This window comes from Cydia fagiglandana, chromosome 2 (assembly GCF_963556715.1).
Source record: "Cydia fagiglandana chromosome 2, ilCydFagi1.1, whole genome shotgun sequence".
Taxonomy (NCBI): Eukaryota; Metazoa; Arthropoda; class Insecta; order Lepidoptera; family Tortricidae; genus Cydia; species Cydia fagiglandana.
Window position 1 is genome coordinate 18,346,017 of NC_085933.1, and position 487,587 is coordinate 18,833,603.

Consider the following 487,587-nt stretch of genomic DNA (forward strand, 5'->3'; position numbering starts at 1 on the left):
GCGGAAAGAGAAGAGTCGTGGAATGTAAGGGAGCCCATACATTTCACGACACTTCTCTTTCCGCACAGAACACTATTATTGTATTGCAGTTTCATTAAGTATACAAATTCACTAATTAACGCCTGTTATTAGGGTTCCGTACTTCCGTAATCAACTAGGAACCCAGTTTCGCGTTGCGTTGTTTGCCGCAACTTAAAACATGTAAATTATTTAAATAGTTATATATAAGGACATTGTGATAAAAATCATGAATCATGTTATTTATTTTATATTTAATTATGAATCATTGCTCTATTAGTAGTTATTATAAGCACACTTGCACAAATCAAGATGTACATATTTATGTTGATTCTCCATACGGAAGTACACGTCGCGTCATCATCTCGTTTTGAGTTTATAACCATTTGCCTAGTCAGATTGCCAAACTTTACTTTTGCTTCTATTATGTATGTAGGTACTGCAATAATATGTTACACAGCGAAGGCTGCAAAAATATCTGACACGATCTTATTTGTAGAGCCATAAGAGTGTGTCACATATTTTTGCGGCCTTCGAAGAGTAACATATTATTGCAGATGACTGTACTATCCATATTTGAGATAAACAGACATTACAAAAGCGATGATAATGAAATCTGTTTGCATAAACAGTAATCATCCAGAAATAAACCTAATTTTCCTCTACTCTCAGATATTGTAAAGCGGCATTTGAATATTGTTACGCGTTTACCACTAGTTTGTGATTGACATTGTTTTTATGCTTCAATCCTTTTCCAGGCATAGAATCATTTATCGACCACATACGCGCAAATAGAATTTCAACTTTAGCATTCCGATTTAAGGTTCAAATTAGAATGAAATTTCGGGAAATGTTACTGGTCTTCAAATGAATTATCAAAGCTGGATTAATTGGAATATATATTTAAATTTACTGGGAAAACCTTGTAGATTGGTGCGGCCTGGAAAAGGGTTAACGTAAACAGAAAAACAACAATATTAGCGGAAGCAGTTATAAAGTTGACCCAAAAATTTTTTATTAAGCTATGAGCTTCATCACATATGTTCCTTGAGTAATTCTAAGCATTTCAAGCCTGGGAGCCAATAAGAAATGTGTGTCTACTCGGATTTGTAATGGATTCAAACTTTCAACCCCTTTTTAACCCTGTTAGGGGATGAATTTTACAAAACGCTGAAATTACTTTTCCTGTCTTTTAATAATATCCCCAAATACAAAGATTCAAGTCCCGCGTTCGAAAATTTTTTTGATATCCATACAAACTTACAACTCCTTTTTCACCACCTTAGGGGATGAATTTTCAAAAACGCTGAAATTAGTTTTCTTGTATTTTAATAATATATCGTTTTACGAAGTTTCAAATTCCTAGCTTAAAATAAAACTTGAACCCCATACAAACTTTCATCCCCTTTTTAACCCCCTTAGGGGTTGAATTTCTCAAAATCGCTTCTTATCTCTTGTACACTTTATAAATGTAATCTAGTGTGCAAATTTCAACTTTCTATCTTTTGTAGTTTCGGCTCCGCGTAGCAAAAATCTCCAACCAAATTTTTCACCTTTTTACGTTTTTCTTGTAAAATTACTATGAAATTGAAAAAACAAATATCAGCAATGAATTCTACGTCTTTGGTTTATACGAAAATGATACCAAACTTGCCCTAGTACCCACCAGGATCAGAGTAGATTTTTTTTAAAGATGACGGATGGCGGCCGTCTTTGTACCCCACCCTCCCCCCCACTTCAGGCTAGAAATGCTTAGAATTACTCAAATATCAGATGTGATGAAGCTCATAGCTTAATAAAAAATTTTTGGGTCATGTATGGCAGCGTTACATAACTGACTCCAGTATATTTAAATCACTTCGCCTAATTATATTATGCGTGTAACATAGACTTTATGATTATGAGAATAAGGTGGAATATGAAATTTATAAAAACAATTTGCTATCAGAAACTAGGGGTAACCAAGGTGTACTTATTTATGACATGTCATGAACATTCCATTTATCTATAAGTTAATTACCTACAAGGTGTTCTAATGTTGTATAATCTAACTTTATGTACGTATACAAATTTGTTGTTTCCAGGAATTTAATTACGGTGCTTTGAGATATTTCCGAATAAAGGGTAAGTTCCGAAACTGTATGAAAGGAAAAGTAATGTACAACGAGCTGCAAAAGTGCATACCCACTTTATTATTGATTCCATTCATAATGTGTCCATGTAAATTTGCAGCACGCCGTAAGTACAGTCAACAACAGAGCTATGAATACAGGCAAAGTGCCAAAAATATGTATACACGACCTTAATGTACATGCAATTAAGTACTGTGTATACATATTTTTGACACTTTGCCTGTATTCATAGCTCTGTTGTTGACTGTACGATGAATCATCATCAGTTATTTTTCAGGATTTTTACTATTTCGGAATGACCCAAAGCACAGTTTAAAGTAGAGGAGTGCCGTATTGTAAATATGAATAGTCTGTGCGGAAAGAGAAGAATCGTGGTATGTATATACCACGTCCTATATATACATACCACGACTCTTCTCTTTCCGCGCATACTCTACTATGTTGGATGATTACGTTCGAAGGCAACACACACTACACGCGGTGGAAGGTACTTGACAGGCTACGACAATAAAATTCAATGACAATTCTAGATCCATTATCCTATCCGTACTCTGATCCGTCCGCGTGTCCTCGTGATATCTAGGCGACAGTCGGGTGAATCGGGGCCGGAAAATTGTATTTAAACCCCATCTAGTATTGAATGCCAGATAAAAACAAAAATACAACATTGCGGTTTAGTAACGAAGTGTGGCACTGTCACGAACGCAGTCCTCAGCAGTAGAGTTTGGATTGTTATGTTACTCGAAACGGACTCTGTGTTACTAAGGAATTAATGCACATGGTGCTCGAAAACTCCTTTTGAGAGGATCCGTAATAACGAAGCAACGAGTGACTTAAACTGTACCTCTGTATTGTGAATTAATGAACCCCTGTAGATAAAATATATGAATTAAAAGATTACCAAATTGAAATTTCAACTGTGTTTCATTGTAATAAAACAAGTAGTAAGTTTAATCACATTTTAATCGTTTACTGTAGGTATATGATTCACATAACATAATAATTATAGCTTACAATTACTTTTCGCCTACAAACGTGAAAAATTAAATAATTTAGATCGTTAATAGTAATTATTCAAAGTATCACAAATATCGGATAGAGTAACACTGCTTTAGAAGCGCAAGCATCTATCAGAGCGGGCGCGCCCGCAGCTCTTCCCTTCCCGTCTCCGTCTGACTCGCCTGTGCCGGCTGCCCCGGGTGTTTACACTCAACGCATTAAATATCAACACTGACAAAGTGCTAAAAACATGTATACACGCCATTAAGGTAGCGTGTAGATATTTATGGCACTTTGTCCGTATCGATATTTCGTACCTTGACTTTACCACCGCAATCCCACACAATCGACACTGAACTCTATGCCATTGGTATAAATAAGGTTCACAGTCGGCTGGCGTTGGGAGCTTTCGGGAATAGCTCACTTAACCTACGCCGCCGGGACTCCGGGACCGGCGCCCGGGGCCCTGCCTATACATTGTTTATTTTATTAATGTAATGATGTTCCCACGGCAGCAGTCACTGCGATTTTACATTTGCAACGTCTCCGTTTTAAATTATTAATACCTAATATACAGCCTTAACTCGTTGAAATGCGTTTGCTCTTCAAATAGCGACTGCTCTCAGCTTTAACTCATTACATTCATAAAATAAACACAACATAACATGTAACGGGGGTAGGCAATTAAATAATTCCTAATCATCACTGCCAGTTGACACGAGAGAGAACAATCAACAAATACCAGATGCAATACAAATTAGTAAAAAAATATAAGTTGTCTTCGAAACACACACAAGCTCATAACTGGCACACATGAAACATTCTACTGACCATACCCATTAATCGCATGCGAGGGACGGGAATTAACGCTTTTTGTCCAACAAAAACCACAAATACAAGTCATCTTATTGTCTGGTGGAGGTAGATTACCCAGATTATCAAAAAAGAAGAGTACATTTTACGTGAGCTGTGCTACATTGTGATTACAGACGTTGTTTTCGAAGACAACACGCACTTATTTTACAAAGAAATTCAACTGACTCGCGTCTATGCATTTGATATTTTCAAACAATGCAACTACTGCAAACCGGAAGCTAAAAGTAGAATAGACAGACAATACAGCCGATAGAATTATTGCTGGATAGGCTCAGTCGAGTACAATATCTGACGAGGTACATCGATAAATCGGTTGTGCCACGTACCTCAAAAGTATCTTTCGCTGAACCATTGATGACCCGCGAAATGACAATTTTTACCAACGCGATATCTAGGACGGGACGTGAAACAAAACTCCAATAGGGATTCCACATCAAAATGGGATGCTTTCCGGCGGATCTAAGTATTGTGTAGTCATTCCGGTTGTATTTAACAGAGTGGCGTGTAAAGCACCATAACATATATTCCTCTGCTATTCGTTGTCAGGACAAAACGTATTTAATACGCGTCGATAAAAACGGCAATTATAGCGAATCACAACAATCCCGGACTCGGCAACTCCACGCACTTCGCTCCACTCACACTACGAGTCTGTCTCGTTACAACTTACACTACATTTCACTTAACGTCTATTTTACGTACGAGTCTCAATATCCGAGCGCCAATTCCTCTAGACAATAACGCGATCGGGCATGCCGTATTAAATCAAATGAGATATTCGGTCGCTCGGAGCACGGATGCGCCGCAGGGGTCGGTCACGCGAGGATCAGGGCGGGGCGCGCGTTCGTTACGAGTGGTGCTGGGGCGCCGCGCGCACCAGCCGGGTCTCGCAGGCGGCGCCCAGCTCGGCCGGCGCGGCGGCGCCCGGCGGCGGCGGCGGCGGCGCCTCGGGGTCCGGCGGCGCCGCCGACCCGTACAGGAACAGGCTCTTGAGGCGCGCCGAGCGCGACGACGTGGAGGGCAGGTCGTCGGGCCAGCTGGCGCTGGCGACGTCGGCCGTCACGTCGGCCGTCACCTCGAGCCTCTGCGGCTCGGGCTCCGGCTCCGGCTCGTGCGGCTCGTGCGCCAGCGAGCCCGCGAGCGCGGCCAGCGACGGCGCGCGCAGCTCGACCGCCGCCGACCCGGCCGACAGCGACGCGTCGCCTGTAACGAACCGAATGTCAAATTCTAGCAAAAAAGCAAGTCAAAACAAATGACTCGAATGTGTAATAAAGGCAGTAACGTAGTGTAGGTGTACTGACCGATGCTGGGGTCGATGTGTCTTGAGACGGCGTCGGGCTCGGGGCGGCGCGCGCAGCCGCCGGCGCGGCACAGCGACACGGGCACCACGCCGTACACGTAGAACAGCAGGATGGGCACGCCGATGCCCACCGCCAGCCCCGCCACGATTGGCGACACGAGCAGCTGAAATATTATACACACGTTTTAATACCGCATCCTTCAATACATTTAATTACTGTTAGAAGAGAAATAGGTACAGCAACTAAACGTTCACGCCCCACCTGGAAAACACGCCTGTGTGACGGAACCTTCACGTTAACATTTCGAGCCCCTTTTAAAAGCTTCCTTTATTTACATGGAAGCCGCATTCGAAACAATCGGAAATTCTGTCATAGTCGTCTGTCGTAGTGTGTGTATCGTTACCAACAATTATGGACCAATGGGTATTTTAAATTGAAATTGATGGTCAATTAGAATGCGGCATAATAATAACGGATACACGGAATAATTCGTTGCTCCACAAATTACCTTCAGGGGTCATCCATTAATTACGTCACACCAATTTCTAGGTTTTTTGACCCCTCCCCCCCCCCCCTTGTCACACTTGGTCACATTTGGCAAACCCCTCCCCCCCTAGTGTGACGTCACATTTTTTCTACGAAATCGCCAAATCGAATTAAGTAAGTACCTAAGTATTATTAATATTTTATCAAAATATTTTTGACGATATAAATATTAGTAATTTTATAACCCAAAACTGCTTAGGAAAGAAAATTAAACGATTAAAAAATATTTTCGTTTTAAAAACTTGTTATTTACATGTACAGCGTGTACTAAATAATTTAAATAAATTTTCGGTTACTGATGAAGTTAAAGTGACGTCACAAAGTTTGTGTCTCCCCCCTCCCCCATGTCACAATATGTCACATTTTCTTGACCCCCTCCCTCCCCCTAAACGTGTGACGTAATTAATGGATGACCCCTCACCTAGCGACGGGTCGAATAGAATAAACTTCCGTTAATTAACCAACGGTATCGAAGTTGGGAGTAATTAAGAACTTTACAATCCCCAAAAACATTAAGGACTTCAGAAAGTTTTGCTCTGAACACAATTTACTAAAATTGTACGCGCACAGGTAAAAATTAAGATTTAGCCGACGATTTAATACACAAACTAGCTGGAAGTACATGTTTATAAAAATACTGACAGATTACCACGTGATCCGGCCCGCTATAATACCTAGGTGTCAGTGTTAAGTTATTAATTCCCATTTTACCGCAAGGTTGCAGGCTAGGGAACACAGTCCAGTCCCTATAATGAACTCGGTATACAGGTATAAATGGATGAGGTACCGCAGCGGCGACGGCGGCGGCGACGGCGGCGGTGCGGCGCGCGACGGTGGCGCGGCGCAGGCGGCGGTGCGCGCGGCGGCCGGCCCACAGCGGCAGCCCCACCAGCAGCGCGGGCAGCGCCACGCCCGCCACCACCGCGATGCCCAGCGGCGCGCCCGCCAGCGTGCCCAGCTGCCACAGCAGCTTCTTCTTGCGCGACCAGGGCTTCTTGCCCCAGAACGTGCACCCGCTCGGACTGCACCATACAATATCTAATTATACATCGACTAAAATGTTCACCGACAACTATTTGAGCAAATTCGGTATTTTTTCTACCAGCTCTAGAGGAAATCGGTGATGAATCACAACTGTGCCCCACACGATACGCATAACAGTCGTTACAGATATTGGAAAGCTAGTTTGAATTTGGGAATCGTTTCAGTCGACTGTTGCGGCTATTCCTGTGGTGGGACAGATTCAGATCAGTTTAAAAGCTAAGGTTATTTTGCATAAATGAAAGGGCGGTGTTGTCTGTCAATAAGTAGGTACCATATTATCGTCGTCATAATCAACATAAATCTAGCGGTAAGTAAAACAGTAAAGCAAACCTGAGGTAATGCAGGTCGGAGACTTCCTTCATGCACAGCCAACAGAACTCGGCGCCGCACACGCAGCACACCATGTGGTTGCAGGAGCCATCTTCCACCTTCACGATCAGCACGGCGCAGCGCGGGCACGGCTTCACTTCACCTGCAAACATCGATGGCATCCTTATCTTACTACATGTCCCTGTCAGACGATAACTGTACCTATAAGTAAATATTTCTTTCTCTTTCTCATTATTACAAAACGAGGGAAAGAGGTAGCGGTAAGAAAACAACTCTGTCAAGAATAACGACGAATAATAAGAGGTAAACGAGTCGTGCAAGTCATGGATCTCAGGTATTCTGAAGAAAGTCGTGTTGCAGTTACCCGTGTCGGAGTCTTGGTGCTGCGGCTGCGGCGTCCTGGGCGGGGGCGCGCGCGAGCGGCGCGCGGCGTCGCAGGTCTGCGTGGGGTGCCACGCCGCCTTGCAGTGGTAGCAGAAGGACGCGCCGCAGCCCGGCGCCAGGCACGTCAGCTTCGGACACGACGCGCACCCCGTCGCCACCACCGCGAAACTAAACGATAACAACATTAACAGTCTGTAGCGATTCAACAAGCCTCGGTTATTGTAGGACTTCGATTCGTGTAAGATTGTTCCTTTTCATTTTCATTTTGTTATGAACGGGGTTGAAAATGATAGTATATAGATAATAGATAGTACGCTTCGGCGAATTATACTTTCCATTTTTTATAATGATTAGAAATTAAAATTTGGTTCATAATGGATTTGAAGTATAATTTCCATTCTGCAATTGAACTCCTGATTCCATAAATAAGTAAATATTATCCTTTTAGGTACCTCAATTGTAATTAAAAGTTACCTCAACAAATCCTAGAAGTTTATAAGTTATGTATACACATATGTATTTTACTCTCCTCGTAATCGAAATGAAAAGTAAAATGCTAGAATGTTTAATTCGGGTGAAAGGCAGTAGGGACCCATTCTCACTCAAACTATTGTCGCTAAATATCTCGGCCGAAATGGGTGCCTTTCATCTCTTGGTTAACAATTTACTATTCCTGGTTTCTAATACCAGTTGAGCCACCCACCTGCAGTCGGGCGCGGGGCACCACCGCGTGTCGGGGTCGGCCGCCAGCGCGCGTCGCACCGAGAACTCCTCGTACTTGTCGTACAATACCGGGTTGTCCACGATGCGCCGGACGTCTGTAATTACAGTACATCTTCTTTACTAAGGTGTAAACGAGATCAGATTGCACGCAGCGCAGTGCGAGTTGCTCCAAGAACCCGCACACAGTCACAAAACCAGCGTGCGTGCGACGCAGGAGAAGCCACTTAGCATTTCTGTAAATATTATGCTATTTCTTCTCAGAATCACGAGCTCTTTGGATCCTGATAGGAACAAATGTCCCGTGTCTTCTTTTTTAAAACCCGAATGGCCACTTGCACCATTCATTAACCCGGGGTTAACCGGTTGTACCTGGAGTTACCACTGTTACCAGTACAATTTAACACTGGGTTAACGGTTTAACCGGTAAACCTCGTGTTAGTGGGATGGTGCAAGTGGCACTAAGACATTGAAAAGTTTAGACAGGTGTGCTGTGTACACCAATGTTGATTCGGACACATGCCGGGAAATACTCGATTGTAACAAACTGTATCCAATATCTAATCACACATAAGTAGAATGGCATGTTTGTGATTTACATTATTCGCGCATTTAGAATAGGTTCGTACCTTCTTACTAAGAATTGTATATTGAAGAACCCTCGTACAGGCTATAAGTGCAGCCATAAAGTTGTATTGAAATTCTAAGACGGCCGCTCATCACTTCCTGGCGCCGAGGCAATGATATTATCAAGCTATTCGTATTATAAATTACCTTTGGACAAATTCCAAAGTGGGCATGAGCAAATTTGCGCAACCACTTGTTGCTTATTTAAAACGAAAAATCACTTTTCATGTCATGTAACACCCATTTCTTTTGAGTAACTAAGCATTATGTTTTTTCATGAGTTATTTGACTCTTGGCAAATGCATATCATTGCGCGATTTCTTGGATTTGTAATGTAAATTAATTCTTATATTGGGTAGGGTAGTCAAGATACGGATGCAAACGCTCAACCACAAATGTGTTATATGATGAGACAAAAGAAGAAATTGAAACGGCACGGTAGCTATATGGTAGCTATGATTGCAATCATGATGCATCTCTAGAGGCTCACTAACACTACCTATAGGCAACAATAAATGAAGACTCTTACCACATCGCCTCCCTTATTTTGATGATTTTAACAGACTTCAAAATTTCGAAGGAGCAGTTTCTCAATTCGTTCGGGATATATGTATTCCTTTTTCCAAGAGCTTGAAAATTTTATATTTGTTCGTTTTATACACCGTGAGCGGATGAGTGCAGGTACGCTGGCTGCAAGCGCGTCATCAACTTGTCACTTTATTTTATCAAACCAATGTCGGAAAATGATAGGTACTTAACTGTGTTTCTAATGGTGCACTTAATGTATATAACATATGGAAATAAATGCATAACAAATATGCAACGGACTTTTCATTGATACCTATATCTCACAATAAAATAGGTACCTATATATCGATGTTGCACCTGGTATATTATGGACGAAGTTATCCGCGTGATAAAGTAACCGTCACTTTTTAACACGGCGCATTAGAAAGGGACAGACATTATCTTTATCATGGTGTCACGTTAACAAGTCCGACCATCATATCCGTACAGAGTGCGCGCGCAACTCGCCCTACTCACAATGGCAAGCAAAGGTTAATTTCTAAAATCAACAGGTTTTTTTTTTAAGATGAGCATACATAAATAATTATTTATTAACTACTTACCTAATATTGGTACATCTCGCGTCGAATGATGGTTCCTAATTCCTATATAAACTTCCTTCATGTACCTTTTGGTTGAGACTAACACGAGCTTAATAATTAAAAATATAATAGAAGAAATATGTTTATTAGTTTATTGTTACTTTACTAAATAAATTAATGTGCTTAACTTACAAAAAATGCCTGTAAACATTTTACGTGACAGCTACTAGGTACAACTTAAAATAAATTGTCATAATAGGGATCATCAGTAGACTCGAGAGGTATATACAGGGTTACTTTTTTACCGGTACAATAAATTTTACCACATCATTGGTATCGATAATAGATCACATTGCACAAATAAAAAAAATATTTTTTTTATTTTGCATCAATTAATTTATCCTTCACCAATTTAGTAACTTCTGGTTGCACTAATTACAAAGTGTCAACGGTATGAAATCGCGCGCGATGACGTAAACAAACAGTTGCCAGTTCGTGCGTTTGCTAATTGATGCGTAAGGCATCCACATTTTCTAGTACTTTAGCGGATAAGTTCGGGCATTGGTATTTTTGTTTTTTTGTTCCCAAATAGTAGTAACAAAGAATGCTGATATTTTTTATTTTTGGCAACAATTACGTATGTTGATTTATTGTACTGGTAAAAAAGTAACCCTGTATGTATATTAAGTAAGAATGAGCTAAAGGTTTAATAAAATAGGACAGCAGCAAGAGTAGTTATTCATGTTATGCCAATACCGTCCTTTTCTCTAATTAATATTTAGGATGCAACCGTTAGCCGAAGGTTCCTAGCACCCGAAGGACCCTTCAAGAACTCATGGCATCCAGGAGCCGGCAAGAGTCGCAAGCGAGGTACTCGTAGGAAATCTCGATGACGAAGCACGAGCAGAGTGTGAACATTAGCGATTGTGTACACACTGTCGACGAGCACCTAGCGGATGGGTTTTCTCCTGCCTCGCCTTTCGAAGATCTCAAAAGTGAGGTACTACCGCATGCATCAAGGTTCGCGTCAGTATGCGTGGACCCTATTAGCTAGTATGAGCTCACCTAGCAGGTGGATGTTCTCCTGGCAGGCGGGGCAGCTAACGGGCACGCGCGCCTCGAAGATCTCGATGGCGAGGTACTGCCGCATGCATCTAGGTTTGCGACAGTAATGCGGTGATACACTGGCTAGTGTAATTTCAGCTCACCTAGCGGGTGTATGTTCTCCTGGCAGGCGGGGCAGCTGACGGGCACGCGCGCCTCGAAGATCTCGATGGCGAGGTACTGCCGCATGCGTCTAGGTTTGCGACAGTAATGCGGTGATACACTGGCTAGTGTAATGTCAGCTCACCTAGCGGGTGTATGTTCTCCTGGCAGGCGGGGCAGCTGACGGGCACGCGCGCCTCGAAGATCTCGATGGCGAGGTACTGCCGCATGCATCTAGGTTTGCGACAGTAATGCGGTGATACACTGGCTAGTGTAATGTCAGCTCACCTAGCGGGTGTATGTTCTCCTGGCAGGCGGGGCAGCTGACGGGCACGCGCGCCTCGAAGATCTCGATGGCGAGGTACTGCCGCATGCGTCTAGGTTTGCGACAGTAATGCGGTGATACACTGGCTAGTGTAATGTCAGCTCACCTAGCGGGTGTATGTTCTCCTGGCAGGCGGGGCAGCTGACGGGCACGCGCGCCTCGAAGATGTCGATGGCGAGGTACTGCCGCATGCATCTAGGTTTGCGACAGTAATGCGGTGATACACTGGCTAGTGTAATGTCAGCTTACCCAGCGGGTGTATGTTCTCCTGGCAGGCGGGGCAGCTGACGGGCACGCGCGCCTCGAAGATCTCGATGGCGAGGTACTGCCGCATGCAGGGCTCGCAGCAGCGGTGCGCGCACCACGCCAACCGCACCATGTTGCTGGCGCTGAACACCAGCAGGCATAGCGGACATTCCAATACATCGCCCTGAAACAATATACAGGTTAAAGGCATATTTTTCAACATAGTCCTATTTATCATTGTCATTGTGGAGTGATTATTGTCTCCCAACGAGCAAATTTTTACTTAAATAACTCATCTTCATCTGGTAAAAGTGAATCATCCGGTAATTAGTGGTTACGAATTAGGATTTTTTTTCTTATAACCGGTTACAAGTGGGACTAAAGAATGGCAATAATATACTTTAAAAAGTGGGTGGAATTAACACGCTAATCTACCGAGTTACTATAGAGTAGTATAGAGTGATATGTTTAAGATGAAGAATGAAGATGACCTCATGTATAATTTAACATGTAACAATAAGTCCATCTACTTATCTAATGACAAAAAATCGCGCGTTGCCCAACGATTCGAGCCGTACGAATTGGATCGAATCAATTATTGCGGTTCGTAACTCAAAACAATTGCTGCAATAAAAGCAAGTGGCAAGACTTGTTCTAAGCAAGTTCGTTACCCGCGCCCTGAACGGCGTTGTCCTCGATCTACTTATACAAAACAAAATTAAGGACTCCACTTCTAAGAATTGACTTAATAAGTCAAGACTTTGATTGAAAAGGAGCCGACTTAAGAAATTTCAGACGTAATTAAAATGCCGCTAGCGATAATATCCTGGTCTTCCTTTATTTCTGTTGTTGTATATTAACATTGAAATAAATTGAAGTAAAATATCAACAGTAGTCGACATTACTTTAATAACTCCCGATATGACCTTGCTTGGTGCTTTATTATACGAACAAGTTATTTATGTCACCCTGATGTCACCCCCCCCCCAATCAACTCTCAAGCTTTCATTACAGAATTCATTAACTTATATGTACCTACATATGTATAAAGTGAATATACTTAGTACGGCTTATGTCGTGATATTATTATGGGGGCGTTTTCGGAAAAAAATATTTGGGTAAAATATCACTGTCCTACGACTTTGGTATACTTTTTTACCGTCAAATACTGTTTTAAAGTGTACTACATGTATACAAAAATTGTAAAGTGATTTATTATCTCAGTATTTATGGTTAAAAAAACTGATTAAATGGTACTTTAAAGTAAAGAAAATGTACAAAAACTGAAGAAAGGGAGATGATTTTTGAGTGTCCCATGCACACTTTGCATACTTTGGATCCAAATATTATATATCTGCCTCCTTCTAGGCCCGAACCTGGTTGTTGTGTGATAAGATCGTACCAGCCAAAATCTATTAAAAACCTTATTTTTTAGCACCTAAAGTAAAAATATGCATTAAAGTTTAATTTATTGTTGTCCTTCAATATCGACGTAGTGGAAATTTCCACCAACGTCACGGAGTTTTTAGCAACTTAGTAGCAAAAATCTACTAATATCATACGGATTTTTACATGTTCGTAACATTATGTTCCTATAATTACCCGGTGTTTAGGTTTTACAAGGCAATTGGGCTCGAAAAAAGCTAGTGTAGGTTGTGCGTCACGCTGTGCAGAAATTTGTTTTCCACAACGAACTGAATTAAACTGAAGATAAGGAGTCAATTATTGACTAAATATTTATGAATTACGTTAGATTATTATGTGTTGTATGATATCAAATAATTATAATTAAGAAAATTCAAACGATCAGACCGCTATTTCGCTTTATTAACCAACCGGCATGCCTACGTCACATCCAAAACGTTACGTGATGTATTAGTGGAACAAAAAAACGTGACGTATGGAATGAAAATGCACGGTTTACATGCCGTCAGTTTAAGTTGCCAAAATATAGTAGGTAGAGTGATATTAAAAACACACAAATAATTTTATTCTAGCTATATTCTTCTAACTACTCGACCTACTAGTAATTACTTAGCACCAGTGGCGGCTCGACCTAAGAAACGCTGGCAGGCGCAGGTTATGCTTGCGACTGCAGCAGTATTGCAGTACGACAATACTGCTAACTGCAAATGTCAAAAAACTGGGCAGCAACATCTATTTTGATTTTGTAGCAGTAATGCAGTCGGCAGTATTATCGTGCTGCAATACTGCTGCAGTCGAAAGCATAATTACTGCAGGAAATTTCAAAATCTGTTAAGTTAAACTATAATAATAGGTATTAATTACTAAATTATTTAATTTAGTACAACATTAAGTAGGTATTAAATTAAGTAGCTATTTTCCGCACATGTAAACCCTTCATGTAGTTCCTAAACGCGATATTATGGTCCATAACGTCACTTTGTCCTACTGTGGCTGTGATTGATTTTATTAGAATTTATATTAATTTTTAGGATAATTGATACTGATTTCGATCTCATTTGCAAGAATAATATATGATAATTATTAAAAACAACTTTTTATAATACCTTTACCTTACGTTTTTTATAACAAAATGATTGCAAAGCAACAATTGAAACGAAAAATGTGACGTATTGGAAAGACTTCTTTAAATAACTTTATTGTAATACTTAGTATTGCAGTTGTTATTAGTTTTTAGAAAATTAATATTGTTTTGTATTTCAATAAATAAAAACTGGTTCACTTAAAACACTCCGATCTTCACTTAAAACCTGCCTAAAACTTGTAACGTAATGGATCGTCACATTTGCTGTCATTCAGTTTAAAGTGATTTATTAGGAATATAAATAATTTATATAGAAAGAAAGTAACATTTTCATAAAATATATAAATAGTAGATTTAATTCAACCCATTTTTAGTAAAAAAAAATTTTTTTTTGGTGTGTGGAATTCCATTACGTGACGGACTCTAATTCTAAAAACGCCCATGGCTGATATAATTAAGTATCACATGATTTTCTATTTCAATTAGTACGATGTTGGTGAAACGAATTATGTTTGAAAACAGAAAGTCAAATGTCTATATTCAGTACGTAGTACGTATATAAATTGCATGAGTTCAGGTCCTGAGCGACCCCTTTGATCCATAATTTCGTAGTCGCGCCCTGTCGCTCTGTCCTCCGCCCTCGTAATTAAATGACTAAATGAAGAGTAATGGACTCCGTCAAATCCAGCGACATTAAGACGAAAGTGGACGACCGCGCTAAATCGCCTTTCCATACAAAAGTAGTGCCCATTTCCCTCTCTGGACATTATTATAGAAAAAAATTACACAACTTGATGTATATTAACCACAACTATGCCCCTTCGTTTTGTTTTCTTTTTTTTTTTTATTAAGATATAAATATAACTAGGACCTTTTAAAATGTTGTATGGAATTTGTTTATCACTCCTAACTTTTATTATAATGTCTGGCAAGTTTCTTGTCGGTTCTATATTGTGGGATACACCCCTACAATTTAGGAGGGACTAAAACTTACTCGGACCAGAGGTGTAGGGTTAGAGCCCGCGCAGCTTTATTTAACGTTAATAAGCGCATTGCAATGTAATAGTCCTATTTGAAAATAAACTACCTTTATCATTAATTATAAAAAAATATCTACAAAGTCAAACAAGCAATTTGCATAAAAAATATTTTCCATAATGTTAATATCCACAGAGGAAAATGGGGACACCGTTTGTATGGAGAAGCGGTCGTCTTAACTTGTTAAGAGGATGGTGCACGTTTGTGCGGTTGGCGACCTTTCGCTCCGGAATTATGGGCGGCTGCCGCTGTCAACACCTGTCCACTCCTTGAGTTTAATTTAATACAAATCGTTGGTGCCAAAACAATTCCCTCCCTAATTAGCAAGTTACTAATTAAATATGGCGGTCTACCGCATTGTTGTATTTGTTGTTAAGTAATAAAGTTTAATATTAAATGTCAAAATATTTCCAAAGTTGATTCCTATTCCTAGATCAGATAAAAGGCTGGAGATGATGATGACATTGTCTATTTTCAGATAATAGCTAAGATTTTTACTTAAACTTACTCTCAAAAAGTTAATTTTTGGTAGAACTTAAGTACTTTTCTTCCTTCAGGCAACTTATACTCATCGAGCCAATTCTAAAATTAGGTTGCGTTGTAGTATCACACAGTTGCTATGGCCACTGCAATTAAGCTTTATAATTATTTAAAGAAATATCAATGCTAAATTTAACGTCAGTCTATTTCTATTATCAGCAGTTCTTTTACCGAAAAGAAGTCGGGACACCATATCCACCATACCATATCATACCATACCATATGTTGAGGTATTTATTAAGGCTCGAATCTGGTAGGCAAAAGCTGATAAAAACCGGGCAAGTGCGAGTCGGACTCGCGCACGAAGGGTTCCGTACCATAATGCAAAAAACAAAACAAAAAAAAGCAAAAAAAATAAAATGGTCACCCATCCAAGTACTGACCACTCCCGACGTCGCTTAACTTTGGTCAAAAATCACGTTTGTTGTATGGGAGCCCCATTTAAATCTTTATTTTATTCTGTTTTTAGTATTTGTTGTTATAGCGGCAACAGAAATACATCATCTGTGAAAATTTCAACTGTCTAGCTATCACGGTTCGTGAGATACAGCCTGGTGACAGACGGACGGACGGACGGACGGACGGACAGCGAAGTCTTAGTAATAGGGTCCCGTTTTAGCCTTTGGGTACGGATTTACGGAACCCTAAAAAGGTCAGTCACCTAACGGAATAAACATAGAGGTGGCTAGACTAGTGGCGAGACAGTGTCTCAATCACTCCGCTACTAAAAGTCTACACGACTTTTCGGTCTAGCCAAAATTTCAAAAACGATATGGAACAGCTGGTTTTTTGCCGACTGACGAGTAGGTACATATGTAGGTACGTTATTTATTACTTATTAGCACGCCGGTAGTACAAAACAAACGGCTTGTCTTTAGCATTTACTTGTAAGGCGGTGTCTCAGTTACGGAAGTGACACATTATTAGGTGATATCGTCGGTGTCTATTGATTTTACAGAAACATAGCTTAAAATTATTATTTGCTCGTCAGTGTAACGTAACCCGTATTGTTGATGCTATGAGCAAATTTAAAATGTGCAAATTGCCAATCTTTTTGAAATTCGTCTCGATAGTCGAAACGTTTCATTTCGCTAAACATCTTGTCAATCTTTTCTTTTACTTTGTTCGACGTTAACTTTCAAACCTGTGAAAACGGGCCTGGTCAGAATAGCTTTGTACGGTTGTGAAAACATGTAATATACTATACCTAACAATTCATGCACGAGATCGCTTTATGCCGAGGATCGCGTGATTCTATCTTCGCCCATTCACTTAGTACAGATTATGAAAGATACATAATTGCATTGTTTGCTCGCATTCGCAGCCGGGTCTGGATTAAGAGCGCAAATTGCATTAGCACCTGCAGTGTCATTCTCACCGCTTACCGAGCAAATAGCCTGTGACATTGTAAGTATGATATGTATATTCGTAACAAGTACGGTTTCTCGGTGGTTGGTTTGATAGACGATGCGCTGGGCGCGCAGTGGGAGCGAGTGCCCTGACCGCGGCCAGCTGACACGCCGCTGACACGTTTCCGACTGAGTTCAACAACCGTTAAGAAAACATCAATATGCAAACCCAGTTTTCCTTGGAGACAGTGTTGGAGATTGAAAATATGCATCCGTAACTTTTTCTTCTATGAAATCCAGCGATACCAATAATGCATGGTAGATAGAAAATGCAAATCCGATAATCGAAAAATATCTATTGTAAATATTGTAGGGACGTGTGTACCTATGATTTAACGGATACGAGATCACTACATATCTATCAAATGAGATCCGGATATCGGGCCCGGCTGTTTACTTAGTTGAAACTTCAAAAGAACATGCCACTTTCGTGTCAGCAGACTTTGTTTTTATTACTAACGTTGTTTTGACTTACAAGTCTTAAAATAACTCTCAAACCTAATAATAAAAAAATAATGTTATAGTGGAGTGAAGCTCTATAGAGAAATTCAACTTTTGAAGAATATATGTTTCAAGTGTCAAGGATATACTATTATCGGCTCGTGCTGTGCGTTGTTTGTTACTATTTAAGTAACGGAATAAAGAGTATACCTTAATAACGTAAAAAATATGTTGTGTTCAAAACAAGTTTCATAAGTTATTAATAGTGTGGTAACAATTTTATAAACAAATGGGTCAGCTAGTTAAAATATGGAAAAGTGGCAAAATTCAAAAGTGACACATGATAGATACCTAGAGTTTTTGCCAAGTGCTGAGAACAATAAAGTTCAAAGGGCAACGAGCACGCGCGGGGGTAACGGTGTCGCGAGACTCGAGAGACTGAAAACGGAGAGGTATAAAGAAAACCCGGTCACGACGCCATTGCCGGCCCGGATACGAGTTTCCTGTCTTAAAAATCTATCTACCCTACCTGAGATTTTGAATTACATCTACTTATCGCTGACTAAAAACCACATGATTAAGAAATCCAATCGGTACTTCCATCGACCAAACTCGAAGAAAATTCGAAACTTGTCCACTAACGGCACTAACGCTCGAGGCTACTATTAACTTCCGAAAAACTCATTAGTACGAGCCGGGGTTTGAACCAGCGACTTCCGGATTTGAAGTCGCACGAGGCCTTACCGGTACAAACCTAACGCTTTTTTAACATTTTAATGCAATAGAAAATAAGGAGAGGAAAAATTATCGTAGCGGATTCTCGCAAACAAAAGTGAAAACGATATGCTATGATTAATATAAACATTAATTTACACATTTTACACCACCTTCCAATGCCGAATACGGGGAAAGGCAACTGGTTGCCAGTAACGACAGTTACAACACGCTGGCAACCCAGTCGGGTTGTGAAACTAACCAGACACATGGGACGACGTCGTTTAAAATAACCTTTATCGTATGAATACTTTACATAGGTACATTTATAGAAACTGAATTAAAGTTCGAAATGTACGCAAACAACGACCTTTTCTCTCCTTTCTGGTTGAACTCTGTCATGCCACACGGATAGACGTAATGCTGCCCTTAATATTTTAGTAACGTCCCACTAGTGTTTGACCTTTAGCCTATCTAAAGGTGCTCTTACAAAAATACAGGTCAAACAGTTACCAAACGAAACAAAACCTCTTTACAGGTCACCATAAATAAATAAATCCCTAAATTACTTTTACAATTTTTTTCTATAATACCAATTTAAACGTTCCTTTATATAACATAGGTAATTTTAATATGTTTATCACCGGAATTACATTAACTAAACGATTAATGTTGTCCCGTCCTTTTGTTAATTTAAAAAAAAGCATTACTTAACATACGAGTATAGCAAGACCTTTTGTGAAAAAAAATGCATGTTACGTCAATTCTACTTTTATCAAATCGAGTCTAAATCTTACAATGTTGAATAGCCATGACATGATAATCAAAAAGCTAAGACGTTACGCTTACGCCCTTGGTTTAGTTCACCGAGCATTACGAGTGCAATAAGCGACGCGAGCGTCGCGGAACACAGGCTGCCATTAGCCCCCAAGTAGCACAGATAGCTCTATAACTACTCACTTTTAGTTCTATCTAACGCTCTGTGCGTATTAAGACACTTATAACAGCACACTCGTGGTCCTACAGCTGTATAATAGATTTCAGTGATATTTATATAGCTTAGGGCTGATTAAAAGCTGCATTACGGCTCTGAAAACTACCATTAATACGCAAAGAGTGATATAAAGGTATATTTGCTACGAACCTATACAGCTTTAAGGGTTATCAAATGCTTTAACCGTTATAAGGTCTGTTTAGTGGATAAAATTACGCCATGTGCTGTATAAGGAGGTAATTGTGGACTTTTATTACGTTGACTTATTAAGGGAGCACAAGTGAACTATTATGAAGCTAATAGATGTATAATGGAAAACATGTGGCACATTATACAGCTTTTCGCTTAACATGTTTACCGCTAAGCAGCTTTTATTACGCTGACTTTTAAGGGACCACGAGTGAACTAATATGAAGCCAATAGACGCATAATGGAACACCTGTGGCGCATAATACAGCTTATCGCTGAACGTGTTTACCGCTAAGCAGCTTTTATTACGCTGACTTTTTAAGGAAGCACGAATGAACTATTATGAAGCCAATAGACGTATAATGGAACATACGTGGCGCATAATACAGCTTATCGCTGAACATGTTTACCGCTAAGCAGCTTTTATTACGCTGACTTTTAAGGGAGCACGAGTGAACTAATATGAAGCCAATAGACCTATAAATGAAACACATGTGGCGCATAATACTGCTTATCACTGAAGATGTTTACCGCTAAAGCAGCTTTTATTTTGCTGACTTATTATAAGGGAGAACGAGTGAACTGTTATGAAACCAATAGACGTATAATCGAACACATGTGGCGCATAATACGGCTTAGCGCTGAACATGTTTACCGCTAAGCAGCCTATTATACTACCATTGAGACTGTGTGTATAGCGGCTATTTAAACGTTCACAAGATGCCTTATAACTGTTTAGAGGTTCACTAGTGTATCGAAAGAACGACTTGGACTTTATAGTGGTTCACTTAAGTATCTTAATCAGATATATAACAGTCGTATGCTGCATATTAGAATTTTAACGGTTCACGTTGCTTTTTAACATTGACCGCCATTTTATTGTATATAACCTACAAAATTTAAATTACTTTTCCAACTTTTAAGGGCAACAATAACGTTTTGTGCATGAGTTCTTAACCTAAATCACTAGTTTAGCACTTCCTATAACGTATTATTAACTTTTTATCTCATAATTCCGTCCAAACCACTAAAGTAGTTTTTACACAATAGCTTATTTATATCATTAATTTAAATAAATCCTGATTATTCTCGTGGCGCATTGAAATTTTCTTAGATAATGTATATATATAATGTCAATAAACTTGCATTCCCAAACATCTTTCTCACATTAATATATAAAAGATCATGTACTAACATTTAACTAAACACTTTAACAAAATGACTTATGGTGTTGTTGCGCTAAAGGTTTTTGCTTCAATATAAATATGTTTTTTAAGGCAGAAGTGTAAAAGTATGTTAATAATTATCTTTTATTCAGCCCAACGTCAATCTTTCCCGGTATTAGGGCGCACATGTGACATATTAACTGAATAAAGGGTAACTGGTGGTCTCTTACCCAGTCAATATACACCTCTTATAACTCCTGTTACCCCTTATAATTCCATTAAATTGCTGCTACACTGCTCTTAAACAGCTATGTGAACTTAAGGCTGCATAATTTGTGCCCATTTAAGAGTTATAAAAGCTGAAAAGAGGCTTATACAGCTCTTATGCAGCTTTTTTATTCCAGCTTCAAGCGTATTCGTACTTCATTATGCGGCTGCTATACAGCTAATCTGTGCTACTTGGGCCTCTGGGTTGTGGGTTGTTACTCCAATTGTCCACCTGCACTTAGCAAACGAGTTGACCAGTATAAGAGCTCTTTCTTATTATGCATAATAGTTGCAGATCTGGAGGTCATGTTACATCAGTACAAAGAATGCGATTCTTCCACGCTCGCGTGAGTGAACGGTCTGATTAACGGGGCTTTTCTTGGCTTATCATTGTCAACAGGAAAAATTCTCTTCTTAAAATATAATTTACTTCTTAGCACCAGATTTGTGTAGGCTTACATGTGTAATAAATAGAACGGGAATTAAAAGAACACAAATTGCTTTATACGTCGTTATTTACGATACAAGTACGAAATTCGCAGCTAGTATTAACCCTTTGTGTCACAATTTTTTATTACTTATACAATATTTAGTAATAAAAGCGTGCAGTAGTGTATGGCTTATGATGACTAAAATAAGGGAAAATACTTTTTTGTCAATTTTGAAGGGGATGTATGTAAATAGGTGGTTGGTATATAGATGACCACCTGGACGAAAGGAGTTAAAAATCGACAGATCGACACGAGTTGCGAATTACCTATTCGCACGTGTATCGTACAACGTTTTACAGTACACATGACCCTTTACATTTTCGACGTAGTTACATAATGTGCTAACTTATCATTGCTTGAACGTATCTCGTAACTGCAATACGAGTATCAATAAGCTTTACGAATTGTCATATACTGTGTCCACCAACACCACCAGCATTATGTCCATTTCTAATATTTCTATGCCTTACTCTGCAGCTCAAAAGGCTTTATGTGATGCCAGCGTTACAAAACTATAACAATTCCATGGATTGTGGCAGTGACTGTAATGTAATTTTTCCCATTGCTAATTATTTACGCTGCGCTGTCGACTATATTTCACTTTTTGGCAGAACAGCAAATTAGCATGGAACAAAAGCAAGGACTTAGCAATGACGAATTGACGATTCGTATTCGATCTTTGCAGACCTTGTCTTGAAGTGTTTTTTGTGTGCCGAATTCTTAATGTGGGTGTACCCATGGTCGTGAGTGTCATCAGACCCAAGTTTACGATGCGGTAACATACGTGACGTCATACATCTCCGTTTTGTTAGTGTTGGCAATTTAATACAGCCTTAATTTTCTAGAATCCTCAGCCTTTGATATTACTCGGATTTCTAAATCCCACTCATTTAGTTTAAGGTCAAGTATACTTTGCGTAAATTGTCTTACGTAATTCGAGACCTTAACTATCAAACTAATAAAGACTTATCAAAAATAAAAATGAAGTGTTGATTTCAGGTACATGTCATGACATATTAGGTACAAGAATTACTACAATAGCAAAGATTTTCATTTTTATTAATTTTTGGCCAAGATTTCAATATAGGAGTAGGCAAAAAAGGTAACGTATTTCGGTAAAAAGGTGTGTGGTGTTTTTTTCTGTACCTATTAAATTTCTTTTGAGGTGGGTGTGCAATTGAGAGTATTTGTATTTTCTAAGCGCAGAATCTTATAACTAAGCCGAGATCTTCCGTTTTAGACAAATAAAATTGAGTCCTTGGCAACTCTAGTTCGTTCTGGTTGATTTACAGCTGCTAGTTGGCTAATGAAATCACTAGCAAGCCTTGCAGTCGTTTCGACGCGCTTGTCTGGTCGTTCAATAACGATCGTGGCTTAAAAATATTATAAAAAAGTTTCATTAAATATTGAATACGCAACCTAACTAGGTTCCATCAATTTGAATTACATTTTTGGTTTCAGGGATCTCAGACAGGTTTATTTTTTACCTTCATTATAAGTACATACTAACCCCCTTATATTCATAAACGTTTAATAAAGTTGACAAGCCGATAATAATCGTTTGTCCCTTTCCATCATACCAATACATCGGAAAGGGACAAACGATTATTATCGGATGTCAACTTTAGTAAACGTTTATGAATAAGGGGGTTAGTTTATTTACTTTAACCGTTTCCATGAACCGTACCGTTCGGTCGTATTATATACTTAAAGCTTTAGTAATGTTCTTGTGAAACAGCAACATAAGAAATATTTCATGGTATTTAAAGATGTATTCGAACAAGAAAAAGAATTTGTCTGTGTTGTGACAATTTTTTGGCTTCTTCTCATTTGCATGTAAATTTGCAAGTACTTCTCAAGACCTTTCTAATCAGCCTAAACTGTGTGTTGTTATTATTTTACTAAGCATACTATATGATTAATCACAGATTCCGCGGAGCAAAAGAATGAGTAAATAGTATTCATACGGTTTAGGTTGCAACGCAAAGCAAATAGTATGAACATAGGAATATTTACTAAACTTTAGATCTAGGTAAATAGATCTAAACAAAGGCAATTGTTTTTCTCAACAGATTATTAGTAGTAAAACTAGTAACTATTATTTAATGTAGTGCCATTTTACTCTACGTGACGGTGCGCGGCGAAAGCACTGTCTCTAATCACTAAATTGATTTTGTCCATGCGAGTCCACACATATCGAGAGGGAATGGGTAATTCGAAAACGAAATCGATTCGATAATCGGCACTGCTGTGTCGTAACTTAAGCAATTTCATTTCGCTCAGCATGCGCCGACACTGGTAGAAAGTGACGTCTTTTTAAACTATGCGACGCTGGCATGCTGATGCAGGGGTGTTATTTCAAACACTTTAGCAACCGGCAAATCGAACGCTCAGGAAAACCAGAGGGGCTACCGCGAAAACCGAAACTCGCAAATTGCGGGGATCTTTCTCTTTTACTCCAATGAAGGCGTAATTAGAGTGACACAGACTATCCGATTACCAGTTTACTCAACAGCTCTGGTTCGCCTGAGCGATAGACTCGCGTGCAAACCGAAATACATAGGAATATTAGCGGTCAGGAGTCCTCTCCCAATTTCTCAAGACCGCAAATGTTTGCTCTATCCTTCTTTGTTTTGAGATAAGGCGATATGTAGTGAAGGGGACAGCACAAGTGATTCGACTTCAATAGTTGGTGCAAACCCAGGGCCGACGTGCTCGCAGGTTTGCACAATTCTATTAGTTCGGCGCGAGCGCGACGCAACATCAAGGTCGCCGCGGAGGATTAGATGCGCGCTTTTACCTAATCAAAATGCGGTAAGTGATTGAGAAAAAAAGTGGTATTTGTGGTTTCGACGCACACTTTGTTTTAGACACGTGATGTTTTGATTGGTGGGGTAGGGGGTAGGGTTACCTCTTCGTCCTCAGCGATGAACTCGATGATGGTCTGCTGCCTGTTCTGCGACTGCTCTACGGCGCTCAGCTTCACCGGCCGAGTGTCTGCTTGATCCAATACTGTAACAAGAGATCGTAATGTTTAATATTCGCATCATAACTTACGAATATAAAATAGTTATTTGTTTTACAAGGGGGCAAAGTTGTTGTTTAACTGCTCGTGCTAATATTGATACCCGAGCAAGCGAAAGATACCAAAATTGAACCACGAGCGTAGCGAGTGGTTCGAAAAATGGAATCTTGAGCGTTGCGAGGGTTTCAAAGCACGAGGGTTAAACAAAATTTGCCCCCGAGTGAAACACAAAATTTTTCACCACACCAACCTGAAGCAAATATTAAATGTAAAATATCAAACCAAATCAAATCCAAATGAATGTTATTAAATATTTATCATCCAAAATATCATTTAAAAGTCATTTCTACCAGCAAACATAAGAAACCAACTCAAAATTTGCATTTGATTACTTTGTCTCACATGTGAATAAAATGCAACTTTGCTATTAGTTTTTGAAGTGCAAAGTAAGCCTTTCCGAGCTGGTGTGGTGAAAAAATACATACTAAAATAAGGGATAAATATATTTATGTAGCAGAGATCACTCACAACTGTTAGATATAGGTTTTTATACATGTAAAGACTTTGATCATAACGTCTGAAACTCAAAAATTTTTTTTCATCAAACCCATACTGTGGGGTATATATGGATAGGTCTTCAAAAAATGATATTAAGGTTTCTAATATCATTTTTATCTAAACTGAATAGTTTGCGCGAGAGACACTTCCAAAGTGGTAAAATGTGTGTGCGAGTAGACGATTGTTTAGATGTAGACAGTCGGGACTGTTGCAGCCTTCGCGCGTTTAGTAAAAGGGAACCGACACACCCGGGGCTCATAATGCCCGATCTACAAACGTGTTTGGAAATGCAAACATTACTCAACCTTGACTATTTACACACTAATATTGACAGTATCGCCCAAGAGTTCCATGAAGTTCGTAGTTTAGGAAGTTAAAATAGAAACAGTCAAATGCGACACGTTTTGGACAATATTTGGGTTAATTTACCACAGCTGGCACGTTGTTTGTATTCAATACTTTCATAAGACATCCAAAGCGAGTTATTCTCTATCTGCCATTTCATTCCCATTCGTGATGAATTTTATAATATTTATGTTTTCTGAGAAACCTTGTTGCACTGGATGGGATGTGTGTTGAAATTTGGAATGTCCATTAGCCCCAATGGTCCAGATAATATTGTGGTCTGCGGAAATAGGTGTGAACTGTGAACATTGATTAGTCGTGCCGCGGACACTCGGACAGGTGTAGCGAATCCTCCCGTATCCGGCGCCCGCGGAAACGGCCCGTTGCTGGCACCGCATTGGCACGGTGATGATCACAAATCACAATACCTACCGTATACAGCAACAAACTGAGGCATCATTTCAATCGAGTCGGCGAGTCGCAGGCACTGAACCCCACCGGCGAACCAGTTTAAGATCAATCTACGAATGTCGAGTACTTTATGGGTAATTATGTATGGACAGTGTGGACGGGACGTTACACTGACTAGATTGTTCCGGGAAGGCGGGAGGTCGAATTTCGCAACAATTCGTGTTCACAGATTGCTACCGATAGGAACCCAGTAATTCACTAAAAGTGTTGTTTCGAATACCCGAATTAGTTGGTACCAAAAGTAGTAAAAATGGCAGGGATAGGCATGCTATCATTGCTCATCTTGTTTAGGTTCAGCATGCACATGGCACATCGGCAAGAATTCCAGCAACATTGCCGCTGTCGACATGCTACTGTCCCTGCCGGCATATTACCGCAGAATGATCTGAGAACAAACATGCTGCTACGGAATGTTAAACGCTCGTGCCGCTGGTTCTGACGCTCTCTGACCTTTGCCGATTCGGCCTTGAAACCGTTTCTGGCGGGGACCTCAGCCAGGGGCATGCACGACGTCCCTGCTCCCTGGACGGTCCCCAGCCAGTAATCGACAATCACAATTATACTGGTTAAACAATGGCGGTGAGCCCGCAAATCGGTGTGAATAATACGCCCATGTCCGGTGGAGTGAAAAATATCAACCGGCGAACACCACTCGATAACACTTCATCATTAATTTGGACGGTTGCTAAGTGCTAACCTCGTTATATGCACAAACAGTGACAAGGGAAATAGGCTTATTACACAACTTCTAAACACCACAGATGACGAGGTCCTGTGTTAACACTATAATGTAACAAAACACTTAGTGAAACTGATATCACCAATCTTGTAAGACTTCAGTAGAACAGTAATAATAGATCTGATTAGGTCAGCTCGTGTGGTGTTTTATTTATCTTATTAGTAAGGTACATCGGGATAACTTCGAAAGCGGGGTAATTTTGAAAATGGCAAATATTTAATATAAAACCATCAGAAGCACTTTGCACTTTTGTGCAATGCTTCGTATTTTAAATGTTTTTTGTTCATGTTTTGATTTAGATACGTACTGCATGTTATTATATTTTAGACAGTTTTTGTAGACATCTTATTCGATTTTTTTTTGTTTATTAAGGTTTGTAGCTTTGTATTGTTGTTCCAAATAAAAGTAATAAATAAGCGAATCCTGCGCATATGCTCCAGAGCTACAACTACATAGAGCATGAATGTGAGCGGGCAATGGGGGTCCAAGTAACCTTGGCAGAAGCGAGACTTTTACAAATTTATTTTTAAACTTTAATATTTTTTAATTGCAGTGCCCAAGGCGAATGCAGTAACCGTAAGTGCATTCAACGTTTCCTAGTTTCGTTGAGAGGAAGGAAAGTCAAAGCGTTAACTTTATGAATTAAATTAAAGTAGGTACGAGTTATTCAAGAACATCAACTGCAGAGTAGGAAAAACGTAAGTACATATTAAGTACATTAAATTTGAGAAACTTATTTCTCTTAGCTCTCAAATTATCAGTAATATATTGAGACAAGAACTAAATGGCTCTAGGGTTAAATTAAAACAAAAAGTTTCGCAAATGCGAGATGTTTTGGGGTGAGACCGTTTCATTATCTTCGCCAAAAACCTATCAGTAAATTACCAAGCGATCGTACACAATTAAAAGAAGGTAATGATTACAATTAAGCCACGAACGCTGTAATTCATGTTAATCTGTCCGTTAAATTGTGTTGATGCAACCGTATTGAATAGGCTACTGGTTAATACTAGCCAATATGTAAGTACATCGGCTCAAATCGTGACACGAGTATGCACATAGTAGAACACTTGACAGACAAGTCATTGATCCGTGTACGGTTGGCAAAAACTACTAACAGTTACCAATTGTAACGGTTAAGTGATCTGTGAACGATGTTCAAACATTCGACCCGTTTCGTTAATCATCGTTTGTTTTTAGCAACAAATAGACGGTTCATCGCACAGCAAAGGCATTATTTGTCAGTCATTTTTGTAGTTTTATTGTATTTAGAAACAAATTTCGATTTGAATTTGTCCTTTTATAAGGACATCGGGACGGGTTATAAAAACAGGTATATGACTAAGTACATTCGTCGACTACATCGACTTAGAACATCTTCACTTTTAAATAAACAATGCGCATTAGAAAACAACATTTCTAGGAAATAACAACGTGACCCGAAGCATATTAGCTATCCTTTGAGGAAAACCGTAGTTTATCCGACGGTGAGTTATGCCCATAGCGACATTAAATTACACTAAGCATGATCATGATCACTCATCGTTTAAGTATTTCTATTTTTTTTTATAATTTTTAATAATTGGTCGTGGCGAACATTCTACATGAGGTACTACCTATATTGTTTTCACCTCGGCCGCTCGAACGAAGGTAATTCGCTGCTTAAAAATAGTAAGAAAACTTCGATGTTACACTGCATGACATGCACTATTAATTTGAATATTAAAAAAAAATCCATTGTATGCCTAAAATTCCTTACATCATTTTGGAAAACAACCGATTTACCGATAGCTAAGAACCACTCGCTTTCACAAGAAAACTCGCTTTCTCGTAAAAAAAAAACGCATCGAAATCAGATTCGTTGGAGAGCTACGGTGCCACAGACCAGACATTGTTGGCGTCAAACATATAACACTCCTCTTTTTGAGTCGGCGCCAGTCGGGGGTTAAAAATACGTAGGTAATATTAAAGTAACATACATTCAAATCCCTCACTATCATATTTATATTTTTAATCTTCGGCAATATACAGTGGTAGTATCCTATTATTTGTCCTATTAGCAATTCGAACTCTCATTAAAAGTTTAGAACTGTAATATAATTGGAGATTGAAGTTCGCTAAAATTTCCATAACATTTCGTAAGAATGTAGAAGATATGTCAAATGATCTAGTTTCCGTTTATCCCTATTCACCCCGCCATCCCTATTCAGCCCGGTTGAAGGTATAAATCGTAACCGTAACCAAATAATATTAAGAGTATAATGGCAAAGAAAAGATTTAAAAACACTGCCAAATTTTCTCGCTATGCAGATGATAGTTTTGTATTGTAGATGCTTAGGTATTCTGTTTGGGTTGGGTTTCCCCCGTGGAGATTTTTTGCGCATTACGCAGCACTTCTAACAACATGGGAATCCCGTTTGGCAGCCTCCTGTTACAATCTGCACCGTCACGACAGGATTCCGGGAAGTGAAGGATACAAAACCATCAAATACAATGATATGCAATCCGCATAGGTAAAAAAATAAAGCGCAGAATAATGCTTGCTTATGATGAGATGAATTAGTCAGAATAGCAAAATGTAATTCAATCATGTTTACGTAAATGATGTCCTCCTAGACGTATATCCGTCGACGGCGACATCCTGACAAATTGAAAAGCGTCTTAAGAGTAATAAGGAGTACTACTACGCCTCTCATTGACTATGCCGCAATGAGAGGTGTAGTATTCAAAACTGATATCAATTAGCCAAAAAAGCAAAACGGTCCGACACAGATAATTTCATAATCATTTAGATTTCCAAATTTGGTTACTATTGGTTAAGTTTTGGAGGAGGAAACAGTCGAGTACAAAACCTCGATTATTGAGATTTTTACGCAGGATTTTTCGCCGTCCTTATTGCACTAGTTTTAGGAGCCGCTTCCGTTAGCGAGACGGGTATATTTACATAAAATATTTAAAACTCAGCTCCTGTTTCGTCTTAACTATTACGTGCTCATGCTCGAGCGTGGCTCGCAAATCCAAATTTGGTTTTGAAAGTGCGACAACACAAAACGCAGTAGAGCTGTCCATCAGATGCGTTCTGTGTATAAATAATCGTAGGAGGGCTCGGGCCGAGTTTTTCGGAGTCTTAATTTTCTATTAAAATGAAATTTGATTGTTTAGTTTGTTTACAAAAATAAATTTACTGTAAAAAAAAAAAAAAGAAAAAACTCTTATGTTGTGTGTTGCTGTGTCCGAGCGTCGACACTTTTCATTCAAGTAAATTTGAATGTACAATCTGTAGCTACATGTGTGATCCTGTAATTGGCTTTCCATCTCTTATTAATGTGGCATACTCTGTTTAGATAGCTGTTGGATCTCCATAACATAAATAAATAAATAAATAAATAAATAATAATTAATCTGATTATTACTCTGATTCACCTTTACCTATTGCAAGTGTACATTTTATAAGTAACCTAATTTCTTAATGTATAAAGAATTATCATGCGATACTGCCATTAAATGCAATCTAACATATTATGTGGCTTTCCATCAGAGAAGGGTCCTCTTTACTCCTTATGTACATGATCATAAGGACACTTCTCTGATAGAAAGCCACATATATTATATATTTACATACATGTTCCTAAACGTTTTTACCCGATTATTACATTAATTTAATATAATATATAAACGCGAGCGGCTCTGACGGAAAAACCAAAAGAAATTATGCTCAATCGAAAGAGCTTGAAAAAATATCACTTTTGAATCGAGAACATGTATCCGCAAAATTCGTATTGTCGAGTATTTTGCATTTAAAAGTGAAAAAATTTCGACAAAGAATGCAAATGTTCAATTTGTTGTTTGACATTTGACAGCTCTATGGTTTCGTTCAGAAATTGTAAATATTTTTACGTCCGTCATGCATGTTGGACAGATTGCTGGTGAGAGTGTGGGTAAGCCTATTTAAAAAAAACGACTACTGTCAGTGTAAGATGACACTGGTGACAGATGACACACAAACATGTTACATGTATTGTGCATTGATTGACGGGTAAAACCATGGTAAAACCAAAACTTTGTGCTTTACCAGTCTGAAATTAAGTTTAATTTTCAGTAAAGGGTCTAAATGTTTGTGACTAACCTAAGCCCTCCTACGTGTACACGCTCGACGCAGCTAGCCAACTTTATTGTCACGCGTGCAATAGAGTACCTATTAAAGGCCAAGTTCGGCCTGGCCAGCCAGGGTTCACGCTAGACAACGTCAACGATTTATTTGGGGTCGCCGTCATCGAAAACGATGAGGAGGAGGAGGACTATACTTACTAACGATGACACGGCACCGCCGCGTAAAACAAACCTATGCCGAAAATCGTGAGTATCTTTAACCGACATAATTGTTTCAATCTTTTATTATTGTTGTCATGTTGTTGACAAATAATTTTGTTACCTGAACAAACCTTGCCACAAACGCTGAAAAACAATGCAACGAAGGGCGGTTCGTAAAGATTTATTTACTGTATGTAACTATTGTCACGGTAAAATATTTGCCAGGTACCATCAGCAAAAATTAGCTTAGCATTCTGCATACAAATGTATATACAGGGGTACCATACCAAGCTAATAGCTTTGCCGACTGTACACAAAGTACTTGCAAATATAATATGCAGCAGATGCATACATATAATGTGATATAAATATAAGTCATACAAATCTTGGTAAGTGCTTTTCCTAAGATTAAAACTAAATTGAACTTTAATGTGCTGTGTCCACACACATGTATCCATGAATAATTATTATTATTTTATGTAGCTACTTAATATGTATAAACTATTTCTATCACCCAAAAAAAATGTGAAATTATTCCTTGCACCATTTCACTATCCCGGGTTAGGCCGGGTTGAGCAGTTAAACCTGGAGTTAAGTTACCATGGTTACCAGTACAGTTTGACACTGTTAGGCTCAGTTGCACCATTCCACTAACCTGGGGTTAACCGGTTAAATCTGGAGTTACCATGATTACCAGTACAATTTGACATTGGGTTAACGGTTTGACCGCTTAGCCCCGGGATATTGAGATGGTGCAAGTGGGCCTTCACAACAGAATAAATAATAGTACTAGATGCAGAAGACTCACTCTCTAACAAAACGTGTCTGTTACGATCAGCACAGATATGGCCGCTAGGTGGCGACAGCGCCACGCACGGCTTATGGCTTTCCCCAAAATTAGGGCGGAACGGATGTACTTTTAGCTACCTGTAGCAAAGCGACGAAATCACGGAGTGAGCCACGCCTGCCTTCACGGTTTAAATGCTTAACCCTGGGTTAGTGGGATGGTGCAAGTGGCTCTAATCTTCCCTTCCAGTTCCAGTTATACTTTTAAAATCTGTATTTATATACCCATACAATATTCATTTTTTGCAGATAGTTTCAAGTATTTTGAAGTAGCAAAGCGACGAAATCACGGAGTGAGCCACGCCTGCCTTCACGGTTTAAATGCTTAACCCTGGGTTAGTGGGATGGTGCAAGTGGCTCTAATCCTCACTTCCAGTTCCAGTTATACTTTTAAAATCTGTATTTATATACCCATACAATATTCATTTTTTGCAGATAGTTTCAAGTATTTTGAATGCTGTAGCCAGAAGACTGCCAGACAAATGTGGATTAATAAGGTTGTGGAGATAAAAAAAAATACATCCACACTACAGCATCCGAAATCTCAAAATCATTTGCTTCTATATCGAAGAGCTCTCTGGATTTTTTTGATGACTTTCCGGTATGTATAATGATAATTATATGCACAAAGTTTTGTTTCTTATGGACATGTATTTATTACATTAGGTATTTTATTTTTATTTAAGGTCACTTATCTTGACATAAATGCTGAAGGAATTTATTATGTCACTTTAAAAGGAGACAAAGAGCAGGACGGTATTATAAAACAAAGTTAAACATCACGGCCCGAAGACCACCCAAATGATGAAAATGTATTAACTAGGTTCAGTTCTTTTCAAATTTGTATTAAGGGGAGAAAATCCAAAATTAAAATTCAGATAAAAACTTTAATGTTTTAAGAAATTGTAAGTCATTTCAAGTTTTAGACATTTTGAAACAAAAAAATGTTTTGAGAAGAATGTGTTTGACAGATGGTAAAGCTGCGGTTTCTGCTGGGATGTGGGGATGCATAGCGAGGAATGTGTTTGTAAGAACCAATACAAATTGTCCTCCAGGACTGCGCTGAGTGAGGAATGAGGATAGGTAATTGAAGTAATTCTAATATTCACTCTAAAGAAACAAATCTACCTCTCTACGCATCCTTGCACATCTCTGATGGAATCATGGTCCTTGCTAATCTTTGGTGGAATACCTCATAGCCTTATTATACTTGGTTTTGTGAAAGGCTAACTTTATATGATATACTTAGTTTAATTCGTTTATTTATATGTATTTAATTGCAAAAGACTGATTGTTGTAGTAAATTGTACTATTTTTATATAAGATATATTTTTTGTAAATTCAAGTAAAAATAAATAAAAATAACGTCAGCATGTCTTTTTATAAATCGTCAGGTGAATTGAGATGAAATTGTACTCACAACTTCCATACTGACATTTTAGTGCCATGATGGGTGCATGAAATTTGGGTTCCCTCCTTTGAGATGGAAAAGTGGGTTAGTCCGTTAGGGGCTATTCATAAATTTCGTCATTTCAAATAAGGGGGAGGGGGTCTGGACATCGGATGATGCTAGCATGACGTAGGAGGAAACGGGGTCATTCGAAGCATGATTTTTGGATGATGTTAGGGGGAGGGGGGGTCAAAAATTCAAAAATGGTCAAATACGATGACGTAATTTATGGACAGCCCCTTAGGTGAGAGGTACAGAACCGAAATGCAACAAGTAAGCAGGTTAGGTTAGAACTGCTGCCTTTACAGAACAGAACTACGTACGACCAGAAAAGTGGGTTAGGTTAGGTTTGAACTGCAATCCTTGAAGAACTGAACTGCTACCATAAAAATGGTTTAGGTTAGGTTAGAACTACGATCCTTACAGAACCGAACTGCTACCAGAAAAGGGGGTTAGGTTAGGTTGGAACTGCGATCCTTATAGAACCAAACTACTAACAGAAAAATTGAAAAGTGGGTTAGGCCGTTAGGGGCTATTCATAAATTACGTCATTTCAAATTAGGGGGGGGGGGGTCGGGACATCGGATGATGGTAGCATGACGTAGGAGGAAACGGGGTCATTCGAAGAACTTTCGAATTTTTGGATGATTTTAGGGGGGGGGGGTCAAAAATTGACAAAAAACGATTACGTTAAGTCCGGTTAGGTTAGGTCCGGTTATTTCAATATCAGTTACTATAATCACTATAGAGGTTACTATAGCCACTATAGAAATGCAAAAAAAAACATTTTAAATCATTTTCGAACTAAACCTGCAATAAACCGGGCTCTTGAAAATGTTGGCAATGATTGTTCGGGCAAACATTATTAAGGTCAACTAATTACCCTCCTTTGCGTCGCGCAGTCGGGTAAAAAGGGGAAAGATCGAGGTTTTAATAAACGCATAAGTATAAAGTTTTCGGAGATGGGATAGCTAACCGCCGCCTTGATAAACGTATAGTCTAAAATGAAATAATTATTTAATCCAAAATGAGTATTATCTTTTATTATACCCGAGCGAAGCCGGGTTCTTATCTAGTTACATTATAAACTTATCAAAACTACGTGTAATTAACAATCGTCCACTCAATAAATACCTACATTATATATATAATCACTTAACAAAAAAAGCCGCCAATTCTTTATTGACTTCTCTTAATGTCGATAAACAAAGCCAAAACTAGTGATAACTAAAGGCTCTTTATTCCGTTTTGTGGACCGCTCGCTCGTGAAGATAAAGGGTGCCGCTTTATACAGTGTAAGTATATACAGTATTATACACAAAAGCTTTAAGATGACCAATTATCACATAAACTATTGTTATTATTAACTAAGTACTAAACTTGATAACAACAAATATGCAGTACATTAATAATAACATTTCGGCTTGAGGATGGTGGACGACCGCTTCTTTATACAAATGTAGTCTCCATTTCCCTCTCTACTTATTGACAATATGGAAATACATAATTACATGTATATTAACCATGGCTATGCCATTTCGATCGGTTTTTTCCAATTTTTAATGTGTTTAGCTCAGTGGTTCTTAACCTAGGGGTAATTACCCCCGTGGGGGTAAAACTGGTATTTTACGGGGGTAATAAGCTAACCTAATATAACAATACAACAAACGTACACGTTTTATTTTTTATTACCATTGGGAGGAGGGGTAAAATCAGGTTCCCTAGTTAGTCATAGGGGTGACCGGACTGAAAAGGTTAAGAACCACTGGTTTAGCTGTTTGCGCGCTCTCCTCCACTTTCCTCTGTGTAGAGCCAGTTTTTAGGGTTCCGTACCCAAAGGGTAAAACGGGACCCTATTACTAAGACTTCGCTGTCCGTCCGTCCGTCCGCCCGTCTGTCTGTCACCAGGATGTATCTCACGAACCGTGATAGCTAGACAGTTGAAATTTTCACAGATGATGTATTTCTGTTGCCGCTATAACAACAAATACTAAAAACAGAATAAAATAAAGATTTAAGTGGGGCTCCCATACAGCAAACGTGATTTTTGACCAAAATTAAGCAACGTCGGGCGTGGTCAGTACTTGGATGGGTGACCGTTTTCTTTTTGCATTTTTTTCCGTTTTTTTTTTCTTTATGGTATCGTGCGCGTCCCTTCGTGCGCGAGTCCGACTCGCACTTGTCCGGCTTTTTATAAACCATTGCTCATTAAATTATATAATTGCTCGATAATATTAAGGAGCCAAGTGTGAGTGTGCCATTTAATCAATCTGACTGAAACACGATGAGCATACATAGCCATAATACATCAGCTCCATTCTTCGCAATTCTGCTTCTTGTTCACTTCATATAGTTTGAATTCATAACCGTCTAGACTTGTAATAAAACTCATTTGCAAGTGACTCCTACCAGTTCTGCCTTGAGTCGCGGCTCGTAAAACCGTCGTTTTCTGAATCATAACGCACGCAAGTCGACGTCAAACGAGGAAATAATGCAGCGAGAATTAACATTTTAGAATTAGAAGTATTTGAATGGGAGCTGGCACATCGTCTTTCCTCATCGTCACTCGGTAGATTAAGCACCGGTAATGGTAATGCCGGTAATGGTATCATAAAGGCTACAACTCTCTAACACGCCTTTTAATTGAAATTGAAATTATTTATTTCAGGCATAGAACCCATAGTGTTAGTACAAAATATATAATTTAACTACCTATATCTATGTTAGTGTACAATATGTAAAATAATAAATACCTAAAACTACTTAATACTATTTATTTTGATGATGCGTTGGGTTCGTGAATTAATACAGTACGAAAATTTTTTGGCATTTTCACAGGTATAGGTAATCTTTATATATAAACGCGAGCCGGTTTAACGGTAGACCTAAATGAAATTATGCTCAATCGAAAGAGCTTGAAAAAATATCACTTTTGAATCGAGAACATGTATCCGCAAAATTCGTATTGTCGAGTATTTTGCATTTAAAAGTGAAAAAATTTCGACAATCAATGCCATATCAATGTCAAACAAAAGGTCGGCCATGTTGGTTGACATTGACAAGTGCGTTCGGAAACTCTGAATTACCTTTGGATCCGGCATGCGTGTGACATACGACAAGGTGTTTGGTTCGAGCGTGTAGAAAGCCTATTTAAAAAAAAAACGACTACTGTCACTAACTGTAAGATGACAGATGCATTATTGATGGGAATGACGGGTAAAAACGAAAACTTATTTTTCAGTTTAAATGTTTGTGACTACAATACTAACGATGACACGGCACCAACGCGTAAAACAAATATATAAACCTATGCCGAAAATCGTGAGTATCTTCAAACCATATAATTGTTTCAACTTTCATTATTGTTTTGTTGTTGATACATAATTTCTCACATAATTTTGTTACTTGGACAAACCTTGCCACAATTGTTGGTTTATGACAATAGTTCCCATTGTATTCCATATGTGAGACCCATTACATGTTACAAAGTTCATAGCTGATAGCGCTGAACGTCTCTTTGGAAGTACTTAAATACATAGAAAACATCCATGACTCGGTAACAAATATCTTGGCTCATCACACAAATAAATGCCCTTACCAGGATTCAAACCCAAGACCTTTGGCTTTATAGGTAAGGTCACCACCCACTAGACCAGACGGGACACAAATTTTATATACAGTATACTCAGTTGTATTTATACATTTCAGAATGGAAGGAAGAACCTTGAAGGAATGTGCTTGACAAACTAAAGCGAGATGAAAGTGAAGTTAAGTCACAAAAGTAATTCAAAGAAACTCTTGAGTTAAAGAATCAGTTGACTCCACCCTGATTATATGATCCAGTGTGATGTGAACCAGTGCGAACAACTACAGTGTATGGTGGACATATTTGTGCTTTAGACTAACTTCAAAGAATCTGAGTGATGTGAGTGGATGCCGAAGACCGGGCAGTGGAGAAGACTGAGCAGGAAAGCAGACCCCGGCGCTAGGCCGGGAAAACGCAAGGTTTAAGAAGAAGTAATCTCCGGAATCAATGTAAGTTGAATATAAGATTAAAATATATATATATATATATATATATAATATAGTATGTATAAAAAGATATATTTTATGCTGATTCAAATAAAAGTGTGAATAATAACTTCAGAGTTTGACTTAAATAAATCGTCAGGTGACAACTAAAACAAAATTAATTACTGCTACAATTTCAGAGTCATAGTGAAGCTTAGTACATAGTACCAAAACAAGGTTGATTTTTAGATTCTGCACCCAAAGGGTAAAAACGGGACCCCTATTACTAAGGGTTTAGTCTCATTTCTACAGATACCTATCACAGATTACCAATTCTACAGATTTTCAATTTTACAGATTCCCAATTCTACATAATTTCAATTTTACAGAAGCTTAATTCTACATATTCCCAATTCTAAATAATTTCAATTTTACCTTAGGGGTGGCCAGGTGGAACGCTGGGCCTTCAGTAAGAAGTGCATATACTTGGAAAAATTCGACCTATGCCGCTGGGGTCCGGTGGCCAAATGGCACAGGCACCAGCCGCTAGAGGACGCTGTTTCGATTCCAGCCTGGGGCACTGGAGGCCTTGGTCACTTTTTAGGGTTCCATACCCAAAGGGTAAAAACGGGACCCTATTACTAAGACTCCCCTGTCCGTCTGTCTGTATTTCATGATCTTATGAACCGTGATAACTAGACAGTTGAATTTTTCACAAATGATGTTTTTCTGTTGCCGCTATAACAACAAATATTAAAATTTTTTATAAAAAAGATATAAGACCCAATATATATTAAAGCCAATACTAGGCTGGATATGAGCGATGAAATGAGTAAGTTTTTATTAAAATGCCATGTTGGTGGCAAACAAGCATACAAGGCTATTAGTGACTAGAAAGCATCTCTCTCTGCATCTCTGACCGGTTACAAATCTATACACTTTATTAGGGTTCCGTACCCGAAGGGTAAAAACAAGACCCTACTATTACTAAGACACCTCTATCCGTCTGTCTGTCTGTAGGTTGTATCTCATAAACCGTGATAGCTAGACAGTTGAAATTTTCACCGATATTTCATTTCTGTTGCCGCTATAACAACAAATAAGTACTAAAAACGGAATAAAATAAATAAAGTGGGGCTCCCATGCAACAAACGTATGTTTTTGCCGTTTTGTGCGTAATGGCACGAAACCTTTCGTGCGCGAGTCCGACTCGCACTTGGGCGGTCCTTCTTAGAAGGTATATGACATTTATTTCAGTTTACTTCACTGTTCGTCTGTCACCAGGCTGTATCTCATGAACCGTGATATGTAAGTAGCTAGGCAGCTGAAATTTTCACAGATTATGTATTTTTGTTGCCGCTATAACTAAAAAGTATGGAACTCTTCGTGAGCGAGTCCGACTCGCACTTGGTCGGTTTTTCTTAGTATATCCCATCACACAGGCGCGTTTTGTAAGCGGCGCGTGAGCGGGGCGCGCCGCTTTTTCATTTAAACGCTCGCGCCCCGCCCGGAAAACGCGCCTCTGGGGCTATTCATAAATTACGTCATTTCAAATGGGGGGGGGGGGGGTCCGGACATCAGACGATGGTAGCATGACGTAGGAGGAAACGGGGTCATTCGAAGCATGATTTTTGGATGATTTGGGGGGGGGGGGGGGTTATAAATAAGGGCTTTACAGAACCGATCTGCGACCAGAAAAGTGGGTCAGATCAGGGCCCGTAGCCAAATTACATTCGCTCCGTATCGATTCGATCTCTACGTTCGCGAGCGACTGGTCGATAATGTTTATAATAACCTAGCCAAGAGGCAATCTTTTTAGTTAACGCTCATTCGACGCGCCAAGTCGGTAAAAATTAATTTTTGTCTGTGGTTCTCGTTCAAAACCGTCAAGAAACGTCATCTGTCATCTGTCAAGAGTGTCAAGTGAACAGCGAATCTAATTTTGGAGAAAATAATTGTTTTATCGGTAAGCAAATTAAATATTTTGGTATTTGTCTAACTTAGTTAATCACAATTTCGTCATAAAATAACTCTATATAGTGTAATATTTGAAGAGTGTGTTGTTAATTGCATATAATTTTGACCTAAAGTTAACAATTTCAGACAGCCGTCGTCCCCGCAGCCCCAACCAAGGCGGCGGCGCAGCCAGAGCGGGCAAGAGCGGGCTCCGCGGGCTCTTCTTCCACGCTGAGAAGTCCTCGCCAAGTTGGCACGTACAGTCAAAGCTGCCGCTGCAATCTTCATGGCACTTACCAGTGCTAAGGACATACACTGCTGGCTTACTTGACCAGAAGAGACAATACTTTAAGCGTTAGTAATGATTCAAACCGTGAAGCGAAATTGTGGACAGGTTTGCCCGAATCAGTGTAACCTCAGTGAAATCATTTACTTCATAGACTTCAAACATTTTCGAAATTAACAAAAGTCAAGCGGACATTGAATACATAGATGTTATGCATTAGATATGATAAAAGCTGCCTGTGAAACCAAAACTAATAAATCATATTGTTACTTAATATTATTTTTTTATTACCTACTGTCTTTGCTTTTTGTTCATATTTAACCTTTTGTATGCTCCTGTCAAAAATTAGTAATTTATATATCAATCATAATTAAATAAAATAAAATAAATAAATAAATATTGGGGACGATACACATACTTATATAGACAAATACATACTTATATACATAGAAAACACCCATGAATCAGGAACAAATATTAGTGTTCATCACACAAATAAATGCCCTTACTGGGATTCGAACCCAGGACCATCGGCTTAGCAGGCAGGGTCAATACCCACTAGGCCAGACCGGTCGTTTTTTAAAGACAACTTTTAAAAATTAATGCATTTTTTTAAAGTTGAATATAGGTAAGTACATGGGAGCAGATCTGCTCCTAAGCATACCAAAAGTTAAGGTGGTAACCACCATAAATAAATGAAACTATGATTGGGTTAAAAAGTTAATTTATTTTATTGAAAATCTGTTAATGAAAGATGCAGCAGGTATTTTTTGCCGGCAGCATGAAAACAGTAGCCAAGCATTCTTTTGTTTGTACATATATTATGTACAGTGTTTAAAAACAGTAAACCAACACTCAATATATTTTTGTGGTTGTACATGTGACATAGTTTCTTCCCTTGATCCTGGCTTTGGAGCACCATAAAGTATTGGTTCATATGCCAAGGCTGCAATGAATATCCAAGTCACCTGAAACAAAACGAATGCTTAGTTTTTCAACAAACTTTGTAACATTTGGTTATAACACTTATTCTCGACCAGTCATATGACAAAAAAAACTAAATGTTTTGTGTAAGTATATGTTAAGATTATTTTTATATAGTGTGTAGGTACAGTTAGCTGCAGAGAAAAGGTACCACCGCTACATAGAAGTTTGTATGCAGGGGTGGTACCTTTTCTCTTCAGCTGACTGTACCTGTGCCTGCCAAAAGAAGTCATATACGATATGTTTCATAATATGAAAAAGTTTCAATAATATGGTTGATAATTGATATGTATGACAACAGCCCGTCTGGCCTAGTTGGTAACTAGTGACTAGTGACCCTGCCGGTTAAGCTAATAATCCTGAGTTTGAATCCCCGGTAAGGAAATTTGTGTAATGAGCACAGATATTTTGTACCTGAGTCATGGGTGTTGTCTATGTATTTAAGTATAGTTTGTCAAAGGACTGTCTCATTTCAAACAAAGACAGAGAGAATCATACTAGCTTTGTCATATACTAGTACTAGCACCCAAAAGATAACTATGAGTATAGTTTTCCTGGTTCTTACTGACTGACAAATTGGTTTAACCATCTATATATAGTTATCTAAGTACCCTAAGTACCCACAACACAAGTCTTCTTGAGCTTATTGTACAGTCCGACAAGAAATTTTAGAAATTAAAAAGTAGCAACACTGTAGTCTCGTCCCTTTCAAATCAATTTAAGAAAATGGGATGACACTACAATATTGCTAGTTGTTAGTGACCTTGCCTACGAAGATGATGGTTTTGCTTCCCGGGAAGGGCATTTATTTGTGTGAAGAACATTTGTTCCCGAGTCTTTATCTATATTTGTAAAGCCTTTACCTATATACCTTTGCCTTTACACATTCAATTCACTTTCCTATTGAAAAACAAGTGCTTGCCATTGTGCATATGGGTACCAAATTTAATCTACACCGTTCACCGGTTTATATTTGATGACGTAACAGGAACACATTTGTTATTTTAGCATTAATAACATATTTTATATACTTATTAGTAGGTATAGTAGGGATAAGTTATTGACTCACTCTTACCTTTGTAGGGACGTTATTACGTGTTGCATTTGTGGGTGCATAATCCATTTTTCCATGACACTGTCACTATAGATAGGTAGATATTCAGCGCCTCGGTCACATTGGATCCTTTGGGTGAAATGCTGCGTACGGCCCACAATCCTTTGATCGTAGCAGTCCTTTCCTAAGCAGTTTCAATAGAGGCGATTTTTCAGACGGCGCCTGCGTCTAAGCGACACTTCCGCGTTGTTCGCCGCCCACAATGATGTTGACGTATGCTTTTTACTACAAATTTTAATTTACAAACACTATTATTCGGTATTTTCTTGTGCTTCGATAAGTTATCTGCAAGGGGATAGCTCGCGCTACGTAGCTACACCTAGGAGGCGATAATGATTTGATTTCGCTTGTCAAAAGTGTCACTTGGCTAGGCAATGTATGACAGATGGCGAATCCCGGTAACGAAAGTTTTGCGTTTCGTTACAACATTGCAACTTGGCTAACATTTTTGTATTCGTTAATATTTTTCGACAGACTCATCTACGGTACCTGTCATTCCCATACATTTTTTATCGATTCGTTAGCGATATCTTTTTTCGAAATGTGTTTTGGCTAGGCCCCCAGAGCTGCGATCCTTATAGAACCAAACTGGAACCAGAAGTGGGTTAGGTTAGGTTAGAACTGCGACCCTTACAGAACCGAACTGCTACCAGAAAAGTGTAATTAAAAAACCTAACCTGGGTTAGATTACGTTTTTTTATTACATATTTGTTTTTAGATATATCGGAATAGTACGTTTAGAGTTATACTGTATGTTATGGATTTAAAGTTATCGGAGATGAGATAGGTATGTAACCGCCTTGATGAAGGTTTGAAGTCTTAAAGTAAATAATAATTACTCAATTCAAAATTAGTACCTATTATTATAATTTATTTTACCCGAGCGAAGCCGGGTTTTCATCTAGTACATATATGTTTGCTTTCTGAATATAAAAGGTAAAGTTAATCATATACTTATTATGTATATTTATTTTTCAATAAATTATCAATAAAAGCAAAAAGTGTAAGGGAAAACATTAGTATTTGTAATTGTATGACTACGAGCGGATTACACGCAACGCCAGCTCAACGGTTCTATTAGCCAGAGTGTCTCATTGCTGGGCAAAGGCCTCTCCCCTTGATTTCCACGACTCCCGATTTGGTGTTTCCTCCGGCCAGTTGTTCAGTAAACTGTCCAGGTCATCCCGCAGTCTCTGTTTGGGCCTACCCCGTCAACGTCCCTCTACCGGCATCCACATGTATTTTACTTAAAATTAAACTTATGCGACTTGAAGAAACGAAAATATTTTTATGGAGTCGGTATTAGAGGTAGTCAAGGCTTGATTACCTAGGAAGCATTACGCGATGAATAATAAACGTATAAAAGCGAGTTCGTTTGACTGGATTCTCACGGTTTTCCGGAGGCACCTACCTACGAGACAACGCATTATGAAACTGAAATTTAGTTGAGTTCCGTTAAAGCTTACGTATGCTTACATTATTATTTTATTCTTGAATAGAACTTTGTAATGCTATTCAGAAGTTACATTTGAATATGAAAATAAACGAGTTTATTTGACTTCTTGCCTTCCTTCCTGAGCTTACTGTCGGGCTTATTAGTCATTTTGAGAATGTATTTATTGTAGCAGGGACCAAATAATATTATAACATAGCTACAAAATTAAATGTATCTATGAAGTTGCAATGTAGCATTTATTTTGTACCTACAAGAACATAGTTAAATAGATCGATATATTTACGTGCCAAGGCCAAGTGGACCTTGCAGTGCAACCATGCACATTGCACATTTCACCGAGCATGCTCTTGCATGCGGGCATCCTTCCACGAATATAGAATAAGTCCTCAGAACAATATTCGAGAGAGGCGTAGGTACCTTATCAATACACATACTTACCTACAACATCAGTTCATTTAAGAGTGTCAGGTTTATTCGGTAATGCATTTTACCATTCGACTATGTATGTGAAATTTCTTGGATTTTCTTGGTAGGTTGACAAGTAATGAAGAGCTGGAGTATTTCCGTCACCACATTAATAGGTACGTACAAAATTATACAACTTTAACATACATCGCGTAGGCCAACGACAGGAACGTTCGATAAGAATAATTCACGTAACTAATTACGAGAAAAAAGCCGTGGGAGTCAATTGATTACGAGAACGAGACAGGTAACCGGAGAATATACAAGGCCTACCTACGTAACATTTTAAAATCTCTATTGAACAGCAAATATTAATCAAGAACGAAGTACACGGTAAACATACTTCCGCCGCTGCATACAGAACGGCGAGGTCGTTCCTTGGAGGGCCCTTCATATAATAGGCCGTGAGTGCGCCTTCAAATTTAAACGCTCATGCACATGTTTGAGCTTTATCATAAATACTGGCTTAACTATGCCCAGAATACAGATGTTTAACGTGCTCGTCTGACTTTATACACTTATGTATAGTGTATAGGACTTATCCTATACATAAGTGTCATAAGAAGTGTAAAATAACCCTCCTTTTGCGTTGCCGTAATCGGGTACAAAATGCTTACATGGGGATTATCCAAATCAACAGAACTAAGGAAACAAATGACGCGATGAATTTTATTCAAACATAAAATATCGTTTGTCAACAGGAAAATAATGCCAAATGGGTTACACATAATATAATTGTAAAATTACCGTTCGTCAAAAATATTAGTTTAGTTTCCTGTTTTGTGGGATGCTCTATATCACTCTTCTATATTAGTGCGACAGTTGCGTTTCGTTCGCTACGGAGCGTAAACGATTGGCATGTTGGCTACGCACCCTGTACAGATAGGCAAGAATTGTTTTCACGCCGCCTAAAACGTCCTTGTCCACATTTTATTGTGTGCCACTTCAGCGGCACATTATTGGCGCGGTCACATTGCCCTAATGGAGTTTTATTACCGATACAGTTCACACCGGTATCAATGGTTTCATTCCGATTAAAATCAGTTCGCTCGCAAATTGGTCCCGGTGACGGCATATCGCCGACGAAGGTGACACTAACAATCGAAATCTCCATAGGCAGACTATCTTTTTATATTAGATTTATTATAAGGTCTCTAGTAGCTATAGCAGCTCAGGATCAAGTGCTTGTGTAGGAGGTACATATCTAGTTGTCTAATTGTCTCAATGTTATTCAATGTATGGATGGAAGCTTCTACACAGGGATCGCAGAGGTTCTGAAGCCGTCACAAATAACGAAGAGAACGGACGCGAGTTTTTTTTTCCTACTAAGGTGCTTTCATAATGTCTTGAAAAAGGTTGATTACCACCTATCTTTAAATTACAGTTGAACAAAGGAACATACAATTTAATTAAATACAAGAATTAATGTCGCATGTACGCACACAATCCATCACAATTGCACATGCAACCTTCGACACACCTAAAACACAATAGCGTTAACAAGATGCTAACTTACGTTCATCAATGGCATAGGATGACATCGAGCTAAACGGATTATTATTGTACACACCTTTTTTTTTTAATTAGCCTGTAGGGGTGTCCCACTGCTGGGCAAAGGCCTTGTACACACCTATTATAACATAAATATATCTGCATGCCTTCTTCCTCCTCCTCTTAGCGTTTTCCGCGTTGCATTCCAAACGATCCCGAAGTTCGCTTATAGCTACTTTTAATTTCTGAAATGTCTGATGATGCATGTTGTCTTCATTTTGCATCATAAAGGAGCACTGTATACACGCGGCAAGCTTTATCTTTTTACCAGGATTTGGTGTGCAGTCTAATAATAATCCACTTTTCTATACAGCTTTTATGTATAGTCGACGTTAAAGGTATGTTTATATTTTTCGCCTTATTACAAAGAAACAAGGTGCAAAAGTGTAAATATATCTTTGACCTCGACTGTACTTAAGTTCAAGCACTTACTATACCCAACTATAAGTTTTTACGAAAGGGACTAATTCAGATATTACAACTCGGAGACCAAACTATATGTTTTCCTCAATAATAAACTAGTCGTAAATATCCAATGATAGTCCGTAATTTCCGAGTACCTTGACGGGTAGGCATGTTGGATATAACCACATAAGTACCTAATTATGTGATTGTGAACATATTCACATAATAACTGTAACAATACATACAAATTAAACTGTAACCGCAACGCAGGTGACCAAGCCCAAGGGAATGCGGAGCTGAATATCCTTTTTGTTTTCGCATTAAACAATACATACTTTTAATACCGAAACAGTCGAAACACGACCGGTAAGCGAAATCCAGTTTAATCGCAAACATTCGAGTAGGTATTTAAAAACAACGAGTCGCCAAAAGTCGGCCAACCTGAATAACCGCGCCGTCGACAAACACGTAGGAGGAACTGTGCGAAATGTTAGCTTGCTCGACTACTTTACCCGTTGCCATTTTTAAACTTGTTATTCGATTGTATGCTTCCAGTTCTGTTTCTATTATTATAACAAATACTTAGTTTATTCACCGCCATCACCTTTAGCGTTTTTTTAAGGTTTTTTTAATAGCCACTGTCTGTTGAGACATCTCAATTGTCTGATTTGTGAGACAGCTTTACCCCGGCGACAGATGTGACAGAAATCACAGAAAAGAGTTCAGAATCGAAATCGTTTAAAGAGCTTTACTCTAAGAATTAGAACCAGCATGTAAGTAAAAAGGAACCCATAAAAAAAAACAATGTACCTATGTATACGAATCGACAACTTCCTGCTCCTAATGAAGCGGGTTAAGTACGTAAAATAGTACATAGAGATATCAAGTACAACCAGTATTATACATTGTAAGCTAAACCATAATCAATGGCAACTCAATTGCATAATGGATCATTTGGATAATCTCTCCTTTTGTAACAACTACCGTCACACACAATAAGACCAGACACAATTAACGAGCCCCAGGCTGCTGTTCCCATCGTTCGCCCACTATAGGCGAGTCGGAAGTTCAACTAACCTCTAACCAGTAACCAGTGTAAAACATGGGACGATTATTTGTTTACTTACACTAATGCAAAACAGTTTGCAAGTGATACGACACTCTTAGCGAATGTTACCATTCTCGCATTTAAATTTGTTTACACAGGTTTACTTGGAGTTCGGAGACTGTCTCCGGAAATATATCGCCATGTGAGCGTTAAGTGTCACACTTAACCTCTAGCCACCCAGACGTCAAAATTTGCCAATAAAAATGCAATTTTGATATGTCAAAAATAAGGTTCAAATTAGAATGTAACAGGAGACCTTTTTATAGTTCTCTGGGCGGCTAGAGGTTAACGCTCACATGGCGATATATTTCTTCTCGGATTACGATAATAATGTCTAGGACATAATGTCAGGCGATAAACTAGTGCCACGGAAAATAAAGCTCTAAATCGTACAGCCAGATTGTTAAATCAATATTACATTAGTTTTTTTATATTTCGAAGGATTCGACTGAGCGTTTGAATCGCCTGCACTCTGCAACCGATCGAAATAACACCCCCGCTGACGCGCCTTCGTCTAAGTGCCTCTTGATAATATCGTCTTCAAGATGACTAAGGCCGTGGCACTGATGCAGTTATTTATGACAAGTCACGACACGGAACTCTACTTAGTCACAAACGAAATTAAGGTTACCTACCCAGTCGAGATGCAAACCGATGATCCTACACTTTCACCAGCATCCTAAATTTCGTGACAAACGTGTACGAATAACAGTTTACTGTAAAAGCCATGACGTGATGCTAATTTTCAAATAAACATTCGAGTTTATTCAAGTCAAGACTCACTAAGCGAGGCGTTGAGTGGAATAGAAACGGACTTTCATTATCAGATTTCGTAGAGGGTTAACGGAGTTTTCAGGCAAGGCTGCAGCTATTTTAAGGTCGCTGCTTATGCAACGTGATTCTTTACTTGCGGGGCCAGGGCGACTTTGTTAGGGGTCCTCCCGATTCGACCACTTTTTACTGTTGCTCAAGCTGCGTATGCATACAGGAACATTCAGTCAATTTCTGTAACGGAAACCCCGGAAACCTAATGTCGCCAACGAGACCGGATACGGAATGATGTCGTAACGACTGCTGTAGCCGATAAAGACCACCGGAAATTTACATGCACAGCATTATCACAACATAGCACAGCAAACGTCTATGTAAGTTGTCGAATTATACTTTAGCGAGTAACAACTACTTGTTATACATAACTGTCTTACATCTGTCTCGAGTTTTCGACGTGTGAAAAGATAAAACTACATTTAGGCATTATGAGTAGCTGAATAAGTTTATTCGACTATTCAATATTGATCTTGAGAGGTCGATACCGTATAAAGAAGAGTCTGGAAAGTTCTCAAGACTATAGACTGTAAATATGTATATATATTCACGATCATAAATAGTCATGCACAATCTCAACATTCTCAGCCCATTCCAACGACATAAGAGAGAATGTGTAATATGTGTATACATATTTATGGCTGTGACTGGACTGTGCTGTGCCTACATTAGAGAAAATCTGAATTAGACGCTTCCTGTTAACGGATACACACATTCAAGAGATATCAAGGATCTTGTGTTCTGCCTCCGGTGATTTCAAATTATACGAATCACGGATTAAATTTAAAATAAGCGAAATCCTGAATTAAGTCAGCATAATACACAAATTGAAAACTAACCGGTTTAATAATATTCAAATACAGCTATTACTTAATACATCTTCACTTTGCAAATTAATACAGAACGAAATCAATCGGTTTTTACGCCTTATGTCATCAACATTAATAACATGATACATCTAGTATCAGACACATTAGCAGAATCGGTAATTTGAAGCTGTGACAAGTAGAATGCAAGCGAGCATTTTAACGCTAGCCAGAACACAACGTCAGAACAATTTTATTTCACCTACAGCAAAAATCAGGTCATGCAGATTGCAATTATGGCATATTAATTTTACATCAAAACAAATCGATTTAAATTACAAATTTGTAAAAAACAATTTCTCATTAACATTAAATTAATTGTATACATTAAAAAAACTGGGTCAATATAGCCGCTTCCTACCCTTCATTAAAGCGTGATAGCAATTGCGTTACGATTGTAATCATCACAAATCAGTAATTGTGATGGTAGTAGTCCGCGCAGCCTTAATAATTGGGTTAAGGCATTACATAAACGCACGCTCGTTGCGTTAGCGGCGGCGCGCGCGCGCACTGCGATTAGGCAGTCGCAGTGATATAATCGCATGCAACTGTAAAACTACATGATTGTGATACATGTGATTATATATTTTTAAATAACTTCGACTCTATGAATTCAATGAGGAAGTCGAGACTCGAAAAGAATAGTTGCTGATGTCATAGATATAGAACGTCTTTACCTTGAGGCAGGGACATTCTGAGACTCTGACCGAGGTATACCTGTACCTACTAATGTTTGTTCTGTTCTAATGCATTGCAATAAAATAGTAGAATATACTCGTTATATACAAGAGAGTAAATAGTAGGTAACAGTTGAGGAGAAAGAATGCACATGCAGAGCGGTCTTACGGGTGGGTGTGGAAGAATGAGGTCCTTCGTAATATTTGAAATCAGGTTGTTGTGTTGTGTAACACAACGTAAATTACCAACAAAGAGCTAATCAGTGCTTCACAATTGATAATGTATATGCGGTTATCCTCTTTCTGTTATTAAAACCTAAAAACTATCAGTTAATACAGAGTTTTAACTGTGACGTCCAAAACTTTAAATAAACGGGTGGTCTACAGGCTACCCTGGCATAGATTGCTGCATACCGCAATCCATCAATTCGATATTCGATTGGAATTTGCTCCCCTACTCTACAGTGTAGGCAGCCAGTAAGAGTCCCTATTACAATTACCAGTTTCCCCGAATTTACCGACACGAATGGTATATAATATAGATTAATGCACCTTTATAGGGAACATCATAAATCAAATGGGATGCCATCGAGTGGTAATAAAGTTCGAGCACAATAACCGCGGCTTCGGGAGCGTGTGAGCTTGGGTATCTGTCGCGTGGGCGTGGGGGCAAGCAGGGTTAGCAGGGTGACATTTTAGTGCAGGTTCTATAGATCGTATGCATAATTATTAGACCGCAGTTAGAAATATCAGGTTTCTTGAAGGCTGATATTTCTAATTCTAATAATCAAAAGTCTGTAATAATTCTAATAACTATGCATAAGACACTGTTTTAGAGACACTAGGCACTATTTCACTTCCTCGGACTACAGTTTCTAATGAATAATGATACCAACTCTTGAGTAAAGAAACAACTTAAATGGAACATGCTGCGTATCGTATTATTTGCACTCCTGTGATGTCTGCCAGTCAAATAGAGTCATCAAGTGTTCGAAGTAACTTGGTTCTTTGTATTCATAAGGTAATTTAATTAATAAATAACTTTGGCCTCGGAGCACTCGTCTCTAGTGAAGGCAACGCGCCACCGACCGGGCCCAATGGAGTTTTCTGGAGTCTGTGCTTAGCAGTGTGTCCTACCGATTGCATGGAGTCACTGGACTAACCTTCACTGGCTACACCTGGCTTACAGACAGTCTGCGTGTTACCAGTCAATCGGATAGTTTACGTTTATTAGCCACAATGATCTGTTGACAATGAACTCGGCTATAACAAAGCCGAACGTAAAATATTGTTCTATTATCATCAGTATCTAAGCTACAAGAGGTCAATTCAGTAATGTACAAGGAGAAATAAATCGGACGTACCTAGGTCATTTTGGTATTTCTAAAACCCAGAATGATAAAAACTGTCTGTTGTGTTCAGTGGCTACGCGGTAAATTTACACTGTAGGTACTCACACGCAGCATAGTATTGTAATGTGCGTATTCTCTCAGAATAAAATAGAAGCTGATCTTGAACCAACTCACGCGCTATTTTGCGAAGGCACACGGTCAAAGTATCTGTGTACACCTCACTGGTACGCGAGAACACAAGAACGACGTAATTACTTCACGTAATCGGATTTAACAGACATTTTGACTGTAAGTATAGCAGGGAACCATTGGTTTATTATTTTGCACAATCTTTGAACAGGCAAGACATTACGCATTCATGCGATTATAAGAATGTCACACAATAATATAACGATAGGTAGGTATGTAGGAGCATTAATATTATTACGCATGGAAAAGATTAGATACTGCCCTATGAAAACAGGAAATGTGCATTAAAGATTATCACTTACCACCACCTACACATTTGTGGCTACGTGTAGGTTAAACTTGCTCCTCTATTTATAGCCTTAACATAGACAAATAAATCTTAAAGGTAAGTAGTGAAAGGTCATATTTGCTTGATTTACAGATAGTTGTAACATTGACCCCCTTGATCGCCGGCATTATTGCTTCAATGTCTGACAATTGGTTGTGGTCATAAAAATTTAATGATGCCAATGACTAATTGATTGCTCAAAAGTTTGAAGTTTTATTAGAAACAACCTTGAGTCCCCAATAAACTAACGTGCACATTATGAATAACATTTTCTAGGAATTTACTTATTTATTTAAACTTTTATTTATTTAAACTTTATTGCACAAACACAGGAAAAATGTACAAATGGCGGACTTAATGCCTAAAGGCATTCTCTACCAGTCAACGATTGAGTCAAACAGAGACAAGTGTTGGTGCAGGAGATACATAATTTATGAAGAGAAATGTTAATGTGAATTTAGTTTTTTTTTTGTTGTTTTTATTGCTTACTGTGGGGTGTAATTATTGTAATAATATTAATTACATATAATATTTCATAAAGCTCTTATGAAATATTATAAATAAAGTATAAGTAAATATAAACCAAATATAAGTATATATTAGTTACCAAATATATACTTATATTTGGTAAGTAAAATAAGTATATCTAAAAAAGGCCTAAATTGAAATGTGTTATAAACATGTTCATTCACTCTCACAATAAGGGAGGCACAATAAGCCATACTTGAAGCGGGGACAAATGGGAATGATTTATATTCCATATACACCTATTCCTGTTCCCATCCCATTTGTGCCTGGGCCTGGTGGGGATAGATGATTACGTTAAGTGGCCTGCCAGTCCTAAAGGGAGCTAATGCAAAGAGCACTAATGTAATAAAACAGAATCACTCAAAGGGAACTTTGAGAAGCTCAAAAGGCATTTCAACCAAACCTGTTGTTTAAGCCCATCACAGAACTATTATATGATCTGTGCCGTCACAGACAGAGCGAGAATATATCGGCGGGTACCGTAAGAGACGGCATCTTACAAAATCTTTTACATACTATTTAACAGAGTCCAAAGTTTTATTTAGGCCTTATGCTTGTTTACCAACAAAGAGTCATTTTAATGAGAGCTATGTTGTAAAACGAAGCTTAGGTAATGCCATGAAACTTTTTATTTTGTTTTGATTAAGTGTTTGCCTCATGTTTTATCAACAATATTTCAATTTAAGTGTATACTGGAGATAAGGTAAGATAGGTAAATATAATTATTACAACAATGGAATGCCATTGTAGGATTTTTTTCTTTCCTATACAAAAAAAACTCAACTTTGTTCAACTTTTGAATTATACAATTCTGAGTAACATTATAATACGTTTTCAGCACCTAAAGCCTGTCTCAAATGGCTCACACTGTACCTCATAATCATTTTGCTGACAATAAAATTACATACTAGTTGCTTCGTTTCAATCATGTGAATATACCTGTATGAGCCAGTCGCCTGCCCACAAGTGGGCTGTCCAGCAGCAAGCGGCGCAGCGACCAGCGCCCAAACACGCCGCCACCGCCGCCCCAGCCGCAGCCGCCGCCGCCGCTGCCGCTGCCGCGCCGCATCTCGCCTGGGCCCGCCACCACCGCGTCACAACACACCAACACTCATTACACAAACACGACAATGTTTTGACACTAGTCCTTCGATCCCGTTTACACGACCGCTCTCATAGGCGTCCGCTAGCGAACATCGACGATTAGACAGCGCGACTGCTTGTTGAGTAATCGACTCGCAAAACATCAGCGAGAGAAAGTACCGGCGGTCAAACGGATCGTACGTGCCGCGACCGTGCTCCACGCAGATGCACTCCCGAAGCAACACTAAGGTCCCATTCCCATTTTGCTGATGATTGCTCTCTCACTATACACATATAAAGCGCCACCAACAACTAAGAACCGTATCATCAGATCAGCGTTATCAATATGATAACGGCAAATGAGAAGGTTTACAGTATATTATATCCTTAAAATAAAATACAATAAGTCAACTATGAATGTGAATGCGACCCGATACGATGAGCAACGATCAGAGCTGTCAAATAATAATTTGAGTTACTATGTAAAAAAAAGGAATTTAGCTGTAAATAAGAATTAAAATAATAAATAAATTAAAAATTAATAAAATACCGCTAAAATTTTGCTTAAATATTAATAAGTATTGTAGTAGGAATGAGTGATTAATTGATTTAAAAATTAAACCTCGTTTTGAAAAAGCATAGCAACACCTTCATTTTTAAGGGCCAGAGGGGCTACCACAAAAACCGAAATTCGCAAATTGCGGGGATTTTTCTCTGTCACTCTAATTACGCCGTCATTGGAGTAAAAGAGAAAGATCCCCGGAATTTGCGAACTTCGATTTTCGCGGTTATAGCCCAGTCCAGATAGGATGATCGAATCTACCGATTTGATCGGACAATAAATTGGCGTCCGAAACTGGCCTCAAGCCCCCCTCAAACGCGACAATTTACTCAAAGTCGTAACGGACGGGCGACTTTACAGATAACCATATTTTTTTCATAAAAAATAGGCACTAAAATGAAGCGAAGGGCTATCAACAAGTTATCAATACTTACTACTCTTTGGGGTTATCGTCCCATAGAAAATTAGAATTTCGTGCCTTGTTTTACGGACAAACTTTTTGAACAGTTTGACTATAATTAAGTTGTATCCAGACGAGACAATTTTTCGCCAATCTGATGAAATTCTCCGATCGAACAGGGCCGTGCGGACGCAAATACCAATTAAATTTGATTCCCCGATCACATCAGCAGGTGCGGACACAATTATTTTCCCGAACAAATCGACTGATTTCGTCAGTCCTGTCCACGTCCCGTCTGGATACCCCGGCACTCTGCTATACACACTCGGTCCGGTGCGGTAGTCCAAAGAGTAAAGTAAGTATAATAGGTAAAGAGAGCCCTCTTGAAGCATTTTATGGAAACTCATTTGAAAGCGCCATCTCTGATTCTCCCCGGAAACTAAGTATGTATGTGTGCGTGTACAACTACATATGCATCCATACGTGTACTTTTGTTTTGTCCCACATAATATTAGGTCTACTTGGTCGGTTTAAAAGTCCATTTTTTGATTGGTTTCTTGTAAAAAATAACTGTATTGTTTACAAGAAGTCAAACAAAAAATTTACTTGTAAACCGCCCAAGTAGACCTAATATTATGTAGAAAAGGTTTTAAAGAGTGGAATGAATATAACAGAAACATAATAGTAAGTAATAGTAAAGTATTTTATTGCCTTCAATTTGGTATATACAGATAGTACCTATTAATAACAGGAATCTACCGCTTGCAGCTTCTGACTCTATATCCATTGTCTAAGCAGGTACCTCCATAATATGCGCTCCAGTTCCTCCCACGACGTGTCTTTAGCGGAATCAAGACGCACGATTTTTTGCAGAATGTCATAGTACATGTTTGTCGTCACCAAAATTAAAATTGCACTATTATAGTTTCGAACTTATACACAGGTCCTTTTCATCGCTATTTGCAGTGAGCGCTAACGATGGAATTTTTCATTTTTCTTTCGAGAATATCTAAACGTCCCGGCATTTTCTTGAGCACTATTAAACATTTTAAACCTCCAGGTGTTGTAATATTGGGAGGCTAATTTCCCTATTTTCGTATTTAATGCTTGCTCCATTTTTACTCGGTTACACTTTAAAATTAATAGAGAATAATTATCTTATATAATTTGTTTACGAGTTACGACATTTATTTTGGTCTGACAAGTAAACAACAGTTGCTAAGTAACCAACATTATAAATAAAGAAAGGTCTTGACAAACTAGGTATGTAACCTTATCAATGTTGTATTAATGCCTTAAAATTGTATCAATTTTATAGTGACACATCTAATGACGTAGTTTGCATAATCGGAAGTCTGCTTTACGCAATTTTTCTTTCTTTCTAAATTGACGCCATCATCCGCCATCTTTACTGACGTTAACTATGTTCCGAGTGTCCCCCCCCTGCGGTAGTCTGTAAATATTATAAGAACGAGACTGACAGCCTAATGTCATATAGCTGTCATTCATTCCGATAACGATTTGGACGACCAGGCGGTATTGATGTGTGTTTATCTCATCACAATCTAATTCGTTGAAAAGTAATCAAAATACGCGACAGCTAATTACAAAAATCTGTAAATATTATACTTTTATTGTGAATGATATAATAACTTTTGGCCACCATGAAACTCGTGCTTACAAAATCATTGCAATGTTTTATGCTGTTGCTGTTGCTTAGTTTTGTTTTATGTGAAAACAAATACTCTAAAAATGCTAATGAAAAGCAGAAGAACAAAAAGGTTGATTTTAGAACTTTAGAGAAGCCGTTCAGAATGAACAAGCTTAATATTTTGTGGACGAAAGCCAAGCAGGTAAATAAAGACTATTGTTTGCTATATTCAACGAAACTAATAAGCACAGTTTTCAATATTATTCCTTTGATTACAGCGCTTAAGCGAGCCGAAACTGCAATCACTGTATAGTGATTTGATGATACACGACAAAGAAGAAGTGACGTATAAACGGGTGAAGAGCGAAGGGGGTGACAAGGAGGGGTTGAAGGAGGCGGAGCTGCGGCGGAAGCTCACCAACATCATGACCGTTTATGGGCTTCGGGAACACTTTGACGACCACACAGGAGGCAAGGTCAAGGACCATCCAGTAAGAATCAGATCATGAGTTGTGTTATTTTATGGTTGACGCCCCTCGACGTCAGTGACATCACACGAAGGGTTAAAATAAAGGGGCGTTACTCACTGTTTAATGAATAAACTACTAAAATTTCGTATATAATATTTTTTTCTTCAGTATTGATAAGAGTTCATTGTATGGTGAACTGATACACTATACTATTTATAACAGTGGCAGGGTTATCTCTAGTTATAAAATATTAGATCTATATCTTAGTCACAACCAAACATATTTTAAAATGTATTCATAAATAATTAAATATTATGGGACCATCTTCGAGCAACACCGGCTTCCTTCCGTGTAGCTCGAAGGGGACTATCTTATACAAATTGAGCTGGTTCCACAGTAAGCTAAATATAGCTTGTGTTTATGTGTTATCCTTCTAATCAAAGATAATTGGAAAATAATTTGCAGGCTCACAACTCTGCATTGGATGACCATATCAATAGGAGCATTTTCAAAGACAAGAAGTTGAACATGCTCTGGTCAAAGGCCGAGGCCTCAGGATTCACCAGCGAAGAGCTTGCTGCTCTGAAAGAGGAGTTCACCCACCACCAGGAGAAGATAGACCAATATTATGAGCTGCTCAATAATGTTGATAATATTAAGAGTGATGGTTTTAAAAGTATGTCTAAATACAGATATTTTTGTCTCCTATTTCTGCCTTATATTCATAGTTTTGTAATTTTATTTTTCAATTATTTTATAATCTCTGGTCTTATCTTACCTCCTATATCACAAAAAAAGAAAAAAAACTAAATTGGCGAAGTTGAAAATTCACATACACTTTCAATAGTTTGGTTATCAACAATAATGCATTTATATTAGTGTTTCTAAAATGTTATTTGTAAAATCATAATATGTAACTCTTTTCTTTATTTAATATTTCCATTTTGAATGTTTTAGATGCTGTCAATGAGGAAGAATTGGACAAATTCAATGAAATTAATTACCAGGCAAAAAACAATGAAATTGGCCAGAAGGATTATCTTGACGCAGCTAATTTAGTAAGAGACAAACACAGAGGCTTGAGGGACGGATATGACAGGCTTCAGAGGATGACAGCCAGAGGTAACAACCCTTGGTAGCTGTTTAGCTCTAAAATAGCTGTCCTACTAAAAATATAGATGTTAATATTAATATACAATGGTGATTGTCACTGGTTGACCAGGTTGGACCAAAAAATTAGAAAGCCCTAATTCTCAAGGTCTCCTCAAGGTCCCCCAAGGTCTTAAACCTATTAAAGATATCTCCAGGATTTCTTTATTAGCCATCTTTGCTATCATGGCATGCCTACCTATTTTGTTAGGCCACATATATGGTAACTTGTTAAACTGCCAAGTGACTACACCAACTTTACTGCTTATCCACATAATTAACAAATCTCATTTTTAGACCTGGGCATAAACTATGTCAAACCAAAATAGAGGCAGGGGAGAGTGAAATGTCCTTGACCTTACAGAAGACCACAGCCATAATAGAGCTGCTACTTATTCTGTAGGTTCGTAGGGTTGTGTTCCTGTTGGTAAGGGTTCCTGTGATCCCAAGGATGAATCTTTGTAAGCTTGGCAACGCGTATGTAACTCTTACTAGAGTGCAAGAATTAGAGTTACTAGAGTGCAAGCAGCGGTGGTGGCCTGCACGCATGTTTGACAACATGTACCACTAATTTGTAATAAAACAAATGCTCATGTTGTTTTATTTTTTAGGTCCTAATAACAAAGAATTTATTGAGCCTAAAGTTCAAGGACTATGGAAAATAGCTACAGCTGCCAACTTCACTGTAGATGAACTTGAATCTTTGAAGGTAATTAATCGTAGGTTTACTAAAACAATTTAAATTGCATTAAGCAACTTTCTGAAGTTAATTTAGACCCCTGACCTCATTTCTTGACTTTATAATCCTTTTCCCGGCCCCACCAATCCAAATTTATTCAGATCAATCCAGCATTGATGATAAATTTGAAGACAAATCACATTTTCCGAAAGTCCAATCTAATTTGAACCTTAAATAGGATTGTTAAGGTTCAAATTCTGATGGCGCGAATGTGGTCGATAAATCTTATATACTATGCCTGTAATAGGGATTAAAATGAGTATCTTGTTATTTATAAGTAAATTCCAACGATCTAGAATTTAGTGTTTACTGATGTTGCCTTGCAGGTCGAGCTGCAGCACTACGAGTCCAGGCTGCTGAAACTGCGCCACATCCAAGCAGACCACGTTAACAACTTCGATAAGCATCACAGCAAGGTTATTTTTTGTTTTCTCTGCTTAGGGTGGTATTCCACCTGTCTAATCTCAGTGCGTCGCAATCTCTCATTAAAGCAAAACGTGTAGGTGGTGATAGGTGGAATACCACCTTACTAACAAATGAGCGAAGTTCCGCTGTTCGTAATTTTACTTAATTTCATGCTGTTTTTTTAATTTTGCTTGTTTATTCAAGTTTGTTTTAAGCTTTTCGCCGCCACGTCAATGAAGTAATAAAGTGTCATCAACGCACTGTCAAAAATTGCATGTAAACAAACCTGACCAAAAGTACCAAAACCACGACTTGATATGAAGTCGTGGCGAGTGAGGCTCGAAATGTACTGACTTTATATGAAGTTAATGGCGGCGAAAAGTTTAAGAAATATTTTCTAAATGTTTCTGCTAATTATCATATCAAGATCATTTCTAATCAGCTTTCTGCCAAATGCATGATGCTACTAGGTTAATGCAAGATACCCACACTTAACCTTTTGGACGCCAATGACCGATATATCCACACGCCAACGCCAAAGACAGATTAATCGGTCACAGACCACAGAGCAACATAGACCTACGTGCATATGCATAACGTTCAATTTCAGTTTTGACACTTCGGAAGGTTAATGTAACTTGTTGCAATATTTTTCTTACAACGCCTTCATATCTTCATAAGATGATGTATTTGTACAGATAGCGGCGGCTGGCGATAAGGTGGACCACTTCGAGGAGCAGCAGCAGATGATCAAGAAGCACTCTCGTAAGGTGGAGAAGCTGCACCAAGACCTCGAGAGCAGGATCCTCGCGAGGCACTCAGAGTTATAAGTTATCATTTCTAGTACATAAGTATTGTCTGTTGTATCTACTCGGGGACATTATGAACCCAATAATCCACATGGAAGAGCCTAACGGCCTATTAGATTCGTTAAAATAACAGGTCGTGACTTTGCCAGCATATGCTGTCAAGAGTACATTTACGCTTGAACCTTTACTTGCTCCAGTTACTAGAGATTACAGATAGAGCGGGTTGCTCTCGCTGGAACATGTTTCTCTCTTGTTCTTCTATGATGAAGTGCTCTAATGCCAATATGCGCCGTATGCAGGAGCAGGAGCAAATGTAATGTGAATATGTAGTAACAAAATCTATAGAGTAAGACCAAGATATGCAACGATTTTAATAGCACTCGCAGTCCAAGTGAATTTAACCTTTTGGCCGCCGGACCTAGTCCGCAAAGACGCTCACTCACACGCCAGAGCAAATTTTAAGTAAACAACTAATAAAAAGTTTAGGGATTGCAAATAGTGATATCGATATTTACAATATTATGGTAAAAATCTTTTTAATTTAGCTTTGTTCTTATCCTGTTTTAATTTCATTCCAAATTGCCAAAATTAAACATATGTTTTACACCCGAAAATGTTTAAAATATAGGGATTTAACATAAAAAACAACCACTAAACAATGTCGATTCAAGACGTGATATCGCCGCACTAGGCTGTACGAGAAGTCTTTTATACAAGACAACGGCGCCCATGGACTGCCCGCAATGCAGACCGACAAGGACTGTTTCCGCGCGGATCAAGTAATAATAGTCTCTAGGTCAACGGCGTAAGCGCTTGTCGGTACGTAAACTTTATTGGCGTAACGTTAACCTTTTGGCCGCCGGACCTAGTCCGCAAAGACGCTCACTCACACGCCAGAGCAAATTTTAAGTAAACAACTAATAAAAAGTTTAGGGATTGCAAATAGTGATATCGATATTTACAATTTATGGTAAAAATCTTTTTAATTTAGCTTTGTCCTTATCCTGTTTTAATTTAATTCCAAATTGCCAAAATTAAACATATGTTTTACACCCGAAAATGTTTAAAATATAGGGATTTAACATAAAAAACAACCACTAAACAATGTCGATTCAAGACGTGATATCGCCGCACTAGGCTGTACGAGAAGTCTTTTATACAAGACAACGGCGCGCATGGACTGCCCGCAGTGCAGATCGACAAGGACTGTTTCCGCGCGGATCAAGTAATAATAGTCTCTAGGTCAACGGCGTAAGCGCTTGTCGGTACGTAAACTTTATTGGCGTAACGTTAAAGCTGCGCATCATGTGTCGATAAAGTCAATATACCGGAACTGTTTTAGTGAAAATTACACGTGGGTTGAATTTTTAATGAGTGAAGATATTATTCCGGAATTAGAATCTATAATTAAATTTCAGTTTGGTTTACATTAATATAGGTAAACTCTTATCAAAAAAACGTTCAACGACTTGTTATAAAAAAATTACACATTAACTTCAATGTTATAACAAAAAACTAAAGTCTGATAAACAGGTATGTCCCTGTACCACTCTTGTGCGAAGCGGTCGCTGCGGTGTATCCCTTCCCACTAAGCTATAAAAGAACATCAATTATTTTTTTTATTTATCTCTTCTGCAATTAAATAGTCCACAATCTACAAGGGCAAATTTACTTGTCTGACTCTAGTTTATAGAACTAAAGAAGCTGCCTGAACTTTAAATATAGTTATGCCTATCTGACTCTCGTTCTACGTATTCTAGTACTCGTAAGTAGTTATACCTACTACTCGTTGAAAAAAATTGGCGATTAACAAGTGTTCAAATATTTAGATAAAAACATATTTCTGACTTTATATTTACTTTAAAAATTCCCATATCGAGTTACCATTCCCATCCCTAGCTGTCTTTTATACAAGACAACGGCGACGAGGAACATGAAAAATTTTGAAAATTGGAGCAATTTTTTTAAATGCCTTATTATAAAAGAAGGGATTTATATAGCGGCTTAAAAAGCAAATAAATGAAAAAAACAAAGACCTTAAATATGAACACGAGTGTAAATGAAATTGCAATTGTTATTATTTTCCCATTAACTCAGTGGTTGAATTTGTGTCTTGTATACAAGACGACGGCGCCAGCGTATCGTTCTATCGTTGTCTTCTATACCGGACAACGGCGGTCAAAGGGTTAAAGCTGCGCATCATGTGTCGATAAAGTCAATATACCGGAACTGTTTTAGTGAAAATTACACGTGGGTTGAATTTTTAATGAGTGAAGATATTATTCCGGAATTAGAATCTATCATTATAATTTCAGTTTGGTTTACATTAATCTATAGGTAAACTCTTATCAAAAAAACGTTCAACGACTTGTTACAAAAAAATTACACATTAACTTCAATGTTATAACAATAAAAGTAAAGTCTGATAAACAGGTATGTCCCTGTACCACACTTGTGCGAAGCGGTCGCTGCGGTGTATCCCTTCCCACTAAGCTATAAAATAACATCGATTATTTTTTTTATTTATCTCTTCTGCAATTAAATAGTCCACAATCTACAATGGCAAATTTACTTGTCTGACTCTACTTTATAGAGCTAAAGAAGCTACCTGAACTTTAAATATAGTTATGCCTATCTGACTTTCGTTCTACGTATTCTAGTAAGTAGTTACCTACTATTCGTTGAAAAAAATTGGCGATTAACAAGTGTTCAAATACTTAGATAAAATCATATTTCTGACTTTATATTTACTTTAAAAATTCCCATATCGAGTTAACATTCCCATCCCTAGCTGTCTTTTATACAAGACAACGGCGACGAGGAACATGAAAAATGTTGAAAATTGGAGCAATTTTTTTAAATGCCTTATTATAAAAGAAGGGATTTATATAGCGGCTTAAAAAGCAAATAAATGAAAAAACAAAGACCTTAAATATGAACACGAGTGTAAATGAAATTGCAATTTTTATTATTTTCACATTAACTCAGTGGTTGAATTTGTGTCTTGTATACAAGACGACGGCGCCAGCGTATCGTTCTATCGTTGTCTTCTATACCGGACAACGGCGGTCAAAGGGTTAAACGTCAAACTTCTATTAAATGATGACGTATAAATAACACTTGCACTGCCTGTGCTCTCAAACTAGTTACCGACACAATTTTACAGGCCGAATATTGTAGTGCCAAAAATTATTATGACATGCTGCCATACATAAAAATAATTAAATATCTTAAAGAACCTTAACTATAAGGTTCGTTATGAACAAAAACAGTGCAGGCATATTAATTATTTTGATTTTATGGTAGCACAGTCATTTTGTTACAAGTGCTAGGCAGCTTTTGCTAAATGTTAACTAATAAATGTACGTAAATAAGAATCTCTCTGTATATAATTAAATTATCGAATAAATCTGTATATTTCATAGATCGACTTTTATTGTAACGTTATCTATTCTTTGGCGCAGTCAGGCGTGGCTCGCTCCGTGATTTCGTCGCTTTGCAACAGGTAGCTACGAGTACATCCGTCCCACACCAATTTTGGTGGCTAGCCATAAGCCGCGCGTGGCGCTGTCGCCACCTAGCGGTCATATCTGTTCTAATCTTAACAGACGCGTTTTTCTAGAGAGTGAATCTTCTGTACCTACTACTATTATTTATTCTGTGGCGCAGTCGAGTTGGGGCAGCGCGGCGCGGGCAAGAACACACGCATTAAATTTGACAACGGTTTATTTGCCTAGAACTTCGCAGATCCTGCATCATTATTCGAGACAAGTCTTCAGTAATAATTTACTTACAATTATAAATATACATGTTACCCAAATGAACCTATAAAAAAGAATTATCTGAAACAGGTGGTATTATTAAAAACACCAGTAGATACAGTGCATCAATATATGATATTTAATCTTCATGTACAAGCAAATTTATTAATACACGTTTATAATCCGTCTCGGGTTGCGAGCGCATTCAATCAAATTAATATCGTATTATGCCATAATATAGTGTAAAATATGTAAATAGTCGGCGGCTGGGGCCGCGCAAGGCAACGCAAAACACGGCGCGTACGGAATCACATTCCAAGCTACCACTAGCGCGAGGGCGCGCACTAGAACAACTATAATTCGTCTAACAACGGCGGCCGGCAGCGAGCGGCAGTAACAAATAAAACTACAACCGACCCCTCACGTGTTTCATTATAATGAATCGTTTAATGCTCACTTCAGTCGATCGTACAGTATAAGTATTTCTCTTCTCGATAGGACATTTTCTCTATTATGTATATAGATAATCTGTATAATATAATTCTTTCTCACTAATATCTACACCGTTTCCAAGGGTTACAATTATATATAATCCTCGCGGGACAGTCTCGTGGCGCGGCCGCGGCCGGCGCCGGCGAGGGCTTCTCTAGTGGGTCCACTTGCTCCATGTCTGTCGACAATAATAAACATGTTATATTTTTGCAAGAACGCAAACGCATGCATAATATAAGTGATAGTGTTTCATAGAGAACGCCCTAGGGCGGCAGATTGTCTAAATGAAATCTTATCGAATCAGGATCTTATAACGATTAGCAACGCTACGATGAAAAGTTAAAAATATAGTCAGGATAAGTGTCAGACATATTTTCGAAGTCAAAATAAACTATATTATATCATGTCGCCGGACTAAAGAACCTACACGATCGATAAGTATGCGACATGTTGTGAGCAGTGTGTGAGCGGTATGTGAAAACGAAGACCGGATTCATCCTGAGGGTCGCGAAGTTGGAATCTCGACACAATGCGAATTTTAATTAGTTTGTGGTGAGCGTTCCGACTGATCATCTAGCGACCTTCACCAAGGAGGAGTTTTGGCCGAAGGGTGTCAAGTTTCGGCGGTTCCGCGGCCGGCTCCCTGACACTGTGGGGTTGCGTAATGCATCGCAGCCATAAAGTGATTTGTAGTGTTTAGTTTTAAAATATATTTTTATAATATGTATGCTAGTTTTAAGGTATGGGCCACTAGTTGCCTGAAATAAAAATTTTCATTCATTCATAGACGAGGGGCAGTAGGTACCTGTTTGTCGGCGTGCGCCTGCGGCTGCGTGGGCGGCGCGTGGTCCCAGGGGCGCGGGTCGGGCGCGGCGGGCAGGTAGTGCAGCGGCAGCGCGTGCATGAGCGACAGCGCCGCCGCCGTGGCTCCTGCGCCCGCGCCCGCGCCCGCGCCGTACTCCAGCCCGTGCGCGCCGTGCGCTCCGTGCGCCCCGTGCGTCGCGCCGCTCATGCCCCCGGCGCCCTGCTAAACGAATGTACATCTTTACGACCCGAACTAAACGAAGCGGAAACGGTACACATATTATATTCTGTAAATAGACCCATTTTCAACCGCACGCCGCGTTGAAAAATGAAACTAAGGCCGTCAGAAATTCTAACTAAGAATTTAGGTTCGGGTAAAATCAGAGCCCCTCACGGTGCGTACCTGGTATCGGTCGTGGTCGGGCATGTGGTGCGGGTGGTGCCAGTCGGAGTCGGCGGTGAGCTTCCACGCGCGCTCGGTGCCGATCGGCCGCGGCTTGCGCTCCTCCTCCTCGCCCCAGCCTCCCGCCCCTACTCCCACACCACGCTCCAATAGGGACTGAAAATATATACATTGTTACTTATGAAAAAGATCGGGGTAATCCAGAAGTTTCTCCCCGCCTCACGAGACCGCCGCCGCGGTACATCAAGCGGGAACAAATGGCAACGATTTATATGAAGCGCCTATTCCCATCTGTGCCCGACAAGGCAAATGATACACCAAAAAATCTGGCTAAGGGACTGGACTGAATACAACTGATTATTTTCACTTTTGTCGAAACTGGTATTAGTTTAAACAGAAAGGCCATCAACTTTAATGTGCTAAGCAAAATATTAAATTTGAGCAACTCTGCTGCTCCATTTTTTTTCTTTCCAATAAAATGATTCGTGCACGAAACTGAGTCGATCCGAAAAATAAGTCTTTTTATTTTTAGGCATAAAAGACCTAATCGTTTGCAAGACAGTTTCCTTTATCTTTAATAGTCTTTCTACTTTCCCCATGCTGTCCCCCATAGCACTCTATAGCAAAGTTTTCGTGTACCTGGTACTGCAGGTGAGGTTGCGGCGTATGCATGGGCTTGGGCGCGGCCTGCTGCGGCTGGTACATGAGCAGCGTGCTGAGGTTACCGCCCGCGCCGCTGGCACCCACGAACAGCTGCTGTCAAGTGATCATACTAATTAACATTATGGACCATTTTAAACAATCTTTCCATAAAACATTTTTTCCGCGGTAAGGTCTTGGGTCGTCCCATTCGTTTTTCGTCAAGTTCTTATATTAGTTCTATTCTGCGTTCGTCACCCTTTCTACATTCGTCACAATCGTCGGTGGCTTTCAATGTAGAATGAGTGACGAAAGCAGAATAGGACTAATTTAAGAACTTGACCAAAAACGAATGGGACGACTCAAGACGATACCAGGTCTCGGTTTATAGGTTGTCTATCTTCCCATACAATGTCAATGTGTGACGTGTGATTCTATTAGAGAACGGTTTGAGGTAATTCGGTCTCGGCGTACTATTTCTTAGTTACTGCATATGTACCCGTAGTAATATACTTTAATGTGATTTAAACCATCTGCAATTGGAATATTGCAACTCGCATTACGTATGTTTCGTTCGATATCAAAACAAAAGAAGTGAAACCGTATTTAAATTTGATTCGTAATGGGCCTCAGGATATCGGGCTAGTGACCTGCTGCTGGTGCTTGTTGTGGTGCATGGCGTGCGGGTGGAGCGGCGCGTGCTGGTGCGCGGGCAGGTGCGGCGCGCGCTGCGCGAAGTCGGGCGCGCGCGGGTTGAGGCGCGACACCTCGCCCGCCGCCACGCCCGCCACCCCCGCCACCCCCGCCACCCCCGCCACCCCCGCCACGCCCGCCACGCCCGCCACGCCCGCCAGCCCCAGCCCGCCGCCCATTGACACCTGCGGTGGACGGATTAAGGGTGTTATTTCCAACTTCCTGGAATCCTACTAGAGTAGGTGAGGAGGACATTAAATCCAACCACCAACCAAAAACCAACAGGTTAAGACTCATTTAGACGATGCGAGAACTCGCATGCTAGTTTCATTACATTGCGGTTTTTGATCGGTCGTCGATTGAATTGGACGTAACCAACAGTCCGCAATGTAACTACTTAAAAACGCATACGAGTTCACGCGCCTTCTAAATCAGCTCTTAATTTCCCTAGTTCGTATAATAACTTACCATCATGTTGTGTCCATTCCTGGAGTTGTCTTGATAGATAGGTCCGTTTCGAGATAATCCACTCATGTCCATCGTATTCACACTGTTATCTAAAAAAAATCAAATAATTTAAAAATAATGCTTCTTATTAAGCTCATTCTGAATATTATTGATATGAATGATATTTGAATGTACACTGGTTTCCATATTGATGACACTGCCTGTTTTTTTTCAAAAGTAAACAGTTTAAACTGTTTAAACTATTGAATGTAAAAACTTATTGGGGATGTTACTATAATATAAAAAGTGAGTCTAGGCTGAAACATCGTCGCATAAATATAAATTTCGCTCCGTAGTTAAAGGTCACATACACGTCATCGTCAATTCGTCACTTCATGGATCGACAATATATTTCATCATAGAACAAACATATTTTAGGACAATTTGGAAAAACTGAGCATTATTGCAATTTTTTATGTATTGATACGTCGGTTACGGCTACGGAACGGGTATCGGGCAGTGGACTCACTGAGCGAGATGGGCGGGAGCGGGCCGATGGGCAGCGGCTGGTGGAAGGGCGGCTGCGGCGGCTGGTAGGCGGGCGGCGGCGTGGAGCCGTGCGAGGAGGTGCGCGAGCACGGCGAGCAGCCGCCCGGCGCCGCGCCGCGGTAGCCCGGCGCCTTGCTCGCGTCCACCTGCTCGCGGTACACCTGCTGGATACGACATCTCGGTTAACTTCAAAGATGACGAAACGACGACACACGTAACATATGTATAAAACAATTGTCACAGATGCCACTCGATTGATTTATAACAAATATTGATTAATTGAATGGTTCGTTTGAGACGTTTTATGAGCTATGCTTGAGCACGTCATTATTTTCGTTATCCGTTATGTAAAAGTGTTTAACATAAGGAATGGTTTCTTTAACCAAAAACACTAACTAGTGTACATGTGTGCAGTGTATGTATGCAATTGCATACATACACTGCACACATCGTCTAAACACTCGTCGTCGTTTGTTTAAACTCTACATTTTAGATAAACGCAAGTTAGGTCAGTCGCCGTGTATAGTTCGTTTTTTAGCATTAGAAAGAAGCACAAAGAAGGTAAGCGATCTTGACATTGAGTCTTTTAATTGAAGAACGCTTTTTAAAAATCAGTAATTATTACTTATGAAAGCAGAAGAATATAAATGATCGTATTAGATTCATAATTGTTACATATTTGTCGTGACTTATTATTAAAACGTGTTTTTCAATTAAATTAAAAGACACATCAAGATTGTTTACCTTTTTTCTAATGCTAAAAAAAAACGAAGTATAGTGACAAATGGATGGTCTCTGTATTGGTGTTGCGGCGGGTACCTGGTGCGGGTGCGGCGTGTCGCTGTGCGCGTCGCCGGCGCCCCACATGCCGCCGGCGCCGGCGCCCGCGGACAGGTCCTTGAACAGCGAGTACTCCTGCGCGCCCGGCCCCGTGCCGCTGCCGCTGCCGCTGCCGCAGCGAGACTGCGACCACACATACCGTTACCACTAAGCTATTACATACTATAACCATTGCATTATGTTGTGCAAATTCAAAATTTTACTTTGAATCTTTTTTAAGATAGAAGGATCTAAAAAAAAACTGAAATTATTGCTTCTGGAATTCAAATGGTTAATCAATTATTATTCTTCATAAGTAGTCAAAACATTTTTTTTCTAAGAAATATACATTTTAGTTTGGTCTGGTCCCTATGCTAGACTCAGCTCGTCTCGTAGGTAAGCCAGACTCAACTGAGATTCTATAATTTAAAAATAAAATCTACTATGTCTTTACCTGTGGCGTCGTATTAATGTGCAGTGCAGAATTAGGGTTGGCAGTGTTTTCTTCGCTCCACTGGCTTGGAGCTTCTGGGCTTAGCTGTAACACGGTAAATTTATGTAAGTTCATCATCACTTACTCAAAACTATCTAATCTAAACCCGTTCTGTGCCAAGCCCGATCCAAAAGTCCCTATCGTGCTCGTAGCGTTGCCGCACTGTATGGTGATGGAGACTTGTTGGACAAGCCAAGACGCAGAACGGGGGTCGTTACTTCTCTCCCTCAGCCGTCGACCCAGTTCTCTGAACATCTCGCCCGTTCGCTGCACCAGGGCCCGGCTGTTTCGACAGCAACAGTCACAAAATCGTACGTCCCCTGCAACCCGCAATATTTGGCGTGCTTATTTTTGCGGCATTTTCTGCCGCTTATCCTCCCGCCATGTGTCTTAGAGGGGACGCAGCAAATGTACAAACACATGTCGCTTCCCATAAAAGATACCGCTCCCTCCACCAGGGAACCAAGATGAGTCCGTCAAGACTGAGATAAGCCTTGGTGGTTCCAATATGCATGGGATGTAAGCCTGGTGGTGTCTAGGAAAATGACCAGCGCACCTTTGGCACCTCAGCCCGTGGTGGCCGTTCTCCTCAACTATCACCTCGCAAATACACCGGTGCGGTGGGGGTTGCAAATTTTGCATCCCAACTTACGGGCCACTTCAATTCTCAGAGAGTCGTTAATGTCGTTATCCAGTAACATACATGGAAATTGCTACAGCTTAAAATACCAAACCAAATCAGTTTCAATGAGTCAGCACGTTTCTTCAGCAGGGTCAAGCCCACAATCGACAGGTCGAGATGAGTAATTTAACACGCAAACGGACCTTAATGCTGATAGCGCTACAATTAAGATCTCGCCCGTAGGGATATCGAAAAACGTGCCAGTACTAGACGCTTACAGCGCAGGACTGCATGTAAACGTATGAAAGTAAAGCACTGGATTTGTCAGCGTCGTAAAACATCTCACCCGCTTCCAACTTCATCACGATCGTATGATAGTCCTACACTAGGGGTATAGTTTATCTTCCTAAGACCCCGAGTCATTTTTACTGTTTTGAATTTGGAACCTTCTTTTATTGCATTGTAGTTCAAAAATCGATCTTAATTTGTTCTTTTTAAAGGAACTGTGGACTTAGGGGTATAGTGTCGAGTGTTACCTGCGGCACGTCGGGCACGCGCTTGTCGTCGTCGGGGCGCGCGGGCGGCGAGTCGCGCGCGCGCAGCGGCGACGCGGCGGGCGGCGGCGGCGCGCAGGACGGCGGCGTGCTCGTCTGCCGGACAAATATCACATGTATTCTGACCTACCATTCCCAACGTATAGCCAGAGCTCAGGCAAATTTTGCCACTATCCTGACGCGGTGTTCGATGTACTCGTACGGCGTCACGACTAATTTCATATGTTTAGGATTGAATCAAAACTATTTTTGAAATTGAATTTAGTGTTCGACTGATTTGCGTTATGACTAAAGTTAAGTAAAAGTGCGTATGAGCCCTGAGTGGTGGGTGTAGGCACATACCTGCGGTTTGGGGCGCGCCTTAGGTTCGGGCGTGGGCATCGGCGGAGCGGGCGCGGGCGGCGCGGTGAGCTTGGCCGCGAACGTGTTGCGTGTGCCGACGATGGCCCCCGTGTACGACAGCGACGACTTTACCGGCGTCGCGGTCGCCGTCGCTGCGGCTGTTGCGCGCTTTTCGACCACTGACGCTGCTATTAAATAATAATCATGTTTTACTTCATTATTAACTTTACAATAATACAATCTTGAAGTATTCGGATAACGATATATGTCCGATATAAACTTGGAAAAGTACTCAGGACAGAAAATGATTTAAAATAAAAGCTCATTTTCTAAGTTATAGGTGTGCGAGGTACAATTGAAAGTATAGCTACCGTGCGTAGTGAGACGGAGAGCCTGCGCGCGGGGCGTGGAGGCGGCGTGCTGCTTGGAGGCCGCGCGCGCGGGCGGCGTCGCGCGGGCCAGGGGCACGGCGCTCGGCTGCTGCTACAAATTTAAATTATTCATCATATGCAAATATTGTAGATGAAAATTTGACAGCTGAAATACTGGATCGGTAATCCCTTTGTCTACGGCCACATCTATACATCCCTTCTATTCCAGGTTAGGATGACACCAAGGCGACCTTGTAAGCTACACACAGCGTCAGATTGTACGGAATGAGACGATGGAAAGCAGCAGATGCGCCGCTAATCCAATACATAACGCCTAAAAGGGCTAGCGTACCTTAGGCGGCGCCTGCTTGGGCTGCTTGGGCTGCAGCGGCGGCGGCTGCGGCGCGGGCAGCTTGGCGCGCGGCAGCAGCGCCGCGATGTCGGCCTCGGGGTCGCGGATCATCGCCGCTATCAGGCTCGCCGCCTGCTTCGTCGCTTCCGCTGAACCCCTGTTACGAACACATTTTATTAACACTTGGGAAATCTGTTTTTGAGTCAAGAACTTTCACATACGTTCAATATTAATGTTAATTTATATGTGATAAAGAGAGTTGAGTGTGTGTACATACTTGATGGTGATGATGCGCTCGCCCTGGCCCTTGCCCTGCTTGTCGACCTCGATGTGCGCGCCGGTGGCGGCGCGGATGGCGTTGATGTTGCTGCCGGCGCGGCCGATCACTCGCGAGATGGCATGCGCGCCGACAGATACTTTCTTGCATCTGCAAAAACACCATGTCAATAGAATCCTAGTAAGTCTAGCTCAAACTGCCTGCTTCAAACCACATCCAATAACTGCAGTCTACGTAGAGATAAGTTTCGCTGGGCAACCACTAAGGGTCGGTTGCACCGAACTGTCTGTCACCGTTAAAGAGTTCGCTTGTATAGGCATTTTCATGGTTCTCAGTTGAGTGATGTTGATCAGTCTGTCGAGTCTAGTTGGTGCAACTGGCCCTAAGAGCTGCAAATTTGGCTGTTTAGAACCCGCAGAGTACTGAGTACCAAATGAGTTTGACGAAAACCAGCTGGAAGATTTAAAGTTTATTTAAAAAATTTTTTAAGGATAATTGGATCTACTGGACAAGTTGTAGATTAACTTAGAAGTTTTAAAAGGCTGATAGGAGCTGTCCAAGATTAAAGAAATTACTGTATACTACTTACCCACATCACGATGATCTTACCAACGCTCATCTGTTAAACTCGCCCGTCTCTATGTTTGCACACTTACCCTGGCTCGACGGTAGAAAGGGTCTGCACGCTGGACTTGCGCACGACCTCTTTCCATCCTTCCTCTCGCCGGCCGCCCACGCACCCGCCTTTAGGCGACGTACTCTTGCCTTCCAACTCCCATCTACAACATCAAGTCGATCATTCCATTATTGCATTTCTATTACTTTTATTTTGTAAGAAAATGTGTAATGTAACTTTATGGTGGTATGCTTTGACGATGCGCATTTTTCTTAACTTCGACGAGTGAAGTAGACACAATTATTGTCATTATAAACAATATCAATCTATTAGACATGTTTAGAAAAGTGTAGAGTCGAAAATATGATTTACATAGATGCTGCGCTAAGCATAATATGTATGTACATTGTTGTCTAGTATACAAAATACACTTTTTAATTCGTTTTCAAATGTGCATAAAGTTGTTGAGCTTAGCGCGGCAGTCAAATGGGCTGCATAATTGCAATTACGTCAAATAAAATTAGTAGTGTCTATAAAGATTATGTCTATCAGTTTTGATCTTAACGACGATTATGGAAGGTGAATGATGATCATAAAGCATTACTGAGAGTTACAGGTGCAGTGTAATGCATTGAATAATGTGCAACTACAACATGCAACTTTTTCACTAATGGCTAAATGGTTAATTATTAGGTGATAAAGATTTGGCTTTACGAGCGTAACGATAAATACTACGCCGATCAAAATGTTCGTAAACTTATCTCATTTACTATAGTCTGCATCTTTAGATATTTAAATGAAAGTAAACAAACACTTTTTAAATTTTCGGGTAGGTATACGATTTATTGGTTAACCAACCAAATACAAAACCGCCTGGATGTCACTGAACGACCTGACTTTAACCTACATTATTTAATCATTTGACGTTTTCATTAAGGACCTATTTAAGGGTAGATTTTCTGGGCGAGCTCGCTCCATCGTAGGCCACGTCTACGCCTCGGCTAGTCTGTGGCCATGAGTAAGCCCATTCATAAAAAAAAAAAGATTTTGTTTACTTTTATTTAAATACCTAAAGATACAGAGTATAATACTGTTACCGTTTGGACTACTCGCAACAATTAAAACACATGCATCAAACAAAAACACTATTGTAACATGCAAATACAGTAGTATCCATATATGGTTCGACACTTTTAATCACTTGGAAATATAAGGAGAGATTGTTTGGAATAATGACGGCCAATATGTGCGCTAGATGATTGCGATGAAAAGGGCGCGGGTTTTTGTAGTATTCGTACACACACCAAAGCATTTTGACATGTTTTAACGATCGCGGATCATTTTATTCGTAGAGTCTGCCAAGCCACAGTTCTAATTAAGTTAAGAGGAGATCTTAAATCGGATTAATGTTATACATAATAAACTATTTTGAAAGTGTGCGTAGCGTAATGTTGACGGAGTCTACAAATAACATAAACTGAAATAAGGCAATAGTTGTAAATAATACATGTTTCTACTTTCAATTTCCTGACTAAGCAGTATAAGCATCGTTCGTATAAGTATGCGTGAAACAAAAACGCAATTATACCGAAAAAATTACGAATCGAGACTAGATGATTCATGTAAATGCGATATAGTCCAAAGGAATAATGGATGAGTGTTGCCTTTCTTGAGTTTATATGTCCGCGATTAGCCCTCGTGTAGTGCTAGTGTGTCGCTAGTGCGCGTCGCCCGCGCATGATAACTTACTGGTGCGTGGCGTGCGTCTTTTTGTTTTTGTCAGTCGGGTCACTGTCCTCTTTCTCGGCGGTAAACCGCGAGGATTCGAACACTTGACTCTTTCTAGAGCTACTGCCATATTTGTTTACGTTCTGTACTGTTATGCTCTTAGGGATATCCTCTTCGGGTTTTCTGGAAGAATAATATTTATCGTGAAGCCTACTAAATATGTTAACACTCTTTATCGATTTCTTAATGATGTTATGAATAAGATTCTGCTTTCGTTAATCAATTATATTGTTTCTGATTCATATAAATAGTTACAAAATCAATCAAATCAGATACGATTATTTAAAATATTGAACTGATTATTACTTTAGGCATACAGCGTGATATTGCCTAATATAAACACACATAACTAATGTTAAATATTTATGCAAGTAGGTACTCGCGGAAGTCATTGCGTCGAAATTTGCTCATGAGTGTTCTAAGAACGGACTGCGACATTAGTTTTTGTTGAACTGACAATCTTTCAAGCATTTATAAATTCCACAGAATCGCAACCACTACAAGCATGCAGCATTTTATTACTGGCAACAAACACCTCAACCAGACCACTTCATTATTGCTATAGGGGTTCCTTTGTATCAGCAAATTACAGGCGTTCAATCTACCGAAGCCATATACCAGTTTTGCCTACAGATTAACACTCCGGTTAGCTAAGTTATATCAGAGTATTGTTATAATTTAATTAATAGCTTAGTATTTCGGCAATAACAGACAGAAGCAGGTACTTGAGGAGCGCAAAAAGATCCCACAACAACAAGAGACAACCTTTATCGGCTTTAGTCGCGTATATTTGAGAGTTATTCATACGTGTAAGTGTAACCCACTGGTGTCTGTACTGCCTTGAGGTTACTGTTATTTTTATTACAAATCGGCATGGCATATGCTGTTTATCTTTATCGCCTGTCTGGTGGCTGTCAGTCCAACATAATGACTATAAAACACATGAGAATATCAGAATAAGAATAAACAAATTGACCCAACCCTTTAGTCCGTAGCGGCAACTTACTTGCCATCATACTAAAAACAAAAACGCATCTCTACTATAAGAATTACGGTTCGGAATCGAATGACTATAAAGGAATATAATATGTATGAAGGGTTAATTTGTTGGACTAGCAACCTAAGACAAAATGCCACGTTTGCGCGTCACGGTTCATTCATTCTCGAGGTAGAAATCGAAACGTTTAGTCTGTAGTAATATCTAGTAATGTGGCATGCACTCACTTGTCCTTTTTCTCGGGTGGCCGCCGCTCGGGCAGCAGCGCCGGCTTGACCGGCGTGGCGGGCGGGCTGGGAGCGACGTTTTCCTTCTCCTGTTTCTTGTCTGGTTTAGGAGTGCTCTCTTTTTCTGGTTTACTCTCTATTTGCTTGGGTTTAGTCTGAAACGAAAATATAAAATTTGTATTGCTGTCCTTATAAACCTAAAATAAGGGCATCGTTACATAAAAAATAAATTGAAAAAATCACATTCAGACTGCAGACCAAATCATGACGAGATTTGTTTTTGTAACGTATCTAGTCATCTTGTTGTATTGTTTATTGATTTACTAAGTCTCCGGTACTGATATTTACCACGATGAGTCTGCTTCTCTAGTGTAATTCATCAGCGTTTAAATAGGGGGATTTAAGTACCTATACTTCGTTTTTTTTTTAGCATTAGAAATAAGGTTAACAATCTTGATGTATCTTTTAATTGAAAAACACATTTAAAAAAATAAGTTACGGCAAATATGTAACAATTATGAATCTAATACGATCATTTATATTCTTCTGCTTTCATAAGTAATAGTTATTGATTTTTAAAAAGCGTTTTTCGATTAAAAGACTTGTCAAGATCGCTTACCTTCTATGAAGTTCTTTCTAATGCTAAAAAAAATGAGCTCACGAGTACTCACCAATAACAAAAATAAAGTTATACGTTTTTTTATGTCAATTTAGGTTGGACCCTTTTTATTATTCTCGGCCTGAACAACAGATATTTGAGTGAATTAGCAGAAGACTCACTTTGTCGGGTTGTTTGGCGGGCGGGGCGGGCGGGGGCGCTTTCTCGTCTTTCCTCTTCTTCTTGGTCTTGGCGCTCGGGGCCGGCGGCGCCTTCACGTCCGAGGAGGAGCATGAGCCCTGCACATCACAGTATTCAAATGACCATTCTTTATTGTTACGGATAGATATTTATTTTTTTGTATCTTAATACTCTTGGAAAAGCTTTCTTGCTAGAATATTCTCAATTGATTATTATTTATTATTAAAAAAACAACAAAATTATATGTATTGCAGACAGCAACCCTGCAAAACTGTTACAACAGTTAGGACCAGTTGCAGTACTTGCAGTTGCACCTATCACACTTGACAGTCTGATCAACGTTATAAAATGAAATAAATGTCATATACTAAGAAAAAGTGACCAAGGCCTCCAGTGCCCCAGGCTGGAATTGAACCAGCGTCCTTTGCTATCGCGGCAGGTGCCTGTGCCATCCGGCCACCGGGCCACAGCGGCATAGGTCGAATTTTTCCAAGTGTATACACTTCTTACTGAGCCTCTTGGGCAACGTTACTCGTCACTATGAAACTTTACATACATACAATTAAATGTATGATGTGTACCTGTGAGTTGGCGTCGATGCCGGAGTCGCCCTCTTCCTTGGCCTGCGGCTCGTCGTCGGGCTCGCCGCCCTCGGAGCACTCGCCCAGTGCCTTCTCGGAGTATAACGAGTTCTTGTCGTTTTCCGCTTGCAGCTTGCGCCGTTCCTCCTGTTATATTAAAAAAAAGGAAATTGAAATAATATTACTTAATATTCATAAACAGCATCGACTTTAGTTCTGATGAGGTTCTACAATTCAATACTCGAATTTTTCGAAAGACTCGTACTCTAGTTAAATGAGAAACTGAGATAGTAAAACGTCTTCGGATAAAACATAACTTGAAATCTGTGTTAACAAATAATTTCAACAATTTAAAGCTTAAACTTTTTTGTCATTCATACACGAAAAAGTATACAGCGTTCGATGTGAATCTTGCATGATAAAGCTCTGTTTTGCTAGGATAGCGGTGTCGTCATATAGCGGCCGTTCCATACTTTATATGGAGACGGCACCGCTATCCTAGGAAAACAGAGCTTTAGGATAACCACAGTCGCATTAAAAGCGCTACTAAAGATCTTTATAAGTTTTATTGCAACGCCGAAATCCGGTAGGGGATCCACGTTGCAGTGACAGGGGTGGGTGTAGGACACTGACCATGATGGTGACCTTCTTCTCCATCTTCTTCTTCTTCTTGCGCTCGCGGCGGCGCGCGGCGGCCTGGCGGCGCGACTCCTCGCGGCAGCGCTCGGCGTCGAGCTCCTCCAGCAGGATGGTCGCGTTCTGGTTGGCGCGCGCCGCCTGCGTCTCCTTCGCCGCGCGGATCGCGCGCACGCACTCTTGGCATTTCTCTAACAGCTCCTTGTCCGATATTGTGCAGATGTACCTTCCAAGAGAAAAGTTACCCCGGTTAAGCTCGGCTTTCCTAGGATAGTGGTGCCGTCATATAGCGGCCGTCTCCATACAAAATAATACGGGTAAAATAAATATGGATGTCGGAGTATTATGTATGGAGACAGCCGCTATATGACGGCACCACTATCCTAGGAAACCAGAGCTTTATAATCTTACAATTTACAAGATCTTTAAATCTTGTAGCTCCTACGCTATTCAACATCATTAAAATTTAAAGTGAGCTAAACTTACCTCGTCATTTCCTGGTCAGAGGGGAACTGCGTGACGACGCCGACCATCCACTTGACCACTTTAGTGTGGCCCTTTCGGAAGGCGGCCATCAGGCACGATACCTGCAAGACAACAAGGATAGTTATAGCTAAACAAATGTTTGTTAACGGTTTCGAATTTGGCAACATTTTTGAAATAGAAACACATTCTTTATCGTTCAAACATCTATGGTAGACGGCCGTGTATATAGCAGTGATAGTACATTACCTTTCTATTGTCTTGTGAGTCGATGTCCGCGCCGGCCGCGTATAGCATTTCGACGACGGCGAGGTGACCGCCGTTAGCGGCCAGCCAGAGGGGGGAGTTGCCTTTCTTGTTTTTCACTTCTACCGCTGCTCGTCTACGAATTTAAACCACATTCAGATTCAATGAATGTAAGCATTAATCATGAATGTATATCTATCTCTTGACCGCCACATCCCGTTATAAATAACAATGCGTAACAGATAAAACGCACCTTCATATATACCGATAAGATTGACTGTTGTGAGTTATGGAAAATAGTTGTGGCGATTAAAATGTTTACAGCGGCGCGAAACTTAAACAATGTATAGAAATTATCACAAAACATCAGATTTCGTTATATTTGTCATTCCTTACATTTTTACTTTTAAATTGGCGTTTGTCAATATCCGATATTCCTTTAGTTATTTCCCCTGAACTTTAGTTGATCTTTCGCTATATGTATGTACGCTATATGTATATAAACAGCGCTCACCTCTGCAGAAGCAGCTCGACGAACTTGGTGTGGCCCTTGTCGGCGGCGATGGTGAGCGCGGTGTCGCGCGAGGAAGGCACGGGCGGCGCGTTGACGTCGGCGCCCTTGTCGAGCAGCACGCGGCCCACCTCCACGTAGCCGCCGCTGGCCGCCTCCATCAGCGGCGTCAGGCCCGTCTTCGCGCGGTGCTCCACGTTCGCCTTGCGGTCTAGGAGCAGGCTCACCACCTCGTGCCGCCCTGTCCGAGTACATGGTGCCGGGTTAATACACTGATGCAACATACAATAGATAATCAGGCGGCCTAGCACGGTCGCGTTTTTATCCCTTGTCACCATGCCTGTCACGTTCTAACAAGTATGTAAGTGCGAAAGGGACGCGCATAGTGATAGTCGATAAAAATGGAACCGTGCTGCGCCCGCAGGAATTACAATTTTTAACATAATGATACTGTTTGGGCTCGGACGTGGGGTTTGCGCTAAGATAACGAAACGCTTTGTGTCTCTCTATCACTCTTTCATATTAGTGCGACAGTGACAGCTTCGTTTCGTAAACTATTGGCATGTTGTCTACGCACCCAAGTCAGACGATGAGCCGTAAGCGGCAGTGGTCACGACGCGTTTCAAGGTACGTCCACACTGTCTGAGCCTTAAAGCTCGGTCAGCATCAATCAAACTATTTGAAATGAAGATCGAATGAAAGTCAAGCAGTTACGGTAAGATACCTTGGAAGCAAGCGAGCGTGAGCGCGGTGTTGCGGTTGGTCTCGATCTGCGCGTTGATGTCGGAGCCGCAGTCCAGCAGTAGGCGCACTGCCGCCGTGTGCCCGTTCATCGCCGCCAACATCAGCGGTGAGATGCCGAGCTTTGAGCCGGTGCGGGAGTTTATCTCCGCCTGATGACATACATTTTAAAGTTACTAACTTGTTTGTACTTATCAATGCAACCACGATTTATGTAGATACTCAGATTTTTTGTACTGCTCATGTAAGTTTTCAATCGACACGCGTTAATAATAATGTAATGCTGATGCGTTCAATAAAATAAAAGTGCATTTATTACTAGCAACGTCAAGAAGTGCGACAAGTAACGTGAAAACTTAACGCGTTTTTCCATTTACCAAAAATTTTTAATGCCAAAAAAAAGCCCGCAAAATTCACTTCGTTTAATCATTAGTGTATTCTATGCTTTAAAACACAACAGCAGTATTTTTTTAAAATCTGGTTCATGGAATAAAAATAAATGATTTATTCATAAACGTTAAACTACTACGCACCTGGTGGTGTAAGAGCAGCCTGATGATGTTAACGTATCCGCCGGACGCGGCCAGCGAGAGGGGTGTGTAGTCGGAGACGTTCCTGTGCTCCTTGTTGGCGCCGCGACTGAGGATGAGCTCCACCACCTCGTAGCGGCCGCCCGAGCACGCCAGCGACAGCGGCGTGTCCTTCGTCCGCTCCGACTGCGCCTCGATGTCCGCGCCGTGGTTCAGGAGGATCTCCACGATCTTCTCGTGTCCCGCGGTCGCCGCTAGGATGAGAGGAGTGAAGCCCTGGGGAACGAAACAAGGTTAGATTTCTTAAAGGAAGCAGAATTTAAATACGAACTATTAAGGAGTTAAAACCGCTCTAGATATATTATTTAACTAGCTCTTGCCCGAGACTTTGTCTGTGTGGAATCAGTAACAGTAGCTAAAGTATAGCACCCGGTGCTCATTCAATTTGATAAGTTTAATTGCTTACATTATTAACTCTCTCAATTCCACTCCTCTTTTCACTCTCTTTAGGGTTAATTTCCGACATAAAACTATCCTATGTCCTTCTCCGGGACTCAAGCTACCTCTATGCGAAATTAAAACTAAATAAACCGTTCAGCGGTTTAAGCGTGTAGAGATAACAGACAGACAGACACACTTTTGCATTTATAATATTAATTATTAGTCTCTTCTCTTCGTAATCGCTCCCCCATTGCTGAGGATCGTGACTCCACTTGCGCTTTATAAATTGCCTCCAAGTTTTTCGGTCTGATGCTTGATGGAGGGCGGTGGTAACAGGTAGCTCCAGCTGTTCGGAGATCTGGTCCGATCATCTCTTTGGACTTCGTCCTCTAGGTCTTTTACCCTCGACCTTCCCCGTCACTACTAGTTTTTCTAAATTGTTGGCCCCTCTTCGTGCGATCAATTATTAGTATGGATCTAAAAAATGTAATAGAGTACCTTCTTGTCGCGGTGCTCGATGTCGGCGCCGCGGCTGAGCAGCAGCTCGACGAGGTCCTCGTGGCCGCCGGCGCAGGCGAGCGTGAGCGCCGTGTCGTGGTTGGAGTCGGTCTCGCCGTCCACGTCCATGGCGGAGTAGGCGGCCGGCGCGGGCTGCGGCGGCGTGGCCGTGCCGAACGCGTCGCCGCCGCGCGCGCGCGACCCGCCCGAGAATCGACCCTGAGGAACACACATGTGTGAACCGAAACTACGACAAGACATCTACCCTGAAAATATCACTATGGAAAAAAAATAAAGAAAGGTCATTTATTCAGTAACGCACGTATAGACATGACAAAAGCTGAAAAACAAAACAACAATTCAGCTTTCCATTCGACTTCGGCATCTCAAGAGATGTCCATGGATTACTATATTAGTCAGTGGCGCACGTCTAAGAGGTTTTTGATTGTGTACCTTTTTCTTAACTCCAGCGGTGGGGTGCTCCCGCTTAGAGTGGGGTTGGGCGGGTTGGGGTTGCGTGGGTTGCGTCACCGCGGGCGTGTGCGGCGGCACGAACGTCGCCGACCTGCATAAAACAATTCATGTCAGAATCTAAGGACCCGAGAATAGGATAAGTAACCAATAGTGTCACTCTATTCTTGTTTTGGTTCAAGTGTTATTCGTGTCATGTGGTTGTTCTCACCGGTAGTCGTCGGCGGGTTGGGGCGGGTGCGCGGGCTGGGGGAACTGCGGTTCGCGCTCCGCCGGTTCATGCTCCAGCGTGGGGTCCAGCGGCGAGATGCCTCGCACACGGTACTGACAGCCGTTGCTGACCTGTGTAAGTAGGTAGTTACTTGTATTGTAGTTGGACATTCATTGAATACGGTGACATACACTCCTAGTGTCCCACGGACGCGGTAGCGCGTCGGCAGAAAAGTTACCTTTTACTGGTTTTAGAAATTTTCTAATGCTGGTACTCGAGGAGTTTATATATTTTCAAAACTAAAACGGATCGAAAAATTTGATACATTCCGATCACTTTCTGCGCAGGCAAACTCAATAATTTCTAACGCAGAACTTTTGTCTCGTGTAAATTTAGCATCAAATATCGGGACAATATATTTTACCACTTTCTGTACCTCTAATGCTGACTGTGCGTGGTGTCGATTACTCGTGGCAGGACTCTACATGGCATAATGTTGGCACGCAAGACGCAAATCTATTTACAAGAGCTTTCCACTTGTAACATGATCGAGTTTGGTTTGTAGAGCAATGTGCACACTGACCGCCTGGTCGCCGTGGTGGTGGTGGTGGGGCCGGGCCCAGTCGGCGCCGAGCGCCTGCTCGGCCACGGCGAGCAGCTGCCGCGCCTGCCGCTCCTCGCCCTCCTCCTCCGCCTCCGCGCACTTGCTCGAGAAGATCTCGTGCGACTTCTGCTGCATAACCTGCAACCGTCCACGCATCACGACGAGAATATTACATGTTATCTGAATAGGGATGTGAGCGAGTGCGCTAACGGTCAACCTGTACACTTTTTGCGACGAAAATAATTAATTTACGGGTCAATCGAACTGTGACTCAATAGCGTCCTAGTTGTCTAGTCAAGTCAAATTGCCTGCGCTATTAATTGCTTACGATCTGCCCACAAACTTTCAGCTGATGCAATGAAGACTTGGTAACAAATATCTACAACCTGTTCAAAAACGAACAAGACAAGTCTGTAGTAAACCTAATTTCATAATGTAGGTCAAGCATTGATAAAATCTACTAAATTAGTTATGTACTTTAAAAAAAAATTAAAATTAGTAGACGGTCAATTAAAAGATACAAATCGGGATTGGCAGCTGCACGGGTGTCGTATAATAGTGTAGTATATAACCTGCAGCACCAGCGAGCGCAGCTCGTTGGGCGGCAGCGCCACGAGCGAGGGCACCTCGCGCTGCAGGTAGGCCAGCACCGCGCCCAGCTCGCGCGCCTCCACCGCGCCGCAGCCTTCCGCGCCCGCCTGCAATAACAAACTCATTTAATAGAACAACAGGTCAGTGGCTGAACACAGTACTGTACTGTACCGCTTCGGCAACAAAAGCTCGCGGGTAATATGGCATATACGTTACTTTAACTCTTGCTATTGGTCCTTTTGCCGGTCTCCCGATTACTAGAAAATAATGTCGTTATATAAAAGTGAACGTTTACACCCTGCTCTTGGCGCTAGACTCGGCGCTGCCGATGCCGCTCCCGCTGTACCTTCTTTGATTATAACTGCAGCGCTTTAAGATTTTCCCATTTTCCCAACTAATTAAAATAAACAAAACCATAGTTTTGCGACATGACAAGATACGCACCTGTGGCGCATACGCTTCAGGCCTCTGCAGTTCCTGCGAATACTGCTGAAGGGGTTGGGGCTGTTGGGGTTGCTGCTGTTTCTTCTGCTGCGTCTGTTGTGGCTGCTGCTGCGTTTGCTGCTGTTGCTGCGTTTGTTGTTGCTGCTGTTGTTGTTGGACCTGCTGCGCTGCCAACTGTTGGAGCTGTTGTTGTTGTAACTCCTGTAGTTGCTGTTGCTAGAAACAATTAAAAAGTTGACCCAACTCGAATAATGTATAATTATGTATCTTCTTTACGCATTCAAAGGTCTACATATATGCCCACCCGACATTAGTGTCTCTCGAGCGTCGACGTCTACAATAGTAAACTCTATGGCTGCTGCTCGACGCAACGTTTACGCAACTGCGCAGCAACGCCATTTTCCATAGCGCTGACTATAGTTCGTTTTTTTTAGCATTAGAAAGAACTCCGCAGAAGCAAGCGTGCAGTTTTTATCAGGCTCTTTAATTGTTAATAATTATTGAATTATCTAATGTAGCATGGTCAATACATATAATTTACTTGAAATTATTACCGCTAAAAGTGCCCGATTTGGAACCATAAGCTTACTTCTGCGAAGTTCTTTCTAATGCTAAAAAAAACAGACTATAGATGCCGACGTTCGAAAGACGCTAGTGTGGGGGGCTCTATGTGTTAGATACTCCTAAGTGATGTTAAAATAAACCTATGTTCTAAATATTACCGTCTAGACTATTACTGTGATTAGCTACAGTCTGACAATAATTATATGATGTTCTATCATAATCCAACTATTTTTTACACGAGTATAATATACGTGAACAAGTGACATACTTCAGTAATATGTTGCCCGAGCTTTCTGAGCGCGTCCATGCGAAGAAACTTGCAACCAAACTTGGTACATTTACGCGTAGGCTTCATTCGCGGCCGTTCTTGTATTGGATCGCTCTAGAAGGTAATCGATTTTTCTTCTATCTCAATCATATTACGGACTAACTAACTACGAGTTATTATTATTACACTGCAGGGGATGTAGGGATAGGGATACAGGTCGCTAGGCGACTTCTACGGATGTCCCCACAAACCTTAATCGTGAAAGCCGGTTGTCAAAATGAATAGTACTTTATTTTTGCATTCACAGGTCAATTTATGAGCCGATTCATACCTGCAAATATTTATTTCATCGCTCCTATTCGGAAAGTTTACCTTTCATAAGCTGATAACCGGGTGGAAAATTGCATTTCCCACCCTAGGGTGGAAAGTAATTTTTTTTTTAATTTTTACTTCGAGCAACGGCTAACAGCAATATATGCCATATTATAAGCTCTCATATCAGCTTCCCCATGACTGAAACTGGCGCCGTTTACATTTTCAAGTGATTCGAGTGACTTATAGTTATGTGGTTTACCTATATATCTGTTAATAATTTGTTCTAAAGAATTATACTTACCAATAATAAACCTACATTTCTCGTGTTTAACTTTCCTCATAGTCGAAATGAAAAGTAGAGTGTTTAACTCGGGTAAAAGTAACCATCTCACTCTCGAACTATTGGCGCTCTCTCTTCGTTCGAGCGCCAAAATATCTCGGGTGAAATGGTTCACTTTCCACCCTTGGTTAACAATCTACTAATTTAAAACAGTCCGTGCCAAACACTGTAGATTGTAAAGGAAAGAAAAATTGTGTTCGTAAAATAAGACTAACCTGGGTAAGGTTAGGCGCGAGCTGCTGCGTGGGGAATATCTGCTGCGGCGGCGGGTAGGGTGGCGTGGTGGGCCGGTACACGGTCGTCACACCTGCGAGGAAACAACCATCTTATATACTGGGGGCCTACCGCGAAGACAGAAGTTTGGAAATTGGGGGCATCTTTTACTCTAATTAATTACTCCTTAATGGAGTAACAGATAAAGATGCGCGCAATTTGCGAACTTCCATTTTCGCGGTTATAGCCCTGAACTGCTACTGTGAAAATAACGCTGTTCCTAAGCTTTAAAGGTCTTATTTGAAAAAGCTGGCACAATTAGAAATGGTAACCAAAAAAAAGATGCACCGAAGATATTCAAGGAACGAAACTTTATTTCAAAATTATCAGTATGTAAGTTTTTATACTGATGATTGTATACTTCTCAAATTCATTTCCAAAATTGATCAATTTTGTTAATTGCACTAAAAATAGTTACAAAATGTCTATAATGGATTTTTCAGATTTACAATTTAGCCAATGTTGGTATATGTAGGTAAGACTAAATGTTAAGTTGGGTTATGTTTATTATTATAAGGACTATGTGAAGAATGTTAAGGAAGTTATTTAAGGCAGGTTTCGCAATATTGTAGAATGCTTGAGTGCATATATTAGATGACGTTAGCTAGTCAAACAAAACACAAAAGCGAACGAATGGAAATTAATGCAATATAATTATGGACATACAAAAAAAAAGAAAGAAAATATTAGACAAACATATTCATGTCAAACCAAAGCATGACAACTTTAGATAATGAATGCATTGAATGCGAAGACGACATAAAATGATGCTGGTGTAAATAAATCAGGGTAAAATTTAGAAAATACATGATATTTTTTGCATTATCCTGATTTATCCAAATTACGCTCCAATGTTATTGCTTTAAATAATAAATAAATAAATAAATATTATAGGACATTCTTACACAAATTGACTAAGCCCCACAGTAAGCTCAAGAAGGCTTGTGTTGTGGGTACTCAGACAACGATATATATAATACACAAATACTTAAATACATAGAAAACACCCATGACTCAGGAACAAATATCTGTATCATCATACAAATAAATGCCCTTACTGGGATTCGAACCCAGGACCATCGGCTTCGCAGGCAGGGTCACTACCCACTAGGCCAGACCGGTCGTCAAAACATTACATTACATGGCATAAAGAGAAATAATCATATTGGCAGCTAAATTTAGTTGATTCACGAAAACTGACACGAATCGAATCGAACGAAACTTTCATTGTATGAGTGACACACTGACACCTGCATCGATATACAATCAGAGCCACCATTTTATAGGTTAGTGTGATACAGTACAGAATACGATTGTGTACTGTCTCTTCCGAAATTTTTTTTCCATATTGATATTTTTGCCATTCGCAATTTTTACCATTTTACTTTTTCTCGATCGCATCCTTTTCCGAAATCATATTTAACCATTCGCATATTTTCCCATTATTTTAATTTTCCAATAGCTTAATTTTCTAATAGGTTTTCTAACCATTCGCATATTTTCCCACTTTATTTTATTTGTTTACAATCACGGAATAGATAGGTGCCACGACGAGCGAAGCGAGGAGGAGTGTGGTAGGTGAATTGCGAGCAAAACAGTGCGCGAAGCCGAGCGAGCGAAGCGAGCGTGCCGCGGTAGCGGCCGGCGAGCGCCAGAACCGACTAATTATATTGTACGATATTGATTTACAAAAAGAAGTTATTTTTTGATTAGTCTCTCGTATATTATAATAAGAATACATATCCAAATTATGCGAATGGTTAGAAAACATATTAGGAAAATAAGCTACTGGAAAATAAAATTAATGGGAAAATATGCGAATGGTTAGAAATGCATCCGGAAAAGGATGCTATCGAGAAAAAGTAAAATGGTAAAAATTGCGAATGGCAAAAATATCAATATGGAAAAAACGATTTTCGGAAGAGACAGTACACACTCTATTGAACAACGAAACATACGAAACTTGTTTGTGGTATTATTTCTCTTGTTCTAAAGATGATTTAGACGTTGCTAGTCGCCGAGTATTGTCAAAATAAGCTTAAAGAATAAGATCGGTACATGTGGTCGAACATTAGTGCACAGGCGGGTGTGGATGTTAATGTCGGGTGAGCAACTTGCCTTGCGCGCAGAACTGTAGGTCCAACGCGTGGAGCGCCGACGTCGCAAGCGTCGGGGGACCTTTACAACAACATATCAAGCCTTTATACGCTTGTTCGGTGTGCTTAAATTATTTGTTCCGCGGTGTTTTATTGACTTTCGGTAATAAATAATCTGTCTATGCCCGACAGGCAGTTACATACATAACAGGTTGTTCGCCCATAGTGGTGATAATTGAAACTAATTTTGAAATTTCGCCTAAATCTCTGTAGTTTCTGTAGCAAAGTTGAAATTAACGAAACTTTGTAGACTATTGGAGTTCCTAACTAGTCAGTCACTACGTTAATTAACCCTTTGTACTGACACTAACCGTGGTTATCGGCTAATTCGAGCAGGCTTCTTTCAGTCTCTGGCAGAGATTCGTTGCGGGCCTGACTCGCCAGCGCTTCAGTCGCCCTCTGAAAGACATTAACGGGTTAATATTTATAACTACTTTCATGGATCATTTTAATCAATCAATTTTTGTGTATTATGGCTCCATCAGGGCTTGATGATTCCGCCAGTGTCGAGGTTGGATAACACACGGGCAGTATGATATAGATCGTCGGTGATGTATATACGGTGTTCGGTAGAGTATCCATCCACCCTACAAACAAACACAAGCTATTCAACCTACGGACAACACGACTACTTCCAATAGTTAAAGACGTCACAAATCAGACAACATATACCATTTTTCATTTTAATTTAATTTATATAGGTTCATTTTAATTTATATAGGTTTAAAATTGCTTGACAAGATAGAGATCACTAAAACATGACTAAGTCGAAGCTAAATTACATCTGAGCATAGCAAGGTTATGTTGCTTGACTCTCAAAGAGACCGTTTTTTTTTTAAGTACATAAGCAGGTTCGATATACATAGTGATTTCACCTATGAATGATATTTTTTACTTTTTCAATTAAAAGAATTTAATTGAAAAAGTAAAAAATAATGTAATATCGGTTCGCCTTATAGGTATTGTTACAATTGTTAGGTAGTCGGTCGGTGCGGGAGGTGTAGAGACGGGTCGGACATGTATGTCAGTGAGTGGGTGGGGGTGTAGTGTGTGTGCGCACCGGGTCGTCCTGGATGTCGGGGGGCGGCGGCAGGTGGTGGTCGGGGTGGGGCGGCGCGGCGCGCTGCTTGCGCGCGCACTTGTGCTTGCCGCCCGCGCCCGCCGCCGCCGCCGGCCCCGCCGCGATCGCCGCGCCGGTGCCGTCACACTTCGCCGACATGCGCCAGCCTGCAAATGAGAAACATTACTGTCAATTAGACTACTTCTTTAGAAGGGTTTAAGTAGCGATGAGCGAATTTTTTTGTTTAAGTAGAGGTGATATTTTTAATTGCGGCGTATAAAAATTGGATGTTTACAGAGAGATGTAAACTAAATGTAACCTACACATATCTATTAATCTCAGCTATCTGCCGGATGGAAGTTTTGGCTTTGCAGCATGATTTCAGGTCCGTTTTTCAGCCCGCCGAAACTGGCGGCGACAGAGAAATCGCTAAAAGTATGAATTATCTATATTTACCGTACGTCTGTTGCATATCAATAGCAATATTTAGTTTACCTTCGATGTAGGCGTGGGCCATGACGGGGTCGGCGGCCATCTCGGGCGGCAGCTGCGGCAACTGCGCGGGGTGGGCGGGGTGCGTGGTGTGCGGGGCGTGCGGGGGGTGCGCGGCGTGCGGCAGCAGCGCGCGCGCGGCGGGCGCGCCGGGCGCGGGCGCGTGCTGCAGGCCCAGCGCCGCCGCCTGCGCCGCGCTCAGCCCGCCGCCGTCCTCCGCGGGCCCGCCGGCGGCGCCCGATCCGGCCCCGCTCACACCTGCACGAGACGCTATTTCATTAAGAGAGAGACCGGTTTATAGTCGCGGCGCACTTGTGCAAATGCCGCTAGTGCGAGATATTGTCCCCCATCATTGTTTTTGCTAAACGCTAAATTAAAAAAATTGCGTGAGAACTTGAACTCTGTCTTAGAGAATATAACCAACGGAGTGGTCATTAACAGGCTCGAAAAAAGGCGGCCAATGGTCAACCACATGTCGCCTGACGTTTATCTGACATGGCTATGTTGACGTTGCGTATACATTTGATGTGCCCCTCCCCCGCAAAAAACGGCAGACTATTTTGTACTGAAAATTATTAATATGGCGTCTCCGTTGGTAATATCCTCTAAGAACTCTGTAGATAAGTAGATAAAGACAGTTACCGTAACTTCCAAAGATGCGCTACGTACACGAGTGTCCTACATTCGCCAAATCAAATCTGAATACCTACAAGGAGTCAGCAAAGTGCATATTCATTAGCCGACATGCTGCACGCTTGTTTCTACTACTAAAAACTGGACTGTACGATTGGACACATAACGCTTGATTACGAATGAAAAATGAAGCTTACAATCACCTGTCTCGCTCCTGGAGAGCATGACGGAGTGCGGGTAGTCGAGCAGCAGCTGCACGACGGCTGTGTGGCCGCCCTTGGCCGCCTCGATGAGCGTGGTGGAGTTGTCCTTGAGCTTGCGGAACGGGTCCGCGTCGCACGCCAGCAGGAACTTCACCACGTCCGCGTGCCCGCCCGCGCACGCCAGGGAGAGGGGGGTGTGGTCGCCGTTCGCCGTCACACGGTTCACATCGGCGCCCTGTGCAACAAACATTAGATTAGACCTTACCTACCTTAAGGCCAGATCACACCGGCTGCGTGTTCGTAGACGTGCGCGTGCGCTAAAATGTTAAGGCCGCGCACGCACACGTCACACCGGCTGGGTGTTCGTAGACGTGCGCGTGCGCTAAAATGTTAAGGCCGCGCACGCACACGTCACACCGGCTGCGTGTTCGTAGACGTGCGCGTGCGCTAAAATGTTAATGCCGCGCACGCACACGTCACACCGGCTGCGTGTTCGTAGACGTGCGCGTGCGCTAAAATGTTAAGGCCGCGCACGCACACGTCACACCGGCTGCGTGTACGTAGACGTGCGCGTGCGCTAAAATGTTAAGGCCGCGCACGCACACGTCACACCGGCTGCGTGTACGTAGACGTGCGCGTGCGCTAAAATGTTAAGGCCGCGCACGCACACGTCACACCGGCTGCGTGTTCGTAGACGTGCGCGTGCGCTAAAATGTTAAGGCCGCGCACGCACACGTCACACCGGCTGCGTGTACGTAGACGTGCGCGTGCGCTAAAATGTTAGAGCCGCGCACGCACACATCACGCAAGCGGTGTGTCGTCTCTCGTAAGGATCTGTATATTACTATGTGCCCAGGCTTTTACTGTTATTTATTCAAATAGGGGAGTCCACACAGAGCGAGTCGCCCCGCAAAGCAAACGCCCGTTCTTGCGCGGCAGCGTGCTCGTGTAAATTTCTAGTGACACAGTCTAGTCCTAGCCGTCGTGGCTCTAATGAGGAGTTAACAGTAGTGTGGGGATTTATTAGATCAAAAAGCTTACGTCACATTGCCAATCTGAGTCAGAAAGTGCCGAAATCCGTACCCGCGAGCGAGTGCAGAAATCCGTACCCGCAAAAGACTGGACGTGAATGGGAAAGAGGCGTCATGGTGAGACATACCTTGCCCACTAGGAACTGCACGGTGCAGACGTGTCCGGCGCGGCACGCCTTCATGAGCGGCGTGCGGCCGCCCTCGCTCTCGTGCTCGAGCTCGGCGCCGGCGCGCAGCAGCAGGTCGGCCACGTCCGTGTGCCCGTTCTCGCACGAGTACGTCAGCGCCGTGTCGCCCGTCTGCGTCTGGGCGTGCACGTCCGCGCCCGCGTTCAGCAGATACCTACGGTTAAACAATCTCATTTACTACATGGAACTGAGTGATCTAACACGCGATGACTCAAGATTCATCTAGCTAGCTATTATTTTTATGTTACCCTGCCCGGGTTTCGCATACAACTTAACAGTAGTATGCTAATAGTAAAAATATATATTAGCTATATATAAATGTCGTCGGCGCCATACATATTGACGTGGAAGTACGCGACCCTGTGAAAGATCGATCGAAGCACGAGAACATCAACTCGTTATCCTGCGTTTTTTCGGTCTGCGTCCTGACAGTTTCCTGATTGGGTATCAAGTGAGCGATATCAAGTTAAACACTCACCGCACTAGCTCGAGGTGCCCCTCCTGGCTAGCTTCCATAAGAGGTGTAGAGGCGCCTAGTTCGGCGTCGGCGCCCGCCTTGATGAGGAAGTCGGCGACCTCTAGGAAGCCGCCGCAGCACGCGAGCGTTAGAGCCGTCTCCTGCGTCTCGTCCGTCTGCGCGTTGATGGCGGCGCCCTGCCCGAGCAGTAGTGCTACCATCTCCTCGTGACCTGATACAACAGACATGTATTTTAATACAGAACAGCAACATTACAAAAAAAAATAGTTAATCAAAATCAATACTATGTAGGTACTAATTATAGAAAAATCTCAAAATTCAATGCGCACAGCGCGGTGCTTTGAACTTCTTTTATATCAACATAAGTTACATAAGCTATGTTATTTCCGTGACCGGGAGTGTCGACAGACAAAGAAGTAGAGGGCGTGCGCACCCAATAGATGGTCAGATGTAGTCCAAAATATTACCCAGATTTCGCTCTAGGCAACTATAACGAGAGGCCTGGAGAGCAGTGATAGGAAGAATAACCCATAGGTCACGTCCCTCAGACATGAGGTCCCGACCACGAAGAAACTATCTAATACCTTTAAACGAGCAAATCTTGTTTATTTATTTATATGTTTATATATATATATATATATTGGGGATCTCGGAAACGGCTCTAACGATTTTGATGAAATTTGCTATATGGGGGTTTTCGGGGGCGATAAATCGATCTAGCTAGGTCTTATCTCTGGGAAAACACGCATTTTCCAGTTTTTATGTGTTTTCCGAGCAAAGCTCGGTCTCCCAGATATTATTATTTAATAAGCGAAAACCCACCCTCCCTGGCGGCCTCCATGAGCGGCGTGTAGCCCTCGTCGTTGACCTCCTCGATGTTGGCGCCGCGCTCCAGCAGCAGCATGGCCAGCTCCACGTGCCCGCCGCACGCCGCCAGCGTCAGCGGCGACTCGAAGCTGTCCGTGGGCATGTTCACCTGCCGACCGATAAACAAAGCGTGTCAAATTTACAGTTAGAAAGGGTAGTAAAAGTAGTCCGCCACGGTTTTTAAATAACCGGCGATACCCGGGGTAACGTTGTTTGGGGATTTGTTCGCTCGGCCAAGATAACCAATATAATGTAGCTACACATAAACATTACATAGAATTAAAGTGCGTTTAAATAAAACAACACAACTAACCTGGCACCGGAGTCTAGCAGCAATCTTGCGGCCGTCCATACTTTCTATCAGCGTCCGATTGGTCTCGCGGTTGGCCTCCGCAACTAACAGGAACCGCACCATGTCGAGGTGGCCCTTGTAGCAGGCGAGCGTTAGCGGACTCTAAACTAGTTACTCACTGAACTAACCTGTGCACCCGAGTCGAGCAGCAGCCTCGCGACCTCGACGTGGCCGTCCATACTGGCCTCCATCAGCGCCGTGTGCATCTCGTCGGTCTTGTGCTCGCGGTCGGCGCCCGCGGCCAGCAGGAACCGCACCATGTCGAGGTGGCCCTTGTAGCAGGCGAGCGTTAGCGCGGACTCTTTGAACTCGTTAGAGTGGGTGTTGATGCCGGCACCGTGCTTTAGGAGGATCTTGGCGACGCCCACGTGGCCAGCGGATGCGGCCTGTTGGATGAAACATCGGAATTTGGTTAGTTACCTTAGTAAGATAGAGAAGTAACGCATACAACTTCGCGGTCGCTTGTATGCTTTAAATACGCTGAATCCGTGATATTATAAGTAGACTGCTTGCAAATTTGGCATTGCAGTTGGATAAAAGTATTTTATCTACACACATGTCATTAGTGCTCTATAATGCGTTCAGAAACCGTAGGAAATGACAAGCTTTATTACAACTAATTTTACTATGAGAACTTTCTTATCTGTGGTAGTAGGAAAATTTGTACTTTAATGTACATAACGTTATAGATTTTTGTAGGTTATGAGTTTAAATTTGGAACAGCAGTCAAAACTCAAGTAGGTCTCTATTCTAGTATCCATAGATATTAAAACAGTTATCGATACGAAACGTCAATTTAGTATGTTTTTTAAATATAAACCGCACGATATTTGATCTCGAGTGACATGAGAATAGGGACTTCATTCTTTTGTTTAGGAATTAAAAAAAACTACGGATGTGTGACATGCGTGTAAAAAGTTTTCATTCACCGCCATTTGAAGTACAGTTTATCTTTTAGTTAGTTTTAAGTATGTGTTTAGATAAAGTAGTGTATGTAACTGTACATAATTAGGCATTAAAACACTCGTGTGATCCTATTAAGAAACTCACTAACGTTCGTTTCTTAAACCCACACTCGTATTTTAATGCCTCTCATTATGTAGCAGTCACATAAACTACTAGTTCAGGTGATTAAGTTATGAAAACTTTCCAACTGAGGCGGTCGTCACACTGCTCCGCATCTCGCAGCGGCGTCCGTTGATGCGTTTTTTAACTTTGTATGTAGAATCTTGATTTTGTATAGAAAAAACGCATGGTACGACACACTGGCTCCGCGTCGACGCGCGGAGTAGCGAGACGCACGGCGACTCGCGCGCTCGGACGGAGACGCGGTGCGTGCCGCAGGGTATGTCACACCGAGCTCCGCAGTGCCGTACGGATTTTAGTGCAAGAAGGACGTAGGTGCAATGGATATCGAGTATATCGACGTCGATAAGTTTATTTTTGAAATTGAAAGTCGTCTAGCAATTTGGAATATCAAATGCGACGAATATTTTGCTTAGCAAATAATCAAATGACGAGGTTGAGATACGGGTGCATAAAATTTTTTTTTCTTCGTGTTGCCTTAAATCTTGGTAATCTCTAGCAAAAGACCCATTTATAGGTCTAGTTTGTAAATAAGGATGTACCCATGCAGTTTCTTCTGCGTTTTATGACTCGATTGTACAAAAAACAAACTGAAAGTATCACCGCAGCGTCCTGAATAAGTTCCGTTTCCATTTTATCGACAAATAGGAACTGTTTTCACCTTAACGTTCGAATGTGAAATGAACGCGGGACGTCGCGCATCGCAGCTCCGGACGGAGATGCGGAGAAAACTCGGACGTTGGTGCGTTGTCCCCGCATGCGAGTCCGTTGCTCCGCGTCTCGCAACGAGACGCGGCGGCAGTGTGACAACCGCCTGAAGGAATTTCTCATTCGGTTCATATAGGCATGGTATTTAACAGAGCTTGAAAGATTAGCACCTTTATGTTAAAGAGGACATCTGTTTAGAGTGGTGACCCTGACCACGCTCAACACACACACGGGTAAACGTACTGTAACGAAGGTCACTGACCAGACAAAATATAGTACGGTTTTGTGGGAACTGTTGAATGAGAAAGATCCAAGTACCATAGCAGAGTCTCAAATTCAAATTCTTTGGACACATCACTAGTAACGAGGACTCTATGGAACGCTTGGTGCTGCAAGGGAGAGTCGATGGCAAAAGATCGTGGCCGCTCCCCAACACGATGGACAGACCTCATTAAGTCCATCACAGGAAATTCAGTGCACGACTACGAAGAGAGACCATAGTAGAATGATTTGGTGATGTTACCTCCATGAGCGGCGTGTGTCCGTTCTCGTTGTGGTCCTCGACGTTGGCGCCGTTGTCGAGCAACGCGGAGACGCACTCCTCGTGACCGCCGGCGCAGGCGTACATGAGCGGCGTGTTGCCGGAGCCCGACACGGCGTTCACGTCCGCGCCGTGCGCCACCAGCAGCCGCACGATGTCCACGTGCCCCGCGCTCGCCGCCTCCATCAGGGGCGTGCAGTCGCCCTGGGAACAAACACGCTCAATGTTACGTTTCAAAGTTATTTTTCTCAAAAATGGACGGCAAAGTCGACTTTGCCGTCTAAAAAATCGGTCGCGAAGCGCGTAGTTTATGGTTAGTCAAAATATAAAAAGTTATAAACATTGCAGTCTCGATTTTGGGACTGCAATGTTGCATACAAATTCCATTATTTGTCGAGTTCCAAACTTTTTAAAAGTTGAAATGGCCATATCAAATGAAGGCACAGGCCCAATAAACAGCCAAACAGATGATTAGTACCGCGACTATTTAGGTGTCTCAAATAGGTTGGCGTATTTTTGGCAGAAAAATACACGTCTATTTTTTTATTAAAAAAATAAAAAGGCGGCAACGGCTTTTCTCTGTGAAAATATATACGGAAGAACGTTGCTTTTGTAAAATATTTCTATGATATTTATATTTCTTGCACCATTTTTGAGAAAAGCACTATATATGACTCGGCTGGAAGGCTACTTGCTGGCTTCGGATTCAATTAAACGGACTCCCAAGGTCGTCCGTTTAAAACGAATCCTCAGCCTGCAAGTAGCTACTTCCGAGCCTCGACAATAATGTACTATTATCTACACACATATCATAAACTCTCTATGATGCCTTCAAAATCCGTAAATAATGGCCCACATTACGATAAACTGTTTTGTTACAGCAAATTTCTTATCTGTGAAAATGTAGTAATAGCTTCATTACTATATCAAAATCGATTTGGTAATGCATTCAAATTTCGAACATCTCTGAAAAAAACCGGACAAGTGCGAGTCGGACTCGCGCACGAAGGATTCCGTACCATAATGAAAAAAAAAACGGAAAAAATGCAAAAAAAAAAACGGTCACCCATCCAAGTACTGACCACGCCCAACGTTGCTTAACTTTGGTCATAAATCACGTTTGTTGTATGGGAGCCCCATTTAAATCTTTATTTTATTCCGTTTTTAGTATTTGTTGTTATAGCGGCAACAGAAATACATCATCTGTGAAAATTTCAACTGTCTAGCTATCACGGTTCGTGAGATACAGCCTGGTGACAGACGGACGGACGGACGGACGGACGGACAGCGAAGTCTTAGTAATAGGGTCCCGTTTTACCTTTTGGGTACGGAACCCTAAAAAAAATTTGATTTGACCCCTATTCTAATATCAGTCGAGATGACGTTTTATTCGATATCAAATGACAATTGCATACAATATTCACAAATCTCGCATGTAAGTTGGTATCGGACGATATGGTAATCGACCCCGACTCTAGTTTGTCTCTGAATAAAAAAAAAACTACGGATGCGTGACATGCGTGAAAAAAGTTTTCATTTGCCGCCATTTGACGTACAGTTTATATTTTAATTAGTTTGTAAGTAAAAAATAATTTGTTTTATTGTTTTTAAAGTAACTATAACAAAAATTTCGTGTAAAATGTGCGATAAAGATATTTCGGAGACGCCATCCTCATATCCGAGAGTTCCGCCAGAGAGGATAGTGCCCCAATGTCGGCTGTAATATGAGGTTAGTGAATATATCATAGAAAGTTTATAATATGTGTGTAGATAAAGCAGTGTACATAATTAGGCATTAAAACACTCGTGTGATACTATTATGAAACTCATTTCATTCGTTTCATAAACCCACACTCGTATTTTAATGCCTTTCATTATGCATCAGTCACATAAACTACTATTTTTCATTTCTCATTTTCTGAATGTGGCTCATTGAGTCATTGTTTAAGTGCGAAAATTCGTTTCGTCAAAAATGGGTGGATAACTTAATTCCTCTAGGAGACGCCTTTGCACATTAGTTTTCCTTTCCGCTAAACCAATGTATAAATACATAGTTGACTGTCTCACCTTGATCCCCCGGTCTTCAACACTGGCATGCATGGCTAGCAGCACCTGCGCGAGCTCATAATAGCCCGCGGAGCATGCAAGGGACAGGAGCGACTCGCCCTCCTCCGTGGTCTCGTGCACCGAGCGGCCCTCCGTGAGGAGCTTGCGGACCGTGCCCACATCGCCGTCCGAACAAGCCTCCGCCAGCGACGGCGCGCCTTCCGCGCTCGTCGTCGTGGTTGGCGTCGTTCCCGTTGCCGTTGAACCGCATTGGGTGCTAAAACAAATCAATGAACTATACAATATGAATTTTTTTTTTCTTCAGTTGTTACTTTTGAAAGTATGTCATCAGATAAGATCAAAGCTTCACGAATCACGGCCGCGCCCCGCCTCGATCGGGCCGATCGGGGAGTCGTGAGACTCGACCGCGAACGGTCGAGAAGCGAAGGCACGTATCGGCTCAATCTCGAATTATCATCACATGTGCACGTCACTTACTTGTAAGACAGACGTTCCAATTGTCTGTAGCGTGTTACAGGCAATCAGAGTCCTAGCACTCCTAGTTTAATAAGGAATAACTATATCACGTATAGAGTTTAGTCAATTCTGTAATTTGTATGTTTTGTTTGCTGGTGAATTGTAAACTAAACTGCAGGTGTTCATCCTGGCCCGGTACCGCTACAGCTTGCTAGTTTTGAGGCCCCTCGGCTAAAGTAAAATATTACAACGCAGTTGTCAGTAAAACTCTGGATTAAACTACTTACAATAGTGACAGGAAGGACATGAAAGGTTAATGTGTTGGTGCATATCACCTGCATGCATATATTTTACTAGATCTTATCGCCTGTTCCAATGATTGTGGGTTTAGTTAAGAACTATAAAGATAGATTCATTAAGAACTACAATAACGGTTTTAACAAAGGAATAGTGTAGCACAGCATCATTTAGGTATTGTGTTACTGGATGCTGACGCTGGATGCTTGGTAAGTAGAGACGGTTGTCTATAGTATGATTGAAGGTTTCGCTGCATGGGACTGCGCAGGCGCACAGGCGCGCGAGCGCCGCCACCGCCGCCTCGTCGAGCGCGCACGACGTCAGGTTCTTTCCGTCGCCCGGCAGCTTGCTAGTTTTGAGACCACTCGACTAAGGGCCAGTTGCACCGAACACATTTGACTGACGCCCCGGCGCTTTACTATGAAACTTTCCATACATCAAAATTTAGCGAACTCTTTAACGATGCGAACAGTTTGGTGCAACCGACCCTAAATCAAGTGGTAGAACTGTAGAAACATTGGCAATTTGTATACTAACGGCTTGTCCTGGTGGTGGTGGCGGTGGTGGGGCGGCGGCTGGTCGCTGCGCATGCGCGTGAGCGCCGCCGCCGCCTCGTCGAGCGCGCACGACACCGACGACGTCAGTCTCCGGAGCACCTCTGGGTCCGCCAGGTGTTTGCCCTCGCCGGACAGCTTGCCGATGCCTGCGGAAACAAACTCTGCTTACTCACATATACATTAACACTTGTAACCTCTACAAATGCAACTTTCATCTCTAAAAATAAAGATTTTAAATGTATTACCTTTTTATAGAATTCGGGGCGGTTAATCCGTATGGTATGTACATCATCACATTGTATGGCAAGACATAGCATAGGAGAGTACGCAGTTTCTCAACAAGAGACCATGGCATTAGAAGTCAGTTTTGTTCAGGTTTTACATTCGTTACATGATACGAGATATCATAAAATCACAATACAATAAGACATCGTAAGGGTAAAAAAACCGATTGCGAGTCGGACTCGCGCAGGAAATTACGCAAAAAACAGCAATAAAATCACGTTTGTTGTATGGGAGCCCCACTTAAATATTTATTTTGTTTTATAGTATTTGTTGTTATAGCGGTAACAGAAATACATCATGTGTGAAAATTGCAACTGTCTTGCTATCACGGTTCACGAGTTACGGCCTGGTGACAGACAGACAGAAGGACGGACAGCGGAGTCTTAGTAATAGGATCCGTTTTTACCCTTTGGGTACGGAACCCTAAAAATGTGCCCCGCAATGCTTTGAACTAAACCAACGCTCGTCGCAGTGGAGGTTGAAATTTATTATATACTTACACTTACGTGCGCTCAACCCATACAACTTTTCAGCTGTAAATGATAAATAAATAACTGTTCTAAATACTTAAATATTTATTACTTAAATATGGACCTTGGTTAGTTAATAACCTTTAATTTACTTAAATCCTTAATTCGGTAAGGCGGGTTCGTAAAGATTCAGTGAGCGCAGAAAATAAATATTCTGATTGGTTTTTACCACAGAAAAAAATTAAAGGGTGCATTTTGTGTTTCCGATAAGACTAGTAGCAATAAAGCATGGGAAACTCGTATTTTCATCTAATGAAGCTCTGAGGCCAATGCAATGCGTCCTCCGTGAATGATTTAACAAGCCGTAGCCCTGCTGTGAACCTTGCTCTTTGGGCGGAAGTCTAATCGAGTGCATCGCCGCACCAGTTACTGGGATTGTCTGATTTGCTTTACATACAGTAGGGGTACGGGACATAGAAAATGTCTTTAGCGGGAAAGCGTAAAAATTTAAACTTTCTTTTTCTTAAATGGGAGAAAGGAGGATTAAAACGGAACAGGAGAAAGATGGAAGAAATTATATCGTTTAAAAATAATATGGTTTATCAATTACGCTCTTATTAATGGTGATAAATATGCAGTACGTCCTGGTTTAAGTTAATAAATTTCGAAACCACATTTACGCGACATTCATCAATTAAATCGCGCAACTTTCGTGCTATTTGCGGGGAGCAATAGACCGGGTTGCAATAAATCGAGTTATTCGATGTGTAATTGTGAACCGTAAGGAACTAATAAAGAGGCGACATAAACATATACAACATACATACTTAAGTAGATATATTGACTCCCAGCCTAGATTTTGATATGAATAGCACGTAAATTACAGATGCATATTGTATAGGTAATTATCCACGAGGTATATTAATTTATAGTACCTACTTAATTATAGCATCAGTATAAATGTATAAACTAGCCTTCGGCTGCGACATCGTCTACAACTCTACATGATGGATGTCGTTAAAACCTTTCAACCCCTCAGGGGTTGATTTCAAACAATTCTTTCCTAGTGCAACTTTAACATTTGAAGATGAAATGTTACACATTTCAGGTTTTAAACTGCACGTTGTATGGCAGTTTCTATAAAACGGAACTGTTTAATATATTTATATTCTGAATAGTGAAGCGACATCAAGATGCTAGCGCGCCGCAGTGACGTCACGGAAAGGGGTCACTTGAAACTCGGACGCGCTAAGTAACAGGAAAACAGGTGCTTCAAGATTTTTAGGATTGCAATGCAGTAACTATACATAATAGACAACACAAACACACATACAGCCACACGTACACGTACGCGTACTATTCATAATCGTATCTCGCCGTATTTTAAGTATTAAAAATAATTGTCATTTTATGTTTACAATATATTGAAACTAAAGCGAAATAAAAACATCGCAAAGTGTGAACAAACACAAGGTAGATCTGTTTCTAACATAAATTTAGGTCACATTTCGTTTTGAAACTAGGTTACTGTATGCAACAACTGCGTCCACCCAGACCTTTAAATTATACATGACTGCTTATAGTGCTTATACTAACAGATATAGCGGTGTAGAGAGACGAACTCAATCTAGCTAGTGACTTACTAACAATAGTCTGGACGAGAAGAAATAGGGTTACAAGTTATAAACATACAAACTCCAAATTTTTTTATGTGACGTTTGAACATTAAGGCGCGGTAAAAATGGCACATGCTTTAAAAAATTTCATCTTTATACTGGACGAATAAATAATATGATGACTTGACTGTTTTTTAAACCAGAAAGTCAGTCAATTAGTCACTGAAATTAACATCCTGAAGAAGAAGGTAACCTTGTTTAAGCTAGTCGACCAATGATAACGTCATGAACTAAGCTAAGAGCTTTTATGCGCTCAGTTTTTCATTATATTTTAATTTAACTGTGTTGGGAAATAATTTATTATAAATTCTAGGAAGCGAACAATATTATAATAGATAGAGTTCGCTATAAATCAGGGCGTTCCAACCTTTTTGCGTCTAGTTGGCCTTGGTACGTGTACTGTTTTCTCGATATAGCATTTAGCGCTCCTAGGCTACACGTTAAAAACTTCTGCTATTGGACTTCAATCAAAATATACAGGATGCGAAACTGCATACAAGAATAGTCAAGTCGTAATTCGTGTGAGAGATACATTAATTGGGGTTGATCACGTTCTGTGCGGGCGGGCCGTGGGAACCCGCCGAGCTAGGTGCAACCATGTGCAACTCTGTCGACACTTATGCCGTTTTTCACAAACGTACTTAAATAGTTACTAATTTGTTTGTCCTTAACTGTTAATTTGACATTTGTGTTTGTTAGAAAGAGACATAACATTTTGTAACTAAGGCTAGATAATTTCATGAATTACTATGCCGGTTGTACACACTCGTCGAGAGACTCCCGGCGACCCAATACGACCCAAGACGAGTAAGAGTGAGACAAGAAGGGAGCGGTATGTAATGTACGCACTTGTCTAAAGTGGCCATCATTGAAGCGGAAGTTAGGAAAGGGTTCAATTTTTTCCTTTTGAGGTACGGAAACGAAAACTAAAAACTAACCTAAAAATGTCAATTCTTTGTTGCCGCCCTGATTCGTGCTAATTTCCACTCTGTGTACTCAAATACCATGAAGTAACAGCGGCAACATTCAATTTGCCTGTCCAACGGCAAATGTCAGTAACGGCCCAGCAAATGTTACGCCGCGCAAGGTAGCTGTTCCACTGTCGACGTGAAAGCAAAACTATCGACGCTTTTATGGAAATAATAATAATTAGGTATGGAAGAGTAACTAATGCTAAAAACTGCTCCACAAATATATTGTGGGCATAGCGATTGCGTGCACTGGCAATCGCTGATAAATATCGTGTTATATAGATGTAGTCTACCAGCAGCAGACCAAATTGATTTGATGGGTCACAAACACAAACACTTGAAGGACAGAGTTGTGTTCAAACATTGTTGTTGTATGGCAAAACCTTAAGTTGACGAATAATGTACTCTTGTAAATATAACCATTAAATATAATAATAATCACCCACACTACATGCCAAAAATGCCGAACATCATTTTGGAAAAGAGCTGATACTATTCAAACTCCTGGAAGATTTCTATCAAACATAGCAAGAACCACCGCAAGGAAACTCGCTTTCACTTTAAAAAAAAACTGCATCGAAATCGGCCTCTCCATTGGAGAGCTAGGAAGCCACAGACAGACGCACAGACATTGCCGTTAAACATATAGCAATCCTCTTTTTGCCTCGGGGGTTAAAAAGCCATATAATATTAATCGCTGATCGCTGACTGCTAACATGGCCCGTGAGAACTCTCTAATAATCTCTTCCGTTTCTAGTTTCTCGCTAATCGCCATCGGTGGGGCACATGCCCAAATCGGACGAGCGGACGCTGAACTTGTTTTGACAAATTAAATAAGGGCAATTATATTCACCAAGTTCGTTTTATATTTATAAGCCAATGGACAATGAATAATTATCGATTCACTAGCACAGTCTGCACGTGGATTTCTTATCAATTCGATTATTTACACACAAATTCAACGAAATGGGTTTGTTTATAAAATCTTATAGCGGCTTTTCGACAATTACACGCCATCGAGACATTAAACCACTAAACCAAACTGATTTAGATGAGAATTAATGTGAAGACTCAGTGACAGAAATATTTCAATTAAGTGAATAGTATTTCAATTAAGGAGAGTAGGACTGATGCTGAAGCTGATGTAGGTAGGTACTAATCAATCAGTTACTTAATAAAGTTCATCTACTGCTCCTGCTGGACTTTGCATCTTTCAAGTTGCGGAATAATACTCGATAATGGACTTAATATCTAGGCATTTAGGATAAACACTAAAATCGTCCACAAACAATATAAAATACGTCAGACATTAAAATTGATTTTTAGATCAGCCAGTCACATAACGTCCGCCGCCGCGGGGAAACACGGCGCGGAACTAACAAATCGCATAAGACTTATGAGGCAGTTTCTCTATTTGTGACGTTCTCAGGCTAAACTACCTCTTCGACGGTTTTCAATAAGGCGATGCAATTGGAAATGGTTCTTACTGGCAACTGATATAGCGATGCTTTTTGATTGAAAACTTTTTTGCATCGCGGCAAGCGTTCGATACGAATATTGACGATGACGACAACGTTAATAAATACATTAAAGCGGGCAGAAATGTAAATCCAGGGATTGTGTATCGATCACCGATTGAGCGAAGGACTGCGGGTCACGTGGGCTCATTAGCCATTTTATTCAGCGTTAATTAAGCTAACACACAGGACTGGGGGAGGCAATCATTGTTCATTTACGAGATTTTGAAGCGGGGGTTGATAATAGGGAGTTAAGAGACTTAGATAGCGTAATAAGCAATTTTATAGCCCACTATGAATTATTAAAGGCATTTAATAGGGAATCATCGCCTAGTAATAACTGACATAGATAATTATTAAGTTTCTTAATTGAAAAGTGCATGTCACAGATTTGGTAAGCGCAACGACGAAATAATTAAATAACTTCACCAACTTCGAGATCGTTACAAAACCTGCACCTCATATATATGCTCAACGAAAACATGCGAACAAAAATACTAATTCATAATTGTAAACTTTGTTTTAACAGCTCTGTAACTTTTTTGGTTTCGTTAGTAACAAAAAGGGCAAAATAGTGAATTAAAATTTTATAGGAGTGGAGCGGGCGAAATGTACTGGAAGACTGGAACGTTAAGAACTTACATTCAATTGCGTACAGTACAATGGTGTCATCAGTGATTGGTGGGCATCGATACTTGATCTGGCAATATGACGCCAGCCCATCTTGAAATTATTCCATTGGCAACCGTGTATGTCCACGAGCCTTGTCAAAATAAGGGATAGTTGGGCAAACGCATAACAGATATTAGGCACTCGGCACTCCTAAACACTAGAACCATATCACAGATTAGGCATACATTCAAAACGGATTGCTGTTTTCAATGTTTTTGAGTGCAGTACATAGTGGCTGTTTATATTTTAAGTTTGGTGAGCACTTCTCATATAATTTATCAGAGAAAGTAAAAAGTATACCTATTCAATTTCATTGAAGTAAGAAACACAAATACGTACCTACTAGTGCTGTAGCTAGTTTTACTAAAGGTTTAGAAAGGTTCTATCTAGGCCCCATGTCATATAAAGATATTGATTCGGTGAATGTAAGTAGCATTTAAAGGTCAAGGTGGCGTTAACGTTATATGCACTCGCCGTACAAATTACTTAAAAAATATTGTATGTATCAGATTGTCTAGTCTAGTCTTTTAAAGGCTGGCGTCCACTAGACTCCTATATTTTCTATGCAACTGCGTCCATTGACGATGGACGATCCAATGGACGTAGTTGCATAGAAAATATAGGAGTAAACGAATTATTGCGATTCGATTCGCTTCGGCGAGTCTAGTGGAGGCCAGCCTTAATAAGTCCAAGTTGCTGTGGCTACTTTAAGACGAAACAGGAGCTGAGCGAGTTTTAAATATTTTAGGTAAATATACTAGTGATGTACCGACTATTGATTTGGCCGACTAGCCGACTAGCCAACTAATCGGCGCTCGAATGGCCGATTAGTCGGCCGACTAGTCGGCCAGATCATTAGTTTCGTATAATTTACGGTGAAAAACAATAGTTTTGCTTCTTTGGTTGCGCTATTCATCATATTAGCTTGGCTAAAAGGTGTTCTCTACGGGTTCAAACACCTATCACAAGAATCCTGGTTCGATTTCTGTCTTTCTTTTATTTTGCGATCCTGAGCTGACCGTCAGTACCTACAGCTTGTAGGAGGTATTTCCAAGGCTCTATTTCCCGTACGTAGTCGCTAGTTAAGAACCTATCCCCTGTGGTCAGCGACTTTACGAGCAACGTGCCCTGTTTATAAGTCTCAAAATTTTGCAATAGCATTAAAAGTTCCCCATGGCTCCACCATTAAAAAAAAAACAAAAACTGAATAGTAATAAAATCATTTAACTATAGAACTTGGCCATGAAATTACACGAGAATCAGTTGAGATCGACCTGTAGAGGAAAACACCAGCCGACCAACATACGATAACGATCAAACGGTCAATTATATGAACAAAAGTTTTGTCTGCACCCTGAATAGGTATTTTGGTAAAATAGACATAAAACATATGGCAAATATTGACTGTTGATTTCTTTTTTTTTCTGTTTTCTTTCACTAATAAAGTGCCGACTAATCGGCCATTTTTGCCGACTAGTCGCCGACTAATCGCCGACTATAAATGTGGCCGGATAGTCGGCTTTCCCGACTAGTCGGAACATCCCTAAAATATACCCGTCTCGCTAACGGAAGCGGCTCCTAAAACTAGTGCGATAAGGACAAGGCGAAAAATCCCGCGTAAAAATCTCAAAAATCGAGGTTTCGTACTCGACTGTTTCCTCCTCCAAAACTTAACCAATCCTAACCAAACTTGAAAATCTAAATGATTATGAAATTATCTGTGTCGAACCGTTTTGCTTTTTTTGGCTAATTGATATCAGTTTTGTTTGAATACTACGCCTCTCATTACGGCATAGTCAATTAGGCCATTTTGGCCATTTTTGAAGGGCTCTAGCGCCTAAAAAACAAAAAAAGCCAAACGGTCCGACACAGATATTGACAATTTTAATCTGTGTTTAAAAAAATATTGCTCTAGCATCAAAACCCACGGAGGAAACAGTCGAGTACGTTTGTATGGAGAAATGACCACTCCTGTTGGCTCTTAAGGTCTTGAACATGTGGGTTTTAGTTACAATATTAAACACGCATTGCCTGTGCCTCAGGGGGTAAAGAAGAAAGATCTCTTTATACTAATACTAATAAAGAGATCTTTCTTCTCCTTCTACCGGAGGTTGGCTATCATGAGGGCAAAAGTGGAAGGGGTTAGTTATACCTTATACCGAATATTACGGATCTTAAGAACTAAACTAACTATACTCGGGACGAGCTCCCATTCGAAAGGATTTGTGAATAAGGGATGGCTGGACAGTAGTGGCGTGAGTGGTGTAAGGCACCTGTCCATATCAATTGCTATGGTGGGGCGCGGCGTAAAAGAGTAGATGTGGCGAGAGTAATACCCATTTTAAGGATTAGTACAATCGGATGCAACGGAACCTTATCAGATTTTATTTGTTGCTAATGTAAAAAGGTAAAGTTGACGAAGCATGTAGCGGATGACTTTCTATCTATTTTTGATTTCTCATTTTAATAGTGATGCTCATGCTATTTAAAAGGCAAATGATACTTTAATAATTGTGCAATAAAGATCGAATAAGAGTAATGGGCATTTACATCTTTATAACCAGTTTCCGTCGTTTCCGCGATTACTATACCTTCCATCAAATCAAGTATGTATTATAAACCCTAAAGTGGATAATATTTTATTTGTTTAACACATTATACAGCAGTGGCGGCGCGTCAAACATATCCATAGGCAAGCCGCCTAATTTGGCTTACATATTTCCTTTACATCTCTGCTCAAACGTCCAAAAACAGGCAAGCCGATGGGAATCGGCTTTTATGGACGCGCCGCCACTGTTATACAGGGCAGATTTAAACAGCTTATAAACTACGACACGTTTAGAAACTTTACTATAAAATCAAAGGAAGGTATAAACACCGATAAAAGTTGCTAACTTAACGCCCGCACCCGCATCAAGCCACCGGCGCCGCTTCTGCTGTAAATGTGACGTCGAATCGCGTCATTCCAAGCGCATGCCGAACGGTGACCAATTGTTTGTTCAGCTGAACCAGTATAGTTCTTCTTATTACGCATTTCGTAGTCACACTATGCACTGCTTCACTGGTAGCGAACGCTTGCCGCCGCTTTTAAAGTGATGGGAATACGCCAGATAGATACAACAGTGCAGTGTTAACAACATTCATGACTAGATCTTTATCTGAACTAAACTGTGTCCGCATCAAAGATATATTCACACTTGTGCACCTTATACCACTGTAATAAGGTAAAAATGTATATGTCGCAGTCAAAAGTGTGAACTGGTCAAAAGAACTTTTAACCGACAAAAACAGGCAAAACTGCTTTTGACTGAGCATGTTGGTCAAAAGTAGTTTTACCTGAAAATCATTGGTTAATAGTAATTGTGACTGTTACTATCAGTCAAAAGTACTCGCAGAGATAGGTAGGTTAGGGGTATTTTTTTATTGCTACGCCCAAAAAACGAAACTGTTCCCAGAGATAGGTAGGTTAGGGTTATTTTTTTTTTGCTACGCCCTAAAAACGAAACTGCTGCCAGAAATAGGTATGATTTTCAGGTAAAACTACTTTTGACCAACATGCTCAGTCAAAAGCAGTTTTGCCTGTTTTTGTCGGTTAAAAGTTCTTTTGACCAGTTTACACTTTTGACTGCAACATATACATGTCTTTACAGTAGCGTTCACGCTTTGAACACTTTAATACCGCCGGTTTTGTTAATTATTTTTTTAATGACGAAATATTGACAGAAACATACAGAACACCTACAGATATTAAATCAAGTTTGTGTGGTTCCAATTTTTTGTTTGTGAAAATAAAAGTTTTCACAAAAAATAAAATGTATTTTCAATATTAATTGGTAGGTTAGAAGACATAGAGAACGTTTTTCAAACATACAGCTTAATTTCATAATGGATTGGTAATAGGTATTATGGTTTCTTGAGACATGCGAACTTTCTCAAAATTAGATAAATTCTTAAATAAAAAGCTAAGTTAAAGTAAAATATTCCATTTATGAATAAGGCATCAATTAAATAAGCGTAAGCGAATTTAGGACATTCCCCGCTCGTCTTAATTAAAATTCACCAGCATTAAGTTACTATGCCTATTATTATTTAATGCCTCCTTTTTTGAAGTCGGTTAAAAATACATTGGAATGGAAGGCCTTTTTACTAACCTGCTGCTTCAAGGAGTGCCTCGAGTCTTGCCTGCATCTCAGGGTCGACAGCCCGCTCCGGGTCGTCGTGGGATAGTAGGAACTTAGATGACTCCGTACCTCCGCCTTCTTCCTCCATCTCCGCCTGACAACACATTGAGAGTTAGCAAAATGTTTTAAGTAACTTTACAAATGTGGATATAACATTTTTATAGTAAGTTTTTTAAACAGAAGGACCTAGATGTTCACAATATTAATCAAAGCTATTAGCAAATTAAACTCATACATCAAAAATATACAATACCTATTGTGACTGTCACATTAAATTAATATCAAACTGTGCGTCAACATCAAAAATATGTTTGCACTTTTGTACCTTACTCCTTTGTAATAAGGAAAAAAGTGTAAACATATCTTTGACGTTGACTTTACAAATAACAATTTTGTTATACACACGTAGGCATAGTCAGCTGTACAAGGAATTTACTACTGGCCAGAAGCTTCTGATTCCATCCATGGGGGTCAAAAATCCAGCAGGTAACAGGTTGGGATGGTGCTGTGAAATAGTGCCCCGCTTGTTGCAGTATTATACACTGAGTTCTTAAAAATCAAGTGTATTAAAAAAACTTAGCACTTATGATATAGGCAAAGGCCTCCCCTGTCTTTCGCCATTCGTCACAGCTTTGTGCATGCTATATATTTGTTTATGATATATTTGTAATGAAACATAAATAGTTTAATAAAATAAAATAATTTGGTCTAACTAATATATGTAACATATCAATATCACACATATTTCAATAACCTTTTAGCTATTCATCAGAATAGTGGTAATGAGAGTGAGTGTTGCCCAAATAAAGTGTCAATGACCTTTCCAGCACTGCTATAATAATAGTCATGTCATATGTTGTAGGTACTTTTTAGGGTTCCGTACCCAAAGGGTAAAACGGGACCCTATTACTAAGACTTCGCTGTCCGTCCGTCCGTCCGTCCGTCCGTCTGTCTGTCACCAGGCTGTATCTCACGAACCGTGATAGCTAGACAGTTGAAATTTTCACAGATGATGTATTTCTGTTGCCGCTATAACAACAAATACTAAAAACAGGATAAAATAAAGATTTAAATGGGGCTCCCATACAACAAACGTGATTTTTGACCAAAGTTAAGCAACGTCGGGAGTGGTCAGTACTTGGATGGGTGACCGTTTTTTTTTTTTGCTTTTTTTATTGTTTTTTGTTTTGCATTATGGTACGGAACCCTTCGTGCGCGAGTCCGACTCGCACTTGCCCGGTTTTTAATAACATTACTCCTTAACCCTTTTAGATCTTTTTTGTCATTTTAGGATATATGATCAGGCATCAATCCTCACTTTTATTTAGTTGAAATTACCCTTTAAAGGTATTAGTGAATACTTATTAACGGTGACAAGAAAGTGATGGTACTTGCAAATATTATTAAAAATTATGTTAGGTTTGTGCCAAATCTTTTTTTTAATATTAAGAAACATCTTACACAGATCAACCTAAGCCCCAAACTAAGCAAAGCTTGTGCGATGGGTGCTAGGCGACAATAGACACTTATATGCATAGAAAACACCCATGACTCAGGAACAAATATTTGTGTTCATCACATAAATAAATGCCCTTTTTGGGATTCGAACCCAAGACCATCGACTTCATAGGCAGGGTCACTACCCACTAGGCCAGACCAGTTGTTAAATTGTTTTATTACTCAAAATTTAACAGTCTTAAGAAAAAAGTAACATTAGAACTATCAAACATATGGTCAAATACTTAGGGCATAAATTTTTGCTTCGATTTAAAGCAGGTATTTTAAGCAAAGTATGGCTTACTAATAGTTATAAAGCTATAGGAACTACAGACACATATTTTACCATGGGAATACATATTTCTAGCCTAGCCTATGATAATTGCTGATTTAGATTATGAAAAAAAAAATCTGTACCAGGTCCGAAGTTATGTCTATTCTAAGAAATACTTTGCATTTAGTTACTCTGTCTGGATTTCCAACTACCAGACAACCAAATAGTTTTATTGGCCGCCTCACTGTGCAACGCCATACATACTAAATACTAAATTTTATTAATAAATATCTGAATCTGAATACCATTTAACATTTATTTGAACCTATTTATATTTATACACTATACGCTGGTAGCTGTAATGTTGGAAAAAAAATTATGGTCCAAACATTTGTATTATGTTTCGGGGAAACTACATGAGCCTTAACCACGGTATAGTATCTTAGAATTGAGTAATGTAATGCTGATAATAACGCCATCTTTTGGGTTATGCTCCAAGTCTATCCCTCAGCCGTGGTGCCCTGATTAGCTAAAAAGCGGTATCTGAATTGAAAATATAATGCAAACCAGTACCTTAAATTTAAATCATAAAGTTCCATTTCCAGATCTTTCATTTTTGACATACCGCCTTTTAGCATAAGGAGGGCTGAGTGTGGCTATACATAATTCTTGTATATAGATGGTAGAAAACAAAATATACCAAACAAATATTTAAGCAGGTAACTTAATCGCATTTAATTAAATCTGGAAAAATATATTTTATTACAAAATGTTTTGAGATAGTTACTAACCTTACGTTGCAAATGAACTAGGAAACAAATTAATTTTAAAACGATAGTAGTTATTTTAATCGGAGTGCTAACACTGTAAAATGACAGATTGACGTATTTTGAGGAATAAAAAAAAACCGATTGACGTTTGGTTTGATGGTAAATTTTTTCAGAGTTGGTTTTTAATAGAAGTATATTATTCCCTATATTTCTTTATAATTATGTGATATAACGCCAACCTTGTGATTTGTAATTAAATTGAGCTTTTATCCAGATACATAAACCAACGCGGGCAAGACGAAAGAAAAGCAATGGCTTCGCGCCGATGCTGTGTGCTTTCTTGTCACAGAAATTGGTCTGATGTTTCTTGTACATCGGTACGAGGAGAAGAAGAATAATAATCGGTGCAGATAAATGATATTTTAATGAGAAAAACCACATTTTGGGACCAGGAGGACGAGATGAAAAAGACATCCTATAAATATTATTTAAAAACACAAAGTCAGGAGATAGTTTAATGAATTATATATTATACTCGAACTAATGTCAGTTTTCATTTATTTATTGAAAAATATACTGATTTATGTAGTGTCCTGTGAAAATGCAACGGATGACAAAGATTACTGCATAAATCAGTTGCCAATAATAATATTGTTAGAGTCTGTGCGGAAAGAGAAGAGTTGTGGGCAAATCTTCTCTTTCCGCACAGACTCTACCTGTAGGCAACGAGCCCGCAGGTATGTGCAAGTGTGAGTGTGTGTGTGTACATGTGTGCGTGTTACTGTATATACAGTCTCATTAGTTGAGAGCAGGTCCGCTTGGGGCAGCACTAGTAGAGACGTGAACGTCAAATGTCCGAGAGTTTCTTATCTATTACAGTTAATAACATATACTAATCTATGAGCCTTAACATTACCTGGAAATTGTAGTGGTTTGCCGACCTTTGCCATATGCCATCGAGCAAGTCACATGGTTTGGTTTGTTTATCTTTATTTAAATACATAAACATACTGTATGCCCTGTATCTCTTGAGTCACTGGGCAAGACAACAACTAAGTATAAATTATGCTGCTTGTTAAGGTGGTTCTCCTTGCTCGATTTTCATACATCTTTCTTGGCACCCTAGCTCCTATTATATAGGGTTTCTTCACTTGTATATGTAATGTTTGGGTAGTATATATATTTCTGTCTTCGCTTAACGTAAAAAAATACTAGATTTTGATTAAAATTATTAAGAAAAAAGCCTTTGAATATTGGTAAAATTTTGCCTCATTGCTTGTTTGTGTGAGTGATGCTTATAGTATCGGTGTAATTCTAACATGGCGACTTCATTTGACAAGCAATCATTTTTAATTTGTCAAAGGTGTAACAGATGGCACTTTAAAACCGCAACACAGATTACCTGTGTATTTTGTTTTATTTTCACTCAATAGAGGGAGGTATATTTAATGCACAAAGCATGTTACGAGTATACCTACTCATTTAAGAATCTCCTTTCTGATATAATTTCATTCCCAGATTTAATATAACTTAATAATTATTATGATTATTACACAATAAAATACATTTATATATTTATAGAAAGGTCAGTCCAAGCAATCATTCGCGTTACGGTCGTCCACCGAAAACCCTTGTGAATTCTGCTTTCGTTTCGGTAAATGTTCTCTGGAAAAGCCTATATTTATTGTAACAATGATTTTTAAACTAAAATACCTAGCTATATTTTTCTCAAAAATATATAGGTATGTGGAGAAAAATGTCATCTTCTTGTAAATAAACAAGATTCTATAATATCTTCTGCTTGTGCATAACAATAACATTAGTAGATGATATTTTTAGGGTTCCGTACCCAAAGGGTAAAACGGGACCCTACTACTAAGACTTCGCTGTCCGTCCGTCTGTCCGTCTGTCTGTCACCAGGCTGTATCTCACGAACCGTGATAGCTAGACAGTTGAAATTTTCACAGATGATATATTTCTGTTGCCGCTATAACAACAAATACTAAAAACAGAATAAAATAAAGATTGAAATGGGGCTCCCATACAACAAACGTGATTTTTGACCAAAGTTAAGCAAGGTCGGGAGTGGTCAGTACTTGGATGGGTGGCCGTTTTTTTTTTGCTTTTTTTTGTTTTTTTTTTGCATTATGGTACGGAACCCTTCGTGCGCGAGTCCGACTCGCACTTGCCTGGTTTTTTTTCAAAAATGCTGCCTTTCACCCGAGTTAAAACACTCTACTTTTCATTTCGCATACGAGGAAAGTAAAATGCATGTGTTTTTTTAAATACATTTTTATAGTAGGTATTTTTGAGAGTAGGTATTTTCAATTAACAATTTGGCCAAAAGTAATTTATGGAATGGGGAGTCAAATATCAGAATGGAAATTGTATAACAAATCCATTTATATCCAAATTTCAATTGCTTATTGTAAAAAGAATAATAAAATCGTACTTGGAATTGGAACCTAAACTGCTCTAGTGCAGAAACGTATCATTTCCTGCACACCTTTTACAACAACAATGACCCTCTTTCATATATTCGGTCAAATTGTGCTTTTTGAAAAACTAATTATATCCAGCCTTTTATGAATGTAGTATGATACCTTAGGGTATGGTGCTTTACGCACACTAGCGTCCCTTCCCCTCCCCCTGACACAACCCCCCCTTTTTGCATGAAATATGTCCCGGTTCACAGTTTTTTACATTTTTTGAGGAAAGTTTACATTTTAGGAAAAAAGTGTCAATGAAAGAAATAATCCTTAATAAATTCTTAATAAAAAAAAGTCATATTGATTTTTTTACATGATGCACATTCATGTATTAGCTTGTTAAAATTCGAAATAACATAGTTTTTACTTAGGATTCGAAACTCATTTATTATACACGGTGTAACACGAGGAAACCGAATAATTTTGACAGCGTATTCCTGATCATATTTAGAGACAAAAATGTCCTATAAACTTTTTTGAAATGCGGCTAGTTTCAGAGTTAATACCAATTTAAAAACAAAACAAGTTTTTATTGTTACATAGTTCAAAACGCCTTTTTGATGGCGATGTTGTTACTATGGGATTTAGTCTAAATATCCTTATTGATATGTCAAAAAGTGACAATTAAGTAACACGTTGCAAAAACAATGTTTTACGAAAAAAAAACCATTTTAAGTGACAAATTTACCAATAGCATTTAATTTTTATATACAAATTCATTCATAAAATTAAAAAAAAAACCAAACAAAATTTTTTTTTGGCGAAATTGACCTAAACATATATTACATCTTTTCCTTTTTTTGACCTCATGTATACATTTTAGGATAAAAGTGTCAATGAAAGAAATATGTAGTTCCTTATTAAATTCTTAGTAAAAAGGTTATATTCATTTTATAACACTTATTATACAAGGTGTCCTCAAGAAATGCGAAAGATTTTATTTCTGAGGTCAAATTAAAAGAAGGAAAAAATGTTTGTATGAGTTTAGGTCAATTTCGCCGAAAACAATTTTTTTTATTGTTTTTAGGGTTCCGTACCTCAAAAGGAAAAAACGGAACCCTTATAGGATCACTCGTGCGTCTGTCTGTCTGTCCGTCTGTCACAGCCGATTTTCTCCGGAACTACTGGACCAATCAAGTTGAAATCTGGTACACATATGTAAGTTTGTAAACAAATGAATTTTAAACACGGGGGCCACTTTTGGGGGGTAAATGAAAAAATTAAAAAATAAAAATTTTCAAACTATATCATGTTACATATCAAATGAAAGAGCTTATTGTAAGGATCTCAAATATATATTTTTTATAATTTTCGAATAAACAGTTTAGAAGTTATTCAAGAAAATAGGCAAAAAATGACTATTCCCCCCTCCCCCTTTATCTCCGAAACTACTAGGATTAAAATTTTGAAAAAATACATAAAATAGGTCTATACCTATAGATGACAGGAAAATCTATTAGAAATGTACAGTCAAGCGTGAGTCGGACTTAATTACAGTTTTTGATCCGACTCCTACGGATTTTTTAAAGATTTCACTCTCGTTTCGCATAAATAATGTTTAGTTTTAAGTTTATAAAATACATATGTATGTTAGTCTGTAAGGTATTTGTAATATGGGCCTTGTTCCCTGAATTAAATATCTAAATAAATAAAATAAAAAATACATTGTTAAAAATTGTGTAATATACGGAATCCTTGGAACGCGAGTCCGACTCGCACTTGGCCGTTTTTTTTTAATTTTTTGAATATATATGTATGTACATAAAAAGTAAATGTTATTGGTAAACTTGTCAGTTAACATGGATTTTTACTTTTTTTTCGTAAAACATAGTTTTTGCAACGTGTTACTTAATTGTCACTTTTTGACATATCAATAAGGATATTTAGACTAAATCCCATAGTAACAACATCGCCATCAAAAAGGCGTTTTGAACTATGTAACAATAAAAACTTGTTTTGTTTTTAAATTGGTATTAACTCTGAAACTAGCCGCATTTCAAAAAAGTTTATAGGACATTTTTGTCTCTAAATATGATCAGGAATACGCTGTCAAAATTATTCGGTTTCCTCGTGTTACACCGTGTATAATAAATGAGTTTCGAATCCTAAGTAAAAACTATGTTATTTCGAATTTTAACAAGCTAATACATGAATGTGCATCATGTAAAAAAATCAATATGACCTTTTTTATTAAGAATTTATTAAGGATTATTTCTTTCATTGACACTTTTTTCCTAAAATATATTCTTTCCTCAAAAAATGAAAAAAACTGTGAACCGGGACATATTTCATGCAAAAAGGGGGGGTTGCGTCAGGGGGAGGGGAAGGGACGCTAGTGTGCGTAAAGCACCATACCCTAAGGTATCATACTACATTCATAAAAGGCTGGCTATAATTAGTTTGTCTTCCCCATACATTAGAACACAATTTAACCGAATCAATAGCATGAGAAATGAAACGGATATTTCTTGTTTTCTTTGCATTAGCATTTTTCTCTCGATAATTTAATCAATTTGCAACATAAGTAGAAGAATCCTCATATATCCATAACATAAATATCAAAATATAAAAGGACATAAATTTTCAGAAGAATTCCCCGTGCGACGTTGCCAAATGGTTTAAAGTACAACATGCTCGCAACGTTTGGATGTCAATAAGTCGACAATGAAAAATTATATTTCAAATCAATTTAAACTTGATATTTTTGACAGTAATGGGTTACTTAAATAAGAAGGCATTTTTCGCCCGGGTCTACTATGGTCAAATGGTCTAGTGGCTTTTAGCTACTGAGTATAAGTCTAACAAGTTGAACAGCATGACAGGGTTCAAACCACGAACAAAGACTCATTTCTTTTTGTATTTATTTATTTATTTTATTTCATCTTTTTGGTAATTTTATATGCCTTATTTTAAAAGTTATTTTAAGTAAATGTGTTGTATTTGATTATTTCATGTAGGTATATAATTTCAATAAAATTTTGGAAACTTTTATTTTATACCTGGTCAAGCAAATTTTGTCAGTAAAAAAACCGGGCAAGTGCGAGTCGGACTCGCGCACGAAGGGTTCCGTACCATAATGCAAAAAAAAACGGTCACCCATCCAAGTACTGACCACTCCCGACGTTGCTTAACTTTGGTCAAAAATCACGTTTGTTGTATGGGAGCCCCATTTAAATCTTTATTTTATTCTGTTTTTAGTATTTGTTGTTATACATCATCTGTGAAAATTTCAACTGTCTAGCTATCACGGTTCGTGAGATACAGCCTGGTGACAGACGGACGGACGGACGGACGGACGGACAGCGAAGTCTTAGTAATAGGGTCCCGTTTTACCCTTTGGGTACGGAACCCTAAAAAGGCGCGAAATCCAAATGTTCTATGAACGATATCCCTTCGCGCCTACATTTTTCAAATTTGCCGGCTTTTTCTACTGACAAGATCTGCTTGACCAGCTATACTTCGTCGATAGTTGACTTCTTATGTACCTATTCTGCGATCCTAATTAGCCTCATGCATGACTTTTTTTAAATTATTTTAATCATTATTTATATCCTTTGAAAACCGGAAAATAAAAATACTTTTATAAATCTTCCCATAATATTATTAAAAAATAATTAAAATACTGAAAATATTTTACTCACGTAAGTTTAGTTTCGAAGAATAACATACGCTTTAAATAATTCAAAAGAGAATGCTAAAATTATAAAATAAAAAAAAAACTGGCATTGTGGGGGTTTGAACCATGTATCTTAGCTACAATCTGATTTTTTTCAAAATAGAGGCTACGGGTGCCACGAGCACATGACAGTTGCTGGTCGAAAACATTAGTTGCTTCTGAATGCCTTGTAATTCTTAATCGTTGCTCAAACAAGTATTTATTATTTAATTTCCAATCTTTTTTCAACAATAAACATTTCATCCGCTGCGCCCTCTAGGTTACTTTACTGTAACATTACGAATCTGCTGACATTTGACATTGACTTTAAGGTGACTTTAAGTACGTAAGTGTGCGTGAATCCAAGAAATTGCAATATTTTGCCGTTGGATTCCGATAATAACGAAATGAGACAATGTTGAGTTGAACATGTCTCGATTTGGATGTAGTATTTTTTATAGTTTTCGCACATATCAACACATCTTATGAAACTTTGTATTTTGGGAGAAATAGTGAAAATCCACAATTCGTGCACAGTGACGCCATCTTTTGGCTGATAATCGGCATCCCATCCCTAGACATCCACCTTAATGCCCCGGCAATACAGTCCACCACAAGCACTAAGCAAGTTGATCATCAGGGGTTTTACACATTAGTTTCTCAACCGTAACTACTATGTAAAACTCACTATATGTTTAGTTTTTCTCTTAAAATTGGTTATGAAAATCATAGGTTACTACAGTACTACAGATTAGACCCATGGCTTTGGCATTTGTACAGACTAGTTGACCCAATTATAAATAGCACAGACACAAAAGGACACAGGTGAGCAGTTAGTAATGTTAATAGACTAACTTCGGCATTACATGGATGGATGCAAACCACAAACATTATGTTAGAATCACAAGGACCATTCAACATGAAGAAAACAAAAACATTATCCGACATGTAAGTGTCCATTGCACACACATTATGCAGGTTAACAGTAAGTCACTCTGCACGGAAACAGCTACTGAAGGCACTCACTCAGGTTGTCTTCCACTTACCAACAGGTCTGGCCTGCTAAGGCACAAACAAGCCAGCAAGATCTATAACACCAACGAGAAAAATGTGAGACACACTGACATGTGGTGCTTAGGGACGAGCTTACAGCGTTTATTTACTGTGGATGGTCCTTGCAATTCATCAACAACCATTATTTTGCGCGAATACCAGTAGGCGTTCTATACGAGACGTGTGTGCGTATCGACACAAAACATACCACCATTATCGATGTTTGTATCCAATTCATTCTTAAATTATATAATTCTCCTAAACGTAGGGAAATAACGTCACTAAAACACAAAAATGAATTCGTTCACAATGAATAAATGCATGTGATTTGAGAAACATGGCCACCATACTTCAAACCTCCAAAACACAAATAGACAATGAAAAGAACCTTACGGCGATATAATTCGCTAATATTGTATAATTAAAACAGAATCAATTGAATAGTGTCTAGGAGCGGCTGGCATAAATAATTTCATGCATTACTCAGTAGTACGTATGTACTTAGAACTTTCTGACGTTTTACGGAATATTTGGCAAGCGACGACTCTGTTGGGAATAAGAAATGGATTATCTCATTGTAGCGTGCTACACGTGATTGGAAATAAATGTTATTGTGAGATAATTAGATTTCGAGAGAAAAGAAATTGGATGACCAGACATGTACAAGATGTCCCTTGCTTGCAGTTTAGAGCGGTACAGATAGTTACATTCCCTACTACCACCGCCTCTACCGAAAACAAAACACGTTTTACCTCGGATACAGAGTCATCCTCGCTTTCAGAAGAGTCCGTCATGTATTTGGCAGGCGCACCTGAATACGTTTCGGTTTCAGATTTGGCCGGACTCGAAGCCGAACTCTGAGGAGTGGACGATTTTACCACATCAAGTTGCACATTCACCTTATCGATATTACGGTTTTCAGACTGTCCAACATTCTGCATTTTTGTCCTAATCCAATATAACTTAATTAGTCTTTCAGTATCAACACTTTCCTACGAAATTAACACGTTCTTATATTAGCAAACAAAATTTATTTCGTCATTTAGCCAGGTTGATACCCGCCATGTCTACTACCGAGTTCGTCCCGGATGCTTCAAGTAGGCTAGCAATTATCTCCCTCTGGCGGAAAAATGCTGAATTTTTTCATGCTGCCCCCTACAGCCAAAAATGTGAAATAATTAAAAAAATATTATTAGACTTTGATATCAAGCTATTAAGCCGGCTTCCTTTATTTACTTTTTTAACTGAAAAAAAGTAAATTCCCATACTTACTATAATAACAAAAATGGAGTTTATTCTTGTATTTGAAACTGAAACGCAATTTGCACTATTAAACACTAGAATGTCTGAGCTCTTCTTGATAAATATATTCAGCTGTTTCGTGATGTTTTAATGGCTTCTAACCTAACTTATTTATAGGTATCCAAAAGTATTTTGATTTCTATAAAAGTGTAAAGTAAGTTAAATGCGTAGAAATCCTAGTATGGTATTCAATATGTCCAATATCTTAGTCGAATGGGTATTTACTTCTCACATCTTGCTTAATGAGAGAGTGAGAAGCAACGCACTTTGGACAAAGAAATTGGACAGGTGGAATACCACCCTAAAAGCCGTAACACACTACCACACCGCGACCTGTGCGTCGTACCCAAAGAATATAATACTCACTCTAGTCGTACCCTACGGTCCAGTGTTGCCAGGGCTCTGGAGTCCTAAGTTACGTTTCGTTTCCCTAAAAGTCACGTTTTTGCTGCTTAAGTCACATTTTTATATTATTGTATTGTATGGGTAGGTATAGCTGGTCAAGCAAATCTTGTCAGTACAAAAAGCCGCGAAATTCAAATTTTCTATGAGACGATATCCCTTTGCGCCCAAATTTTTCAAATTTGACGCCTTTTACTACTGACAAGATCTGCTTGACCAACTTTAATTCGATTTTCAGATTCAGAAAATAATATATTTCACAAAAAATCTACTACTTTATATGATTTTTCTTTTTGAAACACACATTTTCATACTTAATGCTATTTGTGATCGATTTCATGAATTTTAAGGCGTATCCAGACTAGTCAATTTTTCGCCAATCTGATTAAATTGCCCGATCGAATCAGGACGTTCGGACGCAAACGCCAATTTGGCACGCCGAATTAAATCTCCGATTATGACCGATATTACCGACAAAACGGAGTACGGGCGCAAGAATACCAATTTGTGACGCCAGTAGTTTCTTTTTGGGGCATTTTTTCAACTTAGGTGTACTAATATCTAATATCACCATAAATCTATTGATATTTTTGTTCCTGAAAATTATCAATTCTACCAGCAAAATTTGCACTTGATTACTTTGCCTCACATGTGGATAAAATGCAACTTTCTTATCAGTTTTTGAACAATCACGAGAGCCTTTAAGCGATATCCAGACGGGATGAACAAATCAACTGATTTGATCAGAAATAAAATTGGCGTCAATCTCCGATTTAAGGCGTATTCAGATTAGTTAAATATTCGCCAATCTGATTAAACTGCCCGATCGAATCAGATGCGTATGGATAACTACTAGGTATACTATCAAACTAAATAACACCGTCATGTCAAGGTAACAAGTCTCATTTTGCCACGACTATTATAATAAACGTGATGGTGGATGTACCGTCAAAGTGCCAGTGCAAGTGTCAACTTGGGTGCGTTCACTGCGTTCCTAAATAATACGAATTGCAGAATTAAACTTGTCCAAAATTCGACTAGCTTAAAAAGTCACAAAAATTGCCTCATGATCGAAAGTCACGCACATGTCACACGAGAAGGCCAAAATTCACGAAAAATTTGACTTTTGTGACCATCTGGCAACACTGCTACGGTCGTACCCATAAGTGAGAGCGAGAAACAGATAACTCTTTCTTTCTCTTTTTTATACGTTTTTTTGCTCTGAAACTATAGGTCTACTCTTTTTGGCCTTAAAATATAGTCTGACAAAAAAAGGGTAGAAATTAAAAAGTGGCAATACTGTTGTGTCGTCCCTTTCAAATCAACTTACAGAAAACGGGACGACACTACAGTATTGCCACTTTTAATTTCTACTCTTTTTTGTCCGACTGTATGTTCCTATTCCTACGTACACCATCTCTTTATGATTAAAAAATAAATAAATGAGTTAAGTTGCCATGTGAGAAAATGATTAGAATGGCGGCTGAAAATGTCTAAAACAATATTTCTCAAAATAAAAGTAAACTGAAGTGATATTTTATAAATTAAATATGAATTTACGTTTAAAGAAGTGAAACTGGTGACTTTTGCGTGACAATAACAATCAATAAAAACACTTTTAACAGTCATGTAACGACAATACCTTCCAGTAATTTAATCATGGCCTTTTACTGCGAATAATATAATTCTATACCAGTTTCATTTATAAGTGTTTAGTGATGGTGTTTGAAATGATTCCGTAGTGTTACTTAGCAACATGGCAAAAGATGGTGACTTGCCTACTATTTTTAATCCTAAGCGAGTTCGTGCTCCTTCTGTGATAATAACAAGTGAGGAAGTTGAGACTGAACGAGGGGGTGAAGGTGATCGTGATCTTCCAAATGGACCCCCAACACCCCTGAGCCCGCGGGCGCCTCTAACGCCGCAAACATCCGTGTCGTCGGCAGTGTCTGCACCACCGCTGACGACGCAGCCGTCCCTTCAGCAAGCCTTCAGTGAGTCTGCGGCTAGCAGTCAAGACGAAGAGCGACAGCTCCGCGAGAAGAAATGCCCAAGATCTTGCTGCTCAAAATTTGCTAAAAAGGTACATTTCTCAAAGTGCTTTATTATGTTAACTAGTAATAATAATTATCCTCCAACTACTGTCAACCCATTGTTACAGATCTACTATGGAATATGTGTCACACTGGTCCTTACTGCCTCCTGGGTGACATCTACCCACTGCATCAAGCACATGTACCTTGAAACTTACCCACCTATAATCTATCCCACTAGCACGGAGACAACTTCTCAGACCTTCAACTATACTGCTAAGCCCCAAAGTCAAGTAAGCAATCATTATACTATAATCTATAAATGCAGGGGAGGTGTTTTAATTTTAATAGTGTTATATTCTGGTTTTGGTTTTTCTAAAGTAAATAAGGCACTCTATAAGGTCAGGCAGGTTTAGATTCCTCAATTATATTGTGTACCTCAGTGTGGAAACTAGATTTTTCATCCTCTTTCATCATACATCCAACCCATATTGACAAAAAATCTGTAGTAATAATATGAACTCACAATAACTTTTTTTTTTCAGAATGAGAACCTATACAATGCCCCATTCTTCACTGCCTGGTTTAGCACCAACTGGCTCATATTGTTCTATCCTATCTATGTGGTAGTAATGCTCATCCACAACAAGTGTAAATCTGCCAATGACATAGTGTATGATGCCTTCAGAGACTTCAGAGAGAAGGGATTCACTTTTGGTAATTATTCATCATTTTCTAATATGCATAATTTTAAACATAACATAACTATAGTTCGTTTTTTTTAGCATTAGAAAGAACTTGCAAGAAGGTAAGCGATCTTGACATGTCTTTTAATTGAAAAACGCTTTTTAAAAATCAAAAACTATTACTTATGAAAGCAGAAGAATATAAATGATCGTATTGGATTCATAATTGTTACATATTTGCTGTAATTTATTTTTAAAATGTATTTTTCAATTAAAAGACACATCAAGATTGTTTACCTTATTTCTAATGCTAAAAAAAACGAAGTATATATCAAAACTTGCTACCTAAGTTTAAAACTAATAAACTTTTCATGTAATTAATGAATTAAATTCAACATGTAGAAAGCTTAACACTTTCGGTAGTTTTGGTGCCAAGTGCCACATTTCTAATACAAAATCAACACACCGTCAATTACAATTTTTGAAAATCAATTCTTTGCATAACGAAAGGGGAAATGACATACCTTTTCCCTAGCAGGCCAGTTATGTTGTGACTATAACTAGTATTCTATAATCTGTTATTTAAAGCTAAACAGTAGGTGGAATATCAGCATATTTACAGAGTCCTTGGTTTGACGACCTTACTCATATTCCTTTTTCAATTGTTTATGGCCTGACCACTATGAATATGCAATATTATACATTCATGAAGAAACTTTTTTTTTAATGTTCCAATATTGTACATAGCAATGTATTATTGTAGGTACCAGCTGTTTGTAGTGGACGGCATTACAAGCTTTATTATTCTTAAACACATTGTGCATAACTAACTTAGAAGGCTAAGTTAGTTTTAAATCCTTTCCCAGCTCGCTTCATCAGCCGCTGCGGGTTGTTCTGCCTGCTGTGGGTGGTCACCATCTACATGTACACTTACTCCTTGAAGATCCTGCTCTGCACAGATGTGGTGGCTCTGTTTGCCACCAATGTCTCCTGCATCTATCTGTTGTCCTGGGTCATATTACATGAACAGTTTGTTGGTGTTAGGGTAAGTGCCTAATATCTACTACCTGCGCACACATCTTATAGTCATAAGTATACATATTCTTTTGTTTAATACATATTAACCCTTTTATTTCTAAATTTAAACATACCTCAGTTAGTTACAATATCTTTTATTTATGTTTATATAAATGCATGTATTATTTATTAGTAATTAGTAACATTGTTTTGTGGATTCAACATACATGATGATGACTGATTTAACAAAAAGGATTTAATGTCATTACAATCTTACAAGGAAGAGAATACTTCATCTAAAAAAACAACTAAGCAGATTAAGTTCTTCTATAATTCTATATTACTCTGACATTAAAAATAATCGTTTTACATAACAGATCGTGGCGGCTATTCTGTGCGACACCGGAATAGCGTTGCTTGCGTACATGGACGGCATAACAGGCAGCTCTACACTTGGTGGGGTTGTACTAGCTGCCTGCGCCGCGGCAGGCTTTGCTATATTTAAGGTAATGCTCTACCACCTCCTGCGGACTCGCGTTTTGTATGCGATCGATCGATCGATGCCGCGCTGCTATAGGACTTTATAGCCATCAACGGCGATGCGGGATCCCATAAATCCACAAGCGCCGCATTACATTGAAGACATTACGTAGACGTATACATTGAAGAGTTTACACAAGTTACATCATAGATGGCATTTATAACAAGTATCTTGCTTCCACTACATTGACAAATTTTTCGCTACAGTTTATCTCTGATTTGTCTTTATTACGCGAGGAAATTGCCGCGAAGCAGTTCAGTTTGTGTAAACGTACCACGCCTGAGTCAAATACACGCCAACCGAAATGCCTCGGGCCAGTCACGTCTAGTCTACACATTAGAGGCTTTGCGCAGTAATTTCCTCGCGAGGCGCTCCATTCTCGTCCTATGCGGACCCGTCTATTGACAAACATGTACTTGTTCAGGTTCTGTTCCGTAAAGTAATGGGTGAGGTGAACACCGGCCAGCGCGCGCTGTTCTTCTCCATCCTGGGCATCGTGAGTGCCTCGCTCCTGTGGCCGGTGTGCCTCGCGCTCTACCTCACCGGCTCGGAGATGCTGCCGTCCCCCTCGCACCAAATGCCCTGGCTTCACCTCTTGGGGGCCAGTCTTGCGCTGTTGGGTGAGTGTTTCTGTATGACCCAATTAAAGAATGTATGCTATAGATACGCTGATAAATGTTTCATTTATTGTAAAATAAACACATTGCCTTCTTTGCGTTGCGCAGTAGGGTAAAATACATAACTTTATATTAAATTGGAGTGTGTTTTACTGAAATATCAGTAATAAGCAGGTATTTAAACTAAACATTAATGGAAATGAAATACAATGTTGTTTATAGGGGGGTTCTTGAAAAGTACGTGATTACGGAGTAATAAATGTTAGTTTTCTCTATTTACAATTTCTATTGAATCATGAAATACCGCTACGTTTACGTTAGACGTGTCGCCCACACATAGCATAGCAAGGTATATTTCAGAGACAAACGATAACGAAACCTAATCTTATGAAGCTACAGTTAGAATTTCAATGACTATGCAATATAGTACAGAATGTCTATGCGATATTTGAATAGTAACTTTATGTCCTAGTTAATACGTTTCATTATTGCTCGTTGAGGAACGGGCCCTTAGAGGATTGTCGAGATTAATTGTCGGATGTTACCTTGCGGACTCGGCGGATGTTTCTGTCTGTCGCAGACTTATAGGTCTTGACTGGGGGTCACGTAACTCTTCACGTAACATATCTATAATTTGCTTAACCCTTACATAAGCTAAACATAGCAAGATGCTTTATACATTACAGTAAAATATGTATCAGACGAGATTTGGCTGGGGCACGATTACCGATTTGGTTGATTTCGAAATCCTCGAACAGAATCTGTTTTGTGCGCGCTCAATTGAATCATTAGCTGATATGGATATGTTATGCTACTTAGTAAGCCAATATAAAATAAATACACCATTGTAATATTTCGCGTTACTTGCTTTATTTGTCAAATGATTATGATTGTCGTTTGTTTACTGTAGGTATTCCTTCTTTGTTGCAGTTTTCCATCTAGTGTTCCAGTTCGGCAATATCGTGACGTACAACATTTTCGTCTCACTCGCTCTCATCACCGCTGTACCAGTCTCAGCCGGCAAGTATTTATTTAAAACACTATACTGCAAAACGTAATTCAAGACCAGAAAAAGTAAGACAATGTTGCCACTGCACTAATTTGTTTGTAAAGTAGTAAATTCCTTTTGATAAATAATCACACTAAGATAATTTATTTATTACTAATTTTACATTTTTTTTGTACATATACATATACAAGACGCGCTGGTAAAAAAGTGGCAACATTTCTTACTTTTTTTGGTCTTGAATTACGTTTTGCAGTTTAATTTCCGTTGATCAAATGACACCAACCAAATCAATGTTGAGATTTTGAAATACGACCTGGTTGTACGTTTTTGACTGTATTACTTAGTATAAGTTTTGTATGCTATAAGTGTGGCAGAACAGGCATTCATGTAACCCGTCTACTGACATGACAAATTGTACCATCTGTGTAATGTTGTAGCAAAATAAATGATTCAGATTCTGAACTAAATAGTTGTAAACCGACGAGGAAGTCGTCTGTGCCGGAGGATAGTAATGTGTTGAATGAGTGTTTTTTTTCTTTTCCGAAGTATTTCAAATAGGACTAGATTCTTTTTTTTTATTTTTTTTTTTCGCTAGGATTGGACGTGGCGTTCTACCAAGTGCAGTTCGAGGGCATGAAGCTGGCCGGCATCGTGCTGATCGGCGTGGGCTTCTCGCTCGTCATGTTCCCCGACAACTGGCCCAACTACATCATGCGCCTGCTCAGGTACGGTCGACTACGGCAGGGCTGGACGGAGCCTCCTCCAGGGGCAGTGCAAGAGCTACATTGTCTTGAAGTGGCCGGCACCTGGCCCAAAATTATTTATTTAGGGACCATACTTTTATATCCGCAACGCAGGCTTCGTCAGGTGAACGCAAATTTCCAATCAGCTACAGACATACAGAGGGTAACTGTCATGGTAAATTATGTAGCTACTGTACATTTACTGCCATCTTTCGACAGAAGATTAAATTGATCATTATTCTTGAGTCACCATCATCATCATCATCATCATATCAGCCCTTTATCGCCCACTGCTGAGCTAATCTCATCCAGAAGTGACCCGCAATTTTCCGGATGTCGTCCACCATTCTGTTAACATGTTAGTCCACCTGCCATCACTTGAGTGATATAGCTGGTCAAGCAAGTCTTGTCACTAAAAAAAGGCGCGAAATTCAAATTTTATATGGGATGATATCCCTTCACGCCTACATTTTTCAAATTTGCCGCCTTTTTCTACTGACAAGATTTGCTTGACCAGCTGTATGTGTTAACTCGTTAAATATTAATATTAACGCCATCTAATCGAGAGTAGGCCAAAGGTATGGTGCAATCTTTTCGAGCGATGGCCCCAAAACATTTGGCCTACAGAATAAGGATCAAAGTCAAATGGCGTTCTAACAGTTTTAATCTTCTGTCGAAAGATGGCAGTAAATTTACAGTGGCGACATAATTTACTTTGACAATCCGCCTCTATACACTCTATTCTCTTCGGTGTTAGTAACATGACTTGGTGGTGCTACTGATTGCTAATATGTTCACTGTTCCCTCAGATGGAGCCGCCGGCAGCGCGGAAACAACGGGTCCGGGCGCAGCCGCGACGCCATGGACTTCCGCACCGGCTACATACGCTCGCACCTCCGCTCGCCCTCCGGCCGCGTGCGGTGACCGCCCGACGACCTGTCCTAAACGACTATATGCTCTACTGCGGCGTAATAACGGTCAAATTACAACGCTCTGATCAAACTTTCCTCTTACTATCGACGATTTGTTGTTTGGTTATGTAGGATTGGTTCAAAGGCGGAAACCCTCAGTGACGTATTCTCTGACGAACATAGGCCAACAAAGGGCCCTATAAAATTCTTTAAAAATACATAGCGGGCCGTGCACCGCTGCGGGGTGCCTTAATTGTGGTCGATAGGGATAATCGGCTAGAACTCCGTAAAAAAGGGTACAAATATATCTCAACGAAATATTGAGAGTTATGTGGCGGGGATAGTGTTGATTGAATAATATGAATGCAAAATTGAATGTTCTTATATTGAAATTAAACCCAACGTCAGCTGATCTTAAAATGATCGAATTTTATCTTATGACTTTATATTTGTAAAGTTGCAACTCTTGATCTGCTCATTATTCTCATGTTAGACCTCCAAATTTAATGGCCAAAATTTACACATTATTCCGATATACTCGTTATATACCGATTCTACTTTTAAATCCGAAAATAATACGTTTTGTAATATGCCTCGAGGTTTAAATATTAAAATATCTTCAATGAACTGAATCTTCTTCAAATCTCACATCGTCGCTATTATATAATAATATCTAGTGCTTGTATAATTTTATAGACTTACTTCGACTACCGTCCGTCCTCTCGATTAGAAAGGGCACTTGAAAAATTAATGTTTTATGAAAGTCATCTGCACTAGTAACAATAAATATTAAAATTCGGGATGCCGGGATGTTAAATATCTATTAACACAAATCTCAATGTGGTCAAAAATTGAAAAGCAACACAGATGTACTTGGGAAAATGTTCTATTAACAGATGAAATGATAAGAGTACAGCTACAGTGTCTGGCCCCCAAGATATACTACCGTCCCTCTTTAAATAATACTGTAAGACAAAGGCGGATAGTCTATCTCATAGGCAAGATGATGTAAGGGTGGTATTCCAGCTGTCCAATTTCTTTGTCCACCAATGTCAGTGCGTCTCACTCTCTGATTAAAGCAAAATGTGAGACGCAATACACATTGGACAAAGGAATTGGTTAGGTGGAATACCACCCTTAGGCCTACTGGGCGCTATGTTTGCATAATGGCAGACTGTGGGACCTAATCTGTCAGAGAAACATTTTTTCCTTTAGCGCCCAGTAGTGAAGAGAGATGTTTGGCAGTTTTTAACCCCATTCTCGAGATACTGATGTAATGTACATCACCTAGTGCACGTTAGAACTTCAATTATATACTTATCTATAATATATATTCTATCTATAATACTTAATCTTGATGTTGTGATCACCAGTAGTGGTTAGCGTAGGGTTTGGATCGTTTCAATGTGCGAGGAAGTAATTCGATCGTACATTCAGACGCTCCGAAGGATGGCTTCCGAATTTGTCTTTAGAAATTATGATAATTATCGAATTTTAAAATAAGATCTAGTCGAATCTAGTCAGGGTATAAATTTGTTATACACGAATTAATTTACTTTAAATGTTACTCTTATCGAGAGTTTATTTACTGTAGGTTTTAATTTAATTATTTATATATTTAGATATTTTTTCAGTCGCTATTGCCATAAGCCAGGCAATTTCGAGTCATGGAATTCCTCGTACTACCTGTATTTAGTGTCAATTTTTACCGACATGTCCAAAGTGCGAATCTGCGTGGCTTTTTGTAACGGTTATCGGTGAACGCATCTTTTAGCTTTTAAGTTTAACTTTTTATGCACTTTAGGCTTAGCACGCACTGCGGTTTTTAAAAAGCGGTTCCGCTACCGCAAAAAATGTAACGTACGGCATTCTTTATAAGCGCACGCACTTGCGATTTATTTCAGAGACTGATTTTAAAAACGCAACTTGCTACATTTTGATTCGCGGTTTGCAACCGCGCGTTTTTATGTATCCCATACTTCATGTACGGCAGCGCCCCCACTGCGGTTCGTAAAAAGCGGTTTTTTCGTCAGTTCGGCTCAGAGAGCGGAGCAGTGAGGTGTGTTGTGCGCTGCATTATGTCGTCGGAGTCCGAAAGTTCGTTGCCGGTCGAAAGTGAAGCGTTGCCGGTAGACAACAAACACAATAAAATATCCCTTCAGATATCTTTGATCTGTTAGAGGATGTACCCAGTACTTATGTTGGCGAAGACGTTTTCTATTTTTTTTATTTCTTAAAACTAAGGCCACAACACATACTGCTCTGAGGAAATCCATTGTCATACTGAACGTGAAAACCGCGGAAACGCAACCGCAGTGCGAGTTCCTGCGCGGTTCGGCGTTTTCGGCCAGACCGCAACCGCAAGAAAAAAACCGCAGTGCGTGCTATGCCTTATGCAAGTCCTACTACCGCCCCAAAACGTAGAAATAAAATATAAGCAACACTTAACACCAAGTCATTGTCATGCATGTTAAATGTATACATTTGCGTTTAAGTTTTCATTATAATATTAAAGGCTACTGAATTTCAATTCACATTGAAATGAGCATCTTCATATATATTAACACATTCATTGCCACTAAGTACTACGGGTTACGCTAGTAGCGCGTAGCCACGGTTTCGCCGTATGGAGCGCGTAATCGCTACGAACAGTGTACCCGACAGTCGGGTTCTTGGCGCTGAATGTGTTAATATGTGGCGTAAAAATTATGTCAATGTTTTTTCGCCTACCAAAGATTGAATATGCAGAAATTTTAACTAATTTGACCTCGACCATACCTAAATGTAAATCATTTGTTCATGCATGCACATAACTTGTAGATACGTATATACATCACTTATGTAATACATTAGTTGGCTACCGCGTTACCTTCTCGAGGTTTCGACTCTTCGCTCCGTATATAGTTGTTACATTATTACGTTAATCCTACAGTAGCCGTAGAAGTTAGTTGACGACTGAATTGTTAAAAATGGCGTACGAATTGAAGCCTTATTGCTGCTGTCTGCATGGGTCGTTCTCGTATGCGTTTTATAAAAATCTGTATAATTTGGATTCCTTCATTGAGATGGTATACTGGTGTCGAATGTTTTTCCGCGTAATATTATCGCTCTAAATATCCGCTTAGAGCGCTTTGGTCGACGGTTTTTTCTGAATCCATACTAACAGTGTGGCTAAAGGCACATCGTTCATCTATTATCAGCGTTATTTGCAATTTGTTATGATGTTATTGATATGTTTATATTAATTATTATTGTTTTTGACATGTTATAATCTTTAAGTAATGTATCATCAATGCGTTGTAGTGTCATAAGTTTTTCTTACGTGCCAGGTTTCACCAGGGTGTATGTTTTCATTCCTTCTCTAATTTAATTTATATAAAGTGGCTCATACTTAGGTCATAATACCTATATTTATTGATATCGACCCACAAATGCACTGATAATGGTAGACTAATACTCATGGCACTGAAACGCACTAATATAACCCTCAATCAGTAGGTACTGAACGACAATGTTAAAAGAAAACTAAACTGTTACAAAACCTAAATTAATTTGTCACTGAAAGTGCATTTTGTTAAGTATTTAAATAAGTATAATTTTACATTCCCACATCAATGTTGATCTCTTTTTAAGAATATTTTAGCTAGAGTATACTTTGCGCATAGCCTCACGACTCAACACCGCTCGTTAAATTCACTAGCTAATTAATGTGGACAATACCGTCTCTAAGGGAAGTCCGTCTACAAGCTCTTCAGTCGCCTTTAACTCTTGCGTTAGTACACATACTCCACTTACAGGTCCTTAGGGCGGGAATGAAGCTCTTCCTTTCTGACTGTGTCTGAGGGTGGTATTCCACCTATCTAATTTCATTGTCCAATGTGTATTGCTTCTCACATCTTGCCTAATAAGAGGGTGAGACGCAATGCCATTGGACAAATAAATACCACCCTGAGCGACGTGTATACAACTACGAGAGCTCTTGTCCTATGATTGCCTTCCCGTAATACATTGTATATGCTGATCTTCCCCACATTGACCTTAGGTTGGTATTTCACCTGTCCAATATCTTGGTCCAATGTGTATTGCGTCCAATCTCTCTCACTATGCAAAATGTGAGATGCAAATACACATAGGACAAAGAAGTTGGACAGGCGGAACACCAACCTTAGCTTATTTGCCTCCATGTTTCAAACATATTTTATCTTCAATAATGGATTGGTGTTGGTGGTGAGGACATGCGCAGAGTACATTTATCACTAGCGATACTAGTCGAGTTGTTATCACGTTTTTTGTATCGTCAAGCTCAATGTATTTGTTGTGACTGTGATGTTTTGTATGGTTGCTTATCTTTGAATGTGTTAGTTGATTAAAATCCAATAATGGCTGCGACGTAATAATAGCAGATGACTGGTACACATGAAATTTTAAATAACAAAATTAATAAACTACAAATGGAATTCGTTGAATTAGTGAAAATAAGTTTCTAATTTTCGTTCGTAAAACTATTGGTTTGCTATAAAACCTCGGAAGGCCCCTTCCGAGTGACAACAGAGAGTTCCTACCACTAGATATAACAACTAATGATATGTTCTTGGTCTATATGAAAATTAAGGCATACAGTTAGTTTAATAGCCTTCGCCACAATGTTGGATAATAATGACAAATGGTCGGAATTAAATTATGTTTTAGAAGTACCATGTGCCGTAAAAGTGCATGGCGAATTTATCAATGATTTCATTCATAATTTCTCCATACAATTTCGCAGCTCACTGTACACGTACAGTCACCGTCGTATAGTAGGTAGCTACCAAAGTATTCAAATATGTAATTCGGTACGCCATACAAATTATATAACGCTGACTGTACATCTAAATAAAAAATATTACAAATAATGTTGACCGTGTTGTCGGTGTTGTGTTTGTTAACAGGTTAAACAATTTAAATATTTGACCAGTTAACTGTTATTGTTATAATGTTCGCAGCCTAATCCAACTCGAATATTTGTATTCAACAAAAAAAGTTATTAGAAACAGAATTTGTAATTTAAGTAGGTACGTTTATATTCAATGAATTTACACAAATGCACATTGGTTATTGTTTCTGACAACAGTCTTTATTGTTAGTTTGATTAAAATAATGATTAAAGACTGAATTAAATTGAAAATGACTAAAATCAATTACACTTCGTGAATTAAAAATTTAAGTATAAACGGGACCGGATTTCGCGGGGGTGAGGAGAAGATAGTGTCTCAAACTAGGACCCTTAACCCTTAGTCTTTGGTTGCCGAAAATAATAAAAAATACAGATTACAGAGAGAACAGTAAGACTATAAGAGTAATATAAGTAAAGAAAGAAAGAGAAACTGGATACATCAGTTTTCTTACCAAAACGCGAGTATGTTCTAGTCTACATCTAACTGGTTTCGGGGTTGGCCTCAGTAAAAGCTGCTCAGTATAATCCCAAAACCTCCCTGGCAACGGGAATGCTCTTTTTTTTGACCACCCTGTATAATTCTTCTGTTTATATTTGACTGAATTAGACTATTGTTCAAATTGGTCTTTCTTCACTCCCCGAAGCGAGCCGAACCGCAACGAGTAAGTTATGTCTTAAGTAGAGAAGAAAATGTTTATTAAATCGGTGTTAGTTTAGATGAAAGTGATTTATGTACTAGGACACGTTATTAGAAGCAACATGTTATTGTACGTAATGAGTAGCGGACACGAGATAACACCTTGGCCCCTGTGATTCATTTAGTTTAAACTAGGATTTGATAGTCGTTAAATAAAATTTGTCATAGAGCTGTGTTGTTTTATTTATACGATGGCACCTGGCTCTTGACATATGTACATCGACACTGAAGAGTTATTTATTGTAAGTGGATGCTGATAAGCAATAATGTGTCAACCGCAATAAGATTTCACTCAAAAAATTGACGCTTAAAGTTGACATTTTATTGCAATATAGATGTGGATGACACATTTTTGCTAAACACCATCCAAGTGTTGTGAATTTTTGATCACCATACATAAAGATGAAACATACCTTTTATGGCCTTATGTGTTATTTTTGTGGACATCATACAGTTTGAACGTTCGAATGTCCATAAGTAACCAGTAGTAAAAAGAAGTCCATAGCTCTAATGAACGTTCAAACCTTCCACTTTTAAAAGCTGTAAGTATGTATCTGCATAAATGTACCTAAATCGTTAACTACTATGTCGTCCACCCGGTTTCGGAACGTTTTAGTATCGAATCGTACGCTAGATGGCGCTGTTCTGTGTTATAAAAACCCTGAATCGCACTATCAAGATTTTTCTTGGATTAAATAGCGATCGCAGCCCGGAAAATCGTAGCTTTTTTTCAGATTATCAATGGCACCCTAGATGACGCTATTCCATGTATTAAAAATGCTGAATCGCGATATTAAGATTTTGAGACGACAGAAGGCGATGTTCCTTGAGATTGGTAAAGTAGGTAGGTAGGTAGGAGTAGGTGCTTGAGTTGTTTTCTCATGACCCTCATATTGGCTGGTGGAATTGACTTTGATGATTATCAATGATAAATATTTAATGCTGGCACTTCACATGGCTATATTTGGCAACCCTCGCAACGATAAAGATTTTTCGAACACGTTACGCTCGTGGTTCAATACTGGAATCTACCGCATGGTCGGGTGTCAATATTAGCATGAAGAGTTAAAAAAATGTAAACCTATAAAAATACAGGACCTAGTGGACGTATCTATGCGGTAAGGTAAGATGAGATGAGATAGATGCTGTCATGAACTCTAAAACAAACTCTTGTTTAAGAGTTCATGACAGCATCTATCATCAGCATACTCATGTATGCACAGCTGGTGAAACGAAAAAGTCAGGAATCAGAATCAGAACTGACTTGATACCATTTTTCTCTCGAAATAAAATACTGTCTCATTGATTACTTTTCCCGCGGTTTAAAATACCTTCAATGTTAACCTGAAATATGTTTAACTTCGCAAATAGGTATAAGTAAATAAATAAAACCAAAAAGTTACTAAGTAAATTTGACTAACGTCCAATTTTAATGTTAAAGTATCACAAAAATGTCATTAAGTCTTTAGCAATAATGTCAACATTATTTCCAGATACCTAGTTGAGATCAGCTCAGCTGATGCAGTCGAGTTCCGCGCCCGTTCGCGGAGAGTTTCAAATCGTTTAATTGGTGTTGTTGTTGACGCGGTCCCATCTCCAAATGGTCCCGTCGTCGCAACACGCTAGCAGCACTTTGCCGTTACGTGATAACGTCACCTGTGAACAAAAATGTAATATACAACATCGTGATAGAGGAAATCTTTAATCCAGTAAGTATACTGTATGGGGTTTTTAAATAAAGGAGTGTATAAGATTTTAAAGGATCGGTAACGCGCATGTATCTCCCCTAAAGGTGCAGGCGCCTATAGGCTATGGTGACCGCTTACCATCAGGCGGACCCTATGCTTGTTTGCCAACGACGCGGTATTAATTAAAACTGCACATTTGTTTGTAGCAATTCGCAAATACTTGCCGCGCAGAGAGGAATTAGGATTGTAAATTTTTTTAGACCCCTATTTTTATTTTAGTGCAAACCTCACTGTGTTTAATCAGCTGTTGGTTCTGCGAAGTGCGTACTACACTTTCGCTCGTCGCAATCATTTGCTGCTTAATTAAGGTATGATTTTGGATAAAGCGCCACCGAAAGCGGATGTCTTCTATCGCGGCGCGCTAGTATGGCAATATTCGCAGAGCAAACATGACTTTATTGGACGAGTCGAACGATGGTGTTTTCTTTGTCTATTTCTAGTATGTGTTTGCTGTACCTGTCGCACGGCGGCCACGCAGCGCGGGTGCTGCAGCTGCGCCACTCGCGAGCCGCCCGCCACGTTGCCGAGCTCCCACACCATCGTCTTGCCGCACTGGTTGCCGAGCGCGATCACCTAAACACAGGCCACATATTACTAATACCTATCACGTTCTCGATTATTCCATGACATTTTCAGCTATTGTGGTGAGGATAGCTTAGATTTCAACTTTTATTTAGCAATATAAAAAGCACTTGAAGATTTATCACAACTAAATGGGACTCAATCGCACATAACGTCTGGCGTCACCGTCGGGGTCGGCAACGCTTATCTGACAGCACCCCTGCAGTCGCATTCGATGCACGCATTTATAGGCTACGGTAACCACGTTCTATCAGGCGGGTCGTGTAGTTGATTGTCATTGTTGATGTAACATATAAAACAACGTTCAGAACAGATGTTGGTAGCTTACGCGTTGGCTAATGGCTATAATAGTCGATAGCGAAGCGTATGAACCCGATCTCGCACTCCTTGTAGTCGAAGCGGTGCACGAGCGTGACGGAGCTGTCGGCCGGCCGCGGCTCCGCGTCCTCCAGCCGACCCGGCTTCCAGCAAATTATCGCATTCTCACACGACTGTACACATTGATATTATGTTGGTAGCTCACCCGTTGGCTATAGTCGACAGCGAAGCGTATGAACCAGATCTCGCACTCCTTGTAGTCGAAGCGGTGCACGAGCGTGACGGAGCTGTCGCCCGGCCGTGGCTCCGCGTCCTCCAGCCGGCCCGGCTTCCAGCAGATTATCGCGTTCTCGCACGACTGCACATAACATGGAAATCATAAGATAAATTTAAGATTTAAATAAATTACCCGCAATAGTACACTTTAATGACATGTATGAAGGTATTTTAACGTCACATACGTAATTACGTATACGTATATGCGTCTGGCAAAACGCATAAGAGCTCGTATATTACTGGTTCGATCGCCGCAATCGGGAGACGACCGCCTGAATGTGTTTAAATGCACCTTTTTTCCAACGCAGTTCTTTTAGTCTATCAATTAAAGTGAAAAAATAATCAAAATAAGAATGTATAATTATTAATATTACCTTTGACAAAATCAGATCACCCATCCATCTGACGCAATCCACATAATTCCTATGTATGTCCCTCGTCGAGAAATCGGGAAAGTGTTCTTTCAGCGAATTGAACGGTCTGAGGGCGCGATGTGGGTTAAACGAGTAGCTCTGCTTGATGGCCTCGTGCATGGAGGGCTTGTCGAGGCGCCAGAGCTTGAGCGAGTGGTCCATGCCGCAGGACATGATGCGCTCGCCCTTGAGGTCGAAGTCGGCGCTGAGGACCTCGTCGCGGTGCCCTTCCACGCCGCCGAAGATCGCGATGCACACGTCCGTCATGATGTTCCATAGTCGGAGGGCGTGGTCCTAACAACGTAAAATATGTATTATTCATCGGTTGGATTTGTTGTTGGGTGGGTTGGCGGTTTTGTCAACAAGGCTCTATTTGCACTATTCTGTCTCTACTGTCTTGAAAACCAACTAGTCTCCTTGTGACACGTGAGACCTATACCATTAAGGGCCACTAGCATCAACCACAATTGACGGACTGATCAATGGCAGAGTCCACACAGAGCGAGCAAACGCACGAGGCAATTTCCACGCGCACATAACGGCCAGTGTAGACGTGCATCGGCCGAGGCGGCATGCGCGAGGAACGTCCACACTGGCTGTTTTGTGCGCGAGGAAATTGCCTCTCGCGTATGCTCGCTCTGTGTGGGTGGACCCGGCTATTAAGAGCCAACGGGAGTGGTTATTTCTCCATACAAACGTACTCGACTGTTTCCTCCGTGGGTTTTGATGCTAGAGCAATGATTTTTTCAACACAGATTAATATTATGTGTCGGACCGTTTTGCTTTTTTTGATATTTTTGTTTTTTAAGGCGCTAGAGCCCTTCAAAAATGGCCAAAATGGCCTCATTGACTATGCCGCAATGAGAGGCGTAGTATTCAAAACTGATATCAATTAGCCAAAAAAGCAAAACGGTCCGACACAGATAATTTCATAATCATTTAGATTTCCAAATTTCGTTATGATTGGTTAAGTATTGGAGGAGGTAACAGCCGAGTACGAAACCTCGATTTTTGAGATTTTTACGCAAGATTTTTCGCCTTGTCCTTATCGCACTAGTTTTAGGAGCCGCTTCCGTTAGCGAGACGTGTATATTTACCTAAAATATTTAAAACTCAGCTCCTGTTTCGTCTTAATGACAATCAGCAGTGTACTATGAAATTTCCTATCCAATAAAATTTTGCGATTTTATGGTAATGTATAGTTTGGTGCAACAAACCCTAAGTGTGGAGTACAAACCTTGCTCGCAGACAGCAGCAGGTTGGGGTCCTTGGGGTGGAACTTGACCTCGTTAATGGCGTGACCATGGCCTATATAGTGCTTGATGCATGTGTGCGTGGAGGGTTTGAACACGCGCACCACCCCGCGCGACCCTGCCACCGCCAGCAGTGGTAGCCCTGTCTCCTCTTCGTAAGACCAGGCACATGTGTAGAAGGTTTCGTCCACCTGAAGTATTTAGCATATTATTAGATTAAATGAAATAATCATTTATTTCAGGCAAGACCCATACAAGTGTTAGTAACAGGACTTAAATACTAATGTTAGAGTACAATTTTCACTAAAACCTACCATGCAAGACAATACAGTGTGTTTTCTGTAATAGGAGCAATAAATTAAACTGCAGGCTGCACTCCTCACATTAGGGCTCAAATATTATTAGGGTATTGGTGGAGACCAATACAATACAGGAGGAGTCCTGTACTGACTACTTGTAATGTCTATAGGCTCAGTAACTAAACCTGTAACTATAGTTCTTTTTGTGAATTACTGCACCATACCAACATTATTGTGCTACTAACATTGTGTAAATTTATCAATTTCTGCTACCGAGAGGTTGTCTGGAAGAGATTGCGTTTTAGTGATAAGACCACCTGCTGTTTACATTTACTTCTGTTGCTGTTTTCTTTCCGTAGTTTTTTATTAATAAAGAGTATTTGTGTATTGTATTGTGCTGTTGATTGTTGAGTGTGAGCCAGTATGTTAAAGTTTGTGTTCAATAACCAGAGAGGAAAATGGGGACTATGTTTGCACAGAGAAGCAGTCATTGACTATCATCTTAAGACAAGACTTCATTTCCATGGTTCCAGTTGGGACATTCACATGCTGGTTCTGATGAGATAATAATAAAGGTTACCTGTGACTTACATCTAACAGTCTAAAAAGCATGACCTAGAAAGGCAGATTATCTTGGGCCAAATAGAGACCAAGAGAACATGAGGAAAAGCACCCACAAGATGGTGTGATGTTGTGAAGAGGATTGTTGCAGCTATCATTGCAATCAGTGGAGACGAAGCATACATGGTCGCGATCCAGCAATGAAGGACCGAGGAAGAAGTAACTTACATCAGGATCTGCATAGCACTGAAGCAATTTAAATCCTCCAGCTTCCGGGCACTCATAAATGGAGACTCGATTGCTGCCCACCACTGCAAACAGCTGCGGCTCATCCTCCCCCAGGTGGTGGTTGAATTGGCAACCAAACAGTGGCTGGCCGTGGTCCTCTTTGGCACTACAACTGTTAGACAGTAAGTTATTATGATAAATGTTTTCAGAACAATTCCATTGAAACCTCGGGTTTCAGTGACGAGGCATGGTGAATAAGACTTTTTTACTGCTATTTAACTCTTGAACTATTCTCTAGCTGCAAATCTTCCATTTTTTCCATATACAATTATAGAATATGGGACACTAATGTCATATGTTATAAACATACAAATATTGGAGTTCTTGGCGCGGGATTGTTTAACATTAGCCACAAAAATAGGTATAAACTGTAAAAGGCAATACTATTTTAACATTTCTAAGCACATTTGGAGCTTAATACCTATTTTTAAATCATAGTTTAGTAATTATTTTACAATAAACAAAGTTATAAATACACAAATTCATTCAAAAACCTCGATAATTGGTCGTAAAGTTGCCACTGTTATTCTTTATTTAATAGACCGACTGCTTCAATGGGCGCCGTACTCCTACTGCCAGCACCTTTAGTTGTCCTACCCCGTCGCCCTCTACCGTGCAGGCGAGGACTCATTTAAGCGATTGGTCTATAGCTTCTGCCAATGAGTAATTAATTAATATTCAAGTGGGTGCTGATTTTTATATACATATATGCTTACTTGAACTTGTATGGTGGTTTCACTGGCTTTGTAACAGTTTTCTTTTTCCCGCGTCTCCGTTTCTTGGCACGAGTGTTAGTTGGAGTCTCACTTCTGGAAGTGTTGTCAGTGTTTGATGTGCTGTCTACGCTTGATGTGTCGTCCTAAGTAAAAAATATTGTCATTAATCTTTAATCCGTGCAATCACATACATACCGTACAGCTGTTATCGCTTTGAAGAAGTTTCTTAAAGCAATAAGTGATTAAATACTTTCTTTTGGAGTAAGAAATGTCGATACCACGGAAAACCTACAGCAATAAAATCGAGAAACCTCTTTGTTTGCTTAATAACACTGGATACTAAACATGATACTTACAGCTTCATTGTCCGATAAATTCATGGTGGTTACTTTTTATGTGGCAATTTCACGAAATAATTTGAAATGTTTATTTCAACAATGGTTTAAATACTTATAATTAATTAAATACATCAGCTGATATTTTAATATCGCCAGAACGGCGGTCGGCGTCCATCCTAATCATATCAATCAAAAGTCAAATGTCAAATTTTGGCGGGAGAAGGGAGAAGGCTTACGGGTACGTTCCGAAATTATGAAAGTAAGGGCTTTGAGTAAGGGCCAGTCCAGACAGGAACAATTTTTCGCCAATCAGATTAAATTGTCTGATCAAATCAGGACGTGCGGACGCAAACGTAATATACTTGGTCAAGCAGATCTTGTCAGTAGAAAAAGGCGGCAAATTTGAAAATTGTAGGCGCGAAGGGATATCATCTCATAGAAAATTTGAATTTCGCGCCTTTTTCTACTGACAAGATTTACTTGACCGTCTATAGTGATAAACTGATAACACACTATCGCACCGCACCCATAAGTGAGAGCGAGAAACAGAATATCTATTTCTCGCTCTCACTTATGGGTGCGACGCATTAAGATCGCGGTGCGTTGCGATAGTATGTTACGGCCTTAAATTCTACCGATAAAATGGAGGTGCAGGAGGATTTGTGATTATATACAATACTGATTCCTGAATCGCGCTATCAACATTTTTCTTGGCAGAATGATCTCAAATTCTCGCAGTTTCCGTTTAGTTACCGAATTTCTCGTTAGATGGCGCAGTTCGGTGTACTAAAAATTCTGAATCGCGCGGACGCACGCACGCGGACGTTGTCGAAGATATCAGAATATGTACCGTTAACCAGGGTGTAAATTAGGCTATTTACCCCGGTTAACGGTAACGTCGGTAACAGAGGGCGCCTAAATAATATATATATAAGTATATTAAGAACAATTCCAAGTTCTGCGATGCCATAGGCGAGTTCAGCTCTGGCTGGAGGAAAGGCGAGGCGGTCTGCCTAACCTACTATATAGCTGTCGTAAAACGTTAGAAGTCTTAAGGCCCCTGTACACAATGGACCAGCGTGGGCCAGTCTGGGGGACGCATTTATGCGTTAGAGGGAGCAAGTGATATTGCTCTCATTCTACCGCATGGCTGCGTCCCTTGGACTGGGCGGCGCTGGCCCATTATGTACAGGGGCCTTTAAATAACATCAGGTAATGTAACAACAACATAATGGTAACATAGTTGCCCGGCACTAACCCGGCCTCAAAACAAATTAAAACCACGAGAACATCTAAAGACATTTTATTATTATTACTTCTCATTATAAGTAAGCTACACATCGTACAAGTACAATTGCAATTTGCAAGGCAAAACTCCATATCATTTTCACTGGTCTTATCGATGTTATGAGCACATTTAAAATTTGGCTATAAAGACTAGGTGCACTTCACTCACTTCACTGGACCAATACAAGTTACATTTATAACTTAGTTTATTATTGAATTCTTATTTAGTCTACTTAAGTAATCTATGCAACTTACAGGAGGTAATCACAGCCATAAACTTAACAATAAACAATATATAATACGCTTAATAAAATATTCAATAAGTACATGATACTTTACTTACTGGAATAAAATTAAAACTGAGTGTGATGTGATTACTGACATAACTCTATAAAGGATGACTCACGCTAGGCCGGGGCCGGGCCGGAGCTTCCGGCGCTTCGTTTTCTATGGAGAGCGCCAGGTGATCAGAGCGGCTACCGCGAACCACGTTCGACGTGTTGCCTCTCTAGCGCACTCATAAATTCGTACGTAAGTGTGATAGGGAGGCAACACGTCGAACGTGCTTCGCGGTAGGTACTTAGTTGATCACCTATCAGCCGCCATAGAAAATGACACGTCAGACGCCTTGGCCCGGGCACGGTCCGTCTAACGTGAGTCATCCTTTATGCGGCATTTACATGTTCGGCACAACGAATCTTACGGTCGATTGTATAGAATAATTAACTATAGCATAGTTTAATATATGTAGATTACAACCATTTCCTACCTAAAGCGTTTAATTGGTAACATTAGGTAAATATCTGATAAATTTAAGGTAACATCTTACTTAATAAACAACAAACTAGCTTTAGATGTAACTTAGTTAAAAAAATAATGCCATTTTACAAATAAAAATGCGATTTGTAAATTTAACAATGGCGCGGTGTTGGGCGTGTCAGTCACAGCTCCGTCTTATGGCACCTCTACACGATGGGCCAACGCAAGCCACTCCAAGGGACGCAGCCATGCGGTAGAATGAGATAGCAATATCACTTGCTCCCTCTAGCGCATAAATGTGTCCCTTGGAGTGGCCGGCGTTGGCCCATCGTGTAGAGGAACCATTAGTGACGTGGTGTCCTTGTATTCTTCGTCCATGGCATTCCCATGTAGGCTCAAACTTAGTGCGCTGGGATGAGACAACAAGACAGAAGTATGTAGCTATGCAACTCGCCACTCTCGCTAGGTTGAGCCTACTTGGAAATGTAGCCTCACATTGCTATCGATGCAGCTATACTGTATGCAATATTATTTGCGTTATTTGACACATTGTGACTGACGTATATAGAGATGTAACTAACCCAAATCGATTGTCACAGCAAGCGATTACGATTGGATGGCACGTAGACTGAGGTATCGAATTGTGACGTATAATGAATTTTTATTTGTGATTTAAATAAAGCTAGAATTATATGGTTTTCCCGCAAGGTAAATGCATTTGATACACCGACCGAGTAGGTCGCACCCATCGTCAAAATCTAAACTAAATGGGGATCTATTTTAAAGTTTATTTATGTTATTTCTGTGTGAAATTTGTTGTCTGTTAGGTGACGATAAATATATCCATACTTACAGTTAATTATCCACCTTTTCCTTACTTTTATTAAAAGAAAAATGAAAAATTCATATCGATTTACTTAGACGACTACCGATTCATAACGATGGTGACCGGCCAACCCTAAAATTAAAAAAAAAGACGTAGAACGTAAACGTTTGCAGTGCAGGCCGCGTAGCCAAAATGCCAATCGCTTACGCTCCGTAGCGATCGAAACGCAACTGTCACTGTCGCACTAATATGGAAGAGTGATAGAGAGACACAAAGCGTTTCGTTGTCGAAGCGATAGCGATTGTAACCTTGGCTAGGCCGGCAGTTGTTTTGCTTTGTGATTTCGATGTGCAAGACATTTTACGTAGTATTGCTGTTGTGAGTGACAGACGTCAAATACCGCAAATAATGTTGTATACACTATAGTTGGCCATCGCATTTAGCCTATCGCTGCAAACGTAGGGATTTAAATTCAGTAATCCCATTGGTCAATGAAATGAGGATTGTACGGCTCAATTTGGGCTGTAGCACAAACTGTGTCATAAACCATAGATACCTACAGCAACGAGATGAGGTCTAGGTAGATACTGATGGTCAGATTAGTGTGTTGTTTAATAATACGCCTAGGTATTCTAGTCGTGAGCATCAGCCGTATCTTTCAGTGAGCCTCAAAATGACACCCTTACATTAACTAAACTATTCAGTGACCAATGCTCAATGGTCACAGGTATATTTTAGCGTCCAGTAGTTGCACAGTTCTAGGGCTGCCGCCCTTGAAATGATGTCTGTTGCGCAAACGCTGATGGGTTCACTGGGTTCAGTAGTGTGGCGGCGAGCAGGAGCAGGCGTGGCGCAGCGCGACCTTCAGCCACGGCAGGAAGCGGGTGACGCGCGTGTACACGCCGGGGTACCCCGGCCGCGCGCAGCCGCGCCCCCACGATACTATGCCTGGACACAAATAATGGTGGTTTAACAAGGAAATATTAATCAATAGTCCGATTTCACAATAGTAGTTTATGTGACTGCTACATAATAAAAGGCATTAAAATACGAGTGTGGGTTTATGAAACGAATGAAATGAGTTTTATAATAGTATCACACGAGTGTTTTAATGCCTAATTATGTACAGTTACATACACTGCTTTATCTACACACATATTATAAACTTTCTATGATGTAATCAAACTGCACAACGGGACTTAATCGCGTATTTAAGTTTTAAGATTTACCTCCGACGTTTCGAGGACGGCGTTGTCCCCGTGGTCTCGGAGAAGACTGGCTCAAGTTTGATAATGTTTAATAATCGTGAAAGTTTAAATCAGTGTTTCTATGATGTATTCACTAACTTCATATTTCAGCCGACTTTCCTCTCTGGCGGAACTCGCGGATAAGAGATGGCTTCTCCGAAATATCTTTATCGCACATTTTACACGAAACTTTTGTTATAGTTCCTTTAAAAACAACAAAACAAGTTATTTTTTACTTATAAACTAATTAAAAGATAAACTGTACGTCAAATGGCGGCAAATGAAAACTTTTTTCACGCACGTCACGCATCCGTAGTTTTTTTTAATTCAGAGACAAACTAGAGTCGGGGTCGATTACCATATCGTCCGATACCAACTTACATGCGAGATTTGTCAATATTGTATGCAATTGTCATTTGATTTCGAATAAAACGTCATCTCAACTGATATTAGAATAGGGGTCAAATCAAATTGCTTTTTTTTCAGAGATGTTCGAAATTTGAAATGCATTACCAAATCGAATTTGATATAGTAATGAGCTATTACCACATTTTCACAGATAAGAAATTTGCTGTGACAAAACAGTTTATCGTAATGTGGGCCATTATTTACGAATTTTGAAGGCATCATAGACAGTTTATGATATGTGTGTAGATAAAACAGTTTAACATGCCACAACATTATAGTCTCCATCAGTAACAGTTTCACCAATCCATTGCACGAAATGGTGCTTTCCGAGAGCAAATGTACCTACTAAGCTTACTATAAAATACCCATGGCACTAATATACGAGTATATGTGTGTAAGTGGGCCTTAAAGGGCATAAAGGAATGCGTCGATTTTAAAATCAAACTGTATTCACATTTGAATTGAAATTGATATCGCCACGGTCCCTCGTCAGCAGATCATGACGTGATTACAATGGGAATAACCGACACAATAAAGCAAAATTTCAAATCGGTCCAGCTGACTTTGAGAAATCGGGGAATTGAGAACCTCCTCCTTTTTGAATGGGTTAATAAATTATTCTAAGGGCTGGACGGAGTCCAACAAATGCATCCGTCCACTTTATGGCGGCCAAGGGTGCTAGGACTGAACCGTACTGACCGACTAGGGTGTGGTGCGGGCGCGGCAGCACGAGCGGCCCGCCCGAGTCGCCGGTGCACGAGTCCCGCTCGGGCGCGTTGGCGCACAGCATGCGCGGAGTCACCTTACGCCGACCGTACCCTGCTGTCGAGCATTCTTCTTGTTCCCAGATCTTTACTTCCACCTGCAACAGTTCATACATCAGTGTGACGTACTTTTACCTACTTAGGTATATTGTGTAAACAAGTTATAGGAGTTTTTAGATCTATCCGGCCGCCGGACACTTTCGCTGAGAGGAAAGACACTGGTATATTACTTGTATGTATAGTTCTTAGCACTCAGCAGCAAACTAGAATGTGTCCGGCGACCGGATACATAAATCTAATAAGTAATAACCCCTAGTTAGCGTAACTTGAAGCGACGTAGGTACTCTCTTTCAGTGCGTTGTTTCACTTACTTTCATGGGTATGTTAGATGTAGGCCCTTTTTCTTCGGTGCTGCCCCATCCAGATACGACGGCATCGGCGCCAATGAGGATATCTCCGTCTTCTGTAATCAAAATAATCACAAGGTTTAAAAATAATGCCAATAAAATATTATTTTTATCAGATGTTTGCCCGCGTTATTACAATATTTTCTTAAATAGGTATTTGACCTAAATTACCTATAAAATGTATGTTATGTTATGTACGTAAATAGGTTCTATGTATAACAAAAAGCTGTTCAATTATTTCCCAAATCAAAAATAGGATCATACACAGGTACATAGTCAACATTGCAAAGTTCTAATTGGTCAATGGTTTGACCAGGCGTTCTATTCTCAAATGAGGGCAAGCAGGCTGGTCGGAAGAGGTGGTCCGGCAGTGGTTCGGATAAGCGTAGCACAATTGTCGTTGTCGTAAGGTTGGCCGTTGTATTTATAGTCTGCTATAGCAACTGTAATGTGGACTTACGGGGAAGCAGGCTGGTCGGAAGTCGGAAGAGGTGGTTCGGAAGTGGGTCGCCAGGCGCAGCACGGCGGCGATGTCGTTATCGTAGGTGTAGCCGTTGTGCTGTAGTCTGCTATAGCAGCTGTAATGTGGAGTCACCGGGCAAGCAGACTGGTCGGAAGAGGTGGTCCGGAAGTGGGTCGGCCAGGCGCAGCACGGCGATGTCGTTATCGTAGGTGTAGCCGTTGTGTTGTAGTCTGCTATAGCAGCTGTAATGTGGAGTTACCGGGCAAGCAGGCTGGTCGGAAGAGGTGGTCCGGAAGTGGCTCGGCCAGGCGCAGCACGGCGATATCGTTATCGTAGGTGTAGCCGTTGTGTTATAGTCTGCTATAGCAGCTGTAATGTGGAGTTACCGGGCAAGCAGACTGGTCGGAAGAGGTGGTCCGGAAGTGGGTCGGCCAGGCGCAGCACGGCGATGTCGTTGTCGTAGGTGTAGCCGTTGAAGTCGGGGTGTTGGAGTACGTGCGCCACGCGGAAACCTTCCGACTGCGACTCGTTTACGTCGTACTCTCCCACAAGCACGTTTAGCCGGGACGCTTCAACCCTGGAAATGACATTAAAGACAGAGCTTTAGACTAATATTTCGTACTTACATAGCAAATCGAAGCTCGCACATAAATGGTAATAGAAACTCAATTAAGGGGCGCTTTTCAACCATTTACCAATCCCCGTAAGAAATCCTTTAATTTCATAATTTCGCACCAATTAATGAATGAAGCCGAGGCCGGCAAAAGGATAGTTGATGAATTGCAGCTTTAGTAGTGTCTCAGATTCTGTGCAGTGGAAGGCAAGTCAAGTTGAACCCTTAAAAGTCTTTTTATCTCCAAATCTCCACTTTAAAAATAACTTTGATCGGTTATGTTATAAAATTTAAGTGAGTTGTAGTACTTGTAGTCAAATAAAATGTTTTCGCTTTTTAAAATGTAAATCATAAATGAAAATAAGGTTTTTAAGTTTTCACTTTCCACCTCTTGACCCTTTCGGGCACGGCAAAGGGCCGAGCCGCGATGTATGCAGTGTCATAAAAATAACTTATGGTGTTACTTACTCAGTAGGTATCTATTATATGTGGTCTTCAAGAGTTTTGTGTAGGTATTATGTAGGATGTAGGTATCTACCTAAGGAATATTTAGCTGTTTTATAAGGCGATGATCAAATTAAATTAGGTTAAGGTACGCAGTATCTCGGTGTTCTCGGTCTCAGCGTACTCAACGAATTCCTTAAATTGTTCTGAATCTGTATGCCCTACAAACTTGTGCGAATTATCTTTCTAAAGTCTGTACATATCTACAATACTATTAGACACATACAATACTATATATGGAGTTCCATTGTGAGATCACTTGCTCCGTTACCCGTTAAGCCGCGACAAACGAGTTAACATTCAGTCGGAGTATGCAGAGAGAATCGATTCGCGTCGCCCATAGATAGGTACACAAGAACTGATCTTGACCGTCTTCGGACTACCTTGAAAATGAGTGCAAGGAATGTATGCATTAACGTGTCTTGTCCACTAAATAGAGAAAACTATGTGCCATCGAGTCTCGAAATGTCTTGTCGCATAATCAGATCAGAAGTAATCGCAGGTACGGTACCTATTCGGAAGTATGTAATCTACAGTTTATATAGGCTTTAAAGTGTGTAAAGTGTGCATTAGGCTACAGTGGTTGCTGAACAGGGGAGCCTGAAACGGGCCTACCTTATGTATGTTTACCACCGAGTCGGACTCGCCCATGAAGGGTTCCGTAGCAGCAAGTAACATAATAAAATTGCGGCATACGATTTACGACGTATTAAAAAAAAAACACTTACTAGATCTCGTTAAAACCAATTTTCAGTGGAAGTTTGCATGGTAATGTAACATCATATATTTTTTTTAGTTTTAGCATTCTCTTATTTTGGAAGTGTCTCTCGCGCAAACTATTCAGGGGGCCTAGCCAAAACACATTTCGAAAAAAGATATCGCTAACGAATCGATAAAAAATGTATGGGAATGACAGGTACCGTAGATGAGTCTGTCGAAAAATATTAACGAATACAAAAATGTTAGCCAAGTTGCAATGTTGTAACGAAACGCAAAACTTTCGTTACCGGGATTCGCCATCTGTCATACATTGCCTAGCCAAGAGACACTTTTGACAAGCGAAATCAAATCGTTATCGCCTCTTAGGTGTAGCTACGTAGCGCGAGCTATCCCCTTGCAGATAACTTATCGAAGCACAAGAAAATACCGAATAATAGTGTTTGTAAATTAGAATTTGTAGTAAAAAGCATACTTCAACATCATTGTGGGCGGCGAACAACGCGGAAGTGTCGCTTAGACGCAGGCGCCGTCTGAAAAATCGCCTCTATTGAAACTGCTTAGGAAAGGACTGCTACGATCAAAGGATTGTGGGCCGTACGCAGCATTTCACCCAAAGGATCCAATGTGACCGAGGCGCTGAATATCTACCTATCTATAGTGACAGTGTCATGGAAAAATGGATTATGCACCCACAAATGCAACACGTAACAACGTCCCTACAAAGATAAGAGTGAGTCAATAACTTATCCCTACTATACCTACTAATAAGTATATAAAATATGTTATTAATGCTAAAATAACAAATGTGTTCCTGTTACGTCATCAAATATAAACCGATGAACGGTGTAGATTAAATTTGGTACCCATATGCACAATGGCAAGCACTTGTTTTTCAATAGGAAAGTGAATTGAATGTGTAAAGGCAAAGGTATATAGGTAAAGGCTTTACAAATATAGATAAAGACTCGGGAACAAATGTTCTTCACACAAATAAATGCCCTTCCCGGGAAGCAAAACCATCACCTTCATAGGCAAGGTCACTAACAACTAGCAATATTGTAGTGTCATCCCATTTTCTTAAATTGATTTGAAAGGGACGAGACTACAGTGTTGCTACTTTTTAATTTCTACAATTTCTTGTCGGACTGTACAGTAAGCTCAAGAAGACTTGTGTTGTGGGTACTTAGGGTACTTAGATAACTATATATAGATGGTCAAACCAATTTGTCAGTCAGTAAGAACCAGGAAAACTATACTCATAGTTATCTTTTGGGTGCTAGTACTAGTATATGACAAAGCTAGTATGATTCTCTCTGTCTTTGTTTGAAATGAGACAGTCCTTTGACAAACTATACTTAAATACATAGACAACACCCATGACTCAGGAACAAAATATCTGTGCTCATTACACAAATTTCCTTACCGGAGATTCAAACTCAGGATTATCAGCTTAACTGGCAGGGTCACTAGTCACTACCAACTAGGCCAGACGGGCTGTTGTCATACATATCAATTATCAACCATATTATTGAAACTTTTTCATATTATGAAACATATTGTATATGACTTCTTTTGGCAGGCACAGGTGCAGTCAGCTGAAGAGAAAAGGTACCACCCCTGCATACAAACTTCTATGTAGCGGTGGTACCTTTTCTCTGCAGCTGACTGTACCTACACACTATAAACATAATCTTAACATATACTTACACAAAACATTTAGTTTTTTTTGTCATATGACATTGTAGAGAATAAGTATTATAACCAAATGTTACAAAGTTTGTTGAAAAACTAAGCATTCATTTTGTTTCAGGTGACTTGGATATTCATTGCAGCCTTGGCATATGAACCAATACTTTATGGTGCTCCAAAGCCAGGGTCAAGGGAAGAAACTATGTCACATGTACAACCACAAAAATATATTGAGTGTTGTTTTACTATTTTAAAACACTGTACATAATATATGTACAAATCAGTAGCCAAGCATTTGTACATATTATGTACAAATGCTTGGCTACTGATTTCATGCTGCCGGCAAAAAATACCTGCTGCATCTTTCATTAACAGATTTTCAATAAAATAAATTAACTTTTTAACCCAATCATAGTTTCATTTATTTATGGTGGTTACCACCTTAACTTTTGGTATGCTTAGGAGCAGATCTGCTCCCATGTATATACCTACCTATATTCAACTTTAAAAAAATGCATTAATTTTTAAAAGTTGTCTTTAACCCTTTGACCGCCGTTGGCATGTATACAAGACAACGATAGAACGATACACTGGCGCCGCTGTCTTGTATACAAGACACAAATTCAACCGCTCGGTAAATGAGAAAAAACATCAATTGTAGTATATTTTTACACTCGTGTTAATGTTTTAGGTCTTTGATTTTTTAAATAATTGCATTTAAAGCAGATAAATAAATCCATTCTTTTATAATAAGGCAATCAAAAAAATTGCTCCAGTTTTCAACGTTTTTCATGTTCCTCGTCGCCGTTGTCTTGTATACAAGACAGCTAGGGATGGGAATGTTAATTCGATATGAGAATATTAGAGATGCAACGGATAGTTGTTTGGCCGGATACTGGATATTCGGCCTGACCATCGGCCGAATATCCGGTATCCGGCCGCCGAATATCGGCCAGCAGAGCTGCACCTACATTTCGGTTTTTCAGGTGCGCATTCTGCAGTTTTGACCTGTTTCTAAGTGAACGTTCGCGCGGACACATTTCTAGGTTCGAATTGAGTGCGCGTGCAAGTTAGTTGAATCTCTAAATTGTTTTAAAATAATAAACAAGTACAATTATGACCGTGACTGTTTCTTAAATCCAATTTGTTTACTCCAAAATCAAACAATGGTACTATCCGGTATTCGGCCGGATAGTAGGGCACTATCCGGTATCCGGCCGGATATTAAAATACTGGCCGGATAGGGCGGATACCGGATAGTAACCGAATATCCGGTGCATCTCTAGAGAATATTCAAAATAAATATCAAGTGGCCAATCTGGTTTTATTTAAGCATTTGAACACCTGTTAAATGCCAATTGGTGATAACTAGTAACTAGAATACGTTAAACGAGAGAGAGACAGGCATAACTATAGCTGGAGTTCAGGGAACTTGTTCAGCTGTCCATAGTAGAGTCAGACAAGTAAATCTGTCCTTGTGGTCTATTTGCAGAACAAATGATTCATTTTGAGACGATAGTGTAGTGGGGAGTGATACCCTGCAGTGACCGCTTCGCACAAGAATGGTACCTACAGGCGGACGCTCGGACTAGTCAGTGTCGCCTAACTATGAGAATGTTATGTATTTGAAATTGACGAAAAATTATTATGGTAGGGAGGGTGTAATACGGGAACTGACAAGCTCTTCTAAGGAACATGTCGAATGTGAAACATGCATTCCCGAACATTTCTGATCCCCACCCTTTTCCAATATTATTGTTCTTCACTCATTGACAATTCAACCCACGTGTCATTTTCCCCAATGCAGTTCCGGTACATTTATATTATCGACACACGATGCGCGGCTCTAACCATACGCTAATAAAGTTTACGTACCGACAAGCGCTTACGCCGTTGACCTAGAGACTATTATTACTTAATCCGCGCGGAAACGGTCCTTGTCGGTCTGCACTGCGGGCAGTCCATGCGCGCCGTTGTCATGTATACAAGACTTCTCGTAGAGCCTAGTGCGGTGATATTACGTCATGAATCGATATTGTTTAGTGGTTGTTTTTAATGATAAAGACCTTTATTTTTAACATTGTCGTGTGTAAAAAATATGTTAATTTTTGGCATTCTCGAAATAAATTAAAGTTGGTTAAGAACAAAGCCAAATTGAGAAGATTTTTACCATAAATTGTAAATATCGATATCACATTTTGCAATCCCTAAACTTTTTATTAGTTGTTTACTTAGAATTTACTCTGGCGTGTGAGTGAGCGTCTTTGCGGACTAGGTCCGGCGGCCAAAAGGTTAAAAAACGACCGGTCTGGCCTAGTGGGTATTGACCCTGCCTGCTAAGCCGATGGTCCTGGGTTCGAATCCCAGTAAGGGCATTTATTTGTGTGATGAACACTAATATTTGTTCCTGATTCATGGGTGTTTTCTATGTATATAAGTATGTATTTGTCTATATAAGTATGTGTATCGTCCCCAATATTTATTTATTTATTTTATTTTATTTTATTATGATTGATATATAAATTACAAATTTTTGACAGGAGCATACAAAAGGTTAAATATGAACAAAAAGCAAAGACAGTAGGTAATAAAAAAATAATATTAAGTAACAATATGATTTATTAGTTTTGGTTTCACAGGCAGCTTTTATCATATCTAATGCATAACATCTATGTATTCAATGTCCGCTTGACTTTTGTTAATTTCGAAAATGTTTGAAGTCTATGAAGTAAATGATTTCACTGAGGTTACACTGATTCGGGCAAACCTGTCCACAATTTCACTTCACGGTTTGAATCATTACTAACGCTTAAAGTATTGTCTCTTCTGGTCAAGTATGTCCTTAGCACTGGTAAGTGCCATGAAGATTGCAGCGGCAGCTTTGACTGTACGTGCCAACTTGGCGAGGACTTCTCAGCGTGGAAGAAGAGCCCGCGGAGCCCGCTCTTGCCCGCTCTGGCTGCGCCGCCGCCTTGGTTGGGGCTGCGGGGACGACGGCTGTCTGAAATTGTTAAACTTTAGGTCAAAATTATATGCAATTAACAACACACTCTTCAAATATTACACTATATAGAGTTATTTTATGACGAAATTGTGATTAACTAAGTTAGACAAATACCAAAATATTTAATTTGCTTACCGATAAAACAATTATTTTCTCCAAAATTAGATTCGCTGTTCACTTGACACTCTTGACAGATGACAGATGACGTTTCTTGACGGTTTTGAACGAGAACCACAGACAAAAATTAATTTTTACCGACTTGGCGCGTCGAATGAGCGTTAACTAAAAAGATTGCCTCTTGGCTAGGTTATTATAAACATTATCGACCAGTCGCTCGCGAACGTAGAGATCGAATCGATACGGAGCGAATGTAATTTGGCTACGGGCCCAGTTTAGAAAAAAATGATATTAGAAACGTCAATATTATTTTTGAAGGCCTATCCATAGATACCCCACACATATGGATTTGATGAAAAAAAAAATTGAGTTGCAGTTCTAAGTATGGGGAACCCCCAAAATTTATTGTTTTTTTTCTATTTTTGTGTGAAAATCTTAATGCGGTTCCCAGAATACATCTACTTACCAAGTTTCAACACAGTACAGTTCTTATAGTTTCGGAAAAAAGTGGCTGTGACATACACGGACAGACGGACAGACATGACGAATCTATAAGAGTTCCGTTTTTTGCCATTTGGCCACGGAACCCTAAAAATGGGGTTAACTGAAAGCTCATCTACAAACAAAGTTTCATACACTATCGCCACTTGCACCATCCATCTAACCTGGGGTTAACCAGTTAAACTGTTAACCCAGTGTCATATTGTACCGGTAGCCATGGTTACTCCAGGTTTAACCGTTTAAGTCAGATGGTGCAAGGTGCATGTGGCGCTAGAGGCTAATATGTAGAGGCAAATGACAGATTATTAGCCTAACAAAATAATGGTAAAGACCTCCTAGTGTTTGAATATTTTTTTATAGGCGTTTAGGTTGTACTGTTCTAAAACTACATAATCAGAACTTTAGAACTATAACGTAAGTAAGAACGTGTAACGTAGTAGAAGTATAAAGTAAGTAAGAACTATAGTTCTTACTTACTTTAGAAGATAGAGTAAATTGCCAGGTTTCTGGGCCTATAAACGATTTCAAGGTGCGCCATCTATTAGTGAATAATCAGCAAATTTGCTGCTTTAATCAACGAACGGCCTTCAATGGGTGACGGTACCGGAGATGGATTCCAATGCACATGCAGATGAGCACAAACATCTTGTGCAACAAGAAAGTGTGCCGGCACAGTGGGTCGCGCCCTGCAGGGCATAACCAATATTAAGTAATTATAGAAACTTATTGTCATGCTAAGTAATATTCATCTCTGGTAGGCAATGGCCAACCTAAAGTACCTATTCAGCCCTTTCGCACTAAACATATTATAGCACGCATGCAAGCTAGTCCACACTAATCCACACTATATAATTTTTTATAAAGATTAACCTTTCCGTTATACATAATTTTACCGACTTAGGTATACACCGTGTTTTTTTTTGATTTTCGTTAATTTCAAGGGTGCATTCATGAGCTGAAATCAAGTAACTTTATCAAAGACACCGATATTCTAATTAACTCCATTTCGGAGATAATCAATAATTTATTTTTTTCCTCTAAGGCCCCTACAAGTGTGTACACTTGCCTTAGGGCCGGTTTACATATTGATTAGTGTTTAGAATGAGTTCATACATTTGCTACTAAACTTAAGTACAATCTCGATCGATCAATGTACGAAATGACATTGATATGTCACAGATTTCAATTGTTTGGTTGGGGTAAATGTAATGCCCTTCGAGCAACACCGGCTTCCGACACGTCAGAAGGGAGGGGCCCAAGCGATATCTCACCGTACAAATCATTCTGCCATTTTTCGCGGGGGGAAGGTGCACACACTCGCACTTCTCACACACTTACATACAAAATCTAATCAAAGGCCCTACCGCGAACCACGTTCGACGTGTTGCCTCTCTATGGCACTTGTAAATTCATACGTAAGTGTGACAGGGAGGCAACACGTCGAACGTGGTTCGCGGTAGGCCCTCTGTAATGACAACACAAATACATAGAAAATGACACACGTCAAAGACAAATCTTGCAAACCTCGATCTCTTTTTATGTACGGACGAGTGACTAGTGTCACAACACGCACACTAACACATTTTCGTTGAAGTATGTCATTGTATTCTGAGAGATGAGAAGTCGGATTTGTCGCTCGACCGATCCGCAATTTGTACTGAGCGAGCAAAATCGATAAATCCAACAATTACTTGAGACTAAAATATAATAATTGTAATTAAAATGTAATTAAACGTATGATATGTAAAAAAAAATATTACATGTGAAATGTAACACTTTCATTTTGTAAATTTGATGTCCCCGACCTCTTTTTATAACAAAAAACCGAGCAAACAGGCATTTTTGTGCAGCAGTGTTCACGCGCGCGTCTGGACTCGGTCTAGTGAAAAATCCAAGTGCAACTAGTTTTATTACCCGCGCTAGATTAGATTGACGTGCTAATCTTGTACCTCGGCAGAGGGGAAATAGTGGGAATGCCGCCTCCCTTCCGTGTTGCTCGAAGGTAATGCCCATGTTACAACAACGCTATATGCTACATTCAATTACTTTTTGAACTTAATTTTATCTTCTAAAAAAAGCAAAAAAAAATTTTTTTTTGAGATATGACTATGCCATTTAGTTCTCTTAAACGTACTTAACCATACCCCGAAATTAACGGAATTCAATAAAAACACGGTGTATAGAAATGCCTTGTACCGTGTCTGCAATCCATTTATGTTCTGTGCTTGCAGATATCCTGCTCGAGCAGAAAGTGAGTGGCCATCATGTGTACATAATAAAAACTATAAAAAGTCACTTTAACGTTAAACGCGCGTGAATATAAGTTAAGGCTCGTAAAAATATTCATCGGATCGTTTAATAAACCGAAAATGTGCGATGTTGTCTTCACTTTAACACAAAATAAGAATTAAATTAAATTTTAATGGTAAGTAACTAAACTTTCGTTGATCCGATTCAACCCGGACAACCGGACATAATGCTTTTCGAAAGCAATTGTAAGTACCTACACTCAGTGTTGGCCGAACGTTAATTGGGCAGTGGGCCAACTGCGAACCACATTGGATGTGTTGCCTTTTTGTCGCACTTGTAAATTCGTACATAAGTGTGACACGTCGGCAACACGTCCAACGTGGTTCGCGGTAGGCCCTCAGTTTACGGTTTAATTTATAATGGTTAATGGCATTAACGTTTCGGCCAACATTGCTTAAACTTATAATAGAGAAATGAAAATGGGTAACTTCATGGAAATAGGTCAGGTCATGGAGATAAGACACAATCAATCAAACTTGCATATCACTACGGTCAAAGAGAACTCCTTTACCCAAAAATGAATGAGTGATTAGATGACGTCACATGGTGAATGACAACTCAGCAATCATCGGCTTTCTCCGTCCATTGTTTGGTGAGCGAGGCGTTAGAGCGGCTCTAACATCACTTTACCTCTAATAAATATGCATAATAAATAACATGTGTTTTGTCATGTTTAGTTTAATTTTAGGTCTTGCGATAGGCACTAATCGTACCCTCAGTAGGTATAAGAATTACGCGTGGCGGATGGTATTGTTTCCTTCCTATCTGCATAATATTGTGAGAACTGAGAAATAATTGGTATGAAAATTCGTTGACGTTGTTCGTCGTTGACGACGCTCACTATGATGATCGGATGGTCGACGACCGGTTGGGCGTCCTAGGTATCGCCGGAGCGATGAGGTCGTGAAAGATCTGAACAAGCTCGGTGCCGTCGATTGCACAGAAACGGCGCTAGACAGAGAAGCATGGCATTCCTTAGAGTTAGAGGCCAAGATCCAATTCGGGTAGCTGCGCCACGGCAGTAAGTAAGTACACTCAGTATGACGTGCTACATGGTCACTTGTGGTATTCAGTACTCACCCCTGCACACAGTGCGAGGCGGTCAACAGGTGGTCCACGGCGACGACGGTGGCTCCGCAGATGAACTTGCCGTCCTTGCGCAGCGCGGCCAGCCACGGGAACTCTCCCGGCGCCGCGGGCCCGCCTCCGATGACGCGCGCACCACGTGCCACCCCGCACGCTGTCAATTAAAAGTTTTTTTTAAGGTCTGACAAGTGTATTTTGATGAGCGCGCTGGAAGCCTGCAGCGAGACATGGAGTACTCGACCTATAATGGAGATCAGTGGGGCAAACCTGAGTGGAAGTCTTATTTCAGACAGTTTTGCGTAATGAGGCACAGGGTCGGTTGCACCAAAATGGATATCACCAGACATAGGAAATAAGTGCCAAACATAAAGTCTTAATTCACAATTTGCCTCGCGGACTCCTATGTCTGGATATCACCGTTAAACGTTTGCTAAATTGTATTGTATGGGAAGTTTCATAGTTCACAGCGAGTGAAGTGACATTGATCAATCCACTAATTGTGGGTGATTCAACTGGCCCTAATAAAGAAAGCATTAGAAGTTACTGATATATTATGTGCTTATTACAGTTCTTAGTACGATCGTAGAATCTGCCGACTAAGCCAAAAATGTAGATCTTCCTAAATACAAGTACCTAGGTAGGTATATCTCTTGGGTATGCTCTTATTAAACATATTGCGTGCTTAGGCTCTTATACTGGGCTCACCCGCTCACCTAAAATTTCCATGCCGTAGTGCGCTAAAGCGGCATGAATTAAAGAGCCACCCATGAATCACACGGGGCAATAAATCTGCTCCGACACACATTCTGCCGATGAGTTATTCTGAAGCATGCAATTTCATAATTTACCGTCGAAAAGTGGGTTAAGTTGTGGCATTGTCTGATAACGCGATTTAAGGCATGCACGACAAAAAATATATCCACTGTCAATATCAATCGTGACCTAAATATCTATATAAGACCTAGATTACTTATTTTTGTTATGTATGTCCGTGTTTGGCATTGTTTACGGCAATCGCCACTCAAACGACCTCTTGGATTTTTAGTTGACGTAAGTACTTCAATTATTATACACCGTGGGCCCCGAAAACCCGTCATGTTTCAACCCTTTATTCCTGACGAGTGAAAGTTATAAAGCCTGACCAAGAATAGGTATATGGCCACGCGCCATGTTACGGAATTTCACTGGAACTATAATTTTTCCATACTATTAATATTGAACTGTCACCCTATAGGTACGGTCAGCCAAGAAAGTGGTTTACCACTTTTCGACTCTATCAATCAGATGATAGAGTGGAAAAGTGGTAAACCACTTTCTTGGTTGACTGTACATGAAAATAACAGCGTCCTCTTGACAATGATCATATCATATTACTAGTCAAGCTTTACATCAACATAAAACCAACGCTGCAGTTGTAATTTAAAATTTTTTTTCAGAGCTACTCGTAAACAGCACAGCCCCTGAAGTAATCAAAACTGATTTACGCCTTACCTTAAATTAACTTTTTTTTATTCCAACCAGACATAAAAGACAGTCCTCCATTTATACGTTAAAGCTGAACAGCACTTTTTTAAGCTTGTGCCAATTAGATTTTGACATGGTGACCGACCAGGTACCTGCAGACGATGTCATCAGCACACTGGTATGCAATTTGACAATGCAATAATAATGCAGGCGGATTACGTTATTTAATACCTATTACAATTTGTTTATAACACAAGGTAAATCAAAGAATTGGTAGTTTGTGTCCTAACGTAACTTACCTAGTGTTACCTAGATAAGTACTATTCAATTATACAAAGACGACTTAATCGTGATCTTGACAAATGCGGATATGTAAACAAAGTGCTAGATTTCTAAAGTTTTTAGCGAACAATATTTCATCAGTTCGCACCAGGATTAACATGTGTAAGTGGCTCTCTAAAGCACTCGGTGGCGGTGACATAACAATGCAACCGGGTATAATGTTTATAGAAATTATCTTGAATGAAATTAGCGGCCGTAATGTTGGCGTTATGAAACCTTGGGAATGTAAACAAACAAGTGTGATAATGTGACTTTTGTTTTTATATGTGGGTGCAGGCAGTTCGGTTTTGGTAAATTATGGTGGCATGATTGAAATCTGCGCTGGTGCTACCAAGAGATTAAGTATATCAATTGGGAAATTTGTTTACTAGATGCAGCAGACTGAAAATTACATCGAAATTAGAGTTTTCAGTGCCATTATAATACCTATTAAATAAAATACTTGCAACTGATGGTCACTTATGTGATATGTTTTTTTGTGAAATAACGAAATGTATTCGAATTATATTTGACACACATTAAAACTGTTCAGGGGAATATTCGTTTTAATAGGTTATGGGCCCAGCGCCATTACACTGCCTGCTTACGTATTGTTCTCTTGTGAGTACCTACCTACTTACCTACTTAAAAATTTTGAAAGTCTACGCAAACAAATATTGTTTTTTTTTTACATAAGTAAAATTTATTAAAATGTACATTTTCTGTATATATCCTAGAAACTCATATACTGAAATAAACGAACGAAGTTTAGTGCAGTTAATCTATCGTTAACCTATTACTTTTATGGTAATCGCTAATCATAGCGATCATTTATCATTTAGTATCAATTAAGAATCAGAAAGGCAAGAGGAATACCTACGTGAAAAATTAAAAACATGAATGTATAGTAATTTCTTTCAGTGGCTAAAATATTCCAATGTAATTTAATAAAATACAATACCTGTAATTGACGACCACTGATTAAGATCACAACACATTGATGCACTTTAAAATTACACTAAGTACATAACACTAGCTCCCACTTTCATGAACTGAAGTAGTGCGTATCGCTGTAAAAAATGAAAATGGTGTGAGAGTGGACACTCACTGCAGGGCTTGCAGGCGGAGGCTGCGGCGATGACGGCGAGGCAACACAAGGCACGGAGCATGGCGGCGGAGGCTCGGGCGGCTCTGGGACCGGGGGGAGTCGCCAGCCCGGCTATTATAGGCCGCCGGCGCCGCCGATAAGCCCAGGGCCAGGAAGCCAAGTTCACGGCTACGCGGCCACGGAGCGAATGAACGGCTCCGTGCCATGGTCGCGCGCACCCCACTGCCGAATGTGACGAGCTGCCAAAATGAGACCTTGACAGGAGGTCAGATATTATAGGTACATACTTATTTTGGCTTTTACTATTACTCTTCCTTTCTTTTATAAGAAAACTCTATTATTTATTCATCCGGTTTTGAGGATATATATAGTAGGTTATTATGTCGGAATGCGTTTGTTATTAACATATTATTAAAGAGGTGTTACGTTGCACTACTACGCAGCAAACAACGCAAATATCGCCATTCAACGTGGTATCGACACCCGCTATTACCATATTTATCACAAATATGAATAGCCATTAAAATGCGGCCGAAAGAAAGCTGTTTCATGAGCGATTTAACAAACCGAGGAAAGGGTATAAGGCTTTTGCTCCAAGGCGAGTCGAAAGCTCTGCAACGCCAATATACGGTGACCTGAGATTCGTAAAATCAGAAGACGTACTTGTAACTGGTTAGCCTGACCGTTCGACTGGCTTAAGCTTGCTGAGCGATTGGAACATATCTTTAACAACTACCACCATATCTGGTGTCAATTAGGGACTTCGTGAAATCGTTGGCTATCTCATTACTGAACAAGTGAACACTCCTTACAAGTCTTGTTACTCTTACAAGTAAGATAAGGTAATATTTCAAATAAGTAAGGTAAGGTATTTAGATATTAAGAGTAATATGTTTATGGGAGTCATTGAATGATTGTTAAAATATATTTTTAAGTAGATAAATTGTAGGTACAGTCAACGGTAAAAATATGGGTGTACAAATCATTTCTAAAATTTGTCCCATAACTCTTATGTCAGTGAATTAAGAACTATGGGACATATTTTTGAGTAAGTTGTCTACACCCATATTTTTAACGTTGACTGTACATGTACATTAAGTAGAAATCATTCGTCAAACTCGTCTAAGACAACGTGCACTGATTCACGATAGTTTACCGAATATGAGTCGGGGGACAAAATGGGTGGTAATGTTAAACAAACTACTTTTACTCCACACTGATTTAAACTTTCACGATTATTAAACATTATCAAACTGCACAACGGGACTTAATCGCGTATTTAAGTTTTAAGATTTACCTCCGACGTTTCGAGGACGGCGTTGTCCCCGTGGTCTCGGAGAAGACTGGCTCAAGTTGACATCAACATCTTCTAGCCGCGCGAGTTTTTCGAACTACCCGCACTTGGTCTTGTTTATCAGTTTAAATACGCGATTAAGTCCCGTTGTGCAGTTTGATAATACTTTTACTCCAGTTGCTAGGAAAATATGTATAAAAATTCCAATGATATATAAAATTTTCAATGACTGAGCTAGGATCTAGGATCTTTCCGGCATCGCAGCGTGCAATCGTCTGTGCGCAGCGTCTGCCTGCAGTTAACTTGCAAATCCAAAAGGTGAGCTTTTTTACGCAACGAATTTTCGCCGAGGTGCCAGATGGACAGAGTTTAATTATATCCGTTTATATTTGGACAATCTTGGTCAACGGCGTACGTAATCCAGGATTAACTTGCATTCATTATTTGGTAATATTATCTTACCCGGATTGTATTAACAATGTGCCGCTTAACTTTTTTACATGACCCTGCTATAGCAGCATGGCGCCATCCTACTTTCTTATTTATTATATACCTGTTAATTGTGATTTGTGGAGGACAAAGTAAGTATTACACTTACTTTTGCACCTCACTTTCGATGCGGTAAGTAGGGCGAGTCATAACTGCAAGGCCGTCGATTAATCAGCATTCGACCGTCTGCGTGTGCACATCTGAATCTGGCTAAAGTGGCTAATATACATATTATTATAAGTTACTTTAACTTACTTTTTTTATAATGATATAGGAGGCAAACAAGCAGGCGAATCGCCTAATGATAAGCGATTACCGTCGCCCATAGACCCCCGCAACACCGAAGAGTTGCAAGTGCGTTGACGGCTTTTAAAATGGGAGTACGCTCTTTTCAGGAAGGTTTCAAAGTCGTGTTGATTCGGAAATATCGCAGGCGACAGTTCATTCCATAGTTTAGCTATGCGAGGCAGGAAGTTTCGGGAGAAATGCATCTTTGGGCATCAAGCTTCTAATTGTAAGCATTTGAAATCGAAGATCGGTAGGTACATTACAAAGTCTTCATAAAATTAAGACTTGTTGATATGTGTATGCAACCCGAAGCAAATATTAAATGTAAAATGTCAAACAAAATCAAATTCAAATTAATGTTATTGAATATTTATCATCCAAAATCATCATTTAAAAATCAATTCTACCAGCAAACATAATATTTGTCGGTTGTTTGTTTTTTTTTGTGTAATTCGACATTTAGGGACTGTATAGGAGGAACATATCGAGCATCTATTTAATATTTCATTGATTCCATTCCATTCCATATTTTGTAAAATATTTCTCGGTTTTAATATGAACTATGGAGTGATTTTTGGCTATTGAGTAAACATTAGGTTATTCAGAACAACAGTAACCTTCAAAAACTTATCTGCGAGGACGCTATTGTTTTTGTCTGATGTAAGTGTTTTGAAATTTTACTCGAGACGTAATAAAATTACCTAAATCACCTGTAAGTACATTTGTTTAACCCTGCGCAAAGACGATAACAAGGAACTATTTCCTGAACAAACAGCATTATCTATTTATCTCTAAAGGGCATGTGGACGGCAACGTGCTCCTCAAGACTCATGAAACACTGCGTAGCTGAATCACTTCCTCTGTTTTGAATAAACAAATCTAACCTTAAGGTAGGTTCCGTTATTCTACGGAAACGTTTGCTAGATAAGGGCTTGTACCGAGGAAACCTTGAAGTAGACGAAAACAAAACCCTGATTTATACGCACCTGCTAAAAAGATCTTTGAATACTTGTAAATAAGCCTGTTAATACTGTGTCTACTTCAAGGTATATGTACAGTGGCGTTCAAAAGTGCATGGATAGAAGTCGGCCGTAGGTAATGCCTTAATATTACGGTTGAAACATCTCCATGCATTTTTGAACGCCATGCAGTGTACATCACTTTAAAGGTACCAGTGGCGGATTTACAGTCTTTGCCGCCCTAGGCCCCAGGCCCTATAGCCGCTCCTTTCAAGGCACCCATAATATTGACTACATTTTGAGTTATTTCTTGTTACCATCAGCGAATTTTTTGTCACAAATTGCCGCCCCTAAATATCTTGCCGCCCTAGGCCCGGGCCTACTGTGCCTTAGGGCAAATCCGCCACTGAAAGGTACCGTTCGGCATCAGACTGCATAAGTATTACCTACCTACTGCTACAGTCGCAAGAAATGTCCACCGCAATAAGTCAAATTTAAAAGTAATATGCATTTCTTGATAAATATAGCTTTTTGACATTTTCTGCAGCAATGCAGGCGACTGCAGCAGTATTGCAGCGCGATATTACAGCGGCTGTCGACTGCATTACTGCCGCAATTTCAAAATCAATGTTGTTGCCCCGGATTCTTGACATTTGCGGCAGTAATGCAGTCTGAATCCGAACGGTACCTTTATATAGACTAAGCATATGGTTCTGAAGTAGGTATAGGTACCCTGACTTAACTCCTACGAGTACCTATAAAGGTCTTCCTCCTGTTCGATAACTCATTTTTTCAAAATATGTACAATTGACCGAAGTAGAATTTCAAATATAACTCCTTAATGGAGAGCTCTTATTCCGCAGCCAGTCGGTCAAAAATGTAGCTAATGTCGCCGGCGAAGATAGATTAATAACACACCTTATTGTAAATCACATTTACAACCGGGTCTATCGCGAATTTATTTTGTTATGTTACCCCTTTACACGAACATATACGACATACTCATAACTATACATACCTACAGAGACTTGCGAAAATTATTACCCGTAGTCAGGTAAGACAGGCCAGAGTAGAATTGGTAGATACTGGGTACCCTTTAATAAATTGCGCTATTAATCTTATACTCTGTCAGTCTTCAGATTCATGGAAAACAGTAAAAACATGTGGGCGTGTTGGAAAGGTCTGCCCTTGCAGCAGGTCTGAGGGCGTGGCGTGGAAAGAGCCGCGAAGACGACCAAGTGTGCCAAGGTGCCCTGCGCCCGTATGCCGATAACGCTGCAGCCTTCGGTGCATCACTATTGGAGCACTGGCTAGCGGGCGAGTTGCTGTCGAGTTTGCATTTTTAAATGATAACCATATAGCTACTTATGATAGTTATGACATGATTTTGGATGTAGGTCGAGAGACTGAGAGGTAGCTAGGCGTGGGAGTTGAAAGAGGGTGCATGGTATTTGAGGGGCCTGAGGTTGGGGCTTGACGGGTCAGGGTTTCAAGAGGACAGACGTCAAACGTTGAACGGTTGCGGGGACTGAGGGGTTAGAAGTTGAGAGGTCGGAATTGGGAGTTAGGAGGGTTTGTGGATTAGGAGTTAAGGGTCTGGGGTTGAGGGGTCGGGCACTGGCAGGTGAGGGATTGGAGGTTCAGGGGCGAGTTCGGGCGAGGGGTTCGGTGATCAGGGGTTGAGGGGTTGGGAGGTTGAGGGATCAGGGTGTTGAGGAATCGGGTCAGCGGTGGGGCGGAGGATGGATTTAGTGACAGGAATTACCCAGAAGCACTCGAGTAAAATCGTGAACTTCAATATTTGGCTTGGCTCCGACTTCAAACATATCAGTAGGTAATAAACGCATAGGTATACAAGCATAGAATATACATATATACATTATCATTTTTGATGTCGGTTTTGTTTTTTATTAAAAAGCTTGGAGTCGAGGCTTTCGCTCTCGACACTGAACCACAGACATTTGATCAGATCAGACCGATGGTAGTAGTCTTTGTTAAGTTATTGATGTTTCATGGGAATATTAAAGCAGAATGCATCAGTGACACAGTTCATTTCCAATTAGGTCAATTATTTGACCTGCATGGCGGCTCGACCATGTACTTTATTAAAATTTCAATAACACATTTTTAAAACGTACTTACATTTCAATATAAAAATAAAAACTTATTAGGTGTAAGTATCTATTTAGTAAGTAGGTATGTCGAATATTCGAGCTTAGTCGAGAATTTCATCCCGGCTTTGGAATGAGCCCCCCGAGGTCCCGAGGGTCTACATCTACAGTAAGTATGGGGCTTTTCAAAAAACCGGACAAGTTCGAGTCGGACTTGCGAGGGTTTCGTACTTTTTTAGTATTTGTTGTTATAGCGGCAACAGAATTACATCATTGTGAAAATTTCAACTGTCTAGCTATCATGTCGCGGTTCATGAGATACAGCCTGGTGATAGACAGGCAGTGGAGTCTTAGTAATAGGGTCCAATTTTTAACCCTTCGGGAACCCTAAAAAGGAGTGTACATGTTTTTAAAGAATCGGCAACGCGCATGTAACACCTCTAGAGTTGCAGGCGTCCATAGGTTACGGTGACTGCTTACCATCAGGCCGGCTGTATGCTTGTTAGCCACCGACGTGGTATTAAAAAAAGGTCCCTATAGCGCCTACAAAAATAATTTAGCAGCGGTCTGAACTCAAATCCGTATTACCTACCTACGAAGCAATCAGGCGCAGGCGTATAGCGTTGTACTCGTATTTATTGTAGGTAAGTAGAATTTATAATTAACATAACCGAAGGATATTTTCTCTCATGGACAAATTCTTAATTGATGGAATCATCTGCACTGAGAATAATATGAACCATGAAAACTTTACATAGCAGACACAAAATATGCTGACATTGACTGCGTTCTATTAGATGTTGGGGAGTCTTATTATTGGTAGATGGTATGGACACAACACAAATTTGAATTTCAGATGCACATTACCTCACGACACCTCTGTAACTAATTAAATTTACAAGCTAAAGACCCTTCTGTTAAAGCATAGCAATCAGGCTGCTAAGATATTCTCTTACTTACTTGGGTATAACCAGGCGTGACTCACTCCGCGATTCCGTCGCTTTGCTACAGGTAGCTAAAAGTGCATCCGTTCGACCCCAATTTTGGGGTTTGCCATAAGCCGCGTGTGGCGTGGTGTCGCCACCTAGCGGCCATATCTGTGCTGATCGTAACAGACGCGTTTTGTTAGAGAGTGAGTCTTCTGTACCTAGTACCAGGTATTATTTATTCTGTGGTATAACTAAATATCTATTACGATTAGTATATTCTGAAGGGGTATTCAAACATTAATTATCAATTTAATAAAAATCAAGTTGATAAGTTGTTTCTTCCGAATGCATTTTTATTGCCGACTGTAGGTACTCTACGCCGTCATGCATGCATACTTAACTGTCTTAACTCCTCAACAGTACTTATAGTCAAGACAAAACATACGAGCCCAATCACAAGGTGATGAACTTGATGATATCAATACGACAATTAGGAACTATTAAGTAACTACCTCTATAGGTATACCTATAGAGGTAGGATAACATCGAACTGCTAGATTTGATTAAATTGTATTTGGTTAGTTACAATTAAAATATATATATTAAGTGTTAATAGTGTCATCAAGTTTATGGCATAGAGAGCACAAAATTTGGTGATTTCTCGTACTGTCCAAATAAAAGTAGAATTGCATCAATGACTCCGAGTCCCGGAAGGCTCTATCTACTCCAAGCAAGGCTACTCGGTCTAAAGAACAATCATTATTAAATGTATTAAACACTTGTTAGATAGGCACCTATCAACATTACTTACGCAACAAACTAAACTGTTGCATGTAGCTGAAACCTATTTGAATCCCTCATGATTGTCATGAATGCTACAATTACACCATTAGAAGTAATAATTGTAGTTAATTTGTGGTATATCTGTGCATGGAATGTATGGTGGTTGTCGGAGTCGCATAAAACTGCGTGCGGGCGGTTTTGCGGCACATTTGGGAGTGTTGCCAGGACCAGTGAAAGTGGACAGCATTTCCTTGGTCCGTTCAGTGTGCCCACGGAATCGCGAGGAGCGTGTTGCGCCATTGAGTGCCTTTTTCAAACGAACCGTTAGATTGAAAGTGTGAGTTCGCTTTTAAGAGTGTTTTAATTGTTCTTGAAGAAAATATTAATATGAGTGTTCAACTGTTCAATGGTATCAATTTCGCGGTATTAAAAGTATCATGTGATCCAATTCTTGTCTGTTGGTAAATCCAATTTGGGGAAAAAAAATCCAAAACGGGAATTTTTCAAACACGAGGATTATTATCGGACTCCGGTTTTTTTAGGTCTCCTAGTGATTCTTTTTTCATATTCGGATAGTGATAGTACAAATAATAATAATAATACACATAGATAGAGGTATATATGGTATTAATATGATGTAGGTACGTTATTACTATTAGGTAATAGGTAGGTATACCTATTACCTAATAATAATAGTTTCAGCCATGCAGTAGTAGTAGTAGCCTTAATCTAATATTAACTATGAACATTAGTGTAACTTGGTGTCTTCGTCTCTGAAGCTTATTTTTAATTTCATACTTATTTGCAAATCAATTAATTGCGTTTATTAATGATTTATTAATGGTGACGCTAGGCCGGGACTGGGCCGGAGCTTCCGGCGCTTCGTTTTCTATGAAAAACATCACGTGATCACCGGTCAGCCGTCATAGAAAATGATATGTCAGACGGGCGTGAGACACCCTTTTACCTACCTATGGATTTTTGTTATACATTAAGTGGATTCGATGCCATTGCCATGTGGAATACGATGATCAATTTCTTTTGCAAAAGGGTATAAAAATTACCCCTATTTTTTGGAGACCCAGCTTTACTCGGAAAACATATAAAACTCAGAGATCAATTTATCGCCCCCGATAATCCCCATAAAGCAAATTTCATCGAAATCCTTAGAGCTGTTACCGAGATCCCCGAAATATATATGTATATAAATAAATATACAAGAATCAATTTTATTATGTTTACTTATTTCCTGTAACCCACCTAGATCTTCACAGACACGTTTACCTAGATCTATTGCCCTAACGTTCATAAATACCAAATCGAGTGCAACTTTCTTTTCCGTTTAATGCAGTATAGGGGAACAGGAAAATACAGAACTCTTATTCCCAAAATGTGACCTATCGTCTCAAACAATCCAGTTAATACGTGATCTCATGATATCCGTAACAAGTATAAGTGGTGGGAGGTCATGAATACTGGCTTGCATTAGGCGATCGTTCGGTAGGTATGCTATAAGAACATATGGCGAAGCTCTCTACGGGAGTCAGGCGTGCGTGTACGCATACCAATCGGGAAGAAGCGCCCGCGCCGGCGCACTGGACAGTGGACACATGGCGTTCTGACTAGGACTAGGTCAATGTCGTTTAAACTTCAATTCTAAAAAAGTAAAAAGGGCTTATTTAAAAAAAATACAAATTTGAATCTAATTTTCTCTACAGTCACAGAAGTCTTGTTAATTCGGTGAATTGTAATTTGATAGTTGAAACCTCTAGAACTATGGCATTTATATCAAATCTGAGGGCTCCTCTACACGATGGGCCAACGCCGGCCACTCCAAGGGACGCATGTACGCGTTAGAGGGAGCAAGTGATATTGCTATCTCATTCTACCGCATGGCTGTGTCCCTTGGAATGGCCGGCGCTAGCCCATCGTGTAGAGGAGCCATGAGGTCTAATGCATGCCATGAGATGTGATCCACAAGAAATCAATGGAACGCTTGTACCTAATTGTCCTCAATGTAAGCAGTAATTGACTTTGACTTCAAAACTGAGTGCAAATCTCGCCGAACAGGTATGTCAGTCAGCGGTATGCAAATGAGGCTGGTAGCGGTATATACAAGTATATCGCCTCAGGGTGCTTGACCTGTGTCCTTCCCCACATCTCGCTAAATCAACAAAAAAACAGAACCAGTTATCATAAACTTCATGAGTTGTTATTGAAAGATTAATTTGACGCTATCGAACCATCTACCTATATATCTATATTATCTAATATCTAACTGTGCCATCGAATAATAGGCAAATAGAGTCCGTTTTATCTCTCTATCCTGGCTTCGACACGACAAAGCGTGGAAGTAACATTATAATTGGCCTGATGACAAATTTTGAAATCCCTTTTAATATTGTCGGTACACTTGTATTGGTTCCGAAAAACACAATATTTCAGCTATACTCATAAGATTTAACATAAATAATTGCATTTTATTATAGCCAGTTTAAACCTCGCGCGAAAACGCCTCGCACGCCATTTGTGACGTCATAAATTATGGTGGTAGACATTGCTTACATACTTACAGTTACGAATTTCCCTTGAATCCGAATGATATTGTTAATTCAGCACCATATATTACGATTAGGGATGATAAATACATAACAAAAATTGTTCACAATAAGTCATTTTATACAAAGACTCTCACACGGTTGCATTTTAAGATGAATTATTTAGATACATGTAAAAGGTCTAGCCGTGTTTGTATGGGGCATCGGCCCCAGAAGCCAAATTGATTGCCGTTTTGTCAATTTATTAGGCCAGATGTAAGATGCTACCAAAATTCACCAAAAAAATAACCCTAAAATGCTGCAGGTTTTTGAGAAAATTAAAAAAAAAGAAAATTAGTTTTCATTTTTTTTATTTATAAGGTAAAAGTACGCTTCACCGAATGCTTAAGACCTAGACTTACGTTTATTTTTTTAATTAGTTCTGGTATTTTCATACGAATATGTTCAATACTAAAATTGAAACTTAGATAAATTTGTCCTCATTTAAACATACCTATATATTACTGAAATGATTGGACGTGTATTAAAAATATTTTTAAAGTCATTTTTTCCAGTTTCCTTAATTGTACCATTTACCGAACTAAGAAACGTGATTTGAACATTATACCGAATAGGGAGGCCGCATTACCGAACTAGGAAATAATTGTATGAAAATATGGTATTGAGTGGTGCTCAAACTTTAGTAGTTCAGTATTAAGTCCCTACTATAATTCGTTTTTTAGCATTAGAAAGATGGTAAGCGATCTTGACGTTTTTTTAAATTGTAAAATACTTTTGAAAAATAAGTCATGCAACAATTATCAAACATGTACGTATATGTATAAAAAAATTTGGCTGTTTCATACATTTAGTCTGGTCCATTTTCTATGGAAGGGTAAAATTTTTTTCGCGATTTCGAGGTTGGTTCCATAGTAAAAGTTGCTAAGTATAATCCAAAAACCTCCCTGGCAATGGGAATGCAGTTATATTTTAGCCACCTTGTATGGGAACCCCGGAATTTCATAACAAAACTAAAAAGTTAAAAAAATCACAATCGCTCAGGACGAGAGGAATCTAAAAAAAATTTTTGGTCGTTTAGGTTTGGACCACCCTGCATAAAATATTATTGCTTTATTATTTTTATTATCTTATTGGTTTTTTTGTCCACATTCAGAGACTATTATCAGGCGTCCAATAAGTATGTCTAAAGTTTGAGAAGCGCTGGCATTGAAATGATGGTCACAAAAAATAAACATATAAATATAGACCTAGCCGTTATCGTAATAAGGATGATATTCTAATGTACATCGAATAGAAACATGGCCAACGCAAACATGAGTTCGGTAGTAGAGACCATGGGTACCATTCACCGAACGGCCGTTCGGTGAACGAAACATGGAAAATATGTGGAACCTATTTCGCGAACAGGTTTTAAAAATAGTATTTTAATCGTAATCAATATGGTATTACTACAAATCTATCATTAAATTTAATACTTGAATCCATTACAAAACCGTACATGTATAAAGTTCTTGCTAATACTGACGTAAAATATCTAAAATTATTGTTTCATAATAGTCTTGCCAAAAACCTTATTTTGATGCCAAAAAGTCGTAAAACATGAACATTTCAAACGCAGTTTTATAATAATCTATATAGGTTTTTGTTGTTCGGCAATTGCTCATAAAATTACAAATACATCAATTTATTTGTGAAATTACTTAGTTAATCTAAATAGTTCGTAATCCACCACTAGAAAAATAATTTCAAAAACATACGCTTTCCCTGATTCCGGACGCTGTTCGATAATACCTTCCAATCACATTGTCGGTGTACTCATCACCGAACTCACATTAAGCTTAATTTTTGGTAATATAACTGCACTATATTAATTAAATTTACTAAAATACATAAACTAATTAGGTAATCACACTGTAAAACCATACTTTGAAACACAGAACTAATTTAAAAGGTTTTATGACCTTAACAAATATACGCAACTTCTTAACGATTTCTTTAAGGTTGCCCATACAAAGTGACAATCGGCAGCGACGATCCGTTTCGATCAGTTGCCACGTCCCAACTGCGGCACAAATTGGCCGACTCTGAGGCATAATGGAAGGGATAGGTATTTAACTCGTGGAAAAAAAATACGCAAGTAAATATCAGCTGTAAGTAATAGAGTTATAGCCTAAAATAGAAGAAATTCGGTGATACGGACGGATATTGAGCGTTCGGTGAAGCGTACTTTTACCTTACTACCGAACCGATTTTTTTGTAACTTATACACATTATGTAAGTAATCTAGATGAATTATTAAAAAAAAAATGGAGTTCCAAATATCCTTATAACTAGTAATATTTTCACTTTTAATTTTTCAAAAATTTTTTTTTTATATTTCCGAAATAGGGACACCCACCAATTTTGGGTATTTTATGTATAAATTAATGTTCTATAACATATATTTTTTTCAAAAATATTCATTTGGCTCAACAGGGTAAAAATACCGTATGTATGTATGTAATGTATGAACAGACACAACCGGGAGAACTCCCGGTCCCATATCGACCACCGCGCCGCTCTGTACGAATTTGAATTTCGAACGTAACAAATTGTTAAAATGGACTATATTATTATTGGCTGTATGCGGCTTGGTTGTCGTCGCGTCACGAAATTAAAAAACCGGCCAAGTGCGATTAGGACTCGCGTTTCTAGGGTTCCGTACATAAGTCCGAATCACGCTTGACTGCACATTTCTAATAGGTTTTCCTGTCATCTATAGGTAAAGAACTATTTTGAGTATTGTTTTCAAAATTTTAGACCCAGTAGTTTCGGAGATAAAGGGGGGGAATGGTCATTTTTTGGCTATTTTCTTAAATAACTTCGAACCTATGTATTTTAAAATTATATAAAAATATGTCCATCTCTGGGTTACGAATTTACATATGTGTACCAAATTTCGACTTAATTGGTCCAGTAGTTTCCGAGAAAATAGGCTGTGACAGACGGACAGACAGACAGACGCACGAGTGATCCTATAAGGGCTTACGTTTTCCTCTAAGGACAGCGGGCTTTTTTCTATATAATCAATCGCATATTCTCGAAGCTGTTTGCAGATATTGGTAAGAACGTATAGTTAGACCGTAAAAAATCTGCAGCGATGTTGATAGCCCACGCAGTGCAAGTGTCATTTTAAACGTCAAACTTCTATGAAATTATGACGTATACTTAACACTTACACTGCGTGGGCTATCAAATCCGCTGCAGACTTTGTTTGGTGCGACTTTAGTAATGTAACGATCTTGGAGATTTTGAAAATATTTTGTGTATAATCTCCTTTTTTTCCATTGCAAGATCAATATCAACGCGATTTCGTGACGCGACGACAACCAAGCTGCATATAGCCAATACTAATAATTATAGTCCATTTTAGCAATTTGTTACGTTCGAAATTCAAATTCGTACGAGCGCGGTGGTCGATATGGGACCGGGAGTTCTCCCGGTTGTGTCTGTTCATACATTACATACATACATACGGTATTTTTACCCTGTTGAGCCAAATGAATATTTTTGAAAAAAATATATGTTATAGAACATTAATTTATACATAAAATACCCAAAATTGGTGGGTGTCCCTATTTCGGAAATATAAAAAAAAATTTTTTGAAAAATTAAAAGTGAAAATATTACTAATTATAAGGATATTTGGAACTCTAGTTTTTTAAATAATTCATCTAGATTACTTACATAATGTGTATAAGTTACAAAAAAATCGGTTCGGTAGTTTAGATAAAAAAAAAGAAACCCAATTTTCTCTTTTTTTAATTTTCTCAAAAACCTGCGGCATTTTAGGGTTTTTTTTTGGTGAAATTGCATCTTACATCTGGCCTAATAAATTGGCAAAACGGCAATCAATTTGGCTTCTGGGGCCGATGCCCCATACAAACACGGCTAGACCCTTTTGAGTGAAAATCACCGAGCGCCGGATTTACTTTTTAATTTTTTCTAGTTACGACAACCAACATGGCAATGATAGTTCCGTTCAGCCAAATAATTAAAAAAGTTTTTTGGGGAAATATCGTATTATTTAGCATTTTGTTTATATTATATAATATCAAATAAATATTTACTTTATATCGTGTAATAATATTTTTTGGACGTAATAAATGTTTAGTGGCGAAACAATATTTTTTTTGAACCTCCTAACCAACTCCTAACTCTTTGGCGAGTACGTAATGGGTTAGTGAATGGATTACAGTCAATGAAGTTGTCTATGTTGCTCTAAGAAATATGTCATGCATTGATGACGTCTACTCTTACGTCGCCTCTGATTGGTGTTTCAGTCAAAATGGCCGAGTGGAGAATTTCGCACTTTTATTTTATTGAATATATTAATAATCCTTCAGTTTATACTGAGATTGGGCCATATTTTAGAATCATATTAACATATACGTTTCTTTGAAACCATTATTTCCATGATTCTTTGTTACTGTCATCAGGCCAATTATAAACTACATATTTTCATAGGAATTTCAAGTTTATGGAGATACCTCCACATTCAGTCACTGCAAAGTTAGTCGTTAGAATGTGTCGCGGAGTTAATTCGAACTTAGCTACGTCGTCATTATTTACCTCTAAATAGCTTCCTACGCATATAAACAATAGACACTTGATGCCAATACTATTATTATGTACTCCCATGAAATATATCAAATAATAATATATATATATTAGGATTAAAGTCCTTAATATTTATGTCACAGTTTACAACATGCGGTGGTTCCTACTAGTATGCTTAGTGGGGGTTGCAAGAGGACATCCCACCGAGGCACCAAAAGAGGGGGAGAAGGGCTTCATTGACTGGATTAACAGCATCCTGGGAACCCCCACCACCACCACGCTGCGTCCTACGCAGGACCCTCCGGATGACTGCCCCTCTTGCCGTAAGGAGAACCTTAAGTGACTGTTTCTGTGTACAATATTTAACTATAGAGAGCGTAGCAAGCAGTCATCATACCAAAACAACACCGTCTTAAAACAACTGGAAAAGGGATGAAAGGGCTTCATCAATCTCTCATCGCCACCACGCTGCAATGCTCGCAGGATTTTCCAGATGTTCATCATATAAATAAATTGGCATTAGCGGCGGCAAACGTCCTTCTTCTAAATTGCTCGTCAGCGGTCTTTATGTAAAAAGATATAGGTAAAAGTTAAGCCACATCATGTTGGAACTACGAGTTGCAAACTGAATTTATTATTCATATCTGAGCCACACACTAGGACCCGGGTATGTCCTTAAACTACGTCCAAGAGGCCACCGGTGGACGGGCAGCAGCGTCCCTCAAATTCGGTGTACACGACTGCGATCGCCAACCCGCCTGCCAAGCGTGGCGATTATGGCATTCACCCCCCACAAGGGGAGGACTATGTTCAGCAGTGGACGTCTTATGGCTGAGATGATGATGATGATGATGATCTGAGCCACTTAGGCTATGCTATGCAATTTTGCAGCTGGGATGTTAGGAACATTGTAGCCGAACTACCGTCAAAGTTATTCTCCCGCAGTCGCCAGCAGCCAAAGGCAACGGCGTTTTCATCAGGCGCTTTATTTGTCATGTTACTCGTACATATATAAATGATGTTAAATTTTGATTTTGAAAGATAAATACTTCATAAAGTTCATTTGGCTTTGATTTGTAGGTAATGTTTTATAGCACAGAATAAATAATAGTACTAATTAGGTACAGAAGACTCACTCTCTAACAAAACGCGTCTGTTACGATCAGCACAGATATGGCCGCTAGGTGGCGACAGCGCCACGCGCGGCTTATGGCTTTCCCCAAAATAGGGGTGGAACGGATGTATTTTTAGCTACCTGTAGCAAAGCGACGAAATCGCGGAATGAGCCACGCCTGTTTATGGTTAAACTTTTCTCGCGTTGGTGTGGTGAAAAATGTTGTGTTTCACTCGGTAGCAAAGTTTGTTTAACCCTCGTGCCTTGAAACCCTAACAACGCTCAAGATTCCACTTTCAGATTCACACGCAAAGCTCATGGTTAAATTTTGAATCTTGTCTTGCTCGGGTATCAATTAGCACGAAGAGTTAAACAACAACTTTACCCTCTTTTAAAACAAATAACTATTGTGCGTTAGAATGCGGGGTACCGACACGCTCGCGCATCGTCGGCGGCTACGAGACCAAGGTCCTGGAGCTGCCTTGGATGGCGGCGCTCATGTACAACGGCCGCTTCTACTGCGGCGGCTCGCTCATCAACGACTTCTACATCTTGACCGCCGCCCACTGCACCAGCGGGTATGTCCAAGCCGGAGACATGTAACTGTGAAAGTTACACCAACACGCTCGCGCATCGTCGGCGGCTACGAGACCAAGATCCTGGAGCTGCCTTGGATGGCGGCGCTCATGTACAACGGCCGCTTCTACTGCGGCGGCTCGCTCATCAACGACTTCTACATCTTGACCGCCGCCCACTGCACGAGCGGGTATGTCCAAGCCGGAGACATGTAACTGTGAAAGTTACACCGACACGCTCGCGCATCGTCGGCGGCTACGAGACCAAGGTCCTGGAGCTGCCTTGGATGGCGGCGCTCATGTACAACGGCCGCTTCTACTGCGGCGGCTCGCTCATCAACGACTTCTACATCTTGACCGCCGCCCACTGCACCAGCGGGTATGTCCAAGGCCGGAGACATGTACAGTCAGCAGCAGAAACGCTAAGCGGGCGATGTGTTCAAAATTACCTTGACACGGTCTTATTTATTCTTTTATTAATCAAGTTGCGTCAAGATCATTTGGAACACCTGGTCCGCTTAGCAACTTCTGCTGCTGACTGTAACTGCGACAGTTCCATTATATCGTTTATGGTATCTTCTACCCACTCGTTTCGCGTTGTTTCCAACGAAATTAAGGCCTCTTATCTCGAATTTAGTCTAACCACTCTTTGGCTAGTTTCTGGAAGTTATGATGATTAATTAATAAACTCAAGTTTGTTGTTTTCAACCGAATGTAAAAGATTCCAAAAAATTTAAAAGTTTTGACTAATCTGGAAAACTTTATTTTAATGAAATTTCCCTGATTTCTGAGATCTATGCGCACGTGCAATAAAACCATCTGCCGAATTAGCAACAAAATAACGTGTTTTAAACTACCTCTACTACTAGATACTAATACTATTTATAATTTTATAGTAACTACATAGATATTCGTGTAGTAGCCAGACGGATGTCCTAGGCTCCATATAAACGTAGCATAACATACCTGTAAAGCGCTTATTTCTTCTAGATTCCGTAAGGAGCGAATAACCGTGCGTTTGCTAGAGCACGACCGCTCCATGCCCAACGAGACGAAGACCATCGACCGCGGCGTGCAGGCCATCATCCGCCACCTGCGCTACAATCCGGGCACCTACGACAACGACATCGCCTTGTTGAAGCTTGATCAGAGGGTACACTGTCAAAATTACCTACTACTGTTAATTTTTCACTCCCCAATGGGGTATAATTTGAAAACTGTAAAGTTGCGCCATTTAGGTTTCTCTTTATCATGGACAATTCATATCGTAATTGAACAACCAATCTCATATTCATACATTCATGATTGCAATTAGCTTGAAAATCTAAAGTTCATGCAACCAATAAAGACCGTTACTATGCACGCTACACTAAGAATACTATCAAGATGAATATGATTTCAAAGAAATTTTCTTACTGACTAAACCGTTTTCACTGCTCATGAGTGTAATGAGCGACATATATTTGTAGGTAGATCTCAGCAAAGCCGTGAAACGTCTGCGCAACGATCCCGAGAGCTCAGGCGAGGAGGGCAACGACGAGGAGGATCAGCCGGGGCTGCGGCCCGTATGTCTCGCGAGTCCCGGCCTGTCCTACTCCAACTACTCAGGTCTGGCCTCCGGCTGGGGCACCACTACGGAGGGCGGATCCGTCTCTAATTCCTTGCAGGAGGTAAGAGCTAGGAGAAGAATCACGCAGCGGGACCAAGTGCCTCGCGAACCTCAATCACCAGTCCTGCAGTAATTACTTCATCCCTGGCTTCCAGCCGGGGCACCACTTCCGTTCCGAATGAGGAGGATACGGTGTTCATGAGAGGGAACTAAGATATGAAGGAAGAAAGTTCAATAAATCAGAACCAAATACAAATCTGGCAAACTTTTGCAGGTGTCCGTGCCCATAATCTCGAACGCAGAGTGCCGAAAGACGGCATACAAGCAGCGAATCACGGACAACATGCTATGCGCAGGCGAACCCGAGGGTGGGCGGGACGCCTGCCAAGGCGACTCAGGCGGCCCGCTGCACATTCTCAACACGGACAACAACGTTCTACAGGAAGTCGGTCAGTACGGCTCGTTAGTCTCGATGTGATCAGCTGACTAACGGACTAGTATCGCGGGTAAAATACGGCCGTGGGCGAGCGTGGCGTCGACGCCGGCTAGGACTTCAACGGGGATACCAATATCCTGCAGGAAGTTGGTGAGACCTGCTAATTGATACGGTACGGCACGTAGTATATCGTACGCACAAAGCTGACATAAAATTAAGCCCTGGAAGGTAAGGGACTCACTTATAAAGGCTCCTCTTCACGTTGGACCAACCCCAACGCCAACGAGGGACGCATTTATGCGTTAGAGGGAGCAAGTGATATTGCTATCTCATTCTACCGCATGGGTGCGTCCCTCGTTGGCGTTGGGGTTGGCCCAACGTGAAGAGGAGCCTTAAAGTAGGGTACTTGGTTGAAGAATTGCCTCCATTTTTCGACCAACATAATTTTAAGTAATACCTAATCACTAGAAGCGATAACATTAATGGCGAAGCATTGAGATATTATCAAAGTAAAAATGGATTAAGTTTTGCATAATCACTGTGCAAGAAACAAGGCGATCAACAAGTGAAACGGCTTTTTATAAGAGCGCAACGGCCAATTAGTTAATTAATACCGGTGAAGTTAGGAAGTCCCCTTCCTGGTTCCGCATTTCGCTATGATTGCAAGTCTAATTAACCTTTTGAACACTATATTCATCAGCCGTGAGGCGCTAACATCTTTTATTATAAGAGAGTGATGACGATCGGTCTTATCATCTTAAGGCCGCCGTAGATATGGGGTCGCTAACGTTTGAACAAAATTAAATTTTTATAGGCATCTTTCATTGCAATAAGTAACAATTAATGATACTGTAGAATATCTATTCCGAATAATTATAAGCGCAGGTTACCTGTCGGTATATATATGTAGATTTATTAGTAGGCCTGTACGGTACGGTTTCAGACCAATTACCTCTGAGTTTTTCTTGAGGAAAGATGAGGGTTTTCAAGAAAGGTGGCAGCGAAAATGTGAGTTATGGTGAGCACTTACATCTGTGAGGTATAGACAGGTAATTTGTGCATGTTTTGCAGGCATTGTGTCATGGGGCGAGGGCTGCGCGCGGCCTAACAAGCCAGGCGTGTACACGCGTGTGAACCGCTACCTCTCGTGGCTGCGCCGGTACACGCGCGACGCCTGCTACTGCAGCTAGGAGCTAATGTGGCGCTGTTGCAGGTATCGTGTCGTGGGGCGAGGGCTGCGCGCGGCCGGACCGGCCCGGCGTGTACACGCGCGTCAACCGCTACCTCACCTGGATACGCAGCAATACGCGCGACGCCTGCTACTGCAAGGACTAGTATGCAGACCTACCAAGTCCATCTGAGAGAATATGATAAAAAATCTTACCTTAGAGGAAATATCCTCCTGTCACATACCTAAACATGAGAGGAGGAAAATATGTAACTCATACAGTAGCTGTACCAGCTATTCATTGATAAATAGGCCAATTGTTTTACAATAATTGTATTCATTAGTAAATTGAATTAGTTTTCCCTTTCCTACATATTTTGTAATTTTTTAAATTTTGGGTCTGTTTTATTTGTACTTTCCTCTTGGAGGTTTGATTTTGTAAGTTTGATAGTTAGGCAATCTTTATGTGGGTTGATCACAGTGTCTATAAGCCGTATACTGTTTTGTAATAAAGCTCTCTATTTAAATGTATTTATTAAGTAATAATTAAATTATGGAATGTTAATGTTGTTTTTTTCAGATTTTTAAGCAAATGAAACAAGTGTGTTTTGTTTGTCCCATAATTTATTGAAACTATAACCCTAGTCACACAAGTCTTAATTAAATTACTAAACTTTAAATTTATTTTAAAACTAAGATGAAGTTTATATTGAGACTATCAATAATATAATTAAATCCCCCACTAAGATAATCAGTCCTAGAAATTAAATATAACAAGCTTCACATAGTAATCATTTGTTTAAATTTTGGAATATTCAATAATTGATTCCATTGGAATACCTAAATAGTTGAATTAGATTGTTTTTCACCTCATTAGTATCAAATCAGACATAAGATTAGACCTCATCATATTAGATTAGGCAAATGAAAATAAATATGCATTACTACCTTTGGTGGTTCTTCCAATCAACTTTTATAATGCTAATACTTACAGAATTTTACTATATATAACATTAGCAAGTACTAGTAAAAGTTTCTAAAGAAAGAGCCAAATTCTGAAAAGACACTGCTGTAGTTGGCAGGAGAAAATGAATCCATCGCTGAAGTAAGTCCCCTCGGGTCAGGCTCTGTAGTCGTAATAGTTTCCTCAACAACTCCATTGCCATCCTTGACAATTCGTTTAGTCTCCCTTGAACCATCTGATTTAGTAATGCTTGTTGTAATTATGGTTCGGCAGAATGACCTTCCCGGCACAAGGTCACTGTTGAAATGAGTTGCGGGGGGCTTACTTTCATCATCTTTCTTTTTTAACAACCCTGCTATGTCTTGTGAAGAGATCTTACCATCCAAATCAATATCTTCCTTATCATGTTGATTTCTATTGTTGTGGTAGCCTGGTTTCAGGTAATAGTCTCTGATATTCTTGCTGTCGAATTGACCTGGCTCTGAAGGAGGTAGGATAGCCGGCGTGTTCGTGAACGATTCAGTATGGCCACTCTCAAAGTCTTGTACAAACGACCTCATGTCTCCGAAGATAGAGCCAAACGCCTGAAACATGTCGTGCATCTGTTGAGCGATGTCGCGGTGCACGTCGCGCGGGTCGGTGAGCACGTTGTAATCTTCGCGGTGTTCGTCTAGGTACGTGCGCGAGTAAAGCTCGTCACCGTCGTCGTCGTCGTCGTCTCCCCAAATCGGGTTTCGAAAATCATTTCTCGGTGGCGCCTGGCCGATGCCTAGAAATGATCGTAGCTTGTCCATGAAGGGCATGTTGGTCATTGTGAATTTAACTTTGCGATTTTAGTCAGTTGAAGTTCTTGTGTTTTTTATTGGTTTTGGCTTGTGTTAAATTGCGCAACAAACAAAAAGCTTACCGATATCAATCCATGTCTCATGACAGCGAGATGTCACTGTGACAGATAGCACGGGCACGTTCAATTTTATTTGTTATCTCGTAAGTTATTTGATAATTTAGCTCTACATTAAGTTATTAGGTACTTAGCATTTTTACAGGGAGCTGTCTAATTTAAATGTACATTTAATACTTACTTTACTTTGATACAAACCCATAAAGACAATACGACATAATCGAGTTGTGCTATTTGCATCTTTTTCTTTAATATGTCAAACGAAAGTGACACAGCGACGAAAGGTAACGGAGGACGAAGTGTCGATAATCATTTATAGCAGGACTGCGTCGATGAACTCAGGCTATGGCGGGTAGAGGTACTTACCTCTACCCAATTCAAAGTAAGTAAAATAAAATAACTAAAAAAACAAAAAGTGAATCTATTTTTTAAAAACCATATCACACTATCGTGACCTTGGTGCGGTGCGGTAGTGTGTTATGGCTTTAAATTAAGTAAAAGTACGTTTACGGTACGTTTTCACTTCCTGTAATTCTTAAAATTGTGGCAAAAAAAAATATATCAAATTTATCTATATATTCAGAGCTGAAAGGCCTTTTTTACAATAAAGCGTTATTTACTAAAAATAGTGCAACTTGCTGCTACTTGATATTTCACATAAATTGATCGGATTGGCTTGATTTCATTCAGAAGTTAACCAATCAAGCTTGATCGTTGCGTTGCACGGCATGAGTATTGTGAACTTGTGAAGGGAAAGTGAATAATTTAACTTGCTTAATAATCTTGAATTAAAATTGTATACAACGCCGAATGGCTATTTGGAAGAAGTATTGTGATATTATGGTTTCGGAGTCACATCCCTGATACTGGCTGATTTTGTTTAAGGTATTGTACCTATTTAAATTACTGTGCTACGTGTAAAACAACATATTTACAAAGTGATTAGGTTTGGTTGATATTGGAATGAACATGTTGTTCAGGTTTTTGCTGTACCATAACCCAGTAATAAATTATTTAGTAAACCCATATAAATTTTCTGTTTGAATGAAATTCCTATTAGAATAATTATGCTTAACCATTATTAAACTTTTCTTTATGTAAGCACTACGAGGGTCGCACTGAAATATTCGGGAATGGGACACTTAGAAATAACATAATAGAAAGAGGCATATAATTTATAAAAATGTAACTCTTTATAAAACTTTTAAGGTATATTTCATTTGGTTGTCATTTGTATTTAAGAATTACTGGCAATTTGAAAATTGTATGTCGAACATTATTTGAATTTTTGGCAAAGTGATTTTTCCGATCAAATTTTTAAACGGTTTTCAATATGCCCTCAGCGAACAAATAAAAGTTACAATGGGCTTCTGTTATTTTTTTATGAACTAGAGTTCATCGTACGCTCGTTTGCGGTTAAAATTAAATATGAAAGTCACTTTCATTTTATCCCATAGATGATCTTAAAGAAGCATGTCATTCCAAAGCGACGTCAAAAATTAAAATCGCATTTGTGCTGTTAATTAAAAAGACTGCCAAAAAAGTTGCATATCGGCAGATTTCGACATTCCTAAATATTCATATGACAACAGTAAAAAAATATTATATATATATATATATGTAAAAAAAACTTCAATTCCGTTGGCTACTCCACGAATTTCATACAAAACCACTAAGGCTCCAAAATCGCCATACAAAAAGGACTTTGGGATTATGAGCCGTGTGCATTACAGAATGATTACTTTCAAAAGAAAATTTATATGCGTGGTCAGTTTGAGATTAAGTATGCATTAAAATAAAGATTGACTGTCTAGATGCGACAGTATTCTCTATTCCCGACATTTTCAGTGCAACCCTCGTACCTGGTCTACCTGTGGCACTGCCTTGAAAGATTACTACTCAACAGTTTTAGAGATTAGAATGATTATGGATCTTAAAATTTATTATATTCAATAATTTTGCTTTACAATTTGAAACACTTTTATTTTATATTTTATCATAAAACGATATTTATGGAGGCACCAGAAACTTTACCTTGTGTACAATTAAACTTAAAAGTTAATATTTTTAAATTCTGTTTCCTTTTAAATTTACCTATACCCACATATTATTTGGAATGTTTAAGGTAATATTAAAATTTAGGAGGGTAAAAAGTGCAATACAATATCAGAGTTCAATAATATGAAACATAAATAACTAATGAAATACTACCCATTTTACTGCTAATAATATGTAACATAATTACTTTGCCTACACAATTAACAAGTACAGTCACCACAATCAATATCAATAGTAACAGAAAAAATTAAGCGCAACAAATATATCTGTACAGAGTTTGCATTCCAAAGTCTAGTGAAACCTGTGAAGTTTAGTCTAATCTACAGAATTCACACCACCATTTCACAATATTGTTGTAGTAATTAACAATGCAATTTAGATAAGAAACTTGTGACATGTTAAGGAATTGTTATACCTACAGGGACAATTTTGGACCGTTAGCCATATAGTGCGAGGTGATTACTTGATTAGGTAGGTCATACTGAACAACTTTTCTGAACCAAGATTTCGAGGTTGGTCCCATAGAAAAAGTTGTTCACTATGGCCTGCCTAATCACCTCGCACAATATGGCTTACGGTCCAAAAATGACCCTGTGTTACTGTGTCTAGTTTCCATTATCAGGCTTTTCAAAAAAACTGTGTACTTTAAATTTTACAAATGGTTGACTACGCGCATGTGACATCCCTTGAATCCAGTACCCATAGCCTATATATTTATACCTAGTGGTTGGCCACTGTCTATAGTGAGCCACATGGCAGCTAATTATAAAAAAAATATGTAGATCTATACCTAATATATTTGGAATACATCCATTTACAAGTACTATGTACCTATACTATATATGCTATTTTAAAAACCGGCCCAGTTCGTGTCGGGCAACGCATAATGGAGGGTTCCGTACCTCATATGGTACAAAAGATCATATTATATTTTTAACGTGTATGTAAACAAGTAGGTATCAGGTAAGTTTCTGCATTTCAAGATTACTAACCGGTAAGTATATCTATAATAAAAGTTCATGTGAATAATATCGATAACAATATTTGGTAAACAACTGAGATATTATTGAAATTTTTGTTTGTGTTTTTTACTCTTCGTACACGATGCTATATGCGATAGTCGACAGTCGAGAAAACGACGCGACCGTGCGACATAGTTTCCTCGCGAATCGGTAGCATAAGACGATAGCGATGTTTCAGCTGAGTTCCATGAGCTGTGCTCACAGAATTTAACGTAAAAATAATGAAATTGTATCGCGGTAGACCCGTTCGTATAATTAAACGTACGAAACCCGACACTGAGCATGGCCCGACATACTCGTGGCCGGTGTTTTACTCGTAAAAATACCTACATAAATAATGTCTCGTGATCAAAGTAGTATGATCGCATTTTCTGACCGGAAAGTAGGTCGTCTATTGAAGCCATTGAAGGAATCTTATTTATTCATTGGAATTCCTTGACTTTCGCTCCGGAAGTGCCTTAGTCTTAGCCGCCAATAGGAATAAGACATTAGCTTTTCTATTAAGTTGACCAATAGGTCCTATGACCTATGTACAGATGACAGATTAATGACCGTGAGCATAATAAAAAAAACCGGGCAAGTGCGAGTCGGACTCGCGCACGAAGGGTTCCGTACCATAAAGCAAAAAAAAAACGGAAAAAAATGCAAAAAGAAAACGGTCACCCATCCAACTACTGACCACGCCCGACGTTGCTTAACTTTGGTCAAAAATCACGTTTGCTGTATGGGAGCCCCACTTAAATCTTTATTTTATTCTGTTTTTAGATTTGTTGTTATAGCGGCAACAGAAATACATCATCTGTGAAAATTTCAACTGTCTAGCTATCACGGTTCGTGAGATACAGCCTGGTGACAGACAGACGGACGGACGGACGGACGGACGGACGGACGGACGGACGGACGGACGGACGGACGGACGGACGGACGGACGGACGGACGGACGGACAGCGAAGTCTTAGTAATAGGGTCCCGTTTTACCCTTTGGGTACGGAACCCTAAAAATATAACGCGTGTAGCAATGTGGAAGCACGGCGCGAGTCTCGACAATATCTTCGATCTTATCTTCATTTTATTCATATGAATACATTTATAGTACAGTCATTATATCCAAAAAACCGACCCTACCCGTGAATAATTAGTTCTTGGATTTTTTTTTCGTAGGTCCCTCGGGGGAATCACTGGGAGTGTAAATTCAAAAAGTAGACAATCAGGGTCCGGTGTATATTCGAAAAACGGTTTTTCTTGAATAACTCGGTCATTTTTGATTTTACAGTAAAACCGTGAGGACAAAATTTTTAGAAAATTTGATTCTCTACAACTTTGTTTCCCTTCATTTATGCCGTAAAGCGTGGAACATAGAAGATAATGATAATATTTTGAATTTGTCGCGTTTTCAGGTTTAATTTCTAATATATCGATTTTGGGGGAAAGAAGGTGGGAACCAAAATTGTTCAGAATTTGATTCTCTACAAGTTTAGTCCTCTTCATTTATGTCGTAAAGTTGAAAATAAGCGAGATGTTGAAAATATTTTGAATTTGTCGCTTTTTTCAAATTTTATTTCCAAACTATCGATCCTAGAAGAAAAATTGTGAGGACCAAACTTGTAGAGAATCAAATTTTCTAAAACTTTTGTCCTCACGGTTTTACTGTAAAATCAAAAATTACCGAGTTATTCAAGAAAAACCGTTTTTCGAATATACACAGGACCCTGATTCAGTCTACTTTTTGAATTTACACTCCCAGTGATTCCCCCGAGGGACGTACGAAAAAAAAATCCAAGAACTGATTATTCACGGGATGGGTCGGTTTTTTTGGATATAATGACTGGACTAACTTGTAGAGAATCAAATTTCCTACAATTTTTGTCCTTACAGTTTTACTGTAAAATCAAAAATGGCCGAGTTATTGAAGAAAAACCGTTTTTTTGGAAAAAAAACATTTTTCGAATATACGCAGGAGCCTGATTCAGCCTACTTTTTGAATTTACACTCCCAGTGACCCCCCCGAGTGACCTACGAAAAAAAAATCCAAGAACTAATTATTCACGGGTCAAAATCTATAATGACTGTACTATTAAAATAAGCTTCATGCGTCGCAGAACCATTGCTAGGTTGCGTTGAGCCTTGAGCGAGGGCCTTGTGGGTTGTGAGCCTAGGCAGAAATCCGGGCCTGCTTAGCGTAGACCGCTGGCGCTGTATTGGGAACGTGCGAAGTCGGTGGCGCTGATCGCCACAAACACAGGTAATCTTATGGAATGTCCGAGATTAGTACTAGCGGCAGCCGCTTGAACTAATTTTACTCCATAAGGTTTAACGTAGAAATTCCGCCAAAATGAGGGCAGCACCAGTCGTGCACATATCGAGTACTTCCCTTCTCTCTTTTTCGGGGTTAACCAGGCGTCAGGCGTGGTAGAGGCGTTACATCAGCTTAGTTTGACCCGAGTAATAATCGTGGCAAGCGGCGATGTCAGACAGCCAAAGACATGAATGCAAGCTGCTCTAATATTGGCGTCACTATTTATCCCACTAAATAATTCGCGCAAATAAAAACAACCAAGTCGGCCTCACATCACATTTAATGTTTACATATACGCATACCTAAGTAGGTAATCGCCTTGATATAGCACCTATTCATGTTAAACAACAAAGTCTTAAAGTTATTTACGTTTATGTACGATAATTATTAATGCTATATAGTCCGCAAAAAATTGTACAGATAATTTCGTCGCAGAAACGACTAAGCTGATGTCACCTCAGCCTTGCCGGCTGGATTTGTCTTTATTGCTCACCAAGCGAATCACATCAGGAAAACCAGGAAAAGCGAGATCTTGATTGCGGATAGTTGTTACGGATCTGGAGGTTCCTCTGTTACTGGATTGATTTAGGCGATGCGCTGGTTAGGCTACAGGAATAACAGTTCTGGAAATAATGCTTATTTAGATTCGTTCCGTTCGCAGTGACCATGGTGACTTTTCCCGCAACAATTTAACAATATTTATGAAGTATTCTCTAATATTCGCAACACATTTAGCTGCTGTACCTATTCGTGCAAATGTGGCGGCCACTCTTTGCGATACCCAGGAAGGATATGCAACATAAAATAGGTTTTGGCAAATGCGGCCATGAAGGTACATATGACAGGTACAACTATATGATGTGAGTATGTAATTCAACGTTATGTTATAAATATTAAATCTAAAATATTTGTAATAAATTACTAACACTTTAATATTTATTCTACTGTATCTTGTCAAATAAATAAATCGATTTCTATTAAGAAGTTTTTGCGCAAAAATATCTATAATTGAAGAGTTCTTATTTTATTTTTATGTTATCAGTGAATATATTGGAACACTGTTCTTTTCAATACCACACCCCACACCAGACGTGGCTCACTCCGCGATTTCATCGCTTTGCTACAGGTAGCTCATGCGTTCGACCCCAATTTTGGGGTTTGCCATAAGCCGCGCGTGGCGCTGTCGCCACCTAGCGGCCATATCTGTGCTGATCGTGACAGACGCGTTTTGTTAGAGAGTGAGTCTTGTGTACCTAGCACTATTATTTATTCTGTGCCCACACCTAAAGCCGCGGGGTGCGAATGGAGACTCGCGTCACGCGCGCAATATCGCGGCGCCGCCACGCCACCCATCGCCTCGGAATGCAGGCGTCGTTCCCATCCCTTTCTTCACACAAACGAGTCGACAGCTCAGGATGACCACTGTATTTTCACCTTCCGTTTTCGAAGTCACGAGCTAAATTGATTCGCCGGAGAACTCGCTTGCGCATTCAATAGGAATGTCGGTCAACAATGAAAGAAGCCGCAATCGCTTTTCGTTGTCTCTGGCGCCCTCGATGACATTCGCGACGCCCACCATTATCATATTGTTTCCCTTAGTTCAAGTTTGTCTATAATAAGTAAAATACTGTTCAGTAAGGTTTCCTATAGCCAGAATTAATTGAGAATTAGACTAAAACACAACATAAATCTACCTAATTAAATAAAAAACTAATCATTACTATTTTTTTACATTAACTATTCTTTACAAATACAAATAATTTATTCTCATAAAAGTTGTATACATGTGCAGAAAAATATCTATCAGACTCCAAACTAGGCTGAGCCTGTATCTTGGAAGTCTGCGAGAGCGATTGTCAACTATATTCAAAGATATTAATACTAAATAATTCTTTAGTTAGTAATATCTTATCAGTTATCACCTCACGTAGTCATTCACGTAGTTTTATTACGGTTTGCGATTATCAGAGCCGTGCTTTTTCATCGGCTTGTGAATTAGTCTCGCTAACTTAAATAACGGCGTATTTTTAATTAAATCGTAAAAATATAAATACTTAAACATGTTGGTAAACCTACTTTTCCAACTTTAAAAAATCGCACAACTTTGACTAATATAATTTATACTTACTAAATATATTTAAAACTACAGCTTATCAAAACGCTACAGGCGCTTAAACTATTTTTCATTTGTAAGACCTGTGGTAAGACCATAGTTGTGGAGTATCTTTTCAAAAGGGCTTTTTTTGTATGGTAGAGAGATAATAATATCATAGAGAGATAATAAGTCCTTTGAAGAGACACTCCTCAGTTGCCCTCTTATTATAAGTATTACATTCGAGCTGTCCAAGAAGAGCCTTAACTAGCTGCTACGAATGCTCTATCTATTATTACCTACATTCAGTATCCTGGTTATTTATTACATGTCTGCCTTCAGTGTAATGTCATATACAAATCAAAGTACTTCCATTTTATGTCACTCTGTATGTTTTTAGATGTAACGAAAACTAATAAAGTTAGATGCTGTAGGTTGTATTTATGTATGTGTTTAATTATAGTATGTAGTACGTACTTGTCAAGTGTCATACTCATAAAGATATCAGAGTATAAAAATCTTCCTTACACAAGCTAATAGTATAGTACAAACAAACTTGTGGCAGTTTCTTCGTTTTTAGGGTTCCGTACCCAAAGGGTAAAACGGGACCCTATTACTAAGACTTCGCTGTCCGTCCGTCCGTCTGTCACCAGGCTGTATCTCACGAACCGTGATAGCTAGACAGTTGAAATTTTCACAGATGATGTATTTCTGTTGCCGCTATAACAACAAATACTAAAAACAGAATAAAATAAAGATTTAAATGGGGCTCCCATACAACAAACGTGATTTTTGACCAAAGTTAAGCAACGTCGGGAGTGGTCAGTACTTGGATGGGTGACCGTTTTTCCTTTTTGCTTTTTTTTTGTTTTTTTTTTGCATTATGGTACGGAACCCTTCGTGCGCGAGTCCGATTCGCACTTGCCCGGTTTTTTTTAAATGATATCGAATAGAATAAAGATTAAATTTAGGTAGGATAAACACCTAATTCAGGTATCCTCACCAACTGTTGGAAAAGATTTGGTCGCTACCACTAACGTACCTATGTAAGTGCAGCTCATTCGTTGCGTGATCGTAACCGCAGGGCAAGCAGCGCGATACAATACAGCTCATACACATAGGCTCAGCGTTGTGGCATCAGACATACAATTACATACATTACAATTGGTGTGTATGTAGTAGATATTAGGTAGTTATAAAACATCTAGATTTGTTTTGTTGACGTTTAGTAGGGACAAACGAAGGGCAAAGCAATTTGACCGCCATTGTATGTTCAGCAAAAAGTACCTTCTAATGGCTATAGAGAAATGTACTAATAGCGACACCGTGTAGGCTGTAGAGCACCATCGCCCACATTGTTAACTGTCCATCGGTAAACCTTATTACAAAAGGCATAAGGTACACCGATGGGCAGTTAAGAGTGTTGTTACTGTTTGTACAAGAAAGCAACTTTGTTAAAAAGTACATAAAATGGCGCGTAAACTCAAGTCGTGTACAATCTATGGGTAAATAAACAGGTGTTGTGTCCTCGGCTATATTATTCAGTTACACATAACAAGTCGCCACAGGCGGGCCAGTATACGTGTGACCCTTGTTTGGACATAAATAATACAGATAGCTGGGTCTAGTTTATACTATACGCTAGATCACAATTGTGACAGAATGTGTTGGGTCTTAAGTTGTTTGGTCGTGCGGGCGCGCGCGGCCAGTGCGTTCCGCTCGGCCGCCGACGCCGCACTTGACATTTTCCCTTATAAGTGATTGCAAATGGTTTTTCCCAAGCCCGTGGCGAACTAACCTGGATTTGTCTTTAAGAATTGGTTTCGGTGAGTGACAGTTGAAGGTTTATCGATATATTGAGCTATCGTTTTCATTTTACTGTGCTGGAGGGAGGCAACATACCTACCTACCTATACTAATTATTAATATTATAATATTTACGATAATTAAAGATTGTTTACACTTGTGATGCATATAAAAATCTATTTTGCAATCACTGTGATGTAGTCAAACAGCAAATTGGCCCCTGGTGTTGAGTCAATGCATAAAGTAATAAGTACCTAATTAATAATTATGATAGTTTATACTGTTTATATAGGTATAACCCTCTCATCAGCGCGGTCCGACGAGCGCAAATTAGGATAAGGTTTTATTTTTTTCAAGCAAATACCTACCCAGAAAATATTTTATACCGAATGATCACCTGAGCGATCATATAAGAAGCAGCAGAGTAATTTTATCAGAACCGACTTATTAGCGTATTACAAGTAGGTAGCTCTCGCACGTAAGCCGCAAACCAGTTAGGTTATGATCAAAACAACCTGCAGACATAAGCGTATGATTGGAGCAAGATTTGTACTTTAAGTTATTTGACACGTACCAAAATAGGATTACCGAAATTAGAGCACGAATCTGTATTAGGGTCATGTTAAATTTGTACACATAGGTATGCACTGAACTGAACTGAACACCTTGCCATACATATGAACTGAACTGTCCTAGGCCAACTGTGTATACTTCAAATCCGCACGTGCAAGGTAGGTAGGTAATAAACAACTAACTGTAACTGAATGCTCATATAATTGCTCTCTTCAAGCAAGATTACTTGTGGCCGGGACAAGGAAGAACAATTATACAGGGCGTCCCACGGCGATGCCACATGGAGGGAAAGTACCTTAAATATCATAGATAGCATATTTTTCTGAAAGAAGACTTCATTTTATTTTTAAAACTTAGTTAAATTGCATTCATACTTTTTTAATTTTTTTGAAAAAAAAATGTATGGAAAAAAATTATCGCGTCATTGGAGGAAAAGTACCTTAATTATTGTAAATGAACATCTTACTGAAAGAAGACATTATTTCGATTTAAAAAAACAAGTTGAATTGCATTTTAAATAATTTCATGGTTAAACCGGGAATCGAACCCGCTACACGAGAAAAAAAAATACCTTGTAGCTTTGTCATACCGATCGAAAGGCTTCAATGTGAGAATTATTTTTTTGGTACAAGGTATTTTTTTTCTCGTGTAGCGGGTTCGATTCCCGGTTTAACCATGAAATTATTTAAAATGCAATTCAACTTGTTTTTTTAAATCGAAATAATGTCTTCTTTCAGTAAGATGTTCATTTACAATAATTAAGGTACTTTTCCTCCAATGACGCGATAATTTTTTTCCATACATTTTTTTTTCAAAAAAAATTAAAAAAGTATGAATGCAACTTTACTAAGTTTTAAAAATAAAATGAAGTCTTCTTTCAGCAAAATATGCTATCTATGATATTTAAGGTACTTTCCCTCCATGTGGCATCGCCGTGGGACGCCCTGTATATACTCGTAGCTGTCCGGTCACGATCTAGGTTCGAATTTAATTCTTGATTAATAGATATTATTTTCAAAAAATAGGAACACCAACGTATCAACTTATATTTACTTGAAAGCAGAGTATTAGTTTGTCATTATTATTTTATGAAGTTAAAACATGTTTAAAAATTAAGCTTGAATATTATAAATTCGTTTTTATTTATGTATGAAATTAATACTCTAAGCTTGCTTATTTATCTATGACGCTAACTAGAGTACCGATTTTACAGTAGTTACCTAATAGTTTTATATTAAATACAGAAAACAGTTTAAAATTAAAACTAATGAATTGCCAGTGACCCGCTAGGCGGGATCTCTATTCGTAGGGGAAAGCGGTAAAAATCGTTACGGCTACAAACGCGTACGTACGTAGCTCACGCTGGCAGTACTCTGAATGCATTAAAATTATACGTTGTGTATTAACAAAAACAAGTAAAATAGCACACTTTCATCAACATTATCCATTATATAAATATGTAGGTATACCTATACTTAATTAATTGCGAATATCGCTTCGTCGTAAATTCTGTCTGACACGCCATAGGTATATTGTAATATCATTACGTCATCATCGACTTTCATTAACTTCATTAACATAATACAGCCTGTGTTAGAGATGTTTTTCAGCTTCATACGTAGGATACTTCATACAAATATTACCAAAGCCACGCAAACAAATTGTGAGACATACTACTTAGAATAACATTAAACAATTTTACGGTTTAGACTCACTTGTTTTTAGTCAACGTCGCGCACAAGCGAGTCTAAACCGAAAAATTATTCATACCAAAATGTGTTTGGTTGGGGTTGCAACAATTGTCTCGATGAGTGTTAGTTGCATGTGGAAAGAAAAGTACAGTTAGCGATAAAAGTTTGTACTAACAGTGAAATTTTTGCAAAAGCTTTTTCATTCATATTTGCAAAAGTGCTACGACATTTGCATAAAAATTTAATTAAGGTAGCGGGAAATTGGAATGGAAGAGTCAGGCTTTGACGGAGCTACTTGCATTTTTTCGGAAGTGTCAAAACAAATTGAGTGCTTCATTTTATATTTTTATATTAAGTGGCAAATAATACATTTCTACAAAATTTAATTTTCTAACATTAGCCAAACACCTAATTTTGGCTCCATTTTTCTATCTTTTTATTGGGCCCTTTGCTGTTATGAATAATATCTGTATATCTAATTGTATAATATTTTATACCTATAGGTAAAGAGTTTTACTTAAATAATATATAATAGTTACCTCTATTTTACAACAAAAAAAATAACCGCTTATATTACCAATCTTACTGGAAATATTACTTTGCTACATTATTAACAATTATTATAATCATAATCAAAGCGCTCAGGAAAAACACGTGAAAAATAAAAGGTAATTTTGTTAAATAATTTTAATTATTTAACAAAATTACCTTTTATTTTTTACCTTAAGGAATTCCTTGCCGGCGTCTATATTTCCGTGTTCTTATAACCCGGCAACCTTCAAATCAAGAGTGAACAGGCACCTTCTGGGCGAGCTCGCTCCATCGTAGGCCACGTCTACGCCTCGGCTAGTCTGTGGCCACGAGTAAGCCCATTCATAATAAAAAAAATAATAGGTTCAATTAGTCACTTAACTAACAAATGACTAACGATTTTTTTTATCCGCACCCATGAACAGTCTGTCAAAAACTTATAAATAATTCGTCATGTAATCATCTGCGAGGATATTACGCCTCTTTAATTGCGCTTCTTGCGATATTTGGATGTTTTGGTTCCGCTCCATACAATAAATAAAAAAACTCCACACTTTTCACGCCAAATTGTTATTGGTGGTTATCACCAAAAGATAGAAATACCTACTGGTTACGAGAATATTACCTACTACCTAGGAATCACTATAATCACAAACAATTGATTGCATAGGAAACACAACTCATATAGTTTTATGCAAATCACGGACCGCTAAAATAAAGAAGTATCTTTATAAACTAGGTTCGCTTTTTCACCTACACTTTAAACCGGCAATAAGTTATTGAATGGTTAGATAAAATAAGTATTTTTTTTTATCTCTTACTTATTAAAGGTACCGGTAATATACCTAGTGGTAATTATGAGATAATTAATTAGATCTGATAGCCGAAGATAAAATCGGTTAAACGACGTAAAATATTTATACGAATTCTGATCAATGGTTGATAAAAACGGAATTTTGTTCGAAAATTAGACAGCGCCAATGCGAATAAAGCTATAAAACATTTCTAGTTTATCTTTGCAACTCTGGTAGTCTCCGTCTAGGTCTAGATTAAAGTAGGGACAAATAATTCGCCGTTTGTATTGATATGAAACCAGTCTTAATTAGTTCTTTTACTTCTTTTCAGAGTGCTAAAAGCTGACAAAGATGTCTGGAGGAACAACAGGCCCACTGTTGTATTCGGTGGGCGCGGCCGTGCTGGGCATGCTTCAGTTCGGCTTCAACACGGGCGTCATCAACGCGCCGCGCGCCTTCATCGAGACCTTCATCAAAGAACAGCATCAGGTTGACGCCGAACGAAGCTCCTTTCTGTTCAGCGTCATTGTCTCCATCTTTGCCGTGGGAGGCATGATCGGTTGTCCGTTAGCTAGCTGGGTTGCGGAGAAGCACGGACGCAAAAATGCTTTACTCATAAATGCGGCATTCGGTGTCGTCGCGGCAGCTCTTATGGCCTTCAGCAAACTTGCGGGTTCAGTGGAAATGATCATAATTGGCAGATTCCTCATAGGAATCAACTGCGGCTTCGCCACTACTGCCTCGCCGACTTACGTGTCTGAAGTGGCTCCGTTGAGACTACGCGGCGCGTTTGGTACAGTTAATCAATTAGCAGTGGCTTTCGGCCTAATTTTCGCACAAATTCTAGGAATAGATGCTATATTAGGCAGTGATGAAGGTTGGCCGTGGCTTCTAGGGTTTGCCATAATTCCTTCCGGTCTGCAATGCATGATGTTGCCTTTCGCTCCCGAAACACCCCGGTTTCTTTTGCTCACGATCCGTGATGAGCAAAAAGCTAGGCTGGCGCTTGTTAAAATTAGAGGTAACCCTGAAATCGACAACGAGATCAACGACATGCACGCGGAAGATAGAGCCGAAAGACAAGAAGAGAAATTTACCATATGGGGCTTGGTCACAGACAAATCTTTGCGTACTCCGCTCATAATCGGTATAGTCATGCATTTATCACAGCAGTGGGGAGGTATCAACGCGGTTTTGTATTACTCTTCTACTATCTTCGAGGGCGCCGGTCTCGAGCCCAAGGACGCCCGCTTGGCTTCTATCGGCGTCGGCAGTATGTTATTCATAATGGCGCTGGTGTCTATTCCGCTGATGGACCGCCTGGGCCGACGCACGCTGCAGCTCGGCGGCCTAGCTGGCATGACCATGTTCTCAGTTCTCATGACGATAGCGTTCTTCACCTACGAGGGTAATAAAACAATGAGCGTATTCGCTGTTATCTTCACGCTGTTATACGTCGCGTTCTTCGGTGTGGGGCCGAGCTCGATCCCGTGGATGATCCTGTCGGAGCTGTTCGGGCAGTCCGCCCGCAGCGCCGCGGTCAGCATCGGTGCGCTCGTCAACTGGTTTGCCAATTTCATTGTGGGCATCACATTTATATCAATGAAAGATGCACTAGGACACTATGTATTTTTGCCTTATACGGTATTTCTAATATTGTTCTTTGTATTCACGTATTTTAAATTGCCTGAAACAAAGAACAGAACTATCGAGGAAGTAACTGCATTTTTCAAGAAGTAAATCTGAGTCGATACTAGTTTTATGACACATTCCTTAATATTGCCCAAAATATATTGTAAAAAGTCTAATTACACTAAAAATTGTGATAGCTCCTGAATAATTGTAAGCGAAACTTCTTTTTGTTATGGGTAGCTCTATGTATAGGCACATATTATGCTGTATTCGTTCTTGTCCTGACGGTCAGCGCGAATCTACTCGTAAAGGAATAACAATTAACCGATGTCAGCGTTTCACCGTTAAGTACGGACTAAGGCGAGCCGTATATTAAGGCAGTGGGTTAAGTACGGTTACAATATTCTGGCTATCGATTTTGCATATTTTAAGAAGACTGAACATCGCACTTATTATAATCATTTATAGATCTACCTACTTGATATTTGAAAATACTAAGTACTTACTCGGGTATATTGTTAGTCATTGTAAGGATCACATATTTATATATATTAGGTAATGTAAACTATTAGCTAGATGCAGTGACCCTATTTGAAATTAAGTAAATATTTACATATGTAAAACAATATTAATCTCATTTTAAACTTAGGTATAAGGTATAAGTGATAATACAAATGAAATTTTATTGTATATAATCTATGTTCATTTATGAAATGGATATGTTTGAATTATTTATTGTTAAATAATGCATCTCTTATAGCGAGGCAATTTTGGTCTGTTTAATAATACGTTAAGAGGACCAATCTTTTGTTGTTTATCTTGCCCGTTTACACATTTATTTTATTTGATATTAATGTTTCTGATGCCAGGGTTGTAGATTTTCTAATATTTTCTATTTTTATGAGTATTAATGTTTACGTAGGTATTTGTCACAAGAATCTTGTGACAAGATTCTACAGTGCCTTAACTTTTTGTTTTGTTGTGAACTTTTGAATACGTTTTACTTGTCTTTCCATCTGTATTTTAAATCGATCACCGTCCTAGAGTACTTTAGTGCCAATAACGAATTTAGAAAATAAGGGCTGACCACTTGATCTTCGATTAACTACTTGTTTATCAACCACTCGAGTCACTGCTCATCGCTATCGACGATAATTTTCTTCTTTCACCCAATATAGGATCGCTTTAACGGGGAGTGGGGAGTCTCTGATGATTTTAACATTTTCCCTATCCAATATGGAATGGTACCTACAGGTACCTATTTATTACAGTACCGTATTTAAGTACATACCTATTAATCCTATTATGTACGCTACGCAAACCTTGAAAGTTGTCTTGGGGAATGCATTTTGCTCTTATATATGAGGAAAGTGCTATTCTTATATTGTCAGTGAATTTTTTGCATTTACCTGGTAGAGAAGATAGGGATCGTGTTAATTATAAAAATAAGTTCCTCTTAGAGATCTTCTCAGAAATTTCTGGAATATTTAGACGCAAATTTTATTTTGTTAGTGGAAAGTTTTAATCTCCATTCAAAAATATAAGGAGTTTCTGAAGCTTTCGTTTGTTTAAATTTCGCAATTGTGTTGAAACTTCAGCGGCACATCAATATTCACACTCGATCAAACAAACAAACAACAAAGATATACTTTGTTAAAACTATTCAACGTCATTGTACACATAGTACCTAAAACATACAAATATGTAAACTGCAAAACGTAATTCAAGACCAAAAAATTAAGAAATGTTGCCACTTTTTTACTAGTGCGTCTTGTATTTATGTAAAAATAAGTAAATAAAAGCACTTTTTTAAATTGTGGGAGTTAAATTACGAATAAATAAATTATCTTAGAGTGATTATTTATCAAAAAGGAATTTACTATTTTACAAACAAATTATTGCAGTGGGAACATTGTCTTACTTTTTTTGGTCTTGAATTACGTTTTGCAGTTTAATCAAATTTGACTTGTTGCACATACGTATTGTAACTTAATTAGGTACCTTTTTATGAAAATGGTAGTTTTTAATATTTACTTACTTAGAATTTACTAAGCATGGGTGACATCAGAGATGCAATCAGAAATATCGATACAATTACATTTAGGTACTCCCATTTTAATGTGCTAAGAATGATTGAGTACACGAAAGAAAACAATCTTACGTATAAAAAATTGTTTTATTAATAATCATCATCATCATCTCAGCCATAAGACGTCCACTGCTGAACATAGGCCTCCCCCTTGGACCTCCATACGTGCCGGTTGGAAGCGACCCGCATCCAGCGTCTTCCGGCGACCTTAACAAGATCGTCTGTCCATCTTGTGGGTGGACGTCCTACGCTGCGCTTGCTAGTCCGTGGTCTCCACTCGAGCACTTTTCGACCCCATCGGCCATCTTCTCTGCGTGCAATGTGGCCTGCCCATTGCCACTTCAGCTTGCTAATCCGGTGGGCTATGTCGGTGACGGTATTAATAATACTTACAATAAAAACAGTACTTAGTTACAACATAGTTGACCTAACTTTTGATGCCTATCGTATGTTTAGATACGTGTCATGGGATAACATGACATATAGGTATTATGTACGTAAACGTACGTCTTGCTTGTATTGTTAATTCTGATCACGCCTCAGATATCAGCTTATATAGGTACCTATACCTATTAATTATGTAGATTCTACTGTTTCTTATTAGTTATTAGTTACAAAACCTATTGACTAATTGCACTAATTTTATGGTTTGTTCTCAATTTGTAATACAAAGTCTGTAAAGCCTCTTCTATTCCGGGCAGTTAACTTCTTTACCGCCACTATTTATTTCGTGTAACTCGTAATGTTATTAATCATTATTGAAATTAATGAAAATTTATTTTATATTGCTCACGTCACCATAAGCAATTAAGCAGTTAAAAAAGAGTTAAGGAACTCTGAGCCGGAAATTTTTAACTTAATTTTTAGAGGTAAATAAATTTCACAACATTTCTAACTTTCCAAAAAGTTGGAAAATTGAGAAAAAAATTACAAGAGATAAAATTCATCATTGGCCACAGCATCTTGACAGATGATTGTTGCAGCGACAGTTTATATTTTACTTCTTTATCCGCTCGGTATTTTACTACTTTGGATACTTTCCGACGGTAGATACATCTGTACATTTATTTATTTTTATTATATAATAGGATCGATTTAGTCCCAATCAAAGTTCAAGTGCAATCTCGGGTCTTTAGAATCAAATACAGATTAGTAATATACGCATTGTGAATCTAATCGAATCGAATGATAATTATTAATTAGAATAAGGAAAATTTCACAGATAGGTATTAAACATACCTTATATTGTAATTTTGTTGATATGAAATAATAATTTATTTACCGAATGACGAGTTTCATTTAATCCCCGTTGGTTGCCTTTTGCTGTTCGTTCTGTTAGGTACCCTCTTATATTATTTAATTTATTCATAAGTTTATGCGTTACGAGCCTTCAATTACTTAATATATATGTTGTATTTTTGTCCAGATGTAGTGCATTGTTGTCCATCGTATTTTCTCGGAAACGTTCGTAAGTATTTGTCATGCTACTACAGTCAACCTCAGTACTTTTCGTAGCGAGACTGCCTGAAATAGACAAGGGTGTATCAGTGCTGAATACTTAAATTGGAGCGGTCTCTAACGAGGAAGTACAAAAAAAATTGAAAATTTTTGTCAGTATTATTTTCTATGACATAATGAAAATGTAATTTATGTCATATCATCTTTAGTAAATGTAGGTACAATAGGTAGGTATGTATATGACGCACGCTAAAAGCGTTTGGCTACAAAAAATATTTTTTTTTAAACTAATACAAGCCCAAACTCCGTGGGGGCAGAATCACTTAGCTCATCCTGGCACGGCCTTTAAAACAATATGTAGTCACGAGGATTATTCCTCGTTCACACTAGGATTTAATCCTGAAAAACATACAACATTTAGGCCGCGCGTATTAGTGAGCTGATTTCTCGATAGATGGCGTTGTACACGCGGATGCTCATTTTCTACTTCGCGCTCTCAAGATTTGATAGGTCTGCCGTCCTCAATCTAAAAGTCCGATTATGGACCTGACTTCGGACAAACACAAAGTCAAAATAAGTATACTTCGTCTTTATTTGAATCCTCGGTGCGCGACTTAAATTAACGGTTTTATTTTTAACTAGCGAGCCGCCCCGGCTTCTCGAGGGTAAACCCTTAGCAAATTATACACCTTAAAACTTCCTCAAGAATCACTCAGTAATTTTTGAGTTTATCGCGAACATACAAACACACAAAATGACATGCAGACGCGGCTTTACGTGGGCCATACTGAAAGTTTCTGAATCAAATAAGTCAAATCTTACAATAAAAAAACAATGCGTGATGTAGTTCTGTATTTTTTGTATATTGTTTATAGTCCTTGGAGGAATGTGAGACTATGTTTTGCAAGCAAAAAAAAGTTGTGCTCCCTGCGTAATTTGCAAAAAACTGCAAAAATTTTGGAGTTTTTTCAGTTTTTGCACTTTTATTATAAAACTATGGGTTTTTAGTCAAAACTTGCTATGTAATGTTAAAAGAACATTAAATTTGGAACAATTTAAGCCCATGTACAGCGCCGCATGTTAAATAGTTCATGAGATATGGAACTTTAAAAAAAGGGTATTTTTTTCCTTAGAATGAAATTTTTAGTTTTTCCTATATTTCAGGACAAATATCGGCACAACCGCTCATACTATAAGATATATTGCGATGAATAAAGTTGTAGCCAATTTAATTACCTTTCATTTAAGTGCAAGAAAGTGTCAGTAAGTTCTACAGTTCTCTAGTTATCGTAAAAAAATGAAATTGCTAAGTATAATGAGCAAGGCAACTAATGTATTGTTTAAGGCATTGTCAAAATCCGTACAAAAGGCAGTACCATCGTCGAGAATGCCATCTACGATTAGCTTTTACCGGCCTTCTCCGATAGCAGCAGAGCGAGGTTAGAGATCAACCATTTTTAAAATGCACTCCCCTCTTAAGCACTTCATTCATTCAGTAATGAAATCAAGATGCAAACTGTAGTTTGGCTTGTTTTTAGGCTCCACTTTTTGGTCGTAGCCATTGATTGTAGTCCAGGATACCGATTCTTATTTAAAGGTTAGTTCTTGTTTTGATACGACCTTGACGATAGTTCACGGTGATTGGCGTGGTGTTGACGAAACGCACCGGAATCACTGAAAGTCGTGTCAATAGATATCTAGCTGTCGCTTTTTGGTGCTCTTGAGTGTACTGTGAGTCGTGTTAATACAAGATCACGGTAATATCCTAACCACAATAAATTGATACATCAGAATCAGCTACCATTACTCACTCTAGGTATACGTTTGAGTTATAATCCACGGGTTTTAACTAGCAATATCCTATTACTACGAGTCTTAACTACATAAACAGGTGTATAGATTGACAAACCAAATCGGGAATAGAAGAAGAACTAAACGAAACACGTAGTATGTACTAGTTTTTATTCAGTAAGGTATAGATAAGTGTATGTTAACATGATGCATGATCTGCCAAGCCGGGCAGATTGCATACATTTGTTACTTTCTAGCAATGAGACATTCTTTTGGCATAATTAGTTAATCATGTTAACATTGAGATAGGTACATTTGGTTACGAATTACAGATTGCTGTACTATGCCAAATAATTTACAAAATTTTAGTTATAGGTAATTAAATATCCAATTCGTAACTCAAAAACTTCAATATGTATTTGCCGTATTTTCTATTGACAAATTAGTGCAATTATTTTTATTTTTAATTGGTCCAGACTATAAATACATTTATAGAGTAAAGACTGAAATAGGTATTTATAGTCACAACCCGTGGATTGACAACTCACTGAGTAGTAGCTCCACATACATTTAGCTTTAACAGCCATTGGAAAAGAATTTGCAATAAATATTACGTGTAAATACGGTAAACCACTGAAGAAGTTATAATATACTGGTAACTTGCCAAGACTGAGTCACATACATGCCTATAGCACAAACATATACTTAGCGTGAGTAATGGCAGGCGTGTCTCACTCCGCGATTTCGTCGCTTTGCTACAGGTAGCTAAAAGTGCATCCGTTCGGCCCCAATTTTGGGGTTTGCCAGCGGCCATATCTGTGCTGATCGTAACAGACGCGTTTTGTTAGAGAGTGAGTCTTCTGTACTTAGTACTATTATTTATTCTGTGGTAATGGTAGCTGATTCTGATGTATCAATTTGTTGTGGTTAGGATATTATCGTGATCTTGTATTAACACGACTCACAGTACACTCAAGAGCACCAAAAAGCGACAGCTAGATATCTATTGATACAACTTTCAGTGATTCCGGTGCGTTTCGTCAACACCACGCCAATCACCGTGAACTATCGTCAAGGTCGTATCAAAACAAGAACTAACTCTTAAATAAGAATCGGTATCCTGGACTACAATCAATGGCTACGATCAAAAAGTGGAGCCTAAAAACAAGCCAAACTACAGTTTGTATCTTGATTTCATTACTGAATGAATGAAGTGCTTAAGAGGGGAGTGCATTTTAAAAATGGTTGATCTCTAACATCGCTCTGCTGCTATCGGAGAAGGCTGGTAAAAGCTAATCGTAGATGGCATTCTCGACGATGGTACTGCCTTTTGTACGGATTTTGACAATGCCTTAAACAATACATTAGTTGCCTTCCTCATTATAGCAATTTCATTTTTTTACGATAACTAGAGAACTGTAGAACTTACTGACACTTTCTTGCACTTAAATGAAAGGTAATTAAAGTGGCTACAACTTTATTCATCGCAATATATCTTATAATATGAGCGGTTGGGCCGATATTTGTACTGAAATATAGGAAAAACTAAAAATTTCATTCTAAGGAAAAAAATACCCTTTTTTTAAAGTTCCATATCTCATGAACTATTTAATATGCGGCGCTGTACATGGGCTTAAATTGTTCCAAATTTAATGTTCTTTTAACGTTACATAGCATGTTTTGACTAAAAACCCATAGTTTTATAATAAAAGTGCAAATACTGAAAAAACTCCGAAATTTTTGCAGTTTTTTGCAAATTACGCAGGGAGCACAACTTTTTTTTGCTTGCAAAACATAGTTTCACATTCCTCCAAGGACTCCAAACAACATACAAAAAAATATAGAACTACATCACGCATTGTTTTTTTATAAAATTTTTTTGTAAGATTTGAGTGGTCTAATATATGAGACGAATTATTTTTTCTAAGTGGCCAGTCCAGGAATTTTCAGTATGTCCTAAGTATAAGATGTCTAGAAGATAAGCCTCCTCCACACTCGTGCGCGAATCGCGGCGCGAAGCCGCGAACGCGAGTGTGGCGTCGATTTTCGCAGACAGCGAAATCGACTCCACACTCGCGTTCGCGGCTTCGCCCGCGATTCACGCGCATAGTCTGGAGGGGGCTATAGATAAAGGGTAATTCGCCAGTAACTGGCCACTTTTAGTAACTGGATGTCCGAAACTAAAAATAGAATTAATTTTAGTATAAGGTGGCGAGTTAGCTGCTGGCCAGTTATTGAAACCTTACTATACTAAAATGAATTCTTTTTATAAGTGAATAGAATCCATTTTTATTATAGTTTAGGGCGGCCAGTTACTAAAACCCGCCAGTTACTGGCGAATTACCCTAGATAGATATTAGATATAGATAGATGTAATTTTTAGCCGAATTAGCCGATATCAATGAAGGTTTTTGATGCGATTTCTTAATCTACATCATGATGTAGATTGCAGATACTCTCACAAATAATCTTTTGATAGAAAGAAGTCCATATGGATAACAGTGATACTGATAAGATAGATTACCTAACGCCGTACTAGCAAATCTTAGATCTTGTTGATATTTTTCTAGACATTAGTAGCCGGCATCTGGCCGAAATAGGCGGTTCATCTGTAAGTTGTCCTCACTTACTGATTAATGTGCTTTTAGTGTGACGATCGCGAAGTTTCAGTGTGGTGATGGTGTTTTAGTCAAAGTCAAAGCAATTAGGGCTTGACACAAGTATGTAAGTGGAGGAATTGTAGAGGTTTCATAACAATTCTCTAACATATGGCAACTTTGCCACTTCGATATTTGCATACTGAAAATCAACGTAGGTAAGGTAACGGGTATAACATCTCGCAGTACCTTGGTATCAAGTTCCTTTCTCCTCTTCCTTCCAGTCTAGACAGTCTAGTGCCTTTGAAGTTTCGGTCTCCATCAGGCAGACCAATACTGCAAATATGTAAATCTAGTTCTCATAAAGCTCCATGCTGGTGTTTTACCTTTACCTTACCTACAAAGCTACGATCTAGTCCCTTACATAGAGGGAGTACTTACGGCGCGATTCGGGAAATGATTTAGAGATTCAGTTGATATGAAATTGTAAAGATATGTGACATTCCACGACAAAAAGGTACCTTATGGCCGCTGGCGCTTACGCTATTATTAACGCCGCTCCAATATTCAGCCGGGGCAATGGTACCTTTTGCTGTGGAACGTCACATATCTTTACTATTTCATATCTAGTGAATCTCTAATTCATTTCCCGAATCGCGCCGTTAGTTATTACCTACCTCAACTCGTTTGATCTAGTTATTAATATTTAATGTTTTCATCACCCCACAGTTTGTAAAGGCTGTCATGATTGTTCCAAAATTGACGAGAAACATTATGTGTGTGTGTGTGTGTGTGTGGGCTAACTTAACCTTTCCAAATGCTAAATTTGAGTTGTTTTCTTATTTTGGCTGGTAGAATTGACTTTTAAATGATTATTTTGAATGATAAATATTTAATAACATTAATTCCGAATCGATTTGCCTTGATTTTTAACAGACTTCCAAATCTCAAAGAAGGAGGTTATCAATTCGGTTGTATGTTGTTTTTTTTTTTTTTTTTTTATGTTTGTTACTCCATATCTCCGTCATTACTGGACCGATTTTGAAAATTATTCTTTTGATTGTATGTATATGCATACAGATTGGTCCTGTTTTGTCAAAACCCAGTTCTGATGATGGGATCCATGAGGAATCGAGGGAACTCCTCAAATTTTAAAGGCATACATATAGTGATTTTTGGGTTTTTATCAACAAATCAAGCATAATATACATCCAAAAAAGTGACATTTGATGAAGTGGAACTGCTGATGATGATCAGAACGGAACTCTTCAACGACGCAGTTCACGTTTGGCGATTTGTCTTCTTCGTTATGTTTGTTAAGCAAGTTAAGCTTTTAAGCCACATTTTTGTCAAGCTCGAGTTCTGATGATGGGATCCATGAGGAATCGACGGAACTCCTCAAATCTCAAAGGCATGCGTATAGATTTTTTTTTATTTACATCAGAAAATCAAGCATGTTCATTAAAAACTGTCGCATTTTTTGAAGTGGAACTGCTGATGATGATCAGAACAGAACTCTTCAACGACGCATAGTTCACGTTTGGCGATTTTCCTCTTCGTTATGTTTGTTAAGCAAGTTAAGTTTTTAAGCCACATTTTTGTCAAGCTCGAGTTCTGATGATGGGATCCATAAGGAATCGAGGGAACTCCTCAAATATTACAGGCATACGTATAGATTTTTTTGTATTTTCATCATAAAATCAACCATTTACATTAAAAACTGTCGCATTCGATGAAGTGGAACTGCTGATGATGACCAGAACAGAACTCTTCAACGACGCATAGTACACGTTTGGTGGATTGGGACCCGGATTCGGACCCAGAACCGGACTCATACCCGGATGCGGTTCAGTCCCGGACCCGGACCCGGACCTGGACTCGGACCTAAATATTATAGATTTTTTTGTGTGTGTTTTTTTATCTGTATTTTGTATGTAATTCGACATTAAGAGACCATATACATCTCTTAGTAATTGTAATACGTTAGATTGAATTGTTAGTTTTATTTTATAAAATTGTTGATGTTATTATTCTTGCTTTTATGTAAATTCAATGTTGACGTGTAAAAGTGCCCTTGTGGCCTATTTGCTGAATAAATGTTGATATTTGATATTTGATATTTGACCCGGATTCGGACCCGGACTCGGACCCGTAGTCGGACCCGGACTCGCACCCGGTCTCGGACTAGGACTCGGACCCGGAACTTGACCCGGAAAACCACTATGATACCTTAACTAAATGAACCACTATGATTACCTACCATAAAATGTAGATATAAAGTATGATGATGCCAATAATATCTTACTAGCCCCTCCCGCCCAAACCCCCGTACACCGCACCGCATGCGCCGTTAAGTGGGTTAGGATAGGTTTGAACTGAGATCCTCACAGAACCGAACAAGAGTTAGGTTAGGTTAGAACTGCGAGCCTTACAGAAACAAAATGCTAGTAGAAAAGTGGGTGGTTTTACCTCCTTTTCTACATAGTGCACAATCAACAATAATCTTTCACTGGCCCCCATAGCAGTTGGTTTTTTTTTCTTAAAAATTATGTTTGATATTTTCCTTGTGTTGGTGTGGTGAAAAATTGTGTTTGGGTGTGTGGGACTCCTATTTTAAGATTCAAAGGAATAATTAACCAAGTAAAATTAAAGCGTATTCAATTTATTCTGACATTACAAGAAGCAATCTTTTACAATCAAAGTGACACCTAATATGAATTGTCGACTTAGCGGCCTGCTTCGCAGGCGGAGGTAAGCAACCGAAAAAGGTTCGCCACAGGTGTGTGGAAAAAATTGTATGAAAATATTGATGAGGAATTACTCTTCCTCAATAAACGTTACTACGTTGATCGCATTAAACAAAAGATTATATTTCAAACACAAAATAAGGAGATACAATTAGAAAACGTTCGAAAAAAGGTAGCTAGCTACCAGGTAGATCCTTAAAATTTTGTGATTTTAATTCTTACATGCTTACCACAAAATACACTTTGAAATATAAATGGTTGTGGTGTTTTTTCCCAGAGTGCCGAGCGTGACGAAGATGGCCAAGGAAATAACAGGTCCACTGTTGTACTCGGTGAGCTCGGCCGTGCTGGGCATGCTCCAGTTCGGCTACAACACGGGCGTCATCAACGCGCCGCGCGAATTCATCGAGACCTTCATCAGAGACCAGTACCAGACAGATGAAACCCGCAGCTCCTTTCTGTTCGGCATCATTGTTTCCATCTTTGCCGTGGGAGGGATGATCGGCTGTCCTCTCGCTAGCTGGATTGCGGAGAAACATGGACGCAAAAATGCTCTCCTCATGAATGCAGCATTTGGTGTCATCGCGGCCGCTTTAATGGCCTTCAGCAAGCTCGCAGGTTCAGTGGAAATGATAATTATCGGTAGATTCCTTATCGGAATCAACTGCGGTTTTGCCACGACTGTGTCGCCTACTTATGTATCTGAAGTGGCCCCATTAAACCTACGAGGGGCTTTTGGTACAGTCAATCAATTGGCAGTCGCTTTCGGCTTAATCTTCTCACAAATTCTAGGAATAGATGCTATATTAGGGAGTGATGAAGGCTGGCCGTGGCTTTTCGGCATCGCATTGATTCCTTCAGGACTTCAATGCGTGATGGTACCCTTCACTGCTGAATCGCCGAGGTTCCTTTTGCTCACAACTCGTGATGAAGAAAAGGCTAGGGCGGCACTTGTTAAAATTAGAGGCCATCCAAACATTGAAAACGAAATTAACGACATGAATGCGGAAGACAAAGCTGAAAAGCAAGAAAAAAAGTTTACCGCTTGGGATTTAATAAGCCACCGAGCCCTGCGCACTCCGCTCATAATCGGTATTGTTATGCATTTATCACAGCAGTGGGGAGGTATCAATGCTGTTTTGTATTATTCTTCCACTATTTTCGAAGGCGCCGGTCTCGAGGCTGATGAGGCCCGCTTGGCTTCTATCGGCGTCGGCAGTATGTTATTCATCATGGCGCTGGTGTCTATTCCGCTGATGGACCGCCTGGGCCGGCGCACGCTGCAGCTCGGCGGCCTAGCCGGTATGACCTTGTTTTCGGTCCTAATGACGGTAGCGTTCTTTACTTATGAAGATAACCAAACCATGAGCATATTCGCTGTTATATTCACGCTGTTGTACGTGGCCTCCTTCGGCGTGGGGCCGAGCTCGATCCCGTGGATGATCCTGTCGGAGCTGTTCGGGCAGTCCGCCCGCAGCGCCGCGGTCAGCATCGGCGCGCTCGTCAACTGGTTCGCCAACTTCATCGTCGGCATAACGTTCATCCCCATGAAGGATGCACTAGGAAATTATTTATTTTTGCCTTATACAGGTTTCCTCATATTCTTCTTCATATTTACGTATTTCAAGTTGCCCGAAACGAAGAATAAAAGTATTGAGGAAGTAACGGCTCTATTCACTTAAATTAGATACCTACTTATACAGGTAGGTTAGTTGTAATGAGGTAACACATAGCTTGTACCTCGATTCATGAATAGAATAACTACACTAACTACTAATAGCTATAGTGCCTCGTGTATACTAGACTCCTGCTACTAAGTAATTTGACCAAATGTTACCTATTGATTGTATCATTTGTATCTAAAGACTGATAAGTGAACATCTAACTTTAAATATTTTGTATTTTAAAACATACAACATACTCGTTGTGATTTTGTTCAAATTAAATTATAATTTATATACGGTATGTGTTTTTATTATTACATACATTTAGGTAAAATTACATGAATTAATACATTGATCGACTATGATCGTGGGAATATACGATAATTAGGTACCTTACCTTTAACTACCTACTTAAAATAATCTCAGTACATATTAAATAATTAAGTAATATTTAAATACCTACCATAATTAGTGACATATTTAGAGAGAAAAACTCGAATGGATACATTACATAGGTACCTACTTACTTTCCACTTAACACTATCTAGACACGCGGCAGCGTGTCAAGCCAAGTTCAAGCAAAGGAACTGGCTAGCCAGCGCCGAGTGTAATATTACACGAACCACTTGGTGCCACTTTTGACCCTTCTATAACTCAAAACATCTTTGACGTAAACACATAAAACTACGTGTGTTTAATTATACCCATAAGGATATCTAGAAGCCCAAATTTCATGAAGCTAGCTCAAACGGTTATAAAGGTATGAAGGTCAAAAAGTCGTAAATTTTAAGACTGACTTATGACTTATAGTACCTAAACCTAACCTACTTCCAGATGACCTAGAAGGATGAAATTTGGAATCCAGCTTGGTTATTGTGTGTAACCGTAGGAAAAAATCTAAAAATAAAATAAAGTTAAAAAATAGGGGGGGTCCCCATACAAAAAAAACACTTTTTATTGGGACTGACATATAAGTACCTAAACCTAACCTACTTCCAGATGACCTAAAAGGATGAAATTTGGAATCCAGCTCGGTTATTGTGTATAACCATAGGAAAAAATCTAAAAATAAAATAAAGTTTAAAAATAGGGGGGGTCCCCATACAAAAAAAACATTTTTTATTGGGACTGACATATAAGTACCTAAACCTAACCTACTTCCAGATGACCTAGAAGGATGAAATTTGGAATCCAGCTCGGTTATTGTGTGTAAGCGTAGGAAAAAATCTAAAAATAAAAAAAAGTTAAAAAATAGGGGGGGTCCCCATACAAAAAAATTTTTTTTTATTGTAGCGTTGGAACCGTTACAAGCAGATATTTGAAACTACCCCAATATATGTATTATTATATTTGCTATATTAAAATAAAGTTTAGTTAGACAAAAAATAAGTGGTGTCCCCATACAAAAAACTTGTAATACGCTCTAAACAACCGGCCAACGGTGTGTTGTCGGCGGCGCGCGGCACCACATAATTATACAAAGAACAGAAGTAAAAACCATACAGCGGAAACACAAGAAAAAACATTAAATCTCAATACCTGCCTAGTTTTCTTTACAAAAAGTATTGATATCCCACCAAAAACATAAATGTAAAAAAGGAGAGCCAAGTTCGATACAAAAATTATGCTTGGCTGTGGGGCTCGCCGCAAAAAGAATGGAGATCTAAATGAGTGCCACTGCCAAGTTCTATGCAAAATCCAAATATGTAGTTATAGGAACAAAATAACATTATAAACAAGTATTAAACTCTATTTCTTTGCTTTATTGGATACCTATAACAATTGCTGTTATTTAAAAAAATGTGTGATCTTAAAGTAGGTTAGATTTGGCTTGGCCAGGTTTTATCAGAATTACAATATATATAAAATGATTGATATAATGAAAACTGGCCAAGTCAAATCTAACCTACTTTAAGATCACACATTTTTTTAAATAACAGCAATTGTTATAGGTATCCAATAAAGCAAAGAAATAGAGTTTAATACTTGTTTATAATGTTATTTTGTTCCTATAACTACATATTTGGATTTTGCATAGAACTTGGCAGTGGCACTCATTTAGATCTCCATTCTTTTTGCGGCGAGCCCCACAGCCAAGCATAATTTTTGTATCGAACTTGGCTCTCCTTTTTTACATTTATGTTTTTGGTGGGATAACTACATTACAGTAATATTTAGTACTAATAGTTATCTCTTGTATACTCTCGAATCTCTACATATTAGGTATATGTCTTATTTTAGATACTATACAATGTGACCAATAACCCGGATACCTCTTAACTACCTCTGATGTTTTATACTTCAGTAAGATTTTTGAAATGTAAACGGTCTAAATGTAAATGTCTCGCTAGGGTAATAAAAATAAATAAATGACAATCTGCCCGATTCGAAGTCTAAGATAATTAATAGATCTAGAAACTATCTAGGTATATGGAATTATGGATTAAGTGTCAGTGTATAAAGTGACGTTTTTGTTTGAACAAACGTCACAATTGACACTGACATATCTAATCTATATCGTTTTTAGATCTATTAATTGACGGATCTTAAAATTTGAATCAGGCCGAGAGCCATCGAGCTGCGTTTGATGCCGAGATTTTTTTGACTTATAGCTATGTAACAAGTAAGCGCTTATAACTTTTTTGTTCCAATTATGAACCAAAATCTTAATAAAAGTTTGGGTTTGGTCCTATCTAGGTACCTACGTGATTTATAGTCACATAAGGAGTTTAGACCTTAATAAGTTTCTGTTAGCGCCGAAGGCCTCAGGCGTCCCCGCAGAGGGCAGAGAAGAGCTGCAGCGCCTCGTGCGCCTCATCCTCCTCAACCTCGCCCTCCAGCCAGAACGTCTCCATCATGCCTTTGCCCTGCAAAAATGTTTTAGTCCTTCATCACGCTTCATACCGAGAAGATACGAGCACCGAAGCAGGGCTCAAGTTTAAGGATATGCGTTACAGATAAGCGAGGAGCGCGCTATCTATAAATAAATGATTGGACGATATACGTAAATGTAGAATAATCTCTTGATGTTGATACTACTACCCATTGGTGAAATGAAAAATGCATTTTTCTGGTAAAAAAAAATCTCAGAAAGGCACAGACAATTTTTAGCCCAGTGTTTTGTACTTATGAGTCAATTACAGAATATAACAAGTTTAGATAAACTCGTACCTTAACTTTGATTAGTCCGCGGCGCCTTAGTCTGAAGCGGCCGGCGGGGAGCTGCGCCGCCGTAGCCGCCGATATTTGGATGCGACCCGGCTACATGGTAACAGCAAACAAACATACAATTTATTATTTAATAATTTACAATGTAATTAGTTATTGATCTGCTTTTGTCACTAGGTTCTTATTTTAAAATTCATGTTTCTGCTATAATAACTTCAGTTCAAATTCAGGCGCCGAGAGTTGTCATGAACGTCACTATCGTTATTATGATCTATGCTTCGTCGTTGCAATCTGCTGGATAGGTAGACCAGTTTCCGTCGTTCGTTAGAAGAGGAGGCCTGTACACAGCTGTAAGAGTTACTTACATAGGAGTTACTTACATAGGCTGTGATGTGGCTCTGATGGCTAGAACCAGGCACGGAATAGGTACATAAGTCAAGCGCTTGAATGTCATAAAGCTATGTACATGTAATTAGAATCACCTCAGACGTAGTCTGCATGCGACTAGCGGTGTTCACGGAGTCGCCCACTAGACAGTACCGCGGTAACTTCAGGCCCAGCACGCCCGCTACGCAAGGGCCCGAGTGAACGCCTGCAAAAGTACAAAGAGCAACTTAATCAGGGTGCACGAGTTGCGATGTTTGTATACCAGATACCAGAGTTCAATATAAATGGCCAATAATGTCAACAATAGTACATTGTAGAGGCCAGAAAGTGAGCAATAGATGAACAAGTTAGTTTGAGGGATGACCCGTCAGGGGATCAGGGGATCGAGTCGATCTATTGAATTCTATTGCACTTAGCCCCCATTCGCACGGGAGCTTTTTCAGCGCGCGTTAAAAAAACGTTTGAATGACACAAATGGATATTAACCATGTATGTATTCACACGACAGCGGTGGCGCTTTTTATCAAGCGTTGTTGGATTTTCGAGTTTAAGTCTTGGTCGTTAAGTCGAATTTAGAGTGTGGACAGATTCAAGAGCTTTTTTAACGCGTGTTGAAAAAGCTATCGTGCGAAAGGGGGCTTACTGCCGATTCCTTACAAAGTCCGCCAATTTTAGATAAAATGTTTTTGGTGAGATTATATTAGCATTTTTTCTTTGATGAAAGCAATTGAGGTGTCTTCTGCTCACCGATGGTGAGGCGCGGCAGCGCGCGCGCTATGGCGAGCGCGGCGCTGGCGGCGGCGGCGGCGTGCGCGCGGCGCCGCTCCGGCGCGCCCGCTACCAGCATGTATACCGTGCCTACCGTCTCCACCTGATAAACACCCATATACGAAGTTACTTTTATGATCAGGTTGTGTGTGACACTCTGATTGAATTGGTAACTACCAAGTTTGAATAAATTGTTAATTACTACGTCCAGTTTTTTGCGGGTACGCTTTTTTGCAGGATCCCGTTTTATTAGTATAGGTGCTAATATAGTAACTTTCACACGAGGATTCTGTTTGCGGGATCCTGCATGCATACTACAGAAAAAACCTGCCTGCAAAAAACGGACCCGCAAAAAACTGGACGTCAGTAGGAAACAGCTCTAAGGTAACTACTACTACTACTAGATGACATTATTTTTGATGGCGGATGTTCCTACTAGATGGCGGCTATCTCCTCTACAGATTGCATTTCTTAACCTATCTCGTGAAATTTTGCTAGCATTAGGTATGTAGTTATTTGGATATTTTTGTCGATTTAGTTTTTGAAGCCATAGGAGTTCGCCAGACCTATAACTCACAGAGGCACTAACTAGTGGCTAGTGACTATTAGAAACTTCTAATGATGTAATGATATAAGTTATATAAGGTAGTGCACCTTGTAAACGCGGTGCGCGTCCAGCAGGCGGTCTATGCGCGAGTAGACCTCGTTCATGTGCGCCACCGTGTGCATCACGTCGGCGCGAGTGCCCGCCTCCGCCAACTGCACGCCGCAGAACATTATTGTCACGTCGAACGCCTGCAACCAATATATTCCAACTCAAAGGGTATCCAGGACAGGGTCGATCTTTGACTTTTAGTCTTTTCTGTATACATATGAAAGGAGGACAGTCGTAAAGACAGGCTGATGACATGATCTAAACCGTCAGTAGGTATTGGAGATACCTACTTAGATAAACCTGAGATTATGTACCTGACAAGCAGACATTGCGTCTTTTCCCGCTCTTAAATGGTCAACGATAGCTTTCGGTATCATAGAGTAGAGCAGCTGGTCGCTGCGTTTCTTCCACTGGTCCAGCAAGCGACACGATTTCTCCAGCGAGAGACTCCGGCTCTCCGCCCTCTCGAACAGGAGCTCCAGCTTGGACAGGTGCTGCCAGCCGTGAAGAATCATCTCTTTGGAGAGTCCGTGGCCGTTCATATCGGCTAGGTACAAGTCTGCCTGTTTCAACTCGTCGAGGCCATTAAATCTGGAAATATAGGAGATAGAGATATAAGTAATATAGGAGAGAACAGGTTAATCGCAAGACAACTCAATTCCTAGCAGCAGGGTGACTTTCAAAACGGTTCCAGCTGATGCGTCTCTTATGAGATTCAGATTCGGAAATTTCGGTAAAAACGAGGGCATTGATATCTTCAGAAATGGGTCTCTTTCGAGCTCTAATTGCGCTCTGGGAGCCGCGACGCGCAACTGACAATCTGTGAAAATGACTTACATTGGGCTACACAAGAAGATGAGCGCATCGATCTCCTCGAGGAAGTAAATCGGCCCCTTGAGTAGGATAGCCTTCGCGCCCTGGGAACCGCGACGCGCGTCTGCGGGGCACTTGCCCCGCCACCGCATCAACTCCAACTCGAACATCACGGTCTGCATGCAAACTACCTGAAAAAAAAAACACAGACCAAAGAAAACTGTAAGTAAGTGTTTAGATAAAGGGAACTTATTTCTTATGGACATTATTTGCTGAAATTCTATAAAAATGTACCTACACTGTAATAAAGTGCTCGTTACATACCTTGTCCCAAGTGAATGAGACTTTTGGCTTTCTCAGGCGTAGTATCTCGGAAATGGGTGATTTCACCATACTATTGTATGGGCCACCCCAAGCTGAAACGAGCTGAAACCGAAAATCATCAAGTCAAATTGATATTTTGGCTGAACTAAAATATCATGACGAAATATCTAATTAACACGAGAGTTGATCAGATTTTGTTTTATAAAAAATAACATTATACATAATTAGTTCATTCGCATAACCATTTTTTTTGTTGGGTATTGGTCACAAAACCTATATTAAGTCATTATTATCCTTGTGAGGCAGATCAATAACAGATCGAACAGAATAGTGGCATGGAATTTACCCTCTCGCCTGCTTTCATAATTTTCATCCTTCTATCCAGTAGTACTCCGAAGGGAAAGAGTTGCAGAAGCAGGGCCACGGGCACGGGCGGCAGCGGGCACGGCAGCGATTTGCGGAGCATCAGTGACTGCACCTGCAATGTTTATTTACTCATTTAAAATTCGTCCTATATGAGACGTATGTTTATTGTATACGGGGACATAGGGCATGCTCCCGGGAATTCCCGGTTCTCATATTCCCGGGAATTCCCGGGAATTTTATGGTATCAAAAGAACCGGTACTGAAGACCCGGTACCGGTACTTCCCGGTTCTCATCATATGACTATTTATTCCCATTTCAATAGTAGTAATGTATTAGTACTTTAGCTCGGGACATTATATAACATTTAATAATGGTGCTATGAAACGGGGGACCCAAATAACCCGATAAATTAACCTAGTAAAGTAGGCATTCGTGAAGGCAGGCCGTGCCGTCATATAGTGTTGAGTGCATCGACTACGCTACGGCCGTGTGGCTCGGCCCAGGCGGAGCCTATGTGTGCCGGTTAATTTCGTAAAATAGGTTCGAACGCCAATTAAGTGTTTGGTTATAATAAAATAAGTCATTTATTAATTCTTATGCAATTATTTATATGAAAATAAGTCATTCATAAAGATTGTACGCTAACAGAAACAATTTCTTAAAAGTAATCAAAAGATGCCTTGAGAACCGGGAAGAACCGGGAATCCCGGTTCCGGCCATGCCCAGAACCGGGAAATGAAATTCTTGGTACCGGGACCGGTACTGCATGCCCTACGGGGACATAACAAACAAATCTTAAAATTTTGATAACATTTTTTTTATGGTTAGGAAGTATCGTCAAGTTACTGTCGCCATGAAGGTTATGTGGTACTTTTATCCGAAAACGTTATATTTAAAAATTGTACCAACTAAGTACCTAGATTATATTAAGGTGTAGGTTTCGTATCTAAGAGAAATCATTCACACACATATTTATACTATTCGATTGTAGATAGACGATTCTCATCGTGGCTACCTACATTTCCTGCACAGAAATTCAAAGGCTCTGCATGTTTCGGCTGCGTTCTGTGACGTCTCTAATTGAAAAAGTGACTCAACATCCCTGATATACTTAAACCATACTACTTAAATCTAAACATAACAGCGAAAATATAGTTCCACCCGTAAAAACTTTTTTACATTCCTGACCTTGACGTCTCGAGAGAATTATTTAGATAACATATCTAATGCATTAGCATTTTACGATACGTGACCTGAAGCCCGGTAATACATATAACTTATAAGGATACCCATAAAGTTCAAGGTCTTTTTTGAACAATAGTGAAGCACCGCACCAACCATAGTGAACAATACTGTGCAATACAATAAAACGTCACAGTTCACATTAACACCCCATATGGAGAGATTAACGTCCTTTGTGATAAACTTAATTGATTTGTGTAGTCACTGTTCATTATATCGATTACATATTTCTATTTTATTAAACTATATATATCCTCCAGTCACCGAGACGCCTATTTAACGGCCTTTTACTTTGAATACTTATTTTATTATGAGTATTATGACCAATCAAAAACCCGTAGGTAGGTATATCACAATTAATCGGGTCGATATGTACATCGACCCGATTAATTTTACCGTACAGACTTACCTATGTGGAGTGTACGTGGAGTGGGTACAGTATCTTACAATTAAGTGTCAAGTTAAATATATTTCAAGTAGGTACCTAAATGAATTTATTAGCATCTAAGTGTCACGGAGTTTGCAAGCAGCCACTAGTACCTAAAAGTTTAGTCGGGAGGTTTCTAAACTAAATGAATGAAATGTATAAACTACCTGAAGCAAGTAACAATAACTCCTGTCTACTCAGTGGATACCTACACTAATACATTTCTCCATTTAGCTTGGTCTAAATACGTAGCAACTAAATTCGCCCAATAGCTTCTCGAGTGGCATAACAATGAGTTAATTTACATTCAAGTGCCTGCCGACCAATTGAGACATTTGGAAAGGCTTTATAAATATACGCTAATACGAACTCCACGTGCCCTCGAAATCCTCCATAACTTGTTTACAGGCCAAAGTATTGGTACCTAAGTAGGTACCTAAATATTATTGGAAATGGAAAACGATTCCAATAAAATTCAGTAAAGGGACGTGACAATAAAGCCAGTAGCACGGGTCCCTTGTCAATCCTACTTTGATTAAATTTCAAAGACACCAACGATGTACGCAAGCTTATGTTGCTCATTCAATATTTGCATACGAATGTTACTTACTTAGTTAAGCCAAGCGGTTACGTATGATTTTTTAGTATATTAAAGTTAGGTTAAGTATCAACCTCCTTAAGATCCTATACATATTCTTTGCATATGGTGACAGGCGACTCTTGCCGAACTATGTGATGGGTAAAAAGGGCTACCCTGATCCCAATTGTAATTTTTTGGGGATTACGGTATTAAAATTAGGAATTACAAGGTTACAAGTCAGGATGTAAATTTGGGATATCACGCCAAAATTGAATAGCGTGAAGTGTGAACATCGGAGCGTCCTAAATATTAAATTTCGAGTGTTATGGTCATGATGGTAACTTACATAGTCACAGTTGTCGAACTCCAGCCGCAGCACCGCCACGTAGTAGCTCCCCTCCATGCTCTCCTTCACGATGGACACCTTCAGCTTCAACGAGAAAATGTCCTCGGCTATCTCGTACAGTTGACCTGTCACAAATTAGTTATTTTTATAAGGATCGTTACTATCGTTAGATTTATACTATATTAACTCGTTCTATGAATATTATACATCCCATCAAAAACATAAATGTAAAAAAGGAGAGCCAAGTTCAATACAAAAATTATGCTTGGCTGTGGGGTTCGCCGCAAAAAGAATGGAGATTTAAATGAGTGCCAAGTTCTATGCAAAATCCAAATATGTATTTATAGGAACAAAATAACATTATAAACAAGTATTAAACTCTATTTCTTTGCTTTATTGGATACCTATAACAATTGCTGATATTTAAAAAAAATGCGAGATCTTAAAGCAGGTTAGATTTGACTTGGCCAGTTTTCATTACATCAGTCATTTTATAAAGTTATTCAACATATATATTTTGTAATTCTGATAAAAACTGGCCAAGCCAAATCTAACCTACTTTAAGATCTCAAATTTTTTTGTAAATAACAGCAATTGTTATAGGTATCCAATAAAGCAAAGAAATAGAGTTTAATACTTGTTTATAATGTTATTTTGTTCCTATAAATACATATTTGGATTTTGCATAGAACTTGGCACTCATTTAAATCTCCATTCTTTTTGCGGCGAACCCCACAGCCAAGCATAATTTTTGTATTGAACTTGGCTCTCCTTTTTTACATTTATGTTTTTGATGGGATATCAATACTTTTTGTAAAGAAAACTAGGCAGGTATTGAGATTTAATGTTTTTTCTTGTGTTTCCGCTGCATGTTTTTTACTTCTGTTCTTTGTATTAATTATGTGGTGCGGCGCGCCGCCAACGACACACCGTTGGCCGGTTGTTTAGCGCGTATTACAGGTTTTTTGTATGGGGACCCCCCCTATTTTTTAACTTTTTTTATTTTTAGATTTTTTCCTACGCTTACACACAATTACCGAGCTGGATTCCAAATTTCATCCTTCTAGGTCATCTGGAAGTAGGTTAGGTTTAGGTACTATATGTCAGTCACAATAAAAAAGAAATTTGTATGGGAACCCCCCCTATTTATTAACTTTTTTTTGTTTTTAGATTTTTTCCTACGCTTACACACAATAACCGAGCTGGATTCCAAATTTCATCCTTCTAGGTCATCTGGAAGTAGGTTAGGTTTAGGTACTTATATGTCAGTCACAATAAAAAATGGTTTTTTTGTATGGGGACCCCCCCTATTTTATAACTTTTTTTAATTTTTAGATTTTTTCCTACGCTTTCACACAATAACTGAGCTGCATTCCAAATTTCATCCTTCTAGGTCATCTGGAAGTAGGTTAGGTTTAGGTACTTATATGTCAGTCACAATAAAAAAAGGGTTTTTTTGTATGGGGACCCCCCCTATTTTATAACTTTTTTTAATTTTTAGATTTTTTCCTACGCTTTCACACAATAACTGAGCTGGATTCCAAATTTCATCCTTCTAGGTCATCTGGAAGTAGGTTAGGTTTAGGTACTATAGGTATGTCAGTCAGTCTTAAAATTTACGACTTTTTGACCTTCATATCTTTATAACCGTTTGAGCTAGCTTCATGAAATTTGGGCTTCTAGATGTCCTTATGGATATAATTAAACACACGTAGTTTTATGTGTTTACGTTAAAGATGTTTTGAGTTATAGAAGGGTCAAAAGTGGCACCAAGTGGTTCGTGTAATATTACACTTGGCGCTGGCTAGCCAGTTCCTTTGCTTGAACTTGGCTTGACACGCTGCCGCGTGTCTAGATAAATGAAACTTAAATAGACTAAGGGCCATTTGCATCAACCACACGCACACTTAACAGACTGATCAAAATCAGACAACAGAGTACTATGAAAATTCCGATACAATAAAATTTAGCGAACGCTTTGAGACGGTTTGGTGCAACCGACCTTAAGAATGATTTAATTAATATGCCCTATGACATATTATGACACGTTGGCTATCGGCTAATACGCCTGTACAAAATAACGAAAAAAATACCCATCAGGTAGTGCGTGAAGCCGGTGCGCGTGCTGCTGTAGACGAGCTCCGCGCCGTGGCGATGCGCGCGCGTCAGCTGCATGCTGGGCGAGCGCATGCGCGGGAACGTGAACTGCATGCGCTGGTGGATGTTGTCCACCGACTGCAGGAACGTGCAGAAGTAGCGCCCCGTCGCGCGGATCATCTGGTCGTACCTGGGACATGGATGGACGGGGCATAGTTATTGAGTTTTTGTATTTAAAACCAAGCAAGGTAGTTTTGACTGATTTTTTTTTTAAACCTTTCATTCATTAGGTACCTACGATTCTTTAAATGTAGTTTTTATCTTGTTTTCACATTTTTAGTATACTTGTATTATCTATAGGTAGTGGGCTTGCCTGCTCATATTGGGAAATACCTAGTAATAACAGGCCAGCTTCTCGACTAATTAAGGAATTAACCCTCTGAGCGTTATTTTCGCTCCAATGACCCGCACGGCGGCGTGCGATCAAGCCTGCACGTGCTCACTTTGATAAATGATTCGCAACGTTTCCCACAGCGTCAAAATACGCGGAGATTTTATTGATGACTGACACGTTATTGGAAAAAGTTTCCTTAGGCCGACAGATGCTGACCTTGTAACAAAAACTTTGTCTTAGACAAAACTAGATAAATATTACACTAAATAATACTCGTAAGTAAGTGGAGCGTCGGTACGTTTGTCGAATATATTATACTTACTCATATTTACTGAAGAACTTCACGAAGCACCTCCCAAAAAAATGCATAACTTTCTCGGGAGTTCCAAACTTCTCCTTCATGCCAGGTAGCTGATCCTCACGGATAAGGCCGAGGTTCATCCTCGCACTGGGCTTCGCCGCGCTGCCGCGACGCCGGTACCCATCAATAGCCAGAGTACCACTATTCTTCCGAATAGGTTTGGTCTTCTTTCCATTTTCAGACACTGGAGAGGTTGGCAATGAGTCACCAGATTCTTCTTTATCTTCAGGACTAGTTTTAGTGGTCATTTCTGACGACGTTGAAGGGACACATGGAAAAGTCTTGTTGTCCTCAAGTTTGAAACCTAAGCTCCTCCTGTTATACTTAACGATTTCCTGGCAGCTGTTAGTAACGTCTTTCAAATTAGTAAGTTCTTCTTTTATATGAATTTTGTCAGCTGATGTGTGAGTTCTGATTTCTTCTTGAGAGTTGTATGCTTCTATTTCTTTTTTGGTGGCCGCAGTGAGAGCGTTGGTGGCTGTGAAGGGGCACTTGAAGTTTGGGTTCCTGGTGTCGTTATGGAGGGAGGCGCTGCGCCAGCTGGGCTTGGACTTGAGGGAGGGTTTGCGGGGCGCGGGGCTGCCAGGCGCGGCGCAAGCCGGCTCCTCGCCCACCAGTCGAGCCAGGGCGCTGGCGAGACGCAGCATCAGAGCATCTGGGTATTGCTAAAATACAATCTGTATATGTCAGTCGTATTCTATTTTCCGACTTGAGTAGTCGTAGATAAGTAGATAAGTCTGGCTACTGAATTTTTACCCAAATGTTTGGCGGGAAATTCAAAAAATCTTAGGCTGGTCACACTTTGTGTAGTAGGAATTATAGTTTTGATACTGAAAAATATTGTTGATTTTCTGTGCACACTTATTACCCAAGGAATAAGTTAAATATACGTTGACGTGCAATCAAAGTCAGCTCACATAATTTCTACCACTAAATGTGTAAAGTACAGTCAATGATAAACACATATGTTAACACTTTCTCACTATATACCATTGTAACAAGGTGAAAAATGAAATGTAGTGTAAATAAGACCTAGCTCGATAATACCGTAATAATAATCCATCAGCAAAAAAATACATTAAGTACTATGCCAAATATCCTAAATGCTAAGTATCAAAATATTTATAGCGCACCAACCTTCTAATTTGTTTACATTTGTTTAGGAGTTGTAAACATTGCAGTTTTTCGTTATACAACGCTACACGTTGACTTCGTACATTGTCGTGTTTATTTTAGAGCTTAAATAATAGTTTACGAACCTCACTCAGTATAGACATTATTAATATTATTTAAAATGAACCCCTTATAAACCGCAAACAATTTGAATGAATGACTTCTAGCTTTTTTTTTCAAAACATAGACAATAGGGTATTATACTGTATTTAAAATAAATTATTTTACACCATCCATGAAATAAAGCACCACATAATTATAAGAAAAACACAGATAGGAGTTATTTTTAAACACAAGTTCTATTTAATAAATCAGATAGAAATATAAAAAGTAGGTCAGTTAACCGTGACGTCACGATGTAAAGTTTCATATAAATTCCATATTAGCAAATCGTTTTGACAGTTCTAAAAAAGTAACTGATTTGACTAGTAGGAAAATACCCTATTGGTGATACAACAACGAAATAGAGTCTGTGCGGAAAGAGAACAGTCGTGGGATTTGAGGGCGCGCCAGTGCTATTTTTTATGGTTTTTGCTATGCTGAAAACACTGGTCACGTGATTATAGTACGGCACTAAAGGTCATGATACTTGAATCCCTTTTGTTCCGGTTTTTTACCACGGCTTACTAAACGGAGCCTGGTGGTGGTGTCGGCTCGTCAACTCAATCCTCTGATTTAGCGCAGGCACTAGTTTTCTTTTTAAAACACACTTGTAGATACTAAAAAGTGACAGTGCGATTGACAAAACTGCTAAAACTAGTTAAGAATCTGCCCAATACAACTGTAATTTTAGTACCAAACAAGATAGAGTCTCATTTATGTACTGCCTAATCTGTGCAGTCCAACAGTTATTAAAACCGGGTAGATCGGGTAGAAATTGGGCAATAGAACTGTAATTTTATCTGGGATATATTTCACCCATTGTAAACTTGACTTGTAATGTATGTGTACATTATTAATAATAAATATGAATATGAATAAAAATTGTGCATAAGTAGGTAGGCCTTATTGGGATATGTCCGGTTCTCTCATCTCACGATATTTTACTTCGCCGAAAAGTCACTGCTAAATATGAAATATAATTTCGTAACTAACAGAACCTATAAATAAAGAAATATTTTATTAGAAAAAGTTTTATTCAGAACCTAGTAAACGAACTTACAAATAAAGAAATATTTTATTAGAAAAAGTTTTATTCTTTGTAATCGATCTCAGAATTAAAATATTCAATGTCACTTATGTTTGAGCTAGCTTCAGAACAACCAGGGACACTCATAGAACTATCTTCATCTGAACTGAATGTGCTTGAATCCGGCACGTAGATTACGAATTCTTGCATATCGCCTACTTAGCGGTCTTTTATTCGAGATACCGTAGGTACTTTTACACAATCCTGAAAAAGAAATGACATATAAATATGCATAAAATAGCAAGTATCAAGACTATTTGTCAGTTATTTTAAAGATCATGAATGACCTGCATATTTATGAAAATTAATATATTTTGAATGAATATACTTACCGATTATGTACCGGAGACAAGTTACTTAGGGGGCTTATTAAATAGGTAGTTATTTAATATTAAATACAACATCAATACCCGCGAATAGCGGAAACACGTTCCGCGACTTTTTGTAAGTCGATAGTCGGCTTTTAGCCGTTTTCTTCCCGCTGACAAAACCGAACAATGTTAATATAATTTTCCTTGTGGTTTTATGTACGGTTTTATCGTGTTTTGAAAATATTATATGTACATAAAACTTGCGGTTTTTGTTAATAAAAATATACAATGACAGAAGTTTGTTTACTTTTTACAAGACAGGTGTCAAAGATTTGATTGCCATATAAAATTTAAAATGTTAGTTCCCGTTTCTGCCACGACTCTTCTCTTTCCGCACAGACTCTAACTGTCAACATTTTTTTGGCTAGCCAGACTCTATTGTTAAAAATGACTTATACTTGGTCAAGCAGATCTTGTCAGTAGAAAAAGGCGGCAAATTTGAAAAATGTAGGCGCGAAGGGATATCGTCCCATAGAAAATTTGAATTTCGCGCCTTTTTTTACTGACAAGATTTGCTTGACCGTCTATATCAATTATTTAATCCAATATATCAATCAATTTCGTATTCTTCTTTTATTTTTGCCTCGATTATATGCTCTTTATGCTCTAATCTATTAACTTCAAATAATAGGGTAGAAATTATTATGTACCTATTTATTTATTCTGATTGAATATTACTGTTAAATAATATATGTAGGTTTACGGACTATAGATATATTGCCCGTAAATGAATTTCTAAGGCGAACGTATGTTTGGTACCTGAGTAGCGCTGAACACCGTGTTCCTGGCGCCAGCTTCCCGTAGGATGGTCTCCCATATCTCCTCTCCGCATTCTTGCTGGGGAACAAAACAAATCGACATTAATATACTATTCAGATTAGTTCATGTCAAACCTCCTTAGCTCCCTAGTGGCACTGGTAAGTCAAATAAAATAGTAAAACAAAGTACTTAGGTATCTAAACTGACCTAGCTCGGCATGAAATAGAGAGCATTATTTGGCAACAATTTGGACATCGAAGGACGTGACACTCCAAAATTCGGTGGCTATTTTGAACTAGACAATAGACTGCACACATTATGCAACACTAATAGCGCGATAGTTGTAATTAGTTGATGCTAGGGGTATGCACTTTTGCAGCTGTGTGTACGATCATAAATATATCATAATCATAGCTAATGTAATAAGAATGGACGGGAAGTAACAAGTGGGTGTAGTGTAGGCGGCCGAGAAGCAATCTCGATATTTTACCCCGTCCTGAAATGGGGGCGAGGAGGGGGTAAGTTATGTTTAGTTTAATTGACTTTGGTTAGCCTTCACCTTGAAGGAGACTTAAAAGGGCCATTACGAAATGTAATGTCTCAAAGTCGCCATAATTTCATATTCTGATATGTATTTTATAGTGTCCAGATTAAGTTATTAGTACAGCGACCAGTTCACCAAAGACTGACTAAATACCTACACTTGAGGGGCATTTACGAGTATTATATAACTACACCTCACGATTTACGAATGAATATTTTTGAAAACACTTTCATTTAAACACCTTCAAGTTACCTATTTTGAGAGACGGGTATCAAATTGACTAAGGGTGGTATTCCACCTATCCAATTTCTTTGTCCGATTTGTATTGCTTCTCAGTTGCCAATAACTATGTGGTGGCGTAATACTATAGCTACCCTATACAAATAATATTCGGACAAGGAAACTAGTTCCCATTAGTTGCATGGAATGGATACTTTTTGCCTTAGCGTGGATCTTTGGAATATTGAATCTGAATTGAAAGAACTTTGTTTTATATGGCTTTTCAGCTTCATCTTAAAATTAGGAAATACCAGTATCCTTAGAGCATTTAGACTGGAGATGTCATCGCTGTCGTTTTCTTTAAGAAACAGTCTGCCGATTTTTGCGGGGGAGAGGACGTCAAATGTATTGCTATATTTCTACATGATGATGACGTAACGTAGGTACAAATAGCCATGTCAGTCCATACAAAAGTTTGCACAATTGTACAAGTTTTTCGACAGAGGGGTAAGCTCTCAATGGCCACTCCAGTTATTAAATTCTCTAAGCAGTGGCGGATTTGCAGTCTTTGCCGCCCTAGGCCCCAGGCCCTGTAGCCGCCCCTTTCTCAACACCCATCGTATTGACTACATTTTCAGTTATTTCTTGTTATGGTAAGCGAATTTTTTGTCACAATTTGCCGCCCCCAAAAATCTTGCCGTCCTAGGCCCGGGCCTACCTTGCGTTAGGGCAAATCCGCCACTGTCTCTAAGCCCGTATCATGTCACATGTGTCTTACCACGATGAAGTGCTGCACGCTCTCCAGGAGCCACCCGTACATGGCGCACTTCGAGGGTTCAGCAGCAGGTACCAGCAGATCTTATTAGATATTTACGAAGTTCCTAATTTACGCAACGGAGGAAAGTTCCCGGAAAAATTGTGTACCTACTTATAAAGCTAACTCACAACCTGCGTAAAAATAAAAAAAATAAAAATTATGATATATTTGCATTAAATCAAAGCCTTATCATTAATTAATTATAATTTGGATTGGATTATTGGATTATTTGTAAATAAAATAACAAGAAAGGGTTTCAGAAATACCAATAAAATATTTCAGTCATTTTTCACTTTTTGATTTAAAATTCAACATATATATATTTAGTTTAATCACCTTTTAAAGAATATTAACTAACGAATGGTACCTAAGTAAGCATATAATATTTTTTGGTTTAAATTACGATCTTAAACAGCATCGAATATGTATTTACAACGTATCTGACCGAACAATAAATACGTAAGCAACGTTGACAGAGAGAATTAATGATAGGTACCTACGGTGTATGGTTACAGAGAGTCAAGTATAATGGTCATTGGCAAATTATTAAGTTGGATTTGCACTTAAATTATTATTATTAAAAGTTTAAAAGAATGGAATTTTAGAGATAGATGGATCACAATTTAAGTGAAGTATAAATTTGTGAAAATACTGAGTGGATCTTGTGCCCTCAGTGGGTTTTCCAACCGATCCGAGATTGGAAAAACGCACCTCAACACTAAGTTATTAGGACGCTAAGTTACTTCGTTGCAACCACCCGTGTAGCCTGCGAGGCTCTCGCGCCGGCACTGCCGCCACGGTGCCCTGTCATACAGCCTGTGCTTAGCGCTTCAAGTATGTCTCCAATCCTTTTTCAGGACCTTAAGTGAGAATCTTATAGCTGCTTTAAATAAAAATTAAGTGTTTCCGTTTCCGCTACAACATATTGATATTATTGATATTGACATCTGCACTGCATTATATTGTTTAAGGTAAGGTGGGGTAAGACTAACATATATAGTTTATTTTGCTCGGAGCAAAACAAACAGTATGAGGATTCCATACAAATGATAGTCTTAACCCGGTGATAGTTTGACCCCCACCTTGCCTTACGTTGTTTTTAGGGTTCCGTACCCAAAGGGTAAAACGGGACCCTATTACTAAGACTTCGCTGTCTGTCCGTCCGTCCGTCCGTCCGTCCGTCCGTCTGTCACCAGGCTGTCTCTCACGAACCGTGATAGCTAGACAGTTGAAATTTTCACAGATGATGTATTTCTGTTGCCGCTATAACAACAAATACTAAAAACAGAATAAAATAAAGATTTAAATGGGGCTCCCATACAACAAACGTGATTTTTGACCAAAGTTAAGCAACGTCGGGAGGGGTCAGTACTTGGATGGGTGACCGTTTTCTTTTTGCTTTTTTTTGTTTTTTTTTGCATTATGGTACGGAACCCTTCGTGCGCGAGTCCGACTCGCACTTGCCCGGTTTTTTTTAATTGGTAGCTGTGTTGGCAAGTTACTTTTAGTGCAAAAATTTAAATGAAAACGAGACTGATTTGTATTACTAATTCATTCTGATTTATATATTTCCGACTGTCTCTGCATTTACTGTAAAGTAGGATGCCTAGTAAGGCGAGCATCCCGACATTCGCGTTTCACTCTAATAGCTTCCGGTTCCGGAACCCTCATTCGCCTTGTATTTAGACCCATGTTCAACCCACTCTGTTCCGAAGTTTACCATTCGATGTTCTAAATTTTATAGCGCTTTTATCTGTATATAGGTACCTACGTTATGGTTAGTTCAAATTCTATATTTTTAAAATATATATATAAACATATTATGTTTTTTTTATTGCTATATCAAGAATGGAGACAAGTGAAAGGAATGTTTGCGCTACAGTCTTTCGTTTTAAATCTGTTTTAAGTACCTAGTCCTCATTACCTTGTATTGACTGTAAATAACAAGTATAAAGATATGATTACAAAAACATTTATTTTGATAAAGTTATAACATAAATCAAATTAAGGACGCAGAGCCAAAGAGTAAAGTAAGTATATTGAAACACAGAGCCCTATAAAAACTCCTTCATACAATAGACCTTTTCTCTCTAAATCCGCCCCGCGGCAGACAGCTCTGTAATAACGAAATGCCTTCAGAATCAGAAGGCCTTCTCTCGCATTTTCAGTCTGACATATTTGAGAGAGGCTCAAGGCCAATCCAGCCAATCCACTGACACATACTAATTAATGGATGCTCAATTTTCTAAAGGTATCCTGTTCCAAATAGATAGGTCACATGAGCCGCCATTTGTTTCAATAAAGGGGATATTCTACAAATATAAATAGGAAAATTTAGGTGTAAGTATATTTTTTTAAGGTAAACCCGTGCGAAGCCGGGGTCCCGCTAAGTTATAATTAACCATAAATCTCAAATCAATTCGAGATATAGAATAGAATAGAATCATTTATTGCATATCACAAACCAGTTAAAAGGTGGTACATATTATTGGGTTAGTTTAAGTGACGCCCTGTAAGGACACAGCAACATATACCTACTATTAATACAGTTAACTTAAAACTACTATTAGCTTAACAATTTTAAACATTTACAATTTTCATTGCATATTATGAGATCATTTTAAACATATTTTTCGTTAAAGTAGTCTTTCACACTATAAATGCCCTTATTAATATGGAATATTTTTAACTTGTTATGGAATAATTTCTGATTTTCTAAGTTTTTCAGAGAATACGGAAGGTGATTATAAATTTTTATACACATAATATGAGGGCTAGATGTGATAAGGTTTAATGAATAGGTAAGTAGATCTAAATCACTATTACACCCTGCAGTCAGTTAGGTAAGTACTTCAGTCATATAAATATGAAGTCTCGTAGCGACAGTGAAGTCATCAAGCCGGAGAATGCGTTGAATTGGTTCGGTGAAACGCATTGGGGCCAATTGGCCATGCGCCCTTCGAAGGACGCGGCTCTATTGCCTATTCGGGTTATTACCATCGTGCTTAATTGGGTTGCAGAAAGTTGATACCTTATAGCATCCATTTGAGTCAAGGGTATGAGTAGTTCTGCTTTTCGTTGTTATTATCATTATTTTTGAGTCAGATTTGGATACATTTAGGTACCTATGTTTGAGGAGCTCCTGATTCTGGTCGGAATAAATACGAAACCCCAATTTGGGACAACAGTATAGTCTACAAGTTCAAAGGTGTGATACCTCATGGGATTCGGAATGTTTAGAAAAATGTATTCAAAGCGTTTATTACCACAGATATGAAATCAAAAATTATTATAAAATAAAAGTGCGTCTACTCAGCTTTGTATGAACCAAGAAATAATAGTGTTAAACGGTTTCCCCTGAGGCAAAAGTGCAATAGGTATTACTTACTTCACTAACTTCGCCTACTAAGAGGCAAATCGCGACTTTGTTATGGTTTATCGATAACTTCTCACATCACTAGATTATAGACATTATATGTCGACTATTGCCCATCACTTTTCTGTCTGTGTACGTATTTAGAAACTTGAACCCGCCCCTAAAACTAGTGCGATAGGGACTACTGCAGCTTAGGCGAAAAATCCTGCGTAAAAATGACAAAAATCGAGGTTTCGTACTCCTCTGTTTCCTCCTCCAAAACTTTCCAATCGAAACCAAATTTGGAAATCTAAATGATTATGAAATTATCTGTGTCGGACCGTTTTGCTTTTTTGGCTAATTGATATCAGTGTTAAATACCACGCATCTCATTGCGGCATAGTCAATTAGGCCATTTTGGCCATTTTTGAAGGGCTCTAGCGCCTTAAAACACAAAAATATCAAAAAAAGCAAAACGGTCCGACACAGATATTGACAATATTAATCTGTGTTGAAAAAATCATTGCTCTAGCTTCAAAAACCACGGAGGAAAACGAGGAGTACGTTTGTATGGAGGAATGACCACTCCTGTTGGCTCTTAAACATTGAACTAACATAGAAAGGTGTGCAGGTGAAACTTTAATTTAACTTGTGCGGCTTGAGCGCTAAAGTTTACTCCATAATTATTCCGCGGACCAGTTTGGCACTGACTAAACGCTATCGAGAACGTAACTTACTTTCTATGTATCTCGCTTGTACTCGCAATTAGTGCGAGCGAGATGTCAGTCAGTCACAAATTTTGTAAAATTTGGAGCGATAGTTTCTGATTTCTGAAAACATTTACAATAGTAAAAATCGTAGGTATGAATGTTCATAATTCACTCGTAGACCCGTTATAAAATACAATAAACTCAAATTCAATAAAGTAATCACATCGGTAGTGACACTAGTGACAGTGCAACATCATCATCATTATCACATTTATCGATATAATTCAATCGACATACACCGTGACCATTTTATATTTCATCTATCAATTTAGTCCGCGGAATTATGGATTCAACTAGGTAGCTTTAATGAAACTGAAGTTTCACATATGCAAATCCCACGATATTGCAGTAAAACTTTGATAGTATTTCTATATAACATTGGGTATATAGCTTGTTTGCCAGAATATTATGTATGTAAGTACTAATTTAAGTAGCTACCACAATATATGTAGATGAGTGGGAGAGAGAATGACTATATAAATAAATATTTTTTTTCGCTAATAATCCATCGCGACTATCTCTGTATGAGATAATACAACTTTCTTGAACTTGACTTATATAGTAATATTTTATTTAAATAAACTAATTTAGAATAGTAGGTACAGTGTAGCTTTTGGACTTACCGAAACAAAATAGCGTATATTCTCGAAAAGAATCCCGTACATCGCTGACGCCTTCTCCGAGTCTTGAATTAATGAAATAAGGTAAAGGGCCCCTGTTTCGGCAGGTTAAGGCTCTTGAGAGTGAGTTGAGAGTTTGTGTATTTTTTTTAATATTACTAAGCATATCAATACCTTGAAAGCTTTTGAATATGTTATATTAGTTCTTTGTTAATAATTTAATGTATAAACTGTAGGGTTTTAGTTGAAACTTTTTTTTATATGAATTTTTTCGAGAATCTCTTATTTGGCTCCCATTTCGTGATACAAATTTAGGTCAGCTCCTAAATTCGTGAATTCGTGTCCCCTGTGTTTACTATCTTATACGTTAAAAATAAACATACACAAAAATAAATCAAATTTCAATAATAAATAAAATTGTGCTAGTAGTTAATATGAGAATATACGTGGAACATACCTTAAATTTTTTAACTCGGGTCACATTCAAACTCGTTTTATGAGAATTCTAGTGAAAAAAAACATATACCGAATTTCGCTCATACGAAACTTCATGAAATACATTATTTGTTTTCTAATTTATTTTTTTTAATTATCTTTGTTGTTATATTTAAAAACAAGCACTCAAAATGTATCTAGAAAATCCTTGATTCGTTAGTGGCACGAAATAGGAGACACACGTAAGATAAAATGACCGCTATTTCGTGAGTCGATTTATTGCAATTTTAAGTTATTTCTATGCATATATTCAATCTTTTTTCTTATCAAATGAATTACTAAGGAACCCACAGAAACACTCCCAAAAACTTTTATTCGAATGGGTTTAGCTTTTCCTTCCTATAAGCTTAACAAGTGAGAGCGCGCACCTTACGCCTAAAAAAAGTGCACGCATACAACACAGCTATTCGCGGCCGTCTAACAGTTTCGACCGTCGTATTACTCTTAGTTTAATCACTAAAATATTGGTTATCATTTTATTGAAGAGATTAAATAATACAGATTTTTTTCATATGTATAATTTGAATAAAAGATATTTGAATTCCTTATTATTTGCGCCAGAAAAAAAACTAACGAAATAACGTACTAACACGAACTTGGGGCCGTTTACCTTACTGAGTCCTGTAACGTGTCACGTGCGGCGGAAATGCTGGCAGAGGTCGTACTGCATTCTTACTGCCCTACCCGCAATATTGACACTTTATTTGTACACGTTGGCCCTTTAATTAACTTAATTAAGCGAAGTGACACTTTGAGTAATAGAAGGATGGTAGATCGATTAGATAAGACAGAGGGGTAAGGTTACTTAAAAGATTACTTTTAGTTGGAAAACGTAAACAATTTTCGCCAATTTAACTTTTATTTAATAGGAAAGCGGGTTAGTTCTTATCCTATTATTCAGAGCGTCCTACTGTTCCTTACTTTTATAAAATGGCCGGCATGGGATGGGGTATGTGCCATTTGTTCTGGTGGATATTGGGTTATGCTTTCTACATGCCAAATTTCGCTGTACTAAAGTAATGTGTAAATATTAAAGAAATTGTCATCACCTTCCTCGCGTTGTCTCGGCATTTTGCGACGGCTCATGGGAGTCTGGGGTCCGCTTCCCCAAAAATCCCAGGAATCCCAGGAATTGGCGTGGGCACTAGTTTTTACGAAAGCGACTGCCATCTGACCTTCCAACCCAGAGGGCAAACTAGGCCTTATTGGGATTAGTCCGGTTTTCCTTCACCGATAAGTGTGAGGATTACAAAACATGAGGTTTAATCAAATAATCATTCACTGAGTCTGATGCCCTTTTAAGTATATATATATAAAATATAGGTACCTAACGTACTGAAACCCTTTTGTTTAAATAATACTTTGAACTAGTTGAGTGGTTTTAGCTATTATAGCCAAGCGCATTTATCAGAAGCATTGAAACATGTAAAGTATCGCAATGATGCTCATTCTTTGCAGAAGCAAAGTATCTCTTTGCTACATTCCGAAACGATTGCCGTCTGCGAGAAATCTTAGCTAAGAGTCGAATGAAAAAAGCGTCTAAAGATATACATTCGTACCTAGTATTTACTTATTGAGTATTTAGTATGGTTTCCAGACCTCACGTATAATTCTTCGGTTGACTTCGTAAATGTATGCTTTGATTTTACATTGAATAACATCTCCTTTATTTTTATCTTGTTCGCTACACAAAGTAAGGGATGCTATAAAATGACCAGGTACATTTTATAATCCATTAATTAGCAGAATTGTTTTCAATAGTATACAAGCCTCCATCCGTGAATTCGTTTGCATAGAAGGCGATAAAACCATGCAACCCCAATTTCACTTATGGGAGTCAATTTCCAATAATTCTTTCTTTGTGTTGTGGTGTAAGTAGGTATACAACTGTTGTAGAAAGGTCAATGTGAAAGACCGTCTACAAGCTGTTTCGTTCCTTTTAACTCTTGGGTTTGTACACATATTCGACTTATTAGTATTACAAAAGGTCGGTAGAGTTTGGGTAGAGCATTAAGAGTGAAGATCTTCCTCAGTTAATAACATATACTAATCTATGATCTTCCTGTTAGACTGACTTTGAACGACGTACGTATATAATATAAAGGAAGATACGAGAGTTCTTGCCCAATGACGCTCTTCCTCGCATTAAATTTTATATGCCCATTTTCTCCATATTGACTTAATATATATTTCTTTGTTTATCACTATACTTTCTTTGAAGGGTTCAACTATGATTTAACTCGATTTAACTGGTTTAACAACAACGTTCATATATAGTTCATATGACATTCATTGACATGGCCCATGTGTACTGTCAATACTGTTATAGATATTAACAGATTTTATCTTCAGTTATCCTCTACATTTTTTTTATTTATTATGAATGGGCTTACTCATGGCCACAGACTAGCCGAGGCGTAGACGTGGCCTACGATGGAGCGAGCTCGCCCAGAAGGTGCCTGTTCACTCTTGATTTGAAGGTTACATCTTTTTAAACCTCTCGGTAGAGCAAAGAGATCAAAAAGAGATACTTACAGTGAGTATTATATTCTTTGATACTTACTATCAAACTTACTATCAACTTACTATAGTAATTAAGTATCAGTAGAGCAACAGTAGAGTCAGAGATAAAATGTCAATGTCATGACATGATCATGATCAAAGAGTACATTGGAATATTGTAACGTTTTTGTAATTTTTGTATTGTGTGTTTCAAAGTTGTGGATGTTTTTTTATTTGTCTCATCAAATTCAATTTTCCTGTAGAATGTACGCCGTATAACGATTTTGTCTAGTAGGGTTTTGCAACACGTATCTAATTTAGATTCATTACTTACATTACCATACCATTAGTTCTATTAATAGATTTTGTTTATGTAAATACATTCATATACAAATTTAGAGGAATGAGAAAAACTTAAGTTAAAAAAAAAGAAGTTAGAGTAAATTACTAATTTTGAAATTACTTTACGTGCTGTAATCCAGTAATTAAACCTTTTTTTACGTTCATCTAAATTTGTCCATGAGTATATTACTTGTGGTGTATTATGATAAAACTGTAAGAAATTAAACTAAACAGACTGCAACCAACGCTTTCTCTAGACATCTATCTTTGAATTGAAATGGTAATAAAAAGATTGCCGTTTGACCCGCGTAATTGAAAAGCGGTCATCGCCATATCACAGCATTAGCGTTCGTCTTCTTATCGAGCACACGAGTTACGTAGAACAGCACAAGCGTGGTGTCCGATAACGTACGGTTGTTGTGGATCCAGAGGTCACATTATGTTGGTAAGCGAAGCCGAGTGCCGAAGAAGCGATTTAACAACAATATAGGAATTGGTGCGCGCAGCCATCGCCAAACTGCGGCCTAAATATTGCCTGAAAAATGGGACTACCAACATTACACGCAGCGGGCTGCTTATAACTTTAATAATGTCATCCATCATTATATGAAAATATAACGTTTATAATAAGTATAATCTGACTCTACATTCATATAAGTGGACTTTCGTATACCTACCTATTAACTAATTTTATTTATTCTTTATTATTTTTGTTTCGCCTCGACAAATCTAATTACAAATCAAGAACAAAGGTGTATAATTGATTTTTTACCACACCAGCTCGGAAAGGCTTACTTTGCACTTCAAAAACTGATAGCAAAGTTGCATTTTATTCACATGTGAGGCAAAGTAATCAAATGCAAATTTTGAGTTGTTTTCTTATGTTGGCTGGTTGAATTGACTTTTAAATGATGATTATGGATGATAAATATTTAATAACATTCATTTGGATTTGATTTGGTTTGATTTTGTTTGATATTTTACATTAAATATTTGCCTCGGGTTGGTGTGGTGAAAAATTTTGTGTTTGACTCGGGGGCAAATTTTGTTTAACCCTCGTGCTTTGAAACCCTCGCAACGCTCAAGATTCCATTTTTAAACCACTCGCTACGCTCGTGGTTCAATTTTGGAATCTTTCGCTTGCTCGGGTATCAATATAAGCACGAGCGGTTAAACAACAACTTTGCTCCCTTGTAAAACAAATAACTATTAGTTGTCTAGGTACATTGTTTGCGTGTACTTATGTTAGTATTCTGCTATCATCTTTTTCACCGTAGGATCGTAACTAATTAAAAGTAACCGACAGAGATGTGAAAAATACTTTATAAAAAGTATTTAAATACAAAATACAAATACTTCCTTGATAATACTATTTCAAATGCAAAATACAAAATAGTTTTTGAATTTGTATTTAAATACAAAATACGAAATAGGTATTTTCAAAATACTTTTTTAAAATACAAATACTTTGCGATAAAAGGTACTCTGAGTAGTGAATACCTAATCTGAATTAAAAAGTATTACTCCGAATTTCCGAATTGAAAAGACTCTTTATTCTTTGAAATCAATCCTCTACCTAGAGTGCAAATTTCTAGTTGTTTGCTCATATTAACCGGTAGGATGTACTGTATGGATGATGGTTTTTAACGGCCAACTTTTAAAGCATTAACTTGTCATGTTTTACAGCTAGTATAATGCCCCTCGTTAGTGTGATGAAAACGTCTCGTTTGTGTTTCACCAGGGCACAAAAGTTTGTTCTCCTCTCGTGCGTTGAAACCATCGCAACACTCAAGATTCCACTTTTTTAACCACTCGCTACGCTTGTGATCATGTGCGACGTTAATAAACAGATTCAACAGTTCCATGTGAAAAGAATGAGAGAGTTGCCAGGATTGTAACATCAGAAGAGATTGTAACTCCTACCTACATTACCTACCTACTACATATAAAGTAGGGTACATCGCCAATTACTAGCCACCCCCCAATTACTGGCCACTTAATTTGATTTCTATTTATAGGTGAACAAAGTTCATTTTAGTATATAAGGTACGAAAATCCAATTATTAGCCAGTTTTCAATTACTGGCCACCTATTCCAAAAATGAATTCTATTTACAGATAAATAAAACTCATTTTCAGTATAAGGAAAATGGCCAGTAACTGAAATTTATCCACAACCCACTCGTTCAATAACTGGCCGCCTCTTACAAAAATGAGTTCTATTCACCTATACACAGAATTCATTTTAGTATAGGTGGCCAGTAATTGAAAACTGGCTAATAATTGGCGATGTACCCTATTTTGTATTTTGAAAATAGAAAATAGGTCCCAAAAACTATTTCAAATAAAATACAAAATAGTTTTCTTCAAAAGGTATTTAAATACAAAATACAAAATAGGTATTTTGCATTTTGTATTTGCATTTTAAATACAAGTATTTCAAATAAGTCACATCTCTGGTAACCGAGCTATCTTAATTAGAGATAGAGATAGAGAGAGATCTTTATTTGCATCCTATGTACATATTTATATCACATACGAGTAGACTACATAGTAACATCTATGTGTTACTATGCCAAGGTTTAATTACATGTGCCTATGCACATGGACATGGTAGAGTCTCACAAAAATATTAGTAGTTTACATACCTACTAATATTTTTGTGATAACCTACCAGGTCCATGTGCCTATATGTAACTATGTAGTATACTCGTATACCTGCTAAAAATATTTATATTCTTTTTTGCTTCAGATGACGTAGGCAGGCCACATTTCCTAGCAACCTGAAAAATGAAGATGATACTTGATGAGTGATGTTGATCGTGAAGGAAGGTCCCTCGTCTAGGATGGGTTGGGAGCCCCTGCGCGGGCAGTGCGGCGGTATTTATGCTCGTGCGCGCACCCGGCGCGGTACTCGCGGGCCGGCGCCCGCACATCCCCCACACACGACATATAAGGTGAGTGCACATTCTAATGATCAGTACGGTTACCATCAGTTTGTCACTGACATAAACGCCGTCGAGAACGTAATTTATTTTCTATACATCCCGTTTGCACTAATATGCGAGTGCGAGCGAGATGTATAGAAAGTAAATTACGTTCTCGACGGCGTTTATGTCAGTGACAAACTGATGGTAACCGTACAGTTACTTTATACTATCTTAAATAGGTACTCATTTAAGGGTGGCTCTCATGAAACATCGAAAAAGTAGAGTATTTTATCATTGATTGTTTTAAAGGTAGTTTAGTACTGTTTTTTTTTGTAGATAAGTACTATAAGATAAACAAACCCTAATATCAAAATGGCTTATTTCGTGCGTGATGTACCTACCTATATATAGTAGGTATGCAATCAATTATCGCCGCCCAGTCAGAGAACACTACACGTCAGCGCCAAAGCCTCAATCCTGAAATCGCAAGCCCTCGCTTTAGCCTTCATATCTTGAAGCTGGCGTTTGCGATTAACGGCTGAGTTGGCCGAACAAATCGCAGCATTTCGTTTTACCGCAATATCCATTTATTTGACAGCCAGACGAAAAGATCTCATCCTTTTAGAAAAGGTTTATGTTGGTTATTATATCCAAAGAAAGGCTTTTGATTGATGGGATATTTTATTTGTGATATCTAGTTTGACGCGCATGAGGGAAATCCTCGGGAAATCATAGGTATAATTCTATATATAACGGAACGGATCGCAACGAACAAGATGCTCACCATTTTTTGATCACTCGGCTCTTGCCACGACATTGAAGTGGACGTTTAATATATTTTCAGACCATTCAGAGAGAATATTACTAGGTATATTTTAGACACATACGTGGTCGTTTCTCAAAAAGTTGGCACCGCCAGGTTAAAATTTATGTTTTTCAAAAATTTTGCATTTTCGCATTTTTTTTTATTGGGATCGTTAAAAGGCAACTTAAACTATTAGAAAATGTGGAAGGGAAGCAATTCCTTCAATTAGTTTAGAAGATATAGGCGTTTGAAATTCAGGTGAATGATATCAAGGGCAGGTGAAAGATATTTTGTCTCCAGGTTATCGATAGTAGAAGCAGGTTATCGAGAAATAAGTACAAATTCCAATGAAAATATTGACAGGTTATCGAGAGGCGTCATTAACCTGTGTCCGTTGCCGTTAACCTGGTTTCTTGTCATCATTCACCTGTAATGAGTGTCATCCACCTGTCCACCACATCATTTCAATGCCTTCTAAAAATAATCGAAAAATGTGTCATCTTCAATAAAAAGGGAACTTATTGTCCACCACGATGATTAAAATTTTGGATTCTGACCCACCTCACCTTCGATTCGATTCCCAATTTAACAACAAGTTTCTGTGAATAAGTAAACATTCAATCTTGCTGTCTATTCACCCTGGCAGTACCTAGTGGAACTCAGGTTTGGTGCAACATAGACACACGCTGTTTTGGTCATCCAACACGTCTTGATGAGCACTTGGAAGTGCAGTACCCAAGATAGAGCTGATGCTGAGCCCTCGCAGTACCTACTGGAACTCAGGTTTGATGCAACATAGACACACGCTGTTTTGGTCAGTCGACACGTCTTGATAAGGACTTGGGAGGGCAGTACCCAAGATAGAGCTGATGCTGAACCCTCGCAGTACCTAGTGGAACTCAGGTTTGGTGCAACATAGACACACGCTGTTTTGGTCATTCGACACGTCTTGATGAGGACTTGGGAGAGCAGTACCCAAGATAGAGCTGATGCTGAACCCTCGCAGTACCTAGTGGAACTCAGGTTTGGTGCAACATAGACACACGCTGTTTTGGTCATTCGACACGTCTTGATGAGGACTTGGGAGAGTAGTACCCAAGATAGAGCTGATGCTGAACCCTCGCAGCACCTAGTGGAACTCAGGTTTGGTGCAACATAGACACACGCTGTTTTGGTCATCCAACACGTCTTGATGAACACTTGGAAAAGTGGTTACTAAGATAGAGCTGATGCTGAACCCTCGCAGTACCTAGTGGAACTCAGGTTTGGTGCAACATAGACACACGCTGTTTTGGTCATTCGACACGTCTTGATGAGGACTTGGGAGAGCAGTACCCAAGATAGAGCTGATGCTGAACCCTCGCAGTACCTAGTGGAACTCAGGTTTGGTGCAACATAGACACACGCTGTTTTGGTCATTCGACACGTCTTGATGAGGACTTGGGAGAGCAGTACCCAAGATAGAGCTGATGCTGAACCCTCGCAGCACCTAGTGGAACTCAGGTTTGGTGCAACATAGCCACACGCTGTTTTGGTCATCCAACACGTCTTGATGAACACTTGGAAAAGTGGTTACTAAGATAGAGCTGATGCTGAACCCTCGCAGCACCTAGTGGAACTCAGGTTTGGTGCAACATAGCCACACGCTGTTTTGGTCATCCAACACGTCTTGATGAACACTTGGAAAAGTGGTTACTAAGATAGAGCTGATGCTGAACCCTCGCAGTACCTAGTGGAACTCAGGTTTGGTGCAACATAGACACACGCTGTTTTGGTCATTCGACACGTCTTGATGAGGACTTGCGAAAGCAGTACCCAAGATAGAGCTGATGATGAACCCTCGCAGTACCTACTGGAACTCAGGTTTGATGCAACATAGACACATGCTGTTTTGGTCATTCGACACGTGTTGATGAGCACTTGGGAAAACAGTACCCAAGATAGAGCTGATGATGAACCCTCGCAGTACCTAGTGGAACTCAGGTTTGGTGCAACATAGACACACGCTGTTTTGGTCATCCAACACGTCTTGATGAACACTTGGAAAAGTGGTTACTAAGATAGAGCTGATGCTGAACCCTCGCAGTACCTAGTGGAACTCAGGTTTGGTGCAACATAGACACACGCTGTTTTGGTCATTCGACACGTCTTGATAAGCACTTGGGAAAGCAGTACCCAAGATAGAGCTGATGCTGAACCCTCGCAGTACCTACTGGAACTCAGGTTTGATGCAACATAGACACATGCTGTTTTGGTCATTCGACACGTCTTGATGAGCACTTGGGAGCGCAGTACCCAAGATAGAGCTGATGTTGAACCCTCGCAGTACCTAGTGGAACTCAGGTTTGGTGCAAGGTTAGGTCAGGTTAGGTCCGGGTTCAGGTTCAGATAAGAGCCAGGATCCAGGTCCAGGTTTGAGTCTAGGTCCGGGTCCGAGTCACAGTCCGGGTCCGAGTCCGGGCCCGAGTCTGGGTCCGGGTCCCAGCCCCAGTCCCAATCCAAGTCACAATCTAAATCGCCAAACGTGTACTATGCATCGGTGAAGAGTTCTGTTCTAATCATCATCAGCAGTTCCACTTCATCAAATGCGACAGTTTTTAATAAAAATGCTTGATTTTCTGATGAAAATCCAAAAGTCACTATACGCATGCCTTTAAGATTTGAGGAGTTCCCTCGATTCCTCATGGATCCCATCATCAGAACTCGAGATTGACAAAAATGCAGCTTATAAACTTATCTTGCTTAACAAACATAACGAAGAGGACAAATTGCCAAACGTGAACTATGCGTCGTTGAAGAGTTCCGTTCTGATCTTCATCAGCAGTTCCACTTCATCCAATGTCACTTTTGTGAATGTATATGCTTGATTTGTAAATAAAAACACAAAAATCACTATATGAATGCCTTTAAGATTTGAGGAGTTCCCTCGATTCCTCATGGATCCCATCATCAGAACTCGAGATTGACAAAAATGCAGCTTATAAACTTATCTTGCTTAACAAACATAACGAAGAGGACAAATCGCCAAACGTGAACTATGCGTCGTTGAAGAGTTTCGTTCTGATCTTCATCAGCAGTTCCACTTCATCCAATGTCACTTTTGTGAATGTATATGCTTGATTTGTAAATAAAAACACAAAAATCACTATATGTATGCCTTTAAGATTTGAGGAGTTCCCTCGATTCTTCATAGATCCCATCATCAGAACTGGGTTTTGACAAGAACGGGACTAATCTGCATATACTTATACTTTTTACAAAACATTTTAATATATGTCTAAAACTAAAAACCCTCATAAGGTACCTTTTTCCGTGGGACGTCACAAATCTAGTTTGAGTATATGTAACGTGGATTTTAAATAATTATCGATCACCTGTCATATGGCTGGTGAATGACGCTTCGTTCACCTGCCATTGCCTCATTCACCTGACTTTTTTGGACAGGTTAACGAGACTTGAGACAAAAGTACAAAAATTTCAATAATATGCAGCTTTAACAGACAGGATAGTTTTTATTCCTAAATTAACACACAAAAGCGATATAACCGCTATATAATTATATAGTTACGAGTATTAGTTGTGGTATCAGTGACATTAACCTGCCGCAAAATCTCATCCACCTGGCAGTTTTAGCCAGGTGGACGATATGCAGGTGATGGGGAAAATGGCAGTTATATCGCGAATACACAAAATGTATTAGCTTGATGAACTCCATACTTAGGCATATAAAACTAAACTATTGTTTACGTTACATATCTTGATAGTAATGCGATAGGTTACATAATTAGCAAGATATCGACTCCAGGATAAAGAGTACTTACCCATTACAAACTCCAATTTCCGATACTTTGTCGTTTGTGTTTTATTTGCGAAGCACAATAACCACGTCTTCGTCCTACCAGGTGATAGCTGATGAGTGACGGCTTCAGCACGTGCGGAGTGAGACGGGAAAGGTGCGGTGGGGGTTATACAATCGTCGTGAACGTGACGCGCCAGGTGACTGTTAAGAATTGCCTTGGACAAACTTTGAAGCCGAATAACTTAAAATATAAGTATAAGATTGTTATGCGATAGTAATACTTTAAAAGTTAAGGATATTTGTTAATAAAATACGGTAATGCCGTTAAATTAAGTTAATATTATGTGTGGTTTTCATAGCTCGGAACATCAGTACCTCGTGTTGGGACACGGCAGGTTAACGGATAAACGTAGTTACAATATTTTTTTTTGTAATCAATATTTATTAAATCTTTTTCAAAGTATTAGGCCTCTGTGTAAAAAGTCTCTCTAAATATGTATTAATTTTTTATATATAAAAATAGTACATAACGAAAAAAAAGTTCTAACATAAACCTATTTACAGGTGGCGGTGCCAACTTTTTGAGAAACGACCACGTATGTAGTGTATTACACTACACGCATCAGTATCTAATTATTAAAATAATGGTTATTTAAATAATGGAAAGTACCACGTGATCACCGATCAGCTGTCAATGCCGTCATAGAAAATAATGACAGGTCGGACGCCTTGGCCCGGGCACGGCTCGGTCTAGCGTGAGTCATCCCTAAGGCTTATATTACGTAGCCAATACGTTGCCGAACGATTAGCTAGTTTTTTCATAGGCGAGTGTTTTCTCATCAGCGGGCGGCGGGCAGTGTGATACTTGGCGACCAACGTGTAATTTACCTAAATATCATTTTTGCATCACCCGGGATTTGCACGTCTATAAAGAACCCATTAGTCCACAACGCGTGTCGTTTATTCTCTTATATGCGAACAGGCGAAAAAATCCTCCTTCAAGAGACATTTGCCGTAAAAGCCATTTTCGCACCATTTGTACTTAAATGTTCCACATTTTCAGTAGAGCATTTTTAGTTGCAATTTATGTTTACACATGTCATGTTTACTAGAGATTTGTTAAGTCTTATATTGAGGCCGGGTGGGGGACTTAAACCTGAAAGAGTTAGTGCGAAACTCATAACAAAATAAATTTTGGACTACTTATACAATCACTCGACAATCATTTTTAACTTCATTAGTATCATCGCCACTAATGGATCAATCTCGTCAATTCTCATTGCGCTGCCAAAATCATTCACGAAAGTGGGCAATGGCCTCTCATAGTCCAATAAACAAATTGGTTCATTCACGCAACGGTTGCATTGCTAAAATTAATTATGAGTCGCCAATTGATTCTGTCATCTCTACACAAACAGATGTAGAGTGGCGCGGGGGTCAGTGGGCCGCCCCGGATCGTTGCTATGGAATACAGCGCGTCTATGCACAGATTTATTTGGGCCAGTTGATGGCCTATCATTGATATTTATTGCAGCAGTCTATTAAAATTCAGGCGCAACTGATAATTTATTATAATTTGATTTAAAATGTTGACTTATGAGGATATTAATTTTAGAAGAAAGGCTTACCTAATAATAGGTAGGTATCTTGCAAACCATTTACCTACCTATTTTTGATTTGTTTGTTGCAAATGCAAATTCGTTTAAATCTTAGTATACATGGTGTAACATAAATATTCATGAACCGTTTGAAAGCGAAAGTAATCCAAAAAAAAGGGGGCAAGTCGTCAAAATAGGCCGATCCTTTTTTTACATTTAGCTACGAAGAGATACGTTCTGGGGTTACTGCTCCTATAACTGAAGGAAGCAAGTAGCTTATTATTATAGTGATGTACCGACTATTGATTTGGCCGACTAGCCGACTAGCCGACTAATCGGCGCTCGAATGGCCGATTAGTCGGCCGACTAGTCGGCTAGTCGGCCAGATCATTAGTTTCGTATAGTTTCAGGTGAAAAACAATAGTTTTGCTTCTTTGGTTGCGCTATTCATCATATTAGCTTGGCTAAAAGGTGTACTGGTTCAAAGACCTATCACAAGAATCCTCGTTCAATTTCTGTCTTTCTTTTATTTTGCGATCTTGAGAAGATCGTCAGTACAACTTGTAGGAGGTATTTCTAAGGCTCTATTTCCCGTACGTAGTCGCCAATTAAGAACCTATCCCCTGTGGTCAGCGTCTTTACGAGCAAGGTGCCCTGTTTATAAGACTCTAAATTTTGCAATAACATTAACAGTTCCCCATGGCTCCACCATTTAAAAAAAAACAAAAACTAAATAATAATAAAATCGTTTAACTATAGAACTTGGCCATGAAATTACACAAGAATCAGTTGAGATCGACCTGTAGACGAAAACACCAGCCCACCCAACATACGATAACGATCAAACGGGTAATTATATGAACAAAAGTTTTCGTCTGGACCCTGAATAGGTATTTTGGTAAAATAGACACAAAACATATGGCAAATATTTACTGTTGATTTCTTTTGTTTTCTTTTTCTTTCACTAATAAAGTGCCGACTAATCGGCCATTTTTGCCGACTAGTCGCCGACTAATCGCCGACTACAAATGTGGCCGGATAGTCGGCTTTCCCGACTAGTCGGCGACTAGTCGGTACATCCCTTTATTATTGAACTTGGAAACGTTCCTGTTTTAGGCAACATGTCGTGGCAGGCGGCCGCGCTGGCGCTGCTGGTGCTGCAGGTCTCCTGCAAGGAGCTGACGGAGCCCGCCAACGACCAGGGCCTGCCGCAAGCTCAGGACCCCAACTTCAGCGACGGCGATGTCACTACATATGACGACTACGGTAGGTATCCAGATCCATGTTTTTAACACACTATAACATGTAATCCATATGACAATACAGTAATTTGGTACCATCGAGCCAATCGAGCTGGTCTGTTAATGAGAGAAATACGAAAGCTCGAGTGTGGGCTCATATTATTCCCGAAGAATTCATCGAAGTGATCAACCGTATAGATTACAATAAGTGTTTTCAGTTGATGTGATGGTGTAAAAAAGTTACATCTTGTTATTTATTTATTTATAAAGTAATTTTGAGGTAATTGTACCTAAGTAAATAGCTTTCCTTTCTAACGAAATTTATTTTCAGAGACTGAAGCGGATTTGGGAGACTTCCGAGGATTAGGAACAGGTGGTTATTTAGACTTGTATAAGCTTTTGCCTCGGCTTTTTATTAACCTCGTCCTAACGTCCTACTACTAATTACTTAAATATAATTAAAACAGTTTTAAACTGGAATAGAGTTGCATTTATTATTTCAAAACAAAAATAATTCAACCTTATATTCTTCACTATAGGGTATAGATTCCAAATTAAAGAGGTATTTTTTATGGTAGTCCTTAAGAGGTTTAATTTCGTTTTCAGTAAAGATAGTACCAGACCTGTAATTATTATTACAAATAAATTAAGAATATATTATATATATTCATATTAATTACTAAATTTATACGAAAGGTCTTATTTTTTCAGGACCTACACGAAGACCTGTGTCCATTGGAGTTAGAGGTGAGAGTTACAAATGCATCATTTGTCATGTACCTACTTACGAAGCATTTTTCTGCATACCGAGATACTACAAACTGTGCTATCGTATGACTTAGCACTCCAAGCGTAGCTTAGCAGTGAATGAATTAACGATTACGCTATGAAGCATGGTTCCTACAAACCGCTACGCGCTACGGCGTAGCGCTAGGGAATAAATCGTGAGTTCGTGACAGACTGCCATATTCGAACTTCAAGATATCCACAAGAAACGACACGTAGGTACTAGATCCATTCTAGATACGTTATAGTTTAGATATCAACTAGTTCTCTTTTGCAGCGCAATTCGGGCAACCGATGTCACTTTTACGTTAGATAGAGTAAGATATATATTAGATGTGAATTAGATCTCTAAGTCATATCCTGTGGAAATCGTTCGAGAGTATCTCCAGAATCGCGAGTAGAAAGTATTCCCCGATTCTGGCCCCGCCTCAGTGGTTCGATCTCGACTCGGGCGCGCTATTGTGTTACCGAGCATACTACCTGCCTGGACCCTTTCCTTAACCCACCGACGTCTCCATGTGTATACTGTAGGTGTTTGTGATAGGTATTTTGCAATAGGTATTAGCGACAGCTATTTGCAATAGGTATTAGCGATAGGTACTTATTTGTGATGCATAGGTACTCTAATAACCCGCATTATCTTATTACCTCTTGGAGCTATTTCGATTTATAAGGAATACAGTTCTAACCTTCTTCTGACGTAGAATTTACACTAGTAATCCTTTGGCAGCCTAAACTAACCTTAACCTTTTACCAAACCTAACTTATTCTTCGAAAACCTAACCTAAACCTAACTTGACCAAACCTAACTAAAATCAACCTAACTCATTTCAAACTAACCTGCTTTCACCTAGTCTTCCGATATAAAGTAAACTCGTAGTTACTTGTTTCTTTCTATTATTTAAAAAAATAACGAGGCGTGTGAGGCATTTCTTGTGCACTTGTGTTCATTGTTATAATAGCTTAATTGTTTTATTGATAGACGTCTATTATATTTTATACTGACAATGGATTTATTGTTTCCTATACCTATTCTTTTATAATTTGGGTTTGAGTAAAGAGAACGTCTGTTTAGATGAACTTGTTGATACATGTTACTTTGTGTGATTTAAAAAAAGAACGAGACATGTCAACTGGTTTCAACATGATTTAGTCTAATACATCAACATTTCTTGTGCGTTGCTATTCATTGTTATAACAGCATAATTGCTTTATTAATAGACGTCTATTATATTTTATGCTGACAATGGATTTATTGTTTCCTATACCTATTCTTTTATAATTTGGGTTTGAGTAAAGAGAACGTCTGTTTAGATGAACTTGTTGAGACATGTTACCTTGTGTGATTAAAAAAAAGGAACGAGACGTGTCAACTGGTTTCAACATGATTTAGTCTAATACGTCAACATTTCTTGTGCGTTGCTATTCATTGTTATAACAGCATAATTGCTTTATTGGTAGACATCTATTATATTTTATACCGACAATGGATTTATTGTTTCCTATTATGCTTTTGAATTTGGGTTTTAGTAAAGAGAGCGTATGTATTAGATGAACTTGTTGAGACATGATTTTAACGGTACTGTACCCTGGTCATAGTGACACAGTATAAAAGCCGAAGAGAAATGAGTTTGAGTAAGTATTACCGTCGTGGCAGTCCACTGTATCAGAGCTCCTTGTATCTATTGCAGTATATAGAAATATAGTGTTAATTCAACAGTGAAGTGTTTAAGTGTTTATAGAAAGACCCAACAATGGATGTAAGTATGTCTTTTATTACCGTAACTTACTTTGTTTTGTTTTCACTTGTGTTCTTTGTGTTTTAATTATAAAGATTGTAGACAGTGTGTAAATTATTGTTTTATATTGTTTCAGTTCACTGAAAATACTTTCAAGAACTATTACTACCCGGATAATAATAAAGACGAATCAAGCGATGAAGAGGGTACGCTTGGTTTCAAAGTTAAACAAGCCATCGCAAAGAAACGTTCAGGAAACAATATCGATAGTTTCTTTGAACGACCTAAAAAGCAACCCAAAATTGTGAAACGGTCTTCGAATGTGAGCAAAAGTTCACCAGACGGTGTTGCAAACTTATCATCCGGACAAGACGACGGGGCATATGCATCACATTTGATTAAAATCGAGATATATGATATGCAAACAATTAAAAACATCCCACCCATGGAACACTGGAAGCATGCGGACTTCAGATTGAAATATTTTGCGCTGGAAGACGATTTGGAGCTACAAAATACGCGAAATATTATTTATAACATAACAAAGCAATTAGCTTCTAAGGACAGTAGTGTGAAATATTTTATAGATAATAAGAAACAGTGATAGTTATAATTATTAATGATAGTAGTAGCTTAATGATTGTGTTAACGTATTTCTCATTTTTTACCTCTCCTTAAGTACATTTTCCATGTAACAGATTTTTTGTGTCGTCTCGTTTTTAAGTAACAAAGAATATTAAGAAATATTTTGTAAATAATAAAATTTAAAAAAAAATTTATAGTTTAGAATGGTCTTTGTATTATATGAAAAAATAAAAAATCTTATTTAAGTACACGTATTATTTTATTTCACAAAAAATGTTTTAAACATATTCCTTAATATAAGGTCATTACATACAGAATTATCAGAAAACAAACTAAGCATATCTTTCATAGTTTTTCCATGATATTTAAAATACAAATAAACTAAACAATATTCACCACAAACTGAAGTAAAATGGTTTTGAAGAGGTTTATTGTTAAAAAACCACTGTCTGGTGTTTCTTTTTAAAAATAAGTTATGGTAACCTGAAGGCTTCCTTCCGAAGGAATCAAAATATTCTCCTATACCAGTAACATCAATGTGTATGGCAACCCAGTGGGAGCCTGGTTTCGTGTCAGGGTCCAAATTACTAACAATAAAGACAGGTAGATCGACCCAAATAGGTATTTTGTTAGCAGCAAAAACATTTGTTTCAAAAAGTGGGTTTAATTTCTTCATACAAAATTGTATCTCATTAGTATCCATAATTACTTAATTAATAACAATTTTTGTCTTGATGATGCTGCAAACAATGACTACAACAAAATAAAGTAAACGAAAGAAAACATTGTATTTATATAATTATGTTTTTCAACTATTATAATCTACAGATACATCACGGTTTTTGTTTATTTCAATAATGTTATCCAATTCTGCATAAACGATACAATTAATGGTGCTAGTTAGAGCCGAATCAAAGCGTACTTCTATCCGAACACTTCCATGTCTAACAAGATTCCAATGTGAAGTTGAACTAGCAGATAAATCTGGGGTTAAATCAAAACATAACAAACAATAACCTCCACCATAATCTGTTCTACTTATTCCATTACCTTCGTTGTGAAAATGAATACCAGTTCCGGAAAATAAGGTGTGATATGCCGCCGCTATTAAACCAGAACTAAATGACGGTTGTAATGTTTTAGAAGGAATTTCATGACCATCTACAAACAAACTAAATGAATTCATATTATAGTTTTGAAAATTAAATGGATTCAAAGCTAAATTTCCATTAAAACCTGAATTTGATACAAATCCAATAATACACCGTTTAGGAATTTGTCCGAGAAATATATTATCCAATGTTTTACCCTGGACCCCTGATGGTATTGTGAGAACCTTAACTTCTGCTCTCGTAATGGGGTACTTCGCAGTCGTTGTTGCCAATACTTTTTGATGGGCTAACAAAACGCTAGGATTAATTTTTGTTCTTCTAACAATGAGACTAGCATCTGTTATTTGTACTTTAAATTTTTTATCTTGATGACAAATTAAATTAAACGATTCTTTTGATCGGACTAACTTAATACGCAATTCAACGCCATTTATCAAGAATTTCTCTTGGTTAAATATATCGCCATGCAAATGTCCAATCATTTCCACTTGCTTACTCTCTTTGATAAATTCTAGTCTTTTCTGAAATCCTTTGTTGTTGGCGTCAACGGTATCCATAAAATCTGGGGTATCCTCATACCATAACCCACAAGTAAGATGGGTTTTTTTGGCTGCCGGTCCATAGTTGAGAAGATTTTCCATATAAGCACGGTAAGCATATGTATTGTTTGGGGGTGATATGAGTTTTTGATTTAAATATACATCAAGTTGGTTGAAAAGGGAATGTAGCCAGTTATTGGTGGGTCCAACTCCGGCATCTGCTTTTAATTTTGTCCCATCTTGATTCAACACTTTAGCAGTAATATGTAACATTGTGTGTGATAGATCAATGTAGTCATCTCCTGATCCAGGTACTTGAAATTCAATGGGGCCATCATCACTTAAAGATGAAATTGGTTTGTAATGAATCCAATGTCCGCTTTCAATACTTGTTTGAGTTGATGGAAGGGCAAATATATCTAATTCTGATTTTGCACATTCACATGAATGACTGTGTAGAAATGACATTATTTAACTTGAAAATATATCGTTATTTTTATTATTATTTTTACTTCCTCTTCGTCGCGATGCTTTTCGAGTAATGAGCGGTTCTCTTCTTTTATTCGACATTTTATACCCAGATCCTGACATGAGAGAATCAATTTTTTCATCAGCCTTTCTTTTTAGGTTAGCGCTCGCTTCCTTAAATCGTGATCGAATTGAACTATCCATAGGACGAGAATTTACCATATCAGATAACAGACCAACCCCTGCCCCTAAGGTTTCTTTTCCAATGGTTTTTAAACCGCTAGATAACAAAGGGAGCACTGATCTAAATAGTCCACCCAAAAAACTGCCTATACCATGTCCTCGTTGGTATGGAACTCCCTTATAGACAATACCTATCCCAGAGCCGGCTTGGTGTGAATAATAATGTTCGTAAGGACAAGAGACTGACGATCTGTTGTAAATCATTTTACTCGTTGAAAGTGTAGCTTCACGCAAGAAGATCCAAATTGAAATGGTACTCTGACACCAGTCGTTGTTCTTATATCTATTTCAATTGTATCGAACTCTCTTCGTAAAACTGGTACATAATGAGCGGGTGAGAAGATGTGAGTTTTATAAGCTCCATAAATGAACTTAGTTGGATCTAAAGGTATTATTCTGAGTAATGAAGTAATAACATCCCCGACTACTTGTGGATGTATTATATCAGTATAAACAAATATTTGAGATGGTAAACCTAAATATAAATTTGCGGGGTTTTTTCCTAATGTATTTTGTTTTAAATTTGTTCTCGGTTTAAAACCCAATTGCAGACTTAGTATCGGAGTTGTTATGATAGATGTTATTTCTTTATTTGTTGTTGCTATTCCAACCAGTTTTGTTAATCCATCATATCGAAATTTTACGTTATTTTTTAACTGTGGGTTTTCATTAAACGCTTGAAGAAAATGATCTATATTATCATATGTAGTGGCTGGTATATGAGTTTTTATATCCACTATTTTTGTAGTTTTATCGGTGGGTGATAACACCGTCTTCTTTAAATAAATGATGTTTTCGTGCTCTTGAACATTATACATGGAACAAGGGTATTGAAATTCCACCAACCCAACTACCCATTCTCCATCCAATTTAATGGTCTTTGGTAATTTAGTTAAGAAATGTGCAGTCGTGTTATCCGTGTAGTAATCTGATGAACTATTACTTAACAAAGTTAGATAAAAACTATTTTCACTCATATTTTCTTTAAGTTTGATTCAGGTATCCAAGAATTAAATTTATTAGGATAACCTTGCCACTTAACTAGTATTTCCTTTCTGCCAGCAACTCGACGCGAGCGTATTATTTTATCAATTTTATACTCGTTGGAGGGGAGGTAAGTTACTTTTTGTAATTCTTTAGAATAAAATGTACCAATGATGGGTTCACCTTCTAAATCCTTTATTGTATAAACAACTCGTGGCGATCTGTTAATAATCGAATCAATAATAAATATTTCATCACTCCAATTACTTTCATAACCTTTTTGAAACACATGCTTATATTTAGTGATTCTAACATGATCACCTACATTTAGTTTTTTAGTTTCTGATGAAATTTGCCTATCTTTTTTGCGATCATATAAATGGCACCAAACAGTCATAATATTATTAGAGCTAACATCAACTGGGCGCATTTTAATGCTAGAATGATAGCTATGGTTGTAAGAATGTAAAAGATCTTGTAATATATTTGTGTAGTTATATGTATTCTTATGAGTGAAGTAACGCCACATTTTCATTTTAAGTGTTCTTTGAAACCTTTCTACTATACTTGCTTTAATGTCGGGGTTATTAGTGGTATAATAATTAATATTTTTGCTCTTAAAGTAATCTCTAACCGCCCTTGAAACAAATTCTGTACCTTTATCAGATTGGATGTGACGGGGAACAGAGTTGGCTTCAGTAAATATGCTTTCAAAACATTGTTTAACAGTTGCTGAATCCTTCTTCTTCATGGCTCTTGCAAAAGCATATTTACTGAATACATCAATAACACAAAGAATATATTTGTACCCATCATTATATTGACTATAAGTACTCATATCACTTAAATCGGCTTGCCAAAGTTCATTAAAGTTCGAGAGAATGTATTTATTTCTAGTAAATCGTCTATGAGTAGGTTTATGCAGCGTGTACGTATCTTGAGATTGTAACCATTTTTTCACTTCCTCTTTGTTCATTTGACCTTTCATTTCCTTTGATAAATTATTTAAACTGCTATAGCCAGCTGGATTAGAGACATCATAGTAGATTCTGTTAATGTCTAATAAGGAGTCCATCTTTCCCACTCTATTTTCTTTCCGGATCTCTTTTGCTCCCGTGTAGCAAGAGGTGTAGAAGTATTATTATCTTTATCTGTTGAGGCTCTCGTCTTCACAGATGTGGAGGGGGTAAAGGGTTCAATCAAAGGAGTACCTTTAATAAATGCTAAATTTGTAGGATTACCTATGCATGACCTAGGAACTTCGATATCTTTTAAAAGTAAAGCAAACACTTCCCATCCAATTGGCTTAGGACGTTTAAGACATCTAACGGTGTCGCTTACCAAATCAGTAATATTACTATTTTGAATGGTTTGGTTATTTATAACAACTTCACCAGTCTGTTTCCACCAAATTTTCGGTTTACTTGAAACAATGTAATCTAACAACGTTCGAGCTTTTCTTTCATAAGATTTAGGTAATATGTTTATAATTTTTGATGGACTGATTGGCATTAGTTCTTGATTTATTTCACCAGGTGGAGTATTAAACGATGACGGTGTGGCTGCTTCAGTTATATTATCTGTAACTGACTCATTATTTTCATTCTCCTCCTTTTTGTTCACTTTTGTTTTTATAATATCATTACTTTCGTTGATGACTTGATCTAGCCCCTCCATCACGATGGGTAGTCTAAACGGTTTTCGATCTGTTTCAATAAAATGTAGAAATCTTTGTAATGCTTGAGAATATAACGTCCACTTTTCGCGATCATTAATTTTACTTTTAAGGATCTTTTGCATCTCTCCATCTAGCCGAGATGAGGAATTTTCGGGTGGACTCTCATTCCGTTTCAGTCTTTCAATAAAATCTGATTCTACTAATAACATTTTTTTTGTGTTTTCCATTTTGTTTATGATAAAGAGTTCACTAAAGCACTTAAAACTGCACCTAAAATAATAGGTAGAAATGCGCCTCCTTTTTGAACTATAACAGTTTTTCTTATTTTATGTTTCCCTTTCGAAACTAATTTTCTTAAAATATCTTTATATTTTTTTAGTTTCGTCTTTTCTTTTTTTTCTAATGGAATTTTCCCATTTAGGACGTTATAAATACACTCACAAATAATGTTGATCTCTTCATCGTCACAAGATTTAAGTAACGCAGTACGATATTTGGGTTTAAGCAACTGCAATGCTTCAAGTAAATGTTTATATGTGTTTACTCTTGCATGCATCATGTAGAACTGACTAAAATATGCTGATTTTTATCATATTTAAACCCCTTTTTAGGTACATACACTGTGCAATGCCCATCGAACGGAAATATTTTTGTTTTGAAACGGCATATGTCATTTGTATTTTGTTTCAGGTCAATCATGAGGTAACCATGAGCCTCCTTTGTAGCATCTTTGTAGGCTTCGTCCACAAACTTTGAGTTTTCTGGGTAAACTTGTCGTGACAGGTAGCGTATTTGAGTTTTATCCCTGGGATTTTTAAAAAATACAATGTAGCTTGTATTCAATGAAATATCACGTTGACCTCGACCTTGATGAAATATGTTTTGTGTAATATAAAAAACACTTAAGTTTCTATGATGACTACCTTTCGTAAAAATGTCAACGATTCGTCCATCTGATTCTCTCATCAAATCATCTATAATAAGAAGTTTAGGTTTCTTCCCATCAAAAATTGAAAAATCTGGTATTCCTTGACTATAATTTACATTTTCCAGATTGTAGAGAGGTTGCATTTCATCATAACACCAAATAATTTCATCAAATTCAACATTACATATCTCTTTGGAGTTATTCAAAAAGTTTGTGACAAATTGAGTTTTACCACAGCCACTAGGACCTGCGACAATGGTGGTGAAAGGATGATAAAAGTGAATCATTATTAAATATCGTAATCTATGTGTATGTGTGTGTTTGTGGGTGAGTGTTGATATGTTAACGGATGGACTTTAAATGGTAATATTCAGAAAGAAGATTACTATTTAAACAACTCAGATATAGTAGAAAAAAAACAAAAGGATTACGTAAAAATATAAATTTATTATATATGATCACACTTTTAACATAAATTTTTTGTTTCTTATTTACAAAACTACCTTAAAAGATACAATAAAATAAAATTCATACATTTTTTTTTTTACATGTTTACAAGTAATATCTTAAAAATATACAATGTACAAACAATAATTTGGAATTCGAATGTTCTGTGTGATTAAATTACAACTTTGAAACTTTTTAATTATTGCGGTATTTTATAATGACCCCACGCAAGAGTGTCAGAAGAGTTTTCTAATAAGTATCGTTTTGTATCTTCATGCGATAATGATATTTTATTTATTTTTTGAGTGAATATTATATGTTTTATAGATTTAAATCTTAGCATTTGAGCGCGTTGCAAATTTTTATTAAATAAACACGTTTTGTAATTGTCAAGAGTAAATTTTTTTGTAACACATTTATTGACTCCTTTGGCTTTTGATAAAACACCGTATTTTTCAGTTTTCTCATCATTCTCGTCATATTTTTCAACATCTAAGGTATACATTTTAGATCTCAGACCTACGAATTCTTTTAAAATTCTACCATTATTTTCATCTTTGAAAAACCCTAATCGCTTTTTATTAATTAACGGCAAATCATATTTATTGTTAGGAGGATAGTCAGATGTATCAAAATATAAATTAAGGTCTGATTTTATATCTGCGTAATAATTTTCCGTGAAAATTTGATATACTAAGCTATCAGTATCTGTATAAAGAAGCTTAAGATTGTCTGGATATTTGGTTTTCATGTAGCTGTAGTGAAAGTCATACATCAAAGTTTTTGATATATCTAATACGCAAAATCCCAAATAAATCGGTTTATTATAAAATATTCTAGTTTTTTTCAACTGAACGGCCACTAAATTCTCAGAGAATATGGATAAACTATGGAACTCGGGTTTCGCTATCAAAGATTGAACCCCCTGCGTTTTTCCTCGATTTTCCCAGTTATTTAATAATTTGACATTTACACGTTTTGCAACATTTTCCATGGTCTTACCGAACACTGAATTATTCATTAGTTTAAAGAAATCTTTTTCAAAATCGGATGATGCCTGTGATCGCATGTGGGTGTTCAAATCTATGTAACTTTTTAACCACATAGACTGCTGAAATTTAAGAATGCGATGGATTTTACTCAATTTCAAACCATTTTTTAAACACTGTTTTAGATTTCTATAGTGAATGACATAATTCGTTTTTTTATTTAAATTAGGAATTAATTTTTTTTCTTTGGAATTACCCAAACAAACGTTTTCAGGACAGAATGGCAAATCTGAATGAGAGTCATGCAACTCGTTAGGGTATTCGAGATCAACTTCTAAAATTAAACCATGATCAGCGTCATCAGATATATTAAAGTCAGTATCTGTATTTACCCATTCAAATTTACCGGTAGGAAGACATTGAGACATAGCCCACCCGTAAAGGTTATTTGCATCAAAGTACATAAGAAATGACGATGGGATATTTTGATTATAATCTGACAAAAAAATATTATTAGCCTTCGCATATCTATTACTACATTGTGATATGCCACCTCGAATATTTTTCGCTATAAAAGCTATTTTATCGATATCAGTTAGGAGTTCTAGTTTTATTTTTGTAGTTCTTAACATTGCATCCCAACTTAATCCCGGAGCAGTATAATAATGAGCGGGGTCTAATCCATACGTCTTAAGACAAAGGTTTCTAAAATTTTCAAATATATCAGTTAGTAATAAAACATCAGTTTTTAAATATAAATCAGAATAATCACCCATATTTTTGCATTGAAAATGAGACCAAACATCTTTTGCGTGATCATAATCCTCCTCTGAGATGTGACTATCAGACAAGGAACTAAAGAAATCATCTTTAGAGGGAAGAGCTGTTAAGTTTAAAGAATCGTATGATGACATGTGTTCATAGGGATATACACCCTTTCGTAATAAGCGTTTAAAATCCTCCTCGCATGAAAAATTCAATTTTAATTCATGAAATTGTTCAGGCAACAAGTTTTTTGCCAATTTGTCAAGACCACTGGACATAAATTTAAGTGAATCAACAAATCTCAATTTAACTGTGCGATTATTTATTTGCAAATTCTTAGAAAATGAAATGTATTTCTCTTTGTTCTCTGGAATCAGTTCAATGTCGCCTTCCATCAAACCAAGCCCATGCACTATAAAATGACTATCATAGTTACACAAATTATGGAAAAATACAGGTACAAAATTAGGTGCCCTGTATTTTTCAGAACAAAATTTATGTGCCACTCCTTCATAAAGACCAGTATGGTAATTATAGGAAATGACTGAATCCTCGTTTAAATTTTTATCACAAATATAACATGTACTACTCTGAGAAATATGCACATTATTTGCATTAGATAAAGGCAATGGAGTTTTTACAAAAGTATTTCTCCTACAAATGGCCTTTAAGTCTTGTTCCATATACTTCATAAATTCCTGGGTGCAATTTTTGCCTTTATATGTTCTGTACACTGACAATTTATCATTATAAGAACATTTAATATAGTATCCAAAACTATATACCTCATGTTTTTGTATATTTGTTGTTGAGGATGTAGTAGGATTAATTTTACCTGTTTGAATCGGGTTTAGAAAGGCCTCGAAATCAGCATAAATAACAAAAGGTACCCTTAATTTACGTTCATAATTATCGAAAGTAAGTATATTGGAGGAAACGTTTTCATTGAACCAGTTTTTCTTTTTATCCTGTTCTGAAGGTAAATGTGTACAAACATGGAAACAATCGTTTCTTTGATGATTCATTAAATTGTCACGAGTTGTAAAGTTCGTCAAACAACCATCACAAATATGTGCGGCATGCTGTGTATTTGATAATTGTTTGGATACTAACCTAGATAAATTTTTGATATAGCAATAATGCCCCTTACTGTCTTTGGATATGTACAATAAGTTCAAGTGGGTAGCTTTTTTGCACTTTGTTAAGTGTAATGGGCCTACTACGTCATGTATTTTACTTTTCGAATTGTATTCAAGACCAAAAACGTTTATACTTATATCATTCATTTTTTCAAATTTCTGAATATCTCCAACTTTAAGTGGGAAAGTTAAATTTCCAAAATTTAATTTATTTTTATGCGCTATATACGATTTCGTAGTGTTTGATCGATGACTTGTAGGTGGATACAACCCTGACAATACAGCCCATCTAAAACATTCATGATCACTATTTTTTACATTAATAACTGCTTTTCTGTTCTGAATATCACGTGGTAATTCGATATAGGAAGAACCACGCAATGGATTAAATTTGTTTACATTGACATCTAGATAGTTAAATTTTACTAAACTCCATCCACTATCTTTTCTCTCAAAGTTAAATAATTTTGTTAATATATCTTTAACAACTGACTCGAAAATCTCATCTTTGTCGCTGCTAACATCAACTACATTGTTACATAATTGGAAATCAAATGTATTATTTACTTGTTTGCTCTCTTGAGTAAAATCCGCATTTAAAATAAAGTTTACTTTTAAAGCATGGTGATCAGTGAGGGAACGATCCAATAATGCAAAGATTTTATCTTTATTTCCTAGTAAAATAGATTCGGGAGTAAATGGTTGGTGAACATTTTCATTTAATAGTATTCTGTAAGTGGCCACCCTATTCTTAAAAGCATTTTCAATTAACTGAACATTAACCCATTCAATGTCAGCCCTTAAAACATTATTTTTGTGAAGATTACTATTTAAATGATTTTTAAAATATCTTTTAGAGACAAACTTATTACACACAGAACATTCAATTTCATGATTATTATTTGTACTCACAATGACATCGGGAACAGGTTCGGATGATGTTGATGCGACAGGTTCAGCAGCTGCTGGACGGTTTTTCTTCAATAAGAATTCTTCAGTCTCCAAAACTGCAGCTGTCCTTTTTACTCCCCGTCCTATTTGAGAAGATCTATAACAATACAAAATAAACATAAATATCTTAATGTGAGATAAAATAAAAATAATTACTAAAATGGTTGGTTGTATATACTAACGTAAGTCTTTTCGACACTGCTGACAATAGGCCTGCATCATCAAAACTCCATCAATCACATCTGATGACTCAGTATTCCCCTTGGAATTTTTTATATGCCCATCACATGGTGTATAATACGGTATAATATCAGAATCTTCCAGTAACGTGTGAGGTAATTTGTTTGAAATGTACCACATTCTAATATTTCTATGAAAATATGATACAATAAATTCTTTACTCAATTCCTCAATCTTATCACGAGGTAAGGTGAGACCAATATGATAATAAGTAAACACCATTATGGAAAAGGATATCACAATACAAGCACGGCACCAAAACACTGAATGATATGAACTCGAGATACCCCGCTTATATAACCAGTCCTCTCCCACCCCACGTTTATCCTAACAATTAGTTCAGGTCACAACAAGTTAGGGACCCATCCTTTGTTAAACAGGTACCGGTTAAGAGTTATAAACATGTATGAACAGGAATATTTTTACTTACGCCTCTCGATGAAGTTGGCTCACAAGACGGGCAGCCTCGCATAGATCTTCATTTTCTTCTATTTCTTCACAGAGTCTGATAAGTTCAAGATCGTAGACATCACAGCTCAAAGAGTCCATTATGAAATGAGAAATCATACAGTGCTTTCTTTCATTTAAATAGTTGACTACACGTATAAGATTTCTAAGAGTGGGGACTGTAACCTTTACAAGTGAGAAGTTTAAATTAAAACTTGTTGTAATGTTATACAATAAAAATAATCTGTTACATGGAAAATGTACTTAAGGAGAGGTAAAAAATGAGAAATACGTTAACACAATCATTAAGCTACTACTATCATTAATAATTATAACTATCACTGTTTCTTATTATCTATAAAATATTTCACACTACTGTCCTTAGAAGCTAATTGCTTTGTTATGTTATAAATAATATTTCGCGTATTTTGTAGCTCCAAATCGTCTTCCAGCGCAAAATATTTCAATCTGAAGTCCGCATGCTTCCAGTGTTCCATGGGTGGGATGTTTTTAATTGTTTGCATATCATATATCTCGATTTTAATCAAATGTGATGCATATGCCCCGTCGTCTTGTCCGGATGATAAGTTTGCAACACCGTCTGGTGAACTTTTGCTCACATTCGAAGACCGTTTCACAATTTTGGGTTGCTTTTTAGGTCGTTCAAAGAAACTATCGATATTGTTTCCTGAACGTTTCTTTGCGATGGCTTGTTTAACTTTGAAACCAAGCGTACCCTCTTCATCGCTTGATTCGTCTTTATTATTATCCGGGTAGTAATAGTTCTTGAAAGTATTTTCAGTGAACTGAAACAATATAAAACAATAATTTACACACTGTCTACAATCTTTATAATTAAAACACAAAGAACACAAGTGAAAACAAAACAAAGTAAGTTACGGTAATAAAAGACATACTTACATCCATTGTTGGGTCTTTCTATAAACACTTAAACACTTCACTGTTGAATTAACACTATATTTCTATATACTGCAATAGATACAAGGAGCTCTGATACAGTGGACTGCCACGACGGTAATACTTACTCAAACTCATTTCTCTTCGGCTTTTATACTGTGTCACTATGACCAGGGTACAGTACCGTTAAAATCATGTCTCAACAAGTTCATCTAATACATACGCTCTCTTTACTAAAACCCAAATTCAAAAGCATAATAGGAAACAATAAATCCATTGTCGGTATAAAATATAATAGATGTCTACCAATAAAGCAATTATGCTGTTATAACAATGAATAGCAACGCACAAGAAATGTTGACGTATTAGACTAAATCATGTTGAAACCAGTTGACACGTCTCGTTCCTTTTTTTTAATCACACAAGGTAACATGTCTCAACAAGTTCATCTAAACAGACGTTCTCTTTACTCAAACCCAAATTATAAAAGAATAGGTATAGGAAACAATAAATCCATTGTCAGCATAAAATATAATAGACGTCTATTAATAAAGCAATTATGCTGTTATAACAATGAATAGCAACGCACAAGAAATGTTGATGTATTAGACTAAATCATGTTGAAACCAGTTGACATGTCTCGTTCTTTTTTTAAATCACACAAAGTAACATGTATCAACAAGTTCATCTAAACAGACGTTCTCTTTACTCAAACCCAAATTATAAAAGAATAGGTATAGGAAACAATAAATCCATTGTCAGTATAAAATATAATAGACGTCTATCAATAAAACAATTAAGCTATTATAACAATGAACACAAGTGCACAAGAAATGCCTCACACGCCTCGTTATTTTTTTAAATAATAGAAAGAAACAAGTAACTACGAGTTTACTTTATATCGGAAGACTAGGTGAAAGCAGGTTAGTTTGAAATGAGTTAGGTTGATTTTAGTTAGGTTTGGTCAAGTTAGGTTTAGGTTAGGTTTTCGAAGAATAAGTTAGGTTTGGTAAAAGGTTAAGGTTAGTTTAGGCTGCCAAAGGATTACTAGTGTAAATTCTACGTCAGAAGAAGGTTAGAACTGTATTCCTTATAAATCGAAATAGCTCCAAGAGGTAATAAGATAATGCGGGTTATTAGAGTACCTATGCATCACAAATAAGTACCTATCGCTAATACCTATTGCAAATAGCTGTCGCTAATACCTATTGCAAAATACCTATCACAAACACCTACAGTATACACATGGAGACGTCGGTGGGTTAAGGAAAGGGTCCAGGCAGGTAGTATGCTCGGTAACACAATAGCGCGCCCGAGTCGAGATCGAACAATAGAAAAGGGTCGATAAGCCTATTGTTACCGTGGTGAACAAGGTGTATTGTTTAATTAGCGTATTTCGTAAGTCCCTGAAGGAGGCGCCGGGCACTGCTGAGACCTAGCGCAATCAATTCAAATGGGGGGCTATTTGTTTTTTTTTTTTTTTTTTTTTTTTTTTTTTTTTTTTTTTTTTTTTTTTTTTTTTTAGGTTCAGCAGGGGCGGTGGCTCGGCCTTGGGGTCAGGATCGGGGACCACTGAGGCGGGGCCAGAATCGGGGAATACTTTCTACTATCGCGCAAATGTCAAATTTGACAGGTTAGATCTTAAACATATCGTTATCGTATCTTGGTGATGTCTAATAGATGTCTATTTCATAATCCGAATCGGGCCAGAGTTGCAACTTAGGTTGGATAGCAACCAAATATGTACGTATACCAGTCTTCCAGTTCACAGGGTAGGTAGAATTTCGTGACAAAGTTCGAGAGTCGAGGCTTAGGCCTAATTGCTTTCGCTGTCATTGGATTGGATAAAATCTATAAGTACATAATACTTACTTACACAATACGTAGTTATTATATTCACGGGGCAAATATGTTATGCTTAATTGTGAAATGTAGGCGTATTCAAAACATTTCTATGAAGTACATTCAAAAAATACCTACATAAATTAATATTTCGCTTACTTTGCAAGAACGAGTTTTGCTGCTTAAGTGCTCTTAAGTACTCTTAAGTGCTTTAAGGTGGTTTTTGCCTGATAGGCTAATTTTATTTTTAGGTGAACAGGCTGGATACCCTAGAGTGAAAGTCAGCGTGCGCCAATTGAGGTTGGCCAGGGGACAAAGCAGGACAGTAGACTGCACTCCCGAGGGCTACCCTCTGCCGGTTATCCAGTGGACCAAGGTATTGTTGGCAAAATATAGTTTTATTAGGTCGCTGACTTAATACAATCTAGTTTCTCGTTGTCTTAAAGTTTACATGTTTTAATTTAAATCAAGCGCCGAAATCGAAAACCTTCATACAAAAAACAGTTTTTTGAATTCGAATACTCCACTGTATACCTATGTGTGATACATATTTCGTTCATGCTTTGACTCATCATAATATTAATCAAAAATAGTAAAATGGTAAAAACGATTGTTTTTAGGGTTCCGTACCCAAAGGGTAAAACAGGACCCTATTACTAAGACTTCGCTGTCCGTCCGTCCGTCCGTCCGTCCGTCTGTCACCAGGCTGTATCTCACGAACCGTGATAGCTAGACAGTTGAAATTTTCACAGATTATGTATTTCTGTTGCCGCTATAACAACAAATATTAAAAACAGAATAAAATAAAGATTTAAATTGGGCTCCCATACAAGAAACGTGATTTTTGACCCAAAGTTAAGCAACGTCGGGCGGGGTCAGTACATGGATGGGTGACCGTTTTTTTTTGCTTTTTTTTGTTTTTTTTCTTTTTTTGCATTGTGGTGCGGAACCCTTCGTGCGCGAGTCCGACTCGCACTTGCCCGGTTTTTTTAATAATTAAACATACAGGAAGGAGGTGGGCTCAGCCAACGAACCAGGCAAAGTGGGAATCTGCTGATAATATCTAACGCCCAAGACGAAGACCGGGGAAACTATGTGTGCTCCGGACTTGTGGACGGAAATTCCGTCAATACCGATTATCTTACCGTCGATATTGTAGGTGAGTACTGGTATTTTATTTTTAATACACTTATAACAAACAATGTATGTACTTAATAAAATTTTGCAATACCATTTTAAATGACTCCAAACAGCCATGTCATTTTAAAAACTTTGCAAGTATATGATATACAGATATACCATTGTTAGGTAACATAATCTGCTAACAAGTAGGTACCTACTTCAATACAGAAGTCAGTAGTTAAGGGAGTGTTTATTTTTTTTAAATGTACATTTAACTGGTTTATAAACACGAAATCGTCTTGGCCGATCACCTTTTGTCAAATTGAAACGCGACAAAGTTGACACATGTAATTTTCTTTCTGACTTGTACCTATATAACCTGCATTAAATGATTCTATGACCGATCAAAAGCTTCTTATCGGCGAATGACAAGGTTCACTGCGATAATTAGTTCAATATGGCACAGGCGGCGACACAAGTCCGCGCTGCATCGACCAAGGCCGCTCGTGGGGCGAGGGCGAGACCTGGAGCCCCAACAACTGCACGCTCTGCCAGTGCTTCGGCGGCCGCACCAACTGCTCCGTGCTGCCTGCCTGTCTTACAGGTAACTACGTCCCCACAGATGAACTAGGAGCGGTGCAAGACGACGCCTCACTTACGGCCTGGCCACGACATCGGTCTAAGGCGATCGGCGGCGGCGACCGGCGGTAAGTCGCAAAACCAATAACCCGGCGACGCATAATGCATGCCACGAGCCTTGTCGCCGAGCGGCAACGCGCGCGGCGTGCACCGGGCGACCGGCGGCGGCGGCGAGCGGGGAGAGGCGCGACTCGAACATTTGTATCGGGCAGCGCGGGCGATGCCACGACTACGAGTATAGAGCGGCGCGACCGGCCTAGGCGACGAGACGGATCGAGCGGTGCGATGCGGAACAAAACATTTTGTTTTTTTTTCGAGCGACATGGAGACGGAAGGGTTTATTATTGAAATTCTAATGTACTTTCGCGTATTTAAGTGTGTTGTGACGTCTCCACACTTATTCTTGTGTAAGTACTCGTTTTTTTGGGTGCTTTATACATACAATATTTAAAATACTAAACTAGATGTAAATAAATTTGTCGTCCTGTATTTAGCCCATGCACCCATTGACAAACAATGAAATATATTCTAAGGTCGTTTCTCAAAAAGTTGGCACCGCCAGGTTAACGTTAACGTTTTTCAAAAATTTTGCATTTTCGCATTTTTTTTTATTGGGATCGTTAAAAGGCAACTTTAACTATTAGAAAATGTGGAAGGGAAGCAATTCCTTCAATTAGTTTAGGAGATATAGGCGTTTGAAATTCAGGTTAATGATATCAAGGACAGGTGAAAGATATTTTGTCTCCAGGTTATCGATAGTAGAAGCAGGTTATCGAGAAATAAGTACAAATTCCAATGAAAATATTGACAGGTTATCGAGAGGCGTCATTAACCTGTGTCCGTTGCCGTTAACCTGGTTTCTTGTCATCGTTCACCTGTAATGAGTGTCATCCACCTGTCCACCACATCATTTTCAATGCCTTCTAAAAATAATCGAAAAATGTGTCATCTTCTGTAAAAAGGGACCTTATTGTCCACCATGATGATTAAAATTTTGGATTCTGACCCACCTCACCTTCGATTCGATTCCCAATTTAACAACAAGTTTCTGTGAATAAGTAAACATTCAATCTTGCTGTCTATTCACCCTGGCAGTACCTAGTGGAACTCAGGTTTGGTGCAACATAGACACACGCTGTTTTGGTCATCCAACACGTCTTGATGAGCACTTGGAAGTGCAGTACCCAAGATAGAGCTGATGCCGAGCCCTCGCAGCACCTACTGGAACTCAGGTTTGATGCAACATAGACACACGCTGTTTAGGTCAGTCGACACGTCTTGATAAGGACTTGGGAGGGCAGTACCCAAGATAGAGCTGATGCTGAACCCTCGCAGTACCTAGTGGAATTCAGGTTTGGTGCAACATAGACACACGCTGTTTTGGTCATTCGACACGTCTTGATGAGGACTTGGGAGAGCAGTACCCAAGATAGAGCTGATGCTGAACCCTCGCAGCACCTAGTGGAACTCAGGTTTGGTGCAACATAGACACACGCTGTTTTGGTCATCCAACACGTCTTGATGAACACTTGGAAAAGTGGTTACTAAGATAGAGCTGATGCTGAACCCTCGCAGTACCTAGTGGAACTCAGGTTTGGTGCAACATAGACACACGCTGTTTTGGTCATTCGACACGTCTTGATGAGGACTTGGGAAAGCAGTAACCAAGATAGAGCTGATGATGAACCCTCGCAGTACCTACTGGAACTCAGGTTTGATGCAACATAGACACATGCTGTTTTGGTCATTCGACACGTCTTGATGAGCACTTGGGAAAGCAGTACCCAAGATAGAGCTGATGATGAACCCTCGCAGTACCTAGTGGAACTCAGGTTTGGTGCAACATAGACACACTCTGTTTTGGTCATCCAACACGTCTTGATGAACACTTGGAAAAGTGGTTACTAAGATAGAGCTGATGCTGAACCCTCGCAGTACCTAGTGGAACTCAGGTTTGGTGCAACATAGACACACGCTGTTTTGGTCATTCCACACGTCTTGATGAGCACTTGGGAAAGCAGTACCCAAGATAGAGCTGATGCTGAACCCTCGCAGCACCTACTGGAACTCAGGTTTGATGCAACATAGACACATGCTGTTTTGGTCATTCGACACGTCTTGATGAGCACTTGGGAGCGCAGTACCCAAGATAGAGCTGATGTTGAACCCTCGCAGTACCTAGTGGAACTCAGGTTTGGTGCAAGGTCAGGTCAGGTTAGGTCCGGGTTCAGGTTCAGATAAGAGCCGGGATCCAGGTCCAGGTCCGACTCCGGGTTTGAGTCTAGGTCCGGGTCCGAGTCACAGTCCGGGTCCGAGTCCGGGCCCGAGTCTGGGTCCGGGTCCCAGCCCCAGTCCCAATCCAAATCAAAATCTAAATCGCCAAACGTGTACTATGCATCGTTGAAGAGTTCTGTTCTAATCATCATCAGCAGTTCCACTTAATCAAATGCGACAGTTTTTAATAAAAATGCTTGATTTTCTGATGAAAATCCAAAAGTCACTATACGCATGCCTTTAAAATTTGAGGAGTTCCCTCGATTCCTCATGGATCCCATCATCAGAACTCGAGATTGACAAAAATGCAGCTTATAAACTTATCTTGCTTAACAAACATAACGAAGAGGACAAATCGCCAAACGTGAACTATGCGTCGTTGAAGAGTTTCGTTCTGATCTTCATCAGCAGTTCCACTTCATCCAATGTCACTTTTGTGAATGTATATGCTTGATTTGTAAATAAAAACACAAAAAATCACTATATGTATGCCTTTAAGATTTGAGGAGTTCCCTCGATTCTTCATAGATCCCATCATCGGAACTGGGTTTTGACAAGAACGGGACTAATCTGCATATACTTATACTTTTTACAAAACATTTTAATATATGTCTAAAACTAAAAACCCTCATAAGGTACCTTTTACCGTGGGACGTCACAAATCTAGTTTGAGTATATGTAACGTGGATTTTAAATAATTATCGATCACCTGTCATATGGCAGGTGAATGACGCTTCGTTCACCTGCCATTGCATCATTCACCTGACTTTTTTGGACAGGTTAACGAGACTTAAGACAAAAGTACAAAAATTTCAATAATATGCAGCTTTAACAGACAGGATAGTTTTTATTCCTAAATTAACACACAAAAGCGATATAACCGCTATATAATTATATAGTTACGAGTATTAGTTGTGGTATCAGTGACATTAACCTGCCGCAAAATCTCATCCACCTGGCAGTTTTAGCCAGGTGGACGATATGCAGGTGATGGGGAAAATGGCAGTTATATCGCGAATACACAAAATGTATTAGCTTGATGAACTCCATACTTAGGCATATAAAACTAAACTATTGTTTACGTTACATATCTTGATAGTAATGCGATAGGTTACATAATTAGCAAGATATCGACTCCAGGATAAAGAGTACTTACCCATTACAAACTCCAATTTCCGATACTTTGTCGTTTGTGTTTTATTTGCGAAGCACAATAACCACGTCTTCGTCCTACCAGGTGATAGCTGATGAGTGACGGCTTCAGCTCGTGCGGAGTGAGACGGGAAAGGTGCGGTGGGGGTTATACAATCGTCGTGAACGTGACGCGCCAGGTGACTGTTAAGAATTGCCTTGGACAAACTTTGAAGCCGAATAACTTAAAATATAAGTATAATATTGTTATGCGATAGTAATACTTTAAAAGTTAAGGATATATGTTAATAAAATACGGTAATGCCGTTAAATTAAGTTAATATTTTGTGTGGTTTTCATAGCTCGGAACATCAGTACCTCGCGTTGGGACACGGCAGGTTAACGGATAAACGTAGTTACAATATTTTTTTTTGTAATCAATTTTTATTAAATCTTTTTCAAAGTATTAGGCCTCTGTGTAAAAAGTCTCTCTAAATATGAATTAATTTTTTATATATAAAAATAGTACATAACGAAAAAAAAGTTCTAACATAAACCTATTTACAGGTGGCGGTGCCAACTTTTTGAGAAACGACCCTAAGCACTTTTGAAAAAAAACACAATTTTAAATACGTCTACGTCCCAGCCGCTCCTAGTCGCTGCCGCCGCTACTGAAAGTACGTGGCATGCCTGGCGGTCGCTCGCGTTTGCCGCGCCGCCAGCCGCCCCGCCAGTCGCCTTAGACCAATGTCGTGGCCAGGCCGTTATTTTCAAAGTCAAACGACAGCAACAGCAACAGAGTGCGGATTAGTGCGCACTTTTTGGTGGATTATTTTCTCGCAGATCACTCTGCCTATCTTTATAGATATTAACGCTTACACCACAATAACCGCCTATTTGATGTAAACGTTTAATTTGTAGGGGAACAAGCGGGGCCCTCTAGAGTTAGAATTAGTGAGCGACAGCTGAGGATAGCGAGAGGACAAAGCCGGACTGTTGACTGCTCTCCTGAGGGATTCCCTGTGCCGATCATCCAGTGGAGCAAGGTAATTCTTGTTACAAGGTACTTGATATACGAGAACACATTCTTATGTAGATGGATATTTTTTATATCTATCTACTTTTATAAAGTTATGTTATGCATTTCCATAGGAAGGGGGCGTATTCGGAAAAGGAACAAGACAAAGCGGAAATACGTTGGTGATAACTGAGGCCCACGATGATGACCGCGGAACTTACGTGTGCTCCGGGGTCGTGGCGGGACGAGCCGTCGCCAGCGAGTACCTCACTCTTGAAATAGTAGGAGGTACAATCTTATTCTTATATTACTCTAACCATTCAAATCTGTTAGCTGCAGCTCTATGTTTCTCCACACAATCCTGTGCTGCGTGAGTAAGCATTTCATTGTTGGTTTGATGCGGTATGACCATTTGGCTTTTTCGTATTTCCTTAGGTCATGGTCATGCGGCTGTAGTGGGTACATCTGTCCGCGGCGTGCCTGGATCAGCCGGCGAGGAGGGCCCCCCGGGGCCGCCCGGCGCCCCCGGCGCCAACGGCGTCCCCGGCGCGCCCGGCCTACCCGGCCCTACCGGCCCCCTGCCAGATGTGAGTACCTAGTCTACTGACTTAAAAGCCTCCTTATGAGTTATGACTATTATAAAAAATATCAAATTGACTATTAGACGTATTTCTAGCATTATATTTCTTACTAGAAACCTTTCGAGTTGGATACATGTACATAGTTTAAATGATAATTTTAATTAAATATTTATTTACAGGTGAATGATCATCTGAGACGACAAGTTGCAAGTAACGGGGATAAAGGACCCCCATTCGACCCATATAACTATATGCAAGCTTCAGTAGGCGCTCCGGGCATCAGAGGCATACAGGGTAAGAAGAAACATCTTTCTTTCTTTTTGTAATCTTTTGAGAAATCGGGGTCGGGGTCGGAGGTCGAGTAATCGGGTTATCCCAAGGGGGCTGTCCATAAATTACGTCATCGATTGTCATTTCAGGACCACCCGGGCCACCGGGACCGCAAGGTTTTCAGGGACCGCGAGGCGAGCCTGGAGAACCGGGTTTGCCCGGACAGCAAGGACCCCCGGGTGAAAGAGGACCCCAAGGGTTAGCTGGAAAAGATGTAAGAATTTATAACACCGCTATGTTTAAATTGCTAGTTCAAGAAAATTTGGTTTAAATGGAATAACTAATGTCTTCGGCCAACTTTCACAAGGCTCATATTAGTTTCCGTGGCAGGGCTTTCTTATTTAGACAATAGACTTTAAGATTTATTGATTTTAATACTACATTAAATTGTTATAAAACAAAACTTTACAATATTGGTCAGTATTCATACCTAATCTCCTGCCAAGCATCACATATTTGGATGAAATCATAACAGTAGAATTCGAAGGCCAAACATGTTATAGCACAGAATGTTCTAGGGAGCTCCGGGTGACGACGGTGAACCCGGGCCGGCGGGAGCGGCGGGACAGCCCGGGCCGCGCGGCGCTCCGGGCTTGCCCGGCATCCAGGGCCTGAAGGGCCACCGCGGCTTCGACGGCAAGGACGGCGCCAAGGGCGACCAGGGACCTGCTGGTGAAAAGGGACCGACCGGTCAGCCAGGAGTGATGGGACCGCCGGGACCTGTGGTAAGTGGGTTTGTTCCGGTACTTCCGGTGTAACGCCTTATTTAGATATTAAACTTTGATTCCTTACACGATACGTAAATTCTATTACCAAATGGTTTTTCTTCAAAATGTGTTAAAGTTGAATTAAGTGATGTTTGTTTCCACTATCAATCTTTTTGTTTTCTCTATTGTAATTATCCAGGGCCCGATGGGACCCCGTGGAGAGAGAGGACGCGAAGGCTCTCCGGGAGCGCCCGGCATGCGCGGCGTCGACGGTGTGGCGGGACCGCCAGGACCTGTAGTACGTTACTTTTATGGACTTTACAGTATACTCGTACCACATTTTTAGTTGTTTGATATTCCATTGTTACATTAACCTTTTCGACGCCGTGTCAAACACAAAAGCTGTCACGCGGACGCCACGTCACCGAAGTGACAAAACTGAAATTGAACATTATGCATATGCACGTAGGTCTGTGTTGCTCTGTGGTCTGTGACCGATTAATCAGTCTTTGGCGTTAAACCTGCAGTGCGAATATATCGGTCATTGGCGTCCAAAAGGTTCTGCTTCGTTGTATGTTTGTCGGCGTTCGGCAACATTTTCTTGACAGGGGTATTTGAATTGTAAAGTTAATCAGGTTTGACTGTGTTTTAGGGCAACGTTGGAAAACCCGGTTCTCCAGGATTTCCAGGCGCGCCAGGGCTAAAGGGCGAGCAAGGCGCAGTTGGCCCCCAGGGCAGCCAAGGCATGCAAGGTCCTAGGGGAGAATCAGGTCGGCCAGGGCAACCAGGAGAAGCCGGTCCGCAGGGCCTCGCTGGTCGCGACGGTGTCCCTGGGGAAAAGGGCGTGACCGGACAACCAGGAAATGCGGGGCCTCAAGGTTTCCCTGGCCCCAGGGGCTTACCCGGTGTAGCCGGTGACCCAGGAATTCATGGCGCTAAGGGAGAACCGGTTTGTGCACTTTAAAAATGCTTTTACTTTTATTTATCTTTTTACGCGCTGACTTTTTGATACTTGGTGACTACTTACCTATTTAATTATTTCAGGGTCAAATTGGAGAAAGAGGTATGAGAGGTGAATCGGGCATTAGAGGAGAGCCAGGTGCTCCAGGACCACGTGGTCTTCCTGGGAGTGTAGGACCTGAGGGCAAACGCGGCAAGCGAGGGCTCAGGGGACCTGCTGGCAACATTGGACCTCAAGGAGACAGAGGTCAACCAGGGTTGAGAGGGTTGCCCGGCCCTGATGGTCTAATTGGAGCTAGGGGCCAACCGGGTGAAAGAGGAAATGTTGGATTACCTGGTGAGAAAGGTATTACTGGTGACGCTGGAAGACCTGGCCCTCAAGGATTGCAAGGTCCTAGAGGTATAGTAGGGCGACCAGGAATATCCGGCAAACAAGGGCCGCCTGGAGATCGCGGTATACCTGGAGCAGATGGTAGACCCGGAGAAATGGGACCTCAAGGCTTACAAGGGACACCTGGACCCATGGGGAGCCCTGGCGAACGAGGATTGCAAGTTAGTAATAAAAACTGTGTTTTAATGTGAAAAGCAGAGACCGATTAAACATACCGAGACAGTAAATTTAACCTTTTTTTTAGGGCGAGCCCGGAAAAGATGGAGAGATGGGCCAGCCTGGTCCTGAAGGCCGGAAGGGTGATGCAGGACGGGACGGTAGTCCTGGCATCCAGGGCGCACAGGGTCTCCCGGGACCCGCTGGTGAAAGAGGACCGGCTGGGCCTGCGGGACCAACAGGCTTCCCTGTACGTTTTAGTTACTGTACACACCTTAGCTATAAGTAAATCACATTGAAATAGGCATTTTGACTGTGTTTAAATTTTCAAATTATTTCCTACCATGCACGACATAAAGCACCAGAAAATTATTAGAAAAACATAGCCCGCAGTTATTGTTTGACACGATTTTTATCTAATAGATCGGAAAGAACTACAAAGAACATGTAACTTGACCATGACGCCACTTGTTCTGTTCTACATATATTCCATAGTGGCTGATCATTTAGACATTTCGTAAAAAGAAATTTTACTGATTTGATTAGTCAGTCAAATGCCCTGTTCAGTATGAAATAATCTCTATAATTTAAGGGTATGCCGGGAGCTGCCGGATTACCCGGATCATCGGGCAAAGACGGCGAGCCCGGCGTAGCGGGGCCAGCGGGCCCACCGGGGCCGGCTGGGCCGCGGGGCGAGCGAGGCTTCAACGGCGACCGCGGGCTCCCGGGACCGGCGGGCGCGCCCGGCGAGAAGGGCGACGTGGGATCGCAGGGACCTGATGGTCCTGCGGTAATTATTAGATTTATTAGTATACTTATTTAACTATTTGTCGCTTTATTTATGTAGGTATGTATACATATATATTCGCTTACTTAGGAACTAGATCGATTTGTGTAAGATTTTCACCAAATATTTATTTATTTTACTTATTATTTATGAGCTAAATATCCAATCATTTATTATAGTAGATTACTCATGAAGAAATTTAACGTTATAAATATTGTATACAAGGGTCCGGAAGGTCCGAGAGGCAGCAAAGGTCAACAAGGACACCCCGGAGCTTTGGGTTTACCGGGACCAAGAGGACCCACTGGAGCCTCAGGAGAAAAAGGCGAACGCGGTTCACCGGGCCCCGCGGGTAATGATGGACCTACTGGTGAGTAAACATCAACTTATGTCATTTCTGTTACATCTTCACAACAAGATTTTACTATTGCACTGTGACCATGGTCCTTCTTCTTCCCCAGTCCTAGCTTATTTTTTGGCGACAGGCTTTTCGGGGCCTTTGCAAGATTAAAATGGGTCGTTGTGTCCTTAAGATCCATAGTATAAGAGACGTGGCTCTGAAAATAGGAATAAATTCACCGAGAGAAGAAGGAGAAGAGAGAATAATAACCATAGCTTTAGTCTTTCTAAATGTTAAGGATAAAATCCACCACCATTCATCCAGTATTATTAGTATTATTACTGCTGCATTTTTTAGTTACATTTTTTTCCTAGAAAACTCTCCTTTGCTTTAATTGTAGGACGTCAAGGAGAACAAGGTCCTCAAGGACCTGTGGGCCCGGCCGGGCCCCCTGGCGAGCCAGCCGAGAGAGGCGAGCCCGGTGCGCCCGGCACACCCGGTGAAGCCGGCGCCAACGGCTCGCCCGGCGAGCGCGGGCAGCCCGGCCTGCAGGGCGCGCAAGGCTTGCCCGGCTCGCCCGGCCTCACGGGCATGCCCGGCATCAAGGGCGACAGGGGCTACAGCGGACCCAAGGGCCAACAAGGCGCTCCTGGCAGCCCAGGCATTGCTGGAGAACCCGGCCTGCGAGGCGTTCCGGGCTTAGCGGGTGCTAAGGGGTCACGAGGAGAGCATGGCCTTAAAGGAGAATCAGGACATCCTGGTCTGCCGGGAAGACCCGGTGACCTTGGACCGCAGGTGAGAATAGATGATATTATGTAGTTACCGATCTAATAAGCTCCATGAGATATTTTTTTGGCTCTCTAGTCAGTAAAACCTATCTGTAAAATATATTTTTTTATACGTTATTTCTGGGTGATAAGCATCAATTATATTATCTACTACCTACATAAGTAAAAATTATAATATAAATCGTGTTTTATTCATAGGGTCCACAAGGAAGCCCTGGACCGGCGGGAACACCCGGTCTTGCTGGACCAAAAGGAGCAACCGGAGATTCTGGCAGACCAGGCGCCCCGGGGCCCCAAGGGCTCACGGGTCCTCAGGGTCCAGAGGGCGTCAAAGGCGAGAGAGGCAGCGAGGGCGAGACCGGACCGCAGGGCCCCGCGGGATCTGCGGGACCGCCTGGAGAGAGGGGACCAAGTGGCTTGCCGGGGATGGCAGGACAGCCTGGACCTCAAGGATTACGCGGAGCGCAGGTATTACAAGATATCGATTGTTTTTCTTTCTTTTGTGGTTTTTGATTCTTAATGTTTTTTTTGGTTTGTATAATCTTTTAAATAAATTAATAAAATATATTTAAATAGGGTGAAAGCGGAACCCCGGGCAAACCAGGTGCTGACGGTGCTCCAGGTCCAATAGGGGCTCCAGGACTGCAAGGCCCACCCGGTCCCATGGGAGAGCAAGGGCCGGAGGGACGTGCCGGGAAGCTGGGGCAACCGGGCATCCCTGGCAGGCCTGGAGACAAGGGGCCGGCCGGGCAACCGGGTATTTCTGGACCTCCCGGTACACCTGGATTGCAGGTAAATAAGTAACACTAGTTTTTATATTGGTTTCCATAAATTTTACATGCATTCATATTTAAGTAACGTTTCATTCATTCCAAAGACGGCTCGAATGCCACATGCTGAGGGTTTTCAGATACATCACCTTTAGGTTTTAATTTTAGGGTCCTCCGGGACAAGCAGGGCCTCCGGGTCCGGCGGGTGAACGCGGACAACGCGGCGAAGCTGGTCCCGCCGGCGTGGACGGGCCCCGAGGGCCAGCCGGCAAGCAGGGAGCTCCTGGCCTCGACGGCGCTAAAGGAGAGAGGGGCGAAGCTGGGTTAGATGGGGCCAAGGGGCACGCCGGCCTGCCAGGCCTGCCGGGAATGGTCGGTGCGCCGGGACGCGTGGGAGAACGAGGCCTGCCTGGACCGACGGGACCGCCAGGAAAAGACGGCGACTCTGGCCCTAGAGGTATTAACGGTCGAACGCTTCCTAAATTTTTACATCTTTTGCTCATTATTATTATACGGCACCATAGGGTAAAATTGAAAGAAAATTATTTTCACTCCCACTGAAGTTCAGATGGTTATTACTTATTCATATTTGAAATGAAATGAAAATATTTATTTTCAGGCAATTATTGGCCCATAGATATTTGCAAGTAGGTACTTAACTACAGTGCGTCAAGCAAATCTTGTCAGTAGCAATGTAAAGCAACACTCAAAGAGTAGTATTGCGCTAAGAAAAGCAGCAATGTACAATGTAGGTACATCGAACCAAAACTTTTTTTTCCGCTGAGCGCGCCTTGTCACGTACGTCAATTCAAATTGTCACTCGCGGATTCTCTATTGAAAATGTTTGAAATTGTTATTAATACGTATGGACGGACAATTTAAAAGCGGTGTGTGATGTTGATAAAAATATTAACTAATTTGAAGATTTCAATATAAAATTAAAAGTGGATTATGCCGTTAAACAAGAATATATGAATAAAAACATTGTTTCAGCAGGTAGATGTCCTACTGGATTTCAATATTTTATTAGATTTCTCAGTTGGCACTGTAGGCATTGTAGGCACCTTACCTTTGATTAACCATAATCTTATTTAATATATTGGTATTTAACAGCAGAAATATCTCTTGAAATATAATCAATTCAGAATGTAAACAAAGATGAAGGCTGTCATTCGCGGTCCACATTCCACAGATAAAACACAGATGACACACGATTTTCGAATTATTCGAACACAGTGTTGCTAACCCGCGATTTTTCAAATTTGCCGCCGTTTGCTACTGACAAGATTTGCTTGACCCAGTATAACTAATATTTAAATATAGGTACTCCCGGGCGCGACGGTGCTCCTGGCCCTCAGGGACCGGCGGGCCCGCCCGGAGGCCGAGGCCCCGCGGGCGAACCCGGACGCCACGGCCCTCCTGGACCGGCCGGGCCGCCGGGCCCTCCCGGACCCGCCGGCGAAGGCCTGGCTTACGACGCTGCTGCTCTTGCTGCAATGATGCAACAAGGTACGTGTCATATTATTATGTGTGGGTCAACTTTACCCTAATCCTCTTGAGTTAAAGCAAATGAGCTTCTTGTGATAAGGAATAAAATTTAACCATCCGTAGATCTGCATTTCAACCAATTAATATCACCATTACCTACTATTAGTTAGCCTTAATACTATTAAATAATTCCTAATTTCCAGGTTCAATTAAAGGCCCCGACCCACTTAACGACGATCCCAACTTGCTGCCATCGCGTTTCTTCAAGGACGACATGACGGCCGCAGAGCGCAAAGAAATAGTGACTAAGGCGTACGAACGTCTGAAGGTGTCCTTGGACAAATTCCTGAGGCCAGACGGCTCGCAAGACGCGCCCGGCAAGACATGTGGGGACATTAAATATCAACACCCCGGATTTAAGAGTGGTGCGTTGAAACTAAGGAGTTGCTTTCTCTGTAGATAAAATAAGAGTCTCAAATAATTGTACCTATTAACATGCCGATGGTAGACAATGAATTATCGTTATTTTGGGATGACTAGGGCAAAGGTTCTTCGGGAGGTAAAGTGGAATGCAGTAGTGAGAAACTTGTTTTAGGAAAATCCTGAGGGAACGCTCGCGTGTAATACACATGTAATAACTATAAGTTAATCTCTATGACAATTTGAACGGTCTGAAGCCATTCTGAAGCTTTTTCACGCTTGCGTATGACTTTTTTTACTTATGGTTAAAATCATCATCACTCTTAGTATCTAAACGTCGTAACCAATGCCAATACCTATAACTTTAGATGACTAAAATAACCAATGCCATTACCTATAATTATGGATATAGCCAGATTATGACTTATGAGCAGTAGGTACTCGTATCGGTTGTTAACAATTTATTGATTACATTCCAGGTCAGTACTGGATCGACCCGAACGGCGGCGACATCAACGACGCCATCCTGGTGCACTGCGACATGGACACGGGCAGCAGCTGCATCTACCCCAAGCCGATGGAGTCCAAGGACATCTCCTACAAGGGCAAGGAGAAGGAGGTCTGGCTCAGCGAGCTAGAAGACGGCTTCACTGTGAGTGCTCGAAAGTTGTGTAGATTTTTGCCTTAGTTGTTTCATTGTATCTTCTCTCACAAAGTATTACTTAACGGAGCCCCCCTTCAGATCTCGGACCGATAATATTTGTTTGTGCGCGTACGTGTACGCATAATTTTGCGCTGCAAAGTCGGTGCAGAATTAGCTTGACGGACTCTAAGTAGCCTTATAAAATGGACCCTTTAAGTTGGTCGCTTGCGGCTTGCTCGGTGTACCTATCCTGTCTCGGTTTAAGTAGGTACCTATGCGTCCTCAAATTTAACAACCATTTACATATTTTCATAAATAAATGCCATTTTATTGTTATTTCAGATAAATTACAAGGCGGACCACAGTCAGCTGACATACCTGCAGCTACTGTCTGGCCGCGCCGCGCAGAACGTAACGCTGCACTGCCGCAACACTGTCGGCTACTACGACCCCGAGGCGCACCATCACCGCCGCGGGCTGAAGCTGCTCGCCTACAACGATGCCGAGATTCTGCCCCGCGCCAACAACCGCCTGCGGTACTCGGCAGTGCTGGATGACTGCCAGGTGAGTTTACCACGAGTATGAATAACACTGTCGGCTACTACGACCCCGAGGCGCACCATCACCGCCGCGGGCTGAAGCTGCTCGCCTACAACGATGCCGAGATTCTGCCCCGCGCCAACAACCGCCTGCGGTACTCGGCAGTGCTGGATGACTGCCAGGTGAGTTTACCATGAACATAAATAACACCGTCGGTACTACAACCCCGAGACGCACCACTATCGCTGCGGTCGCAAGCTGCTTGCAAGAATCACATCGAAACATTGGACATTTTTTGTGTGGTGCTGTTATGTATCCCCGATGTGCATTGAAATGAGGTAGGTACAGTCAAAAAATTAAATTTCCGACCCATTTCGTACTTTGTCACACTGATAATCAATATGAAAGTCGCTTGAAACCTCATACCATTGTCACTGCGACAATGACAAGGTACGAAATTGGAAAAAGTAAAAATGTACCTACCATAATGACAGATGCTACAAAAAGTCACGTAACTATTTCCATACATACATTACATTAGTCATGTTTCAATTGTTTTCGTTTTTTATCAAGGATTGTCTTCTCGGGTAGGCCCCATCAGGCTTAGGTAAATAATAATTTAGCTACTGCTAAAGGCCCCTGTACACAATGGGCCAGCGCCGGCCAGTCCAAGGGACGCAGCCATGCGGTAGAATGAGATAGCAATATCACTTGCTCCCTCTAACGCATAAATGCGTCCCCCAGACTGGCCCACGCTGGCCCATTGTGTACAGGACCTTAATGGAGTCAAGTTCAACTATAGTTAATAAAATAAGTAACTATAGTCTATAGTATAATTCAACGTGTATTTACAGTACAAGTCGCAAGAATGGGCGAAGACTATCGTGGAGTACTCAACAGACAAGTCCGGGCGGCTACCGCTGCTGGACGTGGCGGTGCGCGACCTGGGCCGCGGCCAGCAGGCCTTCCGCGTCGAACTCGGCTTAGCCTGCTTCACGTAGCGATGAAGATGCTACTCGAAATTACGAAGACCGTAAAATTTTCAATTTTTCATTGATAGGTAGTAGAAGAGGTGTTAAGTATAAGACACATCGGGCCTTCTGGTTAGGCATCTGAAATCTGTGCAGTACAGCGCCATAATGATTGTGGTCACAACTTGATTGATAAACGCCAACTTTTGACAAACTAAGTTATCACGTAATTGACAGCTTATTATGCACGAATTTATCTTATTAAACTTTACACATCATAACTGCCAACTAAAGAACTACTGAAAAGTTGACGGTCGTCATTAATTAACTAATTACAACCCATACTTCCTTTGATTGTATTGCATCGCACTGGCAGGAGATAGAAAATGTGTCAAGGATAATTGAACTGCGGGCCCAGTCTGATACGCGGGTATTGTAATGCTGAATTATATACTCAATTAGAAATATTAATCATTTCGTACCTACTGTATTTAGGTATTACAAAGTTAACCGTGCCAAAGATTTGTATTACTTATTCTAGTTATCCTACATTCTCTCAGTAGAATGTGATAAAATGAAATAATATTTAGTTTTATTTACTAGTACTTAGTAGGTAGTTATTAGCATATTTCAACCAATTAATACAAATAATTAGTTATTAGGTAAATTTTTTATTCCTTTTTTATAGTTCTTTACCTAAAAACCTAAGTTACCATATGTAATTCGTATAATTTAGGTAAGTAGTTATAATAGCATTTATTTTAATAATTAAGTACTTAAAAAAATCAAGTCGTCACAATGATCTAAAATTAAATTAAGTATTTACAAAGGTTTTTATAAGACTGTGTACATAGATAAATTGTAAATATGTCTTCGATATTTTATAAGGCAAAAGTGATATTATTAAGTGCAATTTTAAAGAATATGCAATAAATACTGTCAGTATTATCACCTTGTTTTTTAAGGCCACAATGTATTCCTATTCCTATATAATTTTTTTTTATATCCCATTCCTAAATATGAATGAATTAAGTTGTAAAATCAATAATCTTGAATATTACAATAATACCAGTACTAAAAGCAGTAGGTAATTAAGTAATATATGGCCTTGAAGGGTTTTTTAACTTCTACCTTTACTTCAAACACTTTATGCTATCTAACTGCTTAGACTGCAGCGGTCGGCAACCTGCGGCCCGCGGGCCGCATGCGGCTCGTGAACCCGCCACTTGCGGCTCGAGTGCCGACTTAGCTATTTTGTATGTAATAGTGACAAACGACAATGTCTCATAAAGTCATGTATCGTCAGTAAATGTTAAATAAGTACGGCCCGCGTCACCTCCGTTAACTACTATGTGGCCCTTGCCTGCTAAAAGGTTGCCGACCGCTGAGGGACAGGGATAAAATGTTATTTACTCTCCGTCCGTTTCAGCAGAAATCGACCGTCGAAAAGGCGGATATAATCCTGAGACACATATGTACAAAATTGTATTTTTTTGAGATTCCTCAATCCCTAATCATTTAAAGAAATAATATTTAAAGTCATCAAATCAATATTGACATATCTCTGGAACTCTTGAAACTTATGATTCTTACTACAATGGGATCTTTCTAAAATTTGCCGTCCCCTGACTTGGTCAGCATATTATTATGATCTTAAGGTTGACGACTTTATACGCACTTCACTTGGTGCTGTTAAACACAAAAGACAACACGTCGCACGCGTGCAGTTATCGTCACCGTAGCGAGTCAAGATAATACTTAAGATGATGCGCATTTCGCTGGTGTCGTCTCTTTGCATCTGTACTCTGCTGCATATAGGACGAGTTTAGTTGTTGTCTTTCACCTCGTCAGCGGGCAGTCTTCGGTTTTCATTAGAGGATGCACATTCGGTAAGTCGTGTTGAATGTTTAGCTACAGGTGCTTTGCTGGGTGCAAGAGGCGAAGGGAGGCACCTCACAGGCGCAGCGCGTGCACTTCTCATCCACCGTCACCTCGTCGCCGACGGAGAGCGTCTCGTTTCCGAACTGGCACTGCGCGCTCACCGCCTTCAGGTTTAGGCCGCGGACCACTTTAGTGTCCGATGCCGCTGGAACACATAGTAACAGTCAATAATTTGTGATAATAATAGCGATCCTGAAAGCCTAGCCAATCGTATGCGGCTATGCGCCGTAGCGAACGAAACGGTAATGTCTCATGTATCGGTAATCAATCAGTCAATCACGATATAAAGACATTTAGTTTCGTTCGCTATGGCCACATGGCGCAAACGATTGGCATCTTGCCTAGGCTTTCAGGTTACCTTGATGTAACCTGAAAAGATTCACAAACACGTAGGTATCTACTATACGAAAAGCATATTCAAACATGAAAATTGGACTACGTAGAATTTGGTTGTCAATTTTTTTTAATACATGATTACGCATCCTATTTTTTCACATTAGTCTGAGTCGTTCAAGTTTTAACGATAGATCTATTTTTCACAGAAAAACAAAAAAAAGAACACTCACGGCATTTGAAACCGATTGGGCAACTGCGTGAGTTTTTGAAGAAGATCGGAGCGCAATTATCCAGAAGATTCTTCTGATAGTGTATCTCAACGCCGCAGTTGATGTCGCGGCAGTACGCGGGGCTGACGGTCGCGTTCCACTGAGGCGTGCAAACGCAGCTCTTCATCGAGTCCTTCGGCTCGAAGGACTCTCCCTCGCGATACGTCTTGCCGTCGATCTCGCAGGTCGCTAGCTTGGCGATGGCGTCTTTACCTATTGGAAATAGGGTAAGTAAATTTACGTTTATTTCTAATTTTCAGTTGCTTAAATGAACAAAATATAGGCATAATAGTTTTATACAATAATCCATCTTCAACAACTGGCTAAGCGCACCCGCTAGTCTGTCAGTCACTCTTCGCGTTCAACATCAGGACGTCAAACATTGGTCAAATATTGTGATAGATGACTTGTCAATATCCTGACGCTATCACATACACCTAAGTCACAAAAAATACATTAGGTATGCATATTGCATATAGTTAGCATAACTCGCATAGGTCGAGCGAGCCATTAAACTAAAGAGTGCGTACGTCTATTTCAGGCTATGCGGGTTTGTCTTGTTTTTGTTTTGTTTATTGTTTGTGCTTATCATCTGCCCTTGATAATGTATAATTAAGCATAACGGGAATATCTATATGACGAAGTTCTAGGACGGCTGATATAATTTATTGCACACATTGAACAACACATCAAGGTGCAGTAATGGCGTTACGGCAGCGGTTTAGGAAGCCATTGTTTCGTGGGTGGCGTATCAATTGCCGTTAAGTACGAGTAGCACGAGTAAGTATTGTATTTAGATTGATTAAAATTCTGAATTGTTACAGAATAGGTAGTACTAAATTGCTACCTCTAAAGAGTCTAAATAGTCACAGAATATCTATTATGTCCACTGCCATACGATGAGATCGATGGTTAATAAAACCGATGTTTTGTCCAAAAAGTCTAGAATCGAATTGCTGCCGGGCTAGCACATGATTGGAGCGACAGTATCTAGCCCGCGAGGTAGACTACCCGTCCCTCTTAAATTAAATTTGACTTTTTAAGTTGTACAGCTACGGTGCTACGGTATTCAAGTGACGTAAATGAAACTAGACTAACGTGCTAATGAGATACCTAACGTTAGACGTAGACGACTTGTTTCGAACGCCTAGACTTTACTTAGGTTCTAGTCTTAACAGTTCACACTAATTCAGTCAGCAGATTAAGGTGGGTAACAACGTTTGTGATTGTGTCTTGTGGGTCTTTTAGAACTTTTAAGCGTATATATTATGTCAATTATGTGTTAGGTATTTTCTTTCTACAAAGATCCCTATGGGTCGAAGTGTATCCGCAGGGGCCCCCGAAAACAATAAGATAAGATAAGATAAGATAGGTATTTTCTTACCGCACACGTTGCCCACACTGCAGCAGGAGTCCAGCTCGAAGGTGGCCACGCACTGCTGCAGGTCGGAGTCGAAGCTCTCGACGCAGTCGACGGCCGCGCACTCGAAACGTGGCTCGTCCGAGACCTGGCACGTGCAGCGCTGCGAGCACGGGTTCTTTATCAGGTTCTGGGGCAGCACGTCGTTGTTGGAATATGCCACACCTCTGAAAATACAATTTAAAAAAATTACATCGTTTTGTACTGCGAGAAGCGACTTCTTCGCATGACTAAGAAATCAACTGTCTCCTCGTAAACATGCATTTTATTGGGAAATTGGCGTTAATAAACGCTGTACTATTGAAACTAAATATTCACTAAGTATATCGTAGCTGTTAAGTTATGTTCTTGTTCCATAACACATGACATGACACATGATAAATCGAATTAAAACAAAAAACGATCGGTAATAAATAGTAATTATTAATTATTTATTGCAAATATGTATTGCTAATATTTGTATCATTGCAAGACATCATTTATTTAATCTCAATGCAACCAAGGCCTTCGTATTTCCCAATTATTATGTCAAGAGGTCACTTGATGTTTGCTCTTTGAACATAATATTATTGGCCAATACACACCGCTGCAGAAATTTCTCGGAAAGTCACGGAGGTCGCGGCTGTGGGTGCAAAAAGTAGACGTCATTGTCAATGCCGTCCGGTTCAATAGATTCATTAAAATTTTGATGACCCTGCCTTTGATCGCGAATTTGCATGTTTTATTAATGAGATTTGGTCATGGTTACCATACAAAAACTGACTATGTAGATCCGGCTAGGCATACATACGACATAGTGTCCGGCTAGGTACAAAGAAAATATCAAATAACACAGCTCATACAGTTGGGTGGCAGACACTAATTAGTAGGTTAAGGTAGTCCCGTTCAGATGGCAGAGCCTCACCTTAAGGTCCTCACCTTTTTGGTGAACTAAAAGCGGATAAATTGTATTCATCAATTAATACTGTTTTTATTATTTCCAACTTTACCAGTAGTTCAAGAACGAACGTAGCGCAGATAGTCCAAATCCTGGCTTAGTCAAACAAATGGAGCGAGTTAACAGGACAACTGACAAGAAATTACCCTGGCGTAGGGCTAGGCTTGTGAGCAGCCGAGCTCGCCGGGACAAAGCTGGCATGGTCAGGTAACGTACCTGTAGTAGCACTTGGTGGGATCTGGATGTAGATCGGGGCAGGTGAACGCTTGCGGGCATCCAGCGGCGTCGTTGGCCCGCGGTGCCGCCGTGCAGCCCAGCTCCAAGTAGAACATGGCCAGGTCGCACTCGCCGCCCATATCTGCTCGCGCCAAGCCCACCACTGCAACACAAACAATCAGGTGTATAAGTACCATTGTGCAATTCTACCTCACGACGGTCCCGACTTCTTTGACGATTAGTTACTGACGACTGAGGAATCCAACCGCCAAATTAACCATTCAATGCCCGACACAAATGAACCTGACCAAGTCTGTAAATACCTTCTGGGAAACTAAATGTCTGACTCCCTAATATATGGCCATAACATCAATATATCTGCCCATTATTATATCTACTTTTCATAGCTAATAATGATGAACCTCTCATCTGATAATTTTAATAACAATTTTAATAACCTCTCATCTGATAGTAAGCTGGAATAAGTTCTCGTGAATTGTAAGAATTACTCTTTCATTCGGATCTTTTCCAGTAGAGACACTTAACTAAAATTGTAAGATGTCAAAGACTCTGCACCTGGAGTAGGAGTCGGGGAAGTGTGTACTGTGTGTATGTAAGCAGAAGTTATACGTAGTTTTGATTTTCGCAGCTGGTGTTAATGTCAATTTTACAGAATTATTATCGTCGTTACATTATTATACTTATTATTATGTAGGTTGATAGCAGCTGTAGTGGTAGGTAGGTTCACTTTCTAACGAAAGATAACATCAACTTATTCATGCTCTAGTTAGGTACTGAACGCGAACAGTATAATTCCTTAAGGTACACATATAACTAATAAGCAATTTCCTTACTCGAGCATGTCTATGAGATAAGTATCTAGGTACAGAACCACTTAATTGCGCGGATACTAACCTAAGAGGAAGGAGCAAAGGTCAAACTAAGTTCCTATTTTCCTTGTTCTTAGGATTTAACATTGTGCTTTTTTCGTTAGTTACAAGATAAAAATAAGACTATTTATCTAATAACCTATGTATTTAATATTTTAAGCTATAATAATTCGAAATGGGCAAATGTCCTATTCTATCCAATTAGAATTAGTCGTATGTCTCATCGTAGCGTCAAAACTACTAATCAGATTTTGATGAATGTCGTATCAATTCGTTATCTTTGGCCCTAATGGCATAAGTTATAAATATAACTTATCTTCCTCCGTTAAGGAGATTTTATACGAAAAAACCGTTATTGCGTTAATTATATTAATCTTGTTTACTCTCGATACTCGTATAATAAATGTGTGCAACGCCGGCTCACTGTTAAGTCGAAACATATGGCATGTAATACCTAATCTAATCTTGTTGGGTAGGTTGATGCTCCATTTTCATGAGAGATATGTATTTAACAAAATATTCTGTCTCAAGTGGCTCTTGTACTTTACGTATTTAATATTTTTAAACTTTACACACTGCCCTGTGTGATGAATATTCACCATATTCTTATATAAGTATAATGGTTTTTTTATTTAAGATCTACCAATATACATTGTATATTGTAAGAAGAATATGATTAAAATCGCGTACGGTGATAAGCTAAGAAAATACATCACTATCAGTAATGCCGGCAAGTTGTTCACCTGCATGTATTACTGACCTAGAAAATTACTAAGTAAGTATGTGTTGTCAACACACATCGAATGAATTATTAAACACCCGTAGAACCGTGAATTCACAGAAAATACCTAAGCGGCATTTATTATGTGAAGAATTTTGAGTACCTAGTAGAGTTTTTACGTGCAATTTACGAGTGTATTATTCCATAGATACATAGTTTCAAAGGTTTAAGTAAGACATTTACCTTCCTAGATGACTTAGATCTAGAAGAGTTTAATAGTTTGTATTATTTAGCTTGAATCGTCGTTAGAATCACGTTGAAGATACGTACAGAAGCCCTCCTAGTTCTTGCTAGTCAAAGGCTTACAGTTTTAATTCAATAGGCGTTTGTTTACCGTGATTGCGTTATACAACTGCGTAACCGCGGTGGTTATAGGCTGCATACAGCAGACTTCCATGTGTGGTTAGATATATCCCACATATATAGATTTGATCCTAACTACTACAGATTTACGCCCATAACGTTTTGATGACTCTACTTTCCACAATTTTCTGTATTTCTCAATCATTATATTTTCTCGTAAATCGTACACTGTATAAACAATATTAAATTATTAGATAGGTACTTTCCTTAATACCTCTATAAGTAAATATAATTTTTATTTTGATTAAGTACAAATAATCAACATCATTTGCTTAGTTCAGCATCGTAGAGCTTAAAATGGTAGGTAATCAGAATTTTACTCTATACCTAATAAAAGGAAAAATACACCATAATAAATAAATAAACAAAAATACTTACGGATAGCCACAAAGCACAGCAGAACCTTCATGGTCGATAGTTGCACTTCCGTGTTAAAAACAGTTGATTTCTTAAGTTTTTGTTTGGCGCGCCTGGCGTTGTGTTGTGACTTGTGACCGTTGTGACCAAAGGCCGTGTGGTTGGAGCGAGCGGCGCGGTCGCTTGCCCGCTGGGAAGTGAGATAAGCCGCGCTCTCATCTCCATACTCTGTCACGGTCAGTGCCAGGAGTGGCATTCAAAGTTAAACATCTGTCATGGATTTATTATTGATGTATTTCATATATCTTGCGCCAATGTACACAAGCGATATGCCCGGGTGAGGGATGTCGAAATGAGTCGCTCTCTCATTGTAACCATTTGACCTTGCCTTTTTTCTAAATCCAATTAGTTTTTAGGTCAGAAAACGAATGCTCAAAAAAGATGTAGAGGGAAATGCTTAGAACACAATTTTTTACTCTGTAACCTTGTTTGGACTATAGTTATTTAGGAGGTGAACATATCGAAAGTACCCGGCCGTAGCCCTTGAGCCGGGAGGGAGCGGGGGTAAGAAGGTCACATTTTTCGATTTTTCGATTATATCTCGGAAACTATGCATCTACTTAGTGCATGGCATACCTCTACATTTAGCTGGGGGGTTACACGTCTAATACAACACAAACAATTAATGGAATCATAACCAGCAAATAAATAACACATTTAAAAATTGTTGGATGTTATTATTTAGTTATAACACTTACGAGTATAACATTAACGACATAGATCTCGTTTAATTTACAATAATTTAAATATCACTGGGGATAATTATAATTATAAACAACTAAAATGGCAAGTTCATTTACGTATTATTACTTTCGACAATTCTGTAGCCGATCACAAAAAAATAAAAAACTTTATTTTTTAACTAAATATTTGTGTATCTTTGGAATTATCCAAGGCTGTACGTAGATCCCTAATATGTGACGTCCCACGGGTAAAGGTACCTTATGGCGGTTGGCTCTTACGCTATTATTAACGCCGCTCCAATATTATTGCGGCGCTATGCGATGTAAGCGGCAACCCCATAAGGTACCTTTTGCCGTGGAACGTCACATATGTATTGACTAAATCTACATGAGCACGAGCACCTCGTACTCGGCCGAGCTCCTCTCTTCCCCGTCGAACGGGTAGTAGCACGTCTCGTGGCTGGGGTGAATCTGGAAAATATATTGTAAAAGATTAAAGTTTCGACATATTTCTGCCATTTGGGGGTCATCCATTAATTACGTCACACGAATTTCTAGGTTTTTTGACCCCTCCTTGTCACACTTGGTCACATTTGGCAAACCCCTCCCCCCTAGTGTGACGTCACATTTTTTCTATGAAATCGCCAAATCGAGTTAAGTAAGTACTTAGTATTATTAATATTTTATCAAAATATTTTTGACGATATAAATATTAGTAATTTTATAACCCAAAACTGCTTAGGAAAGAAAATTAAACGAATAAAAACGATTATCGTTTTAAAAACTTGTTATTTAAATGTACAGCGAATAAAATTATTTAAATAAATTTTCGGTTACTGATGAAGTTAAAGTGACGTCACAAAGTTTGTGTCTCCCCCCTCCCCCATGTCACAATATGTCACATTTCCTTGACCCCCTCCCTCCCCCTAAACGTGTGACGTAATTAATGGATGACCCCTTGTTACATTTTATGTTATGTTTATATTTATTTATTTAATCTTTATTGCACAAAAGAAAATAATTACAGTACAAAAGGCGGACTTTGCCATAAGGCATACTCTACCAGTCTTTTACCAGTAGTTCTCTACCACTTTTTTGACAGCAGACGGGTGCCGGGAGTGACACAGCCGTTCTGTGTTAACGCAGAACGCAGCAGTAGTATAGCTTCCCGCCATCAGCGGTGACGCCCGCGTCCACTGCGCCGTTCGTCTTCTGGGGCCCTCATGAAACACTCACCTAGCCGGGAGTGACACACAGCCATCGTGTGTAACGCAGCCCGCAGCCGTAGTATTGAGTTGCTTCCCGCCATCAGCGGTGACGCCCGCCTCTACTGCACCGTTCGTCTTCTGGAACCCTGGAACCCTCACCCATCACTCACCTTGCCGGGAGTGACGCAGCCGTCGTGTGTGACGCGGCCGAAGTACAGCTTCTCGCCGTCGGCGGTGACGCCCGCCTCCACCGCGCCGGGTGGCACCGCGCCGTTCGTGGAGAACTGCCACGAGAACATCGCTGGCACCAGCACCTGTCACACAAACCACAATAATAGGGATGTTTCCTCTACTTAAAATAAATGATTTCACACCGTGCACGAAATAAAGCACCAGATAATTATTAGAAAAATATAGATGTCGCAGTCGGATCGTATAATCCGCCGTATTACATTACGGCTAGCCGTTTTCAAAAACAGGGGCGTTTTGAAATGCGGCGGTTTAACGATTAGCCGTATTGAATGCGGCTGAATGAGAATCCGCCGGAATGTATTCGGCGCCATACGTTCTTCAACAAGGCTAGCCGTAATGTAATACAGCGAGTCATTAGCCGCCGCTTTGACAGTTTTTAGTTCCCATTTTTAACACTCGTGGCGCTGCCTGACAAACGCTGGGGTGTCCATCAAATCTGGAGTTTGTCGGACTGTTTCTTTTCAAAAAAAAATTTCCTTCGCAACTTAACTAGACGGAGCCCCGCTTCGCGGGGCTCCTATTTCTGAGCGGTTTGCCCTTCGGGCATCTGAAGCTACCTAACGAACCTAACCTACCTACCTATTGATTAAGTGAGACGTCCGTGAAAACATTACACTTTGGGGAAAAAAGCGTAGGTAGGTAATTAGGTTAGGTTCGTTAGGTAACTTCAGATGCCCGAAGGGCAAACCGCCCAGAAATAGGAGCCCCGCTTGCGGGGCTCCGCCTATTTAAGTTGTGAAGGAAATGTTTTGGAAAAGAAACACATGTAGTGCGGTGGGACCATGGTAGAAATAAATTAAATCGCAAACATTGTCAAACTCCGGTTACGTAGGCGACCGAAAGAACTGGTCACTCTACAATGTACGATGCGGCTAAACGTGGGCCGCCTTATTGAAGAACGTATCGCAGTGACAATCCGGCTAATCGTCGAACCGCCGCATTTCAAAACGCCCCTGTTTTTGAAAACGGCTAGCCGTAATGTAATACGGCGGATTATACGATCTGACTACGACATAGACATTAGTTATTTTAAGCACAATTTCTATTTAATAACTTGGATTGAAACATAAAAAGTACGTGAGTTGACTGTGACGTCACTATATTCGTTTTCATACAAATTCCTTATTAGCAAATCGTTTTGACAGTTCTAAAAAAGAAGCTGATTTGACTAGTAGAATGTAGCCTATTATAATATTGTATAGAGCGATTCAGGGCAGTGTTTTATACTTAAAAATGTTTTGTTAAGGAAAGTGTAAAAAAAAACCAATTCCTGCCCCTCCACAGACCAATTTTCTGTGTGCCTCTCCTTTTCTCCGAATTATGAAAGTTCTACATTACATTAAGCTTAAAGTGGAGGATCCGCGCGAAATCGCTTTTTCATATTTAAAACGTAGTCCTCATTTTCCTCTTGAGATATTAATATTATTGAATATATTTGTACACAATTTGTTGTATTATATATCAACGACAGTTAATGCACCTTCGTTTGATTTTTTACAAACCCAGTGTTGAACTGTTGATATCGACATGTGGATATGACGTGTAGGTACCTACTGCCAAACAAAAAATTGTGTTCCTAATCACCTCAAACTGATCTTTCAGAACTTCCTCCCCGTTGTGTGCGACGTAGCAGGCGTTCTTGCTGGGGATGACCTTGGCGGGTAGGATGTCGCCCTCATGCGGCGCGCGCCCCGCGTAGATCTCATCGCCGTCCGCGTCCGTGCCCACGCGCAGCGCGCCCGGCGGGATGCTGCGCTGGCTCAGGCATGCTGGGACCCAACGGTATGTACCTGCACATGCGCATAACTCGCGTGTCAGTGAGATTGATTTTTTTTAAAGAACAAGCGTGATTATACCAGAAGCATATTAATTTTAATTTGGCACAATATATACCTCAAAAAAAATGCACATCATCAGTATTCTACATGACATCAAAGCTCTCCGAAGTCCGAACGGCTTCTACGTCGGATATATATCCCCGCTACTTATATCCACAATTTATAAATGTCCGGGCTCGAAAGACCCGACGAGAGTTGAAATATAATAAAGTATAAGGTATACCTATACATCATTACGAGTACATTAAATTACAGGAAAATTTACCTTGCACTAAAGTACCACCACTTTGTACTTTGTGGCTAGGAAAGATGAATAATACTACTAATTACACAATTACAATTAGTTATCTTTATCTACTATCACATATATTTTTAATGACAAATTTATAGTTATAGTGAGGAGACGGTGTTGAAAGTGTATAAAACATTAAAGGTACCTACTCATTCAGTAAGTAAAGGAAGATAATGTTTATTGGTTTATAAAGAGTGAATTGTGGTTAATAAAAATGCAGTAGATAGACACACTTAAGCCCACTTGCACCATCCCACTAACCCGGCGTTAAGCGGTTAAACCTAACCTAGTGTCAAATTGTATGGGTAACCATGGCAACTCAGGTGTAACCGGTTAATCCCGGGTTAATGGAATGGTGCAAGTGGGTCTTAAAGTTGTTGCTCGGGCTTTGGGCTTAATCGGAATGCGTGATTTATTCGAGGTTCAATAGATGACAACCGTAAAGAATTTCATAAAACTAGACATAGACGAAACATCACGCTAAAATTTGAAATTGTTTGACACGTCATACGATAGAGGTGCACGACAATATATTAGTCATTTCATATCATTGGAACAAACACAAATATATAGAAGTTCATTAAAATTGGTGACACAAGATGGTCTAAGATCCCACGATCCCGATTCTATGGTCGACCTTCACCAATCTGTCTGACGGATGAAACTATGAAAATATGAAAGAAAATATGTTCCAGAACATAAATAAATAGGGTTGCCTAAAGAAATATGGTCAAGGCTATTTAAAAAAAAAAATTGAAAAACAATTTTTTTCGGCAAATTTCACCGATTTGTCTGACGAACGAAATAAGTTTCAATGGAAAGTATACAACTTGTACAACATAAATCAACTAGGTTGCCAATCTTTTTCTGGTCACTATTATGTGGTTGCCGTGTTTAAAGAGGTGATTTTATATCGATAATTGCACTCATCTGTCTGACGCTTGAATTATACATCAAAATGATGGTAATTTTATTGCAAATACAATGGTATAGGGTTGCCTGCGAAAATCCGGTCACAAATAAGGGTTGCCAAGCTTTGAATTAAAATAAGAAGGGAAGACTTTTAGCGATAACTCATAAACGGCTTAACTGATCAAGTTTGTTTTAATTTTATTTGATTGAGTTTTTTAAGCAATATTTTCATGATTTTGTTCATATTTTTTGGACAGATGGTTCGAAAGTTAGAAGGAAAAACCTTTTTTTTCTTTCTAAACGATTATTTCCGAAATGATTCACTTTATCAAGAAATGTTGTTTAAAGACCCCTATTTATTTTGAAAGGCCTATCCAACGACACCCCACACTATAAGGTTGAATCGATAAAAAAATTGTCACTCACATTTTGTTTCTTTCAAAGCGATTATTTCCGAAAATATCCACTTTATCAAAGAATGTTCTTCTAGAACCCCTATTCATTTTAAAAGACCTTTCCAACAACATCCCACATCATAGGGTTGCCTCGAAAAAAAAATCCTCACGTACATTTTGTTTCTTTCGATGCTATTATTTCCTAAAATATTCGCTTTATCAAAACAAAAAATTTTGAAGAACCCTATTTATTTTAAAATTCATATAAAATGACACCTTACAACATAGATATCAAACGAAAAAAAAGAAGAAAAATGTAATTGACCTTTTTTTCGCGTCAACCCTATAGTGTGACATGTCGTTGGATAGGTCTTTTGAAATAAATACGACGTTTAGAAAACATTTTTTGATAAAGTGAATATTTGAGGAAATAATCGCCTCGAAAGAAACAAAATGTACGTGAGGATTTTTTTTTGGTGGCAACCCTATGATGTGGGATGTTGTTGGAAAGGTCTTTCAAAATGAATAGGGGTTCTAGTAGAACATTTTTTGATAAAGTGGATATTTTCGGAAATAATCGCTTTGAAAGAAACAAAATGTGAGTGACAATTTTTTTATCAATTCAACCTTATAGTGTGGAATGTCGTTGGATAGGCCTTTCAAAATAAATAGGGGTCTTTAAACAACATTTCTTGATAAAGTGAATCATTTCGAAAATAATCGTTTAGAAAGAAAAAAAAAGGTTTTTCCTTCTAACTTTTGAACCATCTGTCCAAAAAATATGAAAAAAATCATGAAAATATTGCTTAAAAAACTCAATCAAATAAAATTAAAACAAACTTGATCAGTTAAGCCGTTTATGAGTTATCGCTAAAAGTCTTCCCTTCTTATTTTAATTAAAAGCCTGCCAACCCTTATTTGTGACCGGATTTTCGCAGGCAACCTTATACCATTGTATTTGCAATAAAATTACCATCATTTTGATGTATAATTCAAGCGTCAGACAGATGAGTGCAATTATCGATATAAAATCACCTCTTTAAACACGGCAACCACATAATAGTGACCGGAAAAAGATAGGCAACCTAGTTGATTTATGTTGTACAAGTTGTATACTTTCCATTGAAACTTATTTCGTTCGTCAGACAAATCGGTGAAATTTGCCGAAAAAATTTATTTTTCTAAAATTTATTAAAAATAGCCTTGACCATTTTTCTTTAGGCAACCCTATTTATTTATGTCCTGGAACATATTTTCTTTCATATTTTCATAGAGGTCCCATATATGGGGGATCTCCTACTAAGAGCAATATACTCCAAATTACAACATTGCAAGACAAACACATAAAAGCTACGGCCAAAACTCTGAATGGAGTATATTGAACAGTACTGAAATAAAAATTATCTTTCAGACACGGAAGGATGAATTCGAATAGGAAATGGATAGGACAAAGGAGTCCATAGAGAGGATTGGCCCAACATTGGCAGACATTACACCCAAGCTAAAGGAAAGATAACACCTTTATCTACATACTTACACCTACATATAAGTAGGTATTTTGATGATTTGATTTCACTTGCCAAGTACCTACAAAAGGCACTTCTCTGATAAGCATACAAATATTGTTTTCTTCGAAACACCAGATATATATAGTCAATAAATCTTTGATATAGTTATAGTAGTTTATCAGGGATAAAAAGAGGTATTTATATAGATAATGTCCTTGATTATCAACATTTTCGGAGACATTGGATTATACGCGTGTATTTCTACAAAACTTTAAAAGCAGTCATATTGTAATGTTCAAATTATAGTAAGTATATTTCATAGCGTAACATTCATGGGATCAAAAGTTAAAAAAACATAATTTTAACATGAACCTGATTCGAATTAGGTAAAATTACAATGTCTTGCCAGCAGGCCTGATGAGAAAAGATCAACTACACTTGTGCATTTTGTACAAAAGTAAGCGAACTAGAATCCTGAATTCTACATGAAATGGACATAAAGGTGTTATCTCCCCATACCGTGCCCTGAGACTTACTCCACGGCAGCTCGACCGTCTCTCCGGGCAGTTCCGGGACGGCTTCCTCGGGCGGGCTGTCGACCACTTGGACCGGTTCGGGCGGGGGAGGGTAAGGGTAGAAGTAGGCGGGGTGGACGGGGTAGTACATGACCCCGGGAGGGCCGGGGAACATGTGGGGGGGATGGCCCGGCGGGGGCGGGGGCGGCGGGCCGCCGTAGCCGTAATAACCTCCAGGACGTCCTGGACAACACAACCTTATGTGAGTAAACAATAATTATTTTATCGTCGACATTCGTCGTGCAATTAATAATTGTGTAATATTTCATATTTTCCGGAAATATTTTAAATAGTAGCCTGAAACTGACTATCGTTCTATTTCATTAAATGTCTAACAATATTATAATTAGGTGCAAGAATGTAAATATTTAAATAAATATATGGAATTTTGTCGCGAATAAACATAGACTCATTTTTTTCCAGCTAAATAATAATTTAATATTTTTCACCACACCAGCCAATAAAGGCTCTCTTTATTCGTCAAAAACGAATGAGAAACGCTCGGAAACGGAATATTTCGCTTATTCGGGTATCAACGGTATCAATTAGCACGAAGAGTAAACAACAACCTCACTCCCTTGTAAAACAAATAGGGTAAAGGCACCAGTGCTCAGCCATGTACCAGTAGTCAGCCTTTCTTGCCTATTTTTGGCTGTAAATAATAAAGTTTTTCTAATTTTCATGTGAAAACTAGGTAATATTATAGATTGATAAGCTATTCATTGAAAAATACCTTAATGCTTAAATGAATAGAGTCTGTGCGGAAAGAGAAGAGTCGTGGCAGAAACGGGAACTAACATTATAAATTTTATATGGCAATCAAACCTTTGACACCTGTCTTGTAAAAAGTAAACAAACTTCTGTCAATGTATATTTTTATTAACAAAAACCGTAAGTTTTATGTATAAAATATTTTCAAAACACGATAAAACCGTACATAAAACCACAAGGAAAATTATATTTAACATTGTTCGGTTTTGTCAGCGGGAAGAAAACGGCTAAAAGCCGACTATCGACTTACAAAAAGTCGCGGAACGTATTTCCGCTATTCGCGGGTATTGATGTTGTATTTAATATTAAATAATTACCTATTTAATAAGCCCCCTAAGTAACTTGTCTCCGGTACATAATCGGTAAGTATATTCATTCATAATATATTAATTTTCATAAATATGCAGGTCATTCATGATCTTTAAAATAACTGACAAATAGTCTTGATACTTGCCATTTTATGCATATTTATATGTAATTTCTTTTTCAGGATTGTGTAAAAGTACCTACGGTATCTCGAATAAAAGACCGCTAAGTATATAGGTGATATGCAAGAATTCGTAATCTACGTGCCGGATTCAAGCACATCCAGTTCAGATGAAGATAGTTCTATGAGTGTCCCTGGTTGTTTTGAAGCTAGCTCAAACATAAGTGACATTGAATATTTTAATTCAGACTTCGATTACAAAGAATAAAGCTTTTTCTAATAAAATATTTCTTTATTTGTAGGTTCTGTTAGTTACGAAATTATATTTCATATTTAGCAGTGACTTTTCGGCGAAGTAAAATATCGTGAGATGAGAGAACCGGACATATCCCAATAAGGCCTACCTACTTATGCACTATTTTTATTCATATTCATATTTATTATTATTAATATTGTACACATACATTACAAGTCAAGTTTACAATGGGTGAAATATATCTCAGATAAAATTACAGTTCTATTGTCCAATTTCTACCCGATCTACCCGGTTTTAATAACTGTTGGACTGCACAGATTAGGCAGTACATAAATGAGACTCGTATCTTGTTTGGTACTAAAGTTACAGTTGTATTGGGCAGATTCCAGTGCCGGATTTACCACTAGGCTGAGTAGGCTGAAGCCTAGGGCGGTAGATTTTAGGGGGCGGCAAATATGGGTCAAAAAATATTGTACGTGCCGTTCAGATAGGGTTGACCAGAATTTATTTGTAAAAATTTTAATAACAAGCATTATTTTGTCGATTTTGCCGCCCTCTGTTATGTCAAGACCCTTTATATTGAGACAGACAGACGGCCAGTCGGACAACAAAGTGATCCTATAAGGGTTCCGTTTTTTCCTTTTGAAGTACGGAACCCTAAAATTGTAGGCACCTACCTATTTTCTCGAAAAAATTTCATTTAAGTACCTACATATTATTTGTGACCCATCTGACCACATTGTAAGTTTGGGATGGTTGTCGATTCTTGTCTTGGTGGTATAATGCTGGGTTCCGTTTTTTTTCCTTTTGAAGTACGAAACCCTAAAATGTACCTACCTACTATATTCTCGAAAAAATTTCGCGCTCGCTACGCTCGCGTTTTCATTTAACTAACTACATTTTTTGTGACCTATCTGATCACCATCTGACTACATTGTGAGTTTGGGATCATCGTCGATTCTTGTGTATTCGTGGTATTGAATCTCACTAAATTGTTCCGATCCCATGCCGGAACTCACGATGGATAGAGCTCTCGATATCAGATACAAGCTTTTCATGACTTTCCAGCACCATAGAATGACGGATATTAGCACGGCCTGTGTAATACGTATCCCTACTACTGTCATCTGTAATCTGCATAGCAATGATTATCATTGATATGCAGCATTAATAGTACAGAACCTAGCGAAACGCCAGCGGTAATGTTCACACTATCGGAGTAGCTGCCGTCTACTATACGGCTCATATGCGTCTACCGGACAAAAAGCTAGCGATCCATTTGTATAGCATAGTCCCTCAAACAGACTCGATGCCAGACCCGACCGAACTCCTTAGCTATATCCAGCCTGACTGCCAATGCTTAATAGGCATTAGTAATGCCTCACCTTGTTTTTCAATGGCAAAAAACCCAGCCGTACCCACCATAACACCAGATCAGGCAAATATAACGAGGTCGCATCGTCATTCAGTGACAAAAACGGCCCATATAAATCTGTATCTAAAATGTGACATTAGTGACGTCACCTTATATGCATTTTAATATGGCTATGGTGTGTTGTACTAAAAAATTAAACGCCTCTGATAGGAAAGTAATTTAAAAAACCTATAAGCGAGGCGGATAGGGGCGGCAAAATCGGCATAGCCTACGGGCGGCAAATGTCTAAATCCGGCACTGGCAGATTCTTAAATAGTTTTAGCAGTTTTGTCAATCGCAGTCACTTTTTAGTATCTAAGATATAAAAACAAGTGTTTTAAAAAGAAAACTAGTGCCTGCGCTAAATCAGAGGATTGAGTTGACGAGCCGACACCACCAGGCTCCGTTTAGTAAGCCGTAGTAAAAAACCGGAACAAAAGGGATTCAAGTATCATGACCTTTAGTGTCGTACTATAATCACGTGATCAGTGTTGTCAGCATAGCAAAAACCATAAAATAGCACTGGCGCGCCCTCAAATCCCACGACTCTTCTCTTTCCGCACAGACTCTACTCTACGATGATCCACAAAAAAATTTCAAACAAGTGGTGTCTTCTGACATGAAAGGTTAAGAGATATGCGCCATTTTTTTTGGAATGTCACATGGTATTTTGATAAGACGATAGCAGCCGAATTGTAATTTATTTTTAAAAGAATATGGTCTGCTTCACCTAATTAATACTTAAACTATCTGAAAAACGTAAAAGAGTAATATTAATCCATGTGGAAGTAACACTTTTATGGCGGCTGACTATTGGAAACTACTTTTTTGTACAAAATCCAATAGTCAGCCTCCCCTGGCTGACTACTGGGTTTGAAGCAGTAATTTTAAAAAGGTCGTAAACCCAGAAGTCAGCCGGGGGAGGCTGACCATTGGATTTAGGATTTGTTATTATTTTAAATGAAGTGTAAGTCGTTAAGTCAAGCACCTTTAAAAAATTACGTTAATATGCATTTATTTGATTGAAATACATTAAATACCGAGTAGTCAGCCTGTGGCTGACCACTGGAAAATAAGCTCACTCTATTCGAACCCACTGATCAGCCATTAGAATGGGATGGCTGGGCACTGGGTACCTAAAGGCTGTGTATTGGTATACAGGGGGCTGATTACTGGCAAAAATGCCCTTTTATTATATTTCATTAAATATTTCCAAAAGTTGAATTCAATTAAGTTTTATTCTTTACAAAAATTAAACTTTATTAAATTCTTGAACAGATAAAACATTGATAATACCTATTGGTCCATAAGTGTGCAAATTATACGATCTTGAACATAGAAATTTCGTTATAAGGCTGACTACTGGTGCTTTTACCCTAACTATTTTATCAATTAATCATAATTCGTTAACACCTAAAGATAACGCCATATAGGTTTGCCGTTTCAATATTTTTTTACTAAAGTAGGTTACTATTTTCCTAACCTACTTCCAAATGGTATAGAGAATGCCTGAAAATAAATTCGCGCCTATAATTTGAATCACATCTATATATATACCTAACCCTGAATGGTATCATTAAAGGCTCCTCTTCACGTTGGGCCAACGCCAACGAGGGACACAGCCATGCGGTAGAATGAGATAGCAATATCACTTGCTCCCTTAAACGCATAAATGCGTCCCTCGTTGGCGTTGGGGTTGGCCCAACGTAAAGAGGAGCCTTAATACCTGACGCACTGACGCCACTGAACACTGAGGTAGCTGCCCTACAAAGAAAAATCATGTCGTAAGCGACACTCTCATGGAATGCCCTCACGTACTTTAGAATTTTGGAAGGTCTGCTCTATCTCTGGTACTACATAATTAGGTACCTTCACGGAGTTGTTGCGAAATATGATGTGCATTTGCGTAAAAAAAATAATGCCTATTTAACCGTCTTTATTTACTTTCACAGGACCACTTGTTATAATAACGCTTAGCACAAAGAAAATGAAAAACATAATCTTACGAAACAAGTGTGTAGGTACAATGAAAGTATCCAGCTAAAAATAACATACCTTAGAGAAAACTACTACTAATAAAGGAATTAAACCATCGCCGCGCGGTACCGGCACTCATTTAGTTTGAGATGAACATAATTTAATTAGATGTTGTTGTCAGCCCGCCCCAATCTTCAGCCGAGAATGATTTTTGCATATCCTGCAAGAGTTATTTCCCACTTGACTGTAAAAGCAGTTGTACCTACATTTGTACATTTTGCCTAATCAGAATACCATATTTAGTAATAAATATCTCTTTGTAAGAGATAGTGTTTCTTTGATGAGGTGGCAGGTGAAGGTGACGTGGCTAAGGCAACAATACATCTCTGAAGCGAATATATTTCCTGTGGTTCCTTAGTTTTAATCAATTTGACTAGTTAGCACGACCGCTTAATTATTTTCTGTAGAAAACAAATACCTAAGTGGGGCGGCGTTGGTGCACGGTTACGATTAGCATGACAATGCGCCCGCGCAGCTCAAGACTCATCGCTATATAATGGCTAGGTATATATATGTATTAATATAATTATAAAGATTATTTTCTAAGCAAGTAAATTTCTAATTTCATTTGAAGTGTTACAGCATTTTAATGCAAATTAAACGACAGTAAAATTTAACGAGCATAAGCAATTCTCTTCAAAATTACGAACAATTTACAAAGGTAAAGTAAGTACAATGTAATTACCTATAGTAATTAATTATACAACAGTTTTTGATTGTTTTTTAATGATCAATCACGAGGCAGTAATTCTAATTTTAAATCATACCTATTTAAAAATATATGGCTGTCATTGATTAATCGATAAGGATTGATAATTTTAATGAGGAGCATCGGACTTAATTAGCTCTTTATCCCGGATTGTTTCTTGTTAAAACCTATGTACCTATAGATACCTATATCAATACTTAGCATTATTATTATCACAATTATATTTAGTACAATGTCATCACATTCTGTTCAAACGCATTTTAAATTAATAATCAAGGCGAGGTTATGATTCAAAGAGTATTCTAGTACACTCGCGTTATCAGCTATCATTATCAGTGTAATCGAGCACTTACCTGCCATGGTGTATGTCTTCTCACAGACTGGTGTCCGCACAAGCGCTTCGAAATATTTAACAAGCGTGTGACTCACATGTTATCAACGATACGTGGATAAATTTCTCGCTTGCTCTATCAGTCACTAAAAAGTGTAATATGCTATGGTGCAGTTCGTGATAATAAGTTGATTATCTTTTTCGGGGTAAACTTGCGATTTTTTTTGCTATCTAATTCTTTATTTAATTGTAACACGACTTGTAAGTTAAGCTATAAGGATGTAGAACAACCATTGCACTTTCTCTGGTTAGGTGGATTCTCAAATTACAAAAATATAAGACTGTGAACCTATCTATTTTTTTTTTCAAAAAGGGCGAGCGGAAATTAAAGTCAATTAAAAGTTTGCACCATGATCTAATTTATTTTGAATGTTTGCCTTTAAAACTGGTCGCGGTATCCGTTGCAATAAGACTAATAAGAAAGTCCACTGTGCACTTATATCGTGCAATCTTTGAGTGTATCTCGTATGAGTCGAGACAGCTGCAGGAAAGCGGGCATGGTGCCGTCGGTGCTGCGCCTCGTGAGCTTCGGCAGGGTGGCGTAGACCTGCGCCAGGTCGTGCAGGGTCTGCGCTACCAGCTTCTCCAGTCCGTGCCGTGTCAATCGGTCCTTCCTCTCGATCACCCGAATAGAAGAAATAGTCTGAATAAGATGAATACTAATTGAATGGCAAAAAAGTACCTGAACAAATAATACGCATTTTGTTAATACATGCTAAAATTAACGCCTGTCCATCGACAAGGGCCTATTTGACCCGAGAGACGACTTGGCTGTAAATAAGTGGCAATATCGATGTACCTTAGTTTTCCAGCTGTCAAGTATTTCTGCCAATGCGTGTCCCCAGCGGTCATGTCTGTAATTTTGAATTTTATTGCGAAGAACCAGTAGATTATGATTACGGCAAACATCTGTGCAAAAAATATAAAACTGATTAAAAACCCCACATAAAACACAGTCATATTTTACTAACAGCAGAGATATAAGTATATAACTCCGTATAAGATAAATAAAGTCTAAGAAAAAAACGTGCCTCGGATGTCAAGCAAAAGTCACTGTCGAATAGATGGCGCCATACACCTTTGGCCTATTGTCGTTTAGATGGCGTTGGCGACACCGTTTGATATTTAACAATTTTAACACGTATCAGTGAAAGAACATGGGTCATTGTGGAACAATAAAAATTAATAATCATATATCCGTAAACATATTTTAATTCATTTATACATTTTCAATTTTATTTTAAGTTTTAATCGTGTGTCGATAGATGGCAGTAAATGTACCGTGACTACAAAATTTACTTTGACAGGGCCCCTCTATACTATCTATTCTTTTTGCTAACAGTAACAAAAAAAAAAGACCTGGTTGCAAAGGTGCCCATTATGCTCGCGGTAATCCCGCATGGACAGCTTTTGCACCAGAAACGACTCGGAACGGGATTACCTATCTATTTTATCTGTGTGTATCTCAGGCACAACGCACAAATTGCCTCCAGCGCCAAGATCACCAAAGACCAAAATTTTGTCCGATCACAGAGGAATGCAGGTACCTACTTCTGTGGCGCTCCAACGCCACCTGAGTCTCTGTCGCCGCTCCAGCTGTGCACACACAAGACAGCCAGCTGTCTTGCTGGGGACACAAGTAGCGTCCCACAACAAACGCCTACACACGGAGTTTCGTTCTCCTTTCAAAACAACCAACAATTGTTGTAATAAAACTTTGCACATAGAATGACATGAAGGTATCTATGCCAGTAATTATGATGATGATAAGTGGACTTTTGGCTTCGGCTAAATAATGGTCTGGTACTTCAATCTATAGATTTTCGGCGTTACGAGCTACCAATTCAAAAAATCCTCATTATATCGTCTAAAGTTTTTCAAACTGGGACTTTTCGTCAGTACATATAGTATACTGCCATTTGTAATTTACCTATGGTTTCAAAAGTTGAACCCTACCCATAGATAGAAAAAATATGCTGGCGCGTGACTTACCTACAAAAGTACACACTTCTCATTACATACCGTATGTACCTACCCAAGTGGATACCTATCTATGGCTCTCGGCAATTATTTTTACAGTGTCTTCCCATTTACCTATTTGACATCCTTGTTCGTCGTCTCCTTCTGGACAATCTCTTTTGCGGTTACACACATTTTGTACTGGTACTCTTGTAGTCGAGTTTCCTTTACACGAGTACTGGGTGATGATAGCTTTGACGGCGCAGAAACGCACACACGCCACCGAACAGTCGGCCACCAAACACTTGTCAGACTTGCAGTGACATTCGTTGGTGGGTGAGACTCTTTCGTTTCCTGTTTTCGAATATTTCATCGCTTCAACAAGTTTTCGGCTGACTGCCGTTAAAGACTCATACCCAGCATCTACTTCCACAACATTATCAGCCATATTCAACACACCGTCATAAATAGAAAATAGCCCTGAAAAGGCTTCGTCCCTCCAATGCTTTATTGCAGCCACATCTGTTTCCTCTTTCATACTCTGTGCTTGTAAGTTTTTCACCGCTTCTTGTAAGCTAATAATTTTGTTAACCTGAGGGCTAGATGCCATTTTAGAAGATAGTAATTCAATAATTGAATTGTAAATTTCTGTAGCTTTAAATTTATCTGCCACTGCACCTGTAAGATCAATGAAGAGGTAGATAGAGTTAGAGAAAGAAAAGTCTGCAGCCATTTTGTGGTCCACGCAGTGCAAGTGTTATTTTAAACGTCAAACTTCTATTGATTTATGACGTACCTATAAAGACACACACACACTAGACAAGTAGGTACACTTGCACTGCGTGGGCTATCAAAATAGCTGCAGACTTTTCTTGGTGTAACTGTAAAGCGGTTTACCTAATTCATTATTTTAGTAAGTATTTATCTAACTCGACAATCAACTACCTACATTCAAAATAAAGAGAACTTCATATTACCTGCAGTGCATTCTTTCTCATCGGATTCGTCAAAGCAATCAACTCTACCATCACATACAAGATCTATTGGCACACTGCGCGCACCAACAACGGATTCACATCGCCATTGCCATAAACTGAATCGCTGCCAACAAGTGTTATTGCACGCTGATGTGCAGTTGTTTAATAGACAAAACTGTCCAGTACATTTACAAACTGGAGGAGCCCATGTTTTTTTATTATTCCACACAACTTCTACATCTTCATCTAGTGACAAACCATTTCTGCGACTGATTTCTGCTTTATATTTTTCTCGGATACATAAGCCACCTTCAAGTGCTGCTTCCACGGAACTTACTATTTGAGCAATCTCCTTAACTTTTTTGAATAGCTTTCCTTTTTTCTTTTCTCCTTTAATGGGTGCAACGCTATTTAAGACTTCGGATTGTTTTTTGAGGACATTGGTCAATGTTTCCTTTCGAGTTTTCATTACAACCTTATCCACACTATTTTGTACTTCTAAGCAGTGTATTGGCAAAATGTTTTTGATTTCATTTATTAGTCGTTTAGCTTCGGAAAGTTTATTGTTGGCTGAAAAATTACTTTTAATTAAGTGCCTACCTCTTCGAGCAACACGGAAGGGAGGCGGCATTCGCACTATTTCCCCTCTGTCGAGGTACAAGATTAGCGCGTCAATATAATCTAGCGCGGGTAATAAAACTAGTTGCACTTGGATTTTTCACTAGACCGAGTCCAGACGCGCGCGTGAACACTGCTGCACAAAAATGCCTGTTTGCTCGGTTTTATGTTATAAAAAGAGGTCGGGGACATCAAATTTACAAAAAGAAAGTGTTACATTTCACATGTAATATTTTTTTTACATATCATACGTTTAATTACATTTAAATACAATTATTATATTTTAGTCTCAAGTAATTGTTGGATTTATCGATTTTGCTCGCTCAGTACAAATTGCGGATCGGTCGAGTGACAAATCCGACTTCTCATCTCTCAGAATACAATGACATAAGTACTTCAACGAAAATGTGTTAGTGTGCGTGTTGTGACACTAGTCACTCGTCCGTACACAAAAAGAGATCGAGGTTTGCAAGATTTGTCTTTGACGTGTGTCATTTTCTATGTATTTGTGTCGTCATTACAGAGGGCCTACCGCAAACCACGTTCGACGTGTTGCCTCCCTGTCACACTTACGTATGAATTTACAAGTGCCATAGAGAGGCAACACGTCGAACGTGGTTCGCGGTAGGGCCTTTGATTGGATTTTGTATGTAAGTATGTGAGAAGTGCGACTGTGTGCACCTTCCCCCCGCGAAAAATGGCAGAATGATTTGTACGGTGAGATATCGCTAGGGCCCCTCCCTTCCGACGTGTCGGAAGCCGGTGTTGCTCGAAGGCCTACCTTAATATGAGTAAGGTAGGAAGGTAAGTGAACCTTCTTACGTTTAAAATGTCGAACAAAAATAAGAAAAAAAGATTACTTACCATGAACTTTACATTGTTCTTCGTCAGAATGATCCGTACAATCGTTCTCTCCATCGCACACCTGTGCTAACGATATTACATTCCCATCTTTAGTGCAGATAAATTTATCCAAATATGATATTTTTAAGCAAAGTCTTTCCTCAACACAACTGCAATCACAGTCATCCTCTTCGTATTTTTCACGATGTGCAGCTTTTGGTTTGTCGCCTGAGTCATTCTTTGAGTAACGAGTATTTCTTAGCTCATATTTTTCGAAATTTTCTGAGTCGATTGCGTTTGCGGACTCAATTTCACCTAACTTGTTTTTACTGGCAACGATTGATTTTATGCCATCCATTAGTATCTCTACGTATTTATCGCCACGTGTTCCAGTGAATTTAGAAGCCAATTTCAATTGCTTTCTTATGTTTTTCATTATTTTTGGTGTTTCTTTGAGAGAAGCATTTGCAAACGAGGACAAAGATAAATCAGTGAGTTTGTTAATTATTTTCCTTACCAATATCTGGCGACGTTCCATGGGAGATTTATCATAATTATTCTTCGTACTATTACAGTCTGTAACAATTTCGTATTAATCATGATTAAGCTAGGCATAATCAAAAATAGGGAGGTCTGTTAAGCACTTACCATGAATATGAGTAGCAATAATGAACAATATTCCCGTTAAAAACCGTAATTTCATTTCTAGAGTATTTCTAGGTAGGTAGTTTAGTAGAGGTATCAGTATAAAGCACCGGCCGTTAATATGTACCGTTAGTACTTTTTATACAGATTAATCTATGTCTAATTATACCAGACCCCATAAAATTAATGAAGTAGGTAAAGTATTAAACATGCCTTTTTTCCACTTCATTGAGAATTATTAGGTATAATTTTTCGTAGGTACCTGGTCTTGGTTAAGGTGATATTTTTTTCATTTCATTTGAAATGAGTGGATGGAAATAGCGCCTATTATCAGGCTTATGGGTCTAAATAAACAACCTCACGATTTTTACGCACAATTTGATATACATTGAGATTGACCATAGCTATATTACATTTATGTTCATTTAATTTACTAATACTTAAAAATATTTTCGCCCGTCGTCTACAAATCACACTTGGAACCTACGACGAAAGTGTCGCAGATTTATTTATGCCATATATGTTGTGCAAATGTGCATGCACTATCATCGCTTTTAGTTCCTCAACCACTCAATTTTTAACCGACTTCCATTTCATAGAAGGAGGAGGTTCTGTATTCGGCTGTGGCTATTTTTTTTTTCTATGTACGTTCACCGATTACTCCGACATCCGTAGTCCGATTTGAGTAATTCTTTTTTTGTTTGAAAGGAGCTACCTCCGAGTTGGTCCCATTTTAATTTGGTTCTGTTCTGGTGATGGGATCCATGAGGAATTGAGGGAACTCCTCAATTTTTAAAGGCACATGCATGGTGATTTGGGTGTTTTCTTAAGCAACTCGAGCATTTTCTCCCGAAAACCACCACTTTGATGAAGTAGACCTGATGATGATGATTGTTTCGATGATAATGATGATGATTTATTAAATGTAGTATGTTCAGCGATTACTCCGGCACCTGTGATCCGATTTGAGTAATTCTTTTTTTGTTTGGAAGGAGTTGCCTCCAAGGTGTTTCCGTATTATTTTTGGTTCTGGTCTGATGATGGAATCCATGAGGAATTGACGAGGGATCTCCTCAGTTTTTAAAGGCACGTGTAAAGTAATTTCGGTGTTTTCTAAAGTAACTCGAGCATTTGCTTCCGAGCACCGCCAATTTGATGTAGTGCAAGTGTAGCCTTACCACGAGTTTGACATTGACATATTCGCTAAGTTAGCGACGCTAACGTCTTCGTAACTTACTTTTTATGCATCTCGCTCGCACTAATATGCCAGTACGAGCGAGATGCAAAGAAAGTAAGTTACACACACGCTAGCGAATAAATCAATGTCAAACTCTTGGTAAGCTGGTAAGGCTACTGATCGGGGTTAGGAGTTAAGGGGTCGGGGATTAAGGGGTCGGGTAATGGTGGTTGAAGGGGTGCTGGTTCAGGGCCGAGGGGTACGTGGATCAGGGGTTGATACGCTATGAGGTTGAGTGATCGGGGGGGGGGGGGGGGGGTTTAGTGTAGTGACAGGAATTATAATTTCCCAGACGGACTCGAGAAAATTACATATTTATTAAAGTAGATACACGAATTTTGTTAATCATGATGTTGTTTTTCATTCACGCGTCGCGCTATTAACAATGCGTTAAAACTAAAAATGGAAAAATAAAAACTTTTTACAAAAAAAGAAAACCGACTTCAAAAAGGAAGAAATAAAATATTATCCTTATTAAGTCTATGCGTTACGTAGTAAAGAATACCCGTCAAAAATAATCAGCTTTATGACTATAAATCCCATTAGAACTGTACCATTACAACTATTATATAAATGTATAAGTAATTCTGTCTACCTCTTTGTCGCCTTTTCATGGCTAAACAACTGAACCGCTTTAGGTGAAATTTGGCAAGAACGTAAATTCCTTGAATTGTTTTATATTTTGAAATGTAGTCCTCTGAATAAGGGACGGGAAATAACTTCAGTCCCGATCCCACGCTTGCGTGCCGACAAACATGGTACGGACTGTGCCAAGAAGGTTTGATCGTGTGTTCTGAGGTGTGTTCTTAGGTACAGTCGACGTCAAAGATATGTATTATACACTTTTGCACCTTACTCCTTTGTAATAAGACGAAAAGTGTAAACAATTTTTTTTAACGTCGACTGTACCTACAGAAAGTACGTTCATTGTAAGGCAATCCAACGTACATCCTTATCGAATCGCACCAAAATCATGGTATGCTTCAAAAGTTGGCTTGGCACCGACTTCAAACATATCAGTTGGTAACGCATAGACTTAATAAGGATAATATTTTATTTCTTCCTTTTTGAAGTCGGTTTTCTTTTTTTGTAAAAAGTTTTTTCACATTATAAGGTACCTTGGGAACATTCATCAATTCGTTGTCTGCGGATATTGGGGAGCAGTCATGATACACCGAAATGGAAGTGTGCTGGGCCCATAACCAGAAACAATTGCACAACAGTTACATCGTAAAGTCTAACTCCCAATACAACCGTTTTTTAATGCGTTTTTCTAAAGAAACGGATGATTGAGCCTGTCCGGCTTGGGGGCGGATTTTTGAATTTCGACCACTCGATTTCGTGTATTTCGTTAAATAATATCTCCACTACTAGGCATTTAAATTCTACTAATAGAATTGAAATGGAGTGGTCAATACCAATAGATTCCAAATTTCGATTTTCGAGTGACGAAATTGTGCGATCGAAATTCAGAAATCGGCCCCTGGTCCTACATATTATTAATTTGGCTGGCGCGATGGGGCCGATGATGAAACAGCATACTTTCCAGTTTTTCTGATGGGGGTATTCGAATCTATAACTTGTATAGGAATGTTTACCCTGGCTATTACCCACTTTGTCAGTAGAAATGGCGGAAAACTACGATCGATCGATCTCCCATACAAAATTTAAATGTCGCGCCTTTTTTTGCTAACAAAGTGGGCTTGCCGGAGTATAGGTTATAAAAGTGGAAGTTTATTTTTCTAACAAATCGAGTTGATAGAAAGAGACTCACTTAGGGGAGACCGAGATGAGTTGTGACAGAGGAGAGTTGTGACATCGTCGATTTTTTGGAATCTATTAACTAGAAACTATTGTAGGTTCCAACAGTGTGTGTTTGTTAGCTCGTAACTTCAAAAATCAAATCAAAATCAAAATATTTTTATTGCTAAACAGTACAATTTATACATAAAAGAAATGTCTGGCGGAACCCAAACTAGGCTGAGCCTGTATCATGGGGCCCTGGAGTGCAAAGCAAGTTTGACAATAAGATTATTATGCTAGATAACTATACTTATACTTAACAAGAGAGCATTAACTATATAATTTATAAAGGAATATGTAGTAATAGGATAAAGAATAAACGCGCATGCAACTTGTATGGTGTGTGTGTGTGTGTGTGTGTATGTGTGTATGTGTGTGTGTGTGTGTGTGTGTGTGCGTGTGTGTACATATATGAGAGTTAGTACCGGCAGATCAACTGGCGAGAAGAAGAGACTCCGCATCCTCATAAGTTAAAGACACGAGCCACTTTTTTACAATTGTTTTTATGTTCCATAATGTACAGTTTTGGAGTTCAAGAACTTTACATATATTATTATAAATACGTAGATGTATATAGTCGGGTGAACGCTTACCAAGGGCTGATTTGCAATTTGGTAGAGGGACTCTGAATTTTCTTTTAGCAAGAAGTTGAGGATAATTTTGTAAGTTTATTACTAGGGAATGAGCTCGAGATCGCCTTAAATATAAACAACCGTCTTACGCTTAGAAGATTTGTCTCGCGATAAAGGGCATCCGTTGGGTAAAGAATAGGTTTACTGAGCATCACCTTGATAACGGCACGCTGCGCTCTCTCCAGCAGCAAAAGAGTACTTTTTGTCGTGCTTCCCCAAATTATCAAACCATATTGAAGAATTGATTGGCAGAGCGCAAAGTATACAATGCGAAGCACATGCTCAGAGGAGCAGCGGCGAAGTTTTTTCATTATATAGATGCATTTTCTTACTCTACCACATAGTGTAGAAATGTGTTGTTTAAATGTTAGTTTATCGTCAATTGACAGACCCAAGTATTTGACACTTACAGCTCTTGTTATAGTATTACACGTACAAGCACCATTGACAGGGTTGCGACATTTGTTCTCGTGTAAAGCTAGATTTCTGCCAGAGGGAGCAGTAGAGGCAGATGTTTTAGAAAACGCAAGGAAATTGGATTTGGTTACATTGAGCGTAAGTAGGTTATTATCGAGCCACTCCCTAATGTCTCTCAAGCCACACTCTGCGAGCGCAAAAACATTCTCCCAAGTTTTACCATGAAAAAGCACTACAGTATCGTCAGCGTAACAAATTATATCTGCTTTATCTAACTTAAGTTCAAGGATGTCATTAATGTAAATAAGAAAAAGCGTAGGGCCAAGAATGCTGCCTTGCGGCACTCCAAAGGAGATTGGTAGTTGGTCGCTCCAGTGCTCTCCAATTTTAACAACTTGGCGTCTATTCGTCAGGTAACTGCGGAACCAATCAAGAGATATCCCTCTTATGCCCGAAGCCTCAAGCTTTTTAAGTATGATATCGATCGAGACCGTATCAAAGGCTTTGCATAAATCCAGGAATACCCCAAGACATTTGTTTCCCTCGTCCAAAGAGCTGGCTATTTTATTTGACAGTTGAATAGCTGCGGACTCGGTTGACATTCCCCTTCGAAAGCCAAACTGATTATCTGAGAGAATTTTGTTTTGGTCCAGAAAATTTGTGAGACGAGAATTGGCAATTTTTTCCAAGATTTTAGAAAAAACACTGAGTAATGATATAGGACGATAATTATTGGGGTCACTTTTAGATCCACTTTTGTAAATCGGAGATACCTGAGCCAATTTCCAACTATCTGGGAAGCATCCAGAGATCAAACTCAGGTTACAAATATAGGTTAGTGGTTCAATGATAGCGTTTTTGATTTCTTTAATAAAAAGTGGCGTAATAGAATCTGGGCCTGGAGCGCTATCCGATTTAAGATTTGATATGATTTTATCAACTTCGTAAACGTCGGTTGGGCTGAAGAATAAGGAGTTAGCAGATGAATGACACAGTTTTACTTTGGAGGTTAAAGAAGATTGAGTTTCCGAGAGTTTATTAAGGATTTCCACAGCCAACTTTTGTCCCACCGTCACGAAATGCTGGTTACACATATTAAGAGACTCTTTTGGCGAAGAAGACAATGTTGTGAGTTGAATAGCATAATCATTACAATTCTGAGTGTGACATATATTTTTTATTGATTTCCATAATTTCTTTGGATTGTCCTTGGCCTCCGTTAATAATTTACTATGGTAATCGTTTTTGAGTTTAAACAGGAGATTGTTAAAAAAGTTTCTATAACGCTTATAAGTAATCTGAAGACTTATATCGTTTGGCGCAGCTCGAGCTTTACTGTGCAGAATATCCCTGTGTTTCATACACCTGATTAAGCCAGGAGTTATCCAAGGCTTCAGATTAAATTTAGAGCGGCTTGTTTTCACCCGACTGGTGTTATTATTTAGTGCTACAGCAATGACTTGGTTGAAGTGCGCAACTGCCTCGTTTACTTTTTTAGAGTTCATAACCTTGGACCAATCTGCTGAGTTTAATTCTAACGCTGCCGCTGCAAAATCAGTTTTTGACCTCCAGCGTGAGCGTTGGGTGGTTGTTTTGTCAGGGGCTGCAATTGCGGCCATGGCGATATCGTGGTCTGTGATAGGACATTGACAAACCGCCCCAAGTGAACGACATTTAGATTTAACAAAGATGTGGTCTAAACATGAGTTACTTCTTGTTGGGATAGTAATTGCTGGTAGAAATTCATGCATAGCCAGTAGATGGAGATAGTCAGCGGACTGGTTATTTAAAGAATCCATTATGTCGATATTTATGTCGCCAATCAATAACATATTACTAAACCCCGTGGCATCGCTAAGTACTACGTCTAGAGAAGAAATGAATTTTTCTATGTCGCGGAATGACGGGGAGCGGTAAATAGCAAAAATTTTAAATTGGTCAGAGATAGAAACCGACAGGCAATTTGCATCATCAACACTTGGTTCCGTGACAACAGCATTAAGAGATTCTTTCACATATATTACTACACCTCCGCTTTTATTGATATACCAGGCCGCGTAGCCAAGATGCCGATCGCTTACGCTCCGTAGCGATCGAAACGCAACTGTCACTGTCGCACTAATATGGAAGTGTGATAGAGAGACATAATGCTTTTCGTTGTCGAAGCGATAGCGATTGTAACCTTGGCTAGGCCGGCTGGTCGTATGGTAGGCGTTGTAACCTGGAAGGCGGTTGATCACTGAACTTGCATTTAGCCAACATTCGGTAAGTATGATAACCTCAAAAACGGTGTTTGTTCGTTTTAGTGCTACCTCGAATGCGTCAAAGTTTCGTTGAAGACTTCTGATGTTAAGGGTCATAAATTTGACGGAGCCAACATTTGCAAAATATGGCTTAATTTGCTCCAAAGATTCGAGCTTTTGACAGTTTATGGCAACAGCTAGATCTATGTCAGCGCTTATTTCACGTGCTGCTATAACTGTTTAAATATGTAAGTAAGTATATTATTTCCAGACAAGGCCATAATGTCAGTGTTGCGGAAATGTGGAACACCTTTGGAGTCGGTACATTTTCTGCGTTAAAGCGTGTAATTGTAGTAGAAGGGTGTAAGGATGTGTGTGAGTATGCAAAGGTGGGTGTGCAGTGTTTGCAAGCGGTTGCTGCGTAAACAATTGAACATATTAACATTAAGTTATAACTAATTTTAAAATTAAATGATACTAAAAATAACACATAATAAGACCGGTAACAAAGGCTATCAGCTATCGACACGAAATGTTCCATTTGCCGAGGTATCACTCGCCGCAGGGATATCGCCATGTAAAGGGTCGCTGCCTGGAACCACAGAATCTGGTGGTATGTTGGTGGGGTGCGAATCATGATCCTTCTCCCGGATTTTATCAAGATCTGCAGGTCCTCGTATTTCAATGGCGGGGCCGCCCTCTCTCTTACGCATAAAGATTCGTCCGTTAGAGGTCCAGCAGTATTTGTAACCCTGTGTTGTTTTTTGTTGTCTAGCTTGGCGAAATAAATGCCTTTTCTCTTTCGTAAGCCTCTCATTAAAGTAGAGTTTATTATTGCGGCCCTCTACCTCTAAGTCGGCAGAAGTAATATTACGTCTAGACTTGGTCGCTTTAAGAAACTCTTGGCGCTTCATGTGCCGCACAAAGCGGAGAACAACCGGCCGTGGTAGTGCAGACTCCAAGTTCTGGGCACCAGCGCCTCGGCGGGGGCCGACGCGCGATATGTCGTCCACGTCCGACTCCGCCAGCTCCATTCCGATCTTAGAGGCCGCCACTTTTACGATATGAAATAGATTTTCATGTGTGGATTCGTTAATACCTTGGATTTCAATTTCATTACGTACCATGTTTTGCGCCTGAGTGTTAATCCGCTCTTCTAACAGGGTGACCTTCTGACGAAGTAAAGAGTTTTCCAGCTCCTTTTCTTCCAGAGCCTGTATTTTGATATTTGAGCAAGCAAGCCTGGCATCGTATTCGTCTAAGCGGGCCACACAGGTTTCCACAGAATTGGATAAGCTTTTTAGTGATTTCTTTACCTCTGCTATGTCGTCGCGTAACAACTTGATCTCTGTAGTGAGCCCCGTTAGCGCGTCGCTGTCGTAGGTAGGCGTCAGATCCTGTGCTCGCTTTTCCGACTCACGAATCTGCGGGCGCAAGCTCACTTTAGACGTGTCTATGGCGCCAACATTAAGTCGAACCGGTGTGTTGGAGTTATCTGTCTTAGGTACTTTGCTTTGGCAAGTCGGGCAAATCCAGCTATTTATTGCACTTTTTGATAGGCTACGATAATCTTTACCTACACATTGTGGATGGTAGTTGTCTCTGCACGCGGAGCAAGTCATTTTTTGTGAAGATACTATAGGTTTAGGGCAGCCTGCACAATTAATTGCCATTTTGAAGTTTGTTTCTCGAAGCAAGTTAGGAAATAAATTGGTGGGTATAAGTTACTCGTAGGTAGATCCAAGAACCAGTCGTCAAGACACCGGCCGGCCGTATTTTCTCCGTAAGCGAGGGGTCTTGCTAGTGGTCGGTGCCCCGAGGCGTCCAGCGTAACTAGCCGCCGGAGGTCTGGGTAAACGCCGTAAGGAAAGGGTCTCAGTATACTGGTTTTTAGCTACGCACTGCGTGGACACGTCTTATCTCGGTGGAGCCTAGCTCCGCACTGAACTAACAAACGCGCGCTATTGCGACCTAGTTTCTAGTTAATAGATTCCAAAAAATCGACGATGTCACAACTCACCTCGGTCTCCCCTAATGCCGGTATGCCCGATAGGTTAGCCTACGTTGGCCCAAGATGTGTCTCGGGCGTTTACAATCGGCGATCGAATAAAAACACATTGTACTCAGCGTGAAAACTGATTTCTTAAATCATTCCAAACGTCAACTGTCAACTTGACATAAATGACATTTCGCGTTAGGCTAATGAGAATCACATAACCTCACAAAATACTATATAAATATTTAATAACACTGAAAGTAAATCTGTGTTCAACATGAATACATCAATTATAAAGATGTTCCAAGTAATTATCTTGATATGTATAATTTAGTGTATATTGCATGGTATATTTTTTTTAAATATTTTCGTGCTTTGTTTTCAGTCTAAGCTAAGTTTGGGTTCTCTAGCACATCGGTCAATATTGGACTCACAGTTACACACCTCTGCTGCCCTATGTCGTGTGGTTTCGGGCAAATACAGGATAACTAAGAAACGGGACAGACCTTTGACCTATGAAATGGCCAACCCTCCACATTATATTGCTCACCGAAAGTCTTGGAACTCGTGGAACACCTGTAAGTTATCTATTACTAATAGAATGATGTGATGTGTTTACATTTAACAAATTTATTTAATGACCGGCCACTTTGGTTGGTAGTAACTCTTCCATAAAGCATACTGTATATTTGGGGCTAAATCCAAGGTTAAGAATGGTTCGACATATTTATATTGACTATAATACCCATAAATTGGTGTGTTCCCATTGGCGTTGTCCCTGCCGGGCACATGGGAACAAGGAACAAGTGCATTCATATAAATAATTCCCAAGTGTCCCTGCCTTGTGTATGGCAGCAGTCACATGGAGCAGGGACAAATTTGAATACTCCCATAAATCGAAATTCATTATGGGACTAGATGTTTGTGAGGTTTAGATGACAGTTTTATGGTAAAAACATATAAGTACCAACTTATAAAATATTTTTATTTTATGTTTTAGCTAGCCTTAAGGATGGCCTACGAAAATCTGAGACAGCAGTGGAAGATGAGTTCATCCGCAGGTTCATGACTGGTACCTGGCATGGCCTTGTGTGCAGTGAGGTATGCATTTTCTTCAAAGTATTAGTACTTTAGGTGCTGTCCATAAATTACGTCATTGATTTTTGACCCCCCCCCCTAAAATCATCTAAAAATGCTTCAAATGACCCCGTTTCCTCCTACATCATGCTACCAACATCCGATGTCCAGACCCCCCCCCCCTAATTTGAAATGACGTAATTTATGAATAGCCCCTTAGTAGTAATGTCACTCACACTTTAGTATCTTCACTTCACACTTGTATCACACTGTTGCAGGTCATTATAAAACGTCAGTTCAACCATATCAGAGTAGCAGCGATCATACGCCGTGCAGTGTCACCCACTAAGATGTATTTCTTGTTGGGCTACACCGAGGAACTGCTCTCCAATTGGCTCCAGTGCCCTGTGACTTTGGAGCTTCAGACTGTGGACAGTTTCAAGGATGTAGTGTTTAAATATATTTAAATCAGTAGTAATAATGTAGTCAATGTAAATATAGGTGTTTAGTTATAAACTTTTTGTATATTTAATTACTCCTCAAGGTCTAAAGAAAGTAGTAAAGGGAAATTGTGAAACTTTTACTGAATTGCTTAACCTTTTGGCCGCCGGACCTAGTCCGCAAAGACGTTCACTCACACGCCAGAGCAAATTTTAAGTAAACAACTAATAAAAAGTTTAGGGATTGCAAATAGTGATATCGATATTTACAATTTATGGTAAAAATCTTTTTATTTTAGCTTTGTTCTTATCCTGTTTTAATTTAATTCCAAATTGCCAAAATTAAACATATGTTTTACACCCGAAAATGTTTAAAATATAGGGATTTAACATAAAAAACAACCACTAAACAATGTCGATTCAAGACGTGATATCGCCGCACTAGGCTGTACGAAAAGTCTTTTATACAAGACAACGGCGCGCATGGACTGCCCGCAGTGCAGATCGACAAGGACTGTTTCCGCGCGGATCAAGTAATAATAGTCTCTAGGTCAACGGCGTAAGCGCTTGTCGGTACGTAAACTTTATTGGCGTAACGTTAAAGCTGCGCATCATGTGTCGATAAAGTCAATATACCGGAACTGTTTTAGTGAAAATTACACGTGGGTTGAATTTTTAATGAGTGAAGATATTATTCCGGAATTAGACTCTATCATTATAATTTCAGTTTGGTTTACATTAACATAGGTAAACTCTTATCAAAAAAACGTTCAACGACTTGTTATAAAAAAATTACACATTAACTTCAATGTTATAACAAAAAACTAAAGTCTGATAAACAGGTATGTCCCTGTACCACTCTTGTGCGAAGCGGTCGCTGCGGTGTATCCCTTCCCACTAAGCTATAAAATAACATCAATTATTTTTTTTATTTATCTCTTCTGCAATTAAATAGTCCACAATCTACAAGGGCAAATTTACTTGTCTGACTCTAGTTTATAGAACTAAAGAAGCTGCCTGAACTTTAAATATAGTTATGCCTGTCTGACTCTCGTTCTACGTATTCTAGTAAGTAGTTATACCTACTATTCGTTGAAAAAAATTGGCGATTAACAAGTGTTCAAATACTTAGATAAAAACATATTTCTGACTTTATATTTACTTTACAAATTCCCATATCGAGTTAACATTCCCATCCCTAGCTGTCTTTTATACAAGACAACGGCGACGAGGAACATGAAAAATGTTGAAAATTGGAGCAATTTTTTTAAATGCCTTATTATAAAAGAAGGGATTTATATAGCGGCTTAAAATGCAAATAAATGAAAAAACAAAGACCTTAAATATGAACACGAGTGTAAATGAAATTGCAATTGTTATTATTTTCACATTAACTCAGTGGTTGAATTTGTGTCTTGTATACAAGACGACGGCGCCAGCGTATCGTTCTATCGTTGTCTTCTATACCGGACAACGGCGGTCAAAGGGTTAAGCCATCCTGGACTCTAAATAGAACCATAAAAGTATAGATAAATGGTTTAATTCAATATCATGTGGTCATGACACTTCTCCATTAGATTCCAATGGAGCCATTACTTATGGCTCAATTTAGTGTTTCGATTTTGCTGCAGCAACTTTCGGTCGAATTTGGAATTGTACCTTAATAGGAACACCAAAATACTCATGACTATGACACACATTTTGTGGATATGGATAGGTATGGCAAATGGCAGTCAACTGGTTAAATGAGTCGGTTAACGTTAAAATCATAACACTTTTAACCCTTTATCAGGCCGAAATAAGTTCCAAAATAACAATCAGAAGTCAGTCTTACTCATTGAAAATAAAACACAAGTTTGAAGTGCCGCATGTGGGAAATATATCTCCTTCAGCGTGGTAAAGGGTTAAGGAAGTAAAAGGTGTGTAAATGAAAATCATGGTTAAAATTCATATTCTCTTATAATTTGATTCATTCAAATATACATAATGTGTCAACAAACAGCACAGCGAGACGCGGCCCCGCTCGGGCCCGAGCCGCGACGGAACTTCTGCACATACGCTTTGTACATTTTTACACACATCCACAGGAACAGGTACTACTTGATTTTAATATTGCCGTATTTATTTGCCATGTTTTTAATTTGTAAGTAGCTTAATTGAACCAGATAGATTCGGGATTAGCTTCGGGTCTGTTAGTATTGGTTATGAAATCAAGCAAAACCTGTTTAATACTGAGAGTACATATTATATTACTAACATTGCCATTTCATAAGAACAATTTTTATCTTCACAACGTCGCTCCGTCTACAATTGTCGTTGACAATGCACTATTCCGGTAGGTATTATATAATATATATTTCGGTAAGAATAGAGGTACATAGGTACTATCTCAGCATTGTAAACTGTACAGTCAGCGAATTTGTAGAGGAAACAACGAATAAATGCCTAGTGTCTCTCAGGTAGAGCAGTATTGTCTATCACAGTGTCGTAAAGCATTTCTTCTTAGATTCTAGTGAGTTACACTGTTCGATCTTATCATTAAATCACCCATAACACAGTTAATAAGAGTTAAGGTGTTTCAGAAAATATTTTTTTTCATTATCTTGATATTTTTAAGTCTCAAACAGTCTTTAGTCTTGAGCTTAATAGATAGGGCCTATGGAATGTCTGCCTAGATGCAACTCGGGTGATGCGTAGCTAGCGAGTCGTGTCGTGGGTGACGACGGGGGCTAGCGGTCGTTGTGGTGTGCGCAGAAGTCCAAACGGCTGACAACCGCGACGGCTCGCTCGTTGTTTAGCATTAATCGTTATGAAATAACATATTTACAAATTAAATGTACACACAACATGAAGGCTTCTTTTGGTAAATTCGAAATTTCCAAATTATACAAGCGCAAATTCGTTTCGGAAGCTTCCCAGCCGACTGATAGTTTTCTTTTAATAATACGGTTTTAGAGACTATTTACAAATAAAAAAATAACACAGACTTTATTTTTACAACAAATATGTACAGTTTTAATTTCAGCACATAACGAGGTCAGTACAGTCAGCGTCGTATAGTAGGTAGCCATCAGTATTCAAATAGCCTACACGCCTAGTACGCCTTACATATTACTGAATATATATTGTTTGTAAATAAATGATTATCATGCGAATCTCACAATTACATTTCCCTCTTATATGATGTGCCGAACTATTTGATACTAGTTTTGGATGCTACTATATGGCGCTGACGTACACCAGTAAGGATATATACCTATACATTTCTATTCAAGCCACCTGGGGAGCTCCGGCACCTCGTTGACAAACTAAACTTTGCGCTAACCTAATAGTGATCAACTGAACGATTTTGATTTATCTAGGCAAAATGTCTGGCATGTAACCAAAAATTTGCTATCTTTATAAAAGTTTATATTTTCAACTACACACGGCTAAAACTAGTAAGTAAAATGTCCATCAAAATTCTATTAAAATAAAGAGATCATATATGTTCAACTACAAATAAGATACACTTGTTATGATAAAGCTCTCGTTAATCCGTAAGCGATACTCTCGCATTCATGTGTGTGATTTAAATGGGGAAATTTCTACTGGAAATTGCCATACGAATAATCTCTCAGACTGCACTTATAGAGGGCCTTCGATCAGAGAAGAGTCCTTATGCTTTATGTTCATAAGGACCCTTCTCTGATGGAAAGCCACATATCACTGGCGGTGTTAAGTTGATATAAACATGGGTAAGTTCTTTCTTGACCAAAGTATCACGTGAAATCACATATTATTAAGTAAAACTTAGTTCGGCCATTCTTCTTAATTTCGCTCTAGCGCTAGCGCTAGTGGTTTAAATAATAAAAAAATGCGAAAGCATAACTTACAACTGAACGTGGTACCAAATCGCTACTAGCAAGGGTACAATACTCGCACATGCTCTCAAACGTCGAGTCGTGAAGCCTTGCGAGCATGATCATTTACTGTAACTAATGCATCATAGTTGATTGATTTATTTGTGGCTCATCTATTATAATTATCGTTGTTCAGACTACATCTACTATTATTATGCTTTTCTACTCAGAAATGAACATGTAGGTATATTGATAAATGCAAGAACACTCACTACGTAAAACCAGTTTGGAGAAGATGATTGAATTTGAAAATAGCGTTTAGATAGCAAAGGCAAAATGGAGTGTTGTGATTGAAACACTTCAGTTGTTATGAACTAGTTTGTGCTCCCCGATCGCTTCGCGGAAGAATTTCAACACCAGACTTGTCTTAAACTTCTACAAGTATATTATCCATACGAGAACTAGAAGATCACCTTGATATGATTTTAAAATCTACCTGCAGGTACTTAGAAAATTATACAGCGACATTAGTAAAAATTTGATTCATATAAAACTTCATTTCACTCCATTTATCCTAAAAGTAATATTCAATATACCCTTTTCATGATTTGGCATTTTTACAATTCATCCGAGAGTTATGTACAGTAGATATATCCACAGGTCCGAGGAGGTCAAACAGATCTATACACATTCACACCCTCAATATAAGTAGTTATTTGTAAATCTTTTATCACTATTCGAGCGTGCAGATACATCTGCCGTAGACTACAAGAGAGACGTTATCCCTATCACAATTGTGTTTTAAATTACAAAATAAATACAACAGCACCTATCTTTTGATAATACATAAAATGTGTAAAAACTAAAATAAAAATAAAAATGAATATTTAGGTATTACAATATTACATAATTTCGATGGAGTGAAAAATATAAGCGTAATTACTATGCAGTGGTCCAAAATGTGTTACTGGCAATGATAATATCACCATTCCGAGTATCGATATACGCTGCACAACGAGTCCGTACGTCGCGAGCATAAGCGAGAACCCTAATTATTGCTCACTCCTAACTATCCTCATTACACAAGTACAGGCTTATTATGGCCGACCATACCATGCCCGTGTGCCTCCTTCATATCATATTTTTATGGAAGGTCGAGGGGAATGACTGACTGACACCCTCTCTAACTTCACGCTCAGCTCTTCGCAATCACATATATGTATATAGCTGATCCTAATAAGGAGAAATAGTTTGCGTGTTATCGATAGTTGAACTAATAGAGCTGTTGTTTTAAAAATTCAAAGTTGGTAAGACTTAACAATCACATGTAGACTGTCGTAAAGACTAACAGGTCACAGGTAAATCGACACCAATCAAAAAGGGCATTGATAACAAACCTCTCAGTTACACTAGTTACAGATCGATTCACAAAAGCTGACAGGAATGGAATGAACGAAATATTTATTGTATGAGCGACAGCCGTGTCGGTGTACAGTCAGAGCCACTTTATTGGTTAATGTGCTACACACATAGATACTTTCATTCACTCATTCGTGTCACCCCTTGTAAATCGAAGAGTTGCTAGGCGAACAGCGATATACAATCGCATCGTCTCACGAGTGTGTAACTGCGGGGTCTTCTATATCAACAAATACACTCACTTCACAAAAAGTTAAAACATTCATACAATCATTTGTACTACTCCAGTATGTTCCCTGCTAGGTGTATAAAACGAAAAGGTGCATTGCCTCGCGACACGCCCTGCTGTAAGCATAAACGATGAAATAACTAAAACCTAATTTAAAAATGCAACATATTATGTAATTTCGATTAAGACCAAATTGAGTGAAAAAAATACTGACGAGTTTCGACTTTGACAACAATTTAAAATTGTGATAGGCCGGTCGAAGTATATTACAGCTGGCACCAGGTTTTACCTGTCAATTCTACAAATAGTGTCAAATTCATGTTTTTTTAAATATATTTTATCGCCTGGACCAGGCTGACATTTCAAAAATGACAATCGAATGTCAGCCTCACCCATCGAAAATAGAACACATGTTTGAAGTGCCGTATGTGGGAAATATATATCCCTTAGCCTGGTAAAGGGTTAAGGTATATCTCAAAGAACAAAACTAGAGACAGGTAAAACCTATGCTGGCGCCATCTTTTTCAAGTGCAACAGAGAGGCAACACGTCGAACGTGGTTCGCGGTAGGCCCTCTGTTCTAGGGAGTGCCTACCTACATTGTTAGTAGGGGCTTTTAAATTCGTGAAGCAGGCAAAACATCGGGAACATGCAGAATAGCTACTATATATTGACTTAAAACTAAAGGGGCGTGTCGAGAGGCAAAATACGCCTCAAGAGGGACATTTTAGAAAATGCACTTATCATATTAATCTATTCTCCGCTTACATCGAGGTCTATAGAATACCAAGGAAGGGGGTAGATGGGCTAAAAATATATTAAACATAGTCTCGCTGAGAAGTTTGTTGGTACACACAATGCGACATTAACCTAATGATCGCCCGCCGCTTTGTTCTGAGCCGCCAACTCACGTCAACGAATGCCCTACCTTGCTACAACCGGCACACTTCGCTCTCTATACATAATTCCATCCCTCCACTACCGTCCGTGAGACACCTATACCGTGCGTCGTCGTTGCGCCGACGCCCACATATGTTCTTGGTTCTCTATACCTCTAGCGTCTAATGATGATTCCTATGACAGTTCTTTATTATATGGTGTAGCCTGTCACATAAATGTTAGTAGACATTTGGAATATAGGAATATAGCATTTATTAAAAGTAATATTTATGTAATAAGAATACGATTATTTTGTAAATTAAGCCCAACCGAAAGAGACTAGAAGGAACTGTCATAAGGACCATTATTCGACGCGATAGGAATAATTGGAACATAACCAAAGATTTATTAATTGTAAAGAGAGGTCCAGTCGTAAATAATCGTAAGCCCGAGTTTGACAGCGGAAACAGATGGCAATGTACTGCGCATACTTTTAAAGGCTGGCGTCCACTAGACTCGCCGAGGCGAATCGAATCGAATCGCAATAATTCGCCTCCTATATTTTCTATGCAACTGCGTCCATTGACGAATAGCCGCGGCGCGCCGATTCGACTCTCCGCGCGTATTGCTCGTCAGGCGAATTTCTGCGGCTACGCGTTTCGACTCGACTCGGCGAGTCTAGTGGACGCCAGCCTTTAAAGTCACTGAATTCTATAACATCAACTTTTGACAACCATAGTCACTGCTTTTATGGAGCCGTACAGCGCCATCTGTTATTACTTGTCAAATTCGGGGCACCTTTTGTAAAACATGATATTGTTGCAGATCACGAAACGTTAATTTTTAGTTTTAATCTTGTAGATCACCAAACTGACGTACAGTGCGTCGTATAATATTACTAACAACTTTGTTTTTATTAATTTGAGACACTGTTACATTTAAGCTGTTAGCAATATTGTACTTGCACTATATAGGAGAAGCTTTTTACATAATTTTGAATGAAAATTCGTTTATGAACTGACTGAAAAACCTATGTCTTTTGATCTTAAAAAGGGATTACTTATATTTAACCCCTTTTTAAGACTTTGGTATAGATGTCTCAAAGATTTTTATACAAATAGAAAGGAAGTCCCGCGAACGTTTCCCGTCTCCCTTTCTACTCGCTAGTAACTCATACACACATACACTGCGATGCATGACCAGAATACAAATATTATCTAAATAATATACAGTGGAGGAATTAAAAGTATTTATAACTAACAATGGTAAATGGACGTTTGACGACACACGCCCACTCGGCAACGTAAAAATGGTTAAAATTACACACCTCACATTAGTCTTATCGTAACTTCATTTAAAAATTAATATATTTCTCGAGCCATTCCTCAACTGTATAATATGTAACATCGAAAAACCTAAGCTTATCCGCCACAGATTATCACTATTGAAAAAATATTCTTCATGTACCATTTACATTATTTCATCATAAATATTCATTGACACAATAAGCGTAGGTCTGATTTATTTCATTGATTACGTTTTTAATAGAATCGTCAAAATTAGCACTACTTAACATCTGATTTGTAGATGATTCTACAGAGAAAAACTCCACGTACTAAATAATAATATGCATTGCATACGATTGCAGTGTACGCTCGGTACACGTCATAGCCAAATGAATAATAAGAAGCACGTAGTGATCCGATATATCGTAGGCTCGGTTTTGACAGCTAAAAGGTACTAATTGTTAAGGGTAGCACTCCACAAAGCCATGTTTTGTAGTAATTGGATTGTCAGATGTTAACCCTTGACAACTCAGCTACTGCAAAATGTACGACGATGTGCGCGCTATTTCACTAAAATTGTCAATACCGAGCCGATGTTTCTTTTGAAGAACCTCGCGCAACTTATTATTTACTTGACTACTTCACACGCCGACACGCGGAATACATTGCACAGATAGTTCGCTCCTCTCTGATCCGAGCCGCCAAATAACATGTCACGAACTTCCTACTACCACATTTACCTGTACAAACGTCACCGCCTATCTCTAAGCGGATAAAACGAGCACAGCTACAACAAAATCTAGGTACTACTACACTAAAATCGTCACTCGACGGGGAGGAACATCAGGGAGCAGCGAAACACGGCACATTCATTATTGCCTAGCGAAATTCGCGCGGATTACAAAATACACAAGCTCGGCCGGTCCCTCGCGCTCAACAGAAGCGCTACAATATATTAATAAATAACCAAATTCATCAGGTGATAACGATCGTCTCGTTGAACATGATCGTCCGGCAACATTCACTTACACCCGGCCCACCTCGCACAAGTAAAATACACAGTCGGAGACTTTATATTTTAGGATCGGTCGTCTAATTTTAGGAAATCCGCGAACGAAAAAAAAATCGTGCAAATGTTAGAAAGTCACGATCGAACCGAACCCACGTAAATAAAATCTCATAACTGCTAAAAACTTAAAATATGAAACGTGGCAGACTATCCTCGGGGCGTCGTGTTGTGCTAGCGCGGGTGCGGCGGCGGCGGCGGCGGCGGCGGCGGCGGGGACGGGGCGGCGCCGGCGCGGCGGCGGCGGGCGCGCGGCGACGCGTGCTACCTGCGCCCGATCAGACCGTTGGAGTTGCCGCTCGCCGGACACATCTCCAGCTCCACCAGCAGCGGGAAGTGATCTGGAATATCACCGATCGACCAATCAATGTTATGTCGGCTGTACACACTCGGCGACAGCCTCTCGCCGAGAGTCACGGGCCAAGAGCTCTCGACGATAGCGTACAGTATTGTTCGCGAGGACATTTTGCTACGATTACATAAGTTCCTTCCAGCAAAATTAAATACGGTTTACTGCTGTAGAAATTTCTATACGGTAAAATATGATACGGCGAGGACTCACCTGAGGGTATATGCGGATGCGGGCAGCCGACCACCTTGTGTTCCCGGAACCAGTCCTGCGACAGCGGGCCGAGCAGCCCTAGCGGCGTCATCGACTGCTTCGAGTAGAATATGTAGTCGATTATACCCTTGAAATCAAATCTGAAAACGAAACAATACAAAACTTTATTCTCTATTTGTTTTATGCAACCTGTCGATATGAAGTTATAATGATGTCAAATCAGATGTGGCTCACTCCGCGATTTCGTCGCTTTGCAACAAGTAGATATAAGTACATTCGTCCCACACCAATTTTGGTGGCTAGCCATAAGCCACGCGTGGCGCTGTCGCCACCTAGCGGTCATATCTGTCCTAATCGTAACAGACGCGTTTTTTTAGAGAATGAGTTTTCTGTACCTAATACTATTATTTATTCTGTGGTCAAGTTTACAATGAGATATAGAGCAATGCTTAGTGACTACTATGAACGACTTAAGTGGATAAGTAAGTGTTGAGATTCATCATTCACTGGCGCAGTCGGCAGGATAGAAAATACGTAGTAGAATCCGTTTATTATGACTCCGCTTATATTGACCAACCGCTTACTATGACGTAATTAAGTACTATGACCTAAAAATCCTACGAGTATTTCCATGAAATTATGTCGGGTTATACTGACACATTCGCTGGTTTTCGGGGCAGTCACCACGTCTTTCCCTGCGAGGACGTTTGTTGCGCTCGTGGCGTGTAAGGTATTTTAGTTTTGATTCTCAGTGACAAGTTGATATTTGTTACAAGTTTAATAAAACTCATTTCCCACAAAGGAATTTGAGATTAATTTGGAAAACATAACAAAAATAACAACTGTGTTTTATATGACAACCGCTTAGTATGACGTGTTTGTCATTTCCCTTCGATGTAATTATAAGCGGATTTTACTGTAGTATAATTAATATACATATATGTATGTATATAAAATAAAACCTTTTGTATTTATAATACACCTTCATAAAGTCGGACCAATCTTTCTCTGCGCATACTGCTATGACGAAGTGTGGAAGTATCTCCATAAAGGTTAAATTCTAATGAAAATATGACATTTATTAAGACACTGTGGAGCTAAAGTACTTAATGGTGGGCGATATTCTCGATTAAACTAAAAGCTTGTCGTGTCGTGGGCGAGCGTTTTTGTTAACATATTACAAGACTCACGTGTAGTTGGTGTAGGGCATGATGTCCTCGCTGTAGGCGGAGGCCAGTTTGAAGTTGTGCGTGAACTCGTGCTCGGAGCCCGGCATGCGGCGCAGCGAGGTGGCGTACCCCAGCGCCTTGAAGTCGCGGTGCTCCGACGACACGCGCCCGGCCGATAGGAACTCCACAACGCCTGAAACGTACACAATGAATAATCTATAGTCGATGACGCTGATTGATGTTTCGAATTTTTGGTTTTGATGGATTTTTATAGTTCCGTGCCTCAAAATAAAAAAAAAACGTAACCCAAATAGGATCACTCGTGTGTCTGTCTGTCTGCCCCCTTTCCGCCCACTTTCGAATAAATCGAAACTAACGCGGCCACCATGCCAATAAATCTAATTGCTTTAACATCAAAGCGTCGAAGCAAACACCATTCTCTAAGTAATGTAGAAATACGTTGAAAGCGAACCGTCCTTAGCGGTCGCGGCGGCGGCGCGCTCCGAAATCGTTAATTTATTTCCAAGTGACGGACAAACAAGCCCATTGCCGAGAAAACCGTTAATTGGTCTGTTTGTCTCGAGGATCTGACCCGTCTAATTCGAACTAAGCGCTATGTATTGTCCCACCGTTGAAAACTAGGTCGTGAATATCTTAAGACGCTAAACTAGCCTCATTTGTTAATTACATTCAGCTTGAACAAATTGTGTTTGTAATCGATCTCTTTCATAATGCAGACAACTTGTACGTGAAAAAGGTTGTTTTTGCTTAAAAAACAAACCAATGAGTCAAACAGTTTCTATTCTATTAAGGAAATGAAAATCCAGTTAACTATAGGAGGAAATGGAATTTTGCTCACATAATACATATTTTTCCTCATTGATAAAATAAAGACAGCTGCACATGAAGTTGTATGAGTAAACGTAACTGTCCTGCTTCCAGTTTGTTTGATTAGGTAAATTAACATGTTGTATTTAAGCTTAATGAAGCTAGAAAGTTTTATGGCGTTATTCATAAACGCGATACTGGCCTAAATTAGCTATAAATCGTTTGTCTTTATCTGTCATTTTGACTACACTGAGAGAAAAATCATCACCAGGAATTAAAAAACAGTTCTGTACTGGGGGAAAAAATGAAGTTTTAGTAATAATTATGGACGTTTCACTATTTCTGTAAAGTTTATTTATTTCTACAAATAGCTCAGTAATCCCAAATATAATTTCAACAAACAGATAATATAAATTGGAAGAACTAATAGAAATTGCAAAAGTCAGTTTGTTCCTATTAGTTAACTCTCCTTGTCCCCGGATTAAGTTTATTTTTGTAATTCTAAGTGTATTTTTGTTATATTTTTCTCTCAGTGTAATGCATTCATAAGAAAGGGATAAAACATAACATAACTAAATCAGGCCTGTAAAGTTTTATGAATGTGTACTATGTGAAAATAAGCAAGTATGTAGTAGATAGTTACCGCTGTCAGGCAACGAGTTGAAGTCCCCGCAGAGCAGCAGCTGCACGTTGTCGCGCTGGCCCGCCAGCCGCAGCGTGCGCGCCGAGTCGTCCAGGATGCTGCGCAGCTCGTTGCTCAGCATCATCGTCTGGATCAGCCTCACGTGGAGGAGCTCCTGGAGCTCATGTGACAATAAGCAAGTAGTAGATAGTTACCGCTGTCAGGCAACGAGTTGAAGTCCCCGCAGAGCAGCAGCTGCACGTTGTCGCGCTGGCCCGCCAGCCGCAGCGTGCGCGCCGAGTCGTCCAGGATGCTGCGCAGCTCGTTGCTCAGCATCATCGTCTGGATCAGCTTCACGTCGCAGAACTCGGGGTCCCAGTGGATGTGTGCCGTGCATACTAGAATTGGCTGCCCGAGCATCGACGAGTCCGTTGGTATGCCTGTCAAATATTCATTTAATAAGTATATAATTTAGAGTTTAGGCAGGTGTCCTCTCCTCCTCTCCGTACGCTCAGTATACGTTGCTTATGTTGTTTTGTATATGTCACCGTTAAATTGTAAAAACCGTTAGTTTATAATCTAACTAGCGAGATTGTAAACTGTCGAAATATTGTGTACCTTAACATACTGCTTACAATTTAACGCTTTATTTTTCGTTAGATTATAATCTATCGAAGTGAAACCGTCATATTGTGAACAGGCGTACGAAGGAACGCGCCTCAAGCGCTGATTGGTTGAACGTTGTGAGCCGCGCGCCGCCATATTTTAATGTCGATAAATACATAGATCTGTTGTCGAATGCAAACAAACAGTGTTTTGATTACTGTAAATTGATTTCGTGTTGGAAATTACTAAAAACTTTAAAATTAGTTACCTACATGACATTGTTGCTGAATGATGAAGTAAAATTCATCTGTGATTAACCAAAGAAATGCACTTCAAATGATAAAAAACCGGGCAAGTGCGAGTCGGACTCGCGCACGAAGGGTTCCGTACCATAATGCAAAAAAAAAAACAAAAAAAAAGCAAAAAAAAAAACCCATCCAAGTGCTGACCGCTTCCGACGTTGCTTAACTTTGGTCAAAAATCACGTTTGTTGTATGGGAGCCCCATTTAAATCTTTATTTTATTCTGTTTTTAGTAGGTATTTGTTGTTATAGCGGCAACAGAAATACATCATCTGTGAAAATTTCAACTGTCTAGCTATCACGGTTCGTGAGATACAGCCTGGTGACAGACGGACGGACGGACGGACGGATGGACGGACGGACGGACGGATGGACGGACGGACGGACGGACAGCGAAGTCTTAGTAATAGGGTCCCGTTTTACCCTTTGGGTACGGAACCCTAAAATAATAGGGTCCCGTTTTACCCTTTGGGTACGGAACCCTAAAAAAAGGGGAAATATTGCTGCGTTTCTGATTTTTACTTTTATATTTAGTTGTATTTCCGAGGCGTCCGACATGTAATTATCTATGACGGCAGATCGGTGATCACGTGGTGCTTTCCATGGAAAACGAAGTGCCGGAAGCTCCGGCCCGGCCCCGGCCCGGTCTAGCGTGGGTCATTCTTAACTTAAGAGCAAAAATGTAACGTTCATGATTCTATATCGTATTGTTGTAGCGGTGGTGGCCGAGTGGATATGACATGCGACTTTCAATCCGAAGGTCGCGGGTTTAAATCCTGCATGGCCCGACCCAATGAGTTTTTCGTAACTTATGTACGAATTATCATTTGATAACTATTTACCACTAGCTTTTCGGTGAAGGAAAACATCGTGAGGAAATGGTAGGTGTATGTGAAGTCCCCAATCCGCATTGGGCTAGCGTGGGGATGATAGCCCAAGCCCTCTCGCGCATAAGAGGAGGCCTGTGCCCAGCAGTGGGACGTATATCGGGTGAATTATTATTCTCCGTTTTAAAACACCCGGGTCTTTTGAGCCCGGTCATTTATAAGGCGTACGTGGGGATATAGATCCAACACGTAGAGGCCGTTTGGAGAGATTTGATGTCATATAGAACGCCTTCTGGAACCCATTCACGGGTACATCAATAGATACCCGTGAACCGGCTTCAGCAGGCATTGTAAGCTATTGTAGAGAATATGGACAGAGTACTGGTCTATGGTTTAAGTTTGGGTGCAAAAAAAAGACTGGGCTATTGCAAAGAAGTCCGGGCACCTGCCATAACATTGCTTGCACAAGTTATCGAGGCAGGCAGTGACTCGCCACTCGTTTGATGGGCACCTGATGCGCCATCGTAAAGACGGCCAGGCGCAACATCGGTGTGAGCGGCTCAGGGGTGTCGAGAGGTGTGCGCAGCTTTCTACCCAGTGGCTGTTACCAGCCACTGTGCCAACTCGCGTCTTATGCATCTTTCGCTTCCACCCCTGGAGCATATAGCTCTAGCGACTCCTCTCTGGACGACCAATGAAGGCAAGCCAGAGCTGAGACTCCTGCGGGTCCCCTTGAGGTCCACTCCGACCAACGAAGACACGCCGGAGACCCTGACCGACTCTCTTATTATTATTGTATAAGTATTTTTTTTGTTTCACGAGAAAGTGAGGTTTCTGATTTTATTATTATGTTACTATGTTTTCTTAAATAATATCAGAATGATTGATACTCTTCTTAACTAATAACAAATACAATAGGTACTTGATATCACAATATTTGAAGCGTATTTTATTAATATGATAGACACCCGTGTTTGATTCTTAACTCTATGGACACAGAACGGCGTACTATAAGACGGACCAATCAGCATGCGAGGTGCGTTTCCTCGTGTGTCGGTTCACAATTTTACGCTTTCTTGTCGATAGATTATAATCTACCGAAAAACAATCCGTAAAATTGTAATCACTAAGTTACGTTACACAATCTTTCGACAGTTTACAATCTCGCTAGTTAGATTATAAACTAACGCTTTTTACAATTTTACGGTGACATATATAAGAGTGTGTTATATACGTGATCGACGTAAAGCATTCTTTCCATAATACCTAATCATAATAATTTTAAGGGCTAACCAACTTCTCCTCGCGCTTTAACATGGCTGTCTGCTGTCTTCAAGAACGACGGCCGATATTAATGTAGAAGCGAAAGTGACCAATGTTTTAACATTAAAAACCTTAAGTTGCCTGGGGCATTGTCCCCAGGACGCTTGCTGCGTATGAGTGAGTTTTTAGGTTTTAATGTTTGCTTGTGAATTTACTTTTGTACGTAATAAAAATGTTTCAACCACATAGATAAACGCTAACTTTAACGCGATGAACTATAGCAGGCCAGACCATCAAATAGTATTGAAGTGGAAGGTGCTCACCATTTTCCCACGCCGCTTCTTTGGTCTTGAGCAGCGCAGCCAAGCCGATGTTGTCTTTGGGCATGACGCGGTTCAACATGTTGTCCGAGCCCTCGCTGTTAGCCATCGCGAGCTGGTTGAATTCGATTAGGTGCTCTTTTACTAACGCGAATCTGCAAACATATTTTAAATTTTTTTAAGGAATATATCCTGCTAATTAATTTCACAAGTAAATTATGTTACTGTGTAAGTCACCCCACACTAACGTCTTTCAAGCGTGGCGTCTAGTCAACTCTATTACGGCTGCTGCTCGACGCCAATTGCGATTGTGACGAATGTAGAATGGGTGACGAAAGCAGAATAGGACTAATTTAAGAACCTGATGAAAAACTAATGGGACGACCCAAAACGATACCCTGCATGGCGCAACTGCGCAGTGACGCCATTTCCAGCAGCCATAGACTTGACTAGATAGTCGCCAACGCTCGGGAGACGCTAGTGTGGGGTGGCTCTAAGGATCCATCATTAATATAACGAATAAATTCACTCATCAGCATCACGTACTTTGCAGATCTGAAGAAGATGGCACAACCATCGACGTATTTTCTCTCCGATTCGGACATGGTCTTCGCTCGCGATTTTGGTGAGAATATGCCATCGTAACCGTCGCTTTTAAGCTCTGGTAGGAAGAAATTGTAAAATTGGTCGGTTTCTACTTCCTGCAAACACAGTAATGGTTTAGGAATGAATATTTTTTATATTATTTATATTTTGCAGATACGTGCGTCAAGATTAGCGTTAGATTGGCCGAGCCGGCGGTTAGTAAATATATAAAACTAGCCAAATAACCACTAACCTGTAAACTAATTAGGTCTGCGGAATAATGTCTAATTTCATCTAGAATTCCTTTCTTCCGGTAATCCCATTCTAACGCCCAACTGGGGCAGTAGCCGTACATCTGTCTCGTGGCGTATTTGTCGCAGAGGACGTTGTAGCACATAACCGTAAAGATACCTGAAAGTAACAACATTTATTAGCGAATACATAGCCTTTTGAACCTTCAAATTTAACATTTTGAGCACCATTTGGTTTCGTTAATCTAGTGTTTGTAAACAAATTAATAATACATAATAAGGGACACTGTCGAAAATAAATTGTATAATAGTGTTTTGTTTTATAAGGGGGTAAACTTGTTGTTTAATTCCTCGTGCTGATATTGATATCCAAGCAAAGGCTCGCTACGCTCGTAGTTCGAAATGTGGAATCTTGAGTCTTGCAAGGGTTTCAAGGCACACAGGTTAAATAAACTTTGCTCCCGAGACAAACATACAATTTTTCACCACACTAACTCGAGGAAAATACTAACTGTAAAATATAACAAATTAATTTCAAATGAACGTTATTAAATATTTTTCATTCAAAATCATTACTCAACACGAGAAAACAAATTAAAATTTTCATCAGGTTACTTTGCCATACATGTGGAAAAATGTAACCTTCTTAACATTAATCAGTTTTTGAAGTGGGTACAAAGAGTCTTTACGAGCTGGTGTGGTGAAAAATATGTATGTATTATGTTATTTTAAGAAATCTTTATGCTTCAAAACCGCTTACTACGTAAAGGCAATTCACAGCTCCAACAATTTATCTAAATTTATTTAGTTAATTGGCAAGCAATTGTTCCAATTACAGTTTCGCGACAAGTGTTCGCTGCGAGACCAATTAGTCGACGTTGACGTTTTGTTACGATGGCAGCGCATGTTGCGTGACATGTATAAAGCTAATTCAACAGAGTTGTATTATGATGCATCTGCATTACAACCTCACCACCGAGCTATATTCTCGTTAATTGGCACGCGCCGCAATAGTTATAGTATTTGTCTAATTGCATATCTTCAATCTTGGGCAGCCGCTTAAAGATATCGTGACTCCGCGGCTTTTCCCAGCGTGCTACAATTATGGGTTTCACCTGTATTTTTCGAATGGGGATGGAAATGAGCCGTTTAGCAGTCACTCAAGCCGTCATCTTGTGGGCCCGGGGGCTAGTCGTGTAAGATGTATTAGAATCATTGTCGATGATTAGAAAATGGCGTATACAATTGTGTGGAAGCGCTTAACAGCTCGCAAGCATCTTAGTACGATAAAGACATAGAAAACTGTTAGAAGTACGAGTAGGTACTAAATGAGGTACGAAGAAGACAACAACGGCCTCTTAGAAACCGGACAGGAAATTAGACATGAGGGTCCTCTGGCTGGACTGTTTCAACGTATCCACTTATTACGTAAACTAACGTAGCACGACTGTGCTCTCTCACGCCGCATGCCATTATCTCAGATTTATGCGGACGCGGCGGCGCGCTCGCAGTCGCACCCGTCTCATTACGCGGATCAAAAAGCGCTGGGACGATGAAACCAGCCGTCTAAATGTCGACTTCGTGGAAGACCTTGGCGGTGCAATTATCTCGATTTAATCGCGCTCCCGTCACTCAACAGAAAATGTAGCGACAATGCAGTAGTGTAAGTTCAAGACAAAGAGGTCGCAACAGAAGAACAACAGTTGAGAGACAGAACAATAGCAGGTGACGGGCATAGAGCTGTGGCACGGACAAATTGATAAGGATCATAAAGCGCATTCGCGTTCATGCTAATCGTACAGGAGTCAATGTAACCGAAAAGCCATCAACGCTGCCGCAGCACGTGCTTTGGCAAAGTCCATTTTATGCGCTATGCAATTCAAGAGACGCGGCGCACATAACAAACGTCAAGTAGCTTTTGATGCGCCACGACACGGATCACGACAGGATTGTTTAAGCACTTCATAGAGGAAATAAAGCGAAAGGACACCCGCGCAAAAATAAATGTTAATCTTCTTTAATATATGGGCGCGTGTTTTCATTCCAAAATAAATAGACAACGATGATGAAATATTACGTGTATGAGTAAGTATCGCATCGATCAGCGAACAATGGAGGAAGGTGTCTCGCTACGGGCAGTTACATTACTTTTGACGGACAGGCCCATTGTATGACAAACTTAATGCGTTTTATAGGGCTCCATTGCAGTAGACTACACTATTATGGATCGATAGTGTCGATGCCACACACAGAATGTTGTACGTTAAGCAGGGTTCGGAGGCTGGCGTCCTGTGACGTGTGCAGCAAAAAGAAGCAATCGGAAAAGGCGTGGTGGCGCCGGATGTCAGGCAAGTGAAGCATGTCACGGCGTGTGTGGGTGTGTCTGCCGCATCGTGCCACACCGCAACGCACCGGTTTTCGTCAACAACACAGCGGCTTGGCCCACGTAGAATCACTCATATTCTAGTCGAGAGATCATTAATTACTACTATATACGCAGCGTGACTAATGTGAGTAAACACTATAAACATCGACAGACTTTCAATACGTAATTAATATTGTTATTTTTTTTAATTATATAAGTAGTATACGAGTATATCCGTAGTTAGGATTCACCTCTCGAGAGTAGTTCACGACGTACCTTTGCTACATCATAAAATAACTATTGCTGGAAATGTGTAAAAAACAGAAACAAATCTTCTCCAGTTATATTATTTGTTACATTTTTGACTAGAACAAAAAAATATGGTTAGGTTTTAAATATAGGTAAATACAGTTACTTATCGCGTCCAATGATGATCCCTATGATGATGGTTCCTTCAAATCTATTTTGCTTGAGCTTAGTAAAAAAATAACTGAAGAAATATGTATTTACCTTAATTTTATTAATTAAATGATAATGATACATTTCTAAATAAATTAATATATTCCAAAAAACGTCCACAATGTTTTTACGTGACAGGTACGAATAAAAATAAACTGTCATATAGTCATATCATTCGACGCGATAGATATAGAAACTACTATATTCTTTGATCGTGTTATGTTTTTTACGGCAATTAAACTAATTTTTATTCAATCTAATAATATATTTTAACTCAAACAGAGCAAAGTGCTGTCATTAGTAGCGGCGCGAGCCGCGCAAACTGCAATATATCGTAAGAACTCAATAGGTGCTAACAAGGCGTTGTTAACGATCGTTTTTGAAACGTGCCTGCTCGACTTCAGCTAAAGATTTCACCTTTGCTAATAATGAATCATCATTCCATTTACAAAGGTTTATTGTTCGATGATTGGTATGCTTTATCTTGTAGATTTAGACTGAAATTCTGAACAGACTTGTTTGAAGAATAATATAAACACAAAATGTATCATAAGTTGGAGCGAAACATTGACAGGCTCTACGATTGCAGCATAGAGCCGTAGTCGTTCATAATAATTTGCATAAGAAAGGCCATAATTGCAGCGGATCGAGGCGCTATTGAACGCTACATCGAACAGTGCAATGCAACATATGGCTCGTTCGTATGAGAGCGCACATCTGTTCTAATTATGTATTACGTCTGACGAGTAATTTAAATTTAACGAAGTCGAAGCAAAGTCGATATTAAAATTGCAAAAACATAGTGGTATTCGTGAACCAAGTGATATGATTATGATTTTTAATATGTTACGCAAAGTTAGTTGACGAAAGACCATTATCTATGGGCCAATAGTTGCCTGAAAATAAATGTTTTCATTTCATTTTTTCATTTCATTTTCATTTCATTAATATCTAAATTTTGAAACTTTTTTCCGTTGTTTTTAATTTTCATACTAATTTAAAACTGTTCATTCACTATCCAACCTATTCCTATCGTCTTGACAGCGCCACGAGATTGCGTAGTAGTACCTATAAAAATAAGGTCTAATTGGCTTAAAAAGTTCTTCGGCTGTATGACGAGTCTGTGTAGCCATAGGATTTCTCTTGGGAATATAGGACTGTGCGAAAAGTACGGATCGCATTTGTAAGATTCATGTATGGCTATTAATCACATGTAATGGGTTAAATGCAATTGCAGTTACCTCGAGAATAGCATCAGGCCTTACGTGAATGATTTACCGTATGTTAAGTCAGCGTTCCGTTGAGGAGTTTGAATTGGTTACAGCTTTTTTTCTTTCATGAAATTTTAACGGAGTTGAAATTACAATATTTAATTACATATAATACAGACTCTTCAAGCGAATCTAATAAAATGAACACGTATTCATTTGTGTACCTAGCAAAAAACATTACCTAAGTATCTACAAGGCACATACTTACACTGTTACGGTTAATTGGGCAATTTGGGCAACTGACTAAAGTGCGTAGCACGAATTGTTATTCTTATTGAAGTCTTTGACTAGGGCTGATGCTTCAGAGGTATTCCATGAGCAAAAGGACAAGCAGACACATTTTTCATGTATACGTTTTCAGTTAGAAATATGCATTAAACGGATAATGTCGGAGAAAGCATGAGAATTTGTATTTTTGAGTGTTGTACGATCCAATCTCGCCCTTTGGATCCATACTATAGTTATAATACCACGCTCTTCATCTAATGAGAGACCGCAGGAGAGGTATATTTTTATCGGAATAAATTTCCCTCCTGAGTCCCAGAGGACCTTTTAAAGGATTTAATCTAAAATCGAATATTATAAGGTTCCAAATTCAAAACTGCAATAATGACAAGGGGGACTCAGGAGCAGTGTTGCGAAGATCGCGGTAGATAGTCATGTGGGTTGTTTACGCGTTTTGAAAACGATTTTTTAATTTTACCACAAGAAGTAAAGCGCGAGAATGGGGAGGTGAGTGGCTCTACAATGAAGCCAACACAACAAAATAATCGTTGTCATTTTAAAATGCGACAGCTGAGACAAAGTTGCGTGAAAAGTCATATCGAATAAATACATTTTATTGGCAAATAAATAAAACACCAGTTGTGCCCACTGCATAACTCATGGATTGTGACACTCAACAGAACAGCGCATGACATTCTGATATACTACGAGCGCTATTTGTATTAGGACCTTGTGAATAATATACATATTTGCATTTATAGTAAACAAAATTTGATACATTTACTTCAATAACTATGCTAAATTATAAATGTATAAAAACCTATGTATGGACAAATAGGAAGATAAATAAAATAAGGACTACTAGTTAAGTAACCATAACACGCTCCGCCGCGCCACGCCTGTGCAAATATCATGTCAGATCAAGATCACGGTGAGCTCCATTGCGGATTAGGTAGGTACTCAAAAGAAACATAAAACAAATAATATAATTATGATTTGCCATGGCATCTAGGCATGTTCATGGGAACCGTCAACTAAATTACCTATTTGGGATTTATATAATACGCGCTATCATTCATCTTCAACCAGTATATCATTTCGTACTAATGTCTTGTACCACTTAACAGCTGTTAGTGGAATATTTTAATACATTTACTTGTTAATAACCATAGCTTTTTATTTTGGTTCCACAGTAACCATGTCATGGTAACTAAACAGATATTTAAGCTTATTCCTATAATTCAATATGTCAAGTCAGTCCAGATTAGTTTATCACGAACATTAGCATATTCATATCGAACCAAACGTTAAAAGTTTAAAGCCAGTGTATATATCCGGTGAGTTACCAATTGTACGTATACCCACAGATGTAACGGTACCGGCACGTATGAAAGATTCATGTACGAGTCACGATCGGGACCGATCCTGTATCCCGGAGCTCTCGTATGGGAACATTACCATAGTGATGGCGGGGCGGACCGCGGTTGATTATATTTATGGGACGCGCCGCGTGCGCCGCGCCCATCGTGCCACTATGACACTTTATTAATGATCAACTCGCTAAGATTCTTATAGAAACATGTAACGTATTAGGCATATTGCAAATTAAAACATGTAGGTACCTAATCGTATATCGCTCTGAACTAATCTTGATGTGATCGTGGTAATTAAAAAACATTACAAGCTGACAACCACAGTATCGAACTAAGTGATGTTTTGTGATGTGCATCAAGAATAGCTGTTTCAATTTGAGATAAATTGTGCAATTAAAAATAATTGAAGTGTCATGTACTTACAGGTAGGACGAGTTCTGTTAGGTCGCGTTAAGGGAATCCAAGGCCTCTGTGGCGGCAAGGTGGCAGTTACTGCAACAAAAGAAACAAAGAAATAAAAAAATGAACCGTTTTACCACTATTAATTTTAAACAACGGATCCATCGAACATCGGAACGACGAAAAAATTAATTTGCGAGCTCCCGAACAATCGCAAAAACCTAGCAATATCCATACCGTTATTGTTGCTCGTGCCTCGTGCCCGAGTGTACGTTGGAGATTTATTCGCAATTAAAGGCGTACATTCTGCAATAGCATTAAGCGAACCCTCATAATTCGCAGAGGGAGCAAAAAGTTGCTAGTTTGATAATGCAATCGCTTGCTAACATCTCTCGAGTTCGATTTACATTTGTTACTGTTTGAACAAAGCCAACTAAAAAACCTAGGTCTATTGTTCCCCTTACTTTGTACCTACGCTGAATAAGGAATTGCAAGTTACGTAGGGAAACTCCCACTGTTACAATAACGGCACGCCAAATCAATACACCAAAGTTAGAGTAGGTATTTATTTCAGTTAATAACAACTTGTGTGCTTAGGCTTAGGCCCTGATTTAGAAGATATACAATTTATGGTATTCACTCTTAATTTAATAAGCATTTATAAATCAAGTTCATTCATGCTGTCACATAGGTATACAATGTATATGTCAGCGGCCGATCGTAAGATCAGGCATATCGTGAAATGTGAAACGTGAAAATCTTTGACTCATTCTCTGAGTCGACGAGCCCCGCCACGCGGGGCTCCTATTTCTGGGCAGTTTGCCCTTCGGGCATCTGAAGCAACCTAACGAACCTATCCTACCTATATATGGGTTTAATGTGACTATCGTCAAAACATTACACAGGAACATTACGATCTGCCTAATCTTACGATTGGCCGCCGACATATACATAATGATACACGTGTCATTAGGAAGATAGGATACCTATGCTCTAACACCAGTGTAGCTGTCTCCCTTATTGGCCACCTTCTCTTATATTTTGTAAACTACTTATATGTAGTTTATAGAGCAATATATGTATATTTTTTATAGAGCAGTGCAGTAAAAGCAAAAACAAGTAAAAAACTAACCTATTCAAAATTTTGCGTCAATAAAAATAAATGATTTAACCCTGTATCAGAGCAGAGCGCTGCTCATGCGGAAATAAAAATAAAATAAATGCTACCTCAAATTATGAAAAAGCACATCTTAGCTAGCGACGGCCACAGCAAAAAATATTTTTAAGCAGGCTTTCAGTCTATCAGAAAACCCATTTGTTACCAAGTGTTTGGCAGTGCATTGCTTTGATATCATGCTGTCGACATATATCCAGGTAGAACTGTAGAACTTTACAGTTTAGAGTTCGGTACTGGCCGCGTCGATAAGTGTTACTAGTACACATATTCATAGAGACTTCAGTTTAAAGACCAGTATTCAATGAGATGGGATGTGGCGTGATTTCCAGCTAACTTGGATATGTTTGACGTAATCAACTCTTTGTTAATAACTTATTAGCCCTTTTCCAGCGATAATGTACAATTTATCGATCTAATCGAGAAATCCAATAAGGTTCGTTAGGCTGGTCTTTCGGGAAATGTGACTTGTCTTCAAATGAATCACCCCACCGTAACTATTTTTAATATATTTAGATTTGTTGGGAAATGGTACTTACCACATGGAAAAGGGTTAATTACCGAAATACCTTTTTAAAGGCGAAGGCTTCATTTGATAAGACCCATCATAACACTTGTATTAATCACAGATATTCGATATGTTACCTACCTACTTGATTTGTGTCTTCTGGTCTATTGCTTAACCAAAAGTAACAGCGTTATTAAAACTATGATTTGCTTCTTTAAATGGAACCAGACTCTCTTCATAGCTCAGTTCTTCTTTCTAGCTTATGCTACTGATGTGCATGGTTCCATCAAAGCTATGGCCAAATTAAGGGATAAGTGTGATTTGTCAAGTGGTGAAGTCTCGTCGATGCTAGCAGTCGCTCGGGCACGGGCAGAGGTGGCAGAGGCGTGAAGCCGGTGCAACCGGCGCGCGGGCGTCGCCTCATTACACTTTGTAATTAGGGCCGTGGGCTGCGTGCAAGTCGCGGCCCTGCACTAAATCACGACAGGCCTGGTTTAACATGCGCGACCGGCGCCCTCCGAACGGGCATAGCTCACATCGTCACAATGTACCTCTTTACCCACGGCTTATTGAATATTTAATGTAAAAAAACTGTCGTGAAAAGGATGTCCTTTACATATTTTGAGGTAAACAGCAGTTGGTCGAGGTTGTTCACCCTATCGGGGTTTTGCGTGACGTTTCATTATCGCCATTTACGGATGCCGATAACTGCATAAGTCAAAGATTCGCACCGCAGCGACTTTCTCGAGTCAACTCTCGGGCTCGTCACGAGCTCCGACAGCGCTAACAAGCGGTACAAGCCAAACAACAAGGCGGTGCAAGAACCAACACACGAGTGGTGAATTGAGTGAAAGTCGAATAAGCACTAGATAGACTCAATGATAAGAATCAACATACTCTTCACATTGTTCGCGCTCCGATACATGAGATAAGGCTTTCTCCGTTCGTCTGTCGCGAGCTACCGTAAAGATGCCTCACAGTTTATGACTCTGCATTTGCAAAACAGGAGTTTATTTTTATCTTAATTTTTCTTGAAATAGTAAATAACAGGTGTAGGGTTTGCAATCCGGATCCGAAATGTATGAAATTATCCGGATCTGGATCCGGATCCGCGGATCTTCCCATACATTTCGGATCCGTCGTGCAAACCCTAAACAGGTGTAAAGGCAAATCACTAATCATTCCAGCAAAAATTAACTACATTTCGGGATCAGTGTTATGTAAATAGTGTAGGCGTTTCTAGTTATACAGGTTCGAACCCAGACTTTGTATTCTAGATTCTTTGAATCAATTAAATTTGATTTTTTTATGGGACTAGGCTTTGAATAGCAGATTCTGGGTTACTTTAGGATTCAACTGGGAAGCTAGTTATATGAACTGTTGATTCTGTTGAGAATTTTTAGCTATTTGTTCTCTAGTGTATCTATGTTACACGTTAGTTATCATTAAAAGATTACTACCATACAGCACGTAACCGATACAGATTCCTTACATGTAAATTAACAAGGAAATCAATAGTGTTAATAATAACGGGATAGTAAAGACGCCCAATATTACTTGTAAGCGTGTAATAATATTATAAGACCCGAGGACACGGGGTTAATCAATTCCATGCAAAACATTTTCAGTCCATTGACTATAGCATCTTCGCTAGACGCTGAGGAGCCGATGGAGCGAAAACCGGTATCCAGCCTATTGCATATCATATTACAGCAAAACAACTATACCACACTATATAAAAATAAACTATATTACTATCTTAGATAAACTGACTGTGAATTTAGAAGTTTAAATGATAATTAATAAGGCGTAGCTACACAGGCACAAGAAATGGATTCGTCTAATAATCCGTCATCCTACGTGTTTAAGAATTCCGTCAGTATACGTGACCGAGCCGTTTACAACTCGTTGTCATTGTCCTTCTGGATTAACGAGCAAAATACTGAGTTCTCTGCTCGGACCGTGCTGCTCTGCGTGAGCAGACTGCTCAACGCACACGCACGAATTTCTTCTATCGTGTTACTCAGTTATATCAAGCCATTGCATCTACGTATTGCCAATTTCTTAATTTATTGTCTTCTGTACCTAGTGTAAATTTCATTCGATAGCGTGACGTACGCGTTTGCGTTATGTGTCATTTTGTATGGAATTTTGAGTTTCCGAAACGTCCCGATTGACGTACTGTTCAAAATCCCATAAAAAAAAGATATAACATATTTTACACTAGGGGTTTTGTTTTAATTTTTTATAGGTTTAAATACGAGTTGATGCTAACTTGTGGAGTAATGGCGGCATCGAACAAGTTTTTGTAATAAAGAAAATAAAAGGTCACATAAATAAAACCAGGAATAATATATTTTATAACGACAACAAGTTATAAATCATTAAGCCGACAATAAAGTCACAAGATTAGGACGATGACCTCCGGCGGTGATTTTATCATAAAGCTAATATTTGACGACAAAAACATTTTTCGCAAAAGCAGCAAGACTGTTACAACAACATCAACATAATTATTTTTGTACACAGTAGATATTTTGATGGATAATACCCAAAAATAGAACTAGAAGTTATGTAAGTATTTATGTTTTCGAAGTAGAACATTTCAGTATTTAAATATTTATTTTAGTAAACCTGTGTTATGTACAAGTGATTACTACAACTACCTACTATTTATTAAAGGACGTTGTCGAAGGTATTCAAAACGGGGGATGGTTAGATCCATAGATCCCGTCTGAGCGAGCTGTCACTGTTGCCACTTTTGTTTAGTGTACGATTAACAATTTAACACCACTTTGCTGTAGCCATGTCGATAAAGTCATATCGATAAACTATCGACATTTCTTGCAATTTTAATTTTACTTCAAAGGTTTAACGATACCTAAAATGAACAAAAACGCTTTTATTCTTTATTGTGGTTATTAGATCACAATTTTATCGTCACGCCCCAGCAGGGAACCAAGGGAAAGTTCAGATATTTAATTAAAATACATAAATACCTACTAAAATATGTGTTCCGCAATAATTGAATTATTTTATTATATTCTAATATATTTATTATTCATTAGCATTTCAATTATGTATATGTTTAACGAAGATATTGAAGCTTAATAGCTATTTCGTTCCGCTGTGTAGTGTTTATCGATATATAACATGATTAAAATCGACTTTTCACATCCCTAAAAGAGCACACATACACAGCCTGGATGCACCAAAAAAGGCAACACTTGGATTTGAAGCTCATCTTGTCAACAGTGTGGTTGTCCTTTTTTGACAAATGGCATTTTTAAAAGAGCGAGGAGAGAGAAATGATACTAGTTGCTGCGCCGTCAAACAGAACAGAAAACGTAGGGGCCTTGGTTAGATCACTTTGAAATTAAGCAGCAGTTACACTACCACGATCTGTAACTTAAACCAGTAAAAAAAACAGGAAATTAGTTGAAAAAAAAAGGATGGTTTAAAGTCAAAGCAAGATCGAAATTATTCAGCAACAGCAAAATTATGATAACAAATAGGATGTTGTATGTACTCCGTAAAGCTGTAGTGTTATTTTTTTCCCAGTGACATTGAGAGAGTTAGTTTAAGAATGCACAAAAGCAGAATCCATATAAATATATAGTGAGATTATAATTGCAAGCGATTAATTCAAGTAGCAAAGACCAATAGACAGGCTACGTGTAGCGGATACGGGACTGGCGAACAAAGTGCACATGCGATTGGCGGCAGTGGGCGGCTCGACTGTCCTAAACATTAACGCATTTAACCGACTTAAACTGCTTTAGGCTTCAACGTAGGGTTTATCTGTATGGTAAAGTTTTATTTGGCTACCAACAATTTATTTTTAGCACACCAGCGTAAAGGCTTCTCTTACTGATTAAAAAGTTGCATTTTATCCGCATATGAGGCAAAGTAATCTGATGCAAATTTTGAGTTGTTTCCTTATGTTGGCAGGTAGGATTGACTTTTAAATTATGATTTTGAATGATAAATATTTAATAACGTTCATTTGATTTGACTTGGATTGATTCTGTTTGACATTCTAATTTTCCTCACATTGGTATGCTAATTTTTTTTTGTTTCGCTATTACATATCTCTATTTTTTTGTCTCGCAGAATACCGCTATGCTTAGTTATCGAATGATGATGGTTTCGTATCTACTCCATTTCCGTTCATCTACTCCAGCATATATATTATTGGGTGCACGTCTGTGGCGAAACCTGCGAGGCGAACGCCAGTCACGAACTTTTACTATAATTACTGATGGGATGACATCACGGTTGCATTATTTGGCGTCACGCTATTTTGATGATCGTTTGTCGTTGCGCTCCAGTGGTCCCAGCAGGGGACTGTACAATTTTAGTATTGAATGCTGTGGGTTTTACGAAGATCAAAACACGTAGCTACATTTTCTCCTGAATTGACAACGAATGAAAGTAATTATACAAAGTGTTTGTACTTCAATTTTGTCTAGAAAGGAGACCTACGAGTAAAGGGCCTTAAATTGTTAGGTTAGGTAAGGTAACGTTGGATTGTGTGTATCGATGTGTCAAATTGAAGATTTATTTAAGTTACGAACTATATAAACGGTTACACGATTACCTACATAAAATGTTTCCAAGGTAGTGACGGACAAAAATATGGCTAAAATATGCATGCATGTTTTTTTTGTAGGTTAAATTACAACCCTACTAACTACTAATTGTAACTACTGGGAATAACCACAAGTACATCTATCAGCTTTTAATATTAATTTAGTTTTTGCGCCTAGCACCGATTAAAATATTGTTGATTAGGCGGCACGGCCCGCCCCATGCGGCGGCGAGTACAATGTGCATTTTTTGCCGGGTCAATCTTAATTTACATCGCGACTAACTCTGTATGTAATCATCGCGTTTGCCCACGCCGTGTCCTCGCGTCCGTTCACGGCCAAGGCCAGAGTGATAATAAATAAACGCGCAATGATGAACGACGTGCTACCAGGCAAAAAACAAGCGCGCGCGCAGGCCCACGTGGGGAGTCTTTATGAGCCTCTGACAACGTTTAATGACTCGGAAAATTACAAGGCTACCGAAGTATCTATCCCAACGCATCATTGTCATGACAATGCTTCGCGTGGCAAAAGTTGATGGCTCTGTGGACAGAAAACAGATTCCGACAAATTGAGAATAAAAGATTCAGCCTTTTTTTGTTACGAATATGTATCTAAATTCAATTTCATGAAGTCAGTTGGTATAGATTACATCGTGTTAACTAGATACTAGGCATTATGCTAGATAAAAATAAGAACCTCTTTCTTTTTGAAGTTGGTTAAAAGGTTACGTATGTACTTATGTCGCCCGCGTCATATCATAAAACACTCGACTGACACGTTGTTCAACCAAATTGCGTTTAACACTAGAGTTTTGACCACACTACACAAATATACTCACATGTACGTGTACCTACACGTTACTTAAGTACATACAAACGTAGACATGACGTAAACTGTTAAAATCACGAATTCGTCTCGTAGTTACGAGTGTAAAAAAATTAGAAACATGTCTCTACCGACAATATAGTCTGTCAAGCCAAATGGCAAGGGATATCCCTCATTTAAAAAATGTAGGTGCGAAGGGTAAGCGTCCCATAGAAAATTTGATTTTCGCGCCTTTTGTTTCTGACAAACTTGTTTGACCGGCTATAATTCTTAAAGGCATTAATTATATGATTTGCTACCAGAATTCGTTCCTAACAATCCGCAAATAACTTAGGATAAGTGACCAAAAGGTTAAGTATATGTAATTAATGCTAGTAAAAATGTTTTTATTATCTTCGATCAGCAAGATAAGCATGTTATGAAAACTGTTTTAACGGGATATACATATATCGCGTATAAATTAGCAGCATGTATTATAATTGTCGAGCATTTTATTATAATATTAGTGTTATTTAAAATCGTTGTAATGGATCTATATCCTGTACCTGGTATAGAGAATGCCATTTGGCATTAAGTCCGCCATTTGTACATTGTTGTATATATTTTGTGCAATATAGTTTAAACAAATATATCAAGCTAATGTATAGCTAGCTTTATGAACCTATTTTACATTATTTTGTGGGTAGTTTTGTACATTGTAGTTGTCATTGACAGAGGTGAATATATTTTTCGGAATGTCGGAATGTATTTTAAATTAATTAATTCATTACACGCGATATAAGCCGTTACAATAGTTTTATTTCATAAATATATTAATTATGATATACTTGTGTAGTAGATGTGCAGAATGAAGACATTTTATTTGGTGGTTCACCGCATCACGGGGAGCGTTTTGAAGGCCTTGCGTTCGGATAAGATCTACACTCGACAGATATTAGCTCTCGCATGCATATCACGCGCTCTCATTCCTCCAACCTAGTGCATCGTACTTGGAAATGTGCATCATTGTGCATGAGTGGGTTTCGTCGGACGCGAAAATATTGCTCAACTTGGGACCTTGATGTGGAGGTGAACGAACCGACGATCGGTAAACACCGCACGATTGATTACCATCCGATCAATCAACTAATGGTAGGAGAAGGTAGAGCATCGTGAGTTGTTTTTCTTATTATGTGTAAATCCACTGACCATGTGATTTCGGTACCATACTAGATATAAGTAGTAGTAGTAGTAATCACTTTATTGTACACGACACACGTTTACAAAAGTAGGTATTTTTGTAGTAGCACCTTGTATAAAAGTACCATATGGGCAAAAGTATTTATACTGAAATTCGAGTTTTCAGAATTCCTTATGAGAGACGGCACACCGCTTGCGTGACCTGTGCGGGCGCGGCTCAAACATTTTAGCGCACGCGCACGTATTATAGACGCAGCCGGTGTGCTCTGGCTTTAATTGTTCCTCGCGATGCACGCATAGGATAGTTTGCATGCATACATACGGTAATACCAGCATCTGGCTCGGTGTGGTTCACAGAATAATCTTACATCAAATGTCTCTAATGTCTGTCAGTATCGCTATATCTATAGATGACATGGATGTAGGGCCATGTCGTAAATGGTGTAATCATGTGATTCCAACTGCAATAGTATGGTTGCCCGCAAATAAGGTAGTACCTAACCTTTATAGTTCATATAATGTGATGATGATGACAGATAGCTTTAAGATAGTATATTAACGTACAAAGTTCATGTGTGTACTAGCCGACGAATAGGTATTATGTCAACTGCAATTATCCACATTTTAGAAATACGAAAGCCTGTCCTGTTCTATTTTTTTACTACTCATCGACTGTAATTCTTGAATTAAGGTTTCGTATACCAAACTGTTACAACTTTTTACAGTAAACTTTAAACCCTTTAAACTTTTGACATACGCACGAATAGCGCTATTTTACGCATTAGTGCCGGAAAATAGGGCGATATGTACTATAAATACTATTTAAATGTGTACAATTGTACATAGGTATTACAACTAATTGAGAATCTTAATAGAGGATTCGTAGTTCCTTTCATAAAAAAATAACTTATCTAATTTAATTTTTGTTATTAGCCGTAGATATCATCAATAAAAATTTACTCCGTTGGTTCAAGTCTAGTTCGTTCAGCAACTTTCAAATACAGGACGCTAAAATAATTAAGTACATGCGAATCTAATCGAGCCCTAAGGACTTATGGATATGTCATGGACTGTGAACAAATCAAAAAGTAAAAGTTAAACCGTGAGTCTTCTTACATACTGGTCATTGTTAAAGTCATTACCGATTTGACCTCAATCTCCGATCTTTTTCAGTCGTCACGGCGAAACGGTTTTGTCGAAAGTAAGAATAGGCCATTAGAATGCATTATACTAACTTTTACTTTATTTAACTAAATTATAGGTAGATAGGTTGCTACCGTACTTGATCTACAAGAAAATGGCTCAAATTCGGTAGTAATGACTCGGGGATTAGTTCTGATGATGATGGATAGAAAGTGTAGCTAATACCTATGCCAAAAGTGCAGAGTACTTTGTAATACTGAATTAGACATATGTATTTAAATTAATTGTGTGGTAATATTATTGTACAAAGTAACTTTGTAAAACTAATTCATCAAGAGAGGCATAATATAAAAGGGTAAAGTTATTTACTTTTACGGTAGGTAATGAAACTTTTAGAGTAGGTAGTGACGAATACAGATGTAGGTATTCCTATCTTACATGTGTCTCGAAATAAAGGTAATTTTGCTACCACGTGGTGCACTGTGCTTTTCACCCACCTATCATATAAATATTACATTTATGTTAAAAAATCAGTATTGTAACAAACAAGTCATAATAAACGATGATTTTTAGAATTCAGCAGATGTACGTACAAAAAAAGTAAAATTAATGGAATACCTACAATCGACTAAACGAAGTAGTCCAAGTAATGTATCAGTTCAACACACTAACAGAGAAAAGAACAGAATAGCTATTAAGGCAAACGTACTAGTGCTCGACATACTAATGCCCAATGACGCCTTGCTGTCACCTCTATTGACAATGACTTAAGTTTCAAGATGACATGTAGGTACTGGGACCGCGTCGACCACCAGTACGTTTACCTTACGTCACCGATAAGAGCTGAGCTCTTTAAGTTAATGATGACTAGATGCATTAGCATAGACAAGATAATCTGACAATAAACATGAAACTCACGTGAAAGGTCTTAGTACCCACAACCGGATACGGCGCCGGTTCGCGAATCACAACTTTCATGGCAGAGGTCGCCGCGGGCGAAGTGAAAGTGTTCGGGAGATGTTACAGAACCGAGTTGCGTAAGCAGATAATAAATAGATAGATGATTGAGTCGGTGATTATATAAATTTGTCGGGTGTATTGCATAATAATTCTAATTTGGCCTACGTATACAATGATAGGCCACAAATTGCGTTTTATTAACTTCCATAGAAGAAATGACATTTTCATTGTGCTATCATGATGAATGTACCAAAGGTTGTGAAATAAATTATTTTAAAAATCATCATTAATAGATACAATGTGTGATACTCAAGTGTATTTAACAATTACCTAATTTATTTTTTATTAATGTATCGCTCTTAATAGGGGGGCTATTCATAAATTACGTCATTTCAAATAAGGGGGGGGGGGGTCTGGACATCGGATGATGGTAGCATACCGTAGGAGGAAACGGGGTCATTCGAAGCATGATGTTTGGATGATTTTAGGGGGGGGGGGGTCAAAAATCGATGACGTAATTTATGGACACGTACTTTGACGTCCTAAAGTTAAAATGCCGATGATATCTTGTCCAGGGCTAGCCAGTACTTTGACGTCCTAAAGTTAAAATGCCGATGATATCTTGTCCAGGGCTAGCCAGTGCTTTGACGTCTTAAAGTTAAAATGCCGATGATATCTTGTCCAGGGCTAGCCAGTACTTTGACGTCTTAAAGTTAAAATGCCGATGATATCTTGTCCAGGGCTAGCCAGTACTTTGACGTCTTAAAGTTAAAATGCCGATGATATCTTGTCCAGGGATAGCCAGTACTTTGACGTCCTAAAGTTAAAATGCCGATGATATCTTGTCCAGGGCTAGCCAGTACTTTGACGTCCTAAAGTTAAAATGCCGATGATATCTTGTCCAGGGCCGTTGATTAGAATTTAACTGCTAGGTATTATACAAATATAATAATTAAGGAGCATGTTCGAAAACAGAGACCGTGAATTGCGCAGCGCTTTGAACTTATACTTAAAATAGTTAAGCATTGAATAGTCTCATTGTATTTATCATGCAATGTTTCAGCTAGTACAATGAGCCTTGTGGAAGGTGAATAACCTAATACGTTATCTTTATAAGCAGGGAGACTTCATAGATATTGTGACGTGAGATATCATTATTTTGCCGGCATCGCCTGTGTTTGTAGTATCGTATGTTTGTCGTATCGTATCCAAGAGACATTTATAAAAATGACTAGAGTTAGTAAAATCGAATCAACAATTAATTAAACGTGCCTAACTAAAGGTTGACTCCTTTTAGTTTATCACATCCTATCCTGTTACAGCACTGCTTTTTCGTATATCTTCTATGTCATACATATATAGTTAAACCGTAAAAAGTCTGCAGCGATTTTGATAGCCCACGCAGTGCAAGTGTCATTTTGAACGTCAAACTTCTATGAAATTATGACGTATACATAACACTTACACTGCGTGGGATATAAAATCCGCTGCAGACTTCGTTTGGTGCGACTATATCAATCGATTGAATAATAATCAGAAGATGACACCTCCCCTTAAGAGCTTGTTAACATATTCTACAAACATGCAAAAAAGCAGTTCAACGCCTCGCATTTAGAAACGCGTTACAACGCTTCTCAAAGTATCGTTTATTAAGTCGCGATTGTGAGCACTCGCAGACAAGTGGGTGTATTTTGTTGATCCTAATTGCGCGGAGTGAAGGGGTTTTGGCAAGTGCCTCCGGGCAGTAAAGATGTCGGCGCGGGTTATCAGCACCGGAATGACGAGGGTTGACACAGTCGATAACCGGACGTATAACTTGACTGGAAGATTTATATTAACCTGAGCATATTTGCTTCTGTTTTAAGATAATAAAATATCGTCCACCTCATAGTCCGTCCAGCTAGGAATAACTTTTTAATTCTTAGAAATCAGGACGCCACACTAGGAGCAATTTATATATCTTGCTTTATTTTTTCCATAAGTACATCGATTTTACTTAGTGGAGTTTCGCGTGCTAATTGCAAATGTTTAATATTTAATCCACACTGAGAGAAAAGTACAACAAAAATACACTTAGAATTACAAAAATAAACTTAATCCGGGGACAAGGAGAGTTAACTAATAGGAACAAATTGACTTTTGCAATTTCTATTAGTTCTTGCAATTTCTATTATCTGTTTGTTGAAATTATATTTGGGATTACTGAGCTGTTTGTAGAAATAAATAAACTTTACAGAAATAGTGAAACGTCCATAATTATTACTAAAACTTAATTTTTTTCCCCCAGTACAGAACGGTTTTTTAATTCCTGGTGATGATTTTTCTCTCAGTGTAATCGGTATTTTCTTTGGAGAGGTAAATTAAAAAAAAAACGTGTTTCGCTCGGCAACACCGTTTGTACCTACGCTTCTCGTACCTTGAAACCTTCGCAATGCCCGTGGTTCAATTAAGGATTTTTCTCGGTCAACTTTGATTATAAGCATAAGTTGCAAACACAGACTTATTTAAAAGTAATTTTCAATTAAAAACTACTATACGACAGTATGGGTATTGCTTACCGGACTATGGCAAAGATGTCATACTTCACATAAAGATGTGTCCATATCGCCATACTAGTTGTGTAGAAAAGTTGATACTTATGTTATTTATTGACTTGCAAAAAGAGAATATCCTATGCAATAAAAGTCCCCCAACTTATTATTTGGGTTCTTTTTTATTCATTTTTACATCCTGGTATATTTATATCGAATTATTTATGAGAATTGATGACATTTATATTTACAAATTACGTACTTATTCTCTAGTCGGTCATCCAAAGGAAAATTGGTACAGATTTTTTTTAAATTGATTTAAATTTTTCGTAAGAGTAGACTTTTGGATGACTGGATGCATATTTCACAATTAGGCATCAGCCAGAAACTTTTATCACCAACAGCACCAATAGGAGTGTCAGAAGTGTCGGGGCTGTCAGGCCATTCAAAGAAATAGCAAGTGAGTGGAAAGGGGTTTAAACTTGAACGTTTTATTATTGTAACAGAGCCCGGCGAGACAGTGCGTTGACTTCAGGCGAGCATTTCGTGAACAGAATAGGGACAGAATGGGTTCATTGGTGGATGATATTTGAACTTGAGATCGTCTGACTCGACGAGGTGCTTTTGTTTTGATGTGGTTGGATTTTTTGGGATTTTTTAAATATTGTTATTTTATAAACGATATTATTCTTAACAACAAACAATGTTTGACTTTGATGTAACCATAGATGGTTATCGTAGATAATACTGATAGTTGTTGCCATGAATAAATTAGGGAGCTTCAAATACTTTCAAATATATTTTGAAAATAATGAATGAATTAATGTCTTTTTAATTTTTTACAAAATAATTATCGTCTCAAGGTGAAATTACGTCAGAATTCACAGCGTCTTTTTGGCGCGATTTACCAATTAGTTAGTGTCCAGCAGAAATAACAAAGACAGACAATTTTAAGAATTCTTAATGTTTGCAAAATAAGTTTGAAACGGTGTACTGGCAGCACTTTTGCAGCTCGATGTAGGTAACATGTGCGTGGTGCGTTAACTAGTTCACTTAACCTAGTTCAACTTGTAAGTTTTAGGGTTACGTACCCGAACTATATTTGCGTTTGCTGTTGGTCTGTTTAACCATTTGTCAGCTGGCTGACCGTCGAACCGTCTGCCGTATGTTTAAACTTCAACTTTAACAATCGTGATATAATAGAGAGCTTTTCAGTCGAGTACCGTGTTCAGGCCGTCAATTAGTTTCGTCGTCAGTTCAATGAAGTCATTATAGTTGAGTCGGGAGTTTACCACACTGTATAGCCACCATTTAAAAATTGTCTACAATTTTAACGTTGGCCGCGGATAAAACCCTAAAGCAAATTATTTATACAATTATTAAATTAAATACGATCTCCACAGAACATAGTGTGCTAGCAGCAATGATCTCTTCATTTTAGGCAAGTACACCAGTAAAATTACTATAATTATTTATTGTTAGAAATTCATCCCATAAATCATTTACAAGATTACATGTTCTATGTCACGATTACCTTGTTATTAGAGGTGACTCATCTGGGATGACTATGCTAGCAGAAAAACTTTAACATGGAGTTGAATCATTACATATACTTAAGATATAGTTTATTCTCATTATATAGTTATAAAATATACATGTAGTTCACTAAAGAGTAATTACTAAACGACATAAAAGTAGCATTAATGTTTATGTTGCTTGCCACACTGGCGTATGTATTGCCTAAAATTTTGGTAGGTATGCACAATACATGTTTAAGATCCTTCTACGCTAGTCCCTAGGAAAGTTACCTGTCAATAGAGATTTTCTAAATCGCCATCCTAATCAAAGGCAGATGTGCTATGGATAATGAAGGTCGTGTGCCTTATTCCGTGGAACAATCGGCTTATTAAGAGAAATTCCAATTTCGCAGCGAGCGGCACTACGTGCCAAATACCAGAATGTAAACGTACCTTTCCAGCCGCGTTGCCATCTAGGCCTCTGTAACGGCGTACAAACGATTTGTTAATAAACTAAACTTAAAACTAACATTGTATGTCTGATTAAGATACTAGTATTACCTACATAATTTACATATATCAATTACTCGGTAGCTGAGTACGTCTTATATCAATGAAATTATAAACGTTGTGTTACTAAACCGTGTACAATCCTAGTAAAAATATAAAAATTTAAACATAATACAATACAATAATTTATTCATAAAACCAATACAATTTTACGTCATATTATTCGGTACGGTCATATCACAGTATTAGTTTTTTGAGCGTTCAAAATTTAAAAACTTGAATGGAGCTGTTAATCACTACATATGTTTAAAAAGATTCAATACATTTACCAACACACAGTCCAAATCTTAGCGTCAAGACTAGACACAGACAGCCTGCTACGAGTATTTGCCTTCACATGAGTTTTTGGTTATCATATTGTCACAAGGCACAACTGGAGCAGGTGGTGTGGTGATTACTGGCAAGGTGGAAGGTACAGGTGGTTTTATCAGATCCACTCAACTTATAGGACTGCCGAGCGGAGCCGGAGCCGAAACAAAGTGTAAAGTCACAGTCAGGTATGTGTGTACACATGTTTTACCCCATTCAATTGGTTTATTGAATAATAAAGAAAAAGTCGACCAGACTATAAAAACCATTTAAAAGAAGCGGAAGATAGCGACAATTGTTTTTGCATGAGTTAAGTGCCTATTCGTCGAAATAAAAACAACGATTAAAACCTAGCAATGTGAAGTCGTTGAATTAATGAGTTCAGTATTTCATCTAGAGGCAATTAAAGGCGACCTCGATATTTTCAAGGAAGTCTGTTTGTTAGTGTAATAAAAGGCGAGCGAGAAATAAAAACAGTTCTGTAGGTGACCTCAACGAGTTAATTAGTGGCTGTGTCAAATGCGATAGTGGATTCGACGCGGGCGCAGGCTCCAAGATGAGGATGAAACGGGTGAAACGGTTCAATTTGAACTAGGTCGGTTGTTACACGCTTGCTTATTCGGTAGATACGGAATTGCGCGTTTGGAGCGTATTCGAAAAAGCTCATTTTATTATTTATAAGGGATAATACGTAAGCGCATACTTAATCATTAAAATTTTCACATAAACGCAATAGTAATGGGACCCGCAGCGGCGCTGCAATAAAGTCATGAGTGAGGCGTTTTGACGGCGATCATCTAAAACGTGTCAAACTGACCTACAGCTGTAGCAGTAGGGGCATATAATTAGGCATTTAATAGACTCCATATTTTTACATAATTACGACGCAAAGAAGAGCCATTGCATTGAGTAATAAGGGTACCAAATAACCTAATGAAAAGATTACAAACAATTGATTGTAGCTTCGGCAGCATCATGGAATAGCCAGGCAGAGCCCACACACCACACACGCATTGCCTACTTTCGAGGCAGCAGTTACGGCCAGACGTGCCGCCGAGCAGCCAGGCGATGGAAGATAATTAACAACGAAATTGGCCGGAGACAGCTAGGCGTCTTACTTCTGTGGCCCGTGTTGCATTACGCTCCGCAATAATAACACACTGTACAACCCACACAAGGCAATTAGAAAAAGTTGGAACGCCCGTTTCCCACACATTACTTACTGGGTGAACGTTGCGACTGTAATGGAATACAACTAATGTTGAAATGTATAGTAAAAAGGTTCCAATAGGTCGTTCTCGTAATGTTGTCTGTAAGTAGGTGAATTCAAATACTGGCGTGGAAAGTAGGTATAAGCATAAAGTAAGTATCCATACTTACTTTATGGTATAAGTCTTTGTTAGTAGTACAAACGGGGATTCATATGTATTTATTACGTCAGTTTCCCAAAATGTAAACGAGCCCGACTGGGAGCGCAGCGAAAGCGCTCAGTAGATATCACGCTCTGATTTGCATTATTGTACACATAACTACCGACGTGTATATTTGTAACATGTACGGCTGTTAGTGTTTTGCGTATCGTATACAGGGTGTTACTGACCATCGGGCTTTAAATCCAATGCTCGATTCTACTCGTTAAACTGAGCTACTTTTATTATGGCACCAACCCCGAAATCCCGATTTTTTTTTACTTTTTCATACATTTTGGCTGATCAGATGTCGACGTTTTATATGGAAAAGCCAAAAATTTTTCCCCGATTTTAGGGTTAGTCCCATAGCAAAAGTAGCTCAGTACGGATATGATGGTCGTATTTGTCTACGTGACAGCGTGATAAAACGGTGTCCGTCTCTTTCTATCCCGCAGAGTTAAAAAGTGACAGTTGTTTTATCACGTGGATAAATCCATAATAGGCTTGCAGTTTAGCGAGTAAAATCAAGCCCTGGAATTAAAGCCCCATGGTCAGACACATACTATATAATATACCTACCTACTAAATTTGTATCCAATTTAGAACTGTAAAATCATGTAAGTCAAGGTGACAAACCAATGTACTTAATGCACCGACGTGCAGAACGTTTTGCTACTCGTAGCCCCGAGTTGATCCAAAACTAGTACATTTGAATATTAATCGCTCCAGTTGCAACGTCTCGCTCCCGATTGTCGTGCGAACGGTTCGCGTTGCGAATCGCCCGCTCTCGAATACCTACACCTCTCGAGTACCTACCTAGGCGTGCAAATCAACTTTTAAGCTAACTCCGTTGCTAATCGACGGTAAATAACAGATTTATCAATAACGATGAGTAAATTGGAACAGTAGACTGCTGGAAGAGTGAAGTTTCGTCAAATGCCATACTTACCCAATTCACGAGAGCGGAACCGACGTCTGCGGAAGCATTGTGTTCGAGCAATAGTGCTTGCTTCGCTGATCCATTGTGGGAAGTGTATTAGATAACGTGCTCGGAAAGCGCAGACAAGACAATGACAGCGATTTCGAACTTTTCGAATTCAAATTTAAAGAGTGAGAGTTGTATTATTTAGTGTTTACCCATATAACGCATAAGGTACACTGAGACAAGTTTCTTATTAAGTTCATTTACTTACAATTGAATTTCATATCACTTCACGCACGTAAAGATCAATGATTAAGCGGGGTCGGTACAAAGTGTCGATACCATCAGCGGTGCGTGAGACCGATCCGTCTCGCCTTCTTCCCAGCACATCAGGGATTGCCGTTCACACGCTCTCCACTATCCATATGTATCTCCGTCACACACCTACGCACGTTTGTTTGATGTCAGTGAATCATCTTTACATTCAGTAGCTTCATGTCAGACTTCAGAACGTGATTTAAATTCAGCTAAGAGCAATTCAAAAGCTACGAAGTCTGCAGAAATCAACACTATTTGAAGTTGGGAAGGACGACTGATTGGACAGTGTGTAATCCAGTCAGGGTTCCATTAAAGCGTAGTGTAGCATGCGTGGGCGCTACAATACTACTAACGAGAGCCCGATATCATCTGACTGACAAGCGACATTAGTTAATGCCCAGCCGACACAACGCGGCCCAGATTAAAACTACAAAAAGTTCAAGCATGGTGTACACCATTAAAAGACGACGAGGAGTGCGGTGGTACAAGGTACAAAAGATTGTGAAACGTCATGCGAGTCGCTAGCACAATAGAGAGAGAGCGACACGATCGTGAGCATCATGCATTACTAATCACGGCAGGGAGCATGCGTCTCATAACTATCTGTGACTGAGCTTGGGGTACCAATGCGCTTGATATTAGGTTACAAATGTTTCATTTATACGTTATAAATAATCACGCACTTCATTTTACTCACAGGAAGCAAAACTATCAAACAATTACATTTTAAACATATAATACCTATACAAAGAAATGAAAATTAAGCAGGTGAAATTTGACGCGGAATATTGTACGTGTACGTATGTACTTACTACATGTATAAATATTGTTATAATTTTCCAAATGTGTGGACAAGTCGCCAGTCAACCGTGACACCTTTCCATTACGCCCTGTATCTATATGAAGGACAAGAACAACAATAATAACAGGTATTGACCGTGATACAGTAGAACGGGATCTCACATACACAATACGAGCCACACATTATGTTGCGATCACGAACAGATGTTTTGAAATAGCACTCGTTTGAAGATGAAAGGGAGTGGAGACCGAAAACAGATTCTGCATGTGCGTCGTAATGTGACCAAATTTCGAATGGTAAATTTCGATTGCTTGACTAAAGTTGTTACCTATGTATATACTCAAAAGTTCGTTTGGGATTCGAAATGCAAAAGATGTGATAAATATATTCAATCGGTACTGTGTTATGGCTACATTTGTAACTTTTTTTATATTAATTAAAACTCAAGTGATGCAGACGGTACACGAGATATAGTGGCCTTAGTTACACGATTTGCGATTACGAGCGAGTGAAAAGTCCAATACGATACCGCTGCAGGCTTTATCATCATCATCAATGTTTGCAATGATATAGGTAATAGTTGCCAACTGATCGAATCTCTTAGCATCTCGCTATTAGAGATAATAAGTTTATGTTACCGCGTTCGCCACACCTCATCGTGGCGAAAGATGTTTTACTGCAGCGGAGGTCGCATCTCAATAAATCCATTTCAAGACGATTACACGACACGGCGTACAGATAATTTATGGATATTATGCGTGTCGTATAAACACAATTTGAAAGCACCGTGCACGAAGTTGTATGGTTTATCGCCCAGAGTTTCAACTGGTAGCGTACAATGTTGCGTAGCACCTACTCAAGCAATAAAAGTAATGGTCTTATCAGGAATATTAAGTGACATCGCTTTTCCGGCAGCCCTGCACTTTCTAAAGACGTATAGGTACTTAAATCCAAACAAAATTTACGTTCAACCACAAGCCGTTTTTTAATAATGGGTATTTATTTATGTAACTTTATCATATTTCTTATACATACATATTTACGCTATAGCCAATTTAGTTGTTTTTATTCACATATCCCGAACAATGTTTCTGTTAGGCCAGGTAAAGATTAACTTACATCGGAACTGTACCTATTATTTTTTCTTTTCATTCCAATCAATAAATTTAAAGTAATTTAATTAGGTACTTATAAGTAATCTGATTGGTACTTATACATAAATAGTTTCTAGTTTGCAATAATTACTGCATTTTGCAGTTCCTTTTTATCGTGTACATGCATCCGTGTTAACAATAAGTGGCATTAACTTAAAGTTTCACATCAGACCTAAGCAAGTTCTAAGTAAGTAATCTGAAACATATTCGGGTTTTGCTTGACCTAATTTTTACCAAGTTAACGATAAGCAAAAAATCCTAAGAAATTAATTTACGGAAATCTCGTTGTCGGCGGATATCTCGTCATCGAGACAGCTTTGCTACAGTTTGCGGAAACGGGTAAACTGTGAGTCGGCACGCTCTAGATACATTATTTGCGAAGCTCGTTAATTTTTTGCCATCATTTCTTGTTAGTGAAGTTGGATCGTGACAGTTAAAACAAACTAGTTATATAATCTTATACGTGGCATTGGACGTGCATTTTCGTAACGTTATGATTAACATTATAAAATACAGACAAATATACAGAAGGTTCTGTAGCATAATTTCTAAAATCAAATTTCTTAAGTACGAATTTCCTAAACATGCGTGTCGTAATAAACTTTTAATCGAACGATCTCATTTTCGAAAATCTATATTTCTTTGTACAAAATACCTAAGGACAATACTTTAGAGTCAATATGTCTAGTGCTCAAAAAAACTACGTTCAAAATAGCTACGTATAAAAAGCCTAATGGCAGTTCTTTGAAACTCAATATTTCCGATAACATTTCCTTTTTGCCCTGAGTTGTCCTATTTTTGGGCGGTTTGCCCTTCGGGCATGTGAAGCTACCTAACGAACCGTCTAGTTAAGTTGCAAAGGAAATGTTTTTTGAAAAGTAAGTTTCGTACGTTAGACTCTTTAAGCTAGATCAGTTAAACGTAGGACAAATGTCGTTAGAAATTTCGCAATTTATACATTTTAAACTTAGTCAACTGGACATAGGAAAAAAGGTCGTTAGTATCTGCGTGCACTAGCATTATTGTACTTTAGAGTCTTTAGACATTTAAAAAATAGGTTAATTAACCGTAGGACATGCGCCATTAGGAATTTCGTACATTAGACATTTTGATTTTCGATGTTGGGTTATCTCTGTTATATATTATCTAACTCTTCTACATTATCAGGAATCAGTTAGTTTATAGCTCTCATAAGTCATATAAAGGATTATGAACCGTGTCTTTGTTTAAACTTAAGACGATTAAAGAAAGAATATAAGTTAATTTAGTAATTTAATCGTTCCCGTCTCCACTTCTAGTACTACCAACGCACTAACCTTTATCTCACCCCTTATTGTGTGCTTCACATTGCCTAAAGTAGTGGAATCCGTTATGCTTTAGCCACGTGGATAATGTCGTTATTTCTACGTGACAGTGCAGTAAAGATGCATTAAGGATATTGAATCTGGCTGCAAGCTGGTTGTATGCGATGCGCAAGAGCATTCGCCTCACTTTCACACTTTCACTCGGCCGACGCCCCCGCCGGCCGCACGCGCCGCCACAATGCGATCGGCGTTGCAAAACTGATTATTCAACACACGTCAATAAATACACTAACTATCGATATATAACTTTTACCATTTTAAAGAAAGAGTGATTGAACTTCATAAATATCCCTAAGTCCTTTAGGATCTTTCTTTTTCTCAATTTGGAATGTACTAATAGCCCTATTAGAGTCATTTCTGACTAAAATAAAAGTCTCTAAAATAGTCGTTGCATGCATATCTACATAACGCAAGGAATCTACAAGGTTCACCACACCCTGTCATAGATCCTGTCACCTATTAAAATGTATCACGGTACTGCATATATAGGTATATAGTGCAGACGATTAAAAGGTACCCCTAAATCCAGATTGTCAACACAACAAAAAGCGATAAACAATCAACGGGTTCTAAAGTATTCTTTTGTTCAGATGAACGCAGCAGTTACTTTTTTGGAATCGAGAACCGGCTAATTGCCTAGTGTGTATTTGCAGTTCTTGATTGTGTATAGTTTTAAATCAAAATTTTACAGTAAATTAATGAATGTAAGTGACACAGAGACATCGAGTGTAGGTACTTACTTAAGCTTTTGGCTCGACGAGTAATTTAAGGCTCAAAGGTTAATTTATCGCCATAAAAATCAACAAACAAAACCGATTACTTAAAAATACTGAGCAGAAAATTTGTCAGAGAACCGGCATGAATATTGAAATAATAATGTTGACTAGTAAGTTTGCATGATATTTTACCGCATCTCGGCTGCGGTCGGTCAGAGCGGCGTCAATTTCAAGGCCCACTTGTCCCTTCAGTTCTGAATACGGACCCGGTTTGCCTCCAAACATCGCAAGCTCTACCGTAAGCAGCGAGCGCATATAAACTAGAGTGCTGATCAAAAAACCAACAAGACCTTATAAAGTATGAACCGTCTTACAAAGATCAGATCATAAAGAATAAACGGAGAACATTTCACAAAGTGGTGTTTAAACATAGTTGGCCAGACGGAGATTTGTTTATTTAACAATAGCAATATTTAAAATGAATACTAAGTCAAAAGCTTCGTGGTTTGGACTTAGTATTCTCTTTAATTGATTAACTAAAGGTTCCAAATTCAAAACTAAACAATTGCTTACGGATCTCTGTCCTCTGTGATCGCTTACCTTCTTTAACTCCAAATTCAAAACAGCCAACCTTGCAATCTCTTTAATTTCAGTAGGCGTAAGCATTTAACAATATTTTTACTAGAATTATTCGTTATTACCATAATTGCATTAACTCAACAATTTTCAAATTAATTAAATAATAACAATTAGAGTAACATCCCGCTTATTATTTTAAATTAACAAAAAAGAGCCAAAGCTGTTTTTATGAACGCTCAAAAGCGCATAACACGACAAGTTTCTGGACCTATAAACGACCTTCCTTATTTTTTAAAGGATTAACAGTTCTACCATAAATGAACTTGGTCCGATGAAAGTGAACAACCCTACTTTCTAGTCAAGATTTAGACAATATATTGCCACATTTTCGAGCAGTGGCGTGAAAATTTCTAGCACTTAACCAAGTATCTTAGACTGTAAAAGAAAAGCAGTAAGGAGAATCACAAGTAGGTAACTTATTTTTTTTTGTCTTGACCTAACATAATCGATTTGTCACCATGAAAGTAACGTTGAAATCACTTGGAACACAATAGACATTTTCCCTGGTTGTATGAAACGAATTAGAAAGTGTAATAGCTATTATATTATCCGAGTTCGTGGTTGGGTACCCGATGTTAACTTTCATTGCACTTGAATTACGTTAATGCATAAACGTCACCTGATATTTAGTATAGGAAATTTAATGTTGTTTTTTAGGGTTCCATACCCAAAAAGTAAAACGGGACCCTATTACTAAGACTTCGCTGTCCGTCCGTCCGTCTGTCTGTTACCAGGCCGTATTTCACGAACCGTGATAGCTGTAATTATCGTTGATAACAGTTGAAATTATCACAGATGATGTATTTCTGTTGCCGCTATAACAACAAATACTAAAAACAGAATAAAATAAAGATTTAAATGGGGCTCCCATACAACAAACGTGATTTTTGACCAAAGTTAAGCAACGTCGGGCGTACTTGGATGGGTGACCGTTTTTTTTTTGCATTTTTTTCCCGTTTTTTTGCATTATGGTACGGAGCCCTTCGTGCGCGAGTCCGACTCGCACTTGCCCGGTTTTTTTGAAAGCGCTTCTATAAATAAACAATTTGATCGATGTGATGGTGTCGTGGATAACGTTATGCAAACAACTCTTTGTACGCGCAGCCCTGGCACATGGACAATGGTGGTATGAATTGGTTAAATACAGATCATTGTACTGGAACCGGCATCAAAAGGACCTCTTTGTGGCAGGAAGACAATAACACGCGTCATTGTTTTAGACCGTACATATGAATAGTAAGTAGATGCCAATCTTACATACTGAGAATAGATTAACTTCGAGCGTGCCGTACCGTTAAATAATGTAACCATTGATTTTATTTATCGAGTCATTTAATTTACATTTTAAGGACACACATACCTAGGTGTAACACGTTGATATGGTTTTATATCGGTTGCCACTGATTTTAAATCAAAGGACTGATTCTTCTCTTAAAACCGTTTTGTTGTAAAATAATGTACGTACCTACATGATACCTAAGCATAAACATGTTGCGGTTCTGATGATCATTGATCGTTGTCAAAATCATTTATACAATAGGCATGTGCTGTGTCGTCTTCTTTTTTCGCTAATACATACTACCACGGAACATACTAAATTTCAACCATGGAATATTAAGATTAATAACTTTTTAAATGAGATACCTTCATTAATGCATTAATAACATAATTGAGTCCATTTCGAAGAATATACGTCCTTGTTATATAAATTTCTGCACTTCAAACTGGGCAGTGCGTCGATTGTATAGCATGCTGATTTATCGCGGCATGATTAATGCCGCGCCGATCCAACGCTCAGATCCTAGCTTATTTTTACTGTGTATGAAAAATAGCACGAAACGAGTTATTTCTTCTATCGTAACCGGTTTTAACGCGCATCACTTTTCTACGAAAACTAAGTTAGGTAACAATACCAAATGCGAAAAATAAGCAAAGTTCATACTGGTCAAAAATTACCTAGATGTTATTGAAAAGTCCCAAAACAGTCTACCTACTCTATTTTTCATGAGTCATGACAAAACGTCATTAAATGAGCCGTAAATAAGTGTTTTGTATTACTTATTTGGAGTCATTCTGCGTGAAGTCACCTTTACGTAAATTTGCATCCGAATTTCCGATCCCTGGTCAGGAGTCAAACTGATTTGTTGCTCGATATTATTAAACACAGGTGCCTACTATGAGTCCTACTTTGGTAGTACATTCTTAAACGCAAATGTTTAAGTGTCTACTCTTCGTTTTTACACTGCGATGTGTCTATAATAAATTTCAAATAACTAGTCCAGTAGTGCCTTAATGAATGAAATGTACGTCGTTAATTGCATAAGAGACGGACGTAACGAGATGTTAATTGGAATGTGCCCCAATTAATGTGGACTTCGTTCGCTCGGGATGGTTCCATTTTGAAATCGGGCCGGGTGTTTACGTGTCGGTTCCCGGGTGAACGGCCGCCGGTGAAAGTCGAGCGGATATGGGTCAGGTGGTCATTTACCCTCGGGCTGACGTCTCCTATGTCGTGCCTACTCGAATAAACAAAAGACACTACTTAAAATTGTGTTAACTGAAATCAGTAGATAATATAAATATTTGTTATATGTACCAACGATTTAATAATTTATAGCGATGAAAACGGTGGTTTATATGAAATTTTAAATATGTAAGTACAACTTTTAAGATCTACATACATATCTTCTTTACTTTCAGTGCTGGATAATGTATTTGAATAATAAATTGCAACCTATAATGGTAGGTTGCGACAATAAATTAAGAAACAAGAGGGCGTACTAAAACATATACATATCACAGTGTTCACATTTCTTATCAAATTTATTACGGTATTAGAGGCTCTATACGGCCTATTGACACAAATGAATGACATTAAAATAATATAAACCTACATTATAATGGCACTGAGCATAATAAATAGTCTATAAAAACAAGTATTTCTACTTAACAGAGACACGCATATGCCCATTAGTTCCATTACAGTGCCAGAATCACCGTCCGCTGGGATAAGGTTTTGATAATTTAATCGAGTTTACACAGACCACGTCAAAAAGTTTTTTTTCTAATTATTTATGAATTAGGGTTTTTTTTCGAATCAACACGCGTTACTTTGCTTCTGGTTCTTACATAATGTATGCTATAACGGATCTCGTAAAGCCGCGGGACATGTGACATGTGAGGGAGCTCGAAAAATGTCAGATAGATACCGATTATGATAATAGGCTACATTCCTACTAGTCAAATCAGCTACTTTTTTTAAACTGTCAAAACGAGTTGCTAATATGGAATTTACGAGTATATGAAAACTAATGTAGTGACGTCACGGTAAACTCACCTACTTTTTATATTTCAATCCTTCTTCTTCTTCTTCCTCACGTTATCCCGGCATTTCGCCACGGCTCATGAGAGCCTGGGGTCCGCTTGACAACTAATCCCATGATTTGACGTAGGCACTAGTTTTTACGAAAGCGACTGCCATCTGACCTTCCAACCCAGAGGGTAAACTAGGCCTTATTGGGATTAGTCCGGTTTCCTCACGATGTTTTCCTTCACCGAAAAGCGACTGGTAAATATCAAATGATATTTCGTACATAAGTTCCGAAAAACTCATTGGTACGAGCCGGGGTTTGAACCCGCGACCTCCAGATTGCAAGTCGCACGCTCTCACCGCTAGGCCACCAGCGCTTTTTTTCTTTATATTTCAATCCGATTTATTAAATACAAATTGTGTTTAAAAATAGCTGCTATCTATGTTTTACTGATAATTATCTGGTGCTTTCTTTCGTGCACGGTTTGAAATAATTTATTTTAAGTACATGAAACATGCCTATTGTACGTTAACTGTCAAATAAAAAAACTGTTAGCCGCCGGGGCCACAACCATGCACATAGACAATGGTTACTAGATTTTATTTAAAGGACTAGACCGCGACAAAATCGTCGCAATCAATAACTTTTCTTAATTTTATCATATAAGTATGCTCTCAACAGCTGAGAATATTCCCGGACGGACTTCCCGTTCGTATTTTACGAGTTGCCAAGACATTTCTTTAGAATTTTGATGCGTTGCGGCGAAGTAAAAAGAATTAATTACCGTGATAGTTATGGTAATTATTTTTTCCGACGGTTTTTGACTTCTTCGACCGTGGAAGCAACGTTGCTTAGACAGTTCGTGCAACGGTACAAGTTATCAGCGAGACGCTTACTAAAATATGTTGAATTCCTGTTTGGATATTGCGTATTTAATCTAATACTGTACTTTTAACCGAATTTACATAATAGGTAAACTTATTAAAAAATAGTAAAAAAAACATTTTATGTTTTAAAATTTTACACAAAGACAATACGGACTTGCTATTAGGTAAGTATATTAATAATACCTGTATCAGGAAGTCCCGCTCCTCTTGATTCTGAGGAAAAATAAACAACGAAGTAGGTATTACAGTATACTAATTAAATTATATAGCAGAATTTGCTTTGATGTAATTAATTCTAGTCATATAAAGTACTCAGGGGATACTTTTGATGAAAATATCTTGGTGAGTAAATCTCTCGCTGAGCTCTTTTCGTTTAGTCTAGGGACTCAAGGACAAGGCGACCGACTTTCACCACCCACAGGCTTCCTGTGAGAGAAAGTCAGTCCCTCCGAGTTAGTTTTTTCATCATCTGACCCTCACAGGCGGAACGTGAAATTCTTGGCATCTCGGACTACACGGAAAATAATGCAAGTCTGTAATGACATGTAGTGATAGTTAAAAAAGTGTTATATTATAATAAATAAATAAGTCTATTCTGCATTTCTTGGTGAAAAGAACTATTTTTAGCAGGTAACTAACGGTTGATTGGTATTGTTAGTAGTGACATTAGACCTACCTACTACTGCGTAAACTAATTCACCTCTCTCGTACTGACTTTAGTGCAAGCGAGATGCACTGTATTTGAGTTGACGCAGTTGATAGCGCTTAAGGCCGCGTGAAACTCATGGTGAGGGTACTAGAGCCCAATTCAGATTTAACACTTTGTTATAACTTTGATCGATCGTCTTGGTGATTGGCGCACATCTCACGCACGACTTTCACTTCATTTCGCATGCACCGATCTTCATTGACGTATCAAAACCAAATCAAACTGTTAGATCTGAATCGAGCTCCTATTAAGCTCCCGAGTCCCGAGTGTTTTAGTGCATTTCTTATTATAATTTCGAGGTAGGCATTGTAAAAAAGGCAGTTATTACAAGCATTATTAGGGTTTCCGTTTTAATATATAAACATTTGAGGTCTATAATGCATTTACAAAAGTGATAGAGTTGAAACCCTAAATTTTTATTCGTTACCTATTCCAAAGCGCTTATTTAGACAGCAGAATATAAATTAAAAAACAAAGAAAAAAAGGGTGAGAATTTAGAAGGTATAAACAGTTACTAAAAGGCCCGCCAGTAACGAATAAAAGGACTATAAAAATAAAGACAGATATAAATTGATCGAAATTGGAGGATTAGAAAGGATTGAGGACTACTCGTGCGTGTCGAGATTCCTTTCAATCTTGATAACCATTTATTTATTTCTTTTTATTTCGTTTTCTTTTCCATAAAGGTCGAACCGACATAAATAGAACTAACGATTGAGTTACTAGTAAAATATGACCTTATTAAATCAATTGAAAACGATCGTTTAAATTGCTTTACGCGAGGTCACGAATCGATGTGATAAACTAAATAAAGAATCACACACGGAAATAGTTTGTATCAAATGGATCGTTTGCTTCATTTATTGGTATGTCGGATACCGTATGTGGAAGTAATGAGGATCTCATTGGCCTTAAACATCTCCTTATTGCCTCGCAATCGGACCGGGAACAAGGGAATGCTTCATTTGTTTCGCTTCTTATCTAGGCTTGCTAAGTAGTCATACTTCATGGGAATCATGGGTAATTGGCATTTTTAGTATTTTTACAATTAACTGTGACGGTTTTACGATCGCTAAATGGACATACGCTATTTTAAAAGGTTGTACTTACCTATACATAATGATAATGATAGATACATATGACTACTCAGTTGCAATCGCAGGTGAGAGTTTCATACACGTAGCGCATACGAGTACCTACACACTTTCTTTTCCATTTATAGGTAAATATTTTTTTATCGCGATATAAGCATTTTATTACCTATAGTTCGTTTTTTTACATTAGAAAAAAGGTAATCAATCTTGACGTGTTTTTTATTGAAAAACACTTGAAAAATAGGACATGGCAAATATGTAACAATTATGAATTATATTATATTACATTACATTACATTATTTACATTTTTTTTTTGCTTTCATAAGTAATAGTTACTGATTTTAGAAAGCGGTTTTCAATTAAAAGACGTCAAGATCGCGTAGTCTTTTTCTAATGCTAAAAAAAGGAACTATATCTCACTATAGTTCCTTTTAGCTTGACGACACTGGCGAGATTTGGTTCATCCCCAACGTATATAATGAACAAGCCCATACCTACATAAACTACCGCAAATGCAATAAACGCACGCACTTACTGAAGCTATGGATGTATTGTACAGCTTACCTGCAACAAAATAAAGAGCTCGTTTTTAATTCAATGAAACTTTAGAGGTATGTACGATAGAACGGATAAAACAATAAAATAAATATTAACAACCGCTCCCAAAAGTGAAGTGATTATTTCATTAAAAAAATAAGGTATTGTGAGCTTGTGAAGGCCCTTTGCACCTCTGGGGTGCCTTAGGACAACAACAACAACAACTACTTAATCAAAAAATAGTATTTAATGTCGAAAAAGTTTTGAGAAACCCGGTTGTGTCAATTTTGTTTCCTACTTCAGTGGCACTAGTACGGACGTGAATGAACAATGGATATTAAAATTCATGCGATTGATTGGTGTGTCACTTGTAAAGAATAACGTTCATGTCATCGAGTTAGGTTTGAGGGGGTCGTTGGTCAGTGTGTCACTGAACATAAATCTAATACAGCTAGACGTTTTCACTACCGACAATATATACAATATGTCACAAGCGATAGAAGGATTACTTAGACCTGTATACGACCTGAACATAGTGTATTGAACATCTCTCCTTCCACTTTAAACGATGAATAAACATGAAGAAATAAAAAACATTTCAAGTGAGGATACGCCAAGCTGTATTCTTCACGCCTATATTCGGTCGTTTCGGTGCGTATAAGGATGGAAAGAAGTTAATTGATGACTACGATGCATACCTACAATTGATCAGTATTATTTCTAATCATTATAAAGTAGATATGGTTATGGTTTAACTGTTTTCCAATGGTAACTAATTTAATTATACCAAACTATAGCCTCGACACTAGCACCTTTTTTATTTTATTGTCCAACTTTGTAAATGGATAAATGAATATTCACGAGGAAGATCATTTGCATGAGTAATTGATGGAAGTAAAACATTACCGTGACAATTTAATCGTGTTAATTGAGCACAAAGATACTATCGTAAATAGATCGATAAATGCCTGTCAGTGCGTTCGTAGGTATCTGCATGGAAAGCTAGGTGCTAAATTGAAATTTATTTCGAGCGATCACTTCAAGTAGATAATGTGCACTGCACACATTAGTATCTTGGTGTTTGTTCTTCTATTTCTTACATTTTTTGAAACACAACAAATAGTTTAATCTATGAGGCATTCAAATCTTTAACGATAAATTGGGATTGGGACTACAAACGTGTCTTGTTAAGTAAAAGGTAACTTGCCACCTGTCAATAACGCCTTTTGATTAACAACGTCACAATACTCAGATATTCATGACAGATGCTTATGTAGCGCCGTCGTCACCTGTCGGAGCTTGTGTAGTGGTAATGTGACCACTATCCGCCGAAGACCCGTGTCGAAGGCCGCGTGTGAACAACATAGTGAGTGCTTTGCATGACTAATCCGCCCTTTAAGCATTCACATTCATAGGACGACCTCTTCGCCGATAGCATGAATCACATCGGAGCGGGGGCGGGTCTAAGTTACTGTCATAAGTCACAACGATGGTGTAATGATCATAATCGTCCGGATCAGATGAGTAATTTATAATTCGCATTTAATTACCTATACAAATTAATAGGTAGATACAAAAACACTTTAACTGAACCAGAGAGAACTACTAAAAATCCTAAAATTGGTAACAATATTCTTGCATGGAATATAAACAAAGTAGAGCCGGATTAAGCTAACTCTGCATGGCATTTGCTACGACAAAGTGTTGTCATGTCATCTTAAACGTCAAATTTCTGTGAGAATATGGCGTTTATAATGACACTCCCACACTTAGTTCTGTTCTGTCAAAGTTGTGAAAATATACGGGAATTTGCAGAGTTAGTGTTTTGGGAGAAAGCTCTATTATGGCTTAGTCAACAAAGTAAAAATGTTTTTCCTTAATGCAAGCTCATCCGCCAATAGAACATCGCTTGGGGCACACCGTGAGAGACATCGGTTCGTGTCACCTAAAGCTGGTTGCGGTAAATGACAGGATGCATTCAGGGCCAAGGATCAGTGAAAATATCGGACGTTACCGATATTAACTGGATTTATACGTCCAAGTCATATTTACATAAGTCCGTGTGAATCTAGCCAAAAATATGTATGCCACATGTTTAAGCGATGCTTCTGGTCGATTACGACGATTACCTTATACTTTTGGAAACAACGCATGTTAACTTATTACTTTCCGATATATAAACGAACAATGATACTTTGGAGACGGAGTCTGCCTGTACGCACTCTCAAAATATATGTATGTAACATGTATTAGACGCACTAGATTCTAAGCTCCGATGTTATATCCCAGATAAGTACATGACACTACAATTCGCTAATTACTACTAAATAATCCTGCTATTGATACAAAAATTAAATACCAGGCCGATAAATTGGGGAAATGAAACTGTCATTTTAATATTTGTGATATGAAAACAAGGATTAAGGTAAAAAGACGGCGTCTATAAAACTCGCTTTTACTCCTTTTCATGTAGAGATTCCTGCCACACACGTCCCCATATGGGTGTCACTTCCCAATCTGGACTTATAGAAGTACGCGAGTAAGCTTACAATTAAAGATTTAGTTAATAATCCTAAAAACAAGGCATTTAATAAGGAGGCATAAACAAACCAAATCATGTAATAATGAAAACCAAAACAGTGTTAATCAACATAAACAAAGAAAACAAGTAGCACAAAGTAATTTATTCTGACATTTCTTACCTAAATAAGTGTTCCGTAAACAAAGTTTTGTACGGAACACTAAAAAACGATGCTAAATGTCACTACGCGACTTTCACATAAACGATTAATATTTCCGCCGGGAAAACAATCTACTGTAATATCTACAACCGTCAACCTGTTGGCAGGACTTGTTCTAATTCCGTATGGAACAATTTGCTGAGAGTACTCGGTACTCATATTATTGTCATGTCGATGTCGCATGTACATAAGTACCTACTTACACCGTGTTCTTTACTTTTTGATTTCCGCTAGCTTCTGCATGTGATACATCTAACAACGGTAAGTTATTCTAATCTAAACACATTTTTTCTAATTAGTTCATAAATGTTGTATCTACTTATATGTAACACAAGTGAATCCTTTTGAAGGAACTACAAGATGAACTTATTAAATATAATAAATATTGTAGGATAAATAAATAAATATTATAGGACATTTCTTACACAAATTGACTAAGCCCCACGGTAAGCTCAAGAAGGCTTGTGTTGTGGGTACTCAGACAACGATATATGTAACATATAAATACTTAAATACATAGAAAACAACCATGACTCAGGAACAAATATCTGTATCATCATACAAATAAATGCCTTTACCAGGATTCGAACCCGGGACCATTGGCTTCATAGGCAGGGTCACTACCCACTAGGCCAGACCGGGCGTCAATTAAAATAAATAAATATTAATAAATATGACAGTTGCACGTTAGTTTACACGTTTCCCAAGTCACTATCATTGTGTTAACCCCGGGGTCTCAAAAAAGGAACATAAATTGAGTTCCAGAACGTTCCCCTCAGAGTTAACTTACTTAAATGAAATAATATAAAACATAGTGATGATAGTGAAGGCAGGTTTATCATGAACACGCCCACGCGAGATAACATCGACGTCGACAATGGGCACGCAACAATTGGGTCTGTAGAACGTTTACTTGGAAGCAATTTGTAGATTTCATGCGAGACATAGGTACCTTACACATACATAAAGCCGGTAAATGATGACACGTAATACAAATAAAATTCTTCACAAAATCTTGATGTTACCTACTCTACTGCAAATAAGGAACCATTCTGGGTTAATGGGTAGTTAAAGGAAACTGTGCATAGGATAAATTAGACAGCATTAATCGTGAAAAAGCGGGAGACCACCTGCCACTTGGTTGACGACGGTGGAGAAAAGCCTGAGAGAGCTAGGGATAAATGACGCACACCTGGCACTAAATCGTGCAGAATGGAAAAAGAGGACAGGGAAGGCCGACCCCTTGGGGTCAGGTCTGGGTAAATGGGATAAGGTCTGGAAAGAAGAAGAAGAGACAACATTCACTTAATTTAAATGCAGTAGAGTATCCCGTACAGTTTATAACAAACCAAGCGAGCGTGAAGTGCTAGTGAAGCGTATCCATTTCAGCTTGGGCAAAAATGCTTTCGTATAGCCGGCGGTTCCAAAGGTCACGTTTCTCAACCAATTCTCGTGAAATTTTGTGATCTGACACTGTAGACAACATGCCAATCTCTAACGCTCCGCAGCGAACGAAATGCAACAGTCTCTGTCACACTATTATGGAAGAGTGATAGAGAGACACAACGCGAAGCGCAAGCGATTGTCAGCTTGGCTAGGCCGCCAGGTTCGATAAATACACTGATTTTTCTGTCGATTCAGTTTTTGGAACCCCTTAAATATGGCGGACGGGGTCGCGAGGTGCTGCTCACAGAGCCACTAGTAAATAGCATTAGTGCGTACATAAACCTAACATGTACTTGAATTTGTACTATAACGCACCATGGATCCGTGAACCGTGATAATCGATTTGTGTTGTACAAATTAACAACACATATACCGGTCTAACGCCTTAAACCGTGTAAAAAACATCATTGTTACCAATCCCTACTGACTTATACGTGTTGTAAAACTTTACTTCTCCTTGACTGTTCCGCTTGATGGTTCTACCAAGAATGACCCAACGACACCAAACCTCCTAACCGCCATGACTAAAAAATGGCGGGCAAATTATCATTGCTGATTGGTTGATACTAACTGTCAAACCTGACCAATCAGAGTTTAGCAACAGTTCCATTAGTAAGTTTGACCCAATCATATTCATGAAAAGTCCAGTGTTGCCAGTATAATATCAATTATTGGTGCGTTCAAAACGTATGATGATAATCTGTTGGGTGTTGCCTTTTTAATCGTATTTATAATAACACTGCGTTCACAAAAAATCATAAACGTGTTTGCTTAAATTCAATGTAAATACAAAAATCATGACATTCGGCCATCAGACTACGTGCAGACTCCGGCGCACGTAAAATAAAACCAAGAAAATATCATAGGAACGCAATGCATTATACAATAAAACGAATGAAGTAACCAAACTTCATATTATTATTTTTGTTTTTATAACATTAATAACATTATTGTTCAATAGTACATTAATAAATAATTAGAGATAGGACATTATAAGCAATCACTTGCAATCATGACATTAGGCCATTTTACTGATAGTTAATCTTAATTAAAGCTATGTACGCTTATTACAGAGATTCTACATTTATACACAAACATATGACAGTATACTTCAAATCGGACATATTAACCTAAGTAGAATCTGAGTCAGAACTGCTATCGTCATTGTCAGTCATAACATTGAGGGCTTTAACATTAATCCATGGTCTCATTCGGTCAGCTGAGACTACAGAACAGTATTTCTTTGACTTTATGAAACCAGGGATATTAGTGATTTCGTACCTGTTATTACCTAATATCTTAGTAATTTTGTATGGACCTATGAATTTGGGTAAAAGCTTTTTGCTTTGTCCTGGATTTTCCGCAAAAGAAATTTTTGTTATTTTAACCAAGTCGCCAACTTTATACTGGTCCGCAGGTTTTGTTTTCGAATCATGTGACTTTTTCATTTTATCTTGTCTTTCATCAATTGTAACCTTGATTTCTTTTCTTAATTCAAGTAAGTCTTGATGCCCGTTAGTCTCGGCAACAAGTTCTCTAAACATACTATCAGGGATACCTTTTAGTCTCATGCCGAAAAGTACCTCTGATGGAGTTTTTCCTGTTGTGGCATTGACTGTACTGTTAATACCAAACTGCACCTTAGGGACAGCTAAATCCCAGTCTTTTTCATTTTGTAACGAATTTTGTGCTGCTAATGCATTTAGGATTACCTGATTAACGCGTTCCGCTTGTCCATTGGCACGTGGACAAGCGACAGCATTAAGAACATGTTTGATATGTCTTTCAGCACAAAATTGTTTAAACTGACCAGACGTAAACGCTGTTCCCCTGTCAGATATAATACGTTCTGGTGTACCAAAGTCCTGGAATATGCTTTCCAAAACTTTTATTGTTGTATTGCTTTTGGTGTTCTTCACCGGTCTTACAAAAAACATATTTCGAAAAACCGTCAACCACAGTTAGGATATAAACATTTTGTCGTTTACTCTTAAGGAAAGGTCCAAGGTGATCAATGTGGATCGTTTGAAAGGGAACACTCATTTTCTCAATGGGATAGATGTGTCCCTTTTTTCCTGGCTTTTTGTTGTCCTTGTTGTATGCACATTCAAGGCACGCACTCACGTATTTTTTTACGAAGCGGGCCATTTTGGGAAACCAATATTGACTTTGTATACGCTCAAGAGTCTTGTTAATGCCAAAATGTCCCACTTCATCGTGGTTGAGACGACATATCTGCCACCTTGCTCCTTTGGGTATTACCAGTTTCAAAGTATCCTTATCATGATCTCTTACTTTTCGGTATAGTACATTATTCTTAAGTACGTAATGTTTCTTTATATCCACGTATTCTTCATCCATCTCGGGTTTTAACGTTTTAATTATTCTACTTGTATCCGAATCACCTAATTGCAATGTAACCAGCCAATCACTTTGTTCAACGCGGAGAACAGAAATAACATTTTCGGGGTTACAATCGTCGTTGGGGACTTCCACAGGGTTTCGACTTAATGCATCGACGTGCATCATGCGGTCACCTGGACGGTACTCTATTTCATAATCGTACTCTCCCATCTGTAAAAGCCATCTTGCTATCCGCGGTACGAGATCTTTCTTGGTTAGGGTCAGACGGAGAGCTTGACAATCTGTAAAAATTTTGAATGGACGTCCCAGTAAATATACTCTAAACTTCCTCAGTGAACAAACCACTGCTAGAGTTTCCAGTTCGTAGGAATGGTAAACTTTTTCTTCCGGTGAGGTCTGACGGCTAAAATACGCCACAGGTTTGAGTTCATTTGTACCTTTTTGCCGTTGCATAAGTATTCCTCCAATCCCAAGAGAACTTGCATCTGTGTGTAACTCGGTCTGGGCTGTATGATCGTAAAGAGCTAATACCGGTCTACTAGACAGCACATTCTTTAGACTTGAGAAGGCGTTCTCTTCTGCATCAGTCCATCTCCAGTCAGAACCTTTCTTTAAAAGTGTAGTTAGAGGACGTGCCATTTCACCAAACCCTTTTACAAATTTTCTAAAATAGCTGGCCAATCCAAGGAATTGCCTTGTTTCGTGTATATTTCTAGGCGCTGGAAATTGTTCAATCGCAGTAGTCTTGTGCCGACTTGGTTGGATACCTTGTTCCGAAACTTCGTACCCAAGATATTCAATTGACGTGGAGAAAAAGCGACACTTCGAAAGCTTTAAGGTAAGACCATATTCCTTTATCAACTTCAATACTTGCTCAAGTTTTTCAAAGCCTTCGCTCAGCGTTGTGGTTGGAATAAGCAAATCATCCATGTATGCAAGTACGGACTCGAACCGACTTGCGCCTAATATTTTATTTACCATCTTCTGGAACACTGCAGGTGCATTAGCTAACCCGAACGGCATGCGATTAAATTCGTAGTGGCCGTCCGGGGTGACGAAAGCTGATAAGTGTTTGCTTCCTTCAGATAGTGGTACCTGGTAATAGCCTGATGCCATGTCTAAGGTAGTGAAGTACTTGTTTCCACTAAGGTTTCCTACTTGGTCCTCAATAATAAGGAGTGGATACCTGTCTTTAACAGTTTTTGCATTTAATGCCCTATAATCAACGCACAATCTCTGGTCTCCATTTTTCTTCCTAACCATTAATATTGGACTGGCATAGTCCGAGCTAGACTCCCTGATTATGTCATTTTTAAGAAGATCTGAGATAGTTTCTCTAACCTTAACTCTTTCAGAATGAGAAAGCCTATATGGTCGATAAGCAATCGGTTTATCGTCCTTCAGATCTATTTTCATCTCGAATTCTTTAGGAGCACAACCAATTTCGTCTAGTGAGTTCGCGAAACATTCCCGATATTTTTGTAGCAAGCTATGTAACTTTACCTTGGTTTCGTTGTTTATATTCGGGCCCACTTGTATTTCGTCTATGTTAATCGGGGGTAAAGTTTTATTATTGTTTCCAGTGATTCGTCGTACATCGACCATATTGACTTCCTTAAACGGAAAAGCTCGACTTAACAAGGTGCCTTTTTTCAGAGTTACAGGAGCATTTGTCATATTCGAAACAAGTATTTCACTTTTGCCGTCTTTAAATTGGTATGCGCCCTGGAGTACTCGATACTCCTTACCAGGAACTAATCGCAATTGTTCCTCCACATACACATTACCATTATAAGGTTCATTAATCTGTACCGGTACAAAGTGAATTCCAGTCAGAGTTAAATTATCAATGTTTACCAACTTGACAATGTTAGAACTCGATCCTGACTCAGATTCTTCTGAAGGATTGTTAAAGAAAAACAAATTTTTGCTATCCTTAACGACTAACACCTGAGGCAATTCCGTAAAATTCTGACCTATTAGTACCGGTACATGTAAATATTTATCGGGTACTACATAAACTATGACCTCAGCACGCACTTCATCAACCTGGACTGTCACTTTAGATTTATGCATGGGTGTTACAAGGAAATTGCCAAATCCTTTTATTGCCGGTAAATCAGAGAAAATTTTGTCCAATTTTAAGTTTTCAGCTTCGGTTGAATTCATAAGGGAACAGTCGCTACCAAAGTCAATGTAAGCATGTACTGATTTATTATTAACATCAATTTCTTTAGCAAATTTTTCATTGCTATTAGAACTAACAATATTCAACACCTTTTCAGTCTTTGTTGCGTTTTTAGAAGAGGGAAACCGACAGTTTTGATCATTGTGGCCAATCATGCCACAAGCTTTACACTTCATAAGTGTCTTGGGACAGTTACTAAATCGTTGTCCCTCTTCTTTACAATTAAAGCAGGTCGATGACTTCGTATTCGGAATTTCTTTCTTCTGAGGACATCTATTTGATGTGTGTCCATCAACACCGCAGTTAAAACAACGTAGCTTGCGAAACATTCTTCTTTCCATTCCTTCAGCATAGCCCCGTTTCTTTTGTGTGAATGAGAAGGCTTTTTCGGGTTGTTGAATTACAAAATATTGTAATAAGTCTTCCGGTTCTACGCATTTAAGTGCCTGCGCACTATTTCTCATCGATACATCCGATATGCCGTGGATAAGACAATCTACTGCCTTTTTCCCGGTGATTTCGCATCTATTCAACAGCATCAATTTGTCGTAGAAATATGTGCGCAAACTCTCATCGGCTTTAGTTTTTCGAGCAAACATTTCTTCCAACATAAGTGCAAAGTTGTCGTCAATTGGAAAGGCACGACGTAGTTTTACTTGCCAGTCTGGCCACGTAAAATTCAGGCTTGGTAGCGAATAAAGCCATTTCTTAGCTGTACCGACCAACTTTTGTGTCGCATAGTGAGATGTTTGGACATCGTCCCATTCATATATTCGAGCGTACTCATTTACCTTGTGCAACCAGATCTCGATATTTTGACTCTTATTATCGGGATCGAACTCCGGTAAAGCATTCAACATTTGATGAGAACTGATGGACGGTTTACTTCTGCTGTTAAGTGCTTCAATCAAATCTTTAACGTTGACGGTGCTGCCAGATCCTCCTGATTTACGGCGCTTTGAATTAGAATGTGCGCCCTCATCTGCAACGTCTTGTTTGCGCTTTGTACCCTCGCGCGTGCTAGTGTTCAATCCATCATTATCATCATTATTGCTAACGATGGGGCGGTGACGTCTTCTAACAATTATCGGAGGTATATCGTCATCCGAGCTCTCACTTGACATACTTATTATTCGGTTTTCCTCAGGACCAACGGAAGGCGCCCAGCAGTCTCACTGGAGGCAGATGTTCTTGACATGATCTAAAACAAATAAATAAACTTATCAATTACAAGCTTGCTTAGTTTGGACAAGATGGTTTTTGTAAGATTGTTCCCAAACCATGTATCTTTCCTTATACTCATCCTCATTCTCACCGTCATACTCATCCTCATACTCATCCTCATACTCTTCCTCATCCTCATCCTCATCCTCATACTCATCCTCATACTCATCCTCATCCTCATACTCATCCTCATACTCATCCTCATACTCATCCTCATACTCATCCTCATACTCATACTCATACTCATCCTCATACTCATCCTCATACTCATCCTCATACTCATCCTCATACTCATCCTCATACTCATCCTCATACTCATACTCAGACAACCCGAACCGTAAGGCTTGACCTTCGAAAGAACTCGTAGCATTCTATAGACAGCGATGGCTACATTTAACCTAAACAAGGGTTCAAGCTCTCTTTTCTTACTCATTCACCTAGAACTCAAATTGATTTCCCCCATATAACATATTACATAGTACTCGGGAGCTCTTTAGTAGTGGATCTTTAACATACACTAACATATTCTATGTAATTAAGACTATTTCAAACACATCGTTCTGTTAATCTTAATCCGTACCGTACATCTTTCCACTACCGTAAGCTAAACTCGCTAGCTATGACAATTTTGGTAAGTATACATTTTCAATGAAATGAGTGCCAACCGTGTGAGTGTACATTGTGGCGCTCCTCACATCTCATATAAATCCCAGACTGTACTCACAGTCACTAAGACAAAAATCTAGACTCGCTCTGAGGAAAAATCTAGACGCCACGCCAGCTCACGACCTCAATCAAAAATCTAGACGCACAATCACGTCATCAAACAAATCTAGACGCACGCTCACGTCATCAAACACAAATCTAGACGCACGCTCACGTCATCAAACACAAATCTAGACGCACGCTCATGTCATCAAACACAAATCTAGACGCACGCTCACGTCATCAAACACAAATCTAGACGCACGCTCACGTCTCAAACACAAATCTAGACGCACGCTCACGTCATCAAACACAAATCTAGACGCACGCTCACGTCTCAAACACAAATCTAGACGCACGCTCACGTCATCAAACACAAATCTAGACGCACGCTCACGTCTCAAACACAAATCTAGACGCACGCTCACGTCATCAAACACAAATCTAGACGCACGCTCACGTCTCAAACACAAATCTAGACGCACGCTCACGTCTCAAACACAAATCTAGACGCACGCTCACGGCTTCAAACAAAAATCTAGACGAACACTCGCGTCTTGAAGCAAAGCCCAGATATGCTATTCACACACTTTTCTTAATAAAACGGACCTCACGAGTCCAATATAGCTTGAACTACGTTACCGTGATAACAACGGGTGTAGACGAAGGTCAGAGTTATACTGCATGGTTATCTTTATCCGCCTTGCCATTCATCATTAATTGCTATGAGTAGCATCATGTAAATACGAACATAAAATCAAACATTCTCATGTAATATTGAACATCTAGACCCGTTAGCAACGTATTGTACAAACGTATTGCAAACTTTTATACAATGAATTTATATTATAAGAAGAAATACATGGAGCTATGAACATATAACATATACTTAGTGCGATTCCGTTTTACCTACTATTTAGATATTTATTAATTCCAACCTATTAAATAAAACATACTGGGCAAAAGATAAACTCAATGGAATCTTATCCATATAGTTTTTTTTTGTAGGTAGTCAGATAATGAACGAACAAAGAATTTTATACCCGAATTTACTATTCACTTTGCACGTATTTCGAACCATTATAACTACAGACATATGTGCTGTAAAGAATTTAGTTAAGATATGTTTCTCAACATCTAAACCCGTTACTATTAAATTATCTAAAGACTATGGATTAACAATGTCTAATTGTGTATCAGGATAGTTGAAATAGTACTTACGTACACTCCGTGGTAAGTATATCCACCATGTAGGCAGGTTCTGGACACTTCTGAGATGTTGTAAAACTTTACTTCTCCTTGACTGTTCCGCTTGATGGTTCTACCAAGAATGACCCAACGACACCAAACCTCCTAACCGCCATGACTAAAAAATGGCGGGCAAATTATCATTGCTGATTGGTTGATACTAACTGTCAAACCTGACCAATCAGAGTTTAGCAACAGTTCCATTAGTAAGTTTGACCCAATCATATTCATGAAAAGTCCAGTGTTGCCAGTATAATATCAATTATTGGTGCGTTCAAAACGTATGATGATAATCAAGGCCTGTTCACTTCCTAAGAAAGTTATGTCCCCAAATAATTGCGCATGTGTGCGCCTGAAGCTTCTATGTGTGCGTTGGCCTCCGAGAAAAAGTTGCGAGTAATAAAAATAAAAACATTTTTCTACAGCAACATTGCTCCCAACTCTGATTTAAATTATCACGAATTTTATACATAATTAATCATAAAACGGGACTTAAAACGCTTAAAACTTAATTACACGCGATTAAGTTTTATAATGAATATTTGCTTCCAACTGTTTTTATCAATATTCATAAAATATATGGAGGGTAGGTACGTCTACCCACCATAATAAAAAAATATATTTGTCAATGACTCTGTCCAACTGCTGTGGTTAAAGTTCATAACGAAAATTTTATTTTATCAGTATATTAAATCTTTAAATAATAAATACAACGTAGCGGTACAACCACTTAAGACTGTAAGTCTGTACCTACATAGATTACAGCAATGCACATAGAAAATGTGCTAAATGCCGAGCAACGGCTGTTGAAGCAGCCAGAGTGAAATTTATACAGCTTTAGTGGGTTCAGAAGGCACCGAGTCATAACGCATCTGGAAAGCGTATTAATTAACCGTGAAGAAATGTATGAATGAATACAAGTTAGAAATCTGTGTAAAATGCCGTGTGTAAAGTGTAGTGTATCTGTATGTAAAGTGTAATAGGTAGGCATGCCTAAAAATTTTATTTGTATAATACTGAAAACTTTGTGAATGCGCTTTATTGATGTCTATTTTTATTAAGTTGTCAAGGTTTAATTTTCAGTGTATATTTCTATATGTAAAACATAATACAATGTTATAAACATAAATATGCCTTTTATTTAAATCAATAGATAATACCACAAACAAGGGGTAATATTTGCATCTTTCATATATTTCGTGATATGAAGATAACAAATATGTTTATCAACATAATTACTATATACCTATAATACCAATACCCGCCAGGCTAAACCGGTTGTCAACTTTAGTTCCATTGGTACACATCGAGGGCGCCAGTAGTATAAACGTATAAACGATTGGGGACATTTTTTTGTATGGAGTTACCGTTCTTCTCCTAGTGAGTATTATATTCTTTGATGATAATCTGTTGGGTGTTGCCTTTTTAATCGTATTTATAATAACACTGCGTTCACAAAAAATCATAAACGTGTTTGCTTAAATTCAATGTAAATACAAAAATCATGACATACGTATAACGCATTCGTTTATATACAAACAGTTTTTACAAATCGATATTGTTATAAAGGTCACGCGAATACAAATCTGACACAGTTCTCATTATTACATGATGAGGAAACACATGCGAGACCTGCTGGTGGTTCGTCATAGTACAATGAGTCAACGATTTCTGCACATAAACACAATTAAATACCATTTATCTACGAGGTATCTAAGGTCTTTTGATGTCAATTATATCAAACACTTTACAACTTTAATCTTGTTTTTGAGGCGAGCTAGTGTATCTAAATCCGTCAGAAAACTCAATTGATTCATTGAATACACAAATACACAAACTTTTTTTTACAATAACAAAAGTGAAATAAATACTTCAGTGATCGAGATAGTTAATTAAAATAATAAGTAGATACAATATACCTCACAACATGACCTGTTGAGGTTGTGTAACTAAAGGGGACGGGGGACTAATTAACTTTTTTTTAGTAACATTGGACAATGCATATAATCCCCATTTATATGAATGTACTTAGCTGACAACATGCACTGTAGGTACTGTAAGTAATGGAAGCCACAAAAACCTTTGAATAGAAAGCCAGTCACAGGGCTAATCAAGGGAGTCTTTCTGACAGTTTTAGGGTCAATCGTCCAACCAGCTAGATAAGATTAGTTAGACAATAATTTGTAGCCCATTAGACGGTATCTGTATTTAAATGACAAGATTTATCAAATATGTTCCATTGGAATTTCAATAATCATGGTTCTTGAAATAATGATTGAAAAGGGATTAGAAGACGTATTAGGCGCGTGGTTCGCGTACGTAGGTATTGTGTATTAAGGTCCAGGTGGGATTACATTAACGAGTTCATAATAGGATTACGTACGAAGCGTTCCAGTTTCGAGGCGCACCGTTACAGCCAGCCCACACCCATCGGCGGCCTGTGACAATATAATGATTGTGTGTTTATCGGAACGATGCATGAAACTACTATACGCAACATATATTGACACTCATTAAATATCGTGTGGAGATCCATTAGTCTAACGAAGCGTCTATTATTTATCCCATTATTTAAATTGGTGTACAGCTGTACTGTACATTGACGAGTAACATCTTATGTGTGTCAGGTACTGTTTATCGATATTTAGGGTGATTTGGGAAAGTATTCGTGAATGTGCTGACAAGTCTGAGTGGTACACAATGCAGGTTGTATCACGCACAGTAATTGAACCAGCGATGAGCCAGCGATCGCGGGCCGCGTACCATTTCACTTGGCCGTGACTCACGAATTAGAGCTGAGCCGAGATCGTAATTATGTTGGAGATATTTCGTGCCCACCCACTCACCCGAACACAGTCAGATAAGAAACGCACAAATAGTACATGATATTTGTGTCGAAATTGAAATTAAGGCCAATAATCAGGAACTAGATTTACAAGTCTGTGATGTTTTAGCAGCCAGGTCGATGAAAAAGCCAAGTACCTACATATATGTAATCGTCGATTTCCACCATTTGTCCGTAATTATAATTAATTAAAATATCCACGAGTTACGAGCGGAGCATGGCACACTGCGTCCGATTCGCACGTCGCTCCAAAGTTTGAGCGAGACAACGCTAATATGCGCGTATTATTGCAAATCGGACGCAGTGTGCCATGCCCCTATACTCGTACTTCAAATAGAAGACCTTTTGACTAAGTAGGACATTTGGCACTACAACTTTCCATCCCAGGTCGAAGACCAAGGGGCAGACCCAGAACAAGATGGATGGATGTAGTGCTAAAGGACATGAGTGAGTGCAAGTTATCCGAGGACAATGTCGTGGACAGGGCGAAGTGGAAAAGGTTAAGCAGGAAAGCTGACCCCGCTACCATGTGGTACCTTCCTAGCTATCCAGGAAGAGAGAGAGATAATCTGGCAAATAAAATTTTTGATTTTCGGCAAAGCCTCGATGCTATTATAGATAAATATTTAGTTTAGCCTAGAAAGTGTCGCGAGGCAAACAATGAGCCAAAGTAGAACGAAGAGCTGTTGCTCGCTTAATTAACAAGATAAGTAAAGATAAGTAATTTTGTCGAGGCATCCAAGACTAATAAGAGTAATAAGAAACGCTTACAGATATGATCTCGGAGGGTTGTTAGAAAGTCAACAATTGCGATCATATCTGGACCAAACAGTAACGAACGGCCAATTTGCTGAGTGATCCTTTCAATGCACGCCTTATATTATTGCAACGTTCTAGTAATATACACACTTCTATCATTGCCACTGGAGGAATGCAGGACATTGTTTTAAGCACCGTCGTTATCGTTGGAGTGGGCACCTACTTACTTATTTTAAGTTTGAACGTATTTTATCCTCCCTCTTCATCAAGGAATAAATATGTATTATTAACCAAAAACTTTAGGGTTAGTAAAATATCATTTGTCTTCGAAAGGAATCGCTTCATGATTTATGATGAAGGTAAACCATGGAAGGCATTTTACTTTCCTACTTATTGAATATAATAATTTTTAAGAAAAAAAAACCGACTTCTATGGGGCCCGGTGAAAAATTATGGTAGATGGTGCACTATGTAGAAAAGGAGGTAAAACCAGTACATTCTAGTAGCATTTCGTTTCCGTAAGGGTCGTAGTTCTAGCCTAACCTAACCCACTTCTCTGATTGCAGTTCGGTTCTGTGAGGATCGTAGTTCGAACCTAATCAAACCCACTTTTCTAGTAGCATTTCGTTTCTGTAAAGCCCGCAGTGCTAACCAAACCTAACCCACTTTTGTTTGGTCTGTGAGGATCGCAGTTCAAACCTAACCTAACCTACTTAACGGCGCATGCCGTGCGGTGTACGGGGGTTATTGGCATCATCATACTATATACCTACATTTTATGGTAGGTAATCATAGCGGTTTATTTAGTTTAGGTATCATAGTGATTTTCCGGGTCAAGGTCCAGGTCTCTGAGTCCGAGTCCGGGTCCGAGTCTGGGTCCGAGTCCGGGTCCGAGTCTGGGTCCGAGTCCGGGTCCGAGTCCGGGTCAGAGTCCGGGTCCGAGTCCGGGTCCGAGTCCGGGTCCAAGTCCGAGTCCAGGTCCGGTTCCGATCCGGGTACGAGTCCGGGTCCCAGTCCAAGTCAAAATCGAAATTCGAAATCACCAAACGTGTACTATGCGTCGTTGAAGAGTTCTGTTCTGATCATCATCAGCAGTTCCACTTCATCAAATGCGACAGTTTTTAATGTAAATGCTTGATTTTCTGATGAAAATACAAAAACCTCTATACGCATGCCTTTAAAATTTGAGGAGTTCCCTCGATTTCTCATGGATTCCATCATCAGAACTCGAGCTTGACAGAAATGTGGCTTAAAAACTAAACTTGCTTAGCAAACATAACGAAGAGGACAAACCGCCAAACGTGAACTATGCGTCGTTGAAGAGTTCCGTTCTGATAATCATCAGCAGTTCCACTCCATCAAATGCGACAGTTTTGAATGAAAATGCTTGATTTTCTGATGAAAATACAAAAACCTCTATACGCATGCCTTTAAAATTTGAGGAGTTCCCTCGATTTCTCATGGATTCCATCATCAGAACTCAAGCTTGACAAAAATGTTGCTTAAAAACTTAACTTGCTTAACAAACATAAGGAAGAGGACAAATCGCCAAAGGTGAACTATGCGTCGTTGAAGAGTTCCGTTCTGATCATCATCAGCAGTTTCACTTCATCAAATGTCACGTTTTTGAATGTATATGCTTGATTTGTTGATAAAAACACAAAAATCACTATATGTAGGCCTTTAAGATTTGAGGAGTTCCGTCGATTCCTCATGGATCCCATCATCAGAACTGGATTTTGACAAAAACGGGACCAATCTGTATGCATATGTCGCAGTAAGATAGATATAGCCGTTATATAGTTATAACCCTAGGGATATAATTATATGACGTAACATAGTTATACGAAAGCGATTCATTACTATCTTACTAGGTATATAACTATAATACGGCTTTAGTTTAGTGATATAGTTATATTACTGGATTAAGTTTAGTGATATAGTTATATTACTGGATTGAGTTTAGTGAAATAATTGTAGGTAGGAGTGCAGCGGTGCGGCGGAGGTATAGTTATATCCCTAGGGATATAGTTATATGCCGTATGATACTTTTTAGCAATATTACGTAAAAGTACAGGTCGATTCACGAAAGCTGGCGCGAGATTTCTACTGAGTGACAGCTATTTTCATTGAAATTCTGTCAAATCTCGCGCCAGCTTTCGTGAATCGATCGCAATGCCTCATAAACCCTTAAAAATAGCAGCATGAAAATATATATAATAGTTATCTTACTAGGAATATGATTACAATACGGCATATAACTATATCCCTAGGGATATAACTAAACCTTCCCCGCACTGCCGCACTCCTAATACCTACAATTACTATGTTACTAGGAATATGATTATAATACGTAGTTACGTACTATACGGCATATAACTATATCCCTAGGGATATAACTATACCTCCGCCGCACCGCTGCACTCCTACTTACAATTATTTCACTAAACTTAATCCAGTAATATAACTATATCACTAAACTAAAGCCGTATTATAGTTATATACCTAGTAAGATAGTAATGAATCGCTTTCGTATAACTATGTTACGTCATATAATTATATCCCTAGGGTTATAACTATATAACGGCTATATCTATCTTACTGCGACACATATACATGCAATCAAAAAAATAAATTTTTAAAATCGGTCCAGTAATGACGGAGATATGGAGTAACAAACATAAAAAATAAAAAAAATAAAAAAAATAAAAATAAAAATAAAAAATATAAAAAAAAACATACAACCGAATTGATAACCTCCTCCTTTGGGATTTGGAAGTCGGTTAAAAAATAAGCGACGACTCTCGATAAAAGGAAAGTAGATTAATACAGTGTAAAAGCGGATAATGAGCAAACATAAGAAAATACATTTATCGAGGTAACAATGAAATTTCAATATTAAAACTTTTGAAAGAGATAAAAACCGAAGGCGTAGCGAATTGGTTAAAAAAAGCCATAAAAGTTAAGCAATCTTCGGTTTTTGGTCATTCTTGAGTCGGATAGTAATACAATCGACCACAAACATGAGATCGCTTAGTGAAGGTATCACCAGAATGCTAACCTTTGCATAATATAAAACAAATCAAAGTGTAAGAATTTGGACTTTGTACAGATGGCCAGTGCCTAATATTCCTTAGTCTTTAACACGTGACGCAACTGTAATTCGAATGTGTAGTACTTATTACTCGTAAAATATGAATACATAACTAATGAAATAATTTTACTATCAGCACATATTTAAACGGCAACGAAGTACATATATGTACATAGTTGTTTCAAAAATAAATACGTACCTTATATAAAAACTAAAAAAAAGCGGCTCAAATGACCCCGGCAACAACAGGTAAACAACAGATAGAGGGTCCTCCCTGGCATATACCTATTTCTAAACTAAAAAATTCTCATTGCCAGTTTCAATTGTCTCCAGTACTAACGCTACGTCTTACGTAGGCGAACAACGCGCGAACGCGGCGCGGCGAAATCAATCCTTTGATGCCCATAGAAGTGTCCTACGTAAGCGATCTCGTTGCGCACGCGGTGCGGCGCGATTTGCACGCGAATGTCAGGCGGCGCGGCGGCGGCCGCGCGCGTTCGCGCGTTGTTCGCCTACGTAAGACGTAGCGTAATACGCAGAAATCATTTCATCCATTTGTCCTCAGTGGATACTGAACGGTGAGGACAATTAGGAATAGGCCGACAACCTGCCACAAAATGTCTTAAAGTGTCATTCAATGGAACTTACAAGGGCTGCTACTTATGTATCCGGAATGGGCAACTTACTGGAACTATATTAAAAATATATATATAACATATAAAAATGGAACTCTTTGGAAGCAAAATACAGTTTGTTTCACGTGTCTATCAATTGGTTTTACATTGTAGCATTATTTAAAAAAATTCTTTGTTGCACCTTCAACGGATTTACTTGTGAAAACTTTCATGCAGATGTTTTTTTTACCATGTTCGGAGTAGATAAACTCAAAAATAGTGCATGGATCGACTTTTTTCGACTTTTGGGGAGTAAGTTCCATCGAAGGTCAATGTTTTAGTGAATAAATTGTGGTCGTAGTACATTACGGTATTTACGGTAGGACGAATAAAAAAAAACGTTCAAAATCGGCTGTTATCCCACAAAATATAGATGCTGTGAACGAGCTCATAATGCAAGATGGTTATAGTATATATCGCAAGATAGAGGCATCTCATGGCAATAGTATGACGAGCATTTGTAAGATATTACACGAACCTTTGGTTCAAAAAAAAAAAGAAAAAGTCGCGAAATAGCCGTTCTTGCCTACAAAATGCACGTCTTGTATACCAAGATCAGAATGGAAAAAGTGCTATGAAAAGTCGTTTCAACATTTGCAAAAGTGCATCATTCATCTTGGTGGACAAATACAAAGGCAATAAAACCATTTTTCTCAAAAATGGACGGCAAAGTCGACTTTGCCATCTAAAAAATAGGTCGCGAAGCGCGGAGTTTATGGTCAGTCAAAAATTAAAAAATTAAAAACATTGCAGTCTCGATTTTAGGACTGCAATGTTGCATACAAATTCCATTATTTGTCGAGTTCCAAACTTTTTAAAAGTTGAAATGGCCATATCAAATGAAGGCACAGGCCCATTAAACAGCCAAACAGATGATTAGTACCGCGACTATTTAGCTGTCTCAAATAGGTTGGGGTATTTTCGGCAGAAAAATACACTTCAATTTTTTTATTAAAAAAAAATAAAAAGGCGGCAAGGGCTTTGTTCTGTGAAAATATATACGTAAGAATGTTGCTTTTGTAAAATATTTCTATGATATTTATATTTCTTGCACCATTTTTGAGAAAAGCACTATATATGACTCGGCTGGAAGGCTACTTGCTGGCTTCGGATTCAATTAAACGGACTCCCAAGGTCGTCCGTTTAAAACGAATCCTCAGCCTGCAAGTAGCTACTTCCGAGCCTCGACAATAATATACTATATAACTATAGATATTTGTTATTTTTTGTGTTTCCGGATACATAAGTAGCAGCCCTCGTACTAACTATGTATGTAAACAAAAGTCACTAGTATATACATAATTCTTCGACAATTTCGATATGGCGATGGCGGTTTGTTTACATAGTTAGCAATTTCCATAGAATGACACTTCAGTTATTTATTTGTTTGGTATGAACTATTCAGTACATGTGCGTTTAAAATTAATATCAATCAGAGCAGTCTAAATTTTAGTGGTAAATACTACAAAAGTGTCAATGGGTGACGCACTGTGCCTTAATTATTTTCAGTGCACTAAAGACGACCGGCCGCTTCGACCTCCAGGCGTTCGCACCGTCCGGGCATTCATTTTTAGTGCACGTGTATATATGCAGCCATTGTGTAGGTACACAGCATTTTGGTCAAGCTCCTTATACACGAATCGGGAGCTGAATTGACGTATTGTATGTATGAGGTACGGGGGTTTATACTTACCTATGGGCCTGGTATTTATAATGGTAGTATTACTTGGGGGCATTACGACTATTTTTGGGGGTAATTCCGAGAGGTGTTTGTATTGTTTGTTCTGAGTACACTTCCAATATCTACTTATAAAATATCAGTCTGGTGCACAAAGAAATAAGTAGTCGAACACTGATTTAAACTTTCACGATTCTTTCGTGGTCTTCTCCGAGACCACGGGGACAACGCCGTCCTCGAAACGTCGGAGGTAAATCTTAAAACTTAAATACGCGATTAAGTCCCGTTGTGCAGTTTGATAAATAAGTAGTCTGTCTGTCATTTTTGGTATCACCACCATGAACATAGGAAATCGAAGCCGTACAATAATCATCGAAGCAATTCGCGTTCTACAATCACAGCGTCACTCAATAAAACTAAATTGACCGACCGCTGACCGTAACACATGACGATGATGTACGAGTTAGTTTGAATACCACCCATGTTTAGAATACGTCCAGGTTTTTTAAATTTAGTTTGAATACCACCCATGTTTAGAATACGTCCAGTTTTTTTAAATTTCTCGTTACAGCCTCTGGCATCTAGCCCAGTTGAAGCATACTGGCCAAAACGCTCGTTAGACTTAATCTACGGGGGCATATTTCATCCAAAACGTATTCTCGGCAATTACTCAGATATTTAGCGTAACAGTTACACTAAACGCACTAGGAAATGTTTTTAAAGATAGTACTGGCAGGAGCCCAAATTTAGCAAGACGAAGGATTATGTAATGTAAATATAATTACAACGTTGTTACGTGAGAATTCATGTGGCTCGATTGGGACGAACCCAAATGGCCGACCCACTCATAAACAGTTTAAGATGATACACAATTACATTGAAGAGATTTTTTGATGCCCACAAACGAGGTAACATTTGTATTACATATAAGGTTCACGTTATTTTAATAATTGATATATTTATGAGTTTTATGACTACCTTGAAGCCGCCCACAAATTAAATTGTTGTTAAGTCATGGGGTAATTATTTACCATCCGACTTTATGTATACAATGGGAATTGCAGAATTTTCCCAATCGCCAGTTTAAGGGTAGGTAAAAAACAGTATAAATCCTTCAGTCGCCGCGCAGGGACAGCCCGCTCACCGCTCGAGTAACACGTCTATTTCCAGAACAGGACGTGAACGGAAATTAATCAATCAGCTTTCAGTGCGAATACCCGCGCTCACCCACACCCATTTGAGTCGATCATTAAATGGGTTACGATAGCAGGTACCATTCATCCCTTTACTATTTGTGAAATACCTGTACGTCACGCCAGCACGCCACACAGTATCAGGGTAAGAATGTGCCACAATTTTAAATAAGTTTAATCGAAATTTTTAATTGAATTATAACATTTGTACACTTATACAGTCGCCATCACATATAGCTAACATTGTGTACAAAGAGAAAAAAAAAGATGACGAAATGATTTCCAAGACCCTAAATTTTATACTATCACTGTACGCCCCAATATCAGACAAGATCGATAGGATCCTAATCAGATTACAAATTTTGACCAGAAAGGCATTAGTGAGAATTAGATAAAAACGGGAATGTTTATCTGTTTGGTCTGCATTGCATTTAACTGTATCCTTTCGCTGCTAGGGGACATGTAGCAGGAATCGCGGTCCGGTGCGCGCCTCATCAGATGCCCCCTTTGAACGTCCAGCCACACGTACACCAATTTCACCTGCTCACTGGCGCATAAAGTGAAATGCTGTTCCACCTTCTCACCTAATACATACATGGGGCGATGTGGCAATTCGTAATTGCTGTTTTTTATCTTATATTCACGTCATGTGTGAAGATGAGCTTTCGGAAAGAAGACAAATCGGCAACAATAAACGCAAAACGGTTACATAACGGACATACCACAGGTAATTTTTTTAGAACCACGATTTCTAAGATTTTTACGCAAACATTTTACTTTTCGTCTAAGCTGCAGGTGTCTTTATCGCTCTAATATCAGGAGCGCCCCCGTCAGCGCGACGGAGATATTCACCTAGAATTCTCAGCCAGTATTTCCTCTTAATTTTCTAATGTTAAAAGTGAACCATTAGTTATGGCATTTAGTGTTAAGTTACTAAAAGACTACGCAACAATATTTGCTAAGCTTGGAGCAGTGCAATGGCAAAAATGTAATGCCTACGAAGGTTCTATTAGGGTTTAAAGTTCAATAATAAGGGGACATTCCAAATCCGTGCCAAGGTCTCTCGCTCGTCTTCAGATTATTACAGCGACAGTTAATCGCCATGTGTCTGCTATCGGATTACGTGACGAACGTGATATTTTCTCACGCCCCGACGTTCCGAGCATCCTATTGAGACACGGGCTTAGGCTGTGACATACAGTCGCCTATATGCTGCATTTGCATGGCGGCTAACATACTTTCCTGGCATCGTGTAATACACGGTTACTTGGTAATCTAAAATATACAAATTTTTGGCCTTTTACATTACGTTACATGTTACATCAAACAAACGTATGTAGGGCATAATTATTTTCCATCGTATTTTCACGGAAACGTATGAACGTGAACTATTTCAATCAGTATCGGTAAAAAAAGTACTGCATGAGTTTGACTGATGTAGTAATGTAGTGGTGTAGTACTGTGATCTAGTTTGACTGATGTACTGACAAATACGAACGTTTCCGAGATAATACGATGGAAAACAATTATGCACTACATCTGTATGGGCCGCCTGACGGCATGGAATTGCGAATTACGTCGTGGATGCTCTCCTTTCGTAAAGATTAATTGTATTTATTATGGATATAGTTTAAATACATTAAAAATGAATGAATTGTTAATATTTATCCCATTAGTTAAATAATATAAAGACTCCGGTAAAGTCGAGTTCAAATCCACATCGACCTTAAGTATGTTATTGTTAAGTCTCACCTCACTGCCTAACGCTTTACTTACACTCTTTAAAGTCTTCACACAATCAGTACTCGGCTTTAGTGCAATATACTTTCACCACGCGGCTTAACAGATGCAACCAAAGGCTTGAACGAAATGAGCGGTATTAGGGTTAGGAAACCCTGATGCCGTTCTGAAAGTGGTTGGGTAATGTCTGCGAACAGGCACACTGGATCAAGCAATGACGTCTTGTTTAGTTTATTCCTGGGAACCTAGAGCTCAAGCGCAAATAAATAATAAACTCCCGACAATATTCTCACTTCACTAGTCTACCATTGTGCCATATATTGAATGGTAGTTTTCTTCGTGTGCACCTTTGTACATTTGCCAGACTGGTGAATACGTTTTTATGTGGCATGAGCAACAGTTTACGACATAATGGTTTTTAATAAATGAGTGTTAAGTACTTGTTGTTTGATTTGTCTGAATTGCTCTTATTTTGAATTTAATTATTTATTATAATTTTCCAACCATTGTTGTTGTTAGTACATATTGTACGTATTATTCATAATGTTTGGTAGGTACCTTACGAGTATAGTACAGAGCCCTCAATGATATCGGACATAACCCTATTTTAAGCACCGTTAGACTATGTTATAATTATTTTCATCGTTTTGAAGTGACTGGTTGAATTGACTAAATCATTCACCGCAGGGAGGTTGTAACAATCTCCCACCTCTCCTTAAAATTAACCCTAACTACCCCTACTTAGCTGAACCTAGACCTGCCTAAAATACTAAAAATTCCAATAAGAAAATCTAAAATTCTAAATAATCGTAAAAATACCGTAAACCGTAATTATCTTTATTAGTTATCATAAAATAATGCAAATAACCTAAATACATTCTAATTAAATAAGTTAATATCTTGAATTGGATCAGTAGATTGACCAAATGATCGTCTAATGTTTATGTAGAATCCTACGTCGTAACCGTTAATAGTAACCGAAATCCTTTTCGCATAATAGGAAAGAGTTTTGAATAATACGCCTATAAATCCTAATAATGTTAATTAATTATTAAACTTGATCTATGTTAAAGCAAAATATGACAGAGTTGAAAGAAAGATCATTGCATATTTATAAACAAATAATGTAAGTAAATCTTATTCAAATGAAATCAGAAATACATTGTAATCATTAAGTCAATTTGATGAATAAAAATAAATTATATATTATTTAATTTATCTCCCACCGAGCCTACCGTGACCAGTTACCATGAAAGTAGAAAGTCCTTTTTGTTTGTACTTTATATTTTCCTTTTATGTATTTGCTTACTAACCTAGCTAGCTAAAGGAAAATAATTATATTATCGTCATGGCAAAATATTTAATTTTTTTTCTATTATTGTATGTACAAACTTACTTATCTACAGTCACGGACGGATGGAGTCAGGTCCCTAGACTAAAATATACCTATTTTATTTTATTTTATTTTTAATAGGTATTTCTGAGCACTATGTATATTATAAAGTACATATGTACTTTACCAGATCAATCTTCATTTCAATCATTAATGGGAGGAATAATAAATTCTAAAGGGACAATTTAACCCAACAAAATACTGGTAGTAGAGCAGCAGTATTTGATCCACTCTAATTCTCCAGAACTCTGCAATTTTGTAATACATTTTAGTAATCAATGAAGTAATATTAACCAAACTATAATTGTAGTCATTTTGAATCACACTTTCGGACCAAAATAAACCACGGATCTTGCATCTGCCTCGATCTAGCCTGGATAAATCACTCACTGATATAATTTCAATAATATATATGACCCTGTATTTTTAAGGTCAAGTGTGAAAATCACAGATAATCTGCAGAAAACAGAATGTAATCATCATACAAACTGCTAAGGGACAGGCAAAACAAATATTTCTTTGTAAGCAAATTGATTCTACAATACTACATTATATTGTGGTTATTAACTTTAGTTTTTCCCACAATATATTTCTACCAGTAGCGTTGCAAGGGTACAAATATATACAGTCATGTCATAAGTAAGTCAAGTTTGTCAATAAGTCATAAATAAGTATATGTAATAAAGTCCTAACAATCCCTAACCCCAAACTACATCCTAGCTATCTCTAATCTGAATTTAACCCATAAACCCATAATAATGAACAACAAATGCAATAATATAGCCATAAATGTATCGAAAGGGAACCTAGCTATCTACTGTAAATATGGCTTTGATATATTAAATTTATAAATCTAGATCAATTCTACAAAACCCTAGACCAAACAAATAAAAACCTAGCCCTAACAGCTATACTATCCAACTATTCTATCGAAATATTTGCAAACTAGCATCCCGGGATGCACATTTAATTTACTCGCGCAATTACTCGATGTGCAATGAGTAATTCCTATGCTATAGCTAACTAAGACGAGTGGAGACACCTCGTTTTAGACCTAAAAACCCTATTTCTCCGTGTGCTAGCCATACTTTCACACAGTGGATTAGGACAGCGAAAGTAAGGCCGGAAAGGGGTAATATAAAAGTGAATATATAAGTATATAGATACGGGATAATTGGACTAGAATCTGGCTTCTTTAAGAAGTCTAGATGACAACCCAAATCTTCCAGATCCTAGGGGGTGAACCTGTCTTAATAAAAGCAGGAACTGCCAGGCCCCCACCTGGTTTTTATCCAAAACACCGCAAGTTAGTAATCTGCGCTGTAGTTGCCACCGTTAGGTTACCTGCACAACTTACTAACCCCCCCAACACTATGTTGGATCGGAACTAGTTCTCTCTACCCCATAAGTATGAACGAAATAACTCACTAAACTAAATTAAAATTAATATATAGAGTATTCCAACCAAGTTCATTTCAATGCTTAATATCACTAAAATAAACCAGGCCAAAACACTACACATATTAAACACAATTAAAACACAAACTAATTAATTTTCACTGGAAACAACTCAAGACTTTACAATATTTAAGACTCTATTGATTTGTAACCTAGACTTCACTTAGTATATTGTAACACACTAGCGCTTGTCTGAGCACAAATCAATAAATAACACAAAAAGAATTAAACCCACTAAAATTAACACAATTTAAATGTACTTCTCTAAAATTATTCAAGTAAAACCCCACAACAAATTACACTATATTATGCTCCAATCCAAACTCTACCAGCATCATGAGAAACTAGCAAAGTCCAGGTCAGGACACAATATAGGTAACCTAGATAGACCTAGCTAGAGAACCGACGTCCGACGGCTCGCTTAAGGCGACCAAGAATCCTCCCCATGGGTTTTTCTGGATCCCTACTATGATCCTGAAACCCCACTTCCTTAAACCTGATTGGTATTCCTAATAACCAATACTGAATTTCATAATTTTGTACAATCCTCTCACTAATTACACCTTATTCCCTAATTAAAATAAGGTCCAAATTAACCTACTTTTGGGTGTGGTTTAAACTATTTCTTTACGCCTATGGGATTGACACTACAGTTTTTTATTCTAACCACCTTTGTTTTTCTATATGACACATATTGTAGAGCCCCGCCCTTTGTTAATTCTTTATAATATGGTTCAATTTTGCATAGAATATTTTAACCAAAACAAACATTATTCATCCATTTTACGATGACGTCTGTAATCGGAGTCTAAACACTTGAAACTTAAGAAACCAACTGATTTTTTAACAGAATTTTATACCACAAAAGCTTTATGACATTGAAATAAAGTTCAAATTATTTTATGAATAAGTATCTTAATATTTTGGTTTACTATTAATCACTAAGCTCTCCAAAACCATATCTAGAATTTCAGACGAAATGGCCTACTTGAGATATGAGAAGAAATATTACCGTGGGACACAATATTGAAATTTAACCGACTTAAAAATAGAACAATACTATGTTCACATATAATGTTAACATGGAAGGAAGCCGCTGACATGTTACAATCGCCTCCCAAAATTTGCTGTAGCTTAAATATATTAACTATATATTTGCGAAAGTAAATTTTCGAAACTAAACAAAACAAGAAAAATAATCGTAATAAAAATAATGCAATTAGAATATAATAAAAACCCTTTTAACATTCTTTCCTTCTGTGTGTGCCTTTTTTTTTGTTGCGGCTGTGTGTGGTGTGTGTTTAAACCAAACTAAAGAATGGACATTTCTGAAAGAATAAGTTTCTAAGTTCAAACATGTTAGAAATAAACAATTAAAAAACGCAACCAGTTCAGCTTGCCTCAACAAGAAAATAGAAGTTGTGCTTGTAGGACATTTGTCCTAACCTTCTATCGATCCTAATGATACATACGACGTTTCCGACTTTATGTCTATATTTTAGCGACCAAGAAAGGAACAGACGTATCTCTTTTTAAGACAAGATTGAACCTTTTACCAAGGAGCACACTTTGCCACTCGAGGGATTACTATTCTTTAAAAGATTTAATTCCAACACCGTAACTCATGACTTAAATCTTCAAAAAGCCTTTCCCAGATTGGAGCATGCACATCAATAACGGGACGTTAAAATAAAAGATTAAACTATTGTTTAACCTTTCGCTTCTACAATGAAGCGCTAAATAAATTGAATTATTATAATTTGTTAAAATTCCTAAATAGTACTGACCAATAAAAAAGCACAACTAATCAATAAACTGATTCGAAATGAGCTACATAATACAATTTATCATTAAAATTAATCTAAGCTCACTTCGCATTATGCTTTTCCATGAAGAAAGCACTATGACGTCACATTAATGATGGGTGTGTGAGTTCTAGATCTGATGTTGTGTGTAGTGTAGAGATAACACGGAGGCAGTTTAAAATCTGCAAGTATGCTCTTTTTTTTTTAGCGAGCCTAACCTAACTCCAAACTACCGTGTTACCTCCCTTGTATAGTGTAGTGTTCCAGTCAGAATGTCAAAAGAAAGTTTTTTTTTGATTTTAGTCTTGCTATTTTCTCAGGGCCCTACATAATTTTTTTTTTTGTTTCACCAAACATTCGTCATATTTATGCATCAACATTCTCACTTTCACACGCCCCTGAAAATCTAACAAAACTTTCGCTAGTAAAATAATTCAAATCAAAGAAATGTTAAAAATATGTATTTTTTTATGAAAATTCACTGTTAGCAAACATACAATCAATACATCTATAAAAAGGTTATTTTTTTTTCAACTCTATTACTCATTTGAAAATTCTAAAGCACTATACTACATAGTCAAAGTTTATACCATCTTGTGAAAAAAAACTAAACTACATCTACTTGCTATAAAATATAACTATGGAGAGCCAAGCAAAATAATAATAAACATATTAAGCTTTGAATTGATTTAAAATTATTTATTTAAAATATTTCTGAAAAGAACCAATGGGATAACCAAATATAAAAATAAATAAACTTTAAACTATATTTAGAAATTACTAAAAATTCAAAACGTAAATAAAGAATAACTAATATGTTTGCAATGTAATTTGTAGATAATACATTATTAATATTTCTATTTTAACCTAACCTACTTATTGACCAATATAAAGTACACATTGAAATTTTAGTATTTATGTTTATTTTAGTCTATATTTATTAATTCACATGTAATTAGATCAAAATGCAAAACCAAGTTACCTAAACCAAAGCTTGTCAATCACTGCAAAAATCGACCCTATTAATATGTGTCATAAGCTACAACAAATTACCTGTTTGCTTAAAAGTCATGGAAATAAAACTATTTAAGTCAAACGCAACATTGTGGCTTATAGAAAAATGTTTTACTGTATTATAACTCATAAATATTCCGAGTATATACGTGAATATGTAAATTATGTAACCTGAAAAGGTAAAGTCTCAAAGTAATTGAACTTGTTATTATATATTCAACCTACAATGTAACCCGATTCTTATATAGGTACCGTAAAACAGTTGAACTTCAAAATACTTATTGTCATTTTATATTTTAATTTATTGGATATCAATTATAGCTCAGAAATTATAATACTATTAACAACCTATGGTTACTCATAAGAACACTAATAACAAAAGTTATAAGCCACTTCAATAAACACTAATAGATAAAATAAAGCAATAGATTAATCGCGACCGAGTAACTCTCGCATTCCTATACCTACTCAAAGATTTCGAAAATAAATAGATAGTCCCATTCATATAATGCCGAGCAAATATGCACCATAATGTAATGTGCACAAACTCCATTGCGTACCAATAATCTAGCCCACTTCGTTATGTTCGTAAAACCCGTCTATACGAAGTTATCTATAAGTCAATATACCTATCCTATGGACTTTGTCTAAAAAGTTTGTTTAATAACGCAGTGTTACAAAATTGAATATGAGTAACCTACAATATTAGTGAAATAAATAATTAATGTTTAATTATGTATATAAAGAATTAATTAATATACCTTGATTAATTAGACTGTTATCATAACTAAATGGAGTGAATGTATTAAAATAATGTTAACCTAAAGCACTAAGCATAAAACCAACCTATAAATATGTAAATTATAAAATTTATTTGAATTCATACCAAACGCTATTCCTTACATGATAAAAAATAAAAACATTCAAATTTTAACTTTGAGCGACAAAGCACACTCCTATCATATAGCACTCAAGTGGTTGGCACAACACTTTTTGTAATTTCTTCGAATGACTTAAACTTTAAACTCAAATTTCAGTCAAGTGGCCGGCGCGACGTGTTTTTGTTAACAGTCTAAATATTCTCGATAACTTTTAAGAATGTCTTGAGTGACGCCGATAACAAACTAACCGTAAACAAACAGAGTTAAAATAACGTATTAACTTAAACTTTGGTCTCCTAATAAGCAAAAATTAACTGTATGATAGCTAGGTAGGTAAACTAGTATACCTCTGTATGACTAACTCTAGTATAATTTTTAAAACTTTATAATACTACACCTTAATCAAGTAATTATGCCAAACGACGCAATAATGAAAATGTACTAATAGTGTATGTATGTATGTTTATGATTTATAGAAACAGAAATACGAGATACAAAGTTACAAAGTGCAACAAAATGAACTTATCCCTAAATAATAATCTCCCTAGTTGTACAATTTTGATAGGTAATTAATAATATTATGTATAGTATATGACCGAATTTTAACAGTAATTAACTTTTATTTATGAAAACAAATAAAATGATAAAATGATGACATTTAAAAATTTGCTACAAAACAGGTAATTCATATTATCTACATATGTTCAATCGCAATACTATCGTAATAAAATGTACCCGTATATTTTTTTCAACTTTTATTAACTGACTGAAACTACAAAGATGTCAATATTGTCCTTAATGCAACTGTAATATTGAACACATATCCCGAAAACTACAAAACTCAACTAGCATTACCAGTTAGCAATGATAATGTTTGTGTTTTGTGATTAGTTAAGTATACTAAAATATACATATTAAAATGTTTTCTGACTGTAGCTATCCCTATTATAAGCTACGGCATCTAGGAGTCGAACCCAGATTTTATTTATTGTAATTACGCAACCGACTTCAACACAAACTAAGACATATATATATAAACGAACGTAAAATGTATTGTGAAATTAGTTTGATTACAGATTGATGAACTATTATTACACAAACTAAAGCTAAACTTAACATGGGATCATTATACGCTAAGTGAACCTTTTATGTTTAATTGATATAAGACGAAATAATATATAAATATATAGACTTGTGTCAATAATTTCTAAAATCTACATAGTACATATAGAGTTCAAATCGAAATCTAAAAACAACAAAATTACAATTTTAGACCATGTTAAGCATAACTACGTACGCCTCCCCATGTATACAACTTTAATAATTTTAGCTAACCAGATTAAGGACATTACTATGCACGCCTCCCCATGTATATAATTTTAATAATTTTAGCAAACTTTAAAACAACAGTTCTTTAAATATTACAAATATATTTTTTATAAACTCAAGTATTTAATTACGTAAAAAAACTGGGAAAAGCTATGACTAACATGGCATACGCATAAAAATTGTTCTAAACATAAAAATCATAAAACCGTTCTTAATTAACTCAATAACTCTATTCCAAAATATGCTATCCATTTTCACGACAACAATTGTGTTGCTATAATCAACCGTTTACACAAATCAACTATAACAACAACTTTGATCCAAAACAAGACATGTAACTCACAATGAAAATTAGTGACGTTAATCAAAATAATAAAAACCAAGTTAAAGAGACTCGCGGCACAATTACAGAAAAATATGAATTATTATAAAATATACATAATAAATTAAACTTTATCCTGGACTCAGGCAACAATTTTAATAAATATACGAATTATTATAAAATAATAAACTTAATCCTGGTCATGCGAACCAATAGTACAAAAATATGAATTATTATAAAATATATATTATAATAATTTTATCCTGGTCACTACGGCACCAATTGTAACAATCTCCCACCTCTCCTTAAAATTAACCCTAACTACCCCTACTTAGCTGAACCTAGACCTGCCTAAAATACTAAAAATTCCAATAAGAAAATCTAAAATTCTAAATAATCGTAAAAATACCGTAAACCGTAATTATCTTTATTAGTTATCATAAAATAATGCAAATAACCTAAATACATTCTAATTAAATAAGTTAATATCTTGAATTGGATCAGTAGATTGACCAAATGATCGTCTAATGTTTATGTAGAATCCTACGTCGTAACCGTTAATAGTAACCGAAATCCTTTTCGCATAATAGGAAAGAGTTTTGAATAATACGCCTATAAATCCTAATAATGTTAATTAATTATTAAACTTGATCTATGTTAAAGCAAAATATGACAGAGTTGAAAGAAAGATCATTGCATATTTATAAACAAATAATGTAAGTAAATCTTATTCAAATGAAATCAGAAATACATTGTAATCATTAAGTCAATTTGATGAATAAAAATAAATTATATATTATTTAATTTATCTCCCACCGAGCCTACCGTGACCAGTTACCATGAAAGTAGAAAGTCCTTTTTGTTTGTACTTTATATTTTCCTTTTATGTATTTGCTTACTAACCTAGCTAGCTAAAGGAAAATAATTATATTATCGTCATGGCAAAATATTTAATTTTTTTTCTATTATTGTATGTACAAACTTACTTATCTACAGTCACGGACGGATGGAGTCAGGTCCCTAGACTAAAATATACCTATTTTATTTTATTTTATTTTTAATAGGTATTTCTGAGCACTATGTATATTATAAAGTACATATGTACTTTACCAGATCAATCTTCATTTCAATCATTAATGGGAGGAATAATAAATTCTAAAGGGACAATTTAACCCAACAAAATACTGGTAGTAGAGCAGCAGTATTTGATCCACTCTAATTCTCCAGAACTCTGCAATTTTGTAATACATTTTAGTAATCAATGAAGTAATATTAACCAAACTATAATTGTAGTCATTTTGAATCACACTTTCGGACCAAAATAAACCACGGATCTTGCATCTGCCTCGATCTAGCCTGGATAAATCACTCACTGATATAATTTCAATAATATATATGACCCTGTATTTTTAAGGTCAAGTGTGAAAATCACAGATAATCTGCAGAAAACAGAATGTAATCATCATACAAACTGCTAAGGGACAGGCAAAACAAATATTTCTTTGTAAGCAAATTGATTCTACAATACTACATTATATTGTGGTTATTAACTTTAGTTTTTCCCACAATATATTTCTACCAGTAGCGTTGCAAGGGTACAAATATATACAGTCATGTCATAAGTAAGTCAAGTTTGTCAATAAGTCATAAATAAGTATATGTAATAAAGTCCTAACAATCCCTAACCCCAAACTACATCCTAGCTATCTCTAATCTGAATTTAACCCATAAACCCATAATAATGAACAACAAATGCAATAATATAGCCATAAATGTATCGAAAGGGAACCTAGCTATCTACTGTAAATATGGCTTTGATATATTAAATTTATAAATCTAGATCAATTCTACAAAACCCTAGACCAAACAAATAAAAACCTAGCCCTAACAGCTATACTATCCAACTATTCTATCGAAATATTTGCAAACTAGCATCCCGGGATGCACATTTAATTTACTCGCGCAATTACTCGATGTGCAATGAGTAATTCCTATGCTATAGCTAACTAAGACGAGTGGAGACACCTCGTTTTAGACCTAAAAACCCTATTTCTCCGTGTGCTAGCCATACTTTCACACAGTGGATTAGGACAGCGAAAGTAAGGCCGGAAAGGGGTAATATAAAAGTGAATATATAAGTATATAGATACGGGATAATTGGACTAGAATCTGGCTTCTTTAAGAAGTCTAGATGACAACCCAAATCTTCCAGATCCTAGGGGGTGAACCTGTCTTAATAAAAGCAGGAACTGCCAGGCCCCCACCTGGTTTTTATCCAAAACACCGCAAGTTAGTAATCTGCGCTGTAGTTGCCACCGTTAGGTTACCTGCACAACTTACTAACCCCCCCAACACTATGTTGGATCGGAACTAGTTCTCTCTACCCCATAAGTATGAACGAAATAACTCACTAAACTAAATTAAAATTAATATATAGAGTATTCCAACCAAGTTCATTTCAATGCTTAATATCACTAAAATAAACCAGGCCAAAACACTACACATATTAAACACAATTAAAACACAAACTAATTAATTTTCACTGGAAACAACTCAAGACTTTACAATATTTAAGACTCTATTGATTTGTAACCTAGACTTCACTTAGTATATTGTAACACACTAGCGCTTGTCTGAGCACAAATCAATAAATAACACAAAAAGAATTAAACCCACTAAAATTAACACAATTTAAATGTACTTCTCTAAAATTATTCAAGTAAAACCCCACAACAAATTACACTATATTATGCTCCAATCCAAACTCTACCAGCATCATGAGAAACTAGCAAAGTCCAGGTCAGGACACAATATAGGTAACCTAGATAGACCTAGCTAGAGAACCGACGTCCGACGGCTCGCTTAAGGCGACCAAGAATCCTCCCCATGGGTTTTTCTGGATCCCTACTATGATCCTGAAACCCCACTTCCTTAAACCTGATTGGTATTCCTAATAACCAATACTGAATTTCATAATTTTGTACAATCCTCTCACTAATTACACCTTATTCCCTAATTAAAATAAGGTCCAAATTAACCTACTTTTGGGTGTGGTTTAAACTATTTCTTTACGCCTATGGGATTGACACTACAGTTTTTTATTCTAACCACCTTTGTTTTTCTATATGACACATATTGTAGAGCCCCGCCCTTTGTTAATTCTTTATAATATGGTTCAATTTTGCATAGAATATTTTAACCAAAACAAACATTATTCATCCATTTTACGATGACGTCTGTAATCGGAGTCTAAACACTTGAAACTTAAGAAACCAACTGATTTTTTAACAGAATTTTATACCACAAAAGCTTTATGACATTGAAATAAAGTTCAAATTATTTTATGAATAAGTATCTTAATATTTTGGTTTACTATTAATCACTAAGCTCTCCAAAACCATATCTAGAATTTCAGACGAAATGGCCTACTTGAGATATGAGAAGAAATATTACCGTGGGACACAATATTGAAATTTAACCGACTTAAAAATAGAACAATACTATGTTCACATATAATGTTAACATGGAAGGAAGCCGCTGACATGTTACAAGGTGAACATTTGTTTGAAAAATAATGTACAGCGGAGCTGCAAACCTTAATGGATAAATTATGAATGAATTCATGCAATTTTGCGACTGGTTGTACAAGTGCAATAAATAAATAGTGCTAGCAGTAAATGCATTAATTAAATCCAAGAGCCCGGGACCCTTCCAGTGTTAGTGAAGTGTGGGTTTAGCCAACTTTAATTAGTAATCACTTTAAATATTCGCAATCAGTGCCTTTAACATAGGCGTACATCAATTGTTTTACAAGTGAAATCGTACACATATGATTTAATAAATAATTGTGTGCTAGATGCATTTATAAAGAGCATAGAGTGGAACAGACCGAGCTAGTTGCACAACATGAGCGATGATACCGATGGGAGCGTTGTCACGAGTCGCGACAAACGACGTGAAATATAATACAAACTGGGCTATTTAGAACGTGACCGCGTACGCGTACCCGGCGGCAACACCCAACGATATATTTGCTGACATTGTACATGATTTTGTATACTGATGTAAGTAATCAAACTTAAAGTACAGTACCGTAAATGACGCACGGGAACAAAGCAAATGGTATAGCAAGACTTAAGCCGAAGCATTAGAAAGAACTGTAGGAATCGAATAAAATGACGCGGTAACAGACCCTAAGCTACGAAATTTTAGACCGCGAGACATTGCCCAGCAATTGAACACATATCATAAGATATAAAGAAAGTCTATCGACAATAAAACCGACTTTGGTTTTAATAACACGTGAGCGTCAATGTAGCGATGGCCAACGTGTTGTCGTATGTCATCATGACTCTGCGAGGAAGCCGCAATAGTAGTTCGAGTAGCGAAGTTTTCCACAGGGCCGTGGTTTAAATCAACAAAACACGCACATATACAAGATGCGCCGGAGTAGCGCACGACACAGTTTGTTTTGAGTTTCGCGGCGAGTCAGCGTAACCGATGGTCCTATTTTCAATAGTTTACAGAGAATAGATGAGTTAAAAGGCGAACCGGCATAAGAGCTTTCAGATTAAGTACTTCTAGACCAGAGAGAAGTCGACTGGGCCGCTGACCTAAATAATTACAATTAGGCCTATTGTAATTTTAAAGCAATGCCCCCCATTTTCACTGGACGCTAACAAAATTTTCTAATTTAGGCCACAGACATTTATAGCACTTAGGCCCACTTGCACCATCCCACTAACCCGGGGTTAACCGGTTAAACCGTTAAGCTAGTGTCAAATTGTACTGGTAACCATGGTGACACTCCAGGTTTGACCTGTTAACCCCGGGTTAGTGAATGGTGCAAGTGGCCCTTAAAGTATATATTTATAGTAACATGTTTAGGTATTCGATCGCACATTTCCAGGTTGGGAGCCTCCGCGTTCTTTAGTCCCACGTTGCACTGTTTGCAAAATAGTAAGTACAGACTACAGTTAGTTATACGAGAACAACACTACCTTAAGTAAACAAGTGCATTATCCTAAATGACCATATTGAGAAGACGTGTAATGTTGGTTGTTCCGCCCGCACTTTACCACTAAACAAGGAAGTTAGAGAGAAACTAGAAACTGATATAAAATAAGTAGGCCAGTGTTTATGAGGAATTATACCTTTATTAATTACATACTTACATAGGTATAATTTAATATGCAGACCTTTATTAATTGGGAATTCATTGGCTATCTATTCAATTAATTTAAATACACATAACACATCATAATAAAATTTGATGACTTATTCATATTCATAATATTTATTCACAATATTTATAATATTCCATGTCATTCATTCATTTGTGTGTAATAAACAAATTAGGTACTCTACGACTTTTCTTATTTATTAACCTTATCCTTTCTTGTTTTATTAGCCTTATTGAGCTTACTGTGGGACTAGGTCGATCTGTGTAAAATTTACCTATAATATTTATTTTATTCGTTTATTTCTTAATGAGGGATTCTATGGCTATCTATTCTATTAATTTATTACACACACCTAACTACGAAAATACTAAAGTTAAGGTAACAGTCCAGCGGTCCACTTAATATTGCGCAAGCTACGCAAGTACCTGCTTATAGTACCTATTCCATCAATAATCGGCCTTGACCGGCGTCTCCATGCCATTACACGTATTGTATCTTTTGAACAGATCGTGTTTATTAGCCCGTTATCATTGTGATTATGTTCACGGGTCGTGTGGTTTTCTTAGAAGATATATAGATACCTGCCTATTCAGATCATTCCGGCGAGCATTTAAAATTTGAGAGTTCGATTTCATTTCATTCACGATAAGGCAACAAATAAATACTTTTTTATTTGCGTTTTAAGTAGTCGCACAACTATATACAAATTACAAACTGAAATATGTAGACTAAAGAAACCGGACCGGACCTGGTGGTCTCTAGTGGCACAATGGTCGGAACGTTAGCCGCGTAAGGGTCTCCCCAAATATATCGACGCGCATTCGGCAAAAGCCGATAGGAAAAAGCTTTATGTCCACGCAATAGGAGAGAAGAAGCCGACGACGCGTCGGCCGGCGCCGGCCGATGCGAGCCGAGCCGAACGACGACTTTTTCGCTCTTATTGCGCGGACATAAAGCTTTTTCCTATCGGCTTTTGCCGAATGCGCGTCGATATATTTGGGGAGACCCTAAGCTGAAGATACTGGTTCGATTCCGGCCTCGGCCACTGGAGGGGTTTGGTCACTTTTTAGAGTTCCGTACCCAAAGGGTAAAAACGGTACCGTGAACCGTGATCGTGATAGCTAGACAGTTGAAATTTTCACAGATGATGTAAGATTATCTGGAAGAGATCGCTTTTTAGTGATAAGACCGTATGTTATTTACCTCTGCTTGTATTTCTGTTTTCTTTTGTATTGTCTTTTTGTATTGTGATGTAGGTATTTGTATTTTAACAAATACTAAAAAGTACGGAAACCTCGGTGGGCGAGTCCGACTCGCACTTGTCCGATTTATCTTTAATATATAGGTACATACATCTATTTCAGTTTATACTTAATTCACTTAACGCATTCATTTATTTGAAAAAAAATCGTGTTGTGCTATCATAAAGAGACAATTACAATCAAAACTATACCTAGTTAATAAATACCTTAATACCTTAAGGTATTTATTATCCGATTTGTTTGTAAATGATAAAAACATGTAAACAGGCATTATCGTTAAAAACTAATAAAGATAATGCCTGCGCGCAAACGCAAACACGATCAAACCACAGCGCGCCGCGAAAAGCGCGCCATCTACACATCACAGTAGACAAGACGTTCGTCACACGCACACAGTTTTGATATGACGCTACAGCAACGGAGCGTTGACCGAGCGCCAATCATAGAGGACAAACCGCACGCGTCACTTTCTGACCCTTTTGCGCTCGCTCCAAGATGCTATGCGTGAACGAGATGGAAATATAGGCAGGTGGTTACAGCAACCGACGGCTTGAGCGAGCCGCCATTTTTTAATCAGTGTATCGCTCCTGCGAACTCGTATTGACGCGTGTTTAGGAACTTGTGATAATAAACAGTATAATTATGGTGACAGCACCCAACGATGACTGGACAGAAGAACTCTGCATTAAATTGATACACGAATACAGGAAACGTCCTATGCTATGGGACCCTAAGGATCCGTTCTTTTTCAAAAAGGCCATGAAGCCCGAGGCGTGGGAAGGAATTGGCGCGGCGTTAAATATGCCACCTGATGTATGCAAGCATAAAATGGTAATTTTGTCATCGTCGTTTAGAAGAGAGAAATCCAAAATTATGAACAGCATCAGGGATTCACCGGGTAAGGATGATGATATTTGTCGAATTATAAAAGTGACTAAAATGTAAATACATACTTAGTTGCTTCATGAATAAATCCTTTATTAGGTACAATAGTATTGAAACGAATGCGTTCCTTATACATGGTAAATATTTATTTTAAGTTTACTTACACTGAGAGAAAAGTACAACAAAAACACACTTAGAATTACAAAAATAAACTTAATCTGGGGACAAGGAGAGTTAACTAATAGGAACAAATTGACTTTTGTAATTTCTATTAGTTCTTGCAATTTCTATTATCTGTTTGTTGAAATTATATTTGGGATTACTGAGCTGTTTATAGAAATAAATAAACTTTATAGAAATAGTGAGACATCCATAATTATTACTAAAACTTCATTTTTTCCCCCAATACAGAACTGTTTTTTAATTCCTGGTGATGATTTTTCTCTCAGTGTATCTTTAACTTGACACGTGTTCATTGATATTATCTTTACTTGCAGACGATGCGACGTACACGAGTACCTGGTTCGCCTTCGAACAAATGGCGTTTCTGATCGACAAACAATCGGAAAGAAAACGCCAAACAACGGTGAGATATCTAAATCTAGTAGCTATGACATCTAAAGTACCTAACTGCGGGTAGCGGACATTGGACGGACATTGTGATTAGGGTTGCCAGATCGAAAGGCGCTATTATCGGGAAACAGTATTAATTTTTCGGGATTTTGGGACTTAAGTCGGGAAACAAAAATACATTCAAATTAAAGTAATCCTATTAAAAACAACGATTTACATTATTGACACTACCGCACGGTGGGCTGAAAATCGGCCTCCATAGAAATAGAAACCGAAGTCTTAAATTTGAACTTATTTTTATTGGAATAGCTTTTGTTAGGTTTTATTATGTCCCAAAATGAATCTTAGCTAATTTGGTTGGAAAAATAATTAATTATATTTTTTTTTCAAAATCTTTGTATGGCGCGTATCAGAAAAAACGAGTTTTCTCCGAAAATAAAAAGTTAACCGTAATATCCTGACAGATGATTTTAAAACCAATTATTCTTGATTTTTCCACATAATTAGAATTTTCCTACGGGGTGCACTTTTTTTTTAAAAAATCGATATATATTTTTTATTTTTATTATTTTATTTTTTTATTTTAATACGGTTATACTCGTTATTTTGACTACAAAAAATGAATTTGAGTTTGATCGAACCAATAACTTACGCGTAGTGAATTTTTGTTCTAAGCAAATGTATGGAGCGTACGAGTAAAACGGATTTTTTTTCAAAAATTAAAGGTATACCGTAATATCCTTGCAGATGATTTAAGTACCAATTATTAATGATATTTTGACATACCGCGAACTTTTCTACCGTGTGCACTTATTTAATAAAAAATAAAAAACTTATTTTTTCATGCTGAAATAGCTTTTTCTCATTGTTTTAATCAAATAAATAATAAACATACAAGAGTTACAAGTAGAAAATTGAAAATAAAACCATTACATCCTTTACATTATTACCATTGTATCCTCTTTATTACATTATCTTTGTACTTAATGAAACAGTATTTAACAAATGACACATTGACAACTTATGAGTCTAAAATTAATGATCATTAATGATGTCCGGTTACAATCGTTAGTAGATATTATGAATGCAGTTTAATCATTAAGGTTTTAATCATTATGCTTATAATTAGACGTAAAACTAATTATAATAGCAATGATATACTCGTAGAATGGTGGTGTTCATTAGTACTAGCAATAAATAGGTAAGGGATACATTTTATATTCTAGTTCATCTTGAGCTTCTTAACCGCTAACTTACACGACCATAAACCATGGACAGTCTTATTACGAACTTGGACTTGTTTGTTATCCTAAAATCTCAAGGATCTAGTTTAAATCACGAAGCTTTGTTTGAAATAGTGCTAACTAAATCAAACCTTAACCTATCAGAAGAAGATCGTGACACCTTGAAAGAATTTTGCCGAAGATTTACAAGAGCTGCTACTGACAGATGGAAGAAAAGCCAACGGAACACAGAAAAATTAGAACAATTTAGAATAATGTATTCAAAGACGAACTAAATCTTTTAGTCGATGTAGTAAAACAAGGTTCTGGAACAACGAATGATGGAAACACAGCACGAAAATTTTTCGAAGATCCCGAAAAAACAGCTAATATCACTGGACTGGACAAACAACTGATTCGGAGATTTGCTGTAATTCTGCAAGCTGTCACATCAGGTGAAGTAATTGACACTGAAAAGTTTAAAGCCTATTGTAAAGATACAGCGGACGACTATATTAAATTTTACAGTTGGTATAAGATGCCCCCAACAGTGCATAAATTGCTGATCCATGGCACAGATATCATTGCACAAAATGATATTGTACCGATTGGTCATCTCTCTGAAGAAGCATCCGAGGCACGCAACAAAGACTTCAGAATGTTCAGAGAGCATCACTCACAAAAAAAAATGAGACAAGATTCGAACAGGGATGTTTTTAATATGTTACTTTTGTCTTCCGATCCTGTCCTTTCTTCAATGAGGCCAACAATAAGTGGAAAAAAGAAACAGGCTTTCTTCCCTGAAACTTTAGAATTATTCATTTGTCTGGAACCTCAAGAAGAAGAAGTGACAGATACCTCAAATGTGTACCCTGATTCTGAAATGGACACGGATTCGGAAGTAAGCGACCAGGAAAACTAAACTTTCAGGATTCCAATATTAGCATTAGAATACTTTTAATTAGGATAGCATTACATATACTTATTTCTGTTTTTATGTAAACCAATTATTGATAATGTTACTGATATTTATTTAATTAAGTAAATTCGTAGTATCTACTAATGATTGTAACCGGACCTTATTAACGATCATTAATTTTAGACTCATCAGTTGTCAATATGTCAAATTTGTTAAATATTGTTTCATTAAGTACAAAGATAATGTAATAAAGAGGATACAAGGGTAATAATGTAAAGGATGTAATGGTTTTATTTTCAATTTTCTACTTGTAACTCTTGTATGTTTATTATTTATTTGATTAAAACAATGAGAAAAAGTTATTTCAGCATGAAAAAATAAGTTTTTTATTTTTTGTTAAATAAGTGCATACGGTAGAAAAGTTCGCGTTATGTCAAAATATCATTAATAATTGGTACTTAAATCATCTGCAAGGATATTACGGTATACCTTTAATTTTTGAAAAAAAATCCGTTTTACTCGTACGCTCCATACATTTGCTTAGAACAAAAATTCACTACGCGTAAGTTATTGGTTCGATCAAACTCAAATTCATTTTTTGTAGTCAAAATAACGAGTATAACCGTATTAAAATAAAAAAATAAAATAATAAAAATAAATTATATATATCGATTTTTTAAAAAAAAAAGTGCACCCCGTAGGAAAATTCTAATTATGTGGAAAAATCAAGAATAATTGGTTTCAAAATCATCTGTCAGGATATTACGGTTAACTTTTTATTTTTGGAGAAAACTCGTTTTTTCTGATACGCGCCATACAAAGATTTTGAAAAAAAAATATAATTAACTATTTTTCCAACCAAATTAGCTAAGATTAATTTTGGGACATAATAAAACCTAACAAAAGCTATTCCAATAAAAAAAAGTTCAAATTTAAGACTTCGGTTTCTATTTCTATGGAGGCCGATTTTCAGCCCACCGTGCTACGTCAGCTCGCTCGGTCGACGACAGTTCGGAACATGAAATTATTGTTTTATAACGTGAAGCTGTTTTTCGGGACAGTTTACACTTTGTCGGGAATCGGGAACACATGCTAAAAATCGGGAGAATCCCGCCAAATTCCGACCATCTGGCAACCCTAATTGTGATACAATGTACCATGATAATAATAGTGTCTGTCTTTACGCGATCATATAACAGTTTAGCACCTTACATTTATTTGTGTCATTTTTTAAGCGAAGGTTCCGTTATTGTGGATATGGAGTAGTTCCTAAAACAAAATTAAGTCTATGTGTATTTGTGTAATAGTTTATTTTTATTTCAAACTTTAAAGTTGCCCGAGTGAAAAAGCGACAACGGTTAAATTAATCGTCTATGGCTGCTGTAATGATCGAAGAAAATAGTTTTAGGTTCATGATCCCTTCGCTTTAATTTTATCGATTTTGTATATGAGGTGCTAACAAATTAGCTATCAATAACTATTTTTTTACAACTGATAGTACTCGGCTCCTGGAGTATATTTATATATAAATATAATTATAAATATACCGAGTTTATACAAAATCGATAAAATGATAATATAATAAATATATATATATATATATATATATTTTATCGCCTTTTTCAACTATAGATAAAGTGGGGCCTAGATAATAGATAAAGCGCTTAAATTGGTAATCGTCACCGAATCTTTATAATCATATTTAATCAGTTTTTGTCAAAAACATATTTTCGTTACGTTTTGCCAGTATTTCACTAAGCTGCCCATAACTCGGTAATTAGAATCAAGAAAGTGGGACATTAGTAAACTTGGACACATTTATGAATTCAACCCTCGGTAGACCAACTTTTAGTTCGATTTTATATGTTATGAATGCTTATGTAAACTTTTTTTCCCAGGGAATGTTAGACGACGGCTGTGAGGATGGACCTACAGCTATTAAAAAGTCATTAATAGAACATTACAATGAAAAGAAAACCGAAAGCAAAAAGAAAAGTAAAAAATCTTCCAAGATAGGTACAGTTCATCCAAACGTTTGCGCAAAATCTAATCCGAGTCAAGTGACCGCCAGCACAGTAGACGTTGCGTCAACAGTGTCATCACCAGCGCAAGTGGCTGCATCACCACCGACGACTGTGCCACCCTTGGTACCCATACCGAACCGGCACCCAGATGATACTCTTGAAGAAATTAAGTCATTTACTAACTTCATAGCCTACAAGATGAAAAAGTACAACGAGATCACTAAAAATTCTGTACAACAAGCAATATGCGATATTATCTTTAAGGCTGATCAAAATGTTTACGACAATACGACTTTCGAAGATAATTTTAGAAGTTATCAATCTCCACACAAAGATGCCGAATCGGAAGAGGGAGATGTAGAAAACAGGACAATTGACATAGGCAACGGGCAAGTAATCACACTCAAAATGCATCACGACGATTAAAACAAGTAGGGATAAGTTGAGTGTGGCGAAAAGTGAAACATAACTGATAATTGTACCAGTGATATTTTGCCTTAATTATTCAAAAAAAATCTTAAATAAATGAATCAGTATTTGTAATAATAATTAATCTCCTTGTTTTATTACAAATAGATAGGAATTGAGTTATAAGCTTTTATAACAAATATGGAAGTCAAATTAATTATGATTACAATGGCAGTGCGCAATGGTGAAAATTAGGGACTTGCTGGTTTTAGTCTCTGTAACATTTTCATATACCTACCTATTCAGGCATTCGTTAAAAATATTGTTATACTCTGGCACAGCCACTTTATCAGTAAAAAAAAACGACTAATTAAAAAAAATAGGCGCAAAGGGTTGATTTCCCATAGACAATTTTAATTTCGTGCTTTTTCTACTGACAAGTTGTGTTCGTAATGTGTTTTTGAGTATAATTCTATTTTTGATACATATTGTAATGAATGAATGATATCTGCATTATCAACATTCATTTATTTTAAATCTAGGCACCAACAGCTTTAAATGGATGTAAATATGATTAAGAGTTTTAATCAAAACTACATATATGTGACGTCCCACGGGTAAAGGTACCTTATGGCGGTAGGCACTTACGCTATTATTAACGCCGCTCCAATACAATTGCGGCGCTATGCAACATAAGCGCCAGCCGCCATAAGGTACCTTTTTCCGTAGAACGTTACATAGGTAATTATTTTTACTTGAAATAAATGAATTGATTTATTGATTGAAAAGTTACCATGAAAAAATAATCTTAAAAGCAAAACGAATCAAATATTTTATGATTTATATCCGATAAAACTAATTCAATTCAATATGGCATTTCAAAGCACAGAATGCTAAATGTTTAGCTGGCCGCTAAACTACATTCTGTCACGATTTCGTTACGATGATACTATATTACGTTCTAATGAGGTGCTGCAAGCTGCAAACGTAAGGGTCGTTAAGCTTGATTACAATGTTTATAAACATGATGTGTCAGCCAAATGGCGCAGTGAGGAAAAAAACAACGTGTTGCACTCCGGGAGTGCCGACAGAAGTGAAAACTCAATGACTAGTCCAAAATGTTTGCAGCACTATGTATTATTGACACGTCCTCCTTTCTATTTAAAAACTTTAGTTCCGAAATTGCTGGCCAGTGAGCTTAAATTTGTAGCGTTAATTGTTTAAAATTCGAATAGAAATTGTAAAGTTACCTTGCAGACCTTGCATCTAAATATAATTGGTCATGATATTTTGAGTTTCACCAGTACTAGAGTTCACTTTTATTAGCGATTTCATCAAGAATTATATTTGAGTGATATAAAGTTAAAATGTAACTGTGAGATCCTCGTATTTCAACCCGTACAAGATTAGAACATTGAACTTTATTGCTTAATATAAAAGTCCAGTTTTAAATAATTGACCTGATTATGATACGTTATGACTAAAGTTCTTTGGTGAATAACATTGTCCGTGACACATGACGTGACCGTTACGTTACGCGTTACGCTGAATCGAGTTTATCATTTTTTCCCCACCTCAAAAAGTGCTCAGCGCCGCTAAAGAAGTTTTCACTTCAAAAATTTAAACTATACGAGATTTGACATTTTATTTTGTTCTTAGGAGTTACAAGGCTGATTTTAGAATGAAATGAAAAGTGGATTTATATAATATACAAAGAAAATTGACATATTTGACCGGGATCAATTCCCGGCCGTGTGTGAGGCCTAATAGTAAATTGTGCTCCGCAAGAATCGCAAGTTACGAATACTTTTTGGCCTTAATACAATGTAGGTAATAAGGTGTGCCACTTTAAACACCTCTTTGACGTCGACGGTTATCGATGCTTACGCCGTATCAATAATAATCCAAAAAGCTGTCTTATCCAAATTGGTCCCTTAAATCGTGACGTGAAAATGTTGTTCTTCTACGAAACTAGTACTACGTAGCACTACGTAGTAAAGTAAGTAGTAGTAATCGGTTGTCTGGAAGAGATCGCTCTTTAGCGATAAGACCGCCTGTTGTATCCCTCTACATTCAATCAATTGCTTCTTTTCTTTTGTATCTTTTTACTAAAGCGTGCTAATAAAGAGTAGGTATTCTATCTATCTACTACATATGTAGTTTAATAAACTTGTCACTAGGGCGCGATTATGGCGGGACACGGCAGGTTATAACAAAGCAAACATTGAGAAATGAGGCCACAAGGGCCATGCGAAGTTCGAGTACCTACGAAAGTGAACCACGCCGCTCAAGGCTGACCGGTCTCCTCAAACCAAGTGACCTTTACCAGTATTCGAATGATATCCTTGTTCCCGCAGAATGTAATTTGTTTAAGGCAAAATGATTCGATATTCGCGACAAGAGCAGTAGGTATGCAATTTTAATACTGGAAACTTCGAATAAAGAAACGATGAGACGATTAAGTTGATGGAGCTGTTTAAAATGGCGGATGTTTTAAATGACTATACAATATTACGTCGTTAAACAGAATATCAACAATTACCTGTAAATCGATTAATACTAGCTAATATTGCGCTAGCCCGAGACAAATTATTGGGCGGACCGAATACTTCACTCGTTTTTAAATTAAGGGATGCAGGCGCATAGCGATATCTACTGCCGTAAGAATATTAGAATATTCTATCTTTACTGCACCGGGGTCTCATGTTATATTATCATAATGCTTAGATATGGTAGATAAAGCACTGTTTCTTGGTTTAACATTAGACAAAAATCTACAATGGAGTCCTCATATAAGAACACTAGCAAACAAATTAAGTTCGGCCGCTTACGCTGTGAGGAGAATTAGACAATTGACTAATGTTGAGACAGCTCGCCTTGTTTATTATAGTTATTTTCATAGTGTAATGTCATATGGTATTCTGGTTTGGGGCAAAGCAGCTGACATACAGACTATATTTGTCTTACAAAAGAGAGCCATTCGTTCTATATATAATTTAAGGGTGCGTGAATCATTAAGAGAACTTTTTAAAGAAATTAATATTTTAACTGTAGCTTCCCAATACATATATGATAGTATTATTTATGTTGTTAAGAATCTAGACTCCTTCACTAAGAATTCTGATGTCCATAACTATAATACTAGAAATAAAAATAAGCTTGCTATCAGAAAGTTTCGTGTTCGTAAAGTACAGAAGTCATTCGTTGGGCAATGCATTCATTTTTATAACAAGTTATCTGAGGATGCTTTAAGATTACCCTTTCCAGCTCTTAAGAATTACTTAAAAAAGTCATTGATGTTGAAGGCTTATTACAGAGTCGCGGACTACTTGACAGACAAACATGCATGGTCCAAACCAGAAACTGTAATAACGACAAGTAGCAATTAAAAATATTGTATTATGTGTAGAGTTAAAGGTGACTCAGCTCAGGTAAGAAACCACATCAAATTGTATGAAAGCATCTCATAACAATCAATCAGATTCATATAATATGTATTCTCATTTCTTTTATTGATTTTAATTTCTTTTCCTTTTGTAAGATTTGATATGTTTTCTGAAAGAGCTACGTATTTGTGATTTCATGTACATATATGTTTATTTTTTATATCAAATTCTATAAAGTTATGTACTCACTGAGTATAATTGCATGAATTCTATAGTAATTTAAATTGTATTTTTCTTAATTACTCGTAATGCATGTTAATTATAAGATGTAATAATGTTTTGAAAAGATGTGTCCCGCCGAGTTTGTTGCCGGTCCCATATTGGGATACCCTCCTCCAATTGAGGGGGGATTTAAATCTTCTCGGGGCAGAGGTGTACGGTTGGAGCCGGTAAAGGTTTATCCCATCAAAAACATAAATGTAAAAAAGGAGAGCCAAGTTCAATACAAAAATTATGCTTGGCTGTGGGGTTCGCCGCAAAAAGAATGGAGATTTAAATGAGTGCCAAGTTCTATGCAAAATCGAAATATGTATTAATAGGAACAAAATAACATTATAAACAAGTATTAAACTCTATTTCTTTGCTTTATTGGATACCTATAACAGTTGCTGTTATTTAAAAAAATGCGAGATCTTAAAGCAGGTTAGATTTGACTTGGCCAGTTTTCATTACATCAGTCATTTTATAAAGTTATTCAACATATATATTTTGTAATTCTGATAAAAACTGGCCAAGCCAAATCTAACCTACTTTAAGATCTCACATTTTTTTTAAATAACAGCAATTGTTATAGGTATCCAATAAAGCAAAGAAATAGAGTTTAATACTTGTTTATAATGTTATTTTGTTCCTATAAATACATATTTCGATTTTGTATAGAACTTGGCACTCATTTAAATCTCCATTCTTTTTGCGGCGAACCCCACAGCCAAGCATAATTTTTGTATTGAACTTGGCTCTCCTTTTTTACATTTATGTTTTTGATGGGATATCAATACTTTTTGTAAAGAAAACTAGGCAGGTATTGAGATTTAATGTTTTTTCTTGTGTTTGCGCTGCATGTTTTTTACTTCTGTTCTTTGTATTAATTATGTGGTGCCGCGCGCCGCCAACGACACACCGTTGGCCGGTTGTTTAGCGCGTATTACAGGTTTTTTGTATGGGGACCCCCCCCCCTATTTTTTAACTTTTTTTATTTTTTTATTTTTAGATTTTTTCCTACGCTTACACACAATTACCGAGCTGGATTCCAAATTTCATCCTTCTAGGTCATCTGAAAGTAGGTTAGGTTTAGGTACTATATGTAAGTCACAATAAAAAAGAAATTTGTATGGGGACCCCCCCTATTTATTAACTTTTTTTTGTTTTTAGATTTTTTCCTACGCTTACACACAATAACCGAGCTGGATTCCAAATTTCATCCTTCTAGGTCACCTGGAAGTAGGTTAGGTTTAGGTACTTATATGTCAGTCACAATAAAAAATGGTTTTTTTGTATGGGGACCCCCCCAATTTTATAACTTTTTTTAATTTTTAGATTTTTTCCTACGCTTTCACACAATAACTGAGCTGGATTCCAAATTTCATCCTTCTAGGTCATCTGGAAGTAGGTTAGGTTTAGGTACTTATATGTCAGTCACAATAAAAAATGGTTTTTTTTGTATGGGGACCCCCCCTATTTTATAACTTTTTTTAATTTTTAGATTTTTTCCTACGCTTTCACACAATAACTGAGCTGGATTCCAAATTTCATCCTTCTGGGACATCTGGAAGTAGGTTAGGTTTAGGTACTATAGGTATGTCAGTCAGTCTTAAAATTTACGATTTTTTGACCTTCATATCTTTATAACCGTTTGAGCTAGCTTCATGAAATTTGGGCTTCTAGATGTCCTTATGGATATAATTAAACACACGTAGTTTTATGTGTTTACGTTAAAGATGTTTTGAGTTATAGAAGGGTCAAAAGTGACACCAAGTGGTTCGTGTAATATTACACTTGGCGCTGGCTAGCCAGTTCCTTGCTTGAACTTGGCTTGACACGCTGCCGCGTGTCTAGATTTGACGTTCATAAGCGCATTGTAATATGCCTACTTGAATAAACTATTTTTTATCTTTATCTTATCTTATTGAGAATTCACCGGTAACAATTTGCTAGTATAGGATAATCAGGCAGACAACTCTTCAAGTCTTCAAGCCATTTTCACTCATCCCTGGTTTTTCACTCGTGTAATATTAGATGCTCGCGAGGCATTTGCATCAAAATATACAGTATGTACTATGTAGAGAAGGTACCTAACTTAGTTCTAAAGACAACATGACAGTCATCTACACAAGTATGATTCTATAAATAGAAACCATGCACACCATAGCGCTGATAACAATGTAGGTATGCATAAGTAACAAGGAAATAAGTGTATAGGTTTATGTGTGATTATCTTCCTATGTTTGCACGCCTTTGAAAGCAGTGGTGTCGGGCTACGTTCGGGGACAAAGAATTTTAAATTATTAAAGCCGACTGGAGCAAACAAGGGTGAGTGTTAAGCACATTCTGTTGTCCATGTAATTATTATTTCATGAGGTGACTTTTCTCTGCGTGGTTAGTGATCCTTTTGTAAAAAACATCAACTAGGTATGTGTAGGTACGTAAGTCTGATGTATGTATCGATTCTTCCTTCTTTGTTTGTGTAGATATTTATTATTACTATTCAATAAGTATTTACGTATTTCGCCCTATGTTAGATTAGTTCTAGTTTATGTCGTTGATTTTCGAGAAAATGCTATTTGTAAGATGCTAAGACATAAGTATGCAATATGCGTATATTGAAATGAAACTATCTGCCGTATTCGACCTTCAAGATATTCACAAGAGACGACACGTACAAGATCCATTCTAGATACGTTATAGTTTAGATATCAACTAGTTCTCTTTTGCAGCGCAATTCGGGCAACCAATGTCACTTTTACGTTAGATAGAGTAAGAAATCTATTAGATGTGAATTGGATCTCTTAGTCATATCCTGTGGAAATGATGATGATGAAAATGTCAAATTTGACAGGTGAGACCTAAAACATATCGTCGTGGTGATGTCTAAAAGATGTCTAATAGATGTCTATTTCAAAATCCGAATCGTATTTATATTCTAACCGCGCTTGAACGATTTGTAATTGCTATGACAATCATGAATATCATGTCAATAGTCCTCAAAGACCTTTAAGGATTTTTTATAATTATTTGTGAAGTCGGTTTCTTTGTTATTAAAGATAATATTACTTTACTCTATTACTCATAATTTAAGACTAGATCATTAACGTTCACAAGAATCACAAGCACACACAATACAATTATTTCTTTTGAAAAGCACCTGACATGAAGTTCCTACTTTTTTCATCAGCAGTGCAATAACGAAACATTTTTCATTTAGCATAATTTCAATTGCACATACAACCGAAACGAGCAACTTACGACTCATCAGATCAATACTAAATAAAACAGGGTATTATTTTATCAATACAAAAATTTTTCTTCGTCTTCCAATTCGTTAGCTCGTAGTAGAATATACTTATTGTGTGTAAAATACAAAACCGTATACCTACCCCGTCGCGTGACCAGTCGGACATGGCAGACAATCTAACAAATCGACTAACCACAAGGGGATCACGTGACAAGATGTCGTTGCTACGAGTATACTACCTATTTTGATAATTATTAATAACATTTATTCACACTAGGAGTTTAATGTAAAAAAAAGTTAAAATCTTTTTATAAAAACAACTTGGAACCAACTTAGGTGCATAAATAAGGTCGTTAAAATGAAAAACCGCGTATTGTTCGAGATCAATGAGTATTCAACCTATGGTACAGTCGAGCAGCATCCCGCATCCATAAAATATGATCAAGGCAACGAAACCGCAGCAAACAGCGCGGGTGAAAGGCTATAGCATACTATAATACAAATCACAATTACGCGGCAACATTAGCCAAGATCGCAATTGCGAATGCAAACGACATGCTTTTCTCTGAATAGCACAACAAAGACATCTAGGTTTCGCGTTGTGCTGTTGAAATTCAGGAAGCGACTGAACTTATTTACAAGATTTAAAGCTAATGGCATCCTAACCAACTAGTGTTAAGCTTTTTCCTTAGGGCTTAGAGCATTTAGTAACTGGAGACGCCTTGTCTGTCCTTCTGTACAAAACAGTCTGCAGATTTTAGCGGGGGAGGAGCAAGTCAATTGTATTGCTATTTTTGTACGTAACGTACAGATAGCCAATAATAGCCATGTCAGATAAACCTCAGTCCATAAAATAAGTATGCACATTGTACTAGGTTTTCGGCAAAGGGTTAAGCTCATAAAGGCTTTTTCAGTTTCATGTGCTATCAATAATAATGTATAGAATATAATTAGGTTTCCTGTATTTAAAGATCTGCCAGCTTCATAGATATAACCATGTGCTTTAACCGTCGAAGGTAATGTACGAAGCTGTTGACATCCTTTTCTAGCGAAACAATCGCCAATTACTCCATCACGGGTTCCCAAGTGTTTGGAGCTTTTTGCGTCGTTCATGACATGTCATTCTTTAGTAACAAAACAAGTGAAGGCAGAAACAATAAACAATGTCATCCGCCGTACGCAAATGTCCTTGGCCGTTATGCTGGAGAATGTATGAAATGTTGCAATACGAACGGAGCATAGTGGATGATACGTACTTATCAATAGTCATTTAAGAGACCCTGGATTACTCAGGGACTCACCACACATAACGACACAGAATCCGCTTTAGCTGCTCACATATTCTATATTGTTGTATTAATGCTGCGTTTATCTTCGGTGTACAGATTTACACGGTTGTGGTAGTTGAAGTGTTCTTGATGGAAAATCAGCGAACGGATATGCTGAACTAATTCGCTCTTTTCGCATAGAAATAAATTATTGCTTTATGGTTTAATGCGATTCCGAGTCGATAAGTGAATTCCTTAGGCTATGCAGGGTTCGCTCTAGAACGCAGCGATATTAGCTGGAAGGTTGCGGCGACCGAACGAGGGCATCGCCTTATCCGCCGTAGCCAAGGTGTGCAGGCATATAAGCCTACTGCTTTGCACTATCAGTCCGAAACAAGATAAATGCTAAGCATGACATTGATCTGTGTTTGGCCTCTAGTTACAAGTTTATGATCTTACGTAGGTAAAACAGTTAAAATCTTACCTGATTCATTCGTGTAGGCTAGAAACCGGAGAAAAGCTATTATTTAGCAAGCAGTTACAATACACACAACTTTTAAATTATACTATAAACATACTTGACTTCATCAACAATTTCAAGCAGCCATAGGTGGAAACGTACCTGTAAAGATAAAAAGAACCAGTTTAGTTATCTATTCTTCGCTGCAACTCGGGCCACAATTAGGACGCTTCGATTATAAATACTTAGTCAATTTCGCAACACATGCCATTAAAAATATATGATAATTTAACTTAATAACGCTATGGAATATTAATTTCTAGTTGTGCAGGCATATAAGCCTACTGCTTTGCACTATCAGTCCGAAACAAGATAAATGCTAAGCATGACATTGATCTGTGTTTGGCCTCTAGTTACAAGTTTATGATCTTACGTAGGTAAAACAGTTAAAATCTTACCTGATTCATTCGTGTAGGCTAGAAACCGGAGAAAAGCTATTATTTAGCAAGCAGTTACAATACACACAACTTTTAAATTATACTATAAACATACTTGACTTCATCAACAATTTCAAGCAGCCATAGGTGGAAACGTACCTGTAAAGATAAAAAGAACCAGTTTAGTTATCTATTCTTCGCTGCAACTCGGGCCACAATTAGGACGCTTCGATTATAAATACTTAGTCAATTTCGCAACACATGCCATTAAAAATATATGATAATTTAACTTAATAACGCTATGGAATATTAATTTCTAGCTTTTGGAGGTCGTCAAGATTTTTGTCTCCTATTAAGTATTTCGAAAGTAACGCAACGTACCTAAACGTAAATCAGCTATCCTATACGCCTATATTTGTATATACCACCTCCTAACACCATAATTATGTTGTGTTCAGCAGTTTATGACAACGTTTTTGCTTTGTTGGTCTTCCATAAAAAAAATTATGAATGTCGTGGAACACTCGGTTGGAACGAAGTTAAGAAAGGCTGGTGACATGTTCATGCTCATGCTTATGTTATGTTCTTCGTGTCCATGGACGGCGTCCATCTTCATCCTCATTCATTCACATATTTCTCAATAGTATGGTCTGTGGCGGCAAATTATGATATGACACTTACATATTTCGCAATGGCCTGTAACGTACATATTTCGTAGGTAACAATATGGTCTGTGACGGCAAAATCTTACACTTTTTTACGCCTAGCCCCCATCCGCCACCCGTCCGATAAGGAACTTCGTTCCAATAAACAAAAATTATATTCTCTGGTCGCCTTCCGTTGGCGTAGTAGTTAGAAACAGATACAAGATAAATAATATCAGGCCAATCGCTGTAAGTTTCTTTGTAATAATAATAGGGCATTCGATGAATGTCGCGCCGCGTTATCGGGCATCAGGAGTCGCAGCGCGTTGCTGGACATAAATTAGCCGCAGACCGGAACTTTCTCGTGAACCGCGAAGGCGCCGTTTATTAAATCGAGATGTAGAAATCGACAGGTGGTTGGACATAGCTGCCGAGCCTGCCGACCGCTGGCAAGAGCTTAGTTCGACTGTTTTAACGGCCGCTGGTGAAATGGCAGCCGAACAGGTCATTTTATTTTTAAAGTGATGCGATAGCAGTAAAATTAAGGTTAAAATTCTACAATAAAAACTACAACAATTTAAAAACCTAAAGCATACAATAATTATATTATAGATAGATATAAAACATACGAGAAAAAATATGGCAAGTTTGTAATGTGACTGGTTGTCAGAAACTATATAGAATTGAGCCCGTGATAACTGATAAGCAAATGTAAGTCGGCCGTTCACCTACACGCCCACAGATACTCAGTATATTTTTGAATACATTAGATAGTTAATGCAAGTCAAAGCTTCAACTGTCGCATAGAGGTGAAAAACTGCCGATAGCACGCAACTATTCAGTAACACAATGCATAATGCCAGTATTATTTCAAATTAATTATTTTTCCCACGGTAGGTCTTACAGAAATCTCCCTTTAGTTACCTTGTAGAGTATTGATAGTAATTTGAATGAAAACTGGTAGGTAGATTGTGAATATTGTATTTATAATACCTACTTGTAACTAATAATCATTGTAATTGCATAAACAGAATTATCTGGTCGTAAAATATCTAACGGAAGACATAAGTTCAAGCGAGTTTCTCAAAATACAGCAACAGAAAGCAGTACAAATACGGCAACAGTTCATAGCCGCTGAAAGTGCTAAACACAAGGTATGTAGGTAGATTGTGAATATTGTATTTATAATACCTACTTGTAACTAATAATCATTGTAATTGCATAAACAGAATTATCTGGTCGTAAAATATCTAACGGAAGACATAAGTTCAAGCGAGTTTCTCAAAATACAGCAACAGAAAGCAGTACAAATACGGCAACAGTTCATAGCCGCTGAAAGTGCTAAACACAAGGTATGTACATCATAATTATATTTTGATGCAGTACCTAAGTAAACGAAGTAAAATTCCACTTAGAAAAATAGTGTGTCTTTTAAATAAAAAGTAATGTTATACATGGATACCTTTAAATACCCGGACCGGAGGCGTGTTCTGTTTGGAACAATAGCATGTATTGATTGATGGTTATGAATATAATCTGTCAGTGTCAAAATGGATATTTCTTTAACCGTCACTCTTAATACTGACAGATCAACACCAGATCGTGCTTATAACCTGTTAATACAATCAGAATACGCCTCCTGGATAAATTCTTTCTTCACAAATTACCCCAATCAGGATACTGACGCCTACATAGAGGGTGCAGATGCTTAGTGGAAAAAACGGAGTCAGGCATCCATTGAAGACCAATCAGAGCGTTTAAGAATGTTATTTCGCGTGCTCGCGCGTACTCGCGTCGATTGAGGCTGCATTGAAAAATACACGGAACCTGATCAAGTGATCAATACAAAGAACACCGGGGAGTTATTAAATTAAAAAAGGGCTAATTAACATTAATCAAGGGCTTCTATAGGTCTACCGTTTAACTGAGGCGATGGATAAAAAGTTATTATGGTCAGCTACTGGTTCAAGGCTTGGCTGCAACTTGCAATAAGCTGATTTGTAATATATAAAGAATGTAATGTATAAACTAGTTTAGTCCCATAACTCAGGTACCATCTACTAGAAAATCACAGGGCAACTTCTTTTCCAACCACCTGTGATAAGTTGTATCGTACCTACAGCTATAGATATCAGATGACATAAAAGAAACTAAAGTTATTTAAGTCCATTAAATAAATTTTGACTAACAGCAGTTCATTTAGAAATTATTCCAGTAGTGGTTATACTTGTACCTACCAAACCTATGGTTCTATTGATGAAACAGTCTCGGCAACCCGTGAAACATTGCATGGTGCTCGGGCACAGCCATTTTCGAAACTTTAGTTGCAGAGTGCCAGCGCCGCGCCACCGAGCCTTGCGCAACGCGCCCGGAGCTCTCCGACGTTCCCACGCGGATTTCGTATAAGGGCGTTTTCGGAAAAAAATATTTGGGTAAAATATCACTGTCCTACGACTTTGGTATACTTTTTTACCGTCAAATACTGTTTTAAAGTGTACTATATGTATACAAAAATTGTAAAGTGATTTATTATCTGAGTATTTATGGTAAAAAAACTGATTAAATGGTACTTTAAAGTAAATAAAATGTACAAAAACTGAAGAAAGGGAGATCATTTTTGAGTGTCCCATGCACACTTTGCATACTTTGGATCCAAATATTATATATCTGCCTTCTTCTAGGCCCGAACCTGGTTGTTGCGTGATAAGATCGTACCAGCCAAAATCTATTAAAAACCTTATTTTTTAGCATCTTAAGTAAAAATATGCATTAAAGTTTAATTTATTGTTGTCCTTCAATATCGACGTAGTGGAAATTTCCACCAACGTCACGGAGTTTTTACCAACTTAGTAGCAAAAATCTACTAATATCATACGGATTTTTACATGATCGTAACATTATGTTCCTATAATTACCCGGTGTTTAGGTTTTACAAGGCAATTGGGCTCGAAAAAAGCTAGTGTAGGTTGTGCGTCACGATGTGCAGAAATTTGTTTTCCACAACGAACTGAATTAAACTGAAGATAAGGAGTCAATTATTGACTAAATATTTATGAATTATGTTAGATTATTATGTGTTGTATGATATCAAATAATTATAATTAAGAAAATTCAAACGATCAGACCGCTATTTCGCTTTATTAACCAACCGGCATGCCTACGTCACATCCAAAACGTTACGTAATGTATTAGTGGAACAAAAAAACGTGACGTATGGAATGAAAATGCACGGTTTACATGCCGTCAGTTTAAGGTGCCAAAATATAGTAGGTAGAGTGATATTAAAAACACACAAATAATTTTATTCTAGCTATATTCTTCTAACTACTCGACCTACTAGTAATTACTTAGCACCAGTGGCGGCTCGACCTAAGAAACGCTGGCAGGCGCAGGTTATGCTTTCGACTGCAGCAGTATTGCAGTACGACAATGCTGCTAACTGCAAATGTCAAAAAACTGGGCAGCAACATCTATTTTGATTTTGTAGCAGTAATGCAGTCGGAAGTATTATCGTGCTGCAATACTGCTGCAGTCGAAAGCATAATTACTGCAGGAAATTTCAAAATCTGTTAAGTTAAAAAACTGTAATAATAGGTATTAATTACTAAATTATTTAATTTAGTACAACATTAAGTAGGTATTAAATTAAGTAGCTATTTTCCGCACATGTAAACCCTTCATGTAGTTCCTAAACGCGATATTGTGGTCCATAACGTCACTTTGTCCTACTGAGGCTGTGATTGATTTTATTAGAATTTATATAAATTTTTAGGATAATTGATACTGATTTCGATCTCATTTGCAAGAATAATATATGATAATTATTAAAAACAACTTTTTATAATACCTTTACCTTACGTTTTTTATAACAAAATGATTGCAAAGCAACAATTAAAACGAAAAATGTGACGTATTGGAAAGACTTCTTTAAATAACTTTACTGTAATACTTAGTATTGCAGTTGTTATTCGTTTTTAGAAAATTAATATTGTTTTGTATTTCAATAAATAAAAACTGGTTCACTTAAAACACTTCGATCTTCACTTAAAACCTGCCTAAAACTTGTAACGTAATGGATCGTCACATTCGCTGTCATTCAGTTTAAAGTGATTTATTAGGAATATAAATAATTTATATAGAAAGAAAGTAACATTTTCATAAAATATATAAATAGTAGATTTAATTCAACCCATTTTTAGTCAAAAAAAATTTTTTTTTGGTGTGTTGAATTCCATTACGTGACGGACTCTAATTCTAAAAACGCCCATAAACAGGTGCTATGTTACATCAAACTAAGTTAATTGGCAAATGTCAAATGTCAGCAACAAAGGAACAACAGTTACTAAGGAATCTAAGGATAGCAATAATTCGTACTGAACGTACCTAATGTTTGATCGATACACACCTACCTATTGATGTGTCAAATAAATAGATATACTTTAATGTAGTATGAAATTATGTTTACGACTGTAAAAGAGAAACATAACTCATTGCGTTGTTAGTAGACCAGCGGTGGAACAAAAATGGGTTTTGATAACATTAAAGTTTTTTCTTTTTTGATATGTTATTGTAAGCATGTTAAATAACATTCATGTAAAAAGTTAGAAAATTTTAGGTGGAGCGTTCGGCCATATTTAAATTTTCAATTGTTGCTAAATAACTATGTAAATATAAAATTAAAGTTACAAAAAACTTTAACATATTCAATAACACTTTAATTTATTCACAATATTCGGTTTTTAGAAATCTGGAACAGCTGCTTTCTGGTGAACGTAAAAACAGGAATTATTATGTAAATACAGAATTAGAGTAGCTGATATTGCAAAATTACGATATTATCTATCAACTTAGTATACATGTAAAAAGTTAGAAATGTAGACAATGTGCTTGTCTAGATATTGATTTCTCGTTAAGCAGTATAGCCAATATTGAATTAAAGTTTGTAGAGTTAATATTACACGGTCATAATAAAGATCTTACTTCTCACACAAAAGATTAGAAATATAAAATCACGGCGACACTAAATACTGATACGTAAGTATGCATTCCGAGCTTATATTAAGTTACATTTCAAACGCGCGGCGTTTGCGCGCGCCGCGCTGTGCGCCGTGGCAGGAGGCAGCGATCGACGGTCGCGGGCTAGCGGTTAGCGCGGTGCCCTTAAAAATACGCAAAGCGTTTATGAAATTATTATCAATGGTAAATAGTTATTTTACACAGTACACTAATGGAAACTTACCTTCCCTTATTTATTTCTATATGTACTAGGGATTGCCCGCGGTTTCGTTTACGTAGAATTCGTTATCGTGTTAAGTATAGAAATAATAGATACATTTGAAAATTATTTTAGGTGCATTGTCATACAGATAACTACCCTTGTTAAAGTATTCTTCAAATTCAATACACAGGTGTCATTTCAATATAATTTTGCGTAATTTGGCGCTTTTAGGTTATAAATGACTAGCGACATATATTTTTTAAGAGCGATCATCTCCGATAATATTTACTTTATCATAAAATCAATTTCAAACTAACGTTATTCAATATTTATCATTTTAAAGTCAATATTACCAACCAACTGATCCAATTTACCTACGGTAACAACTCAAAATTTGCATCAAATTAAATGCCACTTTTCTTATCCGTTTCGAACAATCAAGAGGGCCTTTACGAGCTGATGTGGTGAAAATTTTATTTAACCTTCGTCCCTTGAAACCTTCACTACGCTCAAGGTTCAACTTTACGAACCACTCGCTCCGCTCGTGGTTCAATTTTAGAATGTTTGAATTTGTGAATGTGCTTCCTGCCTCGCACAGCCAAACTGTGGAATGAACTGTCCGATACGACCTTCAAACCTTCAAAGACCCCCATCTTAAAGGTCGGCAACGTGCTTGCAACCCTTCTGGTGTTGCGGGTGTCCATGGGCGGCGGTAATCGCTAACCACCAGGTGATCCGTCTGCTCGTTTGCCTCCTATTTAAAAAAAAAATTGTTTCGCTTGTTTGGGTATCAATATTAGCACGAGCGGTTAATCAACAACTTTTCCCCTTGTAAAACAAATAAATAAGGTAGGTGAGGTGCAGGCATATGAGGCCCGGCGGGTAACAAGGCCCAGCATTCAAAAATAGCAGTTGCTCCCTATTATTCCCAATTATTCTGAATTTGTACTTGTTGCTAAGAAGGCCCACTGTCAGTGCAGGTAAAAAGGTCTAGTCCCGGGCCTTATTGAACGTATGAGATGAAATATTAGATTAAAATATTTTAAGATAATTTTCAATATTTTTAATCTCTTATTAATAAGGTCGATTTGAAGAAACTTCTATGAAATTATGACTTATAAATAACACTTGCACTGTGTGGGCTGTCAAAATTGCTGCAGACTTTTCTTGGTCTAACTCTAATATTTTTTCACTTACTTTATTGATCTAAAGACGTTTTAAACAATCAAAAAGTCTAATAACATTGAGGCACTTATACTTTTTAAAGGCAGTAACTAATTACAAGTGACTTTTTTTTGTTAATACATAGGTCGGTGGAATTTCCATGTTTGGCGGTCCTCCGCCTTCTCTTTGACAGCCCGATACGACACGACGTTGATCTTTTCCTTTATTTGATCCATGTACGCTCTCCTTGGTCTTCCCCTCTTCCTGTTTGCTTCAACTTTCCCTTCTATGATATTTTTGATAAATTCGTCGTGTCGTATCAGGTGCCCAAGCATCCTTCCTCTTCTATTGTCTATAGTTCTTAACAAACTCCCCCTCTCTCCTACTACATAGGCCACACTGAATGTTTTGCACTATTGGCCACTGGTAAACATTTAAATTATGAATTGTATATTTAAAAAAAATACAGGCTTTTGATTATGGAATGTGACAAATGTTGGCGACAAATCGATCGTCTTTTGTTTTTAATGGCTTGTCAAAGTAAGTCAGTGCGTTGAACGTGGCTTTAACGCGAAAATATTTTTAGAGCTATGATTATGTTATGATTTTAAAAGTTCGCTTACTCCGCAAGAGTGTAGTGCTTGCCTTCAAAATGCTTTTGGGATTGAAGCACCACATCTGAGCATCGTGAGGCGTTGGTATGGTGAATTTAGTAGAGACAGTATTATTCTAGGTAATGATTTTCGTGATGGTCGACCGTCCACGGCGATCATTCAAGGAAACGTGGCTACTGTGAGACGACTCATTGAAGAAAACCCACGAATCACCTATAACGAAATTTGAGGACAATTAGGGATAGGTTCAGACAAATACAAAAGATTTTACAAGAATATTTAAAAGTCAGGAAGCCTTGTTGTCTTTGGATTCCTCACGAATTAACTTCAGTCCAAAAACAGGTACTTTTTGACTGGTGCCGAGAAATGCTGCGTAAGTATATGCAAGGAAGTTCAAATGCTGTATATAACATCGTTACAGGAGATGAAACCTGGATTTACTGCTACGATCCGGAAAAAAGGCATTAGTCCAGTCAATGGGTCTTTCGAAGGTGACAGGAGGCCCATACAAGTTCAACAAGCCAAAAGCGTTGCCAAACATTTTGATCGTCTGTTTTTTTTTAAACGCGACATTTTTGTACCGTACTTTTAAATAATAAAAGAACGTTAAATACTGAGCAGTACACTACCATTTGTGTGCTCGCAGTCATTGAAAAAGACCGCGAGAGACGACCGAGAAGCCGCATCCTCCTGCGTCATAATAATGCGTCCACCGATACCGCAATAAAGGCAAAAACATTTTTTAATTACGAAAACGTGGAAAATGTCTCTTATACGGATTATAATCCAGACATTGCACCCTGTGACTTCTATCTATTTCCCAAAATTAAGGATTTAATTTGGGGTTTGACATTAAAGACCCCGGATAAGGCAGTTACTACATTTCATCACCACGTCGAAAAATTGCAGTCAAGTGATTGGGCCTCATGCTTCCAAAAATGGTCCGAGCGAGTGAATATATGTGCATAGAATGTAAAGGGAAACATTTTGAGAAGCAATAAATGTATTATTATGGTTATAAATGGTTTTATTCAAAAGTTACGCAAAACTTTCAGTATGCGTAAAACCTCTTCGTTAGTTTTCTTTTCTTTTACGATAGAATTGCGAAAAATCGATATTTTGCAACAAGTGACGAATTTTAAAACACGGTCAAAGGGAGTGTTTTAACTGCTTATTATAGCACCGGTGTCGTAATGTAGCACCAGATGTACTGTAAAAATTATGTTAAAAGATAATACTTACTGTTACGAATAAATATTTATACTGTAAAAAAATATCCCACCAAACACATTTTCATGTAAATTTTGTTGCTAAGACGAAACCATAAGACTAGCACTGTCAAAAAGTTGTCAGATCTCTTGTCGAGCCAAGCTTCAAACTCTACAAGCCCTAACTTCACTAACTCTACACCTTAGTCAAAATATGTGGCTTGACTGTTTCGCTACCGCCACATGGGCATAAGGTGAAAAATTTATTAAATTCATTATTTTTAGGGTTCCGTACCTCAAAAGGAAAAATACTGAACCCTTATAGGATCACTCGTGTGTCTGGCTGTCCGTCTGTCACAGCCTATTTGCTCCGCAACTACTGCACCAATAAGTTGAAATTTGGTATACACATGTAAGTCTATAGCCCAAGGACATACATGTAAAGTAAATAATAGAAATTCAAAAATATATATATATATATATATATCAAATGAAGGGGCTCATTGTAAGAATGTCAGATATATTTATTCATAATTTTAAAATAAATAGTTTAGAAGTTATTTAAGAAAATACGCAAAAAATGACCATTCCGCCCCCCCCCCCCCCCCTTATCTCCGAATCTACTGGGTCTAAAATTATGAAAAAAATACACATATTAGCTCTTTTCCTATAGATGACAGGAAAACCTATTAGAAATGTGCAGTCAAGCGTGAGTCGGACTTAAGTACCTAGTTTTCCGATCCCTACGGGTTTTTTAAAGACATTTTACTCACTTTTCTCTAAAAAAAATATATTGTTAAAAATTGTGTAATGTACAGAACCCTTGGAACGCGAGTGCGACTCGCATTTGGGCGGTTTTTGTATTATACTTACATACAATAGTTCTTGTAGAAACGAAACGGCCAAGCCACTCACTTTTGGTGTAGAGCTAGTAAAGTTAGAGGGCTTGTAGAGTTAGAAGCTTAGCAAGAGATCTGATAACTTTTTGACAGTGCGAGCCTTATGGTTTCGTTTGGGCAACATTTTACATCAAAATGTTTTTGATGGGATTTCACTTCTTTTTGTAAGTTGTTTATGACAATCTTCCATCCCCTAATTTAAAGGGTTGGGGGTGATTTAATATTAAAAATCCTGAAATAAGTATCTGGGGGCATCTGTTACACAATGTACTTCTTACTGATTCCCCATATAAACCCTTCACCCCGTAAGGGTAAACTTTGGGGTTGAAATCTGCCTTCACCCCGTAAGGGTAAACTTTGAGGTTGAAATCTATTCTATATCCTTTCCCATAACAATACCTATCTACATACCAAATTTCAACTAAATCGGTTCAGTGATTATTGATTTCCCATACAAAATTAAACCCCATCTTCATCCCCTTAGGGATAAATTTTTTTTGAATTTATTTGTTGTTTGTGTACTAAAACTATCTTACATACCAAATTTCAGCTTCTTAGAGGACTTCAGGAAGTACCCGGTATTGATGATCATCAAGTGAGTGAGTCAGTGACGAAATCGAAGTTTTTAGATATGAATAAAATCTAAAGTATAAGAGCTATGCAATTGATATGCTTAATAAGTCCGAGAACTTTGTTTATCTGGTATAATCCAACCCCAAGTTATGAGGGTTCCAAAAAACGACAAAGCGCTTCGAGAAAAGGTAGATAGTGCCCTTGCGCTTTTCTCGTCTTGGCGGGGGCACTGCCGTGCCCCCAGATGTTAAAGGATGAGACTACTGTAACTAATAAAGATTTATGTTTAGTTACCTACTATTTTCGCGTAAAATAGTCAATTTTTATATCTTTAGTTATTAAGACCCAAAATAATTATTTTCACTTATTATAAATAAATCCTCCTGTTATGAAGTATCAAATATTGTTATTTGTATATGTATAACTCTTAAGTTAAAAACAATAAAATCTGTTATTACCTACTGTCAAAATGATTATTTTTTGCGGGATTAAGTAATACTCTGGTAGTGTTCAATAAGGCCCATAATAGGACTTTTATAAAAGGTATATTTTCCAAGAGTATCGTAATATTTTTATAACTATTTTGGTATAATGAAGAAACTTAAATAAATGAGAAACCTATTTGAGTGAGTTTTTCATACTTCATGTCCTGTTTATTAAAAAAAAACCATTTTAATTTAAGGTGAGGCATACGTATTCCGTGTGGGCCGTATAGGCATATACGGCCCACAGGGAATATACAATAAGGTAAGTGAGGCCACTTACCTTATTGTATATTCAGGATGTATACCGTGTAATATTGAGCAGTTGGTTTATAATATACATATTATGATATTGACGTTGAATAGGACAGGACATGACAATAGGAACCAGAAATAGGTATAGTTGGTCAAACCAATTTGTCAGTAAATAAAAACAAAAAACTATATTCATCCTTTTCTTTTGGGTGCTAGTACTAGTGTAAGTCAAAGATAGTATGATGATTCTCCCTGTCTATGTTTGAAATGAGACAGTCCTTTGACAAACTATGTATAGTTTTATCATTTATCAAACATTACGCAGATACCACAGACTAATAGCCCCTACAATCACATTTGGCAACAAACGCATAGCTCACTACCCCGTACCTCGCTGTAATAGTGCATGGTCTAAAAGGCATTTTTCATTTTTGGCACCATACTTATATAACAAAGCACACAAAACCCTTAATGTAAACAACATTAGTAATTTTCAATTAAAAAACAAAATTAAGATTTGGTTAAAATCATTAAGTTATACTGAAGCAGAAGAGCTATTACGATGCGTGTTCTAGTACATACATTCTAAAATAACCAGACACACACGCGCGTAAACACACAGAAACACACACATATTCTAAAAATCAGACACAGAATACTCACACACGCGCGCGTACACACACATCACAGTTTCATCTTTCTTTAAAATTAATTTTAATATTGTTAATATGTCATATAAAATGTCTAACATTGTAACATTACCTACGCTTGTAATTGGGAAGGAACTGGCTCTTGAGACACAGGGAAACCTACTTTGAGAGCCAGGAACCAATGTTATGTAACAACTCAAAGTTGCAATAAAGATTATTTTATTTTATTTTATTTTATTTTATAGTAAAAAATAGTTGTGAATATCTTGTACATTTTTATTACAATATTATATAGTCAAGATATTGAAATATAGCTGGTCAAGCAAATCTTGTCACTAAAAAAAGGCGCGAAATTCAAATTTTCTATGGAACGATATCCCTTCGCGCCTACATTTTTAAATTTGCCGCCTCTTTCTACTGACAAGATCCGATTGACCAGCTGTAGGTATTTTTACTTAATAAGATATTTTAATTTCACGTAATGTCCGCATATAATTTATATATGTGCACGGTAAACAAACAAATGAATGATAAGAAAAGACAGACAGTGTTACTGAGCGGGAGGTGGGGCGAGGGGCGAGGTATAGGTAGGCTATGATAGGCTCTCGAGCGCCGCGCCGGCGACGGACGGACCAGCGCGGCGTATCTATGAATTTCGCGCCTTTTTAACTAGATTTTACTATTACAATGCAAGCTACACACAGAAATTTCTTACTTTCCATATATACGCTGCATATATTATTTTATAGTAATAGACTTATTTTTACAGACTCTAATTCAATATTAGATCTTATAGGACAAAAAACGCATATTAATTCTAAAGCATATATCTTATTCTTCTAGCTTTTTAGCTTGCCTATTAACTTATAAATTTAGATATGTTGTTGTGGATTTATTAAACTTTAATTCAATATCGACAAAATAATAAGCTAATTGTAGTTTGACAAAGAAGCACGTTAAAAAAATTTCTAATAATTTTACATTATAAAGAGTCATACATATTATAAACAATGGAACTTAAACATTGCACTTTAATTCAATATTAAAAAATCATTACTAAAAATATATAAATACCTAATTTATATCTAACGCTCGTTCTAACTTTTCATCATATATAGCATATATGCTTAAAAATATGTCCTATATCAGATAAGTATCACTTTTTCAACTTTAGAATTATCAAAACTTTTCGTGTAAAAATCCGGTCCCACTATTGAGCTATAGGGTCAAGCGAGACACGAGCTATAGGTAGTTTCTAAAGACTCAAACATAATTTCGATTGGGATGCATTTGAATAATGCCTAAAAGGTTGCCCGCTGCGCCTAGATGTATTTACGAGTAGGTTCCGCCACGCCTTTGCCCTTTAGATTTACATTACATCTAAATAGCTTCGTGAATACTAAGAACGCAAGGCAAGGCTACTTTTTGTCTATTTGAGAACATAATACGCACGGTTCATTTAAGTTACTAAAAAACGCCCGGAACAAACCAATACACTTGTCAAGTAACATAGTTTAAAGAAGCAGGAGAGCGGTCTTACAAGCAAAAAAAAAAACTTTCAAGGTAAAATGGAAATACATACCAGACCGCTTATACATTTAACATAGCAGCATAGTTTTTACTTCGATTCAGTGTTAATTATAAGGCACTCTCCAGCCGATAAAGACAATCCGTCAATAACGATTAATATAACAGTAGTGAACTAGCTAGATAGCACATTTCAAAGCTAGTCTAATTATGCGGTAAACTGCAATAGCTGAGGGCAGGAATGCTGCAGCAACGCAAATTGCACGTCGGATCGGTAAGGTGTGTACGGATCGACAACCTTCCATTCTCCCGACGAGGTGCGCGCCAATGTCTGAGCGGTCATTAAATATCACTCGCTAACCAACGACAATTGCTGCGCTTGATTTAATTTATGGCTATTAAATTCCTCAGTGATTATGGAATGCACGGGCTAGACCTAAAAAGTTACGTAATTAGATAAATTGCAGGACGTCTTCTACTTCCATTACCTACTCATGCACTTGTAATAATTATGGCCTCGAATTAAAATTGTGTCTTTCCTTTACACATGTTTATGAACGTGTACATAATGCATTGACGAGTCAAAAACCTACTGGATGTAATAAACATACTTGTTAAAATAGTGACAAAATAGTTTAAGAAAATACAAAGGTTGCTGCTTAAGCTGCTTTGAAATTTAAAAATCATCGCAACCAAATCGAATCTGCTTTATTTCTTATGATTATTTTAGAATCGTCTTCTATTTAAGCGATTTATACAGGGTGATTCATGAGACGTGAGCAGGACTAATCCTGCACACTCAGTAGTAGTAGTAATAGTAATCACTTTATTGTACACAACACAGGTTTACAAAAATTAATTACAGTAATGGAAGTACAAAGGCGAACTTATCCCTATAAGGGATCTCTTCCAGCTAACCTCACTAACTCACTCAGTAACTGATAATTGATCGATCACCGACGTATTTAGGTGAAACAACGACACTTTCCTATTTTTTAACTTTTTGGTGAGAGCAAATTTAACTCTCTACAATCATGGTTACCCTACAAGACCTAATTAATTAACATAAAACCTCTTTAACCGTAATGACAGCATTTTGATTACGAAGAAAATAAATTGTCAAACTTGAGTGAGATACGAGTTTTCAAAAGTAACCAGACCGTGATGACAGTGATGACATTCAATTTGACACAGAATGTCGGTAGTTTAGTATTCTAATTTTAGGGTGACCATGCATGTCGTAAATAAATTTATTAATTTTTTTTTCAACACGAGTAGAAAATTAACGTTAATGTCACTAATACTGATACGAAATAGTTGCTTATAATTTACAAAATGCGCAGTGTTAGTCCTGCTCACGTCTCCTGAATCACCCTGTATACGATTATTACGATTTCCTGTGTATGTTTATCTGCATGAAAAACGCTTTCCAAAACCAACAAAAACCAGTCACTAAAACTATTTAGACGTATGCAGTGAAATCGTAAACCTTATGACCTCGATGAAGACATGCCGTCAACAATATTGCTTGGCTCTGTGGATAAAAGAGAAACCTTATTAACATAGCATATATATGTACAACCATATGCAAGTCGCAGGAAATGGACGAGGGTGCGTAGCCAACATGCCAATCGTTTACGCTCCGAATTATTTTCTGGCTTTACGGCCGGCCTCCTCTTAAATAGTATTGGTAATTAATGGCGCTCTAGCTCCCGCTTACAAGTAAGTACATAAATCGTAGAGCGGGGCACATTCGAATTCCTTACAAAATGTTGTGATATTACAATTGCAATGACCATGTTTAAGGATGACTGAACAAAACTGAATTACTTGTATCATAAAAAAGCCCTAACTGCTGGTTGACGCCGGTCTTTAGAAGGTCGAGAGCACATTGTGAAACTAAATAGGAAGACGACCAGCGTCCCACGTCAATCATATTCTATTTGGCTCCAATGGCATATCTATAAAGTTCACTCTTCCCCACCTTGACAGATATTCACGGGCACGTATGCGACCTTCTGTGACAATTCAAAGGAACCTTGCTCTTAATATAAAGAACGATCACAACATTAAATGAGTTGGCGTAATATAAAGTAAATATGTTCTGTTTTCTATCTCCAATCAAATGTAAGTAGAACCCTTAATTATTCAGCACTTACATAAAAACTGATTAAGTATGATTTTTAATTACTGTGAAGATTGACCCAGATTGCTAACGTTATAGAGCAAAGATGAATACGCTCAAGTGCAATAAAAGGAGTGGATTTGTATGGATATTTCCATCAAAATAAAAAATATATGAGTTTAATAAAAAGCCCAATAAATTTAACTACTACTGTGGATATTGTTGATATTACCCATGCAGAATTTTACCTTTTATAGAAATTCCCTATAAAATCTTCCCTGCATTCCATAATTTACATATAAAACAAGTATTTAATATTTAAATAAAGTAGGGAAGATCGTTTGTAGAAGATACTTGTTATAAGTATTACCTTTATACGAGTAGAGACTAATGCGTTGAAAGCATTGTAGAAAATGACTTTGCATTTAGCATTGGAGGAGGATTGTTATGTGAGTACATAATTCATAAGATATACACGTAAAGAACGATTACGTCGAATTGTCGAATCTAGCCAATGTTATCTTTTGCCTTTGTCGTTAACGATCAGATCGCGTGACAAGACGACAGTCATATTTCCATTTTAAAGTGACTAATTCCGATTAATGACGATTTATTTATTGACACTACAATTATTTAAGAAATTATGTTTGAGGACGAAATATTAGCATGAATAATGAAGTTCTGTAAAAATCGTTGAATAAGTTATGGCGATGTTATCTGTACGAGCTATGTGCGAGAAAACGAGCCGTCAGGCAGGTTGCAGCTGCTTTATGTTAATAAAATTTATGCAGTAGGCGTTCAAAAGACAGTTCAATTTTGTAATGAAGCGGTCCGTGGTCTCAGTTAATTATTTTTTCAATTTCGCAAGACGCCTGCTACGCCCGGGGCGTATCGTGTAAGGTAACGCCGAACGGCTTCTCTATGTGAGAATTAATATTTGTAATGACTCCCGACTTAACTACAAGTACCGGAACCTTATCGCAAGGTGTTTAAAAATCGAATAATGTGATTATATTGATGACACTGTCGATATCGATACAGATATTTTGAAAAAGAGTATTTAAAAATCATTGTCATGCATGCATTTTATATTCCTATAATTCTCGCGATCATTGCTGAATTGTCTAGTAAACTTTACATAAGAAGCGCTATGTATTATTACTATTAGCAATATTGTTCGTATTAAACAGTATAGAAGCAGATTTGGACTTCAGGTTTCATAATTGCAATATGTCGGTCGTTATGATCGATACAACCCTGTGTTTGAAGTGTAGTTACCGCAGGTGCGGTCACGCGGCCGGCACCGTGGTTTCACCCCGTTTCGAGTGGTCACGTTTCCCCGCCGCCGCGTGATCCGGTGACGCACCGGGATGCCGGAGCGTAACCCCACGGTGGTTTCGTTCGCCGAGTGCGATCTCACGTAACTTTTGTCAAAGCTCACTGCGTTCTATATGCCTGTTATGTTTTATATCAGGAGCCAAATTTAGAAAACAACTACTTAAATAACTTAAATGCTGTCCTCGATAAACTGGTATTACAAAGGTACGGTAGGGTAATTCGCCAGTAACTGGCCACTGTTTGTTAATGGGTCACCCTAAACTAAAAAGGGCTTCTATTCACCTATAAACAGAATTCATTTTAGTATAAGGCGGCTAGTTATTGAAGGCTGGCCCGTTATTGAAACCTTATACTAAAATTAATTCTATTTATAGGTGAATTGAATTCATTTTTAGTTTAGGGTGGCCAATTACTAACAGTGGCCAGTTACTGGCGAATTACCCTAACATATTTTTTTTAGTAGAAGCATATCCATAAAAGATGCCCATGTCCAGTGACACCCAATAAACTCATACTAGATTTGTAAGTATGTTTATTGATATTTACAAATTTATTAATTTTGAAATCTCTGTAACAGTAGCTCCCTAATAAGTTAAAGCGTGAGAAGCAAGGTGTAGAATTTCCGACAAGCTTTTGAAACGGTAAGCAAGCTCAGGTGTCAGCGATTTGCGTGGAAACCTTACATTCTGAACTGTAGGTACCCTGTTACTGGTAGACATATACCACAAAACAGATAGGTACAGAAATCAACCTTCATACAAAGCGCGCTCGAGCAACGCACACATAGACACTGCTCTCGGACACGATATCTCGGACCAGTTGGGACCAGTGCGAGCGCGAGTGCCATCCGCTTGAGACACGCGTCTGTGAACTTTTTTGTTCAATAATGGAGAAACAAAACAAAAAGTTATTATAACTGTACAGTGGACGGTTGTTTAAATTCAACATTAAACGGTGAATTGTCATTTTTTAAGCTACCAGTGGTTTCAGAGAGAATGCGTATGCGAATTTATTACATTGTACATGAGAATGCGAATTTATTACACTTAAAAATATAATAATCGTGTATTTCGCCAATCTCGGAATCATCGCAAGATATTTTCTGTGGCAAATTTGTAATATAACAATGACATTAAAATTAAAATACCTATTTGAGTTATTAATGTTATTATTAATTTATATTTCCATTCTTCCCGTTTCATCCTCAACAATAAATCAAACAACTAAATACTAGATACGATATGATAGTTACGAGTGCCACTAGTTACCACGATAGTTTTTGTGCATAAGTCATAGTTCGCAACAATCGCAACCCTAGAGCGACCGCCGAGCGTAGGTATGAAAAGTAAAGTACATACATGTGATTGACTTCTGTACTTATCTATTTTGTGCATATACTTATACTTTACATAATAATCATTAAAGTAACTACATTCTGCTCTTTTTACGTATGACATTAAAACGTTTTTAAAAATATTTATTGTGTAATTAGGGATTCGAATAAAAAAGTTAAACCTTCTAGGTTAGGTACTTCAACCTCACCAAATTCACTCAAAATTAGTATATTTAATTAGTAATTAGTGTATTAGTGTATTTTTACTCAAGATAATAAATCGTGACCTCAAAAGAAACTAATGACTGATTTCAAGTTTATACTTATAATTATGTAGGTATAAATAAAAATTTAATGTTATTATTTAATGAAATGTATTGAGCACATCGACCCGAATTAATATATCACTCTAAAAGACTAGTTATAAATTATAAGACTTCTTAGCAATAATGACTGATTACATTAGTGATATATTAATATAAACGAAACATTAACGAGTGATTGATATGCGTTCGGCTACTTTAAATACATTATATATATCGATACCTTTTAGTCATTTACCGACGAAAGAAATAAAGAGGTTAACTTCCCGACATTTTCAGGTTAGCATTATTGTCTTGCATTTTTTCATCTGCAGAACAAACGTACCAAATATAAAAAGCATTATGAAATGCATGATGTTTTGAAACCGAAAAGACGCTGACTCATAGCTGCACGATTGACGTGAGTCATTTATCATGAAAGAGTTTAAGCGGCAGACAAAATGGATGATAAATATCAGGTTTAGTGAGATTCTGATGACACTGACCAAGACTATATCGGAAAGGAAAAGTGAAACACGCCGTACCTCAACCTTAAAACTTTAATTATTATATAAAATTATTTAGCGTTGATCATCTGATTCAGAAGTCACACATTGAAGGAAAAAAATGAAAACATTGTAAAAAATGGTACGGAACCCTTAGGGCGCGAGTCCAAATCTTACTTGGCGCATTTTTCTAATTGAGGCCGATGGCAAAGATACCAGCCCAAGTGGTCCAGTATGATACGACCCCTATTTAATACTATGCCTTTTTTTGTCAAGGCTGTGTCGTATAAATGTCGGCGGCCGATCGTAAGATCAGGCATATCGTGAAATTCCTAGGCATATCGTGAAACGTGAAAATCTTTGACTCGTTCCCTGAGTCGACGGAGCCCCGCGCGGGGGCTCCTATTTCTGGGCAGTTTGCCCTTCGGGCATCTGAAGCAACCTAACGAACCTATCTTACCTATATCTTGGTTTAATGTGACTATCCTCAAAACAATACACAGGAACATTACGATGTGCCTGATATTACGATCGGCCGCCGACATAAATACCTATATGTTTATAACTTCTAGCATGTTTTTGATTTTGACTTGGATTTGCTTTCTCAAGCATCACTACAGACGACTAGTCCACCCCCATTATTAGAGAGAGATAACGGGGCGTTTTTTTAAAAGGCCTTAGTAAAATATGAGGCCCAAATGTTCTGCCAAATTAAGTAGGTAAATACTCGTAATTTAAAGACTTATTTTCTTTTCCGTACTTTTTAACAGCGTTTTATGCCACAGAACGACTGCCTTCTTCGTGAACATTATTTTTTTCATAAGTATGTAGGTATTTATTTCATAACAATTACCTATTTGCCGTCCGTCAGAATAAAACAGAATACTTACCATTTTTATAAATAAAATACTTTTTTAAATTGTATTTCAGAAAGAAAACCGTGACAAATCTTGTTTATATCCTGTAGCCACCCAGAGGCCTATAAAAAGGTATCCTGTTTTATTCTCATCTGAAATCTGAATAAGTATTTTAAAAAATTAAAATTGCATTTATATTGGCAAATTTCAATGTCTGGGCGGCTGCATGCGCAGGAGATCTAAGATACGACCTAAATAACAACAATGTATGGAACTAATGTTATGATCATGTTATTTTATTCGTTTTCGTTCCGCGAGGCTATTTTAACTATCATTAAAATAAAAGGAAAACCTAATGGGCCAGCCTTGATATCAATTCCACGGCTTCGTAGAACTGTGAGTGTGATACAATCGTAACTTATGTACCTATATATTTGATACAAAATTAATCTGAACCTTGTTATCTATACGTTTTGTGTCTTGTATCCGGAATCACGATAAATTAACGCATTAATTAAGGAACAAAATATTTAGAGATTGAAAATCTCAGTTACATTCCTTGGCAAAGGAAACGATTTATCAAACGTACGACATACGTCAATGCTCGGTATAACGATTAGAAATAGTGGATATGAAGGACCGTGTAAATGCTTGGCGTAGTCCGTAGGTAAAATGACCCGCAATGCGAGCAAAAGATGTCGGGAAGAATAAGAGAAGTCAGTGGTTGGTGAGATGAACGCAATGATTTGCAGCAGCGATAAATCCGCCGGCAGACGGGGACAGACCCGCCCGCGGCCGCCACGGTAAGTGTATCCAATTACTACGATACCCTACACCGCAGCACAGCACCGACCCATACGTTATGTACCATAATAACAAAGATTACCGTGATAAAAAAAATCTATTACAAACAGCCGGGAGAGGTTACTTCGCTTAAACTTTTTGTTCTAAAACAGGGCTGTAAGTAGATTGGAATATTACGAACACTTTAAGTAGGTGCAATTATCATAGATTTGATGCGTATTTTATAGACTGCGGACGTGTGATATGTTTCAGGTCGTCTCATTTTACACCAGAAACCGTTAAGAGTTGTAGGCGGTTTGCGGATAATTAATTCCGTCCTGTGCTACTTATGTTACCGTCGGAAGAAACCGCAGCGCCCTGTGGTGGCTTAAGAACATGTTTAGTCGCACTCGTATCACTCATTCCACTTTGTGCCAATTTCACCGGTAGGCCGTCTCGTATACTTGTTTGCCACTGTTTCTACTAGACTACCTCAAGCTTCGCAAACGATTAATGCTTTAACAGTGGAGGATGCAGTGGCCCGTATTTCTTAATGACTTAATGCCAGGTTTCTGTCAGTTTTCATCATTTCAGTAAGGCGTAGCGTGCAGATTAATACTCGTATCATTTATAATAATGTCGTCACGTAAAAACTGGCAGCGGTAACTATATGGACTCATATTAAAGGTACCTACGTAAAGATAACTTGTAATTAAATGCTGGTACCTTTTAAACCTAAGCAATGCCCTTATTTAACCAATGATTTTCAATATAAAATGGAAATATCCTTTATCTTTAGCTTTTAGCTCAGGAGAACTTTCGTGTTTCAAGTAAATACGTTAGTACAGCTTCATGTGGTCACCTGACACCGCGGAAGAGCTCTAGTATCGAGTAATCAAGCAGCATATCGCCCTCGGCGGAGCAAGATCTGACCCTGCTGCCTTTGTTTGCTCAAATTTATTTTTACCATCACAGATCGTGATCGCCGTCACATACCTAGTACCTACCAAAAACATAACAAGGAGAACTGATTTTTTATAAAAGATTTTAAATCATAATCTATATATATAAATGCAAGTGTCCTGACTGACTGACTGACTGATTCATCAACGCAGAGCCGAAACTACAAAAGCCAGAAAGTTGAAATTTGCACACCAGATTGCATTTATAAAGTGTACAAGAGATAAGAAGCGATTTTGAGAAATTCAACCCCTAAGGGGGTTAAAAAGGGGATGAAAGTTTGTATGGGGTTAAAGTTTTCTTTTAAGCTAGGAATTTGAAACTTCGTAAAAAGATAGGTATATTATTAAAATACAAGAAAACTGGTTTCAACGTTTTCGAAAATTCATCCCCTAAGGTGGTGAAAAAGGGGTTGAAAGTTTGTATGGATATCAAAATTTTTTTCGTGTGGTGGAGTTGAATCTTTGTATTTAGGGATATTATTAGAAGACAGGAAAAGTAATTTCAGCGTTTTGTAAAATTCATCCCCTAACAGGGTTAAAAAGGGGTTGAAAATTTAAATCCATTACAAATGCTTTGAAACTTCCTAGAAAGGCATAATAGCCGATAACAAAAAAAGGTGATTGGAACGTTTTTGGAAATTCAACCCCTAAGGGCGTTAAAAAGGGGATGAAAGTTCGTTTTCGGGTGCAAATTTAATTTTAAGCTAGGAACTTGAAACTTTGTAAAAACGTATCAAATTCAAATACAAGAAAACTAATTTCAGCGTTTTCGAAAATTCATCCCCTAAGGTGGTGAAAAAGGGGTTGAAAGTTTGTATGGATATCAAAATTTTTTTCGAGCGCGGGAGTTGAATCTTTGTATTTGGGGATATCATTAGAAGTCAATAAAATTAATTTCAGCGTTTTGTATAATTCGTCCCCTAACAGGGTTAAATAGGGGATGAAAGTTTGTATGGGGTTAAAGTTTTCTTTTGAGCTAGGAATTTGAAACTTTGTTAAAAGATATATTATTAAAATACAAGAAAACTAATTTCAGCGTTTTTGAAAATTCATCCCCTAAGGTGGTGAAAAAGGGGTTAAAAGATTGTATGGATATCAAATTTTTTTTCGAACGCGGGACTTGAATCTTTGTTTTTGGAGATATTATTAAAAGTCAGGAAAAGTAATTTCAGCGTTTTGTAAAATTCATCCTCTAACAGGGTTAAAAAGGGGTCGAAAGTTAGAATCCATTAGAAATGCTTTGAAACTTTTTAGAAAGGCGTAATAGATGATTCCATAAAAAAGTAATTGCAACGTTTTTGGATATTCTACCCCTAAGAGGGTTAAAAGAGGGATGAAAGTTCATCTTGGGGTGCAAATTTTATTTTAAGCTAGGAACTTGAAACTTTGCAAAAAGGTACCTATTAAATTAAATTACAAGAAAACTCATTTCCGCGTTTTTGAAAATTCATCCCCTAACGTGGTGTAAAAGGAGTTCAAAGTTTGTATGAATATCAAACATTTTTTTTCAAGCTTTCAAGTTAGGAACTTCAAACTTGGTAAAAGGGTATTAACATTATATTAAAAGTTTATATTATAAAGTTTGCATCGATGAAAATTATAGGTACAGTCAACGGTAAAAATATGGGTGTAGACAACTTACTCAAAAATATGTCCCATAGTTCTTATTTCACTGACATAAGAGTTATGTGACATATTTTTGAAATGATTTGTACACCCATATTTTTACCGTTGACTGTACACAAGATGTAAAATGTTCAAGAGTCCACGCGGACGAAGTCGCGGGCAACAGCTATTCATAATAAACTGTTGGTAACTGTTGGTAACCAGTCTGTTAACAAGGTGTATTTATTCCATATTTTTAAGTAATTCATTCATGTGAATGGAATTTGTAAGTTTTTTTGTTGTTGGAAGGACTGACCTCGGCGAGTTTTCGATAAATAATCAACGTCACAATCGATACAATCGGCACGTAAATGGCCATAATGGGAAACGCTGCGGTGCATCGATGCGATCGCAGCGTACGAAGGCCGGTTGGTCAGTCGGCGCACGGCGACGGTGCGGCTGTTGTACGTTTTTAACTTGGTCAGATTGTACGTTCACTGAATCGGCCGCGTGCTGATTCAAATCGAGGTCTGCCGGGTCGCTGGGCAGAGCGGGTTGCGATGCTCGCGGATCGATTATCGCGCGTCACGAGCTGCAGGCGAATCAGGCCACACACTGCACGCAATGTCGCGCCATCTAATTAATTCTCATTTGGGCAAAAAATCTATGGGTATGTTACACGCAACGTCTCCAAGCAACACACGAGCGAACACAAAAACCTGTCACGTTTCGCCGAGCAATAAACCGAATTATCTAACTGCCCGCGGCACAACAATAACAACAAGTACTTACTTCGTATTTTCATTAGCAGTAACTTAACATAGCAGCAACAAGAAGATATATTATGAGATTTGCCATAATTTTCATCCAATAAACAATACATGGTATATTTTATTACTTTAAACATAACTGAAGCTTGGTATTAATAATTATAAAACAGAAATATTAGGTATGAAAATAATGCATTACAATGAAATCGAACAGTAATAGTACCCCGCGGGAACCGGAGAGCGCTATTAGACCGACATGGACATGACTTATTCTGTGAAATATGTAGCAATCGCAGATCGATGTCATTTCAAATTGGTTCGCAGTAAGCCTCAGGTGTTACCGCCGTGAATCATTTAATCGCTCGTTAGCGAAGGATAAAACTAAGTTTAAGGAGCGACTAAATGTTGTGGAGCTTCTTTACGGCGTCATTAATATATGACTATCAATCAGTTACATTGGAGTATTTATTTTATTCGTTGTGGATCAATAAATCTAAAAAATCACATAATCATTAACTTATCGACTGTGGGAAAATTTAGGAACTTTTTACGAGGTTTATTTTGTAATAAATGTGTTGCATCTCTAGGACTAGTTACATACGAAAAAGGTGCGTTAGTTAAATCATAACTAATATACACTTTTTTTTTCTCTGTAGATCTAAATTTCAAACTAGAAAGATATCTTTATAATTTCCTAGGCTCACGTAGCGTAACTACGTGGATCACGTAGGGGAAAATTTATGCGCAAAGCTGCTTGAAGGTAGTTTTCACGGCACGGAAAATGATGTTAATATCTGCCGTCATGTTCGGTGTCAGTAAAGGCACCTCCCCGAGGGAACGGTTACGACGTAACAATAGTCATTAGCAATCAATCAAACTGATTTCAGTAGGTGGCGTAGACACTCTGGCTAAAAGCCAAATCGTTCCTTGCGGTCACGTTGAGAAATTTCATATGTGGTCATGTTACGTTAAATCGAATAGTAACACAAAACGGGATACGGAAGCCGTGACTGTTTTAGAGCTTTCAGTTACGTAAGGGAATTTTACAAGTATCAGCGCCAACCTCGGTCGGGCGGCTCGGTCAGTTGAAACGAAGCGATGAACACAGGGATTTATTGAAATTGTGGGCACCGATACGTCGATGGCTGTGGTTGGCGGCACGCGCTGGTATCACGTACGGGCAATTGAAAGGAGCGCGAGATATTGCGGGAAATGCGAGGGAATCGAGTCACAATTGCTGCTCCCGGGCAAGCCACACAATGTGCTCGCGAAGGGATAACGACGCGGGCGTCGGTGTCGCTTCGCGCGTCACGCCTTCATGCCACGGCACGCCACCCGAGGCACACGACAGATAGATCGATAGCTTTACAACCAAACAATTTGCTACGAACTTTGGTCTTTTAGCTGACCGAACCGTAGGTACATTTACAATTCGAACTACTTAGGGCCTTCAAGCTGCCAAGAAACTTATTAAGTATAGTACTTTAATAGTTGTATAGTAACAGTTACCGCAAAGCTCTAGAGCCTTGATCACAGGAGTGTATAATACCTACCTACTTGTTAACTACCTCTTTATTACTTAATTAATTTGTATATTATTTATAAAGTATTTAATTATGGTAGCTAATTAAATTTTATTCTACTTTGATGTTTTTGCTAAGTAATTATATAAGCAATTTTATTGTAAGCTTCATGGCCGATATACTCTTAACGTACACATATCTGAACGACCTGACTTTTTTTCAATTGCTCGTGATTCTCCTGGACCTTGTTTGTCTGTCTGTTATTAACTTATTGCCGTGCTATTACATGCTCATTATGTGTTTCCGCCAAGAACTTGATCTATCGAGAGCACTTATTGGATGTTATGACACAGAACTGGATGTAGATATGTACTATTCTCACTTACTAAAAATACTAGGATGCTTGTGTTGTAAGAAACGATATGTCGGCTGTCCAAAAATGGACAATCGAAACGTGGAATTTTAATCGATGTCATGGCTTGAATAACTCTAAGTTGACAAAAAACACGGGCCTCGGCGGATGTCCACGCGCTTCAACGCATTTATAAGGATTACCGACTGAATTCTGATTACGAAAACCCCATGCAGACTTTATTAAGTACGTAATTATATAAACAGCTACGTCAAGTTTTAAAAAACGTTTGAGGAATATTAACTACGTGTTGACAACAGGTGTTGGTTTAGGCGCAAAGGTATAGGTGTTTTCTGTACCTATCTATTATTTTATTCGTATATTTGCTCCCATCACTTTTGATTGCTGATTGTGTTTAAGCAATGAAAACCGGTTGCCGGAGCTCTCAGAGCGCAAAAGCCCAGGGGAGATATTCATGACATACTTATCACTAACAAGAGAACTAGTTATTATAATTTATTATTGTCTCAGTGTTTTCTTTGATATAATATCTTTGGATACAATAGCCAGATACAAGCAGTGCATCACTCGTGGGAAGATGTAAGATAAAGCCACAATCGTACTTTCATCCGATCACGCATGATATAAAGTGCGAACCATACAACAATGCTAACAAACAGTCACGTACAAGAAACAACGATAATGTTTTCTGTACAACAACAACTACCTACTCAGTGAAATGTGTACTCTGCAGCAGTCAATTTAAATACTAAAGCATGAAATTTCTCATCCTGTCGTATCATACATCTGTTTACATACAAAACTTTACGTCTTTCTTTAGTTGATCATTATTTAAGTAGGTAAGTCACGTGAATAAAATGTGGAGTTTATTGTCAAAGTCTCGCAAATGAGCAATGCGTTAGTTTTGAAAGGCACACGTACAACATATTTAGTTAAATATGTGTTGGAAACAGCAGGAGGCATAGATGCCCACAACCAACTATAGGCTTCCGAGATCGTTCTAGCAGCTACCGACCGGGTACGTAATGCATATTTGGCCTTACAAACCAAATAGCATCGACACAATCGTGGTCAAAAGTATATCTTGATTTCTATTCGACGCGGAGACATCTCTACCACTTACGATAGACACCAAAACAACAAGCAAGTCCTTCAACTTCCTCGTCCTAAATTGACAATATACACAGACTGAACCTACATGACGCGCTGCCACGAGTAACCAAGTGGAGATATCGCCAGGGCCCTCGAAGTTTTAATGCTTAGGGTACGTTTATGTCAGCCTTAGTTAATATTAAATTATTTTGAATAAGTTATGACACGGAATTATGATTTTATTTTAAAAACTCGCTGATCTCAGAGACTTTTAGATTGCTCTACATACTTGCTACTTGACAAGATTGTGGACTGTAGTTACGGGACGAAGAAGTCAGACGCTAAGTGCAGGGCTATAACCGCGAAAATCGAAGTTCGTAAATATCGAGCAACTATCTCTGTCACTGTATCACTGAATCTCTTAATTCGCGATAGACTCTCAGGTGTAATACTTTAATTGATAAGTACCGAAAGCGACACAATCCACGTTCCATATTATGCTAGCTAAGTAGGTAAAATCGCTCGACCCCGTGGTAACACAAAACCTTCATTCCAGATATTAAGCCTTTTGGTCTTGTGTGAAAATACCTTTAGAAACGCTTTGACTTTATTTTTGCCATCCTTTCGATTACCAAATTGTTCTGAGTCACGCTGACGACACAGGTGAATCGTGTTCACTTAGGTAACGCAGACTTATTTGGGACCTCTCCCATTATTGGCTTGTAGGTATGTGTTTGTAATATAAATAACAATCCTGTAAGCAGGTGTCATATCCTGGTATTTAAAATGCCAATTAATTACTTTAAGTAAACGAATAACTTTTTAGGGTTCCGTACCTCAAAAGGAAAATGGAACCCTTATAGGATCACTCGTGCGTCTGTCTGTCTGTCCGTCTGTCACAGCCTATTTTCTCGGAAACTACTGGACCAATTAAGTTGAAATTTGGTACAGATGTGTAAATTAGTGACCTAAAGATGGATTTTTTTTATAGTTTTAAAATACATAGGTTCGAAGTTATTTAAGCAAATAGCCAAAAAATAAACATTTTGAAAAAAATACACAAATTAGTTCTCTACCTATAGATGACAGGAAAACCTATTAGAAATGTGCAGTCAAGCGTGAGTCGGAAACCCTAGAAACGCGAGACCAACTCGCACTTGACCGATTTTTTTATAGCACAATTCTGTCATTAATTCAATTAAACATTACTTATGGAGTTAGCTTTTTGTTTATTTTCCTAGCTTCGACTCATATGCAGCTATGAATGTGATAATTACCTACTAATGCAGTAAGAATCTGTAAGCGATATTGCACTTATCCAGTGCAATAAAATGAGAGTTCATTTCCTCATTAGTCATTAAAATTTCCATTAGTAATATTATTACAGAAAACATATTTATTAAATAATTCCAATAATTCCTATCAAGATACATTATAGTACAATAATGCATAGGAGTCACTCGTAAAGTTGTAATACCTAGCATTCACTGTAAGGTCGTTAGAGACGGAAGCTGGAGGATCATTGCGACTACTAGACGGTCAGGGACCGTCCTTTAGGGGACAGATGCCGAGTTAACAAACTGAAATATGACGTTGCTGATACAATGCATGAATTATAAGAACCTACCTACTCTTTCAGTATGTGGACGTATAAATATACATAGTTGTGTTAAAAGCGCGAGATTGTTTTAGTTTATTTTGCCTATAGATTTCATTTGGTAATGTTTGCTGGATAAAGCTATTATTTTTTCAATAGACAAATATTATATAAATTATTAAAAATATACGTTAAAATTAAAATAAAATGAGTGTGTAATATTTCTATCGATTTTCAATTCCAATTATGTACATACTTTTATAATTTTGGTGAAGAGCATTAAATGACAGAGATTAGTAGAATTTAATATGTATTCTAATAATAATGGCATTAAAGCTCTCCAAGGGGCCTCTACGTGTTGGATCTATATCCCCGCGCAATTGCCCCCCGCCACGCAATTGCCGGTCTTTTGATAGGCTTAAGCCTATCAAAAGACCGGGATTTATAGGCCCGTGAAACCCAAAATGGAGTATTAATAATAATAATAATTCCCCCGCGGGGGCAGCTTGTGGCGAGCTGACGGTGAGTGGCGACACCGCGGACCCCTATTCCAGAGGGCCCTGTCATCTGGCCCTCGCCTCTGTGCTTGCCTTGATTGGCCGGCCAGAGTGGAGTCGCAAGAGCGGGACCTATGCTCCAGGTTGGAAGTGTAAAATGTCATAACGCCGGCGGCCCTTGAACGGATTACCGGGATCTGGCTACCGCAGACTCACCTCTCGACAACCTCACAGCCGCTCCAAAGTGTTGTCCTGTTGTCGCACTGTGCGTGCGGCCATTGCGGGGCCCACTCAATGAGTTGGCGAGTCACCACCTGTCTTATACAATTTTGAGACTGATTGTCACGGCAGGTGTCCGCTAGTCTCTCCCATAGCCCATTATCCAGTCCATCCAACTTTCAAATCTATAGCCCATGACCTTAGTTCCCATCGCAGCACAAAAGTGCTGCACTGCAATAGTCTTTGCACCTGGCGGGGACCATCTCTTGATGTATCACATTGTGCGTTCGGGGATGGTATCCGCCACGTGTATCCCTTGCTTTTAGATTAAAGTGTCTTAAAGGGCCTCTGCGCTGTTGGCTTCGGCCCCACGTACGCCTCCCAAAGGTCCGGGACCCCATGGTCCCGAGATGTGGCAAAGACATACAAATAATAATAATTCAGCCTATATACGTCCCACTGCTGGGCACAGGCCTCCTCTCACTCGCAAGAGGGTTTGGGCTATAGTCCCCACGCTGGCCCAATGCGAATTGGGGACTTCACATATACCTTTGAAACCTCTTCGCGGATGTGTGCAGGTTTCCTCACGATGTTTTCCTTCACCGAAAAGCATGTGGTAAATATTAAATGATATTTCGTAAACAAGTTCCGAAAAACTCATTGGTACGAGCCAGGATTTGAACCCGCGACCTCTGGATTGAAATTCGGACGTCATATCCGCTCGGCCACCACCGCTTCCACACAGCATGTATTCTGCACAGCAATATCTATCTACTATATATTTATAGAGAAGTCAACGTGGTTTAACCCCAAGTGGTTGATATAACAAATGATCCTAGATAAAAACGACTTACTGCCCAACACCCGGTCAGCCAAGCTAAGCATTCAGGCCACAGCTATCTTCCTAGATATGGCCAATGATAATTCCAATAAATCAGGATATGGTATTGAATCTACAGTCAAACTAAACGCGGAGGCTATCGGTGCAATATGTTTTCGATGTCGTCCGTTTCTGGGTCAAACTGAGCCCGAGGCATTTCAATTATAAGACACGTATTCCGAGCATAGAGTAATCTGAGAGGCAACATATTTCCGTTAAACTGATCGATATTATATTTACGCGTAACGAGTGTAAGCCTAGATTGAATGTGATTCTTGTATTCGATTATTTCATAATAGCTAATATAGCAGTTCTTGGAAGTAAAACGGGTGTCGGTGTTACAGTAAAAAGCATTTCTTAGTGCAAATAGGATGTGATGCGTGATGAAGGATACTTTTCAGAATGTTATCAAAGTCAATGACGCAGAATAGTTGTAGGTAAGATTTTAAAATGCGGATACCGTAAAATTAGGGCAAGCTGGTGGTAAACGATGTGCTCGTGTGAGAAATCCCACACGCGTCAAGGATTCCACGCCACCGCCACGTGCATCAATTAATAGTCAGGAGTCTACGCAGAGCGACTATTTCTGTACGGACCCTCCATCCGTTTTTGGCTGTACTGTGAAGTTTTTTTTTTTACTTCAGCACTGGCAAAGTAAAATATTAATTAAAGCTATTTGATAAGAACTACTGCGGTAACGAAGCACATAAAACAGAACATGAACCCTGTATAGTTAGTAGTATAGTATACAACTAGTACTGAAGTAGCAGTTAGCTTCGTCAATCGCGTCTAGAGAGCAACAGATCAACTTTCTCGCCGTTCTTGTAACAACGAGTGAGACTAGAGTTGCGTACGAATATGGACACTGCAACCGTCGTCGGTGTAAATTACGAGAGTTATGACGTAGGTGGAGTCTATATGACTAGCGTCTGAATGAAACTAAGTGGCAAATAAAACAAAGAGCTTAGGTATCTGGGATCAAAATTATCTAGACTAATAGAGAATATTACTTACTAGAGTAAATTTTACGAGGGCTATTATTAAAAACCGGACAAAAGTGCGAGTCGGACTTGCCCACCGAGGGTTCCTGCTTTTAAGTATTTGTTGTTATAGCGGCAACAGAATTACATCATCTGTTACAAAATTGTAACTATGTCTAGCTATCATAGTTCATGAGACGATTCATCAGCCTGGTGATAGATAGACAGAAGGTGGAGTCTTAGTAATAGGGTCCCGTTTTTACCCTTTGCTGGGTACAGAAGCCTAAAAAAGAGATTGTAACCATATTATTTACATGATGTTTCATCACTTTCATCATAAATACAAAAAAATGGTCAATTGCGAGTGGGCCTCGCGCTCCAAGGGTTCCGTACATTACCCAATTTTTAACAATGTATTTTTATGTGGAACGTGAATGAAATGTCTAAAAAACCCGTAGGGGACGGATCAAAAACTTAGGTCCGACTCACGCTTGACTGCACATTTCTAATAGGTTTTCCTGTCATCTAAAGGTAAAGAAAAAGAACTATTTTGTGTAATTTATTCAAAATGTAGCCCCAGCATTGTTTAAATTTTAGGACAGACAGCCAGACTATAAGGGTTCTGTTTTTTTTTCTTTTGAGGTACGGAACGCTAAAAAAAATAACATGGCATCAAATCGATGGTGATCCTACACTTAATGATAGTGAGGTCGTGGTTTCGATATCTGCAATCAATCGTGTCCTTCAGACGTCCCCGTCGCCGGAGCAAAAAATGTATAAGATACCAATCCAGACTTGGGAACTTCTGAAAGTCAAACACTCTTTTTTCTGATACAAGGAGCTAGCTTTGCAAGATATTGTGCCGTCGATACAAAAAGATGCCAGGAATAATTTTTAATATAAGACCTTGCGAATACGAACTGTACTGGCTTAAAACTATTTCTTCAACCTTCAAGGGGATTAAATATATGCAAGCAACAACGTACTGTGTCGAAAACAAACCAGCCAAATAAACCATCCTATTTTTACAGAAAACGTCAACCTATGTGAAGCTTAGTTAGACTAATCAGAGGTTAATACTGCCAATTATTGGTCGATTCGAAAATATCGCAAAACAACATCGAATAATCTAAATCGAGGATGTAATTGAAACTAAACGAGAAAAATGTTTATGTAGATTTGTCATTATAGATATCTTCTTGTTTAAAATAGTTGGTTAAAATGTATGAGTCTATGCTGAAACGTAGGTATATCATTTTAATGGTCTTCATTCCACAGTTTCACATATCACCAAGTAGTAAGTACTTTTCGAAAACAAGAACACTATTGAGTTCTTATAATGGCAGTGGTCCTAGATGACGGAATCAATAAAAAAATACCGAATGTGTCCACCCGTCTTCGAAAAATAAGGGAACATACAAAAACAAACAGATATAGAGTCTGGGTGGAAAGAGAAGAGTTGTGAAATGAATGGGATCCGATACATTCAATGACTCTTTCCGCACGGACTCTACCGACGAATTCAGAGAGAGAGGTAACGATTAAAAATGCTCATGCTAGTTAACTTTTTTATTTCAGGACATAATTATATTCAGGCCTCGGAGTTTTCATAGCACAGTAAGACACAGCTACACTACACGGGAAGCTATGAAGTGTTAACATTAAAATTTTTGTAATACTTATCCTCATTCAATAATTTCGCTTCCACACTAATTCTTCTTTCAATAAGTTTTTTACCAAGGACTGAGTACATCTTCATTCGAGAATACTCGTATACTGCCAATTTGTTAGCCTAGTCATGAAATATTACCAGACCCAATATCGCAGTCTCAGCATTTTCTGATTTATTAGAAGAATGACGTTACGTAAGCGACTCTCGTGGAATGCCCCTCCTACTAATAACATTATTACGCCTGACAGATCATAACTTTCATGAGCTATTATATGTTTCAATTAAAATACTCAAGATGTTTTGTAAAAACTGTAGCTTCTGCAGCTGTGTTAGTGTACGTTCACATATTTTTTGGTACGTGCACTGGATACAAGGCTGTACGTAACGGCTTGAGTGTGCTTTTCTCCAAGCTACACCGAGCACACCATCATAAGATTCATGAGGTGTCCGTAATATATAGGTAATACATTCGCTTCCGCTTATAATATTAGCACGGTAGAGTAGTGAGTGGCTCAGGCGATGCCGATGCCGGGAAACGCACAATATCGGCTTTCTCTCGCCGTTCGCAACTTCAGCAGTCCGCGCCCAGAGAAAACACGGTGACAATTAACTGCGGCACAGCGTTCATTTCCGTGACACACGTGGGAATGATATTGATGGTTGAGAATTCATATCTTGTTCAATTTCTAGTCGTTATCAGTAACAGCATATATTACATATGTCTACGCTGCTGACGCACCGAAAGATATATCGATACTGGTTCTATTCTAGTCACAATGGAAGACTGTTTCAAACTATCTTGAAACTATTTCAACTGTACTATTTATTATTAATCATTTACTGCGACAACAATAATCGTGACCCAATATGATATGCCCAGTCCGCGGCAGAAGGAAAACATCGAAAACGCATTGATCATGTCATAGGAACACCAAGTTCTAGGCCCGTGGCTCTATATAAATCAGAGTGAAATACGAACAAATATTACCATAGTAATCGGAAAGACAGTGAATATAAATACAGCATAAATCATAATCGTAATGATTTATTTTAAAATATAGCGACGGCAGAAAATTAAAGTGGCGAGCAATCCTCGTCGAGATCACAATGCACGCGATGATTTGTTATTAAAACCGGACGGGATGAATGCAAGTCTACGAGTCAATCCGTGAATACTTCATTAGATGACTTAACAGTCTTTGCTAATAAATTATCTCGGTGCAGAATCAGAGCCAGTGAACATATTCAAATATGCGTATCATCACATCATTCAACAGCCATCCTTTGCGTTGCGAGAAGAGTTAATACTGAAGTAGTTTAGCGAATCCCAGCATATTAATATTTTAATAAAATGGTTAAGACCTTAATCAAGAAATATATTTAAAACGTATTTTGCGGCCGAAATAGGATCGGAGTTACGATCCAAATCTTTTATATATTGACCAGTCCTAAACAGCTTTATTCTTTAAAACCACGTTTCGCATACATTCCATCATACCCTGATGGATGAGTTTGCACTTTGGCAAAGACATTTAATTCATTAACGTAAATTGAGCCCGACGAAGGAGAGGTATTTTTCCAAATTAAGACCCTTTAAAATAATGTACGATCATTTATCGAGCGACGACCCGACCGCTGCAAGAGCTTAAGCGATTTTAAATTAGAATATTCGACTGACCATCATTTGTCTTACTGAAAAACAAAATAAGTAATTTTCAGTGACAAACGATCAACACTTCGTTATTTCTGTTTCGAAAGGTTCAGTTACCTTAGATTAAACATCATACCTAAAGAATTGTGTGGGTATTCCTCCTCGGATGAATTCTATACTGAAATGTACATTCGAAATATGGGAGCGGTCAAGGTGCTCACAAATAGTTTTGGCCACGTCTTTGTTATTTAAGTGTTAGTGTATACATTCACATATTTTTGGTACGTGTTAGCCGTTCCCATATGATGGCGACGGTACTTAAAATATTACAGAAAATAAATTTTACGTAATAAGTACCAACCGCGAAATCATTATGACGTTAGTTCCGTAATATTCCTTACATTCAATAGAAAGCTCCGTCCGCGCAACAGCGGCTACTAAGAAAGGAAGCGGTCTATGAGAGTAGGTAAGTATTAAATTTATTAATATGTTAAGACGATAAGGAGTAATATCACGGTGCGGGTAGCAAGAGAGCTCGGGCGAGTGAAAGCGGGTGAAACTTCCGAGCGGAAGCCGGCTTTCTACCCCGCCTCCTGCCGGTGAAGAAAACTAACCCTGGCTTTTAGAGAGGGCACTGTACTTAAACGGGTGACCAAGCCCGACAGCTTTATACGATAGAGAAAACTATACAGATCTCGTCGCCTCGGAGCCGGTCGTCTTCGCTTGCCTACGGTTTTTACACTCATTATAATTATGCTGGCTTATTGAATCTTGCGACTCGAGGAAGATTAAATAATGTCGATTATTAAGGGTGAACATGCCAGCATTTCATCTTTTTTCTAATTCAATATACAAAAAAAATATGTTTCTTTCTTTACATTGTATTCGGTGTACTAAATTTAGACTCAGAGTTCAGGCTTAAAAGGCCGGATCATGCTTCTTAGCTGAAAAAGGAAGCAAAAATCAATCCTACGTTACCTGACGAAATATTTTTCCGGATGTAGGTCCACGATCTGACTTCCTGATCGCAAAACAACACACGCAGTTATCTGTAAAATGTGTAAACTGGCGTGTGTATGTTTCACGGCTAACGCGTAACATCGTGTGTTTACAGAGACGATGCGCGCTCCGCGGCAGGCGCGGCGCGAGCAAGGTCGCGCGCCACGTGCGCCGAGTGGTACATTGTTGTCCGACGAGAAAGTTGTTTTTCTCCATCTTCTATTGACACTGAAGAAAACTTATGAATCTGAATGCGAACGGGTAATGGAAATATTGGTCTGAATCCTAAGTTTGTCGTTGCGTAATGCGTATTGATTTATTTCGTCTTTGGAATATGTGGCGTACCTAATGTAAAGGGTAAATAGGTTCATAACTTATGCATGTTTTTACGACTTTGTTTTCAACTATACGAGCCGAATTTTACGAAGGTATGGTCAGGAATAAAGTAAGTAAGTAAGCCATGCAAATTCTAATAGAGCTTTCGAGTAAAACTCTGACGTGTACAAATAGTAATATAGATTGAAATTCCAAATAATATTCCAAGATACTCAAGACCATATTATAATTATGGCCTATATATAGCCTTTTATTCATATCGTTGTATTCATGGAAATTATTTTTACTTTAGAGGCAAACTTAACCTTTGTGACCTGTTCTTATCCATTAAGATATTACTTTTACTTAATATCAATGTAAATACAATCGGACCATTACTTTAAGATCAAACCCTTTCTTTCAGTGATAGGCACAAAGATCAATTTTTATGCAGAGATACTGTTCAAAGTCCGAAAAATCAGGTTAATCATTTAGCACCAATGAGCCTACTTTACTAGACTACTACACCTACTTATATAACTAAAGGAATCAGGTGTAAAATAATAATTTGCAGGAACTGTCAATATCGATATACAAAAAAAAAGATTTCAAGTAACTTAAATAAGTATGACCCCGAGTTAAATACATATGGCAAACTATTATAGTCAGAAAATAAATTGTATCCAAGTGCCAATGTAAAGTCGAAATAATTTATTCAATTTAGATTTACAATACGACGACAGGTCGAACCAATTCAAACGTAGACCAAGGCCAACAGAGTTCATATGATAAACAGTAGCCTTTGTAACCTTGAAATAGACAACGCAGCACCCTAGTTGATTACTGAGTGATACTATAGTAAACTAGTAAGGCCCCCCCCACATCTGGCGTCTTTCGAGCGTCGGCGTCTGTCGGCGTCGGTCCAGCGCTATGGAAAATGACGTCGCTGAGCAGTTGCGTCGACGCTGCGTCGACGTTGCGTCGACGTCGGCCATAGAATTGTAGACGCCGACCCTCGAAAGACGCCAGATGTGGGGGGGCCCTAAGTAGTACTAGTTCCTAGCCAATTCTAGGGATTAGTTGCCAAGCGGACCTCAGGCATGAGCTGTGGCAAAAAGGAATATGATTAAACATATTTAGTATTATGGTGGTCTAATTAAGTACCACAGGAACTACCTATAGCTTGATTTGAAGCTAAGCCAAAATAAGGTTCCCACCTATTTACTTAAATTAGTTGGTGTCGTTTGGAAATCTTGAAATGGAACAGAAAAACTTTTTGCGTTTTAAAGCGAATGATTATTCTTATATTATGTCTTGGCAATACGTTCTCTCTTAATAAATACACATAAAATGTGAAATCAGAGAAGTTTAAACAAGCACAAATTAAACCAAGCACAAAAGTTATAGATACCTAGTGTTAAAAACAGTGAGAATTTTATTAGCACCGCATTACCTTTTACGAGGGTAATAGTAATCCTAATAACAATAATTTCACTCATTTTATGGTAACACAAGAGGCAAACGAGCAATCGGAGAAGCGCCCATTTATGCATGTTGTTCATTGCTTATTATATTATGTATCGAGGTAGTGGTAATGTACCTTAATATTTACTCTCGTCTCAGAAAGCTTCTCTTTTCACGGCATAATGGAGTTTTATCACACTAGAACTAGTTCATAGTTCAAGACCTGCATAAAGTTACAAGCACTCGTGAACGTCCACAGGTATTATCACGGTAATACAGATTTAATAATCACATAAAAAAAGATGCTGACGAGAAAGAGTGCGTCTTTAGAATATTTCATTAAATTAAGAATTGCATTATTACACTCTTACTAGCTCACTTGATAATTGAATTAGTCTCCTTATATTCATTCTAAAACTGTGCTAACAAGAAGGGTCCAGGTGTCCACCTGCAGTACAAAAACACGTCAAATGTGATCACGTAAAAGTGGGGATGGGGCATGGGATATTCAATAACTTCTGTCTATAGGATTTATAGGCTCTGGTAATTCCTTTCGGATAACATGGTTTTCTGAAATGGTAGAGTATATTTAAGAGTCTTTGGTAAAATGTTCCCCTACGTCAAATTATAAAAGTGATTCTCATAATGATCTATCAATGGGCAAGGTGTTGATAGTTATTATTAGCTTTTAACTACATCGTTTTGTCCTTCCATAATCAAAACAAAGCATTGCGCAGTTTCAACACCCATACGGGTGTCTCTATATAGAGACCATGACATTGGCCCACGACGTCCTTGCGATTATGTGACAAACAAAAGCCGACAGTATCGCGTCACTAAACAGAACGCAAATCCTTATACAAATATTGTGACATGCGTAGTGTTTACAACAGTTTACAGATGGTAATGATGGATGGTAATTCACGTTATTGGCTAGTTCCTTTAAAAGAATAGTGGACCACGAAACTTTTGAAGAACAGGTACCTATTTAAATGGAACCTTGCAATTTAAACTCCAAACCTTCCTACTTAGGGTTCTGTTATTCGCTTTGCACGTTCTGAATAAAGGCGATTCTAGGTCTCAAGTTTAGTTTAGTACACCTACAGACAACAACGATATTAGAAAATGTTTTTGGGTAGGTTCTACTAATCTTACATAGCCAAAAAATTATAATGAATTGTTGCTTTTCACAATTTTCCTGAAACGTTTTCGTTTTACATATAAGAAAGCTAGCTACGGACACGAAACCCAATAAGTAGTAGGTATGTATTACGTGCATTTTGCCTTTGGTAGATCTAGAGTCCATCGAAACTAACTCAGCACCAACTTTGACAGAATAAAGTGTGAAAGGTTCATTATAAACGTTATATTTTCATAGAAATTTGACATTTATGATGACATTAGAACACTTTGACATTTTGCAAATACCATGCAGAGTTAGCTTGGTCCGACTCTAGCCTCGTAAGTCCCCGTGTACTTGTACAAGTTCAAATTAAATTCGAGTTTTGAACTCATATAGAAATAAAAGAAAGTTCCAAATTCAAAAACGCCAAAATTGTCCTGGGCCTTACGAGGCTAGTTTGTAATTGAAACATCGAAACATCGTTTTTATACCTTTGATATTCTGCCTATCATAATAATCAATTATTCATATAACTAATTTCAAATTATTAGTACATACCCACATCATATTATATCATTCCATAATTTCCATTCCATATCCAAACCGCTTTTGAAGAGTTATTTATTTCTAATACTCCTAAAAACTACATTATTACCAGTAGCAACAATAGCAAAGCAAGAATAGAGTTAGGATTATGCCATACGGTATGATTCCACGTTCATAACCCGAACATAAAACGTGCTAAAATGTAAACAAATATCCAATAGCAAATGCGTAACAAACCAACAGCTGTTCGACCACAATTGAAAGTCTTTTATACGATTTACGTAACTGGCATACACACCTACTCGTGTCGAATTTGAAGCTTCATTTCAACATTTTGCGCGTGTATTTTCACTAACAAATAGTCCCAGCAAATAATATAGAATTAATGTACCTAAATACCTAAATACACAGTTCCCGAACAATTGCTAAATTGTCAAAGAGTTGTTTGATGATTGTTATTTATTGTCTTTTATATACGTTTGATAAATAAAACAAGGATTATTATTTCTGGACTTGGTATTTATTGTACAAAAATAGTGTGCGAGCGTGTAACTCATGCCTGTCGACCGTACACAAACGAAATACTATACCTATGTAACTACATATGCATAAAATGCATTCACACAGTAAGCTACACATAGCCTATATTGTTTACATTAATACGATGTATCGTTGAGTCTTACAGCCGTGCTGGTGACTCTCTTCCGATCCCACCACAACTACAAGCTCGGCGTGGCTGGCGTTTCTTAGATATTACTACTTCAGACTATAATTTACACGGGACGAGTCTTGTGTATTTACAAATATTCGAGAAGCTAAAACCACGTGTTTCGTTCCAGCTAAAGCCTTCTTCCTTTTAGTAAAAAAGTATAATCGAAATGAAGCAGGCCCAACTTGAATGGGTATTTAAAATTACAACCGCATATATGTTTTGTAAATCATCAAGTGACACAATAACTACTAAATACGCGTTATAATCAGAATTCTAAACATAAGCTATGCAAAGACTGCTAGCGTACGCCGAGCTTGTCGTACAGAAGAATAAAAAGTTAGCAAGAAACAATTTATCATGTCTTCCCACGCACGCGCCGCGAAACATAAGCAAACACAACACATAAAAATAAAATAGAGAACATCGGACAGCCATGGTGTGTAATACCCAACGATAGAGACGGTGTATAGTCCATGAATAACTTAGTTATATTCACAATATCTACATTGTGGAACTTTATCTGGTTTAACTTATGACGTTGGACCCTTATTTAAACAAAAATGACCTGTCAGCCAATCGGACACAGATATTTTGAAAATCGCCGCTTGTCAATGAATATTAAGGAGTATAAAATGTTCCCAATGTAGAAAGCATGCTGTAAAACGCAAGTTACGTGCCAGTAAGCAACCACTAAATAAAAAAACATGTTTGTTGCGTTTATGCAAGTTGGTCAGCTTCAGCGAGTTCTGGTGTTGAAAGTGATGACGTAAAAATAACGAGGTGTCGATTCGACTAATAAAACAATTTGAATATACATACAAATGTATATGTGTGGCTTTCCATCAAGAGAAGTCCTTATGTGTCATATTTTTATAAGAATTTCAGATAGAAAGGACCTTATTGCACTTCAAGCAGAAGGACCCTTCGGTGCTAGAAAGCGACATATTATTAGATTATTATGAAGGACACAACGATTTTTCCGTTTCTTTTGGCAAATAAGGATGTTATTTGTTAGTGATTTGAAATGACGACTATATAATAAATGCACATGACTTTACGATTGAAAAATTGATTGAATGATCGATATTTAATCTTACATGACAAAATATTAAACTAAACCGTATGAATAATTCACGCGCTACTTTTTATGAGATCCACGGCGAATACATTTATTTATTTAGTTTCACGTACAGTAGCGACCAAAAGTATTTTGACAATGATAATAACTTTGGTATTGTATGAAACATATTAGTTTTTCCAAATGAATTTTTGATAATTTAATCAATGGCTTAAAAGCTTCTTGAAACACGTAAAAAGCTTAGTTTCATCGAATGAAAATATAAACTTGGCAACAAAAAATGACAATTTACGGGTTCAAAAGTATTTTGACACGGTTCTTTTTTACAATTTTTTTGAGAACAGAGCCGCAGAATTTAAATATTTTGGAAGTAATTACATCTGAATACTTCTCTTAATATGCCAAACATAAAGCATATTCGAACGATTTCAAGCAAGCTGGTCCGGCTGCACTTTAGAAAGATAAGTAGCAAGCTGAGGTTTCGCGGACTTTTGGTGTATCACTGCATCTGATTTCTGTCTGGAATAAGCAGTTCAAGGCTCGAAACTGCATCAAAAATAAGCATAGAAGCGGTTGTCCTCGAAAAACGACTTCTAAAACTGATCGTGTAATAAAAATGATTTCAGTAGAACACCCATGGAAGCGTAAAGTAACAATTAAAAATTAACTAAAAAAAAACTATAGCGTAAAAGTTGTTGTTTTTACTATTAAACTACTCTTAATAGAGCATGGATTACATGGTCGACGCCCATTAAAAAAAATATACATATTTCAGCAAAGAATAAGGTATCCCAATTAGCATTCGCGATTCGTGACAAGTTGTGGACAAGTTCCGATTGCTCAAAAACTTTATGGAGTGACGAAAACAAGTTTAATTTAATGTCGTCGGATGGTATCAAGTATGTGCGTCGACTAAATAACAAAAGACACGTTGTGCGATACCAGGTACCCACCCAGTCTAGCCTGGTGGCATTGGTGGCCCTAACGTGATGGCTTGGCGATATTTTTCTCGCCATGGAGTCGGGCCTCTCGTACGAATTGATGGGATAATGGATCGATATGTATATGAAAATTTACTCTACACACAAATGATACCATGTACAAAAGAAAATATGCCACTTCGCTGGGTTTTTCAGCATGATAACGACCTCAAACACAAATCCTGTCATGTAAAGGCTTCTTTAATGTAAAAATAATCTAGGTTTTTGAGTGGCCTAGTCAAGGTACTGATCTTAATGCTATAGAGCTTTCATAGAAAGCGTTGGATCGTCCAGTGTGAGGTGTAGAAATAATTCAAACAATGGAGTTTTTTCCAAGGTCTTCAGTCAGAATGGGCGAACATACTATATGATCATATACAGAAGTTAGGGGACTCTATGCCGTCTCGATTTACTGCTGTGAGGAAAGCCAGAGGATATGCCATTAAATATTAATGAAATGGTTTTTTTTTAACCGTCTTGCCAGTTCAGCAAAAGCATTTCATTAAAGTGTCAAAATACTTTTGATCTACCTGTAGCGCAAATTATCAGTTTTAATTCTAAGTCTGTTGTTTAGTTTTAGTAATCTAAGTGGAAACGTAACAGATGAAGGGTGAATAAAATATAATCGTAACGTAATGATTAAATATATACCCTATTCATAAACATATTGAAAGAAGTTCGTTTGTCAAAATACTTTTGATCGCTACTGTATAAACAAGTCTAATTAATTATAATTATATCACTTTTGTTATGTCTAACAAAATGTCTAAAGAAGTATTACATATTATTACTTGTAAAGTGACTAATGACAAAATAGGAGCTTTTTTCGTTTGAAATTTGAATGAATGATTAATGATATGAAATATAAGTTGGAGTGCAATAATCATTAAAGGCATGAACCGGTGGTATGAGTGCGAGGCGCCACCCGGAACGACGCGCGCGGAGAAAACGGCGGGAAACCGCAATAAGAGCGCGCCGCCGCAGCCGCGAGAATCGTGTCAGTAGTGTGAAACGCTAATTGCGCGCTGCTAGTTACTCCTGCGCATCCGTCCGCGGCATTGACAAGCGGCAAATCATTAAACAACATTTAATGTCTCCAGATAAAGCCCCTCGTCAGTTTCCTATGTTATTGTTAAAAATAAATTATTATAAAATCTACAGGAAACCGATTCGGAGATCTCATTATGGGTCGCGATATGACGCTCCTTGCATGCCTCGCTGCATGGCGACTTGAGTCCAGCTCAAATGGCGAGCGTAGAGTTCTCTGGACCGATTGACGACACATACATCTACACAAACATATCAAGCACGATCACAAGCCTTAGACAGTAACTAAGGCAAATCACAAATATTGCGCACATCCGGTGAAGGTCCAACGGGAGAACACGCCGATTCGGTTGCACCTTCACTCTTTCCACTAACGTCCACACTAGATTCCTCCTTTTCACATATCACCGCACTGTTTACTTTTAGACCGTGGTCTGATATCGTACATTTGTTAACGGCACTTTCACTTTTATCAGCGAAGAACGAACGCTGATCAAGGCTTTTGGCCGGTGGCGAGGTCGAAAACAGTTTAATCTCTAGATCGCGATGACCGTTCATAGAAGTCACTATTTCTGAAGTTATTTCCAAGGCTAGCGGAGAGCGTGGCTCAGGAGAGCTAACCCTATTTGTAGGGGGAAAAAGCGAGTAGAGATTTGGAGCTGAAGATGTGTCACTGTTATATACTGCTCGCTGTTCGGGAATTCGTGAAGACGGGTCGCTCCAGCTGCGTCTTAGAGTTGTGTCGGGGCCTCGCCTACCAAGAGAGCCTACCACCTTCATGGAGTCTTCCAGTTTCGTAGGAGCAAAATCGCCACTGGAGTTTTCATTCAGAAGATCTGCAATTGAATCCGCGTCCCATATTTGTCCCACGGGATCGCAGTACCGACATTGACACGACGTAACGGCAGACTCCGCAGGCGAAGCGGCCTCCGCCAGACCAAAGCGGCTAGCTTCTAACGCTTCGCCGAGCACTGACACACGATAAGTCTCCGGTACCGGTTCCGGGTATTCCAAAACTTTTACATCCGTTCTGTACGACATTGATAAGTCGCGACAGTAAGATTCATCATACATATTTCGCGGGGTCGATGAAATGCCAGAAACTGTGCAATGACCGATTTCACCAAGTTCCAAGGCGGTAGGGGACAAATCATGTGGCAAAATGTTGTTGGGTTTCCGGTCTTTTTTACGGCGTTTCCTTGGTTTTATTATCCTCGGCAACATTGTTTCGGAGTTAGTGGAACCGGAACTTTCGTCGCTAGCGACACTGACCGCATCCGTGTTGTTGTTTCGTCCGCTTCGCGTGGAGCGAGGTTGTTGCTGTTGGTTACGAAGTCTATTTCCTTCGTTTCCCTCGCACCTTTCCCTGGCGACATGATCAGTGTGTGCAAGGGGTCGATGGGTCCGTTGATCAGGCACGGTCGTAAATTTTCGGCGATCCTGTCGGTTTTGTATAATCAACGGAGCGCCTTGGGCGTGCATAGCCAACTTGGAAACCGGTGTTTGTCGTGCGGGCGGAGCACGTCCTGCCATAGAAATGAGAGGAGCGCCCAGCCACGCGTTTGGATGCGGCACACCGTAGGGCGGATAGTAGGGCGGCGGGAATCCGGGTGCGGTAGTTGCATATTGTGGGCGAGCGGGTTCGCGGCGCCCTAAGGCGGCGCGCTCGCCCGGACTCATCACGTATGAGCAGGACGTTTAACCCATATTCACAGAAATAAGTTTCACTGTCACGGTAAAAGTTGTATGTGCGAAACTATGTCGTAATCGTAGTGTAACATCGGAAGGGGCGCGGAGAATGGTCGCGTGCGTCCGCCGCGGCCGTCGGCAGAGAACTGGAGTGAATGAGTGCGGACTGGTCGCGAGTGCCGAGTGGGAGTGCCAGCGTGCCACGCGACTGACTATATCGCCCGTCTCGCCGATGCAGCGGAAAGCTTTGCTGCCATAGCCGCTATACTATTGAGCCCGCACTGTTTACTTTTCAACCGATGAGTAACAACAATTAACGAGCGCTGGTTACTAAGTTAAACTGACCCGTACAGAAATGAAGAGAAAACACCCGAGATGTTTCTTTGTAAGACATTATTACTATAATTGTATGACTCCTATAAGCAATTCAACTTACCACATTTTTAAGGATTCTCAGGAGTGAATAACATTGCATATAATGCATAGGCACAGGAAACTTACCTGAAACAAAAATGTTCATTTATAAATATTAAATATACCATATATTTATATATTTTATATACGTTACGTTACTAACGGAACGGTCTGTACCTGTAGCAAAATATAATTAATTATTATATGTACCATATTACTCTTTTCGTATTATAAATAAATCAAATTGTAACATAATAAAGTCACAAGGAGAAAAGGCCTGTATTATACCTGCGTGTTGAAATTTTAATACGGGGTGTCGCTTTCAGTGCGGATTTAACAAAGGCTAATGACAGAGGATAAAGATCTACCGATTTGACTTCTATGTATATTCGGCGAAAGTTAATGCGGCTTCATTCAAAATATCAATTGGTTTCGTTAATTGAATAGTGAACTATTAAATTAAAATGCGGCTGGAAAAATTGACTCTAGGTTATCTGTCGGTAAGTGACAAAAGAGCTGAAGATGTCACCTACACGACATACGAGTTCCATAATGTGCCTTAAATCGCATTTTAGTAGTAAAATCTACGGAACAGTTCAGTACCAGTAACGTGGGTGCTTTTTCAACCAGAAGGCTACCTACATAAAAGTAAATTCAACAGGATTTGATCATACGACTCACGTGTATCTATTACTGGTGACAAGTATTAGACCTATCACGAAATTACTGCTCAAGATAGAGTTCAACGACATTATTTTATGAGCTAATCATTCCGAGTGGGATACGTGGGTAGGTATGTCTAAAAGCACTTCACTGGACAGGCTATTTCCTCCAGTTCAATACCTATAAATGCATCTGACACATCTCAGAAAAAAACAAAAGCATTTCAAGCTGGAGTATTTGTAATGTCATGACAGAAATAAAAGACGGTGGCAATAGCGATAGCAAATCTTGAGTTTGGTGTGAAAGCCCGTCGATTAATCATGATTTCAAATAGAGATCGATTGTTTAGTTCTGATTCGATATCTAGATTAGCAACGCAACAGCAGCCACGCAGAGAAAGTGATCGGTGTGCTCACCCGATTCGTCGACCTTTGCTGAAGCGTCGCGTGTTTAGACCAAATTAATTTTCTAGCCACTCTCGCTCTCGGTTAGATGCGTTACGCGACGCACCTCGCTATTACGACGTATGATAGTTATTACGAGCACACGCTTGATTATTATCGTTTCGAGATAAGTGAAAGTTATTATCAGAGCTTATCCGGCGGACGCGTGTGCCATGGGTCAATAATAACATAACATGAGCGAATTTTCTGACGCTACGTAATCTATTTTGAAACTTCTGTAATAATAATGATAGCGGCCACAAATCTTGTTTAGTATCCTCTTATGTTGGACGTGGTCCAATAAAATGAGAATCAACCATGGGCGCTATAGCACCAAAGATATTGGGAAAATCGTTTCAGTGTTTCTATTAAAGCAATTGGAAATCCATTTCAGAACCGAATAACCAGGTCAGGCTGAATTATATGCGGCGTGCGTAACTTTTATTTCGCTCCCGCCCACTTCCAGTCACGACGCTTATTAACTTGACATTTTTCCACCCAGCACGTCACAGATTCACGCACCATGAGTTAACTGTCATTGCCATCTACTTGTCAAAACTTACGAAAACGTTCACTTCGCGATTATCACCATTAACGCACACACTTTCCATTTTTACTCCTTTCGATTTCAAGTTGAAAATAAACAACTTGAATGTAAAAGTGTCGCTTTTAAAGTTATTGGCTTTGAAACATTAAAAGTTTTTATGATATTGAACCTTAATAGTATTGAACCTTATACACACAATAAAGATACTTCAATAATAGTATAACTAGTAATAGTACTAATAGTGATATGAGTAATATGAAGAGTTCATAATCTTATAAATCTTAAATTTCAAGAAAAATCTATTCTTAGTAGTAACTAAATTTGATAACAAAATATAAAACAATGAGACGCTAAAGACAAAATTGAAATCGCTATACATAATAATAATAACATTAGTAATCTGGAGATTCTTTATGAAGACAGTTTTCAATTTTGATATTAGGACCATTTGGAGCCTACAAGGAAAAACATAAAATAAACAGTCGATTCGGGTGCCTTCTTTTTTCGGAAGTCATTTAGAAACGAGAGAAACTAATAAACCAAGTCAGTCATAATCATAACATTCATAACACACGTTGGAGTCACGTAATACCAACATATCTCAACAGGCGATGTAGAGACGTCATCAACACGACCAGATTTCACTTCCACTTTTCGTGTTCGCCACAATGGTAATGAGTATATTATACGGCAAATTAACCCGTTATTTAAACTATAACACATTAACCCCCATTTTGGTACAAATGGTGCGTACGGCGTAGACGGAGATATGTACAGCCATAGCTTAATAGGTACTGATTCTGACGTACTAAAACTAGAAGCATGTTAAAACTGTAAGACTCGCTTTGAAGATTTTCCCTTTTCGCGTTTATTCTCTCTACCGAACGTACGCAATCGTAGTTTAATAGTGAACTCCGTCGTAAAACAGACATGCCTCTTACGTTCCTAAATGGTACCACCGTCATTGCGGTTTCTAAATGGTAGTTCGAACATCGAACAATAAAGTTACACAAGCTATTACCAAGCAGTGGGTGAATGCCATTAAAAACAGGACACTGACTGGCTTGCCATAGTTGAACCAATACTTGCGCCTAGTTTCTAGCGTATCAATTAATATTAGGACTGTCAAAACAAGCTTTTCCATTAGACATATAAACCTCCATCGGCATTTCCAAGGATTTTTTAAATAACATAGCAAATATGTAGTGGCTACACTGGCTACCTATAAAAAAAAATATCAAAGGTAATGCTTAAAAGCAAAATTATTTAGTATTCATGATTCTTGTTATAATTGAGAACTTGTTATCTTACCTGTATAAAGCTTTTTCTTTAAAAAAAAAAACAACGGGTTGCACTCCGGGAGTGCCGAGAGAAGTGAAAACTCAATGACTAGTCCAATATGTCTGCAGCACTATGTATAATTGACCCATCCTCCTTTCTATTGTTTCTATTGAAAAACTTTAGTTCCGAAATTGCTGGTCAGTGAGCTTGTTTATAATTCGAAATTCAAATTTGTAGCGTTAATTGTTTAAAATTGGAATAGAAATTGTAAAGTTACCTTGCAGACCTCGCATCTAAATATATTTGGTCATGATATTTTGAGTTTTATTCATCAGTAGGTACTAGAGTTCACTTTTATTAGCTATTTCATCAAGATGTACCTTTATTGAATTATATTTGAGTGATATAAAGTTAGAATGTAACTGTGAGATCCTCGTATTTCAACCCGTACAATCTTTTTCATGTAATGTCATTGAGTTTTTCTTTATTGATTTAAATGCCATCTAAATGAGTGGCCATCTAAACGTTACGGTCACGTGATCGCTGTCTCGAGTTTATCATTTTTTCCCCACCTCAAAAAGTGCCCAGCGCCGCTAAAGAAGTTTTCACTTCAAAAAAACAGTTTTATTTTCATATTCTCAATCTTTAAAACATAGTAGGTAGGTAAAACTGACTGTAGCTTATATTTTTAAGCAAAATATTGTAAACAGAATTCAACAGATTTAGGTAGATGATTATTGTGCATATTTCATAAAATTGTTTTATATAATCTTTTACAAAATCGGTAAACAAAATATTCAAACGGTGCTGTTGCCTTGTTCAAGATTAAAAACAATATTGACATAGGGGAAGACAAATATCGACTTAGAAAACTTCGTGCCGATTTCTTATTGTTATGAGGTACTTTTACTAGGAGACGAGCACAAGTATTGTGAATAGGGCTACTTAGTAATCGTATGCGCAAACAGATTTGCAGGTTAATGCGTTTTTGATTAGCGGCATTCAAGTGCACTTTCACTAAACGTCGCCACGTGCACCGAACTCATTGTTCTTGCAACTAACCATTTAGGGTGTAACTACCCGAGTCTCTACTTGTCGCAGAGTTTATACAAGACTATTAGCAGTAAAAGCAAATTTACTTTTGACTACACCAACTGGTAAAGGCTCTGTTGAGTGGCCAAAAACTGATAGCAAAGTTGCATTTTATTCACATTATGAGGCAAAGTAATCAAATGCATATTTTGAGCTGTTTTCTTATGTTTGCTGGTAGAATTTCCTTTTAAATAATGATTTAGAATGATAAGTATTTAATTACATTAATTTGAATTTCATTTGATTTAGTTTGATATCTTACAGTTAATATTTTCTTTGGGTTGGTGTGGTGAAAAATTTTGCTTTCGCTTGCTCTGGTAACAATATTAACACGAGCAGTTAAACAACAACTTTGCCCCCTTGTAAAACAAATAACTATTGTATTTGTATTAGTAAGTATAAACGAAGTAACTGTAACTCGATTCTAAGGAACGCCTTTAGCACCAGTTTTCTTTACGACGAAATAAACAACGAAGTGTCGAAGGCCTGTGAGAAGGCCCCTAATATTTAAAGTAGTCAATTCGATTTGTGCTCGTTTGTATTCCATTCCGTCATATAACCAGAAGCTATAACCGTGCAGAGGCAATATCCACGCAGGGTTTATGTCTTTGCCCTTTATTCTCTTCCTTGAATACATTGATCATTGATATGGGATTTTAACAAAATTGATGTAAGGATGAATGAATGAAGCAGAACAAATAAGGACTAAAATCTTTACATACTAATCTTACTATACTATAAGCGAATATACCGCCAATTGTGTTACATATACCTCTATTTAAGTTTTATGTCTAGATAAAACATTCTCATTAGGTAAAACGTAGGGCTACCGAAAGTTTATTTTCACTTGCTTTTATATCGAAATTGTGATATGTTGTTAAATATACCTAACTAATTTTTTTTTAACAAAACAGTAGGTACATTGCTGGCAAGGTCGGAATACTTTACGAGCAAGACAACCCAGTTCCCACCGATGCATGTGTATTTTCTATAAAAAATGCAGAGAATAAAACAATTGCTCGCAATGAAATTGTTATCAATTTTCGCCTCCAACGATTTCACTTTTACAATGAGTAAGGCCTTACTAAATAGGTTTTAACTTCCGGGAATAGTAAGTTTTTCCGAATTTCCAAGCCTAAGCGAACGCAAAAAAGACGTTCGAAGGTATACCTAATTCCATGCATAAGGAATTTGGACGGCCAAAGAAAACGCCGGTCACCCTGATATTGTGACATAGATGACAACTTTTTCCTGAGGGCTAATAATATACCAACATTACCAACACAAGCCTATTGTCCGTCGTCATACTAAGCTATAAAGAGGGCCACAGATTACCAGTTCGCCGGACGATATCTGCCTGTCAGTTTGTTCGGAGCTGTCAAATTTCGCGTTTAACTGACAGGCTGATAACGTCCAGCGAACTGGTAATCTGTAGGCCCTTTAAACGACCGACAAGCTAAGTATAATAATAGATTTTCATACGCTTAACGCTAACGTTAGACGGAAAGCTTCATATATAAAGCTCGTTTTAAAGCATGGATTAGGTAATAGCAAACTAAATCACCTTTAAGCCACATCGCATATCCTGATTCGTAAGACGCTTTTACTGGAGTCGCTACTGTCGGTGAGCAACGTTATAAAGTACCTAGGTAGGTACTTTATTACATTGCGCATAGTCATAGTTTAACTAGGTAACGGGATATTGAATATAAATTCTTATCGAGTGATCCATTTTCATTTGTCATGCTATACAATACCTAATGTTTCAAAATTCTGCAACTTGTTTCACTGATTCCATTAGAGTTAGTGTCATTATGATAGGGCAAAAGATCAGGGTATTATACTATACTATCAATTGGGCTAAGACAAATGTTAGTAGGTAAAAACGAACACAGGAGTTTCAATAGTACTCTTGGGAAAATAACAGCCGACCTCATACTTAGCTACTGCTTTTGAATAGTTAATCCCACTCTTTATTTATTTACACGTTATTTCACGTTCTTTTTACCGTCCACAATACATCACAATGTTTCGTTTCTTATTCACAATTATAATAAATGTCGGTTACATATTGTATAATATCCATGTGAAAACTAAAAACATAGAAATGCCATGAATTAAGTTTGAGAAACACACCACTAATCCATCATGATGACAGCATTCTCTGAGACGTAGAGGTCAGAAAATGTGGAAGAAAAAAAAATCTCTGGTTTTAAGACATCTTCCTAAAGCCAACCGCAATTTCAATTATATAAAAGACACATAATTTACAAATACAAGTTTTTTCCCTAAAAACAAGACGAACGAAGTGAACAACGAAATGTCTCAGTAATCTGAAACATTCTAAGCACATAAAGTGCAATAAAAGCCAACTATTATAACGACGCTAAATTCGACCTTTCGCCCTCCGGAATGGTCGATTGAACGTAGAACAAGCGGTAAGGGCTGCGATTTTCGTGGCAAGGGTACATCAGTGACCTCCAGACTGCGCCCCGTCTAGCAACAAGGGCGTCACTGTGCCCTTGCACTTCACCTAACGTCCGCCCTTCGTCGCAAGGGGCACTGCTATTTGTAGGTAGCCATTAAAAACGCTTACCGACTTAAAGTGAGTAAGCTCGGAGAAACTAGTATAAGTTAATATTTGCTAGTTGTTAAGAATATCCCGATCACTTTGCATTATATTGTCTTAGAACTCGACTCACCCTCACAATAGGGTATTTATTTATTTATTTTATTTCCAGCACTTCTATGCAGTTTTAGGTCGAGCAAACCACTAAATATGACCTTAATAACCGTAATAAGCACATATCAAAAATCTTATTTCATTTTCGTTCAAATCATTCCGGACGCATTGATGTGTGCAATCTAAATTTCGTTAGATTTAATGTAATACTGACGATTTTAACTGAAATGTAATAATATAATTTGTGTACACCTTAATTCCACTCCACAAAACGCAAAAGTTATGATGCTACATGTAAAATTATGATGCTCTGAGGTCTTTATGAATGTGTTTTAATAATACATTTAACAGCACACCTGTGCACGGAGTCGAACGCTCGCTCGTGTTGTATAAGGGCTGGAATAACACCAAAGGGTCCAGATATATTGGTAAATATCGGGGAACATTATCGTTCCGCTGTCTACATAATAAATAGAATACCGTATCGAGGGTGTACAAGATATAATGCAACTAACTACGTAAACAATGTGAAACATTTTTTATTTATGAAGCTTTTACTTGATCGTCGAATTATTTTTATTCAGAATTACATAAATATAAAAAGCGGCCAAGTGCGAGTCGGACTCGCCCATGAAGGTTTCTGTAGCAGCAAGTAACATAATAAAATTGCGGTTTACGATTTATGACGTATTCAAAAAAACTACTTACTAGATCTCGTTCAAACCAATTTTCGGTGGAAGTTTGCATGGTAATGTACATCATATATTTTTTTAGTTTTATCATTTTCTTATTTCAGAAGTTACAGGGAGGGGGACACACATTTTACCACTTTGGAAGTGTCTCTCGCGCAAACTATTCAGTTTAGAAAAAAATGATATTAGAAACCTCAATATCATTTTTGAAGACCTATCCATAGATACCCCACACGTATGGATTAGACCGTTAGATGAAAAACATTTATTTTTTTTGAGTTTCAGTTCTAAGTATGGGGAACCCCCAAAATTTATTGTTTTTAGTGCTCCGTACCCAAAGGGTAAAACGGGACCCTATTACTAAGACTTCGCTGTCCGTCCGTCTGTCCGTCTGTCTGTCACCAGGCTGTATCTCACGAACCGTGATAGCTAGACAGTTGAAATTTTCACAGATGATGTATTTCTGTTGCCGCTATAACAACAAATACAAAACAGAATAAAATAAAGATTTAAGTGGGGCTCCCATACAGCAAACGTGATTTTTGACCAAAGTTAAGCAACGTCGGGCGTGGTCAGTACTTGGATGGGTGACCGTTTTCTTTTTGCATTTTTTTCCGTTTTTTTTTTTGCTTTATGGTACGGAACCCTTCGTGCGCGAGTCCGACTCGCACTTGCCCGGTTTTTTTTTTCAATTTTTGTGTGAAAATCTTAATGCGGTTCACAGAATACATCTACTTACCAAGTTTCAACAGTATAGTTCTTATAGTTTCGGAAAAAAGTGGTTGTGACATACGGACGGACAGACTGACGAATCCATAAGGGTTCCGTTTTTTGCCATTTGGCTACGGAACCCGAAAAAGGGAAAGCGTTTTGAAGAAATATTCTGCAAAAATATACACAATGGTATATTTACAAAATTAAGGATACAAATGTGGTGTTCTCATGAAATAGGTACAGGCATAACTTATTCAATATACATATTTACATTTAATATGTCGGTGTCTCGCGGAAGCTTTGTTATTAAAAAATGCTTAACTTACTCTATGTTACTGTAAATACCACTTAATTGCAATTGTAGTGTAGCGTAATTAAAGAGATTACAAGAGAGGAAATACAAACAATTCCAAGGGAGATGGCCAATTAAGGTCTATATTTAAATAATGTTATTAAATAATTAAAAACATAATTAAATAATGCTCCTGCCAGGATCTATGTATACTGTATAAGGTTCAAAAGGCGTGAGTAATTAAAATAAGGAGATGCGGGAATAATACTGCCTGTAGGTATTTATTAGATTTCCTAGTTTTATATAGAAAGAAGAAAGTACATCATAGTTATCATAGATTAGCTATATTGGTGGCACATCAAGCTTTTCCGATCCCCTTAACTACACATCAAACATCAATCTAATTATACGATATCTTATCAGTACTGGAAAATAACTAAAATATAAAACCCATTTTCACTAGACTTATATCGCCGGGATATATGAACCGTGATTACCTTTTGTATTGTATAAGTCTAGTGAAACTAACCGTGAATCATTCAAAACTGTTAAATTCTATTTTATTCGCGAACCTGTAACCCATGCAACCCAACCAATTTGACTTTTAATTTTTATTATGATTATTTGATTGTTTTATATTTTTTACTTAATTCTTAATTATTTTAATTGACACGCGGCAGCGTGTCAAGCCAAGTTCAAGCAAAGGAACTGGCTAGCCAGCGCCAAGTGTAATATTACACGAACCACTTGGTGCCACTTTTGACCCTTCTATAACTCAAAACATCTTTAACGTAAACACATAAAACTACGTGTGTTTAATTATATCCATAAGGACATTTAGAAGCCCAAATAAAGATATGAAGGTCAAAAAGTCGTAAATTTTAAGACTGACTGACAGACTTATAGTACCTAAACCTAACCTACTTCCAGATGACCTAGAAGGAAGAAATTTGGAATCCAGCTCAGTTATTGTGTGAAAGCGTAGGAAAAAATCTAAAAATAAAAGAGTTAAAAAATAGGGGGGGGGGGTCCCCATACAAAAAAACCATTTTTTATTGTGACTGACATATAAGTACCTAAACCTAACCTACTTCCAGATGACCTAGAAGGATGAAATTTGGAATCCAGCTCGGTTATTGTGTGTAAGCGTAGGAAAAAATCTAAAAACAAAAAAAAGTTAATAAATAGGGGGGGTCCCCATACAAATTTCTTTTTTATTGTGACTGACATATAGTACCTAAACCTAACCTACTTCCAGATGACCTAGAAGGATGAAATTTGGAGTCCAGCTCGGTAATTGTGTGTAAGCGTAGGAAAAAATCTAAAAATAAAAAAAGTTAAAAAATAGGGGGGGTCCCCATACAAAAAACCTGTAATACGCGCTAAACAACCGGCCAACGGTGTGTCTTTGGCGGCGCGCGGCACCACTTAATTAATACAAAGAACAGAAGTAAAAAACATGCAGCGGAAACACAAGAAAAAACATTAAATCTCAATACCTGCCTAGTTTTCTTTACAAAAAGTATTGATATCCCATCAAAAACATAAATGTAAAAAAGGAGAGCCAAGTTCAATACAAAAATTATGCTTGGCTGTGGGGTTCGCCGCAAAAAGAATGGAGATCTAAATGAGTGCCAAGTTCTATGCAAAATCCAAATATGTATTTATAGGAACAAAATAACATTATAAACAAGTATTAAACTCTATTTCTTTGCTTTATGGGATACCTATAACAATTGTTGTTATTTAAAAAAATGTGAGATCTTAAAGTAGGTTAGATTCGGCTTTAATACTTGTTTATAATGTTATTTTGTTCCTGTAAATACATATTTGGATTTTGCATAGAACTTGGCACTCATTTAGATCTCCATTCTTTTTGCGGCGAACCCCACAGCCAAGCATAATTTTTGTATTGAACTTGGCTCTCCTTTTTTACATTTATGTTTTTGATGGGATTGTTTACAATCTGACGATCTTATTGTGAATTCATGTTATTTGGAAACATTGTGACATTGTTCAAGACCATGTAATTTTCAATAAGAAATAAATAAATCTATCTATCTATCCATAAATTATAATGTTGACTAATATTGTGTGTATAAAAATGCAATTATATTAATCGTCATTGTCATCAGCGCCCAAGTCATTAAATTTGCTGCACAATAAAAAGTTTCATGACGAATGCCGCTTTCCCTTGTTATGATCGTTTACGTGACATGTTTGCTAGTCGCATCTCGTTACGACTGATCGTTAACCAGTCGTAAAGTTTCACCGAAAATTGTTTAGCATATCGTCTTGATGAGAGTAGAGACAAGGAAATAATGGACTGTCAATCTTCATACAAAGCCACTAAGCGCCACTTAACGAGATCCCTGGCTTGCGCTTTGACCTTCGCGTATCACGGTAACGCCGTTGAGCGAGCCATTTGAGAGTTAAAATAGATGCCGTTAAGGTGTTAAAGAGAGGTCAAAGCGCTTCACAAAATATATAAACCTGTGGTTCATTCATTAATGTGACATAAACTTAAAAACATGGTGTTTTGTATGGAGACCAGTCGTTTTTATTTACTTGTCTCTGATTAGTAGTAAACGAGCTAGAGACATTAACCCAGAGGTACTTTGAAAATAATTACGTTTCACGCATATTAACAAGTCTGTGTCTAATGAATTCTTTGAGGTAGGCGAGTTCAAATTTAGTATAATCCTATAAAACGACAGACAGGCTTTATTATGGGGCCTTAGACATGTAAACCGTCCATCGATTTAGATAATGTTTGTACATTTTATATTTTCATAGTCTATTTTGTGCTAAGTTGACTAAATTAAAATTAAGGACTGTATTCATGAAATGTTAACTTTAGTGTCGGTTTCTGCAACTTTTATACCGACCACCGAAAGCAACTGCATTTACGCAACGAATATCGAATCAAAATCATTGGCCAATTAAGAGGTGGAAACGGATACTTTAACCAAAACTCGATACCCACTTTCGAAAATAAAAAAGTAGCGCCAACCTTCCCAAGAGCCGTATCTTTTTACAGCCACTAAGCAAATTACTCAATGGTCCGAGTGGGCTGTATTTCGCAATAAACTTCAATAAGATCTTTACCACACCAATTTTTATTCCGAAAGGGTCAATGGACCATTTCCTTGACATTCCATTTATATTTATCTGGCCACTGTGTTTTGCTCGGCAATGACTTATCTTTAAACACTACATTTACTTTGCAATGCACGTTACATTGTGGTCTATGCTTCCTTTGGAAAAACCTACAGGATTTGCAAACAATCCTATTTTAATATGAAATATCACGTCACTTTGTATAGCCATAAATTCTGACACGAAGTTAATTGTCCCTAGAGACATAATTTTGAAGTTACTTAATTTAGTTTTATATACTTAAAGGGACTAAGGAATAACTAATAAAAAAATGCCTTGTTTGTATTTTTTTGGAAATATGATTTCTTGTCCTGAATTTTTTTATTAAGTGACCTATATTAGTATAATTTTCACTTCATTCATTGTCTGCTTAAACATTTAAGGAAGCGACAGATATATGTACTTACTCGTAGTTAACAATGTGCTTCAAGACTGTCATCCAGTGTAATTTATGGTTTTGTGAGAAGACTAAGATAATAAGGTCACTGACCTCCATTTTTGCGAAAAAGAGATCTATTTTAGTGACGACGAGACGACGAGTGTAACGAAATACCGTATTAGACGCTTAAGTATAACATTTTCTTAAAGTTTATACCTAGAAGACTAAACCTGAATATGTTTAGGTACCGAGCAAGTTTATTGAGGTAATGTCATGATAAAATTTGTTCCTCAGTCTTTACAAAAAAATGCTATGTATTTTAAAGAATAAGGAGTGCTCTACGTGCCACATAAAAAATATTTGTAACAAAAACAATACCTAAGTATACAGGATCGAAGGTTATTGAAGTGGTGCATATTTTAGAGGCACGTCGCTCGATCGTTAAAAAGCACGTGTTAATGAAAGAGATAACCACATCGAATAATCATGTAATTCGTTGTTGTTATGTGAACATAACGTCAACTATAGTTAATGTAGTGTAGTTTACAGCCTACGAAAATAACTATTTAACTTGTTACAATTTATTAGAAATATATTTAATGTCATTTATTATTCACAATTTGTAGTCGGTCCGATTACGAGCATTAGTTTTACAAATATAAGCATTCCACGACACTTAATCGCCATAATACTAATCATATGACATAAGGATATGCCCAAAAGCGGGCAGCTCGAGATGGCAACAATGCGAGATAACGTTTCGCAACCCGCCGTAGGAGGAGGTGTTGCGCAAATCCGTGACGTCACCGTTCGGTTCCGGCTTCACTTTCGCGAGGCACTTTCACCCGTCCGTGGCGCCGGCGTCGGCCGGCCAGGAGTGCCCAGCCTTTGGGATCGTATACTAAACATAGCACCATATTACGTAGGCACCTACGTATTTCTTACAAAAGAAAATAAACGGAAACTTTCTCTTCTTACCTATCTAAAACTCTACATGTTAATAAATTTACGTTGTAAAATGAGTAATTAACATAGTCATTATTGCTATTAAATAGCAACACGTATCTAGTAAGTACCGCACTGTAACTGTCAACTTATCTTTTACGCTAATCTCACATATGTAGGTAATGAGGTTTTATTAGTCCATGCAAAAAATCAGGTTTTGTAAGATCGGAGAAACCGTTTGATTATATGTTTATATGATGTGAAAAGTTGTCGACCTCTGCGATAGGCATTATCATTCGGCTGGTGAGAATCGATGAGCAACCAAAACAAAGTTGATAATTTATTCGGTCAGCACGCCGCGGTGACCACGCAGTTGTAGCATTTGCTTCAAGTGTGCTTTTATTATGTAGAAAGAAATCAATGTTTTGGACGTACACAAACGTGATTTTATCTAAATGAACACTAAGAATAGACGTTATTGAATGATGAATTTCATGTAAAGGTAAAGACAATGCGTTTTGACAATTTTTAGACTTTTGGATTATCTTTAACGGACTCAAGTCTTTACAGAAAACTCATGTTCACCGTACAACGAGTGCACGGTTCCTATAGCAAATAGTTATTGATTGTAAAAGAGGAATAAAGTCTTAGCTTTGCCGCACTCGGGTAAAAATATCATATTGAGAAATTATTTCGATAAGCTGAAAATAATATTATTGAAACCCGCTGTAGCTTATAGCTTATTAAAAAAAAAACAAATTGTGGACCGGTCCCTACAAATTGCATCATTATGGCCACCCCACTATCGCTAAAGAAATAAGACGTTATGGGCTCTCTACTCGGGCCCTCGCGTAGCCGAATTTCACCGGATGCGTGAGTGAACATGTACCCGATATGTAAATTAAACCACAAATTTACTTTTTACATTTAAAGTAAAAATAACATTGTAACTAAGTACACTGAGAGAAAAGTACAACAAAAACACACTTAGAATTACAAAAATAAACTTAATCCGGGGACAAGGAGAGTTAACTAATAGGAACAAATTGACTTTTGCAATTTCTATTAGTTCTTGCAATTTCTATGATCTGTTTGTTGAAATTATATTTGGGATTACTGAGCTGTTTGTAGAAATAAATAAACTTTACAGAAATAGTGAATCGTCCATAATTATTACTAAAACTTCATATTTTTCCCCCAGTACAAAATATAAAACTTTATTTTTTATATTTTAAAAAGAATTACATATTTTAAGTGCACCAAATCTGTTAATCCGATTTACAGAGGCAGAGTACAGGTTTGGCTGTACTGATGCTGATAATAGTGGTGATGGCCCTGTAGCTATTAATTGTAGCTTTTAAACCAACCAAGCTAACGAAAATTACTTCATGAATGTTTCCATCGCTATTCTCTTATAAGCGCTCTATTAAGGCGCGGAAGATATATGGGCACACCATACATTAAGTTAAACCATTTTGGCTGTAGGGGTAGGAATATGATCCTTAGTTCTTCCTATATAGGTAATAAACTAATACTTGTTCTCATTAAAAAAGAATTCCCAGTTTCTCTACAAAAAATGCAATTACCGTCAACGTCAAAACAATCAATTAAACGGGCACAAAAAGGTTCCACAAACATTCTCTTAAAAGATTGCGCACAAATAAAACAATCAACTATCGAGACTGTCTTCCCACACTTTCTAACGCCATTGTATCCGAGTGAGACAATCATATCTTGAGCAGATTTTATTGTCGTGCAGTAGTCACGACATTATTTTTGTTGGAAACCGGGATACTTGTGTTGTATTGACTTTCAATTTGGAACATCACGATTCGTGCCGTACTTATTAATTTTCTTCGAGTTATAATTTCTAATAAGAGTCGTAGGAAAAATTTAATATATAAATAAATATCAATATCAATATAACGCGATTTGAATTATGAAAGCCTTTAAACACGGTGGCCAAAAATTGCATTGCCGTTGCCAGGGAGGTTTGGGAATATACTGAGCGACTTTTACCAAGGGATCAACACCGAAATAGCGAAAAAAAAATTGCCTCATTCATACATTTTGGCTGGTCCATTTTCTATGGGAGGGTAATTTTTATTGCGATTTCGGGATTGATATTTTTTGATCAATTTCTTTGCATCAGGTGTCAGGGCTGGTCATACAAAAATATCTAAAAAATAAAAACACTTTGTTTCCTGCACCTGACAAAAGATATAGGTATTTAGGTACCTACACATAGACAATAAGTTATGAGTCGTAAGAGTCACTACCTGCATGCGAAAAAAAAATACATCGTTTGCACATTAATTAGAGGAATTAACTGCAGATAAAAACAATGGCTTAAGGTAGTCAAGTAAATAAAAGGAAAAGAAGTTACGCGTGACAGTAAGTAGACAATCGAACTATTCCACAATTACCGAAAGTGTTGTTACTTTGAGGCACGAGGTCTCGGCGAGGTCACGAAAGACTAGGCCAGTGCTTCCCAACCGCGCACCATGGGGCCGATTTTTGAATTTCGAGCGCTCGATATCGTGATTCTAGTAATGGAATTGTAAACGAGTGGTCAATACCACTAGATTCCCAATATCTATTGCTCGTATTTCAAAATTATCAATCTCGAAATTCAAAAATCGGCCCCCTGGTGACCATAATCGGCAGTTGTCCGCATGAGTATCGTAGGTACGACCACCATTTAAGCCAATAAAATGTTCACGGCAACCTTGTTTTTTTTAAACCTTTTTTTAGTACCCGTCACCATATCAGTAACAAAATAAAGTGTTTGCTAGTCGAGTAAAGATTGAGAACCATGGATAATGGCTAGATAAACTAGTTTTCTGTTTAACTAAAGACGTTTTGTTGTTGATTGACCAGATTAAACAATTAAAGTTGAAGCTATGTTGAAAAAAAAGGAGCTGGGCGAGTGCTATTGTCATTACCACGGGTTTGATTGAGGTTCTATCTGATTACGCTAGTAATGAGGACAATTTTTTTGTTTAAGTATACCTAGACTCTCTTTGGAAAGAGAAGAGTCACGGAATGTATTGGGCCCCATACATTCCACGTCTTTTCTTCAGACACAGACTCTACTCGTAAAGGGAGTCAATCGGTCTATTTTAGTAATTCGTGTAAAACCATGATCATTCGATCTAATACACGCATATCGAGCCGATTTACATCTGTGCGCAATTTGTGTGGCTCGCGCGCATAGGGCCGATAACGCCTGACATATACATTCGCTCTTATTGTGCTTTTATTGCAGCTAGAGTTTATGCGGAAAGAGAAGAGTCGTGGAATATATGGGTCCCAATACATTCCACGACTCTTCTCTTTCCTAAGAGACTCTATGTAAGTTTGTCTTTTGAAATCGTAACAGAAGTATAAGATGATGGCATCAAGGACTACCGGCCTGATTCGAACAGTGCTTATAAGATGTCCCAGCGATACGATACGATACTGGCCGCGTAGCCAAGATGCCAATCGCTTACGCTCTGTAGCGATCGAAACGCAACTGTCACTGTAGCGCTAATATGGAAGAGTGATAGAGAGAGATAATGATTTTCGTTGTCGAAGCTATAGCGATTGTAACCTTGGCTAGGCCGGCAGATCTGTCAGTGACAAAAGTGATGCTTTTGGTTGAAAAACTGTCAATTTTGACACTTGACAGATCACTATCGTATCGCTCTGATATTTTATAAAGCACTTGCGACCCGCCCCGGCTTCGCACGGGCACGGGTTAACAAATTATACGCCTAAACCTTCCTCAAGAGTCACACTATTGATAGGTGAAAACCGCATGAAAATCCGTTCGGTAGTTTTTCAGTTTATCGTGAACAAACAGACAGACGCGGAGGACTTTGTTTTATAAGGTGTAGTGATTGTTCGAAACAGATAGTACGAATCAGACCTCTGTATTCAAAATCCATGAAGCGTGTGCATATTGTAATGTAAATAGGCACAAGCTCAAACTGCTAACCGTAACATCAATAACGCTGAACAGTAGTTTCAAACTTCCCAATCAAAATTGAATCGTTTAGTACACGCCAGTGGTTAAACTACAAACTTTCAGGCCCGATTAAATTGGCTAAGAGAAACTGTTGCCTTTGCTCACTGGGCCGAATAAATATCTTAGATTAGTACCTTGTACTATCGATACAAAACGTAAAAGAGATACGAACCGTGTACCCGTGACAGCAACCACTAACACGGGAAAGTTTATTTAATAGAAGAACGCGTAAAGTTTGCTTTTAGTGCCAATGTGACAACTATGCTGTTTTACACAATCAAACCAAAGTACTAATATTTCTAAATATAAGTCTTATATCTTTGGACGAGCAATTGTTCTAAATATGTATATTTATATATTTCGGGGATCTTGGAAACGGCTCTAACGATTTCGATGAAAATACTAGCTATTTGAGGCAGCTTAATAATCGCGGTACCAACATTATAATAATTATTACTATTTATTACTAATCATCTGTTTGGCTGTTTAACGGGCATGTGCCTTCATTTGATATGGCCATTTAAACTTTTAAAAAGTTTGGAACTCGACAAATAATGGTATTTGTATGCAATGCAACATTTGCAGTCCAAAAATCGAGACTGCAATGTTTTTAACTTTTTAATTTTTGACTGACCATAAACTCCGCACTTCGCGACCTATTTTTTATACGACAAAGTCGACTTTGCCGTCCATTTTTGAGAAAAATTACTTTTCTCAAAAATGGACGGCAAAGTCGACTATGCCGTCTAAAAAATAGGTCGCGAAGCGCGGAGTTTATGGTCAGTCAAAATTTAAAAAGTTAAAAACATTGCAGTCTCGATTTTGGGACTGCAATGTTGCATACAAATTCCATTATTTGTCGAGTTCCAAACTTTTTAAAAGTTCAAATGGCCATATCAAATGAAGGCACAGGCCCATTAAACAGCCAAACAGATGATTAGTACCGCGACTATTTAGTTGTCTCAAATAGGTTGGCGTATTTTCGGCAGAAAAATACACTTCTATTTTTTTATTAAAAAAATAAAAAGGCGGCAAGGGCTTTTCTCTGTGAAAATATATACGTAAGAACGTTGCTTTTGTAAAATGTTTCTATGATATTTATGTTTCTTGCACCATTTTTGAGAAAAGCACTATATATGACTCGGCTGGAAGGCTACTTGCTGGCTTCGGATTCAATTAAACGGACTCCCAAGGTCGTCCGTTTAAAACGAATCCTCAGCCTGCAAGTAGCTACTTCCGAGCCTCGACAATAATGTACTATTGAACACGCTCTGTATGTGTGTCTTACCTTGTAAATTATCCAGCATATACGTGAGCAGCTTGGAGGTGCCGTTGCTGTCGTTGTATATCGATAGCATCTCCTTGCTCAGCGGGTTCCCGTGCAATCCCAATTTCTGCAGGTGGAAGAGCTTGCCCAGTTCGTACGGCAACACTCTGAGGTAGTTGTTGTGTAGGAGTAACTCCCTAAAACAAAAGAATTTGGTTATTTTTACAGGTTCGTTATTTGCCTTTTAATGTTAAACTTGGAAACCATTCTATGGGCCATTTTATTTATAAAGCTGTATACTTACTACACTTTTTTATTTTGGAAAATTTTCTCGAGTTTGGCCGGCCAAAGGATTTCCAAGACTTTTTTTCCATTGCTCTACCACTTTTCATAGACTTGGTATGACGGAACGGAATGGAAGGAACAAAAAAATATATGGAAATTAGGGATCTTTATTCTCATTAGAATTGAAAGAGCTCGTGATTCTGAATAAGTGAGTTGAAATAACATTAAATAACCTAAACCTGAAAAAAAGTGTAGTGTAAATAAAATGGCGCATATTAACATTTGTTGCAGGGTTATACGGAGTACACGTATAGTAAACGCTAAGTAAATGGTAACGGGCAAAGTTGCCAAATAACACGTATCGGTACACATTCTTATTACTATTCTATGGTAACAACGGTGTATTACGGTATATTTGGCTACTTTTGCCATCACCATCAATTTGAGGCCGACTGTATCTGTCAAATTATAGCCCCAACCTTATGATTACATACTTCAAGCTGGTCTGGTAAGCTTCGATAGATCAGTTGTAATAGGTAGGACAGGCTTCCAGAGCCGCGATTTCGAATCTGGACCGACAAGGTAATTTTTACTTTTATTACAAAACTTAAATCTTCTACAAAAAAATTTTTTACAAACGGTTGCAGTGTCAATACTTGATTGACGTGATGAAAGCGAAAACGATTGAGGTCACTGGTTCAATAATAGTAAAGAGTTATTGATTGTAATAGCAAAGAGAATAGAGTGTATAGAGAGTTACTGTCATGGTAAATTATGTACATCTACTCGACAGTAGGCCAAAGGTTATGGCGCCATCGCTCGAAAAGATTGCACCATACCTTTGGCCTACTGTCGAGTAGATGGCGTTAATTTCAATATTTAACACATATTAATGAAAGAATAAGGATCAAAGCCAAATAGCGATCTAACAGTTTTAATTTTCTGTCGAAAGATGGCAGTAAATTTACTGTGGCTACATAATTTGCTGTGACAATTCGCCTTTATTTCAAATTCTCTTTGGTAATAAAGAGAGTCTAAAACATAATTGTGCACCCTAGTTGGACATCCTATGGAATGGCGCTGTAATGCGCATATTTTTTATAGTCACTGAAGTATCAAACATTATCTTTTGAGAGCAAAGTTACCGCATAACCTTAAAGGAACAGTAATCCTGTATAAAATATCAATAAAATTAATACATATAACTACATATTTTTCTTCTAGTTTACTTCAAAAACAAAATGAAAATGGGTCTCATCAGTTGCGAGACTTGCGAGTTGCGACACTTACTCGTCTATATACTAACTTAACTTAAAATTAATCTCTATCCCCAACTCTTTACAGTTCATTTTCATTGTCATTGCAAGACTATTTTGTTTTCGACTAGTCATTAACAGCCACAATAAGGCTCTATTCACTCTGCGTGGCGTTTGTCTTTTGTTCAGGGCCTCGACAGATTTTCGTCGCCTTTCATTCGAACTTTCCTATTTAGTATATCTGAGACGAAAAAGTCACAGAGAGAGTAAAAAAGAACGACAAAAACAATATAATTATGCCGGTTAAGGTTAAAAAGAATGCAACAGTGTATTTGACAAAACTTAATTTAGAGCAGGCGTGGCTCACTCCGCGATTTCGTCACTTTGCTACAGGTAGCTAAAAGTACATCCGTTCCACAACAATTTTGGTGGCTAGCCATAAGCCGCGCTTGGCGCTGTCGCCACCTAGCGGCCATATCTGTCCTGATCGTAACAGACGCGTTTTGTTAGAGTGAGTCTTCTGTACCTAGTACTATTATTTATTCTGTGTTTAGAGTCTAATGAAATGTCTAACTAGGCCGTTCATAAATCATGGTTTTATGTTATTACTGACACTAAATCATTTTCATTACTTAAATAAATGGATTAGTCAAGATTGTCAAGAACGAAACTGGCTCGAGCGTAATAGGTACCTAATGTGTAGCGAGCTCGTCACACTTATTCATTCGTATCAGAGAAATATAATCTTGTAAAATATAAATAATATTCGTAAGATAAATGCGCCTTAACATAGTTTAATTTAGTGATTAAGGTTGCTGTTACGGTTAAGGTGTTAAGGTTACATAGCTGTAGCCGATTTGTTTTTGTATCCATTTGACGAAGCCTGCGTTGCCGATAGTGATCACGAACTATGGTTTGACGACTTGTTTTAACCTATATATATTAATAGCTCACCAAAGTTTTATAAAATATAATTCCTAACAACAAGAATAAAAATTAGCATCATTTAACATTATTTCACGGGCCTGTCCTCAACAAACGCATGTTTTCAGTCTAAGAGGATTTATTCAGTTTTATGAATCAGTGTAATTTTTTTGTATATTGCCTGAAAGTCTGAATTGGTACGTTTCTTAATCTAATAATTTTGTTATTTATTAAAGAACACATTTAAAAATGTTTACATTTGCACATTAAGGTACATAGGTATTAGTGAATGCAATCCCGACTCGGGATTGCGAATTCGAGATCCCGCGGGATTAGAAATGTCAATCCCGCGGGATCCCGGAATTTTCGGGATCCCGACTAGATTAAAAAAAAAGTAAAATTCGATTGAATTAAAACGATAATAACTTTTATGTTTGTGATGGTGACGTTAATTAAAATAACATATTAATAGACAGAAAACAAAAACCTTTATTCTTTAATATTATTAACTAAATCATCATCAGTTTTCCTTGGAAATTAACAAAGGTAATCAAAACAATAAGAATAACTGTAATAAGAATCAAAACAATAAGGAATTAGAGAGTATTACAGGTGATTTTGAAAGTGACTTCTTAAAAAACAAAGGGTATTAAGAGTGTTATCTGCTAAACGGCATCTTACATCCGTTGCAATGTACCTTGCGCCCCGAGTGGACGTGTGTAGCGTCGCTGACGACTGCCGCCCAATCCCGTCAATCCCGAACGGGATCCCGTCATATTATGCGTCGGGATTGATCCCGAAAAATTACACGGGATCTCGCGAGATCGGGATCCCGCGGGATCGGGATTGCATTCCCTAATAGGTATAAACCTTTTTAACAACAAAACTCGAATAAAACACATGCCATTGACCTGCGTCAATGAATGAAGTTAAATATGTAAATCGACTTAATTTATAAACAATAATACGAGTATTTTCCATAACTACACCTGTTTGTTATCATTTATCAGTATCATATATATATATCTGCCTCTTTAACCTGATTGGAGTTATTGGTAAAGACCCTGGCTAAGAAGCTTCGCACGTAAGGACGCGAATTTGAACCCAGGCTATATATATTTCGGCTTTATTTCGGAAAATATTAGATGTACAGAGACAATTCTAGTGTCTTATTGTAGCAAATTTAATCTACTTTAAAAGCGCCCTGGGAAGTTACTATCAAAAACTAGTACTTTAGGGTTATAATCGCCCAAATCTAAAAAAATTTGCGGTTTATTCGATTTTTGACAAAGTTGCGTTCGGCGCTCGAGGTCACAAACTTGGATTATTCTTTGGGCCAACATCATAAACAAGCCTGCAAAAAATCAGAACTACCGGATTTGACGCAAACGCAAAATGTATAATTTTACTGTATTAATGATTGATTAGTTGATAAAAACCCAAAAATCACTATATATGTATATGCCTTTAAGATTTGAGGAGTTCCCTCGATTCCTCATGGATCCCATCATCAGAACTGGGTTTTGACAAAAACGGGACCAATCTGTATGCATATACATTCAATCAAAAAAATAATTTTCAAAATCGGTCCAGTAATGACGGAGATATGGAGTAACAAACATAAAAAAAAATAAAAAATACAACCGAATTGATAACCTCCTTCTTTGAGATTTGGAAGTCGGTTAAAAATAGCCAAGGCGGCTCTCGGGCCGCAAGTGACAGGTTCACGAGCCGCATGCGGCCCGGGCCGCAGGTTGCCGACCGCTGCTGTGGAGGACTGGCTGAACTTAATTTCACAAATACTTATTTCTTTATACCACATCGGTGGCAGACAAGCATACGGCCCGCCTCATAATAAGTAGTCACCGTAGCCTATGGACGCCTGCAACTCCAGAGGTGTTCCATGCGCGTTCCCGACCTTTTAAAAACTGAACATCATTTACATTTATTAGTAACGAAGTATAAAGTCTTTATTCCTGACTCTTTATTTCTCTTGGGAGAGCATGACAGCAAATTTTCTGTTTCAGACAACTGGAACTAGAAATTAACTCAATCAAGCGGGAGTTCGTAATTCCGCATATCCAGTCCTTTGCTTGCGAGTTTAAATTTTCAACCTCTTTGGCTTCCCTATTTTCCTTCCTCATTGGTAAAACTTTCGGGGTAACTAATTCTACCAATAGCATAGATGAAATCAAGCGGCGCATGGCGATTACTAGGTCTGCTATGGACAAAATGAAAAAGATTTGTGGTAATAGGAACATTACCAAGACCACGAAAACCAGACTCGTTTACTGCCTAATATTCCCCATTTTCCTTTATGCGTCGGAGACATGGACCCTTCGTGAAACCGAGAAGAAGAGAGTTGACGCGTTGGAGATGTGGTGCTGGAGACGAATGCTCGGAGTATCGTGGACAGAGTTTCGTACAAATGACTCCATATTAAAAGAACTTGGCATCAGACAGCGCCTATCAACCACAGTGGAGTCACGCATTCTGACCTTCTTCGGCCATGTTTCTCGTCGTGGTAATGACTCTATAGAGCGTCTCGTAGTGCAGGGAAAGGTCGAAGGCACCAGGCCACGTGGTAGATCACCAATGAGATGGACAGACCAGATAAAGGCCGCAACTAAGTGCTCGGTTTACGAATGTACCCGGAAAGCTGCAGTCCGCGACGAATGGCGCCGTATTAGCAAGATCATCACTCATCGAGATTTACAATGATGACCACGACCACTCTGGCAAGAGTGTACCGACTAAGAAGAAGAGAATTCTACCACAATGGCTTCTGAGTATGACATTCTTGGCAATGGCTTCACTGCAATGGCACTGGCATTGGCTGGACTCTAGAGTGGTTGTTTTATGCCAGGATGCCTGAGATATGAGTTTTCCTGCTTTCCTAGCATCGACGGAGGCGGTCGTAGACCTTGATAACATTTTTTTTTTAAATCCCAGACGCAAAAAGAGGGATGTTTTATGTTTAACCACAGAATAAATAATAGTACTACCGTACTGAAAGGACGTTTCCTTCAAAACCGAAGTTTGACAGCAATTCAGGGACGAATCATGCTATCCCTTTCTATTGGTTGGCACTATCCTTTTCGGCTATTTAGGGTTGTCAAAATTCAAGTCATTATCTAATCTGTGGTCGTGCACGCAAAAGGACGTCAAGTGGTGCCAACCCTAATAATTGCTCGGAGCAATGCTAAGCCGGACGAAGCCAAGTTTGCCCAAAGTCACGAGTGGCTCCCCACTGGTTTAACGCCATGTTCGTCTGTCTGTCTGTGGCGTCGTAGCTCTCCAACAGATAACACAATGGTAAACGGCCTCATTTCCACGGGCGCTTATACAACGCGCGTTAAAAAAGCGTTTGAATGACACAAATAGATACATGTCTATTTATACACGACGGCGGTTGTTGGATTTTCGTCTTTAAGCCTTGTTTGTTAAGTCGAATTTAGAGTATTAGAGTGCGGACAGATTCAAGCGCTTTTTTAACGCGCGTTATAAAAGCGCTCGTGGGAATGAGGCTTAAGGGTATCTCTGAAGACTAGTTACTAAATTGTTGTTTCACCTTAACTGTATGAGATCGCCTAGCTCCGCGGGCAGCGTCCTCAGCTTGTTGTTGGACACGTCCAGCGTGTGCAGGTTGGACAGCATGTTGATGTCGGGCGGGATCCGCTGCAGCGAGTTGTCGTTCAGGTACAGCGCGGTCAGGTGCGACAGTTGGAACAGCTGGGGCGCCAGGGCGCGGACACCTCCTGTTACCTGCAAATTTATAATGGTTGTTATTTCATCAGCTAACAAATCATGGTGGTTATAAATTTAGAATTTCATTTCAATTGTCATTTTGATCAGAGGCCAAGATCCTCTTTGGGTCACTGAGCCAGTGATGTATGTATGTATATCACATCCGAGATACAGAAGGTTAATATCGGATCTCCTTATTAGAAACAATACCAGAGTAACGTAAATACTTCACTTCTGATGGCATGTTTAAACTTTTGAACATGAAGCCTTTAAGACAGTGTTTTTCAACTTTTTCATGAGTATGACGAGGCCCCCTTAGTACATACGTAAAAGAAATTTCGCTTATGTATCGCTTATCGATTAGGGCTAGTAGACGGTTTGCGGCCCTAGGTGGTCTAGGGCAGCATTTCGCAAACTATGGATCGCAAGCGAATATGAAGCTGGCTCTGACACTATGTACTAGGAACTCTGAGCATTTACAAAAATATTTTATGCTCTCTTTTTAAGACGTCCAAAAGTTGGGCCCAAAACTGACAGTTTTTTTTAAGTGGGTCAGGGCCCCGTCAACTTTGGGAACCACTGGCCCAGGGGGTCGATACCCACAGGTTGAAAAAGACTGCTTTAAAAAAATAAGAAATAAGCAGTTTTGACGCATTTACAATATGACTGGTGGTAATTGCTATAACTGTTCCAAATTTTAGGTATCTACTTCAAACGGTCTCTGAGAAAAACGCATTTAACTGATTTGCAAGACTGAAGTGATCCCATAAGTGTTCCGTGAACAAAGTTTTGTACGGAACACTAATAAAAAGATGAAAACATACCTCAAGCGAGGTCCAACCGCCACGCCGGCCTGACGCTCGCTCCGCCTCCGACATGATATGATAAGTGCGCCCGCTTGCGCCCTCATGCTTGTCTTTGTTGCGAGACATACCGTCACCTGGAAACAATGTCCAATTATATAAGTTCAAAATTTTTTAATTACTTACAAAAATATACAGTAAACCCTGTATAAGATTATATGGGGAAAACGCCGAAAACACGTCTAACGGAGTTCCATCTGTCCAATTTCACCCTTTCATTAAAGCAAAATGTGAGACGCAATACACATTGGACAAAGAAATTGGGTAGGTGGAATACCACCCTTAGCAATAAAGCGAAACATGAAAAACTGTATAAAAAAGGTTGTAGAGACCAGTATAAAATAGTGTATTACATGGGAAATTGTATCTATCATGATTATACTAATTGGGTTCTACAGTACTTTAAAACTGGCGACAATAATATTACATGGAATTTAAAATTACTGACACAAAGATGTACCTACATCACAGAATCAGTTAAGTGTTAACAATTGTCTAATTGCATATAAAATAAAAATAAGGCCCCAACTAATTGACGTTTTTACAATGTGCCAAATTTACATTTAAAAAGACAAATTTTGATAGTAGAGGTATACATCATTTTTCTTGCAAGACACGCAGCTAGATTGGTTTTATTATTCCGTTGGTCACTTCAATAAATTGATTGGTAATAAAGTAAAATACAAAATGCGACTACACTTGCATAAGAAGTTAATTTCTAAATTTTTATTTGATTAATGAAACATTTCAACATAACAGTTGTAATATACATTTTAGTATACTATTCTTGCACATATTACTAAAATTAATTTAAAAATCACTTGAGTAATGTATTTATCTGTGAGAAATTGTTACAAAAATCACTGACGAAATTTCATCATGTTCATACATTTACCATGGGTTTCAAAATTTGCATTACAATATGTTTCAAAATATGAAGGAAAGAAGCGACCAAGTCCACGCTCAATATTAAGATGATGTAATCTAAAGTTGCAATTACAAATAACTAACAAAGTGGACTGTATTGTTCTATAATGTCGCGAATAGTTTATATTTCCTTTTTTGATCACTTGATTTGAGCCAATATAGCGAATAAGATAGTTCAATAATGTAAGAATTGTGACTAAACTGTGTGTTTCATTATAACTCACATATGTGATATCAATCTCCACATAATGATGAGTTTGACTACTTTAATGACACTAGTGGTAGAGTTATTTATTACCCAGCAGTAGTTCTTAGATAAATGATAGTTGATATGACATTTACTGGTGTTACTTTAGGAATTTTGTGTAGTGACCGTCCCTACAATTCTCAACCATGTCCAAAATGAAAACTTATCCAGTACAATAAATATACCAATATATTTTATGCTATTCTTTGAAAGACAAACAACCTCACAACCAGTGGTGTTACCAGTACTGATGGTAATTATTACGGGAAAAAAAGAAGATTTACTACATTCAATTACAAAACTATTATTATATGACTACATAATTAACTATACCAGTTAAGAAATACATTAAATTAATCTGTATTCGACACTAATCTCCGTAAACACTGATAAGTTTGTTTGTACATATACATAATACATTTCAACAAGATAATACAGTTCATATAGTTATGATAATAGTACCTTATTAGCACCGGTCATTAGGGGTGCTAAAAACACTTTGTTTGATAAACGATTGTCTTCATTTGCGAAATAAGGGCAATAGAACCGTTCCATAACCTCCGCCGTTGGGTAGGAAAGCCTAAAGAATAGTATAGTAGTAAGCGTTACATTTAGCATCTGATTATAACACGGTGTCTAATTTGGAGAAATAGTTATGATTTAATTCATTAATAGAAGTAAAACCGCGTAAATGCGTATCATCTTGGTACACAGCTGACATAAAGAGATGGGTCGACGCAGACGACGTCCAATCCAAGCGCGAATTCGCGACCGAAGTTAACAACTCATTGAAGGAACAATTTACGTTTAATTAAATAAAAATTACCTTCATCTACTCCTTAAAAGCTTTAACCTCAATTAGGATTATACTATTGTGGAATAATTCACTGTAAACACACTAAAGCACAATCTTGACAAACACCACATCAAACGTTCATTTACCGACTGCAGCGACACAGCCATGAAGCGGCATGTTCTGGAAACTCATTGTGTGTTGTGGCGACCATAGACAAAGACTTTTACTAAAGGGCTCTACAGTGGCCCATTTTATAAAGCTACAAGTTACAATTTACAAGCGGAAGTCTCTTTCTAACCCTATGTTTTAGAACGAGACTTCCGCTTGTAAATTGTAACTTGTAGCTTTATAAAATAGGCCACAGATGGCTGTGATTTATCTACACAACAGAGTGAGATAGTAGTTCCGACGTGTCGGAAGCCGGTGTTGCTCGAAGGATAGTAGTAATGTATTTAAACTTGTCATAGAATTCGAACAGTGACTTGGGGGACGTTTTTTATTTATAGGCTTTTTATTTTAAGTTTATTTAGTTTAGAGATAGTTTGTATTATTATTTGTAAGCTAATTTAATGTTTTATATTTACTTATTAAATTCGAACATAAACCATTCTCCCTCCCTTTGCCTCCAAAACTATAGCCGGTCAAGCAAATCCTGTCAGTAAAAAAAGGCGCGAAATTTAAATTTTCTATGGGGCGATATCCCTCCGCGCCTACATTTTTTAAATTTGCCGCCTTTTTCTACTGACCGGATCTGCTTGACCAAGTATACTACATCTAAAATATTAAAAAAATACACAAAATAGTTCTTTATTCTTTACCTCTAGATCAATTATATTCTTTGCTCTAGATGACAAGAAAACCTATTAGAAATGTAATGTGCAGTCAAGTATGAGTCGGACTTAGTGTACGGAATCTTTGGAACGCGAGACCGACTCGCACTTGGCTGGTTTTTTTCTAAAATTACTCGTGTGTTAGTCTGCCTCTTTTTCCTAATTTCCGGCAAGACTCGAACTTGCGACCTTTTGGAACAAGAGCAAAACACCAGCCCAATCGCTCGTCAAGTTCGAGTCTTGCCGGAAGCGGTGAACTTTTAAATGTTTCCTTAATAGAAAATTGTATAGTAAGTATCGCTCGCAAACATATCTGCTTCATAAAAAATAGTTTAGAATGGATTAGCGTGGGATTACTAGTGAAATCTCAAT

The 487,587-nt window shown here is 38.4% G+C and overlaps 20 protein-coding genes and 2 long non-coding RNA genes across 29 annotated transcripts; 10 read left to right on the forward strand and 12 right to left on the reverse strand.

Annotated features, from left to right (window-relative positions):
* Positions 1 to 3,095: 3,095 nt before the first annotated feature.
* On the reverse strand, positions 3,096 to 52,972 carry LOC134677777 (E3 ubiquitin-protein ligase RNF19B-like). Its single transcript, XM_063536207.1, has 9 exons — positions 52,407 to 52,972; positions 24,533 to 24,633; positions 11,867 to 12,047; positions 8,334 to 8,448; positions 7,611 to 7,798; positions 7,247 to 7,388; positions 6,660 to 6,894; positions 5,327 to 5,489; positions 3,096 to 5,228 (listed from the first exon to the last, which is right to left on the reverse strand). The coding sequence occupies exons 1-9, from the start codon at positions 52,534 to 52,536 to the stop codon at positions 4,873 to 4,875; spliced, it is 1,611 nt and encodes a 536-aa protein (XP_063392277.1). The 5' UTR covers positions 52,537 to 52,972; the 3' UTR covers positions 3,096 to 4,872.
* On the forward strand, positions 30,468 to 32,975 carry LOC134679661 (uncharacterized). The gene is made up of 3 exons (XR_010100371.1): positions 30,468 to 31,115; positions 32,352 to 32,517; positions 32,603 to 32,975. It is a non-coding gene; the product is annotated as an uncharacterized LOC134679661 (long non-coding RNA).
* Positions 52,973 to 55,051: 2,079 nt separating the features above from the next.
* On the forward strand, positions 55,052 to 62,159 carry LOC134677785 (alpha-2-macroglobulin receptor-associated protein). The gene is made up of 7 exons (XM_063536216.1): positions 55,052 to 55,365; positions 55,442 to 55,654; positions 56,099 to 56,309; positions 56,591 to 56,755; positions 57,394 to 57,491; positions 57,848 to 57,937; positions 58,625 to 62,159. The coding sequence occupies exons 1-7, from the start codon at positions 55,177 to 55,179 to the stop codon at positions 58,754 to 58,756; spliced, it is 1,098 nt and encodes a 365-aa protein (XP_063392286.1). The 5' UTR covers positions 55,052 to 55,176; the 3' UTR covers positions 58,757 to 62,159.
* Positions 62,160 to 62,612: 453 nt separating this feature from the next.
* On the reverse strand, positions 62,613 to 117,310 carry LOC134672941 (ankyrin repeat domain-containing protein 17-like). The gene is made up of 47 exons (XM_063530894.1): positions 116,963 to 117,310; positions 106,443 to 106,566; positions 96,681 to 96,846; positions 95,391 to 95,646; positions 93,306 to 93,527; positions 91,117 to 91,374; positions 90,592 to 90,745; positions 89,770 to 89,980; positions 89,232 to 89,445; positions 88,073 to 88,307; positions 87,240 to 87,494; positions 86,745 to 86,911; positions 85,996 to 86,083; positions 85,647 to 85,706; positions 83,471 to 83,562; positions 82,601 to 82,714; positions 81,769 to 81,984; positions 81,306 to 81,431; positions 80,713 to 80,871; positions 80,130 to 80,260; positions 79,901 to 80,012; positions 79,448 to 79,666; positions 78,512 to 78,784; positions 77,962 to 78,130; positions 77,241 to 77,478; positions 76,730 to 76,862; positions 76,484 to 76,584; positions 75,995 to 76,223; positions 75,362 to 75,508; positions 74,762 to 74,878; positions 73,982 to 74,136; positions 72,719 to 72,880; positions 71,010 to 71,132; positions 70,354 to 70,503; positions 70,077 to 70,233; positions 69,725 to 69,836; positions 69,354 to 69,541; positions 68,994 to 69,107; positions 67,797 to 67,880; positions 67,343 to 67,486; positions 66,504 to 66,687; positions 65,996 to 66,084; positions 65,485 to 65,712; positions 64,835 to 64,951; positions 64,196 to 64,351; positions 63,794 to 64,015; positions 62,613 to 63,166 (listed from the first exon to the last, which is right to left on the reverse strand). The coding sequence occupies exons 1-47, from the start codon at positions 117,149 to 117,151 to the stop codon at positions 63,143 to 63,145; spliced, it is 7,584 nt and encodes a 2,527-aa protein (XP_063386964.1). The 5' UTR covers positions 117,152 to 117,310; the 3' UTR covers positions 62,613 to 63,142.
* A 2,081-nt stretch (positions 117,311 to 119,391) lies between these two features.
* LOC134677855 (solute carrier family 35 member F3) lies at positions 119,392 to 131,270 on the forward strand. Its single transcript, XM_063536278.1, has 9 exons — positions 119,392 to 119,997; positions 120,076 to 120,240; positions 120,493 to 120,664; positions 121,500 to 121,678; positions 122,028 to 122,156; positions 122,616 to 122,811; positions 123,739 to 123,828; positions 124,413 to 124,542; positions 125,370 to 131,270. Exons 1-9 carry the CDS (start codon positions 119,671 to 119,673, stop codon positions 125,482 to 125,484), a joined length of 1,503 nt encoding a protein of 500 aa, XP_063392348.1. The 5' UTR covers positions 119,392 to 119,670; the 3' UTR covers positions 125,485 to 131,270.
* A 1,266-nt stretch (positions 131,271 to 132,536) lies between these two features.
* Positions 132,537 to 138,065, reverse strand: LOC134677796 (polycomb protein EED-like). The gene is made up of 8 exons (XM_063536226.1): positions 137,912 to 138,065; positions 137,556 to 137,698; positions 136,780 to 136,951; positions 135,676 to 135,882; positions 134,400 to 134,732; positions 133,955 to 134,107; positions 133,306 to 133,422; positions 132,537 to 132,757 (listed from the first exon to the last, which is right to left on the reverse strand). Exons 1-8 carry the CDS (start codon positions 137,933 to 137,935, stop codon positions 132,665 to 132,667), a joined length of 1,242 nt encoding a protein of 413 aa, XP_063392296.1. The 5' UTR covers positions 137,936 to 138,065; the 3' UTR covers positions 132,537 to 132,664.
* A 2,397-nt stretch (positions 138,066 to 140,462) lies between these two features.
* LOC134677942 (transmembrane protease serine 9-like) lies at positions 140,463 to 157,745 on the reverse strand. The gene is made up of 6 exons (XM_063536382.1): positions 157,492 to 157,745; positions 154,593 to 154,752; positions 144,441 to 144,631; positions 143,556 to 143,647; positions 143,120 to 143,282; positions 140,463 to 141,713 (listed from the first exon to the last, which is right to left on the reverse strand). Exons 1-6 carry the CDS (start codon positions 157,550 to 157,552, stop codon positions 141,583 to 141,585), a joined length of 798 nt encoding a protein of 265 aa, XP_063392452.1. The 5' UTR covers positions 157,553 to 157,745; the 3' UTR covers positions 140,463 to 141,582.
* A 13,903-nt stretch (positions 157,746 to 171,648) lies between these two features.
* Positions 171,649 to 176,968, forward strand: LOC134677888 (trypsin-like). 3 transcript variants are annotated; one of them, XM_063536349.1, is made up of 6 exons: positions 171,649 to 171,824; positions 173,034 to 173,193; positions 174,181 to 174,343; positions 174,660 to 174,860; positions 175,074 to 175,248; positions 176,449 to 176,968. In XM_063536349.1, exons 1-6 carry the CDS (start codon positions 171,653 to 171,655, stop codon positions 176,568 to 176,570), a joined length of 993 nt encoding a protein of 330 aa, XP_063392419.1. In that variant the 5' UTR covers positions 171,649 to 171,652; the 3' UTR covers positions 176,571 to 176,968. The 3 variants fall into 3 exon arrangements, with proteins under 3 accessions (XP_063392419.1, XP_063392404.1, XP_063392412.1); XM_063536334.1 differs by lacking the exons at positions 171,649 to 171,824; positions 173,034 to 173,193 and adding an exon at positions 173,238 to 173,381; XM_063536342.1 differs by lacking the exons at positions 171,649 to 171,824; positions 173,034 to 173,193; positions 176,449 to 176,968 and adding exons at positions 173,238 to 173,381; positions 176,307 to 176,442.
* A 417-nt stretch (positions 176,969 to 177,385) lies between these two features.
* On the reverse strand, positions 177,386 to 178,318 carry LOC134677911 (uncharacterized). The gene has a single exon (XM_063536360.1). It carries the CDS (start codon positions 178,177 to 178,179, stop codon positions 177,427 to 177,429), a length of 753 nt encoding a protein of 250 aa, XP_063392430.1. The 5' UTR covers positions 178,180 to 178,318; the 3' UTR covers positions 177,386 to 177,426.
* A 672-nt stretch (positions 178,319 to 178,990) lies between these two features.
* LOC134677862 (glucose transporter type 1-like) lies at positions 178,991 to 196,138 on the forward strand. Of its 4 annotated transcripts, XR_010100119.1 has the most exons (3): positions 187,365 to 187,562; positions 191,463 to 194,467; positions 194,714 to 196,138. XR_010100119.1 is itself a non-coding variant. In XM_063536297.1 (2 exons), the coding sequence occupies exon 2, from the start codon at positions 191,483 to 191,485 to the stop codon at positions 192,869 to 192,871; it is 1,389 nt and encodes a 462-aa protein (XP_063392367.1). In that variant the 5' UTR covers positions 178,991 to 179,153; positions 191,463 to 191,482; the 3' UTR covers positions 192,872 to 196,138. The 4 variants fall into 4 exon arrangements, 3 of the variants coding, with proteins under 3 accessions (XP_063392367.1, XP_063392378.1, XP_063392358.1); XM_063536297.1 differs by lacking the exon at positions 187,365 to 187,562 and adding an exon at positions 178,991 to 179,153 and having other exon boundaries at positions 191,463 to 196,138; XM_063536308.1 differs by having other exon boundaries at positions 187,363 to 187,489; positions 191,463 to 196,138.
* Positions 196,139 to 203,715: 7,577 nt separating this feature from the next.
* LOC134677882 (glucose transporter type 1-like) lies at positions 203,716 to 205,374 on the forward strand. The gene has a single exon (XM_063536321.1). The coding sequence runs from the start codon at positions 203,742 to 203,744 to the stop codon at positions 205,125 to 205,127; it is 1,386 nt and encodes a 461-aa protein (XP_063392391.1). The 5' UTR covers positions 203,716 to 203,741; the 3' UTR covers positions 205,128 to 205,374.
* A 2,071-nt stretch (positions 205,375 to 207,445) lies between these two features.
* Positions 207,446 to 226,931, reverse strand: LOC134677839 (soluble guanylate cyclase 89Db-like). Of its 2 annotated transcripts, none has more exons than XM_063536272.1 (14): positions 226,859 to 226,931; positions 220,531 to 220,608; positions 217,000 to 217,703; positions 216,280 to 216,473; positions 214,187 to 214,311; positions 211,571 to 211,702; positions 211,225 to 211,326; positions 210,925 to 211,091; positions 210,402 to 210,678; positions 210,087 to 210,227; positions 209,412 to 209,535; positions 208,760 to 208,869; positions 208,281 to 208,370; positions 207,446 to 207,976 (listed from the first exon to the last, which is right to left on the reverse strand). In XM_063536272.1, the coding sequence occupies exons 1-14, from the start codon at positions 226,898 to 226,900 to the stop codon at positions 207,875 to 207,877; spliced, it is 2,388 nt and encodes a 795-aa protein (XP_063392342.1). In that variant the 5' UTR covers positions 226,901 to 226,931; the 3' UTR covers positions 207,446 to 207,874. The 2 variants fall into 2 exon arrangements, with proteins under 2 accessions (XP_063392342.1, XP_063392337.1); XM_063536267.1 differs by lacking the exon at positions 226,859 to 226,931 and adding an exon at positions 222,072 to 222,127.
* Positions 209,609 to 294,659, reverse strand: LOC134677922 (uncharacterized). Of its 2 annotated transcripts, none has more exons than XM_063536379.1 (6): positions 294,623 to 294,659; positions 288,617 to 288,838; positions 284,720 to 284,925; positions 283,054 to 283,197; positions 282,055 to 282,146; positions 209,609 to 209,619 (listed from the first exon to the last, which is right to left on the reverse strand). In XM_063536379.1, the coding sequence occupies exons 1-5, from the start codon at positions 294,627 to 294,629 to the stop codon at positions 282,060 to 282,062; spliced, it is 666 nt and encodes a 221-aa protein (XP_063392449.1). In that variant the 5' UTR covers positions 294,630 to 294,659; the 3' UTR covers positions 209,609 to 209,619; positions 282,055 to 282,059. The 2 variants fall into 2 exon arrangements, with proteins under 2 accessions (XP_063392449.1, XP_063392441.1); XM_063536371.1 differs by lacking the exon at positions 209,609 to 209,619 and adding an exon at positions 281,853 to 281,902 and having other exon boundaries at positions 282,043 to 282,146.
* Positions 240,445 to 273,688, forward strand: LOC134677818 (fibril-forming collagen alpha chain-like). The gene is made up of 27 exons (XM_063536248.1): positions 240,445 to 240,591; positions 240,898 to 240,939; positions 241,278 to 241,313; positions 257,618 to 257,742; positions 258,375 to 258,525; positions 258,955 to 259,092; positions 263,454 to 263,578; positions 263,685 to 263,838; positions 263,986 to 264,137; positions 264,311 to 264,425; positions 264,551 to 264,675; positions 264,980 to 265,186; positions 265,368 to 265,466; positions 265,821 to 266,117; positions 266,213 to 266,680; positions 266,764 to 266,925; positions 267,268 to 267,465; positions 267,688 to 267,832; positions 268,203 to 268,597; positions 268,789 to 269,058; positions 269,167 to 269,382; positions 269,529 to 269,817; positions 270,684 to 270,869; positions 271,052 to 271,273; positions 271,748 to 271,920; positions 272,254 to 272,475; positions 273,306 to 273,688. Exons 1-27 carry the CDS (start codon positions 240,447 to 240,449, stop codon positions 273,450 to 273,452), a joined length of 5,004 nt encoding a protein of 1,667 aa, XP_063392318.1. The 5' UTR covers positions 240,445 to 240,446; the 3' UTR covers positions 273,453 to 273,688.
* Positions 250,186 to 257,001, reverse strand: LOC134677806 (uncharacterized). The gene is made up of 2 exons (XM_063536237.1): positions 254,590 to 257,001; positions 250,186 to 254,016 (listed from the first exon to the last, which is right to left on the reverse strand). Exons 1-2 carry the CDS (start codon positions 254,724 to 254,726, stop codon positions 250,275 to 250,277), a joined length of 3,879 nt encoding a protein of 1,292 aa, XP_063392307.1. The 5' UTR covers positions 254,727 to 257,001; the 3' UTR covers positions 250,186 to 250,274.
* Positions 274,716 to 281,119, reverse strand: LOC134677827 (uncharacterized). Its single transcript, XM_063536257.1, has 5 exons — positions 280,954 to 281,119; positions 278,542 to 278,704; positions 277,353 to 277,555; positions 275,930 to 276,181; positions 274,716 to 275,508 (listed from the first exon to the last, which is right to left on the reverse strand). Exons 1-5 carry the CDS (start codon positions 280,982 to 280,984, stop codon positions 275,330 to 275,332), a joined length of 828 nt encoding a protein of 275 aa, XP_063392327.1. The 5' UTR covers positions 280,985 to 281,119; the 3' UTR covers positions 274,716 to 275,329.
* A 437-nt stretch (positions 294,660 to 295,096) lies between the features above and the next one.
* Positions 295,097 to 299,832, reverse strand: LOC134672950 (uncharacterized). The gene is made up of 6 exons (XM_063530904.1): positions 299,706 to 299,832; positions 299,079 to 299,633; positions 297,597 to 298,166; positions 296,755 to 297,297; positions 295,460 to 295,569; positions 295,097 to 295,303 (listed from the first exon to the last, which is right to left on the reverse strand). Exons 1-6 carry the CDS (start codon positions 299,758 to 299,760, stop codon positions 295,097 to 295,099), a joined length of 2,040 nt encoding a protein of 679 aa, XP_063386974.1. The 5' UTR covers positions 299,761 to 299,832.
* Positions 299,833 to 308,222: 8,390 nt separating this feature from the next.
* On the forward strand, positions 308,223 to 309,623 carry LOC134679662 (small ribosomal subunit protein uS3m). Its single transcript, XM_063538612.1, has 4 exons — positions 308,223 to 308,337; positions 308,416 to 308,608; positions 309,031 to 309,131; positions 309,386 to 309,623. The coding sequence occupies exons 1-4, from the start codon at positions 308,308 to 308,310 to the stop codon at positions 309,572 to 309,574; spliced, it is 513 nt and encodes a 170-aa protein (XP_063394682.1). The 5' UTR covers positions 308,223 to 308,307; the 3' UTR covers positions 309,575 to 309,623.
* A 1,864-nt stretch (positions 309,624 to 311,487) lies between these two features.
* On the reverse strand, positions 311,488 to 486,570 carry LOC134678278 (CCR4-NOT transcription complex subunit 6). Its single transcript, XM_063536768.1, has 13 exons — positions 486,416 to 486,570; positions 484,377 to 484,492; positions 483,377 to 483,570; positions 477,362 to 477,537; positions 414,527 to 414,544; positions 331,719 to 331,787; positions 325,605 to 325,762; positions 325,313 to 325,467; positions 324,770 to 324,921; positions 321,664 to 321,888; positions 320,020 to 320,191; positions 318,830 to 318,969; positions 311,488 to 318,608 (listed from the first exon to the last, which is right to left on the reverse strand). The coding sequence occupies exons 2-13, from the start codon at positions 484,482 to 484,484 to the stop codon at positions 318,532 to 318,534; spliced, it is 1,644 nt and encodes a 547-aa protein (XP_063392838.1). The 5' UTR covers positions 484,485 to 484,492; positions 486,416 to 486,570; the 3' UTR covers positions 311,488 to 318,531.
* LOC134677955 (uncharacterized) lies at positions 399,796 to 405,539 on the forward strand. The gene is made up of 3 exons (XM_063536392.1): positions 399,796 to 400,309; positions 400,794 to 400,882; positions 404,910 to 405,539. The coding sequence occupies exons 1-3, from the start codon at positions 400,054 to 400,056 to the stop codon at positions 405,459 to 405,461; spliced, it is 897 nt and encodes a 298-aa protein (XP_063392462.1). The 5' UTR covers positions 399,796 to 400,053; the 3' UTR covers positions 405,462 to 405,539.
* LOC134677965 (uncharacterized) lies at positions 401,422 to 403,683 on the forward strand. Its single transcript, XR_010100143.1, has 2 exons — positions 401,422 to 401,536; positions 403,290 to 403,683. It is a non-coding gene; the product is annotated as an uncharacterized LOC134677965 (long non-coding RNA).
* On the reverse strand, positions 456,736 to 458,932 carry LOC134677972 (uncharacterized). Its single transcript, XM_063536406.1, has one exon. The coding sequence runs from the start codon at positions 458,746 to 458,748 to the stop codon at positions 457,354 to 457,356; it is 1,395 nt and encodes a 464-aa protein (XP_063392476.1). The 5' UTR covers positions 458,749 to 458,932; the 3' UTR covers positions 456,736 to 457,353.
* Positions 486,571 to 487,587: the final 1,017 nt, after the last annotated feature.

Excerpts from the sequence above, each read along its gene's own strand:
- LOC134677777 (XM_063536207.1), bottom strand. The coding sequence starts at position 52,536 with ATGCGGCGCGGCAGCGGCAGCGGCGGCGGCGGCTGCGGCTGGGGCGGC. Across the intron at positions 12,048-24,532 it reads TCATCGCTGAGGACGAAGAG|GGCGATGTATTGGAATGTCC; the intron begins GTAACCCTACCC and ends ATATTGTTTCAG. Across the intron at positions 5,490-6,659 it reads CCGCCGCCGTCGCCGCTGCG|CTGCTCGTGTCGCCAATCGT; the intron begins GTACCTCATCCA and ends ATAATATTTCAG.
- LOC134677785 (XM_063536216.1), top strand. The coding sequence starts at position 55,177 with ATGAAACTCGTGCTTACAAAATCATTGCAATGTTTTATGCTGTTGCTG. Across the intron at positions 56,756-57,393 it reads TCAGAGGATGACAGCCAGAG|GTCCTAATAACAAAGAATTT; the intron begins GTAACAACCCTT and ends TTTATTTTTTAG. Across the intron at positions 57,492-57,847 it reads ATGAACTTGAATCTTTGAAG|GTCGAGCTGCAGCACTACGA; the intron begins GTAATTAATCGT and ends GTTGCCTTGCAG.
- LOC134672941 (XM_063530894.1), bottom strand. The coding sequence starts at position 117,151 with ATGCAGAATGTTGGACAGTCTGAAAACCGTAATATCGATAAGGTGAAT. Across the intron at positions 95,647-96,680 it reads CACCACCACCAGGACAAGCC|CACCCAATGCGGTTCAACGG; the intron begins GTTAGTATACAA and ends GATTTGTTTTAG. Across the intron at positions 77,479-77,961 it reads CACGCTCGCTTGCTTCCAAG|GGCGGCACGAGGTGGTGAGC; the intron begins GTATCTTACCGT and ends GTACTCGGACAG.
- LOC134677855 (XM_063536278.1), top strand. The coding sequence starts at position 119,671 with ATGGCAAAAGATGGTGACTTGCCTACTATTTTTAATCCTAAGCGAGTT. Across the intron at positions 119,998-120,075 it reads GCTCAAAATTTGCTAAAAAG|ATCTACTATGGAATATGTGT; the intron begins GTACATTTCTCA and ends CCATTGTTACAG. Across the intron at positions 121,679-122,027 it reads AACAGTTTGTTGGTGTTAGG|ATCGTGGCGGCTATTCTGTG; the intron begins GTAAGTGCCTAA and ends TTTACATAACAG.
- LOC134677796 (XM_063536226.1), bottom strand. The coding sequence starts at position 137,935 with ATGAATTTATCGGACAATGAAGCT. Across the intron at positions 134,108-134,399 it reads GTGATCTGATTTTGTCAAAG|TCGTGCGAGAACGCGATAAT; the intron begins GTAATATTAATA and ends TGTTATGTGCAG. Across the intron at positions 132,758-133,305 it reads GCGTGGCCGCCGTGCGACAG|GTGACGTTATCACGTAACGG; the intron begins GTACAGCAAACA and ends TTTTGTTCACAG.
- LOC134677942 (XM_063536382.1), bottom strand. The coding sequence starts at position 157,552 with ATGCTCCGTGCCTTGTGTTGCCTCGCCGTCATCGCCGCAGCCTCCGCC. Across the intron at positions 143,648-144,440 it reads CCGACCAGTCTGCTTGCCCG|AAGACGGAGATATCCTCATT; the intron begins GTAACTCCACAT and ends TTTTGATTACAG. Across the intron at positions 143,283-143,555 it reads CATCTAACATACCCATGAAA|GTGGAAGTAAAGATCTGGGA; the intron begins GTAAGTGAAACA and ends GAACTGTTGCAG.
- LOC134677888 (XM_063536349.1), top strand. The coding sequence starts at position 171,653 with ATGCGGTGGTTCCTACTAGTATGCTTAGTGGGGGTTGCAAGAGGACAT. Across the intron at positions 171,825-173,033 it reads GGATGACTGCCCCTCTTGCC|AATGCGGGGTACCGACACGC; the intron begins GTAAGGAGAACC and ends ATTGTGCGTTAG. Across the intron at positions 174,861-175,073 it reads TCTCTAATTCCTTGCAGGAG|GTGTCCGTGCCCATAATCTC; the intron begins GTAAGAGCTAGG and ends AAACTTTTGCAG.
- LOC134677911 (XM_063536360.1), bottom strand. The coding sequence starts at position 178,179 with ATGACCAACATGCCCTTCATGGACAAGCTACGATCATTTCTAGGCATC.
- LOC134677862 (XM_063536297.1), top strand. The coding sequence starts at position 191,483 with ATGTCTGGAGGAACAACAGGCCCACTGTTGTATTCGGTGGGCGCGGCC.
- LOC134677882 (XM_063536321.1), top strand. The coding sequence starts at position 203,742 with ATGGCCAAGGAAATAACAGGTCCACTGTTGTACTCGGTGAGCTCGGCC.
- LOC134677839 (XM_063536272.1), bottom strand. The coding sequence starts at position 226,900 with ATGTACGGGATTCTTTTCGAGAATATACGCTATTTTGTTTCG. Across the intron at positions 214,312-216,279 it reads CTTCACGCACTACCTGATGG|GTCAACTGTACGAGATAGCC; the intron begins GTATTTTTTTCG and ends AATTTGTGACAG. Across the intron at positions 207,977-208,280 it reads GCGGACTAATCAAAGTTAAG|GGCAAAGGCATGATGGAGAC; the intron begins GTACGAGTTTAT and ends ACATTTTTGCAG.
- LOC134677818 (XM_063536248.1), top strand. The coding sequence starts at position 240,447 with ATGTCGTGGCAGGCGGCCGCGCTGGCGCTGCTGGTGCTGCAGGTCTCC. Across the intron at positions 241,314-257,617 it reads TGTGTCCATTGGAGTTAGAG|GTGAACAGGCTGGATACCCT; the intron begins GTGAGAGTTACA and ends TTTTATTTTTAG. Across the intron at positions 266,118-266,212 it reads ATGGCGCTAAGGGAGAACCG|GGTCAAATTGGAGAAAGAGG; the intron begins GTTTGTGCACTT and ends TAATTATTTCAG.
- LOC134677806 (XM_063536237.1), bottom strand. The coding sequence starts at position 254,726 with ATGATTTCTCATTTCATAATGGACTCTTTGAGCTGTGATGTCTACGAT. Across the intron at positions 254,017-254,589 it reads AGCCAACTTCATCGAGAGGC|ATCTTCTCAAATAGGACGGG; the intron begins GTAAGTAAAAAT and ends GTATTGTTATAG.
- LOC134677827 (XM_063536257.1), bottom strand. The coding sequence starts at position 280,984 with ATGAAGGTTCTGCTGTGCTTTGTGGCTATCC. Across the intron at positions 277,556-278,541 it reads CCCACCAAGTGCTACTACAG|AGGTGTGGCATATTCCAACA; the intron begins GTACGTTACCTG and ends TTGTATTTTCAG. Across the intron at positions 276,182-277,352 it reads CAGTGTGGGCAACGTGTGCG|GTAAAGACGCCATCGCCAAG; the intron begins GTAAGAAAATAC and ends TATTTCCAATAG.
- LOC134677922 (XM_063536379.1), bottom strand. Across the intron at positions 284,926-288,616 it reads GACGGTCGAGCTGCCGTGGA|GTACATACCGTTGGGTCCCA; the intron begins GTAAGTCTCAGG and ends GCGCATGTGCAG. Across the intron at positions 282,147-283,053 it reads GCTGCGTCACTCCCGGCAAG|ATTCACCCCAGCCACGAGAC; the intron begins GTGAGTGATGGG and ends TATATTTTCCAG.
- LOC134672950 (XM_063530904.1), bottom strand. The coding sequence starts at position 299,760 with ATGAAATTACGGTTTTTAACGGGAATATTGTTCATTATTGCTACTCAT. Across the intron at positions 299,634-299,705 it reads TATTGCTACTCATATTCATG|ACTGTAATAGTACGAAGAAT; the intron begins GTAAGTGCTTAA and ends AAATTGTTACAG. Across the intron at positions 295,570-296,754 it reads CGAACAAGGATGTCAAATAG|ATGTTTGCCGTAATCATAAT; the intron begins GTAAATGGGAAG and ends TTTTTTGCACAG.
- LOC134679662 (XM_063538612.1), top strand. The coding sequence starts at position 308,308 with ATGAATACATCAATTATAAAGATGTTCCAA. Across the intron at positions 308,338-308,415 it reads CAATTATAAAGATGTTCCAA|TCTAAGCTAAGTTTGGGTTC; the intron begins GTAATTATCTTG and ends CTTTGTTTTCAG. Across the intron at positions 308,609-309,030 it reads TTGGAACTCGTGGAACACCT|CTAGCCTTAAGGATGGCCTA; the intron begins GTAAGTTATCTA and ends TTTATGTTTTAG.
- LOC134677955 (XM_063536392.1), top strand. The coding sequence starts at position 400,054 with ATGGTGACAGCACCCAACGATGACTGGACAGAAGAACTCTGCATTAAA. Across the intron at positions 400,310-400,793 it reads CAGCATCAGGGATTCACCGG|ACGATGCGACGTACACGAGT; the intron begins GTAAGGATGATG and ends CTTTACTTGCAG. Across the intron at positions 400,883-404,909 it reads AAAGAAAACGCCAAACAACG|GGAATGTTAGACGACGGCTG; the intron begins GTGAGATATCTA and ends TTTTTTTCCCAG.
- LOC134677972 (XM_063536406.1), bottom strand. The coding sequence starts at position 458,748 with ATGAGTCCGGGCGAGCGCGCCGCCTTAGGGCGCCGCGAACCCGCTCGC.
- LOC134678278 (XM_063536768.1), bottom strand. The coding sequence starts at position 484,484 with ATGTCTCGCAACAAAGACAAGCATGAGGGCGCAAGCGGGCGCACTTAT. Across the intron at positions 324,922-325,312 it reads ATCTTCTTCAGATCTGCAAA|ATTCGCGTTAGTAAAAGAGC; the intron begins GTACGTGATGCT and ends ATATGTTTGCAG. Across the intron at positions 320,192-321,663 it reads CAACTCGTTGCCTGACAGCG|GCGTTGTGGAGTTCCTATCG; the intron begins GTAACTATCTAC and ends TGTACGTTTCAG.